Raw genomic sequence first — 450341 nt, forward strand, 5'->3', positions numbered from 1 at the left:
CAAATAACAACCCTGGCGAACCCCGCATGTCAGAGGGGAGCGTCCTGCCGCGTTCCCAGCGCCACGGGAGTGTCCAGGCAGTGTAACAATCAGGGCATCGCTGGTCAGACCAACCACAGCATCCTGCTGCCCTTGAAAGCCATTTCTTCTCGCCAAAAAAAAAAGGATAAAAAAGTTGGTTGGAAACCTCATGGCCAGTGCTGCTGCAAAGTCAGCTGGTTAGGTGAGATGGCTACAGCCAAGGAACAGAAATAATCATACATATTACAATACAAAATTTCCCAGAGACTTTATTTCATTTATGGACTTCTCCTTCAGTCTCAGCAAGGCCTTCTTCAGTAAAGGCACTCTCAGATTCAATGACAGTCTCTTTTGTTTGCTATCATAAAAAAAACCCAACTTTTTAGTTTGAGTAACCACTGGAATTTATTTAGCCTAAGTTGTAACCACATGCCAAATACTTTCTCTACTTCTATATTTATCATATATGTTAAGCTTAAGTCCTCACCGCTACCCCCAGCACCCACAAAAATGTCTGCTTTGCTTGGCTTATAAAGGAAAAAGATCCTTTTAAGGAAAGATGCTTTTGTAAGAGATAACACTTGTTTTTACCATATCAGCAGTGTGGGAGAAAGGGGAAGAAGAGTGGATGGGAATTTTAATGACGAAGAGACATCTCTTTTCTTATATACGTGGATTCACTGTAACTGTTCAGTGAGATGTAGCAATAATAATAAAGGATGCCCAGGTCTATAATGTTTAAAACAATGCTTTAAAATATCTTTATGTTTTTTCTTTCCATTCCGTTGGGCAGTATCATTGCCATAGCACTTATAAAGTGTTCAGGATATATTATATAATTCCCTATCTTTTCAATTGCCTTTTGCTGTAAAATACATGAAGACTTAAGGGCAAGATTGTTCTGAAAGTTGACACACTTTTGCCTAAAAAAGGGCGCATCAAATATCTACAATGTTCAAGTCCTTCTTAGTCTTTAAAATAGGGCAGAGATCCAAAGCTCTTCTAGCATCTCACACATAATGAAGATATCCTGTTCTTCCACTAATGAATACCTTTACAGAAGGTATGAAGGAGAAGAAGCAATTAAGATGGCTCTGTTAACTGCAGTGATTATCCTGCTGCTCAGGCAGAGCAGCCATTCCATTTTAAAAGAAGCATTTTGGGTTACATAGCCCAAAACACTGGTCTCATTTCTGGGTGGGGGTAGCTCCTATTTGATGTCTGAAGCAGGCAGCTGTTTCCTATTTTGTATTTGGAAGTGACACATCTCTTAAAGAAATGTTGCTCCTGTTAAAAAGATACCAATGTAATTTGAGCTGAACACTTCCAAGTTGCAGGATTAGAGGTGCTCTGGTTATTAATGGCATGGCATAATCAGAAAGTTGCATGGAGGTGAGGGGTCACATTTCATACCCAGAGCCACTTCTAATCTCAAATATTTATCTGAAATTAGAAGCATCAGGAGAGAAAGAAGAGGGAGGTAACTACAACCTGGAGTTCATTAAAGTGCCACAAAGAAAGAGGAACTCATTAGGGAATGGCTGAAAACACTCTTAATTCAGATTTCTGCCACTGGCTGAAGGATGCCTGCAAATCTATCAGGGGAGCCCCAGCCAAACAATGTCCTCCAAAAACTTCTCATAAATTGCATTTCTTTAGTAATTACAGTGAACACACCACAGAATGACCTTCCTTAATCCCACCTTTCAGGCAGCTGGTGCTTTGCTTTCAACATGTAGCCCTGGCACCGTCTGTTTCTGCATTCAGTCACAGGCACACAGGGAGTAACACACATTTGCTTCTTCATAAAGCAGCAAAACCTCTCCCCACTTTTTTTCTTTCCTCTTTCAAAACGAATAGGAAATTAGCTGTGAACATCCAGAAACACGTAGTAACCAGCTCCAAAACATGATGCAGAACAAGCTACTTATCACAGTAACAATGATTCTGGAAAGTGTTTCCTGCTGCCTGTACAAACGTCACTGACTGCACAGAGTCCTGGAGACATTCAATGCTCGGTTCTCACCCGAGCATCGCCCAGCAAGTCACACTTGTACCCAGGCTATGAGCGGGCTCTGCTGCTCTCCCAAAGTGCTTTACACCTCCCAGCCCCAGGGTCAGAGGAGGCAGCGGTAGCATGACTGTGCAAAAGTAGGATTGTTCCTGTTGGGGAGTATCGTTCTATGGGGTAACAGACACCACACACACACACACACACACACACACACACACTCTTCTGATCAACACAAGATCCAAGAAACAAACCAGAGAACTTCCACTGAGCCAGGCTGCAGAGTGGCTCAAATGAGGCGTTGAGACCTGGCTACAAAGGGGAACCATACCCATGGCACGAGGCCTTACACAGGACTCCAGGTGTAACCCTCTTGATTCCTGACAGGGAAAGACCCAAAGGGCAAGTGCTGGGCCTGCCTTGGTCCTGGCAGGGTATGAGGGAACTCAGAACTGTCTCATAAGCTTCTGCATAGCACAGTCCAATATACTGAACATATAGAACTATCTTGGGACATAGTGGAATACATTATGCAGGACATTTCACTTTGGAAGGTATTAAACGAAAACAGCATCTCCCTTGACATTATTCCCAATCGTTAAAAGTTTCTTGCTTGCCTCTTACATGCCTCACTCCTACCAATAAAAATGCCCAATCTTGAGTGCCTGGAGCAGGACTCCAGTTCTTTCAGCTCTCTCTGAGCTTCCTTTTGTTCTGAGCCTCATCTATTCAATGTAGGCAGTTTCTTATCAAAGGATTAAAACTCACTGAAACCCTCATGCTGAAGGACAGTGTTATAACCTTCTCTAAAATCTGTATTACTTTGATGTTCTCTCAAGTTCAGTATGTCAAGGAGTTGAACGGTACCAGATTTAAATGTCTAGAAGTCAAAGTCTGTCATGCCAGACCCTCCTACAGCCTTACACTCTTCCTCACAGCCCCTTGCTCTGCCATGGCAGGTAATAAAACATTTTACTGAGCTTTGGAAGGATAACAAGAGTGCTCTGAAAGACCCCTCCTAAGTGACCTGAACCAGAGCTAATAAAGCTAAGGCGGGCTCAGTAAAGACAAGCCAGGCAAAATTTAAATTTTTTTGCATCACCTCTTGGGACAAAGGTCTGCAACTTTAACATATATTCCTCTCTGCCCCTAGGTTCTTCCCTGGTGCATGATACTAAGTCCTCTCTTAATGCACCAGCTGGTACAAGGCCTTATGGAGTGCTGGGATTCAGCCCTCCACAGAGAGAAGGAGCACAGGCACCAGAAGGAACACAAGCTCAGCAGCAGGAGGCACGGCAGCTTTTCTCTGAAGGATGGAGTTCAGCAATCTTATCCCTCCTGGTTTCTTGCTGTAGCTATTGGACTATGAGGTCCTGGAGTTGTTTATGCCAACTGCTCCAGCGATCCTGGAGCACTCTGAGCACTTACTGCTCTATCTGTTCAGATTCTGCACCAACAGAGCAGTTTGCAGCTGCAGCTATGCTCCGGCTGACCAACGAGCTCTGCAACTTGCGGAAGCTAGTCCCAGTGATCCATTGCTCAGACCTGGCACAACCAGTGAAGAAAGGATGTTTAGTCCAGTGTAGGGAAAGAGATGATAATATAGGAATGTACTAGGACCACACACCTATCAGGGAGTGAATATAGTGCATTTGTGGAGGGGTATGGTCAATTTAATGGCTATTCCTGCCTATAAAGTTACCATGGGTAATATCAGCACTTACATGAAACATTTGAAGGTAAAAATCTGAGTGAGGACAGAGCAAAAACTGAGAGTACGTAAGAGTAATTGAAAGATAAAATCCCCAACATGGCAAGCAAACCAAAACAACGTGCTAGGTGTGTAGGAAAAAGAGAGCTGAAGACACACTCAGAAAGTCCAAATAAGATAAGGTAAAAAATATAGTTGCAGCAGCTGGACAGCCCTAAGTCCTGCTTGACAAAAAGCCCTTCCACGTGCTATTTTAAGACTGTACTATTTTCACCTTTTCTGATCCCAGATAGATTATATTTCCCAGTAAAGAGAGCCTCTCTGCTCCTTTCTGGAGGGCTGTCAAAGAGCATGAGCTGTCCCATTTTGTACCTACATCAATAACTTAAAGCATAGCATTATCTCTGGTTTCCCTCGGTTTTCAATTCCAAGGTCTGAGATAAGGGCAGCACTTCCATGGATTCCCCCTCTCTCAGACGACCGACACTCTGGTGACAACAGGGCTTTTTTTCCAGGATTCTTCTTGCAATCAGTGGAATCGTCCAGGGCCCCCGGGAACAACCGGGAAGAGCCGGCGGCGGTAAACCTCGTGAGCTGCCGAGAGCACCAAGGCGAAGCCTCCGCGAAAGCCGCGCCGTCGGCCGGGGGCTGCAGGGGGCCCGGGACCCCCCGCCTTGGGCCCGCCGCGCCCCGACCGGCCCGGGGCCTCCGCGCCCCCTCCCGCTCTCGGCAGCAGCATCCTCCGGCCGGGGGCGATCCGCCGCCCGCCCCGGTCACCCGCGGGAGCTACGCGGACCGGACGCCGATGTCCGGGGCCAAATGACCGGCCTCCCGCTGCGCCCTGCGAACTGGGGCAAGGCCGGAGCCCGGCTCCGCGGCCCACCCCCGGGCCGGCGCGGAAGGCCCCGCACCGGGGCGGCCGGGGGGCGCAGGGCCGAGCCCCGCCGGCAGAGCGGCGGCGGCGGCGGCGCGTCCCGGGGCGGGGCGGGCAGTGCCGCCCACGCGGAGCCGGGGAGGAGCTGCCGTCGAGGCCGCGGGGAGGAGGGGGGAGGGGGGAAACGGGGGGCGCTGCCGTGGGGGCCGCCACGTGCGGGGCCACGCGCCCAGGCGGCCCGACCTCCCCCCCGGCCCCGGCGAGAGGCCGCCCCGGGCCCCCGCCGCCCTGCGGGTGAGGCTGGAGGCCGCCGCCGCCGCCGCCGCGGCCCCGGCGCCGGCAGGGGCGGCGATGGCGTCGCGGCCGGGCGCGGGGCGCGCCCCGACGGAGCGGCCCGCCGTGCCGGTGCGGCGCGGCGCAGACCCCCCGCTCCCTCCCCTCGCTCCGAGGGGGCGGAGGGCAGGGCAGGGCGGGGGCTGGCCGGCTGCTGCCCCACGCGGCGCCCGGGCTGGCGGCGCCCCCGGCGCGCTCCCCGCGCACTCCGTGCCCCTCTGTCATGCTCGCCGCCTGGGAGCGGGCGGCGGGCTCCTGTGCCGGCAGCCGCGCCGCCGAGCCCGCGCCGCCGGCGCTGCCCTCGCCGCCCGCCGCCGACCCCCGTCCCCGCGGGTGGCGCGGCGGGGCGCGGCGGAGCGCGGGCGGCGCTGCCCGCCGCCGGGGGCTGGCTGCTGCTGCTGCCGCCGCGGCGAGCGGCGGGTGGCGGCGGGCGGCGATGGGCACGGCGGCGGTGCACCTCCTGCTGCTGCTGGGGCTGCTGCACGCCGGGCCCGGCGGCGAGGGCAGGAAGGGCTGGCGGCGGCGAGGCCCGGCGGCCCGCGAGCGCGGCGAGGCGGCGGCGGCGGCGGCGGCCGAGAGCTTCCCGCTGGACTTCACCGCCGTGGAGGGCAACATGGACAGCTTCATGGCGCAGGTCAAGAGCCTGGCGCAGTCGCTGTACCCCTGCTCGGCCCAGGCGCTGCCGCACGACCTGCGCCTGCACCTCCTCCACAACGCCTCGGTCACCTGCAACGACGGCAGCCCGGCCGGGTGAGTCCCCGAGCCGCGCCGGCCCCTCCGCGCGCCCCGGGGCTGCCCCGCGCGGCCGCCGCCGCTCCCCCCGGCCCGGCCCCGAGGGCTGCGGCGCCACCGCGCGGCCGCGCGCGGCACCGGCGGCGACAGGTGCAGCGGCGCCTCCCGGGCGGCGGCCCCGGCGCTTCCCCGGGCGGGCGCGAGCGGCGCCGGTGCCGCCGCCCCTCCCGCCGCCCCTCCCGCCGCCTCGGCGCGGCCCCGGCCCGGGCGGCACCGGAGCGCTGCGGCCGGGCCCGGCTCCGGCTCAGGCGCCGCCCCTTGTCTGTGCCCGCAGCTACTACCTGAAGGAGTCCAAGGGCAGCCGGCGGTGGCTGCTGTTCCTGGAAGGTGAGTGCCGGCGTCCCGGTCCCCCGCAGCGGCGACCGCGAGCGGGGCGGCGGCCCGAGGCTGCCCTCGGTGCCCCGGCCCTCGCGGGCCGCCGTCCCTCAGCCACGGGCCCCCGGCCCCTCGGGGCCGCCTGACCCCTGTCCCCTCGCCAGGAGGGTGGTACTGCTTCAACAGGGAGAACTGCGACACCCGCTACGACACCATGCGACGGCTGATGAGCTCCCGGGAGTGGCCCGCGACCCGCGTGGGTGAGTCGCTCCGAGGAGCAGCCCCGAGGGACCGGGGCCGGGCCGAGGCAGGTGCCTGGTCGCTGCCCCGTGATGCTCCCGCGGGCACGGGCAGACGTTTGGGTGCACAGGTATCGCAGATACTGAGTGCTGCTCTCTTTGCTCTCTCCGCTTGTGCTGCAGCCGCCTGGATACCCAAACCTCCATCACTCAAACAGATCGTTTAATTGCCTATACTGGAATTCACCTGCTAGGATTTGTTTTTTGGGGAAGTACTTAAGTGGGCATCACAGGTCTTTTCTATACTGCAAGAAGCTTCTAGACAGGCTTCATCTGTGAATCAAATTCTCAATGTCACATCTGCCTAAGGGCAAATTTAGAAATGTTCCTTCCCCTTCCCTTACCAATGTTTTTCATCACGAATGTTTGTTTTCTGTGTGGTCAGAGGTCTTGCATGAGGCTGCTACGGCTCCTCTGAAGTCACAGACTCATCTGTACATTTCTCGTTTCTTTGTGCCCATCTGCAGGAACTGGGATCCTGTCCTCGCAGCCAGAAGAAAATCCCCACTGGTGGAATGCAAACATGGTGTAAGGAGGGACAACGGAGGGAAGTAGCTTTATACTTAAACACCATCTCCTGCCTTTCAGGCTGCTAAAAATGCTGCAGAGATGGGTTAAAATTAATACTTGGGAGAGGAAATTGTGTGTTTGCTCATTTGATGTAGTTCAGCTCTCTAACAAATAGGGCTACGAGGTCCAGAGAAACTTAAGTTCAGTCTCCTTGGGGTTGTGGGGTGATCTAATGGAGAAAAACTGGGGATATCCTAGAGAGCCTTCTCAGATGGCTGCAGTGGCAAATCTGTCAGAAGCGGTGGGCTGATTGTGTGTTACACATCTGCCAATTTGAGAGGAATGTGGAGCAACTCTCCTAGTTCAAAGAGAAATGAGAGAGACCAGTTTATATATGCATCTGTACAGAAGGGATGTTAATTTGCCTCCTGCAAGATGGAGACAAAAATGGGAAGATAATTCCTTCAAAAACCTCTGGTGGTTGCAGTCAACATTTATACTGCACTGACAAGAGTCTTCTCATTTTCCATGTGAAAAACTGAGGCATAGAGAGTTTCCCTGTGGCAAACCATCCACCGTGGGATAACTGAGAGAAAAATCATGGCCCATCGTTCTGTCTCCTGAGCTCAGTGCTTCAATTAAATTGATAGAAGACATGTTATTTATTTATTTAACTCAGTAAAACTACTAGTGTTCAGGAGAAAATACAAGGCAGTTGTAAATGTCACTTGTTTTACAGGCAGGTAAGTTGTCAAACTGGACAGAAACTCTTCCCTTTTCCCCTTCCCAAAGTTTAATTTTCTTCCAGTTAGGTGACCCCATCCTCACCCCGCTGTGCATGTCAGAGGCACAGCAGGACTCACACAGCTCTCTCTTACAGATTCATCCCGTATTGCTCAAGTGATGTTTGGAGCGGTGCCTCTTCCAAGTCTGAGAAAAGTGAGTGTTGCTGATGGGCTGTTGCTGCCCCAGACATCACACATTAAAGGATGTGGCCAGACTTTTGTGAAACCACATGGATGAAGAACAGGCTTTTTCTTGCTGAAGGGCAGGAAAGAATATCAAGCTACTTCCAGATAAAACATCCTGATCTCTTTAGCTCAGGCTGTTTTGACATAGTTCAGAGCCACTGCTTGCAGAGATGTTACACTGATCTAGTATGCGAGGATTAGAAGAACAAAATTCCTTTTAGTTGAATATCCAGGTTCTAGCACGCAGCAAATTAATTGGTGTAGCTGAGCGACCGTGGCCTGTTGCGTGTGACTTTGGCATGGCTTACCTGAGAGGAAGGACTGTGAATTTAGTGTCAGACTTTAATCAGGAGGGTATTTGGCCTTAGACAGGAGCCATCATGTGTGAGGCTAAAGCCGTCTGCAGGTTTCTTGGGAATCGGAGAATAGTTCATCTCAATCCATGCATTGGCATCGGCTGTCGTTCTGGTGATGGCACAGGTACCCTTTCACTTCATCCCAGCTCCTTGGAGCTGTTGCTCCAAGTATCCACGACTGCTGGTGGTACCAAGGAAGTGGTGTCTGTGTAGGTGTAACACTTTGTGAAGCATTGCTTGTCTGAATTGGCTTGATAAATGGGGAAAAAGGGGAAGCAGTAAGTTGGAACTGAGATTCCAGGTGGTAGAAAGGTGTGTGTGTTCCTCCTGTATGGAGATAGGGTCCCAGTACCTTCCTTCTTGTTTTCCTTCTCTAAGTTTACCCATTTCTAAGCACTATTGTAGGAAGGTACTTGTGTAATTGTGTATTCAGATCACTCTATTCACTTTCTTTCAGGGAAGCAAGTTTTGTATGGGGCAGGGAGAGTTTCTTAGGTGTACTTGGTACAGGTGGATAAAATGAACCTGGGTTAGGTTCGTAATCCCTTTGGAAAGTTCTTAAGCATTTTTGGAGAGGAAGTAAAAGTCTGAGCCTGGAAGGAAACAATTTTGTTGACACTGAGCTGTCTCTTCCAGATGAATATGCCTTCATGGGAGCACTGATCATTCAGGAGGTTATAAAGGAGCTGGTGGGAAAAGGTCTGAGCACTGCAAAAGTGTTGCTGCTAGCGGGGAGCAGGTAGGTATCCACCAGATTCCCTTTGGTGAGAACAGGAGATTTCCACAGTAGAAAGCTGTTAGGAAAGGTAGCTTCTAGGACTACAGTAACACTAATATAGCAAACCCTGTATCTCTTCTCAGTTTTCTCCTCTAAGGGGTACGACAGGGGAGGATACAATATTATTTCCGCAGCTTCCGGTCCAGATAGAACCAGAATAAAAACAGAAAACAGAGAAAATAGTAACAAGACAAAAGCTTGCAAGATAATAAGATAAAAGTTTTGCGTTCTCTGCATCAAGAATGCTGGTTCCTGCTGGCCCACATCATGAGACACACCCTTGCTGCAAATTGATTCAAGACACTAAATTCAAAACCAGACTTGCCTCACACAGGTGCACTAGATTGTCCCGTGTTGCACAAAGCTCTGGTACACTCAGCATATGTTACACAGGGGTATGATAGAGAAGCTGCAAAGGGTGAATTCATCTCACTTCAGATTCTTTCAGTCTATTGAGCAGCCAAACCTCTTGCAAATGATACAGAGCATATATATCTGCCAGAAGAGAGCATAACAACAGGACTTGGTTTCTGAGGTACCAGATGGTTACTCAGCATAGTTACTTTATTTGTGAGTGTTTTGCAAAGCCAGGAAATAACGTGGTGACTACCAATGTCATGGTGAATGGTTGGGTATCTCTGCTGTGGGTAAATGAAGGTGTTTATAGTATGTCACTGCTGGCCAGGTGTGTGACACCTGTGTGTGCCTCATGACTGCAGTGTTGACGTTGCTGTTGCAGTGCTGGAGGGACAGGAGTGCTCCTGAACGTGGACCGAGTGGCAGAGCAGCTGGAGGAGATGGGTTATCAAGGGATTCAGGTTCGAGGCTTGGCAGACTCTGGATGGTTCTTGGATAACAAACAGTATCGCAGAACTGACTGTATCGATACCATAACGTGTGCTCCAACAGAGGCCATCAGAAGAGGAATAAGGTACAGTCAGATACTCTAAAGTACCCTGCTGTAAGAGGCTAGATTGTGGAGAAGATGTCCTCCTTCTCTATCTTCCTTCATTTTGATACTTAAAGAGTATTTATTCTCTACATCAGAGATTTTTCAGTAACTTTATTGAAAAAGACAATAATGTAAAATCTAGACGTGTAAAAGAACACGTGCAGTTGCAGGTGCTCTAAAATGTGTCGATGGGACAATGTAGCCAAGAGAGAGCTGTGCTATCAGTTGGAACTCTAATCAGAACAGAAATAGACTGGGATATGGAGAGGCAGTTGTTAGGATTGCCCTGTGCCTCTCATTCTGTTATTGCTTTGTTTCCTAGATACTGGAATGGCATTGTTCCTGAACGCTGTAAGCTGCAGTTTAAAGAGGGAGAGGAATGGAATTGCTTTTTTGGGTATAAGATTTACCCCACTCTTCGATGTAAGTTTCAGAGGAGAGATATAAAATGAATTCTAAAGTTTCCTCTGTATCTGCAACTGTCTTGGAGCAATCTCTTTTTCAAATTTTTTGTCTTCCTAGGTCCAGTCTTTGTTGTCCAGTGGCTCTTTGATGAGGCCCAGCTTACTGTAGACAATGTACACCTCACTGGCCAGCCTGTTCAAGAAGGGCAGTGGCTCTACATCCAGAATCTGGGTAGAGAGCTGAGAAACACCTTGAAGGATGTGACGTAAGTGTTTTCTTGAGGAAAACCTGGCGCATTTGTTTCTAAGGGACATTCTTGTCCAGTGTCCTGGCATTGTTTCTCAGATCTCTGCTGAAAAAGGAATATTGTAAGTTTGATAACTATTAGCTCATCCACATCAAGAATCTTGCCTTTTTCATTTCTGGGTAAAATTCCATCTTCTCCCTAGTCCAGAATGTTCTGTTCAGCAGGAGTTGCTTTGTCCTTCAAGACGTAATCCACGTTTCCTTTCTTTCTTTAGTGCAAGCTTTGCTCCTGCCTGTTTGTCCCACGAGATCATCACACGCAAGTGAGTTCTTGTGCAGATCCTCTGAGAGGTGAACGGGGACGTGGCTGGGGAACGAGCCCATCCTGGCATCCTGACCCCTCTGATGAGACCTGTACGGTTTGTCTTTTCAGTCACTGGACTGACATCCAGGTGAAGGGGACGTCGTTACCCCGTGCCCTGCACTGCTGGGATCGGAGCCTGCATGAGAGCAACAAAAACGGGAAGGCCCCTCTGAAAGGCTGCCCAATTCACCTGATTGACAGCTGTCCATGGCCTCACTGCAACCCCTCGTGCCCCACAATCAGGGACCAGTTCACAGGGCAGGAGATGAATGTGATCCAGTTCCTCATGCATATGGGGTTCGATGTTCAGAAGATGGCACAGCAGCAGGGCCTGGAGCCCAGTAAACTCCTGGGGATGCTCAGCAGTGATAACTAGGGAGGGCTTGTCAGAGGGGCAGAGATTAGATCAGGAGGAGAGAGACTCTCGGCCCTTCTCCCACACTTTCTAATCTTCTTCCTTGCGCTCCTGCAGGCAGATGCACGCTCACATCCAGGCACGCTCACACCTGTGCACACCCACGTGCTCCCACGCTCTTGCACACTTTAGGGTGTGTCAAGAACAAAACAAAAAAAAAGCAACTTCTTGCTTACGCTGTTTGGCTGGAACTCGTTCCCTCCAAACTCCAGGGCTGAGTTTCAGCCAGTCACATCCTCTTCCTGTGTTACACAAGGCAATCGGATACAGGGAGTAGCAAAGCCATAAATAGCAGCGATGAGAACCTTTCCCAGATCTGGGACGTCTTCCCTTGCCATGAATTTTACATCATAGACTTGATACAAGTGGTGTAAAAAGCAAGCACTGGATTTCTTCTGTCCAACTAGAAGTGAAGGAATGATTACATGACTTCCTGGAGGTCAGCATCTCATGCTGAGTCACAGTGTACAGACCCAGGACACGTGCTAGGGATGGACACTCTTGTACTCAATTTATTCGTATTATTTTATAAAATGACTTTTTTATTACTTTTTTTTTAACTAAGCAAGAAATATAAATGATATTGTTTTGTAACATATTTTTTTTTAAATAACGAAGAAACCTCTTGCTACTTTGGCAACGTGGACATATTTATTTTAATATGTAAAATGCTATTTATAAGGGCTGACCAGAGAACCATACCTATGTCTTTGTAAAGTTGTATATGCTGCTCATTTGGATGGGTTATCCTGATGGTCACTTCTGCCTGGGAGAGGGCTAAGGGTGGTGTTGACAAATTTTTATTAATTAGACTTCTGTGTTCCCCTTGCAGTGTTCCTTGTTATTGTTTCTCTGATGAAGAGGTTTAACATGAGGTTTAAGTACAGAGACTTTCAGCCGGCACCTGATGTTTGCAGACTTCCACAGCATTTTTGGCTTGACTGTGATTTCCCAGGTACTCCAGGACACTCAGTTGAATGGTGCAGGGAGATCTGGCTTTGCAGTAAAGGCCTGTCTTCCAGCGAGGGAAATGTTTGATCAGACTGTCAGAAGCATTTGGAACAGAAAAGGCAGCACAAGACAAGCATCAACGTATTTCTCTTCTTGTAGTCATTTGGGAACACACCCACTTCAGCACAGAGAATCCCCTTTGATGGTAGGGGGAGGAGAGCAAGTGAGGGATTGGGAATTCGTAGAAGAGACCGTTCCTGGGGTGGGAGCTTCCCTCTGCAGCACAGGGTGTGGGGAGACTTGCATGAGGAGTATGGCTTACTCCCTGTGCAGGAGGTCCTGGACCAACTGTGTGTGGTTATGCAGTGTGTAGGCCACAAAGAATTCAGGCCTTTTTTTAGAAAAATTCCCTGCACTTTCAAGATGGGCCTTACGAGGTTAAAATGGTGGTGCTGTTTGTGAGATCCCTTGTCTTGGGTAAGTAAACCCCAAGAATGAACCAAACCACAGCCCTTTGGTTCCTTTTCAAGGGCTTCGGGAGAAGTTGGGCAGGAACACGGAGGGAATCAGCTGTCCTGCTGAGCGTGATGGGATTAGCACACACTGAAGATAAAAAAGTAGCTAAAGAGAAAATGAATGATACTGCCAGCAGAACTGAAAAGCAGGAAAACATCAGTGGAGTTTCCCTATGATCAGTTTGGTGATTGCTGATATCCTTTATGTTTTAATGACTTGGGTATGAAATTGTCCTGATTACGTTTTTCATCTGTTTTCTGCTGTGCAGAAGCCACTGACAAAAGGGCAAGGCTGGAAGAATTCAGTACCAAGTGTTTGTGCTCTAAGATCTTGCAACTAGATGAGGTTTTTTGTCTCAGAGGAAAAGTGGCTGTGGTCCATCTGATGCACTGCTCTGCTGGTGTGATTTTGGGGACCTTTGCCTTCTGCCAGCACTGCCTTCAGCACTGAGGGCTCTCCAGAGGGCACCACTTCTCATGGGAAAGCAGAAGCCAAGCAGCAGGACCAGCTCTGCCCCCCCAGCATCACCAGTTGGTCACAGAGTGTAGGGCAAAGGGGGATGTGTCCTCAGGTGGACTGTGACATGGAGTGACCCTGTGCTCTCTGCTGGTCCCTGGGCAGGTAGTAAGTGATGACCAGGATATGCCACAATACAGTCAGTAACACACTGCCAATGAGGCCTGGAAAACAACTTCTAGAGGTGAAGAGAGAGGAAGGGCAAGACTTTCGGGGGAGAACCTCATCACCTGGAGCTCCTCAGCTCTCCTGCTGCATTTCCTGGTTGTTGTGATGTTAACTGTGCAACTTCCACCCCAAATGAATACAGGTTTTGTACTTTTAGCACCAGAGGTCTTAAGGAAAATGGGAGGGACTTGAATGAAAGAGACACTGAGGTTACAAGACGGTGTCAAAACTGAAGGTAGGCACATTTTATCCTAAGAGCCACAAAAACTGTACTGTTCTTATGTGAACTGTTCCATAAAGTTATCCTGCTTCCACACTGGGATTAGCACTGCAGATGAGGAGTCAGCAGTGCTGCTGTGGGGTAAGGGAGGAATTTTTCTACTCCGCTGTGGTTTTCATTTTTCCCATTCTGAAACTACATCAGAAATTTTCTTCCGGGCTTTTAGAGTTAGAATTAAGAGACTTCTGGGTAGAGACAAAGTTTCGGGCGTTGTGTGCCAGGCAGGCTCCCTGTGGAAGCTTTGATCCCACAGGACGGAGGGTTTGACACAATATATTGAAATCTGTATTCCAAAACAGAGCTAAGAATATCAAAGCAATTTTTTTTTTTTAACAAGTGTATTTGATTGTGGCATTCGGAGATACGAGAATAACTGGTCTCCACATAAGTAAAACAGAGACAGGGATGAGTTTAAGGAAATGGTGAGGACTGGCGTGCTAAACCTTCACAGCCACAAGCTCTCACTAAAGCTCAAAGCACAGCAGGTAAATATATTGCTGCTCCAGATCTACTGCAGCAAAGTGAGTCAGCTTTTATCCAGCCTCTGGCCTAAATCCTTTCTTTCATAGGGTTTGTGCTGCCTTTGGGCTTGTGCCCCTACCCTTGGGTCTGCAGGACTGAGCTGCTGTTCCTGCAGTGTGGCCGGATCACAGCCTTGTGCCACAGTCAGCCCCCTCCCTTCAGTGCGGGGGTTGCGGGGGGGGAACGGCAGCATTCCAGTGACCCCAGAGTTTCTAGAACAGCAGAAGGATAATCAAGAGCCTCTGGTGGAGCTCGCAGCTTCAGTGTTAAATAACACCGGCTCCCAACAGCTGAGGGGGGGCAGGACTCATTCCAGAACTATTAATAAAGCCCCTATTTATACTCCAGGTTCCTGCAAACGGTGCAGCAGAAAACTACAGCTGCGGAGCTAAAATGGAATAAATGTCAGCCTCCAGGGAAAGCACCATCCTGCGGGAAAGGAGACCACAAAAGGACAGCACAGGGGCAGGTTTCAGACCTGAGGAAGCAGATCCAGCGGACGGCAGCACCCTGAGCTCACAGCCGGTGGGCAGAGCCAGCCAGTCACCTCCCTGCAGCCGCAGGTCTGTGCAGAAAGCTGCCAGAGCCGCGGCATCAGAGGCAGCTCCCACTGATGCCGGCAGAGACCAGCAAGATCCGAGCTGCCACTCCACTGAGTTGGGACCAGGTGTGACTCAGAGCAAAAGAGCAAAAGCCTGAAAGGGCATTTGAGGGGGTTTTTGCCTGCATTGTCTGCTGGACTGGAAAGATGATGGAGAGCACAGGAGGGCCGTATCTAAACACGGCTGCAGTGACCTCCCCTGTTGGAATAGCTCGATTGCTGCAGATGACCTTTGGATGCACCACGTTCAGCCTGGTCGCCCACCAAGGCGGGTTCAGCGCTGCCTACGGCACCTTCTGCATGTTCGTCTGGACCTTCTGCTTTGCAATCACTGTGTTCATCATCACCTGTGAGTTCACACACCTGCACAGCTGCCTGAGTCTTTCCTGGGGAAACTTCACTGCTGCTTTTGCCATGCTTGCCACGCTCATGTCCGTCACGGCCGCGGTGATCTACCCGCTCTACTTCGTCCAGGTGGGCTGTTACCCCATCGGCTGCGAGGTGAGAGACTTCCGCATCGCAGCCAGCGTCTTCGCGGGCCTCCTGTTTGTCGCGTACGCTGCCGAGGTGTTCTTGACCAGGGCAAAACCGGGACAAGTCACCAGCTACATGGCCACCATCTCCGGGCTCCTGAAAATCGTTCAGGCCTTCGTGGCCTGCATCATCTTTGGGGCGCTGGTGAACGACAGCCAGTATGGCAAACACGTGGCGACGCAATGGTGTGTGGCTGTCTACAGCTTTTGCTTTGTGGTGACAGTGGTGGTAGTGGCCTTCAGTGTCACAGGCAAGACTGCCTTGCTGTGGTTCCCCTTTGAGCGCTCTGTGGTCATCTACACCTTTGGGGCCGTGCTGCTCTACGTGAGCGCTGCAGTCATCTGGCCAGTGTTTTGCTTTGACAGCAAGTACGGCTCCCCACAACGCCCCAGCCTCTGTGCCAAGGGCAAGTGCCCCTGGGACAGCCAGCTGGTGATCGCCATCTTCACCTACGTTAACCTGCTGCTCTACGTCCTAGACCTGGCATACTCCCAGCGCATCCGCTTTGTCTCACACCTCTGAAATGGGTCAGAGCCGTCCCGGCACTGTGGAGCCGCTGTGGTTGCAGAGGGATGGGCCATGAAGTAGAGAGGCACCGGGCAAAACCATCAGCCAAACTTCGAGGTGAAGACCGACTGCATTAACAAATTAATGACCTGGAGTGGGTGGGCTGCAGCTGATACCAGGCACAGTCCACCTCCCCCATGGTTCTGCCCAACCTACCTGGTGCCAGCACGAAGGAATGACACAGCTCCATGTGCATCTGCAGACAGCAGGAATGCTTGCAGCCAGGGCTGCAGGCTACCAGATTACTGATCCAAATATTAGGAAAGACGCCAAGGATTTTGAAACTGCTACCAACACTTAACAGGAACGAACTGACTACCCAGGAACTCAGAAAGTTAAAAGCTGCATCAAGGAACACCAGTCCTGGAGATGAAAACCAATCCCTCGGAGTTTGGGTTAGTTTGGGCAGTGTGGTGAGACATGGAATGCCTGCAAGTGTGGGCAGTTCCAGCTGGGCCATTTCTGAGAAGAACATCATAGCTGTAATAGTATTTTGAAGGTTACCAGTCCTTTCCCTTCCTCTCCTTCGCTGTCTAGCACAGAAAAGGAGTAAACTCAAGCATGTACCTTGGAGGAGGCTGGGTATTATTTAGCAAACACTAAGTCACTACAGAAATGAAAATTTGCAAAGCTGGGTCTCTGCTGCTGAGAATCAAGGTGCAGAGCAGAGCCAACCTGTGAAGTGACTGTGTGTGACCTACTGTCCTTGCTCGAGCAGCACAGAAGGTACCTCAGCACAAGCTCTGTATTGGTTTATGGGCCGCTGTTTCTTTATACTGATGTCAAGATTTTTTTTTCTGGAAGCTTAAGGATAAATTCTGGGGAGATAGGAAAAGGAAGGCAGAGATTAATTGAACTCACAGTGCTGCACAAGAGACCAAAATGGGTGGGGAGGGGGCATGGACAGGACGGGACATGACAATATGCACACGCTGGTAACAGACTGGGAGCACTGCCCCAGAGCAGCTCAGGTGCAGGATTCCTGAGCCCTCTGCATTACTGAGGAGCCACATGTCTTGGACCCATCCCTGATAAAATACCCACTTTTAAGTCCCACACTGCTCAGCTCAGATTTCAGGCTCAATAGGAATCTTCATTTGTTCCAGGGAGAAGCCAGAATGTCCGAGTGCTTGTGCAGCACATACAGGCTCAGTGCTTTGATTAAAATCTCCAGTAGCTGCCTGTGAGAAGCAAGATTTATTTTTTAACCAAATTAAAATAAAGCTGAATGGCAGATGTACACATACATCTCCTGAGATATGTATGCTGTCACCCTGCTCTCCACACTTCCATTGCAGCAGATACAGCCCCTCTGCTTTGTGCCCAAAAGCAGAGCTCAGTTTATTTTGATGTATGAAGGCTGAACACAGAATTAAAAAAGTACAGACACGGGACAGCTGAGACCTCTGAGTGGATTCTTTGCAGCACAGTCACTCAGGAAAAAGGAAGGAAACTTACCTTTCATCAGTGCTTTGTGCAGGGTTTGAAAAGCAAAGAGAAAACTTGCTGGGACAGATTGTGTTGGATAATTCTGTACTGAGCAAGGACCAGCCCTTAGCAGTGGGGAGCATTAGCCAGGAAACAGGGCAAGAATTGGGATCCAGCGAAAAGGGAATGCATGGAAGAGCCTTCCAAGGGGGTTTTCTCTTCTGCAAGTCCCCATGAAGGGCAGGCAATCTGGAAGATGTGGTCCAACAAGAGGCTGCTAAGGCAAGACCCAAGACTATTTGCTATAGATATAAATCAGGAGCTTTATTTCTTGCCACCCAAAAGACTTATAGGTTGTACAAGTACAAAATGCTGATTTGGGAAAGGAAATCCACTTGTGTTGGAGGTGGCAGTTTACAAACAGCCACTGCACACTAAGGGACCTCAAGCATTTATGATGTATTCCTGTTAAAACCATCAGTGTGAACAAATTAAGCTGTGTCACACTTGAAAATTACTTGTTTTTTTGTTATTACAGAGCACTAAAAACCAAACAGGTGCCTGTGAAGCACCATGGCTTCTGTTATAGAATTCAACCCTGCAAGTCCAGGCAGGTTGCTTGAGGAAAGCCCTGTCCTGCAGGCCCTGGTGTGGCTCTGGGAAGCTGGGAGGGCAGGGAGAGGGTCACCAGCCACAAGTGCCTGCAGGCTGGGGGTGCTTGGCCCCAGATGTGACATTGGGCAATGGCATTGGCAAAGTCGCTCGGGCAATGGCAGCTGTCAGAAACCTCCTCGGCTGGTAGCTGTGGTTCAGCCAGGCACTGCTGGCTTCTTGCTGGGAAGATTTTGCACCAAATAGGAGCAGGAGCAGCAACGTGATAAAATCTGACAATGACATGGAGTTGATGTAACTTACACTGAGCCAGGGACAAAGAAAGGCCAGAGAGAAACAGGTACGTGCGAAACAATGGGGGTAAAATTGGGTGCCTTCACAATGAGGAGAAAATTTAACATGGAAATCATGATCCCACTGACTGGAGGAGTGAAAGACAAGTCATTGCCAAGAACAGTGTGTTCAGATTTAGCTTTCTCATCTGCCAGCCAAAGACTAAGCAAAAAATGTGAGCATGGTCAAAATGGCAAAAAAAGATTGTGTGGACAACAATCCTTTATTTTAGGAGAAAAAAAATAATAAAAAAAATCAAAACCTCATGCTTTAGTGGTTAAAACACTCCCCAACCATTGGAAACTATGAGATTGCCCAATCCAGGGCAGAGAACATCCAGTATTTGCTCAGCAGGATTTACCAACCAGCTGTGTCATGATTCAGTTCATCAAAACCCCTTCATTTCCAGAGTGTATCTACCTCCTTAATTAATAGGTGAGGATCAAGTAGATCACTGTGAACTGGGCTTCATGAGACATCAGCCATTCCCAACGTTTTTGGTAAGCTGATGCCAGGATGTGTGTGTGTTCATTCAGCATTACAACTTGTGTTCACAGCCAATCTCGACAAAGCCCAGAGGATTCCAGCCTGGACAGATTGATATAAAAATCTGAATCGTTAACACGTTGGGTTTGGTTTGGTTTTTCCCTTCTCCTTCTGAAGCCTTTTGGTTCCATATCGCCAAAAGACAGTGTTTAGGAATATTCGCTCGCAGGAGAAACACTGAGATTTATTTCTGTCAATCAAGGAGCAAGAAAAAAGACACACACACTGAAAAGAAACCAATACAGTAAGATGACATTCAGGAAAAAAAAGCACTGCTCGGTGCCTGGGATTTATAGGGACACTTCACACCGTTCCGGTTCCTCGACAGCCCGGGGCCGCGGGGCTCGGAGCGAGGCCATCCCCGGTGCTGGGGCAGGCCCCGAGGCCACACTGCCCCAGGCCCGGCTGGGAACCGGGCGACAGACACTGCCCCGCACTTCACGTGCGGGAAAATCCCTCGGGAAACCTGCGGGCAATTCGCAGAGCACAAGGTGCCGCCGCTCCGGGACCAGCGGCCGCCGGGCTGCTCCCGCAGGACCCGCAGGGCGTCCCGGCCGAGGCGGGTGGCGGGGAGGGGGGGACCCTTGGGTGCGGAGCAGAAGGAGCGCACGGGGGACCCAGAGCTGCTTCTGGCGCCAGCTGCGCCCCGGCCCCACGGGACTTTCGCGCTCCGCGGGCCGGTCCGGGCCAGGCCGGAGGGCGGTGCCGGCGCGGCAGCCCCGGGAGCGGCGGGGCCGGCACTGCCCGAGGGGCCCGGTCCGGGCCAGGCCGGAGGGCGGTGCCGGCGCGGCAGCCCCGGGAGCGGCGGGCCCGACTCGGCCCCGCGGACGGTCCCGCAGGATTACGGCGGGCGCACAGCGCCGCCTGGCGGTTGGCCACGGCCCTGCGCGGCCCCGCGGGCGGCGAATGATGCAACACCCGGGTCCGGTTGCCCCAATAGCTGGCGAGGGCCGCGCCGTTGGCCCCGTTCCTCACCGCTGAGTGGCCGGAGGGCCGGCGTGGCCCCGCCCCGCCGCCCGCCGATTGGCTGCGCGCCGCCGACGCGCCTGGTGATCCCGCCTCCCTGCGCGCGCGGCCACGTGGACGGCGGCGGGCCCGTGTTCGGCGGGGTCGCATCGCACCGGCCATGAGCGTGGGCTTCATCGGCGCGGGGCAGCTCGCCTTCGCCCTGGCCCGGGGCTTCACGGCGGCAGGTGGGCGCGGGGCAGCTCGCCTTTGCCATGGTCCGGGGCTTCGGGGCGGGCGGCGCCGATCCTCCGGGCTGATGATCGATGCCGTTCGCAGGGGTCCTGGCTGCGCACAAGATCACAGCGAGCTCCCCGGACACCGACCTGCCCACCGTGAGCGGGCTGCGGGTGAGTGCGGACGGGCGACGAAGTCCGGGTTGCGGTGCCGCCCCCCGGGTCCCCGCGGACCTCAGCGGTCCCGTTTCTTTCCAACCGGTGCAGAAAATGGGCGTGAACTTCACGGTGAGCAACAAGGACACGGTGAAGAGCAGCGATGTCCTCTTCCTGGCCGTGAAGCCGCCCATTATCCCCTTCATCCTGGAGGAGGTGGGCCCCGACATCGAGGCCCGGCACATCGTGGTCTCCTGCGCAGCCGGCGTCACCATCAGCTCCATCGAGAAGGTGAGGGGGGGCCGGGCCGTGCGATGCCGGCCGTGAGCTGGCCCCACTTCTCTGGCCCCTAGGAACCGATGCAAGGGACAGGCATTACTTGTGCTCCTCAGGACTAAAGTCACGCAGCAGCAGCCAACTGGTTGCTTTCGGTCACCTTGCCTGTCCTCATCAGAAAACGCTATTAGAGGTTTTATCCAACTCTTCCCTCACATAAGGTGCTGTCCGATCATGTTTCTCTCAACTGCAGTGGGTCATCACCCCTGAATTTCTGCTGACTTTATGCTAAGTGTCTGCAGGAGCTGTTTTGGAGACCTATGGGTTGATGTGGGAATGAGGCCTTTGGGATACTGTTCCCAGCCCGGCTCTGCCCAGGTCCCTCTTCGCTGGTACTTCCGAAGGCTTCGCATTCATATATGGGCTACTGTGGCTCAAAGCACGGTCTTTAGGGTACCAAGTCTCTCTTTTCCCTTTGCTTGTGTTGTTCTTGCCCATTGGGAGTTCTTTCCTGGACAGCCCATTGATGCTAAATGTGCACTAAAGCTAATTTTTCCCCTTATTTGTTTTCTTCCTACTTTCTGTCTCCAATTATTTTCTGCCCTAAGAAACTCTGTACCTTCTGCCCCACACCAAAAGTGATCAGGTGCATGACCAACACCCCTGTGATTGTCCGGGAAGGTGCTACAGTCTATGCCACTGGAACTCATGCAGATGTGGAGGATGGGAAGCTCTTGGAACAACTGATGGCCAGCGTGGGCTTCTGCACCGAGGTGGAAGAGGACCTGATCGATGCTGTAACGGGGCTCAGTGGCAGTGGCCCTGCGTATGTATGTGCTGTTTCCTCAACTTGTGACAGTCTCGGGCAGAGCAGTTGGCTTTGCCCACTGTAAAGCCTGTGAAAATTCAGCTTGTTATTTCTTGTTTTTCCCATCACTCACATTTGCAATGGGACATGTAATGTGGGTATCCAGTTTACAACCATTTTGGGTCAACTGAAAAGGTCTGTTACCAGTCAGATGAGTCTGAAGTGTGAGCCAGTGTGCAGAGTCCATGTGTGCATGTTGTAAAACATAGGCCTGTAGTTAGCATGATGCAGAAGCTGAACTTCTCCCATTCCCCCCAGTCCTGAGCTGGAACTAGTGGGAGGGAAGGCTGACATGGCACCCATGCAGTAAAGGGGGAGGCTTTTGTCAAGTCTGTAAGTGGAAGGAGTCACAGCATGATCCTGGATTCTCTCCTACCCGAGACTGTCAGTCCTGGAGCAGAGACTTGCAGTCATGTTCTTCCTCTGTCTGGTCTCAGGCGTTCACTGCCCTGGATGCTCTTGCAGATGGGGGAGTGAAGATGGGCCTTCCCCGCAGGCTGGCTGTTCGACTCGGAGCACAGGCTTTGCTGGTCAGTATTTCCTCCTCCAGAACAAATCTGAGTCTGTGCTTGCTCTGTGCAGAGGATTCTGCACGTCATGGTTTAGATTATCTTGGTCCTTTCACTGGATCTACATTAAAGAACGTGTTTGGTTTGACTGCGCACAGATTCCCAGTGAGGGACCATAGGAAGTGTCCGCAGCAATCTGCTGGCACTGGTGGTGATGTGGGAGCTGGGGCCTGGGAAACTGTGGCTCTCTGCAGGCTTCTTCAGCTCTGAAAAGTGTTTTGGCAGCCTGCAGGAGCCCAATTTTGTCTGCTGTGAGTGTTGGTGCTGCTCCGTGCAGTGGAGAACAGGAGTGTGTGACAGCGGCTTCCTCAGTCAGAGCTCTGGCAGCTGTTTTCCTTGCTACAGGGTGCTGCCAAAATGCTGTTAGAGTCTGAGCAGCATCCTGGTCAGCTGAAGGACAATGTCTGCTCGCCCGGGGGAGCCACTATCCATGCCCTGCACTTCCTGGAGAGTGGTGGCTTTCGCTCACTCCTCATCAATGCTGTGGAGGCTTCCTGCATCCGGACAAGGTGGGCACCTAGGAAGTCCTAAAGAGCCTTAAAAACTTGCCCCCCACCCTCCCCATGTTCCTTTTGCTGTCTTCCTCTCCCACCACCTCATTGCAGGGAGCTTCAGCATTTGGCAGACCAAGAGAAGATCTCCCCGGCAGCCATAAAGAAAACTTTGCTGGACAAGGTGAAGCTGGAATCTCCTTCTCTGTCTGTGGCATCCGCTAGCAAAGTCAGTCTGTTCACCAACAAGAGCAAGAAGAACTGACCAGGCTGCTGTAGTCTGGCAGTGCTGAACATCAGGGTCTTGGCTCTGGCCAGGACAGGGTTAATTTTTGCAGTAGCCAGGAGGGGCATGGCCAGGACCCGCAGGTTATTCTATACCACCTCAATGCCATGTGCAGGGGTGAGGGGAAGGGCAGAAGGGTCCCTTCTGGTTGGTAGCCTGAAGCGAGCAGTCATTTCACATGGTTAAAAATCGTGTGCGAATCGTTCGCTTCTCCTGTACACTCTTATTAATATTATTGCTGTTGCTGTTTGTTTCTTATCTCACTGCTGTTTCTAGTAAATTTTTCTTATCTCAACCTATGATCTTTATATTTTGTGCCTCCAGTTCTCTCCAGCCTGCTGCAGCAGGTGGAAGGGGGAGTAAGCAGTGTGTGGTTTGGAGTGTTTCAGTGGAACGCTAAATTGGGGAATAGTATTACTAAACAATAACAGTCAGTCTCCTCCATGCTATTTCTCTTCTGTCTTAGAAAAAATGCTCACTCTGAATGTTGCTGTCCCCAGTATCTGGCTCATGGCTTGCAGCAGTTGTGGGGCAGCGCTGTAGCAGAGGGTCTTTAGCCTGTAGTGGAGTTGGTGCAAACTGTCTCTGGCATTGGTGTTCTCTTGGGCAGGGGTGATACCCTCGTCAGAGCTTTATCAAGGACATTGTTTGTCCAGAAGCCTCCCAGGACTCAAACAGTGTTCATGGTGTCCAATGCAGAAATGGTTTCTAACAGGATTTTTTAAGATGTTTCAGAACTTTTAGTTTTGAAGGTTTGAAGGGATCCACCTTCTTTCCCCATCCTGCTCCTGCTGTCAGAGCTTCTGTGTTGTGTCTGTCGTTATTGGCTGCAGCAGACGCTGCTACACAAACGGCGCCCTATGGGTGCCTCGGGGGCTCGGCCCAAAATCACCCCTCGGCCGGGGCGTGGCCTGGCGGGGCGGGGCCGAGCGGGGCGTGGCCGGGCGCACCCCCTCCCTCCCCCCGCCCCTGGCGGGCGCGCGCGGCCCCCTTAAGGCCCGGGGCGGTTGCGCCGGGCGCTTCATGAATGGAGCCACGTGACCCAAATATCACGTGACGCGTCCGTGAGCGGCGGCGGCGGCGGCGGCTCGCGCGTCCCGGTCCCTCCCAGCGCGGCCTCCCCGCCCCGCCCGGCCTGGCCCGTCCCGGCGGCCCCGGCAGGAGGTGAGCGCCACCGGCTGCGGCGGCGGGCGCGGCCCTGGCACCGTGCGGGGCGGGGCGGCGGGCCGGTCCCCGGGGGGCGGGCCGGGGCGGGGCGGGCGCGGCGGGCCCAGGATGGCGGGCGTGGCGGGCGCGGCGGGCCCGGGAAGGCGGCCGGGACCGCCGCGTGTCGGCAGCTGCTTCGCGGGGCCGCTACCGCTGACTCACGGCGGGGGCTTCGGGGCCGCGCCCGCCTGGCGCCGCCCGCCCCCGACCCCTCCGACCGGGCCCCGCTCCGCGGCCGAGCAACAGGTGCGCGGGGTCGCTGGCCCGGGGCCTGTCCCCGGCCCCGCCCGCCCGCTCCCGGGGCCGCCCGCGGACATCACTGGCGCGCCCCGCCCCTCCTGCCCGCGGCTGCCGCCGGTCCCGGTCATCTCGCGTACCGGCTCTCCTCAGGCCGAGCCTGTCCGTCCCGGTGCGCGTGCGACCTGGTCCCCGGGCCCCCTCTCCCCGAGCCGCCCCCGTTCTCCGTGGTGGGTGAATCTCCTCCCGAGGAGGGCACGTCCAGGAATGTGAGGAGCCACCGGGTCGTCTCGTCCCGTTCCCGTAGCAGAGGCTGGGCCACAGGCAGAACAGCCCCCCTCCCCACGGCCGGCTCCTCGTCCTCGGGCTGCTCGGTAACCAAGGACGTGTGGCTGGGAGGTTCTGGCTCCTGTTCCGTGGGGGCTGCCTGGTGCTGCAGCGTCCCCGGAGGGGAGCGGGTTTCCTCTCCCGTTGGAAGTAAGCTGCTCCTGTGAGGCTGCAATTCCTGATCGACACGGAGGGTCCAGTGGTGTGTGTGCACGGGTGGGTCTTACTGTCCAGAGCTGAGGACGTCTCTGGCAGCCCGGGATACATGAGGTTCGAGCTACATGGTCGGAGGAGGGCACTGCCGTGGGCTGGAAGGGGTCTCTCAGAACCGGCCCTTTCCTTTAGCTATGTGAGCAGAGTTAAAGTCAGCTGGATGGGCAGGTCCCTTGAGGGAAGAATTGTTGTCAAAGTGCCCAGGGTTGGATGAGCTCACCAGGGACCCCCAGTGAGCGGGGGACACAGGAGAAGCACTGTCCTGACTTCATAGGTGACTGGGGGAATCATGAAAGGAGACTCTGTGATCTAAGTTGCCAGAAAGCCAATAAGCGGAGTATGAGATCTCCCCTGGGAGAGAGTGTTCCCGTGTGCTGTGCCCGCCCGGTGCTGTGGAGCCCATGGGGGCACAGCCCTCGCTCAGCCCACGGGCCTCCTGCCTGCGCTGGAGCGGTGACGTCACCGTGTTTACACGGGCTCGTGGCAGGTTCTGCCATCAGGAATGTGGAGAAGGCCCCGCGTTGAACCGTGCGTGGTGCTGTCAGCTCTCGTGTGCAGCCGCTGAGCTGAGGGGAGAATTGGCTGCGCTTGTGCTGAGTTCAGGCCTTTTGAGCTTGGGAGAAATGTGTCGAGGCTGCAGTTTCTTCATTGCAGTCATAGTGTTTGGCACTTTTCAGCGTGATTTTTCTTCAGGAAGCTATCCTGAGCCATCAGCAGTCTGAAGAGTTATGCCAGGTTTGGTCCCTGCTGTGGTGCCAGTTCTCTCTGTGATCTGCCAAACAGCCCAGTTCAAATGGGACCTGGAAAATAGCCAGCAGCTCTCTGAGTTGTTCTTCCTATTCTACTGACTGTCTCAGGTGTTGCTGCATCTCATTTTGCTCCCCTTGGGAAGTGGGACGAGGAGAGGTGGTCTTACCGGGTGCTTTTGGGGACAGTCCTGTTACAGCTATGATGGCTGTTGTGGGAGGCTCCTGCTTGAGAGGGTGTTGCATTTAAGAGTGCAGAGGCAGGAATGAGTCGCTGCCTCTGCTGTGTCCGGCTCTGCCAGCATCTGCTGTTTCCCAGCCTGCTGAGGAGCTCTCTTCCCAGTGCCCTGCTTGATGCATCATATGTGTGCCTTGTTTATTTCGGGTCTGCTGTAATGAAGGCAGGGTGACTACTTGCCAGGCAGCTGGAAATTCCTTAGTGCCACAAGGCAAACAAATTCCCATGGTCCTGCTGACCGCACCTGCCCTCAGCTCCTTCTGCTGATCAGAGGATGGGGCATGTTATTGGTCTCCCCAGCTACTCCCTTCCTTCTCCCCTTTTCCCAGCAGCTGTGTTGTTTACCGGGTAGGAACAGAGGAAAGAAACATCGCAATTTGGGAAAGAGGGAAGAATTGATTTTCATGTTGCTCACATGCTGCCCATCCTGCCTCTTTGCAGCTGCCTTCCCTGGGTGGCAAAGTGACCCTGCCTGTGCTGGTGTGGTCGGGTGCAGCAGACGTCTCATGGAAGGAGCATTGTCCTCTGGCTATAAATAGCCTGGCTCCTGGCAGGCCTCAGGCTTTGGGAACAACTCTGCTGGTGTCCTGGGGACTTCTGGCCCCGCTCACCTCCCATGGGTAGTAGATGCACTGTGGGGAGCCTGTGCCACCGCTGCTGGAAGAGCACAAAGTCTTATTTGCTGACTTGTACATCTGATTATGGGCTGTAACTGGACATCAGCGCTGCTGACAGCAAGGCAGGGGCAAATAAAAAATTGGTTTTTGACACTGAGAGATGAAAGGGACAGAGGCACCTGTAGGCTGCACAAGAACACTGACCAGGGCTGAGGGGGTGACGGGTGCAGTCTGGGCTGAGGAGGGTGCAGTCTGGGCTGCTGAAGGCACAGCCATGTCTGTCAAATAGTATCTGTGTGGATCAATTCCTTAGTAGAGTGTAGTAGCACTCCGAACTAAAAAGCCTGAGAGGAGGAGGTATGTGGGGAAGAAGCAGGAGCCTGGGTATAAGTCTGTGTAAAATCAGCCCTGGGAACTGCTCTTACCAGTATTGCTCTGAAGTCCTGTAGTCTGTAGCAGGGAAGGAGTTTGCTCTCATCTGGTTTTGTCACCTTTAATCTGTTTTCTTGTGAGCACACCTTGGCTCTAAAGATAAGGAGGGAGAAGGTGGTTCTGGGCCCTGGCACTGCTAGAGACCAACGGGGACTTTCTTACAGAAAAGCCTGACAGCTAGGGACAGCTTTGAGTGACTGGGAGAGGTGAAGGCTGCTGAGGCATCAGCCCAAATTTATGATGGGACTCCAGTGTGTCCAAGGCTTTCCCTTGCCCAGGGTCAAGTCTTCTTGAACCATACCGGTTGCGTTCTGGGGGACACCTGGAGTCCGGTAGGACTGGGGAGCTTCTGAGCTGTGGTTGGGAACCTGTTGGAAGGGTGTGTTTGGGTGACAAGGATGAGGCTGGGAGCAAGTGGTGCAGAGTGCCAGCCTGCTGAGTCAGCATGACTGGCCTGGAACAGCCGTGCTCTGGACCCTGCCTGCTGCCTGCCAGGCTATTTTTAAAAATGTGGCTTCCGTGTATTCTGACTCCTCCTAGTTTTTTAATTTCCCCCACCGCAAGCAAAAAACCAGCATTGCCACAAAGTCTCTGGGAGCAGGGGTGTGGAAGGGCAGCAGTTTCTGCTCAGGAACAGAGTCTGCTTCTCGTGAGTCCAGCTCAGCCGGCTTCTTGTCAAGTGTCCTGCGGGGAGGGGGAAGCAGGATGTGCAGCAGCATGGGCCATTGCTGGTGGACCCTGCCAGAGGAATGCCGTGGGCTCTGTTGTGTCCCGGGGGCTAACCTGGCCTTCCTTGCCTTCCAGAACCTGACTGTCAAGGCTGTCGTGTTATGACGACCCCCAATAAAGGAAACAAGGCCTTGAAGGTAACGCAGCGTGTGGAGGAAAGGGGCGTGGGGGCAGGTGTAGGCATCTGCCCCAAATGTCACACGTGTGTGCTGCTTTCTCTCCCAGGTGAAGCGGGAGCCAGGCGAGAATGGGACCAGCTTGACAGATGAGGAGCTGGTGACCATGTCCGTGCGGGAGCTGAACCAGCATCTACGGGGCCTGTCGAAGGAGGAGATCATCCAGCTGAAGCAGCGTCGGCGCACACTGAAGAACCGGGGCTACGCAGCCAGCTGCAGAGTCAAGCGTGTTACCCAGAAGGAGGAACTGGAGAAGCAGAAGGCAGAGCTGCAGCAAGAAGTGGAGAAGCTGGCCTCTGAGAACGCCAGCATGAAAATGGAACTCGATGCTCTCCGCTCCAAATACGAGGCTCTCCAGAACTTCGCCAGAACCGTGGCCCGGAGCCCCGTGACCCCTGCGCGAGGGCCTCTCACCTCCAGTATGGGGCCCCTCGTCCCTGGCAAGGTTGCTACTACCAGTGTCATCACAATAGTGAAATCCAAAACGGACGCCCGGTCTTAGTGAAGCGAGTGCTGCCTGAGCTTGTCTGTGCAGGGCAATTAGGCACAAAACCAGCCTGGAATCCCCAAAGCACAAACCCTCTCCACATGGGTCCAGGTTCCTTCGACTTGGCCCAGGACTGGCCCGCTGATAGCTCCAGTTTATTTTGTTGTGTCCAGATTGGTATGAGCAGTGGTGACGCGTCCTTTGTCCTGTGCAGACAGAGCCTTCCACCCAGCCGTCTGTAGCCCTCGGGTGCCCTGGGGATGGACTGTGAGAATTTGGTTTTCTGCCCAAAGAAAGTCTGTGCAGCATGGCTGATGGAAGGGCGGGGGGGTGGCCCAAGGGAGGCTTTCTTCCTGGGGGCTGGGAACCCTAATTTTGGTCACTTCCAAAGGCTTTATTTAATGACTATTCTGGGTGGTGCATCTCGGCACATGAACCTGCTGCTTTTGTCTCCTTTGGTACCCGTAGTTGCAGTCGGGATGTTCTGTGTCGTAGGTTTTTATTCCTTTCTAGGTGTGCCTCTGTGCCCTAACCGTGGGTTTCCCTCAGATGTCCGTGGCATTAGCTGTGTAAACTGGCAGTGGTGGGAAGGATGACACTGCCGTGCTCTGCGGCTGCAGCCCCAGCGCCAGGGCCCTGCAGGGCCCCGCACCCTGGGGAGGGAGGGAGGGACGGTACCGTGTGGACTGCAGGCCGGTTTTGTGCCTAATGTGTTGCACTGAACAAGACCAAAATCACTAGTTGTTCCCATGTTTTGAGGGTATCAAGTGTCTCTAGTGTGATGGTTTACACAACCAGTTTATGTGGTTAAATAGCCCTTTATTTAAAGAGAGAAACATCATTTTAAGATTATTAAATTATCTAAGTTTAAAATTGGACAGAAGAGAGAGCGTATTTATAGTCAGCTTTTTTTACCTGAGAAGGAGAGAATATTTGACCATATGAATGGGGAAATATTCTCGGAGACTTTGCTAGTTAAAAGTTAATAAATAAATAATTTTAAAGTTTCTCATGAACCTCCCGCAAACTGTTTGTGGCTCTGAGGTTAGTTTTTATAAAGAGTTCTCAGACTTTATTTATAAAACTTAGAAAAAGACAAAAAAAGAGGCAAGTCCTGTTTGATATCTTTTTGCAATTGTACCAAAAGTGACTTATTCTTGACCTTGCTGGCTTCTGTCATGTCCCCTCATGTTGGGTGCTCTGCTCCCTGAGCTCTCTGCAGCACTGTGCTGGAGCCGGTGCCTTTGCCGTGTGCTGTCATTTCACACTGTCGTTGTTTTCCCTAAACTCGACTGAGAGATTGAGTTGGAATCTCTCTGAATTCTCCAGAAGAATTCTGGTGCGCAGGCAAAGGTGCTGCTGGTTTTGAAAGCAAGACTGGCTGGCTGGTGCAGTGATGCCTTCCCAGATGTGTGCAGTGGGAGCATGGGCAGCTCCTGCTGAGCAGCCGACGGCAGGTAACTTGGTTACCTGGATAGGAAAACACTGCGCTGTCCTTCCTGCAGCAAAGCTGGCAGAGAAGTAACATGAGGGAGGCTTGTCTAGGTTTAGAAGACTGATGAGATTTATCTCTGGAATTAGATCCTGTGGTCAGAACTTGTGTTGCTCTCATGGCTCCCTTGAACAAGGGGGGCAGGTCTGCCCACTGGGCAGCACGGGACCGGCTGGTCCCTGGTGTCTGTGCGTTGCTGGCCAGTGAGCTGTGGCAGGGTCACTGTCCTTCCTGGGGCAGCTTCCACCTGGGGGCTGGGAGAGTGCTCAGACTCACAGCTGTGACATGGTTGAGAAGCTGTTTGTGGTGAGGCTCCATTTCCACAAACACTTTGACCCCCTTCTCCCCTTCCCAAAGATTTGAGCTGATTTACTGAGTTTTAGAGAAACAGGACATGAGGGTGAAGCCCGTGTGATCTCCTGGCTGCTGAGGGTCATCTGAGGGGAGGGGACAGACTGGGATGGCACAACTGAAGCTGCAGTCTCGTGGGGAGGCACAGCCATACTGGGTGGGTTTTGGGGATGTTTCTCATGTTGCTGAACTGATACTGCTGTCCCCTGGGCTGAGGAGCAGATCAGCCTGAGAAAAGCTGCAGTGTGGCAAGAGGAGCAGGTAGTTGCTGGGGATTTCCTGCTGGAGGAGGAGATCAGCTTTGCTCTGAATGAGTGGGAGTTTAGGGAGGTGTTTGGGATTCTTTTCCCAGTGAACTTCCCGAATGGGGAGCAGGTTAGAACATTGCCTCCAGACTTCCCCCTTCCAGCCCTGGACTTTCTTTTCTCTGAGCTGAAGTATCTGACATGCCACTTCCAGCCGCACCACATGGGCCATGCATTGTGCAGCGCTCAGCATGGAGCTTTGGGCTCTGGCCTTTGTCTTCCAGCTGGTGGTGTGGTGCCTGGAAGAAGTGAGATTTTCCAAAACACAGTTTTGGAAAAAAATAGTCCTGGGTTGTCAGTCCCAACCCTGTCCCGCCTGGACCTGGCCTGAGACTGAATTGGCCAGAGCGCTTCAGAACCCAGCTGAGGCCTGAGCTGGCTGGGCCGGGTGAGCAGCAAAGGTGTGCGTGGGGCTGGTTCAGAGCTGAGCTCCACAGCTGGAGCCTCTGGTTTGAGGAGGGCCCCATTGACACAGCAGGTGACGATGGGTAGCCCTAGACCATGGAGGGCTTGCTCCCTTTGTGCTCTGTGGCAGGGAGCGTGTCCGGTCCTTCCCTGCGGTGCTGCTCTGCAGTGAGGCAGGATAGGGCCGGCAGCAGCACTGACTGCACCAGATGTTAATGCTCTTGTTCCTCCTGCCTGCACTGTCCTTGCTTGCTTGGAGCCCCAGCCTGCTCCAAGTGGGCCTGTGTGTTCGATGAGGACTTGCCATGTGGGGAGGAGCGGGTGAAGGCCATGGCTGAAGGGTGTGGATGTGGTAAACAAGCTCTGTGGTGCTGGGCTGGATGTCAGCGAGTCCGCGGTCCCATCCGAGTGCTGCTTCCCTATGGTTTTGCTTTTGATCTCAGTGAAGTGTAGGACCCCGAGTGTTGTATTTCTGCAGTGTCCAAGAAGTCTCCAGTCCCCTGCCAGCTGGCTTCCCGTGCCCGTGCGAGGTGGCCCTTGCCCAAGCTGTCATGCTGACTTCTCTCGTATATAGTGTTCTGGAGTGTGACAATTCTTGTTCCTGAGGTGCTCGTCCGTTTGGTTTCCTGCTGTGAAGGCTGTCGTGTTTTCTTTCTTTTCCTGGTGCTGTTCCGGGGGGTTGGGGAAGGGTCCTGGTCCTGCCCCAGCCTGCCCGGGGAGCGTCCCCGGCACCCCCGGGATTTGTGTATCTTGTGAATTGTGTACAGTCGCTCCCGGACGGAGCCGGGGCTGGCGGACGGCGGGGTCAGCCCGGAGGGCCCCGGGCTCGGTGCAGGCGGTATTTATTGCTAAGTTATTGGCGTTATTTATTCTGTACAGTGTCCGCCGCCTTTGTACGCGACAATAAACCGCTTCAACAGCCGCCGCCTGCGCGTCCTTTGGGGGCCGCCCGGCGCCAGGGGGCGCTGCCGCGCGCGGGGGCGGTGAAGGAGGCGGCGCGCGGGCGCTCCGGCCGGAAGGCGGAAGCGGCGGAGCCGAGCCCGGTAGCGGCGGAGGCGCGGCGGTTCCGGGCCGATGGCGGCGGGCGGCAGCCTGAGCCGCTCCGAGCGGAAAGCGGCGGCGCGCGCCGAGATCCTGCAGCAGGAGGAGCAGCGGGACCGGCGCAGACAGGTATGGCACGGCCCGGCCCGGCGCGACCCGCCGTCGCGGGCCGCCGTGAACCACCTGCTGTGCACCGGGCAGGTGTTCCGCATCTGGAGGAAGCCGCCGGCGGAGCGGAGCCCCGAGGAGTGCCAGGTGCTGAGCGAGAGCGAGGACATCGTCCGGGAGCTGGAGCGGCGCCGCAAGCGGCGCGAGCGGCTGCGGCGGCGGCAGGAGGAGGTGGGCGGCGGGCCCGGGGGAGCGGGGCGGCGATGGCGGGGAGCGACCCCGGCCGCGGAGAGGAGCCCTGCGCTCCGGGCGGGACGGCAGCCGCCAGGCTGGCCATTGCGGGGGAACTCTGCAGCCGCAGCGGGCCTTGGTGAACAACGGCCGTGCCCCGGTACCGGGAACGCGGCTGCCCTCCCGGGGCTGCCCTGCGTTTGTCTCCGGTGAGCCGTAGTCTAGCGACTGCCAGGAGTCTGGCTGTGTGGGCACGTCTCCCGGGAGGGTGGGTCAGCAGGTCCTGCTCTCCAGGAAGCTTTTTCCCGTGATCCTCCATGAAAAGCACCCATATCCTTTTCATTTGGACACCACTGCTGATCATGTTTTGTTGCTTTTCCTGGGCCAAGCCCATCTTCAAACGTCCAGGGATATCCCTGTTCCCTCTGCCTCAGTGGTGCAGTGTATCTCCGAACCATGTGAACCTGCTCAGGTGTGTTTTTTCAGGTGTGTGATGAACCAGAGGAGCTGAGGAGAAAGGCAGCTGAGCTGGCGGCAGCTGTGCGGAGCGCCAGGCACCTCGTCATCTACACGGGTGCCGGGATCAGCACGGTGGGTTTTCGGGGGAGCAGCCGGAGCCCCTTTGGGGGGAGGGTGTTGTCTGGACTGTTCTGTGGTTCCTGAATGGTCATGGAGCGGATGTTTGTGATGAGTCCAGGATGCTGCGTGAGTCTGTGGCCAGCACAGTGCCTAGGCTGCATCTTGGTCATTCCTGCTGTCCAGGAGATCCTGTGGCCTGAGCAAGTGGACACTGGTCATACCTCACTTGAGTCCCTTCAGTGACTTTTGGTGTAAAACCTCCAGCCGGTTAGCTCAGGAACATCGTGTGTTATTAGACATGCAGGGACAGCTGGGGGGTTGTTGGAACTTACAAACAGCAGTTTGAGAATTGTTTGGTTTCAGTGGCCCAGGGGAAAGTAGAAGTTTGGTTCTGCCTCTTCTAGTGTGACAGCTGTCACCTTTGTGTGAGCTGTGAAACTCCAGTCTCTGCTGACTCAGAGAGTGGCTCAGGGCAGGGGCTGAGTGCTCGTGTCACCCACACGTTTGCTAGAGATGCTGAGTGTGCAGTACCAGAAACCAGAGTCTGGAGAAAATAAGAAAAGGCTTAAGAATGGAGTTCTTTGCAGGGAAATGGGAAGTAACAAGGGTGAAAAAGAGCTCTGGAGGGATTCCATAATGGTAACATTGGAGAAAATAAATGCTGGAGGTGCAAATGAGAGTTGTAAGGTAGGAGAAGAGAGAGAGAAAACACATGAAAACACATGAAAAAGTTTTCCTGTGATTAGGGAACCACTGTGATGGAAAACTTGGAATGAATGAAAAAGCAGCCATAGATAAGGTGTCTGTGGTTGTCCTGGGTGGGCCCAGGTTGGTTGTGTTTGTGTACAAGAGCTGTGACCCCCCCCCATCAGGCCTTGTTTTCTCTCCTGGTGACAGGCAGCTTCGATCCCGGACTACAGAGGCCCCAATGGCATTTGGACACTGCTGCAGAAGGGCAGGAGCATCAGGTGAGGAGCGAAATTCTGAGCTGTGTGGCAGAAAACTGATACTGGAAGAGGTTAATAGCAATTCTAACTCTTTTTTTTTTTTTCCCCCCCATTGCTCCTTGTCAGGGCTGCAGACCTGAGCGAGGCAGAGCCCACGCTCACCCATATGAGCATTGCCTGCCTGCACAAGCACAACCTGGTAAGATATTTTTTCCTTACTTCACTCATGCCTAAGAATGATAAAGCAGGGAAGAAAAATCTTTTCAGGAGATTGCCCGACTATGGTTTTGACTCAAGTGGCTGCACATCCATGTAGGAAAATGTGTCTGTCTTCCTTAGTGAGCTCCAGGCTGCAGCTCTGGCAGTTTTTCCCCTGGTGCCTTTTCTTTAATATGTTGTATTTGTACCTGGTCAAGCTGGTCTGGCCGCAAACCAGCCAGCCCTAGAAAAGCTCTGTTTAGCAGGAGGAGGCTTTCCACTTAGCTTTCACAAAGGTCTGTTCTCCACTCTCTTATCCTGTGGGTCCCGCTCTGATGTACAGGCTGTTGGTGTGATTTGGGACAGCACATCACCTGCTTAGAGCGACACCTGCGGGGTCTGTGTGAGCTCAGCATTTTGTTCCCTTCAAGGTGCAGCATGTGGTGTCTCAGAACTGTGACGGGCTGCACCTGCGGAGCGGGTTACCCCGAGCTGCAATATCTGAGCTTCATGGGAACATGTACATAGAGGTGAGTGGCCAGAGCAGGACAAAGTCACTGTTCAGTGGCCTCGCAAGAAGAGGATGTAAACTCTTGATTTGTCATTAGCTCAGGAGGAATTAGTACAAGGGCTTGGCTTCTGCACAGTTCCCATCTTCAGGCCATCACTTTGGGGTGAACTAGTTAGCAAGCACCAAACCCATTTCTGTAGCTCTTTCACTGTACTCACTGGAGCCTTCTGACTCCTCTTCCTCAGCCCTTCTCAGCACGTAGCCAAAGGCTGCCTGCAGCTCCACGTGCTAGTTGAGGTTTTCCAAGTTAGCATCTGATCTCTGATGATCCCATCTATAGCTTCCAGCACACTGTCCCCAAAAGTGCTTTTCGTCCGAGAGAAGTGGCTGGCTGCTGGCCTCTCATTGGAGGGATGCTGATGATGTGATGGGTTTTCTGCTTTCGTCCTGCACCAGGTCTGCACTTCCTGTACACCCAACAGAGAGTACGTGCGAGTGTTCGATGTGACGGAGCGCACAGCCCTGCACAGACATCACACGGGCAGGATGTGCCACAAGTGTGGGGCACAGTTGAGAGATACAATCGTCCACTTTGGGGAGAAGGGGACATTGAGACAGCCCCTGAACTGGGAAGCAGCAACAGAAGCTGCAAGCAAAGCAGATGTGATTCTTTGTCTGGGTTCCAGCTTAAAGGTAACTTTAGACACTCGGTGAAGATTGTTAGCAGCATTCCCTCTTGGTGATACACCTTGGTGCTCAGCGGTTTCCTCCCAAACAGACAACTGTAAACTCTGGTGTCAGGATTCGCCCACCATCTGTGATAGTCTCTCTTCCTCCCTCTTTCCCCTCCTGGTAATACATTCCTTTTCCTCTCGCTGATACGGTTCACAGTGGCGTGTGCCCGTGGCTGTGCTGATCGTCTCTGCTTTATGGCAGGTTTTGAAAAAATACCCACGGCTCTGGTGCATGAGCAAGCCCCCCACCCGTCGGCCCAAGCTGTATATCGTGAACCTGCAGGTGAGAGAGAGCCCTCGGCACTGGGCTTAACAGCTGTGGGCCAAGGGGCTATGTCTGTGTGAGGCCGAGCCCCTGCCTGGCGCCGGGCAGGAGCCCCTGCTGCTGCCCCGGGGAGGTGCCTGCAGCCGGCTCTGCTGTCGCCCGCAGTGGACCCCGAAGGACGACCTGGCTGCCCTGAAGCTGCACGGGCGCTGCGACGACGTGATGCGGCTGCTGATGGCAGAGCTCGGGCTGGAGATCCCGCGCTACGACCGGTGAGAGGCCCGGTCCCTGCGCGGCGGGAGCGCCCGGCCCGGGGCCGCCGGCAGCGCCCACCGCCGCCCTCTCTCCCCCTCCGCAGGGCGCGGGACCCCATCTTCGCGCTGGCAGAGCCGCTGCGCCCCGGGGAGGAAGGCACGCACTCGAGGAAGCCGGTGGCGCCGCCGCGGGAGGAGGCGCGGGAGGAGCCCCGCGAGCAGCCCCGGGAGCGGGAGGAGGCGGCGGGCGGGCGCGCCGGGGGGTGGCTCGGCCGCGGCTGCGCCAAGGGCGGCCGGCGCAGGAAGAGCCGCTGAGCGCGGGGCGGGGCGGGGCGGGGCCGCCGGTGACAGCGCGGCCATGCTGCGCAACGGGGCGGCGGGCGGCGGCGGGGCCGCGGCGGGCGGCGGCGGCCACCGGCCCGTGCGCGTCTGGTGCGACGGATGGTGAGTGGGGCGGGCGCGGGCTCGGCGCTGTCGCGGAGCCGCAGAAATAAACCGTGTTGGCTACGCTGGTGCCTCCGGCTCCTCTGTCACCGCGGCGGGACGGGGTCGGGGACGGGGCCGGCCCCGCGAGAGAGCGGCACCTTCCCCTTCGAGCTGCCCCGGAGCGCCGGGCGAGCGGCAGCGGACGGGAGCGCCCTCGGGCTCCGGCGCCGCACGGGCCTCGTTGGGGCCGGGCCGGTTGCCCCGGGCTGCGGCCGGTACCTGCCGGGCAGGGCCGGGGGAGCCTGGCCCCCGCAGCAGCGGGGCCGGCTCACTGCGGCGGGAGGGAGCGCTGCCGCGGCCCCGGTGACCGGGCGGTACCGGCGCAGCCCAGCCCGGCAGCAGAGAGACCTTCAGTCCCGGGACAGGTTACCCGCGGGTCCCATCGAGGTGCGTCCCGGTGTGCCCGGGCTGACCCGGCCCTTCTCGTTCCAGCTATGACATGGTGCACTATGGCCACTCGAACCAGCTGCGCCAGGCACGGGCCATGGGCGATTACCTGATCGTTGGGGTCCATACGGATGGTAAGAGATTTTCCCAGGTTTCACCCCTCAAATCACCCAGCAGCGTTAGCCCTGAGAGAACCGAGAGCTCCTGGTATGGTCACCTTTCTTCCTGCATCTGTTCCGGGAGCAACAGTGTCCAGGAGAAAAATGTCCCTTCCCTGGGTGAGGGAGTAGTGTAACCCCTGTCATGCTTTCAGAGTGAGGGTTAGGTAGGTCAGAGCTTGCAGGTTCTGAGGGGTCATCTGCATTGCATGCTGTAAAAACAATTAAACCAGTTGAAAATCAGTCTGGTTTGGCTCGTATTAGCTGCAAAACTGATGTTCCAAAAGAAGCTGCTGTGTGGAGAAAACTCATTTAAAGCCCATCTGGAATTTAAGTGATGGGAACAAGTTCTTGCATGTGAAGATGTATTTTAAATGGGTTTACGGATGCAGAATTTCTAGCATGGACTAAGTGTTGTATGAAGCTACTGTTTAAGAGGGTAATTTCCCCTGGAGGGATGCCAGGATGCCCAGCTTATCCCCCCAAGAGGAAGCACCAAGACTTTTGCCTTTCAAGTAAATTCCAGGGCCCTTGTTACATGTTTAGGAAATGCAACTAAATCAAAGTCTTTTCTGATCTATCTGGAGCTTCCTTTGTTACCAGAGACCGATCCCAAGCTGAGGATAAGCCTGCAGTGAAGTTCACTTGCCCATGGAATGAATGAGGCTGCTGTGGCTGAGGGTCTCTGTAGCTGCAGGACGTGCTTCTAACTGGATTTTAACTAGATTTTTGTTTCTCCCCCAGAGGAGATTGCCAAGCACAAGGGCCCCCCCGTCTTTACGCAGGAGGAGAGGTACAAAATGGTGCAAGCCATCAAGTGGGTGGATGAGATTGCTCCCGGAGCTCCCTATGTCACCACGCTGGAAACCCTGGACAAGTACAGCTGTGACTTCTGTGTGCATGGGGGTGAGTGGTGTTCGAGGCAGGGGCTGTGCTGCCGTGGGCCCTCGGGGGCCGTGTGCCCAGGGTGCCCTGCTGCGAACCCGGCGACATCCCGGCCGGTGCTGGGGGTCGGGGGTACCTGGAGTGTGCAGAGCTCTGCTTTCCCAACACCTGCATTGTGGGTGGGGGGTACCTGGAGTGTGCAGAGCTCTGTCTTCCCAACACCTGCACTGGGCAGCACAGCTGCTTCTGGTCTGGTGGTCCGGAGAAACGTGTCGGTGTGCTCAGCATCTTGAAAGTGGCCAGAGCCCTTGCTTTTAACCAGCCCTTTCACTTACCAAGGTGAAATGTGTTGTTTGACAATTATCCTGAGGTTGCCCTTAGCAGCAGCAGAAATTTGTGCAAAGGGGAAAGCCATTTACAGAACTTAAATGTGAAAAACACTTGAAAAGGTAAGCGTGCAGAAATACAATGATGTTTATATTTACTTATCCTGGGATGAGATCAGATTTGAAAAGCTTCTCTCTTTATCTGGCTAATAAGCTGTTCAGGGGCTTAGCTGACTGTGTGGCCAGAGACCTAGTTCTTACTGTGAACACTTTTTGGTGTACAGTTGCTGGAGACAACCAATGTTCTGAGGAAACATTCTTGCTGTGGGACTCTGTCCCTTCCTGTGCTGCTGCTGACGCTCATTCAGCCTCAGCCCCTCCTCCTTGTCCTTCTGAAGGAATTTTGTTACTTTGGCCAGGAGTACTTTGACTCATTTTGTATATCTCTCATCTGATCCTAGCCACCTGCTATCAATAAGCTAAATGTTTCATTAAATGTAAATAAATCCTTAATCTTTACAATATAGATATGCTTTTTCACATGGGCAGGGTGGTTATAAAATTCCTCATTAACTTAATTGCCTGCCCTGAACGTGTCTGGTGTACGTGACCCCTTACAGGGCTTGGTGAGGGGTTGTGGCAGTAGTGGAGTGCTCATGGTCTCTACTCCAGCTGCCCTTATTTGTCCCCTCTGCCAAATCATTCCATATTTCTCCCTGACCTATACCCTTGCTCCTGCAGTTTTGCCAGTTGTGTTTGTGTAAAAGCTGAGTTTGGAAATAGCTGAGCTTACCTGGGAGAGTGACAGCAACCCCACTGTTTGTGCTTCTCTCCTGGCACTCTGACCTGTTCTGGCAGTGTGTTCCCTCCCATCTCTGTGCCCTGAGGAGAGGGTGTGGAGTTTTAGGAGAACTGAGCAGGACTGAGCCACCTGACTGTGTGGGAGCACTTGTGGGCTGCTAGTGCCTGCTCTGCCTTCCAGCTGTTTTGGCAAAGGGAAGCCAGCTTAGCTTTCATTTGGGAAGGTTTTGTACCATCATCAAAGTAGGTGAGAGGTGTTTCTGCAGAGGAAGTTGGGAGCCATGTGCCAGAGATGAAACAGAATTACCCCTGTGGAAGAGTCACTGGATGTCACTGGAAATGTCATCATTGAGGAGTAGAATTTTCTGTTGGATGACTGTTCCATTGACTGAAAACTTGTAACATGAACTAACGGCTAAAACTAGTCCTAGAGGAGCTGAAAGGTGCTTTTTAGCACCAAGGTGGATGGTGCCTGTTTAATGTCATTCAAATAAAAATCAACTGTGCCTGCTGCTGGATCAGTGCGAGGGCACCCGGCTCAGCTTTTCTGGACTCTCTAAAAAGCAGTGGGCCAGATGGGTAATGGCATTTAACATCCAGGAATATCCTTGTCTCCACAGACACAGTAGTCTTACAAAGCCCTGCATTTCTGTGGGGCACGGGACGTGTCCCTCGTGTATACGCAGGGATTTGGATTGCAGAGTTCTAGTCTGGCTCACATGTGGGACCTGCTCAGCTGCTGCTTTTGTGCAGGAGGGCTTGGGGCACAGTTCTGTGGCTTTTCTCTCTCTGTAGATGACATCACCTTAACTATTGATGGCAAGGACACCTATGAGGAAGTGAAGACGTCAGGGCGATACAGGTAACCTATTGCTGCTTACCTTCTTATCCTGGTTTGGGCAGTTTCTGGGATTTCATGCCCTGGAGGGAAGTCAGATGAAACACAGCTGTCTTCAGGTCACACCTGAACTTGTCTATACATGTGTCAGAGCTTCAGTTGCTCTGAGCATTTTGGCTTCAGGGAAGTGGGGCAGACAGCCCTGCCCGAGGGGGCCGTCCAGTTCCTGGCAGATGCTGGTTCTGGTTTTGGAGCTTCACCAGGAGTTGGCTCTGTTGGGAAGTCTGGCCAAGGGAAGTGTTCCTCCTGTGAGCAGTTGCCATGGCGTGAGAGGGATGCAGAGGCTCAGCAAATGAATGCTATACTTGATACTAGGAGCAGGGAGAAAAAAGGCTTTCTCAAGACAGCCCCTGGTTTGGATTTATCAAGTGTCACAGGTGTTCCTGTGGTAATGCTGGGAAGACAGAGGCATACACTATCCCACGGCTTCTGCTTCATCCTTTGCTTGTCTCTTGCAGGGAATGCAAACGTACCCAAGGTGTGTCCACCACCGACCTTGTTGGCCGCATGCTGCTCATGACTAAAGCTCACCACAGCAACATAGTGAGTCAGAGGGCTTTGGGTGGGAGGTGGAGTCCAGGGCATGTGCCAGCTCTTCCCTTTTGCTGTCCCAAACAGCAGTAGAGCTCCTGGGCCTGGCTCCCAGGTGCATGGAGAATGGGCAAGCTGATTATGGGCAGCGGCAGCAAAACAACCTGCTTATGTTTGCTTAAGCCTGTCTGAGATCACAGTGCGATCCCAGCACGTGCTGCTTTGGGAAGGTGTGGCAGGATAAAGGCTGGGATGCCTCGTGATCTGCGTGGGCTTTGGGAACGTGAGGGGAACTGCCAACGGCCTCTCCCAGCGTGGAACAACACAGTGCAGCCACATCGATCTGTCAGCCTGGTGCTGCCAGAGTTGGAAACTCCTCTCCCTTCCCACTGAGCTTCATCCTTCTGCCTTCTGCTGTCTCTAGTCTGATCAGACCTTTCTTGAGTCTTGTCAGCTCACTCTCTGGTTGGGAGCTAACCTAACCAGGGGAAAGTAAAGGAAGTGGTTTTATGTTGGTTAATGAGTCGATTTACTGAGTAATGAAGCAATCCATGAATGGAATCACTTGGATAACTGCAGGGACAAGATGAGAGACTCACAGGACAATTCAGGGGCAGAGGGAGACGTTTTGGCGTGCTGAGCTGTTAGGTTGGCTTAGCTGTAACATGTGAGTTCACACCGAGATCTGCCTAGTGCTGCTGGCTGCTGCAGAGACCCGAGCCTGGCTCTTGTGAGGGTCTTTGGCAGGAGGAGGGATGCTGTCCTGTCAGGGGCTCTCCTGGCTGAGGGAGGATGCAGGTGTGCAGCACTGTTGGGGCTGCAGGCTGGGCAAGAATCACCTTTGCTGATGGTACCAGGCTGGGATCAGATAAGGAGATATTTCCTCTGACTCATGCTGGGACACAACTCTGGTTTTGGTATTAACCAGTTTGTCAGCATTCAGTGCCATGAGTCCATGGTGTACAGTTTGAGCCTTGCCTTCCCAGCACTTCCCACACACAAGCATATCTTGGTTGGATGAGCTGTGCGAGTGCTTAAACATTTTGACTCTTTATCTCCCTTCAGGATGAGGACCTAGACTATCGGAAGCACACTGACAACTTTGGGAAGGTAATGTGAGTTTTGGTTGTGGACGTCTGGTTGTTGTCCTGCCTAAGAAGGATTTCCAATGTGCTTTCTGGCCTATTGCAGGCTTGTTTGTTCCTCCACATGAAGCAGTAATGTCTTGGTGAATGTCTGCTGCCCCCATAAGGTAGCGCCTGCCGTGGGTGCGACGGGCAGGTGTGGCACAGGGCAGCACCTGAGCTGTCCTTCAGCAGGACCCGCTGAGCCTGTGCTGGGTTCTTTCCTTGCTTGTAAATTCCTTTCCGCTGCTTCCCCTGGGATCCATGTGCCCATGGTTCCAGCACAGGGACAGCCTCTGTAGATGCTTCTTCCAGTGGTCGTGTTGTTTTGGAGGTGTTGCCTTGGGTTGGCCATGCTGTGCTGCAGAGCTCCAGGGTCCAACTCTCAGCTCACACTGCCTCTAAAGAGCCATCAGCCCTGTTTGTCTCCCTGGGAGCTGGATTGTCCCTGGTTAACGAGCTGCACGTGCAGCTCGCGCCAGTCTTTTTTACTCACAGGGTGTTTGCTGGCCTGGCTGAATCGTCCTTAGTTCCCCCCCACACTGGGTTCTTTGAGCAGGCGGTATGGGGCATGTTGCTCCAGCATGGCCATTTCCTGGGGCTTGGATCTGGGGAGAATGGAGCAGGGCACTGGGTACCCTGAATGACCCCAAGAGCTGAGCTGTCTGCATGCTGCCCTTTGCACGGCCTGCCCTGGCCTTGGCTGCAATGTCTGTGTCCTGCCAAATCCCGTGGAGTAGCTTTGGGGAGCAGAGAGAGTGACTTTAGTGGCTGTTTGCACAACTGCCACGTGATGGGGACCGAACTTCATCCTTGGAGCTGAGGTGATCCCCTCCCAGCCTGGCCAGACAGGTGCCCTGAGACTTGGCAGAGCGTAGGTAGGTCGTGTGTTTGTTTCCTGAGCATGCCTCACCTCTCCTGAAAATTCGAGCCTGCCCTGTTGCCTTCCTCCTTCCTGAGCTTTCTTCTCGGCACCTCCGTTAGCTGGCTGCTGAGGGGATGATTTAGTCAGAGCATAAAGGGCTTTTGTGAGATTACCTAAATATTTGATGCCAGGAATGTAGAAAGTCCAAGCCGCTGGGAGTTTTTGTGACAGTTGCCAGAAAATCCAGGCGAGCAGATTGCCCGGCGCTGTGCTCTCAGTTGTCCAAGCCCCCTCATGGAGCCCAAAAAGAAGCCATGTCTGGCGTGTGTTTCCACAGGGGCCCAAAGGTCACAGTCCTTGGACTGGTGTCTCACAGTTCCTGCAGACGTCCCAGAAGATCATCCAGTTTGCCTCAGGGAAGGAGCCAGAGCCAGGAGACACCATCATCTACGTGGCTGGAGCCTTTGACCTGTTCCGTATCCTTGACTCTGTTTTGTCACAACACTGGCCTGTCTTTGATGTTTTCGTGTTAGGAGGCACCTGACTGGATATTTGCCTTTTTTTTCTTTTTTATTTTTTCTGTAACTGTATGTGAGGGGGAGGAGGCAGGAGTGAATTCTTTCTGGCAGTTCCTTAGTCACAGGACTCTGAGAAAGGAGCTATAGCTCTTCTCTGGAGAGATCTGTGGCTATTGGAGGATTTCAGGATGGTAGTTGGATACTCTCTGTGCTCTAGTGATTGTGGTGAGGACTGGCTGCCATAGACTAAGGCACTGCAACAGGACACATGGAGCTGACACTCCATCCCTGGGACAAGCTTTGAGGCTTTGTGCCAGAACATCTGGAACAGGTAGAAATTCTGGACAGAGGCAAAGCTGAATCCATGTAGGGTGGAGCTGAAAAGATCTCTGGCTTTTGCCCAGAATCCATGGAGCCTGCGGAGAGAGGTGGCAGCTGTTCTTAGGACACAGGCAATGAGTAGTGCAAGAGTTAAATCCTTGGGATTCCTGTCTCCCACTGTCATTTTGCAGTGACTCTGTTTCTGTCTTCCTCTCCTTATTTTCCATGTGAGCTTCAACTCCTTAAACAGATCTGCAGATGTTGGGCATGTAGATTTCCTGGAGAAGGTTCACCGGCTGGCAGAGAAACCCTACATCATTGTTGGGCTGCACTTCGATCAGGTCCGTGTAGAGCCTGTCCAAAGGCAGAGCAGCTTGACCCTGTTCTCTGAACCAGGCAGGCTGTGCCCCGGGAGGCAGGACAGGGATGTATTGGCCAATACAGGAATTTCATTTTGGGAGAGAGCAAGAGGGAAGCGTGTTGCTCTCTCTCTCTTCTGACTGTGCCTGGTGCTTTGCCATAGGAGGTGAATCGCTACAAAGGGAAGAACTATCCCATCATGAACATCCACGAGCGAACCCTCAGTGTCCTGGCCTGCAGGGTGAGTGGGTGCCTCTGTGCTGTTCCAGAAATTCCCTGGAGCTCAGTGGTATTCACCTGTGCCCAGTGATCTCGCATGAGTTCCTTGGTGTGCACAGAGAAGGCACGTCTGTCATGGATCACTTGAGGCTGCCAGAGGTGCTGATGAGCTCTTGGGAGGCTCCACTGAGCTCCTGTGCCATCCTGGCTGACCTGAGTTTGTGACCTGTCTGGCTGCTCTGCCAGGGCAGCAGAGGCTGCATGGCTCCTCACAGACAGACATGCTGGTAGAAAACTCTCTGCTCCCTGCAGCAGGGGAGAAAAGTCCTGAGACAGAAACAGGGGGAGCCCCAGAAACGTGTGCCCTGAGCAATTAGCTTTTTGGATTTGTTCTACAGGCATGGAAAGGACATTTTTTAGGGGAACAAAAAGCTGCTGTGTGACAAGCAGTGCCTGCTGAACCTACTTCCCCGTTCCCTTATTTGAGTTCCTGACCATATAGCAGGTGACCTGCTCAGCTCTCTTTAGGAAGCAGGTGGCCTCTGGCTTGTGGTTTTTTGGGGTTTGTTTGATTGGGGTTTTTTCAAATCTGGACTCTTGACTGGTTCCTTTTCTAGTACGTCTCGGAGGTGGTGATTGGAGCTCCCTATGCTGTCACTGCTGATCTGTTGGATCACTTCAGGGTGAGTCCTTGCATACAGATGGACATGAAGATGCTGGTGTGTGACATGCTTGGGGAGGTAAAGTGATGCAGGACAACACAGGGGTGTAAGAGGGAGGTGTCCTGCTCAGTGGGTTACAGGGAGCTCCAGAGGCACTGCCAGGCTGGTGCAGGAGGGTGGCTTTGCTGATCTCCACTCTGTGTTTAGTGGGAGCAGTGGCAGGGAATGTCCCTGTCATCTTTTGGATCTTGTCAGCAACTTTGTGTCCTTCTCCAGGTAACACTTGTGTGTCATGGGATGACTGAGGTGGTGCCAGACAAGGACGGTTCTGATCCCTATGAGGTAAGGTACCAGCTGCTTTGTCAGCATTTGGTAGACACAGCCTGGCTCTGGTTGAGTTCCTGGGCTGAGAAGGTGTATTGCAGAGGATGCTGCACGGGCAGGGCTGTGGCAGATGATGCTGGTTTTTATCTACCCCTGAGGGCAGCTCCTTGGAGCAGAGTCTGTAAATCATTCCCAACACCTCCACTCTTACAGGCACTGTTTTGCACTGCCTGTTTCTGATGCCTTCATGGCAGGGTGAGAAAATCTGTGTGCTTTGCTCTGTGCCAGACCTGGGCAGCTTCCACGTACATGTTCTGCCTCTGAGGAGATCGTTGTGCATCCTGCCTGGCTGGGCACTGCAGGACCTGCCACAGCTTGCTCAGCTGTCACTGCTGAGCTGCACACCCAGGTCCCGCGTGTTTTCACAGCCCAGTGCCGTGTCTGTTCACAGGAACCGAAGCGACGCGGCATTTTCCAGCTGGTGGACAGTGGCAGCAATCTCACCACAGATCTAATTGTGCAAAGAATCATAAAGAACAGGTTGGATGTCTTCGTCTCCCACTTCTGTCACATACTGTTCTGTCCAGAGTGTCTGGGGATTGATTAATGGGATCAAATGGGGAGAGAAGGGGTTGTCTAAAGGCACAGAGTCAGCAAACTGGTCCTTCCTTTTCCGTGGCTCGGGCAGGCTTTAAGTGTGGATGTACCAGTCTGTACAGGGAAAGGAGCAGCTGAACTCTGCTGTGTCAGAATGTGCCGAACGACATTTTTTTTGTTTTTTCTTCTTTATTAATGGTAAATTTCCTTGCTGTATCCTGTGCAAAAGAGCATGTTACTTCCTTCAGAGCTTTTCTGTTTTAGGCCTGAGCCCTTCACCTTCAGCGACCTTGGCTCAGATCAGTGGTAAATTTGATTTTTGGTGTTACTATTTGAGATGTCCCAGGACAGACCAAGAACAGAATAGTAGCTTTTTCCACAGAGGGAGAAGTAGTGTGGGAGCCCAGGACTGCAGTCATGTCAACAGACATGGGGACCTCTGGTAGAGGCTGCGGAAGAGTCCGGGGGCCCCAGGAGGGTTTCTGAAGTGCTCTCAGAACAGAACAGCATAGGAAAAGGCAGCACTCTCCTGCTCCAAGTGCTTTTGTCTACAGGAGGTGGGGATGGATGAGAATCTCAAGGTATTGTGTGATTGATGCAGGCTGGAGTTTGAAGCTCGGAACCAGAAGAAGGAAGCGAAAGAGCTGGCTGTACTGGAGGCCATGAGGAGGCTGGAGGAGGAGAAGCACTAGGCTGCAGAGCGTGGATGTGTGGGCCACAGAGCGCTGCAGCCTCGCCCTCTGCGGGAGCAACAGCTCTTCAGGAAGGGACCCCTGACGGGGGCAGCGCTGCCGGCACACAGGATGTGCTGTCCTACCCTCTGCTGTCCTAGCTCCTCCTGCACTAATTACGCAGACATAACGAGTTGGGATCCCGCTGCCTAGTTTTATCTCTGTTAATCAGCCCCCGTTCCCTTTCCCAGAAGGAGATTTGACAAAAAAAATGGTTTTAATTATAACTAATGTTTTAACATGTTGATGTGCTTTTACCTTCTGCCATTTCTGGCTCTTAGTAGGAGGGAAGTGGAGCAGCTGCCCAGGCCCCCTGCCCTGCCAGACTTGGCTGTCCTGACTGGGGTCTGCATTCCAGAGCAGCCCCTTGGGCAGAGGTGGGGGTGGCTTGACAGTGAGAGTGGCCTCAGGCTGGGGGGATGTGGCCCCCACAGTTCCTCCTGCAGCTTTTGCTTAGAGCCATCAGTGCTGCTGCTGGAGGTGCTTCTGGGCTCTGGGGTCCACTGTGCTGCCTCTCCTCAGCTCCTGCCCCTGTGCAGATCCAGAGCTACTCTGGGTTGAGCTGGATAAAGGCAGATCATTTGCTGCTTCAGTGACAGGCAGTGGGTGGTACCTGCTGAGGGGACAGGTGGTGCAGGGACCCTCAATTGAGGCATTTCTCCACATAAGGCATGGGAACCCTGGGATCTTCTCCCAAAGTCTCTTCCATTTGTGAGACAGCAGGACCTGGTGCCTTGTGTGGACTGTGCTCAGAACCCCCCTTGTTGCTGCTGCCAGAATCCACCTTGTGCCCAAGGGGTTACATGAGGATGGGACCTGGCCAGGTGAAGTTTTGGGGTTGTTTTCTGAGGACTGATGTGCAGCACGTGTGCTCCTGTGTGGAGATGCAGGGCCTGAGGAGGATGGGTGCTGGGCTGAGCCCCTTCTGCCTCTTACATTCCAGGGTGCTGTGGTGGGCAGCCTGAGCTGCTCCCTGCACTGGGCCAGACAGTCCTGCCAGGCTGGGTCTGGTGTCCTCACTGTTGTAAACTTTTGTTGCTGATCATTAATAAAATGTTGAAGAGTTGTGCACTGGTCTCTTTAGGGCTCGAGCCCAGGTAGCAGAAAGGGGGTACAGGGGATGTGTGCTGGGACCCCACCGTGCTGGGGCTGAGCATGTTCCCTGCATGGCAGCTCCCAGTCCCAGGGCTGGCACAGCAGCTCTGACTCCGAGCTGTCGGTCCCTTCCTGGGGTCTGCCAGCTGCGGAATGCACAAATTCACCCTCTGCAGTGCACAGCCCCCTCCCACGGGCACTGCAGAGGAGTTTGTCCTTAAGGACAAACAGCTCAGCCCTGGTGACGCATCTGCCCCGTCGCTGAGCCACCCCCAGGGCAAGGCAGGTACCGCTGGTATTAAAAAATGACAGAAGCATTTAATTGCCGCTGTCGCCGGGTGGGTGCTGCGGGTGGAACTCATTTGTGTGGGGATGTCAGCCCCTCTGGCTCAGCTGGAGCTGCTGTTCCTCGGGGCCTCCGGAACTGCTGCTGAGTTTACTGTGAGAACTTTTGACATATGATGTTCCTTCCTCCAAGTGCCTCTGGGCTCTTCTGCTGAGCTGTTTACTGACAGCCCCCGAGTCCCAGGGGCACAATTGAATATGGAGTTAAAAGGGGGGGGGGGGCAGGGAAATAGCCTGAATTCCAAGTTTGTGACTTTGTTTTCTGTGGTTTGTTTGTTGTGGGGTTGTTTTGTTTTGATTTGTGGGGTTCCCCCCACATCCCCCAGGTGCAGATCAAGACCCTGGTTCCAGCACCCATCCCAGGGCAGCCTCCCCAGAAGGAGATTGCAGTGCGTGTTCCCTGGAGCCAGTGCCTGTAAGTACAGCCCTGACCCTGCTGAGGGGAGCAGCAGCTTTGGCCCAGACCCCCCCAAAGCAGGGCTGCAGATGGGGGGCTGCAGGCAGGAGCTCAACACCGAGACTGGAGTTGAGTCTGTGTTATTGCTGAGCTCGGCACCAGGGGCCTGCGGTGCCATGCTGACCCCCCTGGGGGTCTCCAGGCCATAACCGTGCTGGCCCCCCCCACAGTGGGGACACTGGGCCATGTCCCCTGCGGCAGTTGGTGGCCCTGGTGCCCACCAAGGTTCCTGCACAGGTGCAGCACCAGCAGCCTCCACCTGGGCTGGACCATGCCAAGGATGGTGCAGCAGGTCAGGGCCTTGGTGGGTCAGGTCTGCAGCTGAAGGGGGAAGCTCCTTGGCTCCTTTCCTAATGAGCACAGTGGCCACTGGGGTCAGCACAGCCCTGGGAACCCTCCTGGGGTCGGAGACTGCGGCCAGATTGGGTGCTCTGCTCCTGGCCTCACCCTGGGGACGAGGTGCCCACCCTGGGTACCTGTCCAAGGATGCCCTTGCCAGGGAACAGCTGGTATTGGGGGGCTGCTGCCACCCCTGTCTTATCACTGAGCCCATGTCCTGTTGCTGGAGCTGCCCCAGAGTCTCCAGCAGCGCAGGGTCAGCACGGCCTTCCTGTCACTGGGGTGAAGGGACGGGAGCGCCATGCCTGTGGTCGCTCCCTGTCCAGCCCAGCCCCTCTGTCCCCCCACACTGTGTCCTGCAGCCCCCAAGGCCTCGGGCTGTCCTCGGGGCTCAGGGATTTTGTTCTGCCAGGTGTCTGAGCAGCCCCGGCACCGCCAGAGGGAGTGGGGATGCTCAGCAGCCCAGAGCTCCCCAGATCCAGGTGGGCTCCCCCTACCCCACAGCACCTCCCTGCCCTGCAGGACAGACACGACAGAGCCAGCCCAAGCACTTTTATTATTTCCCCAGAGCCACCAGTGCCGGCTCAGGACACCGCACACTCCACAGGGTCCCAGGACATGCTCACATCCGCCCTGCACCGGAGAGCTCTGGGCACTCCCGGCAGCGCCCGGCAGCTCCGCGGCTCGGGGGCCACATCCGTCAGGCACAGCACCTGCGGGAGACACGGTCACGGGGCCGGCGGCAGAGTTGGGGAGCCCCAAGCCTGCTCCGGGCCCCACTCGTGCTGCTCGCTGCAGAGCATCGCGGGGACAGCGCAGCCACAGCACCCGCGGTGGGAGCACGAATCGTGCCCAGCGCCCCGCGGGGAGCAGCTCCAGCTCCCGGTACTCACGGTGGCGCGGAGCGCGCGGTCCAAACGGGGCGGCACCTCGGCGCGGCCGGGCTCGGAAGAGCCGTCGGTGTCGGAGCGACGGGTGTGCGGCGGGCGGCGGAGGCTGGAGAGCAGACCCGAAGCTCTGCCCACCGAGTAGTGGAGGGGCCGGGCCGCCTGTCGGTACCAGGGCTCGGCAGGGCGGCACAGCACGAGCAGCGCCAGTGCCAGGGCAGCGCGCATGGTGCCAGCGGGGCCGCAGCGCTCGGGGCCGCCGCCGCCTTTATGGTCGGGCGGGGGTCCCGCCTCGCCGCCCCCGTCGCGGCGGCGCGACCCGCCCCTGCAGCCCCGGGACGGCGCACACGGACACGCGAGCGGCGGCAACGCGGTTGTTGGGCGGGGCCGGGGCCGGGGCCCCCCGTTCCCCTCGTGCCCGGTGCCGCCGTCACTCGCGGAACTTCCACTCCTGGCGGCACATGGGGCAGTGCTGCTGCACCTGCTGCGAGTTCAGCCACTTCAGGATGCAGTGCATGTGGAAGCAGTGCGAGCACTGTCCCCACACCAGCGGGCAGTCGTCGCCGGGCACTTTACCTGCAGCACGGACACACCGTCAGACCCGCTGGGTGGGCGGTGCGCGGTGCCCGGTGCCGGTGCCGCACTCACAGTCGGGGCAGCAACCGTTGAACGCCATCCGGCAGATGCCGCAGTTCTCGTCGTTCGCCACCCAGAGCCAAGACGCGACCCCGTGCCAGCTCCGCACGCGCACCCGCATGGCCGCCCCCGCTCGGCCCGGCCCCGCCCCTGCCGGAAGTGCCGCCCCCCCAGCACCCCGCGCGCCGGCAGGAGCGCGCGTCCGCCCCGCCCCTTCCGCTTCCGGCGCGGGAGTAGCGCGGCCGGAAGTGCGGGCGGGAGCGGAGCCGCCATCATGGCCGACAAGATGGACATGTCCCTGGACGACATCATTAAGCTGAACCGGAGCCAGCGCGGGGCCGGCCGGGGCGGTCGGGGCGGCCGGGGCCGGGGTGGTGCCGCCCGAGGGGGCGGGCCCGGCCGGGGCGGCGTGGGCGGCGGACGCGCGGGCGGCGGCCCCGTGCGGAACCGGCCGGTGATGGCCCGGGGCGGCGGCAGAAACCGACCCGCGCCCTACAGCCGGGTACGGATCGGGGGGCCGGGGCTCGGGACGGGGCGGCGCGACGGGACGGGACGGCGGGTCCACGCGAGCGGCGGCGCGGGCGGTCCTTTGTCCGCTCCCGGCGCGGCCGGGGGGCTGCGGGGCCCCGGCGCCGGTCAGCGAGGTCCTGGTCTTGTTGCAGCCGAAGCAGCTCCCCGAGAAGTGGCAGCACGACCTGTTTGACAGCGGCTTCGGGGCGGGGGCCGGCGTGGAGACCGGCGGGAAGTTGCTCGTCTCTAACTTGGACTTCGGCGTCTCGGATGCGGACATCCAGGTGGGGCTCGGGGCGGCGCCGCGGGGGGCGCGGGAGTTTCATTCATTCCGCCAGGGTCGGGTGCCCGCGAGAGCCCCACCGGCTCCGCGCCCGCCTGCGCCCGAGGCCGAGGATTCCCGGGTGAATCCCCCGTGACAGGGTTTGTGCCGCGGGTGCCTGCCTTGGCGCGGGCCCGGTGCTCCCGAGGGGGGCTGAAACAGCTGGTTATAGATGCTTCGCGAGGGGCTGAGCCGTGGCACACGCGGGAACGATGCTGCGCCTCGACTGGTTGGAGCCGAGACTGGAGAATTCCGTGTGAGCTCTGAGCTCCTCTCTGTGCAGCTGCAGCCGTTTCTGAGGCGCCGCATGCGCGTCCAGGGCTCTGCTGCCGTGTTGGAGCGTGTCCTACTGGACACCGAGGGGTTCCCTGGATGCACGGGCAGGGTGACCGGAGAGGTGTCCCATGGCCGTGCCCCGGTCAGAGCCCGCAGTGCCCGCAGTTGGTGCCTCTGCCCTGGAGACTGGACCAGAGGAACGTGTGGTTCCTGTGGGCACTGAGCTGGGTGCCAGGTGTGACCCCTGGGGGCTCCTGGCCTGGGTGCACTGCAGGGCACAGCCATCAACATGGGCTCTGACCTTGTGTCTTCATCAGGGAAAACCAAACCCTTGCTGTCAGACCTCCCTCATCATCCTTCAGTCCGGTCCCTCCAGCACTGCTCTGGCTGGGCCTGGGGAATGAAGGGAGCTCTGTCGGGTCACTGAGGAGCGTGCTGGATACCACTCTTTTCTTGCTGTGTTTCCATTTCCATTCCTGCAGACTGGGTGTAAATAAGTCCCTGTCTGTTGCAGTGAGGCCAGGGTGTAAAATGTGGCTCTGCGCAGCCCTTGCGCTTCGTGTATGGTGGGACTCACCTTCCTGCCCCTGCACGAGCTGCCCGGGGCTTTGTTTAGCAGCAGAGCTGACTCAATGGCTTTAGCCTTATTTGTTACTCCCAGCCCCATCATTTAGTGCTGCCTTAAGTGTGGGGTTGGTTTTGTTGCTGCGCTAATTCCTCACAACGTGGTGCAAGTGGCTGAGGCAGCTGTGCCCGCGGAGGAGCCGCGCGGTGTCACTGCCCGTGTCCCTGCGGCGGGAGCAGCTGGGCCTGGGCTCTGGGCATGGCTGGCATGGCCTCGCTTGGGCTGGAAGGTGGCTGCTGGATGCCCTGTGCTGGGAGCACCGTGCCTTGGGCACGAGTTGGCATGGGCAGGGCTGGGCAGTAATGCCCAGCAGCAGCTCCCTGGGCCCTTGTGGGACAGCCCTGGTGGGAAATTCACCATGGTGAGTTGTCCTCGTTGACTTTCCAAATGTAGCACCTGTGAAACAAAATTGGTGGCTTCATTGCTGCCTTTTCCAACCTTTGTGGCATCAAAGGACAGACCTCAGCAGGGAACTTTGCTGGTCTCAGTTTTTGGGGTATGTTCCTAATGGGCACAAGTAAAGCACAGTGCAACTGCCATCATCTTGTGGATTCCTGTGCTTACATGGCTCATTCTCTGTGAGAAGGATGTCTGGCATCCGGAGTATTTTCAATAGTTGCCCCTTTGACTCGGCCTCAACAAACACCCTCAATTTCTCTGGGAAAAGAAACAGATTGGCATCTCTTGAGTCTGTTTGACTGGCTGTAAACGTGCTCCTTCAGGAGGTGAATGCAGAGCCCTGCTTGGTTTTGCCATGTGTGGCAACTCCCAGAAACTCCCCAATGGGCTGTGCTCCCCTCTGCCATTGGTGTGTTCCCAGGCAGCCCGTGGTGCTTGGAAAGGCACCAGTGCTCACCAGGCGTGGCTGTGTGGGGAGCTGCCGTGTTGGCAGCGCTGACAGACAGGCACACTCCTCTCTCTGTCGTTCTCAGGAGCTCTTTGCAGAGTTTGGGACCTTGAAGAAGGCAGCTGTGCACTATGACAGATCTGGTCGCAGCTTAGGGACGGCAGACGTGCATTTTGAGAGGAAGGCTGATGCTCTGAAGGCGATGAAGCAGTACAACGGGGTCCCCTTGGATGGTGAGTCTCTGTGCCGTCTCCATGGCCTGTTTCTGTGGCTGGAGTGGAGCAGCTGGCACATGTGTGCCTCGCTCCCTCCCTCCCTTCCTCCCAGCCCTGTCCTGCACTGGCTCACGTGTGCTCTCCCTCCCTCCAGGGCGCCCCATGAACATCCAGCTGGTGACATCACAGATCGACACGCAGCGGAGACCAGCACAGAGGTGGGGGAGCCCCTGCCCCAGGCACAGGGTGGGGACCTGCTGGGCCCCTCCCCAGTGGGGAGTGCAGGTCCTGTTTGAGTTCACTGAATGCACTAAAACAGTTGCTTTTTAAAACTCACAGTGTAAACAGAGGTGGCATGACCAGAAACCGTGGGGTCTCGGGGGGATTTGGAGGTGGAGGCAACAGGCGAGGGACTCGTGGCGGGAACAGAGGGAGAGGCAGAGGAGCTGGAAGAACTTCCAAACAGCAGCTCTCTGCAGAAGAACTAGATGCACAGCTGGATGCTTACAATGCCAGGGTAAGTGCTAATTGGGCACTCTCACAGGCTCTCTGCAGCGTCTCGTCCTGGGCAGCACTGGCAGCCTGGAGCTGGCAGGAAAGGGAAAGTGTTTTCCAGGACCTTGGACTGAAGCAATCTCTCTCTGAAGCTGAGCTGTGCCTTGGCCCAGGCCTTGGCTTCGCTTTCCAGAGCACATTGTTACCTGCTGTTACTGATGGCTGAGGAACAGCCTCTGCTCTTGCTGGGCTGGGACAGCTCCTCCAGAGCCAGAACCCCTGCAGAATAAAACCCGCAGAGCTGAGAGGTGCAAGACTGGGAAAACAGAAAGGAAAATCCCACGTGAAAGAACTGTGTGGGGTGCTGCCAGGGGAAGGCTGCAATGCTGGTGGTAGAAATGAGCCCCAGCGTGGGGAACTGCTTGCCAGTCACAGCCTTCAGACCTCGCTCAGCCGTCTGTGCCGTGGCCAGGTCAGAATCCCAACAGGGCCAAGGCTGCGAGGGCACCGCAACAGCACAGTCGGTGCAGGGCTGGGACAAACCAGGGCGAAAGCATGGAAGGATTGGCATGAGCAGGATTCCAGAGGCAGCCGTGGGGCAGCGCAGGGGGCTGGGGCCGGGGGGGTGCTGCCAGGGGGGCTCGAACTCGCCCTCCCCATCCCACAGCGCTGGGGGCTCCACCAGGGCCAGGTGGGCTGCGTGCAGGGGGTGCTGGGGCGGTACCAGGGGGTGCTGCAGCACGTGGTGATGGTTCCCTCTCTCTCCAGATGGACACTAGCTAAAGCAGCAGTGGCGGGCGAGGGAAGGACTCCGATCTTGCTCCACACTCCCAGCGGGGGCTGCGGCTGTGGCTACTACTACCGAGGATGGGATTTGTTTTACTTTTATGTTCTGGGATAGGTTTTAACTCCTGTAAAGGTTTTTTTTAATTCTGAGCAGACCTGTTTTGTACCGAGTTATTTTTGGGATAAATTTTTCTGGTTGCCTGTTGGGCCGAGGTGGCTTTTTCACCTTTGCCATAATAAAATAGAACCGTGTCTAGAGCTGTGGCCGCTGCCTTGCCGCATCGTGCTGGGCCCTGCGCCTTCCACCCACCACCGCGCTCTGCCCCGTCCCAGTTTTGCCCTGCCGGTCCCGGTCCCATCCCGCTCTGCCCCATTCCCGTTCTGTTCGCGCCCCGTCCGTGCCCCGTCACGGTCCTGCCCTGCCCCACTCCCGCCCCGTTCCGTTCCCGTTCCTTCCTCGTTCCCGTCCCGCTCCTGCCCTGCCCCGTTCCCGCTCCCGTCCCGCCGTGCCGCGGTCCCGCCCCGCGCGCGCCCCCGGGCCAATCCGCGCGCGGCCGTGGCGGCGGGTCCCGGGAAGCGCCGGGCGTGTCCCGGAAGTGCGGGGGCGCGCGGGCCTGGGCGGATCCGCGGCGGTGTCGGCGCAGCGCGGAGCGAGCGGGGCCGGTACGGCGGGGCCGGCGGGGCGGGGCGGGCCGGGGGGCTCGGGCCGCGAGAAGGGCCGGGCCGCGGGAAGGGCCGGGCCGGGCGCGCCGCGCTGGCTCTGGCCCGCGGGAAGGGTCGGGCGCGGCCGAGGGTCGGGCGCGGGGCCCCGGGTGCCCTTGCGCGACCTTCCGAGGGCCGGGGGAGCTGCCGCCCCCGGCGGGGCCGGGCCGGAGCGGAGCGCGCGGGGCTCGGGCCCGCGGCGAGGGCGGAGCGCGGGCGGCCTGAGGGGCCGCGGCGGCTCCGAGTCCCCCCGGACTTCCCCTGTGCTCTGGGCGAGGGGGGACATTGCCGGCCCTCCGCGTCCCGGGGCCGGCGGGGCCTCTGGCGCACGCGGGTTGTCCATAAATGGCCGCTCGGTACGAAATGAGGAACCGGGAGCGCTGTCTCGGGTCGGGCCGCTCCGGTCGGGGCAGGGCAGGGCCCTCCCGCCCCCGGGGGGGTTCCGCCACGGCCCAGCAGCCCCAGAACCTCGCCCGCTGTTCGTGCTGGTGAGAGGAGCCCCCGGCCGTGCCCGGGAGGGTTTCGGGTCCGCGCCGTTGCTCCAACTCTCCGAGCGATCTCCCAGTGCGGGGGATCTTGTCCCGCGGCTGCGGAGCTGCTGCGGGTTCGGTGCCAGCCCCGCGTGCCCATGGAACCGATTTGCATCCCGGGTGCAGCACTGCTGGAGGCCTTTCTGCTTCTGCAGTTGTTTGTGGGCGCATGGAGCTTCTCGCACCCTCGGTCTGTCTCTGCACAGCTCATCGCGTAGGTGCACTGCAGGTCGGGGTTATGTCAGAGCAAAACGGAAAACAAAAATCCTCCGTGCCCGGACTGCTGAGTCCCCACGGGGCAGCAGCGCATCCCCATGCTCCTAGAGTTCTTCCTGCTAGGGGCAGGGATCAGGCGGGGTGAGAGGTCCTTGGGATGCTTTTACGAAGCGACTGGTGCAGCAGCGGTACCTGGGAGTGCCCAAATTCCGCGCAAATTCCCGAGGGCAGCGCCTGGCCTCGGAAAGTGTCAGCGAGGTTCCCGTCCCTCCTGTGCAGGTGTGTCCTCCTGCTCCGCTGTACTGCCCTGGGAACCATCCAAGCTGTCCCTGTGGAGCAGCCGGGCCGAGTTGGGCCGTTCTGGCTCCCAGTACTGGCAGAGAGAACTGGGACTAGGCTGGGATAGGGCCCTGCAGAAACGATTATTGCTGGATTGCATTCCAGCCAAGTTCTCCGGGTGGCTGTGCAGGCTTTCCCTGCGCCACAGGGGAAGAAGGAAGGGTGGAGACCGCTGGAATTGGCGCTGCTGCGTGTCCACGGCTGCGCCGAGGCCCGATGGACATCGGAAGCCGATTAGCTCATCTGAAGAGACTCTGACTAACGCTGCATTCCTGGGGCCGTGGGATCGGGATCCCGGGGTGTGGAGTCGCTGGTTCCCACTGTCCTCCTGGACTCAAGCAGGGATATTCCTGGCAGTTTTCCTGCCTGGCAGGAGGTGGGGTTCCTGCATTTGCCGCTGCAGCTCCTCTGTCCTGCGCAAAACACTCTGAGAATACGGGAGGAATTGCTGGCTTGAGGGAGCAGTGAAGGCAGAGTGCAAATTCCCAGGTGGGAAGAGATTCGGCCTCCTGCAGGCTCCTGCAGGCTCCTGTGGCCCTGCGGATCCGCAGAGTGGAGGGTGCTTGTGGATGCTCACCCGTGAAAGGGTACCCAGCACTGGTGGGGATACAGGGGTGGGTGCTGGTGGATGCTCTGACAGGTGTGTGGTTAGTGTGCTCTCACAGAGGGCTCAGTCACAGAATTTGGGAGTCAGCAGGAATCTGGGACTTGGGACTTCAGTTCTGTAAAGCTGAAAGTCCATCACTTCCGCTTCCTGGAAGCTGCAGGTGTCCTCTGAGCAAGGTGTGGGAGTTAGCGTGACCTGTGGTGCCTGGGAGGCGGAATCTAGCCCGGAGGAGAGCCCAAGGACAGAAGGAGGGGGAATGGAGCAGTGCAGGGTGTGTGAATGAGTGTTTGCTTAGCGCTTCTGGGAGTCCTCAAGCCCAACAGCTGTTTGGGAGAAGTGCATGAGGGAAGGGACTGGATCTGATATGGAGACATTGGGGTGAAATCAGTTGCTCATGTGTGACATGAGATTAAATGTTCTTTTGAAGACAAATTTCCACAGCATTCAGTGTGAGGATGTTGGAGGATGCCATGTGGAAGGGCCAGCTGTTTGCTGTTCTGTGCAGGGGTGCCAGTGGCTGTGGGAGCTGCAGCTGCACAGGTACAGCAGGACAAGTTCCTGGTACAGATGCATGTGCTGTGCAGGGCCAGAGCCCTGGTATGGCCCCGTGGTGTCCCATTGTCCCCCCGGTGCCTTTCTAAAACTGTGCCAGACTGTTCTGCATCTTTAGAAAGTCCAAGTTGATATTTGCATTAGGATGACCCTTCAGACAGTGTGCCCTGTGGAACACCAGGAATTCCCGAGGGTGTCACTGATTTTTACTGAGAATTTTAATGGGGTGTTGGCATCACCTTTTCCCAGCCCTCAGTGCGGCTGGGCATTTCCTGGGCAGAGTCCTGAGCAGCTGAGCCGGGCTCCGCACCTTGTTTGCTCCATTGCTTGTTTCCCTGGTCACGTGTGCCACAGATCCTTGGAAAGGGCTGAGCCAGGTGTCTCATCCTACTCCGCCGAGGCAGCTGGCACATAGCACTGACTTGACTGAATTACAAACCATGAGTGCCAGATCCCAGCAGAGGCTCCCAGCATTCATGCCAGTGATGGGACAGGGGCCTATTCTTAGCTGGAATCTTGTGTTATGGAGAGCATAACTGGGTTTATTCTGGAGTCGGGTTTATTTTGGGCTCAGGTTTATTCTGGGCTCGGGTTTATTCCAAGTGAAAGCCTCACCTGGTGGATCTTGTGGAGGAGAGTGTTTTCACTATGGCTTTGGGGTATTTACCTGTTCCAGCTCACAAACAAAGCACTGAGATTGAATTTTTCCTCCCTCTTGCCTGGGCCTCCATGGGCTGAAGATGAGACCTGGCCTCTGGAGGGTTCTGCAGGTGCTGGAGACCCCTGGCAGGGTTGTGTACTCCTGGGGACAGCGGGAGCCTGTGGAGGGTGTTCGGGGCAGTCACACCTCTCCTCCTCCCCTCAGTGTGGATTGTGCTTGTGAGGATGGCAGAGCAGGAGCCAACAGCAGAGCAGCTGGCCCAGATTGCAGCTGAGAATGAGGAGGACGAACACTCTGTCAACTATAAGCCACCTGCCCAGAAGAGCATCCAGGAAATCCAGGAGCTGGACAAGGACGATGAGAGCCTGCGCAAGTACAAGGAGGCGCTGCTGGGAGCCGTCACCGTGAGTGCAGGTGAGCCCTGAGACGTGTCGGTCCCCTCCAGCCTCGTTCCTGCTCCCACCTGGGAGCTGTTCTCCCAGCTCTGTGTTTGGGCAGGAGCACAGCTGGGAGCACAAAGCTGTGTCTTGCTCCCCCCCAGAATGGGACTGATGGGTGGGGGTGGCCTTCAGGGGCACTGTGGGCTGGGTGTGGTGCAGCAGGAGCCCTGACCCTCACAGAAAGAGAGGTTGTTCTCCCACTTTCAAGAAATGCCCTGGAAGGAAAAGGAGCCCTGTTGGACAGTGTCAGGACAGGTGTTTAACAGCCTTTTCACTTGTCTCTAGATCCCAATGCTCCAAATGTGGTGGTGACCAAACTGACGCTGGTCTGCACTACTGCTCCTGGCCCCCTGGAGCTGGACCTGACAGGTGAGCTGGGAAGGAATTCCAGCCCTGCTCCCGGGCAGAGCTGGCAGGAGCACTGGTGGCAAGGTGGGCGAGCCCTCCTGTGTCAGAAATGTGGGTGCTGGAGGCAGAGCAGAGCAAGGTGCCTGGGCCCTGGGGCATTCTGCACCTGGAGCCTGACACTGGTGCCACAGCACCTGGGTGCTTTGTGGAGGTGTGAGGGGCTGGATGGGGCAGGCCGGTTCCTCCAGCCTGCATGGTGGCAGCTTTGAGATGGTGACAGCCTTGAGGAAAACATCTGCAAAGGAACACTCTGGAATTAACTGAATGGTTGTGCTACAGTGTCCTGTTGCAGGGCATTGCTCACCCGGCTACAGCAGCATGGAGGGCCCTGCAGCGAGGGCCACTCCCTGCTCCTGCTGCTCCTACCCTGGCTGCTTGTGCCACAGAAATCCATCCCAAAACACAGCACAGAGGGGTTCTGAGCAACCCTCTCCCTTCTTCGCAGGTGACCTGGAGAGTTACAAGAAACAGGCGTTTGTGCTGAAGGAGGGCGTGGAATACCGGATAAAAATCTCCTTTAGGGTGAGGATTCCGATCTGGGAACCAACCAAGCGGGTCACCGGATCCCGGCCCGGGGAGCACCTGCACCCCGAAAGGGGGAATATGCTGGGGGAATGGGCTCCTTCTGCGGGCAAGGTGGGCAGTGTGAGTGGAAATGTCCTGCCCAGCCCCTACTTCTCTCTCTACAGGTGAACAGGGAGATTGTGTCAGGGTTGAAGTACATCCAGCACACGTTCCGGAAAGGCGTAAAAAGTAAGTGCTTCTCCGTGACTCGGTGCTGCCTGGGGTGAGTGAGGGCTTCCTGCACGTCCCACTGGTGTGACAGGGGCTGCCTGGCAGCTCCTCATGGGAGGGGACAGCCCTTGGTGCTGCTGGGCCCACGGAGCTCTGTGGGGGTCTCTGGGCCTGCAGTGGCGGGGCAGCTCGTGGTCTCAGCTGCACAACATGGGATCCCCCCTGAGCACAGGGGATCCCTCTGAGCACGGCAGATCACAGTGACAGTGGTGCTGGGGGGTCGCTACCCGCAGGAGGGGCTGTTCCTGGAGGGAATGGAGCTCTGAACGTGTTCTCAGAGCTGTTCTGTGGATTGCTGTGGCAGTGACAGACCTTTTGTTTGCTTTAGCCTTGCCCCAGATGCAAGGGAGGCTCCTGAACAGCCTCCATACACCACTTTTTCTCTTTCTAGTTGACAAGACCGAATACATGGTCGGGAGCTACGGCCCCCGAGCAGAGGAGTATGAGTTTCTGACCCCCATGGAAGAGGCCCCAAAGGGCATGCTGGCACGGGGCAGCTACAACATCAAATCCAAATTCACAGATGATGATAAGACTGACCACCTGTCCTGGGAGTGGAACCTGACCATCAAGAAGGATTGGAAGGACTAGCCCTTCCTGAGGCCAAACCCCAGAGAGCGTGAATCAGACAGTGGCTACCGTAGAATTCCCCCCCGTACCAAAGTGCTGACATTGGAACCCTCTTACCTGTCGTCCCCGTTATCATTTGACCAGAGAGCTCAGTTTTGTATGTGCCCCCTCCCCAGAGAATCGCCGAGTGCATTGACCAAACCATGCTGTCTGCATCTGGTCTCCAGCTGCCCGTCCTGGGGCTGTGCTGCCCCAGCACCAAGGGGAGCGCCCGCTCCCTCGCCAGGCCCTTTCTTCTTCCCACCTTCCTTTGTCCAGAAGGTGCCGAAGGGGAGAGGCTTCTGTTAGGATCCAGTGCTTGGCTTTCCTGTGCACAGCTCAGGGTAGCTACTGCCTCCAAGTAGCTGAAGAATTTTGGTGCCAGGCAGCTGTTGAATAGGTTTATTGGCTTAAGTCATGTCTGCCTGCCCCTTCTGCTCTGTCAGAGTCCTGGGAGCACTGGCAGCTTCATTTGTGGATGTTCCCTGTAACCATGATGCCTTAAATGTGTAACACGTATCCTCTAGGGAGGGGGCCCCGCCCCAGTTACACTTTTTAAATGCCACCCGCCCTCCCCATCCGTTGGCATGGGCTCAGCTTGGTCACGCCCCTCATGGGTTATTAGGAAAGATTCATAACTTCCCGCTTTGCTGCTGGTCCGTTCCTCACCCGAGATGGGACATCTCCAGAGGGGAGGGGGTGTGACATGCTGGGTGACACCTGGCCACCCCTCACAGCACCCTGAGCAATGGCCTGGCCAGGCCCCGGCCCAGCCTGCGCTGAGTCCTGAGCTCTCTGGGTGCCCCCGTGGCATGGAGGGGGCTGCAGGGCAGGGGGTTGGGGATCACCAGTGTTGCCATCACCTCACACTTCTCATTGCAGCCCAGGTAGCTGCAAAGCACTGAAATTCCAGGACAGCACCTGCCCTCCTGGCTGTTTTGGGCTGAGGGTGGACGAGTCTGTCTCTGCAGCTGCTCCTGATGCGATCAGCAAAGAGCTTGCGATGGACAAGTGTTCCAAAGCGGTTAATGCCTTATGTATCTGTTCTGCCTTTAAAATCTGTGCCTGGCCTGTCAGTAGTTATTGCCTTGACACTCGGCCCCCCGTGCCTGCTGCAGACCTGCCGGCCTCCACCCTCGGCTGCGCGGCCACAGCGCTCGGGGCGAAGGAGCCCCCGGGGCCCCGCGAGTCCCGGGGAGCTGGGCAGGCACACGCCAGCTCCGCAGCCTTCTGATTTGGATCTACCACGTTGAGGTCATACTAGAACTGGGACCAAGTACATGTGGCTTTCTTGTAGCTACGTCTTTGCCTCTAACTCCCCTCACCCTGCCCCTAGAGAGGTTTTTGTTAATTTGATTTGGTGCGTATTGTCTGTAAGTCCTAGACCCGGGTTAACAGGTTTGGAATCATCGTCTGCTTCTCCTTTTATGACAGTTAAATAAAGTCTTTGAACTGACTGTGTGCTGTCCATGCTGGGTCTTTGGCAGGAAGTGGCCAAATGGGATTTCTGCAAACACCTGGAGTTGGAGAAGACCACGACCCCTGGGCTTGCTGGAATGTGAAACAGGATCTGGGACAGCCCTTGCCAGAGGAGGAGGGGCCCTGTGGCATTGTGTGTGCAGGATCTGTCCCTTGCTGTTTGCCCTGTTCTGCATTGCTGACAGTGTGAGGGGTTGAGGGATGGGAGTGTGGCGGGCTGTGAAAACAGGGGCCTCTGAGTGGGTCTCTTGCCAGTGGAGCAGCAGGCAAGCTCTGTGGCCTGCTGGCACTGTGCCTGCTCTAACTGCAGGAACTAAGGGAAATTCCTGTGCAGTCACAGGAATGAGGGAGGTGTTTGGGAGAACACAATCCAGGGGAGGCAGTCCGATAAGAGCCCGCGGATGTTTACAGAGCATGTGGCATGTTTGTGTTAAGGATAAGGACAGTTCAGCTGTGAAAAGCTCTTTACAGAATCCACGGTGTGAGAGAAGCTGCTGGAGGGGGCTTGGCCCTGCTCCTGGTCAAAGACTCAAAAGGGTAACAGAATTTTGTAGGCTCTGTCTTGTATTTGGAGCTCACAGCACAGGCCCTTCCCTGGGCCCAGGAAAGCTGCTAAAGGAGATAATGGGACTGGGAACAGGCAAGGGCTGAAGGCAGCAGCCTGGGCTGGGCAGGAGCTGGTGTGTGGCCAGTGCCCACTCCAGCAGACACGTGCTGCTCGTGCCACTCCCTGTGGCCAGTGGTGCCCAACGGTCCCCCTGGCCCTCCCCGCGGCGTGGGGCCTTGGAGGGCAGCGCAGGAGTTGGAGCAGGGAGAAGGGAACTGACACCCTCAGCATGTCAGTCAGAGCGAGCCCAGATGTGCCAATAGCAGGAACAAAGGCCCCCTGGGCTGGCCCCCAACAGCCGCTCTGTGGGCAGGTCAGGGGAGCACCCGGCTGATGCAACCCAGTGCTTTGGCAAGGATTTCCACACCCGGGGTGTCAGGGCTTCCGTTGGATCGTTTGTGCCATGGTGGGAGGCCTGGAGAGGCTGGACAGCTGTGCCATGCTCTACCTCTGGGGATTCTCTGCCTGTGTGTTCCCTGGCATGTTGTCCCTGCTGTCACCTGGAGTGACAGCTGGGCTCTCCTGCCTGGTGTGAACCCACAAATGTAGCTCCAGTCACAGGCTGGGCGGGATGGATGGTTAGCCTAAATTGCGGCTCCCAAAGTAAAGCCTCATCCCCTTCCAGGTGACACACCCCACGAACCTCGGCCAGAGGTTGCTCAGGAGCAGCCCAGGCTGTTCCCCTTGTCCGGTGCTGCAGCAGCTCCCTCTGACACCGCAGCAGCTTCCAATTATGTCTGCCCAAGGCAACTGGGAGAACTGGGGCCACGGAGGGTCACGAAACGAGGTGCTCCGGGCTATGGCCCCCAGCCCGAGGGGACAGGCCCTGGGGTGGCCGGGATTAACGCAGGATCCTATCTGGCAGCTGCTGACTCTGCCCGGCAGCCCCATGTGCCCGGCCCGGCACCGGGAAGCGCCCACGGTTCTGTGCGGGGAGCGATGGGGCTCCGAGCCTCGGGCGCGGGCCCCGCGTGGGGCAAAGAGCGGCGGCTCCGCAGCAACCCCGGGCGGGCGGAGCTCGGGCCGCGGCCGCAACCGGAGCGGCCCCGCTGCAGCACTCAGGGGGTCCCCGTGCGCGGGAGCCGCCCGTGCCTGGCACGGGCAGCGCCCCGGGGCCCTCCCTGCCGCAATGACCCCGAGCGGCTGCCGAGGCACCCCCGCTAGGGTCGGTCACGGGGGGAGACTCGGGGGGGGCGGAACCGGGGCGGAACCGGGACCGAACCGGGACCGAACGAGGAGGGGGCTCGGGCCGGTCCTCGCGCGCCGCCGGTCACGTACCCCGGCCCCGCCCCCGGTGAGTCACGTGGCGCGCGGCCCAGTCAGGATCCACCACGCGCTTGCGGCCGCGCGCACGCGCAGTGCCGCCCGCCGGCGCTTCCCGAGTGCCACGTTCGAGGGCCGCGGCCGCGCGAGACGGCGGGGACGCCCAATCGCCGGCGGCTCCGCGGGGACAGCGGCCAATGGCGACCCGGGGGCGGGACGCGGGGCCGACCGCCAACCCGCGGCGGCGGGTGGGGGCCCTGCCCGCCCCGCCGGCCAATGGGAGGCGCGCGGCGGCGCGGGCGGTGGCCCCAGCTAATGGCGGGCGGGCGTGGCGGCCAATGGCGCGCGGCCGCGGCCGGGGCGGGTTTATAAGCGGAGGCGGCGCTGCGGGCGCGCGTTCTTCCCGTCCCGTCCCGTCCGAGCGCCGCCATCAGCCATGGCGGGGCTGCGCGCGCTGCTCCCGCTGCTCTGCCTGGCTCTACTGCCGCCCGCCCGCCCCGCCGCCGCCCAGGAGGAGGAGGAGGACGGCGTCCTGGTGTTGCGCGCCAGCTCCTTCGAGCGGGCGCTGGCCGACCACCGATACCTGCTCGTCGAGTTCTGTGAGCGCGGCAGGGCCGGGCTGGAGGGGACGGGAGGGCGGCGGCCCCGGGGGCCGAGGGCGCGGCCGGGGGACGGAGGGGTCGGGGCCTGAGGATAGGCCGAGTGACCGGCTCCCCCGGGCGGGGGTGGGGCCGGGCCGGGGCGTGGGGTCTGCAGGGCTCCGGGAGCGCGGGGGGGGGCCCGGCTGGTGCTGACGGCCCGTCCCGCAGACGCCCCGTGGTGCGGGCACTGCAAAGCGCTGGCCCCCGAGTACGCCAAGGCGGCGGCGAAGCTGAAGGCGGAGGGCTCGGAGATCCGTCTGGCCAAGGTGGACGCCACGGAGGAGTCGGAGCTGGCGCAGCAGTTCGGCGTGCGCGGGTACCCCACCATCAAGTTCTTCAAGAACGGCGACAAGGCCGCGCCCAAGGAGTACACGGGTGAGCCGGGGGGGTCAGGCCGCGGGGGGGCAGGGCCCGGTGAGCCCCGTGCCGCCCGGGTGCAGAGGGCAGCGACGTGGCGCTGGGTTCCCGCACCTGGCCCCGTGCTTGGGCTGTGCTGCTGTGGCTGGACAAGGTCCACTGTGACAGCAACCCGGGAGTGGCGCTGGGCTGGCGAGGAACGGGCCAACCTTTTATGGGCTTCCTCACCTGAACGTGGGGTGATCCCTAATGTGAACTAGAGCAGATGGAATTGCTTTTGCATGGAAAACCAAAGTGACCTGAGCTCGTTTTATTCTGTGGCTTGACTTGATTTGAGCAGTGTGGAGCCCAGAACTGGAAACATGCCTGGGCCATTGGGTGAGGGGGCAAACGTGGAGTGTGAGAGAGCTGCAAGAAAGGCCACAACAGAATTCAGCTAAGCCAGGCCAGTGCTGGACATTGAGGGTAACATCCGGAATAGTAATCAGGGGAGGTAAAGGTGATGTGTTTGCATGAGTAATACCGAGGTCTTGGGGAAGTGCTGTGTTGCTGGTCAAAGTTTAAGGACTTGGGCTAGAGGTGAGAGAAGAACGAATTCCTGGGAGCCCCTTGTACCTTGACTTATCAATTATGGATTAGCTTAATTACACCAGGAGTGAAAGGGAAAGGTTGCGTAAACGATATCTCGATTCTCGCCGACCTCTCGACCAGCTGCTGAAAGGTCTCTGAAAACCTGAGAGTTTTGTGGTCTTGAACTGGGCCAGCAGGGGAAAGTGACTCGCTCTTATCTCCCGGTGTAGCTGGCAGGGAAGCAGAGGACATCGTTAGCTGGCTGAAGAAACGCACGGGCCCGGCCGCCGCTACCCTGAGCGACGCGGCTGCGGCGGCGGAGCTGGTGGACTCCAGTGAAGTCGTGGTGATTGGCTTCTTCAAGGTAGAGTTTGTGCTTCCCTTGGAGACGCTCTCCCATGTGTCGGGGGCCTTCCTGGTGGCTGAGGAAGGCCCTGTGCCTTGTGCAACGCTCGCTGTCCTGCCTTACTTGATCTTCCAGTTCTCTGGGCTGAGCCCTGAGATGTGAATGCTTCAGGTGATGTGGCCTGTGTGAGACACCTTTCTTTACTCTCCAGGATTTGACATCAGAGGCTGCAAAGGAGTTCCTGTTGGCCGCAGAAGCCGTGGATGATATTCCTTTTGGGATTTCCTCCAGTGCTGATGTCTTCTCCAAGTACCAGCTTAGCAAGGACGGTGTTGTCCTCTTCAAGAAGGTACTGGCTCGTGCCAAGCCTGAGCACCACACTGGGGTCTGCTGCCTCTTCCCTTCTCTCTAATCAGTCAGACTCAGACAGGAGCAGCCCTGGACAAAACAGCAAAGGACCTGTGCTGTCAGTGTGGCTGCCTTCCCAAGCCTCAGAGCATGGGGGGAAGAGCAGAGCCTTGGCCCTTTCATTAGGATGGGAGAGTGACAGGGACCTGAAGAGTGCAGCCTTGTCGATCTCCCAGCCCTGTGCTGCCCTCCCAGAGCTGCTGGGCTTCGGGTCCAGGCTGTTCCCTCACTCACTTCCCTGTTCCTCCGCTCCCCACAGTGCAGCAACAGTCACACAGTGTTTAAAGCACTTGTGGCTGTAACTGAGGAGGCCCCCGGGACTCAGACAGGCTCAAGAGAACAGCAGCCGAGCCCTCTGGCTGCTGTGGTGCTGTTTGGTTGTGGCTTTTCCCTGCTCACTGTTGGCCTCCGCCGTCAGTCCCTGCTGTGCTCAGGAGCTGCTCGGTCTCAGCGCCGCGGATTCTGCAGCGCAGGCACTCCAGAGAAACTCCTGAGGTGATCTGCAGTTCCAGCTGACTGGACTGGGGCAGTGGATTATGTGCAGAGGGATGCTGACTACCTGCAGAATCACAGATAAATGTACTCATGAAGGCATGGAGATCCAGTCACTGGGATGAAATTCCAGGTTTGAGCAGACAAGGAGCTTGGTGGCTCTGCACCCTTGGGTGCTGTGAGGCAGGACAAAGCTGCTTTGGGTTCAGACTTATTAAACCTGTAATCTCATCAGTCATCACTCTGCCCAGCATGACCTAGGACAGCCTCAAGACTTTCATTCTTTATTCAGTTGAAATAGTGTTTTATTCCACTACAGCTCTGGCACTGTAGTTATTTTTATGGTGCTAGAAGCTTGTAGACTTAAATTCTGAGTCAGAGGCCCCTCGGGTCACTGTGGCTGAGGATGCAGGTGATTTATCTGACTAATGAGCTCAACATGCATAGCAAAGCCAGGAGGGAAGGGAGCAGTGTTTTGTTCTTGGCTCACTTGGTACCTGTGCCTCACTCCTGTCATGTGGGTAGCTTTGTGTGCCCCACTCTGGGTAGTGCTGAGCTGGGCAGAGTTCTGGGCCTGGCACCCCTTCAGGCGTGTTGAGAGCTGGAGTGACTGTGCTGTGCCAGGCTGGGATGGGGCAGGAGTGCTGGGCTCTGTGGAAGGAGCAGCCAAGGTCTGTCCAGCCTGTGGTGGTTCCTTCCTGTTCCATGCAATGGCAGGGCAGTGCCATGGGAGCTCTTGGACATGTCCACTCCAAACCAAGGAGAAAAAGAGCACCCACAGTAACCAAACACTGGGGTAGAAGAACCTGATGGCTCATTTTGTCAACCGTGTTGTTTCTGGGCTTTGGCTCAGTTCCTTGCAGTCAGTTGGGTCTGAACTGAGAGGGTTTGGCTTGTTGTTACTCCATGTGAGTTGTCCAGACTCACACGGGCCCTGACGCAGCTGTCCTGAAGGCACTGAGGTGACCTGCAATGCTCCTCAAAGCGTTTGCAAAGTTATTTTCCAATGCTGTTGTCCTCAGCTTTTCTGCTGGGGCTGGTGTGCTTTCCCTAACAGAAAGTTATCTGAGTCCACTCCCCTGCTTCTGCCAGCAACCCGAGCGTGGCCCTGCCAGTGCCCTCCTGCACATCCTCTCTCTAACCTTGATGGGCCTCTACAGCTGTTCCTGTTCCAGGCTGCCAGAGGGTTCTGAGAATCCTGGTCAGGGATATGGGTGATGGCCCTGTGTAAAACAGGACCTGGCGCCTCTGGTAGGACGTGCACCGTGTGCTGTTGTCTCTAACAACAGAGACTGGAATGACCTCCCAGAGCTGAGGAAATCACTGTTTGCTGCAGGCTTTTGCTGGCAGATGTTCCCAGCACTGTCTGGCTGCAGTGTCTGCTCTGACACCACTGATTCCTGTGCAGCAGAAGCTGCCTGTGCTGCAGGGCTGGAGATGGCTGCTCAGGGTCTGTCTTGGTGACCTGCTCCATCAGTGGTGCCGCGGTGGTGCAGAGCAAGGCTGAGATCAGAGCTGGCTGTTGTTGTTGCTGCTCACCTCCTGCTGGGGAATGATTTAAGGCTTTGCTTGCCAGGAAGGTAGACACCTTAATCCAGACTTTATGTGGACATGTGGTGACCTTGCTGAGATGGAAGTCTGCTCTGAATGAGTGCAGCTGATATCCCTTGGGGCAGTGACTGGTGTGAAGGCTTTGAGAGATTTGTGTAGGAAGTGTTCTAATAAAGAATGTCTGTTCTTGCAGTTTGATGAAGGCCGAAACAACTTTGAAGGGGATCTCACAAAAGATAATCTGCTGAACTTCATCAAGTCTAATTCATTGCCTCTGGTCATAGAGTTCACTGAGCAGGTGAGTCTTTAGATACCTGATAAGGCCCTTCCCATGGCTGCTGCAAGAATATAGTAAAGCTCCAGTTGTAGGTTCTATGGATGTTTTATTGTGGAGCTGACACTAGTTTGGGGGTATGGAGAAGTGGGAAGGACACAGGATAAAGGAGATGTGAGCTTGCTGTGCAGAGCTTTCTGCAGTTTTGGAGGCTCCTGTGGGTTGCTCAAAATAGCAGAGTCAAACTGGTCTGGACACTGATTTGCCTCTCTTCCAAAAATAAATTTTATTTTCTACTCCTCAGACTGCTCCTAAAATCTTTGGAGGAGAGATCAAGACTCATATTCTGCTGTTCCTACCAAAAAGCGTGTCTGACTATCAAGGGAAGCTGGACAACTTCAAGAGTGCAGCTGGGAACTTCAAAGGGAAGGTGAGATGGATTTCTTAGATCATGAGCTGAGACTGCCTTCTGCAGAGGAGTCTGTACAGGGAGCAGCTGTGGAGGGAATTTGCAGCCAGTTCTCTCTGCTGGGACAGGGGAGGAAGAGAGCCCCGTTCAACTACACTTGTGTGACTGCATGTGTGAATTTTGGTAGCCATGAGGTACTTGTGTTCACTTCCTGCCTTTCACTTTTTCCTCCCAAGATCCTGTTCATCTTCATAGACAGTGACCACAGTGACAACCAGAGGATTTTGGAGTTCTTTGGCCTAAAGAAGGAAGAGTGCCCAGCTGTACGTCTGATCACCCTGGAGGAAGAGATGACCAAATACAAACCTGAATCTGATGAGCTGACAGCAGACAAGATCAAAGAGTTCTGTAACAAGTTCCTGGAGGGCAAGATCAAGGTATGTGGATAAATGGTGCCAGTGGGCTGAGAAGGAACAGAAACACTCCCTGTGAGGGGCTGTGCGAGTCTGAGAAACTCCTCTGTCTCCTGCACGAAATATCCCCCGGGCTTTGTGCTGAGGAATGAAGGGCAAAGCTGCTGGGGCATGGAGGCTGTAGGTACTGGCACTTTGGTACAGCTGAGCTCTTGTGCTCTGCCCGTGGGGACTGTGCTGTTTCTCCAGTTGCTCTTTCTGCCAAGAGCCTGTGGAAGGTGTGAGTTATATGGCACAGTGTAAAGAGCTGTCTGTGCCTGCCCACTGGAGGGGCTGTGGGGGTGCAGCAAAGCCCAGTCCCCTGTGAATGGGGCTGTCAGCAGTGCTGCTTCCTTCCTGCAGAGCTCCATTGGCCTTCTCTCTGCACAACAGTACCTGCTATTCCCACTGGGTCAGGGTGCAAAGAAGACTTTCTGTGGGAGAAGAGGAAGTGACCAATTCATCTGGTTGCTCACAGCCTGTGGCAGAGGCGCTGGGGGGGGGTGGTTAAACCTGGATTTTCCAGGATATGTGATCACATGTTCAGTCCAAGCAGCAAACAATCTCTGAATTTCACTTCTTATTCTAGCCCCACCTGATGAGTCAAGATCTTCCTGAAGACTGGGATAAGCAGCCTGTCAAAGTTCTGGTTGGGAAGAACTTTGAAGAAGTAGCTTTTGATGAGAATAAGAATGTCTTCGTAGAGTTCTGTGAGTATCTTCCTACAGCTGATTCCAAGTAACTGGTGTGTGAAAGGAGTGCCAAAATACTGTGTGACCATGATTAGGGAGAAAGCATTTTGCAGAGTCTAGGCCCCAAAGGCAGTGCCTTGGTTGCAAAGATGTGTGTGAATTGTCTGGCTGGGAAAGGGTGGTACCTCATTAGTTTGTTGGTACAGCTCTGTCTCTGTAATTAACAGATGCCCCGTGGTGTGGTCACTGCAAGCAGCTGGCTCCAATCTGGGACAAGCTGGGAGAGATCTACAGGGACCATGAGAACATTGTCATTGCCAAGATGGACTCGACAGCTAATGAAGTGGAGGCGGTGAAAATCCACAGCTTCCCCACACTCAAGTTCTTCCCTGCAGGCCCTGGCAGAAATGTAAGCAGGAGCCGAGCTCGTGTGGTCGCATAGCCAGGGAGCACGGGAATGCTCAGCTGCCTGCTTGAGTTGTGTCTTGGACAAGGCCTTTGGGAGGGCTCTGCATTCTGTTGGGATTGAACACATCAAGTCTACAGGACACCCGAGACCCTTTATGGGGGGCTGTGCTGTAGGGAGATTTTGTGGGGGGTGGGAAGTGGGAATGGGGAGAAGAGGGAGCATAGAGGACGGTGTGCTCATCTGCAGGCTATTCTTTCCTCGCAGTGATCTCTGAAGTCTAGTGGCTGAGCTGTTTTCCTTCGTCTCATATGGGTGAAGGTGAATTTTTCAATTCCCTTTTGCTTGGCATGTTCACTGTTGCTCAGAAAGAGAATTCTCCTCTCCAGGGGCGTGGGTCAGTAGCGCCCATAACCAGTATCCTCATGTTTTCCCTCTGTAGGTCATTGACTATAACGGGGAGAGGACGTTAGAAGGCTTCAAAAAATTCCTGGAGAGCGGAGGTCAGGACGGGGCAGCAGCTGATGATGTGAGTAATGTGAATGGATCACTCTGGGCCTTGAGAACACTGAGCATGGGTCAGATCTGGTGCTGTGCCCGAATCCTCAGTCCTAAGTAAGGTCCTGGGTTGTTATGTGGCAGGAGAGGATATTGCTGGTGAACAAAAGTGACCTGTTCAGGTGCAGTGTGACCTGTTCAGGTGCTGCCTGGCTGGCTGTGAGCCTGCAATGGGCTCCTTTTCCAGAGAGCACCCAGTGGGTGTGCGAAGCAGCAGTGCTGGGGTTGTGCACTGCTGGGGCACTGAGAGCTTGTTCCCTAGGGAACTCCCGCTCAGCACCTGGAACTGGGCTGTGGGATCAGTGCTACATACCTGTGTATCTAGTTGGAAGCTCCTCACTAGATGTTTTGTTAACGTGGCAGCAGAGGGTAGTGACCAGATTAGAGCTGCAGCTCTGTGCTTGGTTCTGGATCTGCCTCACGTGCCAGAAACCAGGAGCTATCTGTAACCCCCACAGGATCTGGAGGACCTGGAGACAGATGAAGAGACGGACCTTGAGGAAGGTGATGAGGATGAGCAGAAACTCCAAAAGGATGAATTGTAAAGAGAAGACTGATCTACATCACCCAAAAAATCAGACACTAAATTGGCTGTTGTGATGCAGCCAGGGAGTCAGAAACCCATTAAGATTTAAAGCAGAAGGTGAATGACTGGAAATCCAGGGATTGGCTTTTAAAGTAACACTTTACCCTCACTTGTCTGTACACTTGACTTTTTTTTCTTTTGGCTTTTGAGAAGGGAGCTGTCACTAGGGAGCCAGCCCAGCCAGCTGGGCTCTTTTTTTTTTATTGTGATGTACTTTTTTGTACACAGCTTTTGTCTGGAGTATTCTGTTCTTCTGGGCAGCAGGAGGTTGTGAGGTGTTACCAGGAGTTCAGTGGCCTGACAGTCTGGAGCCTTGCCACTAACATCTTCCAAGAAAGCTTTTTTCTTTTTCTCTTTTAAAACTAAAGCCCATAATTGATTTCTGCACCTGGCAGGGTCCGTAATAGCCTCAGCTGTTCTTCCCTGGGGTGGGCCTTCAGTATTTGTAGGGGCAGAGGCAGAGGGCTGATGGCTTCCTGGGGAAAGGTGTATGTGAAGGTGCTTCTCTTCATGGTGGCCAGATGTTCCTTTCCCCTCTGCTTTAAGACACTTGGAGATGACAATTCCAAATACCTGGAAGGGTGAAATACTGTGTGCACTGGCTGTGGCAGGCTCTGAGGGTGGAGATGGCCACTGGCTCACCAGCAGTGTCTCCATCCTTTTGATCAAAGGCAAGACTTGCGATCCCTTTCTATGAATTATTTTGGGTGGGCTGACCTGGCAGGTGGGTGGTGGGGGAGGGCCTGATAAACAGATCAAACAGGACATTTGCAATTATTGGGGTTTGGGAACATGACTGGGGGAGTGCCTCAAAGGCCTGAGCTGCATCAGCCTGGTTCTTAGCATTCTGCTACAATAACATTGGTTGGTACTGAATTTGACGGCCAAATAAAGTTGAGATTTTAATACTATTACATCTCTTGGTCTTTATCAAAGTATAGAATATTTGAACCTGCCCTGCAAAGGGATCAGAGTTGGAGGCTGAGTCTTGAGGGACTCTGCTACAATGGGGTGTGAGTCAGCTTTCTCCACATAATTGATAAAGGATAAAAAAACTTGCCCAAGCCCTGTCCAGATTCCATGGGCTTGTGCAGGTGCTCTGTTAGGGGTGAGTTGGCTCTGGGAGCGTGTGGCCCCTGGGCCAGCTGGCTGGCGTGAGGGGACCTTGCTCTGGACCAGTGAACCAGGGCATGCTGGGGCTGCTGTGGCTCTGCCAGCCAGGCTCACATGACCCTGTGAGCCACACTGCTATTTCCAAACATGCTGCTTGCTGCTGAAGGTATTTTGGTTTGAAAATACGCTATAAATGTTACAGGGAGGGCACAGTAAGGCTAGAGGGCAACTGGGGGAGCTATTGGTACCTGTCACTGAGGAGGGGTGTGCCGAGGCAGTGGCACAGGGGTGTTGGACAACACTTGTCTCTCAGTCTCCAGCTCTAGCCTCCTAGGCAGGGTCCCAGCCAGTGTTGCACCCCAGCAGAGCAGGCAGTGCTGGTGGCCTGGGCTGGTTGGTGACAGCTGCCTTGTGTTTTGGGGTGGGGAGGAAAGGAGCCCCACTAGCAAGAAGTTCCACTGGAAGGTGCTGTCTAGGACTCAGCTCAAAAAGGTCCATTTTGTGGAGCCAGTTGAAGTGTAACCAAGTCTGAGCTCTGCAGTGATTCTCTTCTGTTCCTGGGCTGAGACTTGCTGTGCTCAGCTAAGAGGAGGGGGCTCTTCTAGTGCAAGGCACCTTGTGGCAGAGCAGGACTTCAGCAGCCATCTCATGTATGTGGCTAATTGCTGTTCCAAGAAAGCAGGCTGGAAGTGTTCTGTCCCCAGTGCCATGTTCTGGCTGATGTAACCCCGAGCAGACAGTCGGCCAAGAGATCGATGTTTGCCAGCAGATAAACAAGGGCAGGAGTTCTCAGGTGTGTGGCTCACCACGCTGCTGGGGTTGAGGCAAGGGTCTGCTGCAGGAGAGGCAGAGTGAAATCCCTGACTCCTAAAGCAGCACAGGGATTTTTTCTGACACATCTGCCTGGACAATCCCATCAGTACAACCCGGAGCACAAAATGCTCATGTGTCTGATATGCCCAAACTTTAATGGGTAAAAGCAGTAGTTGCTTGAATGCTTGATGGACCTGAGTGATTCCTCTGTGGCAGGTGGTCTGTTTTGGGCCTGTGACAGTGTAGCTGGAGAGTACTGGAGGCAGGAATTGTCTGGTGGTGGTGCTGTTCTTCCACTGTTCCTCTGAGGCTGCTCGAAGCAGTCTGTCCTCACCAGCAGCTGCTTCCCAGTCTGAAGTAGGACATGGAATATCAGGGACCAGCAGTGCAGGCTTCTGGTTCTGCATCTGCCTCGGAAGCATCAGCAGTACCTCTGTCCTCACTAGAGCACAGGGGACACCTCATTCACCGGTCGCGTTCTCCGTGCTGGGCTGTGCGCCGTCGCAGTCGTGCTGGGCAGCGCTGCTCCTCCTGCTTCTTTCAAGTTGTCCCATGCAGCTACAGAAGGGTGAACAGCTCTGGATGCATTTGGCACCACAGCCCTGGCATGTCCGCACTGTGCTGGCCGGTCAGGACATGAGCGGCCAGTTCCCTCTGTTGGCAATCGTGCCTGTGTCCCTTCTCCCAGGAGGGCTTGTTGCTGGGAAGTTGCTTCCAGGCTCCCCTGAAGGGCTATCCATACAAGAGTAGATTTGACCCCTTGGATGGGCACATCAACAGGTGGGTGTAAGATGAGACACCAACTTCTGCCCAAAAGTGGGAGGCTGTGGGCCTGGGCGGCTCAATTACTAAGCATCATGGCAAATAGCATGAGCTGCATGTCCCCAAAATAGCCCAGGGAAGCCTTTATAACACGGTGCCCCCAGAGAACCATCAGTCCTGGGCCTGCGGGCCTGCGGGTGAGCTGCGAGTACCAGGTGCCACCTCCTGCATGCAGCTTGGGAGTGTAGGAGGGCACGGTGGCTGTCACTTCCCTGCGGTGAGGGGACACGTGCCGGCTGGGGACACGGACACGGCGGGAGCACAGCAGTGTGGGGAAAAGCACAGCTCTGAAGCAAGGAGAGCCCTGACAGGCAGAAGAAGAGAGAGCAGGGCAGTAAGGGGCTGGGCTGAGCGCTAAGCAACCCCTATGCCACTGTGCCTGAAGGCTGCTGCCAGCATGAGGGACTACTGCCCCGTGTCGGTGCCCCGGTATGGCCGGTACACCCCGCGCCTGAGGGCCTCGCGCACTGTGCACTTCCCCAACGACGTCGTCTTTCAGGACCACATCAAGCAGGGGGACCTGGAACAGGTGGGCAGGTTCATACGAGCCAGGAAGGTGACGCTGGACACCATCTACCCCTCTGGTGAGTGCTGCCGGGGTCAGCAGGGCCGGGGCAGAGTGGTGGCACAGCTTGGTAGGGCCCTGAGGGACATGGAAGCCAGGCCATGGGCCACCTTTGGCAGAGCTGGAGTGAGCTGGGTCCCTCCCTAGTACGGAGCAGTGCCCTCAGCATGGCCCAGCAGGGCCCAAGAGCCAGGACCCCAATATCTCCCCTCAACAGCACGGTCAGCGCACACTGTGGGAAGGGGGGAGCTTGGCCCCAAGGTCCCTCCAAGGCCCAACAGAGCACCTGCAGTGCGGTGAGACTTCAAAGAGCAGCAGCAAGCACAGGCTGGTCTGTGAGCTCTGGGCAGGACCCCTCCTGTCTTCACCCCAGCTTGAGGAAGAGTGGGGAAAGGCTCTGCATTTGTTCTTGGCTCTGCCCATTTCTCACAAACACTGCTCCCTCTTGCATGTCTGGCTCCGGGGACTCATGGGGAAGGCTTTGTATTCTGTTTGCACCCAACCTCAACAGCAACTGTTTATGGAATGCCTTGATCCATATGGGCTGATGCAGAGCCCAGATTTGTCCTTTTCTTGTGCTTGGCTTCAGCTTCTGCTGTCACATGGCCACACAGACAGGCTCAAATGACCCCAGGCTTCCTCCTGTCCATACTGATTCTTAATTAGTGAGGACCTTCCGAAACTCAGGCAAAGCAGGACCCCAGAGACTTCTTGTGTCTGTGTTTGAGTCCCAGCCAGGACTCAGGGCAGCTGCTCTGAGTACAGGGCAACTCCTTCTCCCTCCCTCTGTCCTGTCTGGCCAGGGCAGTGGTGCCCCAGACAGGGTATTTTTGTTGCAGAAGGGGAAGAGGAATCCGTGGCAGCTCCTCTGGCTTCCTCAGTCTTTGTTTCTTTCCCTACAGTCTTCTCCCTGAGCAGGAGGCTTCCTGGCACCCCTTTCCTGGGCTGTGCACAACCTGCACTTGTGAGCTCAGTATGGAGAACCCTTCCCCAGGCCAGGGCTAACACCTCCTGTCCCTCCAGGCATGGCAGCTCTTCACGAGGCCGTGCTGACGGGAAACCTGGACTGTGTCAAGCTCCTGGTGAAATACGGTGCCGACATCCACCAGAGAGATGAGAACGGCTGGACACCCCTGCACATGGCCTGCAGCGATGGCTATGCTGACATAGCCAGGTGAGGGGCTGCGAGGGTCCCCGGTGCTGCAGAGCCCCAGAACCGACAGCGCCGGGATGGAGCGGGGTCTGGGCGGCTCCTCCTGGGGGGTGCCCGGTCCCTGCGCTGCCCCCAGGACTGTTCGGGCCGCGCTGCTCCCGGTGCCGGGGCTGTGGGCCCGGGGATGCCCGGCCCGGCGGCTCAGCTCCGTGTCCTGCAGGTACCTCCTGTCCCTCGGGGCCAGCCTGGAGGCCACCACCGACGACGGGGAGAAGCCCTCGGACCTCATCGACCCCGAGTACGAGGACCTGGTGCAGCTCTTCGGAGCCACCGCGCTGCGCTGAGGCGGGCACGGCGAGGAGCGGCCCCGAGGGCCGGGGCGGCGGGGCTGCGCCCACCCGAGGGCCGGGGCTGGGCCCAGGCTGGGCCTGGGCGGCGGCCGGGCAGCGGCGCTCGGTACCGCGAATCGGGAACCACTTTGTACTTTTCCAATAAAGCATCTCGGTCACCGCCTCCGCCGGCTCTTGCGCCGGGCATGGGCCGGGGCTGGGGCGGGGCCGGTAGCGGGGCTGGGCGGGGCCGAGGCTCGGTCGGGGCGGGGCCGGTACCGGGGGTGGTGCGGGGCCGGTACCGGGACTCGGTCAGGGCGGGGCCGGGGCCGGCGCTGGGCGGGGCAGAGAGGCGGGGGCGGGGCCGCGCCTGCGCGCTGCGGCGCTTCCGTGCGGTGTCGCAGGCGGGCCCGGTGCGGGCCGCGCGTTGCCCGGCGACGGGCGGGGCCCCGCGGCCTATCCCGGCCTGGCTCCTCGCCTTCCTCCCGCAGTCCCGCCGCTCCCGCCGAGCGTCGCCGCACCCGCCGAGTGCCGCCCCGCCCGGCCCCGCCGAGCGCCGCCGCCGCCATGGCCAGGTGAGTCCCGCCCGGCCCCGGGCCTAGCGCGGCCCCGGGCCCGGCTCAGCCCCCTCGCGCTCCGCCCGCAGCTCCCCCGTGTCCCGAGTGGTGTACAACGGGAAGCGGAGCGGCGGCCCGCGCTCCCCCGGCGCCGGCAGCGAGATCTTCACGCCGGCCCACGAGGAGAACGTGCGCTTCATCTACGAGGGTGAGCGGGGCGGGGGCCGCTGGGCGGAGGGGGGCGCGGGGGGCGTGGCGCGGCCGAGGCGAGCGGCCCCTGTCCCTATCCCCGCAGCCTGGCAGTGCGTGGAGCGCGACCTGCGCAGCCAGATGGGCTCCGAGCGCGGCCTGGTCGAGGAGTACGTGGAGAAGATGCCGAACCCCAGCCTGAAAGGTGCGGGGGTAGGGTGCACCACCGCGGCTGTGACGGCCCGGGGGCTGCGCGGGCTGGGCGGGGGCTACATTGCCTCTGCCGCCAAAGTCTCTTCCTGTCTCCCCTGCAGCGTTTAAACCCGTCGACCTGGGTGATCTGAAGAGAAGGAACACACAGGATGCAAAGAAGTCCTAAGGCGGGTCCTCCCTGTGGATCGGCTGCTCTTCTAAGGTCCTCAAGCAGATTTAAGTTGAAATTTTGTGTTGATTTCCTCCTCTGGTCTGTGCTCCCAAAAGCTCACGGGAGAGCCAGTCAGCTTTGGGGCTGGCTCTGAAGCTGCCTGAGGTCGAGGATGCTCAGCGGCTTACCAAGGCTGCCCAGAGCCTGTTGCAAAGGATTCCAGTCCCCCACTCATAGCTTTCTTTGGCCTCAAACTGTCCTTCCTCCCTTCACACTGAGCTCCCCGATCTCCCGTACCCCTTCTGCCGCCGCCCCGGGCGCTGGGCGGGGCTGGGCTGAGCGGATGGGCAGTGCCAGGTCTGTGCACCAAGGCCCCGCAGCTGCTGGGGTGGGATGTGGGCAGAAGGGACAGTCGGGTCTTTCCCTGTGCCTCATCCGGCCTGCTTGTGCAGTTCAGGGCTGGGCAGGCTGCAGCCAGGCTGCTCCTAGCTCCACTGTGGCAGCAAGTTGCTGCCTGGGCTGCCGGAGCACATGGGCCACATCCGAGGTTGGATTTTCCGTGTGCTTAGAGCAGGCTAAGATCCCTGTGGTGCTTGAGGGGGGGTTGTTCCCCTCCTTGCAGATGGAAAGAGGTGTGGTGTCCCGCCTCAGGTGCCTGAGAGGTGCTCAGAGGGGCCCGAGCCACCTGCAGCCCCCTGGCCTCGGTGCCTCGGCAACCCCACGGGAGGCAGCAGCCGTGGGGCTGCACGGAGCGAGGCTCGGGGGCTCCTCACCCCAGCAGCGCTGCAGTTTTGTACCAATACCATTTTCCAGATACACACCCTTGGAAGAGACCTGGCCCCACAGCTCGCCCTGGGGGCTGTAGGTGGTGGAACTGTGCTGGGGGGCCTTCCTTGGGCCCCTCGCTCCTGGCAGGGCTCAGGTGGTTCCTGCATCATTGCCTGAGCTGGGGAGAGCAACTGTGCCACCCTTGCCCACCTGAGCCACGGGGCCACTCCCTGGGGAGGTGGCAGCCCCCTGCCTATCTGTGCTCCAGGCCAGATGGGGCTGGTGGGCCTGCCCAGTGCCAGCGGCTGCGGGAGGGCTGCGGGGACTGGGGGCTGCCAGTGGGGGCTGCCAGTACCTTTCCTTTGTTGAGTCTTTAAGCTGTGCCGTTCCCTTTCCTTTCTCTCTGTGGTCTGTCACTTGAGGAGTGTTGTAAATAAACGCTGGTGTCCTTTTGGGGCTGCCTCGATGTGGTGCTGCGGCCTGGCCCTGCTCCTTGTGCTGGGGATGGGGGGCAGAGAGCAGGAGCTGCCTCTGATCTGTGTTTATTTTCCGCAAAGGGGCCCTGGCCTCGCACTTGCTGGGGCTGTTGATTTCCCCATGGGCAGGTGCAGTGGGCACTGCGTGCTGGCAGCACAATGCCCTTGGGCTCGGGCAGCGCTCCAGGCACCCAGCATCCCAGGGGCTGTTACTGCACCCAGGATTTAAATGTTGAGACTATTAATACCCTTGTATCCTCTTCCCTCTCCTGCTTTAATGGCATTTAAGCTATACTTAGCATTGCTAGAATTTCTGCTCGCGTGCATCTCGACGCTTGCCATGACCCTGTTTACCTCCCATCACCAAAACATTCCTGGGACTGCTGCCTGATTCCAGCACGGTGGGATGAGAACTCAGCCCCTGTTGCCACCACAGCTGCCCCAGGCACGTGTACCTGCAGCCACAGACAGTGGGGTCGGGAGGTGACAGTTGTCACTGTCACAGTCCCTCTCCACCTGTTCTGGTGATGTACCCCATGTTTGGGGAGCCTGACAGGCCAGCAGAGCTGGCTTGAAGCCCTGTGTATGTCCAGAGCTGTGTCCATGTGTCCCAAGGGGATGGGAAGGGGGACCCATCCCAGCTGAGTGTGGTGCCCACCCCTGGGCCAGGCAGGCTACTGTCCATCTGCCACAAAGCTCAGCACCACCCCCGTGTCTGGGCACTCACCTGAGGCTGTCCCGGGGGCTGCAGTGGGGCCCCCAGGGGCACATGTGGGTCCTGCAGCCTCACCAGCCTCTGCCTCGTTTTCCTCTCAGCTCGGGCACAGTAAAGCCAGAGGCAAAGCAGCCACTTGAGCTCTAATGAAATGTACAAAACTCATTCTATAAACAGGAGATTTTTATAAAGACTGATACCAAAACACAGGGTGAGGGCAGTGACACAGTTGGGGGAGGTGGCGGGGGGGTGGCGGGGGGTGCCCCTGCAAGGGGTGAGGCCGCCAGCCAGAGAAATCAAGCTGTTTACTTATAAAAATCGACCTCGGCAGGGTTTATTTCCCTGTGCCTCGGACACGGTGCTCTTCATTAGATTAAAGGGTGGGAGGAGGAGAGGAACGTGTTTGTCATTGGATTAGGCAGTGAGAAGAGGCCCGGCAGCAGGCAGAATCGACTTTGCAGACCAATTTGTGGTGCTCAATTCCCTTGATAAAGTGGGAGTTTTCCTGTGAGGCACCGTGCCCTGGGGTGCCTGGCTGTGCCGGGGCGGGGGGCGCTGCCCGGGTGCCCGGCTGTGGATACTGGGAAGCTGCTGGCCAGCTCATGTGGCTCTGTGGGAGGTGGGGGGTGACCAGGGCATGGGGCTGCAGGCTCAGCCCTGCGGCACAGGCAGTGCCCGGCTGTGGGGCACACCTGGCTGGTGCAGGTGCTGTTGGATGTGCCCTGGCGCAGGCAGACATTGGGTGCTTGCACGGGGCTCCCAGCCATCAGCAGACACTGTCCCTGCTCGGGGCTGATGGGCACCAGGCACCGTGGGACATGGGGCTGTCCCTCAGCACCAGGGGACGCAGGATGTTGCCACAGGACACCCCATAGGCTGGGGCTGGCTTGTGGTCACTGGAGGGTCCTGTCATTGTGTAGCACACATGGAACCACCCTTCCTGGGCAGGGTCTGGAGATCCCCCTCTCCCCAGTGCAGTGGGACAAGCCTGGTCCCAGCGGGGCATTGGGGGTCGACAGCAGGGTGTTGCCACAGCAACACTGGAGCAACAGGCGCAGGGCCCGGCACCGCGCCATGACCATATTTACCTTCCCAGAAACTGCTTCGTGCTCCAGCAATTTGCCTCAATTAGGCTCGTTACCACGTCAGGAGGCCGCAGTGACGGCAGTGGCCATTGGGGCCAGTGGCTCCACGCGGCTGCTCTGGCCACTCTGGCACTGTGGCTCTGAGCAGGGTGATCCCTGTCCCCCTCTCTATCCCTGTCCCTGCTCCTGCACCTGGGGGCCTGGGCAGACCCCAGCCCCTATGTTCCACTCACCTTGCCCGCTCCACCACAGCCCCACAGTGCTGCTGCCACAGCCCTCCAGCCCCACAGCCCCAGACCCTCTGCCCCCATCCCTGCTGTGCACATTCCCACTGCCAGTGCTGCAGTGGGCACTGGGTCCCATTCAGCTGGGACAGACAGTGAGTTGTCGAGTAAACAGAGGAAAATTACTGCGTGCTGAGCCGGGTGCTGCTGCCGGAGCCAAGTGCTTCGTGGCCGGGGCCACAGCTGCCCTCCTCGTGCCCCGCTGACGCCTTGCCGTGGTCTGGGACCCCCACCACCCCCCGCAGACAGCGTGGCTCCTGCTGTTCCTCGTGCTGGCCGGTGTGGGCGGCACTGCTGTGGCCATGGGGTGCGGGTGATGCTGGGACAGGGTGGGACTTAGCAAGAGGGTGGCTGCCCACCCAGAGCTGCTGTTTACTGTGTGGGGTTGCTGGGGCTGCTGGGGTGCAGATCCAACTCTCACCTGTCACTCAGCACATCCCCTGCTCCGAGCTGCGTGTGGGGCCTGGAACCATGGCACGCTTGGGGCCAGGTGTAGCAGTGTCATGGGTGATGGGCAGTGCCCATGCCCGGGGCTGTGGGCAGCGGGGGTCACAGCAGGGCAGTTGTCACCCTCAGGCACGGTGACCCCAGCAAGGGAGCAGCACCTGTCTAATCCCCACACACCAGGCGATTGTGGTGCCCAAAGCTGTGGCATCCGGGCTTAGCGCTCATGTGCGCAGCACAAGCCTCTTAGGGCACCGCTGTGCCCCCTCCCTGCCCTGGCCAGCCCGGCCCACTGGCACAGGGGTCCCTCAGCCCCACACTCCGCTGCTACTCACGGCACTCAGCGCTGCCGGTGGCTGCTGCCCGGCCGTGGGCTGGGCCGGCTCCCGGGAGAGCGGGGGTGCCGTGGGCAGAGCCAAATGATTTAATTAAGGGCTCCTGGCAGCGAAAGGACAGAGCCGATTAGCGGCCAGAGGAGAGCGCGTGCTGGGGGAGCTGGAGCCTCGGCCGGCAGCACTGCAGTGGCTGCTGCTGCATGCCTGCCCCTCTCCTCTGTGCAGGGCCATGGGGCAGGCAGCGGGGCTGGAGGCAGCAGGCAGGCAGTGGGTCTGTCTTCTGGTGCAGCTCATCCCTGCCAGGTGGCCCAGCTCCCAGTCCATGGCTGCGGCCATCACCCGTGGGTGCTAGTGGGAGCACAGTCCCAATGTGTCTGATGTCTCTGGAGTCCCCAGTCCCCACACCCCACAGAGAGCCACACACGGAGCTGGCCCTGCAGCCCGGCACGGGCCCACACCTATTTACAGATAGGACAGATAAATTACAGCACTGTGCACAGGGACTCAAAGGCGCACGAGGGCAGCACCACAGGACAAACTCCTACCCCCAGCCCCCCCAGCCCCACAGATCCCACCCCAGAGGTCGAGGTCCAGGTCCCACTCGCCTGCCCCATTGTGTCCATTGTCCATGCGCTCAGCGCAGCACCCTCACCGGGCCGGCGGGTCCCGGTGCCTGCCAGCGCCTGGGGAGGACAGGGCAGGGGACGACAGCACGCCACTGGCTCAGCACAGCCCTCCCGTCTGGCCGTGGGCTCAGAAGTGGCTCTCGGCCGTGGTCTCAGGGAACTCGTAGCAGTGGTGGCGATCTCCCAGGGCGAGGTGCTCAGTGGTGCCGCGCCCGCTTCTCTCGGGGCGGTGGGAGCCGGGGTGGGGGGCCAGGCTGTGCCCCAGCCCGTTGGTGCAGCCGCTCACCAGCTGGTGCTTCTCGCAGGCGCTGCCGGCGCCGTTGCGGGCGCTGGGTGCGTGGCTGTAGGTGTGCCTGTACTCCTCAGCCAGGTCCCTCCCCAGCTTCCAGCGCTGCCATCGCTTCAACAGCTCTGCCTGCACCTGTGGGTAGATGCCATCAGCACAACCCAGCGCCCCTGCTGCCCCTGCCCCCGCTGTCCTACTCACCTCCTTATTGACAAAGCAGTAGAGAATGGCCACCAGCATCCCCTGGGTGGAGGGAGGAGAGGTGTGAGGCACACAGCCAGACCCCAACCTGGTCCCTACCGAGACTGAGTCCCCACAGAAGGCTGGTCCTGCAAAGGCTGGGCTCACCTGGAAGGAGCTCAGGAAGAGGTCGAAGAAGAGCTTGACATAGCGCAGCGTGCCCTGGGCGTGCTCATCTGTGACGAAGGCAAAGACCACCTCGTGGATGCCCAGCAGCGGGATCAGCGTCAGCGTGGACTTGGCCAGCCTGGGGGACAGGGGTCACGAGGTGGACGCACAGGCGTGTGTGCCGCGGGCACGCAGGGTGGGCCATGCCCAGCGCCCACCTAAACTTGTAGTCAGTGTAGCGCATCTGGTGCGCACGGAGCTTGGAGACAAGGATCTGGATGATGCGGATGAAGATGAAGAAGTTGATCTGCAATGGAATGGAGTGTGCCATGAGGGGCAGGGGCAAGGGCAGGCAGGACAGCTTTTCCCCCTGCCCTGGGCAGCCTCTCTCACAGCTGTCTCAGGGCTTGCAAAAGAGATGCTGAGACACCAAGTGAGGGGCTGTGATGGGCTCACCAGGATGGCCAGGAACACAGGGAAGCGAAGGATCCACCAGAAGCCCATGTTGTTGTTAGTTGACCAGCACCTGCAGAGGGGAGGGATGGGGACTGCCAGGAAGCCCCTTGACCAGGTGGCTGCTGGAGTCTGGTGTGGCATCGGCAGCCCTGGCTGAGCAAGCGCCACGGGCAGGCACCCTGCCCTTTGCATGGGCAGTGGTGTGGAGCCTCTCTGGGGCCATCACAACATCCCCACAGTCCCACACACACCCACTGTGCCCTGTGTTCCCTCAGCCACTGGCAGGGGCTGATACTCACTGGATGTTTTCGTAGAGGAACTTCACAACGACCCAGGGGATGAGGAACAGCACGGGTGCCCCTGAGGGGAGGTGGGCAGGTGGCAGGTGAGGCATGGCAGGGGAAAGGGTCAGGGGGGCCAGGCCATGCAAACTCACCCCAGCCAATGCACAGGTAGAGGGTGAAGTAGCTCCTCTCGGAGAAAACAGCCACCACCAGCAGATTGTGCAGGTAGATGCCCTCCACCAGCAGCCAGCAATAGTTGGCCACAATGCCATACTGCATGAAAACTGTGGCTGCCCGGCAGCCTGCGGCTGCCTGTGGACAGAGGTCAGGGCTGCAGCACTGCCTCTGTGTGTGCCTGTGCCCCCAGCCTCACCAGCCCCACCAGCCCCCACCCCTGCCCCACCAGCACTGACCTCATCACTCAGCCAGACTTGCACACTGTAACCGTCGATCTTGTCGCTGTAGTGGGTCTTGAGCAGGGCGTCAATGACCAGCACGGAGACACCCTTCAGGATGAAGGAGGCGAAGAGATTCATGTGGATATAGTTCCTCATGCAGTGCAGCTTGCTGTGGATGCAGGGTCTGCTGTCAGTGCCCGCACACAGATCCTCAGTCTCCACCTGCCCACTCTGCGGGCAGCCGTGCCCACGCCCCCACCTGAAGCCCAGCAGCAGGGCCAGGGCGAGCAGCAGCGCGCACAGGGACATGGAGTAGCCCACGGTGTACATCACCTTGAAGCTGCCATAGGTCTTGGCAAATTTTTCCTGGAAGAGGAGGGAGCAAGTAAGGGCAGGAGCAGGCAGGGGGGCAGGGAGGGACCCCTGCACCCCTGCTGCCCAGCTCTACCCACCTGCGCATTTATCTCCTCATCATCCTGCTGGCACTGTGTGGCATCGCGCAGGGACTGTCCCTGCGGCCCCGTCACCCACTGCCCGTCCGGCCCACAGGTCTTGAAGACGTGTCTGTGCTTCACTGTGAGGGCAGGGGGTGGTGGGGTGTGCTGGCCCCAGAGCCCCCACAGGCACCGCGCACCAGCACAGGCACGAGCACCTGCAGCAGCAGGTGCACACACGTATGTGTGCACACACCACACAGGAGCACGTGCCTGCCAGCTCTTACCTTTGTGGTACCAGGGCAGGAACCAGGGGCAGGGCACACTGGCCGTGCTGTTGGGTGCGGTGTCAGGCCAACACGAGAACTTGTCAAAGGTGCGGTTACAGACCAGCTCTGCAACAGGATAGGAGATGGCAGTGCCTTGGCCTCACCCTCCCTGGACATCAGGATCCCCCACTGGCCCCCTGCTCTGTCCCTGTCCTGTTTGGACCCTGTGCTGGCTTTTCTGCCCCATCCCCATCTCAGTGGGACCCCCCGCCAGCCCCTGTCCCCCTCCCATCCCACGAGAACCCTGCTGGCCCCCCGTGGGCACTGACCTGTGGGCGCAGGCAGGCGGCTCATGTTGTGCTGGCACTCCTCTCTGTACGCAGTCCATTTCTCAAAGAGGTTATCCGTGATCTGGGCAGAGGGGCCCTGGGGGCACCAGGAAGTGTCACCTGTCACCCGCATCCTGCCCACAGGGGCTGCCCTGCTGTAACAGGCAGTGACCCCAGCTTTGGGACAGCCACAAGTGAGTGCAGGCTAACACTCTGTGCCATGCCACACCATGTCATGTGGATGGCGGGGCGGGCAGGAAAGGGCATCATCTGCTGCAGTGCCTGCCATGGCGAGGGGCCGTGGTGGGCAGGGGTGGATCAGTGGCGGCCCGGGGTGTGCAGCAAGCTGGGCATGGGGCAGAGCACTGTTGTGTGGGACAGCCCATCCTTACCTGGCAGCAGAGCAGCAACAGTGGGAGGGTGAGAAGATGTGGCTGGGACATCCCTCCTCTGGGCCACACGCATGGGGTGCAGTGCAGGGTGCCCGGCTTCCTACCAGCCCTCAGCAGCTTCTCCACCCTGGCGGTGACGGCCTTGGCACGTGGGTGATCCTGTGTGAGACACCTGGTCACAGGGGCTCTCAGGGCAGAGCTGGGGGATGTGGGTCTGGGGGCAGGCGAGGTGGGAGGGGGCCACACTGGCACAGGGCTGACCCAGTCACGGCCCCATTCACCTTTCTCAGTCCTCGTCTGACCCTGTCTGGCATTCACATTCAGCTGCTTGTTCCTGCATTTTCCCACCAAGTACCTGCTTTTTCCTCCCCAGGATGGCACTGGGACTGTGGCCATGTGGCCTCTCTGCTCATCAAGCCAACCCCAACCCCTGTGCAGCCAAAGTGCAGCCATATGCAGGACATTACAACCTCTGAGCAGGGCAGACTCTGGTGCCCCATGGCAGCACTGCCTCCAGACCCCCAGGGGTGACCCGGGCTTGTGCCACCCCACACTGGTGCTGGTGCCCAGCTGTACATCAGTGCTAAGCTCTGAGAGTGCTGGGCCCCCATGGCAGAAGGACCCCTCCCCACACCTGAGCACGCTCTCAGGTGGGGCCCAGCACCTGGGCTCCCCCCTTCCCATTGACTCTCATGCCGGAGGGCGGCCCTTGGGGCACTCAGCCATGGCCTTGCAGCAGCACCTATCCAGGATGGAGGTGGACAGGGAGCCACCAACAGCACGGGGCCAGGCAGGGATGGGGACAGAGGTTGGCTGTTAACCCACAGGGATCCCGGCTTGTGGGGCTGCCTTGGCTCTGAGACCAGCTCAGCTGGGCTGTGCCGCTGTGCCTTCATTGCCCCAAGCTCCTGCAATGATGTAGGGCCTTGTCTGACACTGCACCCAAGTGCTCTGCACAGACCCTGGCTCACGAGGTGCTGTAATTCCCTCCATCCCCCTAAGCCGGTTATGGGGCTCCCGGGTGTTATTTTGGCTCTTCCCACAAGGGGCCATTCTGGCAGCAGCCCCATGGCACGGCACGGCTTTGTGGGGTGAGGGCAGCTGAGCTGTGGGGGACGGGAGGGACAGCAGTGCCGGTGCCACCACAGACAATCTGGCATCGCCCCTGGCCCCTGCGCTCCCCCCGGGCACCAGCCGGAGTGCTGCGCTCCCTGACCAGCCCTGCTCCCAGGGCTCGCCGCTCTGCCTGTGCCTATTTTTATCCCTGGGAAAGTCGTGTTTCCTCCACCAGGGCAGACCCACTCACCATGTCGCAAGTGGTTGCTGGAGCAGCTCATTAATCAGCACATGGAGCTCCAGACGCAGTTTGAGGAGCAGGACCTGCAATGGCCTTATTTAGCCAGTCCCAGGACAGAGGGAACTGTCTCCTGGGACAGTCCTCACTGGGTGGCCTCTGGGAACAGTGACCTTTGGTGGGTGCCCACTGGCCACCTGACCATGTCAGCATCCCTATCCTTGTGTCATCCCCCTCAGCCTCACCCAGCAAAACTGTCCCCACACCAGCATCCTTGTCCTAGTCCTTCTCCCATCCCCACCCTAGGATCCCTGTCTCTTTCCCCCATGCCAGCATCCCTGTCCTTGTCCCACCCCCAGCCCCACAACATCAACCCCACCTACTCCATCCCACCAGTGCTCACATCCCGACCCCATGGAAGGTGCTGGTGCCCATCCCTGGACGAGCATCCATCCCTGCCCCGGCTGGGAATGCTTCTCCAGGCGCGTGGGTTACAGCGACTCGCTGCCAGCCCCTCTGAGTGGCCGGGGAGCAGCTTTGGGGCAGAGGTGTCGCTATTTTTAGCTGCTGCAGTGGGATTTAGCAGCGGGGAGGCCTCTGCCCTGGACTCCCCCAGCTGGCAGCCACTCCCCGGCCCCTGGCCCTGCCGTGGCCAAGCCGGGCAGACTGCACTGGGTGAGGGGTCCTGGCACGAGGGCCAGTCACGCTCCTTGCCACGGCACGGGGCTCCCTCCTCACCCTGCCCAGGCCCTTTGCCCCAGCTGCCCATGGCACTGTGCAGCCATGGCACTGTACTGGACCCCCACGCCCCATTAGGTGGGGGGCCCTCACAGCTCCATTGCCTTGCAGGGAGCACAGACAAGGGCTCTTTCCAGCAGAGATGTGGATGTGCTATGCAGTGGGCAGTGCCAGGGAGGGAGCAGTGGCTCTGTGTGGTAGAACAACAGGGTGTAGGGAGGCCAGGACCACCGGCAGCACCACCTGGGAGCTGGTACTGCCCAGCAGCAGTACCCACAGTGCTTGGAGCAGTGGCTTTGCCAACTGGACATGCCCTTGTTGCCAGTGCCAGAGGCTCCTCTCAGCCACGTCCTGGGTGCCAGAGGCAGCACCACAGGAGGGACGTGGCCCCACATCACCCACCACTTTCTCTCACCCTGCCATGCCCAACTGACTCTCAGTGCCACATTCCCTGCCCTGGCACCTCGTTCCCAGCCAGTGCCAGTCTTTGGGGAACCCCCCACTACACCAGGCCGTGGGTGCTGGGTGCAGGGTACCTGACTTGTGAGTGGGTGCCTCTGAGGGGCTGAAGCGCATGACAGTGTGTGTGCAAGGGACTTTCACCCCACACTGGTGTTGGACAATGTGGTGTGTCCCCATGTCACAGCTCTGTGGCTGCTGACCCCCGTGGAGCCTGGGCTGCAAACACCCGGCACGGCTCCACTGCCACAGCCATGAAGGAGAGATCTCGTGCCCATGATGGCAGAGCAGGAACAAGGAGCCAACTCTGACACAGCTGAGCAGGGACCGTGCTGGCAGTCCCAGTGCTGGGGGGCTGAGGGGTCAACACAGGCATCATCATCTGCCCTCAGGGTAGGGGGAGTGGGGCTGTCAATGGTATCTGTGTTTGTGTACTGAGCCCTTCCCCAGCCAGTGGTGCCAACCTCTACAGCTGCACGGGCAAAGCAAGGACCCCCTTCCCCTTTAACTGGTGTCCCTGTGACTCCTGGCTAACCAATGACTCATGGTGGCCACCATTGGCCCTGGGATGCTCAGGAGGCAGAGGTCAGAGTGTGCAGCTTGGGCAGAGTATGGGGCGAGTCGAGGACCTGGGTGCACTATGGCCATGGCATTGCACCAAGACAGGGAACAGATGGGAAAAGGCTTATGTTGGGATTTTGTTCCCCACTGGTGGATGCAAAGACCCCATGCTGCCCTGCAGCAGCTCTGTACCACCGTGGACCCCCACAGTCAGTTAAGTGCCCAGGCCTGCCTGGGGAGAGACTCTCTCCTCATCCCACCCTGGTCAGCTTCCCCTGGGATTTTTGCCCCTCAGCCCCTCCAGCACTGCTGCCATCGCACGTGTGAGGGAACGAGCTCCACATCTGGGATCACTGTGCTCTATTGCCACATGGATCAGTGGTTTGGTGAGCCCCCATGGGACACTCATGGGCATTTGCAACATGACCCGAGAGCGCCTTGGCACAGCCATGGCCCTGCACAAGCACTGTGAAGCTGGCACAGCCCCCCAAAGCCTGGTGCCCTACAGGACTCTCGTCTCCCCAGTGGAATGGGCATCCGGCCTCCTCACGAGCACAGCCCTGCACCCGGCACAGCCCCACTGGCTCGGAGGCAGCGGGGGGGGGCCGTGTGCCCTCTGGACACAGGGATTAGCCCCCCGTGCGCTAATGCAGCGCTTTCCATGGCTGGCTTGGCTTTGAGCCTGGAGCTACACGCCAACACGGCAGGGGCTTTGGCACTTGGCAGGGGAGGGGACAGTGCCGGGCCAGAGCTGATGCAATGCCAGCACCAGTCTGGCCCTGCAGATGCTGCTCCACTTTCCACCCAAGACCATGGCAAGAGGGGCAAGGGTGGGGGGAGACAGCCAGGGCAGGGAGGCCCAGGAGGTCTGGCCTGCACTGTCTCTGCCTATGTCCCTGCCCCAAGCTAGGGGATGCCTCCCATTCCCCTGCTCCAGTCCTTCTCTGAGAACTGAGTACCAGGAACTTTGGCCGCAGAGGAGCAGCTGAGCTGCCTGGAGCAGCCCTCGTGCTGCAAGACCATGGCTTGTTTGCACAGAGCTACGTGATTGTGGAAGCCCTGAGCAGTGGCACATAGAGAGAGCCAACGTCACCAGGCACCAGCGATGTCGGATTCTGTGTCATCTTGGACCAAGAAAACCCAAACCAGCCCTGACAGTATTTTCGTCAACAACAGTACAGGATGCAAACAGGAGAAATGCTTTTTGCATCACCTCCACGACCCCCCAGCTGCCTCCAGGCGTGGTCAGGGGCACCTGCACAGCTGCCCAGTACCAAAGAGGGACTGTGGTCTTCTGGCACACGAAGGCAGAGGCCAGATGACCTTGCTGCCCAGCGGGCTCTGGCAAGGGGATGTTGAGCCACACAGCAGCTTGTCCCTGGCTCAGGGAAAGGGGTGGTTTTGTTCATCACGTTGCACAAAAGCCCATGAAACACAAAAGAAAAGCACGAGAGACACAGTGTTACACGTGTGCTTAGCCTGTCACAGGGGAGGTACAGGGCTGGGAAAAGCCTAGGAAAAGGTCAGTGCAGACAGGGAGATGCACACGCTCCCCTGCACTGGGAGCTCCACATCCGCCTTCCCAGACCAGCTCGTGGCATGAATGAACATTGTAGCCGCTGTGGACCTCGGGACAACCTCCCAGCACCTCTCTGAAGAGCGAGCTCAAACCCTGTGCTGTTGAGGCGCAGATGCACAAGAGACATCGCAGCCCGTCTGTGAAGAGGTCCCAGCAGAGTCCGTTCCTGTCCTGAGACACCTGCAGCCCTGGGCACAGTTGGCCACCAGCCCCAGTGAGCCAGGGGTGTGGCAGGGAGCACATATTCCCAGCCATCCACTGATGCCTGTAGTGCACAGCCATGTGCCCCAGGCCCCAGGGGGCCATGGGGGACGCAGGACAGAGCAGGATGCAGTGGAGGAGCACAGGGGGATGGAGCTGAGCTGCCATCCCATCTCTCCTGTGTCTGGCTTCCCCTGTCCCTGCCCCTGCCTGGCACAGCGAGGTGCATGGAGAGGCTGTGCTCGGTGGTTGGTCTCAGCCCTGTGCTGTGGATCAAGGCTTGCGGTCACATTTTTTCATTAACTATTTTTAATCCACATTTTGCCTATTCTCTGTTCAGCCTTTTCTCTTCTCCCCTCTCCAGGCAACAGAACATAAAAAAAATCTGCACCGCAGTGCGCGGAAAGAAGCGGGATTGGTGGGAAGCGCAGTAGCTGGCAGCCGGGGCGGCACTAACACGCCGAGGAGGGGTCCTGCGGGCCCTAAATTTTCCTGCTGATGCACAGACAAAATCATAGGAGCAATCACTGAATTTGGCGTGGGTCAGGACACACGGGGCAGGCGCTGCATGGGGCGCGGCGCTGCGGGGTGCACAGCGAGGGCTGGGCAGAGCGGATGCTCTGTCCTCTGCCTGTCCGGCGTGAGGGGAGCCAGGCTGAGCACGGCGGTCTCTGCTCCCCTCACCGCCCTGAGGGAAGTGCAGCGCCGGGCAGACGGGACCTGCAGCAGCTTTGGAGATGGACTTGCAACGAGGAGGACGGCAAGGTCACATACCCGACATGTCCTGGTTAAACAAAGCCATTTACCAACACCGTGTTGACACAGCAGAGCTCGGGACAGAGTCACAAAGGGCACTCACACCGGGCTCCTGCAAGCCCCGGAGAGCTGGGAAGGGTCAAAAGTGTCTCCTGCTTCTGCCCCTCGACGAGACACCCACGGGCACTGTTGTGCCCACGGCGATGAGACCCCGCGGGTCCCACCCCAGCGAGGGGCTGCTCTGGGAGATACTCCGAGCGCGTCGGAGCCTGGCTGGTATGATTGACCGGGGGCTCGCCACAGCCGGGGCAGCGCCCAGGGGGGTGCCGTGAGCCCGACAGCAGCGCCTCTGCACAGGGACACCAGCGGCAGCGGCTCAGGCGGGGAGCGGGCCCAGCCCCGCTGCGACCCCCGGCCCAGGACACTCCCCACCGAGGGACTCATCACCCCCGAGGCCGGCGCCTAGCACCGGGGCGGCTCTGGGAGCTGCTGCTCTGCTCTCCCGAGGCTCAATTCGTGGCCCCGGGGATGCGCAGCCGTCACCCGAATCCACATCCACGCGACGGGGCGTGCGGCATCTCCAGCCTTCAGCCCGCAGGGATGGGGTCTCCCCGCCCTCCTCCCCCCTTCCCCGTACCTCTCGGGGCTGGGCTCGCGGCAGCTCCCGGACGCATCTCGGAGCCGGCGGGGACCGAGACCGGCGCGCTCGGCCGCTCCGGCGAAAACTTTTGCCGGAGCCGCGGCGGCGGCGGCTGTGGCGGCTCGGGGGGAGGGACCGGGGCGGGGGGAGGGACCGGGGGCGCGGAGTCGCGTCCCGCCGCCCCGCTCCTCCTGCCGGCACAAGGGGGGCGCAGTCCGGTGCCCCCGCTCCGCCCGAGTGCTCGGCGCTGCCCGCCGCATCACCGACGGCCGCTCCCGGGAGCTGCGGGGCCGCCGCCGTTTGTCTCCCCCGCCCAGCCCTGCTCCCGGGCACCGGCTCGGCTCGGCGGCGGATACGGGCGGAGCGGGGAGGGCAGCTGGACCGTTCCGACCCTGGGGGAGCGGGCCGGGGATCCGTCCCCCCCGGGACGTTTCCCCAGTCCCAGCGCGTCCCCGGTCCTGCCGTGCCCCGAGCCGGTGGCCCCGGCGCGGGAGCGCGGGCTGCTCGGCCCCTTGGGGACCTGGACGGATCTCGGCCGTGCCGCCTGGAGCCGCCTCAACACCCGCGCTCCGGCCGGCGCCGGCGGTGACGGGTCGGTGTTTGCCGCCGCCGTCCCGCTGCAGGTAAACAGAGCCCAGACAGAGCAACGCTCCGGGACCTCCTGGCTAGGTCTGGAGAGGGGCCCGGGGGAGCCCCCGGCCCGGGGGTGCCAGCGGCCTACCCTGCCCCGGCCCCCCGGCACAAACACATTTACCTTGGGCCATGCAGGACGCGGTGGTCATAGCGGCTGTGGCAGCACAGGTACACGGAGTGTATCCCTCCGTAGCCCAACCCAGCCCAACCCCGGCTCCCCGGAGTCCCCAGAGCTGCCTCTGCCGAGGTCCCGCTCTGTGAGGCTTCCACTGGCTGGAAGCCCCCGTTGGTGTGGGCAGAGCAGCCCGAGCCCATGCTGGATCCTGCAGGTGCTTTGACAGTGCCAGGGGGTCAGATCCATGGCTGTCTCCCTGGAGGTGGCCCTGTCACCCATCCGGGCCAGGAGGGGACTGTGGGGGGAGGACTGGCGACCCCCATCTCTGCCCGGGGTCAGGGCACTGAAGTGCTCTGAGGGAACCCCTGCAGGCAGCTGCTGGGGCCCTGGCACAGGGCAGGGTGGGACCAGGGGGTGGCCAGTGCGGAGACGATGGCCACAGGCTGCTGCCAGCCCTCCGCTCTCTGATGCTCAGAGATAAGCAGTGCCAGCGCGCTGCAGCTGTGGGCACCGTGCTTCGGGCTGTGTCTGGCACACACTGTCCTGCCAGTGTGGCTGCAGCACAGCTTGGCTGCCATGAGTAACATGGGGACAGGGTATGTGCGTGCTGGGAGCATGGGGCGGGCGCAGCTGGTGGGACCGCAGCCCAGTGGGAACATCCCTGGCACTGGCTGGCGTGGGCCTGAGAAGGGCTCTGTGCTGCTGGGGGACCATGGGGGCTCTATTGCTCCCCTACTCCACGTTGGCCCGTCGCGTGGCACAGAGCAGTGCCCGCCAGCTGTGGGAGCAGTGCTGGGCTGGCCGGGGTACGAGGCACCACAGCCTGTCCGGGCAGCCCCCAGCCCCTCACTAGGAGAGAGCCCAGCTCCCCCTGCGCTCACCTGCCCATGGCCTCTGCCGGGACTGGGCACAGGCCCAGAGTGGCAATGCCAGCCAGCATCATTAAGCCTCGTTAAGGTGACGAGCCTTCACTGCTCTGCTGTGCCAGGCTGCTTCTGTTCCACCCGCCGGAGCCCAATTAGTGTCACATCCAGGAGGCAGCTCCGGTGGAGGTGACGGGCGCCCTTGGCATGGCCCCATCTCAGAGCACAGCTGAGACCGGGCACAGCTCGGCACAGGACTGGCCAGAGCCTGCCCACAGCTCCCCTTGCACAGGTCCAGGGGTGCTGGGCAGAGCAAAGTGAAGATCCCCTGCTTGGCACGGTGCCAGGGGCCATGCCTTGCTCGTCTCCCTCCACTCTGGGAGGCTCAGCTCGCAGCCCAAGCCCTCGGCAGCAGAAAGGGGGTGCAGCATCCCCCCTTCAAAAGCAGGACAGCAGGCCCTGTCCACGTTCACCTTTATTATACATTAAGGTCATGGATATTCCAGTTCTTTGATCCCTCAGGGCCAGCACACACAGAGGTGCACACGGCGGAGGGGCTGGTGCCCGCAGCCCCTGCACACAGGGTGGTGCAGGGCCAGGGGGCTGTGAGGGGCAGGGGGCTGCTCAGCCCTGGGGCAAGTGAGGCTGCAGAGCAGCATGGGGGGATGCCCCCACAGAGGCTGGGTCTGACGAGGGCACGCTGTGAGTGAGCGAGTACTGGGTCCTCGAGCAGGCGTTGCTGGGCCCTGCCAGAGCTGGGGCTGGCTGGGGTGCATTCCCCGCCCTCATTGGTATGAGGCACAATCCCTGAAAAGCCCAGCGGCTGGAAGCGCTGGGGAGTTTTGGCCAAGCAGAAGCAGGGTGTGGGAGGTCAGGAGCAGGGCAGGGGGTCCAGGCTGAGCTGGCATTGGTGGGGAGCATGGGGGCCAGAGGCACTGAGGGAGGATAGGGCCTCACCCCCACTGCCCTGAGCCCAAGTCCCACAGCCGCAGGGGCACCAGCCCCCTCAGCCCTATGTGTTCTGCAATGAGGTACAGAGCCAGGCAGCCAATCCCACTCCTCCCCGGGATAGCACAGTCCTGTTCCCGGTGCACGTGAGGGACAGGGCTGAAGGGGGCAAGGACAGAACTCAAGGCCAGAAGTAGGGCAATAGGAAGACAGCAAAAAACCCCCACAAGAAACCCAAAACCAGTAGTGCAGAGGTAATGGAGATACTGAGAATGGGGGTGAGAGGAGAGGGGAGTCTGGGGGGTTGGCCACAGGTGCTGGCAAGGCACAGGAATGGGGCCAAAAGGAGGGAGAATGGTGCTGGCCCCAGAGAGCAGAGAGAGGTTCTGGGATCTTGGGGGTGACCCACATGCTCATCCCTCTGGGGTGAGGCAGGGCCCCATCCCTCTAACTCAGGTGGTCACTTTGATCCCAAAATATTTGCGCAGCTGCTCCAGGAAGAGAAAGGTGAGAACAGTCTGAGGAACGAGCCGGACAGCAGCAGGAACAAAGCCCTGGAAGGGGATAGCAAGAAGGGGGAGAGTCAGTGTGTGCCTGGCCCTGGTGCTCCTGGCAGTGGCACGAGTGGGCAGGCATGGGGCAGCGCTGGGTGGGCACACAACGCGGGCTGCAGAGCAGGGACTGCTGCACCGCGGCCACCACAGGGCACACAGGTCTCAGCATCACATGCCAGCCCATCTGCTCTACACATGGGTGCTGGCACCTGCCCTCCATTTGGGAGCCTGATGGGTGCAACAGCGCCATGGCTGCAGTGCCTGAGCCCAGGCTCTGGGGCGAGGCCAGGGCTTGTGTTACCCTGGGGCCAAGCCCAGGCCAGGTGGATGAAGGCCTTATGCGGGAAGCAGCCAAGCCACCACAGCAGAGCCTGGAAGGCCCTTGTCCCAGGACTGTTCTGGATGGCAACCTCTACTCCCAGCCGGGCCCAGCCTGTCCCACCCCACGCACCCCCAGCTACATACCTTGTAGAAGGCGAGGGGTCCGAGCTTGGCAGTTTCCATGGCACAGTGGACAACACCCTGGGGCGGGAGGGTGAGAGATGAGGTGGGAGGGGCTGGGAAGCAGAGGCCCCGTGTGTAGAGAGGGGAGGATGAGCAGCAGTGAGGTGGGCAGGGTGGGTGACTCACCTGGTACTCCCCATGGGAGTTCATGAGGCGGGTCTTGAGCACATCCAGGGGCTGGCACAGGAATGTGGCACACCCGCCCTGCAGAGAGTCATCGGGGAATCAGAAGACCCCGGTGCCACCGACTGCTGCGGTCATTGGAGAGACCCAGAGCCATGTCTGGGCCCAACACCAGGCCAGGAACCTCCCAGAGCCACTGTGCCCAGCCCTGCTCAGTCCAAGCCCAGAGTGGTGGCTCTGGCAGCCCCAGCCTGGCACCCTGAGCCTCACTGCAAGCAAACCAAGCCCCGGCCCTGCCCCCCCAGCCCCAGCTCTGCTCACGGCAATGAAGCTGGACAGGAAATGAGTGACAATGTTGTCTGACAGCAACCCAGTGGCGAGAACCAGCTGTTTGGCCTGGTCATAACAGGAGAGCTGCAAAGACACTGTGAATCAGTGACATGTTCCCCTTTCTCACCACACTAGGGACCACCCCAGTCCCTCCACCAGGCACCTACTGCCCAGAAGAGCTGTCCTACCTGCCCAATGGTGACGAGGGCCCCACGGAAGGATGCCACAGTAGCTCCTGAAAAGAGTTTCTTCAGGCCCTCTGTGGACAGACAGATGGGGATCAGCATAGTCCTGGGCCATCACTCACACCCCATTCTACCTGGAGCCTTCTTCCCTGCCCAGGTTATGTCCCAAACTCCTTGCACAGCCCTCCTTAAAACACACCACAGCAAATAGGATGCAGGATAGGGGAGTCCTTCAAAATGGCCCAACCTCCTCCCTGCCTCTGCTCATCCCCTGTCCCACCTGCTCCACCCTCCTGCGCTTTTCCATCACACTCCTGGCAGGTTTCCCTTTCCCACCGAGTATGGGCAGGCTGCCAGGCCCTGCCAGCCCTGGCCCAGCCCCTGCACCAGCCAGACAGTGTGGTGGTGCCAGGCCCTGCATGCCCCTGGGCTCCCCAGCCCCAAGGGCATCCCCCAGCCCCTCTCCCTGCCCTGGCTGAGTGAACTCCCCAGGTCAGCCTTGCCCCGGCTCCCTAGTGCCTGTGAGGACACCGGAACGGGCCCACCCACCCGGCTGGCACGGCCTCACCTTCCCGGAGGACACGGTACATGCCGTCCAGGGCATGGGAATAGCTGGAAGGAGCGAGAGGGGAAGGGGTCAGGAGCCGAGGCTCCCCAGCACGGCGGCAGCCCCGCCGCTCTCCGCGGGCACCGGTGGCTCCCGGAGCGGCGGCCCCGGCCCCGATCCCGCCGCCCCCGGTGCCGGTGCGGTGCTGCCACCCCGCGGCCACGCGGACCCCCGGCCCCGGGAGCGCCGGTCCCTTCCGACCACCTCCCCGCCGTCCCAGCCCTCACGGCTCCACAACTCCCCAGCCCTCTGCCTCACGCCCCTCCCCGCCTCAGTCCCCCACTCACTTGCGCCGCTGAGCCGGCGGCTGCTTCACGTCGTTCTGCATCCTGGAAGGCAGAGCACCGCAGGTGAGGGGGGGCCGGTGGCCGACTGTCCCCCCCAGCACCAGGGACTCCTGCCCAGGGTAGTGGGATTGTGTTGCCCGTTTGCAAATGGACAAGAACGCTGCCTCCAGCCCCACTCCCCCCAAGGGGCTGTCACCGAACAGCAGAACAGCTCCAGTCATCCTGAGCACAGAGCTCCTGGGCCACTGACCACTGGGCAGGCTCGCCGGGAATGATGACGGGAGCACCCAGCACTTCCCACCATTCCAGCTGCTGTTGTGCACCGGCCACAAACCCTGTCATACAGAGAACTGACCTGACGTTCACCATATCAGCCGGGGTCCCCACGAACCCACCAGTGAAACCTGTGGCAAAAGAAGAGCTGGGTCAGGGGAGTGTCCAGCCTGAGGGAGCTAGGGCTGAAAGCCCCATTGCCTGGCTCACCTCCTGCTGCAGCCATCAGCACTTTCTGGTAGAAGGGGGGAGGCCCCTGGCTGCCCTGGCCCAGGTGTTTCTTTGCGGTCTCATAAATGCCAAAGCGAGTCAAGGAGTATGTCATCTGGAGGAGAGGGAAATGAGCGGCTGTGCCCCTGGTGCAGGGCAGCCCGTCAGCTCCTGGGGCTCTGCAGCGCAGCAGGGGCTCTGTGCTGGCCTCGAGGGCCCAGGGGCCAGCAGGGCACGGTGGCACTCACCTGCCGGCACAGCGAGGCGCTGAGCCCATTGTAGAGAGCAAAGAAGCCATCGGTGCGGATCACATGCATCGCCATCCCCATCATCCGCATCTTCACCTCCTGCTGTGTCTGCAGGTGGACCTGGGGCAGAACGCAGCAGCGTCAGCTCAGCGCTGGGCTAGGCAGGGATGGGAGTGCACCAGGCACCAGAGCAGGCACGAACGTGAGCACGTGTCAGGCTAACGCGTCAGCATCGCCCAGCAGCCAACAGCAACAGCTCCAGGCTCCCCACACCTGAAAAGGACTTGGAGACTGGCCCAGCCCAGCACCAGAGGGCTGGAGGCAGTGAGGGAAGGGGAGTGCCCAGGTACCCGCCCACAGCCCTTCCCAGGCCCTGCCCTCAACATTAAGCTCCAAGGTGAGGGGTGGCGCCTGCTTCTCCCAGAAGGATCCTGGCCCACCTCAGGGTGGGGTGGTCCAGCAGCACCTGAGCGAGTGAGTGCCCAGTATGGGTTTGCTCAGAGGGACGCAGTCGGGTCAGTGAAGTCACAGCCACGCAGGGCAGGGCGTCAGGCCTCCGGAGCCACTTCCCCTCCTCCCCAGTGCAGGAATCGCAGAGGCAGGAAGAGAACCCACAGCCAGCCAGATGCTCTCCTTCCCTCCTGCAGCAGCCCAACACTTCCCACCATCACCAGGGGCAACGCATGGCAGCGGGAGTCGTGGGGGGCCGGCCTGGACGCACGGGAGCTGTGTCAGCTGGTGCCAGAGCATGCTCTGAGTGCTGCAAAGACCACATGTAGGTCAAAGGCCCCAGGAGATAAGGAGAGCAAAGAGCTGCTGTCGGGGGACCAGGCCTGGCTCCTGCTCCAGAAGCCCCGGCACAGCTGGGCCGTGAGACACACCACAGGATGCTGGGAACAGCTGCTGTCTCCCACGCGGGGCATCAGCAGGGGTGCAGGAGCCTGCCTTCAATGCTGGCAGGTGGATTTTGGATGCCAGGGACCAGAGCTTGTGTCAGGGACCAGTGTCAGGCTGCAGGCAGCCTGGGGCGGAGGAAACGAGCAGGCAGGTCAGGCAGAGTCATGCTGGGATGCGCTCCACTGCCTGCAGTCCCAGGGCTGCAGGAAGGGCAGGCAGGCGGGCAGGGGAGGGACTGGCCAGGCCGTGGTCACTGTCGCACAGCCAGCAACCCGTGGGTGGCTGGTGGCTGCAGAGAGCCGGCCTAAGGGCACAAGCACTGTCCAGGCTGGCTGGCTGGGGCCAAGGTCCAGAGGGGTAGTGAAGTGCCCTTCGTACTCTGCCCTGCTGGATCCTGAGGCCTCCTGTGCCTCACCAGGCCTGGTGCCAGCCCCTGCTGGGGAGCTCTCGGCCAAAGGTAGGTCCATGATCAATATTCAGATGTGAACCCTCTGGCAAAACCTAGCAGTGGGCTAGACTGCTCACAGCCCTGTGCACTCAGGGGCTGTACATCTGCAGGGGACAGCAAGGGGACATGGCCCAAATGTCACACCCGTCACGCTGGCTCAGAGACAGATTGAGAGGCATGTGTCAGACAAATTCCCTTTCTTAGCGCCTTGCCAGGGCATCCCACACGAGCTCCCATGGGCTGGCAGCCACCTCCACTGGGCAGACAGGGCACAGCAACAGGCTGAACACTGGGGAGGCAGCACTCCCTTGCCAGGGCTGACTGCTCTCCTGTGCCTGTGCCCAGTACATCTTCCCCTTCCTCCATGCCGTGGGGTGGGAAGGGGCTGTCTGTCCCAGCCTCACCCATGGGCACAGCCCTGGGCAGGGCAGGCCCTGGCCTGGGCTGGATCTCCCGCTCCCCCTCTGCAGCCTGCCCGGCTGCCAGGCTCATCGCCGCTTGGCTGGCACACAAGGCTCGAGGCAGCGCTGGCACTCGCCCCGTCCGTGGGTGCTGGCAGCGCAGGGCTGCGCGCGGCGCCCTTTGTGCAGCAGTGGGGATGCCAGGTCATCCGCGGCGCCTAGGTGACATCTTGGCCAGAGGGCCCAGAGCCCAGTGGGACAGTGTCCAACACCGCCAGCCCTGGAGTTACTGCCGTGCCCGGGCAGGGGAGGCCAAGGCGTCCTCCACAGCCCCCAGGGCAGACACTCCGAGTTCCCCAGACCCCTCAGCCCCACACATCCGCCCCTTCCCCTGGGCTGGGTCTGTGACCCCTCAGCTGTGTCCCCGGGCCCCAGCGCCGGCTCCCTCCTCCCTGATCCCAGGGTCATGTACCCGCACAGCCTCAAATCGGAAGTCAGCCCCTCAGAACCAGCCCCCGGCAGCTGCTTCCCTGGTGCTCTGCAGCTGTTCTCCGGCCCCGCAGTCACTCTGGGACCCTCACTCCCACCCAGGTCCCTCACAGCCAGTCCCGCTGCTGCTCCAGGACCCTCAGACCTGCTCCCCGTCCCCTCACAGCCTCTCCAGGACCTTCATAGCCACTCTCAGCCCACTCAGAGCCACCTCCCCTCCCCTGGTAGCCGTCTCCTGGTCCCTCACCCACTCCGGGACCCTCAGACTCGCTCCGCAGGTCCCCAGAATGGCTCCCTATCCCCTCGCAACCTCTCATGGACCCTCACAGCCACTTCCAGCCGCTCAGAGCCACCCCCTGACCCCTCACAGCCGCCCTGGAGCCCCCAGACCTGCTCTCCGTCCCCTCACAGCTGCCCCCCGTCCCGCAGCCCAGTCCCTCAGACCCGCTCCCCGTCCCACCGCAACCCCTCCGGGACCCCCACAGCCACTCCCAACTCACCCTAACCCCTTCCCCAACCCCTCCCAGCCGCTCCGGGACCCTCAGAACCACTACCAGCCCCGATAACCGTCCCCCCAACCCCTCCCCGCCGCACTAACCGCCTCCCCATCCCCTCACAGCACCCCCCGCACCACCGCAGCCATTCACAGCCGCTCCGCGCTCCTCAAACCCGCTCCCTATCCCCCTAAACAGCCTCCCACACGCCGTCAGAGCCGCCCCCCCGGCGCGTCCCCCCCTCACCTTCAGCAGGTCCAAGGGGTGGGTGCAGCAGGCGGCCCCGGACGACGCAAGGCCGCCGAAGTACCAGCGCGAAACGCGCTGCTCCGCCATGGGAGCCGCTTCTGCCACAAACCACGCCCCCTTCCGTTAAGCCACGCCCCCTTCCGTTAAGCCACGCCTCCTCCCGGTACCGGAGGGGGGGCGGGCCCGGCCGTCGCATCCCCGGCCCGGGAGCGGCGCGTACCCCCCCAGCCTCGCGGGCGGGGGCTGCCGCGGCAACCCCAGGCTCCGGAATCATCCTTCCCCGGCCTCCACAGCCCGCGGAAGTGGTTTCTTCCCGTTAATAATTAACGGGGATTAACTAACGGGGAGGTGAAGGCATCTGCAAAAAAGCGGCGCGAAGAGGCAGGGGATGCGCGGGTACAAACAGCAGCGTTACCAGTGCACACATGCAGAGTGCGGGGATAATCAGCAGCTCCAGAGTACTCATTCCCGCCCTGCCCACATCTCCACAGCCTATGGAAGTGGGTTCTTCCCGTTAACAACTATCGGGGCGGTGAGACCATCAGCAAAAGGCAGCGTTAAGAGGGGGCGATGCCATGAGGAGGGGGGTGATGTGCTGGCACAAACTTCAGAACCTGAAGGGAGCCTACAAGAAAGATGGAGAGAGACTATTTAGGAGAGCCTTGACAGGACAAGAGGGAATGGCTTCACACTGAGAGAGTAGGTTTAGGTTAGAAAATAGGAAGAAATTCTTCCCTCTGAGGGTGGTGAGGCCCTGGCACAGATTGCCCAGAGAAACTGTGGCTGCCCCATCCCTGGAAGTGTCCAAGGCCAGGTTGGATGGGGATTGGAGCAACCTGGTGTAGTGGAAGGTGTCCCAGCTCATGGCAGGGGTTGGGATGAGATGATCTTTAAGGTCGCTTCCAACTCGAACCATTCCATGATTCTATGAAAGAGCGACGTTACCAGTGTGCACATATGGAGCATGGGGATAATCAGAGCTGATTTGGGAGAGATGAACCATTTTACATGTTTTTTTTTTTATATTTATAAGGTAGAGTTCATGGTGATAGTGGAAGGAGGCAGCAGCTCTGCCAAACCACAGTGTTTTTTGGGAGAGCACTCCCACCGCGCCATGCGCTTGGAAAGGTCCGGGCTCAGCGTGCCAGTCCCTCTGGGGTGAGACTACTCCAGAACAACAGTCCCTCCTGCTGCCTCCAGCGCCGCTTTGATCTTCTCTGCTTCCTCCTTGGAGGCGTTTGCCTTGATCTCCTGCGGAAGGGACTCCACCAGCTTCTTTGCCTGTGGGAGGGACAAAGTACGAGGCTCATAAAGTGCCTTTCACTAACCAGATTATCGGATTTAGAGCCATGAGCCTGACCTCTGCTTAAGATGACCAGGGAAACTCACTGACCAGTACAAACCCCAAGACTTTCACTTGAACTATGGCACATCCCACCGGAAGGGATGTGGGCAGCAGTATATCCACTGGGAAACCTTTTCCAGCGATTCGCTGCTCTTAAATTCCTCCCAGCATGGGTGTGGTGCTCCCAGATGTGCACCTCTGGCCCATGCAGGAGTGGGTGCAGGCAGAGGCCCATGCAGTGACCTACTAAGGCAGTGGCTGCCTGGCACTGGGCCGGCCCTGCTCAGTGTCTGTGTTTTGGTTCACATACTTGTGCCAGCAGGAGGGGAGGCCGGTGCAGGGTTTGGACACAGCTACATCGGGTAAAACAGAGCTTCAGCACAGACTATACTTGGAACACATTGTTTTGACATTTTAGGGGCTTTCTAAGCAAAACTACTGGTACTAAGCAGCAGTGCAATACTTAAGGCAAGCTGAAAAGCTGCTGAGCTGATTTAAGGAACTTACAACAGTGCTGCTGTAGGGAGGGAAGGGAGCCTGGGGGGACAAGCCCCTGCTGCGGTCAGACCTTCCTGCTCTTACACCCAGCACCAGTGAAGCTATTTGGCTCCTTGAAACAAACCCCAGCTGGTTCCCAGGTAAGAAGCCACAGCTCTCTGCTGCGGCTTGGTGCGGCTTTAGTGCCCACCGGACTGGCTGCTGCTGGCAAAAAGGTTTTGTCCTTTTGATTCCTGCTGGGTACAGCGACAACATATCTGTGGTGGCAGAAAATGCTTTTTTTTTGCTGGGGTGAGCAGGCACGGCCAGTGCTCGGCAGGGCAGGAATGCCTTCACTCACCAGGACAGGGTTCAGACAGGAGCCTGTTCCAGCTTGCTCCATGAGAACAGGCAACACAACCCAGGTTATTCATTTCAGAACCCTGCTCACCAAGGCATGACTCCATTCTAAAGCAGCCCTGGTCAAGGGAAGCAGCTGTTCCTGGCGCCTGGCGGGAGGAAGAGCAAGGCCCGAGCCAAGCGGGATCCACACAGCAGCAGTCACGGGGCAGAGGCAGCACATTCCCAACCCAGTCACACCCCAGACTGGCAGTGACACAGGGTCAGTGTCTGCTGGGAGGCTCTCAATGAGCTTCCTGAACCGAGGATGCCCTCAGTCCAGTGTGTGCTGATCACACACCTGTCTCATCACGCAGTTGTTGCCGCAGGACTGACCCGTTTGGGTCCCACCAGCACTCAAAGTCCTCACTAGCCATGCTCTTCTCTAAACCATCAGGTCACAAAGAGATCCCCTGCAAACCTCATTAAAACACCTCAACTGGATGGCTATAAAATTTACAACAAATGTGCATCAACTCTACTTTGAACACAACTTCTGCAGGCAGAAGCCCTGTCAGCAGCCAGCTGTTTTGTGTGTGTGTTTTAACCAAAGGGCCAGGCCGGGTACATCACACCGGGGTTTGCCTGCAATAGCCGGCACCTACAAACAGCTCGTCCGACAGGTGCCACGTGCTACCCCGAGCTCATTTAGCATCAGCTCTCCAGTTAATTATCTGCTGATTGCATCCATTACAGGGTTTGCTATTTTCACGTTTGCTTCGGACCAATAATGGATGAACAATTTTCAGAGGAATCAGGCTGACAGTCAGGTAATTATCCCTCTGGGGCAGCCAAACTTGCACCTGTGCCACCGAGCTTCTCTGTTGGCTTTGCAACAGGAACAGGTCAGAAGATTATCTGCAAACCTTTCTGCTATTCCAGAATACAATAAGAGCAGACTCTGCAATACTCAACGCTGCAGTTGGATAAATGGAAAGTGCTACTATTAACCCCAAGATATGGTAGCATCACCCAGTGGAGAACTGCAGTGCGTTAAATACTTTGCCAGTAGCAGCTTCATCACCCAACCTGCTGAGCCCACACCCTGGCTCAAGGGCATGAGCTCAGATGCTGCCCAGGGCTGTAAGAGGCCTGGTTTCCTCCCAGGAAAGAGGAAGAAGCATCACCTACAAAAAGAAGAGCCCTGAAAAGACCTGGAAGCCTGGATTGAAAGATGTGTGATTTAGAAAAGCTCATCTAAATTCAGAAACACATTGGTTTTGGGAAAGGCAAGCCAAACCGAGCCGTAGTGAGGGACTCCTGAGCTCTGCAGGAAAGCTCACAGCAGCTCTCAGGTTTGGAGAAGCTGAGATTGGCACGAAGGACTCTGAGGTCTTTGCTCTAGGTCTCCTCCTTCATCCTCCCACTTCTGCCAGGGGAAAATGCCAAAGACACAACCAAATCTTGCTCCCCACTTTGTCCATGCCTCTGCACTGAGGCTCACACAGGCAGACTGTGCTCCTGCACACACGAATACAGGCTCCCTTCGGACAGAGAGCCGACTGCTGGACCCACGTGGGCCTGGGGGCGACACACCGGAGCCTGGGACAGCCCCTGCTCACCTGCACAAGGTTCACTCCCGGCACGAAGTTCTTCACCTCCTTGATCAGCTTCACCTTGTCAGCGGGTTTCAGCTCCGTCAGCCGGACGGTGAAATGTGTTTTCTCTTTCTTGAGCGGGACCTCCTCCTCCTCCTGGAAGCATCAGGAGCGCGGTGAAGCCCCGCGGCCAAGCCCACCAGCCCCGCCCGCCGCCCGCGCGTGGGGCCCCGGGGCCTCACTCCCGCCCCTCTCGGTACCTGCGGAGCCGCCTGGGCGGGCAGGGCGGACACGGCGGCCGCCGCGGGCATCACCCCCACGTCCGGGATCTTCAGCGTCTCCTGCGGGAAGAGCAGCGGCACCGGCGGCCGGTCAGGCGGCGCACGCGGCCGGGCCGGGAGGAGCCGGGTGGAGCCGGGCCGCCCCCACACCCACCTTGAGCAGCGCGTTGAGATCGGCCACCTCCAGCAGCGTGAGCCCCGCGATGTCCCGCACCAGCTGCCGCACCTTGGGCGAGTACTCCTTGGCGGCCGTGTCCAGCGGCGCCCCGGCCAGCGCCTCCGAGCGCCGCGCGGGGCCGGTGCCGAGCGCCCGCAGCCCGGCGGGGTCGGGCGGGGCGCGGGGCGCGGGGCGCGGCGGGCGCGGCAGGCGCGGCGGCAGCAGCGCCCGGCGGGCGGCGGGGAGCGCGGCGGGGAGCACCGCGGGCAGCATGGCGGCCCCGAGGACACCGAGCGCTCCGCCCCGCGCTCCCGGCGGGCCCCGCGCCGCCGCTCCGGAGACACGGCCGAGAGGGGCGGAGCGAAGCGATTTGCCCTGGGAGGTGTAGGCCGAGTCCGGCAGCGTCGCCCCCCAACCCAGCACACGAGGCCGCAGCTCGTTCCAACGCTTTATTGTCACCGTTCGCGCTCGGTCTCCCCCGCGAGGGGCGGGGACGGGACGGGCCCGGCCCGGCGAGGGGCCTCGGGCCCGGGAGGGCACTGCGGGGAGCGGGACTCAGCGGGGACAGGGCGAAGCTGGCGCCGAGGACCGGGCAGGGCTAAAGCGCTGCTCCTTCGGGGCCCGCGGCCACAAGTCCCGGGGCAACGGCAGGGACCGGGCGAGCTCCTGCCCGGCCCCAGGGGCCGCCGGCTGCCAGGGAGGACTGGGGGGGGGGGGGGGTGAGCCGGGGGCAGCAGCCCCGGGCAGTCGGGGGCAGGGGGCTGTGCCCCTGCCGCTTGGTCCCCAGAGCCTGCGATGGGAGCCTGGGGCACCACTGCCCCCGGACATGGGGCCAGGGGACAGGAGGAGCAGTCGAAGTACAGAGTGATTCTGGATGAAGAGTAGTGTTACACAGGACCCCCAGGGTCCCCCATGCCCTGTGGCCTTGATCAGTCGAATGAGATGAGCTGGGCCTCTCCGCTGCCCGGGGGCTGCTGCCCGGGGGCTGGCGCCGGTGGAGGCTGCTGCTGGGGGGGGCCCCCGGCTGGGGCCACCTGGAACAGACAAAGTGGTTTCATTAGCATGTGGCTTCATCAGCACACATGCCCCACTGGGTTCTGACCCCCATGGGGCCCTCACCCCCTGGGCTGGTGGCACTTACCTGTTGGTAGAGGGGCTGTTGCCCAGGCATGTAGGACTGCTGGGCTGGAAGGCTGCTCAGAGCTGCATCCTGGCCTGGGAGGGCAGACATGAGACCCTGTGGGAAAGAGGGGGTGGGTGTCAGAGGGGCCAAGGGACACGCAGCACCCGTGGGGCAGTGGTGACAGATCCCAGCCTCTGCCAGGCCTCCTCCAGGACGACTCCATAGGCTGGAGCCCACCCACACCTCATCCCCCCCATGCCCAAGTGGGGAACACTCACCTGCATGCCGTAGGGCTGGTAGCCCATGGAGACGGACTGGCTGCCCATGTAGCCCATGGCACCCGACTGGGGGGCCTGGGAGATGGCCGGGATGCTCTGCGACTGCGAGGCTGCGCTCTGTGGGGAGAGCCTGGTGAGAGGCGGCGCAGGCAGCGATGGCTCACAGCTCCAGCCAAGACCCCAGAGCCTGGAACTGGCTCCGACCCCAGCCCGCTCCCGCAGTGAGAGCAGCAGATCTGGAGGTCTGGGACCAACCAGACCATCCTTCCTCCTGCTCAGAGATCCCGTTGATGAGGTGGGGTACACTGCCCCAGGCCCCCAGCCCCCACCTCAGCAGGCCACAGGCTGTGCTGCCTCACTTGCCTGGTAGCCCTGCGTGGGCGTGGGCTGGTAGGACGAGTATGCTGGGGTGGTGGTGGGCACTGCTGTCCCCTGCTGAGCCCCCTGCCCGCTGCCGGCCCCTGGCTGGTACATGTAGGCATTCACCATGCTGGGATCTGGGCAGAGAGGGCAGAGGTTAGAGCAACCACCTTGGCTCACCCCCACCCCTGTGGGATGAGCTGCCCAACGTACCAGTCCCGGTGACGGGCATGGCGGCGTATGGCCCTGTGCCTCCCTGTGCAGCCTGGTTCATGTACACGCTGTGCATGGGAGAGCCTTCCACAGAGCCAGCTGGGCTGAAGGTGCCAGGGAAGCTGGTGGGCCCAGAGGGCTGGTATATCACCCCGCTGGCTGCCGGCATGGCCTGGAGCTGGTGGGAGAAGGAAAGCCAGCCTTAGGCTGCAGGCCCTGGGACCTGGCAGGAGGGTTCCTGGCCCAGCAGCTGTACCTGGGCATAGGGCAATGAGAAGGCTGGCATCTGGGCTCTCATCTGGATGGTCTGCTTCTGCTGCTCCAGGCGCAGCTGCCTCTCCTTTTCCTGCTCCTGCAGTCGCTGGATGGCCAGCTGACGCTGCATCTCCAGGTACTCCTGCGGACACGGGACTGTGACGGCTCGGAGCCAGGACACTACAGACCCCCTCCCACTAGGACAGCTGTCCCTGTCAGCCCTGGGCTGATCCATGGCACAGGCAGGCCTGAAATACCCTGGACACGCTTCTCTGCCTTACCTGCTTCTTCTGCCTCATGATCTCCAGCTTCTGGGCCAGCTGGATCTGGCGCTGCCGCTCTGCCTCCTCTGCTGCGCGGCGCAGCTTCTCCTGGTGCTCCTCCCGCAGTGCATTCAGAGCCCCACGCGCATCCCGGATCTGGGCCAGTTTGTCCTGCAGGCCTTCGTAGTACACTGGGGAGGGAAGGGACAGGCTCAGGGACATGGGGACAGAGCATCAGACCACCCCTGCACTCCTCACTAGTCTCTGGAGAGGCTGCGTCACAGGAATGCCAAACGCTGGCACTGGGGAAGCCCCGGCAGCTGCCCGCCCACACCCAGGGCCAGCAGCTCCCCCAGCTCCCACGCACGCCTGCGCTCGTCCAGCTGGTTGAGCAGCTCCAGCAGCTGCGGGTGCATGTTGTTGATGGACTGGAAAAGGGACAACACGGCGGAGTCATTGGTGATGCTGCGGCCTCGCATGTGGTTGCTCTTCATGCGGTTGACGAACGTGGTGACTGCGTTCTGCAGTGCCTTCAGGAACTGCTCGTGGTTCTCCTCAGACTCGCCATTCTGGTACTGCTGCTGGAAGGAAGGACGAGGCAGCCGATAGCCGTGACCCCCCGGTGCCAAGAGCTGGCAGCCAGCCTGCAGAGCCAAGGAGTCCGGTGCTTCTTGCCCCTTGGCAGGTGCCAGACCCAGGTCCGGGCCCTCTCTTACCTCAACCACCCCGAGTGGGGTGGGGTGGGCTTCCCCAGGCTGCGCAGTCGGCTCTGTCAGGGACAGGGGTGCTGACGGCGTGGGGCTCTTACGAACCTCCTCTTGTTTCTTCTCCCAGTAGTTGCGGTTCAGGTACCGAGCCAGCTGCCAGGAAGAGAAGGAAGGTGAGCATTGCTGCCTCGTGGAAGCAAGCCTGTGCCACAGACTAACAGGGCTGAGATCCTTACCTCTGGGTCAATGTCCTCAGCCAAGGGAGCAGAGGAATTCTGGGAAGAGACAAACAGGGAAAAGCAGTTCAGAGAAACCAGAGACCCCCCAGGTCCCACACAGATGTCTGGATCGGACCTGGCCATGTACAACCACCAGTGCTGAGCACCAGCAAGAGCCTCAAAGGGGACACACGCTACAGCTCCGGGAAGCAGCAGAGGCACCTAAATGCCACCTAGGAACAGACCTTCTTGCTCAAAACACAGTGAAGGAGCATGGCGTTGAATGGGGCAACTATTTTCCCTCAGAACGGGATTAAACTGGACACAAGCAGGGCAGACTCGGGCTCGGGAAGTGGCCTTCATGCCCAGGGCTCCCATGGACGTACCACGGGCGGGGAGTAGAGTGTGCTGACCGGGGGAGCCGATGACGTGACAGGGGTGGGCTCAGCCTTAGGGTACATGGAGTAGGTTGTTTTCTGCCTCTGCAAAAGAGAAAATTGCCAACTCAGGGACTGTCCAGACTCCTCCAAACCAACTGCAACACGGCCCATGCCTGGCTCTGCTTTCACCCTCTCATTCCACAGGCCCTGCACCTCGCTCATGCCAGGACATGCCCAGAGATCTGTTATGGCCCAGTACACCTGGGCTGAAGAGCAATGACCCCTCCCAGATCCCAGCAGTGCACAAACCATTCTCTCCTTCTCCTCAGCCTCTGACTGAGACAAGGCAATAGCCAGCTGGAGCTCCTCTTCCTCTTGCAGAGCTGTCTCGTCGCGCTTTGGAGGCAGCTTGAAGTGAAAAGATGAGGAGGTGGTCGGTAATGGGGTCAATAAACAGGTCAGGATCACCAGATCACCTACGGGGCAGCCACTCACCTGGGACTGCTGAGAGAGAGGGCTGGTCAGGTACTCGGGGGGCAGTTCGGAGGTGGCAGCAGCTTTGCCCTCAGCCTTCCTGCAGTGAGAGGTGACAGTGTGGACTGAACACTCCCTCCTCTGCACCAGAGCCCCAGCTCTGCACAACGTTTCAGCGGCAAACCCTGCTCCTGGGAAGGAAGGGGGCCCAGCCCAGCCTGCACGGCCTGGGAAGCACCCTCGCCCTGCTCTGCAGGGAACTGGCTCCACATCATGCTTCCCCCCTCACAGTCCCAGCTCTCGCAAGCAAAGAAACCCACCACCAAGGGTACTGACTTGTTGAGATGCTCATAGCAGGGCTCACAGACTCTCACTTCCTTCTCAATCCCGAACTTGGGGATGGTGGAATACTTGGAGGAGCATTTCCCACAGAAGATCTGCCCGCAGGCCCGGCAGTGGTGCTGTGAAGGATGGGAGACATCAGTGTAGCGGCAAGGCACTCCTTCTCCATTAGACAACACACTCAGATACTCCCAGCATTTCCCTGCCAGTGGCCAGGGAACACGGTCTGTCCCCAGCACATTTCCACACAGAGAGTCCTGCAGGGAGCTCTGCCAGTCCCAAGGGCTGTGCAGGGCCAAGAAACCCAAAGGGGCAGGAGCAGCACCCACCTTCCGCGTCACGACACCAAACTGCACTCGGCACCTGTGACACTCCTCAGCGTCTACCCAGTCTGGAGCCTGTCAGGGTCAAGGGAAATCATGTAAGGAGGGAGTAGAGCCTCAAGGACAGTGTCTGCACTGGGCCTTTCAGGAGCTCCAATGGCTAACAGGGCTCTCGTGCATGGGGGAGAATGGAGGCACTTGCAGCTCAACAGGAAATATTAATCCCCACAAGTTATCCCCTCTTGTGTTCCTTAGAGACTGTGACACTTTCACACTTAGCACAAAGCTCTCTAGGAACGTGTCTGCACAGTGATCACTTCAGCAATGCCTTGCCACGTTCAGCCTGCCAAGATGATGCAAGGCCACCAAGAAAGGGGAATGATGGGACTGACTCCCTGTCCCCATCAGTTCTCCCAGCAAGGTCTCCAGTCTGCATGAAAGGGAGGAATGCAAGACCTGCAGGTTTCGCAGGGAGAGGATGGGAGGGCAGGTCTGTCCTGCAGTGCCAGCTCCCCCCACCACACAGCTCACCCTCTCGGCAGCGAACATGGCATCGCTCTCCTTGAACTCCGGGAAGACATGACCTGCAGGAGAAGCAGAGTCCCATTGTGAAAGGAATCCTCTGGCACAGGGGGGCCTTGGTGCCTGCAGTCTCACGCTATAGGTGCCAGGACAAACACCAGATCCAGCTCAGCACCACCTCCTGCCCTGACTGGTATCTTGTTCTGACACACCAGCATCAGCCTCCCCTCAGCCCCACTCTCAAGACAATCCCTGATGGTTTCCACTATGCACTTATAAGGGACATAAGGAACCTCTGAATAAGGCTTCTTATTTCTCAAGACCTTGAACTGAGCATGGGGGGATAAAAAGCCCACTGGGTGGGCAGGTAGGGCTGTGTGACTCTGGCCTTGAATGGCCAGAGTGTGTCAACACCAGCTTGGGGGGACTGGCCCTCCAGGCTCTGCCACTGCCCACAGAGGTTCTGGTGCACAGGAGGCAGAGGCAGCAGCATGTCCCTGCCCTTGAAGGGGACACTGCTGTCCTGGGATAGGAGGAAAAGCGTCACACCAATACTCTGTCAGAAAGGGGGAGCATGGACCCATCCTGGGAGCAGGAATGAAAGCCTGGGAGGAAGGAACTGCTTCAAAGCAAATCCCACCCCAGAGGACACACTGACTTGCTGTCAGTCTCCCCAAGAACATTTGCACCTCCTGCTGTTCAGGTCTTCTCGCCAGCCCCGAACTTCTGGTTGGGCTGGAGGCCCAGAGCAAGGCACCCCCAATCCTGGGACCACGGGGCTGTCCCATCTCTGCAGTGGGATTCAGTCACTGCAAGGGGTTTGTTGGGTATCAGGCACCAAGAAAAAGCTCAGTGCTGCAAGTCCAGATTTTGCTCACGTAAGGCAGGTCCTGCCAAGGCTCCTGCAGAGCAGAGCTGCTTGGCTAGGTGTCCCCCAACCTGTGCCCACGGTCCTCACCTTCAACCTTCATTATCTGATAGGTGTCCTGCACCACCTTGTACTTGGGCTCATTGCGGAAGGCGTGAGCCCAGGCCTGGATGAGGTACAGGATCTTACTGCGGACACTTGTCTCCACTTGCCTCTGCACAGGAAGGGAGGAGAAAACATCTGAGAAAAAAGCGCCTGAAACCCAAAGGATGGTGTGAACCCCCCAAAGAGAAGCCAGAAATACCAGTCAGGAAAGAGAGACTGTAGAGTACTCATGAGAAACAAGAGCTGTCAGAAACCCACAGTGAGGACGATGCACAACACAAATGACAGACCCCTTCGGCTGCCCCACTGCCCCCCTCGGCAGGAACAACAGAGCAGCACAGACCAACTGAACAGGTCTGCGGCCTTGATACTTTGAGCAAACGCCCAGGGCCAGGCACAGGGGCTCCGGGACCCACAGCAGCCCAGCCCACCCAGCAGCTCCCCTCAAGAGAGCTGCTCATCCCACACTTGGAACACGGCGGGACCTTCAACTGCCCAGAACAGCACGACCTGCCTCGCCCGGGCACTGACGGTGCTGGGGGTGCCTGGAGGTGTCAGCACCTCCAGCCCAGGAATACTCAAAGTCATCTCAGAATGTGACACAGTGAGGACAGCTGGGGCGCCTGCCCTTTGGAGGCAGGGGCAACTGTATCACACTTTCAGGAGCTGGAGAAAACTTGGCAAGCCTATTCTGAGCTCAGCCAGCCTCGGAGATGCCCTGTCCTCAGCTGCTCAAGTCATCGCATCCACATGACCAGCTGCTCCAGAAATGCCCCAGGAAGCACAGGAGCACTGTCAAGCTCCAATTTCAGCCAAGAGCTCAGTCCACACAGTGTGACTTACTGGCAATTCCTGGTGGTCCAACTACTAGAAGATTTGGCAAGATCCTGCATTCCACACATGTCACAGCCCCGAACTTCATCAGAACTTGAATTGTTTTACCAGCATTGGGCATTCACAAGCACCAAAGTTCCAAGTGTGGGAGGAAAAGGGGCAGTTGTGAAACTCCTGAGGCAGGCAAGGACTGAGAGAACCACAAAATCCCTGGATCTGATCTGATCTCCTCAGCCCTTGGAGAGGCTGTGCTACCACACCTGGCTGTCCCACTGAAGTAGTGTTCCCTCCTGGGAGGATATCCTGCATGGAGACTGAGTCAGCCCTAACAGGAAGGTGACAGGAGAGACACCCTGCTCAGTGTGTGAGGTGACAGGGCTCACGCAGCTCATCCTGCAAGGATCTGGGTCATCTGGCTGTTTATTTCTGGTGGAAGACAGGAGCTGTTAGGAAGGAACAGCACGATGCTAACAAGCTCTTGTCTGGGCATTGCTGTTCTGGGAGCGGGAGACAGGAGTTCTCATTTCCACTCCACTCATGGAATTCTCCAGACCAAGGACACACAGAGCTCCTGCAGGCATCAGACTGGTGGTAGCCTGTGACAAATCTTGTCAGTGCCAGCAACCAGGGTCACATCCTGCAGAACTCCTGAACTATTCCACAGGCTGGTGAAATGGCCACAACACAGAGAAAGCTCCTGTTGGTTTTTCCTTTACTGCTTTACCTGCCTGTGTGTCTCACACTGTTCTATGGGAGGGAATTCACCTCACCACTGCCCAGGTCCTCAATGCAGGTGCCAGGCCATCACTTGGTTTCCTTAGCTGTCCCAAGCCAAGTGCTGCATCCAGGAGCATTTATCATGGAGTGGTCCAGGCCTCTACAGCACATTCCTGCCCGTTCACAGCACAGCCAAACCTCTGCTTCCACCACATCTCCTCTTCCCAGAGATCCTCCTTCACTCCCTACACTCACCCCTTCACACCACATGATAGTTTGCTCTTTTCTGGAGTGCACTCCCAGTTTCCCTTCTGTTCCTTACCCAAAAGGAATGCAGGAGAGGACACACACATTTCCTCCTGCTGCTGGTGCTTTTCCAGAAAAAAAATGATAGAAAAACAAATCGATTTACCTTGAGTATTTCCTTCAGCTCCTCCATGGTCTGTTTATTGGCCACCTCGTCATGAACTGTTTGGCCACAGTTTTTAACCACTGACTCCATGACCTGCAATGGCCAAGAACAACATCAGCCCACGGTTTCCTGCCTCCTCTGCAACCCATGGTGTTGCCAGCGCACTGTACAGGCTGAACACAGGGCACTATTTAAGCAATGAGGCACACTGGGGCCGTGTCAATCCATATCCCATGCTGGGAACCAGCTGCCCTTCAGCTCCACAGGGGCCTGGGGGGCCTTTGTTCTCTGGAGAGAACAACTGACCCCAGGGACAGTGGCCCAAGTCCCAGCTTTGCCTGTTCCAAAGCCAAGACAGACCTAAAGCATGAAGGCCCGGCCTGATTATCCCAAAACCTCTGTGCCAGAGCTAGGAGGAGGCTGGCTCCATACTGTGCCCCAGGCAGGGAAGCTGTGCAGCCTGAAGGCAGGACGGTGAGAGGGGACATTCCCCAGGTCCCCGCGGTGCTCCCGGTCCGGTGCTGTTACCTCCAGCGCATACAGGGCCACGTGGGGATTCTTGTCGTTCACTTTCTTCTTGATGGCGTTGACAGCGTATTTCGCTCTGGGTACAAAAGAGAGGACACATCCTCAGGGGATCAAGGATCCTAGGGGAGATCCCACCTGCTGCTGCCAACCCGCCAACCCCCCCTCTGACACGAGGGCACAGTTAGCTCAGGGGTACACAATTCCTTGGAGGAAACTGGGAAGGAATAAGCACATTCAAGCTTGAGTTTCCCTGAGGATTTCAGGCCAGGGGTAACCTGTGACCCCTGAGGTCTGGGAAGAATGTCAGCACATTGAGGTGTGCTGTACTGCCCTTCCAAAGCTCCTGTGGAAGGGGACAGACACGTGTGCTCCCACGGGCTGGCAGGTCCAAGACCCCCGAAGGGTCAGACAGGAGAGCTGTGCCCACAGCGCGTCCGAAAGCCCAGGAGCACTCACTGGGTGTCTCCCTGCCGGATCATGTCGCAGATCTGCAGGATGGATTCCCAGTCCGTCTCCAGCAGGAGCTGGCTCGTGGCCTTATCTGCAAGGAATAAACCCACCGGGATGCCGCGAGCGGCCGCTCCCCGCGGCTCCGCTCCGCCACCGACGTGTCGCGGGAGCGCCCCGGGCGCGGCGCTGTCCCGAGGCTCAGGAATAAACCTCCGATGTCTCCCGGAAGGCACCAGCCCTCTCTCCCCTTTAAGACATCCCGGGGCCCTCGGTAACCTCGGCCCCACCGCTCCCGCTCCTCCCGGCCAGCATCGGGCTGCGGCACCGAGCCCCGGCCCGGGCAGCGCCGTGCCCCGGGCCCGCCCTCTCCGGGGCCGATTGCTGCGGACCCCGGCCCGGGCCCCGCCCCGCCCGCCGAAGGGGCCGCGCCGGTACCGAGGAGCCGCTCGAAGGTGCCGCTGCCGCGCCCCATGGTGTCCTCCCGCCGCCGGCCCGGCCCGACCGCTCCGGCCCGGTCCGTCCCCGCCCCTCCGCGGCCCTTCCGCTTCCGGCTTCCGCCGGGGCGGGGCCGGTTCCGCCGGGGCGGGGCCGCGATGGCCGCGGGTCGGCCCCCGCCCACGGTGCTGCTGCTGGGGGCGGCGGGCGGCGGCAAGAGCCTCTTGGTGCGGCGGCTACGCCATATCCACCGGGCACGGGGGCACCGGGGGGGACCGGCGGGGGCGGGGGGGTCCGGGCAGCCCCTTCCCCTCCTCAGCGCGAGTCCTTAACGCGCGGCACAGCTGAGCGCCGAGGAGCCGGCGGGGCTGGGCGAGCCCCCGGCCACGCTGCCCACGGTAGGCAGGGCCCGGCGGGGCCGAGGGGCGGCGGGGGGCGGCGGGCACGGCCGCACCCAGCCCAGCGCCTGTCCCGCAGGTGGGCACCAACCTGACCGACCTGCGGCTGCCGCGGAAGGTGACGGTGCGGGAGCTGGGCGGCTGCATGGGCCCCATCTGGCCCAGCTACTACAGCGAGTGCAGCGCTCTTCTGGTGAGCGGCACCGGCACCCCGTGAGATCTCCCTCCTCCGTGCCCTGCTTTGGCCCGGCGCCCGGGGCTGCCCTCGGCACACCCGCACCCCGCTTTCCCTTCTCCCCCTGCAGTTCGTGGTCGATGCCTCCAACCCCACCCAGGTCTCCTCGTCCTGCATCCAGCTGCTCTCCGTCCTTTCGGCAGCGCCGCTCGCCTCCGTGCCCGTCCTGGTGCTCTTCAACAAGATGTGAGGAGGGGGATCAGCTCGGAGGGTGGGGCTGCTCGGGGGTAGCAGCTGCACTTTGCTGCACTTCGTGGGCTGTAGACCCCCAAGCTGGGAGCTGTAGTGGTGGGCTAATGCAGCTCCCCTCTCCCCACTGCAGTGACCTGCCCTGCTACATGTCGCTGCTGGAGATGAAGTCACTGTTCCGCATGCAGGACATCGTGTCCTGTGCCACGCAGCCCATCACGATGCTGGAGACCAGTGCCCGCGACGGGACCGGTCTGGCCGATGTCCTGCAGTGGCTTCGGGCCACCCTTGGAAACCCCCATTGACCCCGACCCTGCCAGGTGCCTGCAGCAGCCCAGGACAATTCTGTCACCAAAGGAGGTGGCCAGAGAGCAGCTGCCTTGTGTGGTGCTGGGAGCTGGGCCTGGAACAGTGTCAGAGGCTGGTGACAGACTGTATCCCCGTGGGACTTCACAGTAAAACTCTGACCAAACTGTCCAGGCTGGTGGCTGCCCTGTGCTTGGGAGGAAACCTCAGGCTTTTGGGGAAGGGATGAGCAGAAGGCTCAGAGGCCAGACCGTGCTGGCACCTCTGAGCACAGGAGGGGTTGCTGCAGTGGGGCTGGGGGCTAGGGCAGCATCTGAGCTGGGCTAAGCAGGGCAGGGGCTGGTAAGGCTGCCCAGGTTGGAGACTTGAGTGCATATGGGGCTCCTGCCAGCAGCTCTGGCCCTACAGGCATCATGCCAGTCCAGCCACAGTGGGGTGACCTGGGGAAAGGTGTGGAAGGACTGGGGAACCTGGGTGGGTGTCAGGAGCTGGGGTAGGTCCACTGACAGGGATGTCTCAGTCAGGGATGTCTCACAAGTTGTAGCAAGTTCCAGCCCGTGGCTGCTCCCCAGCACTCACTTGGGCTCAGAGAATCTCAGAACGGGTCAAGCTGGAAGAGACCACAGAGGGTTGTCTGGTCCAACCTCCATGCTCAAGCAGCGTCATCCCAGAGCACATGGCACAGGATTGCATCCAGATGGTTCTGGAGTATCTCCCGTGAGGGAGACTCCACCAGCTCTCTGGGTAGCCTGTTCTGGTGTGTGGTCACTGCAGAGGAAAGAAGTTCTTTCTCATAGAATATCGTAGAATATGCTGAGTTGGAAGGGGCCCATCAGGATTATATTCAGGTGGAATTTCCTGTTGCCTCTTATCCTATTGCTTGGCACCCTTGAGCAGAATCTGGTCCATCCTCTGACACCTCCCTGCAGATACTGACAGACACTGATGAGGTTCCCTCTCAGACATCTCTTCTTGAGGCTGAACAGGCCCAGCTCCCTCAACCTGTCCTCATAAGAGATGCTCGAGTCCCTTAATCATTTCTGTAGCCTGTGGGATCTGTTCCAGGAGCTCCATGTCCCTCTTGTCCTAAGGAGCCCAGAACTGGACACAGCACGCCAGATGTGGCCTCACCAGGGCTCTGTAGAGGGGCAGGATCACCTCTGTGACCTGCTGGCAATACTCTTCTTAATGCATCCCAAGAAGGGCTGGGGCTGTGTGCAGGCCCCACCCCATGCCCACACCTATGACCAGTGTCTGTCCATGACAATAACCCACCCTGTGCCTGCGCTGACGGCCCGGCCTGGCCCAGCTGCCTCACCCGGCGGCGCCAGTGCCAAGTCACGGGGTACTGGTGGCTGCCTGTGCCTGGCACACACAGTGGCACATCCTGCCCTGGGCCTGTCAGTGCTGTGGCATGGGGCAGCTGCTGTCCCAGGGCCTGGGGCTGCCAGCAGTGCGCCATGGAGGGGAGCAGCTCTCGGTGCCGGGGGCTGCAGACACTGCCCACAGTGGCTCACAGGGCGGCAGTGGCCCTCGCTCCAGCGGTGTGGGCTGAGCTGTGCTCTGCCCTGGGCAGCCAGATGGGCAAGCAGGCGGTGCTGAGGAGTCTGAGCACACCCTGACACAGCTGCTGAGTCACCACCACAACCAGCGCTGACGCACCAACCCCACCTGCCTGCTTCCAGCCCAACAGGTCCAGACACCAGCCAGAGCCCTCCTGTGCAGCAGCACTTTAATGGGCCAGGTCAGCCTGAGCCCATGGGGTCCCTGCTCAGCCCAGCACCACAGTGGTTCTTCTGAGTCCGTCTTGCCAGCTGGTGCAGTGTGTGTAGGGCTGCTGGGGTGGCCCAGAGGCCTTTTTCGTGGGACTGGGATCAGACAGCTGCTCTCCTGGCGAGCCAGGCACAGGGCTGGAGCTGGGTCAGCCCTGTCAGTGCCTGGCAGCTCCCAGTTCCATCCTTGCTGCCCCTGGACAACGTGAAATGGGCTGCAGGTTTCTCCATCCAGAAAGCTCTGCTGTCTCCAAAGGATTCTGAAAACAGCCCAGGGCCATTCTCCATGGGGCCAGTGTGCTGGTAGGGAGGAGAGCTGAAGAGCTGTTCTCTGCAAGCAGTGACCACCCACAGAGCAGGGCTGTGCTGGTGAGGCAGCCCCACTGCTGTGCCCTGGGGTGTGACAGCAGTCCTAGTTCTGCATGTGCTGCATCCCAGCAGCTCCAGGCAGCAGGAGCACCTGCATCCCTGTGCCATGGCATTCCTATTGACATGCCTCAATGGGTCCTTGGCCACAGCAAGCAGGGAGGATCTTCCCCAGCATCCTCTGGTCCTGCAGCTTCCAGCACAGTATTGTGATGGACAGATCCAGCCCTTCATGCCAGCCTTACCTGGGCCTCAGGCACGTCTCTCTCGCTGCTCATAAACGGAGTGAAGCTTCTGCATGAGAAATATCTTATCTTCCCCCTCCTGCAACAACAGAGCCGTGGGACAGCTGAGTGGCAGTGCTGCCAGGGCCAGAGCCTGAACTGGCAGTCCTGGGGCTGGACCAGGCCTGGAGCAGCCAGGACGGGCAGGGACAGGGCGCAGCGCTCACACACCTTGGCGATCTGCTCCCTGAGCAGGCAGATGACCCTCTGCTGGCCTCTCACCACTTGGATGTAGAAGTAGATCACAGCTCTGCAACAACAGGAGGGGATGGTGGCAACTGGGCAGGAAGCTGAGGAACACTGTGCTCCTGGCACCAGGATGGGGCACAGGGCTCTGGATTGTCACCCCAGCTCCCAGCCCTGCTTAGGGCCATGACAGTGGGACCCTCAAAGCAAGGCCCAGGATTCAGCCTTGGGCTTTGGTCCATACTCACAGGAGGGCCCCGGACGTGAAGAACAGGAGGAAGGTGTTCTCCACCAGGTGCTGGTGGACCCAGGCGAACCAAGTGATGTTGGGGTTGGACTTCTGCAGCACTAGCACCCAGCTCTTCCCTGATTTGTAGATGGTTTCTAGCCCCCGGAAGGGTCCGCACGTTTCTGATGGCTGCACCCTGAGCAGACAGACCGACGGGGTGGTCAGAGCAATGGGCGGCCCAGCAGCCGCTGCCCCCAGCCCAGGGCACTGCCTGTCTCAGACATCCAGCCCTCCTGGGACCCAGCCTCACTGTCCCCAGCATCCCCAGGGATCTTCATCCTTGTGTCCTGCACCAGGAACACCCGTGAACAGCTGGAGGAAGTGGGCACAAGCCAGTGGCTGGGTAGCACCTCCCTGCCTGGGACAGCCCCTCCCTGGGGCTGGGGATGTTGGGGTTGGGGGGCATGGTGTCTCCAAGCCCCTCCATCTCCAGGCTGCCAGGGGTCCTGTGCCCCAAGCCATGGCCTGGTGGGTACTCACGACCAGATGGTGTAGGAGAGGAAGATGGTTGCACCCAGGAAGAAGGGGAAGCACAGCAGGGTGATGAAAATGGTGCTCATATGCGACGCTTGCCAGGGCTTGCTGGGGGACTGGCAGTTCCGCATCAGGCTGGTCTGTGAACAGGGAGCAGCATCCTGTGGGCTGCCAGCTCCTGAAGTGTGGCCCCCACCCTGCTGTCCTCTCCCTCCTACCCACTGGAAGCCAAGTGAGCTTGGACACCCTCTCCCCAGCAACCTCTGCTCAGTCCCACCAGGACGGGGCTGCTCTGTGCAGCAGCGCTGCTGCAGCAGAGGCTGGCACTGGCAGGGCACAGTGTCACTGCTGTGTCACCAGTGGGGAACTGCAGGGGGCAGAGGGAATCACACCTTTTTGATATAGAACAGCAGCAGCAGCTTCAGCATCTGCACGGCCGGCAGGAGTGGAGCGAAGAGAATGCCCAGCCTGGGAATGGGGGGAAGACGAGCTCGCCTGGGTCTGAGCCCCAAGGGAGCCAGTGGTGGGCACAGCTGGGGCACCCACGGGGCTCTTGGGGAACACCAGGTATTTGCCAGCAGAGGAAGGAGCCACATCAGGCAGAGACATCTCACCAGGTCAGGGTCTGCCCGTAGATCAGCTCCAGCACATTTCGGGCAATGTCAAACTCGGGCCTCTGCCTCAGCCTCTTCTCCAGGATCAGCCTGGAGAGGAGCAGAGCTCTGCTTCCACACTGCCCAGGGGGACCCTTGCACCCACCTTCCCACTCCGATGTGGCAGAGCCTGGGCACACCAGAGAGCTGGGGCCATGCAGGGATGCAACACCGGGGGGGACACACACATCCTGGGGCACATTACCTCCACACCAGCTCCCCAAAGAGCGTGTCCAGCAAGGTGAATATGAAATCCATCACCACAAAGCGATAAAGGTCCTGCCCCACACATGTCTCCCAGCACTAGAGATACAAGTAAGGGTGGCATGCAATCACAGAATGCTTTGGGTTAGAGGAACCCTAAAGCTCATCTCATTCCACCCTCCTGCCATGGGCAGAGACACTTTCCACTAGACCAAGTTGCTCCGAGACCTGTCCAACCTGGCTTTAAACACTTCCAGGGATGGGGCAGCCATAGCTGCTCTGGGCAAACCTGTGCACAGTGCCTCACCACTGTCACGGGGAAGAATTTCTTCCTAATATCTAATAAGGAAGAAACCCCCAGTTCCTTCCATGGCCCCATGCTGAGCCTGGCCCCTCACGGCCCCAGGACAGCAGTGCTGACCTCCTCTGTTGAGCAGACAACACTCCGGCTGAGCCACTGGAAACACAGCAGGCTGAGGACCACCATCTTCAGAATGAGGTTCCTGGAGAGCAGGAGCAGGGCCAGGAGCCCCTGAGCCCAGGGGAAGGAGGGGCCAAGCCCCACAGACAGGGTGCCTGGCCCCAAAGCGTCCCCCATGCCACAGGTGGGGGTGCAGGACTCTCCCTCCACCATAGCCCCAGCCAGCCCACCTGCAGATGGCCACGTAGACCTGTGTCACAGGGGAGTCCTGCTTCTCCCACATCGCCAGCAAGTTGTACAGGTGGGGCATCAGTGCATTGAGGAGGGATACCACGAGGGGCAGGACCAGCAGGATGGCTTCCTGCTGCCACCTGCCACTGCCCTGTGCTCGCTGCTCCTGCTGAACCTGGTGAGCAGGTACTGTGGTGAGCACACGGACTTGGGCAGCCAAGCATCCTTAGGGAAGGCAGCAAACATCCAGGCCAGGAGAAGAGCTGCCCCTGCCTCCCTCCCCGCTACCCCTGCCACGTCCCTCCAACCCCAGGGCGAGGGCTGGCACTCACCACATGCATGTGCTTAGACAAGTGGTGCACAGCCAGTGTGCAGCCCAGCACCGAGCCCAGTGCCAGGGTCCAGGCCAGGAGTACCACGATGCAGTGCCTCAGGCGCTGGCAGAGGCTCTGGGAGTGGGAGCGGGAACGCTGCTCTGCCAGCAGCTCCTGGAAGAGAGCAGTGCCAGAGCTGCCAAACCTGCTCCGTGTCCAGAGCAAGGGTCTGTCCCACTGCACTGTGGCAGGACCTAGAGGGATGATGGACAAAGCGCTGATGCAAGAGTGGGATTGGGGGTGTTTGTATCACCCAGCTCCTCACCTTCAGCTGGGTGCAGAAGTTCTCACACTGCAGCTTCACTGAGCGCCTCTGGATCACCTTGAAGTCCCAGGCGCAGAAGACTTTGGCAGCCAGGTCCCCCAAGGAGCTTCCCACGCTCTCCCGAAAAGAGCAGGACACGCTGCATTGAGGGAGAGGGCATCAGGGATCAGGGCTGGGTGAAGGGGGAAGGCTGGCAGTGCCATAGGTGCTGCTGACCCACCAGTACACCAGCAGGATGCAGGTGACGAGGAAGGAGACCCCAACGCTGAACAGGTAGGCCAGCGGCATGTTGTACGGGAACGGGGGGGCTGCGGGGGGGCACGCGCTGCCCTTGGAGCCAGGGGTGCAGGGGTCATTGAGGGTGACGTTGCTGTAGTAGCCATAGTACAGCAGTGAGTGTGTGAAGTAGCCCTGTGGGAAAGCACAGGATGTGGCCCATGGTGACCTCGGCGGTGCCTGCAGCTCCCCACCCAGCCTGGCACCTCTGTGCCAGCCCCGGGGACAGAGTCCTAGGCTGGGGCAGCACCAGGCACCCCCTCTGCACCCACAGCACTGGCAGTCCTGGGGCCCAGCTGTGCAAGGGCAGCGACTGGGGCATCACTGTGGTGGGGATGTGGGGCTGCACCCCAGGCCTGGAGCAGCCCCTGTCCCGGGCGTGCCCGGGCCCTGATGCGTGGGCTGTGCTTACCGCTCCTGTGAGGAGCTCCAGGCCGGTGAAGGGGGGGGGGCTGGCCGAGGGAGGGGGGTACACAGCCTGCAGGGCCACCACGAAGGCCAGGAGGATGAGAAATGAGAAGAAGTTGAACATAAGGAGCGTCTTGAGGAAGAGGAAGTAGGAGAGGACGCTGGAGCCAAAGCGGCCACTGATTTGCTTCAAGGTGTAGTGCCAGGGCTGCGCGGTGCGGAGCAGGGAGAGCAGCCTGTACCAGAGACCTCGGCAGCCCTGGGGAGAGAGAACCTGGGGAGAGCACCAGAGCCAGAGCCTGCACTGGAGCCCCTACGTTGCTGTGCAGACCGCGCCCTGACTTACGAGGCCGACGTAGACGATGGACCATCCACAGGGCGAGGAGGGGGCCCAGTGCTGGGCATGCTGCCTCAGGAGGCCCCTCTGCCTGTTCACCTGCCGCCTGCCCAGCAGAGAGGAGTGTCAGAGGGTACCACAGGTCCCAGGATGGCTCTGGCTGTGGGAGCCCTGCCTGGTCGGGGCTGGTGCAAGGGGACCTACCGGAGGGTGCGTTTCTCTGCCAGGCTGATGGGCAAAGTGAGCAGCATCTGGCTGCGCTGGTAGGGCGAGAGGCTCAGCAGCTCCTTCACCAGCAGGCTCCACTTGTCTGGGGCACAGGGGGCTCAGTGGGACACGGCTAGCCACATCATGGCATGCCCTTCCCAAACTCAGAACAGGGACAGTGCCTGGCACTGCCTGCTCCTGCTCCAGGGGACCCTCACCTTCCAGCGTGGCCCTGGCAGGGTCAGTGTCCAGGTCGTACTGCCGCAGGCTGGGCCGCGCCGCACGGCACAGCTGCTGCAGGGGCGGGCGGCTGCTCCGGCGCCGCAGCCGGGCCGTACGGTTGCAGTACTGGGAGATGATGGCCCCGAGGCTGCGTCCTGCAGGCCAGAGCAGGGCAGGGTTTGGGTGGCCGTGGGAGAGCAGGGTAGGCGGGAGAGCTCTCTGAGAGGCTCTGGGGCCTGGAGAAAGGCAGGAGGGCAGGTGGCACCTACCGATGGTGCGGCTGGGCATGCTGGCCAGGATCTGCAGGGAGGCGGAGGAGTAGCCAGGGCACTGCTCACCCTGCCCTGGCTCTGGCCAGGCCGCGGCACAGGCGTCTGGGGGAGCCAGGCAGGCCGGGGACTCTAGGAGGGGGAAGGCAGGATGCAGAGTGCCCAAGGCTCGTCCCTGTATCCCCACTGCTCTGCTCCAGCACAGAGGCCAGGTGTGTGTCCTGGTATGTGCTTCCCCCAGAGTACCCCCTACTCCAGGGACACTCTTTATGTCCCCAAGAGCTGCTCTGCCCTACTCTGCCCTGCACCAGCCAAGGCATCAGCAGGTTCCTTCAAGGCTTTGGCCACAGCCATGACGTGTACCCCAGCCGGCCCAAGCAGGGTCAGGGTGGGTGGATGGCCCTGGGCACACACATTGCCCTCGGCCTGCCCTGGCTGCAGTGCTTTTACCTCTGTCCCTCTCCTTCATCTCCAGCTCCAGACCTGCCTCGATCAAGCTGCTCTGCTCCAGGATAAGCTGGTGGAAGGAGGTGTGCAGGGCTCTCTCGCTGTCCGGGCTCGGCTCCTGGCTGCAGGGACACAGAGACCTCATGCCACTGGGGTGCAAGAGCAGGGGCACAGCGGGGCAGCGGGAGGGTCACACTCACCCATCGCTCTCGGTGCCCTCGGGGACGTGGAGGGTGATGGAGGGCGGCTGGGACATCCTGCGGGGCCGAGCAGGTCCCTCCGACACGGGCCCTGCCGCGGCGAGCGGACGGGCGTCAGTGGCCCCTGCCCCCGGTTCCCCCGCGCGCTGCCGGCCCGCTGGACGAGGATGGAACCGCAGCCACTGCGTGCGGGATCCGGGGCAGGCGGGAGCGCGCGGTCTGCGGGCCTAAACCCGGGACTAACCCCGGGGCCAACCCGGCAGCGGCAGGAAGTAAGAACGGGCGGATAGGGCGGTGCCGGTCCCGCGCGGGAGGAGCTCGCCCGCCGTCCCGGGACCCTCAGGGGCAGGGACGGAGCCTCCAAGCACCAGCCCCAGCGCACGGCTCGGGAGGGGTCCGAACCGGCCCCAAGAGGACACATGGGAGCACAGACTCCCCCGTGCTCCGCCGCCGTGTCCCCCCGCCCGCTCCCGCCGGTGTCCAGCGTCGTCTCCTTCCTCCCCTCCTCCACCAACCCTCGGGCTCCGCAACTCCCTCTGCCCCCGGAGCGGGCTAAGGCTGCTCGGGGCAGACGGCGGCTCCGGAGCTCCGCGGCAGCTCCCGCCCGCCCCGATACCGGGAACCGACGGGACGCCCCTCGGGGCTCCCGCCGCCTCCGCCGGGGCCGTGGGCCGGTGTGGGTGCGGATCCGCGGGGAGGGCGGGGAGCACCGAGCCCTGCCCGCCCCGCCGTTCCTGCCGTCTCCCGGTACCGGGCGGGGGCGGCGGGAGCCCCACAAAGCCCCTGTTTCCCCTCGGCCGCCCTCACCGGGACCCGCCGCCGGCCGGGCCGTGGGGGCGGTGCTGCCCGTCCCCGTTACACCGGGGCGGAGATAGGGACGGAGCGGGGCACCGGGGTGCAGCGCGGGACGAGCGCGGCCCTCTGCGTCCGGGCGGGGGAGCCCCGGTCCCGCCGGCCCGAGCCCGCCCCGCCCCAGCGCCACGGGACCGCCCGGCCCGGCCCTCCCGGGGCGGTGCCGCGCAGGAGCGGCGGCGGAACGCGATGGAGGGCGGCGGCAGCGGCGCCTACGGGGCGGCGAAGGCTGGCGGCGCCTTCGACCTGGTCCGTTTCGTACAGCAGCCGCAGGTGCTGGCGCGGATCGTCAGTGCGGTGAGTCGGGACGGGACGGGGCGGGAGAGCCCCGTCGGGACGGGCCGCGGACGGGCCGGGCCCTCCCCTGGAGCCCGTCCGGGCCCGCCTCCCCTCCGCCCTGGCCGGTGTCCCCGGCCCGTCGGGCACGGGCAGCCCCCGAAGGGCCTCCCCGTCTCGGTGCCGCCCACTGGACACCGGCTCCGCCTCACAGATCTTCGCCCTGATCGTGTTCGCCTGCCTGGTCGGGGATGGCTACATCAGCACGCCCGAGGACTCCCATCTCTTCTGCGTCTTCAACCACAATGAGGACGCCTGTCGCTACGGCATCGGCATCGGCGTCCTCGCCTTCCTCGCCTGCATCTTCTTCTTCATGGTGGACGTCTACTTCCCCCAGATCAGCAACGCCACCGACCGCAAGTACTTGGTCCTGGCCGACCTCGGCTTCTCAGGTACCGTGGGCGCGGGGCAGGGCTGTGCCTCCCGCCGCTGGCACAATGGCCGCCTTGTCCCGTGACGTGGCTGCCGGTGCCTGGCAAAGGGAGTCGCTCCCGCCTGGCACGCTGCCCGTCGGCCACGAGCTGCTGCTGCTGCTGCTGGGCGTCCTGAGGAGTGACTGCCCCCGGCCGGGTGCCTGCACCGGCCTGCACGGTGGAGCAGGGTCTTCATGCTACTTGCCCCCACAGGTCTCTGGACCTTCCTGTGGTTCATCGGGTTCTGCTTCTTGACCAACCAGTGGTCCTGGACATGGACTGAGCAGGTGTACATCGTGGCAGACTCTGCCCGTGCTGCCATCACCTTCAGTTTCTTCTCCATCTTCTCCTGGGTGAGTGAACCACCCTGCCCTGCTTGGGGGGAGCGTGGAGGGGCCCCCTATACTGCACAGTGCAGGACAGCCCTAACGCTGCCGCCCCCTCCTCTCTGCAGGGCCTCCTGCTGACCTTCGCTTACAAGAGGTACAAAATGGGGGTGGAGGACTTTGCTCAAAGCTATGTCGACCCCACCCCAGAGGTTTCGACTCCCTACTCCAGCTACCCCAACATCAGCCATGAGAGCTACCAGCAGCCGCCCTTCACCCACACGGCAGAGGCCCCGGAGGGGTACCAGCCCCCCCCGGTGTACTGAGCCCCGGCTGGTGCCTGCGGGTGGCTGTACCAGTGCAATTCCTTCTGTGGGGTGGGAGGGAGGGGCCTGCGACTTGGAGGGGTGGGAGGGTGACGGCTGCTTTGTGTGAAGGTGACCGGGCCTTGGCATGGGGCACAGGAGGGGCCTGGTCCTGATGCTGGAGCCAAGCTCCCTGATGAGGGGTCGAGAGCCCCGTGTGTGGTGGGTGATTCGGCGCATGGTGGTGATTTGCAGCTGCTGGGTGAGCCCTGCGGCTGCGGGAGGGTGGGTGTGCGGGCAGCCCTGGCACAGCTGAGCCTCTGCCCTCGCTGTGGTGCCTTGGTGGAGTGTGTGGTTCACACCCCCCTGACCCTGCCCCGGCTCTGCCCCTGTGACTGCTGCCCTGGCCTGTCCTGGCCCCAGTGCCTTTCAGCCCTGCTGGCTGCGTCCTCCCAAGTGCTGTCTCTTGCTGCTGTAACACAGCCGGGCCTGGCTCCCGCCTGTGCCAGCTTTCAGTGCCTTCCCCGCTCGGCTGCTGCTGGGTGAGCTGTTGCCAAAGCCCCCCTTGTCTTCCTCTGATGCCGCACTGTGCCTTCTCCCAGCCTGCACTAGAGCTGCCAGTGCTCCCGCGGTTTGGGATCCGGGGGAGCGGTGAGCGCTGGGATCCCTCAGGAGGGCCAGGGCTGCTCCAGCTGAAGAAGGTCCTGGAGCGCTTTCTGTCCCTTGCTTGCCTCCCCCATGAGCGCTGCCTCTGCCAACACGAGGCTGTGCTGCCGTGCCCTGCCCACGGCTCCCACCTGCACTCCGGCTGCCCTGGGTGCCGCAGGGCCGCTGTCTCAGGTTGTGTTCGCTGCTGTGCTATGGTGAAGCTGTTCCTGGTGGCCTGGTGCGGGCTGTTGCTGCTGGGGCTGGTGTTCAAGTAGTTGTCACTGTAAGGTTTGAATAAACTTTTTCACCGAGCCACCATGTGCCTTTTGTCTCTGGAGAAGGGGCTACTGCCCTCTCCTCCTGAGGGCTGGGGGGTGCCAGGCGAGGCAGTGGCGGCACAGCCCCTGCCAACTGCTGCGCTGCAAACAGCACACTCATGCTGGTGGCTATTTTTAGGCAACCCTCCTCCTGCTCCTCGATCCGAGCAGAGCTCCAGTGCCAGCCCTGCGAGCGGCCCTCCTGCCCTGTGACCACTCCAGTGACCAGCCCAGGCTGCCTCACTGGCCACAACCAGGAAGCTTCTGCAGAGCACTCTGGTAGAAAATGCACACAGAGGTTCATTAAGTTATTTATTAACCTGAAACAGCAGCAGCAGTGCCTTCCCTAGCTCCGAGAGAAAAGCCCAGGCCTGGCACTCGAGTACTTGTGAGTACAGTTGTGCCCACTGGTAACATGGGAGGAACAGGGGGAGTTCATGTGGCTCTTGGAGCCTTCCAGGGCACAGGCAAACAGTGACCCTGCACTCACACGTGGAGATCTGGCCTGGCCAGAATCAAGAACTACTGCTTGGAGCCTGTGGATCTCTTCCAGGGAAAAGCACTTTTGCAAGGAGTAAGGAACAAAGCCAACAACCTTCCAGAAGCTGAACCAAGCAAAGGGGGAAGAGGATCCTTCAGTCAGCTTAGAGCAGAGGAACAGTCAGCCTCGAGAATTTTGGAAGGCTCAGGAGGGAGCAAGAGACACAACTAAAGTAAAGAACCAGCCCTTCAGATCAGAGCCCCTTTGCCAAGTAGCTGGACCTTCAAAGGAACAGTCACCGAAATCTGGGAAGATGAAACCCTGAGCCTCTAAACCCCTCACAGGTAATGCAGCACCAAAATGGCAGCACCAATCTTGAACCTGAGAAAAACTGCCCTGAATTTTGAGTAGGCTCTTCCTGGGACCAGTTCTTCCAAAGGACTCTGTCACAGCCTGCTAGACCACCGCCAGCCCTTTGAAGTTCAGTGGCTCAGAAGAGCCTGCTGCCAGGCTGAGTTGGGCCTGCCTTTCCCCTCTTCTGTTTCAACAAGAATTGACAAAACAGTAATAAAAGCGAGAGTGTCAGCAAATGGAGAAGCCAAGGCCCTGCCCAGGGCTGGGCTGTCGCATGTGTCAGTTTAAAAGTTGTGCCACAGCTCTGTGACAAGAGACAAATTACCTCAGACTGTTAAAAAAGGAAGTGGGTTCAAAATACTGTACAGTCTCAATGACTGTACATTGTCTTGAGAAACCTGGAATTTAGCAAGAGTGCACAAGAGAGAAGAGCTGCATTCACAGGCACCAGAACCAGCACCAGTGCCAGCCTGAGCACACACAGAGCACTGGGAGAGCTGGCCAGAGCCACGGCGAGCAACCAGAGCCCTGCAGCCTAGCTCGCCATGGACCGAGCCAGGGCCTGTGTGTGGCAACATCGCTAACTACACCTGTCTCTCTCTGTGTTCTGAGACTGGAAGTCACTCTCATCAGGCTCTCGCTTCAGCTCTCCCCAGCATCAGGCCTGGTGGATCCTCCGTGGCTGTGGTGCTCGGTGTGGGGGGCAGTGGAGGTTGGGCAGGGAGGGCTGAGGCACTGAACAGTTCACTAAAAGCACGGGGAAGCAGATCCTGAGCCCATAGGCCCTGGCACTGAGCTCTCTTCCCCTCCATTTTCCCAGCAGTCAAGTGAAGATCTTCCGAATGGCAGCTGCCTCTTGCTGCCTCAACCCAAGGGGCATGTTTTCCTTGTTCTCCAGCCCAGGCTGCTGGGGCCGCTTGCGGAAGTAGCAGGCTCGGCACACAGAGTGGTACTTGTCAGCTCCTCCAATCACTTCAACCTGGCAGGAAAATTCGGAGGGTGACTCTGCAGAGTTCAGCTTCCCTGAGGGGATCCTCTGGACCAGCAGGACTGGAAAGCTGAAGCAGTTTCTGTTCCAAGGGAACTCACCTCCCGCTCTGCTCCCAGCCTCTTGGTGTAGGAGGCCTCCCGGAAGCACTCCATGCACACGGCATTCAGCTTCACCACGCTCTCCGCCAGCGGCACGAGGTTCAGGATGCTCCCGAAGGCCTGTGCAAAACAGTGTAGGAGGTGCTGCTGGGTGGGTTCTGTGAGGGTCCCAAAGCAGCTGCTGTACCAAAATGAGTGTTATACCTTTCTCTGGAAAGTCCCATCCAGAGCAGCAACGATGACTGTTTTCCCGGCATTGGCCATTGTCTCGCAGAACTCCACAATATCTGGGAACTGGAGGGGGCACAGGCACAGCATCAGGAGGGAGCAGGGGCAGCTCTTGGCTCTGGATCCTGCAGTGCATACCCAGACAGCAGCACCAGGAACAAGGAAAGTCAGAGCCACATGCCCTGTCTTTAGAATGGACTCCAGTCCCATGCCATCGAGGACTACAGGGAGGGAGGGTTTGACTACAAACACAGTCCAGCTGGATCAAACTGCCCCAGGGCATTTCTTTCCATCTCTTCCTACAGAGGACTCAGGCCTTAGTCTGCACAGGGTGTCCTGGGGAGCCTGTGTTCCCCAGAGCGCCCCGAACCCCCTCCAGCTGTGCACTTACGAACTGGCCCTCGTCGATGCCGATGACGGCGGCGCCCAGCGCCTCCTGGTACACATCCCGGAGGAGCCCGGCGGGCACAGCTTCCATGGTGCTCCTGCGGGCAGGGAGGGGGTGAGCCGGGCAGGCCAGGCATCCCCGCGGAGGGGGGGTGGTCCTCCTGCCCCAGGAACTGACTTGTCGTGTGTGGAGACCCCGGAGGAGCTGTAGCGCGTGTCCTTGACGTACTTCACCAGCAGGCACCGGTACTGGGCAAGCTGGAACCGCCGCACCCGCCGCATGAGCTCCGTGCTACGAGACACTGTGTCAGCGGGCACCGGCACCGACCCTCCCCTCGCACCTCGCCTCGGGCCTCGCCCCGCGCCCCCCGTCCCGGGCCTACCTCTTCCCGGAGAACATCGGCCCGAAGATCACCTGGGGGCAGAATGGTGGGTCATCGGACAGCCCCGGCCCCGCCCGGTGCCGGTGCGGCCCCCGGCCTCGCAGCCTCCCCAGCCGGGTGCCCTGGGATGGTACCTGTCCGTGCCCCCCAGCGCGGTGCCCGGGCGGTGCCGTACCTGTATCTGCCCGCGGGGTCGGCTGGGCGAGCCGGGGTGGACGCCGGGCACCGTCAGGCAGTTCATGGCGGACTGACGGCCAGAGCCCGCGCGCGCCGCTCCGCCGCGCCAGCGCTGGCCAATCGGAAGAGGCCCCGCGCCGACGCGCCGCCGTGCCAGCCAATCGCGGGAGGGCCCGCGCCGGCGCTCCGCGATGCTGACCAATGGGGCCACGGGCGCCAAAATTCTTATTTTCCCCTGAGCGTCGGCACCGCCTTTCCGGGCCAGGAGGACCAATGGGAGGGGCCGGACACGCCCCCGGCCCTGGCCCCGCCCCCGAGCTCTGGCCCTGTGCCCGAGCCCCAGCCTCGCCTCCAGGGTGGCCAATGGGAAGGAGTCGGCCCCGCCCCCGCGCTCTGGCCCCGCCCCCGGGCGGGGAGGGGGCGCCGGGTCTGGACGGGACCGGGCGCGGGACCGGACGCACCATGGGCGGGTGGCGGGACATGTCCGCCGAGGTAGGGCCTGGGGGCAGGTAGCGCGCGGTTCTCTGCCAGACCGCGGGGTCTCTCTCGGCCCCCGCTGCAGCCCCGTTGCCTCCTCGCAGGCGCTGGAGGACCAGTACTCCCCCAGCCGCTGGTCCCCCCGCCTCGACCGGGACACCATCATCGACGCCCACCTCGCGGTGACGGCGGCAGGTGAGGAGCGGGGGACGCCGGGAGTGGGGGCTGCGCTCGGTGCCATGGCCCCATGCCCCACCGCTTCCTGCCCTGCAGGAACCGAGCGGGCCCGGGCCAGCGCCCAGACCTCGCTGCACGTCCCCTATGGCAAAGGGGACGGGGAGAAGCTGGACATCTATTTCCCCACGGACCATTCTGGGAGTAAGTGACAGAGACGGTGAGGACAGGGGTGGGCAGGGGTCGGATCCTCTGCTCACCCCCCACTGCACTGTGCAGCCTTCCCGGTCCTGGTCTACATCCATGGCGGATACTGGCAGTGCCTGAGGTGAGGTGGGATCCCTTGGGAAGGGACTCCCCTTGCCCACCCTTACTGACTCCCTTCTCCTGACACTGGGACTCTCTGGGTACGTGGGGTCTGACCAGTCCCCAGCTGGCCCCCACAGCCCCTGGCCCCCACAGCCTGTCAGCGTCTCTCTTCCCCAGTAAGGACGAGTCGGGGTTTGCAGCCCCCCCGCTGGTGTCGCAGGGGGTGGCGGTGGTGGCGGTGGGGTACGACACAGCCCCCAGAGGTGGGTGTCACCCTGCAGAGGCTGTGGCCGCGCGCATGGCCCGGCGCCCTCTGACCCTGCCCTCTGCCCTCTGCCCAGGCCACATGGACACTATGGTTCTGCAGGTGCGCCGCAGCCTTGCCTTCCTGGTGGAGCAGTACCCTGAGATCAGGTGGGCAGCTCCCGGGGGGCTGATGTGTGAGCATGGCTGGGGGGGCAAACGAGCCTTGCGCCAGGACAAAGACTCCAGCACCTCAGCCCAAGTGCTGGGCAGTGCCTGCAGCCCCGATCCTATCACTGCACAAGGCAGCAGCTGATGGATTAGGAAACATCCGAGCTGCTGTGTTCAGGCGTGCTGCCCCCTCTGCCTGGAGCAGGATGTCCCTAGGTGTCCCCAGGTGTCCCTGCCAGTCACTCCCTGAACTGGCTGCTCACGGCTCTCTCCTTCCAGAGGCATTTACCTGTGTGGGCACTCGGCAGGGGCCCACCTGGCAGCCATGGTGCTGTTCACAGACTGGACGGAATTCCACGTGGTGCCAGATATCAAAGGTAGGGTTGGTGTATCCCAGTGCAGAGGCTGGAGGAGAACCGGTCTCTGCACTTGGAACAAGGCTGTGGGGCTGTGGAGCCGAGGGGATGAGCTGCCCAATGATGAGGTCCCCAGGGTTGTGGGAGCCACCCAAGCTGTGGCCTCTCACTTGCCAGTGCCTCTGCCTTCAGGAGCAGTGCTGGTGAGCGGCGTGTACGATCTGGAGCCCATCCTGCACACCTATGTGAACGATGCTCTGAACATGAGCCGGTGAGCCTGCACACTGCAGGGACAGCCACAGGGACAGGGCACAGGCAGGCAGACATCAGTGGCTCTGTGGCCGCTCTGCGCCTGTGCCACCCCCTGGCTGATGAGCCCAGCCAAGGACATGGCTGCTCTCGGAGCGAGGGGCTGTGTCAGCTGCCACTGCGGTGACTCCTGCAGGGAGGTGGCCCAGAGGAATAGTCCCATGCGACACGTTGCCCCGGCGGTGCCAGCGGCCTGTGAGGTGCTTGTGGTTGTGGCCCAGCACGACTCCCCGGAGTTTCGCAGGCAGTCGCAGGAGTACAGCCAGGTGAGCTCCAGCAGCGCCCTGCCCAGCTCCATGGGAGTGCTGCTCCAGCTGGCCCTCGCCAGTGTGTCCAACTGGGATGAAGAGCTCGCATGCTGGACCAGAGTGGTGCTTCTGGCTTGGGGAAGGACACCAGTCCTTGCCAAGCTGTCATTCCTGCTGCCCTGTGCAGGGCAGGTGGGCGCTGAGGTCCCTCCTGCCAGCACCGCTCTCTTTGCAGGCCCTGCGTGCAGCCGGCTGGTCCGTCTCCCTGCTGGATCTGGCCAGTGTGGATCACTTTGATGTCATTGAGAAGCTGTCGGAGAACAGCTACATCCTCACTCAGGTAGGCAGGAGGGCTGTGCTGAGACAGATCAGGTGGGTGCAGGGCTGGCTGTCACCTCCCTGTGGGGAGGAGCAGGGCCAGCTGCTGCTCACAGGGCTTGGTTCCTCATCCCAGGTCATTCTGAACATGATTTCAAGAGCATGATGGCATGTTGAGAGCAAACAGACAGGGACCATGGCCCTGCATGACGGCACCAGGCAGCCAGTGTTCCCCTTGCCCATTGCCTCCTTGCTCCAGCACAGGGTGGCCACTGCCTCAGACCCCCCTGGCCCCTTCTGCTCTGCCCAGCCTAGGCTGGTGCCCCTTTCCTGGGGTCTTCCTGCCTTCCTGCCTGCCAGAGCATGAGGGGCTGAGGGCTGCAAGGCTCTGTCCAGACAACTGGTTGATGAAGATCATTCCCTCAGTGTCCTTTAAAATGCATATTGTCGATACAAAATAAAACAAGAATTACTGTTGCCTGGGGTAGCTGCTTCCCAGGGAGCCAGTGAGTGCACACCCAGTGTGACTACTGCTGAGGGAATCCCTTCTTCCAGCACAGAGTTCTGGGCTGCAGACTCACTGACCCAGAACATAACAGAGAAGCCTGGGGAGCCCACCTGTGGCTGCAGGACTGGGATGACACAAACCTCTGGGAATGGGGGTGACAGAGCCATCTAAGCCAGGCTGGGCTCATGCTCCTGGGACAGTCCTGGCCAGACACAAACCTTGGCGCTGCTGTGCAGTGACTCTGGTCCTCTGGATGAGATGCTTCCATGTCCTCAGGAGCATTTGTCCCTCCATGGGGACCTTGGCCGAAATGTCCCTGCTGCAGAGGCAAGAGAGCCAGGCACACTTGAAACACCCCGCACAGCCACAGTACTGCCAGAAAACATTTATTTTGTGCACTGACCACCCCAAGGACTGGGGTCTCCCCCAGGCTGGGCTCACCCTGGTTTGTCAGTCTGCCTGTGGGGACAGATGATGTGCTGCAGTCAGCTGGGAACACACCTGGAGCACACAGGGGCTGGTCCCAGCCCCTGCACTGTGGGCTGGCCTACCTGCTTCAGCGGGGGGCTGGGAGGATGCTCAGGCTCCCCCTGTGCCCAAAGGAGTCGGATGCAGTCCCAGGGCCAGCTTCTCCTGACACTTCCTGGCAACAAACTCCAGCTTGCTCCTTGCGAGCTCAGTGTCGCGGGCCGAGATGTCGCGGTGCCAGACGGCGCGCACGGTGTGTGCCGACCAGGGGAGCAGCAGGACGCTGACAGCCTGCCCGGTCTCAGCCACCTCCTCTTCGCTGGTGGCACGCAGGTGATCGCAGAGCTCGGCAGGGGATGGCCAGGCCCCCCGGACATTTACCATCACGATGTTGGTCTCCACCGCTGCCAGGTTAACAGAGCAGAGAGGCAAGTCCAGCACGTGGATGCCTGTGGGAGGCCGGGGTGGTGGGTGCGAGCCCACTGCCTGGCTACCTGGGAGAGGCTACCTGCCCCAGCCATGCCCCAGGTCCTGGCTGAAGGGGGGCCCTTTACCCCACCGTGTGGTACCAGGGTCATTGCGGGCACCACGGGGATGGTCACAGAATCACCCCAGCACTCCAGACAGGTGAGGATCCCAGCAGCATCCTCACCTGGCAGGAGACCCAGCATGACCGTTGGGGGATGGTGCCTGAGCCAGCACTACCCCAGCAGTGCCTGGCAGTGCTGGGTGTGCCGTTACCTCCTGGCAGGCCGAGGGGCCCTGAGGTACCTTCTGCAAAGCGCCGGGCATTGTCGTGGTCTCTGTGCAGCGTGGCCTCCGCGTGCCGCAGCCCGAGGAGGGCAGCGGCCGCCAGCACTCCCGCCTGCCGCATCCCCCCGCCCAGCAGCTTCCGCGTGCGCCAGGCCTCGGCGATGAACTCCCTGCGCCCCGCCAGCACCGCGCCGGCCGGGGCGCCCAGGCCCTGCAGAGCACCAGTGGGGTCACCCCTGCTGCCCCTCTTGGGGACACATCCAGCCTGCCAGGTGTGTTCTTAGCACAACGCCTGCAAACAAGGGCCAAGCTCCAGCTTGCGCTGCCTCCCGCCAGCCCTGGGGACCCCTCTCCACAGAAGCACACCTTGGAGAAGCAGAGGGACACGGAGTCACAGTGCTGGGCGATCTGAGCAGGCTCCACACCCTGGGCCACCGCCGCATTCATCAGCCGTGCGCCGTCCATGTGCACCTGCAGCCCGTAGTGGTCAGCGAGCTCACGGACCTGGGGGCACAGGGGCAGCTGGTCTGAGATGGACCCCTGGGGCATCTTGTCCACCGTGAGCTGCGCTCTGAGCTCCAGCGTCCCCAGAGTGTCAATGTGCTGGGTCCAGCTGCTCATGTCAGGCAGGACTGTGCCAGCACTGTCCGTGGGCTCCCACCTGCCTGAGGTAGGTGAGGGGCAGCACCCGGCCTCCTGCCGAGCTGTGCGTGTTCTCCAGGCAGATGAGCTGAGGGCGTGGGTGGTACCGGCTGCCGTGGGCCTCGCGGATGGTCAGCTCCAGCTGGTCCAGGTCGAAGGTGCCGTCTGGCAGATCTGGCAGGGCTTGGGAATGGACACCGGCAACCTGCAGCCAGGGCGGGTAAGAGCACAGAGCCGACAGGGGGGTTCCAGCCCTCTGCCCCTCTGTCCCCTCCATCGGGTGTGCTCAGCCCCTACTCATGCACAGCCTGTGGTTTGGGACAATCTGGGTGATGCTGTGGCAGTGGGTCCTCTGCCCAGCCCAGCCCTGGCAGCCAGAGGAGGGCAGCACATGGCCGCCCTCCTGCCCCTGCCTGCACTGCCACCAGTGCCACCGTGCCCGCCCTCGGTACCCACCTGTGCGGCCCCACCATGCTCATAGAGGTGCAGGTGGGCGTTCTGGCCCAGGAACAGCTGAGTCCCCCTCTGCTGGCAGTGGCACATCACTAGGGGAAGAGGGGCCGTGAAGGATTGCCAAGGGCAGCACCCCACAGCTCTGCCCTACCACCCCACGACTTCCACGGCAGCAGTGGGGCTCTGCCCCGGGGAAAGCAGAGGGGGCCCCGGCCCCAGCAATGCTCTCCAGGGGAACGGGGCTCTGGGGACCCGAGAGGCGCAGGGCTGTCCGGGCCCTCCACACGTCCCACGGGACGGGGGCACCACCTGCCCCCGGAGCGGGCCTGGGGGCGCGGGGAGCAGAGAGCGCAGCCCCGGACTCACCAGCAATAAGGTTGGCCATGGTGGCCGTGGGCACGAACAGAGCCGCCTCCGTCCCCAGGGTCCCCGCGGCCCGGCGCTGCAGCTCTGCGGGGGGACACGGGAGTCCTGGGGGGCTGGCGCTGGGGGTCCCGGGGCGCCGGGAACCCCACAGGTCCGGGGACCTCACGGAAAGTCCGTCCCCTCCGCCCACCGTTCACCGCCGGGTCCTCCCCGTAGTCGTCGTCGCCCACGACGGCGCGGGCCATGGCGCGGCGCATCCCCGCGCACGGCCGGGTTACCGTGTCGCTCCGCAGGTCCACGGTGCGCGGGGAAACCGCGGCGGGGCGGGGGGGCCTCCGCGGCTGCGACCCCCCGAGCACCCCCCTGGGCCAGGGCAGCCGTCCGTGCCGCAGCACCGCCCGCATCGCCGGGACCGCCCCCCGCAAGGGCTCCCGGGCGGGGGCGGGACCGCCCGGCCCCCGCCCCGGGAACGGGGCAGGGATGCCGTGGCGGCGGCACGGGGCAGCAGTCCCTGCGTGGGCACTGTAGAGCCGTCGTCCCTCCATCCCCCACCTGTGCGCTCGCCTCAGCCACAGTGGCGCTGGGTGACACGGGTGGGGGACCGCCCCAGCCCCGCAGTCTCCCGCGGCTTCACCAGGGAGCCCCATCTCTCCTCGCTTCACCGGGAGCCCCATCCTGGGCGCCAGGGGGGATCCGCGAGTCTTTCCATGGCTGAGCGAGGATGCTTGCGGCTCCCGCCACGCTGTGCCGCTGCCAAGAGGGCTGGCACGGGGTCACCTGGCTCCAGCTCTGGCTGTGTCTGCCCTGGCAGCAGCCGACACATCACCTGGTGGCACCGAAGGTGGGCTGGCACTGCACCGGTGCTGTGGGGTCTGTGGGCAGCTCCGCAGTTCTCAGCGCTACCTGCCTCCTCTGGGGGGACCAACCGGCCTCTTGGCAGAACTCTGCACTGCCCCGGAGCAGGAGGGCATGTGCCCAGTGCAGCAGTGAAACCCCCCTGCCTTTCCCTGTCAGGCTGGACTGGCTGGGCTGCATCTGCCTCGTGCTGTAGATGGGGAGGGGGGCACAGCTCTGCAGAACCTGACACTTTCTCCTGACATTTGCAGGGGATCAGCAGGGCAGGTGCGTTCAGGTCCCCCCTTCCCCTCAGGGGCTATGCTGCCCAGCCCTGCCCACCTGTGTATGTGCCACATTCCAGCCACCTGCACCATGGCTCCTGCCATGCTGCTGCCTTCTCCCTCCCTCTGCCCCACCACAGCCTTTGCCCTTCCCAGATCCCCCATCCTGAGCCCTGCAGCTTCCCCACCGGCTGCCCTGCCCCTGCCTGCGCCCCTGCCCATGGGGCCTCCTCCCTCACTGCCCCCCTCGCTGTCAGCCCCGCAGATGAGTGAGCCATAAACAGTCCTTCATGAGACATTTTTCACACGCAGGGCCACATGTTAACAGTTTTTCTTTATTTACTGCCTCCATTTCCTCTTTGTTCCAGGAACTTGTCCTCCAACTTCAAGCTGCTCATGATTAGGCAAAAAGGCCTCTAATCTCCCCGATCTGATTTACCGTCACTGAGAGCAGACGCTTCCCGTTACTGGCCCTGGACCTGGAAGCATGGACAGCTGAGCTGTGCCGGCTGCCGAGCCCAGCCGAGCCTCCCCAAAGCTGCCCCGCCGCACACACCGCCTTCCCAGCAGCTTCCTCTTCCAGTAAGAGCTGGGCAGCACAGCCGGTCACGTCACAGGTGAAGGGCTGGGGGGAAGAGCAGCTGTGGGGCCCTGGGCCAGGGACCCCTCCCCATGCCTGGGGCGGCTGCCCTAGAGCAAGGCGGGCTTTGGAGCTGCTTTCTCCACTTGGAAAGGCTCGGTGGCTGGAGCATCCCTCAACATGGCCTTCGCAGCCACTCACCCATCCACTCCCACAGTACCTAGTGGGGTGACTGGTGGCCCTGGGGTGCCCACAGTGGGGAGAGCTCCCATGCATCCTGGCTGTCCCTGTGCGTGACTCCAGCAAATGCTGAAGAGTGGCTTCAGAGAGCTGAGGGACAGCTCAGGGCTCTGTGCTGTGCAGCCCCCATAGCCCAGGCAGGACCTGCAGCCAAGCAGGGGCTCCTTCACTAGGAGGTGGCCACATCCTCTGCAGGACCGTGCAGCGTGGCTGGGTCTCCTCTGCAGAGCCCCTTGTCCTTCAGCCCCATACCTTTCTCTGGGTCTCTGGGCTGCAACCTCCCTCGAGGGTCTCCCCTCACTATGAGCACACACAGAGAGCTCCCCCATCTGCACAGGGCCCAGTAGGGCCAGGGTGGGGCTTGGTGGCCATATGTGGGGCAGCCAAGCTGAGGACACAGTAGTGTGGGCAGTGGGTGGGCAGTGTCAATGCCTGGCCAGTGGCTTGGCTGGCAGCTGGAGGCTTGCTGGGGGCTTGCCCAGGACCACACTGCGCTGTGGCTCTGCAGCCACCACCTGCCCACATCAGCTCCTGTGGTGGGCTGAGCCTCTGCTCCGCTGGGCTGAGTTCCTGCTCCAGCCGTGCCTCCCCGGGGCTAAAATTAGCAGCTGAGGCCTGGCTGGGGAGCTGGGAGTGGAGCCCAGACCCCACCGCGGAGGATCGGGTTTCCCCCCCTCCCTGCCACAGGCCTGGCAGCCACTGGGGCTGATTCCCGGAGCTGGGCCCCCCCTGCCACCGGCCCCACCGGCAGCCCCGTCCCAGCCCTGCCAGGCCCAGCTGCTTGCCCTGCACTGCAGGAGGCTCAAGAGGGGCTGTGGGATGGGGGGGCACAGTGCTGTCCCTCGCCAGGCTGGGGCCGAGCTCTCTGCCCCTGGCACACAGGACTACCCTGGGACAGGCTGGCAGTGAGCTCTATTATCAGCCTCCCGGTAGAGCTGGTGGCTGCAAGGGGGGCCCTGTGGGGACAGGGCTGTCGGTGGCTCAGGTGGTGCCCTGGGGGTCTTGTGCCAGGTGCCCAGGGCTGGCTCAGGACCGGGCAGTGACCCTGACATTCTCACCATGAGCTTGGGGTGTTTTCCTGCCAAGCTGCCTTGGCCCTACAGCCACACTGTCCTTGCTGCCTGTGCTGCCCACCCTGCCTGCCCTCTGGGCTACCACGGCTCGTCCCCGTAGGCTGGCGTCCTGGAGGGTCCCGGTCCCACCGGGGCCGGGGCAGCCGCCATCCGTCACCCCTGAGGGGCCGGAGCCGCGGAGCCGAGCAGTTTCCCGCTACTGGGAATGGCGGGGCGACGCCCGGGAGCGCCAGTTCCAGGCTCAGCCAGTCCGGGTCGTGCCCCCCCACCCGCCGCACTCCCGGTGTCCCGGTGCCAGTGCCGTGTCCGCAGCTGCGGCACGCGGCGGCCGCCGTTCGCACACGGCACCGGCCGAGCTTCGGCCCGGGACAGAGCCCCGACGGGCAGAGTCCCGGGGCTGCCACGGCCGTACCCGGTGCGGGACCCGTGGGCTGCCTCGAGGAAGCCCCGACGGAGCCCCGCGTGGTCCGGAGCCGGGGCCCGGTGGCCGCGCGGTCCCGGCCGGTGCCCCGTCCCCAGCCCGCGGGGCCGCGGATGCCCCCCCTCCGCCGGCAGCGACTTTTCCAGTAAAACCGCCGCAGAGATCCCGGCTTCCCGACAGGCCCGGCCTCCGCGCCGGGGGGGCGCCGGCCGCCCTTAACCCTTCCCGGCCCGACGGGCGGCTGCGGGTTCGGGACCCGGGGCGACTGCGCCCGCCCTGCCCGGCCCGGCCCGGCGGCTCCGGGGACCTGCGGGGGACTCTGTCCGCCGGGTCCGGGGCGGCGATGGCCCCACTCCCGAGAAACAGGGGGTCCCGGCGGTCCTGGCGGTACCGGAGGCTCCAGTGCCGAGGCAGCCTGACCCGCGGCACACCGGGAGCCGGTGGGAGAGACCCGGCCCCGGGGGGCCTTTCGGCCTCAGCCCCGGCGGGGTCCGGCCGTGCCGGGAAGGGACCCCCCATCCCACCGTACCCCCCAAACAGAGGGTTTTGCTTCTCAGGGTGCAGCTGGATAGAGGCTGGACCCTGCCACAGGGCAGAGAGACCAACTATCCCAAGGGCCAAGGAGCTGGAGAACCGCCGGGGGAAAAGCCCCTCTGCGCTGTACCCCGGCGAGGGCTGGGGGTGGGTTAGGGCCCCGGCGCTGTGGGGATGGGGTGGCCGTGGGGTCCCTGGGAGAGCCCAGGTGCTGGGGCAGCTCTGGGCGCACCCTGGGAGAGTACTGGTGGCGATGATGGCTCAGGGCTAGTGGCTGTGCCAGCTCCACAGCCCTGCTCAGCGCTGCATGGGGACGCTTTGGCTGGGTGGGCAGAGCTGGGGCTGCCCAGGCACCGAGGGTCCGTGCTGAGAGCTGTGCAGGGCCGTCCCCACTGTGCCCTGCCTGCCTCCAGCTGCTGCACTGGCCGAGCCAGGGCTGAGGTAAGTGCTGTAATTGTTTTCTCTGTGGCCCGAAATGAATAATTGAGAGGTCTTTGAGGAGAATTAATTAGCCCGTTTATTGGCAGTAAATGCTTTTCTCCAGATGATGAAATAGATCTCGAGCCACACGTGGGGCAGGCGGATGCAGGTCGCTGAGGCTGCTCCGGAGCTCATAGGTGCCAGTCTGCAGGTCAGGTGTGCTGGTGCCCCATGCCCACTGTGGGTTCCCATGGCCTCCCAGCAGTCCTGCGTGCCTGGAGCTCACTGCACCCACGGCCAGCGGAACCTGGCATGGGTGGGAGCACAGGGCACCAAGGGGTGAGCAGGGTCCTGTGGCAGTGTGGGAGCCCCCTGCCCCTGTCATGCTCATGTGGCTTCCTGTTCCCCCCCAGCTCACATCCCATCCTGGGGGCTCTCTCTCTGTGCAGACTCTGCTGTGTCCCCTTGTGTCTCCTTTCTTGTGGCTGCCAGGGTAGTGCCAGCTTGGGGCTTGTGGCCTGCACCTCCTCCTCCTCCTCCTCCTTCTCCTCATCTCCTCTTTCTCCTTCTCCCCTGGGCATGAGGTGAAGGGCCCAGGATAGCCAGAAATGCTTAAACAAGGATTTCCTTGTTGCTGCACAAGCTGTTTGCCTTCTCCCAGGCCAGCCGTTAATGAGGTTTGGCAGGAGGCACCGTCAGCCCCAGCCATTGGATTTCTATAAATCAGCCTGAAGCTGATGCTTGGGGCTGGGATGGAGCTGCTTGGCTTCGGTGCATGGGACTGCAGCCTATGGGTCATGGGAGACCCTCTGGGAGTGGAACATCCTGGCAGGGTGGAGAGGGGCAGAGGCTGAGGGGGCCAAAAGGGGACAAGGGGGCTGTGGCTGCTTCCCGGCAGACAGGTCAGAGTGTCCACTTCCAGGAATGGTGGAAAATGTAAAGCAAAAAACAAAGCAGCTTCCCACGGCCAAGGTGCTTCTGTGTCCTGATCTTTTCCACATTCCCACCTCCCTTCCCCAGACCTGGGGAGGCTGTTGGATGGTCAGAACCGGGATGGAGATGGCTTTGCTCCCCTGCCTGCCTGCCTTGGAGTGGGGACGGTGGCCATGGCCATGCATCCCCAGGCAGCCTTAGGCATGCAAAGCAGGGCAGGCAAATCACCCAGGCCCCCAAGAAGCATCGCTGCAGCTGGGGCTGGTGGTCACTGCTGCAGCTGGCCCCTGCCGGGAAGCAATGCCATAGTGGCAGGGCTGGCATGTGGGCCCTTCACACTGAAGCCGCTGCAGCAGATGTGCTGGCTGCTGCTGGCACAGGGACACTGCCAGGTCTGCAGGTCCTGTGGAGTGCCAGGCTGCTGCTTCCCACAGGGACACAGGCTGTGCCCAGCCAGGACCCTTGCTGGGATGTCCGGAGCGCAGCAGGGAGCAGGTTCCCATCAAGAAAGGCCTCCTGGGAATGGATGCTCAGGCATTCTGCTCCCAGCAGTCCTGTGTACAGGAAAGGAGGCTCTGGGAAGCAGGACCCTTATCTCTGGTTTTCCACAGCCCTGCGTTCCTGCCGTGGGCAGCCGGGCTCCGCTCTCCTCACGGGTGGGACAGTTTGTGAACTGGCACAGCCTGTCTGTGCTGTGCCGGGCTGGGGGGAGCAGAAAGTCTCAAAGGTGATGTTTCAGTTCCTGCTCTGAGTGTGCATCCCCCTTGTTCAGAAACCCCTCTGCTCTTGCTTGGAAGGAGAGTTTCTGCAGTGTGTGGAAATCGAGAAGATCCCCAGCCCCAGTATGGCTGTGGGGCTCCTCCAAGTCACCGCTGGCTGCTGGAAAAGCTTCAGCCTCCCTGCTAGTAGCCTGGTCCATGGCGAGGCAGTCTCCAGGTCAGTGGTGTCCCTCCGGGTCAGCAGTTTCCCCACGCAGTGACCCCACAGCAGGACAGCACCAGGATAATGGCGGGGGCAGTGAGCAGGGTCTGGCAGGAGCTGTTCCTCCGTCTGCATCCACACACCTCCACCCTGCTGGCATTCCCCACTCTGCTCCCGTTGGCCTGGGGTACTACCAGCCCTAACAGGGGTGGGATGTGCCCAGTCAGAGAAGAGGGAAGATGATGCTGCTCAGGCAGAGCCCCTGCTGTGGCTGGAACCTGCCACTTCCCCTCTGTCTGCACCCACCCGTGGGCGCGAGTGCAGCTGGAGGCTCTGAACAGCAGCAGCAGTGTGGTGCTGAGCATGGGCAGCACTGGGGAGCCCTCAGTCCCCCAGGGACCCGCTCACGGCTGGGGCAGCTGTGGGGAGCACCGGCGTGCCCAGCTCTGTGAGTGGGCACCTGCACCGTGCTGGGAACCCAGGTTGGTCCTGGCCCTGTCGCTGCTCTGTCAGCCCCAGGGCCCTGCTCCATGCCATGGGCAGGGAGTCTCTGTGCCAGGGTGCCTGTGCCCACACCCCTCGGCAGCTGCAAGGCTGGGGCTGGGAACAGGAACCCCGGTGGGAGGTTGTGCAAGGAGGGGGGACCCGGGAGGGCACGGCCAGTGTCGAAATTCCACGTTCTTACAGAAAAGCCCCCGGGCAGAATTCCTGACAGGGGTGATTCATCCCCCACTGGAAGTGATGACTTTGCCTCTCCAGTAAACACTCCTCAGCCCAGCAGGGTGCCACTGCACCCTCCTGTCACCCACCTGTGGGATGACCTTGCCTAGGAGGGCCCCAGGGGGGTGGGTGGGTGGGAACCGCTGGGCAGCAGAGAGATGGGTGCCAAGGGCAGAACTGAATCTCTGGCTCCCTGCCCCGGCTGCCATCTGAACCTGGTGCAGGCCAGTGCTGCTGCCAGGTGCTTTGGGGGGCCCGTCCCCTGCCAGTGAGGGCACACGGGACAGCCCTTTCCAGGAAGCGTGTGAGGGCAGCCAGGCTGTGGAGTTCCCGACAGCAGCTCTGGTTTTAATAACAGCAAATCAATGGATGCCCGATTCCGGCCAGAGCAAACTCCTGTGCTTCCTCCCTGGCCTCCCCCACTGGCAGCTTCCCTGCAGGGCAGAATGACCCTGGTGGGAGCCTCAACCCTGGCCACTGCACGTGGGGCTCCAAATGCTGATGCCCTGTGCCTGCCCACCCTGCCTGCTGCACCCTGTCCCAGTGTGCTGCCTCCACCAAGCCTCACCGTAGGGAAGGGAGGCTGGGGGTCCTCGGTGCCCCTGCCCAGCCCTGCTGTGCCCAGCCCCCATGGAAGTGCTGCCCGTGGGGCTGCTCTGTGGCTGGGCATTCCCAGCTGCTCCAGCCGCTTGCTTCCCCAGCCCCGTGCTGTGATTCCACCTCCTCCCCGCGGGTTTGCACAAACCTCCCGCTCGCTTTGTGCTTGTTTTGAGAACAGATTAGTCATGGCTCTGAGCTGGCTTCCAGCAAACGCACAACAGCACCATGGAAAAACGAGAACAGTGAAGTGATGACTCAGCAGGGCTCCTGCTCCGTCCCTGGGGTGCCAACTGTCCCTGCTCCCGATGGCCCCGGGCACTGGTGGGACCACCCAGGGATGTGGCAGCTAGGCCAGGGCGGGTGGGCGACGGCAGGAAAGAATCAGGGGCAGTGCCTGCCTGGAAGCTGCAATGGTGGTGTCAGGGTGGGACATCAGGTCCCTGGGGGTGATGGACCCTTGAGTACAGCCTCCTCCCCTTCCCCTGCCCCCTCCTGCACCCAGTGGGTGGGGGCTCCCCTCTGGCCTGCCGGCACCTTGCTGCCCTGAACCCCCACTGCACGGGTGGCCGAGCATCTCGCTGCTGGCAGCTCCTGCTCAGTGCCCAGCAAGGCCGGTGGGTGCTGGAGCTGCTGCAATGATGGGTGGCTGCCAGGACCCTGTGACAGGCTGGGGATCCCCAGCTCTGTGGGCTCAGCAGTCAACCCCAGGCACCGGGGCCTCCCAGCCAGCACCTGCGTGCCAGGGCCGTGCCAGTGACGGGAACTCCTGGGGCGGGCCCTTACCGTACCTCACACCTTGCTCCACAGCCCTTCCCTGCCCTGCCTTGGCCGGCTGCCTGGCGGCACAGAGTGCTGCCAAGCCTCCCTGCCAGGTGGCTTATTGTGATCCCATGGTGCTGGACACCAACTGGTGTTGGCTGCCAAGGATGAACAATGTAATTGCTAGAATTACAGTAAAGTGCTCCCATTCCCACTCATTAAATGCTGAGACAGGGCCCCTGGGTCCTTCTAGGGAACATCTGCTCCAGCTGTGCCCTCCACCAGCCACACGCCCCGTCCTCACCCACGCAGCACTACTGGTGCCCATTGCCTCCCACCTGACTGGTGCAGGCTGGAGTTGTTCTCTGCTGTTGGCCTCTGGAGCCACGGGACAGGCAGAGCCCACCAGGCTGGTGGGGACATTCAAGTCCCCCAGCACCATGCACTGGAGAGGAGGTGGCATGTGAGGAAGGCAGGGCTGGACTGCAGACACAGGGTCCCACATCTGGGACCCCCATCCCCAGCCACGTGTGTGGCACTGCCATCACCGGCTCCTGCGCCGGGGCTGAGGCCAGGGCTGATGTGAGGCCAAGGGATGGTCCAGGGCTGGGGTTTGGCACCTGCCCGTGGCTGTTCTGCCAGGGTCATCTGAGGACTCTGCGCTGTGCTGGGCGAGCACACCCCAGGCAGCTGGCAGCCTGCTGCCAGTGCACCCGCGGGGACTCCCGTGACGTGCCACGTGCTCAGCAGTGACCGCAGTTGGTGGTGGGCACCTCACTGTTCCCTGTGAGTGCGGGTGCAACAGCAGTGAGGCCCTGGGCCCATGTCCCTGCCGGGCAGTGGAGACCTGGGGCTGGGGGCCCGGGGCAGCGCAGCTCATGGAGCTGCTGATGGAAGAAGTGAGGACTCCACAGCTGCTGGCTCTCTAGAGCTGGCCACATGTCTGGCTGGGGAAGCAGCAACAGAGTGGAGTTTCCATGGGGATGTACACAGCCTGCTGGGCTCGACTGCATCCTGAAATACTCCCAGGCCTGGACAGGGGGTCCTGCTGCTGCCCCCTGCTCCCCACCTGCTTGCAGCTCTACCTGGCCCTGGGAGAGCCAGGGCTAAGCCAGCCCCCATGACTCCCCCAGCCACCAAGACTCTGGGCCAGGTCACCATCAGCTGAGCTGCTGCTGGGACAAGTACTTAGAGTAGTACCCCATCTGGGCAGAGGCCCAAGAGGAGGGCCAGTAGTGGAACTGCAGGGCTCCAGGAACATCAGGCTGCAGCTCTGCTCCTCCTCCAGCCCAAGCAGCTGTTACCCCTAACGAGCCCACAGCTGGGGCCACCAGTGCCGGCCCCGAGTGATGCCATAGAGCCCATGCTTGTGCTTCCCAGCAGCAAGACAGGAGCAGATGTCCCAGTCCCTGTTCCCAACCATCCCTGTGGCCCTGGCCTGTGGAGGAATTGCCACGTAAGGAGCAGGTGGTGCCATTTACAGTAAGTCCCCAGCTGCTGCACAGCCCTTTCCTGCATCCTACTGGGAAATGTGGCAGTAGACGTGGGAATGTCCTGGTGCTGCGGAGCTGAGCAGGAGGAAGTGAGTGAGGGGAGCGCTGCGAGGTCAGTGTGTTTGTGAGCTCCCTGCTTGGCTCTGCTGCCCTAGTGCTCACCAGTGTTGCTGCCCACTGCCGCCCTCCTCGGGGTCCCAGTGCAGGGCTGGGGAGTCCTGCTTCCCTGTGCCTGGCTGGGTTTTGCCTCATGGCTGGGGGACTGGCAACAGAGTTGCGGTGTCGGCTGAGCCCTCCACTGCCCCGCTGCCTGCCATGCCAGGAACGCTGGCTATGGTGGTTTCCTGTTTTGGATCTGCAGAGGCTGGTACACACCAGAGCAGGTTTCCTGCACCCCTGACCCCGTAGGGTTCAGGTTCTCCATCCCAGCGTACACTTCCTTCTTGCGCCAGTAATGAGCCAGCGGTGTGATGGGAAGCATCAGCAGCTGCCCAGCACTCCATGGGGAGGCCAGACTGAGGCAGGATGAGGGGTTCCAGAGGTTGTGGGGCAGCTGCTTGTCCCTTCCTGACCACTCTCCTGTGCCCCAGCACCTCCTCGGGCTCTCATTGGGCCTGGTGCTCTCACCTTGGCCACCATCAGTGTGGAGGAGGTGATGGCACTGGAGACAGGCTGCACTTACAGATGCACTGAGTTCTGCAGCTGTAAGAGAGACCCAGGGTGTGGGGATCTACAGGACCCCAATATCCCAGCCCTGCTCCTGGAGCCCTGCCCAATTCCATCTGGCTCCGGGCACCGTCACACAGTGACAGGATCTGATTACCCCGAGAACTCTTTCCCCATCCAGGAACCCTCCCAGGGGTGAGCTCAGCTGTCCCGGCCCTGCTGTGGGGCAGAGGGGAACTGGCTGCGGGACACACTTGATCGGCTGCTTACGAAATGCGGGGCCAAGTCCGCTTGGCTGCTCTGGAGCAGGCGAGAGGTTTGTGAAACCTTGGGCAGGGATTTGCCCGACAGCTGCCATGTCACTGCTACCTGTGAGCTTGGCTTTGTTCCAAGAAACCCGTGGGGCTGGTGCAGCTTCCCGGACTCTCGACTCAGTTGTGGTTGCAGCACTGTGAGGAAAGTGGCCCTCAGATGGTGGTGCCAGGGCCCTTCTGGGAAGTGGAGAAGCCAGAGCTGTTCCTGCAGGGATGGAAAGGCTGGGGTCTGGCTGGGGGTCTTGGGCAGGGCCACTGTGGGCAGCCTGGCAACCCTCTCTGGGGTCAGCTTCCCATTCTGCCCCACCATGGGGTGCTGTGAAGCCCTTGCCTGCTGGGGGGGCTGAGGGTGCTCATAACCTCCCAGGGCCCTGGTTCCCCCTCCCCTTCTGCACCATGTCCTGCCCAGGAGCAGTGACGCTCTGCAGGGCAATGCTCCTGCTGGCTGGGGGCTGCTGTGCCCACAGCACTGCTCCCACACCATCCCTGGCACAGGGTTGGGAGTCACCAGCACTGCTGGGAACCCTGACATGGGGGATGTGCCTCAGCAGGGCCTGGCGGGCAGCCACCCGTGCGCGTGGACATTCCTTGCATAGCTGCAGCGGGTGCCCAGGCAGGCCATGGCGCTTCCTGGCAGCCTGTGTGCCATGGCCCTGCAGAGCAGCACCAAAATAGTCACTGGGACTGTGCCATGGCCACAGCCCGAGCTGGCACACTCACTATCCCTCTGCTCTGGGGTGATCCCTAAGGAAAGCCTTTTCCCAGTAGCTGGGGTTCCCCAGAGGTGGAGTATGGTGCATGATGCCAGGCATGACGCCCACAGTGCAGGGCTGTGGGTGCCAGAGGGACTGGGAAGCACGAGGCACCTGGGCACAGCCTGCTCCTCACAGCCAGGGGCTCTGGGAAGGTTGTGGAGGGCTGACCCCTTCCCAGGGGATCACCCACATCCATAGATGAAGCTCTCCAGCTGGGCACCGCGCTGCACGCCAGTGAAATGGAGCTGCAGGTTCATGCCCACTTCATACCCTCAAGGCGCAGGGGCCAGGCACTCCTGAGGGTATCCTCTCCCTCCTCCTCCTTCTCCTGTCATACTCTTCCTTGGGCATCTGTGCCCGGCTCGGGGTCTGCACAGCTGTGCTGTGGGGGGTGAATGTCCTGAGCCTGCCGTGCTCCCAGAGGAAGCACCACATACCCTTCCTAACCGCACCTCTCCATGCCCTGTTCCCGCAGCTCCTGGTCCCGGCACGTGCCAAAACAGGGCTGGGGGCAGGCAGGACTGGAGTGCTGCACAGAGGCTGTGCCGCCAGCTCGGCTCCTCCATACCCGGGGCCACGGGCTGTGTCCCGCCATCAAGAGACTGTTTGCGGTTGCACCATGTGCGCGAGCCGGGAGCGGATCCCGTCCCCGCGGCTCGGCTCAGACATACCTGAGCGCTGGGGCAGCGCTTACGCAGACAGAGGGGCTGAGTCACTGCGGCGGGATCACCCGGCACGGACAGCGGCTCCAGGAAACGGCACTTACGTGGTGTAAACACATCCCGGCATTGTGCCTGGGCCGAGTGGCCCCGGGGGTGCAAGGGAGAAATCAAACCAGATCTGAGGTTTTTTCATTAAAAAATAGTGCTCTTTATTATAAATTATGGAAACATTTCCTTTCTGAATATAAATATAAATATGTGCAAAGTTTCATCTGAGTTTGGTTTTGGTTGAATTTTCAAGCATGGTTTTGCTCAGCCCTCGAGGCTGGAGGTGAAGATGGAATCTTTATAAAAGACAGTGATTCACGTTGGCCTGTAAACATCCCTTTGGTTAAAAAAAATAATAAAAATTAAAAAAAAAGCCAGAAAAACCCAACAACTTCTCTGGGCGGATGCAGAAAAGCACTCATGAGACGACACGCTCCAGGGGATCCTCCCGCCACGTTCCTGCAGGAATCGGTGCCACAGGAGCAGCGTGGCCGGGGTCTGTGGGAGCGGCTGGGCAGAGGTGGGGTGCAACTCCTGGTAGTAAGGGCCCGGGGTGCTCCTTGCAGACACGGTTGTGTGGGATTCAGCAGCATTGGGATGTGCCACTTCCCCTCTGGCTTCACATCAGCAGGACCTTCATCACGCAGCGTCACCAAATGATGTGCAGTAACCCAGATTGCGGGGCAGGGAGAATATTAAGGCTTAGTCCCCTGGAAAATGGCAACGAGGGAACAAAGGCAGCAACCTCCAAGTCTGGGGCCCGGTGTGAAAAGAGCTTCCACCCACAAGGAGGCAGTAAGAGGTAAAGTACAGTATGGGCAAAAAACGCCTTCCTCTTAAAACCGAGGAAAAGCGATCAGGCACTCCTGGGGTCCAGTGCTTTCAGTTCCTGGGGGCGGAAGGGGCTCTCACCAGGACACCCCCAGGATGGGGTTGCCGAAGTGCACGTTCCTCTGTGTCACAGGAGCCATCCTGGCTACTCGAGCCCACAGGAGTTTTGCCAATGGGCTCACTGTAACTTCCACAGTTCGGCTGGAGCCATCCCCCTTCCCTGTGGAGAGGAGGTGTCGTGCTTCCTCGGGGGTCCCCCCAGCACCAAAGGTGCCCAGCTATGCTGGCCACAGCCCTGGGCCCACAGCGGCTTTCCCCAGTCCCCCTCCTCTCCTTCCCAGAGGGAGAGGCTCGGCGTGCCCTGTGAGCTCCCATGCTGGTGGGGCATTGTGCCTGTCCCTTGCTCTTGTGCTTGTAGCGTGTGACCTTGCTCTGCTGGCCCCTTAGAGGGGGGCATCATACTGGTCCAGGAACTCCTTGATGGGGGCTGGCAGCTGAGTCATCTTTTCATAGGAGTCCAGGTGCCCGTTGACGGTCTTGCGGCACAGGTGCTGCAGGGTGGACACGCTGGAGGAGAGCGGGCGGCTCAGCACCAGGGGGATCTTCTCACCACCTGAGTAGATGTAGTAGGTGCGCTTGGGGTGCAGGGCCCCCCCCGGCTGCTCGGGGACGGTGCAGGGCGCGGGTGGCATGTAGTGATGGACCAGCTTGAGCACGCAGTCGAAGCGGGGCACGGGCTGGCTGCTGTGGGGGTCGCTCTGCAGGGAGAAGCTGCCGCCCTCACACTGGATGCGCAGGTTCTTGGTGCCCGACTCCGTCTTGACGCTGAGGGTGAAGAAGTGCCGCTGGTCTGAGCTGTCCCTGATGAGGAAGGTGCCGGCCGGCTCAGTGCTCAGCAGTAGGTTGGCCTCGCCGCCCGTCACTGTGCTCCAGTAGAAGCCACTCTCCTGCAGCTTGCGCACGGTGTTCACCACCAGCTGGTACTCGCTCTTGGAGCTGAACGTCTTGAGGCGCAGGCTGGTGTCGAGGGGGTGGCTCATCCCGGCAGCGGGGAACTTGCTGTGGGTGACCATGGCGCAGGGAGCCAGCTTCGCGTGCTCGGGGTGCTGCTGCCAGCAGCAGCCGCTGCTACACCATCACCTGCGGCAGAGACAGTGGTGAGCCACGGCACCTCGGTCCCCGACTCTCCCTTCCCGGGAACATCTGCACCGGCCAGGTCCCTGGCTGTTGTCCTCCGGCATCTCCGATTCTCCCTTCCCACAGCACCGGCACCCCCGCTCCCCGGCTCTCCGTTCCCGGGAGCACCGGCAGCTCCCGTCCCCGGCTCTCCCCTAGCCAGGGGCACCGCTTCTGCCGGTCTTCTGCTCTCACTCCCTGGGGAACATCGCTACCTCCGGTCACCAGCTATCGCCCCGCTGAGGCACCACCATCCCCGGTGATCCCCTTCTCTGGGCAGCAGCGGCAACTCCAGTTCCCGGCTGTCCGTTCCCAGCAGCACAGGCACTCCCGGCCCCGGCTGTCGCCCCGTCGGAGCGCCAGCATCCCCTGCTATCCCTCTTCCCTGGGCATCCCCGGTCCCTGGCGATCGCCTCCCCGGAGGTACCGGCATCCCCGGTGCCGGGCTCTCCCCCCTCCCTCTCCAGGACCCTGTCCCATCCCTCCCGAGGCCATACCTGGGGCACGGGAGCCGGTCCCGGCGGCGGAGCGAGACCGGCGCGCGGTGGCAGAGCTGCTGGGGCGGCCCGGGGCGGCCTCTTATAGCGGGCGCAGCGCCCGCCCTCGGGTTCCTGGAACTGCGCGGCTTCTTGTAACGCGGCGGCGCCGCCCGCGCCCCGCCCGGCCCGGCCCGGCCCCCCGGCACCCCGCCAGCCCCTGCTCCGCCAGCCCCCGGCCCGGCCTCGCTGGCCCCAGCCCCGGCCCCGCCAGCCCATTCCGGGCAGGGCGGCCGCCCCCGCCCCCCCGCGCCCCGCTCTGCGGAGAAAGGGAGAGCCCCGGCCCGGCCCCCCCGGGGGCCCCCACTGCCCCCCGCCTCTGCTGGGGGCCCAGACCCCCACCCCGGCGAGAGGGGTGGGCTCTGCTGACCGGGGATACCCCGGGGATGGGGATACAGGGGAGGGGCGGGTCACACCGGGGGGCTACACCGAAACGGGAGCTGCCGCCGTGCTGTGGGGCAGCGGGTCCCACATCCCCACGTCGCCAGCCCTCATTTTCAGGCCAACGTGCCGGGCTGCCGCCAGCGGGGGGGGACCCGCGGGGCAACAACGGGGAATCCCGGGCTGTGCGGGGGCTCCCGGCTCCGCGGCGGCTCGGCCATCGCGCTCGAACCCCGCTCCGTGCGGCCGCGGCGGCTTCGGGAGCCCCGCGACGATCCGTGGGGTCGGTGCCCGTCGGCGGGGCCATGTAGGCTGGTGTGGAGCCCGGCGGGACCGAGGCCCCCCCGGCCCTGGCTGCCCCCCCGGGGCTCTGTCCGAGGGGGTCCCTCGCCCCTCCTCCCCGCCCCCGGTAGGGACGGTGCCCGGCGGGTGGAGCGGTGCCGGGGTACCCCTCCCCACACGATTTCTCTGCATTTGGCATTGGTTACGACCTCGCACACAGCCCGGGCTCGGTCCGTGGGTTTATTTTAAACAGTTTAATTTTCCCCGGAGGAGCCGCCGCTGCCCGGCAGGGACCAACCCAGCGCGGCAGTTCTGGGAAGCGGCTGCGGCGAACGGGCTGCTCTGAAATGCAAACGAGCCCCGGAGCGCTGCCGGGGCGGGCAGGGGACACCGGGGGCGGGACGGGGCGGCTCCGGGGCCCCAGGGCGGGAGCGGGCGGGGGGACCTGCGGCCTCCGGGCTCCGCCTCGCCCTGCCCGCTGTGGGGGGACACGAATCCGACGAGGGGTGGGGGAAGGGGGGGTGTGGGCGCTCCCCTCCGCCACCGTCCCGAGGGGCGGCGAGCGCCGGTTCCGCCGCGGGCAGGAGCCGTGTCCGTCCTTTCGGAGCCTCTCGGCCGGGCCGGAGCTCGCCCCGGGGGGAGGAGAAGGGAGACCTGGGGGTGACACGGTTCGGGCCGTGCGTGAGCCCGTCCCACGTATGCGGGGACCAGGGGAGCCTCGTCCCGGCCCAGCCGGACACCGAGCCCTTTCCGAGCGCCCCCGGCCCCTCCTGGACCCGTGCCTGGGCCGGGCCCCCCCGGCAGCCGCGGGCCGGGCTCGGGCGGGGCGGGCGCGGCGAGGCCGCGGCGGCGGAAGCGGAAGGCGGTGTCGCCATGGCAGCGCGGAAGCGGAAGGCGCGGGTGATGGCGGCGGGCGGCGCGGCGCTGTGGCGGCGGCTCTCGGCCTGGCTGCCCCCGGCCTGGCTGCCCCGCGGCCGCCTCGGCCTGGCCGCGCTGCTCGGCCGCCTCTCTGACCGCCTCTCCCGCGGCCGCGACCGCCGCGCCCGCAGGTAAGGACCGGCCGGGCCCCGCCGGCTGCCCCCAGGGCCGGGAGGTGTCGCGTTACCGGGGCTCCCCCGCTCGCCGCTTCCCCTCTCTGGTCCGGCCGAACCCCTTGGAAACGCTACGGATGGGGAAAGGGGCGGCCTGGCTCCACCTGCCCGGAGTCGGGTCCGGCTCTGCTCCGCAGCCCGCTTTAGCCCGCCCCACTGTCCGATCGCCCTTAGGGCAACAGCTGAGCTTCATTTCCCCGTCATTCCCTGTTTTCTTGTCGCTCGGGCGCTGGCCGGGGCCAGACTCCCCTCGGCTGTCACAGGTGCAGCACAACCCGCGCGGGCCGAGGGGGTCGGGGAGGGCGAGACGCGGAAAGGGGCCGAGAAGAGGTGTCGGTCCCGGTTGTGCCGGGGCTGTGCCAGGCGGAGAGGGGCGAGGGGCAGGGGACACTGCCCGGCGGTGTCACCACGGTGGTGGAGGAGATGGATCATCAGTATGCTCTGTGTTCTTGGTTAAGCCAAGGAAATTCTTTCCACACCTCTCTCTTGGTCTCATCAGTATTTTTAGTGCAGATAAATGAGACTGAGCCCTGGAAAGCGACCACTGAGTTCAAAGAGCAGCAGTGTAGATCCTCCCGTGTGCGTGGGTGAAAGGACAACGTCGTGTCCCAGTTTCACTTCACCTCTGGCTCTGCAGATGAGGTTTGACAGTGAATAAGAGTTTCAGCTCCGTTGTGGGTGTCTGTACCAAACCCACGTCTTTAAAAATAGAACACACACCAGAAAATCCCTCATTTCTTTTTAGGGTCAGCTTTTTATGCAGAAGTGATGTGAGGTGGTTCCTTTTGGTTCCGTTTTCTCTTTTCAGTTTCCTCAGTGATGTGGAGTAGGGATGGGAAGGGCTCCCCCTGCCCCATCTTTTGTTCCTCTGAAACCTGGTTTGTCACAGTGTGGAATTTTGATGATTTCTTCATAATGTTACGTGTGTGTGTGGTTGGAGGGATTGGTGGTACTTGGGTACTGAGCTGATGTCAGTCACCAGCGGGTAGAAGCTGCTGCTTTGGGAGCTGGTTGCTGTGCCAGTGGTTCTGTGGCTGGAGCAAAATACAGATTTATCTGATAATTCTAGCAGAGAGTAGGCTCACTGCTGAATAAGGTGTAAATTTCAGTATTGGGTTAAAAGATCGAACAGTGTAGACACACTGTAAATTCTGTAGGCACAAAAAAATCTGGAGGATGGAATTAGTGGGGATCAATTGAACTGCAAAGAATTAATCTGAAGGCTCAAACCTTCAGAAGCACAAAAATAGTGCTGGTGCTGCAGGTTGATGTTCCTCCAAACGCTCCAATTAGAGCCCAAATGCTCCAAGCACAGCCCGGTGCTGCCTGCTGCCCCCAGAGCTGCCCCCAGAGCTGCCCCCAGAGCTGCCCCCAGAGCTGCCCCCAGAGCTGCCCCAGGCCATGGCAGGCAGGTGCAGGGCCACGGGCAGGGGGGCAGGTGCAGTCGGACTCGCAATTCCAATAGTCCTTGCCAGAAGGTGGCTTCTGGGAATCATGTTTCTGGAAAGTGTCTGCTTGGTTGCTGGTCTGGCTTCTGGAAGTGTAATTGGATTGGCCAGTGGCATACTGAGGACAATATCATCTCTGTTGATTTTTATTGTAAAATACATAAAATTTGCCACTGCTTCCTCACTGGGAATAATTCCAGAGGATGTTGTTTGTGACCCACGGGACCAGGTTAGAGCCTGACTGTGCCACTGCTCTGTGGGCCAAGCATTTGATGCATTTTAAAAACCTGTATTTCTGGATCCAGTGTGAATCCCTGTAGTTCTGTGTGCTGTGCTGCCTTGTGATGATGGAGCAGTGGGAATCTGCTCCCTGTTTGTGGCCTGTGAGACGTGACATGATCAGAGGTCCTACTCAGGTTCTGTAGAGACTGAAGAGAATGTGTCTGAAAAATGGTATTTCTTGTGTTTCTGTTCTGCTTTGATATTTTTGGCACCTTTTAGGGGATATTTGCATTGTTTTTTACAGCTTGTGCTGGTGATCTGTGTCACATCTGGGTATGCAGACCAAGCCCAGTCCACATGATCTGTTGAAACCCCCCATCCCAGGAATTCCTGCACAGATTGACTCAGATTTTGGTGGCGATGAATAGTCAGTGACAAACTTGTGGATTTTCCAGGAAACACCACTGCAAACTAGTTTCCTTGTAAGGGTATTTGGAAATCTTGTGAAGATCCAGGGTTGTATCATGAACCAGATGAGTGAAATCATCTTCCTGGAATCTGTGGTCATCTGGGCTCTGGACTGTGGTAAAACCCAAAAGTTCCGTGTAACAAGTTCTGGTAAAGGTTGTAATCAAGTTTCTTCGTGGTGTGTGGTGGCAGTGGAATCATCAGGATGGGCCACAGGATGGTGGCTGCCTGCTGTTCCTTGGGTGAGACCGACCACTCCAGTTCTGTCCCCAGAAGCCCGACTCCCACGAGCAGGGTTTGCAGACTGGAACGGTTCCTGTCGGGTCTGGGGATGCAGTTCAGTCCCTTGCTCATGGATTCCTGGATCTCATGGGAGCTGCTGCTGCTAATTGTGTTGAAATGTGGTTTTATCATGTGGACAGAGTCCTGCTGGGGGTTATTGTATGACTGGATGAATTTGCATGCGCGAAACCTCTGGAGAGAAGTTGCCACTTGCTTCCTGTCACCTCCAGCGTGACGCTGGCAGCAAGCTGTTTTTTTCCTGAAGTGATTTCAAGAGAATTAAATTTGTTCTGAAGTGTCTTTTTGAAGAATGAGCTTCCTGCTGTTTCCCTCACAGTTTTGTGAGGTTTGCAAGGGAAGTCATGATCCTCTTCTGTACCTGTGCAGAATGCTGGCAGCATTGATGAAGAGGGATGGATCCCTGTGGTGGTTCTTGGTGTGTTACTGCTGTGATGCACTTGCTCCTTTAGTGGGTCATTCTTGAGGCGTGACTGCCCTGCCTTTGCTGGGGCTTGCACTGAGGCATCTTGTGTGCTGCAGATCTATTTTTGGATAAAATTGAGGGATTGAGGCATTTTATTCTTTAGAGCAGTGTGATCTTTAAACATCTTTACCTAAAACAGGAACAACTTCAGCCCAGCTGGGAATGAAGCTGGACATGAGGGGAGTGTTGGCCATGGCCAAGCTGATGCATGTGTAATGGAGGTGATTCAGAAGTGGCTGATGACAGGTACAGGTGGTACCACTGCTGCACCGCCAGACACCTGAGCCCCCACACCCTCAGTTTCTGCAGCTCCCGGCCTCCTTCCTCTCCCGTGTTGTCCTGAAGAAGGAGTTGTTTCTCCTCATCTCCCTGCCAGCTTGGGGAAAGAGTTGGTGATGTTCAGATTTGTTCTGTCATCTTTTGCCTGTGTTTCTGTTTCCACATTTGGCTTTGGTGATCCAGCTGGGATTATGGAAAGGGAAAGGCATTCTTGCCACTGTGGATCCCTACCATGTATTGGCCCTGACTGTGGCTCTTTTTTTACCTCCTTGGAGGCTTTGTGGGAAGCAAAGCCTCCACCATAAAGAATTTCTCCATCTTTATTTCCACAGATCATCATGGCTTCTTCTTGCCCCACTGCTCACCCCTCCTGTTCCAGTGATCACAGCCCCACCGTGTTCGCTCTGTCCAGAAGGAGCACACAGGTTCCAGTGGATTGGGAATCTGGTCCCAGAGTTTGGGATCTCCAGCTCACACGTCAAGGTGCTTTCATCCCCTGCAGAATTCTATGAACTCCTGAAGGTAAGGCGTGGGCTCCAAGTTATGGGAATGGTTTTGATACAGTCCCAGTGTTGCAGCTGCTGCCTGGTAACTGCTCTTTTATGGAATAGTTTTAGCTGCAGGGAATGAGTTCCTCAGTTTCCCAGAAAGCACTGATTTCTTCCTTGAATTTTGGATGCAGCAATGGTGCTGCTATGGCTCTGCAGAGCCCCCTGTGTCATCCCTATCCCTGTGTCACCCTTTCCTCCCTTGAGGCCGGAGAGCCAGTGTGAGACGCGGCTGAAGGGATCCTCCTGGAGCACTGCTGGGCCGATGGCTCCTCGGGACCCAGCGGGAAACTGAACGTGTTTTCTGCTACTCCCAGGTGCAGATCAAAGCAGCCAAGCAGCGGGTGGTGATGGCCTCACTGTACCTGGGAACAGGGCTCCTTGAGCAGGAGCTGGTGAGTGTGGAGGGCTTTGGGAAGGGCAGGAAGGGAGTGCAGGGGAGGGATGTGGAAGGGAGGCACTAGGCATTTCTGGTTTAGACCTGGTACAGAGCCAGGGAACTGCTGCACTTCCTCAGGGGATAGTGAGCCTGGGCCTGTCAGAGGGGACCGACCTGGTGTTCGTAGTGCTCAGGGGGCTTTGCAGAACCTGCATCATAGGAATCTGTTTTTCCCTGGCATTTTTTTGAACATGATTCAAGCTATAGCTGTAGAGTGTTGTGTTTGGTGCTTCAGGTGCAGAACACAGATTCAGGATTGTCTTTTTGCATTTGAGACTGAGGTCAGCTTTGCCTTTTCCGTTCTTCCCTCTGGAAACAAATCATTATTGCCAAGGGCTTTAGGGAGAAGCCTGGCCTTGGTCAGGTTCTGGTGTTAGGATGCAAATTCTCTGGCAGGGTAAAGGTGGATGGAACCTGCACAGAATTTGTGCCCAGCTTTGTCTGGGCTTGCACACAGGATTTGAATTTGCATGTGACAAACAGCCTTGTAGTTAAAGAATAAAATGGCCTCTTCAGTGAACTCCTACCAAGGTTTGTCTTTGGTGATGCAAATCTGTGATTTGGGATTTTTTCTGCTAATATTAATTGCTCTTGGGAGGCCTGAAGAATGTGGGCATGTAAAACTGAGGCCCTTTGATCTGTGGCTTTAGGCTGCTGAAGCTGGCAGGCTGGCAGAGGCAAAGGCTGAACCGGCTGTGTTTGGCACAAGAAGGAAGGACTCACACCAGGGCGTGGGAGCTGTCCTGGCCACAGCCTCCTGCTGCTGAGCACTTCTCTTGCAAAGCTTTATTTGCTTTTGTAGTGAGGAGAGAACTCTCTCTGCAGGTGGATTGCTTAGAAGAAACGCTGGAGAAATCGCTGCAAGCAAAAGGCTCGCCTGACCTCAGAGTTTCCATTCTCCTGGACTACACCAGGGGCTCCCGGGGTAGGAATTGTGCTTTGCTTTTGTCAGAGCCTGATTTTGCTGTTAGGCTTGAGGAACTGTTTTTTTCATAGAGGCTGTCTTGGCCAATTGGACATACTTGCTTAAATCATGCACCTTTCAGTATTTGCCTTTTGCATTCCAGAGCTGCACATTCCCAGAAAATCTTCAAGCTGAGCTGCTTTTCTCCAAAAATAGGTGGTAGGAGCAAGAAGGGCCAAACTGCTCTGGGCAACTTATGCGTTCTTGCTTGGTTCACTTCTCAGTGCATTTGCCCTTATACCTCATGCTCACTAACATTTTCATTTTGAAAGAGAGTGGGAATTGTTGGAATTGTTGGAAGCAGCACACTGAATCAGGAACCTCTGCAGTGACTTGCAGATGTGTTACCAGTGCTGGTGAGGCTCGATTAAGAAGCTTGAAAGGTGTCAGAGCTGCTCTGTGACTGATCCCAAGGCCCATTCATCCGTGAACTTACAGTTCTGGATGTTGCTTTCAATATTGATGTAGTGCAAATGAAAGTGATTTGTTAAAAAAAACAAAAAAAGGGAAAACCAGTGATAGGATGCCAGCAGATAGGATGGAATGGAATGGGTGCTCACCCTGTAACTGCAACATGGAACTGTGCCCCGATGTGTCCCATCTGTGTGTGCCCCTTCTCTCCCAGGCAGGAAGAATTCTCGGACAATGCTGATCCCGTTGCTGCAGCGATTTCCCGAGAAAGTCCGTGTGTCCCTCTTCCACACCCCAAACTTGCGTGGACTTCTCCGGCTCCTGATTCCAGAGCGATTCAATGAGACCATTGGGCTGCAGCACATCAAGGTGTATCTCTTTGATGACAATGTGATCCTGAGTGGGTGAGTCCTGCTGCCTCTGGCCCTGGCATGGTTCCTTTTGCTGGGATTTGGGCAGAGTGTCTGTGCTGCCAGAGTTGTCTGAACATCTGGACTTTCCACCGTGATCCTATTACTGCTTTTCTGAGATGGGAGAGCAACTGCAGCTCTTCTGTATGAGATTCTCAGATGAAAGAGAGTCTTTCTTAAAGGGAAAAAAGAAAGATCTCTTGTAGCCTGGGCTGGGGGGTTGAGGATCCTGTGCCCATACTCTGAACTCAGCTCTTCCCTTTCTCTTCAGCGCAAACCTGAGTGATCTGTACTTCACCAATCGGCAGGACCGCTATGTCCTGCTGCAGGACTCTCCAGAGATCGCAGACTTCTTCACAGAGCTCGTGGACGCAATTGGAGACGTGTCCCTGCAGTTGCAGAGGGATGATACAGTCCAGATGATGGAGGGGATGGTACACCCATACCAAGGTAGGAGAGAGCTGTCTCACCTGGTTGAGTGATGGTATCCAGAGGAAGGAAGTGACAGCTGGGGTTTAAGGATGCCTTGAATTCCATCCGCTTGGGAATTTCTGGGTGCCCGACCGTTGTTCAAATTGTGGGGTTTCCTGTTTTGTGCCATCCAGTATTAAAATCAAAATTGCTCAAGTTTCAAGACTGGGTCTGTCAGAGTTTTCCCAGCACAGTGGCTATCACAGGCTAATCTGGCAGGGCATGCAGAGGCTGGAAGTAACTCTGCAACTGTCTCAGTGCTTCCTCATAAATGTACTGCTTTTGGCCTTAAACAAGAACTTCAATTCCCCGAGAGGTTTTTCTGATATTAGTGGCTGCAGTTTCGGGTGTTCTGGGTGTATGTGTTCTGAGCAGTTCATGAATGTGGTGCTATTGTTGGCAGTTAATGTTTTGTAGTAGACTTTGTTCCTGGAATCAAATGGGAATTGGATCAGGAAGACCGGGAACAAGCGTAGAAGCGGGCAGAGAAGGGCAGCGATGTGCCAGGCTGATTGCGTCATCAGGTTTTGTCCTGGCCTTGCACTGCTGGGTGATGTAAGCTTAGTCTGGGGGCGGGGGTTTCTTTGTGTGTTCCAGCTCATTCTTTGTTGCCAGTTTAGCCTTGTCCTGATCCTTTCCTTCCTCAGAGGATTTTTCAGGCTGCTGCCAGTTGCTGAATATTTCTCTTCTGTGACGTAGCTCTGCCAACCTTGAAACAGCTGGTTTGGGCCTCAGACCAGAAAGTCGTGTCCGCTCTGTTTTGGTTCCTGTTTGTTCCCGTATAGGTGTCCTGTCAGTATTTTTCCTGGTATGTAATAGGTGACACATAGCTCTGTGCCTGTCGGTCTCAGACACCATCTCTCGGGGTTTTCCTGCAGGAGACAAGGTGGCTTACTGCGAGATTGCCAACCGGAGGGTCATGGAGGTCATCAACTCTGCCCGGACACGGCAAGAGCTCCTTCATGCAAAGACTTTCCACAGCAGCCATCCAGGCAGCTCTCTGTTATCCCAGCAAGGCTCTCAAGCATCTGGGGGTCTGAAACCAGAACCTGACACCTGGATCTATCCCTTGATCCAAATGAAACCTTTTGGTATTCAAATAGATGAGATGGTCACAGAAACACTGCTGACCGAGGCTGAGCGGGATGCCAGGATATACCTCACCACTGGCTACTTCAACCTGACTCAGGCCTACATGGACCTCATCCTGGGCACGAGGGCTGAGTACCGGATCCTCCTGGCCTCGCCAGAGGTCAATGGGTTTTTTGGTGCCAAGGGGGTGGCAGGTGCCATCCCTGCTGCCTACGTTTATATTGAACACCAGTTTTACAGCGAGGTCTGCTACCTGCAGCAGCAGGAGAGGGTGCAGCTGCAGGAGTACTCCCGTGCCGGGTGGACGTTCCATGCCAAAGGTAAGATGTCCTTGTCCCAAGGGGACTTATTCAGAGGTGTGTGAGAGCTGCGTGTTTGGATTGCGCAAGAAGTGAGGGGCTGGCTGGGTGCCAGTCTGGGCTTAACCTTCAAAACACTCCTCCAAGGTCCGAACAGCTTGCTTGCGTAAACCTGGAGGGTTTGGATTGCTGGGGGGACAACTGTGCAGTCACGCCTTGCCTCTGGATTTCTGGTTTGATACAGTCCCAGGGATGATGCAAGAGCTGTCCCGTTGGTGGCACTGAGGCACTGCCTGGATGAGAAACATGGTGCAAAAGGAAGCATTTGGATGTGTTCATGATGCAGTCAGGGCTGTGGTGCAGTTTCTCATGTCCCTTGGTCTGGTTTCAGCAGTCAGAAGCGCAGGCTCTGCTGGGGACCCTGGAGCAGGATCTGGGACAGGGACAGGAGGGGAGCTGCTCCTGGGACCACCCCAGCAGTCCTGGCCACCGTGTTCCCTTGGCAGCAGGTCTGGGGGATTTGTTGCAGCTCCTGTGCATGGCACACAGGGGATGTGGTGTGTGAGGAACTGCAGAGTGTGCATCTGAGAGTCAGGGCAGCCAGAGGGGAAGGGGCTGAGGAAGGAACATGGACTAACATGCTGTGAGTTAATGCCGTCCTTGGGGTCTTCTGTAGGAAACCCCACATTCCTGCTGGATACAGTGTGCCCAGCTCTCACAGGCTCAACACAGTGCTTGATTGGAGTGTTTGGCTGTGAACTGGAGCATTTGAGTTGGGATAAGAGCGTTTTGGCTGTGATTGACTGTCATTGGAGAGGTTCCTCTTTTGGAGAGCAACTCTTAATGGTTGTGAGAATGCCTCCATCTCCCTGCTTCCCACATGGATACTCAGAGGAAGGCTCAGAGGTGGTGGGGAGGGAAAGTTGCTGAGTCAGCCTTCTCTTGACTTGAAAATCCACAGGTGTTACCGGCTGCCTCTTTGTTGAAACCACAAACAGATCTCAGGGTGTTGTGCTCCTCCTCAGTGCTGTTGGGAACTCAGCACAAGGAAACCCTTGTCTCAGGCAGGGCAGCCCAAGGGAGGTGCCTGCCATCCCGGCTGGGGTGTCCCATGTCCTCCAGGAAGCACTTGTTTGAGTGACCTGTGTTTCGCGGGTTCCGTGTTTGCTGGGCATCGCTGACTCCTGGTGGGATGTGATTTGGCATGGACTGAGCTCGGAAGCATGGGCTGCTTTTCTCAGCTACCAAAGTGCGTGTGGCCATTGGTCCTGTTTGGGCCAGCAGTGCCTCCTGGGGTAGTGCTTTGGGCTCTCTCTGCTGTGTGGTGTTCACTGGGAGGGGGATGCAGGGCTTGGAGTTCAGCGGCTCCAGTGCCTGGCAGGGGGACAGTTGGAGACATTTGCTTCGTGTTTTCATTCCTCTTCAGAGTGCTGGAAGGATCAGTGTGTAGCTCCTTCTCTGGCATGCTCTGCACTTGGCACATGCTTTATTCGCTGGGTTTCCTTCTGCAGGAGTCACATGATGTGTGTGACAGAGAGGACAAGGATGGAAGAAGGAAGGGAGAAACCTTGGAGACTGAAGAGCAGGTGTACATGGAGCACATGGAACCTGGCTTCTGGCCGAGGACATGAGATCCCCAGCAGCCAATAGTGCCCATTGGTGCTTTCTCTGTGGGCTGAGGCACCCTTTAGTCTCCCACAGGATCCAGCTGCCATACCTTAAACACTGTAGCTGTGCTGCAGACCCCTCCCGCTCCCCTTAAAGCATTTATATCTGCACACACAGCATCAAATGGCATGTCCCCAGGGATGTCTGTCCTCAGGGGTGACCGTCCTGGGTGTGTTCGGTGCTGTGCAGGTGTAGCAGTGCCGTGCAGGTGGAGCAGAGCTCAGCACAGGTGGGACAACACCGTGCAGGTGTAGCAGAGCACTGCACAGCCATGGTGCACGTGTGAGCAGGACTGCCAGCAGCTGTCCTGCTGTGACACCCTGAAGCCTACCTGTGCTCTGCTGTGTTCCCAGGTATGGTGGTGTGAGTGACATGGGTATGTCCCTTGGGTTCAGGGTCTCTTCCAGGCAAGTGCTGGTGGCAGAGTGCTGGACAGGTGGCTCTGTGCTGAGAGATAAACCCTGTTACTGCTATTGACTGGTGCTGGGAAGCTGCACTTCCCCTTTCTGGAAAGGTGAGTCACTGAGCAGATCCTGCCAGGTGGCCATAAAAACAGAGCCACAGGACACTTGGGAAGGTGAGGAACCTGTTCCTTGTGGCTACTGCCTGGGCAGAGGTCTGGCCAGCAGCTGGTCAGGCACCAAACAGCTCCTGGTAGGGTCCTGTTTGGTGACAGAACATGCCAAATCTCTGTGCCACACGAGTGCTTCCCTGTGGCTCCTGGAGCCCACAATGGGCTCTCCGGCCCCTCTGTGGTGGGGTGAGCCCGCGGGGGCCGGGGGTGCTGTGGCCTTAGGGCAGTGCCAGCTCTGTGAGTGTGTGCTGTGGGGGCGGGGAGGAGGTTACAGGAACTGGCGGTGAATCGGCAGCGTCTTACTCAAGGCATTCTTGGAACTGCTCTGGGGCTGAGTTAGGAAACTTGCTGCTATTTTAAGGCTGAGGCGGTTTTCATGCTAGGGGTTCTTTGTTGCAGTTTGTGACTGGCCGTGGGGATAAGCCTCTACCAGGGACCCACCCAGGGCTGTGCTAAGGAGAGCAAATGCTTCCCGGCTCCATTTGTGCACAGTGGCCATGCAGCCTCTTCTTGGCAGCAGTCCCGGCTCTCCTGTGGCTGTTCCTTCCTGCCCTGCTGCAGTGGTGTGTTTGAGAATAATGTGTTGTTTCCATCTTTGCCTTGAAAATCCATCCTGGGCTGTGTCCCGACTGCTCTCTGTGCGGGCAGAGCTGTGGGAGCTGTGATGGTGAGTGGCTACAGGGACCAGGTGCCCTGGCAAGAGTCTCATCTCATCCCCGGTGGCTCCTCAGGAAGTGAGGTGGTGAAATAATTTGCACTTGTCTTCTGAGTCTCTATTTCATGTGAATTCACCTGTCAGAGCAGGGTCATGTCACAGTCCCATGAAGGTGGTTGGTCTCTGGGACAGGCTGGACAGACCTGGGGCTCTGAGGCTGGTTCCTTCACTGAAAAGCTGTTTGTCTTCTTTCAGTGTTTCTGAGATTTACCATGGTGCAAAACAGCCTCTAATGCAGTGACAGGGACTTGTCCTGAGTTGTTTTGGGACAGTGTGTCCTTGGGGTTCTCTGAGGGTGCTGCACCCCTGGTCAGGGCACTCCGAGGAGCAGGGTTTGGGCCTTGCCTTGGCACCCCATGAGTAACATGCAGTGTCATGGCCCTGTGGGCTCTGCTGGGCTGCCTGATGCTCTTGGGGTCCTGTACAGAATCTATAATCCACATTTAATGGGTTTAATTCCCTCTGAGTGAAGGGACAGTGTGAGCCCACCTTGGCTGTCCCCTCAGGCTGCCACGCTGCCTCTCCTCTCGTTTTTCCCACAGGCCTCTGGCTGTACCTGGCAGGGAGTGACCTGCCCTGCCTGACCCTGATCGGCTCTCCGAATTTTGGGTATCGATCAGTTCATCGTGACTTGGAAGCCCAGGTTGCGATAGTGACAGAAAATAGAGCCTTGCAGCAGCAGCTCCATCAGGTAAGCAGAGAATTCTGGGGAGGCAACGGGGATGTTGTGCTTCTGGGTCACGCAGGGAACGCTGATGACGCAGTGGCAATAAAAACATCCAGCTATAATAACTCAAAAGCTGCTGGAGCGTGAGGAGTCCTGAGGAGCTGTCAGTGAAGTGACTATTGATGAGCTGCCTGCTGTGAGTGCCCACTGCTGGGAAGCGAGGCCGTAACAGGAAGGAATGTGTGTCCCCAGTGACCTTGGATACCGGGAGTGCTCGGGGCTGGATGTGCAGAGAGCATTCAGAGAGCCTGCTGGCTCCTCTGCTCACCGACCACACTGCACCTTCTGGGCCTTAATCCCAACATTTGGGCATTGCCAAGGCTGTGCTGTGCTCTGAGGTAATGAGGCCAGGCCTTTGGAACGGCTGAGCTTGGACTAGAAGAGGATTTCTGAGCTGGTTGGGTTGCTCATGAAGTTCTATGACATAATTCATATCTTGAATAATAATATGACATTATATAATATTGACACAATAATTTTTCACTGGTTTGATGTTCAGTGTCCCAGGGTTTTTCTGTGCTGTTTTTGGTTTAATTAGGCAGCTTAGAGTGCTCAGCAATTCTGGTCCTGCTCCAAATCCTGCCTGGTTCTCTAACTGTCTTGACTCCGAATCTTCTGCTAGAACTGTCTGTCCCAAGTTGTTTCTCCTGTAGTGCTCTGCAACAAAGCAGATCGATTTGGTGCCTCTGTGCGACTTGGGGACCTCAGAAATGCACTCTGTGAGGCAGGTCCTGGCAGAGTTGTCTGCAAGATCAATGGGAATTGCCCTCTTGCATCAGGGCTCTTCCCCGGGATGAGTCAGAGTGTATCTAATCAAAAACGATTCTATTACTGGAAGAGTTGCTTGAATATTTCAGTTCATATCTTGCCTCTGCTTGTTTCTAATGGAAGGGGAGAATCAATGGAAATGTGACACAAAGGAATTTTCTCACACAGGGCTGCAGTGATCTCATTCAAAGGGCTTTAAACCATTCCCGATTGCTGGAAGCTGATTCTGAGATGGGCTGGGTGTTTACTTTCTGTGGTCTTTTTTAGAAGACTTAATCTGTTCCTGGGATGCTGCCATGAAATCACTTTGTCTGTGTAACATTTAGTTCCATTTTAAAAATGCGTGCTGAGATTTGGGAAGAAATGTGAGTGGTCTGGGTGTCTGCATGCTCCTCTGAATGGACTGAGCTTGATTCAGGGAACTGGCCTTGCCTCCAGCTCAGTCCTCACTGTATTGCATGGCTGTGGAGCAGAATCTGCACAGCAGGGCTGACTATAGCTCTTGGAGCATTTGAGGCTCTAAAATTAGGGTGAATTAGCACATGCATGTCTTCCTTCTGTTGTTGGTTCACCTTTTTGGTGTTACTTTCCAGTGCTTGGTTCCTGCTTACCTGTTCTACCCTGAATTTAAGTAGTGCAGAGTATTTTCTGCTGTTTGTGACAGCTTCACTAATGAAAAAAGACGATGAACAGACTTCCAGGACCTGTTCTGCTCCTTGTTTGCCTGCAGGTCCTGAAACCTGACTGGCTGTGCTAACAAACCCGCTCACCTGTGATCAAAGCGCTGCTCTCACGTGCTGTGAGCGTGTGTTATCAGCAGGGTGGTTCATTTCCTCCCTCAGCAGTCGGGTACACGCTGCGGGGGCCCGAGTGTTTCTGGTAATTTAGCTGAGATCACGACTGCACATTCATCTGAAAACGCGGCGCCTGAGCTGTGTCTAGAAAGAACCGCGTAAGCCGGTCCCGGGAGGTTTGGGTGAGGTTTCCTCTTCTGGCAATTACAGCCAGGGATTGAGGAGTTTTCTGAAACTGAAGCTCAGCTCTTGCAACTGTGGGGCACAAAAAGGCAAAACCCTCTGCCCTTGCTCTCTGTAGAGTTTAAATTGCTAATTCTTGAGGAGAAATGATGCAGCCTTTTGGCAGGATCCCTGGCCAGCTCTGTATGAGAATTCACTTCTCTTAAAGACCGTTATATAATTCAACACTTGAGATTTACTGCGATGATGTTTCTTTCCCTGTCTAGGAGCAGGAACAGCTTTACCTCTGCTCAGGTGTGGTCTCAACGTCAACGTTTGAGCAGCCAAATCGTTATGTGAAGCTGTGGGTGAAGCTGGTGACACCTCTGATCAAGAATTTTTTTTGAAAGAAGAAAAGCAGCTGCTTTGGGTGAGTTTGCTGCCATTATGGGGAATTTATATTGCACTGACTGTAGTGAATAGCTGTAGTGTTTTGTTACATGGAAGAAAGAGACAATGGACACACAGATGATGTGGGGAAAACCAGGCACCTCATTTCCTCTGAGATACTGACTGCCATGGATTGGGGTGTGCTCAGGTCCAGATTGAGTTTCATCTACTAAAACTTCTGGAAGGGTCACTGACAGAGAACCCATACAGGGTTATTTCCCATGACCCATACAGGGGTATTTTCCATGCATGGAAATAAAACTCCTATTTCTGAAATGTCCCTTTCAGAGTTTTGTGGAGAAGGACTGTGTTTGTTTTATCTTGTCCAGCCAATAGAAAACGTTGCTGTAATACCTAAAATGTTTTGTCCCTGTATCCAGTCAGAGCTTTGCTTTGTCCCATAGGTGTTGGTTAACAAGGGAGGTTGGTTTTGCTTTTCTGCTTTGTGGTATCCTGGGTTTCCTGGCTCTTTGGGTGCCCCATGACTCGAGCCCTTCTGAGCTTCAGGACATGGCTCTTGGACTGTTCCTATGCAGTTGGCACTGGTGTGTGTGCCCAGGATGCTGCGTGTTCCCACATCCCTTTTACTCACCTAACTGTGGCCTCCCCCTTGGCGGAGTGTGCCTGACTCCTTTACATTCAGATACGTTACAAGTGTCTTTCATGAGTTGTGGAGGGACAGAAGAAGACTTTTGGTGCTCATGTGGGTTTAGGATGTTACTTACTGAAAATGGGAGGCTCGAACCCTAACATCCTGAAAAGAAAGTGGTTGGAAGCCAGGTAAAAACATGTGAGAGCACAGGCTGGGGCTGCTCTCTGTCACTGGTGGGGTATGAGCAGGGGGTTCTGATCTGATAGTGCCACAAACAGAATTTCTGGCTCCTAAGAAAGGCTGATGGTAAGTGTGAAGCTCGGTGGTAACTGATAATAAATGCTGCTGCTCTATAAAGAAACGAGCAGCTCTCCGTGCCTGCCCTTTGGGCTTCTCTGACCATGAGCTTGGAGGGAAGCTTTAGGCAACTGTATTTTAGTACTAATTGTTCAAATATTTCACAGGGTGGGATTTTGGTGAATTGATTTATGTTAAAGGGACAGGCCTTGGCCCTAACGTGTGTTACTGCTGATACAAATGATTTGTTGTAAAGAAAGGACAGAGTAGGTTCTGTACCCTAGAAATAGAAATAATGTACCTCAGAGAGTGACCTGTTTTCAGCTGGACCTTCTCTGGGCTGTGGAGGTGGAGCACAGGTGAACTGGGCTAAATCTGCACCTTTCTTCTCCAGCCAGACACGTGCTCTGTGCCCGGGGCGTGAGGAGTTTCTGCTCAGTTTGCACTGAGCCATCACACAAAGAGCTGTGGGAAGACAGAGAGCCAGGAGAGGGAAAGGAGTCGGCCACTTGTGTGCAGTTGTTCCGTTTGGCTTCCCACGGTGGTCTGGCTCCCCACCAGCGCCGCGTCAGAAACCACCAGTGGAAAACCAGTATCCGCCCTGAGAACCCCGTGTGCTGCAAGAGCAGGGTCCTCACGGCAGCGCTGCCAGCACTGGTTTTATTGATACTTTGCTAAAACGGTTCTGAATTACACAACTTGGAGGCTTTTACAAGTAAAAGCATTTGCTGTTTTCCATTGACATTAAAATTCAGGCCTCTAGGAGCAGAGCCACACCAGCCAGGACCCACTTGGCGGCTTTTTCTTTTGTCTTCAGGTTGAAGGTCCAGACGTAGGTGGGCCCTCGCATCCGTGTCTTATAGACGGGACATTCATAGACGTTGGTGGTGTCCACGCGGTCCACAGGGATGGCTCTGAGCAAGATGACCGGCATGGTGGGCGTCAGCTCCTTCAGCAGCGCGTCAGCAATCGACCCCGAGGCGACGTCCCAGCGCGCACCTGCAACGTGACAGCGGCGCTGGGTGACCCTCACACCTGCCCCGGGCTTCTCACTGCAGGGGCTTTGTTCAGAACTACTGATGGGTGGGAGCTGGAGGATGAAGGGTGGGTAGAGTGGCTCAGTAGTGGTTAGGGCTGACGTGTCCTCAACTCACTGTGACCCAGGACTGCATTTGCCTTACTGTGTGTGGGATGTCTGAATAAATTCTGTCCCCAGCCCTCCCTTCAGCACGGCTTTGCATGGGAATTGCAGAGCTAAAGGTGAACTGGCTGTGGTGGGATCTACCACACACTGTCCTGTGTGCTCTGTGCTCTTGTCCAAGCGGACCCCTCAGCTCCTCTGCTGAACTGCCTCCTTCCCCTTCATTTCAGCAGTGATTATTATAGGTTTGAGTTTTCCGATTTGTCTTACTCATACATCAAATAAGAATGTGACACATTGAATCATTAGAGCCCTGTGGCTCCAACCACCCCAGCCCTGGGGCTCATGAGCTGCAGCCTGAATGGCCAAAACACGAGTTTCTGGTTTGTAAAGGCTGCGTGATCCGGGCAGTGCTGCCCTCACCTGGCGTCTAAGCCTGGAGCCAGGGCTCTGCACTCTGCCAGAGCCGGGCAGGGCAGATCGGCCAGCAAGTGCCAACACCTGCTCTGCTGCAGGGGGGAGAAGGGCTGAGCTGGGCCTGCTCCATGTCTGAAACATCTCAAAGATGCAGTTTTTACCTTCCATGAATAGCCCATGCACATAGGAGCCTTCTCTAGGTGGAAATGTTATGTCCTCCCGGGTTTTCTTGGTCACATCCGTTGCCAGACACATCTTATCCAGTGGCCACTGCTTTTTCCTGGCTGTGGACTGCATGATGGCCGTGAGGAAGGACTGGGGGTTGAAGAATCCTGCCAGCCACACTGTTGCAGGCAGCACAAAATCTGTTGCCCAGACTTCCAGTTCCTGGAAAATAAACCAGCAGAGTTCTTCAGGGTGGAGGGTGGGCTGTGAACCGCAGGACACTGCACCAGGAACAGTGGGATAGAGCTGACACTTCACTGCCTAACCCAAGCTTCAGGTAATCTTGCAGAGTAGGGGACTGGCTGGAGGTGGTGTGGGATGAATAAACAGCAGATTCCCCTGCAGCAATGAAGGTGAAATTTGCAGTGCAGGAAATACCACTGTTATTTTTTAACAAAGCCAGTTTTATTAAATTTTTTTTTTTTAGGGACACCCAGAGTTGTGATGGGGGGAGCTGATGCTCTTTTGCTACAGTGATGTACTGTAATGGGAACCCTGATCAGATTTGTGCTCTCATCCCTGGGGAAACAGCCCCTTTCAGGTACTTCAGGCTGCTTAAAGTGATACTGAGAAATAAACCAGTTAGCAATAAACCAGTGCACTGGTGGGGAGAGTTCTGGTGTCAGCAGTACCCACTCGCACCCTGAGCTCTGACTGAGTTCATCACAGGAACTCTGCTCACCCTGATCCGCACGAGCAGGTCCGCATACCAGGTTCCCAAGCTGAGGAGGGAGGGATAAGCGTGACGTGTCCAGGATTCTGGAATGCTGTCATAGAAGAGAGCATTTGCCAGCTCTTCCATCTCTGATGTAATTGTCAGCTCTCCCTTTGAAAAAGAGAAAAGCCTGAGCAGTGACCTGCAGCCAGTGGTGGGACAGGCAGAGGGATGTGCTTGGGCTCAGACTGGAGCAGAGCAGGAGCCTGAGGCCACCTGGCCACACCCACCACAGTGCTATGGGTAAGAGCTCCAGCAAGGGCACACAGTACTTTGGAAATCCTGGGAAATGATCCAGGCAGCTGCCTGTTCCATACCTGCAGTCCCAGGTCCAGCTCCTTCAGCGAGCGCCTCATCTCATTGGTCAGGATGTTCATCCTCTCACATTCCTGGAGGGCAACAACCGTGTACGGAGTCTTTTCCTTTGCCTTTGCCATCAGCTCCTCCATATTGAATGGCTCTGGCAGCTGCCCAAGGATCTCATCCAGGACTGACTTCACCTGGAATGAGAATGCCATAAACTGCTCTTACCCAGGGAAAAATGCTGCAGGGTTATGGTTAATTAGGTTGGTAAGATTTTTCTTTTTCTGCCTTGGTGTTTCCCTGTGCTGCCTCCTCTGTTACTAATGCTCCATTCTGTTTCTAACTGCTCTTGGCTCTTTAAAAGCTGTAGCTCTTCTTTGATAGCCAAGGAAGTCAGAGCTGAGGCCATGGAGACTGTGAAACTCATATGTCAGGTCCAGGCAGTCAGGAAGAAGCCTTTTTTTTTTTTTTTTTTTTAAATTTTATTTTATATTTTAAATTTGTATTTTTAGTAGTTGCCATCATGAACAGAGGTTCCTCAGCTCTCTCCACCTGCTGAGAAGCCCCATGTAAGCCACATGTTGCCAGAGGTGCATCTCAACCCCATCAGAGCAGGACCTTCCTGACTGCGCTGCCGCTGCCGTACGTGCCGCTGTCCCCGGGCTGACAGCCTCAGCACAGCTGGGCTGGAATCACCTCCTTCTACCACCCCTTCCTGATTGTTATGAGTCCTGCTCTCTCTGTTGTTTCTGGGCCTGCATCTGTCCCCCACCCCCTGGCCTCTCAGCTGTCACCATTAAGAGGGGTTTTTTTTTCTCCATAATAAAAATAACCACAGATTAAAAAAAAACCCTCAATTAATTTCTTTTGTAAAGAGACAGGACTTGACATGCCTGTTCCTCCCGGGAGCCACCTGTGCCTCCACCAGCCTCAGATTCCTTGGGCTGCAGTTCCAGGACCGTGCGGAAGAGCCTGTCCGAGGTGACGGTCAGGAAGCCCATCTCTGCGTTGGGGTGCAGCCCGTACAGGTGGGGGCTCTCGCCTGGCAGGTTGTCGTCGACGTACTGGTGATAGTCCTGAGTGCAGGGCAGGGCCAGTGTTAGCTCAGGAGGTACAGGCAAAGGAGCCCAAACTTCCCTGCAGCCTTGAAAACGCATCACTGCCCTCAGGGGCCCTTTGCAGCACCTGCCTGTGCTCATGGAGGCTATTTTTTTTTCACTCATGTCCCACCCTCCTGCCCCAGCCACAGGAATTATTTTTACAGCAATCCTAGTTCCAGGGGATTGACACTCTCTTTCCCTACATACCCCTTAGTGAACGTGGGGGAACTTGGACTCGTGTGCATTTATCCAGAGCAGGGGTTTTCCATAGCAAATTGCAATGTTTGTCTTTCTTACCTGGTAATCCAAGCGGGGAGGGACTGGAAACCCTGGAGCCAACAACACCTCCCCTTCCAGCATCTCCGGCTGGACATACTCGCTCAGGTACGTGCGGCACAGCCGGCGGTCCCAGTCGTCAGTGATGTGCCCTCCGTACATGATCTCACCAAAGAGGTACCGGAGATCATCCCATGGTACCTGTGGGGAGAGGCTTGAGCTGGAACTCCTGTGCAGCTCCCCTGGAGTCCCCCATGCAGCAGCAGGGCCGCAGAGTGACAGCTCTGGGATTGACCTGTCCAGTGTGCAGGGAGGTGAGTCCCTGGGCTCACAGAGGCTCAGGGACAGTGAACAGGATCTCATCTGGAGTGTCTCTTGTTCACCCACAGATTTCTCCCTGTCTCATGGACACAGCTGTCTGTGCTTTGAATCCCATCATCCCATCTTTACTCCAACCAGCATCAATTGTATCTGCAAGGGCAGGTCTAAGGGCGAGACTTCAGCCCTGATCACCACACCTTCCTTCTCTGGGCAGCAAACACCAAGGCACAGGTCAGGGCAGGCACTTGTCCCAGTTGGTGCCTGATGCCTTTTTCTACTCAGCTCAGTGGGGCCAGGGACTCAGCCCCTTCCCCTGCCTGAGTGTGTGGGGACCAGGGGAGGAGCTGCTGCCAGCCCTGGGCTTCTTCATGAGACAGTGTTTGTGCTGCAAACTGGTGAAGGTTCTGAGAAAGGCTGATTGTTGCAGTGTGTGCTGTGTGTAGAGTGGTCACCTCGTCATCCCTCACCTTGGCGTTGGCCTCCAGGTAGTTGTGCAGGACGTTAACGGAGACGGTCAGGTCGCCGCTGTTGAAGGGGTAGGGCCTGTTCCAGCCCTGGGTGCCAAACCTGCGCCGCTCGGCCACCGCTGCGTGGAAGTAGCAGAGTGCAAACAGGATGCACCTGAACTCAGTCTCTTTGCTGCACTGCTCCAGTGTTTCCTGTGGGGGAACAGTGATGGGGGGTTGCAGGTGAATATTGCTATCAGATGCCCCTCTAGTTAAGAACGTTCATTGGCAAAAGAGAACTGAAGGTGTTTATTAGAAAAAAAAAAGGCATAAAATTGTATTTTAATACTTTGCTAGTTGGTAATTTTTGCACTCATTTGTTTACGGAAGAATTAGGATGCCACACCCCAATGCCCTGCTGACAGCTGAGGCATCTTGTTCATGCTAAAACTGCAGCAGCTCCAGGTTCAGTCTCAGGAAAGGCATTGGCAACCTGGCACTTCCTTGTGTCTGGAGCCCTCGGGCAGCTCTGGTTACCCTGGCAAATGGGGGCTCTGAGCACTACAGGAGGATGTCCCGGGGCGGGGGGCTGGCTTGGGGTGCAGTGTTTCTGGCTGCAGTGACACCCCCCAAAGATGCTCAGCCTGTGGAACCCTGGGAGGGGATGAGCCAGACACACTGGCCTGAACGGTCCCGAGGAGCAGCTGTGGAAGGGCGGGGGGTGGTGCGGGGGGTACCTGGCAGAAGAGGTCGAGGGCCCTGTGCAGGTTGGCCCGCATGCCAGTCGGCGGCTCGCTGGTGATTTTGATGGAGTTTTCCAGCAGCCCCTGTGGGATGATGTGCGACTCGGGGCTGGGGGCCGGCTCGGCGCTCATGAACAGCCGGTACTCGGGGTGGCTGTCCATGCTGTGCTGCTCCACCAGCTTGTCCAGTGTGTCCAGCCACCGGGCCACCAGATGGATGTTCTGCAACAGGAACAGCCTGTACCTCATGAATCTCACCTCCCCCCCCCCTGCCAAATTCCTACTATTGCTCCCCAGGGAGAAGGTGCAGCATGACAGGACACCACTTGGGCTGGATACACCCTGCTGGCCCCAGCAGTGTCACTGCCATCACCAGTGGGGTGACTGTGTACTGTGTGACTGGATACTGGCAGGGCTGGGTGCCCTGGTGTGCCCGGCTGCCGTCAGGGCTGTGTCCTGTGGTGCACCACAGTGCCCCCCACCCACCTGTAGGATGACCCAGTGGCCCTGCTCAGCGGCCACCTCCATGGCCTGTTCTGCCACAACCTCCTGGCCCTGCCCCAGTGACACGTTGTGGATCTTTCCATTGTCGATGGTGAAGTTCAGCCTCGTGCCTGGGAGGGAGTGTACGCCAGAATTATCGGTATGGGCACTGAGCTGGGGTTGTGCAGTTCCAGCTGCTTGGCCCCGCACCAGCTCGTGGCTGTTGGGGCTGGTGCCAGCCTGAGGTGGGCGGTGGCTCACCCAGTGCCTCCACATCCTTCAGCGGATCCACGCCAGGGGAGAGGATGAAAAACAGGGGTGTGGAGGGGCTGCTCTCCTTGTACACCTCGGAGAAGTCAATGCTCCTTCCTTCCACGTACTTCCTCCCCATCTTCTCTTCCACAAATTTCCTACAAAAAAATAGAACCATCCAGTGAGTCAGAAGAGATGCAGTCGCTGGGCACAGCTGGCATGATGACACCGCAGGGTTCTTGCAGGAGGGCCCTGTGCTGGGCACCAGCTCACTTGATGGCATAGGTCATCCTGTCGGGGCGCAGGCACCGCAGCACACACAGCTTCTGCAGGGCCGACTTGTTCTTCCAGTCCATGGGGAGCGCCTCCTTTTCTGGCGCCTCCATCTCCACAAACCTTTTCCATCGCTTTGCTGAGTTCTCTATGTCACTGTCCAGGTTCCTGAACTCTTCCATGTCTGAGAGAGCCTTCAGGTTCCACAGAGAAGGACTAAATCATTCCTGGGCTCTGGGTTCCTCAGGGAACCCATGCAGGTGACCCTGGACCCCAGGTGACCCTGTGCCAGGGGCCGTGCTGGCATTGCCTTGGCACAGCAGGCGACTGCACGGACCCACCTTGACAGCACCCCAGCCCTGGGTCTGCAGGAAATCCACGGGAGACGTGACGCCGGCCTTGGAAGGGAAGCGCAGGAGAAAGTCCAGCTCTGCTGGGTTCACTTCTTTCTTGATGGTCAGGACCTGGAAGTTGGGAGTGCAGCATCACAGCCACCTGGTGCCACTGCCCCGGCGCGAGGGGGCGAGAGGCTTTGAGCATCCGGCAGCAGCACAGGAGTGAGAACAACCTGTCTAAAGCCACATAAGCACCTGTTGTACAGCAGGAGCCCCAGACATTCACAGGGATTACCTGGAAGGCAACCTGGGCCAGGAAGATGAGTTTGTCTCTCTCAAAGAGGCCCTGTGCTGTGTACATATAGACCGAGTAGGTGATCTGGTCCGTCAGGTTGATCACCCTTTGCTTGGTGTCCTGGCTGGGGGCCGCACGCTGGATGGCTTTCTCAAAAACTCCATTGAAGGCCTGAAGAAGATCCCAGCAGGCATCAGTGTCCAGCTGCTGGGAGCTCGTCAGCAGCATAAATGCTGAAACACTGAATCTCCATCCTCCCCCAGCCCCGTCCCACCCGCACACACCAGCTCCCTCCTCACTCCCTGTCTACCTTGAGAGAGAACTGGTAGATGGGGTTGATCTTGCCGAGGTCACTCAGGATGAAGTACAGCAGGGACGCGCGCTCTGCTGCCGGGCGGTAGTTCTCTCTTGCGACGTTTATTTGTACTTCGGTGACTTTAGCTTCTTTCACCTGGAGGCACACAGGGGTGGGTGTTACCAGAACCAAGGCATGGGCTGAAGCAGTGCCTGCCCTCTGGCTGGGTGCTCAGCCGAGCTGTCCCTCTGCCTGTGGCACCAGGGCCAGGGCAGCATGTTTACTTTTTCTTCGATTTCCTTGGCTGTGCGCTTTGTTGTTTCCAGGTTTTCCACCAGAGCTGTGTCCCGCAGGAAGTCTCCCCCAGCAGCTGACAGCCGGGCGAGCAGTGAGTCCTCCAGCTCCTTCAGCTTGATCTTGAACTCGTTCTGGCTCTTGGTTAGGTTTGCCTGTGACAGCAGCCCCCAAGGGATACATCACTCAAGAGATCATGACCGAGTGCTGGCACCAGTCACTCTGTCATATGGCCACCGATGTGCTCGTGCAAGGGGAGGGTGGCCGTGGCCCCTCCTGGGACCCACCATCACCCACCAGGGCAGTGCTGGCTGCAGGAGCAATGGGGGACCTGCAGTTGCAGGGTCTGGCTGGGGCTCGCTTGGCTCTTGACAAACAGCAGGGAGCACACAGAGGGGAGCTCTTCTGCTCCCTGCCCCAAAACCTCCGCAGTGCCCCATCCTCTCCCACCCCTCCATCCAGCAGCTGGGCCTGTACCTTCAGGGTCTCCAGGTCCGGCCGCTCCCGGGCCACCACGGCGGCCAGAAGCTGGTCCTCCAGGCCCTCCCGTGTCACCAAGAAGTTGATGAGAGTGCACTGAGCCTGCACCTCTGGCTTGTAGTGTGGGTTGAAACATCGGGTATGCAGGATCAAGCGGAACTGCTGGTGATACTCCACTTCTTTATCTCCAATCCTAATGTATCTGTTCAGTTAATTAAACAAATTAGTCCACACACTGGGTAGTAACTCATCACAGACATATGCAATCAGCCCGTGTGCTGTTCCCAGCTGCTCAGAATGGATTTCTTTGGTTGGGAAAAGGCTCAGCAAGGGCAGAAGTGCCAAACCAGCCCCGGCAGGGCAAGGGTGGAGGAGCAGGAGCTGAAGGCTGCCCTGCTGCAGCCCCCCATGGCTTCTGGGGTGCTTCTCCCCTTCCAGCTTATCACCTGCTTATGGCAGGTGCCCCAGGGGACATGTCCTTAAGTCACTAAATGAACTGGGTACTGAAGACAAGAATAGCCCAAAAGGCCACATCAGTACAGTGGGACATACTGGAGAACACTGGGGGATGTGGCCAAAACCAAGGAAGGATCAGGCCCTCAACTGCTGGCAGCAAAGGGGCATCGACCAGCATTTTGGGGCAGCAGTGATTGCTCGGGCAGGTGAAACCACTCAGCACTGGGGTGTGCTCACCTGCCCAAGATGGTCTTGCCCAGCAGTGGGTCCAGCACCGCCTCCACTGTCTCACCAATGTCCTCGATCAGCAGTGTCTGTCCTTCAGAGACTGCCTGTGCGATTGTGTCCAGGTACCTGAGTGGAGAGGGGGGAGGTGCACGTGGCAAGCCTGTACACTGTGGGGGGCTCAGGGGGTGCCTTCCAGCCACCATGCCCTGTTGGGACCCTGCTGTGCTCTGCCAGCCCTGGCCCCCGCAGAACTGTGGAGCTGCTGCCCTCGGGTGCCCTGAGTCTGATGGGGATGTGGTTGCCCTGGCTCACAGCACCCTGCACCCTTCAATGGCAGGGAAATGGGGGCCAGTGCAGCCCAAGCCTGTGCCCAACTTTGCAGCCCCTGGCCCACCTCCGCTGGCCCAGGCGGACGACCTGCAGCTCCTCCCCGTATTTGTTCTTGATCCACTTGCTGCCCTGGAGCTGGGCGTCCACGAGCAGTGGCCACCGCTGGGTGCTGCAGAGGATGGCAGCGTTCTCGGTGGAAGTGCGGTCGCTGGGCAGGCCCTGGTTGTTCCAGGCAGCCACATCGGCAGAGTCCGTGAGGAGGCTGAGGGGGTCCAGGCCTGGGGTGATGGGGATGGGCACCTGCAGGGAAGGGCTGTTGGGTGCCTGGCCACAGAGAGGTGGGAGCCTCCAGTGCTGGTGGGCGGGGGTGAAGGAGCCGTGGGCACTCTGGGATGGAATCTGTGGTCTCTCACCGTCAGCCCATTGAGGAAGGGGATCCAGTGCTGCTCCAGCAGCTCGGCCCTGTACTTCTTGGTGAAATATCCGACGTAGGACACAAAGGCAGAGACCAGCAGCACGTCCCCGCACAGCGTCTTCTCCTGCTCTCTGAGCTGGTCCACTGACTCAGCCCAGCGGACATTTTCGGACGCCAGACCCCCAACAAGCCTGGGAGGTCAGAGGAGATGGTGGCTGCTGTGGTGCTGGTGCTCCCAGTGCTGTGACCCAGTGAGGGGGATGACTCAGCCGTGACGCCCCAGGGCATCATCAGCAAATGGCATCAGGGCTGTATACCCCCATGAATTTTTGGCCCAATTTATCTCAGGATTTTTTAATTTGTGGAGGGTATGGGGGGCTCTGTTGCTCCCACGGCCACCAAGCAATGCCAGGGGGCATCAGCCTGCCCCAGTGCTTTGGAGCCAGCATTTGCACAGTACCTGTTTGCCAAGGTGATGACTTTGTTGGTTTCATCAGCCTCCTGCTGGCATTTGATCTTTTCTGCTGTGGCTTTCTCAAACTGAGCAGTGAGAGTCGCCAGATTGGCATTCAGGGTCTTTGGGAGAGAACAGTCCCACAGTTATTCCCTACTTGGACAGGAGGCTCCATGCTCCCGGAGCTCTGCAGCGGCCCTGTCCCAGCCCAGTGCTTGGCCTGGGCTCCAGGTTCATGGAGTTACAGAAACCTCTCTTGCTCGTTTGGTGGCTGAGGGGGTCGTGGTGGGCGCTGGTGGCTGGCCCTGCCTGGGGGCTGGGGGACACACACTTACCACAATTTTGCTCTTAATGCGACTGAGCCTCTGCTGTGCCTCCGCCAGCTCGGCATCGGCGTCAGCCACCGCCTGCCTCTTGGGCTTCACCTCACAGTGCACCTCGTAGTAGCGGACCATGTTGAGGCACCAGGAGCACAGCCCCGCCGCGGCCGTTGATTTGGACTTGATGAACTCGGGATCAAACCCAGGGTCTGACCGGTACGGCCTGGAATGGGAGCACATGCCATGCTATGGCACCGTGCTGTGGCTGCCAGCGACCCTTCCCACTCCTCCTGGGGCTTGAGCTGATGGTGGGCAGAAAGGTGGGAGAGCAGGGCCAACACCTGGATTCCCACTCCTGCCCCCAAACTCTGCTGTGCTCCCAGGTGAGGGTCCCCCTGGCCACCCTGCCCAAGGGCTGGGCTGGGGCAGGAACCAGCCAGAGACTCACTGAAATGCCTTGAGACACGGCTCAGGGATGTTTTCCCCATCATAGTTTTGTAAGCTTGAAAGGAAAGTGTCTATTTTTCCTATCTTGACTTTTGCTGCTGTCCAGCTCTTGTCCTTCGGAATCTTGCCATTTTCGGCCGTCAGAATCAACACAGCTGCCATCACATTCACCACTTCTGGGGGCGGAGCCCCAAAGGACTTCAGCTCTGTCAGGTTGTACTGGGAAGGGACCACAGGGCCACTGAGCATCACCCTGCTGTGGGGCCACCAGCGCTAGCTGGGCACCTGCTTCCCACCGAGAGCTCGCCCACCTTGTTGAGTGTGTTGAGGGCCTCGCGGGCAGCAGAGAGCACCACCTCTGCTTCTGCCAGGTCACTTGCGCAGGCTTGTTGCTTCTCAGCCACGACCTGGGGAGGGAGGATGCAGGATGGGGTGAGCGGCCGTAGCCACAGAGCTCACGCTGCCCTGTCCCACACTGGGCACTGGCTCAGTGCCACGCACCTTGTTAATGGCCTCGACCTTCAGCTCCTCCTCATCAGCAATGGCTTTCTCCTTGGTGACCTTCTCTGTCTCAACACCCACCACATGGATCAGTTTATCTGTGTCCTCGTTCTTCTGCTTCAGCTCTGCCTCCTGGATTGCCAGCATGGCTTTCAGGTCATCCACCTCAACAATGGAGAAACAGAGCAGATCAGAGGGCCGATACTGCCAAACCCTGCCTGGCCTCAGAGCGGTGGCTTGGTACAGCTTGGGGACCTTGTGGCCACCTTGACCACCCTGCAGGGACATGCCTGCTCTCTCTCCCCATGCTGGACCCGCAGCAGGCACAATGCATGAGCGAGGCTGTAGATAGGCACCTGTGATGCTGTGCTCTGCAGCTTCATCAACCCCTTCTCCAGCCTCTCGATGTTGGCAGAGAGCTTGCTCCTTTTACTTGCCAGCAGGCTTTGGTAGAGCTTTATCTGCTCCAGGAAGGTCTTTGGCGTGGTGTAATTATAGCGTCTCTCCACAGCCAGGTAGGTCTTGGACATCTCCTTCGCGCTCGTGTGGACAAAGGACATGAACTGGCTGATGGAGACCTTGACCTCTGGCTGCATAGGGAGCACAGACAGGGAGCTGCTGCAGTGGGTGCCTGCAGTGACGTGCAGGGGCTGCACTGAGCCCTCCTGCAGCACTGGCTCTGTGTCCAGCCGCAGAGGCCAGAGAAAAGTGAACCTTTTTGTTAACAGCACAGTGCAGGGCTGAGACATGCTGGTAGTCATGGCACCAGCACCAGTTCCCATGCCCAGCTCTGGGTCCCTGACTCAACCCTGCACTGGGAGAAGCTGCTGTCCCTAGGCTGTTACCTGAGGGGGTGCTTTAAGGACAGAAGAAAATGAGGGAAGGTTCATCCCCACAAGCATGGTGCAGGGCTGCAGGCTCTGACCCCAGAACCAGATGTGAGCCTATCCCAGACCTATTCCCAGCTTGCTGCCCCTTGCCCCCTTGGTCACACCAGACCCTATCCCTGGGCACATTAAACAAGGAGAGCAGCAAAGGTGCAGGGATCCCCAGTGCCCCAGGATAGCAGCTGTGCCGGGGGTCCCAGCTCACCTCAATGTCCTCTGTTTCCTCCAGGAACCTGCTGCTGACGGACACGAGAGCATCCTCTGGCCACTCGTGGAACCAGTCGATGGCTGTGCAGTTGACCACAGCAGGGAACCTCCTGGCCCGCACACGCAGGGTTGAGCCCACGGGGGAGAAGCAGAGGACGACCTGGGGCAGAGCAGCACTGCTGAGCAGGGTGTCCCCGCTGTTGGGTTGGCGGGAACGTCACCAGGGGCAAGGCTTCTGCTGCAGACCAGGGCTGTGCTGCCCTCCCAGTAACTCCCAGTACATGGCAGGTGGTCTGTGGTTGTGCACCTTGTGCCACTCACCAGAGCTGGATTGTGTCCCCTTTGGTGGCTGCAGTCAGCAGCTGAGCACAGTCAGAGTCCCTGTGAGTGCCCAGTATGACCCACGGCCATGGAGGTGCTGCTCTGCCTCCAGGGAGGTCAATACAGGGGTGTTCTGTCCTGCACCCCTGGGGCGGGAGGCATCTGGAGAGCCTCTGAAAACAACTTTTGCCCAAACCCACCACCCTGAGATGAAACTTCAGGGTGCCCTGTTGCAAAGAGGTTTTGGATCAGGCAAGTCAGGGGCATGGACAAACCACCCTGGGGAGCAAACACCCACCTTTAACTGGCGCCGGACTTTTTCTATAAAGAATTTCCAGCAGTTTTCCTTTGAATCCTCCAATCCAAGGGCCTTCACCTGGGGTCTCATGGAACCGATGATGGTTTCCAGGTCAGAATCCTGAAAGAGACCTGGCACTTCCCCGGACGCCAAGAAGTCATTGATTAGAACCAGGAATGATTCTTCAGCCACCTGGGAGTCCGTCATCAGGAACACAGTGGGGACGTTCTTCACGGCTGCCTTGATGTACTGGGAGGCGAGGTCCACCTGGGACAGAGAGAAACTGTCACCCCCTGGATCAACCTCCATGAGGTATTGTCCAAAGTGTTTGGAGCAGCCCTGAGGAGCCAGGGGGGAGCCTTTGGGAAGGATCATTTGGGAAGGAGGTGGTGCCAACTGCTCAGCCCGGAGATGGGTGCAGCATCAGGGCTGCCCACACTGCACCTGCCCTCCTCACCAGTGGCTCCTGCCTGTCCCTGGCTGGGGAAGTGCTGTGGCCCCTTGGGGCAGGACTCCTGGGTGTCACCTATGAGCGGATCCTGGTGTGCAAATGCACTGATGTGAGGAGAGCAGAGCCCCATGAGCCCACCCTAGGCACCAGCACTGCAGGTGCAGGACCTTGCCCTCAGCAGGCAGCACTGGCCCAGGGCCCAAAGCTGCTCCCACCTTTAGGTCCGCGGTGCCATAGCCTTTCCTCAGTGTGATCTGGAACACGCTCAGGTTGCTGATGCTTGCTGCCAGCCGTGCCAGGCTCTGCTTCCCACTGCCTCCCACCCCCACCAGCAGCGCATTGCCCCGAGGAGACTCCAAGATCCTGCTAATTCTGCAAATGTGAGACACAGCATCTTCGAAGAGCACCTGAAGAAAACAGGAGGGGAAGGTTCAGTGTTCTGGATCAGGGCAGGGAAGTAGCAAGTGCCCAAAATGCACTGACCCAAGCAGTGCGATGCCACAGTCACATCTTTTCAGGGCGGCGCTGCCCACCATGGGCACTCACCAGGTTCATTGCCGCGTTCACCTCATTGTAGCTGTCCAGGGCTTCCCCCAGCAGGTCACTCAGAGTTGCCCAGCTTGGCACTGGCATGTACTTGGACTCATCAAAGCCCTGGGCGAAGTGCCAGTAGATGTTGGGCTTGGCAAACACCATGTCTTCGCTGAGCTCCTGGGAAAGGCAATTCCAGCTGTGGGGTTTGGCCATGGGACACCAAGGCAGAGCCACCAGACTGGAGCCCTCTCCTTTTCAGCACAACTTACTTGAAAGGCGGTTTTGCAGGTGTCCACCAGCAGCTTCTTGAAGCCACCCTGATCCTCTTCGTCAACGAGCTTGTCTCCGTACACCCTCTCTGCTTCATGAAGCCAGAGACGCACCAAGTCCACAGGGCTTTTCAGGCACTCAGGGGTGGAGAAGAGCAGCCCCTGACAAACACAAACCTCACAGCCCTCAGGGTTATTTTAGTGCCACTCAGAGCTGAGTGTAAAGGTTGGCTCTGGGAAGAGGCCAAGGCCTGTTTCAGGAAAAAGGTATGCTGCAAGACTGTGGGATGAGGAAAGGGAGAAATAAGGATGTTTTAGAAGAAACAGCCCTCAAGCTACCTGAAATATGTTGGAGAGGTCTCGCAGGTTGAAGAGGTAGTGGAACTTGATAGCTGTTGGCAGAAAGGTGGTGGAAACCTTCTGGTGCAGGGCTGTCGGGAGGAGAAGAGGGTGAGTGGGTACCAGGTCCCCAGAGATCCCCGAGCCTGGCTCCCCCAGCAGTGCATTCCCCAGGGGTCAACGCTGGCACGTCCCACCCCAGGGTGGCAGGGGCTCACCCAGTGCCGCTGCTACCAGCTGGGGCTGCATCTTCTGGAGAGCTTGTGGTATCTGCTGCCGGGCCAGGTGCTGCTCCAGGATGGTGCCATACACGGTGTGCAGAGCCTCCCGGCTGGGAAAGCTCACAGCGAGGACGCAGAAGTGGCGCTGCAGAAAGGGGCAGAAATTGCGATGGGCGCTTTGCCCTGCGGGGGCTAACACAGCCAGACGACATCGCAGGGCCCCCTGCCTCGCCCCACCCTCTGGGCCTTGGCCCAAGGGGAACGGATGTGCTGGACACAGCCTGGCCCCTGGATCCCGCGCACCTGCAGCCGGGAGTCGATGGTGAAGGACCCCGCGGTTGGGTTCATGCAGGCCACGTACTGGCAGTTACGAATGTCCTTCAGGGTCAGTTTGGTCCTGTCGTACCTGTGCAGGGATCAGCACTGTGATGCTTTCCCTGGGGATGGGGTCAGGTTCCCCCCATCGTGCTGTGCCCCTCTGGCACCCACCAGTGCCCATGGTCCAGGTGCTGCCGGATGAGCGTGTGTGGTGCCACGGTGCCATATTTGTCCACCTCTGGCATGTTCATGTCGTCAATGAAGTAGACCAGCCTTCTGGAGCCGGGTGGGCCGTAGATTCTTCCTGATTTCTTCTCCAAAGGTTTCTCAAGGACGGCTGCAGCAAGAGGAGCAGGTGGGTGGTGGGTCAGCACTGCAGGACCCTGTGGCACAGCCTGGCATGGGGCCAGCTGCTGACTGACAGCCTCACCCTGCAGCATGGCTGAGGTGGTGTAGAAGTTGAGGGGCACAGACTGCACCAGATACTCGTCTGTGCCAAGTGCTTCCAGCTTGTCCCACATTAGGACCGACTTTCCTGTCCCTGCGTTCCCCACCAGCATCACCGGCTGCCGCTTCTCCATCAGCAGGTCCAGGAAGTAGCGGAGGCGGATGGTCTCTGTGGTGTGCACCATGGCGGCCTGGGGAGAGGGGCCGTCAGTCCTGGTGCTTGCCCCGGCATTGGCAGAGGTGGGATCCTCTGTTGGAGCAGGGGCCAGCTCCAGAGCCCTGCACGGCGTTCACAGCAGCTCCAATGGACGATGCTCTCTGCATACAAACCTGCTCCCTCTCTAAACCTACAGGTCTTGGGTACTCAACTATTCTAAAGCCTTTCTGACTAAAACTGAGTTACTACACAGAACAAAATGGACAGTTCCCGAAACCACCTCTGGTGTCTGCTCAGCCCACGGTCAAACCCAGTCGTGGTTCCTCGCCTTTGCCCTGACAGCTTTGATAACCGCCCTCTGGACAGCATTGCAGGAGACACAAATCAAGTGCTAAAGGAAATTTTGCACTCAGGCAATAGTTATTTCATGAGACTCTATGAAGCTGCAGGTTAATCTGAAGTTAAAGAAGGGGTGGAACTTGTAGCCCTTGCTGGAGTTTCTGCAGGGTAAAAATAACTACAGGAAGTCATTGGGTTTGCTGGATGCCCCCAGCCCAAATCCCAGTGACACTCCAGGCATTGCTGAGGGGAAGACTGTAGAGTAGTAATCAAATAAACTATATAAACATAGAGCTCATGGGAAATACCTGTAAGGGGACTTCGGGGTCGAGCTCGAACTGTGGCACTCTTTCATCCCAGGATTTGAATCTCTTCGTTTCCGGATCAATGTAATAGTCAAAAATTGTCCCCTCGTTAGGAAACTTGACGGCTTTAAAATCCGTCAGCCACCACTTGCTGAACTGCTGGCGGTGATCCACCAGCTGGGGACAAAACAAAGACACTCAGACACCAGCCACACGATGGGACACAGCAAGGGCTGCCAGGTGCCAGGTGGTCCCGTGGCAGTACCTGGTCCTGGAACAAGGCCCCGCCAAAGGCCCAGGTACAGGCAAAAACAAAGTAGAGCTCATATCGCTCCCGGGGTGAGTCTGGTGGGACATTCTTTGGTGTCAGGAGACATTCCAGCAGGGACAGCACTGTCTGTATGGCTGTGACCTCGGGGACAGGGGTGATTGTCTTGAACCCAGACTTGAGCTTCTCCAGGCATGGTGGCAGGTACTTGTCAAAGAGGACCATCAGAATGGCCTTCTCGGACTTTACTGTCCTCGTCTCAATCCAGCTGGTCACAATGCTGTGGGAGGGACAAGCAGGGTTGCAGTGAGCATGTGGGGGCCAGTGCCCATCTCATACCATCTCATCTCATCCCATCTCATCTCCTCATCTCATTTTGTCCCATCCTGTCCCATCCCATCAGATCCCAGCCCATCCTGTCCCATCATGTCCCATCCCCTCAGATCCCATCTTGTCCCACCCTGTCCATCTGATCCCTTCCCACCCCATCCTTCTCCCTTCCTGGCTCACGGGTGCCAGCCGAGGTCCGTGGGGTTGATGTAGAGGATTCCCGCCCGGGACACGGTGGCGGGCGTGGCTGTGCGCAGATGGCTGATCTCGAAGATGAGCCGCATGGTGGGGGTGAGGGGGATACGCTCGTTGCTGGCCAAGGTGAGAACCTGGGGGAAGTGGCTCGTTGTGAGGGATGCCCAGAGCTGATCCTCCTGAGTTAACGAGCAAGCAAAGCCCCTGGAGTGTGATGGCACCAACCTTATTGTCATCCATGACTGTGTTCAGGGACTCGATCCACATGGGATCAATGTCTCCATCGAGGATGATCCACTTGGGCCCGTCATGTGTGATGTTGGCCAGATCACGCATCGCTGTGGAGAACAGACCTGCTCCACAGAGAGACATGGGTTGGTCCTCTCCATGCACGGATGTTTGCTGGGAGACACACAGGACTGGTGCTCCCATGAAAGACATTCCTTCTCCCTCCCACTCCAGGAAAGAGCCCCAAGCAAAGGTCTTCCCTTTCCATCTCACATCCTGTAAACAAAGCTCACAGCATTGGTGTCTCACCATCCTTCCACTCCCGCGTGGCCGGATGGATGACCCCAAACAGCTCATTGCAGGTCACGGCCTTGGGGTCGAGGTCCACGGTGACTGGCCTCCGCTGCAGCTTTTGGTACGTTTTGTTGAGTGACTTCAGCACCTGTGGGGAGGGGATGGTGCAGCTGCGGGTGCTGCTCCCACCGGGGTGTCCACGGCCTTCGGCAGCATCTGCCCGCAGCAGAGGGCACGGAGTCCTGCTCCCACATGGGCTGCTGCTGGGAATGCACCTGACCTCCCTCTGCAGAGCCAGCTCCTGGCTGGGCTGTTGTGGGAGCCCTGACCCCACCAGCCAGCACTGTCCTGTCATCCTGCTGGTACCCCAGCATCCACAGCATTGTGAGCGCGTGCCTCTGCCTGCTCCCTGCATTGTCCCTGCTCCACTCATGGGTGTCCTGAGCAGCCCCTGAGCTGTGCATCCCAAACCCGCTCAGCTCCATGGGCTCAGTCTGGCACAGGCAGTGCTGGAGGGCCAGGCGTGGTCATGGCTGCACTGCAGTCCCCCACCCAAATGCTGTTCTGGCGGCGCCAGGGTCTGCATGGCTGGCTGTGGCCTGTGGTCATGCCCTCACCAAGAGCTGTGGGAGGCCATGGGATATGCTCGGGTCCCATGTCCTCAGGATGGTTTGGCTGCTACCTGGGACTTGCCGCAGCCGGCGTTGCCGACGACGAAGACAGAATGTCGCACTTGCAGCAGCTCCTCCAGCTGCACCACCTTCAGCACGAAGTTCTCCTCTGCCTGCAGCTTCAGCTCCAGCACGGACTCACGGATGACCTGGGAGGGAGAGCAGGTGCTGACCACTGGCAGCTTTGGCAAGACCCTGGAGACGAGCTGGCCACTTCCAGAAGTGCTGAATGGACCATCAGCCTCTGAACCCTGCCAGGGCTGAGACGTCTCCAGTGCTGGTGCTGTGCCTGGGCTTGCACCTTCTCAAAGTTGAGGTCCCTCTTCCTGGGGACGTCCAGTGCTGGGAACAGGTCTCCAATCAGCCCCATGAACACAGGCAAGTCATCTGTCACGATCTTGGGGATGTTGAAGTCTCGTAAAGCTCTCATCAGAACCTGGTCCTCGGCACAGCCAGGGTCCCCCCTCTTCAAGGAGCCCGCCACCACCAGCACGGACTTGATGGCTCGCAGCCCCCAGTCGTAGTGGTCCTGTGACAGGCAGCAAAGAATTACCATTTCATTTTGGTGAATGATAACAGCTTCAAACAGCACCACAGAGGAACACTCTGTCTATTGCCCCACAGACAGGTTACCCACACGGTGTGTGGTCCAGCCCAACTGGGGGACCTAAACTGAGCTTGTTTACAGGAGAAGCCTTCATCAGTCACATGAGGAATGGGAATCTTCCTTCTTGGAGACATGTTTTAGGTGTGAAACATCTCTGCTAAGATGGATAATATCTAGAAGCTCTCACCTTAACTGGCTCAATTCTAATTCAAATTCTAATTCTAGTAATTCTAATTCTAGTAATTCTAATTCTAGTAATTCTAATTCTAATAATTCTAATTCTAATAATTCTAATTCTAATAATTCTAATTCTAATAATTCTAATTCTAATAATTCTAATTCTAATAATTCTAATTCTAATAATTCTAATTCTAATAATTCTAATTCTAATAATTCTAATTCCATGTTATTCTACTTTTGGCCTTCTTGATTCCTTCCCTAAGGCAGAAAGATACCATATGATGCACCAGATGGAAGTGGAACTTGTCCTGCCATAGACCTGAGCTGTGTAGAACATCACCCCACGCATCACCACCAGCAATCCCACTACAGTGTTTCAGGTCTGAAGTTCAAATGGACTCTTTCCTCTATCCTGTGTGATATTGTTAATTACCTGTTTCGACAACAGCTCTTTGCAGAGTGTGTACAGAGTGATGAACTTTCTTGCCAGCAGCCTGGCATCGAGAAACCCCTCTGCCACAAGCATGATTTCACAGATCAGTTCAAAATCAGGGACCACCATGGCACAGGGTCTGCAGAGGAGCACAGAGGTTGGCAGGGCTGCACACCATGTCTTTGCCCTCCCATAGCCCGCAGGGTTTGCCCTTGAGTTTCCAGTACAAATCCTTCCCTGCTGCAGTTACACTGCTGGGGGCTCATGTCCCCGCTGGATCAGGGCACCCGGCCCTTCTGCACTCACCATTTGAGTTCCTCCAAGGACAAGGATCCCACAGCAACCCTGCACCTCCCCTTCCAGCACTCCACTGCCTTTATGTCTTATTGTCAATTGGATTTTTAGCTGGGTGGCAATTAGACCCCCTGAGCATCCTCTTTCCCAGCTGAGCAGCCCAGCTTGCCCAGCCTGGCCACCTCTGGGGAGTGACAGGGCTGTCCCTTGGTGCCAAGGACTCCCTGATGCCAGGGCCACTATTGCACACAAACACCCTCAGCTTAGGACACGCAATGGATGTGACTCATGAGTGCCACCACACAGGTAAGTGCTGTGATGACACCCACCCACCTGAACAGAGCCTTTAGATTCTCAGGCAGCTCTGTGCGCCCGGCGTAGCCAGGGTTCATGGTGATGAACAGCCCAACCGACGGGACCAGGGAGATAATCTCTCCAAGGAAGTTGAATGTTTTCTTCTTGGCACGGATTGCATCTTGAATACATTTCACCTGTCAGGTGAGCAGAGGTGTTAGTGCTGGCAGCTCCCAGCTCCCTGTCCCATGCTCTGGCTCACCTTCACCACCCCTCAAAGCGACCCTGGGATTTGTCTGTGCCAGGAATAACACTGAGTTCTTACTGAAGCCACAACAGCAGGAGAGCTGACCTAAAACCAGCTCCTTCCCAGTCACCCCAACTCCCTGTCCCGGGTAAAGGCAGAGCTGGGGGGTGACAGGTTATTGGGACAGGACACAGTTGGGCTGTGTGGTTCAACTGTGCCCAAATCGCCAGCACTGCTCTGCTTCCACCCACCACCCTGTGTGCAAACAGGATACAGTGGAGAGAACGGCAGCAAGTTGTCCCATGAGTCACGTTTAGCTGGGACAGCACCCAGGATGTGAGCTGGGAAGTCTCTTTGGCACCCAGTGCCACAAGGTTGTGGGAACAGTGCGCACCTGCACCGCGATGACAGACAGGACCTCCACCAAAATGCGATTGAACTCGTCAAAGCAGCCCCAGGCGCCTGTCTGAGCCAGTCCCTTGTAGATGTTCCCACAGGACTGAAGAGAAACAGAGCATCAGGATGGGGCTCAGGTGCCATGATCCTGCATGGCAGCTGCAGTGGGGGGTTTGGTGACAAAGCTCGAGTGCTGAGAGCTGCTCGTGCTTTATGGATTCTGCCCTTCCCTAAGGAAATGCCCCACAGTGATATGGCCCCATGCCCCTGGGCTCCCCCGTGCTCCCAGAGACCAAACCAGGGCCCCCCTTGTCTTGGATATCCCATGGTTCTCACCTCGGTGTCACCATCCTGTTGCCCCGTGCCCTACCTTGTAGTCCATCTGCTCAGAGCAGTTGAACACGTAGACCATCATGCCCACCGCCCGGCCCAGGTCCTTGGTGGTCTCAGTCTTCCCAGTGCCCGCAGGGCCTGCGGGGGCCCCGCCCATATAGAGGTGGAGGGACTGTGTCAGGGTGATGTAGCACCTGTGAAGGGAGGACACTGGGGCTGAGCAGGGCCAGTGGTGTGGCACGGCCACAGAGCCGCAGGCAGCAGCAAGTGTGGGGAGCCGAGTCCCAACCTGTCCGTCAGGGGGGTGATGACCAGCCGGGGGGTGTTCCCCAGGTACTCGTAGGCGTACTGGAGCTGAGCGTCGCAGATGTTGGCGTAGCAGTGCTTCTTCCCCTCGTCCCAGCGGTGCCGGAGCTGGGACTGCCAGGCGAATGCCTGGTCGCTCTCCACCTGCAGAGCAGCCAGCTGTGGAAGGCAGGTGAGCACCGGTGCTGCCCACCCCAGCCCACTGGGACAGCAAGCTTCCCATTCGTGCTTTGGGACCATTCACTGCCTCCCAACACAAGGAGAGTGTGCAAAAGGGTTCCAGTGCCATGCTGGGGCAGTGCCATCACTCCTCGTGGCTCAGCCCAGCCCACACCTGCCAACCGCAGTGCCCAGCCCAAAAGTAACAGTGACAGGAAGTCTGTGCTCAGAAGTGCTGAGAGACAGTGCAGTAAAAATACCCTCTTGTACCAAATACCTTCGTTTGGATCATTTTGGCCACAACGTCCCTGGAGTGGACATCAATGGTACAGATTGTCATGATCTTCATCCTGTCTCCAGCACTCAGGTTCCCAAGGAGCAGAGAAATGAGGGCATTCAGCCGAGCAATCTGGGGAAGCAAAGAAATGATGCACATAGAGACGATGCCCTCGTTTTCCCACCTCCTGGTGACTCCCAGCCTGGCAGAGGGGCTTGGGCCAGCTCCAGGTCAGGTCCAGATGATGCCAACCTGCTTTTTGTTATAGTCCTTCAGGGCATTCTCGTAGCCTTTCTGCAGACTTGAAAAGGCAACACCAACCTCTGAGGTCCATGAGATCTGGGTGCACGTCAGGGCGACCTGCAGCAAACCACAAGGACAACACGGCCATAGAGGGGAACACATTGCCCGCACTATGGCTCAGGGCAGGTGCCTGCAGCTCCCAGGGATCTCTGTCTCCTCCTCTTCCTCTCAGAGCCTGGCTCAGCCTGGCCCCACGCAGCAGCACCCACCTGTGCCGGGTAGTCGAACACCCACTGCTCCCGCGGCTTCGCCTCGTAGGTGACCAGGGCCCGGGGGATGAGCTGCCGCAGCGTCGAGCGCATGCGCTCCAGCACCCGGTTCAGCCAAATCTCAACCTGAGGAGTCACATCCAGCAGAGCTGAGCGAGCGGCTCCCAGCCTGTGTCCCCTCAGGCTGCTCAAACCTCTCCCTGTGCAACAAGCTGCAGGAGAGATCCCGGTGCTGGCCCTGCAGGGCACATCCCATAGGAGGTGATGGAGGGTGGTCTGAGGGTGAACAGCAGAGGGGAAACCATCTTGTAACCCCCAAGGGGCTGTGAGGCTGCGCAGGTTCACAAGACTGCGCTGTTCTGCACCTCTAAGGCAGGTCCCATTTCTGGGGTTTTTGGCCAAAAAGCTTTGTGATTACATTTTTAAACTCCTGCCAAGCTGTTAGTGCACAACCAGCAAAAGGCTCATCCCCATCCTCAACCTGCCCCCCCATCCCAGCAAGTGGAGGCTCCGCAAAGCTCAGCTGACCTGGCCGGACAGGTCACAGTCTGCGTCGAAGGGCACGTACTCCCCGTCCCGGCTGAACATCCCCTGGGCCACCTTCAGGGGCTTCTTGTCCGAGCTCAGCTGGAAGTTCAGCTTGGCCACACTGTCGAACAGCTTCGTCAGGTGCCGGGACACCTGAGAGCAGAGGCACAGCCACCATCAGGAGCCCCGTCACGCATGGAGGTGTGATCTGCACTTGGATCTACCTCCGGGTGCTCCCTAGGCACTGCACCCCCGGGAAGGGGGATCAGGGATGGTGTTCTACCCGTTAGGGTGAAAAATGTTCTAAAACTGCTCAAACTGGTTAGCAGGGAAGAGGCAGAGGACTCACCCCTGTGCTCACACACAACCTATACCTCAAGGGGCTCGGTCCCCTTTGATAAAATATCCAGCAGATCCGCAGAGGAGACAAAGTAGAACCGGGGAAAAGCCAGTCTTTTGGTCTCGAGGTATTCAGCCAAGGCCTTCTCACAGACCTCCAGCCTGGAAGAAAATGGAAAAACCTGCTGTCAACCCTACATATGGGTTTTACCCTTTGCTCAGTCCTTGTCAGTGCTACTTTGGGGGAATCAACCCCTTCCTCTGGCCCCCTCAAATGCTCCACTGGGATGACTGAACCCTTACCTGTCCTGCAGCGCTTCCAGCCGGTCGAGCAGCCTGGGTTTGTTGGTGCATTCGACCACATTGGGAGTTTTTTCTGCATCAGCCATTAGCTCCTGAAGAGGAAAAACACTTCAGTCCACCCGAAGCGGCAGCGAGCCATGGGGTGAATGTGGAGTGGGAATGGGATTCGCACTCGGAAATCTTGGTCGATGGTATCAAACTTCTTTGACTCCTCTGGCAGTTGGTTGCGGGTGTCTTCAGAGGCAATGAATATTGTCTCCAGGTGACCCCACTTCCTCTGCACCTCAAACCAGGTGCTGATAACGGCGTCAGCTGTTGACAGCTTCTGCTGCCAGTCTTGTGCCTCCTGGAGGAAGAAGGCTCGGTACTTGGAGGCTAACACATTCTGCAGCTGCACTTGGTTGTCCTCCAGTGTCTCGATGAGCAACTCATCTGCCTTGAGCAGTGGGAGTCCAGTCCTGCTGTGGGGCTCGTACTCGAACTGCATTGCTGCCCAGGTAGTATCCAGGGTATTCAGCACCTGCAGTCAGGGCAGGAGGATGAGCTGGGCACCACGGTGCTGAGTCCAGCCCCTGCGGGAAGGCAGCGTGGCAGAGGAACACCTGCTCCAGGCAGCGGCTCCACGAGCTCCCTGCTGCCTGTGGACTCCAGTCCCAAGAGCCGGAACACAAGCACTCATCAGCCACAGAGCCGCATTGGCACAGGGCTCTCAGCAAAGCAGGGGAGGAGCCGAGCCCTGTTTACCTTCTCCATCCCTGCCTCCTTCGTGGCTTTGTCCACGATGCCGCGAACCTCCTCCTCGAACTTGTGCAGGTTCAGCTGCAGCAGATCCGCGAGGGTGGTGTCCTCAGACATGGTGAAGTCCACCTGGAGAGGAACCGGCATGGTCGGGCCACAGACTCCCCTCTGGGGAGAGGCAATCCAGCAGCTCACCCACATGAGCTCATTAACACCTGTGTTTGGAGACCCTACACGAATATTTGCACGTGGCCAGATTTAAACCCGATGGCACCCTTCCCTTGCTGGGTGCGGATCTCAGGAGCCTCTTGGGCCAGGGGCTGGAGCCAGGGATGGGTGGGAAGACTTGGGAGCACCTTAGTTGCCTGCACAAGCTCCTGCCAGTGGCGGTCCCTGATGGCTGGGTTCTGCAGCTCGCTCACAGCGCGCAGAGACGTGATCATGTTCTTCATGTTGCTGTCCAGCCCTATGAATGCGTCCCAGCTCTTCACCTCCTTATCCAAGCTCCGGATGTCTTTAGCAAATTTCTTGCACTCAATATCCATATCCTCAACGTTGAGCTCATTCCACCTGGTCGTCTTCCAGGTGTCAATGCTCATGTTCACCTGGACCCCGGATACATTTTCACAGACATGTGATTAGCAGAAGCATTCCTGCCCAGAATGAAGAGCAGCATACCCAGTGCCCCCATGCCCCACAGGTGCACACACCGTGCAGCTGTGCTGGGGTGTGCAGCCCCCCACACCTGTCTCATCCTCCCTCTGACAGCGATGAGCTCTCTAAGAGCTACAACAGCTCTGTATCTTTGGCTGGCAATGCCTGGCTGGCGCAGGGTGCCCATGCTGTGCCTGGTGCATGTGCCAGGTGCCCGTGCCAGCCAAGAGCAGCCTGCTGTCCAGCCCTTGCCTGAAGGTAGTGTTGTCCATTGTGTCCTGGCTCCCCGACCGTGGCACGTACCAGGCTGACCATGTCCCAGAGCTCCTTCAGCAGGCGCAGCTCCTTGCGACACGCTTTGAGCTGTTTGTACTCTGGGACTGGCACCTCAAACAGCCCAGCTGAGGAGGCCAGGTCTGCCATGTCCCTCTCCATGGCCAAGATGTTCTTCTGTTGCTGGATGGAGAAAAGGAGAAGGTTTCAGCCAGAGATTGTGTGCCAGGGACACGTCTCCTACTCCAGTGGTGGCTCCATCCCTGCTGCAGGGCCAGATCCTCCCTGTCGGGTTGGGAGCTGGAGCCAAAACCAGAGCAACTGCCCCACCCCAGCACCCAATGCCAGGGACGGCCATGCAGTGCCAGGGGGGACACTAGTGGCACTGGTGTCCTCTTCCCCTTTCTTACCCTGTTCAGTGACTTGTAGGGGTTCGGGTCCGTGTATGAAAAAGGGGCTTTTCCCTGGAAAGTCTCCCGGAAAGCGTGCTGCTGGACCTGTGTGGGAGGATGGGGCTCAGGGGGACAGTCGGGACCCGGCAGTCGGGAAGAGCAGCAGGGTCTTCCCGAAGCTGCTGAAGAGCTGCCCATGTGCCCCCAGCCCCCAGGCAGGCACCTCGAACTCCTGGCACTTCCCGCGGAGGATGGCAGCCTCGCTGGCTTGCAGGGGCGCCGCGCTGTCCGCGACTCGCAGGCAGAGCCTCTTGTTGTTGTCCCAGCGCCCAGGCAGGTTCTGCAGTGGGCACCGTGTGGGGTCACCAGTCTGGCCCCGGGGAGCCTCTGCCCATCTCCCCGCACCCCGAGCAGCCTACTTTAAGTTGCAGGTGGATCTGCTCCGGCATCTCATCCCCGTAAGTCTGGAGTAGGTCAACTGTTTCCTTCAGGGGCTCAAACATGCAGTCGGTCACTGCCTGCCTCTCCCTGACCCTTGCCAGATGTCCCATCACTTCCACCAGCCCATCATAGTCTCCCTCCTCCAGAGGTTTACTCAAGCCGGCATTAGACTCTTTGATGAAATCCTCCAGCTCCTGGAGACTGGGAGGACAATGGCACTCACCAGGCATCCCTGATGGGGCTCAGGGCTCACCCTGCAGGGCCAGGGCATGGCACCCCATGGACTCGGCCCTGATGGTGCCTGGAACCTTCACCTGCACCTCCACAACTCTGTCCCCTGCAGTCAGCCCTGCCCTGAGGTGCCTGTGCCACAGCCCAGCTGAGCTCAGGTCAATGGGAGTGCCACGTCCCCAGGCCAGGGCTCACCAGGCCCTTACCTGGAGGTGACGTGGTGGGAGAGGTACTGCCGGAGCACCAGGCTTTGGCCCTTGATGGCGTCCAGCAGTGCTTTCTTGAAGAGGCGACAGTCGCTCTGCAGCCACCCCCCAAACACTGTGGTGTCGGCAAAACCCAACACCTCTTCGTGCAGCGCCTCGAGTGCATCAATCTGAGGACAAGAACAGGTCACAGCCCACGGCTGCCACCTCCCTGGACACTTCATGTCCTTCAGGGCAACCCAGGCACCCAGCACATCCCCAGGAACTCATCCCACACCTCCTGCTTAAAGAGCTGGAGGGATGGGATCCCAGATGTCGCAGGCTCTTCTGGCTGTGGCTCTGGCTGCGTCTCTTCAGGCCTGGGGGCACTGCCCAAGGTAAGGAAGCGCTGCAGGAACTCCTCAGGGGTCTCCTGCCACAGGTGGGAGTGCTCCTCAAAGCTGGCGCTGAACTCCTCGCCCTCTGCCATCGTGCTGACCACCAGTGACACCACCTTGTCCCGCATCCTCCCAAGATCTGGCTGCTCCTCCACTGCGGTCTGGAGGGACGGGCAGAGCTTGGGGACCAGCTGGGGGCACCGGGCTCCTCACCCACCTCCCACCGAGCCGGGAGTTGCTGCCGCCGGCCATGGACTCACCTTATAGCTGACTGCCCCCTCCAGGAGCCGTGGCATGGAGGCCACTGCTGCCTCGGTGTCCCCGAGCAGCCCCTCCATCAGCGTCAAGAAGCTGTCGCCAGCCCCCACCTCCAGGGAAGGCTGGTACCGCACCCGGCCCTCGCACAGCTCCATCTGCACCTCGAACAACGGGAACACCTCGGCCTGAAAAGGGGCAGTGCCTGGCATGGGGCTTCATGTCCCACGGCCCCCAGCCCTGCAAGTGACGGGGACAACGGGGGACACCAGCCCTGCTGGGGAGCACTGCGACAGGCACATTTGGCCACTCAGCAAACTGACAGTGAGCGGTGGGACACCCCAAGCCCACCACGCCTGCTGCAGGCACACTGGGACCTACATCAGGGTTCATGTTGCTGAGCAGCATCTGTAGGGATTTCTGGACAAATCTGCAGAGCCCATCCAACACGATTCTGTCTATGTGTCCCACATACTTCAGCCATATCTGCGAGGACCTGTCAGCCTTAAACAGAGTTGCATTCTCCTGCCATGGGAAAACCAGCGAGTGTTTGTCAGTGAACATCCAGCAAAGGCACTGGCTCCTAGCACTGCAGGCAAAGCCTTCCTTGTGGCCCCTGTGGGCCCATCCAACACTCCATCCCATGGGCCTCACCTCCACCATCCCCTGGATCCTCATGCCTGTGTTCTCGATGGCAGTGCGGCGCTCAGTTAAGGCGTTTTCTCTCCCATCCAGGTCCAAGAATGGAGCTGTCTTGTGGTCCTTCCTTCTAAACAAGGGAGTGGCCGAGCAGTCCTGCAAGGAGGAGAGAATGGGGCTGCTCTGCTGAGCCAGGGAAAGGAAAATCCCAGCTGGATGTGTCCCAGAAAGATGCTTGTGGAGCACTATCAAATGTTACCTCCATCAGCTGGGTGATGTTATTCAGGTTCAGCTTTGCTCTCTGGACCCGTCTCTGCAGGTCTTGCAGGGTGTCCCTTATCTCCTGGACGTATTCCATGACACCTGGGAGAAAAATGCACACGTGAACAGGTTGTGCAGACACCTCCAGGGGTGCAGGAGGCCAGAGGGTGTTGGGGACCCCCCAAATGCAGAGAGGATCCCCAGCCTTGGATGGCCGAGGTGGGGGTTGGTACCTTCATGGTTCCAGAACAGGGACTGCTCAGCGCTGGCCAGGCGGCCGTCCAGGGCCTCCAGCTCCCCTGTCACCAGTGGCTGCTCCACCGGCAGCAGCCGCTGCTTCACCTGGGGCCAACACAGCCACAGGTGAGTGCCCAGGTGGAGCAGGGACCCTGCTCCAGCCCAACACTGAGGAACAGGGTCCCCACCCCTCCAACACAGAACTGGGGGGCAGGAGGAGGATGGCAGCAGCCACAGCTTGGCCTACCCACAGGATGGGCAGGGACCTGAGGTGCCAGTGATGTGTCTGTGGTACCCCAATCCCCCAGCCCCTCTCAGCCTGGCTGGGGCTCAGGGCATGGAAAAGCAGCAGGGTAGACTCTCTTTCAGAACCTGCCTCATTGTACCAGCCCACGATGAGCGACAGGTTGTCCCCAAGCTTTTGGAAAGTCTCATTTTGGGCAAAGAGGTGCTCGGCATTCTCCGGGATGTCCTGCTGCTGCTGGATTTTCAGGTACTTCACCTCCCGCAGGACAGCAATGAGCTGTGAGACACCACCGCCAGGAAAGGGTTTGTTGGCAAAACCCACCACACCTCAGGCAGCCCCTGAGACTGCAGGATTCACACTGGGGTGAGGGATTGCTGGTGTTCCCCGTGCCAGCACCAACCTCTTTGCTGAAGTTCACACTGAGGAGGGCAGAGTCGGGGTCCCTCCGGAGCAAGGGCTGCTCCAGGCTGAAGTGGCATTCCTTGCCGGCTCCACACGCCCACTCCTTGTAGACCCTCTTGCCGTAACCTTGCAGCAGCCCCATCATTTCCTCATACTTCCCAGACACCAGCTCAGCCTCAGCACCCACCATGGCACTGTCAGGGGCACAATAAAGCAGCAGCTGCTGCAGCAGGACATGGGAGGGGACCCAGGCCAGGCTGGATCCTGCCCGGCTGCTGCCCCACGTCCCCATGAGGTGACAGGGGACCCGCACGTACGGGTGGTCGATGGCCAGCAGGTCCCTGCGTGGCCCCTCCAGCCGCTGCTGCAGCTCCAGAGCCCACTTCATCTGCCCGGCCACCGGTGGCAGGTTCTTGTGGATGGGTGGGGCTCCCCCGGGGGGTGGCCGGAACACGGCCTGGGTGTCGTACAGCACCTTCACACTCTCCAGCTCAGCATCAAACATTGCCAGCAGGGCCATGTAGCAGGGGGAAGCCTCAGCTCTGACCAAGGGTCGCTCCAGCACGGAGGCAAACATGCGCACCAGCTGTGGGAGAGAGAGGTGCTGGTTCCTGTGCCCTGGAGCACCCCTGGGATCCCGGTGACTCCCGGTCCCTGCAGGTGCCAGGTTGCCAAGCTGGGGTACAGGTACCTTCACGGCGGCTGACAGGTTGTTGCAGTCATCAAAGCCCCGGCAGAAGATAGCAGCCAGCTGCCTGTTTGCATCCTGAACCTTCTTCTGGAACTCTGCAAAGTCTCTGTTCCATTGCTGCCAGCAAGAGCGAAATGATTTAAACTGGCACAGCCCCTGTGCCTCCTTCCCAAATCCTTCCTGAAATGTTTGCTAAACTTGGAGGGCCCAGAGGCTCATGACCTGCCCCAGAGCCAGCCCTCTGCTGCTGTGGGACAGTCCCATGGGCTGCTCTGCAGTGTGTTCGGGCAAGAGATTTTTTTCTTCTCACTTAGCAAATGTTTACACCTCCATCCCAGCATCCATTACATTTCCATCCCAGCATCTGCTCACCTCTTCACTGGGATCCAAAGGATCATATTTGCAATCAGCAAAACTCTTGGTGACTTCACAGACCTCTTCAGAGATCCGCAACACCCAGTTTCCAAGGAAGTTTCCTCGCACCCCTCCCAGAACTGTCTTCTCCAGCTTCAGGAAGTCAATGGCTGCCTGGAACAGCTCCTGGCAAGCACAAACCCCCATTTCACTTGGCTCCCCCTGTCCCAGGCTGCAGGTGCAGGAGCTGCAGCACTGGCACAGGGCTGCATCCTGCCCATGCACCATTCCTGAGGAGCATTCTCCCAGGGATGCTCCCTGGCCTGGCTGGGGGGTGGCCATCCTGTCCTGGGGGCTCAGGGCCAGGAGGGCTGTGCTGGGAATGGTGCCACAATGCTCCCAGCAATGTCCCATTGCATCAGCGGTCCCAGCCCACCTGGTGCTGCTCTCAGGGACCACCCCAGGATCCCCATGGCAGGGAAGGCCCAGCTGCAGCTGGCACTGTGCCCCAAAATGCTGTGCTGTCACCTCGATGGTCTTGAGCCTGTGTAAGAAGGCGTCCATCCTCCTGAAGGTACGGGTGGGGGGGAACTCCCACAGCTGTGGCTCCTCCTGGGAGGGGAAAGGGTCTGTCAGTCAGTGGGGCCGGTGTGGAGGGGGCCAGGTGCCTGCACACTGTCCCTACACTCACCGGGAACAACGTGGGCATCAGGTTGGAGCAGTAAGTGCTGTAGGACTGGAAGAACTTCTCTATTGTGGAGATGCTCAGTTTGATTCCCTCCAGGGTCTCCTGGGGTTCTCCTTGCAGCCCCTTCAGCACGTCCTCAGGGCTCAGGAACTTCTGGGTCTGGGACAGACAGATGCAGGCAGGGACTATTGTCAGGAAGGTGGGAAGGCTCCTCCTGTCCCCTTCATCCCCATGGCCTTGCTGGTTGCCACCTGCAGCCCGTGCCTGCCCCAGACCCACCCAGCCCTACAAGGGCCTCTGCTGTTCCCTTGTCTGGGGTGTCTCTGTGTCACCGCAGCTGGACTCCCCACACCTGTCCCAGTGGGGCAGCTGGAGGGGATGTGGGTTGGTGCTGGGGCTGTACCATGGTGATGAGGAGGTTGCAGATCTCCTGCAGGACACGGGCTACGTGGGCGGGTGAGTGGTAGAGCTGGCAGTGAACCCGGAGCAGGCAGACAGTGCATAGCACCTTGGGCACAAAGGGCTGCAGCTGTGGGAGCAGAGCCCCATCAGTGTGGGGACGTGGCAGAGCTGGGGGCATGTGCCCCCCCTGCAGCCTCTGGGGCTCTGCGTCGCCACCCAGATGAGGCAGCCAGGCTGTGCCTGGTTATTTTGCCACATTACTTACCTGGGAATAATCCGCTTGTTCCACCTCCTCCAGCAGCACCTGCAGCGGTTGCAGATGGAGGCTGACATCTTTGGCTTCCTCCAGGCCTGGGACAGGGAGGAAACTCTGGGTCAGGATGGGGACACCCTGTCAGAGGCAGCCACCACCACGTCACCACCACATCCAGCCGAACACTGAGGAACAGGGTCCCCACCCCTCCAACACGGAACTGGGGGGCCTCACCAGCATTGACGGCCCTGAACATGTTCTGCAATGATGGCCAATAGCAGCTGTTGGCCTTCTCCAGCGTCTTGGCCAGCACTGTCACTTGGGGCGAGAGCAGCTGGTACAGGAGAGGTGGCAGGCTCAGCATAGGGGGCTCAGCACGGGGGGCTCAGCACGGGGAGTCCACTGCGGGTGAGGCAGTACCTGGTCATTGATACACTGCAGGTTGGTCATCCTCGTCTGCCAGAACTCAAACTCGACCCTGGGCAGGGGGTGCACTCCCTCCAGCAGCAGCCGTGCTGAGTCCTGGCTCAAGATCTCTTCAATCTGCTGGGACCACTCGACGATGACGGTCTCGATGGAGTGCAGCACTGGACCGTCTGCAGGCCCCACCAGGCTGAAAGGCAGACAGGTTATGCCCCAGAGGAGCCATAAACTGCCCCAGGGGAACCCCAAACAGCCGGGGGAGCCCCTCGTGCCTGCTTGTGCAGAGGCCTGGCATGGGCCCCTCAAACCTTCTCTGCTGCAGGGGTGGCTGTGCCCAGGGGTGTGCAGGGACTAAGCCAGTGTCCCAGTTCCTCCTCCCTGAGGAACTTGTGCTGCCTGGGCCCCTCTTTGCCTTTTCTGGCACCAAGTGGTGCCAGCAGCACCCACCAGTCCAAGGCGGCGCCGGAGTCGTCCCAGCTGATCAGGTGCTCAGGCAGTGGGAGCAGCGGCTTCCCCTGGATCTTCCCGCCCATCATAAACATCTTGTTCTGCAGCTGGTGGGTCTGTTGCACAACATCCTCCACCACCATCCTGGGCCAGCCGAGCCCCTGCTCCTCACTCAGGAGCACGGGGGACACGACCTGGAGGATAAGGCTGGGTTGGGTGCTCTTTCAGGCACTCCTGTGCTCAGGGCAGTGGGCGGTCATGCTGCCCGTCTCAGTGTCCCTTCTCGCTGCCCATCACAGCACAGTCTCCGCCCAGCCACAGCTCCAGCGGCCACCAATGGGTTTTCCTGATATTTCTGTCATCAGTGTGACCAGGAGTCCCCTTGGTCTGGGTTTCCAGCTCTCATGGGCTGGGAAGTGTTGGGAGTGGCACAGTGAGAGCACCCAGCGGGGTCAGGGGCTGGAACACAGGCAAAAGCCCCCAGCACTGCAGGGGAATCATGGGGGCTCCTGGGGCCAATGCAACTTTTGGGTACTCTGGGCTGGCAGTGGGAATATTCGTGGGAAGTTTGAGAGAAATCCACTCGGAAATTTCCCAGATGTGGGGCAGGGGGGAGGGGACATTACAATGAGTTTCTAAAACCACAGGGAGGAAGTGATCTAGTTGGGCCCAGGAGAAAACTGGGCTGGTGACCTTCCTCCAGCTCTTGTCCTGGTGGGGCTCATTCAGCCTAGCACAGGAGTCGCCGAAAGGTCAGGGCCACTGCCTGGGGCAAGTTTTTTCTATAAATTTCAGTTTCTTTTGGAGATCACCTGGAATTTTGGCTTTAGCAGCCTGCACCAGGCATCCCGGCACAGCACTGTGCCCAGGCAGCTCAGCTCATCCCACTCGCCCCACCTGTGCCTGTGCGGGCAACCCACCTCTAGCAGCACGGCGATGAGCTGCTCCACAGGCGAGGGGCCAATGTCTCCCACCAGCAGACCGCTCTGGCAGTTCTCCTGGGTGATGTTCTCCCCCTTCTTCTTCACAAAGTAGATGCCCTTGCTCTTTAGGGCAGATGGGAAGCCCGTAGTGGGCAGGAGCTGCCCGGAGGGGTTCAGCCCCAACACCACCTCCAGCGCATCCTGCTGTTTGAAGAACTTGTCCAGCATGGTCGTGACCTCCTCGCTGCTCACAAACTTGCCCCACTTGTCCGTCGAGATGCGCAGCAACACCGTGACCAAGCTCTCCATGAAAGCGAGCCGTGGGTCCTGCCCGGCCGACATTGCGGCAGCACCGCGGCCCCGGAGCACCTGAGCGGACCCACGTGCGGATCCCCGCTTAGATAGAGGCTGCGCCGACCCCACCCCCCGACCCTCCCCGCTGCCCGTCCCACCCCTCCACTGCCCGTCGCGACCCCCCGACCCTCCCCACTGCCCGTCCCACCCCTCCACTGCCCTCAGCCTTCCCTGTGCACATGCAGTCTCATGGGGAACTGCCGGTCCCATCCCTGCCGGTCCTCATCACCCCCAGTCCCATCAGCCACCGACCTGCTCTATCCCTGCCGGTCCTCATTACCCCCAGTCCTATCCCCCCCCAACCTGCCCCACCCCTGCCTGGCCCCTCTGCCCCCCTGGCTCACCCCAATCCTACCTGGCTCTACTGCTCCCCTGCCCTGCCGCACCTCTCAACCCTCCAACAGCCTCCAGCCACCGTCTGCACCCCAACTGACCCCATCTGCGGTTCAACCGACTCAGTCTGCGCCCCAACTGACCCCAGCACCAGCCCAACCGGCACTGGCACCAGCCCAACTGCAGGGCTGCCCTCTGCCCCACCACGTCCTCATCCCTCAGCAGGGGCTGGTGGCCACCCTGGCCCGAGTCAGGCCACGGTGCCAAGGGCTGCCCCATCTGAGGCACAGGGAGGGCAGAGACCACAGCAGGGAATGCCCCTGGCTCTGTCAGGGAATGCCCTTGCCTCTGGCAGACTCCCACCATGGCACAAGTGTGCAAGGCTGGACCAGCACCCCCCCGCCCTGGTGGCAGCAGCAGGGCTGGCACAGGCTCTGCGCTCCCGGCTTGCCCTTGTCCCCAACTTGGCTTTGATCCCATTCACAGCTGGTACCACCTGGGTATGAATCCCCCAGCCCCATCGCAGAACGAGGTACCTGAGTGCATGCCCCACCACTTCTGTTGTCCCAGCCCCCCTGAATGGTGCAGTGAGTGCCACTGTGGTGGGCAACCACCCCCCTGCCCAGCCAAGCTCGGTGCCAGACCCACTGCACAGCAGGATGCAGGACCAGGAGTTGTCCCAGCCCAGCCCAGCCACCCATGCCCTGTGGCAAGGTCCCCAAGGCACTGTCCTGGACAGGGGCAGCTGGTGAGGGCACAAGGCTCACAAACACCCCCAGTACACCAAGAAAACATGGGGCTTTTTAGTGGAGCAGACAGAGGCTCAAAACAAGACCTGCACTGGCCCCAGTGCTGCCACTTCATCCAATATGGCATCGCTGCGGTGCCAGTAAGGAGACCTCGGGCTGAGAGGAGCATGAGCCTGGTTCAAGGCCAGGCACAGGGCAGGAGCTGGCAGTGATGGGGGGCATGGGACTCCTGCCCACGCCGAGCTGCACACAGAGCACAGGAGGCCAAGTGGAGCGCAGTGCAGTGTTTATTTGCTGCCAATCCTCAGCACTAGTTTACAAGGCCATGGCAAAAAAAAAAATAAATGTTAGAATAAAAAATCCTGCCCCCCCCGCCCCACGAGGCCTCTGCACTGAACCACCCACATACAAAATAATCTACAAGGAGAAAACTATACAGGAGTATTTACACCTCTGATAAATAGACTAATACTGATCCAGGCGTCTCCAGACCATGCGCGGGGACAGGGACAGGACATGACATGGGCAGACTGTGAGGCAGAGAGTGGGGGATGCAGCCCCCACCCATCCAGACCCCCACCACAGCCATTCTCAGGGCAGGCTCCAGCTCTGGGCATGTCCCACCACGGCACCATGCCACCCTGGCATGAGAGGACTGTGCTGCAAGGATGTGCCAGGGGCAATGCCACCCAGTGCCACCTCATCCAAGCCACAGCCTCCATGGCTGGACGAGGGCATGTCTGTGCCCTGTGTGGCACCACTGCAGACCGTGATGGTGACAGTCCCTGCCCTTCGGCACTCCTGTGCACACGGGGACCGCTCCTGGTGCAGGGGGCAGCTGTGAGGGTCTGAGGCAGCAGCGTGGGGACACCCAGGACAGACTCAGGCCCGCTATAACGAGGGCCAGGAGCTGTGTCTCTGTAGGGCCTCCCTGGGCCTGACGCCTTGCACCCCAGCACCTGTGGCACCCCAAAACTGCCAGCTACTCACTAACAGCTGCTCATCCTCCTGACAGGACACTCCAAGTGTCTGGACACGGGTGCTGGGGAGCTGCAGTGCCATGTGCAGCCGCAGGGCTGCTGGGGGTCAGGAGCAGGGAGGGTGCCTGTGGTGCTGAGGCTGAGCTCCCAGGGGTGCTGTGTCCCAGCTTGAGCCCATGAAGACACCGTTCTGGCGATGAGGCAGTGATGGAGGGCCAGAGGCACCAAGATGCCTGTGCCCCCTCCCTCCCCCCACGGAAAAGAAACAGTGAAGCTGAAGCTGGGCCCTGGACCCTAGGGCCAGGCTGCAGTGCAGCCCCCGCCCCACAGACCCCCGGGACAGGGGGACGCTTGGGCTGCCGAGGGCATGCTGGCCTCACAAGGCCAGTCTGGCTGCTAGTGCCTCTTGGTGGAGGAGACCTTCTTCTTCCTGGCAGCCAGCATCTCGTAGAAGGGGTCCCGGCTGATGGCTGCCCTGGCAGGGGAACAAAGGCTGGGTCAGGCCAAACTACTGCAGGGCTGGGTGTGACCTGCCTGGTCGGGCCTTGGGCATGTCCCTTTATGTCCCTGGGAAAGTTCACTCCCCCCGTTCTTGCAGGGTGCCCCAGGAAGCACTGTCCCCTTCAAGGGCAGCAGATAAGTCCCCGCCGTGCCCCTGCCCAGCACCGTGCCCCCACACACTCCTCTGGGCACTCACTTGATGCACTTGATCCACTCCTCCTTCTCCTCAGGTGTGGGGGCAGAGATGCGGTACACAGTGTGGTTCCCCTCCACCACACGCCCATCCGCCTCTGTCTTGCAGGCCTTGATCACCTGGTCCTTGTTGTCAGGGATGTAGAGCTCAAAGCAGTTCTGGGAGGGAAAGACCGCTCAGAGGTAGCCCCCTCCCCTTCCAAAGGGGACCCCAGGCTGGGAGGGATGAGGCAGAGCCATGCTCCCCCAGCACAACCACCCCAGCGTGGCAGAGGGATGAACACGCCGTGCTCATCACCCCATGGCCCTGCACAAGCTCTGCCACCAGTCCTGGTCACTGCAGTGACTGCACCTGGCCGCTGTGATGGTGGAGGCAGTGACTGCTGCGGGGGCCCCCTGCCTCTCCTAGGGGCATCCTGGGGGGCTGTAACATCTCCCAGCTTTCCCCGCCCAAGCTAAAGCACCAAGGCTACCCCCAAGCCCCATAGGACACTGCTGCAGCACTCACGGGCTTCTTTGAGTCCTCCACCTCACGGATGCTCAGGTTCTCCAGGGGTATGATGCCACGGGGCTCCTTATCCTGGCACGGCCAAGCAGAGGTTTAGCTGTGGGATGGACACTCCCAATCCAGCCCCTTCCCTGCCCCGGCTTGGCTCGGCCCACGCAGAGCCCACTCACCGTTGTATACTCGAAGTAGTAAAGGCAGTTGTCGGTCAAGATGAACCAGCGCCGCTTCCATGTCTTCACCCTGCCTCCTGGGAGCAGAGAGGGACAGTCGGGCACAGCCCTGCAGGCACAGCCGGGCACATGGCACATGGCAGAGCAGGAGCCAGGCGGACACACACAGGCTCCAGCAGCACAGGGCCCGGGCGGACACACAGAGCCAAGCAGAGCCAGGCAGCGGCGGGCAGCAGCAGCAGGCAGCACACACTGCACCGAGCCGGAGCGGGAAGCAGACGGATGAGGATGGAGGCGAGGCTGGGGTGCCGGGCCGGGAGTGCTGAGCCCGTTCCCACCCAAACACGAATTCAGCACAGCTAGAGGATACTGCAGCCAGGCAGCTCCCCAGGGGACACGGGGACTTTCTGTCCACACTGACCACGGTCCCCCCTCGTCCCAGTGCTGAGCCACGGCTGAGCTCTGCAGCCCAGCACAGTGGGAGAAGCCACTCCATGGGCACAGGGGCCACTCACCCCTGGGCTCAGCTCCCCTCCACTGCGGCCACTGCAACAGTGCTAGATGTGGGATGAGCACCCACCCCTGAGGACTGGCTCTGCCATGGACACAGGGAGCCACGGTGTGCCCTGTGTCCCCTGTTCCCCCATGCCAGCTGGGTGCCCGCCCCAGTCCCTGCCCCACAGTAGTTCCGAGAGCCAGCACCAATGCTGGGGTGCAAGTGCTGGAGCCGGGGCAGCACCGGTGCGGTGCTCGCATAGGAACTGCTGTGAGCCCTTGGCACAGCACAGGGCACCATGCAGGTGGCTCTTGCCTGCTTCCATCCAGCCCCAGGCACTTGGCACCCCTGAGCATCCCGCGCACAGTCCTTGCTGAGGACACACCAAACCCATTCCCATCCCTCGTGGCACCTGAGGCGAAGACACACTGACCGGGCTGAGCTGCCTGCGGACACGGCGAAGCACGGCCGGGCGGGACACCCCGGCCAGCAGCTGGGCAAGGAGCCACTGCGGCCCTGTCCTCCCCCAGGGCGGTGGAGGAGGCCACAGGCCTTGAGGAGAGTGTGGTATCGGTGAGGCCACACCCCAAGTCCCTGCCTGGTGGCGGAGCAGTGCTGTCCCGCGGCAGGCGAGGTCCCCGGGCGGTGCGGGGTTAGCAGCAGCAGCAGCAGCAATGAGACTCATCACCAGCAATTAAAAACGCAAAGGAAACGAAGCCCCAGCAGTGTGAGCAGAGCACGGGAGAGGGGTACGTACCTCCTGGAGTTGGGGGGCAGGGAAAGGAAGAGCCAAAATCATGGAAACATACAAATGAGGGAGAAAAGAAAATTAAAAAAAAAAAGGGAAAAAATAAAAAGAGGAATCCCAAAGCCCCCCCTTGCCCTGCGGGTCAGTGGGGCCAGGCTGCAGCAGGGAAGCTGTGAGGGGTCAGGCTGGCGGCATGGCCGTGGGGGCCGACTGCCCTGGCTCACTGTGGCTCTGTGGGATGGGGCTCCTCAGCTGCTGGGCACAGGGTCTGGCTCCCTCCACCCCATGGTTGACCCACGGGGTCTCTCCCTTCCCTACAAGCGAGTTGGGGTCCACGGCCACTCTGTTGCCTCTCTGCCCGCCTGTCCACCAATAGTGGCAGTGCCAACGTGAACCTTTGTGCACCAGGCCCCTGCACCTGCTGGGCGCTGGCCTTGTCAGAGACAGGAGAGCCTGGAGCTGTTCCCTGAGTCCCCCCCACCTCAGGGTGGGGAGCAGGTGACTCTTGCTCATCCCCTGAGCCAGGGATAAGGCCTCTCCCCCTCCCGAGGGGATGGCCATACATCAGGAATCCTGACCCCAGCCAGAACCCCAGGGAAAGGCCCCACTGGACCCCGATCCTGCCAGCATCCCTCCCCCCCCCACTGGACCCACGCAGAGGATTCCCCAGAGGTGCTGAGAAGAGAAGCCACAGGAGCCAGGGCGCGGAGGGCTCCGGCTGCGGGAGCCGGGCGGTGCAGCAGGGATGCCATGCACGCTGCCTGCATGTGGAGCTGGGATGCAGAGGTGATAATGCTGTGGGAAGGTGAGGCAGGGGCTTGTCTGTGGCATGGAGGGGGGACACACGCAGCCTGGGGCAGCTCGCTGCTCACTCCCAGGGGCCTGTTCCGACACAACCTGCTGTGACTCGGTGACCTGAAGGGCCTCAAGGTCTCTGTGCTCCGACATTGGACCTTGGTACCAGTTCTGCACCTCGGGGGCTTGCCCAACCTAGAGGCAGAATCCCCTGGGATGCCCACCCAGCCACTCTGCAGGGCCTCCTCAGCTCTGAGTTCACTCCTGCTGCCCAGCCAAGGGAAGATAGAGGGCTGCTGGATGTATGGACGCCTTACCCGAGGGGGCTGTGACTCTCTGCAGCCCACTCAAGCTCCAAAGAGCCAGGGCAGCAGAAGAAGTGTGGGAAGCCCAGAGGCATTACACCCACCTCCCAGGTCTGTCCCTGGGGACAGCCTGCCCTCCCTGGCCACCAGCACTCACCAAGCTTCAGGAGCCAGCCCTCCCGGTCGGGGTTGAAGAAGGTGTGGGTGAGGTCGTTGCCATCATCCTCAGGTATTTTGAAGGGCTCATTCTTGATGCTCTCATAGAGATTCTGGTACAACGACACACAGTGTCAGCTTTGCTCTGCCCTGGAGTCCTGCGGCAGGCCCTGCTCCAGGCCAGCTCTGCAGCCTGGCCCTGGCCTCTCCAGGCCCTGGCCCTCACCCGGAGCAGCTCCTCGGGCAGGTCTCCCCCGTCGTTGATGCCGCGGTTCATGGCAATGAATCGCTCTGCTGTGGGCTTGTCCTTCACATTGGGGTTGTGCAGGCTCGTGTTCAGCATGATGATGGCAAAGGACAGCACATAGCACGTGTCTGCAGGGACAGAAGGGAAAGTCAGCTGCGGGGCAGGATGCCAGGGAGAGGGTCTGGGGCAGGTGCTCACCTGTGGACTGGAAGACGCCGGGGTTGCACTGGCAGTACCGCTGCGCAAAGGCCTCCATCATCCGGTCGATCTTCTGCGCCTCCCCGGGCAGCCGGAAACTCCACAGGAACTGCCTGTGGAGAGCAAGTTGTGGTGCCGATCTGGGGGCTCCAGGGTCCCTTGGCCCATCATGGTCCCCCGCCATCCCCCAGATGGCCACACTCAGCTCCTGGCCCCTCGCTCACCGCAGGGCCTGCACGAGGTTGAGGTCGGTGAACTCGTGCAGCTCCACAAAGGCATGCAGGACTTGGATGTTGAACTCATCCCTGCGGGAACAAAGCCAGAGCACGAGGGGTGCATGATCAGCAATCCTGTGACTGCCGAGCAGCCCCACTGTCCCTGCCCTGCTGCAAACTCTGCTTGTTCATGGGGGAAAGCTGCAGCTACCCCCAGCTCGTGTACTGGGCTCATCTGCACACACCAGCCGCTCGCAAGCGCCAGCCATGGACTGAACACCCCCAACTGCCCCCAGCACACCGGGTACCCCCACTTGGCTGCCCTGTGAGCTCAGAGCTGCAGTGTCCCATCTCTCAGGCAGCAGGAGCCCAGAACATTCCCAGGAGACCCGAGGCCAGCACACCTCTCGCCCAGGTAGTCGCCGATGGCTGTCTTGTTGAGGCCTTCTCCCTTATACAGGAACTGAGCGATGTCCTCGCACGTGTTCTTCAGCAGGTCATTCTCAATCAGGAACTGGATGCCCTGGAGCAGTGCAAGAGGGGCTACTCAGAGGTCTGCTGCTGCCTCTGCCAGCCTGTCTGCTGACCCCACCCCCTGCCCACGGGCTCTGCCCTGGCTCAGGCATCCAGACTGGGAGGTGGCAGAGCCCAGCACGGTCTCAGAGGCTGGTGACCAGCCCTGCTTCCCACTCCACGGTACCTTCTTGGGATCCATGTTGAATTTCTTCCTGCCCATTGCCACCTGTTTGTTCCTCTGCATGTTTTTCCTGCAAGACATGAAGCAGCTCTGAGCATCCAGCAGGGACGTGCTGCCTCTGCGCGGCCCCCGGCGCAGTGCACTGCCGCGAGGGTCAGCCCGGAACGGCGGCAGCCAGGTCCCCGTGCTGGCCCCCCGTGGGGCGAAGCCGACACACTGCTCCGTGTCTGCCCCGTGGCCCAGGGCTGCTCTTGGCCTGCCGGGCCCCAGAGCAGAGCGGAGCTGCCATACCCACTCTGGGGGTCACCCTGAACGGAGGGGGTGCAGGTACGACACCTGTCAGGTCAGCCGTGCATGGGGAGGCTCGGGTAAGCCGGCTGCGGCGGGGCTCTGGGAGAGCAGAGGGGCTGGCGGGAGGGGACAGCCTTCATGCCCCAGTGGGTGATCGGGGACGGCGCTGGGAGCCGGCTCCCGCCAGCTGCTGGGACCCCTAATCCCGGCTGGCACCGCCTGCACCAGCTCAGAATAACAAAGCCCGACAGTGGCTGTGTCCAGACAGAGGGGCTGGGGCTTAGGAAAACAGACCTGGGAGCAGCAGTTGAGCCTGGGATCCCGCTCCCAGGAGCCCAGAGCGCCTGGGAAAGCCGCCCACACCAGTACTCATGGGCCAGGGCTCAGCTGCCCTCAGATCCCACAGGGGGCTCAGCAGGGCCCTGGGCTGGGACTCACCTCTCCTCGGTGGAGCCCAGGTTCTCGATCTCATTTGTCACTTCTGCTATCTCATCCTTCAGGCGCTGTGGGGAGAGGGCACTTTGGAGGGGCCTCCACCCCAAACCCTCCAACCCTCAGCCCTGGAGGCAGCCCCATTCCTCCAGGAAGCCCTGCAGACCCTCCTTTCTTTCTTCTCTCCATCCCCCTCCCACCCTCAAGCACTGCCCTGGGGCTGAACCAGCTCAGGGGGCACGGGCTGGCTGCCCCCCCCCCCCCGCTAATCCCTGCAGCATCACAACGCTCTCAGCACAGGAAGGAAGAGATTCAGAGGTTAACAAAATTACCCCTAATCCCTTCAGATCATGCCCAGCATATGGCAGTAATTAGCCTCTGCTGTCTTAATCGGGGACAGGACTGACAGTGTCCCAGATGAGCCCTGACCTCGAAGGCGCTTGCCAGGGCAGTGGCCTGGCCCAGAGACACGGTCCCTGCCCATGCCAGGCAGGGGCTGGCACAGACACCAGTGCTCCGGGGCACGGCACAACTGCAGGGCCTGGAGCTCTGCAGGGCACAGGAAAAGCCACGGCTGCCTCGGCAGAGCAGAGCAGAGCAGAGCAACCCTAATGGTTGCCACCCGGGATCACGTCCCCGATGGGACCCTCTTCCTGTCCCCAGGGCCCCTTGGAGGCAGTGCTGTGGGGCAGTGGGTTGAGGGACCCTGGATGGGGCTGCAGGGACCCTGCCAGTGACATGAGCAGGGAGATGGTCCTCTGCCTCTCAGGCTGTTCTGTGAGACAGGGGAATTGTGTGGGTGTCACCCCTCAGCATCAGACCTGTATGTCGGCCAGCAGCTCCTGCTTGCGGCGGCGGATGTTCTCCAGCTCCTGGCACTCCTCTGGGGTCAGGTCACTGGGCACTGAGCAGAGATACGGTCAGGTCAGCACGTGTGGCCCTGGGAATCAGCCCTGACGTGCTCCTGGCACAGCCTCTGCTCTCGGCTGGCAGTCCTGGGCCTGGATGGAACCAGAACGTGGAGCTGCCAGCTGCCCAGAGGAACTGGGCTGATGAACAGTCCCCAGCCCTGTGCAGGGGCCAAGTGGCACTGACGGCATGCAAGGAATGCGAGGGCCAGGGCATCGCCCCGCTGGGCAGCGGCTGCGGCGGGGAGCTGGGCACCACCCATGGGAGCTGTGCAGTGAGGACCAGCACAGCCCCCAGACCAGTTCCAGCGCTGCTCCCACCGGCCCTGGCCCTGATGCCCCCCCATGTCCCATTTCACTCTGCTCTACCTCAGCCAGGCTGGTGTGGGTACCCATTCTGGGCCCTTCCCTGGCTGGGCAGCTCTGCTGTGCCCCAAGGCATGGGCTCCAAGCAGACCTGGAGCCCCGCAGGTTGTTCTGCCATACCGGGCCAGCCCCAAACATAAACCAACTCCTAGCAATCCCTGCAGCCCACTCTGCGCTGGATCCATCATTCCAGGGCAGGGCCTGGAGTTGGCACACCCTCCTGCACACCGTGATGTCTACACCTCCCTGTCACCCGGGGGAGCCAGGCACTCCCTCTTCAACAACATCTGAGGCTCAACCACAGGGCGGCCGCACGCCCCCCCTTGCTCCCAGAACATTCCTAGTGCTCCCTGGTGCGTGACCTCCTGGCTCACAATGACAAGGTATGCCATTCCTGTTCCCTCCAGTTGCCAAGGTCACCTGCTTCTCCAGCAGTGCTCCCAGCTCTCCTCCTATGCCTGTGTCTCCCACCTCTGCCAAAGAGTTCCACACGTTGCACCAAGGTCGCCCGCAAGGACACCAAAACATCATCCCTACAGAGCGCAGTCCCCAAGGGAGGTGGCAGCAGCACCCGCAGGCTCAGCTCTCATGTCATCCCCACCTCCCACCCTGGGGTGCTGGGGACAGGAACCTGTGGGGTTGTCACATCCCCCCCCTGCCCCAAGCGTTACCCTCCATCCCACTGATGTCCCGTGTGCCACATGCGTGGGCTCCAGGCCACCACTGCCAGCCCAGACTCACCGGAGCATCCACAGCACGGTCACTGCCCTGTGCCAGCGCCCAGGGACACCATGTGCCTTTGGACCGGTATCATCCTCAACTGCACATTCTTTCTCCCCGCGCCGCCTCCGAGGGAGCCTCCCTGGGGTGACCGTGACCCCGCACCCTGAATCTCTGAGCTCAGCACTTCCCTAGCCCTGCTCCGGTTTCTGACGAGCTTCTTCCTTCGCAAACCCCTCACTGCCAAGGCTGAGGCGCCTCAGCTTGCGACGCTGTGTCTCAGACCCGACGGCAGCACTTCCCAATATTTTCAGTCTCCCTGTCAGGAAGCCCGAATCAGACAAGTCTGCTCATGGCACCAGGTTAAAAGTTACTTAAACTTCTAATACCAGAGCTGTGTCGATGCATCCGAGCGCCTTCCACATGGCCCAGTGCTGCTGCCACCAGCACCAGCCCCCCCATGCCCAGCCCCCAGGGTGCCCAGCAAGCCCAGGCTCACTGCAGGAGGGATGAGCTGCGTTGTCAGACACAGAACCCCCCAAATCCCTGGGCTGCTGCATGTGCCGCAGGACCCTTTCACCTGGCTGCAGGACCCTTCTGTCTGGCTGCAGGGAAGGTCAAATTCAGTGCCAGGGCTGGAGCTGGGCCAAGGGGAGCCCTCAGCACTGCCTCCCCCTGCCCACCTGGGAGCGGGTGGGGGTCCCGGCAGGGGTCCCGGCGGCCCCAGGGCAGGCACGGCGCAGGATGAGACGCTGCCTTGCAGCAGGGATGTCAGGGCTGTTCCGGAGCCCCGGAAGGTCCCTCCCAAGCGGAGGCTGAGCACTCGTGACAGCGGCCCAGCCATGTCAGCAGCAGCCAGAGGAAGAGAAACCCCAGACGCAGGAGCTTTTCTAGGGAAGGAAGAAGGCATTAACCCTTCCCTGGCTCTGCACAGCACTCACCTTGGGGAGCCCCAGCAGGCCTGGCTGCGAGCAGAGCAGTGTTGACGGATGGAGAGGCTGGAATATGCGCTTCCCCCAGCCTCAGCCTGGCAGGAGTCACACAGTGACCCACCAGACGTGGGGTTCTAAGCAGGGTTAGGGCTCCCCACCAGCACAGGGGACCAGGGGCTCCCACATCTCCTGCTGCCGGCAGCTGAGCCTGAGGACTCTGCCCAGGAGCAGTAAGGGCCACCGGCAGGATTTATCCACCTGTCTCAGGCTCCGGGTTTGCTGTGGTCTGCAGCGCCCTGGAGCAGCAGCCACAGCACATGCCCCCTCCCCACTGCAGCCAAAGCAAAGCCCTGTGGCACAGGGGCCGTGCTCGCCCCACGCTCTGTCCTGTCTGCTGCGTCCACTGCCCCGAGGCCCGTGGGCAGGGCTGGCAGCAGGGGAGTGGGGCAGACACAGAGCCACCCACGCCCCTCACCCCCACACCCCAGCTCACCGCTGCCCTCCGCCCTGAGCACCATCGCTGAAGGGCCTCACACTGGCCCTGCTGGCCGTGCCTGTGCTGCCGGTGGCTCCGCAGAGGTGCTGCCGTGCCGGGTGCGGGCACCTGCCGCCCCAGTGCTTCCGCGGTGACTCAGGGCCACGGCACCAATAAGCTCCAGGGCCGCCTGGGCGTCATCCCAGCCTCGCCGGGAGCCAGCACCACCAACACCCTCTTCCTGCCGCCATGAGCCAGAGTCGCCAGCACCTTAACTCCTCTGCTCCCGGCTGGACAGGGAAGCAGGGCCCGGTTGCCCCTCCTTGGCCCGGGGCTGGAGGACTCGATGTGCTGGGGTCCCAGCCACAGGCCTCGGGGCTGGCCCAGCCCTTCCTTCCTCGGGGGCTGCCAGGACACTCAACCCAACACATCTTGAGATCGCCGCACAATGAAGGGTCCCCTCCCTTCCCCTCTGCCAGCTGGGCCCCCCACCCCAAAAGACCCCCAGCGCTGCCCTGCAGCTCCCCCGTCTCTGCTAGACCCCCCCCCACTTCAGGTCCAGGTCCTGTGCCAGCTGTGGGGACCACTGGTCCACAGGGTCCACAGCAGCCCCCTTGCTCCAGGGTGCTTGTAGGGACCCCACTGCTCCATGCAGGACCCCTTTGCAGCGAATCCAGGCCTTGTGGTGCTGTGGTTGCAGCAGAAGAGAACCCAGCCTGTCCCTGTCCCCTGTCAGCCGCCTGGAGAGGCCGCATCAGCCTCAGCCGCCTTGACTCAGCTAAATCCTGCTCAGCAGCACGAGATGGAGACACAGCACAGCACCAGGAACACCAGCTATGGAGTGAGGGGAGGGCAGGCTTCAGAAGCCTCAGGATGTCCTTTGGCCCCCTGAGGCACAGCACCAGCCAGCCGTGCTGCTGGCCCACGCTGTGCCACACCAGAGGGGCAACGGCCTTGGGGTCAGACAGACCATGGAGACAAGCCCAGGGTCTCTGGGTGCTGCTGCCCACCGTGCCCCTTGGTGAGGTCCCACGGGGCCCCCAGGAACTTCCTGCCCGTCTCCCCGCACCACATCCTGTTTTCACCATGCTGTGTGCACACCCCGGTTTGCGTCAGCCCCGTCCTTCCCCACCGACAGCCGAGGTGCGTCAGGAGAAGGGTTTCAGAACAGGCAGCTCCAAGAAAGACCCTCCAAAGCTGCTGGCCCAGGGCCCTTGTCCCACTTTTGTGCAAGCCTGCCCAGCACTCCCACAAAACGACCCAGAGGCCAGCAGGGAACCCCTGTCCACAGCCGTTGCCTCACTCCTAGTGGCTCCAGGCTCCAGCACTCCCACACACAGACCCCTGGCACGGCCAGGTGAGCACCGGCTCGGCCACGTCCACAGGTATCGCACACTGTGCAGGTGCCAAGAGTGCAGCCAGGCAGGCGCCTTATCTGCTCTCAGCACCACTCACGATGCCAGGCCTCGGGAGGAGCAGAGCCCGCTGCTGCTCAGCCACAGGGCTGGCCGGTCCCACAGCCAGGCAGGAACCCACAGACAGCAGCAGCTCACACAGGCAGCCAGCCCTCAGCACATCCCTCGCACGGCAGGCACTGGTTTCCCACACAGAATTCCCTTTGGAGAGTGCCACCCCAAGGTGCCCTCACAGCCACAGGCACTTGCCATGGTGAGGGCAGCCAAGCGCTCACACCTCGCAGGGCAGGGGTGAGGGGCTGGGGCAGGACCTGCTGTGGCCACACTGCCTGTGACCATCCAGCCGCCAACATTGGCTACCAAACAACCCCCATCCTAGCGTGGCACTGGCTCTAGCGCAGGGCAATGCCAGGCAAGGGGCCCATGCCTGTCTGTCCTGCTGGGGTTTGGTGCTTGCAGAGCACCGAGCCTGGGGAGGCTGGCAATGGAAGGAGGCAGCGAGACAGCGAGGACACTACGTGCTGCTGTCAGCAGGAGCCATATGGAGCTAGAGCCATATGGAGCTGGAGCCATGGGCACCACTGTGTCTGCTGGGGGATGGGGACCCCGCAGCACAGAGGGGAGGGGGGGCACGCAGCTCCTACCTGCCTTGGCAGCCACCGAGGGGCAGAGGAAGGCCTGGAAACTGGAGGCGCAGAGCTCGCTGACTGTCCCCATGCTGCAGGGGTCCCACACAGGATGCCACCAGTTCCGGGGGGCAAGGCAGGCGCAGGCAGAGGTCCGGCAGCAGCAGGCAGAGGCCAGGTAGCAGCAGGCAGAGGCCAGGCGGGTGCACGTGGCCGAGCAGCGGGCTCTCTGGTGCCAGGGCCCACGGGCAGGGTGCAGGCAGGGGAGCCGGAGCACTCCCGGCTCTGGCTGGAGCTGGCTCTGGCAGGGGAGCTCCAGCCGCAGGAGCCCACGCGCCAGTCCCAGCCAATCCCGGCCGCACCGGCACACCAGCCCGTGCCGCTGCCGGAGCCCCGGCCCACGGCTCAAAGCCACTTAGAGGACGAGGAGTTTGGGAAGTCCCCAGCAGCCCCTGCGCCCAGGCCGCCTGCCCCCCAGCAGCCCCCTTGCCCCCGCAGGGGGCCGGCAGCGGGGTATTTTTAGAGTGGTTTTATCCCTCCGTATTAGAGCATTAAGCATCGGGAGCCGGCGGTCGCGTAGCAACGAGCGCTGCATGAAGGAAGGTGCACCCAGAGACAGCGCGGCGTGTGAGCGTGGGGGAGCACCACAACCCCCGCTCCCGGGGCGCAGGGCCCGGGCCCCGACCCCGGCACAGCCTGACAGGCTCAGCCAGCCCTGTGTGCAGGCATGGGCAGGTGCCGAGCCCTGGTCATGCCCCAGAGGTGCTGCCCACTCTGCTCTGATCCTGGAATGTGGGGGGCCTTCTGCAGCAGGAACTGGGGGGTCTTGCCCTGGGATCCCAGCCTGAGGCAGAGCTGTGGAGCTAGGGAAAGGTGCAGCCCTCCTGCTCTCCTACCCCACAAGCACTGAGCAAACCCAAACCGGACTGACGGCTCCTTCCCTCAAAGCAGAAGTGATCTTGAGCACAGGGCACGGCCATGAGTAACAAACCCCAGGGCCTGTTGGGGCAGGAGCAGCCCAGCAGCTCTGCTCGCCTGCCCCAACAGTCACTGGGATCGCTGAGCCAGGAGTAACCCAAGTGGGGCAGGCAGGAGCCCAGATGGGGTGGGCGGTGGGGAAGGGCACCCTGGCAGGCAGGAGCAGTCCCTGCTCCCGGGAGCACTGTGACTACAGACAGGAGAGACAGTGGAGAAGGGCAGCTTCTGGAGCTGCGAGGGCAGCCAGGCATTCGCCACTGACGTGACTGACCTCCTGCTTTCAGCACCACTTCCCCTTTCCCAGAGGCCAGAGCAGTGGTTGCCCCATCACAGGGAGGCAAAAGGGCAGGCAAAGAGAGCTGGGGACACAGTGGGGCTGAGCTGGGAACATGCTGTGGCAAGCACCTGCCCGGGGCCTGGACTGGCATCTGGAAAAACTCCCATAGGGCACACGGGTGCTGTGGCCAGGATGAGGCAGGGCCAGGTGGCCTCTCCCATGCAGAGTGATCCAGATGCTCAGTTTGGTCCTTGGACCCTGCCTGGGTGAGGTGGGGTGCTTACAAACACCTCTAGGTCACAATAACCACGGCTGCAGCCCCGATGACGTGTGATTGTGAGCATCAGCAGTGGGGCTCATCGTTCTCTGCTCCAAACATCTCAGGAGAAGAACCAGCCAACTGCCTCTGCCCGAGCACCCAGCTCTGCTCTCCGAGCCCACTGCTACCCCTGCACTGTCCCTGCACCTTCGGTCTGGGAGCCCCCGAGCTGGGCCCAGCGACTCGCCCTGGCTCACCCCCCATCATGCCAAGGAAGGAGCTGGGGCATCATTGGCAGCTTCCCCAGCAGCATCCCCTGGTGCAGAGGGGCATGCCATGGTCCCAGGATGCCTCTGAAACAGCTGAGCCTGTGCCAAGAAGTTGCCAGTGCCCACTGGCAAAACAGGGCTGTGCAGGCTGACAATGAGGAGGACAGGGATTCTCTGGGTGGGGAACCCCCTGGCCTGCTGGGGGATGTGGCAGCCCACCCTCCTTTGTGGATCCCCCACACCTTGCATAGTCCATCCTGCCTCCACGCATCCATCCTGCCCCAGACAGCGAGGTCCCCCAGGCACAAGCTGCTTTGCTGGAGGCTGCATCAACCCCACTTAGAGAAATCCCTTAATTCCCAGGCCAGAGCGAGCAGTAATCCCTTGAGTGCAGCAGGATTACCAGCACTGCCCAATCTCCCTCACCCTGGGCTGGGCCTGAGCCCAGCTCAGGACACGGTGCTGGGACTGGACCGTGCTGCCCACATCCTTCCGCTGGTGCTGCAGGAGCAGCTGGGATGCTCCCTGGTAGGACATCGCTGCCCCACGGTCCAGAGACGTTTGACCCTCACTGCCACGCTCGCTCAGCTACGGTGAGGTCTGGGATGGGTTTGGTCTCACCGCCGTCCCGTGGGGAGATGCTGGGAACGGGATGGGAGTGCAGCTCTGGCAGGAGTGGGGGGAGCCCACATCTGTGCCACCAGCTGCTCGCCCCAGGATTTGCTCTCCGCTGAGGCAGATGGCTGGAGAGGGGCTGTGAGCTGTGGGGCACACTGGCATCAGCAAAATCCCACCAGCAAGAGAATGCCCTCTGCTGAACCGACTCAGCTCAGGGGCTTCAGGGCAGCTGTGGGTTGTGTTGCCCCTGGCACAGGGACAGCGGCAAGGGTTGGAGGTGGCTGTGCTGCTCCCTGTGGCCCCCGCGGCAGGGTGAGCAGGACACTTCTGATGCTGACAGATGACCCGGGACATCTTCCAGGTAATTCCGGGAAGCTGTGAGAGGCTGCTCACTGAATCGCTCCCCGCGGCGCTCTCCCGCTAATGGGTTGTATCTGACACCGCCCGAGCCAGGCCTCAGCGGGGCCGGGTGCTGGCACCTTATCTCACACTGTGAAGTCCTCGCAGCCAAGCACAGTCATTTCTGGGGTGGAACAGCAGTTTCTAATCGGCTGTGCCGCACAGCTGTGCAGGGCAGGAAGGCGGCCCGCGAACCAGCACCGCCGGCAGCAGCACTTCCCTGGCACCGGCTGCTCCCGCGGGAAGAACGGCCACCAGCACCGCTCCCCCACCGGGGCCGTGGGCTTTCATCTCACCCAGACTTCTGCCTTCCCCTCAGCAAAGTCCCTGCTCTCTGCTCAAGGCAAAATCACCTGCCGACTACAGGAACCTGCCTCGAAGGGCCTGGCACAGGCAGTGACTCCCTGCCCGGTCCTCAGCACCGGGAGGGAATGCTCGGCGGCACGGAGCAGGGAGGGAAGCGGGAGGCAATTGCGCGGGCATGAGAGGGGGAACCCGCAGCCCCTGAGCCGCCGCTGCCCGCCCTGGAGCGCATCCCGAGCCGGGGCGTTTGTGACACTCGGCAGGCGCCATCGAGGCGAACCTGCCCTGAACTCTGCGGGGTCGGGACGCGGCAGCTCCGCGGGGGCACCTGAGAACAAAGTGTGAGCGGCGCAGGGCAGGTGTGCGAGCAGCGGGTCCCGGAGCTCCCGGCGCAGTGCCGGGGGCGCAGCGGGAGCAGCCCCGCGGCTCGCCCGACCCCCGCGCCGGCGGCGGGAACCGGGTGTCGGCTCTTTCCGGCGCCTCCTCCGCCACCCACGGCCCTGCCCGCCCGAAGCCCCGAAGGTCGCTCTGACACCGGGTCCCGCCGTCCTGCACCTGGGAACGGCCCGGCCCAAACGCTCCCGCCCGCCCGGCAGAGGCGCTTCCGCCCCAGCGCGGACCGCGGAGAACGCCGGCGCTTCGCCCCTGCCCAGGTGCCCCCTAACCCCGAGCCCTCCGCCCCGTCCCGCGGGTGCCGGGACCCCCGGCCCGCACTGACCGCAACCGCCGCCCTCCTCCTCCTCCATCCCGCCGCCGCTCCGGCCCCGCCCGCGTGACGAGCGCGCCGCGGCCGCCACGGCCGGTGTCACGTGGGGCCGGGGGAGGAGCCACACCGGCCCCGCCCCCCCCGCGGCCCCGCCCCTTTCCCGCCGCTCCCGAGCGGGGCCGATGGACGAACACCGGGATTTATTCCGTTCAGTCCAATCCTTCAGTCCCGCGGCCCCGGCGGCAGCGCCCCATCCCCGCGGGGAGCCCACCGATGCCCCCCGCGCCCGCGCGGGGCCTGGCCAAGCGGAGGGCAGGCTTTCAATGCGGCTTGCGCAGGGAATGGGGGTCAGGGAGCGGCGGGGAAGGGCAGTCCGGGAAGGCGAGGGGCGGCGGGAGGCACGCTGACACGGAGCAGCAGGGACGGTCTTGAGGCACTTCCCAGGAGCCCCCGCAGGTGCAGGCTGGGGAAAGGAGGGGAAGAGGCACGGAGAAGTGAGGAGGAGCCCGGCCAAGGCACGTTGGAGGCACGGCAGCGTGGGCAGGTTCTTCCGCAGGTGGAGAAGAAGCTCCCGGAAGGGGAAGGCACGACCCCAGGACAGGGGCCGCATTCCCTCCTCTCTGAGCATGGTCCACCAACAGCTCCCAGGACAGTGCTGTCCCTGGTCCTTCGCCTGGGACTGCTCCATGAGCTGTCTGGGGGATGCAGATCTCAACCTGTGAGGCAAGGAGCAGTGTCAGCCCCTGCCAGGCTGCCACCCCCTTCCTCCCCCTGGGCTCACTGTGCCCCCCAGCTCACTCACCTGAGAGCCGGTGGCCCAGGCTGGCCATCTTGGCAGGATGTGACATCAACCAGAAGTTGCGCTTGTTCTGCAGCTTCTGGAAGGGATTCGAGTCTCTCTTCCGCTCCTGCTTCATCTTTTTCATTTTCTTTATCTGTGCAGAGGCAGGCAGGCTCTCAGGTCAGAGTGCAGAGGCTCCAGCCTCCTCCCACCCACCCCAGCCCAGCACACAGCCAGCATCCACCTTTCCTTTGTCGAACTCCTGGTCCCACTCATCGATGATGGTCTCACTCCGGGCCAATGCCGTGTCCTGAATGGCATCCTGGCTGACAGCCGAAATCTCGCCCTGCCAGGTCAAGACTGTAGAGCAGCGTGGTCAGCAGGAGCACAGGGCTGTGCCCCACTGCACCCACCTGCACTGGGCCCCCACTAGGCCCAAGGCTGGAGCCCCTCGCTTCAGCCCCCCACCCTGTGCCATCCCTGACAGCCCCCAGCTGGGTTCACCTGCCTGGCTCCAGGAGCCCTGTCACTGCCTGTGCTGGAGCAGGGGGAGCTCAGGCCCTGGCAGAACTCAGAGGGCTCTGCCTGTATCCGGGGCTTGGGGCAGGGGGGCTGTGTGGCTGCTCGCCCACCCAGGTGAGCCAGGATTACCTTGTTTGCCATAAGCCTTGTCCAATGAGTCCTGGAGCAGCTCGCCCACCACGCTGGTCTCCTGGCCCCCAGGGGCTGTGCTAGCCCAATTGCTGGCTGCAGGGCTCGGGGCAGCCAGGGTGTGTCTCTCGTCTCCAGTCTGGCTGTCCTTGGCACGCGCTGCCACTACAGAAACAGGCGGGGTGAGGACATGCTGGGGGAGCTTGGGGAGCTCGTGCATCCCTCCTTCTCCAAGGCAGATCTTACCCCAGGAGACACTGATGGCACAAGGTGTTTGGGAACACCAGGACCTATGCTCGGGCAAATTGTCACCCCTCAAGGAGCCTGTCCCCACCCCTCCTCCGGAGCACAGCTGGGGGCTCTTGGGCTGTCCCACAGGAGTAGCAGATGGGTTTGGAGCAGGGCAGCCCAGGATGGGGGGCAGGATGATGGGCATTGCCAGGCAGCTGTGGGACCAGCAAGCGCTGTGGAATGCACAGCAGTGCTCTGAGGGGCCCGTGGGCAGGTGAGTGGCTGGCTCAGCCCTGCCAGGCACCAGACAGGGTACACGGTCACACCTTGGGGGCTGGTGGTGGCAGGGACGGCTTTGGCAGCCGGGCTGCTGAGGCTTTCCATCCGCTTGCGCTTGCGGTGCTTCCGCTCTCCAGCCTCCGCGCTCCAGTGTGTCTCACAAGGCTCCAGCTCAGCCCTCCTGGAGCTGGGAAAGGCAGCACGGTCAGTTTGCTCCAGCCAGACCAGAGCAGGGAAGAGTCTGAGCATTGCAGGGCAGTGGGGTTCAGGGACACCTGCACTGCACTCGGGGAGGGGTGAACCCACCCCAAGGAAGTGGGTGTTTCAGCTGGATCCATGCCAAGGCACATCCCATCCTCAGGAAGATGAGAGGCCCCTAACCATGGCCCAGAGAGCCTGACCTCAGGTTCTCATGTGCCCCTCACCTGTCCAGTGACAGCAACCCAGAGCAGCGCTCTTCTGTCCTCTCCAATGGTCTATCTTTGCTCCTGTTTTTCTTTTTCTTCTTCTTCCTCTTGAGTGGGAAGGTTGGCCCTATGCCCAAGTCAATACTGGGCTCTGGCATGTGTTGCTTGGGCCCACTCTCCATGTCCTGACAGCCCGGACTCCCCAGGCCATCAGCAGGACCCTCGCCTTCTGTCTCCTTCCCCACAACAGATATGAAACCCTCCAGAGAGACAATTCTCCTCTTCTTCAGGGGCCTGGAGTCTTTATCCATGAAGTCCTTCTGAGACCCAATGCTCTCCTTCTTGGGGGGCCTGCAGTCTTTGTTTTTGAAGCACTCTGAAGAGACAAATCTCTCCTTTTGGGAGGGCCTGGAGACTTCATCCATGTCACTCACAGCCACAGCACAAAAGTTCCTGTCTGTGCTATGATGCTTCCTCTTTCGACGCTTCTTTTTCCAGGAACCCTCTGTTTCCAACTGGCTGGATCCCTTCTCCCTGCTGCTGGAAGGAAGGTGGTGTGAAGGGTGGGCAGTGGAACCGTGGGTCAGTGGGGAGGCTGGGAGCCGAGAGTCCAAGCTGAGCATGAAGCTGAAGGAAGACTTTTCAGGACTTGGTAGTTCGAGAGCAGATGAGGACAGGCTGAAGGACAGGGAAAGAGGCTGATCTGAAAGCCCAGAAGCCCCTCTCTCCCATGCCACTCCAACTGCTGCCATCTTGGCCATGAAATCAGAAATCGGACACTGGTCCACAAGTGCTCACAGAGACTGTGCCCCACTGTCCCACAGCAGACAGGGCAACAGTGAGCAATGCTGCAGCACATGCTGCTGTTGAAGGCTACAAGGGGGACCTGGAGCAAGATCTAGACCAGGCTGGTGCCTCCTGATCCCGTGGGACACTAGTCCAAGGTCAGGGCCTGCAAAGCTCCCTCCCACCCTGTGCTGACAGTCAGAGACTGCCCTGCTTCTTGGATTCGGAGCAAGCCCTGCCAGCCCTGGAGAACTGGAGAGCCAGCTGCGAGGCCACACAGATGCCCCATGGAGCACCTCGAGGTTGCCATTGGCCTTGCTGCCACGCAGGAGCCTGGGAGCAATGGCACTGCTTACCTGGACTTGCCCAGAGGCCCGGGAGTGGAGTCAGGGTGGGACTGTGTGTGGCGGTCACTCCCATTCGCCTTCTGTGAGGGTTTGCCCTGCAGTTATTGACATAAATAAAAACTTGGTGGTCTAAAGCAGAGGGGTTTCCATGAGCCAAGAGAAAAACAGGAGCCCAGAGAAAGGGGAGGGGAACAGACACAGACGGGGGGAGGGAAGTGGGGGTGGAAGAATCAGAAGTGCTTTCAGTTAGAAGAACAAAGGAAAAAAGGAAGGAAAGAAATTTAAAGACCCAGAGCCCCAGCACACCATCCCGAGTCCTGACTGCACTGCAGCACCGAGGGCCGGTCCCACACCCTGCCTGGGGAGGAGGCACCCCCACACCCTCCTGCTGCAGCACCACCACTGCCACTCACCCCAGGGAACGCCTGACCCCAAGAAGGTGCCAAGGCCACCCCACTGCAGGGACTGGCATAGCCACCCCTCCATCCTGGGAAGGGGGCAGGAGCCATCCCCCTACATCCCTCAGGGATGTGAACAACAGCAGGCACTGGCCCAACATCCCGACCCAGAGGGAGGGCAGAGCAGCCACCACTGCCCTGGGGGGCTCTTCCCCTCCACCTCCAGCTCAGCAGTAGCTCTACACTTCCTCCAACGCAATCCCAGGTCAGAAGGTGTTGAGTGGAGTCTCCGGGCAGAAGCTCAGACTCACCTTTTTGGCAGAAAGTGATGGTTTCTTGGCCAGTGGTGGTGATGTGGTGCTGCCCTGCTCCTGCATGGCACTGCACAGTGGGGAGGGTTCCACAGTGGCTGTCCTGGAGTCTTTGGGGACAGCCAGCTTGGCGCCAGGGCCAGTGGGGAGGTGGGTGCCAAAGTTCCTTCCCTGAGAGCTGCAGAAGCTGCTGGAATTGCTCTTGGCCTTGTGGGTCTCCTTGGCCAGCTGCCCCACTGCACTGCCACAGGAATCCTTCTTCAGGGTCCCGGCCATCGCCCCACGGCCACTGGGCTCCTGGTTGGACTTCAGCAGCTTGGATGAGGTAGGTGGCTTTTCTCTGTCTGTGCCCTGTGGGGGCAGCCCCACTTTGGCCCCACTCACAGTGCTGGTGACATGGAAGCCTGCTCTGGGCATGGCAGGTGTCTGTGGCTTCTTGGGCCTCTGGAATACATCATGGGGCAGTGGTATGGCCTTGTGGGTGGCTTTGTGGGGCAGTTTGAGTGATGGGGTCTGAGAGGGCAGCTTTGATTGAGCAACTCCATTCGTCAGCTTCAGCCCCACGCCAGAACTGCTGCGGGACACGGGGACTCCGACATCGTCTGGGCCTGGCAGCCCCTTCCCCAGCAGCTTTTCTTGTTTCTAGGCAAGGGGAAAGAGAGAAGTTCAGTGAGGAGAGAGTCAAGGAGCCACAGACACAGGAACAGTGCCCTCCAGGATCCCTGGGCTCAGCAGGATCAGGATCTCTCCTGCACACTCTCCTCCCACATGCCTGTCTCCCAAGTGTGGCTGCAGAGCCCAGTATCCCCAGAGCAGCAGCTCCTGGGAGCACTGGCCAGGAACAGCCTTCAGGACTCACCGGGCCCGCTGGTGGTGTGGGCAAGGTCCCATTAGTCTCAGTTTTCTTCACCTGATTGAAGTCACCACCAGTGTGGCTGGACAGGCTGGAGGCAGCCTTGGCCACAGGCCCTGCTGAGCTCTTCCTGGGGCTGGAGAGCCTGGGGAAGGCAAAGTGCAGGCATCAGCTGTGGGGTGAGAGCAATCAGGAGTCTTGGCAGACACGCACAGGGAACAGGAGCCAGGCACTCCGAGGAGATGAGGTGCTACAGCAAAGCCATGAAAGGGGCTGGATGCCTCCCTGCCACCTCCCACCCTGAGCCAGCACACACACACAGGTATTGGGGTCTCTTGGGCCAAGCTCCTTCCCCCAGCCAGGCAGGTGCTGCCATCTCTGTCCCAGATGCTGGGAGCAGGGCCAGAGGGGCCGGGAGGCACAGGGCGCTCTCTCACCTCAGGTAGAACAGAACGTAGGCCTGCTGGTTGAGGACTACCTTGATGTTGCTGGGGTAGACCTCATGGTCATTCATTCGATACCACTGCCCATTGCTGGCCTGTGGAACAAAAGGGCACAGGATCAGGCTGTATCCAGGAGGAGAACAGGGTCAGGCTGTGGCCAGGGACAGAGCAGCAGGAACAGTGCCCGTCAGCAGAGCTCCTCTCCCCAAAACACACAGATGACCCAGGGCAGGCCAGGGGACTCTACCAGAGCAGAACTTCACATTTCCAGCAGCAGACTACAGCGTGTGTCCCCTATAGTGCTCAACACCACCCTCTCTACCCAGCACCCTCTTCTCTGCACCCTACAGGGACCCACGAGCACCCACCAGCCCCCAGCCCAGGCAGGGTGCCAAGAGAGCACCCCAGGCTCACCTTCACATAGCAGAAGTAGTGCCCTGCATTGCAGCTGTACCCGGAGTGCACCAGCACTGCATAGAGTCCGTATGTGACAGGATCACCCTTGGGCTCAGACATGTAAGGACGGATATCCAAGAACTCGGGGTATCCCACATCCTGCAGAGAGAGAATGTCTCAGGAGGTCACACAGTAGATGGCTTTCTTGCCAGATCAAGACTGGCTCTGCTGTCCTACGAGTCTTGTCTCTCGAGGGAGGGGACACGCTCTCCCCAGGCAGAGATCGTGGTGAGGAAGATGCCAGGATGAGCCCAACTTCCCCCATGCAGTGGGGAATGGCTGCAGGCCTATACCAGGACCACCTCCTGCCCTGCCCTTAGACCAGGACACAGCCCCTGCTCTGGATTGCTGAGCACTCACCTTGGTGATTTTTCTTCCACCTGAAGAGCCACAGCTGCCAAAGCGCTTCAGTGAGATAGTAAGAACATTGGAGGCTCGGTGGATGGTGAAACGTTTGCTGGCCAACACTTTCTTCCTGCACCTGCCCAGGAAAAGCTCAAGCTATTCAAGCTGTTCCACCACCCAGACAATTGCCTGCCCTGGCCATGGGAATGGCAAACCCCACGGGAATGACCACGCTGACACCAGGCACTGCTCCAGGCACCTGCCTGTGGCCATGTCTGCTGGCCCAGGTCCTCCTCATGTGAGGAGGGAGCTGAGGAGTGGCAGGATTCATCACAGGCTTTTGTGGCCCTGTACCTCACAGTTTAGCAGGTACAGAAGCCCTCCCATATCGTGGCAGCCTTCCCACCATCACACCCGTGGGCCCCATCCTGCCTGCAGCCCCCCACACTCACATGCTACACCTGTAGGCGTTGTCCCCCCCCAGCTGCTCCGGCTTCACGAACAGCTCCAGCGCCCGCACGACGTTTGCGGCTCGCTGCGAGGACAAAGTGGAAGTCAGGGCATGAGGGGCCTGTTCAGGCCACAGCTGTGCTCTGTGCTGTGGCGCTGGGTCCAGGAGAGAGCCCACGGCACAGGGCCACGGGCTGCCCCAAAACCATGAGCCTGCCCCCAGCACACCACGGGGGTGGCTGCTCTGCACCCCAACACCACCAAGCCTCCGCGAAGGAGTCGTGGCTCACGCTCAGGCAATGGGCACTGCTCTGCCAGACTGAGAAGGCAGCGGAACAGTGGGAGCTGCTTCCCTCCTGCCAGCACCATTCCTGCATGCTAGCAGGTTAAGGAGCCTCAGAGCAGGAACATCCTCCCAAGGACAGAGCCCCCCATCCCTAACCCTGCCTCACTACCTCGATCTCCAGTGTCACATCCAGGTAAGGGTCATAGGTGTCCGAGACAGTCTTGCACTCCAAGCATTTCACTGCAAAAGGAAGAGCCATGAGCACACCCCAACACAACATCTGCACCTGCCACCCCCATGGCACAGCACGGGCAGCTGCAGTGTCCCCCTAGTCTGGATTTAGGCTCTGGGATGTGAACATCAGGATTCACAGCCTGGGAGGGAGAAAGGCTGGTGATTCCACTTTGTGCTAGGACAGCAAGTGTCGCTGGATAGCTGGGAAGATGGGTCCCTTTGCTGGTGGCACACAGCCAGCAGCTTTTCCTATCACCCACTGCTGGGGTCACGACCCTCAGGTACCGCAGGACTGACTGACTGTGGCTCCGGATAAGTTACACATGCTTAGTTCATTTTCCCAAAGAGTTCTACTGCCCAAACCCTGGCCCTGGCAGCTGGCACTCACCACGGGACCGCAGGTAACCGCCAAAGATCTGGTGAACCAGGGTCGTGGCCTGGGTCTGGCGATCCAACCTACACAGAGACAGTGGCACTAGATCTCACACCACCCCTCTGCAACAGCCACCCCTGCGGGACCCCTGTGTCATCAGGACAGCCCCACTCCATACTCTGGGCAGTGGCTGGGCTGTGGGGCTCTAGGAGCAGCAGGAAATCACAGCCTGCTCTCCCTGTGTCACAGCCAAGGGATGGCACCAGGCTCCAATATGCACCCTCCTCTCAAAGGAGCAGAGGCTCCTGGCTGGAGCTCAGACCTGGGTGCTGAAAGCAAAGGCAGTGCTTCCTGGGATAGAAGGCCTCGGGGAAGCTGCACTCCCACAGCCACAGAACTAGGGCTGAACTAGCAAGCATACCTGGATCCCTTGGCAATTGGGATGGGATCCCACCCCATAGCAGTCTCAGGATTTTGGGACGGGACTGCAGCTGTGCCGGGGTGAAGAAGTCAGGAGAAGACACAACAACCCAGAGCCACATCCCTGAGGGGCAGGGAGCTAGACCCCTCACACAGAGCCCCTGAAGTCATGACCTCCCCACAATAAGGCCAACATGGGGGACACGTTCACCCCACAGTCCCCTCCCATGAGCACGGGGGAGCCGTGAGGGGACAGCAAAGAGCCATCAGGCCCCACATACTTGGTGTAGCCATTCAGGCAGGCCTTCTGCATGGCATCAATGGTATAACGCAGGAACTCATGTGCATCCTCCTGTCTGCCAAAGCGCAAATTATGGGAAATCTCTGCAAGAGAGGGAGGAATTAGCACGTGCTGCAACAGATGCTGGCCATCCCTGCCTCTCCTGGGGCAGGAACTCTGCAGTTCAAGCCCCCTCAACCAAAACCAGACATCAGACTTATGCCAGCCACAGGACAAGTCCCAGGCAGCCCCTTGGCAGGCTCTGAGTTGTCTCAGTGGAGCCATCTGGCAAAATGTGCCCCAATCCCAACAGTTCTGCTTCCACATTAGTCATGGGGGGAAGGGTAGCCATCCTTACTCTTGAGGTCTCGGATGATGGACAGTGGCTTTATCGCATTGCCACTGTTGGCAAAAGCCTGGATCGTGTGGTTCTGCATAGTGCACATCATGCAGAAGCTTCCGTGGGCACCTGTAGCAGGAGAGATGATGGGATGTTGGGGGCAAACCCGGGAGAGACGGAGGCAGCACAGGAGATCGCTGATCCAACACAGCACAGCCATGCTCAGTTTTCCCTACGAGCTCTGTGCTCCAGGACAGCTCTGGGGCATCCCAGGGACATGAGAACCAGCACACGCCACACTGACTGGCAGAGCCCATCACAGGACCAGCCATGGCAGCCCCCCTGGCGAGACAGCATCCACATGGATGGAAAACAGGTCCCAGGTACTCACTGGACGAGCCCACAGGTCGGCTCTGAGGGGTAGATCCCACCGGAGTCCTACAGACGGGGCTGCAAGCCTTTCGTGTTCCCCATGGTGACAGCTTGGAGCAGGGCCTGCCACACTGCCCTCATGCAGTCCCCACAGGCAGGAGCTATTTGGGACCCCTCAGCTCAGCCCCCGAGAAGCCAGCAGGTCCATTGGGCCTATCTTAGTCCTGGCTACACCCAGCAGAGAGAAAGTCTCCTCAGAGACAGAGATGCTGAGCTTGGGAACACTGCTATGACCAGGGCGTGAGTTGGACCCGGGAACAGCCTCTTGATGGAGAAACAGGCAGAAGGGAGCAGGGAAGGTGCAACCCGACACCCACACCCCCTCACCAGAGCCAGGCGCAGAGGTGCTGAGCACAGCACTGCGAGCGGGACCGGCAGACGCTGCTCCTCCCTCCCGGCCCCCTGAACTGGAGTCCCCACTCACAGGTGCGTCCGTGCTCCCGGGAGAGCAGGTAGTTGGTGAGTGGTGGCGTGTAGGTCAGGCACTGCAGCGCCGAGTTTAGGAAGCAGGTGTTCCCCAGATTACTCAGCCCGGCGCCCACACGGTGGACACGCTCCCACTTCATGGAGAGGCGCTGGGCTGGGAAGAGCACCTTCTGGGGCGTGGGGATGCCGTCACTCACGGCCCTCGGGGAGGCTTGTCTGCGGCCTGTGGGGAGCGGGCGGTCAGCCCGGGGGGACGGAGGGGGAGCGGGGCACGGGAGCACGCGGGTGTCCCCTCGCCCCCTCCACTCACCCTGGGGGTTCTGCGGCCGCTCCGGAGGGCTGCCGGCCGTGCCGAGGGGGCGGCCAAGGGCCTCGACCCCGATGTGCTCGTACTTGTCCCGCAGGTGCTCCAGCTGCCCGGCCAGGCCGCGCCGGGCGGGCGCGAACTCGATGCGCTGCTGCAGCACGGAGCGGGCGGCGGCGGCCAGCGGCCGGCCCAGCTCCGCCGCCGCCTCCCGCCGCACCGGCTCCAGCGCCTCCCGCAGCTTCTCCGCGATCATCGCCGTGGGCGGCCGGCTCGGCGGGCCCAGCGGCCGCGGCTGCGGAGAAGGAGAGAGGGGGGTGGCTGAAGGGGGGGCCCCTCCCGCCCCGTTCCGGATCTCAGGGCCACTGACCGCGGCCCGGACCCGCCGCCGCCCGTCCCGGTCCGCTCGGAGGGTCCCCGCCCGCCGCGGGCACCGCGCCCCCCGTCCGCCGCCATCCGCGCCCCCGAGCGCCGCCGCCGCCCCGGCCCGGCCCGCCCGCCGCCATGTGCGACCCGCCCGGTCCCGCCGGCAGGGCAGGGGGAGCGCGGCGGGAGCGAAGCGCAGACCCCGGCGCCCCCGGGCCCGTCCCGCCCGACCCCGGCAGCGCTCACCATCCGGGTCCCGCCGCACGCACGTGTCACCGCAACGCCTCTCGCCCGCCGCCGGCACAAACTCCTTCCGCGCCGGCCCCGCGGGGCGGCTCCGCTCCGCCTCTGCGCGGCCGCGGCGCCTGCTCGGCACAGCCCGGGGCCGGGCACGCTCCGCCCGCTCGCTCGGAACAGCCAACGGAGAGATGAGCTCCGCCCGCTGCGAGTCCCGGCGCGGACAGAGCCGGGCGGTGCCACGCGGAACCGCCCCACGCGGGACCGGACGCGGGGCTCCGAGCGCGGCCCCGCCCCGCCCCGTCACACCCCGGGCCCGCCGCCTCCGGCACAGACCGCGCCCCCTTTCGGCCCCAGCCCCGACCCTCCCCGGCACCGGTCCCGGTCCAGGCCCCCATCCCGGTCCCGTCGGACCCCGCGCTCAGCGCTGCCGCCGGTATCTGAAGGTGGCCCTGCGGCAGCTCTTCCCCTCGCCTTCTCGTTCCTTGCCTTCCGGCAGCCCCGCGTGGATCCCTCCTCTCCGCGGCTGAGGAGGACCGGGTGGCCCGGGGGTGTTCGGTTGGATCCGGAGGGGTGGCGGGAGCCGGGGGGGTCCTGGCCGAGCCGCCGCAGGGCCCCCGCCCATCGTCTCCCCTCCCCGGGAGCTCCCGGCACGGACCCCCCGCCGATACCGGGGCGGCTCCAGCGCCGGATGAGGAGACGGAAATCACGGCACAGGGACCACAGAGCCGGCGGCAAAACAACTGGCGATATTGAAGTCAAAGACAGAGGAGCAGCAGCGACAGGAGCACAGCGGGTACAGCCATACAGAGCGCCTGGGATGCGCGGTCGGGACTGAGTAAAGGTTGGGTGGGGTTTTTTTTTCTTTTTCTTTCTTTTTAATTTTTCTCTTTAATATGTTGCAATTGCCCAGACTGGTCCAGTACGACATCTCAAACCTTACAGGGACGCACAGCATGAAAACGCCCCCGATGCAGGGCCCCGGGGAGCATTCCTGGCACTCTCCCAAAGCCGTGGGCGCACGTGCCAGTGCCACGGGCGTCGCAGCGGGACAGCTCTGCGGCACACGCCAGCACCGCTGCAGCGTGGGGATGGCTCAGAGAATGTGGGGCCGAGGAGTGCAGGGGGTTCACTGGAGGGGACAGGTTTTCCTGCAGCTGCCCTGCCGCCGGTTCCAGGCTCCATTCCCGACACCATGGAGGAGGGAGCTCTCCTGGCTGCAGTGGTGCTGAGGGCCACAGCGCAGCCCAAAGCTGCACGAGGCAAGGATGGACACCCCGTGCCTGCGCAGCCAGAGCTCTGGCTCCTGGTGCTCTGCCAAGGGTTCCCTGCCAAGCCCAGTGGGTCTCAACCTCTCCAGCGGTGGCAGCTGCAGAAGGATCTGCAGGAGGTTGCAGGGGAATGGAGCCCACTGGAGAGAGGAACATGTGGAGAGAGGAGCAGCAGTGCCCGGGTGCATGTGAGGGTCACCCCTGACATGCTAGCGTGCCCTTCCAGCTTTTTCAGACGAGGCACCTGCACGGGAGTCCTCTGGCCCTGTGAAAGGCCCGGAGCCCCTTGCACTCAGCTTGGGGCTCTGCCACATGGTAAAGCCCTCTGGAGCCCCTGCCCAGAGAGGTACCCTTCCTACACCCCGAGGGGAGGGGATGGGCAGTGGGTGGGGAGGGAGGCGGGGGTCTCTGGGCACTGCGGTGGGCAGGGCTGCCTGGCCAGAGCTGCGGGGGCAGCTCCCACGGCGGGGGCACTGGTAGACCTGCTACGCAGCTGGGGCAGCTCCCGCCACTCAAAAGGGCTCGATTCCTTCACAGCTGCCAGGGCAGGGCCAAACATGGCTGGGGAGTCATGACCCTGAGAGGGGGGTCCCCACACCCTGCTCGGCCCTGCACAAGCCCAAGTTGCCCAGTGTGGCCGTGGGCTGCCAGGTGCCTGCGACGAAGTGGGTCCCGGTCCCTGCCCCCCGCATGCATGTGGCAGCCTCCGGTGACCCCCGCGGCCGAGCAGATTTTCATGCTGTCTCCAGGATTTGATATCAGCATGGACCAGTCTAACATCTCGCAGGTTTTTTCTACTGGCTACTGGAATGCGCTCGTTTGGCTTAGGGGTCCTCGATGTCGAGAAACTCTTGCTTGGGGGGGGCCATGCCGCGGTACCAGGCACACGAGCCGTCGCTCCTCTTGATGCAGGCGTAGTGCTTCGCCTGCCGCCCATCCACGTTGTTCTTCTCCATCGCCCAGTCTGTCCAAAGACACTCGTCCGAGGAGGAGACGAAGCAGGGGATGGAGAGGCAGCGCGAGATCTGTGCACGACAGAGACTGTCACCCATCACCCCGACGGGGGACACTGGGCTGGGAGGAAACAGTGTGGGGCAGTTGGGTTGGGGGTCCTGCACAGCTCTGCTTCATTCACTCCCCCATCTCTTAACACAGATTCCAGGCTGACTCTGCACTGTGAGGCATGCTGGGGACATGACCCTGATGCAGGGGGACTGAGGGAACCCCTGGGTGCTGGTCCCAGGGCTGGCTTCGGTTCCCAGCCAGAGGGAGCCAGAGGCTCAGCCACCCTTCCAGTCTGCCTGGCCATGCTGTTTCTGCACAACTTCATCCTTGAAGGACAGGGAAGAGCGTCTCCCCACAGAACCCACCCCTCCCTGGGGGCTGCAGATCCCCCTGGTGTGGGGCGTGTGGGGGACAGCCTGGTCACTCACCTTGCACTCGCAGCCCATCTGGTACCGCTGGTTTAGGCTCTTCTTCTGGGTTGGGGTCAGCGAGTCCCAAGTGGAGACCAAGTCGCAGAGTGTGATGTGCATCTTGCCATTGCCCTCCGACTTGCCTGGGGAGAGGCCAGACAGACCACTCAGGGGGTCCCCCCCAGTGCCCCAGGACTCCAAATTGACTCGAGGTGCCTGGGTCCCCTCACTGTGCACTGTCTCTGGTGACCCCCCAGGGAGCAGAGGCTCATCCCCCAGCTTCCTCCAGCACAGCCAGGGCTGCCAAGTGTAGCCAGGACACAGCTGGGGGGTCCCCTAAGGGCTCGTGGTAGGAGCTTGAGGGACGGGGGGGAACATGCCCAGGGAGCAGGCACACACATCAGGTGTCTCCAGGGGTGGGTGAGGCAGCAGAGTCAGCACTGTCCTGGCACCCCTCGAGCACCCTCCCCTCCAGTGCCCACCTGCGATCAGATACTCCTTCTTCCCGCCGGTGTCCAGCAGCCGGCCGCACACAGCAGTCGACGGAGCCGTGTAGATGAACTCTATGTCCTGGTCGGGGCCCTTGAACATCTGGGGAGCAGAGGCAGGAGTGAGTGGCTGGTGCAGGGGTGCCCCATCCCCCTCAGCCTCCTGCCCTGATGTGCCCTGTTACCTTGATCTGCTTGATTTCATACTGGATGCGTTTGATCGGATTCCCGTATATATCATTCCCCGAATCCACCTCTTTTGCAGAGACGGCCTTGGCTCGGATCACTGCAAGGGAAAGGTGAGGTAAGTGAAGGTGACCAGTCCCACTCAGCCCCTGCATCCCACAGTGATTCCCACACCCATAAGGGGCTACTGCCCACAGCAGACCCCACTGCCCTCCCCGCAGATGCTCAGCTGCCCACAGAGCCAACTGTCCCCTGCTGTCCCCAAAGGAACGGGGCTCTGGCACGTGCATGACAGTGACTGGCAGCATTGCAACAGCACCCTCCAGGTGGGTGAAAAGGAAAGGTCATCCCAGGATTGCCCGGCCCTGCTGCCACCGCCTGTGCCAGACCGTTCACCCTTCGCCGGCACTGGCTCAGTCTCTGATGGATTCCTGGGTGCAGGCTGGCCCTGCCTGGACTTGTGCCCATCACTCAGATGGCACAGAGAGTTAAAACCTGCCTGCAGTGTCCTGGGAGCACCGCGGTGTTTGTCCCACTGTCATTAATTAAACCAGTCCTTGACAAGGGCCCCATCCAGGTGCCCGAGTGGCCTGGCTGGGCCAGAGGAGGGAAGGGCAGAGGGAGTGATTTGGACAATCATCTTCGGGAAAGAATCACCTTACAGAGGGTGGCAGAGCCACGTCCCCGTGGCACAATCCCAGCTGCTCGCCAAGGCCAGTGTGGGCACCTGCACTGCCCACCAAACACCAGCAGCTTTGGCTGGGGTCCCCAGCCTCACCAGACCCTTGCTAGCCTCTCTGCACCCGATGCTGGGAGAGCAAGGGTCCCAGGACAAGGCTGCCCTTGCACCCTGGAGCACGGGATCCCTGTCCCACCACAGTGGGGTCCCAGCTGCCCCAGGGCGATGCTCCAGCTGATGGTTCCTGCCTCACATGGAGCATTGTGCTGTGCAGGCGCAGAACCCACATCCTCCCAGGACTGGGGCCGCGGGTGTTGCTTCCTGCCCTTGCTCCTGAAAAACAATCTGGGACACTGAGAGCCATGGCAGCGGGAGGAGGCAGTGAGGGCCCAGCCAGCAGCCCCAAGCAGCCTGGCCAAAGGCAACAGCCCTCCCATCACTGGTGGCCCTGAGGCGGTCCCAGCGCTGGGTGCTGCGGGACAAGGTTGGGAGCCCCAGGGCCAGAGAGGTGCGGCACCCTGAGCCTGGGGATAGCTCTGCCATGGCAGGGTCCCTGCGGTCACGCTGCCAGCGCAGCCCAGGATACACGATCCGGCATGTGAGTGCTCAGCACGTGGCAGTGACCCACAGGGTGCCGGGCAGGGCGGGCAGCCAGCTCACTCTTACTCACCAGCTGGGACATGGGGCTGGCTTGGTGCTGTGCTGTGTGGGTTGCCTGGGTCCCCATGCTGAGACCTGCAGCTCCCAGCCTTGCTTGGCTCCCTCCACTAGTGTGAGGACTGGAACTCCCAGGCAGCACTGGGGATGCTGACAGTGCAGAGGACAGTGGCAGCCCCAAAGCTGCAGCTCCTGCTCAGCACTCCAAGTAGGGAGGAGGCCTGGTTGCAGGAGATGGGCTGGTAGGACTCCCCACTCTGCCAGGGTACCTCCATCCCATGGGAAGGCCAACCCCCTCTCCTGCAGGGCTCCCTGGTGCCCTGCCAGCCTCGTGTATGCACTGTGGGGTGGGGGACAGGGAGCTGGGCACTCTCACAAAGTTCATCCCTGCTCAAGTCCCCACCAAAAATGTGCTGGGCTGGGAGCGGCCAGGGACGTGTGGGGGTCACCCACAGCTTGGCACAGAGGAGCTTCTCCCACCTGGCATGGCCAGGAGGGAATCTGACCTCAGTCTATAAATATTGGGCATGGGGGCACGTGGATGGGCTATTTCAGCTGAAGGTCAGGGGGGCACAGCCACACGTGGGCACCAGCAAGCACCAACAGAGCTTACTCTGGAAAGGTGAGGGTGGTGCCAGCGTGAGCAGGGAGTAGGGAAGAGGCTTCCTGAAACAGCTGTCCCTGGTCAAAGGGGGCACTCGCTCTGTGCAGGGCTGGGGCATGCAATGGCTGCTGGTACCAGGGCTGCACTGGAAGCTTTCCCAGCCATGCTCCCATCCCTTGGGAAGGGCTGGGCTGTCCAGGCCCACTGGCAGCATCTCAGCTGTGCCTGAGGACAGCGCCCACTCCTCTGTCAGCAGCATGCTGGGGCCACTGCAGGCACGGGCCACCCCTTGCCCCTCGGCCCTGCGGCCACTGTGTCCCCACGTGTGCCAGGCCCTGTGTGTCGGCGGCTTAACTTGGGTGCAACCAGTGCTGGCCCCATGGCTCCTGTGTGGGGAATGGTTACTGGTTCAGTGGGCTCCAGCCTTTTCCATTCACGTGCTGATGAATCACTTGACAAAAATGCAGCCCAATTCTGGGCGGATTTGTTCTGAACAGTGCGGCTTTGTGGAGGGGACGGCCGCGCTGTGCTTTCCCCGCCAAGACCCCACGGCGCAGCCAAGCTGCTCCACGCCCGCCAGGAACCAGGGTGGCGGGGAGGGCAGCCACAGGGATGGTGGAGAGAGCCCTGAGGAGAGCCCGGGACAAGGAGACTGGGTGAGGGATGGAGAAAACCCCTGGGTGCATAGGGACCAGCAGTTAGACCTCCCCAAATGCCAGTGCCCCCACTGGCCATGTCACCCACCCCTCCTGCTGCCAGCCTGGGCAGCCACCAGCTCCAGGAGCAAAGCTGGGGACACACAGTCACTCAGTGCCACAAACGCACCAGGATGTCTCTCTGGACTTGCCAGTTGTGAGGTTTATCCACCCTGGCCCCACACAGGGTGCCTCAGCTCAGGACACTGCTGTGCCCACCTGTTCCCCATGGGCAGAGAGGCAGCACAAAGGACCTTTAGCCCCAGGCCCCCTCCTCCCAGCCTAGGGTGTCCTGACTGGCTGCCGCTTCCTCCACCATCCCACCCCAAACCTCTCCAAGCCACCCTGCCCACACCTGCCCACAGCTGCCCAGGAAGCACTGGTGGCCGTGGACTGTGGAGGCTGCATCCAGGAGGCTGGTGCCAGGCTAGATGCCCAGGGAACAAAGCTCCCTTCTCCTGGGCTGCTGGCAGCATCGGAGCAGAAGGGCCGGCTGCCAGTGCCAGCACTGTCCGTTGCCCACCCGGCACTGCCAGCCCAGGCACCCGTCTCTGTAGTGAAGGCAGCCCCGGGGTCATTCCAGCCCCGCTTGAGCCCAGCAGAGCTGCAGAGCCGGCAAATCACCCCGGCAGGGACTCCCGCATCCCAGCTCTGCCTGGCACACGAGCAACAACCATCCCACAAGTGCCTGCCCGCACTCCAGCAGCCGTGGGTGCCCCCGCCCCGGCACAGCGGTTTAGAGATGCTGAGGCTGGAGGTGCGGGGCTGAGCAGGGCGGTCCCACAGTGGGGAGGCAGCGGAGGCCGTGGGGGCTCCCCGGTGCCCGTGGGGCGGCGGGTCTGCCATGGCCGTGCGTCATCCCGGCCGTGACCGAGCGCAGGGAGCCCACTCAGCGCGGCCTCCGCGCCCGCCCACGGCCCCTCCGCACGGGAGGGCTCCGGCCGCCGCACCCGCCGGGGCGGCACCGGGCACCGGGCATCGGCAGTGCCGGGCCCCGCCAGGCTCGGCGGGGTCGGCAGGCAGCCGCACCTCCCCGGCACGGACGGCTCTCACCATTCCCACCAAACCTCCTCCTCTGCGCGGTCCTTACTGGTTGCTGGCAGCCCCCTCACTTCCTGTGCCCCCGTCCCGAGGAACCAAGCACTGGGATGACTGGAATCGGCACAATACTGCCAAGGGCCGCAGCCCAGGTGCCCCTGCCCCAGGCGGCACCGAGCCCCCGCTCTCCCCTACCCCATCGGCCCCTCCAGGAGTGGTGCTGCCACACAGGGCCAAAGCCACAGCCGTGCCCAAAAGGGCTGAGCATCACCCCCCTCACGCTCCACATCCCCACGCTACTCCAGAAGGGACTGAGCAGAAGCCAGGTTTCCTGCTGTGGCCCCTGGCCTGGTTGTGGCCCCACCAGGCAGCCGAGCATCTCCTGCAGTGGAGTGGCCCTGCCAGAGCACCTCCAGTCCCCACTGCCCAGGCATGGCTCCAGTGAGGGACGGTGGACAGGGCAGCCCCAAGCCCTTGGGCCCTGCAGAAACCCCCCGCACATCTCTCTGGCCAGGATGCGCAAGTATAGGCTGGCAGGTCACTTGTTCCAAGTCACCAGCTCCAGTGACACAACACCCAAGCCCCTCCATGACCCCCAGTCCCTCAGGCACCCCATGTCCAACGCAGAGTTGCATGGGCCTTCCCCTGCACTGCCTGGAAGTGCAGCCCTGGGCTGCAGCTGCTCCAGCCCTGCTCCAGGGCAGAGCGATTGCAGGGCAGGTGCAAGAGCAAAGGGGCCATGGGGAGGCACAGAGGGATATGGCAGGCACTCCCCATGCTATGGAACAGAGATGCCAGCCCCCAGGGCCAAGACCCTACAATGCACTCACCCTGATCACCTCTACTGAGGGCTGAGTGTGAGCCTTGAGGCCCACTGGCCACCTCAGGTGCACCCAACCCAGCACCACAGGACATCAGCCATCCCCACACCACCACATCTCTGTCAAGGACCCAGCCTGGACATGGGCCCCTCCAGCCACAGCAGCTGGGAAGGGTCCTGGCAGCACCAAGGGCCCCACACTCTCCCTGGGCTCTGCACACCTGCAGGGATGGAGCTGTCTGAGGAGCATCCCAGCTCCAGAGAGCATCCAGGGGGAAGATGAGAAGCAGCAAAAGGCCGGGGATCACAGGATCATCCCAGGACACGCCCTGCTCCATCCCCAAAACCAGCACTGGCCCCACTCGGACCCACACAAGGCACGACTGACATACGAGCAGCACAGGGCACCTGGGCTGGGAGCCAGAAGGTGCCAGTGCTGGCGCCAGCACAGATGGGAGGAGGCTGCCCTGGCAGGATGGGCTCCGGGCACTCACAGGACAGGCACCTGCTGAGGGTAGTGGGGCAGCAGGAGACCAAAGCCCAGCCAGGCTGTGCCCTCCCAGGGGACGGTGGAGACAGCTGGGGCCGCCAAGACAGACAGTGACTCAGCAGCTGAGTCAGGGCTGAGCCGGCACCCCACGACAGGCAGTGAGTCACAAGTGCCCCGAAAGCTGATCCTGACAGGAGTGTGATGGGAAGCCACAGCCGTGCTGCCAGAGGGGGCACAGGGCATCCTGCGGGCCAGGGACACCTCCAGAAGCACCTCCAAATATCTAGTGCTCCATTTTGTCTCAAATCCTCCCTGTCCCCAACGTGCCTCACTGTGAGGCTGAGCAGAGCCGGGCATGTGGAGCAGCAGCCAAGTGCTGCAGGAGTTGCCCTCATGGAGGAGAAAGGCTAGGAGTGGATTCTGGAAGGCGCAAGGGAAGCCTGGGAATCTGTCAGGAGCATCCTGGCTCTGGAGCAAGGGAGAGGGCAGGGCCATCCAGAGGTTGGGGCTGCCTCAGTGTTTGGGAATGTTACCTCTCCAGCTGAGCCTGGGAACGGCCCCGGGAAGGGAAGCGCCGGGAACTGGGGCCGGCCTGTTCGGTTCATATGTTAAAATTTAATAAGGGCATTATTCATAGAAAGAGGAATCCAGATCCCGGCGCTGCCAAGCCCTCCCTTTCAGCAGCATCCAAGCCGAACAAAGTGGGACGGGGGAAAGGAAATGCCTGGAAATAAGGAGTAGACGGGGGTGACCAAGCCCGTGGTGGTGGCTCCCGGGGCCGGGGGCTCCTCCGGGCTCTGGGCCCGTGCCGTGGCCATGCTTGGAGGGCCCCAGCCGCCCCCAGGCCCCAGCCCCGCGCTGCCACGTACCTCCGCGGTGTCATCAGAGTCGGGGGAGGCCGGGCCCACCCGTGTCACTCACCGGGGAGGCGGCCAGTGGGGACCGGCCTCGGCGGAGCCGCGCTCCGGCCGCCCCCTGGAGGGATGGCGGGCGCGGGGGTCCCCCCGAGACGGCGGGAGGCGCGGGGAGGGTCGGGCACAGCCCGGACGGAGGGACCGCGTCCGGCCGCGCATCCGCGCCCGCCGACACACCCCCGGGCCGGGCCGGGGCTGCGGGCAGGTGCCGGGAATCGGGGGGCTCTGCCCTCTCCCCGCCCGCCCCGCGCCAACTTTCCGCCCCTTCCCCCGCTGGGAAGTTGGCGCGGGCCGGGCCGGGCGGGGCTCGGGACGGGGGTCCCCGCGGCGCTCACCTACGTCGGCGTTGCAGAAGGCCTGCTGCGGGTGGATGGGCGAGCAGCTGCAGGCGTCGGCCGGGCGGGCCCTGCCTAGCAGCAGCACCGCCAGCCAGGCCAGCAGGCTGGGCAGCGCGGCGGGCATGGTGCGGGGCTGCGGGCTCGGCCACCGGCCCCGATCCCGCACCCACCGCCGGGCCCGGCCGAGCCGCCGCCGGGAACTTGGGTCCGGCCGGGGCGGGCGCTCTGCGGCCGCCGCTCCGTTGCCTCCACGGAGCCGTTCGCTTCCTTCCCCGCCGCGCTCGGCCTCGCTCTTTAACGTGCTCCGGGGATCTGCTGCTCCTCCTCCGCGTGGCGCGGGGCCAGCCCGGCTGCGCCCGCCCTCCGCGGGATGCGGCTCCGCCGCGACCGCCGCCCCCGCCCCGGCACGGCCCCCGCCGCGGGCACCGGCCGCCCCCGCCCCAGCGCAACCCGGCCGCCCCCGGCCCCGTCACTCCCGGCCCCACCACCCACGGACCCGCCGCCCCCGCTCCGGAGCTGCCCGCGCCCGCGTCGAGAGGAGCACTGGATGTCCGCGCAGGCTACGGTTCTGGTCGTGCCCGAGCATTTCTCCCCACTTCAGCCCCTCCAGCCCAGCTTGTCCTACCCCCGAGTCCTCTTGCCCACTTCCCACTCCTACCGGAGGTCCTGCACCACAGCGACCTTCCCGAGGCCTCAGGCCTCTCCCCCTGGGCAGCAGCTCCTGCCCTCTAGCACAGCTCCAAAAATCCACCTTGTCCCTGTCCTGGCTGCGTGTTGGGGTTTAACCAACACAGCCCCCACAGCCCCCACAGCCTCACTGCCCCCGGTGGGGTGGGGAGAGAATGGAGAGGGTGAAAGTGAGAAAACTCCTGGGTTGAGGTAAAGGCAGTTTTACAGGTGATGCAAAAGCCACGCACAAGCAAAGCAAACCAAGGAATTCCTTTACCCCTACCCCATGGCAGGCAAGTGCTCAGCCATGCCCAGGACAGCTGAGCTCCAGCACGTGTGATGGTGACTTGGGAGAGACAAATGGTCATAACTCCTAATGTCCCCCCCCTCCTCCAGCTCTATATGCTGAGCATGACACCATACAGTACAGAATATCCCTTGGGTCAGCTGGGGTCACAGTCCTGGCTGTGTCCCCTCCCAAAGCCTTGTGTCCCCACTGCCCCTCACTGGTGGGTTGAGGAGCAGAAAAGGCCTCGAGCTGCGCAAGCGCTGCTCAGCCGTAATAAAAATATGTCTGTTACCAACACTTTTCCCAGCACCAATCCCAAACACCAATCCCCACACCACCTAATATGTAAAGACACGACTCTATCCCCATCAAAACCTCCATGCTGTGTCACCATGGAGGTGTCGGGGTGCTGCTGCTGTCACTGGACCTGTACCCCGTGCCCGGGTGGCTGCGCTTCATCTCCCCTGCAGTGCCTCTGTCCCAGCGGAGCGGGCAGGGAGTCCGGCTCTGCCTCTGGGCAGGGACACAGCTTCCAAGCACAGCCAGGCCAGGTGTCACGGGCACATGTTAGCAGGGATAGTTGCCACCGTGGCTACAACAGCTGCTCCCAAGACAGCCTCTTGCCATGGCACTCCCACAGCTGCTCATGGTGGAAGGAGGTGTTGGAGCTGCTTGGCCTCTGGGACAAGAAGAAACAGTGGAACTGTGGGCAGCCAGACCTTGTCCAACCCCTGCCTGAGGCTTCAGGAAACAGGTGGGAGGTGACAGTACTGACAGTGCCAGGATGCTGGATGGCACCTGGAGATGGGGCTTCAGGTCCCCAGCTCTACTGCAGCACTCATGGTCTACAGAGACTCCAGCAGCAGCAGGATTCCTGCCAGCCTGGCTGCCCAAGGCACTGGTGCTGTTGCTCCAAGGGTACCACAGGGCTGAGGTCTGGGGCCCAGGGATGCTTCAGCCCGGGGGACAAGAAGGGGTCATGTGGCAGGGACAGCCACCAGCACAGTCACTGGCACAGCCCTGGGGCCGTGACAGGTGCTATGGAGCTGTTGGCCCTGAGTCAGGAGGGTGAGTAAGGCCAGGAGAGGCTGTGCCAAGTGAAGTGCAGGCAATGGCTGAGTGGCCGTAGTGGCCCAGGGCCAGCTGGCACCAGCATGGGCCGGGAACGCACCCTGGATGCCCTGGGCTGGGTGCTGCATGGCCCCGAGGCCACATGCAGGGGCCGAAGCCAGGTCTGCCCGCGGCACTGGGGACAGGTCCATGTCCAGAGGAGACAAGCGCATCCGCTCGCAGCCCAGCGCCGGCTGAGTCATTGTCTGGGCTAAACGAAAACACGTGTCTGGCCTCGTCCGCGCCCCGCACGGCTCGCGAAGGTGCCGACAGCGTAAACAGGGATGAGGCGGAGAGAGCCTGTCTGGGCTCTTGGGAGGGCTCTGTCCTCTGCAGGTCCTTCCACCAAACGTCAGCCCAGTCACTGTACCAACAGGCCCCCTCCCTCCCTGAGCACTGCTGGACCCCCAGCAGGACAGTGCCAGGGCACAACCAGGGGGCATGGTGGGCCCAAGGCCCCCCCAAACCACAGTAGGCAGGCCCAGCTTGCTGAAGGCTTGCCTGCTGGCAGAGCTGCTCCAGGGGCAGGGTGTTAAGGGGGAATCGAACCAGGAACAGCATGCAACCAAACACTGGCCCCGGCGTGAGGATGTGCTGCCCTGTGACCTGGAGCAGGGCAGGGCTGAGCCAAGGAGCGTGGGCAGGCCACGAGCCACATCCCCCAAGGTCAGAGGGGTCAGAAGGGCCCTGGGGCCAGCAGATGCCCCTTTGACACTTCTGGCTCCTGAAACTGCGCAAGTTCCTGCCAGAGGCCACAGGCTGCGGATGTGATTTCACAATATGCTGGGGAAGGCTCCCTGGCCAAAGCCTTGGGCTGCTACGAATGCTTCCCAGCTGCTGTCAGCCCTGGGAAGCTGAGCTGGCGCTTCTGGCTCTGCTCCTGCACCGAGCACAGCAGCCCTTGGACAGCAGGGCCATGCATGCCACTGCCAGCTTCCAGCAGCTCCTGTCCAGGGCTCAGCTCTTCCTGGAGCTGACAGCTCTGGGGCTGGAGCCACCTCTGGGGCTGGAGCCATGTGCAGCCAGGGCTGGGAGAAGAGACACAGCCAGCACACACATGGCTCACAGGAGGTGGGCTGGGAATGGCACTAGAATGGGCCCACGTTACACCTGGCCATGGCTGGTGGCCTCATCAGTTGCTTGGGACCACCTCTTGCCCCTGCCCCACAGGCAGGGCCACTGTACCAGTACCACAGCACCAGGAGCGGCGGTGGAACCGGTGCTACCAGTGGTGCTGGAACTGCTGCACCTCCCGTGGTGACAGAGGCAGAGGGACACAGCCACTGTCCCTTCCTACGTATGACTTTTCCCAGACACAGGCCACCTGTCACCCCAGCCATCACCTCACCCAGCTTATGGGAAAAGGGAAGGAAAACCAGCTTCTGGGGAAAAAGCCTGATGAAATCTGGGTCTGACTCGCTTCAGCTGCACAAGCCTTCCTCTGCCTGGGGAGCCCCGCGGCGCATGAGGCAGAGCTGGAGAGCTGGGGCTCAGCTGCTCCTCAGCTGCAAACCCGGAGACCGGATGTCACCAGAATCGCTGACCCACCACAGAGGGGTCTGTCGCAATTCGGGGCTGGGCACTAAGGACTGCAGCGGGGCCTGCCCGGAAACCGATGCTCCGGGATGTGGCCACTGCCACTGGGGCCGGGAGCACCCTGTGGTGGCGGTCCCTTGCCACCAGGTGCCACTGTCGAAACACTCGCACCATGCCTGCTGCAGCACAGCCAATGCTTTACGGGAGAGGCCATGGCCAAGAACAGAGCTGGGAGTGCTGTCTGGCATCCCTCGCAGAGCCCAGGCTGGAAGCAGGTTGGCAGGGACTGCCCATGCCCCTCGGCCGCCCGCGCCCCTCCACTCGGTCCAAAAGTCTGTTAAATAAACTCGATGCCCTCGTACTTCACACTCCCGATCCTGGTCTCGGGCAGGAGTAAGCGCCCATCCAGCGTGAAGGCCATGATGTAGCTGGCGATCTTGCCGTTGTCCTCTTCTGATTTCAGCGCCACGATGATCTGGTCATCTGTGTCTGGGATGAACTTGAAGGAGGAGAAGCCATGGGTGGGAACCACCTCGCCCACATGCCCCACTGTCACGTCCCCGAAGTCCTGGGTGGAGCTCAGCAGCAGGTTGGTGCCTCGCCGCTCGTCCGCCCTCTCGCTGTAGCGCTCGTGGCTGGCGCGGCGCGGCAGGAAGAACCAGCGCTGCAGCGTGTCGCTCCAGGAGGCCGACTCGTGGATCAGGTACCCTGCGGCAGGAAGTGGGGTGTGACCGCATGGGGCACACGGGCACCGGCCGGGCTGGGGCGGGACCCTCTGCCACCCCCTCCATTCCCCCTCCAAAACACTTCACAGGTTGCAGCCCTGCACAGGCAGCCCCTGTGAACATTTCTGCCTCCTTCTGCCCCACTGCTCAGCAGCAACATCTCAGTCCCTTCCAGAGCCTGACAGGGGCACCTGGCACAGCTCACTCTGCCCAGGGGCCTGGCTGCCAGCCCAGTGTCAGCTGAGCCACCCCAGCTGCTTGTGGCACACTCAGGAGAGGGAAATAGCCAGGGCAGGGGAAGGCTCTGGCCTCTGTGCCAGGACACAGGGAGGTCTCTGACTGCCAATGGCCTTTTAATCTCACCCAGTATAATACAGTCCCAGTATCCCTAGGGAGGGTGACCGGCCCTGGAGCTGTCAAGGGTGTGGGATATGGGGTGGCAGGAGGTTGTGCCCGCTCCATACCTGGGGGTCGGATCCCTGCTGCAGCCCTCAGGGCATTGTAGTTTGCCACCCAGTTCTCGTGGCTCACGTCGCCCTTGTAGCCGATGACCTTCACCCACAGGGGGTTCTCGTTCACCACCTCCCCCGTCGTGGTGGTCCACTCCTTGCCCAGTCCCCCCACGTACAGGTGCTCGTCCTTCACCGCCAGCCACTCTGCCTTGAAGCCTGCGGTGGAGAGAATGGCTTGAGGGGGGCTTGGCCAGCACAAGGGCATCAGAGTGGCCCCACACCCTGAACACCACACCCTAGAGCCCAGTGCTGGGCACAGTGTCCCCCACGCAGCTGGCCCCTGGGCAGGAATTGCCCCCATCCTGGCCAGGCACAGGGGTCACAGGAAAGGTGCACCCCACCTCAACAAGCCGAAAAGAGCTTCACTGCTCTGCATCCACAGGGCAGGACAGGAGCTCACCTTTCCCCACGGTGCCGTCCCCATCTGGGAGGATCACCCAGGGCACCACCTTGTTGCCCTCAATCTGGTAGACCACGCCGGTCCGGTCGTCCACGGCGTACAGCTTCCCGTTGAAAACCACCAACTCAGAGAGCTCCATGCCCCGGCCCTTCTCAGCCAGGTGGGACTGCAGCATGGTCTCGTCCTTGTCCCACTCCACTGTCACGCTGTCCCCACTGTCTGACAGCACCAGGTAACCCTTCTTCAGGTAACTGAACCAGGTGTGGTCCTGGGAGCCCCGGGACTGCGTGTCCAGGTCCGCGATGACAGCGATGCGGTAGCGCATGCCCTCGGGGTTTCTCTGGGGGGGGGACAGCGGGTAGGTGTCATTGTAGCGGTCCCCTGCCCGCAGGCTGAGCTGCCAGGTCCGAGGGCTGGGGGGGCCATGTCGTGCTGGGGAGGAGCGGTGCAGGCAGAGGAGCAGCAGCACGAACCCCACACAGGCTGAGGACAGCACGATGGCCTTCCAGCGCAGTCGGAAGCGGGGGTCAGCACCCTTGGTCATGGACGCGAGGACAGGCAGACCACCCACGCTGATCCGGAGGGGGCTCATAGACTCATGGCAGGGCGGGACTGGCATTAGAGTGGGGGCAAGGAGAACCTAGTGGAAAGAGGGGAGGGAGAAAGTCAGACTGCTGGAGCTGGCACAAACTGAGCTTGGGGGGTGGCAGGACACAACCATGAGGGGCCCTATCCCCCCTCCTGTAGCAGGAGAAGGTACTCCCACCTCATGCGTGTAGGAGCCACCACACCCAGGGGCTGTTTGCTGCTGGAACCACTCTCAGCTCCTCTCACCTAGCCCCCACACCACCTTAAACCAAATGAGCCCCAGTGCATTGGCAGGAACACACGACCTGCCCAGCACCTTTACCTGGCCCAGGGTTACTGCAGCCCAGGCAGCAAGCCAAGGCACCCAGCTCAGGGTGAGCCCTGTATCGGGGTGTCCTGAGGCACGTCCCCACACAGCCCCAGGAGTGAGTGGGTTCCCCTCTGGTGGCGAGGATGACCTTTGCTGCCTCCGGGGAGGCTGGTTGGCCTGGCCCAGCTCCCGCAGCCCTGGGAACAGGCCCCACTGGTGAGGGCTGAGTGCGTCCCCAGGCTCCACAGGGACACCTTGAGACACGTGGCAGCTCCGCCCGAGCAGGATGTCAACACCTGAGCAGGAAGCACAGCACAGGGCACACACCCTGACCTGCTCAGTCTTAAGAGACACAGCAGACCCCCACCCCTGCCCACACTCACAGTGTATATCCCTCCGGGCATGTGGGCACTACAAGCCCACCCCAGACTGTGCCCACCCGCGGGGACGGGGTGCTGGCAGTTCTCCTCACTGCCACCTCCCTCCCTGCAGCACAGTGGACGTTGCAGTGGCCTGGACTCCTGCAGAGGGGCACCCCGGGCTGAGCAGGGGGCAAGAAGCCCCCAAGACCGGATCCACGCTTGTTCCGCGCCATGCAGCCTGGGGCAGAGACCCCCCAGCTCACGGCAGGGAAAGGGGTCCCCAGCTGCCATCCCAGGGCTGTCCCCAGCGGGTCCGTCCGTGTCCCCACGCCCGGAGCTGGGCTCGGGTCGTGCTCCCCGCAGGGTCTCAATGTGCCTTTCAGCAGACCGAGCGGAGAACAGAGCCGGCATTGAGCGTGGGGGGCCGACCCCGGGCAGGGAGGCTCCGGCGCGGCGGGCACGGAGAGCCCGCGGGGTGGCTGCTCGGCCCGGGACCCCGCTGGGGCGAGGGGGGGAGCGCCCCTCGCCCTGCCGGACCCCGGAGCATCGCCCTCGGCACGGCCTCGGGACCCCCCAAAACCCCGGGCGACGGTCACAGGCACCCCTCTGGGCACGGACACGGGGACCAACCCAACACCCCCGGCAGGGACACGGGATCCCCTCACAAGGACACGGGGACCCCCCATCTCCGCCGAGCGCGCCCTTGGGGACCCTCGCGCTTCTTCCCGGGCAAGCTACCGGACTGAGCGGGGCCCTGAAGTCCCCGGCGCCCTCCGCGCGGGGCACAGCCCCGGAGACCCCGCCGCTCCCGCCCGGGCAGGGCGCTCGGGGCCCGCGGTGGGGACCCCCGGCTGCCGGCCCGGCGCCCCCCGCCCGTGTCCCCGCTCACCGCGGCGCCGCCGCTCCCCCGCCGCGCGCAGCCGCCGCCGCCACCGCCTACAGCTCCCGGCGGCCCCGCGCGCCGCCGCCGCGACCGGGAGAGACCAGACCTCCGCGTCCGCGAGAGGACTACAACTCCCAGAAGCCCCCACGCAGCACAGACCGCCCGCCGCGCCGCGGGGGCTGCCGGGAGCTGTAGTCCGCGCCGGGCCGGGCCCCGCCAGGCCGGGTGTCGCACGCGGGAGGATGGAGCCCAGCGGCGGGGGCCGAGCCGGCCCTGCGGGGTGGGCACAGCCCGGCTGCCAGGAGGGCATGACCTCGCTGCAGTCCCCGGTGCAGCCCGGCCCCAGCCTGCAGCAGGTTCTGTCGCTGTGCCGGCTGTCCCCGGTGTCCCTCTGCCACTGGGGTGTGGGGAGCGGGACAGACCCAGCCCTGCGGTGTGGGACCCGTTTGCGTGTCCGACCGCCAAAAGCTGGTTCCCGGTGGGGCTGTGCTGGCCCCGGTGCCCTCGGGGCTGAGAATGGCCGGCGACGCTCCCGGCATGGGGCAGGGTCCTGCCTCGGGGCCACCGGCACCCGCCGGGGCCCGCCCCGTCCGTGGCGCGGGCGCGGTGCGGCGGCCCCGGGAGCACACACGGTTAACTCGGCCGGTCCCGGGAGCACACACGGTTAATTCGGCCGGTTCCGGGAGCACACATGGTTTATTCGGCCTGTCCCGGGAGCACACACGGTTAATTCGGCCGGTCCCGGGAGCACACATGGTTAAGGCGGCCGCGGGCGCACATCTGGCGGGGGAGGGCTGTGAGCCTCGTCCCGCGCCTGGCTGCCTCCTGCGCTTCCAAAAAGTGCATTTCCGCCCGGGCCGAGCGAGGAGAAGGCTCCGGAGCGGGAGGCACCGATCGGCCGCGGGCAGGCTCTGCTCCGGCCCGGGGGATGCTCTAGGGCAGCAAAGGCAGCGCCGGGAGGGAGCAGCCCTGCCCCAGAGGTACGTGGGGGGCAGGTTTTGGGGAGCTCTGCAGGCCTGGGCACCAGGCCCAGAGCTGCACTGTGTTATGCTCACTGTGGCTGCTGCGGCATCCCTGCGGAGACACCCGAAGGCGGCTCCGCCTCGCCAGGGTCGCCAGGATCTCGGATGCCCTGGGGCAGGTCCAGCGAGGGGCACCGGTCCGTGTGCCCCACCTCCGCCCAGTGAGGCTGGCCCCTCCCCAGCATTTCTGTAGGGGACACATTGGCTGTTGGGGTCCCCTGCACAACATCTTACTGGTGCTGCAGGAGCTGGAAGGCTGCAACCACCCCGCGCAGCCCCCGCACTGCTGCCTGCCGGGTCTGCACTGCTTCAGGGGGGAAAAAAGGGCTCTGCAACTATTCCAGCTGCTGCAGCAGAATGTGGGGGTCCTGTCCCACCAGCACGACCCCAGAGGCATCCCAGCTCCAGCTGCTGTGGAGCAGGGAAGTCTGTGTTCACCACTCTGAGTGGAGGGACAAGCAGGGGGTGCAGGTCCTGCTGCCTACATGCCACCCTGAGCCCCTTGTTCCTCCCTCAGGGTTTGTTCTGTTTCATCCTGCTCTTTATCTCTACCTGTAATGTATTTTGGGATGTTTTGACTTGCAGTCCCAAGGCTTCCGCAGCCACTGAGTTTAAATCTCCAACCGTTCCTGGAGAGCATCCAACCCTGACGGGAAAAACCGCGTCCCTTGGCAGGGCTGTGTGTGCCCACACGCACGTGAGCACCTCCCACCCGGCACACCTGTGGGGTACAGGGGGGACGTGCTGGGGGCCCAGAGAGCCCCAAGTGCCCTGTGTGTGCCACATGTTTGCCTCCATTCCCAACAGCCTGGGAAGCACTGTCTGGTGCTTCCTGGTGAAGTTTCTCCTCACAGAGCAGCTCCCTGGGACACTGTGTTTTCCCCAGGGCTGAGCCTGCTCTGGGTCCTGGGGGAACGTCTGGTTTCATGGTCTCAGAGCTGAGGGAAATCCACAGGCTTTCCAAACTCCTGGCATGCTCCATGCCATGCTCAGCGGCTCAAGGCTAGGCAGGGTGAGCAGAGCCAGGGCCAAGCTGGGTGATACCTGCTTATGAGCCCCTACTTGGCCTTCTCCATGCTTCTATCCATGAATCTGCCTCTCCCCTGCCTCAGAGCTGAGTGCCCACAGCCCTGCCTCTCCCCACACCCGGCAGCACCAAGACATGGGCCAAGATAATGGGGTAAGAGATGGTGGGACAGAGGGGCCCAGGAACCGCGCGAAGGGGTGAGGCACTTAGCAGAGGGTGCAAGCAGTGGGAAAAGCCCTTTGGAGCTTTTCCCTATCCCTTCGCCCCTTCCCGGTTCCAGTGACTCATGATCCAGTCATCCGCCCTGGCCTCGAACGCCCTCCGCACCCACTGCGGGAGCACACACAGTCCCCCGACCCCCGGCTTGGGAACAAGAGTAACAGCCACCCAATACCAACTGAGGGCCCCGGTGCTCCGAGAACGGGCATTCACCAAAACAACAGGATTCTGCCCCAAAATCCTTCCTAGCCTCGCCCACCCCCAGGACATAGGGCAGGGCAGGGCTGCGCAGGCCCTTCACCCCTTGGGCCGGTGCTCTGGGATCCTGTCAGAGCTGTGGAGCATGGCTGGGTGGTGCCGGGGGAGGCCGCTTGGGAGGGGAGAACGGCAAAGGCCGCACCCAGTCCCAACCCAGGGAGGTGCCTGGCTAAGACAGGAGACTGGGGAGCAGCCAACCCCATCCCAGCCCAGCACCGCCTCAGACCCTGCTGCCGCGGGATGCCAAGCGCTGGGCAGTGCCACACACCTGTTTGGCCAAGGCTCGGGGCCTGGCGCCTCGGGGCCAAAGGACAAGGTGCTGCGTGCCTGGCCCCACGTCTCCATCAGATATGGCTGCGATAAGGCAGGGAAGGGCCATGGAGGGCCCGGGCTGGGCCACGGTACCACCACCACTGCAAATATTTGTTTTGGCCCCACATAGGATGTGGTCTCCCAGGAAGGTTTCTCCCTGTGGTAGCCAGCTCTGAGCTGGGGCTGCCAGCCCACATCCATGTCTCTGGAGAAGTGGTTCTTGTGCCCTTGCAAACCCTTTGGCTAGCAGCCCCTGGGGCACAGGAGCCCCCTGCAGAGCCTGTGCAGCCTGTGCTGCATCCTTGCAGGAGTGGGGATGCAGATATGCTCCCCAGACAGGGCTGGAGTCCCCCACACAGGCAGGGCTGCACGCTGACATTTGCCTCGTGGCATCTGGAGCTGCCTGTAATTTTTCAGGTGCTGACACCCTAAATTGCTGCTCTTGGGCATTCATGGGAGGCAGCTGAAGCCAGGCTGAGCAGGAGCAGTAGCACTCGGCCCAGGATTTGGCTGGTCATCCAGAGCCTGCTGCTCTGCTCCACCCTCAGCTCTCCAGGTAATCCCCTCTGCTGCGTGTGCCAGGACTTGGGAGACTGCATGGTCCTGGCCCACATGTTGGTGAGCCCAGAGCCTCCACACTGCCCCAATGTGGGTCTCCCCAGGTGCTCACTGGGGTGACAGTGTGTCCCACAGTCCAGCCAGAAGCCTAGGACTGTGCAGTGCACAGGTCCTGTCCCAGGACAATGCAGGGCATGGTTGGGCTGGGCATCTCCACACTCCTGTCCCCCTCAGCTGTCCCTGGCACCTCACAGGGCACTGCCAAGGCATGGAGGGGCTGTGGGTGCACGGTGTCCTGCTGCTCTGCCTGCTGCTGTCCTGCCCTGTGGGGAGCCAGACTGGACCCAGTCCCGACCAGCAGTGGTGGACAGATGCTGAAGAGGCCCCAGCCCGGCACCAAGCTGCCAGGTGAGGGGACCCCAGGGCCAGGGCACTGCAAAATGGGGGCCAAGGCAGCCTTGGTGCCGCAGAGGGCCCCCGCCCCCTCCGTAGCTCCCTGTTGGGCTTTGCTTTCTGCCTTGCCAGGGCCACACGGGAGCAGAAGGCTGATGGTGCCCAGGAGGGGCTGCCCCCACGGCCCCGCTGTGTCCGCTGCTGCCCCCCACCCGACCAGTACCAGCCTCTGCCTCAGATCAACATGACCATCCTGAAAGGTGAGGGCTAGTAGGACCCCACTCTGTGTGCCCCACAACTGGGTTCCCAGTGCCAGCTCTTGCACAGACTGGGAGCAAGAACCTGGGGTGGTACCTGTGGTCCAGTACCCTGCATGAGCAGAGGGCAAGAGCCACGCCAGGGTGTGAGCAGCCACTGCTCTGGTGGCCTCTGGGCAGCAGCATCAGGGGAGGGGGGTAGGGGCAGGGCAGGACTGGGACATGCCTGCTCCCTCCATCCTTCTCTGTAAGGCAGACAGGCTTTCAGGGTGTGGGTTCAGTGCTGGCCCTCGCCTGACAGTCCAGCTCTCCCTCCTGCTCTGCCCAGGGGAGAAGGGGGACCGTGGCGAGCGTGGCATCCAGGGCAAGTTTGGCAAGACGGGGGTGGCCGGCAGCAGGGGCCACGCAGGGCCCAAGGGACAGAAGGGCAGCATGGGCGCCCCGGGGGAGCGCTGCAAGAGCCACTATGCCGCCTTCTCGGTGGGCCGCAAGAAACCCCTGCACAGCAATGACTACTACCAGACCCTCATCTTCGACACGGAGTTTGTCAACCTCTACAGCCACTTCAACATGTTCACGGGCAAGTTTTACTGCTATGTCCCTGGGATCTACTACTTCAGCCTCAATGTGCACACCTGGAACCAGAAGGAGACCTACCTGCACATCATGCACAACGGGGCAGAGGTAGTGATCCTCTACGCCCAGGTGAGTGACCGCAGCATCATGCAGAGCCAGAGCGTCATGCTGGAGCTGCGGGAGCAGGACGAGGTCTGGGTGCGGCTCTACAAGGGCGAGCGTGAGAACGCTGTCTTCAGCGATGAGTATGACACTTACATCACCTTCAGTGGCCACCTCATCAAGTACAGTGGAGACCCCTGAACACCAGCCCCCCCCAACTCCTTCTGCACCAGGCCGGGTGGCCAAGGAGCCCCTGTGCCCTCTCATCCTGGGCATGCCACCCCCATTATGCTGTTAGCCACCCACCCTTCTGCTACTACCCTCAGCACCTGCCTCAGTGTGTGAATTCCCCCACTCCAGCTTCTTGAGACTGATCAGATGCACCTGGCGGAGCTGGAGCCATTTCCAGCCTCTGCCACATTTGTGGCTGGGAAGCAGCTGCTCACCTGGGGTGGGCAGGGAGCTCCTTCCACCTGCTCCATAGCCGGGTTTGCTGGGCAGAGCCCCCTGTGGCACTGGCTGAGCTGGCACCAGGGGAACAGCATGACTGCTGGTGCCCTGGTGCAAGCCAGCGCAGACACGTGCACTGTGTTCCTCCCTCCATGCACCATGCTGTGTTCCCTGCCTCGAATGGGCAGAAGGTGCTCAGCACCATCAGGAAAAGCAATGAACCACTAAGGGCCCCCTTTCCTTCTGCAGAGCTGGGGGCCAGTGGGGCAGGCGTCGCAGCATGGGGCTGGGTGGGAATGGATTGCATCAGTTCCCTCTGCAGGTCCCGTCACTGCTCGCCACAGCCTCTGCTGGGGAGGGGCTGGCTCCCCACCGGCAGCCCTGACAGAACCTTTGGCCTCAGCCACTTCCTCTTCCGTTAGATTATCTGATGGCCAGGCTTCTTGTTTGTGTAGATGCCGCAGTGGTGTGGGGCAGCATTCTGACCTCCCTGTACAGCTCATGCTACATTAAACACCCCACGTTTCCAGCCTTGCTCACATCCTCAGTGTCCTCTTGCTTTGTGTGTATGGAGGCTCCAAAGGGCTCACGACAGGTTTCTGCTTCTGGAGTGCTGGGGCTTCCCGAGAGCTGTGGGCTGGTACAGTGCTGTCGGGCTGGGAGTGGAGAGGGAAGGGCAGACTGTCCCTAGAGAGACAGGGATCCTGTGCTGGGTCTGCACGGGATCGGCTGTGTCCTGAGGGCTGGGAGCTGAGCACAGTGACAGAACTGTCAGCCTGGGAACAGGGCAGGCTGGGGAGGGTTGCCAAGAGTCCAGATCATCCGGCCACAGAGAGGAGTCAGGTCTGAGGTGAAGCTGGGAGTCAGGGTCTGGAAGGGCAGGTCCATGGCTGGGCTGATCAGGGCTGCAGCTGGAGACCAGCACCTCAAGCACATCAGACAGAGGAGTGGGGGCTCAGGCTGAACTCAAATAGAGCCCTGGCACCACGGGTGGGGAGGTGGGGGATGGAGGATGTCCAGGTGAGGCTGGTCAGGGCATCCACTGCTGTGCCTGTGTGGTGTGGGCAGCAGGGCCCCAGCCCAGTCCCATGGCAGGGCCAAAGCCTCCTGGCAGCACCAGCCCCTCAGGACCAGCTACCATCTCCATCCCAGTCTGCACAGCAGGGTCTGCTATGGGACACAGTTTGCATCCCAGCACACAGATCCTATCCTGGGACACATGTTCTATCTCAGGACACACAGCCCGGTCCCAGCACAGATGTCTCATCCTGGGAGACACATCCCCATCCTGGGACACATGGCCCCTCATCCCAGCACACTTGTGCCATCCCAGGTCGCATGTCCTATCCCAGAACATAAAGTCCACCCAGAGACATGTGGTTCCATCCCAGGACATGTATCCCATCCCAGGACATGTATCCCATCCCAGGACACACGTCCTATCCCAGCATACATGTCCCATCGCGGGAGACACGTCCCCATCCCAGGACTCACACCCCTGTTCCAGGACCCGCGGTGCATCCCAGGACACGTCCCGCCCCGTGGCTCGCGGGCGGTGCCGGGGGCGATGCGGGGCCGGCGAGGGCGGAGCTCCGGGGCCGCGCCCCCGGGAAAGCCGGGCCCGGTGGCGGCGGCGCCGCGGTCAGTGCGGCAGCGGCGGCGGCAGCAGCGCCATGGCGGAGGCGCCGGAGGGGCCCGGGCGGCGTGGGAAGAGGACGGGAACCGACTCCGGGGCAGAGGAGCCGGCGGAGGCGGAGCGGGCCGGGCGGCGGCGGCGGAGGTGGATGGCGGGGGCCGGGGCCGCGATCGGGACCGGGGTCGGTGCTGTGATCAAGACCGGGACCCAGACCGGGGCCAGGACGGGGACCAGGATGGGAATCGGGACCAGGACTAGGATGGGCACCGGGGTGGGGATCGGGCCGGGATGGGAATCGGAGCCGGGGCGGGGACCGAGACTAGGAGCGGAATGAGGTTCAAGATCAGGACCAGAATGGGGATGGGGACCGGGATAGGGATCGGGACCGGGATGGGGACCGGTGCCCGGGCTCGCGGGGCCCCGGAGGGCGCTGACCGCGGTGCTGGTCCGGCCCGGCACTTACCCCCATCCCGGGGCAGCATCCAGCCGGCGGCGGAGACCCTGGGAACCACCGTCCTGCACGACACCATCAATGACCGCCCGCAGCCCCTGCCAGGTGAGGCACCGTGAGAGGGGCCCGCTGCACCGCTGGGGCCCTGCCGGGATGAGGACAGTCTGATGCCAGTGCCGGTGGCGAGCTGCTCAGGCAGTGCTCTCTGCTGACCCTGTCCCGTCTCCCCACCGCCCCCAGCGAGGTACTTCGACACGAAGACGACAGAGCCCATCAGCTTCTTCTTGTCTGGCCTGGAAGAGCTGCTGGCCTGGCAGCCCAACAGCAACGACGACTTCAACATCTCGGCCGTGCCGCTGGCCAAACGCCAGCCCCCACTCCACAGCAGGAGGCCCCGGACGCTGGTGTGCCATGACATGCGTGGCGGGTACCTGGAGGACAGGTACGTGCTGGGTGGAGGGGAGATGCAGTAGCGGGGCTTGATGTCTCAACCCCCAAACCGCTTCTGTTTCTGGATGATGTTTCCTTCTGGCTCAGCCACAGGTGGGCAGGGATAGGGCATTTGGCTTTTGATGCCAGTGCTCAGCAGCCTTGCTCAGGCTGGGATGTTCAGGGCTGGGTCAGAGCCACAGCTGTGCACAGCTCTCAGGTGTGAGTCAGGTTCCTACCCAGCCCTGCAGCATCTGCCAGCGTCCTTCCTACACTGCCCAACCCTCTTTTCTCTCTGCAGGTTCATCCAGGGCTCAGCCACACGCAACCCCTACGTCTTCTACCATTGGCGCTACATCGACATCTTTGTCTACTTCAGTCACCACACTGTCACCATCCCGCCCGTGGTCTGGACCAACGCGGCACACCGGAACGGCGTCCCCGTGCTGGGTGAGGGCAGGGCTGAGCCTGGGGCAGCCCCGGGCGTGCAGTGGGTTCACTGGGGCATGTGGCTGATGCTGCCCTTGCCGTCACCCCAGGCACATTCATCACGGAGTGGACGGACGGGGAGAAGATGTGTGAGGCGTTCCTGGCTGGCGGGGAGGAGGCGTTCGGTGCCGTGGCCGAGCAGCTGGCCCGCATCGCCCAGCACTACCGCTTCGATGGCTGGCTGGTCAACATCGAGAACACGCTGAGCGTAAGTCATGGTGGCCCTACTCACCTCCCTGCCTTCCTCCTGCTCACCTCCCTGCCTTCCCCCTGCTCACCTCCCTGCCTTCCCCCTGCTCACCTTCCTGCCTTCCCCCTGCTCACCTCCCTGCCTTCCCTGCCCACCTCCCTGCCTTCGTATTTCACCCATAGGGAGACCCCATCCCACACCCTTCACCCACCTCTCCCTGCTCTCTCCTGCCAGGCAGCAGCAGTGGGGAACCTGCCCCCCTTCCTGCGGGACCTGACGGCACGGGTGCACAGCGCTGTGCCAGGGGGGCTGGTGATCTGGTACGACAGCGTCCTGCAGGATGGCACGCTGAGGTGGCAGAATGAGCTGAATGAGGACAACAGGTGAGGTCGGCAAAATTGAACCTGGGTGGGGGGCGTGAGCCCACCCCAAACCCTGTGCAGGAGTAGTCAGGGCATGACCTGTGCAGCCCTCAGTGTGGGGGGGTGTTTGTGAGGACAGCCACAGCAACTACCCTGCCACCCTGACCCTCATCCCCAGGGTGTTCTTCGATGCCTGTGATGGGCTGTTCACCAACTACAACTGGAAGGAGAAGCAGCTGGAGCACACACTCAGGCTGGCCGGGCCACGCCACGCTGACGTTTATGTTGGTGTCGATGTCTTTGCCCGTGGGGACGTAATCGGTGGTGGCTTCGACACTGACAAGGTGAGTGTGACAGGGCTGGGCCAGAATGGGACCTTGGACCTCCCCTGGTGCAGGGCTCTGAGCTCCCACCAATGGCTGTGCCATGCCCTGTTGGGCTGCTTATCTGGGGATGAACTGGTGAGGAGTAGGGGATCCCAGAGCTCCTGGACATGCATGGAGAGGGAGCTGAGGGTTCCCCAAGCTGCCATCCCTGGAGAGGGAGATGCCACAGCACATTCCCACAGTGTTCTGCCTCACCACGGGGCCAGTGGGATCTGGGGGAGCAGGGACAAGACAGGTGACAAAGTGACTACGTGGTCTGGCCTGTGCTGCTCACCACTCATCTCTGCAGTCCCTGCGCCTGATCCGCCAGCACAGCCTCTCCGCAGCCATCTTCGCTCCCGGCTGGGTCTATGAGCACCTGGGGGAGGAAAACTTCCTGCAGAACGAGAATAGGTGAGAGCAGCTCGGCAGAAGGTTGTGGAGGAACGGGGCTGGGCCAGGAGGACTGTGGGGCGGCAGGAACAGGGCTACCAGGACACCGTGCCTGCCAGGGCACTGTGGCTGGCACATGGGCTGCTCTAGGCCATACAGGGCAGCAACTATAGCAGGGGGCTCTGCCCTGACACCCACCTTTGCCTCCAGGTTCTGGGGCTTGCTGGCTGAGTACTTGCCCACACACAGCATCTGCACACTGCCCCTCGCCACCTCCTTCAGCCTGGGCATGGGCACCAGCAGGTTCCTGGATGGAAAGGTAGGTGCAGGGTGACAGCTCTGGTCTGGCTGGACTGGGTTGGGATGGGCAGGGGGTCCCTGCTCTTGGCTCCCCCAGCCCAGCTCTCCCTGTGCTGCAGGACGAAGAGTCTGGGCCCTGGTATGACCTGAGCATGCAGGAGATCCAGCCCCTGTACCCAGAACACCAGGGCAGGCTGAGCACCAGCTGCTGCCTGCAGGACGCCTGGTGTGGGGGCAGCTCCCTGAGGCTCCAGGGGACCATTCCCCCCGGCGAGGAGCGCGTGGCCATCCGGTGAGTTGGGGCAAAGCCCTTTGCCCCCTCCTCAGCACCAGGCTGGCACCATGTTGGCACAGCACAGCCAGCATGGCCCAAGCTGTGCGGCCCCAGGGCCTCATGGCAAGTGAGCTGGGGCTCTGCCCACACTGCCCAGCACACCTAACCCAATGTATCTTTGTTTCTCTCTCTGTCTCTGTCTCTCTGTCTCTCTCTCTGGGTGGATTTGGGGTCATCAGCCTCTTCTCTTTGCAGATGCCGGCACCCCCCAAGCTCTTCTTGACCCTGCTCTACAAGCTGGAGGGGCCGCAGTCTGATGACTTTGTGGTGGCACTGGAGGTCACCACCTGGGACTCAGGGACCTGCCTTGAGGGCAACCCCACCTCCCTGCCTGGTGAGGACCCCATCTCGCCATGCTCTCTGCAGTGAGCACCACCTCAGTCCCCTGCCCCCTGACCTGGCTCCCTCTTGCAGAGCCCAATGGTCGGTATCACCCCCGGTTCCTCCCGGCTCCACCGCCTGGACTTGCCAAGCTGCTTGCTGCCTGCCACCGTGGCTCCCATGGCTGGACCAGCCGGTGAGTGCCCTGCCTGCATCCTGTCCCCACAGGCAGGCATGAGACCCCGTGGCTCCCTGGTACAATTCCTGCTCTGCCCCTTCCCTCTCAGGTGCTATGAGCTGGAGCTGCAGGACTGCAGCCTGCGAGACCTCTCTGTGATTGTGTCCCGCCAGCAGCCCAGCCCACAGGAGACATCCTTCACCTGCCTCCTCGGGGAGGTCCGGGTGAGTGCCTGCCGCTGTCAGCTCGAGCCACCTGCCTGATGCCACCCTTGTTCTGGGAAGGTGGGAGGGTGCCTGCTGCTCCCTGACAGCCCTGTGGTTCCCTCACAGGTGCTGGACACGGCCAGTATGGCGGCTTCCCCGCCACAGGTGCTCAGTGTGACAGCCTCGCAGCTTTGGTGGCAGGAGGGCCCTGAGCCTGAGGAGCTCTCACTCAGCCTCACCCTGCGCTGGTCCTTCCCGCCTGGCCGTGCCAGATGCTTCCGTGTCCTTAGCCAGGGTGCCCGGTGCCTCCGAGGCCAGACGGCACCGCAGCTGCTGGGGCTGGCACAGGGCTGCCTGTTCCGTGCCGTGGGGCTGCCGGTGCCGCGGCCGACGCCCGGGCAGTCCTGCCGGCTGGAGCTGCTGGTGGAACCGGTGCTGCGGGATGAGCTGCCCGTGGACCCCGACCGCTGGGGCCGCCTCGTGCTGGTCTATTCCTCACCAGGCAGTGGCACCAGCTCAGATGGGCATTAAAGCAACCGTGGTGCAGCCCGTGTTGTGTTTCCTCCATGTGGTGGGTGGGCTGCGGGTGGGGGACACCAATGGTAGAGGCTGCATTTCATCACCCTGGATAGGTGGGTCCCTCTTCTCCCGATCTGTGGTTGTGCTCAGCCCTCACCGTGGGGGCCTGCTGAGTGCTGACCAGGGTCCTGTGATGGGCTGGCAGGGACCCCCCTACATGTGTGACCTGCCCCCCAGCTCCTGCAGCCCTCACTGCCTGCAAGCTGTGTGTCCACAGGATGGGGCTACTTGTCCCAAGAACCCCAAGCCCCATACCCCCTCCCCTTAGGGCCCAGTCCAGTGGGGAGCTGCCAGCATGGGTGGCCACTGTGCCCATCACCATGGACCCAGCCCAGTGCCATCAGCCTGTGCTGCCTCCCCTGAGCATCTTCTGAGGAGGAGAGAAAATTTATAGCAGCAATTATTTTCTCACAGTCTGGTGAGCAAGCAATTAGCAGGCAGAAGCAGGCGAGCGCGCCCGCAGTGGGGTACTCAACCACACACCCTCTGTGTGCTGGCCCTGTCCCCAAACAATGTGGGCTCCGATCAGGGACATCAGTGCCAGTGGTGAGGCGGGAACATGCTGGGGAACGAATTACTTGATGGTTTGAAGAATGAAGGGCTAAGCCCCACCAAGGAAGGGCTCCCTGTGCCGCACCCTGCTCCCTCGTCATGGTGAGGCCAAGGGCTCCGTAGGTCCCCCCCTCACCCACAGGCTGCAGCCCCTTGCTCAGCACGACTGGACCTGCTGTGGCAGCCGCAGCCCCACGCCCCCGCACCAGCACCCCAGTCAAAACCTGAGTTGCCCTGGTTGAAGAAAGAAATCTTTATTAATAATTTCAATAATAATAATAATAATAATAATAATAATAATAATCCTTGTAATAATAATAATAATAATAATAATAATAATACTGTTTATTAGAATGGTCACACCTTTAAGCATACAGGATGGGCCGGCGCCAGCCCGCGCGCCGGGGCGGCGCAGGGGTGCTGTAAGGGAGAAGCCAGTACAGCGATGGACGGAGCTTTGTACACGGGGGCGGGCGGGGGCCGGGGCTATGTACACCGGGAATAGAAAAGGGGGAGCTCATCGCTGGGGCATCAGGGGCGTCTGCAGACTATAAAGTGAGGTTTGAGGAGTGGCAGAGCCACGTGGGTGGGGGGCAAGGGGCTGAGTGCGAGGCCGCCCATGGGACGGGGCTGCACCCCAGGGTGGGCTCCACAGCACCCCGTGCCATCAGCCACCGGAGCCAGTGTGCCAGCGGCTGCAGCCCAACCCCGGGGCTCAGGCAGGTCCCCACGGGTGATGCAGCAGCCGAGACCCCGCGCCCAGGGCTGGGGGGTCCTGCTGCCTTGGGCAGGGTGGCTGTGAGCATGACCCACGCTGCGGAGCAGGTAGGAGCAGGAGCAGGATTGGGGCAGTCCCTGGCCCGGCGTCGGTCAGGGCTGCTCTGGGCAGGGTGGGAGCGCAGGGTGTCAGGGATAGAGGGAGGGGAAGGGGTCGCAAGCGAGTTGCAAGCTCCTCTTAACAAAAATTCCCTTTAAAAGGCAGAGGCTTGTCCCCTGCAACGCCTCAGCACCGCGGCCACGCCGCCGCCCCAGTTCCACACTGGAGCCGAGGCCTCGCACACTTGACACGCTGATGGCCGGCAGCGCCGGGTCTCGGGCAGCACGAAGCTGGGTCCCCACCCTGTCACCCGGTCCCCCGAGCCAGGCAGGGGTGCAACGCTCTGCCGGCACCCCCAGCGCTGCCACACCGGGGAAAGGAAGACGTGGTGCCCAGGCCCTGCGCCTGGGCAGGTGAGGGCCCCGTGGACCCCCACGGACCCCCATGCTGGCTCCCTCCCTGCCGGGCTGTGGGCCGGGGCGCAGCGGGTCCCTCCGGCGCGTCCGGCCGCCGGTGCTCGCCACGGCTCCTCCGGGACTTGCTCGCTCGGTGCTTGTGGACAGTTTGGGACTCACTTGGCTGCTTCCGCTTGGCTTTGTTTTTCTTTTTTTGTTGCTTTGCTTTTAATTTTTTTGTTTGTTTTTTTTTTTGGTGTGTGTGTGTGTGTGTAATTTTTTGCCCTTCCTGGTCCCAGAAGGAAACAGCCGTGGGTTCACTACAACAGAAACAAGAGAGGCAGGTCTTTCGCTGGAGCAGCCTGGCTGAGCCACTGGCCAGGGGGAACACAGGCACCAACCTGGCCCCCCGAGCCCATACAGCCAGCCCAGCCTCATGCACTCAGCTCTGCAGAGCAGCACGGTCAGCCCAGAGAAGTGCTATTGCCCAGGGGTGCCTTGGGGTCCTGCACCTCCTCCAACCCCATCTGTCTCCAGAGCTGGCGGCAGCCCCCGCCGGCTTCTCTCTCTCCTATGGGGGCAGAGGGGCTGCTTGGGAGCTGCCATCGCCCCATGCCCCAGCACCTCGGGTCAAGCATCCCTGTGGGCCGAGCACCCCGGCGGGCTGAGCATCCCCTCCTGCCTCACAGGGGAACGAGCCCTCTGCACTCCAGCCAGGGCAGTGCCTGTGGGGGGACCCTGCACCCCAGCTCTGGAAATGGGGTGCCACTGGGGCCGAGGGTTGGGCCCGTTCCCCGCGGTCCCCGGGGCGGGCGGACGGAGCAGGAGAGGTGCGTGGCGGCGGGACGGAGCGGCTCAGGTAACCCTACAGGTGTGGGTGCCATGGCCCCGCAGAGCCCGGCGCCAGCCCCGGCCACCCAGGCAGCGCCCGCGGGTCCTCCGCAGGCTCGGCCTCGGCTCTGTCTGCCTGGTTTGGTTTGGTGCTAGTGAGCATCGGGGGCAGTGGTGGGGGGGCTGGGTCTGTCTTGCTAGTAGGGAGTGAAGCGGCTGTACCCTCCTCGGTATAGACTAGCCTGCAACATCAAAGATGAAAAAAAAGCCAATCAGTATTTGGAGAGAGGCAAAGCCCAGATCTTCCCTTTTTTCTTCTTTTTTTTTCCTCTTTCAACTGATAACAAATTCCTGCTGTTCTTGGGACATGAGGATTGGGCAAGGCCAGGGTGCCCAGTGCTGCCCAGGCTCTGTGGCGGCCATGGGTACTGCCCTGGGGCCAGAGGGTGCCACGTGCCCCAGCCATGGCACCGCCATGATGTGCCCACCGAGGAGCCTGTCCCTGCTGTGCCATGGGGTTGGAAACCCCCAGGATGGAGTGCCCACGGCCCCTCACTAGTGGCTGCCTGGGGCTGGGGGTGCCAAAGGAGTAAAAAAAGGCAGAGAAAGGTGGGTTGGCTTTGAGGTCCTACCCATGAGTGGAGATTTTTCATCTTTGATGCTGTCAGAGCTAGCCAAGAGCTGCAGTGCATAGGGAGCTGCAGTGCATAGGGGGGTGCAGTGCTCCCTGAGTGTGGCTCTACATGGGGGCCTGGGGACAATGCCCTGCACTGGGATGAGAGAAGGGGTCCCAGACCCCAGGCAGGGCCCTGGGACATTGAGTAGGCAGCTGGCGTGGGGTGTAGCCAAGCCCCCAGGAAGCAGAGTGCATGGGCAGGACTACGCAGGGTGTGAGGGGTACATGGAACAGAGGCGCAGGGTGGGGGGTCTTCTCTCCTGCAGACAGAGCCAGGAGGGGCTGCGCTGTCCCCGCTCCCCTCCCACAGTCCCCGTGTGCAGGGGTGCCCCATGCCCTGCAGGCTGGCCGGCTGCCGTGCTGGCCCCCTCCCCGGGCTGGCTGCAGCCCCCCGGAAGCAGAGGAAGGCCGAGGGGCTGCTCTTACCATGGTGCCGATGCTGTACGTGGCAGCGGGGCCGATGGTGTGGTGGTAGGGGTCTGCTGCTGCGTACACTCTGCCGTAACTAGGAGCAAACACAGTGGTGGGTGTCAGTGACAAGAGTGGGGGTTCTGTCTCCCCTTGGAGCCCTCCTGCCCAGCTGTGCCTGGGAGCCCCCCGGAATCTCCCTCCAGTGGAGCCAGCCCTTTCCAGTCCCAGCTCCGAGGGAAGCGCAGGGGTCCCAGTTTGCAGGACACCCTCCCCATGCCTGACCCTGCCCATCCTGCAGTGCACGAGAGCTGGGGGTGTCAGAGCCGGCAGTGCAGGGGGTGACACGGGGCTCCCCCCCGGCGCGGTGCCCGCGGTGCTTACCTGTCACTGTACGCTGCCGCTGCTGCCGCAGGCTGGGCGTACCTGTAGGCAGCATAGCCCCCCTGCAGGGAGGAAAGACTGGTCAGGGGGCAGCACCCACGGCGGGGGGCACCGGGGTGAGGGCAGCTGAGTGCCCCATGGCACTGCACATTACACTGGTGAGGCCTGTGGGGAGCCAGTCCTGGTGCCACTGGGCACGCAGCAGCCTCATTACCATTCCCCAAGGGTTTTCACAAACATTAACCTTAAAAAATTAAATTTCCAGAGGAGAGAATGTCACCTCCCCACTTGCTTTAATGAGGTGCCACGTTAGATAAATCCTTCAGCGCCCGCCTGAAATATCGCCGCTGGCTCCTCAGACACAGAGGTTAAACGTGGGTGTAAGGCACCGAGACCGTAAATCCCACGTGGTGCTGGCCCCGCAAGGGGGCTGGTGGGCACAAGACAGGGCACAGGACCCCATGCAGTGCCACCCAGATCGCTCCAGAGGAGCCACACTCTGTTCATGCTCTGCCTCCCAGGAAAAGGGGGTGGTAGGGGCAGAGCCCACCATGGAGATGCCCAGTGCTGCCTGCTCCCTGCCCTGGCATGGGGTCCCCATCATGGCCCAGCCCTGGGCACAGTGTCACTTACATAGATCTCAGCTCCGTAGAACCCATCCTGGTAGACGACCCTGGAAATGAGGTGGAGGCGTCAGAGCCCGGCCAGTGTCCCCAGACGAGGGGAGCAGCAGAATGAGGGTGGTGAACGAGGGGAGCTGCCTCAACAGCGCAGCTGAGGGGTGAGGAGTGGTTGTGCAGGCCCTCGAGGGCATGTCCAGGCTGGCACTCTGGGCAGGGACCTAGGGACAGGTGGACGGCATGGCCCAGGGCCAGGGGTGCTACAGGGATGGAGGAGTCTGGAGCATGATAGCTGCTGGGAGCAGCTGAGCAGCTGCAGATGGCCATGGTCATGTCCGTGCCCAATGCCAGCACAGCCGCATGTGTCAGGAGAGAGTCTCCATTAAACCAACCATCCTGGTTGGAATAACATCCTGTGCCTTGGGGCACAGGAGGCTGGTGAGTGCATGGGTCACCCTGAGGGCAGCAGCCTGGGGGTTGCAGAGAGTCCATGGCCAAGCAAGTGCTGTGGGAGCTGCAGCCCGTTCCTGATGTGTCAGAGCCTGGTGACGCTGCTGCAGACCCGGAGCAGTGCCAGCACACGCCCCCCGCCCCAGCAGGGCCCCGCCGTGGCCGTGGATACTCACGCGCCGTAGGTGGGGATGGGCGGCGGTGGCGGCGCAGCTCGGAAGGTGTTGTAAACGGCGCGTCCCCGTCCCCGTAGGTGTGCCCCTCGGTAGGCCACGGCTGTCCCCGTGGTGGGGTATGGGAATCCCGTTACTGTGGGAGGAGGGGACACACATGGGCTTTCCACAGCAGGTCTGCACAGCCGCAGCGGGGCATCCGTGACAGAGCCCACCTCTGTACCCCCAGCCTGTCAGGGACATGGCCCCGTGGGGATGTTGGGCAAGGGGTTGGGATGGAGGGAGCGGTCCAGGCAGGGGTGCAGGACAGGGAGAGGGATCAGGGGCTGCTTGCTGTGTTGAGCAGTGGCAAGGTCAGACAGAATGCAGAGCTGACGTTTGGGGGGCACCTGTGGCAGGGACGGCTGCAACTCAGTTATTACCTGCGTAGAATTCGGGGCCATAGACTGCTCCCACCACTGGGTTCAGCTTCCAGCCTGTGGGCAGAGAGAGCCAGTGAGGACAGGGCACTGCTCCCGGGGCACTCTGAGGGGCCACAGCCCCATCCCCAGGCAGGAGGAGGGCATGGAGGGGTTGTACGCCTGCACTGGGCAGGGGTGGCTGCTCTCCAGTCAGAGCTCCACGGCAGCCAGGCAGTGAGTGTGCCCAGGGGATGCCCCTGCCCACTGCAGTCCCTGCTCTCTGGACACTGGCCCTTACCGTTGGTGTAAGGGTTGGCCACCTTCTTGTTGGTCATGACGCGGGCTGTGGCATTGTTCACCTGCAGAGAGAGGGACGGGGGCTCAGTGCCTGCGGGCCGTGGGGCTGGCGAGGCCGTGGTCCAGAGGGCCCGCTCGGCTGTGCTCGGCCCATCTCGCTGCTGCTGCAGGTGCGGAGCGAAGGACGCCGGCTGCGGCGGAGCTGTCACGAGGCAAGTCTCTGCCCGCAGCCGCCCCACCACACGCAGACCTGCTCGTACCCCCAGCCAGACCAGGCCTCCTGGCTGCAGCAACGAGCGTGGGTCAGGCTGGTGGCTGATGCCCCGAGTGCTGCGGTGCCATGCTCAGGCCTGGCTTTGTTGGACCATGTTTTCCCCATCCATGGGGCGCTGCTGTGCCCTGCCAGGCTCCTTCCCTGCCCTCAGCACCGCTGGGACGTTTTGTCCCATTCCCTCTGCCATGTGCCATTCTGCTTCCCACTGCTTGCCGGCCACCAGTGAAGAGCTGCCGATGAATGGGCAGAGCCTGATGCCTGTGCCAGGCTTGGAGAAATCAAAGCCTCCAGGGACAGGTAACCTCCGGCACTGAGGGTGCAGAGCCCTGAGTGGATCCTCCCTTCCGGCACAGGACAGGTGGGAACGGCACATGGGGTAGAGCCCTAAAGCTCCCTGCAGAGTGTGGGGCAGCTACACAGCAGGCACAGGGCTGTGGGTGGGGGTCTCTGCCAGACCCATCTGTACCAGGCAGAACAAAGCCCCAGCTGAAATCCCGGCTCTCCCCGCACATGGGAGGTTTCTTTGGGCCGGACGCTCCTTGTGCCAAGCGATGAACTTCCTGGCAGCCGGCACACATGCTCCTGTGCCACATTCAGGGACACATGCAAAGGCCGGGCACAGCTCCCCGGGGGCACCCAGGACCCAGAGCTGCCCTCAAGCATCCCGCAGCCCGGGCAGGGGACACGCACACGCAGGCATGGCACGGCACTAGCACACTTATCTGAGCACCTCAATCTTCCGGCCCTCTACGATGGTGCCATTCAGCTTCTCTCGTGCCCGGTCGGCATCTGTGCTAGTTTCAAAAGTTACAAACCCAAAACCCTGTGAGCAGAGGAGAAAAGGAGAAAGAAAGAGACAGAGAGAGAGAGACAGAGAGAGGGTGCGGGGACAGAGAGAGAGAGGGGGTGAATCAGGAGAGCTGGCGCAGAGGTGAGGCTGCCACAGTGCAGAGATGGAGAGCCCGGGCTGGGGTCCCCGCAGGGGCTGGGGGTCCCGGCTGAGGCCTCAGCATCGCCCACAAGCTGGGAGAAGAGTCTGGGAGAGGGGCACAGAAAACGGGGAAGATACAACAGAGACATCCAGACACAGAGGGACATGAGCTGCCTGTGGGGGGGCAGAGCAAGCCCTTCCTTCCCTCCAGTGCCAGGGCCACCCCAGTTGGTGCAGGAGCTACCCCGAGATGGGGCATCCCATGCCAAGATCCCATGGGGCAGGAGAGGAGAGCAGGTTACAGTGCTGCCAGGCAACCCGGCTCCGCTGACCCCCTCCCCAGGACTTGCCATACGGTGCCAGCTGTGGGCAGCACCCACCTTGGAGCCCCGCTCATTGAAAATGATCTCCACATCCAGTATCTTCCCAAATTGCTGCAAGTGGAGAGAGCAGAAGGGTGAGTGCCCGTAGAGCCCCCAGCCCCACACCCGGGGTTGCTGGCATGGGGCTCTGTGCCAGGGATGGGCCAGGGGCTGCCTTGGGGGCCAGGCCCAGGGACTCTCAGGGCCATGCAGGGGAGAGCCCTCATCCCTCCCATGGCTCCCACTCTGCCAGGACTTTGGGAGTGTCACCCAAAATCTCATTAGCCAGCACTGCTCTGAGTCCTAATGAGGGCTAGGAAGGGGATAGTGAGGGGAGACAAGGGCTCTGTGTCACTCCACGCACAGGATGGGCCCTTGGAAGGGGACAGTGTCAGTGTCCCGATGGTGACACAGGGCAGCATTGAGCAGGGAGCAGGTGACATGGTGGCTGGATGGGGCTGGACTCACCCCAAACATTTGCCGCAGGTCAGGGTCCCGGAATCGGAAGGGGATGTTGGAGACGTGTAACCTCTTAGGCTGCTGCTTGTCTGTGTTGTCTGAGGAATGTAGCTGCTGGCTGTCTGTCTGTGCCGCCTCGTCTGTCTGCTGTGGGAGGCACCACCACCATCAGCCCCTGGCCGTGCCAGACTCATGTCCCTGCTGGGGCTCCAGTCTTGGGGAATGTCCCCCTGCTCTGTGCTTGGCCCTGCCTGCTCCCAGGGACACCCTGAAACCAGCGGTCCCCAAGCCTCAGGCAGCACCCCATGGGTGTCCCTGCATCCTGGTGAGCCGGGGGGATGATGGCAGGGCTGTGGGGGTGCTTGAGGTGGGGGTGCAGACACTGCCTGTGGGGCCACGTGGAAGCACTGGGAAATGCTGAGCTCAGCGCTTTCCCAGTGCTGAGTTCCAGCCCTGTAATTGCCATGATCTGGTGGACCAGAGCCAAGCAGGTGGATTACAAGTGATTAGAATTGAGGGGGGGTGCTGCGAGGAGAGGCGATGGTGGGAGCCCCCAGCCCGGTGCCCCGTGGGACTGCAGCCAGGCAGCACCACTGCCCCAGCACCCTCCCAGATGCTCCGGCAATGCCCTCGGCCCCCCCGTGCCCCCTGACCCGCTGCCTTACCGGTACCGTCTGTGTCCCTGCTATGGACTGTGTGCTGGCGTCGGTGCCCGGCTGCTCGGCGTGGCTCTGTGCTGGTGTGTAGAGGGTCATGGCGTGCTCCGGTACTGTGCTCTGCCCCGAGTAGTCCTGCGTGGGGTGGGGGTGCGGTGGTGCGTACTCTGCGGGGATTCCGTTCTGGGGGGGCGGGGGGTACTGGGCCGGGGGGTAGGGCTGAGCCATCGCGTCCGGCGGAGCCGTGGTGTCCTGGTTACCCTGCCAAGAGAGTGGCACCATCCCCCTTAGCTGCTGGTGTACCTGGGGTGCCTGGGCTGCCACCTGCCCACAGATGGAGTCCTGGTCCCTGCAGCCAGACCCAGGCCCCCCACCCCACTACTCCACAGCCCCCCCAAACCCTGGTCTGTCTCCGTGCTGCAGTGGCTCTGGGCTCATGCTTCTATCAGCTGAGCCCCGATCCTCTCCCCCTCTGAGGCCCTGTCTACCTAGTGCACTGGGGCTTGGGTAGGAGGATGGACACTTCTCCGTGGGGTTTAACTCCTGAAGCTGGCACATCTCTGCCCTTGGGGAGGGAGACCCAGGCAGACCCCATTTTGAAGCCCAACGTGGGGCAAAGCAGAGCCCGACTGGGGGCTTCACAGCACTGGCACCTGCCAGTGTCCCAGTGCCAGTGGTGGCAGTGAAGGGGAGCGGGGCTGGGCAGGCAGGGAGGTGAGGCAGGGAGGAATGCTGATGGCCCCTTGGCACACACCATACAGGGATCAATTAACTGCTAAATATTTGATTAGGCCTTTTGCTCTAATGCAGCGGGCCTGGCTGCCCCGGTCAAACTGGGTGAGCTGCACCCACGCCAAAGGCCGAAGACTGTTGGGGGTTTGTGGGGGGCTGGAGGTGCCACCCACACGGCTGTGCAGCCCACAGCCTGCACCTTTCCTGCACATCCACCCATTCACCCACTGCCCATCTTCACAGCCCAGCGTGCCCCCGTGGGCTCTCCCCCCTCACACACGTGTGTGTCGCACACAGCCGCCCACCACGGCGCGGCCGCAGCCCCCACGGCAGCCCCGAGGCCACGCAGGGCAGCGCCCGCAGCCCCCTAGATGCTTTACAACGTGCCGTGGCAGCCTCTCGCCCGTGAAATCCATCTGTGGCTCAGCCTGAGGAGACAAGCTCCTTAACTGTGTGTGTCGCGAATTTATGTTGCTGGGGGATGGCAGAGGGCTGCAGAGGGGACGCACTGGCAGCTGCCATCCCCAGCCCACAGGGCCGTCGCGCCTGCGAGGGCGGCGGCAGAGCCGCGCCGGGGACACATGGAAACCCAGCGGGAATAGCCCCGCTGCAGATCTGCAAGTCATCGGCAGCACCGGCAGCGCCGGCCGTGCTGACTCAGCTGCTCGGGGACGCGCCAGCCTGAGGCACCTGCCAGCACGGGCGGGGCTGCCACGCTGCAGGAGCCGAGCCCATCGCCGGTGCTGCCCCAAGACGGGCAGCCAGGAACTGCTCTTGCCCACATCACTCCTGCCCACACCGCAGGTGCTAATGCCACCTGGCAGGATGGAGGGTTCCATCCAACCCTGCTCCAGGGAGCAGGCAGACACCGACAGTCACAGCGGTCACACCTCCAGTGTGACCCTCCCTGCTGCATCCCTAATTCCCGGTGCCCATCTTTGCCTTGCCTGCATGCACAGAGAAAGGAGCAGCCCAAATCCCTCCTGCCTTGGACACTCATCCTAGCTGTCACCACAGCCAGGATCAGCCACCACCATGGGGACTGGGGGCAGGGGGATGCAGATGGGTGCCGGGACAGGGACTGTCCCGACCTGCCCAGATCTTGGGCCCTGCTGGCCCCTCGTCAGCCTGTCCCGACAGCCATGTTCGTACCAGTTATTAATTAGGGATGTCGCAGAGCCTGTCAACCCGGGTATTATTTCATTCAGGGACCATTAGGTTCCCCCGGTTGCTGCTCACAGCGCCGGGGCTGCGGGTGCTGCAGAGATGCAAATCCAGGGCTCCCAGTGCCTCCCACTGCCCCCAGCACCCAGCCACCCCCACCGGGGACAGGGCTGCTCAGTGGCTGGTGGGGGCTGGGGGCGAGGGTTCCACGGGGAGGGGGATGCCGGTGGGTTTGGTTGTGTGATGCTTGCTGACATCACAGGGAAAAAGCCGCTGCTCAGCTCTGCACCCCACACTGCCCGCAATACTGGCTGGAACAGCCCCATCCCCGGGCAGCCCTGGGCAGTGAGGGGCCCCCTGCTCCTCCCAGGCGGTTACTGTGGCCCCTTCTTGGGGTCCCTCCCTGCACTGAGCACCCAGGGGTCCTGGGGGACCCAGCTCTGCAGCCCAGAAGAGGCAGCCCAGGTGCTCCCAGCCTGGTGTGCCTGGCCATGTGGGGAGCCTGTGGCACAGTGCTGGCCCGTGGGTGCTAGGGACAGGTGCTCTGACACACATCCCTTGCTCCCACAGTACCTGTTCCTCCTGGGGTGTGGGAATGCTCCCACACAGTGCTTTCGGCACTTGCAATAAAAGAAATGCTGATCATTAATAGTCCTTGGCCTCATTTAAAACGAGACAGATCAGTGCAGTGCCCAAGCCTGGAGCAAAGCCGGTGGCATTTAACATGGCACAGGAGACACAAGTAGCACTCCACCACCTCCACTGCCCACCTGCTTGTGCAGGTACTGCCAGGACTGTGGCACAGCCCTGTGCTGAAACACCACAGCCCCAGGGGCAGCAGGGGAGAGGCTGGGATGGGGAGCCCAAGTTCCCCTGTGCAGAGTCCCCTGTATGGTGTCCCCTGCCCAGTGGCTGCTGCCTGGCATCCTCTCCATGGTGTCCCCTGCCCTGCCCATGGCTCAGTCTTGCACCACCAGCCCTGCGCAACGGCTGCTGCAGCAGGCAGTGGGTAGATATCATCTTTAGCTGATTAAATGTCCCTCATTAACGAGTTTCTTTAATTAATGAAGTTTTTTTGTTTGCTCCACTTGCTTTCTCCCCCTGTACTCTGCCTCCTCAGCACAATCCAGGCCATTTCCTTTCAAGTCATTTAGCGTGTGGGGCCGGTTCCTGCCGACGCCGCACTTTGGTGATTGTGCCTGTCAGCTTGGGGCTGACAACGCCGTTTCCCACATTTGCTCCTTTTTAAGAAAATAATGCACCGAGAGCCCCCAGACCCAGAGGATGGGTCAGAGCAATCAGCCGAGTGCAGAGCCCTGTGCTAACAATGGGGCACCCGCTGGCCACGAGCACCCTGCCACGGGCCACCAAACCCTGCCCACAACAGGCGTCCTGCCAGCACAGTGATGGTGCCACGAGTGAGTGCCTGGGGTTATCGGCCGCACACCAGCACCTGCACCCGGCTGCCACCACAGCCGCAGCCACCACAGACAGGCCTAATTTCCTCTAAAGCCTCATGGCCACCCTGCTGCTTTGGCCTGGCCCCACTCCCATCTCCAGCCCATGCCAACTCCCACCAGCCAGCTCTGCCTGCAGCTGGGCCCTTCCCGCACTATGCAGTGTTGATGGTGCAGAGGCAGCACAGCACAGCATTGCCCAGTCACAGCATGACACCACCCAGTCATGGCATGGCACTGCCTGGTCATGGCATGGCACTGCCTGGTCATGGCTTGGCACTGCCCGGTCATGGCTTGGCACTGCCCGGTCATGGTTGAACCTGCTTGGTCACAGCACCACCCACTCATGTGCAGCTGGGCTTGAAGCCGGCATGTGGAGCCCCGGAGCAGCTGGAGAGGGGACACAGTCCTGTCACCACACACTTCCCCACTCCGACAGTGGTCTCTACTGCTGCAGTTGTCCCACTCCTCCTGCTGGGAACCAGACACCTCCTGTGGGGGGGAAATGGGGTCGAGGTCCTTCCCTCATCCCAGCATCTGCAGAGCCCCCCTAGGTGTTCCTGCAAACTGCAGAGCCTCAGTGGGCACATCCTGCAGGCAGCACAGGCAGGGCAGGGAGGGCAAAGAGGGCAAACAGCATGGGCAGAGAGTGCAGGCAGAAAGCACGTTGCTGTGACCTGGAGTGGCTTCTGCCCGCTCACGGAGGACAGGGCATCCCCTTGCCACATTATGAGGCAGCCTGAGGTCACTGCTGTGCTCAGGGAAGGGTGTTGAGCAATTCCCAAGGTCCCCTGTGGACCTGTGCCCACCAGCAGGAGACAGAGCAGGCAGCAGCCAGGGAGGCCAATGGGACCATCTGCCCTTGTGCCCACTGCTCCAGAGCAGGGTAGTGTAGCACGCTGGGCTGCAGAGATGGGCTCAGCAAATGCCCCAATGGAGGCAGGAAGGTCCTGGTATGGCCCCACGTGCCCCCCATGCACCCTGGGCCCCCCCAGCCATCACCGTGCCCAGCACGGCTGATCTGCGTGACAGCCACAACGTCCCCTCTTCGACCCGGCAGCTCGTTCATGCTAATGACTGTCAACATGAAACAGAGGCCGTGAAGGGGAAGAAAATTACTCCCTGAAAAGGAATTGACTGATCCCCATCATTTCTCACGGAACCACTGACCTGTGAATATTTCATTACCCCACATGCTGCACCATCCATACAAAGCAGCACCTGGCCCTGCACATGCACCGGCCGTGGAGCTCCAAGCTGCTCACGGAGTGGGGTCAGGGTGCTCACCATGGGGACAGCCCTGGCCCCAGGAGGGATGAGCCCTGCTCACCGTGGGACAGTGGGAGGTGGCGGCAGGTTGCTTCTCCCTAGAGTGGGGCCAGACCTCACAGAAAGCTGGGTGGAACGATGAGGAAGGACCCAGGGGAAGCAGCAGTGAAGGCGTGAGGAGCTGTGGGGACCAGAGGCAGCAGCAGCTGCACTGGATGTCTTCATCACAGAGGCACAGGGAGGGGTGAGAGGCTGGTAATGGCATCTGCCAGGGATGCTCCGGTGGGAAAGGAGTGCTGCAGAGAGCAGCAGGGCTGATGAGGCCAGGCGGGACCCGAGGGGCAGCAGTGATGGTGTGAGAGGACGAGTGGGGAGGAGCAGGCCAGCCCACTGGCATGGGAAACACCATTTTTCTGAGCTGCCACACACTGTCCAGGCACCTTCCATTCCCCCTTCCCTGCTCCTACCCTTGGCCCCCCGAGCCCCCACAAACAGAGTCAGGGCTGGACGCTGCTGCCCCTCTGTCCACAGGAGCCTGGGGAGGAAGGATGCAGCGGTGGCAGCCATGTGACATGCAGGAGTGGGGATGATGAGATGCTGGCCTGGGCACACACCTGTGCACGTGTCCCCATCACCTCCAGTGCAGGGCAGGGGGACCACGGTCCGGCCCCAGCCCCTGGTTCTGCCAGCTGGAAACTTCGGAGCTGAAGCTGCATGAAATATTCATGAAGTAAATGGTGCAATTTCATCTGCATTCAGCCAACTTCATGTATATTTCAGAGTATTATGAAATGATAATGTTGTGTAACCGAGGCGAGACGGGGGTGCTTGGGGGGGCTCCTGGCCACCCCCCGCCTGCGTGGCCGACAGCTCCCAGCTCGCCTGTACCTGTGCCGCTGCACCGGGAGGGACCGACGGCTGCGCTACCGTCGGAGATGTGGCAGGAGCAGGCGCAGCAGTGGGAGGAACAGAGCTCTGGGACACGCGGCATTCTGCTCCCTCCTGATCAGGGCCCGGAATCTCCGGTGGGGTCAGGGCTCACCCGTGGCAGCTCGTGGCATTGTCAGCGACGCCAGGGTTCACCTGCAGCAGTCCCCGGCATCACTGGCAGTGCAGGTGGCATTCCCGGCACAACTCTTCCTTCAGGCACGCTGGAGCAAGTCACACCTGGTCTATGCAGTGTTGGCCAGGATTCCCAGAAGCATTTGGTCCCCAGTGGCCACCAAAATGTTGGGGCAGGTGGCACATAAGGTACAAACTTGGCTGCAGAGTGCAGGGATGGGCTGGAGAGGATCTGAGTCCTCGGCAGCGTCCACTGGAGCTACCTGCTCCTCCTGAGCCGTACAGCACCAGTGTTGGATGCCGGTGCTCGGGCACTGCACACCTTGGCACACCAGGGTGACCCGTCTGCTGCTCCAGCAGTCCTGGGAACAGCTGCTGTGTCCTCCTGCTGGCAAGGGCTGGGGGCTCTAAAACCCTTGTGTGGAGCTGCCAGAGCCCAGCTGGATCCAGGCAGCTCCAGACAACGTAAGCAGTGGGATGAACGGCCATGTCCACTGGCCTCATGCCTTCCTGCAAGCTCCACGCCAGCTCCACTGCCATTCCACACCTGGCCCCAGAGCTCACAGGGCTCAAGGAGCCCAGCTGGACCCTGGCACTGATCCTGCAGAGCCTCTCACCCCCCAGAGTCCTCTCACAGCCCCTGTCCCTGCCACACCTTTGCTGCTGCGCTGGGGCTGTGGCGCAGATGCTTGCATGGCCAGCGTGGGCACCTGGGGCACCACGGACCCATGTGTTTGCCCGGACAGTGCTCACATGCAGCCCTCTCTAATAGGCAGCCAGGAGCATAATTTTTCCTCTAATTACATATTCAGCACTTCTGAGAAAATGAGATTTTGGTAATTCAATTGGACTGAGCAGCAGCGCTATAATAAAATGAAATTTGTAACAATCGCGCAGTTAAATTAGTTAAATGGAGAGGAAGGAGCTGTGGAAAATTGACCCCTCGATCTCCTAAAGACTAATCAGACATTTGAACCAGGTTGTGCTAACAAAGCCCCCGGGGTGTTCGGCACAGAGAGAGGGGAAACCAGAGACACCGTGAGGGAAGAGCTGGAAAACAGCCGGGGCCTTGCGGTGCCGCAGAGGGGACGCCCCTGCTCCAGTCCTGGGGTGGGCCATGATGGGTTTGGTGGGGAAGGTTTTGGGTACAATACTGGTGCCATGCCCTCTGTGGCACTGGCCATCTCCAGGGCTTGGCCATCTAGGTCCCAGCAATGGCTGATGCTGTGGAGGCCACTGTCCCCACGGGCTCCTGGACACACACTGCATCCCTGCTGAGTGCACAGAGGGTGGCAGATGGTCCCTCTCTGCCAGCAGGGACTGCAGGGACACGAGCACCTGTACCATGCAGCGGGACCAGCCCTGAGTGGGAACAGGCACCGCAGAACCACCTGGACAGGGACAACACACCACACTGGGCACGTGGGGGAGGAGCATCCCACAGGCTGGAGGGGCTCTACAGCAGGTACAACGTAATTAGCCTCAATATTTATCTTGTTCCTCTTCTCTATTTTTTCTTGTGAAAGAAAAGGAGAAAAAGACGAGTTTCTCATTTGCAAGTTAATTAGTCTAATTACCTCTAATTAAGAGCTCCCCACACAATGCAGATCACAAATAAGCTGCCACTGTCGCCTGCTCCCACTCTTCTTTCCCCAGTTTTGATTTTTCACAGGAGCTGTTTGAAGGCTGTGGCCGGAGCTGTGGCTGAGAGATGCCGAGTGGGTGCACCAGGGATGGGGGAGAGATGTGGGATCCCACAGTCTGGGGCTGCTCCCCTCCAAGGCTGGTGCCTCCAGGCATGCAAAGGGACGGTCCTGCTGCTGCTCCCCTGTGAGACCCAGCACAGTATCAGGGCTCAGCTCACCCTGGGGAACTCCAGCCTGGAGCCAGGGCTCAGTCTGGCTCTCCGACCCTGCACCAGAGCAGGACCCATGCGTCCTTCCCTCGATTCCCTCCCTGGGAAGCTCCTGTGCACATAAGGGGCTTTGTCCACACACCCTAACTGGTGCTGCTGAGGGGGGACGAGTGGGTACAGCCGGTACCTGTGTGTCCTGCCAGGCAGCTGGAGTGGGGATGCACCAGGCGATGCCACCACAAACCCTGTCACGTGCTGGAGTGAGGGGGGACACCTGCTCCCTGCTGGCTGCAGGAACACTGAGGGAGGTGGTGCAGGTTAAAGCCCTGCCATGGTTGCCCAGGGGCAGCAGAGGGGTGAACCCTGTGGTAGCCCACAGCTCCCAGCCTGCTCAATGGCACTGGTGTATCATCAGGCCAGTAGCCACGGCATGGCCAGGACTGCAGAGCCCCTGGCCACATGCTGCCAGGCTCACACTGGCACTAGGAAGATCCAGTTCCTTCCTTGGACATTTGGTTCCCTTCTGAGCTCAGGTGCCCTTCCTAGCCTTCCCAACACTGGCACTTCCCCAGGGCTCCCTACACTTTCCTGGCACCCAGCCCCACACCTGCCTGCCAAAACCAACTGCACCAAAGGTACTAAGACCCCTCCTGGAGGAGCTGCAGTGCCCCTTGGTGCCCCCAGCTCCTCCATGGAAGCCCATTATTCCACAGGCACAGTGCCCCCACGCATGGGAGTCGCTGTCCCCATGGGGAGAGCAGCTGGAGAGCCAAGTGACTCTGAATTTCATGGAGGTGCCTGGGGTGCCCTGGCTGCAGCACCCACTGTCCCACCCAGCCCTGGCTGCAGGCCCCGGAGCCATGCTGGCCCAGGGGCAGTGCAAGAAAATCAGCTTTCAAAAGCATTTTCCTATTTGGATGCCGGTCCCCAAGTGGAGGAAGCCGTAGGGTCAGGGCGGTGGAGCCAGCGGGGGCGGCCCATGCTCACTGTCCTAATTAGCCTTTCTTTGTTAACCCCCCCCAACTGCCTGTGATGCTTAAAGAATGACAGATACTAAATCTAATTTAATCTACTCATTCACCCATCACTATAGCACTAAAATAGGAATATACCTATAAAAAGAGCATTGCCAGGCAGTGTGGGCCAAAATCACAGCTATTGTGGGAAAAGCAGCTTTGCAAAGCTAAAATTAATGTCAATGTTTTCAATATATGTATATATATAAAAAGCAGAAAATGTTTCTGGTGGCTTTAAGGCTGGTCCTCACCGAGCAGAGCAGCTGCCACAGCATGGCCAGAGCCGTGAGCCACCGTGCCAGGTCTTGTATCCGTGCGACGCGCGAGCAGGGGGAGAAACCCGGTTTGAATTGAACCCGCTGCTGCAACACACGACAACACTGCTCGGAATAGACCTGCTCCCTAAAAATATAACATGCTAAACTTGGCAGCAACCCTCTTGGAAAGGAATTTTCCAAGCAGGATTTGCAGAGGCTGTTTCCCAGCGGGCTGGGCACTGCTCAGCCAAGTCTCCTGCGCCACAGTGTGACCGTGGGCACCAGGGATGTTCCCAGCAAGCAGTAGCTCAGGGGCAGCATTGCAGTGGGGTTCAGCACACCTGTACATCAACCTGTGCTGGGGCCAGAGCTGCACATGCATCACTGCCTGTGCCGGGGTTGCGTTGGGGTCGAGCACTGATTCCGAGGCTCAGAGCCTGGGTCTGTTCTGGGTCAGTGCTGAGCCCCGTCCTGCAGCCATCACCTGCACACTCACAACAGCAGTTTTAGGTAGAGACCGACTCCTCTGTTCACGAAATGAAGCCACCAAAGTGTCCCTCCGCACCAGGTCCTTGCTGAGCAAGAGCCAAATGTCCCTGCCAAGCCCCATCGAAGGATGCAGCATTCCTGAGGGCACGGGCTGCTCCGCCAGGGGCACGGACCCACCCTCCTGCAGCCTCTGGCCCCCCAGGGGCACCACTCTTGGAGCATGTCAGTGCTGGGAGGAATTCCTGGACACAGCACTCAGAATGCTGTGGACCGTGGTTCCTGTGGCCAGGCCAGGGTGGCCACATGGGGGGAGCGGAGCAGAGCGAGCTGCTGGTACCCACAAGTACCTGCAAGCACCTGGATGAGCCACTGGCACTGATGAGCTCTCCCTGGCGCTGGGAGAACTGAAGTTTTCCTGAGAACTTAATTTCTTGATCCTTCCTTCAAATCCTGGCACTGTGGAGAACACTGGGGCTGGGAGCTATGAAACACAGGTAGCACACTGAGGAACAACTCTAGCCCATGCCACAAACTCCTGGCAGGGAGAGCATGTGTCCAAAGGAATGATGGCAGCTAGTGCATGCAGACCCTGGAGCCTCCCAGCTCCTGACCCCCTGGCCAGTCCAGCAGACTCATTTCCCAGCCAGTGAATCAGTCACGATCACGGTATGTGCCCACCCCAGGTGCCCCACTACAAATCCCCACACCTGGACAGGGAGCTGTAAGTCAGGGGGTCAAAACCAAGCCCCCCACAGACTTCAGGACACAACTAACTTGTGGAGAGTCAGTTGAAGCCCCTGAGGTGTCCCTGCTACACAGGGGTGAGCTGAGCCAGCTGACCAGGGCCAGCTCTGCAGCGGGCACACGCCCACGGGCACAGGCAGCATTGCTCACCCTGTGCTCCTCCGGTGCAGGTGGCACAGGTGGGCACATCCAAAATCCAGAGCAAATTCAGGACTAAAGCAGGTGCCAGGCAGGCCCATTGCTCACCTGAGCAGGATCAGGGGCCTGGCAGAGCCCATGCCCTGTGCCCCTGCCCCACGTGATGGCTGCCAGTGACGTCCCTCTGCCTGAAGCCTTGTTGTGACATGCACTGGGAGACACACCTGTCCCCAAGCACCGGGTGCAGAACCTCTGTAGGTGACAAACCCCAGGAAGAGGATGGAGATTTTTGCCTCCATTGTGTTCAGCTGGGTGAAAATCCAACTCCAAATCTTGTAATAAAACCCTCCTCCTGGCTCGCAAGTCCGGAGATGCTGCCAAGGAGCAGAAGGCTTCTGGGAGAGCAGGGAGGAAGAGATGCAGAACACGATGGTCAAATCAAACCAGGCAGGGCGATGGGGGAACCAGGAGACACCGGGTGCAGAGCCACGCATCTGGGAAAGCTGCTGCTTCCCAGGGATCCCCAGTTCCGCTTTGCCCAGCCCTGTGGGCACCAGGAGCCCTCGTCTGCCCACCATGCTGCTGTCCCTGTCACCGTGAGCCGCAGGCAGCACAGCCAATCCACGCCAGAGCGCTCCGCAGGGCAAGAGAGCGGCACAGCTGAGCCCCTCGTGTGGCCAGGGACAAGGGGATCCCGGCCCGAGAGGGACATCTCCCGTGCTGCAACAGAGGCTCCAGGCCCCGTTCTGGCTTCTATTCCAAAGCATCCATGTGCTCCCTTCAGAGGGACAGAAACTACCCTCTGGGACGGGTGGGAGCTCAGGGATGGTTTCTGCTTGGTGTCAGAGGTGCAGCAGCCTCAGGGAACTTGACACAGCCCGGGGAGGCTGAGAGTGAAATCCAGAGCAGCTCTGGCTTTCCCCAGGCTCTGCCTGCAGGAGGGTGCAATAAATCACACACCCGCCTCAGCAGCCCCTGCCGCAGCCCCCGCGCGCCCCGTGCTCGTGTAACCAGCACCAGCTTCGCCAGCCCCATCGCCCACGCACCAGAGAGAGCAACCACGGCCTTGCCATGCCCACCACCAGCGGCCACGCTCCGGCTGCGACCCCACTTGGACACCGGCCATGGACATCCCAAGGGACAAAACACTCCATAGCCCTTCGGGCTGGAGTGGAGGGTTGGCACCAGTGCCTGTCCTTGCCGCCGGGTGAGCCGTGCCGGCCACGCCATGAATTTTTAAACTCCTGAAAGCACAAATGGAGTGGTTTGCCTGGCTGGGAGATGGGATTTCCGATGCAGCAAAGAGGCATTTGAAGAAGATGCTGCCTCTCCCAAACTGCGCTTCCCCCGGGATGACGAGCCTGGAAACCTGGGGCACTGGGTCCAGTGCAGGAATCAGGGCAGCCCCGTGGGACAGCAAAATCCTGGCCAGGGTAAAGGACCAAACTGATGGCCCCGGCACCCTCCATCTGGGCCACCCAAACTTGGGACTCGCCCGGCGCTGTGTCCCCCAGTCCCTCTGCAGCACCTTCCTGTGACAGCGAGACAAACCCGGCCTGGCTGCGGGCACGCGCGATGTGACAGCACACACACACACACACACACGTATGTGCACACGTGTGTGCACGCACAAGCTCGTCACCTTCCCTTCTCCCCAGAGGCTGCTCAGGCCGCGCAGGAGCCTCTTTCCTTTATCTGAGCATCCATCATCGCCAAGCGGCAGCAGTGCCGAGGCGGGGAAGCGCTGGACCCGCGCCGGCGGCTCTGCCTGCTGCACTGCCCGCGCCTCAGCCACGCTCCAGCCCCGGCCGCGCTCCCGCCACCTCAGCGGGGAAACCAGAGAAACCCCCCAAAGCCGCAGCTGAGGACCCGGTGCCGCGGGGCTGGAGGGGATAGGCTGGGAGGAACCTGTCAAGCTCTGACCCTCCGCAGAGAGGGAACCAGCCAGAAACACGTGTGAACCGGAAAGCAAGAAAATCCCCTGGAGAGGGTTGCTTACCTGTTGGAGGTAGAGGAAGGCTGGAGGACAGGGGAGAGAGTGAGGAAGCATGCCTGAGTTGGAGACAAGGAGGCAGCCCGAGTTAGCCATGGAGCACAGCATGTGTCGACAGGTAGCCGTGGAGCTGCTCGCGGGTCCGTCCTCTTCCGCACACTGCTATCCACCGCTATCCTCGTCTTCCCGGCTGGCCCCTCGGGCTCTCCCCTCCTCGCCGTCCCTCCCGACCCCTCGGCGCTAGTTAGGAGGGTTCATCTGTGGCAGGCCGGCCGCGCTGCCGCCGGAGCAGCGCTCGGCTCTTCACTTCGGGGCCATTAGACACTGGCACTGAGCGCACGGTCTGCAAAGGGTGTGCGTGAGCCAGAGCGGAGCGGGAGAGAAAGGAAGGGGAGGAGGAAGGAGAGAGGGCTTGGGAGTGAAATAAAAGGGGTGGGAGTTGGAGGAGGAGGGGGAGTCCCCTGTGCATTCAGACATCAAACAGAGCTCTGTATAAAATGAAGAGAATCCGTAATGACATGAGAACAGCTGATCCCGCACTTAACCCCTCCACCGCCGCCGCTCGCAGATGGCTTCCCTGCTGTCCTCGCCGCCCCGGCCACACGCTGGGGAAGCAGCCGGGCAGGATGGGGCCGAGTGGGCAGAGCTGTCTCCCTTCCCAGCGCTGGCTCCCAGGGGAAGAAGGGTCTTACGGGGAGTTTCGGTGGTGCAACGCGGGCGCCGCGGGAAGCCGTGCCGAGCAGCCGGCGCTTCCAGCCGCGCAGCCCCCGCGATGGCAGGGCCGCCGGGGCTCCCCATGCACACACCGCCGGACACGTGCACACGCGCCACGCTCTCGGTGGGAGCCGCCACGGCAGGGCGGCCGTGCCGGGGGGACGCGGGAGCCATGCAGCAGCCCCAGCTCCGCCTCCCCGGGAGCCACCGATCCGCTCCCGCCTGCAGCCCCGCACGGCCCCGCAGCCACTGCCGCACCGCCACGGGCCTGCGCCACCGCGGGCAGGGCTGGCAGCCCACGGCATTCCCTACGGAGCGGCCACGGCCACGGCCTCACCGCCGCCTGCGTGCCCTGGGCACAGCTGCCGGGCCCTGCCGAGGCGTGGGAGCCCCAGGCAGGTTGACCCCCCGCCAGCCTGCCGGTCCCCCAGGCGTGGAGGGCTGCGGGAACCCCTGCACCCTGGGGTGACATGAGTGGCCCTGCCCGCTGGTGCTGGCTCCCCTGCATTCCCCAGAGCGATGGGGACCCTCTGCCCCAAGAACCACCGGCTGGCCAGCGGTCAGCCCCGGCAGAGCTCGAGAGGCATTCTGGCGTTTCTGAGGGGCCTGCGGTGCTGCCAGCAGCCCTGACGCATCCACACCACACACACCGCTGTCACAGCTGCCATGGCAATAGCCTACATGCCGGTGCCCGTGAGGGACCGCCGGCGTGGGCGCACACCTGTGCTCGCTCGGGTCCCCGTCCCACCTCACGCCTCCACCTGTCCACGGCCCCACAGCAACCCTGGCCCCCTCTGGTGCCACAGAGCTCAGCACTGGCACAGGGGTCCCTCCCCAGCACCCCACACCCTGGCACTGCATCATGCCTGGCTCTGGAGCCATGGGCCAAGGCCACCAGGATGGTGTTCTGCTGGGGTATGTGGGAAACAAAACCTGGGCTCAACTCAGTTTCCATCTTGGCCAAATATGATGCACAAAGGCAGGGCTGTGCCAGCAGCTGCTGATGCTCTGTCTCCGCCGGAGCCTCCAGCACACGACCAGCCCTTTTTGGAGCTGGGATTTTCCACAGTATCCCCAGGCAGAGTGACATGCTGCAGTGTCCTGGTACACTCACAGCGGTTCCCGTTTCTACTGCAGACACTCAGAGCGGCAGCATGTGGCACGGCCGGCCCGGAGCCACAGGAAAAACCTGCTCTGGAAGAGCTGTCCTGAGGAAGCAGCGTCTGGGGCCTAGGGAGCGCCAGCCCCTCCTGTGGGGTTCTGTGACTGGGGGTACCACGCTCCATAGGGACCACGAGGTGCCAAATTGGGGAGGGTTTGTCAACACCAGAATCAAGCACCAAAAGGGTCCAGCAGTGACATCCACTCCATTGCCAAGAGCATCCCCGGGCACTGCTCCCTGCGAGGAGCACGAGTGTCCCACCATGACCGTTTGCCATCCGGCTCCAAGGACCACGACAGACGCAGTGGCCCCTCTGGCACACCGCAGTGCTTGGACCTCGCGCTCCCGCTCGCCTCCAGCTCCCCTTCCTCGGAAGCCCCACGGCCCCAGTGCCACAGTCTCCAGCACCCGGGGCAGGACGTAGGACAGCTCTCTAAGGCACAAGTGGGTCCTCCCTCAGTCCCTCAAGCAGCTGAGGGGAGAGCGGCCTCCCGAGGCACCTGCACGCACCCAGGCACCGCACAGACCCTTAGCGGTGAGGGGCACCCTGAGCAAGCTGATGGGCAGCTCTGAAGGCCCTGGGCTGGTCTGGCTCCACTGCAGTTCCCGGAGGTGACAAAGGCAGGGCACTGCCCGGCACGCCGGCCTGGCGGTGCCCAACCAAACAAACCACGTGAGGCAGAGGCCGACTCCAGGATGAGGTAATCTGCCCGTCCTCCCCCGCGCCAGAGCCTGGCTCCGGCCAGGGTGACTCAAAGGCATTCCTGGCCTGTGGCAGCACCACGAGTGCTGGCACTGCCCTGAGCCAGCAGCAAAATGGGCCCAGCTCTGGGAACTGAGGAGTGTGGGATGTTGGGAGTCTCCTCTCTCCCTCCTCCAGCCATCGCCAACACCTGCCTGGCTGCAGATGCCCCACAGCAGCCCCACAGGAACTCCAGTATGGCAGGGCAACACCAATCCCACGGCTCCAGTGGGGAACGTGTTCCCAGCCACCAGCGGCGGGTTTCCCTCATCCTGCTGCTCCCAGTGACACTGTGCCACAGCCCCAGCTGACAGCCCCAGCGGTGGCAACAGCCCCGAGGAGCCCTGGTCAGGGTTGCCCAGCCCAGCAGAGCCACAGCCCTGGAGGAGACCCTCTGAAACTGAAGCCTCCTGGAATGAAAGTTTATTTATCTGTTTAATTAAGATGTGTTCACCAGGCGCACAGACCCCGTTCCATCTGTCTCACTTACAGCCGCGTCCCAGTAAAATTAAACCTAATAAATATCAGCAGAGGGAAAGCAAAGGGCATGTGTGAGATATACGATCAAAGGCAGAAGCTGCACAGGGCTGCAGTTCTCAGCACAACTCTCTCTGCCCTTCGGGGCTGGGCTGGCACTGTGCTCCCCCACGCAGGATGGGGCTGCCTTTCCTTCAAATCAGCACAATTCCCAGCTTTTTATTTATTTTAAATGAACCCTTGAGGGCTCCTTCGTTTTGTTTGCTGGGAGAGGGAGAACAACATGGCACTGGGACAGGAGTGGTCTTGGCTACTGTTCTGGTGCTGGAGCCAAGGGGCAGAGCCTGCAGTGGGACAGCTGACACGCACCCCCCCCCAAACCACCACCAAGGGAACCTGCTGGGGACAGTGCGGCACATCCAGCCGCTCCAGGTATCCAGGATGTACCAGCAGCCAGTGCAGTGCTGGCAGCTCCCAGGGAAATGCTAGAACAGCTCGGCTCCCCTCTGAGGCACACTCCACCATTTGGACCCTTCATCTGCCAGGAACGAGGCCCCAAGGTCTGCCGGGAGCCCCGGCCCCCTCAGGCCCCCCGAGCGGGTGGTGCCACAGGCTGCTGGCATGGCATGGCTGCGGCACATCCAGGTGCCCAGGGTCCTGCACACACTGCACTAAGCCCTGAGCGCACGTCAGAGCTGCTGCCCTCCCAGGTCTGCCCCAACGCTATGTCCAGATCCTGACCCACGGGATGCAATGGGAAATCCAGCCCCTGATACTGCACTCCTCACCAGGACCCATCCCTCATCCTCTCCCAGAGAAGGATGACACAGTGCCCATGGACCTGCCGTGGGGGCACAGACATGGGTGGGCTGGTGCCGCGCAGGCTCCCAGTGTCTAGTGCTTAACAGGACCCCCATGGCCCCCTGCAGCACGCACCCACGGGGCAAAGCTGGATGCTGATGCTTGGGAGAGCTGCTAAAAGAGGGCTGCAGGTCAGGTGAGGTGCAGCCACTGCCACAAGGGCTGGTGAAGTCAGACTAGTGAGGTCAGACCGCGAGGTCAGATGCTCCGGTCTCCCCGGGGTCATCCTGTGAGTGCAGTGCCGGTGGCCCGGCAGCACCCAGGGAACACAGCACCCGCCTAATCCTCTTCTCCCACCCGCTCCAGAATGCCTCCAAGCCATGGCATTCATTAATTAAAAGCTCATTAGTAGTTAGTCATAGACATAAAGCGATTAGATGAAGGTGCTGACGGATCTGAGCCGCCGTGCTGCGAGGGGAGGGTCCCACGTCCCCAGTGCCTTGGCTGCAGGGACTGCCCCAGTGCAGGGCACAGACCAGGACAGCGATAAGGGACCAACAAGCCTCCTCTGCACCCTGTTAAACCTCCTCTCCATCTTTCCCCGCTCCTTCCTCCTACTCCAGCAGCTCTCAGGGGTCACTGGAGACCCCGCCTGCTCTGAATTCCCAAAGGTGAAGCACCCAGGCATGATCTCACCAGGTGAGGAGGGGACTGTTACCACGACATGGCCAGTATCTGAGACAGCAGCTGTGGCAGTGGGAGGGGAGCAGGAATGCAGGGAAAGCATGTGGAAGTTTAATGGGATCCAGGGAAAAAATCCACCTCACTGAGAAGTTCCTGGCCCATGGTGGGGGACAGGACAGGGCCTTGGGTACCTTCAACCTCTGTCGAGAGCTGCCAGCACCATGCAGAGCAGGAGAGTGGCTGGGCTACCATCTGGGGATGTCCTATGGCCCCCCGTGTCACCCCTCCCTCCTTTGCCCTTCAGCCACCCAGGCAGGGAGAGGACCCTCAGTGCTCTCTACAAAACAGTGCCCTGGTTGCAGCCATCCTATGTCCCCCATCATCTGGCACGAGCAATCAGTGCACAGGGACCTCCAGCAGCCGGCCATATCCCACCCCCTGCAGGACACAGCAGCTCCTGCGGGGACACACTCGGCACCCCTGGCTGGGAGGACGAGCCTGTCACTCTGCCTGGCTCCTCGCCTCCACCCGCACGACCCTTCCAGAAGCCCTTTCACTTGACAAAATATTTACATGAAATGGCAATTAGGCTCCCTGAATTTAATGAGAATTAACATGCAGCAGCAGCACCGTGGCAGAGCAGCTGCTGCTGAGCACCTCGAGCTCGTGGGCCAGGTGGGCAGTGGGGGGGGGCCATGGCAGGGGAAACGGCGGCACCACGTGTGTCACAGGGTCACCAGGGCCACCATCACTGGGGCCAGAGTTACTGCCACTGCCAAGGCCAGAGCCACTGCCAGGGCCAAGGCCACCACCAGGGCCAGGGCCACCACCACTGCCAAGCCCAGCGTGGATGAAGGAGGATGCAGGAACGACGGAGGGCAATGCAAGGAACGAGCAACTACGGACCCAGGGACCCAAAATGCCTCATCCCAGAGTCCCCCTCTTTTCTGAGACCAGCTCTGTTGCCTGACAAAGAGTTCCCAAGAAAATGCACCCCCTAAGATGTGCACCAGCCTCTCAGGCTGCTGGAGGGCTTTGGCAGCAGGCCGTGGGGTGTCAGCACATGGGACAGGACAGGGGAGTCCGAGTAACCCCAAGCAGGGGTACACGTGGCATGCCAGTGTGGGCACTGGGCTGGGACCCACTGGAGCAGCAGACAGGTGAGGTGGTCAGGGAGGAGCACCAGGCTGGAGTTGCTCCAGGAGCAAACACTACATCCTCATTATGAGGCTTTTTAAATGCACAGATAGGATATTAGTGTTAAACAAGCACTGGGACTCCAGGGCAAACTTTAAAAATCATAATATTTACAGACCCCTCCTTCCCCTCACCCCACGTGCTCTTTATTTCCCTGCAATTACTGCTCATTTGAAGACATTTTGCTTTGGCATCTCAGCCTGTTGTGATGTCAATGACTGAGCCACCCACTGCCTCCTGCCACCACAGCACTCCCACCATGAGGGGACACCGGACCCTCTGCTTCCTCCCACACCACGATGGAGAGACGCCTGTGATGCCATGAATGACACTCACTGCTCTGCCAGGACCACAGCCCTTGCCCAGCCCCTCCCAGCAGAGCTGGGGATGGCACCGCGCAGAGCCCAGACCGGCTGTCCCAGGCAGGCTGGCTCCGTGCACTGCATGGGACAGGGAACAGGGACCCTTAAGCACCACTGCCCCGGAGCCAGTGTGGTGTGGGGAGTTGTGCCTGGAGCTCCCACGGGAACTGGCACCCCACGCTGCCCGTGTCTGCCCGGCTGAGCTCCGCGAAGCCACGTGGTGCCAACGGAGCCTCAAGCGGAAGCTCCGGTTCACTCCTGCAGCTGTGGTGGGTCGTTAAGTCCCTGGGCAGAATTAGCACCAAAGCAGGAGGCTCTGCCAGCCCCGATGAGCTCCAGAGCGGCGGCAGCACTGACATCCCTCATGACAAAGCACCTTACGCCTGAAAGCTGCTTCCTTGAGCAACAATGAATTTGCATTATCCTCTTCCTCCTCCCCATAAGCTCCTTTCCCCACACCCCCCATAGCCTGGCTCTGCTCACTCTGTTCCCTTCTCACAAATCCAGGGGAGCACAACTCCCTGGAATGTGTAATCTCCAACAGACTGCTGCAGCCCCCAGCCCCTTGCCATCTCTGGGAGCGGGTGGAAGGGGCTGGCACCACTGGCTTCAGCCCCAGTTATGGGCCAGGATGCCACAGGAAGGCCCCTGGATGGTACAGAGCCTGACACAGCCCAGCTCCTGCAGTGCTGTGGAGGGGCCTTGAGGTCCCCATGGGGACCCTGAGATCCCCATGGGGACCTCAACAGCTTCGGTCATCAACTTCAAGCCTGAGATAAAGTGTGGGGACCACGCCACGAGCATCCGATCAGACCCTGGGTGAGCACCCACAGGGCACAGACCCAGTGAGAGGTGGCTGCTGCTCCACACAGACGTGTGACCTGAACATCCCGCTGCCACCACAGACTTGTGCCCCTGCCTAACACAGCCCCCAGGCAGGCTCCAGAGCCCACTGCCCACCACCATGGCACAGCTGGGGCAGGGGACTGGTTCTGGGCATGGGAGGCAGCTTCTGCCTGCGGCCAGCACTGTGTGGGGCTTGAAGGCAACAGCGGGGAGGCAGAAGGGTTGTTTGGAGGTGCCCTCGGCAGGGCACAATGTGTGGGCAGGGACATTAGCCCACTACTCCGTTCCTCCTCAACACCAGGCCTGCCTCCAGCACTGCAGCCCGTCCCCTGCCCGCTGCCTGCGGCTGTGGGCTGCGGGTGCCTGGCCAGAAGGGGAAGCTCCCCCTGACCGGCAGCACAGCCAGGGAGCAGCAACAGCGAGAAATGACCCCAGTCCTGAGCAAAACCCCAGCAGAGAGGGAGGGAAGTGCCCACCCTTGGCGGAAGTACCTACCCAAAAATACATCATCATGTTGGTGGCCGGGTGTTGAGCTGCTCTGTGGGGTCGGCAGGAGGGCAGGGGGCTGCTCCAGATGCTGGCTGCGCTGGCCGCCGCCCCTCCTGGGTGGGCTCTGTCCCCTCCGGCTGTCCGGCTCCAGCGCCCACGGCCGGCGCTCCCGGAGCCCTGCGTGCTCGCCTCCCTCCCTGCGGCGTGAGCGCCGCGGCTCAGAGCCACTGTTCGACCTCCAGCATGCTGCTGCGGGAGGGCAGGGGCTGGAGGGCAGCCCTGGCAGGCAACAGCTTATCCGCCCCAGGGAAAAATGGGAGAGGAGGAATAAAAATGAAATCCTCTCTGGCGTCCTCAAGAGCAAAGGGAAGGACGACCGTGAGAGGGGAACTGACCCCAGCGGTGAGAGGGGTGCTGGGGTGGGGGTCTGGGGCCAGGCTGGGCGTTGGGGCCGCAGCAGCGGCGTGGGCACTCGCCAGCGCAGCGTGGGCTCCGCTGACACTCCGAGGAGCCCGATGTCCTGCCTCAGCATTTTTCAAGCTACCCTGTCAATAAGGGAATCCGCTGCTCGTGGTTAACCTGCGAGGTGCCAGCCGGCTCCTGGCCCCCCTGGCCACAGCGGACTCCACAGCCCCCTGCTCCCATTCTGCTCCCAGCAGGCAGGGACGCTCGGCCGTGGTCGGGCAGGTCCTGCCGGGACGGGCTTCCTGGGGGGGCCCAGCATCCCCCCCTTTGTGGGAGCAGCCGAGCAGTGGCCCAAGGGGGACAGAGCCAGCAGGCACCAGCCCCCTTGTGCAGTGGGGAGCAATGGGGACGGTCCTGCAGCCCATGATGTGGCCACCTCTGACTGCAGGAGAGGGCACCCAGGAATCCCCAGCAACAACAGGGCAGCCACCATCCCTCAAAGCCCAGCCTTGCCCCCCACAGACGTCCAGGACCCCATCCCACAGGGCAGAGCAGCACGACCAGTGGAGATCTCAAAGGGGACACAGAGAAGAGTTGGCTGCAGGGTCAGCCACGGGGATAAGTCAGGGGAGTCCTGGGGTAGCTGGATCCTGTGGGGCACGAGCCCCCAGTCGCCCCCGGCACATGCTGCAGGCTCAGCAGCTGGGCAGTGCTGCTCCTCAGGCACTAAATCTCCATCCTCCTGGGGCACTGCACAGTGGAGGGAGCGAGGGAACCATGAGCGCTGAACCAGGCACGGGAGTGAGAGAATAAATAAGGATAAGGGAAGCACAGGAGCGAGGGGGGCAGCAGATCGGTCTCCGGGGCCCAGCGGGCTCTGACATCTCCAGCCCCATAATCATATTCAGAGCAGTGCCGGGCAGAGGCAGCTCTCCTCCAGCACGGCAATAAACGAGAGCAACACTCTCAATAATTCAGCACTGGGAGAGGTGATAAAGCAGCAAAGGCACCACTGCAGGCAGCTGAGGTGGGGGGTTCCTTGCTCCCTCTTATATTTCACTGATCCAAACCGTCTCCTCTCTGTGCCCTGCAAATGCAGCCTCAGCCATGTCTTGGGGTCCCCCCAGCCTGCCAGACCTCCCCTGCTGTTGTGTGAGACAGACAGAGGGGGCAAATGCAGCAGAATGGAACTCCTCAATCACCAGCAGCCAAAATCCAGGTTGTCAGTGGGCAGGGGGGCAGAATCATCCTGGAACCAGGGCAGGGGCAGATGCACCTCCCCAGTGCTGTTCCACCCTCTGCTGCTGCAGCCCCCCAGCCCTGCACACACCCCTCACCCTGAGGTGCCTGTGCAAACAGCACCCAGCTCCCCGTGCCACATCCCAATTCTCCCACCCAGACCAGGCGTGGGGCAGCTCAGCCGCAGGAACCCACCCTGCTGCCCTCCCCTCCGCCGCAGACACGTCTCCTCTCCAGACGCACCCGTGTGGCCACAGCCCAGCGCTCCAGCACCGCAGCCACCGGACTGACCCGCGATTCCCGATCCCGCACGCAGTCGGACACTGGGAGGGAGCAAAGCCCTCTCCTCAGCACAGGGAGTGCAGCCAAGGCATCAGCACAGACACGAGAGCCAGAGGTGGGGGCAGCCCCGGCCCTGCAGCCCACACCACTGCTGCCAACCAGCACGTGGCCCCCAGGCTCACACCCACAGCCCAGCCTTCATCCCGTTCATGCTGGCTCCTGGTTTATGCTGCCTGCGAGCCCTGCTCCTGCCCCAGCCTTCCTGCTCCTTTGAGCAGCTCTTTATCCACATTTTCCACAGCACCTCAGGACCCTTCCAGACCACAGTCCCCTTCCAGCATGTCACTTCCAACCTTGTCCTGTAGGTGACAGGGACGGGAGTGCTACCTGCCCCAACACCTCTTTCCTGCATTGGTTTGCATGGTGGCAGCTCCCAGTGCCCAGAACCACTGCCTTGGCCCTCACCACTCCTTGGTCCCACTGGCATCCCCAGCCCATGCCAGGACCCAGAACAATGGATGCACCAGCCTCCTCCTCCCCAGCCCCTTGGCTTTTTTTGCTCCTCTGCTTCACCAGCTTTGACAGGGGAGCACAGGTTGTGCTACACTCAGCGGGATGGACCTTGGGGGGATGTGGTGTCCCCTCTGTGACAGGATCCTCCTACTGCCGTGAAGTCCAGTAACACGAGGGTATGATGGGAAGGAGTCATTCTCATCTGCCCAGCAGACACCAGGCTGGCAGAGGGCAGCCCATCTGGCCCACCTTTCACACGCAACCTGCCTCAGCCCAGGGGACACCATGAGCTGCTGTGACACCTCCCAGCACAGGCTGCAGGACCCTGGGGGCAAACATCCCCTGTGGTGGGCAACCGCCAGGTCCGGGCCACTATAGGGCTGGGGGCTGCTGCCCCCCCCCAGTAAGGGCAGGGTCCCCTCAAGAGGCTTCCCCAGGGATGGCTCCCAGGAGCTGCACAGAGCATGGACGGACAGACAGACAGCAAGTCAGCACACACGGACACTCACAGACATGGCAGCCTCAGCTCTCCTCACGCAGGACTTATGTCATCGTGTCACGCCTGCGTGGGGGCTCAGCACCCAGGGGGTGGGTACTGGGGCCGCTGGCAGAGGGGAGCAGGCAGCCTTCCTCCCATCCCTCCCCCACGCAGGGCTCTGAGCCCACCTGCCCCTGACCACTGCTCTGCAGGCTGAGGTGCTGCCCCGTCCCGGCCAGCCTCGTGCCGAGCACCCATCACCTGCCCCTCACATGCAGGGTTTAGCGTGCAGGAGGGACCCCTGGAGCAGCCAAGGCAGAGCCCAGTACAGCCACTTGGATCCAAACACTCCGTACCTTTTATTCAGCTCAGTTCCTCCCACGGTGCTCGCGCTGGGGTCTCTAGAAAAGATGGGAAAGAGGAGGAAGAATTAAAATCAATGATCATCATCACTAACCTGTTACAGTCAATGCTGTCTGCTCATCGACTGCACAATGTTGGGGTATGAGTATGGATGTGAGTGTTACCTCCCAGGCGCTGGGAAGCCTGTGCTGGTCAGGAGCCAATGGCCAGGCTGGGGACTGAACCCAGGGCAGATGAGCAGCACCAGCACCCACCAGCTCCCTGGACAGGCTCAGAACACCCGCCTCCAGCTCCATCAGTGCATCTCAAACCCAACCCAGCTCCCACAGACCACGGGCCCCTTCCTTGGCCCCCTGGACCCTGCAAGCACAGCCATAGACCTGCACACATACACGGGGTGAGACAAGGCACAGCTGGCCCCACACACATCCACGACGTGGGACAGGACAGCCATCGTTGAAGCCATGGCTGCACAGCTGGTTTGGTGTATCCTAAACCTTCTGTCCACCCCAGCACACTGACATGGTCCTGTGAAGAGCGATCCCTGCAGCACACAGCTCCGCTGCCGTCCTGGCTCCGGGCACTTCTTGGAAAATTAAGCCAAATTTCAAAGAAAACTTCCTGAAAGCTGCACTTCAACTAATTAGCTTTTGCAGCATGGCCAATGCAAACGTTCATCAATCATGTCAGACCCTCAGAAATAATGAGAACGGCTGATACATCCCAGGAGTGGTTAAGGAGTGAGCGAGGACTGCGCGTGTCCATAACCACTGATTTGGTGACCTGGAAGTGCTGAGTCTCACCTGCCCAACAACTCCGTTCCCAACTGATGGAGCTGTGACACCTGGACCCCCACGCCAGGAGCAGCACCCTGAGATGAGGCAGCCCTGGGTGCTGAGTGTGGGTGCAGGGACACCAGGCCCAGATGCTGCCCCAAACCCGCGGCCGATCCCGGTGAGCGCGGCCCACGGAGGGTCCGGAGGCCCAGCCACACGTGGCGGCGGCTCAGGGAGCACAGAGCTGGTTCCCAGGCACTTGTGTTAGCAAACACGGCTCTCAGCCACGCAGCAGGATAATCAATTATGGTAATTCCTGCCTCAATGAATCAGATTCATGGAGGAGCACAGCTCATTAGGCTGGTGCTGACTTCCATTAGCACTCTTATGATAAAATCCCTCCCAAATGCTCTTGCCCGGCACGTTTCGTTTGCCAGGCTGGGAGTCTCCCCTCCCCAGCCCCAGAGGCCAGGGCAGATCCAGCTCTGCAAAACGGGTGTCCTAAAAAAGCTGTTTGGGAACTCCGTGGTTCCCAGCAGTGTGGGGACACCCCCGCAGTCGTGGGCTCAGCAGAGCTGCCTGCCTTGCAGCCACCACTCCTGAGCTCTTCCGTGGCTTTGCCAAAGCAGCGCCCACCAGGATCCCAGCTGGGACCGTGAGACGGCACAGCAGGCACAGAGCTCCAGCAGCAGGGCTGGGAGGGCTGGGAGCACAGCCTGCCTCTTCCGCAATGAATAATTGACACCGCGCGCTCCTGGGGGAGGCTCAGCGATGGGTAACGCCGCATTTCCCAAACACATTTCCCAAGGAAGGCGCCTTCTGAGAAGCTCCCCAGGGCAGCGTGGGGCCCGGCAGCCGGGATGCGCCGCAGTTGGGATGTGCCGCGCTCGCTGGCACAGACAGGGAATCGCCGAGCCCAGCACCAGCCCAGGCAGAAATCTCTGGTGGCCCCGGCACTGCAGGGAGCGGGATGCTCAGCCAGAGCCTCCCTGTCCACAGGCACCGAAGTGGGAGAGGGAAACCCCTGGCAGAGCATTGATGGGAGGTGGGCAGGAGCAGCTCTGGGCGTTACTGGGGAGATCTTGCCTCAGTCCCTGCTTTCCTGGCAGAGCTCTGGGCTGACTGGCTCCAGCTGGAGCCTTGTGAAGCCTCACAGGGACCTGCTGCCAGAACAGGTGATCCCAACCCAGCTAAAACCACCCAGATCCAAATCAGGGGGGCTTCACAGGAAACACAACCCATGTCACCCAGCTGCACGGACCCCATGGATGCTGCACCCCAACACCCCCCATCCCACGCTGCACCCATGGGGCACACCCTGAGGCAGGCCTGGTTTTGATCTGCTGGGAAACTTCTTGGTAGTTTCTCAAAGTACATTTTGACCCCCCTTTCCTCCACCAAAAATCCTAAATTAATTTTGATTTTAATTAAATTCATTAGCAAAGATTATCTGGCTGAGGAAAAATAATGTCTCGCCCCTCCCCCCGCAGCCCTCTCTATTTATATCCCCATATACAGAACAGCAGCGAATATTTCTTTATGGGCCATTAAAGGTTTAATGTTTAATTTATAACCACGTTCTCTGGCGGGTGGGATGGCCAGGCACAATGTCAACACTTTTAATTAAATGAGAATTTTTTTTTTTTTTTTAACTAAGAAAGATAAAATGCCCCGTTCCCAGCAGCGTTGGAGGTGGAGGCAGGAGGGTCAGGGGCTGGGGTGGGGGCTGGCTCCTGCACCACAGATCTCGGGATGTGCCTCCCCTCTATCCTGCTCTGCCCACGGCTGAGCCTGGGCTGTGCCACGCTGCTGGTTGAGAGTGGAGGAGATGATCATGCAGTGCCTAGAGGAGCCCGGCTCTCAACCAGGACGGCTCTAGGACTGGTCAGGAGAATCCTTGAACCAGTGGCTCCAGTCTGGAAAGAGCAGTCCTGTCTTGGGGACAGGGATGAAACATGGCACTGCTCCCACTTTGGGAACCCCCTCCCAAATCCGGCTGTGGGGACAGGCAGGGTCCCAGCACAGGGCTGAGCACCAGCTCCAGCCGTGGGTCCCCTGGGGGCGGAGGGGAGGGCACAGCACCACAACACTCAGCACAGCCCATGCCAACATCACCTGTCACCAAACCCCGCCTGAGCAACAGCTGTGAACCCAAAATCCTTCCTGCAACTCTCTGCCGGTCCCCAGCATTTCATCCCACCTGGTGACAGCAGCTCCTGTGGCATCACCACCTTCTCCTTCCCAGCAAGGAGATCAAACTGCTTCCAACACCCATGCCGACCATGGAACCCCCAATGGTAGAGCTGCATGGCACCAGCTGGCATGGCAAGCACTGCCAGAGGAGTCTGGCATTCCCGGCTCATCCCACTGGCATCCCTCCCACAGCCTCCCATCCCACCCCACCTCAGACACAGGGGCACAGCAGTGACAGGGGAGTGTGTCCAGCTGCCCCGTGTGGGGCTGGGCACCCCCCCGGCCGCTCTCAGTGCTCCCAGCAGCAACAGCCTCAGCAGGACAGTGTAGCCCTTCCTGCCTGGACCACGGTGAGGGGCGGCTCCAAGCAGGCAGGTTCCATTAATGGACTATTTTATCTTACAGGAGAGATTAAATCTCTGCACAGAGAAGCGCAAAAGCGCTGAATCAGCAGTTGGCCGGGGGTGGCAGGTTCAGCCATGAGCATTTGGCTCCAGAACAGCCCATCAGTGCTTCACCCTCCTGCAGCCGTGCTATGCTGGGCGGTGCCAGCCCCATGCACACCCCACACACCCCATTCCCTGCCTGGTGAGTTCCAGGATGGCCAGAGAAGCCACAGGCAGCCCCAGCCCCCTCATACTGCCTGGCAGCCCCACACCAGCCCTGTGCCATGCTGATGGACATGAGCAAGCTGAGTGCCTGTGGCATGGGTGAGCTGCCTTCCCCCCTGCCTCCCTTATCATCCTCTGCACAGCATGCACAGGTTGGCAGGAGGTGTCCTGGCGCAGCTGCAGTGCCCACAGCAGCATTGCAGAGCGCTGGGGTCCAGACTGTGAACTGGGCACAGCCTTCAGTATGTGGGTCCCCAGCCCATCCCATTGGGGGCTTCGCTCCCAATACCCACCCACACCGCCACGGGGCCCCTCACAAAGCCATGTCCCTGCTCCCACAGACACGACTCTCACACCCCACACTGGCTCTCAGGCCAAGGCAGAGGCAGAGTGGCCACTCGCCCCCACGTGCCTGCACACGTGTGCACACAGGAGCAGGAGTGTGAGGCCCCGCCGTGAGGAGCCGGGGAACCGAGCAGGGATGGCACCGTGCCGCTCACTAAAAGCATGAGTGTCACTAAATCAATAATTCATTTACTTTAATGAGATAAGTACTTGGAAAACTAATTGCAAACCTGCTCCATTTACTCCAACCCGTTATAGCCTTTAATGTAAATGGCAGGAATGCTGCTGGAGGAAGGGGAAGGGCTTTGGGTGGTAGATGGTGTTGATCTTCCCCTTCTAAGAAAGAGAAATACCAGTCATCAACTGGGACACTGGAAGCTGAAGGAACTGATGGAATCACTGTGTGGAAGTGCTGGTGGCAGAATCACTGCATGGAAGAACTGATGGTGGAGTGAGGAGAACAGCCAGCCCTCTCCCCAGGGTCACCACCCTCCCTCTGTATATGCTGCCAGCACGGAGGGGGTGTACCAAGCTGGGATGGGGCTTCACTCTTCCCCTGTGCCACAGAGCCCCAGCCAGGTCCCCCCTCTGGCTGTGCACCCGCTGCAGGTGGTCACTGTAACCACTGGCGGCTTGTTATAAACTCACGGCTGCATCGCTGGCACAACATCCTGCGCCGCCGGCAGCTGCCAACTCCTCTGCCTCAGCCGGCACTGCCCCTTCCCACCCCTCTGGCCCCTGCTAGCCTCCGTGTGCCCAGGAAGCCAGAGTGAGCAGGGGCATCCTGCCAGGCCCTGGCACTTTCCTGAAAAGGAGCTGTGGCTCCCGGCAGCGATGCTGCCGCGTTCCTGAACGGCAGCCGGAGCAGGAGCTGGGCGCCAAGGGCTCACTTCTCACTTGCTGGAGCAAATGGCAGGTCATAAAAAGGAACTGTGACAGAAGAGAAAATGTTCCAGAGTCCACAAGGACCAGTCCAGGGTAAATCCATCTGCTCAGCAATTTAGCTAGAAAATCCTTTCCAATCATCTGTGCTGTAGGTACTTCACTCCCACCGCGTGGCTCCGGGCAGGGCCTTTCCCACTCTGGCTGCTCACACAGGGGTCCTGGTGATGGGTGATCCCACAGCATCTCCACTGGGGATGCTCAGGGAGGGGTCCACACCTCGGGGAGGGGTCACACTGCCCCTTGCAGAGGGGCTGACAGTGGCACTGGCTGCAGGGGCTCTTCCCCAAGCTGCCACCTCACTCAGAAGAGCACATCATCCTTCCCAGGTTCTGTATCCACAGCACCATTTGGGAGGGTGCCCAAATTCCATGTGGAGCTACATGACCAGCCCTTGCACCTCCCTCGGGCAGCAGGAAGGAGTCTGCCCTGGGAGCCGTGGCCGAGGATAATCCTGCCTGGCTGAAGACTCCACAGCTCAGCCCTGCACTGCCACCGCAGAGATCTCCCTGCAGGCACCCTGGTGAATCCCACCTCAGCCACTCCTGTCTCACAGAAAATCAATGGCAAGCATCTCAATTAATCACACCGGGGGCAAATTGATTAGGAGCCTAAATAAGGTCAACATGCTTGTCTGCTTATAGGGTAGGACCCTTTAATCATCATTTTATCTGCAACGGGCTGCGGAACCGACAATCACAGCAGCTCAGGAGCACGGAGGCATCTGCACTGATCTGCAGCTGTGAGGGCCAGTGGCACCAGAGCCACAGCTCTGCATAAGGAGCTGCATTCCAGCATGTGGCAGCCTAAGGGCACAGGCAGCTGGCAGCCCCAAGTGGGGACAGTGGGAGCCCCAAGTTGGGGACAGCAGGAGCCCCGAGCGGTGACCCCATGGCCACTGAGCCCAGCTGTCACCTCCACCTCCAAGGAAGACAAAAGCAGCAAAGCACTGCTCTGGGTGCAGCCCTCTGACCCCAAACCAACAGCTCATGCTGGGGGTTTGATTAGCCCCATCCTTAGACTGCACACCTGAAAATAGCATTAGTGGTCACAAAGGCACCAAACCTCTGCCACAGCTCAGCTATAGTTCTCCTCCCAGCTGCCTTCAGCATCTGGAAGCCCCCTAGGATGTGTCTCTCTCCTCCCAAAACACTGTGCCCTTGTCCCTTCGTGACCTGCCGTTCTCAGCACAGGGAGCAGATGCTGCTCTGGAGCCAAAGGGTTTCACAGCCAACTCTGTCCACTCCAGAGCAGAGTATTCCATATGGTTCCACACCCCCAACAGGCGCTCTGCATGGCAGGTGGTGTCATGGGCTGGTGTTGGGACCCCTCAGGTGCCCCAGGAAGCTCTCTGGTAGGCACAGCCATCTGCCAGGCCTCCCCAGTCCAGGGGGACCCGCTGCCTCACACTGCCTGCCACTCTGCTCATCCCAGGGGCTGGAGGGGACAGACCAACCCTGGCAAGGGGCTGCGGGGCTCTCCAGTCCCTACTACCAGGACTGCTGGCATGGTTTGATGGCAGAGTGTGGGACAGAACACGACCTGGGGCCGGCACAGCTCATCCTCCCTGCAGGTCATGGGGCAGCCACACACTGCACCCCCAAAAGCACCAGGTGATTCCTTCCCACTCTGGTTTGGAGCGCAAACAGTCCCCCGAGGCAGTGTGGGCACAGCACGACGCTCTGGCAAAGCAGTCCTGCAGTGTGCCCTGCAAAGGTGCATGTGCTCAGCTCCTGACAGGCTGGGAACACCGTTCCCTTCACCAACAGATTTTCCAGTTGGAAGTGAAATCAGTTCAATGGGTATTGTACTCCATTGGTACTTGGCGAAGAGCAGCCCACGTCCCTGCCTATTTGCAAGCCATGGCTGGGCTGGGTGGGAGACAGAGCTTCGACTGTTCCTCTGGTCCCCATAACCCCTGTGTGCTGCCCACAGTCCCTCCGGCGCCGTCTGCCCCTCACCTCGCCCGCCCAGCACTGCCCCAGCCACCCACCGCCCCTTTTGGTGTAAATACAGGTATAAATATTATAATTTGGTTTAATATTTAATATAGTCAGGTTAAATAAGCATTCCCAGCCCCATAAATAATCATTAACGGAGGGTTCTAATTGTGCTGTTGGGATCTGGCTTCATGACTTATTTAGCGGGCAGACGCTCTTCCCCTCCGCGCTCCCCACACACCGTAAATTAACCTGCGGCTCAACCTCTCAGCAAGAACCTGGCGGGACGTGGCACAAGGAGACAGATCTGCCCTGGGATGGCACTGGGATGTGGAGTCAGAGAAATGGCTGAGATGAAGTCAGTGGGGACAGGGGGACTAGAGCGGTTGGAGAAACCTGCAGGAACGCCAAGCAGCCGAGTGAGACCAGACTGTGGGAGAAGATCCATGGACATTGGGGTGTCTGGCTCTGGACATGCGTGCGCAGGGTGAGCCCCGGAGCAGAGGTAGGTGACCCATGGGTGAGGGGCTGCCAGGCATGGGGTCCCCACTCACCCTTGCTGCTCCCAGGCTGCATCAGCAGGGACACAGGGACACAAAACACATCGAAGCAAGCAGAGGGCAGGAAAGGCTTTTATCCTAACCACAAACCTACTACAAAATTGATTGGAAACAATAGCACAAAAAGAAACAAACCCCAAAGCACCGAACCCAGCGCGTGGGGAACTGGCCGGGGGCGAGCGTTCTGAAAGCATCGCGCGGAGACACGAGGACAAGCAAAGTGCAGGAAAACCTCTGTGTGTCTCCCCCTCGAGGGATGTGCTTATGTGGTGCTGTAAAAAAAGGTCTGGGTTTTCTTTCTGTAGCTTAATTTCATCTTGAAATGAAAAACTACAAGAGTAAATGGAAAGATCCCCCTCTCTCCACTGAGTTTGCCTGCAGCCACCAGGCTGGATCCGCGGGTGCCCTCAGCTCTGTGCCTGGGCCGGGAGCAGCTCTGCGTGCCCAGCTCCAGTGGACACACTGTGCACTCCAGGAGGAGCGGGGATGCCAGCCCAAGGGAAACCTCTCCCCAGACACCTCGGGGTGCTCCTGCTCCTGTTGGCCCACCCAGGGCTCCCTGCTGATGCCATCAGGATGGTCATACTCAGGGTCTGTCCCCAAAGGGTGTCCCACACCCTCTGGCTGTGAAACACAGAGGGACCCTCAGGAGGTTTCCCATCCCACTGAGAGATGGAGCAGAGGGGACATGCAGGACCCAGAGGTGACAGCCTGTGGCACGTGTGCTCCAGGCCCTGCTCATCCTGAGACACGGGTGCCTCAAACAGTGCCACCCCTGACTCTGGGCTGCAGCTCTATGGAAAACGGCCTATTTTATCTTTATTTGTCAGGATTTATACAAAAAGGAGATAGTTCAGCTCTAAATGTAATGAGTTGGAAGAACAGCCCTCCAGTGGCTTCCTCAGCTAACACAGCATCAATAGCATCGATCGCTAAAATTAACTGATAACCCTGGCTTGGCGTGGCAGGAGAGCTCTTCCCTGCTCCGGGTCCCCAAACCACCCCAGCACACAGCCCCAAACCACCCCCTCTACCCCGCCCAAGGTCAGCACGGGGTTGGCCTCCAAAGAGGCACAGGGACACGTCTCTGTGTCCTCAAGAGGAGAGAAGGTGAGAGCTGCCAGTCTGCAGGGATACCCCGGGATCACCTGGACAGGTAACATCAGCACAGCACTCTGTCCTGCTGTCCTTACTGACCTTCCCAGGATGGGAACAAAAACCCAAGAGAGAAGAAAATGATTAAACATGAGTCTGCAGTTAGGGAGGGAGAGTTATTCAGCCTGTTGGAAATGAGTCTGACTTAACAGAGAAGAAATAAAGTATTTTAAAATTAACGATACAAATGTTAGCCCCATCACGGGGATATTAAACCCTGAGGTTATTTTCTGACCTTCTGCAGAGCTCCCTCCCTCCCCATCCCTGGAGCACGGCGAGCACAGACACCACAGACACAGTGCTCCCTAGGGAAGCTGCAGCTCCAGAGAACAGGACCCCCCTCCTCACAGCCTGCTTGGCACAGGTAGGGACTGTGGGGCACCTTGGGCACACATCCCCTTGGCCAGGCAAGCAGAGGGCACTGGGCACAACCTGGCTGGTTCTGTGGTGGAACAGCATCACGTGGCCCCTCCAGCACTGAAAACGCCCTCACAGAACCTATCCGGGAGCAGAGAAACACACACTGTTCCTGTAAAAGTGATTTCAAAGCCCCAAAGACTCATCCTGATGCTGGCAGGGACTCTGCTGGAATCTGACACTGGAAACAGGATCAGTGCACGGAATATGGTGCTTCGCAACAGAGGGCACTGCAGCAAGCAAGCAGTGGCTCTGCTGCCACAGTGAGGGGCACAGTGATCTTGCTCCTGCATCCCCTTGCTCCAGCAAAAACCATTCCTGAACCATTCCACAGGAGCCAGAGCGACGTGTGGCTGCCCCAGAGCTGAGGGGCTCACAAAGCACGTGTGTACACGCGTGTGAGGGGCAGGAGCGCACGTGCCCGGACAGGGCAGTGTGCATGGCACAGCAGAGCAGAGTTATTTGTAAATAATCCTTAATTAATGAGATTCCCAAGCCTGGATGGCTCAGTGGATTCCAGGCAGGGACAACGGCAATCTCCATTCTTCCACTTCTCCATTACGGCTTTGGGGAGGGAAGCAGGAACTGGCCAGGGTGAATTAGAGAGACTTTTGTCACGTTTAATATCACTTCATTTTGCAGACTGCTGACGCAGCGGGATTTCACAGCTCGGAATTTATGGTTCTTTTGAGAGACATGCGCAAAAAAAGGGGAAAAAATACCCTGCCATCAGCACAAAACCATCAACCCTGCTGGGAAAGGAGCTGGGGTGTGGGGGACCCCTCAGGGACCCCAAGGGGAGCAGAGCTCAGCAGGGCTGGAGCCACAGCACCTGGCTCCTCAGCTTCAGGTGAGCACACGAAGGGGTCCTGGGCATCCAGAAGTGCCCTTGGCTGGGGTGCCCATGTCCCCCAAGTCCCTGCCCACCGCGCTCCCACCCACAGCTCCTGAGGAGCAGCCATGCTGGCAGTGCCGGGGCCGGTGCTACACAGTGTTATTCAGCCCCGAGGGGGTTTTATGCAAAATGACACACAATATAAATGACTGTTGTAAACAGAGAGTTTAATAAAGGGCTGTGTGCGAATTTTACAGCCTCCCCAAGGATAATTAAAATTATTTATCTACTTACCTAGCTCGCCGCTGGAGCAGTCTATTAATTATTATCTATTACACAGGGCCTGCTTTGCATGCTGCCGGAGCACCGCCTGCCACCGGCACGCACACGGACGCACTGCAGCACCGGCGGGCCGTGGGCCACGCCACCGCCATCCTGGGCTGCTCCCGGGGCACCCCAGGCCCCTCACAAACCCTCTGGGAGCACGAGGTGCTCACGATCAGGTGTCTCTCCACCAACTTGTGGCAAGGGAGACCCTGCTGGGTTTTATGAAGCTCCCCAGAGCCAGGAACAGAGCAGAGTGCCAGGCGCAGGGTGAGACGATGCCCTCCCAGCCTGGCTCCAGCACCGGACAGCCACAGGCACCAGGGATGGTGGAGGGAGACGCCACCAGTATCCTGATTGTACAGCCCCTTGAGGGCGAGCAGTCCCCAAGAGAGTGCAGAGGAGCACTGAGGGGGTTTGCAGGGTGCCCAAACACGGTGGGCACTCAGGGGAGGTGGCGGTGCACCGGGCCTGCCCAGCGCTGCAGCGGCCGCCCCACAGGCTGGCACGGCACTACCTGCTCCTCTCCATCTATTGGTGTGACAGAGCAACCTTCGGCACGGAGGCTCCAGGATCCCCCGGCTCATCTCTGCACATAAAGAGACCTCGGGGGGCTCCGCTGTGCTGATACTTAATGTTGCTTTATTAGGTTAATAAACCCAGCAATGCCACCAGAATCTCTGAACCGGCCACAAGCCCTCCCTGCTGCAGGAGAAGCCAGAGTGGGGAGAACCACCAGGGCACAGGCTGTCAGCACAGCTCCCACAGCCTGGCTGGCACCGAGAGCCCTTGGCGAGGCACGGCCCTGCAGCCTAAGGGGCCTGGAACAACTTGTTGGGAGCAGAGGATCCAGCTGCTCCCTGTTACCACGGGCACTGCGAGCTGTCAGCTCCGCCAGCACACCATTAATCACCGCTGCAATTGCTCTCCCTGCCCGCCTTGCCCAGTCCCAGCAATGCCCTCGGCAACCCCAGTACCAGCGTGAGTGGGGCTGCTGAGGCACCCAGTGCTGTTGCCAGCACCAGCCCTGCTGAGACCCCTGGACAGGCCCCAGGACATGCTGTGACGGGCTGTCCAGGACCACCTGCAGTCACCAGGGATGTGTTGGGACAGGCTGTGTCCTTGGGCATGGCGCAGCCAGTGGGACCTTCCCTCCTGGCTGACCAAGCTCCAGCGGGTCCAAGTCCTGGTACTGAGGTCCTGGCTGGTGGCACAGGGCAGGATGGCCCTGGAGGCTGGTGGCAGCTCAGGAGAGGAGCCTGTTGTCCTCTAGCAGCTGCCAAGGCACGAAGGCTGTACTAGCTGCATGAGAGTGGCTCTGCCATTAGGAGCTGGAGCCCCTCAGCAGCCTGCTGGGGTATTTTCATCTCCTGGGGTGACTCCTCTCCCTCAGCCCTGCAGGTCCCAGCTTGCGGCCACATCAGCTTCTCTTTGATCCCACACAGTTACACTTCACCAGTCTCACAATCTAATAAAAGCCGCGTGATCAAATTCCAGGTCACGACTCAAGGAAAGAGACCCCTCCACGCCGAGAGCTCCAACCCAATTACAGTGTGCCCGGAGCTCCTGGCAGCCGCCTGCCATGCACGGGCCTCGGGGCCCCGGCGCAATAAGCAAGATGCAGAAATGTTAATGGAGGTGTTTAAAGGCCGTGCTGGGGGATTCTGGTCAATATGGGCACTCGGCAAGGGGGGCTGCTGCTCGTGCTCAGCTGCCGGCAGCACCAAAAAGGCAGCTCTCAGCTCTGCATCCATCTAGGATGGGCTTCTGGGGAAAAAGCTCAGTGTCTCCTCCTAAAACCCTTGGAAAAGGAGGGAGACGAGGAGGGGAGCAAAGAGCCAGACTGCTGGGGTCCTTGGCCCCGGGTCTGCTCTCCTGCCCACTCTCAGGACTGCTGGTGCCTGGACAAACTTCCCCATAGGAGAGGGCTTGGTGACAGCCACCACACAAGGGGTGAGGTCCTGGGCACAGGTAACCCCAGTGAACTGCAAGCAAGCCATAGCCACCCACATGCCCCAGTGCAGACACACACATTCCAGATGTTAAATACCAAATAAAATCACCATAACCAAGCCAGGATCAAATCTAGATGTTTAGCACCAGGGCTGGGTGTCACCAGCTCCCTGCAATGTGGCCACCAGCACTGATCCATCGATGCAAATTCCCTGAGGGGAAGGGGCAGAGCTTGAGTGACACACTGGAAGGGATGGGCACAGGGACAGCATCACAGGGACAGGCAGGGGCTGGGGCAGCAAGGAGCCCAGGACTGGGGACAGAGACCTTGGGGCTAGCAAGGCAGCCTGGGCTCGCAGGGGGGACAAGACCCCAGGAAGGCAGTTGGGGTCCTGCTCTGAGGTGGGCAGTTGCAGCAGGTCCCAAATGCTGCCAACGACCCTGCCAACAGAGTAGGCACCAGCCAGGCTGCTGGAGCAACAAAATGCCACCAGGCTAACCAGGCTCCCACTTCATGGCTCAGGAGGGGTCCATTCCTGCCACCCCCAGGCAGAAGCCACTGCCTCAAGAAAGAGCCTGAGCCACTGGGTTGAGGACAGTAGGGCAGGAGCCAGGGCTACCATTGTCCCCAGGCAGAGTCAGAAGGCACCACAGCTGGAATCTGTACTGATGCTCCTGCCCCAGCACCATTGCAGGGAGCAGAGAAGGGCAGCAGCCTTTGGAAAGCCCCCCCTGTGTCCCCATCTCACTGGGGGTCATCCTGCACTTGCCAGAACCAGAACAAGCAGGGCTCATCCCCCCGCTCTGCCACCGTCCCCTCTGTGCCTGCTCCAGCCCCAGCCTCCGGGATATTCATTGTTTGTTCCCCCAAGCCACGGTGGCAGCGGGGCCCCTCACGCTCCATTTCGGGAGAGCTCGCGCCGCAGTTCCGTCGAGCTTGCAGAAACAGCAGCCTCTGAGGAGGAACCCACCCCGGCCACGCTCGCTCGGGATGATGGACGATTATGGACCATCTGCACTTCCAGGAGGGGATGGATTTATGGGCGGCACAGACAGCTCGCAGAGTGTCCATTACTATAACTCACTGGTCTCTCCAGAGCCGCGGTGATCGGCCCCTCCGCCGCGGGGAAGTCCAGGTTAAGCGCTGGCAGGGAGGAAAATCAATTCTGTTTTCTTGATACAGCACTGGCAGCAGGAAGGGGGCAGCCAGGGGCCCCCAGGCAGTGCAGGGCAGGGGGCTCTGCTGGCACAGCACAGCATCAAGGACCCGGGCCCGAGCACACTGATCCTGCCTGGCCCCCCCAGCGCTGTCAGGGAACGGCTGGGACGCAGGGTCCCACGGAGGGAGGGATGCTCCGCTCCTGTTCCCAGTGACCACGAGGCTCAGAGCACGTGGTCAGGTCCTGCAGCCCTTTGGTGACCCAGCCCCACCAAGGAGGATGCAGCCGGGATACCTGAGCATGAAGCACGTGCCCCCTCCACACCCAGTGCCCACCTGGGCACGAGCCTGGCACACTGAGCTGCAGCTCAGAAGAAAAAAACCCTGCAAAACCTGTATCCAACAAGAAAAGCGATTTCCCAAACTGGTTTTTACATCTGCAGAGCAGCTCTCCACCAGGAGCTGGGGAGAGAGGTGGGTATTTCCATCCTGGCTACGCTGCCCGTGATCAACACCGTTCCCCAACACCTGCCCAGGTTCACTCCAACAGCCCCAGCCCTCTCCTCGCTGCCCAGGGGCCCATGCCAGGAGCTGGGAATGGCACAGCAGCCCCACTCTGTTCCCCCTTCCTGGCACCCACCACTTCCACTGGTAAGAGGTCACTAGCAGCAGGACCAAGCACTGGCCAGCACGTCCCAGGAGCGAGTGGGTAGAAGGAGGCAGCAGATGGGACCTCTGAGCACAGAGAGCAGAGAGATACACGTTGAATAACAATGGTGAATTCCCCTGAGCTCTGGTGTTTTTAATGCTGGATTAGGCTGTCAGGCAGCAATTAAATGGGGTAATAAAAAGCTAAGTGCTCGTATTTCAAGGTTCCTGCCTCCCACGCAGCAGGGACAACTGGGGCAGGGGGCTGCTCTGCTCCCCCCGGGGTCCAGCCTAGGGTTTTCAAGGAAGAGTGGAGGAACTTTTCAAAGGAGGTTTGCACACAGTTTACACAGGGTCTGCCAAACAGGGGATTACGGGGCATAAACCTGTGCAAACCTTGTCCTGCAGCCTCCGACCACAGGGGTGAACTCAATGCTCCTCACGCTGTCTGGGGCAGCTCTTTGGAGACATGGGGGGATCCCTGCTAAGCTGCAGCCTCCCTGCAGTGTGATGGGGAGGAGGGGTTTCCCCCTGAAGCGTTGCTGCTCTGATCCCCAGACGTGCTCCGGGGCAGCCCAACAGGCACCACCAGGCACCTCCTGATCCAACACTGCCACAGGCCTGAGCACCCACACAAGGCTGGGGAAGGGAAGAGACCCTTAAACACCATCCCAAACATGGAAACACCTCCAAAGACACTTTCCTATCACAGCTTCGTAATTTACCTCTTGTTCTCAAAACCAATATATTTAAGGTGTTTTGTGCTGAGAAACAACACAACAGCAGGAGATGTCCCTGCGACACCAGTAGCACCCCAAGTTCCTCTCTTCACCCCTGCACTCCCCCAGTGCTCCCAGCATGGCCAGGGCTGCAGGGTTCAGCCCACCTCTGCCTTCCAGGCCCCCAGGCCATGGTCACCAGGACAGTTTGGCCACTCTGCCACTGGTACCAGTGGTGAACTCCTGGCAACCCACAGCCAGAGAAATGATGGTGAGGAAACACAGGGCACATGAGGGACTTGCCCACAGTAACACCCAGCTCAGCCCCGAGCCTCAGCATCTGAGGAACCGCAAAATAACCTGAGCCTTTCAGGGCCAGAGACTCTAGGAACCCTACAGGGGACATGCCAAATAACCGTGGCCATCTCACAGCTGGGAACTGTACTCCAAGCACAGACCATGGCAGCCAGGCTCCTGATTTGAAGGTGTCCCAGGCAGGGCTCGGGGCTTCCGGCAGCCCCTGACCCCTTCCCTCTGCCCCAGGCAGGGTCTGCCAAGACAGCCCCAGCACTGAGATGCTCCAAACCTGCCTGCGCTGCCTCTCCCATGGGATGTGTGTCTGGGAGCAGGGCCAGCTCGGCCCATCCCACCTCCCCTCTCTCCCAAGACCCAGAAGCATCCCCATAGGTGCTTCCCCTTCCCACCCCATCCCGCCGGATCTGATGCAATGAACTCCTGCGCTTTTCTAACCTCGTTGTGCAGCTCCTGGTTGGGGCCCGGCTTTATCAGTTTTTATCCCGTGTAATATTCATCACGCTGGTTTATTTATGGGCCCCCTCTTCGGGAAGGTATTTTTCAGGCCTGGTGAATAAAACATAAGGCTGTGCGGGTTGTCAGAGGGAATGCAGCTCCTCTGATGTCAGCCTGACTAACGGCCTTTAGTTTTCTCCAACGACTGCACTTTGAGAGAAATTTATTTGTATTTGGGTTCTCGTTGGTCGGTGAGATGTGAATTCTTTTCCCTTCAGAATAAATGAGGCTTCAGCTCCACAGCAAGGGGTGGGAGTGGGACGAGCGGGTACAGACCCTTGGCCCTGGGGACAGTACAGGAGCAGGACCCCAGAGCACGTGGCCTCTCCAGGACACCTCCAGCAGCCACCCCCCAGGCAGGAGAGCGGGACAGGCTGGGCAAGGCTGAAGCAGCCAGTTCAGCTCTTAGCACTGCCCCTGCCATGGGGACAGTCCCTCGTCTGGACCTCAGATCCCTTCCCTATGGCACCTCTGCACACAGGACTCCCCTCCTCTGGGGACCCTCCTCCCCCGAGCTCTGCACCCAGCACTCAGTGCTGCCCAGGCTCAATGCAAACATCAAACAGCACCATTAGCTCCTTTACTGCAGCAGCATCTCTGCCCTGGAGTTTGGAAGCACACATTCCCTCTCCTCGCAGGGATCCCCCTCGGCCTCCCTCCCTCCAGGGGCTCTCTGTCCACCCAGGGCTCTCCAGACACCAGCACCCATTAGGCAGGAGCTCCACATCCCTGGTGCTGCCAGAGCCCAGGCAGGACACACAGGGAAAGGCTCCTGCCTTGGTCATGTGTTCAGAAAAACGGGTTTGCCATTTGAAAAGATGATTCCCTGGATGGGAATGATTCCCTGCTGTGGGCAGGGACCACAGGCACACACCTGTGGAGCAGGTAAATCCCTCCACGCCAGCCACCACAAGCTCCCCACGCTCAGGCGATGCCTTGAGCTCATGATGCTGCGTGTCCTGGCAGGAGGGAGCAGGGCTGGTCCCACCAGGATGTGCACTCCATGCTGGCAGCATTTCACACCGCTCTGCAGGTAAGGAGCAGGATAAGGACACTCGAGAAGCTGCCCTCTCACACCAGCAATACGAGCAGGAAGTGAAGGGAGGCAAGAACCCCTTCTGCAGCAGAGACCACCGCAAACAAATCCCTTCACAGTAAACAGCAGCCACAGGCTGCAGCCTCTGCCACCACCAGGCACCCCCACCCCTGCGGGACCTCCCACCCACGCCATGGCAGAGCCTTGTCCCACTGCCCAATCCCCAGTGCCGTGCCACCCCCCCAGTACAGGGACCCACGGACACGGTGGTGGGCACCCACAGCCCTGCACGCTGACACCACTGACAGCAGCTGCTCCTGGGGGCCAGTACCACCTCCCACCAGCACAGCCCCGCACGGCACAGCCCGGCATCGTCGCACCATGGGGCAAACCCTTCCCCGAGCCAGGTAAGGAATTCCTGGCCGTGACCCAAAACTCCTATTAACAAATCAAACCATAAAAACCTACAGCCGCAGCCAGGAGATTTCCCTCCATCAGCTGCTAATTTATAGGGTTACTGGTGTCAGCGGTTTCAAAGCAGCAAAATCCCATCAAAGAGTTGCCCCAACTCAGTGCTGGGCGCTTGAAAACAATCACACGCATCTGAGGAGGCTGCTTGGGATGCAATTCCTTGATGTTTAATTATTAATATTCCAGGCAAACAAGTTAAATTCTACTGAAGAGAAGGAGAAGCTAGAGTTTCAAGTGAGCCGAAGGAGCATCATACATCATCCCGGGAAGTGTTTGGCAGGAGCCCCACTGGAGCCGCTTGTGCTGACAAGGAAGAGAGGAATCTCGGCAGGGAGCAGAGGGGACCGGCAGCACACCATGCCCCTGAGACACAGAAAGACTGTGGAGCAGTTTCCAAAGCTCCGCAGCTTTCTGCTCCCTGGACAGACCGGGAGCAGGGACGGGACGAGCACAGGGGCTCCATCCATCACAGCACCGGCTGTGCTCTGACCTCCTGGCTGCAGCTCTCCTGCACCGCTGTGCTCCACCACCAGCACCCAGCTCCCCGCACCGCTGTGCTCCACCACCAGCACCCAGCTCCCCGCACCGCTGTGCTCCAGCACCGGCACGCACCACGTCCCCACGCTAACTGCCCTGTCAGTGCAGCTCTCCAACACTCACTGATGCGCCTCAGCACCCTCAGCGCCATACAAGATGCTCTTAACACAGACGTTTCTTAGCCCATAATATTTGGGGACATCCCACTGGCCTTCCAGACCCCACCTGTCCCCTCAGCAACCCCAAGCTCTACACGTGGGACCCTGGGGCTCGATATGACACAAAGCCAGCGCTCGGTGCCCAAATGCAGACCGTCGGTTGACGCCCGAAGGCCCCGGTGCAGCACCTCCTGTCTGTACCAGTTCTGGGGCCAAAGCAATGCTTTTCTACTTTTCTTCAGCTTCCGATTTCTTTCCCAATGTGCAGCACAGTGCAGAGGGAGGACGACAGACGGCTCTGTCGAGCTGCCTCCTACCTGTAAGTGGGGCCACAGGTTCCACTTACGGGGGGCTCCCCATTCCAGGATCATGCACTCCAGCATTTTTCCCACTCTCCTCTCCCTCTCCTTTGCCTTCTTTGCAGTTTTGTTTTCCCACCCAGCAGAAAGGAGAGCAACCAACACTTCTTGCTGCTTCATCTCGATTCAGTCAGTTTTATATCTCACAAATGCATGTGCAGATTTTTCTGCTTCTTTATTTGTTCATTAAGACTCCAATAAAACTGTTATAAAAATGCCCTTTTTTGTTGGTAAATGCAGTTTCTGGTTTAATATGCGAGCAGTGCTGGCTCTCCTCAGAGGCTCCTGGAGCTCTCTGTAAATACCGTGGCTGCCCAGCCCGCCGTGCGCTGCGGGTCCAGCGCCAGACCCACCAGCCCCTGGAGCCCAGCAACCACGGTGGCCACGGCACCTCCTCCAGACCGGCTTCTCCTCTGCTGCCCCCACACAGAACTCCAAGCCCTGCACAGCAGGGCAGAACCAGCTGCTCAGGGAGACTCCCAAGCCCACGCACCCCTGTCCAACCTGCAGCAGCCCTGCTGGCACCAGCAGCCATGCAGCCTCAGCCAGGAGAACCAGGAGACGGCTGCTGGCTCGTGCTGTGAGTGTTGGATCAGGTCAGGAGTGAGCTCTGCTGAGACCACCACCACCACTTCACAGACGTGGGGTCACCCAGCAAGGGGTGAGGGGAGTTTCCAGCCGGTGATGATGTGACATGGGAAGTCAGTGTCCAAGGGCCAAACCCACCCATGGGGACTCCGTCAATGCCAGAGAAGATGCTGTGATGCATCCTCCTCATCCCCAGGCTGCTACAAGGGTTTATGGACGGTGGTGCCACTGCTCAGCAATTCCCTCCCACTTTCAGAGCCCCATTATCCCTCGCCTCTGTCTTTGTGCAGCCCAAGGCTTTTCGCTCTGATGTTTCCCATATTGAGCTTCTGCCTCGGGCTGAAATTTTGAGGGAAGTTTTAGCAAAAGCAGTTCAAACATTTCCGAGAACAAGACAGTGGGAAAATGCTGTTTTGACACATTAACAAAAAATAAAAATGTTCTACAGCCCTGATGCTCAGGAGCCTCCACAGCTCCTGTGGCCAGCAAGCAGCCAGAGAGCAGGGCTGGGGGTGCCCCCAGTCCCCACTCCCCCATTGAGCCCCTGCCCACCCTGGCAGTCACACACAGTGTCCAGCACTTCTCCTGCACTTCTCCCTCTCCCCGTGGAGTTCAGGAAAAAGCCAAGAAAAGGCTGAAGCTGCAAAGCACCAACCAAGTCCCTGGACAAGGCAGCGAGACACAGCCCAGCTCCCCCAGCCCCTCTGTGAGAGAGGGCCCGACCCTGCAGCAGGGCAGCCCATCACCAGGCATCCCTCCTGACACATTTTTACCCAAAGCTGGGCCGTGTGGAGAGGCCAGGACACAGTTCTTGTGTTCAGTAACACAAGTCAACAGGAACCTACAAGAACCACATGAAACGAGAAAGGGCCTGGCCATCCTACATGGCAAAGTAAAGCTGTTTGAGACTCCAATTCATTAAATGGTTGCAATAACACTTCATTTTAATGGCACATTTAATTCATACCTAATTCCAGGGGAGCTCCGACAGCAGCCCCCATGGCACCAACAGGAAGAGCAGACAAATGGGTTGTACTTAGTGCTGAGCCAGTGAGCACCCAGCAACCCCTCACGGTCACACACGAGAGATGTGTAACGGAAAATACACCTTGTGACATGTATCACTGACATGTTGGGTAACGCATCCTAAGGAACCGGATTCAGAGGGACCCCTGGCTCTCTGGCACCCTGACAGCAGGGATCAGCGAGGGGTCTACACCTGCACTTCTACCTGAAAAATTCCCAAGTGCGAGGAGGACTGGGAGAGTAGGGGGGCATGAAGAGGCACAACACAGCACTGGAGCGGGTGCCCACTTGGAAAAGAAGAATTTGGGAACTGGCAGCCAGAAACTCCAACTTGTGGAGCACAAACAGCTCCTGCCAGTGCTGCCGCAGCACCAAAATGCACCCAGGAATCAGCTCAGCATAAACTGCCCCCAACAGCCCCCATCATCAGGAAAAACAACTTTCTGGTTTCTAATTCTGGACAACTGAGCTGCACAAAGCTCAAGATTTCTTTATGTCGTCATTTTTCACTCAAAAAAAAAAAAAATCAAGGAAATGCTGGGCTCTAGTGGCAAATGCCTGTTTCAGAAGGAAGCTGCTTCAGTGGATCAGGTTGTTCTGGTACCGCATCATAATCTATCAAAATCTGAGTCCCCAGAGTAAATAGAAATCAAAACATCATGAATAAAGTGCAACTTTAAGACTCGGGTATTCTGACAGTGTCAGCCTGAGCCTCCTGCCACGCAGCGCGGTATCGATGCCTTCCCCTAATCCAGTCGATGCCGGCCGAGCTGTGCTGCCGACAGCGCATTTGCTCAATTAGAGGAGAACAAATAAGGCAACAAGCCAAGATGGAAGCAGTAAACACTGCACCGAGGGCGCGGGGCTCCTGCACCCTGTGGGCGGCCACGGGCAGCTCCAAACCTGCTCCCAGCCCGTGCCAGGATGAGGGAGGCACACCCTGCTCCCCTTCATCCTGTGGGGATGGGCAGGCACTGCACCCACTGTGGGACCCCACAGCTCAGGGCAAAGATGAAGCCACAGTACATCATCCAGATGTGGCATCAGCTCCATGACCTGCCCCTTGCTGAACGGGGACCACTGCTCACGGGGACAGGGATACAAGTCCATGCAAACACAGCACAGGTTTTTGCTGCCGTCCCTCCCAGAAACACCCAAGTCCTGTTTGAGCACGAGCTGCCAGCGCTGTTTTTAAGTGTGGTGCACACAGCACTGTGCTCCCCTGTGCCAGAGCCCTCCAGCATTCCCAGCGCCCTCAGGGCCACCCCGCTCACAGGCTCAGCACATCCCCCCAGAGCAGGCAGATTGCTCTGATCCTCCCCGCATCTCCAGTGGGCAGAGGCTCCCTGGCTGCTGCAGGCAGTGGGGAGTTCTGGCCCTCGTGTGCTGCCTCTGGCTCTCGGTTCACACTTTGAAGGCAATTAGAGCAGCCCGGGATTTGTCAGCTGCGGCAGCCAGGCAGCGCAGGAGGGTCGGGCAGCGCAGGAGGGTCACACTGTCCCATCTGCTGCTGCCCAATCACCCACCTCGGCACAGGCGCTCTGGAGAGCCCTGGGGAGCTGAGGGAGAGGGACGAGGCAGATCAATACCCGATTCCCTGGTGCAGCCCTGGGGAGACAGGCTGGGTGCACGGTCTGAAGCCAGAAACATCCTGCAGCCTCACCAGCAGCCAAGGATTGCTCAGGCTGCAGCACTGCAAGCTGGCCAAGCGCCCAGCCCCGCCAGGAAGGCACCGAGGAGTGCCCAGGGACCCCCCCACCTTCTGCTCTGCCCTGAGCACCCTGGAGCTGCTGGGGCAGGGCTCAGCCCTGCCACCTCCCACAGCTGACACCAAGCAGCCCCCAGCAGGTCCCCATCCTCCCAGTGCCATTTGGAGTGCAGAATAGAGGAATCCAAAGGAAAACTCCCTCTCCAAAGAAGGGCAAGCAGAACAGACAGATGACCGTGGCCAGAAGAGCTCAGTGCAAGCTTAACTGCATGGAGCTGGGCCAGTCAACATGGAAAACATCTGGAAATATGAGCACATGTAGCAGAAGCTCCAGCAGGTCAGGGGAGCCAGGCAGATGGCAATGTAGGAGTTGGGATGGAGACAAACCAAGGCAAAAGGGATGGCAACAAGCAGTGAGGAGAGGGGCCATGCACAAGACTGGCCACCTCGCATTCGAGAGTAGGAAACCCAATTTACACCAGCGCTGTGGCTCATCCTCAGCCCATCTCCTTGAGGCAAGGCCACCTCTAACAGCCCGCCCAGGGCCTGAGACCTTCATTGCCCAGGAGCAACCAGCAAAGAGCTGCTGCCAGCTCAGAGTTTGTGCCAGGCACCTCCAACAGGCCATCAGCACAGGGATTAAAAACCCTCCTACATGGCCAAGTCTGATGCCTCTGAGCTGTGCTCTCTAGGCTGGCAAGTGGAAGAGCGAGGCTGTAATAGAAAGTCTCCACGCGGCTCCATCCAGTCTGAGCAGCATTAGATCAGTGCAGCCCAAATCCCCCGGCGCCAAGAGCTCCCAGCCTTGCCACCAGTGCTGAGCCCGGGAGAGGCGCAGGCAGGGTGTGCAGGCAGCTCATGGCACCACGGGATTTGTGAACACCACGACCTTGGTGACCTTCCCTGCCAAGGGCAGGGCCAAGCCTGGCATGATCCCAGCAAGGCTGATGGGAATCCAGGGAGGGGAAGGACAGGGCTCAGCTCAGTGGGTGCCCCACGTTGAACCAGCCCATGGCTCCGAGCAGAGCTGGGACCCAGCCCTGCCAGCAGCACTACAAAGGCAGAATGGCCTTGGACAGAGCCCAGTCCTGGTGAGATGCAGCACTGATGAGTCCTGGACTCCTCGCCCACACCACCAGCGCTGCTGGGCTCCCGCTGCCAGGGCGGAACGTCACGCGATGCCGTGGCTGCAGCACACAGACCTCCTGCCAGTCCTCCTAAAACGCTCTCTCACTACAAGGCCCCTCTGCTCCCACCCGAGGAGCCACACAGACATTTTTTCACAGGTTTTAAAGCTCTGTCACATCCCACTGAGTTCCAGCTCTCACCACCAGCTCTAAATCCACAACCTTGACTGTGGGATTTCCAGCCGGCTGCCGCCCCCGCCAGCAAAGCAGGGATGGATTATGGCACCTCGGCTCGGCAGCACCAATAATCCTCTGCCTTATCAGAGCAGGGGGCAGCTTACAAGAAGGACACTGGAGCTCACAGGGACCCCAATGCCAGTGGTGCCTGCTTGGGAGGGAGCTCCTACTTGGCCAGAGGTGCTGATCCTGTGGCAGAGCTGCTCTCCTGCTGCACCAAACCCAGTGGTCAGCAAAGACCCTTCTCCCACCACTGCAGCCCTGTATGTCGGGATTTTACCCCCAGGAGATCAGGGTTGGCAGGGCAAGGGGACAGCCCCAGGGAGGCAGTGGACACAGAGCTACCTCTGCACTGATGCAGTGAAATGACAACTCCAAGTCAAACAAGCAGCACTAAATGAGCAGCGCTGGCCACATCAGACCCTCCTTACCCCAGCACTCCCATCACGCCTGTCAGGCACCCACACTCCTTCGTTCCCTTCCGTGCTGCCCCCCGGCTCAGCCCCATGCTGTCCTGCAGACCCCCTGCCCAGCCACCCTACTGCTGGGAATGCACGGGGCACCGGCACAGCAGAAGGATTTAATTGCATGTCAAAATTAAATCTCTTTTGATGAAGAACAATTCAACTATGGCTCTGTCTAATCAAATTAACAAAGTCTTTTTTGATTTTCAATTATCTTCTTTGCTGGAACACTTTACCCGCCACTCCTGCGATGCAGCTGACAAGCCCCGACTAACAATTGAGGTGTTCTGCTGCACTTCAGCAAGGCAGGGTGACCGTGGGGCCCCGAGCCGGCCCCCCCGAGCCGAGCCAGGAGACAACTGCAGCAAACACGCAAAGCAAAGTGACGATGGCAGCCCCTTGCTGCAGCACAGCTGGGGACAGAGCAACTCCCCTCCTCACTGGGATGCTGCTGGGACCAGCACATCCACAGCACCCACAGCAGCACTCACCGCTGTAACACCCCCCTGCTCCAAACCAGGAGCCCAGAGACCTGGGGACAGCCAGCAGTGAGGCCAGTCTCACCATACCATGCCCCCACAGCAGCAGCAGGGAGAGGGGACCCCAGGGAGCCCACCCAGCACCCTCCTCAGGAGGAAACTCCAGACATAAGCACCCAGCACTGCCTGACTGCTACCTGTTAAGGATTGAGCTCCCTGTGCTCCTGCTCCTGACAAGCCCTAGGGAACTGCAGGAGATTCTAGATAGGACCCAGAACCCCAGAAAGGTCAGTACTGGCCAATGCTAGGTCATCCCAGCACTGCCACCAGCGGGGCTGCACACCCCACCACGGGCCCTGGAGCTGCTCTGAGCTCCCTGCAGCTGCAGAGACATTAAGCTCTGATGGTAGGACAAAATGTATTAAAAGATGCTAATTTAATTAAAAGAATACTACAATGAGCAAGGAAGGAGAACATCTCTGTAACCAGGGCACACATACAGGGGGATGCAGCAGGACCCCACGGCAGAGGCACAGGTTGAGCTCCAGGCTCCCCCCTGCACCAGGATGGGGTTCCAGGGATCCTGTCACCTCTCCATCCTACTGTGGGTGCTCAGCACACCCAGCCAAGCACCCAAGGCTCTTCCCTGGATTATCTGACAACTTGCAGCCATTCCCAGACAGCAGCATCTCCTCCTCACCTTGGTTCCTGTTCCCAAACACAGGCTACAGCATTTCATCCCACTGCAGGATCTCTGGGGGCAGGGAACTGGCCTTTACCTTCTAATGCATTTGAACTGGAACTGAGCTTGGTCTTCCCCCCACGAGCCAGGGATATCACCCACCCCACGGGCAGGGGACAGCAGGATCCCCTCTGTAGCACATCCCTGGCCCATCCCAGCACATCCTACAGTGGCTCCAGCACAGCTGCGGCATCTTTTCCTCCTTATTAAGCTGTTTGCAAGGGAAACCTTCTTCATCCCTATCGATCTCAGGTGGAGCAGTGCCCCTGCCCGCCTGGAGCTGGCAGCCCAGGCAGGGTACGGCAGCCCCCTCCTCCCTCCTGCCGGGGGGTCCCCCGCAAAGTCCGCACCACACCCCAGACCACGGGGGGGGTCTCCCCGAGGGTCCCGCACACGGGGGGGTCTCCCCGCAGGCGGGCGGGCACTGCCCCCTACCGGCCGCCCGGCCCCCCCGCAGGCTCCCGCCGCTCCCCGCAGCCCCCAGACCCCCCCGGTCCCTCCGGCTCCCCCAAGATGAGATCCCCCGACACAGCCTCCCCTGCCCTGTACCCCCATCCCGAGGTCCCAGGGCAGGGACCGCCGCAGGCTGGATAAGCACACACAGGCACCTGCAACACGGATGGGAGCGAGGGCACGGGGCAGCTCCCGGGACACACAGCAGGGCTGAGCAGGGGTCCCGGAGCCTGGCCTGGAATAGTGCAAACACCCCAGGATCCCCAAGGTCGGAACGCTCCCCGGAGAGCTGCTCTGACTGCCCAGCTGAGGAGAAGGAGCAGCACGCTGGAAGCCAACCCCACACTGCAGCACAGAGGCACATTGCAGCCCCAGCCAGGCCAACACCACGGGGTTTCAGGGCTCCACATACCTCCAGGGTGACCTGGCCTGGCAGGATAGGAACAGTAGCCCTGTTCCTCACTCCTCCTGTCCCGGGGTATGGCAGGCAGAGGGGCTGGAGGAATGTGTGGATGCTACTCGTCCCAAACACCAACTGCTTCCAAATGAGTATCTGTCTCCCTCTTCACAGATAAAGGGATCTGCTCCCATTCCCAGGTCTCTCCACTTCCAATCGCTTTTGTGCATTTTCCAAAGAGGGGTTGATCACATCCTGGCAGATGCTGGGAGCAGACGCCTAATGGAGGCCATCTGCCACATTTCACAGGGAAAATTATTCAAACTCACTAGGACTTTAATTTAATCAGCTGGCACTGAAGTGGGCACCGGGCATTCACGGGAGCAGGTGTGAGCACGGACCGACAGAGGAAAGAGTTTCACCCCCAGTCACTGCGCCGAGAACAGGAGCTGATGGCACTGCGTGGCCACCAGCACCTCACACTGTCACAAAGGCACAACGCACACCATCCTTCAGCTACTGAGGAGCTCCTCCCTTGGAAAAGCCCCTCGAGTAGCCCCTGCATTTGGGAACTGCAGCATGGAGGGGGATTCATGGCAGGTGACACCAGAGCAGATGGGCCATTGGTTACCAGTAAGGAATTTGCTGGCCCCGCTGGCAGGCACGTTCACCCCCATCCCTGCAGACCCAGAGAGCTGCTGAGCCACGGCCGAGCTGCGCAGAGGGAAGGGGCAGGAGGAGCCGCCCCTGGGAACACCGGGAACGTCATCCAGAGCGTGGAGCTCGCCCAGACCCCTCCCACCTGGATGAGACCATCCCACCCTCGCTCCCCCAAAGGCTTCCCATATGCGAAGTGACAGATCGATTTACTGCAAAGAGGGGAAGTGCCAGCCTGGCACTGGGAAAAAGGGACAGGAGGAACGGTGCCGTCTGTGCTGCATCCTCTGACATCTCTGTCTTACCCCAAGGGGAGGCAGCTTCCCATGCCCAGTGGCTCCCGCTGAGCACGGGAACCCCCAGGGAAAGACAAACACGTGCCTGTCAAAGAGAGGAGGCAAAGGCAGCCTCCTGGCCGCTGCTCCAGACACCTGCAGAGATCTGGGATCTCTCCAAGCATGTGGTGTGTCTTCATCGCCTCTGTCACAAACCATAGAGGACACGTGGAAGCATCCGACCATGGCAACCCCACACACCCAGCACGGGAGCCCCTGCCAGGGACTGAAGGGGAAATGGCCCAAGTGCAACATGACCCGGGAAGGGAGACAGGACCAGAGGTCCTGGAAAAAGGTCACTGAAGTCCTCATCTGATCACCGTGAACAGAACCCACCTGCACTGGATGAAAGGACAAAGCCTCCAGCAACCCCCACCCAAACTGATTAAGAGGAAAATTCTTCCTGAGCCCAAGTCCAGGGGCATATTTACATCCAAGCCACTAATTCTGTCACATCATGCAAATACAAGGCAGTTCTACTTTCTCACCTGTCAGATCACTTCCTCCCTGGTATTACAGTGTGTCCAGACTCAACCACTAAAACACTTTCATCAAAGCTGAGCTCCACAGTGCTGACCTCACACAGCTACCACAAGACCCGTGGGCTGGGGGTGCCCCCAGCCCAGCTCCTGCCACATCACTTCCTTTCCCTTCCACCACCTTCCATGGCCGCTCCAACTGGCCACGGACCCCCCAGGCAGTGGGAAGGAGCAAATGCAAGTTCTCTCATCCTTGGGAAACCACTGACCTGCCTGCTCAGGACCTCTCCAAGGGCCACGGCCCAGCTTAGCTGGAACATCCATGGAGCCCAAATGAAACTGGGTAGCAAGGGAAGGGGATAACTTGGCAGCTGCTCACATTTAGTTTGCACCTTCTTTGCCAGTATGGAAGGAAACAAACGACCTGTGAAGGGAAGTGAGCACAGTGATTCATTACCCCCGATGTGTGATGATGGCTTAATTATTTTTCTAACTGGGGAGAGATGCTTTCTGACAGCAGGTGCAAATTAATTCTCCACTGTTTTTAGGAGTGATCGGCCCAGGACAAGTAGAAAACTGGAAAACCTAATTAAATCGGGAGCTAGGTGGAATAAGGGGAGCAGGGAGTTTGTTTGCATGGTGCTGATGGGTACTAACGATTGCTGGGAAAGGCACAGGGCTCTCAGCAGGAAACTGGGTCTGTCTCTGGAGCTCCTTGCACCGGGACAGGTTTTAATAGTTTTGGGCAGGAGATGCCACTGCACATGCTACTGACTGCTCAGGGATGGGGAAAACCAGGGCTGTTCCCAGGGAGAGGCACTAAAGGACAGGGAGGACCAGGGTTGTCCCACTCTGCAGGTGCTGAGCAGAGGAGATGTTTCACAGGCTGCCAGCCAAATGTGCAGCACTGGAGCTCCCCAAGTCCTTCCAGGCTTCACATCCCTCGAGGGCCACAGGACACCCAGTTACTGAGCCACCAGCACCCACTGGGCAGGGGAGCGAGCAAGAAGCCTGTCCCATTCCTGTGCAGCCAGGGCAGGGGCAGTTAACATCCCTGGAGGAGCAGTGCCCAGCCTCCCAGACACGAGAGGAGCCAACACGGCTCTTCCAGCCCTGGCACACGGTGCCACCACTGCCGGCTCCTGCACCGAGGTGTGGAAAATAACCAACACCTGAAGGGTTTTGCCACGGGGGGGAGCAGCCAGGGCTGATCCCAAGCTCCACAATGAGGGAAGAAAGAGTTTATGTTGAACGGTTGCCATGGAAACACCATTTATACTTTCCTGCAGCTCCAGAGCCGACTCTCCCAGTACAGCCACTGCTCAGCCCCACTGCCCAGGCCAGGCTCTCCATCACCCCCTCCCTCCAACTTCAGCCTCCAGGGGCTTGAGCCCCTCTCCAATGGCCTCAGGGTGCTGAGCCAGCAGTGGCACCACGGGGCTATTCCGCAGCTGCATCCCAGAACACCTCCAGGGATTTTAAAGGGAAGGAGCATCTGGATCCCAGCTCAGATGATACAAAGCTAAAAACAGGGGAGTGCAGCAGCATCAGGAGGTTAAATGGGTGTCCTGGTCTCCCTGTTAATCCTCTTGCTGCCTAAGGAGTTTGCTCCTGTGCACAGCTCTTGGCCCCACTCATCCCATCCCACACCTGGGGGTCCCTCCCACCGCCCCCCCGAGTCTGTCTGAGCCTGCTGGGCTGCTCTGCCAGTCACCCCCACCAACACACCCACAATGCTGGGAAAAAGAACCCTAATTGCTTCTTGTTTTTCTGCTTCTCCCATCATTAAATCCCTTCTTCATCCCTAATAGTTTGGGATTCTGTGAAGGTTAATATGTTTCAGGTTCCACACAAGTACAGCTAATTAACAAACAGTCCCCTCAATTCCCTTTAATGCTACACATGGAATGCAATCGCTGCAATTACCTGCTTCCCAAAGCCATTACAAACCACAGAAAATTAGCTGGAACAGGTGATAAAAACCTTCTTTTATTGGTTCATGAAAGTAGCCGATCTCCTGGCAGCAGCTTCCCACCACGCAGCTGGAAGGGGCCAGCACCCCCTGAGCAACCCGGCTGGATCCCAGTGAGCCCTAAAACACCATCAAGTTCAGGTTCACCTTCCCTTGGGCACTCAAGCCCAGACTCACCACCTCAGACCTTGGCACTAAGAGCCAACCATGTTCTTCTACTCATGAAAACGAGTCTGTAATTAAAGCAAAGCCTCCCCACCTGCTGGGGGAACCCAGGGGAGGGGGCAGAGCTCTAATCCTGAGGGACACCAGGACACCCTGATTCACAGGGTGAGAGTGGGGCCAAACCCAGTACTGGCCCAGGGTCCTCAGGGCTGGTGTGTTGTCACCATCCTGAAGGAGAGCTGGGCCACAATCCCTAGGGACACACACACAGAAATGGGCACAAGGAAAGGGGGAAAGTGTTCACATCCACTCCTGGAGGAAAAAGAGGAAGGGAACCCCCTAATCTGCCTCCTCATCCTCCCAGAGGAAGAGCATCCTCTGCAGACTCCAGGAGGGGTCACAGACAAACCCCTTCACTCTCCACCTGGGAGCTGGGCTATTCCCACAGGAATCGGAGCACTCGCTTCAAAACTCCTTCATGTCTGCTTTTGGGAGCCCCAGAGGGAGATACCCAGTGCCAGGGAATGCACTGAGCTCCCAGCAAATTGCTCCATTAGCCCTCGTTAAAAATCAGCACCTCTCAGACAAGGTTCAATTTCCAGCTCCTGGAAGAGCTCTCCAGTATCAGCCTCCCCTCTGCTCCATCACTCACATGCAGCAGTGATACCTGGGCTTGCTCCAGAGCCCACAGCCCTGAGGAAGACCCAGCTGCACCCCCAGCACCGAACAGGGCTGCTCCACAGCCTGCCAGGCAGGTAAAGGCAGCACAGGTGGAGCAGAGAGCACCGTCCTCCTCTCCCTAGCAGACACCCCTGTGCAGCAGGAGAACCAAGACCCGGGCTGTTCAGAGTGAACAGATCAGCTCAGCAGACACGAGGGACCCCCACACCCGGCACAGCCTTCCCAGGCACAGCCCAGGCATCCCCCCACTCCACGGGGGCTCGATTCCCAGCTCGCCCAGCACCAGCATGGCCACAGCTCTGCCAGGGGAGCCGTGCTGCTGGGCAAGCCCAGAGCCAGGCAGGTGCCCAGGACCAGCCGGCAGCATCACCATCCCGGCCCTGGAGGCAGCTGAACTGAGTGTCTCCGGCTGGGCTGTACCAGCTCCTGTGTCCCGCAGCCCCCGGAGCCGTGCACAGCAGGATACCAGCGGCCAGGGCACGATGCCCAGGCAGGTGCCCGGCTCCGGGGGTCCTGCTCATCACACCCCATCCCAGAAGCGCCAGCCAGCCTCTCCACAACCGCATCCTCTCTTCTCAGCACTCCTCCCCGAGTGCCAGAGCACCCTCCAGTGATGGGCTTCCCATGCAAGAGCTCCTTATAAATGTAAATTGGGAACAGCCTCTCAGCACAGGAGGAAAATCACTGTAAACAAAATCGCAGTTGCTGTGGAAACCATTAAAAATAGATTCCCCATGCTCCCCCTTTTGTGCCGGGTATTATACAGCTGGGTTCCTTCATTCCACATTATTATTACTTTTTAATTATGAATAATTTCCTCCCTTCTATAGGAAGATGGAGTAAAAAACAGAACTTTCCAAACAAGGGGCCTTTAGGATATGTTTCGATATGCAAATGAAGGCAAACATGCATTCGGTGGTGTTTATGCCACAGGGCAGAAATCTTTCTGCAATAACCCTTCTCGTGCCACGTTCCCCATTTCCTCCCCTTTCCCCCAGACAGGAAGGCCAGTGCCCACAACCCCATGGGCAGTTGGATCCAGAATGAAGGGGAAGGGCAGATGTGGGGTAACACCTCAGCCAGCTGGGCACGGTGCTGCCCTGCCAGCCCTGCTGTGCTGCTCAGAGCCACTGCCGTGTTCCCACAGCCCTCAGGCACCATGTGACAGAGCTGCTCTATGGCAGGAGCAGCTCTCCATGCCCAGAAACACTGAGGTCAGCACAACTTGTGCTGCCTCAGCCCTGGTGTGGAGCCCACAAGTGCTGGGGGAGCACTGGGAGCAGAGAGATGGGGACACGCTGCCCCATGGGACAGAGCACAACGAGTCCCCGTCTCACCAAGGAGTGACAGAAATCCCACTCAACACCCCTGCACTGTGGCACTGCCCTCTGACACAGGATTCATTCTCTGAGCAGAGGAAATATTCAGAATTATTTGGAAAACGATGGTACCTGGGAAGATGGTCCCATTCCAGAGTCTGACTCAGTGGCTATTTGCAGCCCTTGTCCACGGGAGAGGATGCTCCTGCCCCGGGCACACAGTTGGCCACCAGCGCCCTGCCGGGTGCCAGCTGTGGCCCTGGCAGCAGCAGCAGGGCACAGGCAGCTCCTGCCCACGTCCCCCAGCACGCCCGGGCCAGGTTGGCCCCAGCCCAGGGCCAGAGCCTCCTGTCCACACAAACCTCCTGCTGCCACCGAGGAGCAGATGGACGAGCCTGGGAACCCTCCAGCACACGCTGAGCCCGTGTCCTGACAACGTGCTGCCCACGGCTGGGGTCAGACCCCCGCCAGCCCCAGGGACGCTGCCCCACCCAAAGCACCCAGGGCTGTGGGACAGACAAAACCATCCATCCACGGTGACCCAGCCCAAGATCCAGAGCTGCACGAGCCAACACTGGTGTGTCACGGACACCCCCATCTCATTTCATTCCCCCGAAGGTGTGCGGGTCTCTGATCTGAGAGCAGCATGACTTGCTTTGACTTTTGGAAAGTTTCTGCTGCCCCATCACACAGTGTGGGTAAATAACACTGAGCAGCACGGTCTGGCCAAAGGTACTACAGCATGGGCACAAAAAATAGGCTGGAAAACCCCAAACAGGCCTGGATTTGGAGTTCAGATTTTCACAGTTAAGAAGAGAAAGTTTTCACTGGTTTCCTGCAGATACCAAATGGGGACAGGGCCAGAATGGAGCTGAGGGGAAAGGGTAGAGGTCTGACTTGAAGGCAACTTTAGCACCTTGCCACCTCCTTCTAAAAATCCTCAGGGAAAACAAGAGCCTTTCTCCACAGAGACAAGCTCTCCTAATTCCCATTTTAAGTGCTTTAGTGCTCCATGTCTCCTGTGTAACCCAAATTTCAACCTATCCCCAAGTACTGACACTGAATATTACAGCCCAGGGCTGGAAGGGCACTTAGACCCAGCAACAGCCGCCCTGGGACACGGGCTAAAGGCTCCAATCCCGTGTTCATCCCATTCAGTGCCTCCCTCCCAGACAGATATCCGGGTTTGATCCAGAGATGTCAAGCAACAGAGAATCCCCCACAGGCTTAAGCTGTTCCAGTGGTTAATTACCTTCCCTGATAAAAATATGCCCTTCGTTTCCAGTCAGAATTTGTCTTGCTGAAGCTTTCAGAGCCTGGATCTTGTTATGTCTTTTCCCTGCTAAATTAGAGCGCTCTGTACCCATAGATATCTCTTGATCACAGCCTAAAACAACCCACGTCGCAAAGCCACCTCTTAAACTTCTCTTGGATGAAAAGTTCAACCTACTTAGGCTCTGTCTCCCACAGCAGAGCAGATTTTCCAGCCCATGAACCATTTCTGTAGCACTTTCCTGCACATTTCCCCTGCCACCAGTGTTTTTCCAGCACAGACCCCAAGCACGGTCCCAGCATCCCAGTGCCACTCCCACGACACATGCTCCCTTTGTCACCCCCCAGCCTTTCACCCCAACTATTAGTGGGGTACAGCCATAGTCACCCTAAAGCAGAAGGGGGACATTCAGCATCCTGCCCTGGTGCAGGGGGTGACAGCCATGCAGAGTGGCTGGCTGCCCCCACTCCCCTCCAAGCAGCATGGTCCCCAAACCTCTGTGACTGCCAGCAAGCTGCACCCGGGCCAAGGGACAGCTGACACCATTGTCACCCCAGCACTGCTTCCTCCTGGCTCAGCAGGTCCAAGTCACGGGTTTGTCACCACCACTCCAGGCAAGGACATGGCTCCTCAGAGAGCAAAGATCCAAGTGCCTTAAAACTCCCCTGGGAGTTTGTCTTAGGGAGGGGTAGGCAGCAACCAGAACTGGGGAGACCCAGGGCAGGTAGTCTATTGAGCACCCTAAACCCAGAGGCATCTGGTGTCCCCCACAGTGATGCCACCCCAGAAGGTCACTGAGCAGTGCCCAGGCTCCTCTCCCCACCCCTCCAGGGAGCTCCATGGCACCCAAGCCCCCCCAGGCACACTGGGATGGGCCCCTTGCCATGGGGCTGCAGCTGGGAACAGGCAGGATAGCAGGATACCAGGGCAGAACCCTCACCACGGAGCCCTGCACCCCAGGAATGGCCCAGCACCAGCTGCACACGGGATCAGTGTCTGCAAATGCACACGAGTTCAACAAACCCAGGCAGCCCCCGGGACCGACACAGAGAGAAGATAAACCGGCAGATCCCCGGGAATACTCACAGGCTGCCTGGCTCTCTCCCGTCAGTACACCCATCCAGTCAGCACAAACATCCAGTCAGACCAGTCAGCAGAGCGAGGGAGGGAAGATCTGCACCGGGGTAATGTCCAGAAACCCCCAAAATCCTCCCCAGCTCCAGACCAGCAGCAGCCTCCCTCCCTGCTGGCACAGGGGGCCAGGGAGCAGCCCGGGGAGCCCCAGCTCTGTGTGCTCCCCGCCAGGCAAGGTCCTGCTCCAGCCACGACTGCATCCGTATTTAATTCACAGCAATTACACTCACATTCTGCAAGACAAATACATTTTACAAGCCCTCAGTTAAATGTGGATAATTACGTCTGCCTGCACCAGGGGACCGCCCTGCCCAGGCTCAGGAGGAAGAATCACATCCCGATTCCACTAATGCTGTAAATTAGCAAGGAGCATCCCAATGGCAGCAGAGTAATTACCAGCTCCCACATCCCCCCTTCCTGTGGGCTGCTGCTCCCGCACTCCCCCCACTCTGCCTCGTCCTCCCGCGCAGCACGGGTGTTCCCAGGCATATGCTGCTGTTAATGGGGCTTCTGTCACTTCAGCTGCTGGCAGAGATTATTTTATCTTGGGAACCCTCTCCCAGTGCCAGAGCCCAGGCTTTCAGCTCTAAATCATCCACAGGGGAACTCACAGGTGCAGGGGAACACAAGATGGAAGCATCAACTTTTTGGTTGCGCTTTGTGCCACAAAGGCTGCATTGGCAGCAGGACAGAGTTGGGAGTGGGTTACATACAGGACCAGTCCTGGCAGAGCCCAGGGAATGCACCCAAGTCCAGCAGGCACAGAGCAGCACTGAGAAACAGAGAGGAAGAGGGGACAAAACCATCCAGAAGGGCAGAGAAGAACATCTGGTCCACAACAAGCACTAGGGCTGATGGAGGAGCCTCAAGGCCAGGGACAAGCTCCAACCTTGCCAGGACACCCAACAGCAAACACCAGCTACACCACATGGTCTGCAAAAGGATGTTACACCTGAGCTCTGTTTAAGTCAGGTAAACTGAGGCAGGCAGCAGCAAAGGAAAAACAAAGAAGCCATTCAGAGACCAAAACAAGCACAAAATTCCCTCCACGACCCTACTAACCTGTTCCATCTCCTCTCCGTGCTGCTGCACTCACAGGATGAAAGCAGAGCTGCAGAGTCCCCACTGGCAAACACCCTGCACCCTCCTCGAGGGGCTTTTATAGGGCACAAGTGCTGCCCCCGCCCTCCCCAAGCCCTCGTTACTTCAACTGCCTGCAGATGTGCCTGACGAGGGAGAAAGCCTTGGGCAGAGAATGAGGTAGCACCAGCACCTGTCAGCACTGCCAGGGACCCTTCTGGGATCCCAAGCCCCTCTGAAGGTGGCAAATAATGGAGCCAAGGGATGTGCAGGGACCCAGCTGGGCTTGGCATTACCTCAAGCTGTGTTGCAGGGAGTCCCTGCTCCTCTCCCCACCTGCAGTTGCCACAGTAGAATAAAGATAAATAACAACACCAGAGTGAAATTACCTCATTTTTCACATCAATGTGTCAAAGCCAACCTGTACAATCCAGCCCTGTGCGGTCCTGCAGTGCCACCACCTTCCCACACTGGGCACAACCATCTCCCACCATTTCTCAGCCCCTCCAAACCTCAGAAGGTCCCAGATCAAGCTCTTCTCCTGGTGCACAGCTCTGTGACCCCTCAGGAGCTCCAAAACCAGGACCCAGGGGGACAGATGCAGTGTCCCTCGCCTGGCTCCCCAGCATGTCAGACCCACTCAGTGGGGCATCTGCTGAGACACTTCAGACCCGTGTGTGAGCAGGGCTCAGGCTGGGGGGACTGGGGGACACAGCACTCCATTAAAATAATTGGTTTAACATGGATAGAAGAGGAGAGCAGCAAGAACAAGGTGAGGGCTGCACACATCTCCAGCCCAGAATCTGCAGGGGAGATGAGACCTGAGGCCACAGCAAGGGCAGACTGCAACCTGGATTTACCCCGCATGGCATGTGCATCCTCCACCTGTGCCACGTTACTGCTGGCAGCCCGTGCCCAGCCTCTGCTGTGGGAACGGAGCTGGGAGTGTTCCTGCTCTGGGCAGGATGGCCATGCACAGGGCAGGCAGCACCAGCAGCTCCCGGTCACGCTCCACCCCAGCCCCAGAGCACCGTGGGCTCTGCACGGCACTGCCATCGTGTGCCAGAGCATCACTGACCCTCCCACCCTGCTCACACCCCGAGGAGAGGGGACACTGCTCCGTGGCTGGCATGGCAGGCACGAGCAGACGGAGGCTCAGCACGGCTCCTGCCAGGGAAAGCTCATGCACTTTACCACTGCTGAGCAGCTTCTGTGTTCCTGAAATATCCTCTTCCCCTGGGCAACTTCATATGCGAGGCTTGGGACTTGCCGGAGCATTAAACTGACATCTAGGTCACGGTAAGGAATTGCTCAACGCCTCCAGGAAAAAGGGTTTTCCTTCCACATCCCAGCGCCTCCTTCACCAGCTCAGGAGCAAGCACTTAACAGGGGTGACCACTTCTAGCCAAGAATGAAGGAGGCTGTGGGGGTGGAAAAGGGATTAAAACAATTTCTGAGACCTGGTCTAGAGATAAGCTGCCTTTTCTGGAGTCCTTTCAGCTCTTCACGGTTCCTGGAGCAGCACCTCTGCAGGAAAAGACACTGGCACGATTTAAAACCCAGGGAGCCTGGCTGGACACAGGCCAAGGCCGGCAAACAGAGTCTCACCATGTTTGGCCGGGCAGATGCCGTGCCCGAGAACCACGGGTGATCCATCGTGGCTGGTGACACCCATGACCTTGGTGGCAAAGAGCACCCCCGGCCAAGTGAGCCCAAGCCCTGCCTGCAACTCCTGGAGGCTCCACAGCAGCCCCTGAGTGCCTGGGGAGGGGCACGGAGGAGGGATGCATCCCGCTCCAGTGGCATGGACCACGCAGTCCATGGCACAGCCAAGGGAGCCCGCAGTGGCCACGGTCCCTGTGTTTGTCAGGAGGGAGCACCCAGCCACCAGCAGCCTCATGGCACGGTCTGACCCCCCGGACCCCCCTCGTGGACCTGCAGCCTCCGTGGTGGCCACACCACAGCCTGAAAGCCAATTAAACAAATGGTGCTTGCTGGGAAGGACAGCTGGGGGACTGGAGAGCCCTGGGGTGGCCGCTGCTGCCCTCAACCCCTGTGGCACTGAGTGGTGCTGGATCCTGCACCCCAGCTGACACAGTGGCCTCCCCGTCAGGGAGACAAAGTGTAACCGCTCAAGCACATCATTGATTTTTAATAAAAGCAGGTAATGCTCTGGGAATCCAGCACTCAGCCCCACCAGCTCTCCCCTGGTGGCCCCAGCTGCCCCAGCTGCAGCTCGCTCCCCCGATGGCTCTGCCCCAGAGCTGGGACCCCAGGGTCACTCTGGGACCCTCACACTGAACACTGGCAGCAGCACCAGCACTGGGAAATGGGCAGACATGGGACACCCAGGCTGTGGGATGGACAGGGGACAGACCAGGAGGGGTGTGTCCCAGAGGGATCTGTGGGACAGAGGGCTGGCCCTGCTCTCCGGGGAAAGCTCGGGAGGTGCCTGTCCCTCTCCCTGGCATGTCACAATGATGGAGTGCCAGATGCAGGCACTGTAATGGTTTCATCAACTTAGCTACTTTTTACGAGAAATTTGTTGCAATCCTTTCCCTCTCCCCAGCTGCTGTCACCTTAACAGATGCCAGACCTGAAAGAATAATAATCTTGGCAGGAACCCTTGAACCAGAGTGAGCAGCATCCCAGGGGGAGAGCAAGAGTGGGCAGAAAATTCATTTTTGCAGGAGCTCAGGTCCACTCAGAGCTGCCCCAGCCGGATGCTGCTAGGCTGGGAGAGTCGCTCGTGCCCTCCTCTTCCTTCCTTGGGGAAACCTGCTCTGTGCAGATCTGCTGCCATGCTGGTCAAACTCTGGAGAGGAGCCACTCAGCCCCAGCCCATCCATACTGCTTCCATCCAGCCTCCATCCAGCTGCACAGTGGCACAGGCGGGTGGGCAGCGGGGACAGCACAGTGCCCTCTGCCACTCCCGGTATGCAGGCTCCAGGGACACCCGGATCGAGCCAGGGATCTGATCCCCGTGCCAAGCCCCTGGGCATTGGCAGCAGCTGGAGCAGGTGGAGCCAGTGGGATGGGCAGCAGAGGCATCTGGGGTGGCTTCCCCTGCACTCGGCAAAGCCCCGGGAGCTGATCTGGGGATTCCCAAGGCTGCGAGTGCCAGACCTGCCCTCGTGCTGCCTTCTCCTGCGAGGAGCTGCTGCTCTGCGATGAGTCATCGCTGGAAGACGAATTCTATTTAAAGGACTTTATTCGCAGAAAATTGAGTTTTAATAACAGAGCATCAAACGAGCAGAAAATACCAAACTTCCAAGTGGAGCGAAGTTTCCGTATGTTAATTTATACAGCACAGTCACCGCTTGGAGGAATAAAAACCATGCAGAGAGCTCCTCTCCCTGACAGTGCAGCAAAGGGAGCCCTGTCCTGCTCCCCAGAGCATTTCCCGGCCACAGAGAACAGGGATGGGGTCAGGGATGGGGACAGCCAGCCCGGCTGTGACCGCTGCCGTTGGCACGGCTGTGAGCAGGGCTCTGGCTCTGCCCTGCGCCGCTGCCACGCTCCCAGGAGCCTTCGGGCTCTGTTTCGCTGCCGGTGGGAGGGCGGGAGGAGACAGCGTGGAGCTTGCTTTAAAAATAGATCAAACCCTCTGCTACGAAGCCATTTTATTAGAGCAGCACAAGCTGTCGGGCTGGTGACACCTCTGTGAGCACCCGGGGAAGTTTTCCCAGATGAATTTGAAAAGCAAGTGAGGGAAAGAACAACAAAGACGAAGCGGGCTTGTTTTCCAACCAGAAAAAAAAGCATGGGGGAGAAGCCTGTCTGCATTCAAGCCCCCTGCCCCATCCCCAGCCCACATCCCTGTCCCCAGCCAACACACACCTCCCAGGCACTACCAGCTGCCCTGGGGCCAGTGCTGCGGCTCTCACACGAGGGTGAGGCTTTGGCTCAGCCTGAATCTACCCAATGGCTCCTCTGCACAATGTGGTGACTCCTGTGCCATGCACTGTGCCCAGCTCTGGGCAGGGCCAGCATCTCTTGTGAGGGGCAGAGGGAAGTGCCTCGGGTCTCCTGGAGCTGCAGCAGAGCTGTGGCCGAGCTCACCATCCCTCTGAGGCTGCCCAGGATGGGGATCCTGGGGCTCAGCAAGGCTGGGGTTTCAGCTCAAACCCAGCTCAGTCTCCCTGAGCTGGAGCTGCCAAGTGCCAAGGACAGGATTTGTCCCTGCAGCGCTCAGCAGCCATCCCAGGATCCCAGTATTGCCTCTGTGTGCACCATGACTGACTCACATTTTTAAAAGGAAAATTGGGAAGAGGAACACGTGGGAGGTCTCCCGCAAGCAGGAAAGCACTTTCCATCTAATTCACCTCTTGTCATTCAATCACCACCTCTCTGGCTTCCACAGCTGGGCAGAAGCTGAGTGCTGGGAAATCCACAGTGGGAGAGGGGCACACTTGGTCCTGCCGTGAGCCGGGTCCTGTCCTGGGCGTTGCATCAGAAAACTCCCACCCACAAGGAGCTGGTTCCCTCTGCAGCAGCTCACGGAGCAGCTGGCACAGTGCCAGGGTCCTTCCAGAGCAATGTTAGCAATCCTGTGAGTTCAAACCAGAGGAACAAGGAAACCTCCATCCCAGAAACCCCCCAGAACTGGCCCAACACATTGTATCAAGCTGTGATGGGCCACAGCACTGGGAAGCACAGGACAGAGACAGGAGGAGTTGGGGTAGGGAGAGACCCCCCCCCAGAAACCCCATCATGCAGAACAGGAGCTCAGTGAAAACCAAGGTGGAAATATATGACAAACAGGTAAGATCTGCCCATACCTAATGCAGCTCATGCAACATGTGATTTGGGAATGCAAGGGGCTGTGCTGGCAGCAGCATCCCAGTGGGATGGGGGCTGGGGGCAGGAGGAGGGGTCAGCCCAGAGGGGGTTGGCAGACATTGAGACCAGAGCTAGCAAGCAGCACCAAGTCCAAACCACTGAACACCAGGACCACGTGGGAGCATCTGCTCCAACCTGGGAACCACATGGAGACACTTCTTGGTGCATTACTCAGCCATGGGCTGACTCTGAGTCACCACTCCGGCATCTGGGAAGAGAGTGAGTGTGAGCGTGCGAGTGTGAGTGTGCTCCAGGCTGCCTGGCACTGGGAGCTCCAGGGAAAGGTCTGTGCTTGGCTTGGATCTGTGCCGTGGGATGACCCTGTCTGGGAAGGTCAAGCTGGAGGAGCAGGGAGAGCTGCCAGGGGATGGGGAGCTGCTGTAGGAGCCAACAGAAGGACAGGACAGAGGAGCTGGTCCGTGCCCAGCCAAGACTTCTCTATAAATACACAAGGAATGGGCACTGGGAGGAGCTGGTCAGGGTAAAGGATGATGTTGGCACAAGAATAAATGGGTATAAAAGGCTCAGATAAAGGGAGGCAGGAGAAAACAGGGAAGGACAGGCACCACATGAGGAAAGGGGATGCTGTGAGATTGCCTGGACAGTGGGATAAGGCTCGGGGCTCTAGGCCTCTTCCCAAAACACACCTTTAAACACCACACAGATGTTTCACTGCTTCCAACCCGGAACTGAAAAGTGATGCCCAAAGCAGAGCAGCCCTTGTCCCCATGAGCAGCGACCACCCGCTGCAGGGAGCAGGCAGAGGACAGGGGGTTGGCCCATGGACACCTGCTGGCCACTACACTGGAGCCTCTTCCCACTGCATCCCTAGAAAATCAAGTGCTGCTGCTCCCTGCTCTGTCCAGACTGCTTCCCTAACTCTGTGCAGCAATCCAGGCTGCTGATCAGATGGAAAGTCTCCATCCCATAATAAACAGAGTGTACTATTTATAAACCTGAAAACGTCTTTATTATTATTATTTTCCCCCAGAAAAAAAAACCATAATAAACCCCCCCTGTACACTGCTGTTAAACACACCCCAGCACGGCCCCGCAGGTCCGCGGTGCTGGTGCCGCTTCCCCAGGCAGTGCCCAGCGGAACAGATGGCAGCGTGGGCGTTAGGTACCAGCCTCCTGGCAATCCGAACATCTGTTACCGTTAGAAAATGCTAATTGCCATCAATCAGGACAGCACCTACCCACATTTACATGCAAGCACAAAAAAATTACGTCTAAATTTCTCCGAGTGCAACACTTGCTGCATGTTAAGTAACCGGAGCTGCTCGGATGCTGCGCGGCAGCCTGGCACCGGCACGGCGGGTGATGCGCCACAGCTGAGCGCCCAGCAGTGCCCGGCCCCCCGGCAGTACCCGTGGCACAAGGGGCAGAGCCCCCTGGGGCTCATCCCACCCTGCCCCATCCCCGAGGAAGAACTCCTGCCCAGGAGCGCTGCCACCAGCGCGGGGCAGCCTGGGAGGACAGTGCCCTGTCACCATCCCTCCGCAGCGGCTGCAGGGCACCCGCATCCTGCCCTCTGCACAACACTCCCGCCTCACCAGGACATGCCAGACACAGCGGGAGCCCTTTGCCCCCAACTTGCTCCCTCTGATGACTCCAGAGCAATCTGGGGTCCTACACCCTGTCCTGCTGCGCTCAGAGACCCCCATACCCTCCGCTGCTCCCCTTGTCCTGCCACACATCACATCCCAGCTTGGAGCAGCCCCCAGGAAGGGGACAACATCCCACCCCACAGAAATTCATCACAGACCACCGGCTGGGAACTGCCTGGCCCCAGCTGGTCTTGTGGTCCATGCAACGGAAACGAGACCCTCTCCATCCCCAGAGAGCACAGAACAGACAGGAACACAACCAACCCCACCGTGGTTCATCGGATCACGTCACAGGGCACCGGCCCCGAAGTGAGATGGCAACGATGACAACTCCTGTTCAGAAAAAGCAAAGGCACAAATCCTGGACAGCAAACTCGGACACAAAGTTGAGGCAGAGAAGAATGAAAACAAGAAACCTGGAGCACGGTGATCCCCGAGCCACAGCCCCCTCCGCAGCTGTCCCACGGGATGCTCCGACAGCCGGAGCCAGAGTGCGGCCGCTCCTCACCCCTCGGCTGCCGGGCCCCCGCCTCCCTCACAGCGAGGAGCTGCGCCTGAATGCAAATGATGCTCCCAGAGAGTGCCAAGAGCTCCTTGTTCCTTCCCCAATTTAGGACACCTCTTGGTGCTGCAGCCCTCAGGAGCTGGCAGGAGGCTGCAAGGGTGCCAGAGGAGATGAGCCTGCCCAGGGTGACTGTTCGACGGCAAAGCTGCACGTTGCAGTGCCCTCTTCCCCTTGCTTGGATCTGTTCCCTCAGGACCACAGTCCTGGATCGCAGCTCCAAGAGAAACTTCACATGGCAAAAGACTTTCTACCTGCTGCCCTCATGGACACGACCTGGACCTCTAGTGTGTCCCCACACACCATGGCAATGGCAGGAGAGCTCTCCTCACACTTGGCCCCGCTGTGCTGACTGCAGGCACTGCTGCCTTGGCTCCCAGAGAAAACTCAGGCCTTTCCCAAAGAAGAGCACAAGGAGAGAGGAGGAGTGATCGTGATCCCACTGCTGAAGCGAAGAGCCAGGGGCACAGGCTGGAGGAGCTGTTGGAGGCTCAGAATAACCTCACTGGACACACCACACTCTTCCCACAGCAAAGGGGAGCCAGGGATTGTGGTGCACATTGAACTTCCCTGCAGCCATCACCTCAGGGCTGTCGGGCTCTGGCTCCATCCCCTGGCTTACCCCACATTCCTCCCAGCCCTGGCTCCCTGACAGGCTCCCGCCAGCGCGAGCAGGTTGCGGCACCGCTGCCGCTTCCCGCGGCTCCCACCGTTACTCAGCAGCCGAGGGAACCGCTCAGAGCTGCAAGGTCACTCAAAAACACCATCTGTCCAAGCACCACTCCTCGCCTTGGGGAGAGCAGCAGAGAAAATATTCCAGTGTGCTGAAGGCCATTGTCCCCCTCTCTGCTGCCCCGCTGCGTGTCAGCACCTCGCGGTGCTCACTCGGCCTTGGCTCAGCGAGGGGGAAACCACAGCATCAGTGTCTGGGGGAATGCCCCAAAGGCTGGGGCAGCCCCCCACTCCCTCCACACCATGAGGGCACCCGAGGCTCCAGGAGTCGATGGGGAACCCTCTGAGTGCTTGTCACAGGGTGATGCGTTTGGTGTTGAGGAGAGACCGCCTGTGCTGGCCAGAGCCACTGCCAGCTCCCTGACCCCTGGCTGGCAGCCTCTCCAGTGCCATGGAGGGGGGGCAGTGGGGGTGCAGTCCTTGGAGCAATAGTGGGGGTGCAGCTTACCTTGCATGGGGGCAACAAGCCACAGGAGCACCCCAACACTCCCAGAAATTGCCAGCTCCAGGTCCCCTCTCCCAGCACTGCCTGGGGACTATTTCTGGCGAGCTGAAGTCACTTGCACTTGGGCTCTGAAGTCACATTCGTCTCTGCTTGTGCTACTTCTCCTGCACCTCAAAGTGTCACAACACGGCGCTATCTCTGTCAAGGTGGTTGGCCCCTCGTGCCGTGCCCCAGATGCTCCAGGACAGCACAGCACAGCACAGGCTGCCAGCGCCGGCTGGGTGCACCGAGGGACTCGCACCCGGCCCCAACAGTAAATACATGTTTCATTTGAGCTCATTTACAAACCCAACCCTGTGGAGCACGCCCAGGGCTTGGTGGAACATCCCTCTACTCAGGGCAGGGGCAGTGCCTGGCTGTGCCCCTCATCCGTGGGCATCCCAGCAGCTCCTTCCCACACTCGCCAACCCCCCATGGCTCCATCCCACCTCTGCGTGGCCCCCAGCTGTGGTGCTGATGGCAGAGGTGGGCACTGCCCCCAGGGCTGCCCCGCAGTGGGTTCCCTGCACCCCAGTGGCCCTGGGACCCTTAGCCAGGCTGGCCCCGTGGCCCCGCAGTGAGTCCTGCTGTGCACAAGATCCCTTCCATATGGGAGCAGCCAGCAGAACTGCCAGCTCCCAGCTCCAGTACTTGCCTCTACATCTGGAAACTCTTCTCACCCTTAATTGTTCCTAATGCCTTAACACGCAGAGTGACTAATAAGACACTAATTGGGCAGCGTTAGCAGTGAGCAGAGCAGGAGCACGCTGGCAGTGCCCTCCATGCTGAGCCACCCGCTCCCAGCACGGCACTGCCAGTGCCATAAATCCCCACAAACCCCAGTGCCTTTCCCTGCTCGGCCTTCTGGGTGCAGTGGGAAACCCGCCCCAGCAGCAGGGAGCACGAAATGCCACCAAATGCCACCTCTTTTAGCTCCATCTCATGGTCCCTGTGCCCCAGGAGCCAGTGGAGGGAGGGCACGAGGCCCCCCCACCCAGCAGGGATGGTCCACACACTGTCACCCCTTGAGCAGAAAGGCACCAGGTGCCCAACACCCCATCGCTCCCCATCGCTGGCAGTGCTTGGGGCTGCTGAGTCCTCATGCCACTGTGCTGCCTCTGGTCACATATGGGCACTGCCATGATGGGCTTGTGCTTGGCACTGCCCACAATGAGCCCAGGCGAGAAGACAAGTGATGAGCAGCAGCGGGAACGCACCTGCTCCCGGTGATTTACGGCGGCTGGGGAGCCGGGGCAGGAAACGGCTGCACTGGGGACCCTCCCGTGCCTCAGAGAGACAGGGGTGACAGCCCCCACTGCTGGGGCTGCCTGCTCTCCCTGGGAGCTCCCACGGGGCTGCCAGCCCTGCCTGCACATCCGCTGGCAGCGCCACGCTCGCCAGAGCCACTCGACAGTGGGAAAGAGGCACAAATCTTGTTACACACTGGCTAAGCCTCCCTGGGCATGTTTTCTATAAATCTCCTGGAATTTATTATATGATAACTAGCCTGGAAAAGCTAAATTAAATCCACAGCCAAGAAACTGACTTTCAAGTGTGACCTAATTTAGTTGCTGGAAGGGGAGGGATGGAGTGGGGATCCCGGTGCCAGTCGTTCCCGGGATGACCTCCCGGTGCAGCCGCACACCCCCGTCCTCCTCCTCACCGTGACTTTGGGGACGGAGCTGTGCAGCCTTTCATGTCTGAGCGGATCTCACACTCCCACTCTCTAGAACAAAAGCGCCTCAAGGGCTCCCCTGTCAGATGTTTTCCATTGCTCATCTCCAAGTCTTCCTTGAAGGAGCGCTCTCCTCCCGGGGGGTGCTCTGGCAGGTTTGGGAATGATGGGGAGAGTCGCTGCAGGGGCTCTGCATTGGCATGTTCCTCCCTGCTCTGGGCTGCTCCTCACCAGCCCAGTGAGCACGAGCTTGCCACCAGCACCCACACAGTCCATGGCCAGCAGCCACACACAGAGGCCAGCGAGGGGGACGGCTCATGGGAGAGAGGGGAAAAGCAGCAGGGAGAAAACCTGGATGGGGAAGAGACTTGGTGGCCTGAGCTCGAGTGAGCCCAGAGCAGGTCCTGGCAGCAATGGCTGCACCAGCCCCACAGATGAGGCACATCCCCCAGGACGGGCACATTCCTCCCAACGCAGGAGCAAAACGTGCATCGTGGTTGGGGTGACAGCCCCCCAGTAAACAGCACAGCCCCAGCCCCAAGAGCCAGACATGCCCCAGTACAGTGCAAAGTCCCGGGAGGAACTCCCAGCACTCCCGCTTCAGCCAGGACGCTCACGATGGGCAGCTCCTGCACACCACGGAGCTGTGGGGCTGGGTAGGACCGTGCACACCCTCACCCCAAACCTACCCGACCATGGGGCTGCTGGCTCTGGGCAGGAGCAGGTGGCAGGATGCAGGAGCATGGTGCGGGTGGCGCGGGCAGGGCCCACAGCGAGGGCAACGTGGGCAGAGTGGCACCGTGGTGCTCTGGCAGACCCGGGGGTGGGCTCAGGGCTGGCACGCGGGCGCGTGCTGTTGTTCTGGAACGGAGTGCACTGGCAGAGCTGCATGTGGGAAGCTTGCATAATAGTGCCAGCCCACACTACGCCTGCTCCTTCCCAGCATGATCAGCCCCTTGCTTTCATGAGCAATAACATCCACCCAAAGTTTTCTAAAAGACAAAAAAAAGAGCTTCAAGGTGATGCACAGAGCTCAGCTGCCTTTGCTGCCTCTGAACTGATGAATGCAGCTGGGGAATCCATCTGCACAGCCTCTCTAATCCTGGCTCGGGACGACCTGTGCCCCAGAGTGGAGCCTCAAACTCTCACTCCCATTTCATGATTCCCGAGCAGGCACTTGGGGCTGGGGCACAGTAGAGGAGCCGGTGTGCGGCGAGCGGCACTGCAAGGGGGGCACACACAACCCCCCCTCACTGGAGCCAGACAGTGATGCACAGCTCCACAGGCACTCCCACCTGCCCGGGCACTCCCCTCGCCTATGCAAGGGGGAGAAGAGCCCTCAGCTCTAGAGGGTCCCCCCAGCACTCCCCTTGGCTCATGCCAGGGGGAGAAGAGCAGTCCCAGCTCTGGGGGTCCCCTCAGTGCAGCAGTCGGTGGGGAGGGCACTGGAAGACACATGCAGTGGCAGAACAACCCCAAGCAGAGCCCAGTCCCTGGTCATCGCAGCTCCACAGCGCTGCTGCAGCCCCCCTGAGCGCCTGCCGTGCCCCTGGGGACTCGCAGCGCTGGGAAGAAATGGGGAAGATGCCTCATCTGGAGGAGAGAATCCTACTGCCTTTGAGAAGTTTAAATTTTAACTCCTCCTCAAGCTGGTGTGAGCTCCCAGTGCGGGCTGGTGTCAGCGCGAGGGGGGTTCCAGTCCCTGTAACGTGAACTGACGGGGACGGGTTCAGCCCAGAGCACGCGGAGCCGCGCACGCAGCCCCGAGGGGGGTTTGCAGCACGGTCGGTGCCAGAAGCCGGTTCTCGGCGGGTCCAGCCAGGCTGCGACGTGCAGGGCTGTGCGTGCATTGTGGTCACACGCTCCCCTGCCCGTGCTGGGGGACCACCCAGGTCCCACACGCTCTGGGACCTCCATGCTCCTGCAGTGAGCAGGAGGGAGATGGCTGGGACTGATCCCTAGGCAGGACCAGACCCCTTCACCTCACGTCCCATGAGGACCAAAGCAGGCATGCCTTCTCCTTGTGATGCTCCCCTTTTCCAGGTCATCGCACGAGAGTCTGGACCCACAGGATCTGTACCCAGTGCCGGTGCAAAGCACCTGGTGGGCTGATTGTGGGCTGTTGCCCCAGGCACAGCCGTGGGAAGCAGCAGCTTCATCCTCAACAGAAAAATACCTCCATGCCCTCCCCTACATGGACTGCTGGGTGGGAACAACGTACCTGAAGACCAAGAGCAGGTGCCTCAGGCGCAGTGGCAGGCAGGAGCTCACACTTGTGTTCGCCCCTTGGAGCCGTCAGGAAGAGCCGTTGGGGTCTCACAGCAGCAGCTTCTCAGCCTGAAAGAGAGAGGGAGAGGCTCCAGTCCCGTCCCTGTGTAGGCACCACCACTAATAACGGAGGAGGACGTGGCAGAGCTCGGCGCCTCAGAACACCACGGCTCCAGGGACTAACACGCTTGGCCCACTCCTTCAAACAGCACAATTATCTCATGGCTGGGGGGCAGCTCTGGAGCAGCCCCTTACATGTGCAGAGGCAGGACCCTGCCCACTGGTAAAGCCCCCCAGGAGGGGGAAGCATGGCCCTGGAGAATGGGGTTTGGTCGCACAGGGCGCACGGGAAGTCCCCAGCTCAGGATCCCCAGCCGGACACATCCCGGTCTCTGCACTGATGCAGGATGCTGAGGCTGGTCCTGCCTCTCCAGAAGCACCAGCCCTAGCCTCAGATGAGCACCTGGGATGGAGACAAGGAAAGGCAAATACTTCCTAAGGGAAAAAAACACCTGTTCCCCCAAAGGCTCCCCGGAGGCTGCCCACAGCCCCACATGTACTTTTCTCCAACCCAGGTTGAAGAGGAAACAATTTAACAGCTTGTCCCCTATTTTAATGGGACTTTTTCCCTGTTCCCCTGGGCAGCCCATCCTTCCCAGCACAGAGTGGAGACGTCCCCCCTGCACTTCAGCCAGGCAGCCCCCCTGCCCGCCGTGAGTTATGACGCCTGCACCGTGCAGCGGGATGGGCTCGGAGCACCGGGAGCTGAGATTTATCCCCTCAGCAGAACAGGGGCAGAGGCCGGGAGATAAGTCACAGCAGAGCTGCGGGAGCGGCGCTCAAGGTCCTCCAAGGTTGGCTCATTAAAAACCGAGGAGAAGACGAAGGAAAAATCTGCCCGCAGTGGTGTGGCTGCAAATCCCCCCCCTGCTGCCAAACCAGCATGGCCAAGAGGGAGGTGGGAAGGGAGTCAGGACCCCCAGGCCATCTCTGCAGCAATCTCCAGCGCAGCCTACTGGCTTGGACCCCGTGAAGCCACCAGTGTCCCCCAAACACCATCCCAGCACATCCCAATAACCACAGCAGCACAGGGCCCGGACAAGGATATGCTTCCCAGCAGCGCAGGAGCAGAGAGCCAGTAAGGAGACAAGGGCAACCCACAGAGCTGTTCAGATGCTGGCCCCAGGACCAGCTGGAGCTGCACACACTGGGACTGGCACCAGCAGTCACCCAGCATGCCAAGCCCACTGCTCGGAGTGGGCACCATCCCCACGACAGGCACCATAACCAGTTTGGGGACAGACCAAAGAAAATCCATAGAGATGCAGTGAACATCACAGGCACTCCCCAGCCTCCCCAAACTTACTGGAATTCCCCTCCTGTCTCATTAGTCCTGCTCATTAGGGTCTGCTCCTGATCAGCAGGCAGAGCTAGAGCTCAGTGCAGTATCATGCTCACCAGCCCCTCCATCCCAACCCCTTTAATGCTGGTCTGTCACAGCCAGCCCCCTAAGGCCCTCCTGGTGTCCCCAGCTCCCCTGTTGGTTGTCCCCTAATATCCCCTTGGCTGTCCCCTCCAGCAGACACTGCCACCAGCCTCTCTTCCCTCTGCCCTGGGCAGTTTGTGTGTGACCAGGAAGCACAGCTGAGCCAGGGGTTCAGTGGGGACTCACACTGTGGGGTTTGCCCAAGACTGAACCACCCATGCACGTGCAGTGAGCGCAGGACATGATAAACACTGGGAAAATCCAACAGCACCTCATGATAAACACTGGGAAAATCCAACAGCACCTCTGAAACAAGCTGAGCACAGCAGGATTTTTTCAGCACCTTCTATTTTCAAAAGCAAACCCACGTGTGTGCTGGGGATGGGGATGGCGTGTTCCCCACTGGTGTCGGGGGCCCAGCAGCATCCCTCACCTGCCAACAGCATCCCTCACCATTGGCAGCATCCCTGCAGCACCCCCCTGCAGGGAAAGCGATCCAGCCCCAGGAGGGATGGGAAAGTAGATTGCAGATCCCTATGGTGCATCTCCCCCAGGAGCCACCGGGCTTTTACTACACACTAAACAACAGCGATTAGATCGACAAGCCAACCCCTGGAAGGCTGAGCGGTTTTATCAAAGCCAGCAGCACCCCAGGGAGGAGATGGAGAGATGATGCAGCTGCCCGCAGCATCTGCAATCCTAAGGCCAGCCCGGCGGCTGCTGCAGGGGGGGCAGGACCAGGGCTGTACCTGCCCATTTTCGGGAGGCTGAGCCCCTGCCACTGCCCCTGCACTCCCATGAGGACGCTGGTCCCTGGTCCCAGCCCAGCACACTCTGCCAGACCCCACCATGGCAACAGGGTGGCACAGAAATGCCCCTCAGCAGGGCAGGGCTGGGGCTGCAGTGGGGGCCTGGGGGGCCCACAGTGGTTTTCCCTGGATTGCAGAGGAGGGGGGAGAGGAATTTTCTTTCAGCAGCAAACTCACTGAAGCAGCACTTGGCGCCTGTGCAGCCTGAGATACAGCTCCTGCTCCAGCTCAACCAGGAGCTATTTCCCACTTATCTCTGCCGTGGCTGATATCTGTGCAGCAGAACACGGCACTTGGTAATAGGATTTTGATGCTAAACAGAAGATGTTTTTTCCCTGGGTCTCACTTACGTCACACCTGGAGGTATCCATGGCCATGGAGGTGACACAGAGGAAGGCTAAAGAGTTTCAACTCTTGCGCTGAGGGAGCAGCTTCTCCTTTAGCTGCAAAACAGCAGAATTTCAGTGATCTAATATTAGCTGCCCACGTCGTGCCCCCATCCCAGCACAGCCGGGGGAAGAGGAGGGAGGAGAGCATGGCCCCGCTACTGCAGCCCAGCTGATCCCCCTGGGGATGTGCCTGCACCCCACGGGCATCATCCACTCCCCGTGGGCATCACCCGCTCCCAGTGCTTCCCCAGCCCTGGGCACTGCTGTCAACTGCATCCCGTGCCACAGGGACCACCCACACATCACAGCAGCAGCGGCATGAAGCCAGGCTTGGGTGGTGCAGCCGCGCTCACAGCTGCCTCGGGGAAAGGGGAGGAAGGCTTGTCACCTCCCTGCCACCCTCCTCCCTATCTGAGTGAAAGGAAGGTCCCACGCACCCCTGGCTGCTGAAGACTGGGAAAGTCTCTGCCTGCCACAGACAAAACTGAAGCGATGGGAACCACCCCCGCTGGGCGCAGGTGACACCTCACCCGTGGGAACGCTGCCGGCGCGGCATCAGGGCTGTCACTGCTCCACGGCACAAACTGGGTGACAAAGGGCACCGGCAGAAAAGCCACAGGCTGGTGGTGGTGGGAGAGTCTGGCCAAGGCCAAGGTCAGCGTGTCGGGCCGGACTCCAGCACGCTTGGCCAGGCTGACCACAGCCCTGCCAAGAGGTGCTCACGGGGCACACAGTGACTGTGGGGGGCACGCTGACCACGGGGTGCACGGTGCTCGTGGGGTCCCACACTGACCATGGAGTGCACACTGACCACAGGGTCCCACACTGACCATGGAGTGCACACTGACCACAGGGTCCCACACTGACCATGGAGTGCACACTGACCACAGGGTCCCACACCACCACAGCGAGCAGCTCCAGCCCCGGCAGCGACGGTGCCCAGGGAAGCAGGTGCCCAGGGAAGCAGGTGCCCAGGCCAGCCCCGCTCCAGCTGACCCGAGGAGCACCCCAGCACCGTGGGGAGGGAAGCACAGCATGTGCAGGCAAGCACAGCACTGGCACGGCCATGCCACCACCGACCCCATCCCACAGGGACTGTGCGTTGGGCAGCATATGCCCCAGAGCCAGGGCAAGACGGGCAGCCCCTGCAGTAGGGACAGGGGTGCCAGTAGCCAGGCCAGCCCCTACTGTGGGGACAGGGATGCCAGGGGCCAGGCCAGCCCCCACTGTGGGGACAGGGATGCCAGGAGACGGTCGCAGTCTGTTTTCCTGCACAAGTGCATTAAGCATTCCACACAGCACTTTTGCTGTAAATCACTTCCTATTCAGGCTCACTGCTGAGGGTCTCTGAAGGTCGATTTTCCATGGTTATGACAACAAAAACTAAAATTGGGTCAAACCTGAAAGGTATTATCTTCCTCCAAGCTGCTAAATGCACAATAGTAATGAGGTTGGTTAAGCAGTTCACCCCCAGCCCGCATTATTTGCTCTGAAGATGTATTAACCAGTTAAATGAGCGTGATAAGGCGGCTCTGCTCGTTCCTCCCACCAGCCGCACGGAAGATCTGAGGTTCTGGGTCTCTGCATCCTGGCTAATAACCGGGACCGCAGCCCCGACGACAAAGGCGGCCGCGCCACAGCGCTCCGGGCCAGGCTGTGCCCGGCCTGACCCGCGGGAACACAAAGGCAACTTTAAAGGCATCCAGCGGCTCAGAGCCATTGGTAAAAATAATTATCCTTCCTCCTCCCCTTTCTCTTTCTTCTTCTTAATGCTCTCCCCCATCCAACCTCCTGATGAAAGAAGGAACCCGCCAGCCGCCCCAGCAGAGGCGGTTCAGCAGCATCCCTGCGCCAGGATGGGGGATTATCCCTGGCAAACACATGCAGATGACCCGGCTGTCACTGCTGGGCATGGGACCAGGGGGGAAAAACCCACCTAACCACCTTGTAAGCATTGGAGGTCACCTCACAATGGTACCCAGAAGATGCTGCGTGCCCAGGGCAGAGCTCTCCGTACAGACCTGCTGTAGGGGGTGTGGGGCTAAGGCTGCCTAGGGCACCCACCTCGGGAATCCCCACCCCAGCTGGGCTGTGGGGCTGGTTGTGGGACACAAAAAAACCATTTGTTTTTACAGGATTTCTGCTGTTCTTCCTAAAACAAACACCCATTAATTTAAATATAACTGATGTAAACAAGCACGACCCTAAAATCCATGTGCAGCTGTATGGAACGGGGGAGAGGGAAGGAGGGAGGGGAAACACTTTAATTAATCCCTAAAATGAATGAGATGGGAAAACTTAAACTGCAGGGAAAGCATCTGGTGCTGCTGCAGGAAGGGGCTGCCCAGGATGTGGGTCGTGCTCTGCTGTGTGACACTGCTGGAGCTGCCACACCAGCCATCTCAGGGCACCAGCCCACGGGTGGAAGAGTCACACCACATCCACAGCACCCAGGGAGGGGAGACCACAGTGGTGCCAGTCCCACGTGCCACAGCCCCAAAGCCCTGAGCTAGACACATCTGACTGGCTCTCCCCTCGTGAGCTGCTGCAGGTCCCTGGCTCCATCCCCAGCACAGGGAGGAGGGGCAGGATCCCACAGGCAGCCTGTCCCCATGGGGGACAGCTTCCAAGGGAAGTGGCAGGAGGCTTCACCTCCCAAAGGAGGGACCCTGCCACTAGCCAGTGAGCACATGGAGGAAGAATGGAGAGAGCCTTGATGTGTCTCTCCCAGTGATCCAGCTGGGGCTTTGCCAGGAGGAAGTAGCTGCATGGAGAAATGCCAGCACTTTCTAGCACAGAAGGATGGATGAAGGTATCCTGAGGTGGGACCTGTGTTGGCAGAAGCTCTGGGATCAGCACTATGGCCTTCAGGAGCCACCTCCTGTGTGACCAAAATATGGCTGTGAACAGTACCTGAGGACCAAGCCAGAGAGAGACTACAGATCAGATCCAAGGAGCAATAAGACGGGAAGAAAAGAGCTGGTGGGGGTCAACCAGAGGCAACAGCGGATCCACACAGTGTAAGGGGACAGCAGTGGACCCACAATGGGCTCTTCCTGACTATTCCAGGCCGCCCTGCCAGCAACTGCTGCTCTGGGCAGTTCCCTGGGAGCAGCTATTTGAAATGCAAAGAAAGTTGGATGAACTGGAAAGACAAATTTGGTGCTTCTGCTTCTCCCAAGCATAGATGGGATCCCTTGGGAGAACGGAGCAGAAAGATGAAGCCTAACATGAAACATCATGTCTGGAGCTCGCAGCAGGGGCTGCTCAGGGCACCGCAGCACACAGCGAGTGGGGACGTGCAGTGACACATCTCGTGCCAGGGGTCATGGCAGAGGATGGACAGTACCAAAGGGCCAAAATGCTACCACACAGAGGATCCAAGAGGCAAGAGAGAGGAGACCTGTCCTGCCTGGCAGCAAGCCCTCGTCTCTGCCCAGTTCTGCAGACCCCCAGCTCCCACACTGATGGCTGGCACCACATTGTGCCCTGGCATGGCAGGGAAAGGCCAAAACTAGCACAGCCACACAAGGTTCCTGCTGTCATTCCTGATTTTGGCAGCCTGCCCGCACCCCTGCCCTGTCCCTCCCTGCACACACACAGTGGGCTCTCAAGGCTCCAGCCACACCCACACTCTATCCTCCTCCAGGCCAGCAAGTTCCTGAGGGACTGTCCTTCATCCCAAATCTGGAGAACAAATAAACACAATGTGGCTCCTCTTGGAGAAACACCAACCACCAGCACAGCTCCTCCCCAGCGCAGCACCGGTCATCGGCTACACCAGCAAACCAGGCCCATCCCCAGCTCTGGTCCCACCTCTGCCATGGCAGTGGGAGGCCAGCCCGGCACGGCACTCCGCTCTGGGAAGTGCCAGCCCCTTGTTCCCTTACCTCGGTGCACCATCCATGATGCCAAGGCTCCTCAGCAGTGAAGGTTCCAGGATGGGCGGGCAGGACGACGGCACCTCCAGGGCCCACCCAAGCACTGGAACTGGCACGTGCCAGGCCCTGCACCCCACCGGCCCTCCCGGCCACGCCACGGCCGCGGATCCCGGCGCTGCCTTTGGAGCCGCTGCCACAGCACACCCGTCCTCCCCTCTGCCCTTTCCAACGCCGCCGGTGATGGGAGGGAGTTAGAAATGCCAGGAGAAGCATTCCTTATTTCAAGAAGCCAGATCATCTGAAGACTGGCAGGAGCCCAGCGCCCGGTGAAACATCCCCAGATTTACGGCCAGCACGGCTAAAGAGACAGAAGAGCTTTAGTGAACCTGGTTTTAAGATCCCATGGGAAAGCGACAGTGGAATCTGAGTGACCCAGGAACTCCACCTCTCTGAGGGGAAAACAAAAGCGATACAAGAAAGGAGCCCAAGAAAGGAGCCCGGCAGCCCCAGGGACTGCAGGGAGGGGGCTACCAAGGGATGGGCTGCATCCCAGGACCAACGGGACACGCATTGAGACACCACATACAGGGACCAGGAGGCTGCTGGGACAGCAGAGCATCACTGCTGGAGCACCCTGCACTGCCTGCAGCACTGATCCAGCCTCCCCCTCCTCCTTCTCCTCCAGGGCTTCTTCCTCTCCTTCCCCTCTTTGTCATTCCTCTCAGCTCACACCTCTTCTCTGCTCTCCTTCAGCTGCTCGCAGCAATAATCCAGGGCACTGACGCCCTGGCAGATTACTCAGCGAGGCTCCACGCTGCTGACCGGGGTTTTAATGACTCCCCCAGCTGCACTGGGGCCAGTCCCCAGCTCCGCCGGCTGCCAGGCAGGCTCTCCCCACCACCCCTCCTCCAAAAAACACCTGCACCCTCCGCAGGGATGGGTGAGGAACACCCACCACCTCCAGCTTAGCGGGGGCTCAGCCGGCACCTGCTCTCGCCTTGCACCCAGGCTCTCAGCCACCGCAGGGACCCACGGGATCCTCTCAGCAGCCCCGGCCCCCCAGGGCTCCCCTGCCCCCCGGGCAAGGCAAGTGCAGCCAAGGACACCAATGCAGCAGCCCGAGGGGCCGCAGCCTGACTGCACGGTGCATATTCCTTGGGGACAGGGAAGGGACAACTGCGGCTCGGTGTCGGTCAGACAGTGCTGCTCAAAGCGTCACGGCACAGGGCTCTGCACAGGCACGGACCAGGCAGGGACAGGACAGGGACCAGGCAGGCACTCAACAGGTATTGGGGCTCTGCCTGCAGGATCCAGGCAGCACTCCGGGCTCCAGCTGCTCCATGCCAGCTCCTAGCACCAGCACCTTGTGAGGGATGGAGTGAGGGTCTGCTCCTCAGCGAGGAGATGGGTACGGTGGGGACAGAGCCCCCTCCCCAGAGCTGAGCTGCCCATGGGCAGCCAGGCAGGAACATGCTGCCTGGACCGGGGGACAGGCCAGCACCATGACTGGCCAGCCCTGCCATTGCCCCCCACAAGGCCACATCTAGATCCAGTGTCCAGCTTTGGGCCCCCCAGTGCAGGTGGGACTAATATACTGGAGTCTGGCAGAAGGCCACAGAGATGGCTGGAGGTTGGAGCATGGGACAGAGATACAGTGGGAGGGAAGTGGGTGCTCAGCCCAGAGAAAGAGAGGCTCAGGGACACCAGGGGTGGGGGGAGTTATGGGGAGATCAGGGCCAGGGTAGGAAGCAGAGGGCAGTGGAGCTCCAGCTACAACATCCTACTCCCCAACAAATCCATCCATCTGTGCATATCAGCAAAGCAATTTGAGGCAAGCAGCAGTCACCATCCAGGAACCATAAAGTAAAGACAGTGCCAACAGCCTGCTGGTCCCCTGCCTGGCATCACTCTGGACAGTGCCTGGCATTGCCTCAGACCCTGCCCAGCATCACCTCAGCCCCTGCCCCCAGCTCCACGCTCAGCCCCAGCTCCAGCTGCAGGGAGCAGCAGATGAGCCGGGGCACAGGGGGTGCCCCATGGCCCCCAGCCCCCCCGACCTGTCACCACCAGGCACACCGCTTGCTGCCAGGCTGCAGGTCCCTGCGTCCCGTCCTTTAATTAACATTCCACATGTAAAGTTGGATTGTAATTACTGCAACTGATTAACAGGCCGAAGGTAGCCCGTCTCCGAGGGAGCAGATTAGCCGTGGCTCTCTCGAGCTGCTACTCTCACCTCGGCACTGCCAGTGCATTTTAAGCAGGGCTCGATGCCCCTGCAGTCAGTGATTAATGGGTGAACTGGACGAGGACACGGTGGCTCTGTCCCTGCTGCTCTGCCCACGATCTGCTGGGGCAGGATGGACCCGGCTGCAGTGGCTGGGGGCTGGCAGCGGGGAGGATGCTGAATGTCATGAGGTGATACCCAGAGCCTCCTCTCCCCACTGTCCAGGCACCAGGCAGGGGACATAGGACACTATTCCCAGAAGCCAAGGCCCCTGTGGAGGGAGAAGACCACACCACTCAAACCTTGCACTGTTCGGATGTGAAGACACATGAGAACATCCCACATCCCCAGCTCGACCCTTCCCGGCTCACCCGTGGCTCCAGACCCTGCACTGCCCACCTGCCAGGGCCCCAGGGTGTGACAGGACCCTCCAGCCAGAGCCCACCGTGGCTCCATCATTCCAGGCAGGGAAGGCAATCAGCTGTAATTAACGGCTGCCACGGGCAGAGCACAGCACAGGAACCTTCTTCACTTCTTTTCCCCAAGACTGCAAAATAAATTATCCTGCAAAGTTAGCAGAGGCTGAGCTATGGAAACAATTAAACAAAAATTAAATCTAATTCATTTATACTCGGAGCACAAAGTGGATAATGTGGGGGTTTTCTTTGCTCTCCTCTCTTTGCCTTGGTGTTACAGAGGACTATTATGGGAAATTAATCACGGGGAAAAGCAATGAACGTGATCTATCGGTCTTTAAAAGTGCACTGTAGTGATTATATAAAAATCTATTAGAGAGGCCAGGAAATAGCAGAGTGACACCATTTAAAAGGAAAAGGAGACAGGGCCGGTGGCAAAGGGATCGATTTCTTAAATGACGGATCCATGGCAGAGGGAGCAGGAGGAGGTCAGAGCTGGGGTGGGCAGCGGTGCAGACCGGGACAGCTCTGGGGGACAAAGCCAGGCCCTGGGGCTGTGCATGGCTGAAGGGCACTGCATCCCCACAAAGGCCATCCAACGGCCCACATGCCGCTGCAGGGAGGGCTGACCCCATGGGGCTCCCGCAGAGCACAGTCCCACGATGCTGCTGGCACGGGCACAGGGATGGCTGTCCCGCACAGCTGCAGCATCCCATCACATCCCCTGGGGCACTGTCCCATCCGAGGGTCCCCAGGAAGGTGACCCCCATCACTAGCAATGATCAGGAGAGCAGACCCTCCCTGCCTGGCCCCCCCAAGCTGCCGCCCCCGGCACACGCTGGGCCCCTTAACGGCGGCGATAAAACCTTCACCGAGGCAGATTCCACCATAAATCCCAGCCGGCAGCAGGACCAGCTCCGGGCCACTTTGAAGCTTTAACAACACCATCAATCCCTGAGGAACCCAAGGCTGAAGCCCCAGCATGTGGCCAGGCAGGGGCTGAGCCCCCCAGGTGCCCGATTGGCCACACAGCTCCAGGCAGGCAACCTGCACCGATGGGCAACTGGACCCTGAGATTAGCTCAGCTGGTCAGAACACGGTGTGCATAACACCAAGGGTTTGGGTTTGATTCCTGCATGGGCCATTCATTCATTTAAGAGCTGGACTTGGTGATGCTTCCAACTCCCTTGTGTCCCTTCCAACTCCAAATATTCTGTGATCCTGTGGATTCCACACTAATGGGCAATCCAACACCAAACCTCAGGCAATCCTGTGCCAGTGGGCAATCCTACAGCAACAGGCACTCCCACTCCGACGGGCAATTCCACTCCTCTGGGCTAGCCCACGGCCACCACAGCCACCCAGTGCCATCACCCTATGGCCACCATTTAGAAACTCCTCCAGTCCCACATTAGCGCAGGGAAATGCCTTTATGGGAATTTAACGGCAGTTTCTCCTCTCCACCAGGCATGTGAAAGCCAAACACACCGTGCTGCTTCCACTGCATCCTTTCAACAACTTGAAAAAAAAAAAAAAAGAGTGGAAAAAAACCCCCTTTGATCTCAGCAGCCCGTTTGTTTAGCCCATGCCGGGATTTAATTGAGAAGGGATGTCCTTGAATAAATGCAGAGATGTCCTCACTCCCCAGGAAGGCTGCTGTGAGTTGAACAATCCCCTGTATGAGGTTTTCTGCTCATCCAGGGATATTCTGGGACAACACAGCCCCGGGGCTGCTGCCGCATGTCACCCATCCATCACTGGGAATGCCGGTGGCGGCGGGCAGGCTGCCGCGGCACAGAGAGCAGTGAGGGGGGCACTGGGCCCTGAGGGACAGTCAGGGACACGGCTCTGCCCCCAAATCCAGCACGGGGAGAAGAGACAGGCCAGGAGGTGGAGCAGCCATGCACGCAGTGGGACAGGGACCGGGGCCCAGCTGGCACTGGCGGAGGGGCTGCGGGTGGGTCGTGGTGCCTCAGAGAAGTTGAGTTACGGCACAACAGAAGGCAAGGGGCAGCCGGCCCACGAGAACTGGCGTTCACACTCAGGGTGCCAGCACTGGCCCCTGGCAAACGCCTTCCCTGCTGCCAGGCTTGGCAGCAGTGGAGGAGCCACAGCAGAGAGCCCGCCAGGGAGGTGGGCACCGCCGGCCGCAGCGGGCAGGTTCCTGCTCATTTCCTCCCGGGTGCGGACCCTGCCAGCGCTCAGCACCCCGGCATCCCTGGCACTCCTCTGCCAGGTCGCTCCGGCCCAGCCAGGAGGCTGAGGAAGGGAACCGGCCCTGGGGATTCCCCGGTGCTGGACACCTCCGAGGGGAACCAGAGAGGGGCAACGATGTAGGGAGGGGACCCTCAGCGGCAGCACTGCACTCACAAATTTGGGTCTTTGTATCTTCTGCCCTGCCCAGCGCAGCCGGTGTCAGGCGCCGATCAGCATCATCCTCCTCCTCGTCCTCCTCCGCGCCGCCGCAGCCGCTTGGGTGTCTTTGCCGCAAGCCTCCCTCGCCAGGGAAGCGCCGCGCTATTTTAATCCGGCATCTCCCACCATCCCAGCGAGGCTGGCTGCGAGCGCAGCCCCGGGAGAGCTCTGCCCCGCGCCCCCGCACCCGCGCAGGATGGAGGAACACCCCGAGGCCATGCTCGGAGGAGTCAGGCTGGAGGCAGGAGGGGGCTGGCGGGCACCGAACCCGGGAGGGGGCTGCTTTTGCCCTGGAAGGGAATTCATGGCGATAAAGGCGAGCGCGGGGAGAGGACGCGGGAATTCCCAGCTCATTAAAGTGCTGGCATTTTCAGCAGTTACAGCAGCTCCTCTTCTCATCCGTTAAAGTCCTTGTCCTCTCCCTGCCCAGGGGACCTGCGCTCAGCTCTGCAGTCGCCCCGGCGCTGTCCCACCAGCCCTGCCACCAGCATGTGCCGGCGCAGGGCCGCGGGGATGCGGGGTGTGCCCGCGGGATCAAACGCTGGGTACCCGGGTGGTGCCCGGCCCGGCTGCGCTGGGGAGCTGCGGGGGAAGGGGAGCGGGAGCGCTCTCAGCCCCTGGACTCGCTGGCTGCGGTGGCTAAAGGCGAGCTGATTAAAGCAATTAGGATTTTAAATAGTAACACAAGAGTGGCTCATCAGCGCTGAAGAGGCAGTCAACTGACAGGCTGAGGAGCCTATTTACGGATCTCGCTTGGCTGAGGATCCATCCTCAGCGAGGCCCCAAGGCTCCGTTGGAGAGAGGGCGCCGGCACAGGGGTGTCCCAGGGACCCCACAGCCTCCCCGGCGCCCGCCCGGGCACACGGAGCATCCTGGCCAGGGGGTGACAAAGGGGACAGCCCCGTGCACGCTGCCAGCACTCTGCCCTGCGGCCACAAGGACGTCAAGGAGCACCTGGCGCAGCCCAGGAGCACCGGCACGGCCAAGGAGCGCCCGCTGCCTGCTCCTCCCTCTTCTTAAACTTGTTTGTTCTCTCTAATAAAGGCTCCGGGAAGGGAACACGGAACGAATTTCGCAGTGTTTCCCAGGAGGCAGTGTCGTGCAGCAGCAGCTCAAAAGTAACAGATAAAGTGCCTTTTGCAACAGCTAAAGCCCCCCACACACATTTTGTCTGCTTTGACTCAAGGCTGAGATGCTGAAGATTTAAGGCAGCCTGGTGGGAAATCCATCTGGTTTGGTGTATGCAGATCTCCAATCACAAAGGAATCCGGACTCACATACAGATGCAGGAGCAGCATAAACAGCCTTGAAACGCTCCGTACCCTTCCCGCTGCTCTTCCCTACACCTGTGTTTGCTCCTGGCTGTGCTGGCAGACACCGGGGTGCCAACAGCTGCAGGGCCCGGCCTGAGCACCTGCCGTGGGATGTGGCCCACAGGGACAATGGGGGGACAACTGCAAGGAGCTTCTCAGTCCTGTCTCCATGGGCCTTGCAGCCCAGGACTGGGCTGCTGCTCCATCCTCACTCCTGCAGTTGCATCCCAGCAGGATGGCATCACTGCCGAGCAGCTCAACGTCCCTGGACTCCAGGGCTGGATCCACTCGCTCTCAGATGGGGGAAAAAAGAAAAGGGTAGGAACAGGGAAGGGAGGGCAGGAGCTGCAGCCCAAGCACAAGCCTCTTGCTGACTTTCTTGTGAGCTCCGAGATGCCGTGGGAGGGAACTGGCACAGGCGCATTCCATTTATTTATAGGCATTTCTGTGGCACTCGATTAAACGCTGTGGTGGAGATATTGCAGCGTGAAGAGTATTTAGAGCTGTTTAACACCTCTTAGTCGGCAAAAGCCCATCTGATTCCCGCAGCGAATTGGGAAAGTGCACACAGCAAGGGCAAGAGCAAGGAAGATGCCCTCTCCCAGCCCCAGCTCCGCTCGGAAGAGAGATGGGATCTTGTGATCCTTGATGCACTTGGGGCAATGCATCCATGGCCTCACATAATGCTCCACTGCCTCCAGGTCAGTAGCCAAGGGACCAGTGTTCTGCAGCAGGACACGCATCTGCACCCTGCCTGGCTCCCACAGAGATGCCTCCCTCCAGCTGCTGCAGGGGTGCTGATGGCACAGTGCTGGTATGAGGTGCTGGCCAGCCCCAGCACCCACGGGCCCTGCCTGCACCATCCCCAGATCTCCAAGTCCTGCTAAAGGATGGGGCCTGCCCAGGGGAGGGCACAGGAGTTCCTGATGCTCAGGAGAGGCTTGCTCCCAGCCTTCCCTGGGTATCTATAACCACTCTGCGAAACCTCCCTGTGCCTTATCAGTATGGTGGAGGGCTGAGCCAGTAAATCTCCAGATCTCAGGAAAGCCGTTGGGGGAGAGAGTTCAAAGGAAAGGCTGCCAAGTGCACACCAAGGTGAGCTCTAATTGCACTGCTGCAAATCTACCACTGGCACTTTCGCCCTTGGATCGCTTCACCCCTGCTCCCCTCTGCTGCAGAGCTGGGCCTGCCCATCCCCGAGACACAGGGACAAGCCACGGGAGCATCCAGGGCACCAGCAGCTGGGTGGCCACACCACTGCTCACCCACAGCACGAGACGCACACGAGCAAGGCTGAAACATGGGGCAATCACCAGCCCCTGGCCGTGCCAGTGAAGCACCACCAGCTCCTCGAGAAGCAGATTCCCATGGGCTCTCCCACATTATCCCCCAAGCAGCAGGCACCCTGAACCCACCAGCATCCTGGCACTGCTGGTTTTGCTTGAGCTGAGTGTGTCCTGGCGCCTGGACAGGAGATGCCCTTTGCTCTGTGTGGTGATGGACCCGTGGATCCCACCCACCAGGGTGCTGGGGGCAGGCTGGGGCCAGCGGACACGGGGTGCCAGGGCTCGCCCTGCCAGCTGCTCCCACTCACCCGGGCCGTGTCGCTTGCAAATGGATGCAATTAAGTTGATACTGCAGCGGCCTGTAATTGCTGTTTCCTCAGCTTGGCAACACGACCCCGGAAACCCCCATTATACTAATCACTGTCACACGAACACAATCGCAGAACACATAAAAACCTGGTGTGCCTCGTGCTGAAATACAACCCCGCCGAAGGCTCTGCTGTGCCATAAATCTGCTCAGCACTTAACACTGCCGGCTAAATGGCCCCCGCTTAATTATAGCTCCATAAACAGGACTTTATAGCAGTATCAATACCGTCAAAAATCAATCCTGCTGATGGACAAAGGGACGGACTCATGTCCTGCTGCCCCAGGGCTGGGCCACCGCTGCTCCCCACTGATCCCAGCTCGGGGGGATCCCGGCTGGCTCAGCCTCACTCCTGCGCCCATCTCGGACACGCCGCAGCCCGGCCACGCTCCGCTGGACACGGACTCCAACCAGCCTTGGTCTGGTGCTGCCACGGAGCCGCAGCCAGGACATTAGCATGGCAACCCACACCGATCTCTGTCAATTATGCTCCAGTATTTGAGGTCTAACCAGCTTCAAATTGAATCAGGGCGAAATCATCAGTATAAAAAGCACCCGCAACAGCCCTTCAATTCCAGCACTAGGAAAAAAAAGTTCTACATCTCATAATGGCCTTCTACCCCATAATGAACAGGAAAAATAAATTAGATTCCCAGCTAAGGGTATATTTATACAATTTCATTATGTGCCCATGAGCAAGTCTGGTTTTCACCAAGATAAAAATGAGCTCTCAGCAATGCTCATGCTAAATAAATGGAGTGATTTAACAGCTTAACAAGGAGTGCAACGAAGGGGCTGCGGAACCATGGCAAAAACGGAAAATAAAAATAAAAAATATCAAAATGCTCGTGTTTCCTGCACCGTGCTGGCGCTGCTGGGCCAGACCCACCGGGGAGGCAGGAGACAGCAGTGCTGGGACTGCGGGCACATCCTGAGCAAGCACATCCCACCCTGCCGGGAGCAACTCCTGACTGCTTCATCTGCTGGCGCTCCACGTCCAAGTGATCCTTGGAAGCCAAAACCAAAATCCCAGCTCCCCTCCTCGCCAGCTGCCAGCGGGTCCAGCTCGCTCCCGCGCTGCCACAGCATCTCCACGGATGCCAGGGCCACGTGTGCTGGCTGCCCGCAGGAGCAGCAAGGATTCCTGTGGCAACTTTGGGGCTGAAAAGGGATATTTGCAGCCTGGAAGTTGTTCCCAGACTCTGAAAGGTTCAAGCCAAGCATGGCTCCTCTCCCAGAGCTGCCGGGAAATTCCCAATTCCTCCCTCCCAGCAGAAGGCACCTCCTGGTACCCAATTCCCACCTCCCTTACCGTGCTGCACTTGCAGCCCTTCTGCTGCTGGGGACTGCAGCACGTGTCCCCCACAATGAATCGCCCTCACACAGCTAGAAGGGACCCAGCTGGAGTTCGGAGGAGCTTCTTGCCCTTCCAAGGTTATCTGCTCCTGGTGAAGGCTCCTCCATCCCACCTTCTGCCACTCCCAGAAAGAGCATGTCGGCTCCCTCCGGGCCCCATCCTGGGCCACACGTCCATCTGGGCTCAGCACTGTGTGTCTGCTCCAGCACAGTGAGGCTGATCCCAAATCCATAACCCACACTTGAATAGCTCATCCAGTTAATGGCAGCGCTGCCAGCAGGCAAATCTGTCCTCTCAGCAGCAGCAAAGCCAGAGTGAAGCAGTTGCCTTTTTTTTTCTCCTTTTTAAATCAATTGTGAGGCCACATGGTCCATCAGAGGGATCTGGAGACCATAAGCCATCTCCAAGACGGAGCTGCTGGCTTGGCTGCCTATCACAGCTCTCCTGCCACAAGGTGACATTTCCCCCTCCATCCTCCATACCCCAGGGAGCTGGGAGGATTAATAGTTCAGCGGAGCTTTGGAAATATGTGTGCTGGGAGTTATGAGTCTGATTCATAACAGGAGTTCCCTCCCCTGCTACAGAGATTAATCACCGGTGCAAATGCAAACACCAGTTGGGCTCAACTGTCCCCAAACTGCGGCGCAGCTGGAGCAGAGCGGGGCTGAGCACACTGCCAGCTCCCCTGTGCTGCTGCTGGGCCTTCACAACATCAGACATCAGAGTCCTTACCCCTGGTATTATGGAAAAATAAATGTGCTGTGGAAGAGATCAGTTCCAAGTGCTGCCCGTGCTGCCTCCTCCTGGGAGGAATTATGGGGCAGCCCAAGCAGTCCTCCGGCCCAGAGGAGCTCAGCCCACATGGGCACAGACTGGTTACAGCTGATTCATCCTTAAACACCTTGATAAATGCAACAGGAGCCCAAAACCAGCTCCAAGGAGCCATCCCGCTCCCTGTGGGGCAGCTCTCAGGCATCCTACCTGGATATTCCTGCCCGCTGGGGAGCTGCAGCTGGAGAACACCCAAACCCAACACTGCCCACCATGCTCAGCCCCATGGGCACCCATCAGTGACCCCAACACATTTCCAGAGGCTCTTGCCCTGAATGGACCCAAGTTCTTCCTGGTCAAACCAGCCCCCCCAGCACCGTGCCCACCCGGTCGGGATGGAGGATCTCTGTTCCCAAGGCGACAAGAATTGTCCCTATGATGCTCTGTCCTGGCTGCTCCGGAATTCCTTCCTTCTGTCCCTCTAACATAAATAACAGCCAGATCATTTTTATCACACCATTTTCCCAGCCCCAAGCAGAGCTGTTTCCCAGGCTGCCAGAATCCTTTACAACCCCCAAAGGATCAGCAAATGATTTTTCAGTCTTCCCTTTCGATTGGAGAGAAGAGGAATCTCGGCTCAATTGCAATTAGAGTGAACTGCAGCTTGTAAGCAGGCTCCCATTCCACTGCGTGGCAGGAATGATCTAATCAGGCACCGGGTCAGATCACCAAAAAATAAAGCCCTGCAGAGTTGATAACGGTTTGTACCTGCCCTGAGCTGAGCCGGGCACTGGGCCTGCAGGCTCCCATGCCCTGGAGCTCCCCAGGCAGGACCAGGGGCCATGGTGCTGGTGGAGGGGTCCCACTGCAGCACTGGTACCAGAAGGGAAAACCAATTTGCTGTCCCTGCTCTGCACCTCCAGCCTCCCTCTACCCCCTAATCTACTCCTCACCCCGAGTCAAGGAGGCTGCAGGTTCAGTGGGGCAGGACGCTACAGATTAGATTGCATCTGTCTGAGTATAAATAATTTACTGCTTGATGGTCAGAGTGAATTTAATTAGTTCTTGTTCTCCTGATAGAATCAGCCCACCGCTGCTACAGCATTTCACTCCGAATTAGCCTGAGAAGCACTAACAAGGCAGCGCTAAATTTACACACACGACATCCCCCACAGTCTCTGAAAATACAGCTCCACGGAGCAGGGAGCAGGGAGCAGTGGGGCCCCGCGGGGCTGGGACAGGGGCAGTGCAAAGGGCGAAGCCGGGCACAGCCTGGGCAAGGAGGAGTGCAGGGAAGGGGCATGGACGGGCACCAGAGCACCCTTTGCCTTTTGCTCTGCCCTTACTTCCAGTTCCCCAGGGATGTGGAGAGAGGGCAAGGGGACAGGGAGCTTGTAGCTGGCAGAGCTGTCACTGCTGCCCGCCGAGTCCCCTCCTGCCTGGTTAGGGGCTCCCTGCCAGCTCAGTGCCTACCTCACCCCCCTTCTCCCAGCTCCCGGGGTCATGCCAGGCCGCTGGCTGCTGGAATTGCTGCTACAGCCTTGGAGAAGCACCAGCACACGTCAGCGCTCCAGGGGACGCATGCCCGCTCACCTGGAAGGGAGAGGAGAGGAGAGGGGGGAACGGGGGGGGGGGGGCTGCAGGAGATGGGCACCGGTCCCTGGGGCAGTGCTGGGCCCCGGCAGCCCCCCAGCACTCGGCTGCACCCCCAGCCCCAACAGCTCTGGCCCCTCCATGCTCAGCATCCTGTCCAAACACAGGCTGCATATTGGCCTCCTCTGAGATGGAACTGGGTAGTCCCGAGGGGTTTAGGCATCACCCAAGGCACGGAAGGCAGCAGAAAGGTCCCTGCCCCACTGGCTGCATCACCACAGACTCTGAGGGCTCCAGGTTGCACACACATCACTGTGGGCTTGGCCCCCAAAACCTGCTGTGTCCCCCCACAGGCCCTCATCCCTGTAACCTGTAAATGCCCATCTTCCCTTTGCTCTGTAATTCCCATGAAACATGCTGCCACCCATCTTCCCTGTGCTCCGGAGCGAGCCCCTGAGCTCTCCTCTAAGGATGGAGCCGCTCTGCCCGCAATGCTTTACTGCTCCTGCCTCCCTGCTCTGACCTCCCCTGTCTCCAGCAGGATTTATGCTCTGCATTAGCAGTCTGCCCGAGCTGCTTCCAGTGTCACTGGGGCGAGGTGGCACCGCAGCTGCCTGTGCCACACCAAGCCCCTCTGGAGACCCCAGACACCACCAAGCAGCACGGAGTGCCACTTCCCTGGGCACTAATCCCTCCACAGACACAAACCAATGGCATTTCCACCCAAAAGTGAAATTTTGGGGATTTGAGCCAGCAGGGAAAGGCTGAGCAGGCAGCTCCAGCAGTGAAGATGCTCCAAATTGTGCCAGAGGGAACCTGCCTGGGGTAACCGTGTGGGGGACTGGGTGCTCATGCTGATTTCTGCCTGGAGCAGAGGCAGCCCACCACGGAATCCCCCCCAGCAGCTCGGCAGGGGGGGTTGGCACACAGAACAAACCAGCTTGTTTTCCCCAGTCACCGGGCACTGGCTCTGAGCCTCTAACACACCATCTGCATCTCACTCAATAAATCACCTGTAAAGGTGCAGTGGCCACAGCCACTGGCAGCTGTCAGGTGCCCATGGACAGAGGCCATGTCTCCCTTTGCCCTGGCTCACAACTGCTGGGCCACCAGTGCCACAGACAGCGCTCCTGGCAGTGCTGGGGTACAGAGACATCCTCAGGACATGGGGGCATCCCCAGGGCACAGTGGCACAGGGGAGCAGCATCCCTCCCTCCCTCTCTCCATAAGCTCGCCCTCTGCCCAAGTCGCTCTCCCCCCACGAGGCAGAGCCTGTACAATCTCGTCCTCTCTCCTATTTACACATAAGCTGGGCTGACAACTCCTCTTCATCACGGTGTCAGAGCCTTCCTCAGCAGCCATGCATCTCAAGCAGGACAGCACCATAAATATTGCATAGGAGGTGTTTCTAATCTAGTTACAGGCTCAGCCTCTCATGCTCTTCCATCAGGAAGCCTTGGATTGAAATTGAAGTGTATTAGTATAATTTTATCAGGTTTTATTAAGCCTGGGGTCTCACGTTTTTCATATATAGTTTTAATTAAGTTTTAAGTCAAAGAATGCAGTCGCTCATATTTTATCTCGCCGTGGCACTTCGGGAGGAGGCAGTTAATCAGCACAGACCCAAACTTCCCTTTGCCCGCGATGAACGGGAGGGAACTTTGCCGGTGGAGCACAACCTCCCTCAACCTCCCTCCTTGCTCACAGCCCAGCCAACCCCCTCCCAGATTCAGCCCCCTCCCCACGCCTGCGCTCTCTTGCCCTCCCATGCCAGTTCCCACCCAGGAACACACAAAGTGGGGAAGAGGAGAAGGTACCCGGAGACAGCTGGCACCAGGGGCTGCCCCTGGCTGTGCTCAGCAGCAGCTGCTGCCGCTGGTAGTGGGAGAGAAGGCAGCAACCCAGAAGCAGGTCGTGGCAGTGCCTGAGAGGCCCTGCCCACGCTGCCAAGGGCTGGCTCCAGCACCGGGATGGACGTCACCTCTCCCTCAGGGCAACCATGGGGCTCTGGGCTGAGCCATGTGCCGGAACCAGGGGCCCAGCCAGGATGGTTCCCTCCATCATGGGAAAAGGGAAGCCCAGGCCTCAGCTGTGGGGACTGCCCAAGCCCACAGCGGGCACCCCATGGGTGCAGCAGCCCCTCGGGGATGGTACAGCCCCCGGCAGCTGCCAGCTGCACAATGGTGCTGCCAGGAGCATCACCAGGCCGGTGCACTTCTTTCTGCTATGAAGAGCAGTTTGGGGACATAAACCTTGGGGTCTGTGCCCTCTGCCAGCGAAAGCAGCAGATGCCATCACAGCTGGCACCGCTGCTGCCCTCACTCGTGGCTCCCTGCCTGTGGAAGGCTGTGTCTCCCCAGGGACCCGAGGCCACGGTGGTGGCAGATTGCTCATGGGTCCTTGGGAAAGGCTGATTCATCCCATCTGGAAGGAGCTGCAGCACAAGGCAGGGCAGAGGCTGCCCACCCACTGCTCCACCTGGGCACCGTGACATGTCTGGCTGCAACTGTGCCCTTCCCACACACAGCTGGGGTGACAGGACCACAGCACATCACGTCAGCCCCTGTGCACCCTCCCCAGTTGGGAGTCACAGCAAACCCTCCACCAGCAGCCCCGGCTGGGCTGGGGTCTCCAGAGGTCTGACCCAGAGCACCACTGCATCCCCCAGCAGCAGCAGAGCTGGGGGGAATGGGAGCTTTGAGGACACACACAAAACACTTCCCCATATGTGCGTCACCATCCCCTTAGCTAGGGACAGAGATCTCAGAGGATTCCTGAGGATGGAAACAGCCACAGCCCATAAACATCTCAGGTCCTGGAACTTCCCTGGTGCAGGAAGTGAAGGAGCCGAGCACAGACCCATCTCTCCCAGCTGAAGTGCTGAAAAATTTATCATCAAACCTGCCAAAATGAACTCAATTAAAAACCATTTTGATGGTATTACATTAAAAAAAATAATTCTCATCTTTCCCACGTTGTGGTCCCCATCTGGAAGAGCGACAGAAACGGCCAAGTGCAGCACTACAAGTGACAGGTACGGCCCTGCCAGTGACAGCCACGTCACCGGCCAGCACACCCCGGCAGGGCCGGCTGTACAAGGGCAGTGGTGGCCCCATGGGAGTGAGAGACCGCTTGAGCTCTCAGTGCTCAAGAAGAGCCCCCTCCCCTGCAACTTGCTCCAGCACCCCACTGCCTCCCTGGATAACCACATCCCATGCTGGGGAACAGCCGACGCTCACAGCCAGCGCGACAGCACGAGGCTACAACGCCATCACCGACGTCTGTGCAACGAGGAGGGAGGGAATCCCAGGACGTGCAGGAGTGGTTCTGCTCATCAGATGCAAGACTGATAGACTTGGGGGGTGGGGAGCGGGTTTTGCATTTCCTTCTTTCTCCTTTACAAAGAAACAGGGATTTGGGGTTGGATTTGAATTTCATCCAGAAGAAAATAATTTCCTTTGAAAAGGAAGCAGTTGGATCGCTTAATGTGTTCTGTCCCTATTCCCATTGAAATGGGATTTAAGGCAAGGAGAGAGTTTCAGGCCAAGCAGCTCCACTCCTGCTGCATCACAGTGTGTGAGTTACGCTGGGGCCCCCTGGTCCCCCTGTGCTCCACTGGCACCTCAGCCCCTCACCCGACAGGCAGGAGCATCCTGCCTGCACCTGGGCAGCGGCAAACCCACCGCAGCCAGCACTCAGCTCCCGGGCTCCAGCAAAGGCTTCCCACGCACAGGAGCTGCAGGAATCGCTGCCAGGGGTCTCCTGCCCCCCCAAACCCACAGCTCGACACACACAACACCCGAGCCCTGCGCCTGCTGCAGCAGCAGCGCTGTTGGCATGGCAGCTGCCCACCTGCATCCCACCGCCCACCCCAGAGCCGGGGCTGCTGGCAGGGCTGGGGGTGCTGTGGTGCCACCGGGAGGGCTGCAGGTGCCTGTGCCGAGGCTGCAGATAAATTTTAACTGGGCAGCAAGAGAGCAGGGCAGGGCGAGCTGGCGAGCGAGCGCGCTGCGTGTCATTCCAAAGCGTGTATTTATATCCTTCCCCGACGCAGCATCCCTTTGTAAAGGCACGGAGCGTGTACAGGCAGGGCTGTCAGTTCAGCGGCGTGTTACAAGTGTTTGATATGGAGATTTTGGCAGTGGGAATGGATATACCTCGCTGAGAGGTTTATGTAAAATGACAGCTTCTGGAAAATGAAGCACTCAGATACAAAAAAAAAAAAGAAAAGTACAAACAAAAGGGAGGGAGGGGAGGCCTCCACTCGGTGAGGCCAAAGTGGATCTCTCCTCCCTGCTGGCCTCGAGCAGCTCCCACCGCAGCTGGTGGCAGCAGCACCAGCCCCACCAGCTCGGCTGGTTCAGCTCCACACCCGCACTCCCCCACCTCGGCCGCTGCCCCATTTCCATCCCATCCCTCCTCCTCTCCCCTGTTTATGGCCCGAGCCTTTCATCGCTGCCGCGTGGGCGTGCGAGGCGGCGGGAGGAGGATGCCTGGGAAGGCAGGAGGAGGATGCCTGGGAAGGCAGGAGGAGGATGCCTGGGAAGGCAGGAGGAGGATGCCTGGGAAGGCAGGAGGAGGATGCCTGGGAAGGCAGGAGGAGGATGCCTGGGAGCTGTCGGGGGCGGGAATGCTGCAACTCCTGCCACGGCGGGCTGGGATGGGGACACGGTGCCAACAGGGCCAGGCAGTGGCTGAGCCTCTCACCGAAGCTGGGATGGCACGATGCTGTGCCAACAGTGCCCTTGCCAGGGCTGGGACAGGGGGATGTCGTGCCAACAGAGCCAGGTCTTGCACCAGGGCTGGGACAGGGGAATGTGGTGCCAATGGAGCTGGGCAGCAGCCGGTCCCCCTGTCACCGTGATGTGCCAGGGGATGACACTGAGGTCTGGTCAACAAGCAACTCCAACACCCACCAAGGAGTCTGCACCAACAGGCACAACTGGAGGAAGCCCATCCGAGGTCAGAGGCACCACAGGGGGAATGGATGTGATCTCACCTCCAGATAGATCCAAACCCCATTTCCTGGGGAACAGGGAGCATTTGCTCCCTTGACTCCCACTCAGGCACTCACCACCCAAGATGGGAGGAGGCAGGGATACAGCACCCCTGGCAGAGCCATCTCATCCAGGAAGGAACATGGAGGCAACACCCAGCTCCATAGCAAGGCCAGAGTCTGGCTCATACTTCCAAAGCCACAGCCAGCTCCTTCTTTCAGCTTTACACCCTCCTCCACCCCCTGCGCCCAGCAGGGATCTGTGCCACGGCCAAGGTGGAAGCAATTCTTGCTGCAGCTATAATGATCCATAAAGAAGCTGACTTGTTTCTTACCTCTCCGAAATGAAGGATGGTGATTACCCTCCATCCCAGCCCACAAAGCCTAATCCAAATTGATGGCCTCCCAGAGATTGCTTCTCTTGTCTCTCACCAATCCAATACCCAGCTCCTCTACACACATCTACTCAGGAGCAAAACGTCAGAGTAACTCACACAGGCTCTGGATGGAAAGGCCATTTATCCTGCAGGAAAGGCTCCTGGACGAGACATTAAATTAACAGTGCGTTAGGGAGAGGTGGCAGCATCAGCTCTTGCCTGGCCGCTGGGCCACAGGCAGCAGGGTAGGAATCTGCTCTGATCCCCTCAGGAAAGAACCCCCTAGGGAAACCCCTCTGCAAGATGCAGAGGCACCGAGGAGCAGCAGCGCAGGGCAGCGGAGCTGGGCACGGCTCCGGCTCACTATAAATATCCTGGAGCAGGAGTGACAGCAAAGGCGACAGCTGAACTGCCACCATCCACGCTGGGAGCACAGCGCAGCCACCTAGTGCCCTGTCTGTCCCCCCACACCTGAGACCTGGGAGAAAACACCCTTTGATGTCCCACTGACAGGATCTTGGCACGTGTGTTTGTCCCTGCGGCACAGCCGGGTCTGAGGTGCCCCAGCAGAAGGGCTCACCAGTGACCCGGCAGGCCGGGCAGTGGGGGAGCCTCAGCCACGGGCACCAGGACACAAACCCGTGGAGGTGGCAGCTCTTTCCCTGGAGCACCAGGCTCAGGCCAGTTGGCTCCACTGGTTCTAAGCATCCGCATCCCCGAGAGCCCCCACTGACCTCGGGCATCGCTGAGCAGGAGCCCGTGTGCCCCCAGCTGCCAGCAGCCCCCTCCCCTCGGCTGGGCAGCACAGGCTCCCGCAGCCCGACCTCAGGCCACGAGCTGTCGAACACTCACGTGTCAGCCCTCCCTCTGCCGCTCGAGATGTGCTCATTCCACCGCACCGCAGGTGTGCGCAGCACTCAGAGCCGGAGCGGCCGCGGAGCCCCCGCCAGGAGAGCCGGCTCTCTAATTACACAGATAACAGCAAATCACGACAACAGACCACCACGGGGACCGGTGGGGATCGCTCCTCCGCCGACAGCTCCGCCGCTCTGTGCTCGGTCCCCACAGCCACGGGGATGCAGCCCCGGAGAAAACAGGAGGGAGAGGAGGGAGTGGGGTCCCTTCACCCGCTGCCCACTGCAGCCCCTCTCCTCAGCACCGCAGCACACTTGGCTGCTCCCTGGGCACCAGTGAGAGGTCATGTGGGAGGGAAAAGCATTCTGTGCAGGATGAGGCCAAAGCCACAGCCACGCCACGGCACCGCCTGCCCTGCGGGGCACCGGGAGCCACTTCCAGCCCTGCCCGCATGTGCGGGGGCACCCCCGGCACACAGCACACACCACCAGAGCCGGAACAGGGGGTCCACGGAGCCGGCACAGCTCGCCCCAGGGAGGGACACCCCGTCCCGTCTCTCCCCACCAGCTCCGGCACCGACCCAGCACCCCTCGCACCCCGCGGGAAAGCTCCGCGGGAGCAGCCGGGGAGCCCCGCGCTGAACCGGGGAGCCCGGGGAGCCCGGGCAGCCCTGACTCACCGGCTGCCATCGCTCCCACCTCGCGGCGGGTGGGCGGCCGCGCCGGGAGGGGCTGAGTGGGGATGCAGGAGAGGGGGGGCTGTGCGGAGGGTGTCCCCAGAGGAACAAGGAAAACAAACCCAAACTCGAGGGATCTTCACTGAGCCAGCGTAGCCACCAACGTGCCTCTCCAACGGGAGGATCCCAGGCAAAGCCACGAGGACCTGAGCACTGCTCCAATCCCTCGTCCTTCCCCAAATTCTCTTCAAACCAGACGTGCCCTCGCAGTGCCAAGCCTCAGTGTGTGCGTGCGCATGTGTTTTCATCCCAGTCTTTAAATGAGGTCTTTGCTGAGAATTTACAATTCCCTCATGGCCTCAATCTTGCAAAGATTGCTTTTTTAACACTGTTGGGCTTTAATTCTAATAAGCCTCCTCTTTATTACAGAACCAGGTCACATTGCCTTGACACTGCAAGAATATCTTTCATCGGGAAAGAAAACGGAGAAGGAAAAAGAGAAATAAAGGAATGGAGGAGGAGGAAGACAGGGGAGACAAACAAATAAAAGCAGCTTCCTTCATCCCGGGGCCTTTGTGGCCGCGGTGAGCAGCCGGGCAGGGCGGGCCGGGGGAGCGGAGCCGCCCCACAGCGCCGCTCGCACCCCGGACGCGCAGGATTATTTCTGATGCGGCTCCACTTCCCACGCACCCTCCCACCCTCCGCTGCTGAAAACGCCAAAAGGAGCGGGGGGGGGGGGGAACTTGACAAAACTTTGACAGAATGAGGACAGAGTCCAGCCCTGCCCGGACAGATGGCCACCACTGCCAGCCCAGCACAGGGTCCTCAGTACCTGTCCGGCACCGCGGGGATGGGAAGCGGGGCCGGGAAGCAGCACAGCAGCAGTGCCAAGCACCGGTAGCCCTGGAGCTCCTGCCAGCAGAGATCACAGCCCTGCACTGGCAGGAGGCAGCACAGCTTCACCTTCCCATCCAATAGCTTCTTGAATGTCAACTGTCCCTTCTGGAGGCTCCAGAATCTCTCCAGTACCTAGCACTGGGCTGGGGGGTCGCTGCTGCCTCCCTGGCTCCCCAGGCTCTGGGGTTTGCCTGGCTCGAGGCACGTTATCACAAAACATCTCTGTCACTGTCTTATGCCATGGCCATTATCATGGAAATGGGCTGATCTCATACCCCACCTCAGCTCCCTGTGCCTGCATCCGTGACCTCCAGGTGCTGCATCAGCAGGGGACTGGTTTGGTACTCATCAAACCCTCTGCCTTCACTGGCTCCTGGACAGCGAGGCCCTGTCAGCCAAACCACAGTGTGAGATGGGACTTGGGGTGCTGGTCCCTGCTCCCAGTGCCTCCCATCCCCTTCCCATCCCACTGGGGCTGGGCAGGCAGACCAGGAGCCTCCTGTGCCCCACAGGAGCTTTGTGTCATGCAGTGGCAGCATCACAGGCTATGCCCATGCACAGAAGTGCACAACCATGGCACATCACAGGAATCCCACGTGCTGCTGAGCCAGTTCACCTGTCACCAATGGCACCAACGGAGCAGCCCCTTCCCTGCCTGCATCGGAGGAAAGCTCTTGGAAAACCCAGACTGGGCTTTAGCACGTCAAACAGCTCAAGCACAGGAGCTGAAAATGCCTTTTCCAGGGTGGGCAAAGGGATAAGGCTCCTGGAACCCAGGATGGTGGCAGGGGGAGGCCGTGGCTGCTCCAAATGTAGATGTTTAATTCTCAGCACTGGCAGCTGCACTCAAGGCAGGAGAGGCAGGGAAGCCATGCACAGGGGTAACCATGGCAACTTCACGGAAGTTAAATAAAAACTTCTTTAAAAAAAGCTAACGAGGTCCCTGAATCATGCTTTATCAGCTGTGTTGCTATAAAGATTGAGATCCAACCAGCTCAGGATTCCTAATTACTCCTGCAATATACTGGAGAGAGCTTTATTTAAAAAAACCCTGGCTACGTGTGGAACAATTTCAGCCCCTCTCCATGCTGGGATTTGCATAGTCCATGAAGCACCTTCCCAGAGGGATCTGCTGGTGAGAGCCTCCTGGGCAGCACCTGCCTGCTCATGGCTCATCAGGTGGCTGCCCCCCAAACACTGCAGGCAGGGAGAGCCCCACCAGTGCTGCTGCCACACCATGCCATGCAGCACACTGCCTCTCACCATGGCACTGCCCATGGGAGCATCCCATTTCCTGGGTCTGGATCCGGGGGGCTGCAGCAGATGCCAAGGGCTGCCCGCAGACCCCTCGGTGCAGGGTGATGTTCTCCAGCACCATCCATGTGCTGAACTCCTGCACGTGGAGCCCTCAGTCCTGACCCCTCCAGAGAGGGACTTGGGCACCAGGGCACCCCGTCCTTGGGGGTCACCATCCCTGGGCCAGAAAGCAGCCAAACCAGTGTCTGCCCCCAGCAGCACTTGCCCCTCAGTGCCTGCTACAGCACAGCAGCAGAGATGCCTTCACTGCCCAGAACCTGAAGCACAGGTTCGGAGAGATCCTTAATCCCTTTCTACTGCAAAACACACTCTTGGACAACCCTAATAACTCCCAGAGAGCAAAAAGACCCTCCCAGCCCACAAACAGATTGTGCTTGTGTGTACCCACAGCCTGAGAGCACAGACCCATCAGCGAGCCAAACCCCAGCTCAGGCTGGGGAACTGCCATTAAAACCCCATCTCCAGAAGTCACAGCAGCAAAGGCTTCTGGAGGATCTGCCAGAGCTGAAGGTTTGTCAGCAGTGACCAGGGGCCTCCCAAACCTGGAGACAAGGGACAGCAGTGCTGTGACCCCCCCAACTCCCCTCTCCTGCCCCCGTATAGCCTGAGCCCCAAAGAACACAGCACTGAGAGCTCCTGAGCCCAGCTGGGCACCAATCCCAAAACATCACATTTAGCCAAAGGATGCCAGGTTTTTCACTACAGAGAGGGCTGCACCACGAGCAGCTTTAAAGGGTTATTTGGAGTCTTTATTTTCACAGCTTATGGTAAGAGTTAGTGAATTATAAGCATTATTTACTATGTTTTTAAACTCATTTAATTTAAGCTTATTCTGAATGGAAATTAGAATTCAATTAAAATGTGGGGGGAAATTCAGCATTTTGAAGCAGATTATTAAGTAAAGCTACATTAAATGCTTTGGCAGCATAAATATCTGGGAACAAGTTCTATATTTACAAGAGGATTTATTCAGCCAAGGAAGTATCATCCATGGTCCAGGAACTGAGGAACCCGTTATCAAGGTCAAGATTTTATCAGCAGGTCTCAGATTCTCACATCTATGTTTCACCCTGAGCTTGATTAAGAGTTTAGAAGCCTGGAAAACTCTCCCTTTTGCTCCAGCTTCTGCTTTAGAATTAATTGTTTATCGATCCAACAGGAGGAAAATATTCTCTCTTGCTGCAGAGGAGCTGCCAGGAGCTGAGCCTGTTGTCAAAAGTTGTTTTATCACTTCCATAAATTCCAGTTGCAGTGGCTTCCTCAGCTTCAATTGCTCTGTTTCTCTGGATGCACACCCTGCTCACAGATCCCTCCAGATGATTTTGGCAGATTATAGCTCTCAGGCCACTGCCCAGATTCCCAGTTTCAGAAAACCTGGATCCATCAGATTGCCCAGAGGGAGCAGCAGTGGTTCCACTCAAACTCCACTGAGTCCAGGATCTCTTATATATGTAAATCCTATTTCCCCCCCATCTCCTGCCCAGGCAGAGCCGAGCACAGGGGGGCACACTGGGCACTGCGGCACAGCCAGGAGGGGACAGAACTAGCAGGGGCTCAGCAGTCACCATCCCCATCCCTGGGGCAGCATTTCACATCCCCACAGCAGCACCAGCCCAGATTCCAAGAGCCTTTGTTTTTTTCTTACCAAGGGGAATGCGGGCAGCCTGGCAGGGCCCACGTGAGCACCCACCTCCTTCCACGCTTGGGAAAACCAACAGCAAAACACTGGAAGAAACCAGCTTTTCCCTCGAGGAATCCCCTTCCTCCCGCTCAGGATCCAACCTCTCAGCCCTTGACCCAGGTGACAAGGGCAGCAGGGACCGAGCTCCAGAGCCACTGCCCAGGACGCTCACGGGAGAAGAACCAGGTTCAGCTTCTGAGCAGGACACGCCGTGCCTGGCAGCGAGAGGGGGGGCACATCCACAGTGGATAATGGAACATGAAAAGGGATCCCACACTCCTGTGCTCGTTTCTACCTGTTAGAAATTCAATCTTGTCTAGTCGGGGAGAGACAGGGATGCCTGGAGCATCCACGTGTGATCAGAGTGAAGGGGAGAGCTGCCTTCAGACTGGTTTATTAGAGGTTCAAAACAACTGTAATCTCAATAACTAACGAAATAACAGAGAAGACGATTTTGCTTCCTCATCTGGTATCTCAGCCTGTCAATTAATTTGCAGGAATGTACATCCCAAAATACCTCAAACGATTCCAGCAGAAAGCCCTGGAATGGCACCAACAGCAGCCGCTGCCTGTATGGCAGGAGGAGAGAGGAAGGAGAAGCTGCTGTCGGTAGCGCTGAGCACCCCAGCCCAGCCAGGGATGGAACATCCCGATGGAAGAGCTCCTGGCTGGCGGCAGCTCTGCGGTGATGCCCAAGGAGCTCCAGGCTCCCAGCACCACATGGCTTCGGCCACAGCTCTACAGCTGCAGCGTGTCCAGCACAACCCCCTCACCTCCCCCTGGCTCAAACCTCCCCTCCAGCTCCTCTTCCTCTGCCACGGCCCTTGGAAAAGAGCAGATCAGCCATAAGGACTCATTATCCACTGAGCTCTCACCCCGTAAGGCTGTAAATTAAAAGAGAACTCAAATAAATTACGGAACTTCCCTCATGCCTTTTATTATCTCAATAACCTTCAGAGGGATTTATTCACCGTCAGCTGAGCAGCTGAGAACTGTGCCGACAAACTAATTCAGGAATTGCACAACTGAAAACCTTTATTTATGCACCGAAGGAGTGAATCGGCCCGTGCTGCTGAGCTGCTCCAGACTGGGACTGAGAGGGACCCGGCAAAGGAGCTAAACCATCCCATCCCATCCCTGCTGGGAAAGAGGAATCCTGCTGTGCAGGGCAGGGTGGCAAAGCGGCAGCAGCTGAGTGGAGGGACAGGCTCTGCCACCAGCACAGGCTGCTCAGCCATCCCAGTGCTCAGGATGTCATCCTGGTAATTCAGGACGACATATTCTAGTGATAGGAGATGGAGAAACACTGCAACTGGCAAAGAGAAAAATCCCAGCCCTTGCCACAGAGGGACCGTGTGAGTGGGGAGTGTACGGGTCTGAGAGAGGAAAGCTGGAGGAGACAGTTTTCCAAAGGCAGCATCACGCAGAGCAAGGGTCAGTATCCTGAAACATCCCAAAACATCCCAAAACATCCTGGTCGGCCCAGGGAGCAGCGGGGAAGGGCAGGAAGGGACAGGACAGGCGTGGCCACAGCCCTGCAGCCAAGCCCATGAGGGACGCCAGCCTCGTGCAGAGCAGGCTCCTGGGGTCTGTTGGTGACAGCTCCTTCAGTGCCTCAGTTCTGTGACGTCTGTCCCCACAGACGTGGGGTGCCCAAACTGCCAGGAAGGAGTGAGAGCTGCCACTGCTGGGCCAGGGGCTTCCCAGTCTGTCCATCCCCAAAAGGAACCACCAGAAGCCCGGCAGAGATTCACCTGCTGCTGCAGCCGTGGTTGTGCCCTGTGCCAGGGCTCTCTGCGGTGCTGAACAATCCCACAGATCACTTCAGTGGAGAGGGATAAAAACCCCTTCCGTTTCTGCCGTGAAATTTCAAGCAGAGCCTGGGCACCACTCCCCGGAGCCAGGAACAAGCTCCCACCAACAGCCAGGTCCTGCCAGCCCCAGCCACCGCAACCAGCCCTCCCTGAAAATGATCAACTCCAGGCTCTTTCTCCATCTGTTATCCAGAAAAACAGCCTTAATTTCTTGCCTTGTGAGGTTTTATCATGCCTCAACCATTTTAGCCTGAAAGAAGGAAGCTCTCTGGGAAGCAGAGTGCCTTCATCTCTGTGCAGCACCCAGCACAGTAACCCAGCATGGCCAGGCCTCCGGCTCGGGGAATGCAAACACCACCAGGCAGCAGGATATACCCCCAAAACGCTGAGAGATGAACCACGAGCCCCTGACATCCCAGAGAACGATGGGCACAATTAGGAGGGAAAGGTATTCCCTGACCTTGCAGCCTCCTCCAGCACATGGTAACCTGCACCCACCCGGGGTTGTGCCCCCCAGGACAGAACCCACTGGCTGGAGCTGCCCTGCCCCAATGCCAGGCATTTCTGGAGGCAGTGAGCCAGTGCCAAACCTTCACCAAAGGCGGACGAAAATAGCTGGGGTTGTTAATGTCACGCTCACTGGAGTGAGAAGCTGAGAAATCCCTGCTCCCCCCATCCCTCCACCTGCGCACACCCGGGCACTGCCAACGCCTCGCCAGGCTGCTCTGGCCGGAGGGACAGGTCCCTGCCCCGGCTCCAGGCACCTGCTGCCCGTGCCAGACCTGCCCTGCACCTTGGCCTGGACCCCCACACCACGGCTGTTTACTTCAGATCTGCCTTGGCGCGTTTGGAGGCGACGCTGTGAGTGATGTGAGCGGTGCAGCCTCCTGGCACGCACACCACCAGGGACCGGGAGAACGGCACTGGGCATTTCTGCCTGGATAATGGCGCTGGGCATTCACACACACCACATGCACAACCCAGGTGACCCCGAAGGGCCTTCGCCATCCACCCGGCCCTCCCCAGGCACAAGCCCTGCACATGCCAGCACAGCAAGCTTGTCTTGCAACGAAATTCCTGGAGACAGGCAGGAATTCAGGAGAGGAAAAACCCACGGAGAGCTGCCTCGCTCGCCTAGCTCTGCCTCACGGCTCACCCAGCCCAAGCAGGACCCTTTCTTCCTCCCCCTTCATCTATCCCATTAATCCAGACTCCATCTCACCTCATCCAACTTTTTCCTACGACGTACCTTCATCCAGAGGCTGTGATGGTAATTAGCGCCATGTTCCTGCTAACAGCTGCCCCTAATTAAGACATCCCTTACGAATCTTTAACACAAACTTAACGGGCCCCCTCGCACATTCCACGCTGCCGCTGGACGGGGCCGGCTCAGCCAGCGGATCCCCTCGGGCTGCCGAGCAGCAGCCGGTCCCGGCGCACACCGGGTGCCGCCCGGCGCTGGGGTGGGCGCTGCCGCCCCGGCCTCCCCCGCGCCCCGCCAGCCTTCCCCCGGGATGCGCTCCGGCAGCGCCGCCCCGGGGCGGCCGATGCGACTCCCGGGGAGGCTCCCGGTGGACATTCCCCCCCACCCCGGGGCCGCCCCGGCGGAACTTCGCCGCCTCCGTCCGCCGCCCCCCCCCCCGCTCCCCTCCCCGGTGCCGCTGCCCCCGGTAACTCACGCGCTCAGAGGTCCCCGCCGCGACGGCGGAGGCGCAGCGCGGGCCCCCGCCCGCCGAGCGGCATCTCCCGAGCAGCGGCGACCGGGGCAGCCCGGCGGCGGGTCGGGCTCTCCGCGCTGGGCCGGGCTCTCCGCGCTGGGCTGAGCTCACCGGTCTGGGCTGGGCCGGGCTCTCCGGGCTGAGCTCACCGGGCCGCCTCGCACGCGGCTGCGCCCGCGCCACCGGAGCCGCCGAGGGCGCGCGCGCCCGCCCCCGGCCCCGCCCCGCGGCTGCCGCCCCCCGCCCGGGGTCCCCTCCCTCTGCGGGGACACCCGAGCGCCATGGGGGGGTCGGGCCCCGCTGCCCCCCCGCAGCGTGCCCGGCGGCCGCTCCGCACACGCTCCCACCGCCGCGCCAGAAAAGAGCCGGGGCTTGTCTGTTTCTCCCCCAAAAACGAGCCTCCGGCAGCGGCCCCGGCTGGGAGCGGAGCTGTGGCTGTGGTGCTGCTGCCGGGGCCCCCTCCCCATCTCTCCCTGAGCTCAGCATCACCGGGCACTGCGGCCCCGCGGCTGGCCAGGAGAAGAGACCCCTGGACAGCCCGGATCGGGACACTGATTCCATCACTGTGCATCCACCTGGGCGCTGGGTGGGATGCCCAGGCCCACTTCAGCCCCTGGCAGGACAGCAGCAGAGAAGGGAATTTCCATTCCTCATTGCAAACACTGGGAAACCCAAGGCAATGCCGGGAGCCCGCAGGATGTAGGTTTGTAGCATCTTCCAGACTCACTAAAGCTCCATGTGTTGTCTCAGCCCCTTACCCTTCCTTCTCTTTCAATGCCATTTAAGGATCTGTGGGCAGTGATCCGGGCATTCCCACCGCAGCTGGAAGCTTCCTGGGATGTTATGCAAGAGCAGACCTCTGGCTTTCCCGGCTCTCTCCCGTTTTCCTGCTGCTCACCTCCTCCCCTGGGAAGCCGGCAGAGTGGCGCAGATCTGCACTATCGGACTGTCGGACCCTGAGCTGCCAGAGGTCTTTCTCAGCCCTTTCCTGGGCTCACTACCAGGTGATCCCATCTCAGAAAAAGCCATGAGCAGTGGCTGTTCTGGCAGCGGGTCCCTCGTACTGGGTGGCCGAGTCCCCTTGAGCCCCCCCGGCCCAGAGGATGTCACAGTGCAGTGACAGTGACCTGCTCCTCTCAGACCTGACAGCATTCCTGGATGGGGCTCAGCAGCTTTTTCCAGCTCAAATTATTTATTTGTGGTTTCCGTTAGTTAATACGGTGGTGAAGCTCCTCAAGTTCTATTTCCTGAGAAATATCTGGAATACCTACAAGTGTGCTTGAGCCAGCATTTATTTTCTACAAGCTTAGCACAGGGTCATCTCTGAGACGTTCTCAGTCTCCTGCAGAGGCCACCTACAGCCCCAAAAACAGGCACTGCTTCCCCTCCCCTCACACAGCTTCCCTTCCTTCCAGAGGGCTCTGAGGAACACTCCAGAGAAAACCATCAGGGTTACGAGGAGCCACAACGTGAGCGAGGACTATGAATGCATGGCCTGCACCTCTCCCATCCCCACATCTATTTTGTATGATCCACGGGTGTATTTTTAGCCCTCGGGGCCGCGGCAGCCCCGGTGCTGAGCACAGCAGCCCTTGTTCTCCCGACAAAGGCAGTGCTCAGCCAGGCCCACTCCCAGCTCTGCCCCGCTGTGCCGCTTCCTCACGCCTCACTGGGGCTGAAGATGCTTTAGGCAGCAGATTTGGAGAACAAGGAGCCAGGAATGCAGGAGAGCTCAGCTCTGCAAAAATCTTCCCTGCATCTCGAGCCTCCAAGCCGGGTCCTGGCTGACATCCATTCCTAGAAACGCAAACCAGTCCCCAGTCCGGAGGTGCAGCCGTGTGAGAGGGAGGTGTGCGTGTGAGCAGCGCAGAGGCGGCGATGTGGCACCGGGATTGTGCGATGCTGGCATTGCTAGGCAACCTGCTGGAGAGGGCCTGAGCCCAGGCATCCCTTCCGGGGCTCCTGAGCAGGAAACCACCCAGAGAGGAACCCACCAGGGGAACCTGCCTGGGGGCCTCCAGGAGGGCAAGCCTGCGAACCCGGCGTGGCAGAGGAGGAGGAGGGAGCAGGTGGGGGATCATGGCCGAGGACGTGTGAGAGCAGCAGCAGAGGGAAGAGCAGCCGTTGGAAACAGCACAAGGCTGTTTGTGAACCAGGAGGACAAGTATTACTCTGGGAAAAATACGTTTTTCCTTTTTGCTTAGCTGATTTCACAGCCTATTTGCCATCAGGGCCTTTGTTTGGAGGCAGTCAGAGTTGTTTAAATTACTGCTGCTGGTCTGTTTTTATCTTTAAGGAAGAAGAGGTTTTCCTTCTCAGAACCATGGCTGGACTACAGAGATGACAAGACCTGCTGTGGCTCCATCTGGGGTTTTTCCTAAACGCAGCTGCTGGAACGTGGAAGAGCACAGCCCCAGCACTGGGGATCCCCTCATTCCCTGGGGCTGAGCATCGTGTCCCTGTCAGGGCAGTGCCAAGCAGCCAGTCTTGGAATCTCCACGAGGCAACAGAGGCCACTCAGTACCAGAGAGACAAGGAGGTGACAGCCCTCCCTCATCATCCCCCACAGTTCTCAGAGACCCTCAACTGTGAAGTGCCCAAAGCATGTCCAGCCCCTCTTCATGACTCTGCCTGAAAATGGGACATTTGCAGCCTGTTTATCCCTGACACAGCCCCAACAGCTCAAGCCTGGCCCTGCCAGGAGCTTCACCTGCCAGTGCAGGTGCCCGTGCCTGTTCCACCAGTGCAGGCGGAGGGCCTGGGGGCACAGTGCCAGCTGGAGCTTTCCCCAGAGAGCTGCCAGAACACGAGGTACCTGCACCACCCTTGGCTGCAATGGAGACAGTGGGATGACATGGCAGGACCCAGGGTTGTTTTTTTGGGAAGTATCAGATACCCTGACCCCAAAAACCCAAAGCGGAATGTGCAATCCCAGCGAGGAGCTGAATGGACACACTCAGCCTGCAAAGCACCACAGGGGGAGCAGGAAGAGCCATGCTGATGGGCTCTGCAATAATGCTTTTTTAAATATAATTTCCGATAGATTTCATAGCTAAGTTATGCAACATAATGAGCAAATCTACAATGCAATTGTCATTGCAGATTAACAGCAAAATCCTGAGCCCCTATTACACTAACAAACTTATTAAATCAGTGAACATTGTGCTGCATCAGTCAATTACTGAAACAATGCCAAGATGGGGAGAACAATCTGATATCCATTACAGGGAGCAGGAGCAGGGATGTCACCGGGGCTGCCTGCAGCGCTGCGTGCTTTAGAGCATTCCACGGATTTACGGCTTCAGAGCATTCCATGGATTTATGGCGTCGATGGACACTTCACCTGCAGGCACTTCCCCTGCTCCAGTGGCAGGAACGAGCCTGAAGCCACCCCTGTGCTTGAACCTTGGGTCCCTGCCCAGAGCAGGAGGTAGATGGGGAGGCACAGCCATCACCTTGCTGCCCCTTTCCAAGGAGTTGGCACTGGCCTGAGCTGGCAGGTCTGTGCCCACAGCAGAGCTCGGGCTGAGCTCATCCCTGGCTCTGGGACTACAGCCACCCACTGCCACACATATTTCCAGGGAAGGGCATTGCTCCAGCACCAGAATGGGGCATGGAAAGGCTGGCAGGGGTTTGGCCCTGCAGCCCCCCCCAGCTCTCACATTCCCTTTAACTCCATAAAATCCCAGCAACACCAATGTGACATCCTTAGGAATCTGTTAAATGTGAAATAAGGTGAGCTTGGGGAAACCTGGGAAGATGTCCATGCAAACACCTTAGCAGAGCGTGCCTTGCACCTCGGTGAAGTGATTTGACACAGCACTAATTATGCAAATTAATCATTGGTAAATGAGGTGCTTGGTTATTTATTTATTTCGTGTTCTGTGCCGCAGCCCAGCAGGAGCAGGACTGGGAGAGAGGAGCAGCTCCATTCCGGCTGAGAAGGAATGTTTGGTAACATGTTGCATGATCCAACCTACCCATATTCTTTCTCAGATGAAATTCAGAATTGATTTGCTGGTATCACACTGCTCCCAGCCCTCAATATGTCATGGCAGTTAATGAACCGTGCCAGGGACTCATTTATAACCCACTATTAGTCGCTTCCATCGCAAAGAGAATTTTTTTCCCCTCTTTGCTCTGATATTCTAAAACTTTAAAAAACAAACCACAAATCACAAAAAAAAAAAATCACCAGCAACACCAAAATCGCCACCAGCTGAAAGTCAAACACTTGTGTAACTCCCATCCTTCCTCTTGGACCTGGCTCTCAAGCAGCCACAGAAAAGGCCCTGGACAATCACCCAAAATGCTGCTGATCTTCCCCAGGTTCCTCTCCAGCCCCTTCTCCCTTTGGGCAGAGCAGCTCATGGCATCCCCTGAGCACAGCTGATCTGAGCCCACCTCCTAAACCTGCCTTCAAAATCATCCCAGAGGCAAACACTGGGAGCTGGACCTGAGAGGAAAGGGCTTTCACACCCAGCTCCCTCCTGCCCACCACGGCAGCTGGAGCTGGGATCTGACTCTGGAGGAGCCTTAGCTTGGAGCAGGGAGGTGATGCTGAGAACTGGAGAGGCATTCCCCTTCACTCCCTCCTGCATCTGCACGTCAGGATGGCAGCGACAACTCTATCGGGGGAACAAGAGCTAATTAAATTTACCGGGATCGTTGAAGAGGAAATTATTTAATATTCTGCATGGAATTTAATATCTGAAAGCATGAATGGCCTTGTTTCATCAGAGATCTGTTCCTTCCCAACATTCAACTTTACTTTTCGGAGGCAGCCCAGCCACCGAGGGACAGGCAGGGACGGGGGAGGACGCTGCCGGTGGGAACCGCGCTGCCGGAGCCGGGGAGAAACAAACAGCGGGAGAGGAGCGTCAGCGGAGCCGCGGCCACACCCTCGGGGGCTCCCGGCGGAGCAGCAGCTCCGCGATCCACGGAGAGCAGCCTCCCAAGGGGCTCTGTTGTCTCCTCTGCGGGAGGATCCTCCCATTACCATCCACCACTGCTTCCACGCAGAGCTGCCGCTGCTCTGGTGAGCACCCGCATCCCATGGGGCCTTCAGCTTGTGACCTTACACTGTCATCTAGTCCCAAAAGGTGCCACTTCTGAAACACCCCCAGTTTGCTCTTCCATCCAAAGAGGAGCCTGAATTGGCCACACCAGGATCCAGGGAAAGGAGAACTTTGCCACAGGGAACCTTCCCCTTGGCTGTGCATCCCTGTGGTGCTGCTCACACACATCAGCCCTGAGCACCTTCTGTGTTGCAGGAGGATCCCACCACGGAGTTTTCCCACGCTCCATGCTCATGGCTACTCAGCTTCTCCTGGCTGCAGACACCCTCCTGGTCCCAAGGGCTCGTGGCCACCTCTGTGCCCTCTCTGGCCCTAAAACAGCAGGGTGCCAGAGGGGAGACAGGATGTGGAATGCCAAGTGGGATGCAGGGTGCCAGGTTGGAGGTAGGATGCCATCAGCCACCTTCCTGCCCATGTGGGTGGGGTCCCCCATCCCAAAGGGAGGCTCGGGGGGGCTCCTGTCTCTGCTGGGCAGTGGGTGGGACACACAGGAGTGATGTCCTCAGCACAGCCAGTTTGCCTGACGCAGCTCAGCCACGCTTGTCCAGAACCACTCTGTTCCCTACAGCACGGCTCCTTCCCTTGGCTCTTCACGAGCTTCCTGGACCCCAGTGTCAGACTCTGCTTGCTGCTAAATGAAGTCCAGAGATCACTTCTCAATGGGCCCCAAGTTCTGGCCTCCTGCTCCTCCAGCCCCACAACAGCCAATGGGGGCCAGGTCTCTCCAGGACCCCCAAGCTTTCCTTCAAGGCAGGGGACCCCACGTGCCCCAGATCCCATCCATCCAAGCCACTGCCCACAATCCCCCTTCCCTTGGGCCAAACCAGCTGCAGGAAGTGCCATTCCACAGCCTCAGTGTTGTGGGTCCCCTGTGACTGTGCACAGAGCCCTGGCAGAACCAACATCTCTTCTGTGGAGCAGGAGCCACCAGTCTGGGCTCCCTCAAGGACGTGCCAGCCTTGTGCTGGAGACCCCCAGCTCCAGTCCCTCTGGCTCCCTGTTTCCCTCTCTCTGCCCTGATAACGTCTTCTTCCCCTCACACACATGAAAGTGATGATAAGTAGCAATAATTTTGCTTCTGTATTTGTGTCACCAAAACTTCCAGCTAATTCCTGTAGCTGCCAGCACGGAGGCACTAATACCTCTGTGAGAGACAAAGCAATTATTTCTAAACATAGCTCGTCCCTTGCATTGTCACCATCCGAACCACCCAACCCCTGGGCCGCTGTCAGCATCTTCCTCTAACTAGCAGGGGGAAAAAAGATAATTTTTTCCCCCAAAAAAACACATCCAGTGGCATCGAGCAAAGCAAGATGCACCCACACCCTTGCCTCCCCCAGCCCATGCTCAGGCACAGGAACTCAAGGTGGGGAGTGACACGAGTCCGACCGCGGCTGGAGGGGGGCACAGGGACAGCTGGGACAGGAACATCACCCTGACCGGGGCTGAGACTCTTCAGTGCCTCAGTCCAGAGCTCTGGGGCTGCTCTGAGCCCTGCAGCAAAGGCTGTCTGGGTGACAGGGACCCCACTGGGCACAGCAAAGCCCCCAAAGAGGGGCCTGTTTTTCGGGGAGGGAGAAGGGATATACCGAGCATAGACATCGGGAGCTGGCTCTCCCATGAGTCTGAGCACCAGCCCCATTCAGCCACCCAACTTCTCTGCCTCAGCAATTCCTCTCTGCTCCTCCCCAGGTGACAGACACGGCACTGCCTGACCCAGACACAGGCACATTAGCTGTGCTCCAGTGTCTCCAGCTGGATGGAGACACCGTGTCTGCTGCAGGACCCTCTGCAGTACCAGACCTTGTTATCCTGCAGGTCTGCGCTCGAGAAATTAAAATGAGCCATAAAATGACAAGTGAAGTGAAATAAGGAATATAAGAGGGAGAATGTAAATGGTGGCATTGGCAAGTGTACAGCACCCAGGTCAGCACAGGCCTGAGGAGGGGACATGAGATAGGGACACGGCTCTTGTGCACAGGAGCCCTGGGGGTTCCTGCCCCCTCTCCCAGGAGGGTGAGGTCCCTGCTCACTCTATGGAGCCATAAGGGGTTCAGAGCCCTTGAACAAGATGTGGTACTCCCAGCCCTGCAGAACCCCCCAGGTTTGCACAAAGCCCCCAGAACCACGGGCAGCCCCCGCTCCAAAGGACACAGGGAGGAATAAGCAGCCACAGAGTTAATGAGCAGACACAGACTCCCCACCAAGGGCTGAAATGAGCCAGTACCTGGAGGCAGCACACACCTGGGTGACCTACATACCACTGCTGATGGAATATTTAACGGCTCTTTCCAATGGGTTGGGCACGAAGAACCTCCCAGCTCTTGCAGGTAATAAAGTCTCTGTCTCCATCTCTGCTGGCCTCAGATCTCAGAGGGGTTTACAGGAACAGACAGAGGCTGAGCAGGGAGAACAGGAGTGGGAGCTACACTCCTGCCCTGGGATTTTGGCCAGATGCTCACCAGCATCCCAAATATTCATAGAGCCCCACAGTGAGGGGCTCACAGCCCTGAGCAGGGCACTGGGATGCTGCTTTGGCTGCGTCCCATCTAAGGCCAGTGACATCCCCCTGCCCAGAGCTGCCCAGGCACTCCACCCCTGGCTGCTGCATGGGAAGCATCAGGGATGCTCCAGAGCCACCTGCACCACAGGCTGGTCCCAGGTGGAGGAGCTGGCTCTGGGTGTGCTACCCCTACAGCTCCTGTCCCAGCCCAGAGCAGCCTCCCAGGGGAAGGGACCCTGGAACAGCCCCCAGCCGAGGGAGGGGGGCCAGCTCCCTGTGAACTGCCCTTAAAAATGTTTCCATAACACTTCATAGTCAACCTGCAGTACCACCTCCAGTAATTAACAGCTACATTTTAATTAAACATTGATTAGCAACTAATTAGTCTAATGATTAGTCACCTGAAGGAGACAAAGCAAAATACTGGGGCTGCCAAGATAGGAGCTGGAGAAGGCAAATGATGAAAGATGAGAGGGAGCTGAAATTCCTCCTCTGCTTCCCTCTGGGCCAAACGTTTCTTCATGGTTTGGTCCTTTGCAGATGAAGCTTCGAGGTGAATTTTCCTAATTGTGGCAATTCTGTCAGAGTCTCAGGTGAGTGATGGGGAGGAGACTGAGCTATTTCATCTTTCCCATCAGATCTCAGCCTGTTAATGCAGATAAAGGGCCTCTTCCTGCCCGAGGAGACTCAGTCTGTCACCTTAACAAAGTCAGGGAGGACTTTTGTGCCTTCAGAACTGCAGCATCCCGAGGAGATCCCTGTGGAGTGCAGGCAGCCACTGGGCAGCAGCAGTGTGTCCCCTGCCAGTGGCCACTGCAACCCCTTGGACCCTGCCATCGCTCTGTTTCTCCCAGTCAGACCCACTTTGTTGTCTCCTGCCTGTTGGAGGGGTCTCCCAGCACTCTGCTCCCCCTCCCCACACAGCTGCCCTGAGACGTGCAGGGCTCTGTCAGACCCAGCTGACGGGGGCCGTGCAGGGCTCTGGGATGGAGGAGGACGCAGCAGGAAAAGCCAGAGCCCTTGGTGGCAGCTGGCAGGGCACAGCACAGGAGGTCCCAACCTCCTCTCGAGGGATGCAGGCTGGCGACCTGCTCCCTCTCCCCGCACGTGGTCCCATCCTGATGCAAACACCTCACCTGGGCACGTGCTGCTGCACTGCACTGAGCGCCACGGGTTTGGTCCCTGTGCCCACCCTGCCCCAGTACCTCGGCAGTGGCACCTCCAGGTACCTGCTGAGCACCCACCCCCGAGCCCTCCCGCAGGAACCAACTCACAGCAGATACACCCTCACACCACTTCGCCCGGCGCGGCCACAGCTCTGCACTCACAAGGAGCTGGATAGTTGGGCCAGGGCCCGAAAAGCAGCTTCCCCATGTGCCAAGGACTCGTGTTCAGCCCCGTCCTCCAGAAGGGGCTCTGCGGGTGACGCTCCCACGGCCCCGGCTGTGCTCGGAGCTGCCCCCGCACCCCCACGCATCTACCAGGCCGTGCTGGATGAGGATGTTTATTATTTCGCTGGTCCCTTTTGTGAGATAATCCTATTTACCTCCATCACTTATGCCTCAGAAAATCACTCTGGCTGAGGGTTATGAAAGCACTTACAGCAGCGCTCCCCTGGCGCTCTGCAGCTCCTGCCCCCCCGGCTGCTCTCCCCGAGCATCCCCGCACTGCCCGGCGGCTCTGCAGCCCCTTCCCTCCTCTTCCCTCCCCCCCCAAGGGTCTTCACCTTTCCAGCCTCTTTGGGTCTTCCCCCTCCCCACCTTTTCTTTCCATCTTTCCCCCTGCTCACTCCTGGCTCCTCTCTGGGGTTTTACAGGAAGGGGAAGCAATAATGCTGGGGTGTGTAGGGAGGTTGTGCCAAGCCTGCACTGAACTGGACCCATCTGGGAAGGGTTGGGAGGCCATGGCACAGCAGTGCTGCCCAAGGAGCACATTGGCATCGCTCACACTGCCCAGGCACAGGAAAATCCCCCTGGGAGGTCACCCAAAGGCAGAGGCCAGGCAGGATGGGGGGGGTCAGGCTCAGCAGGGAACAGTGGAATTCAGGAGCCATCTGTCTGTGGGTAGCTGCAGGACACATAGCCCAGCCCAGCCCAGCCCAGCCAGGGGGACCTGAGCAGGAGCCCCCAAGCCCTGGGGGAGTGCCAGGACCTACAGTGGGGGGTGGGAAGGGTTAAACAGAACCCTCATCCCCTGCCTGGGCTGAAGAACATTGATTGTACGTTGATCCCTTCACACATCTCACAGTGAGATCAGTACAATCAATGGGGTCAGGTCAGGGAGAGGCAGCTGAGTGGATACTGATACCTTCTTCCTCCTCCTCATGCTGGGAATGGCACCTGCTGGGAAGCCCCTGCAGCTCCCACACCAGCTTCCTTGGGATTCCCTGCAATGGGGCTTCTCAGTCCCCTCTGAGCACAGGAGGAGAGAGAGACCAGCAGCAGCGGGCAGGGGCTGCTCCAGGCAGGGAGGATGGGGCTGGGCTGCCTGCAGGCACTGCTGCTGCTGGTCATAGCCTTCCCACGAACTGGGAGACCCAGGAACAGCTGGGAGATGACCAGCCATGCTGGGAAGAGTCCCTGGTTCCCCTGTCTTGCTCACGCTGACCCAGAGAACCAGCTCCATCCAGCTCCCACGCCAGAGCCTCGTCCAGCTGAAGGCGTGAGCTCTGGCAGCAGCAGAGGCAGCAGCTCTGGCTGTGGCTGTTTCATGCTTCTACAAAGCAATCTGCTCCTTGGGCTCCTCTGTTCCTCCCTCTTATGCAACTGCACAAAATGTAGAGGAAAACAATCCCCTGGATGCTAATTTATCCGAGGAGCTCGAGCAGCTTTGCACAAGGCGGCAGTTTTAGCAGGAAAAAAACAAAGGGAACAGCCATGTCTGAAAGGCTGCTCCTGATATCTGCCCTGCCTTCCAGGGATCCTGCCCTGCCTTCCAGGGATCCTGCGCCACTTCCTGGGATCCTGCCCTGCCCAGCTCCCCACAGGGGTCCCTGCCCACATCCCTACCTCCTGCGTCTGTCACTGCCTGCATCCCTGCCTCCTGCTTCCATCTCTCCTGCCTCTTGTCCCCATCCCTGCCTCCATCCCTCTCTGCCAGATGGGCAGGGCTCTGGTTCTGCTCACCCACTCAGAGAAGCAAACTGGGGGTGGTGGGAGCAGTGGGATCCAACATAAAACCATCCCCCTGCTCCAGAGCTTTGAGTGCTCCGAGGTGACAATCCCCAGGGATGTGTGGGGAGATCCCAGCAGCCAGCCTGACCTCAGCACTGCTGCCAGGCTGGCACGGGGCTGCCCACACGAGCTGGGGTGCCCGTGGGAGCTGACCTGTGAGGTACCTCAGGGGTACCTCTGCTGCTGTGCCCCCCAGGCACAGCCCAAGCCCCCACAGCCCCTCACCTCCAGCCACTCTCCGTGCACGGGGACCTCTGGCAATTACAGGTTCTGTGGTACAAACCAGGCTTTGACAGCAGCCCAGGCAGGGGGATTGATTTCTTGCTTTATTTTAAGTGCAGCTAATCTAATAGGTAATTTATTTAAATTGATAGGGCAGAGAGAAATTACGTTTTCTCTCATCTCCAAAAGGATTCCACCGTGTCAGGTGACCCGGGTGAGCTGCAGAGCTGGGCTGGGGGTCCCGATGCCTCCCAATAGCTGCCTTGATCAGCTTGTCATATTTTTCAATTCATTACAGCCATTTTAGCAAACAACCACTATGGATTTTTTGTTAAAACAGCTCTTGCTGTGTTAGCTGTGTGTGAGCTGGTACCTGCCTTAACCACTCACAGTAAAGCTTTCCCTCCGGGAAGGGGTCAGGGCTCCCTACAGACCCCCAGCTGAGCAGGGAGAGGGGGTGAGGGGTCCCCCAGTGCAGGCAGCCCAGCCCAGGGGTTCATCCTGCCACCAGAGCCTGTTCCTGGCCTGTCATTAAAGCCTTTCTGGGATGTGCTGTGGGATGCTCAGAACCACCAGCCACTTGTACATCAGAGCAGCAAGGGCAGAGAGCACACCCAGGCTGAGTGTGTGGCTCTAACACCTTTGGGAATCACCTTTAGTGCTCTCCATGGTTGAGCTGGGGCACAAGGGCTCCTGTAAACAGGCTCCAGCAAACACCCCTGAGCATTTTCCCAGGAAGGCAGGCTCATCTCCAGGCTGCAGCCCTAGCTAAGGAGGGGAATTTGGAGGTGTCAGGGGCACCAGTGACAGCTGGCACGGGCAAAAGCTCCTGCTGTGCCAGGGCTGCACCTTTGACAGGGCATTCCCAGTACTGGGCTGTTTCTCTGCCAGTTCCACCGTGGGGATGTGGGTGAGCTCCCTCTTCATGGAGGGGACGCTTATCTGGGTGATCACACCACCTCTCCTGGCAGAAAGGCAATGCCTGCCCTGCCCACCCATCCACAGAAGCTCCCAGCTGCACAGGCAGCCCCCCCAGGGCCGGGCCAGCCCCACACTCCCACCCCGCAGCGCTGCCGCCGCCTCGCACGTCCCAGCGCTCCCTGCCCACAACAACTCCAATAACGAGTAAATCGCTGTTATTCCGTGCCCAGCTCTTCTGATCCATCCTGATGAGGACCTTCCCCTCACTGCCTCAAAGTCACAGGGTGGAGGGACACATCCTGCAGACACAGAGCACCGGGGGAGGACAGGCCCTGGGAAGGCTGCGGGGTGGGGGGTGATTTCTCCCTCTGGGTCCCCCAGGAAGCCCTGCAAGCTGTGTCTGTGACCCCAGTAAGAGGCATGGATGGAGGGATGGAGCAGTGGGCTCGAGGCGGGGCATTAAGCCCTTGGTGGAGGCTCCTCAGCATCTCCATCACTGCCCAGGCTCTGCACCACCAGTGATCCTGCAGAGCCTCCCCGGCCCCGGGAAGAGCCAGCCCAGGGCTCCCGGTGAGACCCAGTGCTGGGGCAGGTTTATATCAGGTGCTGCTCAGTGTCTCATGTTGGCTGCAGATGGTCCCACCACTGCCACTGCGGCTGCACCGAGCTCTGTAGATCTGATGATGTGATAAAGGGCATCAGAAATGCAACTTGTTGCCTATTTCCCAGAGTAATTAATTTCATCTGTATTGAACAAATGACATAATTTGAGGATTTCTGGGTTATGGATTAACTAAAGACCAGATGAGAGCATCCTCATTGGCTCTGAGATTAATTAACAGCATGAGGTGAAGCAAGCCCTCTCCTTTCCCTTGGCTGCTGCAATTTTAATCCACCTGCCTGGCCCTGCACTGTCCTGCCCTGGGCAGCAGCACTACCATTGATTGGGGCACAGGAGCTCTAGCCAGCACTCCTTCCACACCAGGACACTGGGGGATGCCAGGGAATAAAGCCACATCTTATGTTTGCTCAAGGCTTCTTGCTCCCCTGCCCAGGTGAGCAGTCCATGATCTATCTCCTACCTGCCCTGCTCCATCTCCTCCTCCCGGGGCACAGACTCAGGCCAAGGATCTCCCCACACACACCTTCAGCCTCACTGAAAATTTTCTGTGTGGGGCCAGGCAACCGGGCTTAGTGCAGCGTTTATTCATGAGCCAGGCATTTATTTAATGTGCCTTGCGACGCAGGATCAAAGATCCAGAGCAGCACCTAATTAATTATTTTCCCCTTCTTCTGTACCATCCGCTCACTGAGCGCTGAGGCCCCGAATGGAAAAGCTCCCTTCCAATGACTCTGCATAATGAGATGGATTTGGACTCCAGCAAATTTGTTCAGTTTTATGGAGTATTATATGAAAATGCTGTGAAATTAAGTTCTGTCTTTGCTATCACGCCATGGCCATCAGAGCGCTTTTATGTACGGCGCTGAGACTAAAAGATGGGAAAGGGAGTCCTTGCTGCAGTAATGTGGCGACCAGGGAGAGGGAGGAGCCGTGCAATGAGGATGACATGGTGCAGGGTTAGACTGGGGAGATAATGAAGGAAACAAGAAAGAGATGCAGATGAAGAAGGCTGCAAGCAAAGAGCCTGGAACTGGAGCGGCGGCAGCCAGGAGGCTCCGGCAGTGGGGGGGGCCGGGCACGATGGGGAGGACGAGGAGCGATTCCTTCTCCCACTTTTCCCTCTGTAAAGGGCTCCAGCAGCCCCACTTGTGGCATGAGGAGGCAAACGCCACCATCCTGGGGACACAGCAGAAACCCCAAGGGAGGCTGACCCTTGTCCGGCACATCCCTGACTGGCCTCAGTCCTGCTGCCCCAGCAGCTGCCTTCCCATGACAGCTCCTTCTCTCTCTGCGATCCCATTTTGTTCTTTCTCCCCCCTCATCTCTTCCCACCCCCAGCCTTCCACCCCCTCCTCTCCTCATCAGCCCTGCTCCCCCGCATCTACCCCAGAGTGAGCTATTTTTTCCCTTGGCAACTTTATAACCCATCTTCTTGCCTGACAGCAATTAAGTAATGCTTCGCTTCCAATCCCATGGCCCATAAGCATTGGGAAAGGAAAATGTTAGAAAGAAGCAAACAATCAGATCTGCATACAGATGCACACACACGTGTACAGACAGACGGGGACAAATGCAGGGACAGGGGGAAGCTGGTGGGGACGGCTGAGCCCCTTCTGGGTTAAGAGGCTGGAGACCTCCTCGCACAGGCCACAGCCCCCTGAAATGCGTGGCGGAGGAGAGAGGTTTCCATAACGCACGGGAAGGTGAGCAGCATCACCCATCCCCACAGCTCACAAGCCCCAGCCCCCTGTGCCCAAGGCTGGCTCTCAGGCTGCTGCCCTTCCCGTGCCCCAGCACTGCCCCTCACAGCTCCAGCACTCAGGGAAAAATGAAATGGCAAAAAAGCCCACCAAAAGAAAAAGAGGCAGCTCATCCCCCCACTGTGATGGATGGGATTTTTTGGTGCCTGACAGGCCCTGAGCCTCTGGGGACCAGCACTGATAAATCACACCTTTCAGTTTGCTGTGAACATCTTCACTTTCCCGGGCTGGCCGGCGGCTGACACGGCACCGGCACAGCACCGGCACCCCCAGAGCCCTGGCCACCTCCTGAGAGCTGCTCCTGCCCCGACTCTGCTGTGTGGACCACTGGGAACCTGCACCGAGGGGGCTCAGCAGACACACTTCCTAATTTCATGACAGCTGGCATGGGGTGTTGGCTGGTTTGGGGGTGCCAGAACGTGCCCATTGGGCACTGAGCCGGATCAGCCCCTCCGGTGGAGCCACCGGCGATGCCCATGCCCAGGTCTCTGCTGGCCCTGCACCCAGGGGCAATGGGCTGGGGCCCCGTGAACCACTGCTGGTGGGGCTGCCCAGCTGGGGAAGCAGCAGGACTGGGGCTGCTTCCCACACTGCGGGAGCTCAGGAAGCTGCTGTCCTTCCTCACCCACCACAGGACATGCTCTGTGTGCTGAGGGAAGGGTGTGGAGAGCCCAGGGTGCTGGAAGCACTGCCTGCAGCTGGGACAGGATGGGAAGGGGACATGGCCCAGACCTTGGTGATGGTTCCAGGGAAGCCCACGGAGGAGCCACGCCAGGTGCTCCATCCCACACTGCTGCCCCAGGAAAGGGGATGGGCAATATTGGTGCAGAGGCAAACGCAGCTTGACTAAAACAAGCTCCTTCCCATCCCTGGAGGAGCTGAAGTACAAACTAAGAAGAAACAAGTGACCAGTCAGCAAGAGAGCACAAAATTCGGGTGATTACTGAAAAGCTCTGGACATGGCTGTGAATCCCATGGCTGCCAACAGCATCCCCAAGCTATTAAGAGAAAAATCAAGATGTGGACAGAATTAGATTGGCCATAGGTGAAAAATGGCTCAATTATTTCTAGTGCCAGAACCACAGAAGGACATTTCCCTCTGTTCCTGAACCACAACCTCCCACTAATTAGCAGAGCTCGCGGAGAGAAAAATGCTCCGAGCTGCAGAACGAGCCACAGTGATGGACCCAACGCTCCGTGGGCATTTGTATGTGCTGTGTGAGCGGGGAGGGAGCACCATGTGGCAGAATTCCACAGCCTGGTTGGGATCAGGCCAGCTGTAGGAGGTGTGAGAGGTGATTTTTGCCCTCTGGGAGGGCAGGAGCAGAGCCAGGCTCTGTTGTGACAAGGACTGTCCTGGCTCTGGAGAGGGATATCCTGATCCCACCGCTGGCTGCACCAATGCCAACTCCTGTCCCTGCTCAGACCATGGCCCAGTGTCCTTGCCTGTGTGGATGCCACGGCACGGGGTAACACCCTGCAGGAGCAGAGGAGTTGCAGGAAGAAAGAGGGATCCCTGACGTTGGAATCAAGAATTCCTGAACCTGCAGAGGCACTGAATGGGATGGAGGAGCAGGGCTGGCCTGCGAGGGCACAGCTCCGAGCAGAATCCAGCCCAGCACAGGGCTCTGTGGGGCCAGGCTGGAGGGCAGAGATAACCGCAGACACCGGCTCCCCAGCCTCTCCGCTCCTTTTTGCAGGGATCTTTTAAAACTACCGATGCATAAAACAAAAAAAAAAGTTACCAGGAGGCCCTGCCCCCTCCCTGCCAAAGTTCGGAACATGCTGTCATCAAGAAAAATGATGCTGGCAAGAGAGAAACCCGCTGGGGTTGCTGGCAATTTCCCAGGCTCCAGCCCCAATGAGTGTTTATCAATAATTTCAGGATCTGGCTGTCGCGGGCGCTGACGGCAGCGCGGGCAGGGAGGGCGCGGGCAGGCGGGTGTCGGCACAGCCCCGGGCGGGAGCGCTGGGAAGGGAAATCAATTAACGGCTCCGCAGGAGCGGGGATTTGCCGGCTTTGCAGGGAAAGGGCCGTTCGCTCGCCTGTAACAGGGAAACGCTTAGACCCTGCTTGGTGACACAGAGGCACGTCCCAAGGCGGGGTGAGCCGACAACACGGCCAGCCCAGCCCCGGGCAGGGCCAGGGATGCTCACAGCTGATTCCTACGGGAGAGCAGCAGTACTGCGTGTGCTGAGCTGTGTCAGCCTGGCCCCAGCTGCAGGTCAGAGCTCCCCAGCTCCTGCCCACCATCTGTGGAGCCACACTCAACCCCCGGGTACACTTTTCCACCCAGGATGGGATGGGAGGCCAGGCTGGCAGCAGGTGAAGGCGTCCCAGCTCAGGCTCCCAGGACCTGCCTGAGTTCCTCTCACCACTCTGCCCAAGCCCTCTCTGTGCCAGGCCTGGCATTCCCTGACCACTGCTAATACATCCATCCTCCGTGAGCTCCTCTAACTGCAGCAGGGCCCCAAATTGCCCTGGGGTGCCCAACTCCACGTGTGACAAAGACAATCCCTCTTTTATTTAGGTTTTAAACCTGTTCCCTGATTGTTTCACTTGATGCCACCTATTTATGGGAACTAGTAAATATCCATTTCCCATTGCTTTAAACCACTCCTGAATTTAAAGAACACTATCCTCAATCATCTCTATTATCTCTCTTCTAACCAAGAGAGTCTCAGTTTATTATGTCCTACTCACACAAAGCTACTCATGCCTTTGTTCAGCCCTGTCATCCTTCTCTTTACTTTCTTAGTTCAACTCCCTCCTGTCTGTGACTGGGCCACCAAACCCACTCAGTGCTGGCACTGTGGCACAGCCCAGAGCACTCCAGCACATGCTGCCACCTGCTTCCTTTTGGTCTCTTCCTTAATAACGACTAACAAGCTATTTGCCTGATCTGACTGACACAGGCTCAGAGATGGCATTTTCACTGAACTACCCACAGCACTGTGAGGTCTCTTTTCCTGAGTAGGAATATGAAATTAAAGGTCAGTGTCATGGCTTTGTGTGTTCTCATTGGTGTTACTTGATTTGGAAACCTTCGCCAGCCACTCACACTGGAGCTGTGGCTCCCATGAGTGTGGAGAATTTCACAGAGGGCACAGACCCAGCCTGGCACCCTCTGTGAGAAGAGTCCCCCAGAACCCAAGCACCAGTCCATGGCAGGAACAGCTGGGAATGTGCCTTCATATGTGGCGAGAACATGCTCATCAACCAACCCTCACACACATCTACATCTAAGAACACCTTCCCTCCCTGGCTTTCTCAAGCTCCCAAAATTCCATATCCTGTTCTTTAGGAGATGGCAAGGACTGCCCATCCTGATGCCTGCAGCAAGACACGTCCCTGGCACCCCATGTCCCACTCAGATGGGACACATCCCTTGGCACTCTGTGCCCCAAGCTGGCCTCCCCAGAACCAGCCACTTCCCTGCTGGAAGGAATTTTGTTTTGAGCATTTGTCCCAGCATCCTAGTAGGGATCAGACTGGGAGTGCTCATTCCTGCACTGCCTCTGAAAAGCTTCAGCTGTCCCTTCTGAAAGGAACATTTATTAATATTAATACTCTGCATCATGTCAGATCTTCTCCTGTATTTCTGCTCCCTCCCCAAGCCCCTTCCTTGCCTGTCCTACTCCCAGCAATTCCACAGGCAGGGCCTGTGCTGCTGGGTGTTCCCGAGCACAGCCCTGCTGTGGCTGTAATGGATTGGTGACACCGTTATATTTATCGGTATTTCAGGAGAAAGGAAAAGGCTACTGGGTGTTCATATGTTCTTGTTGTATTATTTAAGAGAAGCCATTTGAGAGCACAGGAGAAGCAGTGTCTGCTCCCAAAAGGAAGGAAAATAATGGAGGGGAATATTTGCAAAAAGCTCAGTTAAGTAAATATTTTATGCCCAATAATGTTATGGCTTCTGAATGATGCATGTGAGAGAGTTGAAAGGAGGTGAGGCACAGAGTGAGGAGCGTGTGGTGAGCATGGAGGTGTCGGTATGGGGAGAACACAGTGCCCTGGCCAGTACCTCTCACCCTGGCAGGGCTGTGCCACTTCAGGAACTGCAGCTGCCTCGTTGCTTTGCATGGGAGCAAATCAGCCCTGCATGGGAGCAGGGACCAGGGATCAAAGAACAGGAAGACAGCAGGCAAAGGGATTGCCTTGGGCCAGAAGGAAGAGGCGGGCAGGGGAAGAGGAGGAAGGGCAGTCAGTGTGGTGGCCTGGGGGGAGGAGAGCAGGGCCAGCACAGAGTGGGGATGTTTCCCTGGGCAGAGGAATTCTCCTCCCAGCAGGCACAGGGTGAGCATCTGGCACAAGGGAAGCACAGAGAGGGGTAAAATACCATTAAGTGTAATAAGAAATGTACTTAATCAATGAGCTCTACAGCTGAGGATCAATGGGAGGCAGACACAGCCATTAGCTAAGAAAGCTGAGGAAGAGCCACAGGCTCAGATAGAGTGGTCAATGCCAGGATTAACTGAGCAGCAGAGGAAGGGTCCCAAGTGGAGCACAGAGCCAGGCTGTGCCCACAAGGCAGGACTGACCTGCTCTGCAGGTCTCAGACCCCGATAGGGAACAGAAAGAGGAGCCCAGGCCATGGGCTGCTGAGGAGTCTCATGCTGAGCCCTGGGAAGCACCATGGACCCCGGGCAGGACATGAGTATTCAGCACCAGGGAATGGGATGATGGGATGATGCCAGAGCAAAGAAGGGGCTTGGGCCCCTCATCATCCTCCAGGGACGTTACTTGGCTGCAGAGAGCAAGAGACAGGGGTTTACGCCCTTCTGTTGTCCTTTTGCCTTGAGTGCTGGCTGGACTGCTCCCCAAGGACCCTCACATGAAAGAAGCTCAAACTAGACAGCAAAGAGGTCACCCTCCCAAGAAGGGGTTGCACCAGCCCAGGTAAACAGAGCTGCTGCTGAGTCAGGGCTTGCCCAGGCCCCAACCTTGAGCGATGTCCCAGTGCTTCCCTGACCCAGCCTGGAGCCCGTCCGGGTGGTGCCAGCGTGTGGCTGAATCACCACACACAGGGCTTCCTCAGGAGAGAGGCTTGATTTTCAACCCATGAGCAAATTTAGCACTGGGGAAGGCAGACAGTGAGTGGGCACAACCTCCGGGGCTCTGACAGTGCTGCTGCTGAGACACTCCCCGGGCTCCATCAGACCCCCAGCTCCTCCAGCCAGCCTGACCCTGGTGCTGAACTCCAGCTCTGTGCTCCAAGGCTGTCACTCTCAATCCTGACCCCTGTTAGTCCCTTCCCACACTCGCCAAAACTTGACGGCCAGAGCCCGATTGGCCCAGAGCCAGCAGGGAGGAGCGGCGTGAGGAGACTTCGGGGACCAGGTGCCGACGTAGAGACTGCTCAGAGCGTTCCAGCCCGGGGCTGTGCTCGAGGCAGAGCTACCGTGCATGCCCGGGAGGGGATGGAAAGCGGCTCTCCCCCGGAGTCCCTCCCCGGGGTGGGTTCCCTTGTCCCGCCGGGGCTGAAATCCCATCCCCGATCCCGGGAGATGCTCCCGGCGCGCGGGGCTCCATCCCCGATCCCCGATCCCGGGAGATGTTCCCGGCGCGCGGGGCTCCATCCCCGATCCCCGATCCCGGGAGTTGCTCCCGGCGCGCGGGGCTCCATCCCCGATCCCGATCCCGATCCCGATCCCGGGTCCCCCCCGGTCCCCCCGCCGCGGCCGCACAGCGCCACCTGGCGGCCGGGCCGGCGCACGGACGCGCTGAGGATGGGGGGGTCCCGGGGGTCCCTCCCGGGGGTCCCTCCCGGGGGTCCCTCCGAGCCCCCCCGCGCTCGGCGGCACCGCGGCTCCGGCCCGTGGCAGGTACCACGCAGAGCGTCACGGCCCCCCAGGTCCCGCCCGGCTCTTTGCTGCAGGGGCTCAAGGAAACGGGAGATTTGGGGGGGTCTCTGCAGCCACCCCCGCGCTGGTGAGTGGGTCCAGCTCCACGGCCAGACCTGCACGGACACCGCACTCCCTCTTCGGCTCCCGCAGATCCAGGACTCTCGGGAGCAACAAGGGAGCAGTTTCCCGGGGGTAAGACCCAAACTCTTGCCGGCCGGTACCGGCATCCACGTCCTGCCCAAGGAGCACACCCCCTGCGGCACTCAAAGCCTCTTCTCCCACCTCCTTCCTCTCTTCTAACCTTTCCAAGCTGCTTGGCTGGAGCACCTTCCTCCCTCCATCTGCTTCAGGGCTCGGGCCAAGTCCGGGGCTGCTTCTGGTTCCATCCAATGCCCTGTCAGTGCTGCCCTGCTCCTGACCTCGGGGCTGTTACGATACCCGTCACTCCACGCAGCTGTCCCAGGTGCATCCCATCCCCAGCAGCTCCACGTACCTCCCCCACCGTCACCCCAGACCCCCCAGGTGCAGCGCTCCTGTTCTGCTCAAGGGGCAGCTTTAACCACAAGGTCCTGGCACAGGAGGTTTATCCCTTTGAAAATGAAAAAATAAAGAAGGAAACCTGCCCAGCCCCTGCCTGCCCAAACTGCTCCCCGGCACTTCCCTGCACTGCCCACGTGTCCACCCGCCCCAGGGAGCTGTGTGTTTGCCCGTGGGGTGCTGAGCACATCACTTTTTCCAAAGGCTGGAATCAGGCTGGGCCCCCGAGTGGGGCACTTCCACTGGTGGGTAACTTCTCTGGGCTCGTGGTCTCTATTTTTTAGCCCCTTCATCAGTCTTCATGGAGTTAATTGGGGCACAAGTGCAGGATGGACAGTGCCAGCCCCAATGCGCTTAGCAGGGACCATGGTCCCCACTGAGCTGCTCAGGCTGATACCTGGTGATGCCCTCAGAGTTCATGCCTGTTCTCAGGAGTGTTTCCAAGGATGCAGGATCACTGCTGTCAGTATGGAGCCCGTGCTCTGGAGGATGCTGAGCAGGGACATGGTGGTCCCAGAGCAGCCCCAGCCCCTCGGGCACATCCGCACACGGAAGGAGCTCCTGGGGCATCCTTAGTGCCAAATCAGCCGTTTTGGGTGGGACTGGCAGTGTCCCCAGGCAGCACGGCCAAAGGTGATGTTCTTTATCTGTGCCTTGTGCTCCTCTGATACCCAATATCAAAATGTGCTTTGAAACACTCCTGATATCAAATATTCCTTGGAGATTAGTGCAGTGCTTCCTTCTAGCTCATCCCTTCCCTCCCAGCAGAGCCGATGAACACGATACGTTATCAGGACCTTCCCGCGCTGTTAGCAGTGGCACAGGAACTTGGTGACCCACCTTGGAACAACATACTGAATATATAGGAATTTCCATGAGCTTAGTAAATGATAATATCTTTATCATGTGAGCCCTTTAAACCCTCAGTTCTGCCAGGAGCCTCTGTCCTCGATGAAGGACAATATCGGACCCAGGGCACTGATAAAAAATAGTTCCTTGAGTAAACAGCAGCGTCAGGCTGGAAAGAGGAGTGCTGGGCTGGCAGAGAAAGGTGCTGGACTGGCACAGAGGGGTGCTGGGCTGGCAGAGAAAGGTGCTGGGCTGCCATCAGTCCAACACTGATGCCCTCTGTTAGCAGAAGGGTTTGGCTCAGGGCTCGAGGCACAGGGTAGGATCCATCCCAGCATTTCCACTGCCTGCAAACAGAATGTCCAAGGCTGCACTCCCAGCTGGTGTTTGCCATGAGGTCCCTGGTGGGAATGCTTGGACCACTCACAGTGCCCTTGAAATATTATCCTGTGTCACACCGGGGAAACACACACACAGGCGAAGAGATGCTGATGCACCCTGAGGAATTGGTCCAGATGGGAACACTCGGGATGCTCAGGGCTACAAAGAGACTGTCATTCATCCAGGAAGGACGAACCCATGTGCCTGAGACTCCTCTGCCCAGCTCAGCCTTGGAGAAAAACACCCAGAAATGACCCCACCCAGTGCTGGGGAAACTGGTGGAGATGGCTCTGCTTGGCGAGGAGGGGATGCAAAGCACCCAGGAATAAATCTGGACCTGAGTAAAGGGACATCAGCAAAGACATAAAGGTTGGGAGTTCAGAGCCCAGGGAACTAAGGCAACCTCTGTTACGTAACTCTACAAATGCCTTAAACTCAGTTTTGCTGAGAAATGAGTCGGCAGCAACGATTAAACCCCAGAGAAGCCATAAACCAGCAGATATTGATAACATGGGGTGCTGATAGGGTGAAGCTCAGCAGTTTGTAAGTGGATGAGGGTCATCCACGGCGAGCAACAGAGCCCGGGCAGTGGGAGCTGGGCTGATGGGATGCAGGGGCTTCAGAGCTGGGCTCACCCTCTGGAGCATCCCTGGGGGTTGATGCATGGCCGGGATCCAGGGAAGATCCTCATTCCCCAGTGTTCAGCTCCACAAAGCCACACTGGAGAACCCTGGGTAAATCCAAGCTCCTCCCTGATCCTCTGAGCCCCCATCCTGAGGTGGATGAGCAGCCCTGGGGGGGTGAGTCGCCTTGTGAGGCCAAACTGCTGAGCACAGGGCAGGGCACCGAGAGCCAGGAGTGGGGAAAGGACACCACAGTGGGCTGAGAGAGATGGTGGTGGGGACCTGGGGGGCTGTGCAGGCCAGTTCCCAGCCTCCCATCACACCAACAATCCTTCCCATTCATGCACACCAACACAGCACCCACTGCCTCTGATGGAAGAGGCAGATTTGGCATTTGACCCATCAGGAAATTTAAGCCGATCTACTGCAGTGAGACACAACCAGAGGCTCTGATACGAAGTGCTGGCTGAAGCCATGCACCCCATCAGCAACTGCAAGATTAGATAAGGACTGAACTTAGTCCCATCCCACACATATTAATGTGAGCTCTCCAGACATCTGGGCTATTCCCGTTCAAGGGAAGATGCTGCCATCACTGGGGCTGCTGTTTGCTGCCCTGTCCTTAGCAAGATGCGTCCCCCTGCAGCGGGCACCCAACCGCAGCAAACTCCTCCTCGTGTCCTTTGATGGTTTTCGGTGGAACTACGACCAGGACGTGGACACCCCCAACCTGGACACTATGGCTGCAGAAGGGGTGAAGGCCAAGTACATGACTCCTGCCTTCATCACCCTCACCAGCCCATGCCACTTCACGCTGCTGACCGGTGAGTAGCCCAGCCAGAGGAGCTGCAAGGAGGGCTGGGGAAGGGCAAAGTCAAGGCTTATGCATCAGTGAAGGACACGCTGTCAGGAGCTCCAAACCCAGCAGCACACAGAGCTTTAGAGCAGAGAAAAGGCAAGGGCTGCGAAAATGGTACATTTAAATTAGATAGGAGGAAGAAATTCTTCCCTGTGAGGGTGGTGAGGCCCTATGGCAGCTGTGGCTGTCCCATCCCTGGGAGTGTTCAAGGCCAGGTTGAATGAGACTTGGAGCAGCCTGGTCTAGTGGAAGGGAGGTGGAATCGGATGGTTTTTAAGGTCCCTCCCAACTCAAACCACTCTGGGATTCCATGAACTGAACCTGTATTTATCAAAGGTAAATAGTGCCAGAGCAACCTGATAGCCTCCTTTGGTAAGATAAATTATTTTTTAAACAAGGGAGATGCTCTAAATTTAATCTCTCTGGACTTCAGTAATGCATTTGATACAGTGCCACATGGGAAATCATTAGTTAAGACAGAGAAGATGAAGATTAGTACAAAATCTGTAACGTGGGGAACTGAGGGGCTACGGGAAGAGGATGCAGGGGATGCTGAGAGGAGACTGTCAAGCTGGAGGGAGGGCACCAGGGGAATTCCTGAAGAATCGATTTTGGAGCCAATCTTATTTAAGATTTTAATTAATAACCTTGGCATAAAAGAGTGGAGCATGCTAATGAAAACTGCTGATAGGCAAAGGCAGGGAGGCAGCGTCAACACGAGGGAGGACGGGGACATCACGCAGAGGGGACTGCGCAGTCCTTGGCACCAGTATAAAAAAATTGCACAAAATATAAGAGTCAAAGTGCAAATCTCTCCTCTCTGATGGGAACTTCTCCTGCTCACTGACCGCGTGGGTTTAGGTAAACACGGGATAACAGAACCTGCCCGTGCTGAGAGGGCAGGAGAAAATGCAGGTGGCACCGGTGCCTGGCTTGGTCCAGGTGAGACCCACCAGATACCAACCCATGCACATGGGAGGTGGCATTCCCTCAGCATCTCCTTCCCTGCCCCAGGACCCCACTTTGTATGAGGCGGTGGGAGGAAGGGGCAAAGGGAGAGGTGGGAGGGGGAGGCCGAAGGTCCCCACTGACCCAAGGCAACCCATCACCCAGCACAGGGGCGAGGCCTGCCCAGCACAGCCTGGCTCACCCCCTGCCCCTCGTCTGTCCCACAGGGCGATACCTGGAGAACCACGGGGTGGTCCACAACATGTGGTTCAACACCACCACGGGTGTGAAGCTGCCCTACTACACCACACAAGGCATAAGCAGCTGGTGGGACAACGGCAGCCTGCCCATCTGGATCACTGCCCAGAGACAGGCAAGTGAGGCACCTCCTCACACACACCGACCCTGCACAGACCCACTCCACCTGCCATCCTGCAGGAAAAGCTACAGGCAAGCCATTATCCCTGGTGGTTGTGAGTTCCCAGCCTCCCTGAGAATGTCAGGCTAATTAGACCAGCAAAAAACGGAAATCTCCAGACACTGGCAGGAATAATTATGATCGTTCTATTAAAAATAGCAAAAAATAATAGATGCATTTCATCTTTATTAAGACATTAATGAAACAGGTTATACTGTTCCTGTTTAAAGAAGCCTCAGCCCCAGTTCCTCAGGGAACATCCTGAGTCCAGGGGTTCCATACACCTCAGGGCACACCCAGGGCAGGTGGGTGGCAGCCCTGGGGGCCAGTCCCCTCTTCCCTGGGGCCTGCAGCAAACCCAGCAGGCTTTGAATCTGGCTTTAAGACAGGATCTGAGACCTGGCCCAAGACATATACCTTTTGCCCGTATTTACCTGCCAAAATGCCTCCTCTGATTTCAACAAAACACAACTTAATGTCTTGATGATCAAGAACCAGAGAGCCCATGCAAGCTGTAAATGGGTCACTGATTCCAAAGTTCTAACTGGTGTTACTAACACAGTGAGAAAACCAGTGTGACAGGGCAGTGTTTTCAGTTAATCACTTTTAATTGGCAATGAGCAAAAAAATCTCATTAGGAGGTAGCTGCACTGACAGATGGAGGGACACTGCCAAGCAAGTTCAGGGGAGTTTATGGAGTGTCTCCACTCACAGGGTTTGAAGACAGGCTCTATCTACTTCCCTGGAGGAAAAGCAAAATACCAAGGGGAAGAAGTGAACAAGAAGTTGGTGGAGCCTGCCATATTCAGCTACAGCAACGAAACCAACTGGAGGCAGAACATTGACACGGTCATGGAATGGTTCACAGTGGACAACCTCGACTTCATCGCACTCTACTTCGGAGAGCCAGACTCCTCAGGACACAAGTTTGGCCCTGAATCCACAGAGAGGAAAAACATGATCGAGCAGGTGGACAGAACTGTCGGTTACTTGAGGCAGCGTATCCGGGAAAGTGACCTGGAGTCAAACCTCAACCTCATCATCACGTCTGACCACGGCATGGACACCGTCATAAAGACCAACGAGATTCTTATCCGGACCATAAACAACTTCACATTCCAAGACATCGACTTTGAACTCTTAGATTACGGACCAAATGGACTCCTGGTGCCAAAGGAGGGGAGATTAGAGTATGTGTACTCAGTCCTGAAAAACGCCCACCCGAACCTGCACGTGTACAAGAAAGAAGAGTTTCCAAAGAAATTCCACTATGCCAACCACCCTCGGATCACCCCACTCGTGTTGTACAGCGATCCAGGATATGTGATCCATGGGGTAAGGTGTATGCGCAGCCATATTCTACTGTCCTTTGGGATGAGCCTCTCTCCTCCTCTTCCTCTCACAGCACCCCAGCACTCACCCAGCTTTAGGCCTTTGTGCTGATTGGTCTCCCTAAAAACAGATTGAAATTCAAGCTCTTTGTGTAAAGATCTTCTCTGCTGTTGAGAAGATAAAATGTCCAGAAGCCTTGGGGTAGGACTTGCATGAATGCAAATCTCTGTGTCAGGATCCTCTCCTAGCCTGGCATGAAGGGAAGGTCCAGTGTTAAGGCCAGCAGGCAGCTTCCCATTGGAAGCTCCTTAGTACAACAAAATTTGGGTGTGCTGATGTTTAGGGAGGCAACTTGCAGGATGTAATTGCTTGAGAGGGGTGTCTGAGGGCACCTCCAGCTGCTGCAGAGTATAACACTAATAGATCAGCTTCCAAAACCAAAAGGAACCAATCAGACCATCAAACCCTGCAGGAGCAGAACGGTGTGTGCGAGGCAGGAGACACGGGGGCACCCAGCAGTGCTGCTGCCCCTGGGGCCGTGCTGGGGGTGGAGGGGTTGGGGTGCTCACATCCTCACTCTCCCCTCCAGAGGATCAAGGTCCAGTTCAATAAAGGGGAACATGGTTTCGACAACGAGGACATGAACATGAAAACCATCTTCCGTGCCGTGGGACCGGCCTTTAAGAAGGGGCTGGTGGTGGAGCCCTTCGAGAGCGTCAACGTCTACGCCCTCCTCTGCGAGCTGCTGGGCATCACCCCTGAGCCCCACGACGGCTCCCTGGAGGTCACCAAGCCCATGCTGCGAGGGTCGGAGGACACTGGGAGCGAAGGTGGGCACCGGGAATAGCAGCAGGCACCAGGAGTGTCAGTGGGCACCAGGAACAGCAACAGACACCGGGAGTGGCAATGGGCAGCGGGGGTGGTGGCAGGCACTGGGAGCATCAGTGAGCACCGGGAGCGGGCACTGGGAGCAGCGGCAGGCACCGGGAGCTCACACCGGGAGCGGGACTGGGCACCGAGCACCGGGAGCGGGACTGGGAGCTCACACCGGGAGCGGGACTGGGCACCGGGCACCGGGAGCGGGACTGGGAGCTCACCCCGGAGCGACACCGGGCACCGGGCACCGGGAGCGGGACTGGGAGCTCACACCGGGAGCGGCACCGGGCACCGGGAGCGGCTCCGGGAGCGGCTCCGCCGGGATTCCCGCGGGAACAGCGACACCTGGCGGTCGCCGCCGCTCCCGCCGCCGCCCGGCGGCTCCGGGCACCGGCCCGTGCCCCTCCCTCCCTCCGCCGCCCCCTCCGCCGCTGGGGCCCCCCGGGCTCGGTAACCGGGCAGGGGTCACCGTGTCCCCGGTACCGGGACGGGGATGCTGCCCCCGGGGCAGGGCTGGCACTGACCCCCCTCTCGGCCCTGCAGGTTCGGGTGCTCCTCTCCCTCCTGCCAAGAACCTGCCGCTGATGCTGGGACTTGCTCTCGTTCTGGGATGCTGGGGAGGAGTTTTCTAACCCCCATCAGGTAACTGACCCCAAGGCCCCCTGGAAGGACTCCTACTCGGGCAGACGCGGGGTCTCCCCGGGCACTGTGTGTCTGTGGAACTGCTGGCCACAGTGCTGGGCTGGCCATGGCACCAGCCCGGCTCTAGTCAAGGCAGCCACCTGGCCTGGGAGCCTCAGAGGCATCCCAAAGTCAATCAGCGCTTCCAGCCTCTGCTCCAAGAGCCCTGGTCACCCTCAGCATTGTCCTACCTGTCTTTCTGTCCCTTATGGCTGTGGACAAAAATGGGAAATGCCACCTATGCACTCCTGAGCTCCAAACCCACAGCCAGGATGGGCCTGCTCGCACTGCACCATGGCAGCACTCCTGAGACCTGCCCCATCTGCAGCTGAGTTACCTCTTGGGAGCTCTGGGAGGGATGGTGATGTACCCTGGAGAGACAGGGAATGTGGCCGTGCCAGGGCCAGGACCCCCCCCAGCTCACAGCAAACTCCCAGCCCTGCAACTGCCAAACCCCAGAGCCGTGCAGAGCCTGTTCAGTTGTGCCAGATTCACGGGACCCAGCAGGGCTGAGGCAAAAGGCCTTCATACAAATCCAAACTTCCCTCTGCAGGAAGCAGCCCAGGATCCCTCAGCCAGGCTGCGGCTTAGGGGACAGCATGACACCCCCATCCCACAGGCCCAGTTCTGGCCCTTCCAGCAGGGCATTCCAGCAGCCCCAGACCCACCCCAGATGCTGCGGTGCCTTTCCCCAACCCTGTGCCTCATCTCAGGGGCTCGATAAACATCTGTTGCCATAGAGACTCACTCACTGTATCAGCTTTACCCAACGAGATGAAACAAGAGCCGCACCCTCAGAAAAACAGGAAGAAAATGTTTGGCTTGAAGCCGTGCTGGGGTGGGGGTCAGGGCGGCAGCAACAGCGGGAGGCTCTGAAAGGGGAGCGTGGCCAGTGCTGTGCACACCGTTGACGTTGATATTAATGACAACAGTGCACAGAAACCTTCCCAGCTTTCCTGCTGGTGACCTTGGGACTTTCTGTGCAGGTCAGCACATCCATGCCCATTTTACAGGAGGAGGCAGCCAGCTCCATTGGGAAGTTAGTATCCTGGAGATCCCAGCAGAGTCTGCAGAGCTCAGAATCCAGTGGTGCCAGGCTCCATATGCCCCCATGCCAGTAGTCCTCAGGGTGCTCCAGTGGGTGTGGAGTAGGATCACAGACTCGTGGAATGGTTTGGGTTGGAATGGACCTTAAAGCTCATCTCATTTTAAGTCCCCTTTCCACTACACCAGGCTGCTTCAAGCCCCATCCAACCCGGCCTTGGACACTTTTAGGGATGGGGCAGCCACAGCTTCTCTGGGCAACCTGTGCCGGGGCCTCACCACCCTCCCAGGAGAGAATTTCCTCCTAACTGCGGTGAGGAAGGGACTGTCCTGGAGGTACGCTGAACCCTGCCATACCCCTGCAGGAAGGTTTCCATTGCTCCTGAAATCACAGGGTTTGCCATGGGACACACCTCGGTGTGGCTGTTTTCACGTGGAGTGGCAGGACATAAAACACTGGACACAGTACTTGGTCTTGATGCATTTCCAGCACGGAGCATCGTTCGATCTCTGTGCCTCTGAGACCCGGCCCTGCTCCTCCGTCCCCCCTGCCTCTCTCCCGGTGCCTTGCCGATGTCCGGGTGTCCCGGTGTCCCGGTGCAGTACCGGCAGCCGGCGGCCGGGGGCTTCCGAGCTGCGCTCACAGCCCGGCATTCCCGGGATCCCGGCACTGGCGGTGGGAGCTTCTCACGGTAAACCCCCCGCTCAGAGCATCTCCCAAAACCCGTGGTGCCCGCAGTCACCAGCCGCTCGCCCAGCGCCGCCCGCTGCCCCGGGGCCATCAATCCCCCGGAGAGGGACCCGCTCCTTGGTCCTGCGGGACAAAGCCTGGGAACCATCTCCGGCAGCCGCCGAGCCCGGGGCGCTCCCCAACACCCACCACAACGCACAGGGATGCTCCAAGTGATGCCCTGGAGATCCATGTCACACACTGCAATCTCCTGGTCCCCTCCTCCCCCCGACAAAATGCTCCAGGATGAGGAATGCTCCAATGTCCCAGGCCAGATGGGTGCAAGGAGGTTTAACCCCACGGACGCACTGAGCTGTGACAGCCCAAACTGGCTGCTGCCCCTCTGCTCTGCAGCCCAGAAGCCACCTCTAGCCCAGCCTCTCCCCAGGAAAATCCAAACCCGTCAAATTTTGCATGTCCTTTGAGTCTTTGCCAACCTTTCCCACTGCTCCTCACACCTTGTGCACTGGTACCGTGGGACATTTCCACCAAACATTTCCCAATGACAAAGCTCAAAGTCCAGCCTGGCCTTGTCCGGACACAGCCACTGCCTGATCCCCACATCTCTCCCCGCCCTTCCATTCCCACATAATTCATTCCCCATTGCCCCCCTCTCCGGGCTGGGGGTCACACGGCAGGGAGAGCCCTGCTGTGTATTGCATCCCAATTTGCCATGCATTTCCACACCATTTGCTTCCCTTTCTTTTTCCTGCACTGGGAAGCTGCTCACTGCCCAGGGGTCCCAAGTGCTTCAGGATGGGAAGATAACAACAAACATATTTATTTATGGAACACAGTGTGCGGGGACACTGCTGCCTCCCAAAATGCCCGGTCTGGGGGTGGCACGTGCCCCTATGATTCCCACATGTGACCAGGGACCACCTCATCCTGGAAGCCGCTCAGCTCCTTACCCAGCTGTGGTACTCAAATGATATGCAGATCTCTGTGCTTTAATTGGCCAATGCCTTGGGAAAACAGCCACCATTTGCCCACAACAAACATGGCCACCGTGGCCCAGTCCAGGGAGCAGCACAGCCCTTCTCCCTTCAACAGGCAAAGGGGACTTGGCTCCCCGTCCCTTCCTCTGACAGCAAACCCCAGCCCTCACTACCTAAATAACGCAGGAAGCACAGCATTCCTGGGATGTCTGGCATACTTGGGAAAAGCTACAAAATCATGTTCCACCAGATTAGTTCAGGGGTCTGACTCTCATTTTTAAGATGCCAAAGGTTTTCTTGGTGGTTAGTGAGTTTTTTGGCCCCTCTGTCACTTTGCTTGGTGGGAACACGAGGCCAAGCTATTCAGTGTGTGTTCCTGGGTTTCTCTGGGAAGGTGACGCCTCTCTCAGGGATCAGAAACACTGAACTCAGCCTAAAGGCACTTGCAGGTGGAGCCGCAACTTCGGCAGCAGCTGGGGGAGCATCTCCTCACGCCCCAGTCAGCCCCCCAAGCAGTGCAGCTCCTGTGGTAGCTCCAGCCAGTGATGCCCAGGGAAGCTCCGTCACTGGGATGGTCCCCTCTGGCTGACCGAGTGACCCACTCTGCCAGGGGTATAAAGCAAGGAGCCCACAGTAGCCCAGGGTTGCCCAGGACCAGTTCCCAGTAAACCCCTGGGGACAGAAAGGAGATTTCCAGCCCAGGAAACAGCACAGCCCTTTTCACCCTCAGCTCCCCATCAGTGCAGAGACAGGAACTAGACATGTGTGGTGTGGGGGCTACACAGAATTAGACACTGTGCAGGGCTGGCCATGAGGGACCAGGGACAAAGCTGTGAGCACAGCCCCCCAAACACTGATCACGTGGTCCACAAAGACTCCTAAATACCAAGGACTGCTCCCACTTCCGACTTCCAGCCCCTCACCAGCTCAGCGAGCAGCAGACGGAGCACCTCTGCTCACGCCAGCCTTCCCTTCCTCACCCTGGGAGGGGAGAGAACAGCAACCCTACCCCTGTGTCCTCATGGGGAGCACAGGGACTCCAGCACAGAGGGACAGCTGGGAGGGGAGCCCACCCAGCATCACCTGAACTGGGGTTCATTCCCAACAGTGTTCATTTCTCAGAGCCAAATCCCCGCAGCCAGGAGGGCCCCACATGCTCCTCATCCCTTGAGCAGCGCCCACGCCGCCGTGATGCCAGAATGTCCGTGCACAGCTCAGGCACACAAGGATGGGAGGTCACACAGGGCTTTTTCCTAAAATCTAAGAGGTGCCGCACACAAAGAGCCGAGCTGGTGGAAGGTAAATGCACTCAAAAGAAAGAAAAAGTGCGTTGCTGTGTTACAATTCTGTGTCACCCTCGGCTAAAACAATGCTCCTACAGCTCTCCTGGTCAGTGAACGGCCACGGTAATTGTCAAAGAAAACAACGAAAGGTGATAGTGCTCGACCCAGGACAACCCCCGGCATCGACCCAGCACCCCAGGCACACCGCATCCTGCAGCCCCCGGGTCACCTCCACTCCCTAATGAAGCGGCTGGTTTCCCCTTCCCTCATGCGGGGGGTCCACTGTGGTGACATTCCCCCCGCAGCGGGGACAGCCCAGCACGCCCGCTGCAGCTCTAAACGCTTTTCTAAACCCAGCATCGCTAAATCCAGCACCACTAAACCCGGCATCGCTAAGCCCGGCATCGCTAAGCCCGGCATCGCTAAGCCCGGCATCGATGCTAAACCCGGCATCGCTAAACCCGGCATCGCTAAACCCGGCATCGCTAAACCCGGCATCGCTAAACCCGGCATCGCTTACCGGAGACGGCAGTGCCCGGGGTGCGGACGAGGCCCCGCGCAGGACACCCCATGGCCCGTCCGGCTCCTGCTCAGTCCCTGCACGCCGCGGGCACCCAGGCGCCGGGGCGAGGGCAATTCATATCCCTGCGGCTCCCGCACGGTTAACGGCAGGCTCCGGGCCCGCGGAGGAGAACTCCCTGAGGTGCTGACTCATCTTCTTCCATGCCTGTAAAGCACCATATTTCATCCTTCCACGCCCACAGCGCACAACCGCCGTGCAGCAGCTCCTCACGCCGCCCCGCACGCCCCGGTGCGCGCGGTGCCGGCGCGGTCGGTGCTGCCGCACCCCCGGTAGCGCGGCTCGGGAGGGACCGTGGGCCGGGCGGGACCGGGCTGCGAGCCGGCGCCGCGCGAGGGTCATTAACACAACCGCCCCCACCCAGGGAAAGCCTTTATTCTATTATAATCAACTCCGGCAGAACGAAAACGTGTCGGCGCTGCTGCCGCCTGCTCCGGCCCGGCGGGGACCGGTGGGGGCTGCCCCGGCCCCGGGATGCTTTGTCCCCAGGAGGGACCCCGGCTGCCCGGGCGGGGGACTCGGAGCCCGTGTCCGCGCAGGATGGACCCCTCGTGGGGTCGGACCGGAGGGACACCCCCGTGGGCCGGGCCGGGGGACCCCCCCCCGCGCTGCCCGGGGGAACAAAGCCCCGGGCCGGGCTGCCCCATTGTCCCCGCTCCGGCCGGGCAGCGGCCGCCCCGCGCGGGAGGAAGAGGAGGGGTCGCCCGCAGACAATGCCTCCCCCCACCCCCCACGCCGGATCGCCCCGCCCCCCGCTCCCCATTGGCCGGTCGGGAATTTGGGGACCCCCCCGCCCCTCCGCCGTATTGTGCCGGGGGGCGCGCGTGGATGTGGGGGGGTGAGAGTGCGCGCGGCCGCCGTCGGGGGCGCGCCCGGGGGCTCCCCTTGTGTGTGCGTGTGTGTGTGCGTGTGTGTGCGCGGGGCCGGGGCCATGGAGGAGCTGAGCAGCGTGGGAGAGCAGGTCTTCGCCGCCGAGTGCATCCTCAGCAAGCGGCTCCGCAAGGTGGGACCCGCCGTCCCCGCCGCCCCCCTCCGCACCCCCGCACCCCCCGCCGCCGGTAACGCGCCTCTCCCCGTCTCTCTTCGCAGGGCAAGCTGGAGTACCTGGTCAAGTGGCGAGGCTGGTCCTCCAAGTGAGCGGGGCGGTGCGGGGCGCGGGGCTGCGCGGTGCGGGGCGGATCGCGGAACCATGCGGTGCAGAGCGGGGTGCGGGGCGGGGCGCGGGTGCCGCCCGCCCGGCCGCTTTTGTTCGGGTCGCGCCGCTCCTTTTGTTTACAAATAAGCGCGGCCGGGCCCGGCCCTCCCCGCTGCCGCGTGGGGCTCCGCTCCCACCCCCGGGCCGGGCCAGCCTTCCCCAGAGCCGCCGCACCCCCCGGCCTCGCGCCCCTCGCCCGCCCTGCCGAAACCGGAGCTCCCCCGGGATGCTCGGGGCTCGGCTCGCCCCGCGGCGGCGTGGCTGCCCCCTTCCCGATCTCCCTCCCCCGGCCCCTCTCCCCCTCCCGCCCCCGGCTGTGCCCGTCCCCGGTGCGGGGATGCCCCGGTTCAGGCCGGGCCCGGTTGTCCTTGGATGAACCCCCCGGTGCTGGGCCGGTACCGGGGATGGCGTGGGGGGGTCGCCCCCCTGCTCTGGCACAGTCCGTGTCCTCTGTTTCAGACACAACAGCTGGGAGCCCGAAGAGAACATCCTGGACCCCCGGCTGCTCCTGGCTTTCCAAAAGAAGTGAGCAAACTCTAAATATTTCTAAGTAAACTATAAAGTTAATTAACTTCTAATTGGCTGCGCGTGCGGTGGAAGTTGTGGAAACAACAGCCTGAGCTGGCTGGGCCCTTTGTGGCTGGGCCCTTTTGTTGGTCCCTGGAGTCACAGGCCAGGTCCACCTGGGATGGCTCTGCCCAGGCCGGACAAACGCCGAGGGTTCGTGGCCCAGCTGTGCTCTGGGTGCAGCAGCAGCACTTGGCACAGACCTGGGGCTCCCCGTCCAGCAGCCACAGACCCCCGAAGGGAGACAGTGCCTGGGCTTGGAAGGCTGAAACAAACTTCTGGAGGGTGAAGCTCTGGGAGGGTGAGGGAGTAACAGAGAAAATCACAGAATCAAAGGATGATTTGGACTGGGAGAAACTTTAAAGCTCATCTCGTTCCACTCCCTGCCATGGGCAGAGACACCTTCCACTAGCCCAGGTTGCTCCAAGCCCTGTCCAACTTGGTCTTGGACACTTCCAGGGATGGGGCAGCCACAGCTTCTCTGGGCAACCCATGCCAGGGCCTCCCCACCCTCCCAGGGAAGGATTTCTTTCCAGTATCCCATCTAACCTGCCCTCTGGCCGTGGGAGGCCATTCCCCCTTGTCCTGTCATTCCAGGCCCTTGTCCAAAGTCCCTCTCCAGCTCTCTTGGAGCCTCTTTAGGTACTCAGAGGTGCTCTGAGGTCTTCCTAGAGCCTTCTCCAGGGTGAACAACCTGGATGGCTGAACAAAATGGTGTCTGTCCTCTGTCAGGGCCGTGGCTCCTGCCCAGAACCAAGCTGGGAACAGCGATTGTTCCACAGCCTTCGTGTCCCAGGAATCACACACGGAGGAGAAAGAATAGCTGGCTATGGCAGACACAGAGCTGCCAAGTATTTTGGCTCCATAATTATAAAAATCATAAAAGTTTATTATAGGATTCAATTGTAACTGGTTTCTGGATTCCATTTTTTCAAGATTAGGATCTGGTGGTGAGTGCAGACAGGACTCAGGACTTAATCAACCAGATTTGTTACAGTTTAACACAGTCCTGTTTAAAAGGAAAGAGTGACCTGAAACATCGCTGTATGAGCACCTTGGCTTTGCCACCTTTGGCCTTCAGCCTGGGCCACCACGGCCAGACCAGGATGTGCAGGAGAGATGGAAGGAGCCCAGCAAAGGAGGGAACTCACTGAGTTTGTAGGGAATGCATTTGCTTTTCCTCTGCTCAGCTCTGCTCTGCAGGGCTATAACCAAGGCGAGGTTTAGTAGGGCCAGGGATGATCCTTCCCTTTGCCTGATCCCCTTGTACCAGAAAAACAATAAATCCCACAAAAAAATTGGAAAAGCCACGGATTTGGGGTATGTAATGCTGTGTGGTCCATCACTGATGCTGGAAGCTGTGGGAATGTTACTGATGCAGACAGGGATGCTCTCCAGTCCCTGACTGCCTCAGTTTCCCCAGATGTTTTTTTCTTCCCTGCAAACATTGTCCTTTCTTCAGGGAACATGAAAAAGAAGTGCAGAATCGGAAGAGGGGCAAGCGGCCCCGGGGCAGGCCCAGGAAGCACGTGGTGAGTCCTGGCAGTGGTGGGAATCCATGGCTGTGACAGTGCTGTAGGGGCTCTGGCCTTGGAGGGCACGGGAGGGGGGTCTGCCCAAAGCCCAGGAGGGGCTTGGCCTTGAGTGCAGTGAGGGCTCAGCAGTGCCCCCAGCCCCTGGGTCAGGGCGTTGTTGCTGGCAGTGATAGACAGGTTGGTGAGAATGCCTGTGAAAAGAACTCCTCCATCACTGCTCTGGTGATGGTACAGAAGGAGACGGAAGAATTCCCTGGCACTGGTCCAACTTGGTATCTACTGCTGACCAATTCTGTGCTCTGTGCTCCCTAACTCATCAGATCAGCTAACGGATCCCTAAAGATCAGCTGTGTGGAGAAAGAACCTGTGGTGTCTGAGGCCCCTGGCCAGGCTGCCCTGAAGGGTTTGCAATGCCCATGACGGCTCTTTGGCCACTGCCCTTAACTCCCTGTCTCTGTTGCTTTGCAGGAACCAGAAATGCCTGCAAAAACTAAGTCAAGTAGCTCCTCCTCCTCCACATCCTCCTCTTCTTCCTCCTCTGATGAAGAGGATGAAAGTGACCTGGAAGCAAAGAGAGGTCCCCGCAGCAGAGAGACACACCCGGTGCCACAGAAGAAAGCTCAGATCCTGGTGGCGAAGCCTGACATGAAAGACGCTTCCAGGAAGAAGCGTGGGCGGAAACCTCTTCCCCCGGAGCAGAAAGCAGCTCGAAGGACTGTGAACCTGACAAAGGTGCTGAAAACATCCCGGAAGGAGGTGGGGGGCAGTGCCAAGCTGGTGGGGAAGCTGCAGCCTCAGCACAGCACACAGGGCTCGGGCATGGCCGTGCTGAAGGACCCACCAGGTGCCTTGGCTGGGCTCAGCTCAGGAGGGTCATCAGCAGAAAACCTGCCCAACATGATGAAGAGCGGCTCGACGAGCCCCAGCCAGGCCATCAGCTGGCAGAGCTCCATCGTGCACTACATGAACAGGATGTCCCAAAGCCAGACTGCATCTGAGAGCTCAGCTCTGGGCAGGCTGGCACTGAAGGCACAGGCGGCCAGTAAGAGCAGCTTAGGGCTGGACTTGAAAATGAGGAGCCAGAAAGGCTCTGGGGAGCTGGGGCTCAGCATGCAGGGGCCCAAGACTGCAAAGGCTCCCGGCAGTGGTGCTGGAGGAGACCAGAAATCAGGGTTTGCTGCGGGAGGCCAAATGCTGCCCAACGGCAGCAAGACGCCAGCGAGCTCATCTGGGGCCAGCGTCCAGGCAGCCTCCAGCCAGGAGCTGAACCTCCAGGCTCTGAACCTGCAGAGCGTCAAGAATGGGCCGAGCGTGGCCGGCGGGAGCAGCCTCCCCCGGCACCTCTGCGGAGCCCTGGCCAAGGGCTCCGGCGGCGGCACGGCCAGCGGGGGTGCCGGCGGTGCCAAGGGCGGGGCGGCGGGCACCGGGCTCACCAGTGCCGGTGCGCTGGCGGGGGGGGATGGCAGCAAGAGCAAGAAGCAGCCGCACCGGGCAGGGGACAGGGACTTGGCCAAAGGTGGCTCAGCCGGCACACAGGAGGGACACGCGGAGAGCCGCAAGCCCTCTGCCCTGTCCGAAGTGAGCACGGGCGAGGACACCAGCTCGGATTCAGACCGGGACTCGGCTTCCTTCCCGGGTGTGGGTCAGAACATGTCTGTCTCCATCCAGACCAGCCAGGACTGGAAACCCACGCGCAGCCTGATCGAGCACGTCTTTGTCACCGATGTCACCGCTAACCTGATCACAGTGACGGTCAAGGAGTCCCCCACCAGCGTCGGGTTTTTCAACCTGCGGCAGTACTGAGCCCAGGAGTGTGAGAGAAGGGAGAGGGTCCTTCAGCCTCACCCTCGGCTTTGCCCAGCTCTTCCATCAGGTTTTCTTTCTTCAAGTGAATGTGGAGACCTCGTGAGACCTGCTGGGACTCGTAGCTGGAGAGGCTTGAGAAAGACGTGGTGAAACCTGCTCCAAACTGCCAGCGAGTCGTGGATCCCCCCGGCTCCTCTCCATCCTTTTCTGAAGCCGTGCCCTGTGTGGGGGTAGCCAATGCCATTCTCCAGGAGCCAGGACACTGGTGCTGCTGGGGGTGTCAGGCTGGCAAGTTTCGAGCCAGGCTTCACTGCACACAGGTCTCTTTGCTTTACAGCTTGAAACAGCAGATGCCAAGGTCCGCAGCTCACTGACCACGGGGAGGTGTGGAGCTGCCATGGGCCAGGCTTCCACCTGGGAGAGGACTAGGAGATCCTCTTCTGTTCTCTGGGCTCCCCATGGATCTATCTGTGAGCTGTGGGGAGACACAAGTCAATCCAAATGAGGCAGCTGCTGCTCCCAGCCCTTGGGGCTGTGGGGGGGTGGCTGCATTTGGGGGTTTTTCAGGGTACACTCAGCCCAGCCACCCCCCTGGGCGAGGTCATTTCCAATGATGGGAAACCCACGACGTTTTCGTTGGGGTTTCCAGCTGGTAGGGAACTATTGTTTACATTTTTTATTAAGGAATTTTTTTTTTTATTTTTTTTTTTTATGAGAGAGGGAAATAAACCCAGTCTAGGATAGGTTGAGTCCTGGATGCCACTAATGGGATGGGCAGCAGAGGTGCTTTTTTGGAGGGTGCCTCCTTTCTGCCCAGGGAGGATCCTGCCTTGGGAGCCAGAGAGATCCACTGGTTTCCCTGCAGTGACTTGACTTCCAGAGGAAAGTGAATTTCTGAGTAGCCCAGGGAGCCTCTGTGCCACTGCTCTGCCTCATCCCAGCATCACCATTGTCTCTGTCTCCTGCTCAGCAGTTTCCAGGCACTCATAGGCCCCGAGCTGGGGAATATTTTTAAAGTCTTGCAGAACATGCAAACCCTTCCAGCAGCAGGTAGGTCAGTGCTGGGGCTGCTGGGCATCTGCGAGGTTGATGCTGTAATTTGGGACAGGTGAGCCTTCCCCACCATAGCCCAGCTGGACCTGCCTTGGCTGCTCCCTGGGTTAGATTCACACTGATCATCCATGTTTTTGTTCAGATGGAAGGCTCGGAAGCTGGACAAGGACACCTGCACAGGTGGGGTGGAGCAGTGGGAAGGGGAAGGAGAGGACAGGGAGAAGGATCAGGGCCAGGGGGTACCTTGACCGTTGTTCTCTGAGGATCTGGAGCCCTCAGCAGCTGCTCGCCTTCCCTCTACTGTCCCAGCAGCTGGGATGTTCCTTTTGGCTTGGAATTGCACCCAATAATGGCTTTTTCACTGCAGTATTTTCCCTACTGCAGATTTCTACAAGCAAAAATTAGCAGCGGTTCAGGCAGAGTTTAGTAGCATTCGAGGTCATTTTAGTTCTGTTGGTGCTGAGTTCTTTTCTTGGAGGTGATGAACAGCTGGTGGCTGCTCGCTGTCCTGCGTGGTTTGGAGGTCCCCCCAAAGGGATGCCCCACCAGGGGGTCACCAGGAGACTGACCTGGCACCAGGACAGGCATCTCTCTTTGCCACAGGCAGGGCCACTCACAGTGTCCTCACACAGGAGTGATACATGGACCAAACTGGGGGTACAGGCACTTCTGACCCCCACCCCCGACACAGCACCCCCCCCACCATCACAACTGCTGCCACTGCCTGGCAGCGGGGCCGTTCTCAGGTGAAGGAAACCCTGCCCGTGCTGCCTGCTGGTCAGGGATGGCTGGATTGCTGTTCCCTGAGCGGCGGCTGCAGGCTCTGCCTGGGCAGAAATGCTCCAGAAATGCTCTCCCTCCGCTTTCAGATTTAATCCCCAGCTGTCCTGTGGGTTGTGGTTTGAGTTTTGTGTTGTGTAGCTGAGCATGGTGTGATGTGGGGTGGGTGGAGGCGGATGGTGCCTCACTGCAGAACCTGTACAGGTTTCTCAGGCAGCCCCAGCTCTGCCTCAGCACAGCCTGGAATGTCCCCTGGACAGCCTGGGGCAGGGGACACACGGCCCCCAGCACCACACTGTGTGTTGTTCTGTGAGGGAAGGGGCTGAGGGGAGAGAAGGGAACATTGGCCATGGAAGAGGTTCCCAAGGACAGTTTCTGTCAAGCTCCACGATGCCAAAATGTCACAGTCTGTCCTGGTTTACCTTCTAGTCTTTTACTTTGCCAAACGACCTCCAAAGAACTTTGTCCTGTGTCAACAGAAACCAGTGTCCTAGGCATGGTCTGTACTGGGCTCTTGTGCTGGGGATAGGAGTGTTCTGGGAGTAGAATCAAGGAATCTGGGAGTGCAGGGGTGACACTCTGCCCCACACACCAAATGTTTGCTACTTGGCCTTTGCAAATCCAAACTGATCAATGATGTGCCTTTTGGACCGTCCTTATCTCAGCCTTGTCTGCGACACCGGTCCCACGACAGGTTTGTGCCTATGCAAAGCGGGGTGGCTGCAGGGTCCCAGGGCCACTGTGACACCCGTGGGGAGAGGTGTCCTGGTCCCCAGTGAGACACGGGGCTGTCACACAGAGCCCTGCTGAGGGGTGCCCGCAGAGGGGAAGCCGGCCCAGCAGGGATGCTCTTGCCTGCAGCAATAGGATGTGGAGATTGGTTTCCCCAAGGGGGAGAAGACATCTGAGGAGGCCCCAAGCAGCTATGAGAGGGCAGGAGATGAGCTGTGAGAGCGGGTGCTGTGCTGGCTGCACGCCAGCTCTGAGCTTGCTGCTCCCTCCAGAGCCCTCATCAAAGCTCCCACGTGTTTCTCCATGTGGGGGGGCTTGCTCCTGCCTCCTGACTGGACAAAAAGTCACTGGGCCTGAGCTTCTGCCCAGGGGTATCCTGACAGCAACCCTCCATCACCCACCCTTCCCAGGTAGGTCCCCTTCCAGCAGCGTGGGACTCTGCTGTGATCACTTGCTATTGTGCCTTTTGCTGACCAGCTGGTTTGATTCCAAAGGTCTAAGGATGGTGAAAATGATAATCCAGGATTTTTTCTGACCTTCAACTCCCCGCATGTTTCTTCCCTAACCCCTTCCTGAGCTGGTGTTCCAGGTTCTCCCAGCAGTGCTGGGGTGTCTGAGCACACGGTTCCCATTGGAGTTTGCCTCCCAAAGGCACATCATGTGAGTGATTTATTGGAATCTTTTGTGGACAGGGGTTGGAAGCTGGTGCAGACCCTGGTTTGCACCAGGGTCCATTAGGATTCAAGGTGTACTTTTTTTTTCCCCCCCCTTTTTTTTGAGTTTGCTGCTATGGGTTGGTGTGTTCAGCCAGGTATCAGACAGGCAATTGCAGGTTTGTCACTTGTCATTTTCTAAGGGGTTTCCGATGTGGAAAGTCCTGCAGTATTTGTATACTGAATGGATATTTTCTCCAGGCGTAATCTGGTTAAGCATCCTTGTTGTTTTCCATTGGACTGGAAGAGGTGGCTGATTCAGCCATCTTCCTGAGAAACTGATTCTATTTTTATATATATATTTTGTACCAAAAAAATACCTGGAGTTCATGGAGAGATGGAGATAGTTTAGGGGTTTGGTTTGTGTTGAGTTTCTGCGCTGGTGTGTGCCTGAGTGTGAAGGGCTCCAGAGCCAGGAGAAGGGGTTTACTGGCAGAAATTGAGGAATGGGTGAAAACAAACAATTGTTCTTGTAACTTGTGCCAGTCACTGCTCTGATTTGTACGTTTTAGTTAAAGAGAGAGCCAAATCGGTCCTGTATGACACTTATAATTGCTTTAAACTGCAGCTGTTTGTTTGCTTTTATTTTCCAAGAACAAAAGTCGGAGATGTTATTGCCCTGGGAAAGCATGAGGGCTGTGGGAGCAGGGCCGGGTGCTGGTCCTGCTCCCCCCCAGCCTCCCGGCCCCTCCTGGCCCCTCGCTTGCGTTCCCTGTGCTGTTTTCCAGTGTTCCTGGACGCTAACGCTAGTGTAGCCCCCAGCTCTAGGCTGCTTTTAATTTATTTGCAGGAAAACACTAGGAGATGGTTACGTCGGGTGGGGACTTTCGTGTAACTTTTCCACTGTTCTTTTTTAGCATATCAATAAATATTTTTTTAAACTTTTCAGCCTCGTGTGGTCACTGCTCTGGGAGCGCCCCCGCCCCCCTCCCCGGGCATCGCCTGAGGCCACCCCGTCCCCGGGGCACCGTGTGCCCGGCCGGGGCTGCCGCCGGGCCGGGATGGGGATGTGCGAGGCGGGGGGGTACAGGAGCCGGGGAACCGGAGCGGGGGAACGCCCCTTACTTCCCTCCGGGGGTCCGGGCAGGACGCGGCCCCTCCTGGCCGCAGGCTCCCCGGCTGGAGCTGCGTCTGCACCGGCGGGCAGCTCACGGTCAGGTGCTTCTGACCGTTCCACCGGGACCGGGACCCGCCGGGGTTGGCGGGACGCGCCGGGCCGGCCTGGCCCACGGAGGGCGCTGCGCGGCCGCGGAAGGGCGCGGGCGGCGGCCCCGGGGCTCCGCCGTCGGGATTGCCGTCGGGCGGGAGCCGAGCCCCGGCAGCCGAACGCCCCCCGCCCCGTCCCAGCCCCCGCCCCCACGCCCACCCCGCGGGGCCCCGCGGTCCGTGTGAACGGGCCCCCCCGCCGGGCCGGGGGAGAAAGGCGCCATTGTGCGGCCCTTCCTCCCGCTCCTCCGCGGCGCTGGCAGCTCCCGCGGCGCGGGGTCCGCGCCCCACCCGCCCGAGCAGAAAAAGGAGGTTAATGAGGACACGGCTTAAAAAACCCACCAAACCCCCCGCCCCGCGCTCCCCCTCGCCTCCGCGGCCGGGGCGGGTTTGCACACAAAGGCCGAGCTCGCCGGGCAGGGGCCGCCGCACCCCGACCCGTACCCCCGCCCGCCCCGTCGGAAGGGCAGAGCGCCGCGGCACCGGGCAGCGCCGGGGCCCGGCCCGGTACCGAAGCGGCGGCCCCGGCGCCGTTCCTCGGACGGGAATCACTCACGGCTCCCGCCACCACCCCGTCCGGGCAGCGCAGGACCTCCGGGGGGACGCCCGGCCCGGTGTCACTTGCGTCCGGGGGCGCCCCCGACTCCCCCCGTCCCTTCGGGTCCCGGCCCCAGGCCCTTACAACCACGATTCCTTGTATGGAGGGAGGATACAGGGCCACCCGTCCCGTCGGCGCCCCAGCACACACCACACGGTGTTCCCGGGCACCCCCCGGCCACACAGACCCCCCTCGCCCCGGGACCACAAAGGGAAGCCAGACACGTTTCTATTTACAAAGTATATATTTAAACTGACATAAAAAGCAGGTCTCAAATGGACATTCACGGCTGGCAGAAGACACGTAGTTAAGCTTCACTTCTGAGACTGAGATTTAGCCAAATCGTTTTTGTACAAGTCTTAGATTTAAATAATTCCCACGCGCACACCCGCACACACACACACGCAGGATACACGTCGCTATGTACAGACACACATATACACCCACAGGTACGGTTTGCTCCAGGTGTGTCGGGACACACACGGACACGGGGCTGGAGCGAAGCCCCGACAGGGCAGGAGCGGCTCCAGGCTCTTTGCAAAGGGAAGGATCCTCCGGCTTTGGGGGCAGCGGGAGGACAGACAGCTCAACCCCCTCATCCTCCTCCAACACCACCCGTGTCCCATGTCGGCGCTGGCACCGGGACCAGCACCTCGCTTCCTCGTACAAACCAAGTTAAAAATCTCAATTTTACAAAAATATGCCTCCAAAAAAAAAAAAAAATAAAAAGGAAAAGCAAACTGAATTCTCAGACACCATGGCTCCCTTTGCACAGCCAATCCAGCATCCTCCTACCAGGCAGCTCATGGGTTCCGAAAGGATGGGGAAGGGGACTGGACAAGGTGGAGCTGCCGATGGGCCCCACAGTGAAGGGGTGCCCCTTGCCCAGCCCCTTCCCCACTCTCAGGCTCCCTGGTGGTCACTCCCTGTGAGCCCCCTGAGTCAGGAGCCTTCAGGAGCCCAGGGACAAGGGGAACCTGGCCCAGTTCAGCCCTCAGGCACTGCCAGGTTTGCGCTTCCCATCTGACTGATGCCCAGAGCAAGGTGTTGGGACAGGGCCACCTGCTCCATCTCAGCCAAACCACAACCCGGGCAGGGTCCCACTCTCCCCTCTGTGCCACGCTGTGGCTGAGCTGGGGGAGCAACCCCCACCAGCAGGGAAACTGCTGCACCTCCTCCAGGGCCATGAGACCCTCCCTGCCCCAGCCGGGGAAGAATCCCAGTTCTGGGAGGAATCCCACAGGCAAATCCGGCAAAAAATCCATCCAAGCCGGCGGGGCTGCTCCACACGGGAATATTTTGCCTCTTGGCTACTGTTTAACCAGCATAAGGAAAGGGAAATATTTATTGTCTCTGACTGCATAAAGGTGGCTCTGGGATTTGTCAGGGATGTGGGTATTACAAAACACTTTATCAGGAGTCTTCCAACAGTCTGAAGTAAACTGTGATTGAGAATAAAAATAATAATAATCCACTTTCTATAGCAGAATAAAGTAACTAAATATGGGCAGTGAGATGCTCCCTCCCCAACCTCTCTGGCATTTCAGGAATGTAAACAGAGGGGGGTTTTGTTGGGGTTTTTTTGTTTTTAGTGGGTGGGGGAACAGAATCAAGCGACCAGACAAAATGAAAACAGATTCTCAGCTCAGTCCCATCTCCCACAGCTGCTACGACAACTCTATTAAAGTGCATTTCAGTATCACCCCTCAGGAACCTTACACACACAGACCTCCTCTCCTCTGCAAGAAAAGGGAATTCAAGTTAATACTCCAATACTTTTAGCCTTTTTATGGATTTCTGCTTTTCCCCGCCCCGACTTTGTAGCGACATTACTTTTTTTGTTAGACTGGAAACGCCCCATCCCCAACAACACTGTGAATTCAAGTGCTCACGTCAACTGTCAAGGGCAACAGTTCTGGACACAGCACACTTGATTGTACAAGCAACACCTTAAATCACAATCAAGAAATCCGGGCACTTCGCCCTCCGAGGGAGCAACACGTCCCCCTCCACCATCCATAGCATCATATGAAAAATAATAGTTAAAAAAACCCAGCACATACTTAGCTATGAACACCGTTATGTACACCGGCTCCTGCGGCAGATGCGTGAACTCGTTAGTTCTCAGTTTTATTGTCCTTTCTAGGAGCAACTGAGCAGTCACTGTTGTCTCCATTTAAATAAAACAACTCAGAGTTGAAATATATATATAGATATATATATAAGCATTTTTTCTTAAATAACATATTTACATCTAATAGAAAATATAACTCTAGAGATAATCTTTCCAACGAAATGTAAGACGTGAAAAAAAAAAAAACCCAAACAAAAACAAAAGAATGAGTTAATGAATTTAGGACAGTTTCTAAATTCTCTCCAGGACCAAAAACAAAAGAAAAAAAAAAAAGGAAAAAAAATTTTAAAGGAAAAAAAAGAATAAAAAAAAAAAAGAAGAGAGGCCCACCAAGCTCTAACCAAGCTTTTGTCTGGATCTGACTGAAGAAAACCCCAGCACCACCTCCACCAAACTCATCGCTTCTCCTTAAAGAATCCTTGGTCCGTGCTGCTCTCCTTGATGGTGACGGTCAAAAAGTTAGAGGTCACATCAGTTACCACCACCTTCTCCAGGTTGTTGAGAGAGGGGCTCCAGGACTCCTCCTCGGGGTCCCCCAGGATCCTGGAGACGGGGATCCTGGCGATGAGGGAGGGCCGCCCCGCCGGGCCCCCCACGCCGTCGCGGTACAGGCTGCCCACGCTGCCCGGGCTCACCGCGCCGTGCAGGAGCTTGGGCCCGCCGGGGTCCAGCCCCCCCTGCCCCTTGGGGTCCAGAAAGTCCGCGCGGTGCTTGGCCAGGCGCGGGGGGAAGGTCTCGGCGCCCGCCTCGGCGCGGTTGGGGCCGGGCAGGGCGCCGGGCAGGTCGGGCTCCTGCCGCCGGGCCAGCTGGATCACGCTGTGTCCCGAGCCAAACTTGGCCGCCCCCGTCGCCGCCTCCTCCATCTTCCTGGCCTTCAGGTAGTCCCCCACCTTGTCCCCCGGGTCCCCCAGTTTCCTCTTGGAGGCATCCAGAGTTTCCGCCAGGTCCTTGTAAAGCTCCTTCCTGGGCTTCGGGCCTCTCTTTTTGGGGGTCTCCCCGGGTTTCTCCTCCACACGGATCACCCGGTCCCGGATGCTGTCTCCCTTGGGGGTGCTGGTGCTGGAACTGCCCTGGGGGGCCAGGGCTATGTTTCTCAGTCCTTCCCTAGCCCGGGACGTGGAGCCCAGCTCCTGGGGGGACCTGCCGGGATACGGCACCCGGATCCCCCTGGAAGAGTCACTGCGGAATTCATAGGTTTTGGCTTTGGCTTTTGCCTGGGCCTGCAAAGAAGATAAATCACCCGGTGACTTTATTATCCTGCCATCCGGCTGCATAATTACAACTTACAAGAGGCCACCTCTGAGGGGAGCATCCTCCAAAGGGGCCAGAAAGAGCCCCTCGCTGTGGCACGCAGCCCTCACGTGTGTGCTCCGTTCCCCTTACCTTTAGCAGGAAGGTTTTGGGCTTGGGGCCTCGCTTTTTGGGCCCATAAAGTTCCATTTCTCGCTCCCTAGAGGTGTTAAAAGAACCAAAGCTTCAATTCAGCATAGCTACAAGACAGCAACATATTTACAAGCACAACTGCTACAGCTCGTAAAGGCCTTGTACCTCTCCTCGAAGGCTGCGAGCAGCCGGGCATCCAGGATGTTTTCCTCGGGTTCCCAAGTGCTGTACCTGGGGGGGCATGGAGAGAGAGGAGAGCGTGAGCAGAGCCAGCAAAGGACAAAATAAATAAAATAAAAAAATAGGGGCATAAAAGGAGGGACCCAGTTTGCATTCTGGCACAAAGGGGGAGTGGGGGTGCAGCCAGCATCCCCCCGGCCCCTGCTGCAGACCCCCCGGCCCCAAGGGCGACTTACTTCTGCGACCAGCCCTTCCATTTGACCAGATATTCCATGCGGCCCTGCGGATGGGAAGCGAGGAAAATAAATATGCGCGGAGCGAAAACCGCGATAAAACCGCCCCGCAACAAAGGTCCCCCCGCAACGCCCCACGCATGGAGAGGAACACGGGAGGGGGGGGCGCGGGGAGGGGGATGCAACAATGAAAAATAACGCGGATTTAACACAACACGCACACCCCCCCGGGCGCGGATTTAACACAAACCCCCCCCATGCGCGGGGCGCGGAGGGCGGGAGCGGCGGAGCGGAGCCCGCCCCGCGGCGGAGGGAGACAGAGCCGCCCGCAGCGGGCCGGGGCCGGGGCGCGGGGGGCCGGGGGCGCGGCGCGGGGGGGGCGCGGGGGGCACCTACTTTGCGGATGCGGCGCTTGAGCAGGGCCTCGGCCGCGAAGACGCGCTCCCCGACGGCCGAGAGCTCCATGTTTACGCGGCCGCTCGCAGCGCAGGGGCGGCCCCGGCGCAGCCCAGACCATAATACTCCGCCCGCTGACGTCACCGAGGCCCCCCCGCGCCCGCCGCCGCCGGAGCCGGGTGGAATATTCCGCCCGCGCCGCATTGGCCCCGCCGCGCCCCGCCCGCCGACGTGCGGCGCGTCCCGATGGCCGCGGGGAGGGGCCGCCGCGGGGGACACGCCCCCGGGACACGCCCCCGGGACACGCCCCGCTCGGGGGGGCGGCCCCGGGGGGGCGGGAAGGGACGCGGAGCACAAAGGGGGACCGCGGCAGCGGGACGGGGCGGGGGGGGATTCTCGCAGCCCCGGGGACGGGGCGGAATGTGGGCCCCGCAGCCCCGGAGACGGGCCGGGGGCTTCCGCGGCACCTGGACGGGGCGGACTGGGGGCTTCCGCGGCCCGGCGCGGCGGCCGGTGGTCAGACAAACGGAGCGGTGTTGGGGCGGAGGGCGCTCCGGCGTACCGGGCCCCCGTGGGTCCCCCTCACCGGCTCTGCCTCTCGTCCTGCCGCACTGCATCCCGCCCGAGACCCATCGCCTTCTCCCCGAGGCGGCCACGGGAGAACGAGACACGCGTGTCAGGACGACGAGTCGCGGGAAATGGGTGCAGCCTCTGCGGGACCGGCGGTCTCACGGGGCCAGTTTTCGCCCGCAAGCGGGAAGGGTCAAAATCCGGCCCCTGCGCCGTTCGGGGGGAGGGCCCGGGGGGGGCGGGCAGCCCTTCAACCCATTCCCGCTGAGTGAAGCGGTTTTCGTGTCCCTGGACAGCGCCGCGGGTGGGTGCTGCCCCGAGGGTGGGACCCGCAGCACCACGGCGCGGTGCTGAGTGGGCTCCTACGGCCCCGTCCACTCGTGACAAGACCTCTCATGGATCTGCCCCTCCTTCCTGCCTCCATTTCCCCTTCCCTAAGGAGTTCGTAGCCAAGGAACAGCGAGTCTCGGCGGCTGCCGCGCTCACGCGTGGGAGACTCCGGTCTGCGCCTGCCTTCCGGTAAATGAGACCACGGCTACGGCGGGGAGCCCCGGGACACGGGGTCCGCCGGGACCGGCAGCGGGAACCTGGAGAAGAGTTGTTTCTCGAGGGCATCCTCCCTGCCGTCGCGTCACCCAGGCGGGCAGGGACCTCCAACGGCGGACACGAGTGGGGCTCTGGGACCCCGCGGGGAGCACTGACAACTAGACCCCCACAGTCCTACGCGAGACTCGGGAGGTAGTGGGTCGGTCTCGGCGGGCAGATCCCTCCTGCCACCGCCCCCGGCCGACGTGAAACTGCGCTCGCTGGAGGAGGCGGGAGATTCCCATTCCACGGCTCTCGTGGACTCCCACACCACGCTTGCAACCCCGCGCCACGGGAGCCTCCCCGCTACGCGGGTTTTGCGTGGCTTGGCCGGGCCGGGGTGGAGAGTAACCCCCGCGCCCTCCCGGACCACGGCGATCTGCGTCCCGAGAAGTTTTTCGTTAATGTCGAATTAATCTGTGTTAATTAAGGCTGGTCGCGGGGCGACTCATGAATCGGCATGGATGCGGCGGACCGGATCCCGCTCCCGAGAAGCTGCCGCTCAGAGGAGAGACCCGGCGGTACCGGGCGCAAGGCCCAGCGAGGGGACGGAAGCGGATCGTGACCCCCCGGCCCGACCGGTGCCGGCGCCGCCGTCTCGTCCACTGCTCGGGGCTCCCGGGGCAGCGTCCGCGGCGGCGCAGCGGCGCCCACCCCCGTGGCCGTGGAGCTGCTGCAACCCGCGGAAGCTGGTGTTCGTCCAGCACCGTGGCTGTCGGTGTCCCGGCGCAGGTGGGAACCGCAGACCCGGGCCGAGTCTCCCCGCACCGACGCCGCACGGGAGCCCCGATGGTCTGCGGATCTCCCGACTGAGCAGCCACCTCTGCCCCTTCGCCGAGCTACGCGGAGCCCCACGGCCACGCGTGGGTGTGCAGAGCCGAGAGGCCGCGGTTCCGGCTGCCTCACGTGCGGGCGTCAGCGCAGGAATAGCTTCATCCTCCCGCTGTAACCCACGCGGGACCCGCGCGGAGCCGGGGCTGCACCCCCGGCTGCGGTGCGGGGGGGGCAGGGACAAGGCGAGACGTAAACGAGAACGGCACAGGGAAAGCAGCGCGGAGCGGCCGCCGCCGCGTGGGAATCGACCGGAGCCCCCGCGCGTGGGTGAGCCGGGTCCGGGGCTGCGGCCGCTCGTGGGGGTCTTGGTTCGGAAGAAGAAGCGGGACGGAGCTGTCCCGGAGCCGTGGCATGAGGCAGCGGCGGGCGGGACTGTTCCCGGCTCCGCCGGGCAATTCCTCTCGCTGCCGGAGGGAGTCCGGGGACCCCCTCGCCCGGGGCCGGCGGCGCTGCGGGGGCCCCCCTGCCAGGCCGGGCCAACGGAAGCAGCAGCGGAGCCGGGGCACGGGCCGCCCTCCAGGCTCCCGAGGTCAGCGGCAGGGGCTGCCTGGGCGCCCCACGGGCTCTTGGCCGAGGGGGGCCGCTCGTCCCCGCGTCTCCACCGCCCACGCAGACAGCGGCCCGGTCTCTGAGTCCCGGGCTCGGTGCCGACTCGGGGACAGCTTCGGCCAGGTGAGGACGTGTGCCGGCGCGGCAAACCCCGTTTCTGCCCGTTTGACCCCAAATCCACCTCTCGGCTGCCGGGTCTCCGCTCCCCCAACACGCACTCGTGAGATGAATTTCTCGGGGCTCAGCGGGCCGCCGCGGCGCAGAGTTCCCGGCTCCCCCCTCGTTTCTCGCTGTGCGGGGTTTTCCACGGCCACGAGTCTTGCAACGAAACCGGGGGGTTGCAGCCCCTCCCGGTGTCGCGCGTGGGGCGGTGGAGCGAGCACGCGTGTCCGAGCACAGCTGAGCCTGGAGCGGCGAGGCGGACCTGGCTCCAACCCAACACCGGCACCATCGATTCCCGCACTGCAGCCGGGCATTCCCCCGCGCCTCCCGTGCACTGCAGTGACCATGCTTCAGAAGCTACTCCGTCCCACGGCCACTCGTGGAGGGACGGCAGGATCCAGCCCAGATCCCGACCCGGTTCCCCGGGTGGTCGAGGATGCCGGTGCTCCTTGTATATCCGTTTATGCCACGGTCTCGCTCCACTGTGTCGAGAACTCTTCTCCTGGGCGACTCCAGCACGGCCCCCACAGTGGGACCACCGGGGGGGACGGGGGCAGAGCAAATCGCCCGCTGGTAGAGCCCCAGGGCCCGCCCGTCCCCGAACCGACCCCGCAACCGGGGTGGCCCTCGGGACCCGGGAAAGGCATCCTGCAGCCCGGGTACCGACGGGCAGCGTATAGCGCGCCCCGGAGCCCCATTCCACGCGAGCTCCCTGAATGCGTGGATACCCCCCCGCACACTCGGGGCGGCCGGCCTCGGGTTCCCGGTCAGCTCCGCCGACCGGTTCGGCTCTGGGTGTTTCCCGGTTCAGTTCCGTCCCCGAGCCATGCGGGAAAACGATCCCCTCCACTGGTGGATGAATGGAGCCGAGAGGAGTTTCGGGCAAATTCACGGCCCCCGGGCCGGTACCAGGCTGTCTCGATGGGTGGGCGCGGACCGAGGACACCGCGGCATCGCCGGCCCCCCCCCGGCCCACGGCCTTTTCCGGGACTGGGGACGCAGCCCGACCCCTGGGATGTTGCCTTTTCGTTTCCGAGCATCTCGAGGATAATCGGGGAGGCAGAGACTGGCTCCGAGCTGCGGCACCAGCACCCCAAGGTGCCGCTGGGGATGCTGCCGGGAAGCGCGGAGGTACCCGGTGCGGAGAGGGGAGATCTCGGGGGTTCCCGTGCAGCGGCGTCCGCGCGGGGCTGCACCAGCCCCGGAATTTCCGTGTGAGTAAGTTTTCATGTCAAGGTGTTTGGCATCGAATTCGTGACCGGGCAGGACTTCCCCGGCGGCTCCGGAGGCGAAGTAGAGACGGGAGGCAGCGTGCCCCGATGGACCGACCCCTGGCACGGCTGCCGCCCCTTCCCCGGAGACCGGAGGGGGCTGGCGGGGCCGTAGAGGGACCTCCGTGTGGTCGGACTCAGGAGAGCGAGAGGATGCCGGTCCCGGGGACTCTGCCGAGCACCTGAGCAGAACAGCCTGTCTCCGTTCCGCCGGTCGTTATTCCCCGGTTACCGGGGCCTCGGCTAGCCGGCGAAGCGACCGCTCCGAGGAGGTGCAGCCCAGCGCCGCGGCTGGTCCCCAATCGGGCCCCGCCGCCGCCCCGGGACCGAGCCGAGCATCTTCCCCGGCGCAGGCGGTACTGAGGGACAGCGGCGGCCCCTCCGACACTCCCCGGGCCAGCCCGGAGAGCGGCTCGTCCCGACGGTGCCGCACGGAAACGCTGACCTTCCCGACGCGTTCCCGCCGGCCCGGTGAATTCCAGGTGCTTTCCATAGGTGGCACCGTCCTCCTGGAAATGGCGGCTGCGGCCGCCGCGCAACCGGCGGCGCTCCCGCTACCCCCGGGGGGCACTGCCGCCCCCTCCGCCCCGGGCAGCCCGCCCGCATCGAAGGTTCATCGGGGCAGGAACCCCCCCGCACCGAGGGTTTCAGGAGCGCCCGCAGGAGCCCCGGGAGCTGTGACCCGCGGCAAAGCGGGGAGGGGTCCCCTCTGCGGTCCCGACGGGGGAGAGAAGCCGCCGTTCTCTCCCGAAGCACAGACCCACGAACGCTCGGGTAGTCTCCCGCATCGGTCTTCCTCGTGGCAGCGGTTCACGCGTGTCCTGCAGATCTCTGCGCCCGTGGGGCCGCCGTGCCCCGAGCCCCCTGCTCCGGCGAGGCTGACCGGCGGAGTCCCCACATAGGGAGCGTCCACGGGGCGCCCCGACGGCAAAGCGCCGGCTCCCCGTTTTCCAGGCGTGCCGACACGCACCGGGAGCCCCTCGTCACCCCCGGCGCCGGGGTCGCCCCGCTGCAGCTTCGCGGGTCACCCCGAACGCCCCGGGCGAGAAAAGCGCCGCTCCCGGGACCGGGGGCGCCGTTTATCACCCGCTCCAGGCTCCGAGCGCTCTGCACAAAAGATCTTTTGTTCCTGGGGATTCTGAATTTGCTCATTATTTGTAGGAACATAAACACGAGCTGTTTGCGGAGGGGGAGAGGGAGGAACCGGCCCGAGTGCGGCGTAGGGCGAGGAAACGGGAACGTTCCGGGGGTATTCCTGCACCCCGTCTAGCCGGAGCGGCTCCGTCCCACCGGCTGCTGCCCGCGCCGGGGCCGCGCTGCTCGGCCCGCAAGGACGGCAGAAGGACGGACCTGCTCCCTGCAGAGGCCACGGGAGCGTCACGAGTGGGCAGGGGCCGGAGTGGGACGGAGCGCGGCGCGCGGCCCGGCGACACCGATGGCGGCGGCCGCGCCGGGGAAATCTGACGTGGATGTGACAGATGAGACGGGGTGCGACCGCAGCCGCCCGGGGCTGCCGCTACCCCTATCCTACATCCTGCCCGGCTCAGTCTCGTCTCCGTCCCTACCCATCCCCTCCCGTCACCGCCCTTCCCGCGGCTCCGCTTTTAACAAAAGCAATTAGAGGTGAAGCGCTGCTCATTTGCATTCCACCTAACGACCGGCGGTGGTTAGGGTGGGTTCCCCCGGCCGCTGGGGGGGGTCGGCGGTGGCAGGCCCGGGCCCTGTGGGGCGGGGGGCGCGGCCCGGCCCCGCCCTCCCCGCGGCCCCGCCCCCGGCCCCGCCCCGCCCAAGGTAGGCGCTGTATTTAGGTTCATGCCCTTATATGGCGATGCGCGCGGCGCCCCGCGGACGGCGCGCACCATATAAGGCAGCGGCGCGCGGGCCCGGGTGAGCTGGTGGGCGCTGATTGGCCCGTCGGTATCGCAGCAACGGCCCTCGCGGGCGGAACGGCCCCGCGCCCCCCCCCCCGCCGGGACCCCGCGGGGACAGAGTGGGACCCCCGTCACACCGAGGGACCCCGGCGGCACCGCCCCGGCGCGCGCCCTCCGGCCCGCCCGGCCCCCGCTGTCGCCTCGCTGCCCCTTCCCGCCCCGGGGCTCCCGGCCCCCCATCCCGCCGCTGGTGTTCCGTGGGCACCGACGGCACGCGGGAGCCCGCGGCGCTCCAGAAGTGCGGCGGGACGGCCGGTCCTCTGTCTCCGCAACGCGGGTCACGGAGGAGGCCGACCGTGTCCGTCCCACTCGCGGCAGAGGGTCCGGCGGGACCGCGGGCCGGGAAAGCCGGCAGGACGGGGCGGCCCCGGTGCTCCGCCGAGCGGGACTTCGAGTGGGCAGGGGGAGCGGGGGGACGAGTGACCCCCGTCGGGGGCACAGAGACTGGGGGGCTTTGCGGAGGGAGGCAGCCGGGGGCGCTGCGCCGGGCGAGGTATTCCCGGGAGGCACCGGCGCCCTTCGCACCGTGCGCGGCGGAGACAGCGGCTTCCGCGCACGCGGGCGCCACCCGTGATGCACTCACGGCGCGGGAAAGCGCCTTCCCATGTCCAGTCGCCACGGTGCGGACCAGCCGAAGGGGAAAGATTTCCCGCTCTCCTGTGGGGAAAGGATCACCCCGGTCCGGCTCCCACACTCCCGTTTTCGGGACATCCCCTCACTCCGCGGACACCCGCGAAAATCACCGGCGGAGAGCGAGCCTCCGGCAGCGCAGGCACCAGCCGCGCACCCACGCGTGTCCGCTCCTGCCTCGCGCCCAGGCACCCGGGGGTCCGCCGCCGTGACGGGCGGGGGGCGGCGACACGGTGCGGGGCCGTGGGGTCGAGTTTTCGTTGCGGCTTCGGCGCGGAGCCGGTGCGTGGTCGAGTCGCGGCCGCACGGCGCCGCGTCCCCCCGGCCCGATTATTTTTATATATTTTATTTTAATTTTATTTTAAACCGAAAGCAAAACCGGGCGCTGCGGGAGCGGCTGCGGGGCTGGGGCTCCTCCTGCGCGGCGGGTTGCGGGGGATGATCGGCCGCCCCTCCACCGCGCCCCCCCGGGTTCGGAGCCGCCGCCGCCCTCGGCGGGCACCGGGCGGGGGCTGCGGGCACGTGCCGGGCTGGCGCTGAGGGGCCGGGCGCGATCGGGGCGGGCTGCTCCGCGCCCCCCCCGCGCCGCAGGTGAGGCCACGCACCGAGCTCCGCCGAGGTCCCGCCGCCCCGCGGAGCCTCCGGCCGCCCCCCGCGCCGCCTGCCCCGGGGCTCCCCGGGGGGGCCGGCGGGGAGGGCTGCGCCGCTTCCTCGCCGTCCCCCCCCATGGCAGGATTCAGCGGGCTCCGCCGAGCAGCCATTTTCTGCAGCTGCTTCTCCACCGGAGCTCAGCCGGGCGGCGGGGCCGGGCGGCGGCACAGCCCGGGGGACCCCTGCCCCGCTGCCCTCCGCCGGGACGGGCGCCCCGAGCCCGGGCGGGCGGGGCCGGGGGTGGCCGGGCTGCTCCGCAGGGCTCTCCGTGACAATCCCACCCTTTCCCCGCCATTTTGTTACCGTGCTGGCGTTTTCCCAAAGCAGAGACAGAGCGGGAGCCTTGGGAACGGGCCCCTGTTGTGCCGGGGCGTTCGCGACCCGTGGCCCCGCTCCCTCCCACCCCCGCCGCGCCGCACCTGGCAGCAGGACCGGTCCCGGGACGCGTGGCCACCGCCGGCACCTTCCCACCGGGGTTGCCCCGCTCCCCTTCGCGCCCCGCGCACGCAGCACCGAGGGTCATGACTGTCTGAGTCCACGCAGGACCCTGTCACGCGGGGCTGGCACCGATCTCCGGGACGCTCTCCCCAAGCAGAGGATCCCGAAGCGTGGTCACCAGACTCCCTTCCCGATGGACCGGGGACGCGGGGCTGGTCGCCTCCCTCCGTCCTCCCCATGGGCATCGCAAGTGCCCCGCGGGGCGAGGGGAACGTCCCGTCGGGGAGGGTCCGCCACGGGGCCGTGCCGTTCACCACAGCATCCTTCAGCCTTGCTCGGTCCCGGTGGCGGTCCCGGCTCCTCGCTGGACCAGCCCAAAGGCCCTCGCGGGAAACCCGTGGGGACGACGCCGGCCAGTGCTTGGCCCACGCGAGGCGGGGCGCGCCGTCGTGGCGGAGAGCACGACCAGACTGGCGGGAAGGGCGGCGAGGGGACGGAGGGAGGTGGCCGGGACGAGCCGCGGGACAGCACCGGCGACGCGGGGATGGGCGGGCAGGATGGCGGATGCCCCGACGGGGCGGGCCGGTCCCTCCACCCGCGCGGGGTTTGATGAACGCCTGGTTGACACCAACCAGGGAACCCTGCCGGTGGGTGCGCGTCCCTCCCCCACGGCTGCATTCCCGTGTCGGGGGAGGGGGTCGGATGTGGCACGATGCGGGAGATGCCCCGTGCGAGCGGATGCGGAGCGCGGCGGGGCCGGTGCGTGCCCCGGGCTGAACCTCCGGAGCTGAGCGGCGGCGGAGGGCGCAGAAGGGAGTGGGGAAGGAGGGGGCTCATGCAGTGCTGCAATGCAGCGCCGCGCCGAGCCCGCCGGCCCGGCCGCGCTCTGCCGCCCGTCACTGCGGCAATGCGGGTGGAAGCCCCACCCGGGCTGGACCGAACCAAGCCGGGCATCCCCTGCCTGGCCGGGCCGCCCTCCACCCCAGCCGCGCCGGGCTGTCGCTCTCCGCCGCTTCCTCGCCCCTGTTTCGTTTTCCTCCCGCCCCTGCCAGGACCGCGGGACGTTTCCTCCCGCGGCGGGAGGAACCGGGACCCGGGTACGAAGGACCGCCCGCTTGCCCTGTGTTTGCGGAGGGTGGGCCTTATCCTGCCTCCGGCGCTGGACACCCGCAGACCCTGCCAGCAGCCGCCCTGGCCCCTTCCAGCGCCCCGGCTTCTCACTGCGACTCCCCCGGGCGCCGAGACATGCGAAGCCGCCGGTACTGCACCGTCCCGGGGCGGATCCCCGGTCTCTGCCCTGCTCCGTTCCAGTTTCTCCCGGGGGAATCTTCCCTATCTCACCTCCGGGCCCCCACCCTCTCTATTTCTCCATCTCCTTCCCCCCGTCCCCGATGTCCCTTCCTCGCGGTCCCACTACAAACAGCGCTGCGGGTCCCACGTGGGACCCCGGGCGGGGGGGGGGTCCCACCTCTGCTCCGCTTCCCCGCGGCTGCCATCTGACTCTTGGACACGCAGCACTGCGGCCGCGCGTGGGAGCACCCGGTAAGAGGGAGCCCCACGCCGCAGCCGCTTTCCCGCGCCCCGAGGTGCCGGTGTGCAGTGGGGCGCGGGCAGCGCCCTGGAGGGAAGGGATTCGTCTTATAAAAGCCACCCATAAAGACACAAACCCAGCAGGGTACGGTGGACCACGGGGTACATAAAATATCCGGGTGCGAGGTTTAAGACTGGGGGGGCCACTATAAGCCCCCACCGCCCGCCCTTGTCCAACAGGCTGTGGGTCACTCCCCTCGCTATTTGCCTCCTGCCGCAGCAGCCGGGGGCTGGATCCAGGGATTCTCTCCCAGCCATGCCAGGCAAACTGGGTTCTGCCCTCCCACCTGGATGTTTTTTTTTTCTGACGCGGTGAAAATGGCACCGCATTCCAGCTCCAGCTCCTGCCGGTGCGGACTCAGCCGCTGGATCCTGCCGTGTCTGCGTTTGCTGAAGGAAATCTCAGCGGAGCCCCTGAATTTCTTCCCTGGGAGAGGTCTACAGGCTGATCAAAATATCCTCAACCTTCCCTTCGGGAGGCCGGGCACCCCCGTGGCTCACTCTGGGGCTCCCCGCGCCCCCATGCCATCCTTCCGCCTCTCCCCGACTCCTCTCCAATATTTCAGTGTCTCTTTTGAGCTACCGGAGGCTGTTCCACGCGAAAGCGGGCTCACCAGTGCCACACACCGAGCAGTACCACCGCCCGGCTCTGCCCTCGGTCCCCTGCACACACGGGGAACCTTCCTCGGTGGCGGTGCCGTCCCTGTCCCTTCTCCCCCCCCCGCCATGCGACACAGCTCCCGGTGGCACCGAGAGAGCGGCTGCACACGACGCTCCTTGCCGCGGAGATTTGTTGTTTAACTCCTCAGGCAGGGTTGAATAGATGCGGGGACGGAGCGATCCCTGACCGCAAACCCCCCCCGTGCTCGCGGGGGGCTCCCAATCCCCCGGGCAGGTTCAGCCCTTGGCTCCTCCTGCCATGGTCCTTCTCCAGGAGCAAGAAAAGGGTCACACTTCGGGGGCACTTTGGGAACCCACCCTGCCCCGGCGGGGGAAGGTCCCGGGACCCCCCAGGGATGGCTGAGCCCCGAAGCCCCGCACCGAGCGGCTGCCGGGCTGGTTCTCTGCAACAACCCCCGCTCATCGCAGCCCCTCCTGTGACTGAGCATCTCGCAGGACACCGTCCCAGGTGCCCCCCAGCAGGTTCCCCGCCTCGTGGAACTCCAGCTCACAGCGGGCTGTGCTGAGCCCCCGGCTGGCCGCTCTCAGCCCACGGCCACGGGGGTGCTACTTTCACGGCCCCTGTGCCACCCCCAAGCTGGGCTTTCTCATCTCCCAGCACTTGGGACGTGGCACCAGGCAGCAGTTCTCAGTCACACGAGGGTTGCGGGGGGGGGGGGGGGGGGGGGGGGGGGGGGGCGCTGGGCAAAGGCAGAACTGCCTTGCCAGAGAAAGAAAGCAGAGTTAAATCTGTCAGCCCGAAAGCAGAGAGACAATGCCACGGTCGAGACTTATTTGTCACATACTCAGACGAGAGATGGAAGGAATTCCTGTGATAATGCTCGTCCCTGCTCAGCCGCTGCTGCTGAACCACAAATTGCTGCTTGCAGCACAAAATATGGAAATGGGATACATTAGATTAGACGCCTTTCTTGTTGGGGCTCTGCTCTAGGAGTTATTTCTGAGTCCAGAGAGTTAAAGAATCTTCAAGCAGCAAAGCATCAGACCCTGGGAAAGTGGGTCTGCTTCAGGTGGTGGAGCTACAAAAAGGAAACACATCAGGAAAGCGGCTACCGTGGAGCCAGTGAAGGATTTTTCAAAGCAGAGAGAGACATCCAGGGAGGGCTCTTCCCACCTCGGGTTAAAAATGGCTCAGGGTCAGGTTGAGCCCTTAAACTCGAGATAAGGCATCATTCCACCAGTCGCCGGGGAGAGGGGAGGCACCGCTGGTGTCCGACCACCGCAGCTTCTTCTCTGCACAACCCACCATGAATTCCCCTGGTTTATCTGTTGTGGTGACTTCATTTGACAGAAGGACACAGGCAGAGGAAGGACAGTGTCACGGCTGGACCCAGCGCACATTCCTGATGTTAAAATGACAGCCTGGCTCGCACCGCACGGCAAATGGATGGGTACAGCGAGGACAACGCTTCAGCCTTCATTTTTCAGCCATGTGGAATTACTAACATATGTGAAAATTAACGTTTCCAAGCATATGTGAATATTACCATTTATTTTGTGCTTCGGTGGCTCCTTGATACCGAACAAACCTCCCCGAAGCTTGTATTTGGTATTAAAAAGAACCTGACGCTCCATTTTAATTTTTTTTTCTTTCAGACAAAATATAAAATATTTCTTTTCCCACGTCCCCGGGACTGTGAGCTCCGAGCAGCTTCCCGAGCTTGAGGAGCCCGTTCCTTCCGAGGCAACGGCGATGGGAAGGGGCATCCATCCCCGGGGCGCGGGAGATGGGGCGGCACCAGGACAGGAACCCAGAAATTCAGAGGGGGGAACGCCCCCAACCCCTATCGTCTGAAACGCGATGCCCGGGCTCTCACAAAGGGCATTTTTAGGGGGTCCTGGCCGCTCTCCCCAGTGCCGGGGCCAAGCGCTGCCCACCCCCCTGCCATCCCCGCGCTCCCCGCTTTGACGCCCCTTTCCCAGCGTGCCGCCCGTGGGATGAGCCCTTCCCGCACGGCACAGCCCACGCCCGCAGCCCGGCGTGGCCATTTTAGCCCGCACTCGCTCCCGCCGCTGCCGCAGCCCCGCTCGCCGCCCCCGCCGCCTCCTCGCTCTCTCCAGCGGCTGCGGAGCGGTCCCGCCTCGGGGCTGGCGATGCCCACGCGGCGTGACGCGGTTCCGCGGAGCATCCCCTGCAGCGGTCCGGTCCCACCGGCCGCCCCCGGGCTGAGCTCGCCGACCCCCCCCGCCACCGGCGGCACCGGGGGGGCGGGAAACGCTGAGTCCGAGTTCGCCGTTCCCAGCTCTGGGAGCGGCTCCTGGGCTGCAATTTTCCACCCTTAGCTTCAGCCGAAGGATAGCGTGTGACATTTGAGTCATCCTGGATTTCCTATTCTTGTGCTTCATAAACGAAGTGACAACGTCCCCGCGCTGGGCGTGAGGGGAAGGGGCAAACCCGGGGTCCCCGGGTGGACCCTTCCCTGAGGCAGGTTGTTCTATCTGTGCCTCATTTCAGAGCCGTTACCAAACCCCACCATTCCTTGTCCTTCACATCCCAGGCTCATCCCTACTGTGGACAAAGACAGAGCATCCAGAGGCATCCCAGGTGATGTGGCTTCACAGTGGCCCAACCAGAATTTTTTGCTCAGCACAGTTTTTATATCCAACATTAAATACACATTTGTTGAAGCTTCCATCAGTTCAGACCCTCCGTTCAGGCTGCTGTTAATGCATTTTCTAATAATATCCAAGGCTTTTACATTTATTTTCTCTATCTGCAGGGCTTTGCCCTGGCTGCTATGGCACAACAGCAACACCTCTGAATGGTTTAGGTTATCCCCTTTCTCGCCTCCAACGAAGCACTTTTATGCCAAAATAGCAATGTATAAAAACCCTGGACAATGGCAGTGTGGCCATGCTTCACTTCCCAGGAGCTTCCTGGGACAGAGCCTGTAGCACTGGTGGAGCTCAACCGTCCCCTGCAAAAAGGTGCTGGTGTTTGACAGGGCTCCTGGAGGGTTTGGGGGATCCTGGAGGGTTTGGCAGTTGGTGTTTAAGTTTCCTTCTCTCCCCACCCCGGAACCCCAGGGCCTGCTGCCAAGCAGAGTCACCCAGGGACAGCACACAGCCTGGCTCCTGGAATCCAGGGTGCTTCCTGCCAGGCTGCACTGTGTTGCAGTGTGTTTTATATGCCTGCTCCTTCGATAAAAATAAATCTTCATGTTTGCAGTTTGCTTTAAACTACATTAAGGTGTCAGCTGAACTGACGGCTCCTGTGAGAAACGACCTCAGGAGGTGCCGGCAAATGGCTCCTGGGTGATGGGAGGCACTGGCGGGTCCCAGCCTGGGGGAAGAGACCCCAGCCACCCTCAGGCCTGCCGGGGCCTGCCCCAAACTTTCATCATTGCAGAGACCCTCGTTTCTCTCCCATTTTCACCCAAAGGTCTGTCATGCAGTAACACCCCTTCGGTGTCCACGAGACTCCACATGCCGGCACAGAGCCAGGGATGGCTCCTATGAGCAGCTGCACCACCAGGTCCCTCTTCCTTTTCCAGTCTCCTTTCCAACTCACCACCAACCCTCTTTTCCTTCCCCAGCAGGCTGCACACATCCAGTTGCAGCCACCTCAGCTCCTCTCCCATGTCACCCACCCCGTCCCCCTCCCTGTCACTCCCTGAAGCGATCATGGGGTCCCTTCTCAGGAGTGCAGTGAGGGGGGCCAGGACCTCAGCCCCCATCTCCATCCAACTTCTCACTCACACAACCACTCTCCATCACCGTGCTGACGCTGCCCGAGGCCTGGCCACGCCACAGAGCCGTGGTTGGGTCAGGCACTGCCGGCTCAACTGCCTTGTGAATGTGTGAGCTGCTTTGGTTTGCCTATAACGGGATTTTTCCCAGCTTGGGGTGCAGCAGGAGCTTTCCCAGGCACAGGGGATCCTCAAGAGCCACTCAACAAGGCTCTGGAAGCACCTGGAGCTGGTCTGGGCCGTGCTGACCCTGTGCAGTCACCTTCCTCTTCTGGCAAGAACGTGAACAGAGCCGTGTCCTTGTGGCCGTCCCCTCCGTCTGCTCTGACACAGATCTCACATGAATCTGGGCTGAATCCAAATGATCTTATCTGTGGAGAGACTGAGGATTTCCTACTGCCAGGCTTTTTTGACTGCTCAAACCAGAGGCAGCCCCATGGGATGAGAGAGGCGAGGGGGCTCAGGGGTGGGGAAGCAGGGAAGCCCTCTCACCATCCTCTCGCCATCCCCTCACTGTCCCGGTTTGGCGAGGGGGCTGCACCTCAGTCTTGCCCTCCCACAGCTGCTCTCCCACACAGAAGGACACCAACCCCTTCAAAAACCCAGTAAACCCCCTTGGTGGCTGCTGGATCAGCCCCACTGGATCCAGTTTTAGATAAAACTGTTCATAGCAGCCAACACGTGCACGGCTGTGCTCAAGGGGACAGGCCGAGAAAAACAGCCCAAGCAGTGGGTTCCCCCCCAGAATGAGACCATGAATGCTTTACCTTCTTGTTGACTTCTCTGACAGGGGACAGATGCTGAGGCCACCTCATTCAGCAAAGTCACACAGTCACCCCCTGACATTGCACATCAAAAGGAGAGAAGAATGGGAAAAATAAAGGAAAAATCCCACAAAATGCAAAATGACTGCCTGGAGGAGCTGCCCCCACCCACGTGTGAGCAAAAGCAGTGAATGCCCCAACTGCCTGGGAAATCCTCCACTTCACACAGCACACGGCCACCCACACTTTCTGCCCTTCTCCAGGAGAGGCTCCTCTCCCATTCCCAGTCTGAACCTGGAAGTCTGGACCCATTCCCAGACTGGACCTTCCCATTCCCATGAGGCTGTTTCTTATTCTGGTTAAAAGACATCGGCTCTGTGTTACATGTTTATTGAACATCCTTCTCCATTACAGCATCCTCACCCCAGGGATGCAGCCCTTCCACCCAGCCCCGGGGCCCACGCTGCTGCTGCCCTGTGGCCATTGCCTGGGGATGATGTTTCCATCCCCTTGAGTGGAGCAGGGATCACACTGACACCTCCTGAAACCACACAGGGCCACGGCAACCGCTGGTGACAGAGCTGGATCCAGCCCAGCACTGCTGCGACACTGGTACCCCCATGGGCACGGGAGAAGGTGAAAGCATCAGCACAGAGCTGCAGCCCTCCTCTGTGCAGGGCCATGGATCCATCCAGCCCTTTCAGAAGGGCTCAAAGACGAACACAAATTCTCCTTTTACATCAGCAAATATTTGTCTGGAATAAATCCAAACCAAGCAGAGGTTAACGCATTCCTGGGAAATACATTCAGCGTAGAGCACACCGGTCTTCCTAATGGAGCGTGGTGACGCTCCATCTCACCCTGGATCACTCTGATAACCATTGGAAGTCACTGTGGACTCCACATTAATTTGCTCAGTAACAGGCATTTAGGTTTGATGCATTTAAAAGGGAAAGAGAGCACCAGGAATAAGTAATTCATATCCAAACACTCCATCTCTTCCAGCCAACCAGCCCAGCAAGGGAAGGGCGCAGCTTTTAAACCAGTAACTACTTATCACACCTTTCACAGCACAGGAAGCTGCTGGAGTTGTGATAAACATGATCAAACTATTAAAGTAAGAAATATCTGGTTGTGTGGTTTCCGGGAAATGGTGCCTCAAACCAACCACGGCTGCTGCCGGCACAGAGGGGGCTTTAGGGGCTTCTGCAGCCCCCGGGGTGGTGGGCACAGGGGAGGGAACTCAGAAACATGTGCTCAGAGGGACAGTGTTCCCTTAAAAACTGGCAACACAACACCCTCCATTTTCAGAAATGCTAATGAGCTGAGCTAACTGCAAACCTGCGAGCAGTTATTAATTGCCCAGAGCCTCACACCCCTACAGCCCAGGGAACGAAGCTGCCGAGCCAGCTCTCGGCAGCAGCGACGCTCAGGCTCTGGCCCAGAGCCTGCAAGCCCACATTCAAGGACACAACCTGCTATTTGTGAGAAGCCCTGTGGGTTTCATCCACCTTTGTGTGGCTAAAGAGCAAGTTGTGCCCTGGCAGCTGCCCTGCCCTGGAGCCGCAGCCCGGCCCCGCTCCTGCACTGGCTCCCGCTGCTGTCTGTCGAGCTGCACTTCCCCTTTCATAAATCACATTTTGCATTCTGAGCATGCGTCTCCTCTTCCATGCCATTTTTGTTTTCAGATAACCATTAGCTTAATTAATCAAGGGAAATGCATCATTTCTGATCGTGTGCTCTGATAGCGAAGCCTGGGACGGCAGGGAAACGCTTCCCACCAACCCATCCCCTGGCACCCCCCTCGTGGGCTGAGGTTCACCTGCCCCGACACCCCCTCAGCCCGTCACCCACACAGCCCCAGTGGCACGAAGCGTTGATTAAAACCCCCTTAACATTCAGCACGGCCATCAGGCAAATGTTGATTCTAATCAGAGTTCACCATTTCCACTTGCTCTCCACCAGCTTTGGGGTCTCCATGCAGGCAGGTGAACATCCCAGCCCTGAACATCACCCAAGTGTCCACTGGCTTTGGGGTATCGACTGAAACAGGAGTGAAAGTGAGCTGTCAGCACTCACCCTGCCCACATCAACCAGTTTAACCAAAGAGCTGGGATGGAGCCGCCTTCCTGGAGTCAGCTCCCAGAAGCCATTCCCACAACACGAGCGCTCTGAGCAGCACACCTGAGCTCCACCAGACCAAAACCAACGTCTGGGACAACAGTGTCCACAGTCAGTTGTCCTACTTGGATACAAGCCTCTTCAGCTGCCCCAGCGGGAAAAACAGCATCACACCCATTGGCTCCTCGGCTCCTTTTCCTTCATTTAATTCAAACTACCTTGGAAAAGTGCTCCAGCTCTGACATGAGAAACTCTGTAGGCAAGACCTGGGCTGACATGGCACATGCAGGGGTTCCCACTGTGACCCACTCCAGATGACATCTGGCTGGATTCTGTCCCAACTTCCCACAACCCTCAGGATTTACGAAGCAACAATTACCATAGTGAGTTTGGAATTTAAATAGAATGACACCTGGGAAGCCCAGGTGGCCCAGAAGTGGGCAACATGAGACAGGGGGTTATTTGTGCTTTGGGAACAGCGCTGCCACACGCCCGGACAGACAGGCACCATGTGACAGCAGGACCCAGGGCTGAGCCTGCTGGGTGCCCCCCAGCCCTCGGGCTCTCACGGGGCAACTCACCCACACCTCAAGTAGCTCAGGTATCACTGTAGGGCCCACCTTACCCAAACAAACTAATTCTGCTTCTCACAAGCTTGAAGCTCCGGACCACACACATCAACGTGCCAATATTTCAACCAAGATCTTTGCTGGAAGAGAAATCAACTTTGATCAAAAGCCCAAGAGGCTGGCAGTGTTTTGCTGGCAGGAGGTTTGGAGGGCAGCACTGCCCAGGCACTTGACTGTTTCTGGGGAGGTGACAGGGGGTCACTGGGGGGGTGGGGATCATGTGCTGTATCTTGGCCGCCCGCAGATGAGCTGAAGGGGCTCCACTGCTGGGCTGCCACCACCCTGTGAGCCATTTTGTAAAGAATTAGCCCCGTGCTGTATTTTCCAGTGGACTCCAGGAATTATTAATCTCCTTCAGAGACCTCTGCAACTTTCTTGGTGGAATTTGGACCATCTTCCTTTCTGTTCAACTTCTCATCTAACCACGACCCTCCCCAACACTGGGATGACGCCACTGGGATGGATGGCAGCGATCCCCCATCATCCCCTGTGCTGCCTTTCCGGCCTGTGCTTCCACAGCCTTCCCAGCTTCCCATCACAGACCTCATGCAGCCCATTTTGGAGAAGCCCAGCCCTGCCTTGGCACTGTGGGGAGAGGGAAGCACCACACCACAGGCTCCCACAGCCTCGCTGCCCACCCAGAACACAGGGCGCCCTCAGCACTGTGGGCAAGACACTCTTTGGGTGAAAAATCAGAACTATATTCAATATGCTTCATCTCAGAGGCGATGTTTTAACCTGCAGGTACCTGCTGTGGGGCAGCCTGGCCGCAGCCTGCCCGCACAGAGACCTGCCATCCCTGTGCCGCAACAAACGCACTCCAAATCCCGGTAGTTTTTGTAAAGGTTTATAGTCCTTTGCCATGATTGCATGATACATTTCTTTCCCCATGACACAGCCCTCGGACCAGGACGCGCCGCTGGCAGCTCGCAGCAGCTGGGCTTTGCACTCCGACCTACACTAGCTGCAGAACATCAAATGCACTTTCAACATCTCCATTTAATATTTACATTCAAGCAATTAATAATTGGAAGCTTATAGTTTAGACATTTCTAATAGCAGCAATTTCTATAATAGCTCGTTTAGCTTTAGATAACCATTTTTTTTTTTTTGCACATAGAAACACCACATGTGTACAGTATCAAAAAATATATACGGGTATGGTCCTGCGGGTCGTGGGGAGGGCAAGGGGCTGAGACTAACAAATGCTCAATGGTTAAAAAGGAGAACAGAAAATAGTCGTTTGATATAGTTTATAAGGTGATCTAGGGACTCCATAAATCTAGGCTTTATATTTCATTATATAAATACCTACAAATAAATATATTAGCGTGGCCAGGGAGCGACCAGCTTTCAGCTCAAACAATACATTTCAATAACACCACGTACAAACGGGAGCAAGAATCACTCGACAAGTTAGCACTGTTAAAATATAATACTATAACTCTGAGTAACTGGCGGGTCCCATCCTGGCGTGTCCCATCGCCTGCAGGTCCTGGGGCAGCCCCCGACCACAGGGCGAGAGCAGCGGCGAGGTCACCCCACGTGGCAGGGACGGCCACTGTGCCCGGCCCTGTCCCGGCGTCCCCTCGGTGGAGATGGCAGGCTTGGCCGCCGCGGCGCGGGCAGGGGCACACGGGCTCCGGGGAAGGGGCACCAGTACCTTGGAGGAGGTTGTGGGGCCGGCGGCCCCGGGGTGGGCAGGCAGCTCCCACGGGGAGCAGCCGCCGTCCCACCTCACACCGTCACGTACTCCTTGAAGGTCACGGTCAGGCAGTTTGCGGTCACGTCTGTGATAATTATATTCCCAAAGAAGGGCTTGAACTCCTGCAGGGACTCAGCCTCATCCTCCTCCTCCTCCGCGGCCTCCCGGGGCTGCGGAGGCTCCGTGGCCGGTTTCTCAGCCGGCGGTGGCGGCGGCACCTCCGGCTTCACCTGCGCCAGGGCCACCTCACCCTCTGCCCGCGGCTTCACGCAGCGCAAGTCTATGGGCTCGTCCAGGTCCGAATCCAGCAGGATGACCTCCGGCTGGGCGGGTGGCTCTGGCCGCTCTGGGGCTGGGGGGCTGAGGCAGGTGGGGGCACTGATGCTCCGGGAGGTCAGGCGCTTCTTGCCCAGCTCCCGCTCCACGTGCGGCTCTGACAGGCAGCGCTTCCGCGAGCCAGCGCTGGAGAGGTTCAGTCCCATGGAGGAAGGGCTGTGCTCACAGACAGGACTCAAGGACCAGGGCACGAGGTCTGGCTTGGTGGTGAGCTGCAAGGGCTGCTCCGCTGGAGGAAGGGGCAGCTCCTTGGCCAAGGGAGTCTTTTGGGGACTTTCGTCCAGCTCCGCAGGGGGCTGCCGGGCCTCGCCCTCTGCTTTGCTCAGGGCGTTGCTGCCCACCACCCTCTCCTCCCCTGGCTTCCTCCAAGCCTCTACCTTCTCCTCCCCACCCTTCTTTGGAGTCCTTTCCTCTGTAGCCCGTTTCCGGGGAGGCTCCCCGGACTTGATCTTCACGGCCTGCATGCCGTTCTCCATGTACTTGCTCATGACGATCACGATGCGCCCGTTCTTGTTTTTGTTCTTGACGATCTTCATCTTTCCCCCAAGGCCATTGCTGGTCACCCTGTCCCGGGGGGGCGGTCCGGTGCCACTGGACAGGTTCTTCTCGGCCCCGTTTTTGCTCTCTGCTGTGAGGTTCTTGACTGGGCCCAGCAGGTTTTTGGCTGGGCCATGAGCCCACTTGTCTGGGTGGGCGACCAGGGGAGTCTTGTTACTGTCCAAGCAGGCCTGGCCCTGCGGCTCCTTGCTGCTGGGCTGGTAATGGGGCTCGTACATCTTGGGGTCCGGCTGGTAGTGGTGGTGCTTCTTGCTGTTCAGCTGGTAGTAATACTTCCCTTTGCTGTGGGACTGATGCTTCATGCTGCTCTCCTTGCCGTTGGGCTGGTACTGGTGGTGTTTCTTGCTGTTGAGTTCATACTGGTGCTGCTGGCTCTTGCCGGAGGAGCTGAGGTCCAGCTTGGGCCTGGTGTCCACGGCCGGGTCCTGCAGCCCCGTGAGGATGTTTGAGCGGCGGGCGAAGGAGGGAAGCTGCAACACAAAACCAAGGGCCGCGCTCAGACGGGGGCGGAGAACCAGGTGCCGGTGCTCCAGCGGGTGCTGAAGGCGCCGGTGGAACCCCCGCTCCTCCAGCAGCTCTCGTTACAGGACGCTGCATCCCAGGGCGCCACGTCCTCGAGCAGGCGGCCCCAGCCCACTCCAACTTAGAGGCTGTGCATTGCTCCAGATTAATGAAGCAATGAAAAGAAGAAAAGCCCCCTTCAATCAGCTGTCTGGGAACGGGGGCTGAGCGGGACGGCCGCTGCCGAGCCCGCGAGCAGCCTGCTAATGCCACCCGGGCGCGGGCACAGCGGGGCTGCCCTGCAGCCCGGGGAGGGGGGAGTGCTGAGCTCAGCGCTGGGGCCCGGGGTCCCCGGGGTGTTGTGAGGAGCCCCGGGCTCCGCGCAGCCTCCTCAGCATGATGAAACCCGCTGCAAGCGGCTCCCCGGGGACGGTCGCGGCAAACAGTGCCCGAGGGTGAGGGGCTGCACTCCCGCGCATTTACCTGCACGACCAGCGGCTTTGGCTTGGGCCCCCGCTTGCGGTATCCCATCAGCTGCTCCTGCCGCTCCCTGCGGGAACACAGCGTCACGGCGAGGCCCGAGGGCGGCACGCGGACCCCCGGGGCGCACCCACCCCCCCCGGCGGCTCCCTGGTGCCAGCGACCCTACGTGGGTGCAGCGGGGGGGTGGCAGGAGGGGGACCGAGGCCCGCAGGAGCGGAGTCGCAGGCCGGGGGGCCCGCAGGTGGCAGCGGGCCGGGGGCACAGGCACTCCGTGGAGGCAGCGCTTTCCCCGCTCCCGCCTCCCCCGCTGCGCCGAGGGGCTGAAGTTTACAGTTTGCGCCAAAACACTCCAGGAAATAAATGCGCGGAAAGAGAAAAAAAAATAAAAAGGCTTTAAAAAAAAAAAAAAAAAAAAAAAAAAAAAAGCCGAAGCCCGTCCAAGCGCAGCAGCAGCAGCAGCGCCGCCTCCTCCACTCGCGGCATCGAATCCCGGGAAGCAGGAGCGCGAGGCGCGGCGTGGGGGGGGGGCCGCGGCGCGGGGGGGGAACCGCGGCGTGGGGGACCTTGACCCGGAGCGTTTCCCGGTGGCCCCGCACCGCCCGCCCCGCCGGGGCCGCGCCCCCCAGCCCGGCCCGGGCCCGGCCCGCGGCCGCCCCCGGCGCGGCCCCCGGCTCCGTGACGCATCTGCAATTGCGGGAGCGGCGCCGGGCGAGGGTCCCGCCGCCCTTCCCGCACCCACCCCCTCCGCCGCTCACCTGTTCTGGAAGGCGATGAGCAGCCGGGGGTCCAGGATGTTCTCCTCCGGCTCCCACGTGTTATATCTGGGAGAGGGGAGGAGAGCGGCCGTCACCGCGGGGCCCCGCCGGCGGGGCCGGGGTCCCGGGCAGGGCCACCCCGCAGCACCGGGCCCGATGGCAGCGGGGTGCGGAGATGGGGTCCCGGGAGAGGGGGATGGGCGGGGAGGGGACCGGGGGGGCGTCGCGGGGACAGAACTGTTTATTTAGCGCAGTTATTATTCCGGAGGAATTCCAGGCATGTCATGATGAAATTTTCCAAATCCCCTTTCCTGGACCCAGGAAAGCGGCCGCGGGGCGGAGGAGGGACCCGGCCGCCGCGTCCCGGTCCCCCCCCACCCGCACTGTCATGCGAACCCCGAACGCTCCGCAGCGACCGCGCTCGCCCCGGTGCCGGTGCTGCCCCCGCCTCGGCGGCGGCTCTCGGGGCTGCGGGGCGACGCGGGCGATTTTTGCGGTTATTCCCCCTTTCCCCTCCTGCCCGCCCCCCCCCTCCCCGTTCGGTTCTGCAATATGGAGCCCGACTCCGAGGAGGGAAAGGGGGAAGGAGCCATTTTCTGGTGCACATCAGCCGCCGCCTGTTCGGCTCCCGCCGCCGTCACCGCCGGGCCCCGCCGCCGCCTCTCGCCGCCCGCCCGCCGCCCCGGCCGGGGCCCTTCCCGGAGCCCCATCCCCGGCCCCATCCCCGCCCGGTGTCGGTACTCACTTGGGCGACCATCCCCTCCATTTCACCAGGTACTCGACTCTGCCCTGCGCGGCGCGGGAGGCAAAGACACGGCGTCAGCGGGAACCGCCACCCCCGGCGCCCCCAGCCCCCGCCGCCCCCCGCCGCCGCCCCCCGCACCTTTCGGATCCGCTTCTTCTCGATGCTCTCCACCGCGAAGACGTGCTCGCCCACCGCCGGCAGCTCCATCCCGCAGCCGGGAGGGGCCGGGCCGGGCCGCGCTGCAGCCGAGCTGGGCTCGGGCTCCGGCAGCTCCCGCCGCCGGCCCGACAGACACTGAGCGGCGGCACCGCAACCGTGCAAATCCCGGAGCGAGACGTCAGGGAGGCGGCGCCTCCCGGGCCCGGCTGCCCGTCAGCGGCGGGGCCGGGGGATTGGCGCAGCCCTGCCGGGGAGCGAGGCGGGGAGGGGGCGGGCGGGGGCCGGGCACGGCGGCGCGGGGAGGGGGGGCGCGGGCAGCCCGGCCCCCGCCCCACGCGTGACTCAGCACGGCCCCCACGGGGCCGGCGCGGGGCGGCACAGCCCGCGGGGCAGGTGCGCGACCCGCGCCCGTGGGGGCAGAGGGGTCGGGCGGGGGGTCCGGCCAGAGGATGCGCGGAGGGGTCCCCGCGGGGGACGAGCCCTCGGGAGGGCTCCACGGCGCGCCACGTCGCGGGCAGCCCCGGGCCCGGGAGGCGGTGGCGCCCACCCCGGCACGGCCCGGGCCGCTGCCGCCAACCGCGGGGCCCGACCCTGCCCGGGGGAGCCCTCGCCCCGCTGCCCAGCGGGTCCCCGCGATCGCTCTGCTCCCGGCCCGGGGACACCGGGCGGCGGCGGGCCCGGGCCCGGGGCAGGTGGCGGCGCTTCCCCCGCCCGGTGCCGGAAGCCGCGCACGGCGGGGCCGCTCGGGGAGCCCGGGCCGGGCGGCTCCGCGCACTCGCTCCTCGCTGGCCGGATCGCGGGGAGCCGGCTGAGCCTCGCGCGTGTCCCCGGCTGCCAGCGGGGCCACCCGGCCGCTCCCCGCACTGCTCCGGGAAACGCAGCCGTGCCGGCGCGGGGGGCACCTTCCCCCGGGCAGGTGGAGCGGGGCCGGGCACCGTCCCGGTGAGAGTCCCGGGCCGGTAGCTCCGGGCCTCCCCGCCGCCGCTGCGGGAGCGGCCCGGGAACCGCACCCCGGGCGCAGGACGGCGGAACCACGGACACCCGTGGGGCAACTCCCGGCGCGGCGTGGAGTCCTCGGCCCCTCCCGGGGGAACTCGGCTCCCGGGGCGCGGTTCCCGCAGGTGCCGGGCTGTGCTTCGCGTCGGGTGACACCGGGGCCACCCCGGGGGTCGGGGAGAGCGGGGGGTCCCAGTGCCACCACGATCCCGCCGGCCCTCGGGCGGGGCGGCCGATCCCCGCGGGGCCGGGACCGCCCGTGGGGCTCCCGGCGACTTTCTCCGGGGTGCGGGAGGGACGGGGCTGAGCCCGAGCGGCACTGGGGCCTGGAGCGGCTCCTTTGCCGGGGGTCCCCCGTCCCCCGAAGACGTTCCCTGTCCCCCCGGGGCCGGTCCGACCCCGGCCCGCGCGGCCCCGGCCGGCAGCAGCCCGCGCCCTCGGGGGCGCTGCCCGGGCCCGGAGGGGACACACCGGGAGGCACCGCTGAATGTCACCGCGCCGCAGCCCCTAACAAAGACGCAGCCGCCACGATCGCAGAGCCGAGCCAATAAAAAGCAAACTGATATTACAATTTTGATTTCCCTGGAGGGCCGAAGGGGCTTAATGTAAGAATTATTATCCATTGTGAACAGCAGCCCAAGGAAAGCACACACAGGAAGATTTAATTTTTTTTTTTTAACTTAGTGGTTTTCCTAAGAAACATACATTCATTGAAATTTATGCCAGCGGAGTTTGTTAACCCTCCCCTTTGACATTTCCAGCTTCTCCTGTTGCCAGAGGAGACAAGCCGAGCACAAACCGCTAATGCTCGCAATAAACTAAATGCCCAGGGACGAGCATGATTTGGTGCAGTTCCTCCCCTGCCTGGGTAAGCTGGAGAGCACGTCCAGGTCTTGGTCCAGCCTGGCGAGGAAAGCTCTGCTCTTCCCAGGACACAGTCGGGAATAGGCGATGAGGAGGGCAAAGTCTGGCTGGCTGCATATATAGAAAAAACACATATATTTTTAAATGTGTGACCAAACATCCTTGGCATCTTGTAGAACCTGCCTCAGAAGCAGTTTTAGAGGCTGTTGATGAAATATAATATATATTAAAAAAAAGAAAAAGTGAAAGCAACACTGAAAACCAATATTAAAAGCATTTTAATCACTGCCTGGCCCCTGGCTCCCACAGCTCAGCAGCAGCTCCCGTCCTGCAGGTTCCTGCAGGATCTTCATCTGCTTTCTGTTACGGGGCTGATTGCACATGATTCGCAGTAATGATGGTAATGGTGGTGATTTTCTGTCTCTTACCTTGCTCAGGCAGCAGCAGTTCATGAACTGATACATCTTTCCCTTTGTCAGGCCCAGAGAGGACACCTTATTTGAACCACATAAAATAGCCTAAATAAGGAAAGTGGGAAGCGTTTCCAACTGTTGCCTTTTCCTGACTGGCTGGGGCATATCACTGAGAAGAGACAAGGAAAGGGGTTTCCAACCAAAAGGAACATGAGCCAACTGCTGCCTTTCAAGCCAAGAAAGCAGCAGGTTGGTCCCGAGCAGTTTGTTGCTGTTTTGTCTGTGGATCAGGCAGGTACAGACATACATTTGGTGGGTACCTTCCCCTCCACCGCACACCTGGCCAAAAATTGGGATTCCTCTTTCTCTGCAGAGCATCAGCAATAGTTGCTGCTGCTTTCAGCAAGAAGATCCTGTCCGAGGTGGAGGACTGGGGGCTTCAACCTCCTGTATGCCCAGGCAGGGGCCTGATCCCGAGGGGGGGCTGCTGGGGTGCAGCTGTAAGACAAAACCTCTAACAGTCGGAGACAGATGGGCTTCCTGCAGGTGCTAGGAAGCATACCAAGGCAATTTCCCCTCAAATACTTGCTGGCCCTATTCCCTCCATGTACCCAGAGCTGATGTCTGTCTAGGTTTATCCTTTTCATCATTATTTATAAAGTTCTTACCCCGGAGCCAGAGCCAGCTCTGTGTCAGTACCTCGCTTGGGGTGGGTTCCGCCTCTCCAGAACAAGATGCTCCACTTCCCCTCGCCCTGTACGCCAGTAGCTCCTGCAGCCCTGCTCTATGTTTGCCATCAAGCAGCACTGATTACACGTGCCATCATTTCTGATGTTGCTCATTAGTCTGTATCATTATTAGCAATTTAAAACAGCAATTCTCTTCCAGCTGTAATCCTCCAGCTCCACCAAGGCGACTCCAAGGCTGCAGTTTGGGTGCTTGCCTTTTCCTCCCCTCCGCCCCAACAAGGCCAGCGGTTCCTCCCGAGCCTACAGAGCCAGGAGCACGCCAGGCTGAGCACCAAATCATAACAGAAAGTTAATTCATGAATAGTTACAGCGTTTCCTTCAAGGCCGCTCCCGCAGGCCAGAAACGGACTTTGCCGTGTCCTTGGAGCGGGGGGAGGGCACTGGCCCCATTCATCCCTACCTGGCCGCCTGCAGCCTTGGCCAGCTGGGCTACAGGATTTGCCCTTCTGCTTTTGTCAGCACTGGCTTGCATTGGAAGTTGTGGCCAGTCTGAACAACAGAGTATAACACAGCCCTTGTCGAGGTCAATACTGTGCTGGAGAAAGACAAGAAAAGGATGAGTAGGTAGGCTTGGAAAAAGAAACGACAAAAAAAAGCAAACCCACAAAAACCTAAACCCACCCACCCAATCAATAGGATGCCATGAAGTACGATGTGAACAATGAAACCCTGTTCCAGGTTGCCAAGGCAAATCTGTCAATAGAGTATTGAACAAGCAAATCTGACTTGCAATTATTGTCTCCTTCTAAATACAGGCTGCCCCTCTGCCTCCCAGCTCAGCCCCAGTGCTGGTGTGGGGAAGCTCAGTGATTGCTGGCTTTAAAATGGTGAGGAAGAGTCAAGTCTGGCAGCTGGGTTGGAATTTACTCCAACACATGCACTGAACCTACCCCTCCACCCCCTCCCGGAGCATCCCCACCACCTTTGCTGCAGTAGCTGAAGTGATGTGCCCTGCCCCCAGTGTAACAGGCAGCAGCAAAAATCCCTTTGCAAAACTGCTCATTCTTCAAAGCTATCAGTAAAACATCCGGGGCCAGTGAGCACACACAGGTATCCTCAGACACCAAGTGCCCAGAATTTTGTAACACTCAGGAGGAGCCTGAGCACCTGAGGCTGGAGCTGTCAGCATGGTGGCCTTAAAATCCAGCACGGCAGTGAGGTCTGGAGCTGCCACCACCCACCCAGAGGCAGCAGCAGTGGGAAAATCCAGAGGCGAAACCACCCTGAACTGGGTCATCACGTGGAAATTTAAATGGCTTCACAAGCGCATCGCTGCCGCTGGGGCACACGGGGCTGTGTTGGGTGAATGCTTTTTTCTAGTGCCACTTCCAGAATCCCCAGGAACGAGATACTTGCAGGAGCACACATTGTGCTTCCACAGCAGTTTAACACAGCACAGCAGAGCTGGTTTAGTGCAGCCGATGGAGGGGCTGAGGCACGAGAGGACACGTGGCAGCGCTACCCAGAGAAGCCACTCTGGGGACACGGCTGGGTTCCCCTCACCCCTGGAGCTCCCAGGCTGGCTCATCTGCAGGGAAGAAGGAGTGACAGCCCTGCTCTGCAGAGCTGCAGCCAGCACAAGCAGGGAGGGCAGCACGTAACAGCAGGTTCCCACTGGGCTCCATCACTTGGGGTCTTAGCTGGGAATAACCCCCCAGGGGGGGCCCCCAGGGCTCTTTTCCACTGTGCCTTCCCCCCCAACCTCAAGCATGGGTGCCATCGAGGGAGCCTCAGAGACCATCTGTCTTTAATCTTCTTAGAGCCAGGCAAGTCGGGAGAAATTCAGAGGAAAGAGGCACTGAAGTCCTTCTGTCCCTGGCTGTGACCCTCCTTCCACAGCACAGGGCTCAGCACCCAGCTGGTGGGAGCAGGTCCTGCCTGCCTCACATTCCCAGAGCAATGCAGGATGCCTGGGATGCACTCCCACCCTGGAAGCATTCCCACCTCCCAGGGCAGAGGGAGATGGGAACTCCTTCCCCCCATACCACAGGGAGCCTGATGCCTGTCACTGGCCCCACCCTGCCCCGGACCTTCCCCATCATCCCCCTCGGCTCCAAGCAGCCATGGAGAGATCTGTCCTTGGTGCTCTTCCCCCTCTTATCACTTAAGCCGATGCTGTTCCTTGGCAGCTGAGTGTAATTATGAGATTTTCTCCATCAGAACTGGGTCTCTGTGTGTGTCCCGGCATGGCTGCATCTGCCCGTGGCGGTGGTGAGGATGCTCTTCAGGTCCATGCACTCCTCCACCTGCAGCAGGGATGGCCCCATGCCCACTCCTCCCTCTGAGCCTCCAGACACTCAATGCCACTTCTCACTCTTGGGCAGGAGCTGGGCTGAGCCCAGGAAAAGGGACTTAATCCAGGCACAGCACCCCTAGGGGTGCAGCTGCCTCATCCCACAAACGAGCTCTCCTGGCTCCCACCCACACAGGCAATGCTTCCTGGGAGGGAGAAGTGTTTGTAAAGCCTTCCCTGGCTGCAGAGGAAAGTGGGCTGGTCATGCCAAGCTATTTAAGCACAAAGATTGATTGATTGATCTGCTAAGATTAGAGCTGAGGGCAGTTGCAGCCTGCTCTGTGGGTACCAGGAACTTTTCTGTCTGTGCTCTGCTCCCACAGCTGCTTGTGCAGCACCCGGCGCTGCCGGGGCCGGGACCAGCTCCTCTGGCAGAGCAATTCGATGCCACTTGGCGCTGATCCAAACTGCCATCCCGGCCTCCCCTCCCCGGGCTGTGCAGTGATGAGATCGGTGATCGCCCACAGAGAGCTGATAATTGCTGGTTTGGGCTGGGACTGCTCGGGGAGCTGTGGGAAGAGGACCAGCGAGGGCCTTGTCAGCACACGCCCCACCTCCTGGTCCGGGCATGGCACACGGCGGAGCTGGCACACGGGCAAACCACCCAGCACAGCAGAGATGAGCCCTGGACAGGGCACTGTGGAGGTGCTGCCTGGCACTGCAGGGATGGGGACCTCGGGCTCTGAGGGCTGTGAGACACAGGCCCTTCAGCGTCCCCAGGGCCGCAGAGTCCTGGCTGGTGGTACCGTGAGCTGTGGCTGTCATGGAACAGCCAGGGCTGGCATTGTGCCATGCACTGGGTGGGTCTGGGGCCGTGATCTGGGCTCTCCTCGTAGGAAAGGCTACAGGATCCTTGCTCCAGGCACGTGGTTCCCTTGGGAGCAAGCTGGGAGCTGGAGGGGTGGATCCAGCAGCTGTGCCATGGATGGGGAGGCTGCACAGCCCCAACCTGGCCAAGTGCTGCTGTGTGGGAGTGAAGGACTCAGCCCCTGCCCTTCCCCCCTCCAGCAGAGCCATCGCCGGCGTCCGGCAGCCACAGAAAGCCTCGTTTGGCAGAGGCGCCCGGGGCTCGCAGGGTTCGTGCCCGGGGCTCGCAGGGTTCCTGCCCGGCTCACGGGGCGCTGGTGTGCGGGGAGGGAGGAAGCAGCTCTGTGGTCAGGCAGTTTCCATTCCCTGCACCTGAGCCGAGGCAGCGGCACAGCTCCTCTCAGCCCTTCCCTCTGCCTTCCTTCCGCTCGCGTTCAGCGCCTCGGCAGGTCCAGCCCAGCCCATTCTCGCTGCAAGATGGCTTCGCCAGCCCGGAGACTGCCCTGGCACCTCACCTCCTCAGCAGAGCACACCAAGTGTTCATGTTCTCAAAGAAAGATTTCCTGGCCCTGCTGTTTGCCTGCTCGTTGTGCTGTCACCAGAGCTCCCTGCTCCAAAGCTGCTTAGTCTGACCCAAGTCGAACTGCACTAAACCCATCAGGAGGTGGATGCTTTGCCCGGGGCTGGGAGCCCATCGGTGTCTGCAGGGCAGAACCTCAGTCCAAGGCACTTGGGGGCCGCTCTCTGTCCCTGCCCCTGTCCCAGCTGATGGGGCTCAGGCACCAATTCAGCACCCGCACCCAGCACAGGTCACTCTGCTGCTGCAGAAGGCTCAGCCCTGGGCAGGGAAGACATTTTCATGGCCTATAAATTCCCTAAACCCAAGGGCTGATGATCTATGAGCCCTTTGCACGGGTGCTGGATAGGGCAGAGCAGGCGCTGGGCTCCTGGCTGAGCACTGCACTGCTCGTGCTGGGTTTGGGTGACAGGGAACAGCCACACAGGAGCTGAGTGAGCACAACTGGGAGACACAACTGGTCGCTGACAGGCTAGACTGGCTCCTGCAACCTCTGCCCTGCCTTGGACTACCTGGACTTGGTTATACAGAGCCAAGTGGGGACTCAAAGTGGTTCCTGGGATTCTGCACTGCTCCTACCTGGCACAGTGATCCCATCCCACAGTGACATTGTCCTGGGCTCTGTGGGTGTTAGTGCCTGACCCTCAGATGCTTTCTCATGCCAAACATTCAGGCGAAGGTGTTGCAGCAAAGACTTTGCCATTCACCCATGGGGGGTGGCAAAGTGAGCAGGGCTGGGGTCTGTTCCTTGGAAAGCTGCAGCTCATCTCCCTTTTCACTTCCCCTTCTCTCAGGCGACTGCATGTGCCCTGGGCAGCTATTTTTAGGCTGCTGCTTGCTGTCTGGTTTCCCCCGGGGATGCTGAGCAGGTTCTGGGAACTCCAGCTGTCTCACGGGCAGCACGAGAGATGCTTTACTTCCTGAGCTCAGTTCTTCACTCCCCAGAACACACCCTGGCTCTGCCACTCCCCCCCAGCTGCCCTGGCACTGGGCACAGCAGCATCCTGGCATGGGCTGGAGCACGAGGCAGGGATGCCCATCCCAGGAGCACTGGCACTGCTGAGGGATGTGGGGGGTCCCCCGTGGCAATGCTGACACTCTGCCCAGGCAGCCGGGATCACAGGGCAGCGCTGATTCATGGAGCTCTGTCATCACAAACACAACAACTGCTGTCCTGGGCCCCGAGGATTTACTGCCCGCAGCCAGGAAATACAGCACAGGCAGTTTCCTCGTGTTCCTCATGCTGGAGGGGACATCAGGAGCCCTGGTGCAACACGGGGCTCAGTCCTGGACTCCCCACTGCTGCTGCCTTGCCCATCACCCCCTTCCTGCCCCCGCTCCCTTTTCTGCCCCAACAGGGCTGTCACGGCCAGCACTGACCACGGGGGCTCACCTGTGTCCCAGCCTGTGGTGACCAGCTCGAGCCTGGATGGGGCTGGGATGGAGGTGAGGAGCTACTGGAGCCCCGCGGTGGCAGGAGCTGCCCTTGGGGGTGTCACTGTGGGCTCCATTGAGTCATTTGGTATCTGACACACCCTGAGCCACTCGGCAGGCGCATCCTCCCTGCCAGCCCTGCCCGGGCAGGGGGCACAGGAGGGTTGCTGGGGCTGGCAGTGCCCGTTGGCCCCTCTCCTCTCTGCTCAGAGCAGCTCTGGGAGCAAAACCAGGGCTGCGTGTGCCGTGGCTGGGTGCGAGCTGTGCTGTGCTGGTCTGCAGGGACCCTGCGGTTTGGGGTGCAAAGTGACAGGCTGGAGCACAAGGCAGGGCTGTCTGAGGCAGGGATGGGAGCTGCGAGGGCAGAGGGACGGGGATGAGCTGCAAGGTGCCTGGAGAGCCCCCGGTGAGCGGCGTGCTGGCCACACCGACACTTTGCTGCTCAGCCCCAGCTCCCCCAGCGTGGCTGCCTGAGCTGGGCTGTCTGGGGCACCTTCAGCGGCCTCAGGGCCAGCCCCAGGGAGGCTCCAGCTCCGCCATCCCGCAGCCCATGTTTGGGCAGTGGCTGCAGCAGGGCCATAAAAGGCAGTGTGGGGAGGGCGCTGGCGCTGGGCCTGCGGCATCTCTGTGTGCTGGGGCATCCCGGGGAGCCGCCAGCGGGAATCGGGGCTGGGGGTCGGGCCGACCACTTGGAAAGGGTGCTTTGGGTCTCCCCCAGCCCATTGCTGCCAGCTCTGTGCCTCACTGACCCTGGGGAAGGGCCAGGCATCCCCTGTCGCTGTGGGCAGACCCCCACTCACACATATGGGTGCCCAGGGGATCTGGCTGGTCCTGCATGGGCACGGCCAGAGCTGGAGCCGAGCTCCTGCTGGTCACACAGCCCGGGAAGGGACTTGCTGACTTGGTCCCAGGTGCCCCATCCAGGGCTGAGGAGCCAGAGCTGCTTTTATCCAACGTCACCCTTAGTGGAGTGGCAGTGGCAGCACACAGGGAGTGTGTTCACACTCAGGAGGTGCTCAGGATGCCAGGACATGGGAATCAGTGGGGCCAGGAGGGACTGGCATGAGCTGAGAGCACGAAAATGAAATCCAGGCTGAAGCCACTCTACAAATCTGCCCTGGGGGATGCCTGGCTTGGAGGTGTCTCAAGGGGTGGGATGGTGGGGCAGGAGCTCAGGCAGAGGGGAGGGAGCAGCAAACACATCAGGCAGGGTGGACTCTGTGCAGAGAGGGGCAGGGAAGAGCCCCATCACCCAGCTGTGACTAATCCACGAGGAAAGCCCGAACTGCAGGGCCGGGTGGGTGTGAGCCAGCCCGGAGGAATGCGAGGAAGGCAAACAGTGAGGAGGAAGGGCGATTCCCCAGGTATCAGGGTGGGCACTGCTGAGCTGCAGGGCAAAGTCTGGAGAGCTGTGCTTCCAGCTGGTGAGGGGGATTGGGTGGGGGGACTGTCCCCAAATGGCATCCCCTGGGGCCTTCCGAGCCAGGTTGTGCACAGGCTGGCAGGCTGTCCTGGGAGGGGGAGCTGGGACAGGAGGGCTTGGGGGCTCCTGGGCTGTGGTTGAGAAGAGTCCTGGCAGCAGCAGTGTCCTTCCTGAGCCCAAGCACCAGCCGTGTCCTCTCCAAGCCACGCCCCAGTGCTCAGCTCCCCATCCCAGCTCACCCAGCAGCTTCCTTGCTCCTGCTGCAGCTTCCCAGGGGGTTTTGGCGATGCAGGTGTGTAACACTGAGCCCAGTGCAGCCATTTCAGACCTGGTGTTAGACAAAGCAAAGTAAACCCCCATTAATGACACTTCCCCACACCCTGTGCTCCTGCCACAGGGGTCTGGGGGCTCAGCCCCTGGCCCAGCAGGTGGCTGTGCCCATTCTTGTCCCCTGTGCCACAGAGGGCACGGGGCTGATTCATCTCCTGCCTTGGCTCCTGACGTACATCCACACCGTTCATTCCCTGCCTGAGCAGCTAAATTAAGCTGAGCAACAATGGCCCATCGATTATCCCATTATATTTCCATCGGGCCTGACTTCCTAGCAGCTCCTGGAGGGCAGCACACGTGGCCTTGGCAGGGACTCGGTGCAAACAGTCCTTTACTGGGTTCTGCTCTCGAGCCTGGAGTGCCACACACCGTGGTGACACCAGACCCACGGTGACACCAGACCCACAGCCCCACCACTGCTGCTGCCCTGGCCTGGCAGGGAGGGCATGGCAGAACCCAGACAGAGCAGTGATGAACCTGCATAGGAAAAGGTCCCTGTTTCAGGGGAATCTCTTCAACCTGAGGGCTCTCAGGGGCCATCCCAGCCCTGGCAAGGTCAGGGCTTGCACAGACCTGAGGGCTGCGTTCTCTCTGGCCCCCACTACCCGCAGGGCTGTATCCCCTCCCTGGTTCTCCATCTCCCCTCACTGCTTCCCCCTGGCCAGACACAGCAGAAACACTGCCTGGCTCTTCCTGTCATGTATGTGAAGCCCAGGAGAAGCCAAGTGATGGGGTTCTGTGGGCTCCCTATCCCATCCCATCCCATCCCATCCCATCCCATCCCATCCCATCCCATCCCGTCCCACAGAGGGGAACAGCCCAAGGAGCACCAGGTCTCAGTTGTCCATTTCTTCCTGTGCCACCTCTTCCAGCCCTGCTTGTTCTGAGTCTTTTTGTGACCCAAACCACTGACAAGTGGTTTTTCAGGAACAGAGAGCTCAGCACATGCAGACCCTCCTCGACTGCCCTGCAGTGCCACCCTCCCGGCAGGGCTCAGCTCTGCCCCACACCTCTGTGATGCCTGGGAGCATCTCAGGGCTTTGAGAATCCTTCCAGCTGCCATTTGCTGGACAAGGGCTGGGTCAGGCCATGTTTGTGGCAGCAAGGAGTGGGGTGGGCACCCTGAGATGACCCCAGCAGTGCCATGGGGGGTGACCCCGGTCTGCTCCCTGTGTGTGGGTGGGTTTGTCACCCACTCCCCACTCGTGGGGGGCTCCAAAGCAGCTCAGGAGCTGAGGGTGATGCTGCTGTGTCTGCACTGGGATGCTCGTGGCAGATCCTACCTGCGTCAGCAGCTGAATTCCCTGCTCTCATTCCCGCTCTGGCAGCGCCTTAACCCTTTCCTGCCAGCCTGAGCACGGCCTCCGTGGAGCTTGAGTCAGGGCAGCTGTGACCCTCTGGCTGTGGCAGCCAGGCCTGACCCTGGCCCCACAGACCTGCAGGAGGCCAGGGTCTTGCAGCCTGGGGAAGCTGCTCCACACCCGGCTCTCCTGCACCCTTTCCGTGGCACCCCTTCCCCAGCCTGTCTGGGCTGCACCTCCACTGGGCTGGGGACTCCCATGGTGTGGGGCTGCTACAGGGGTTGGGACCCTCTGTCCCACTGTGCCAGCAGCACCTTCCCAGTGCTCCTGCTGCGCTGGCACTGGGGCAGATTATCACCTTGGCAGAGGGCCTAAAGGCCAGCTGCTGTTTGGGCTGTTCCCAGGGTTTCCAGTCACTGCTGGAAATTTTTCAATGCCCACCCTCACCTGCAAGATGCAGGAATTGGGTTCCTGGAGCCAGGACCCAGCTGCCAGTGCTGATTTGGGCCAGGCAGCCCTCTTGATGGGTGCCCTTGCTTCCTTGCACAGGCAGAACCAAAGGGCTCTCTGCCTTCACTCACAGCACAGGCTCTGCCCGGTGCCGAGGGCTCAGGGTCATGCAGGGGGTTGGGATCACTCTACCAAGGTGTTTACTATATCCCAGGGCCCCCCCCTTCCCTGTGTCTCCTCTGCAGAAACCTCTGGAGAGCAGAGAGGATGTTGGCAGATGCCCATCATCCAGCACCTCCCCAGCTGCCTCTGCCACTGCCAAGGTGAGTCGAGCCCCGGCCGCAGACAGAAGCAGCTGAACTTGTTTGTGGTTTCTGAAAGACAAACTCAAGCCAAACAAAATCAAAAATCCCAGGAAGAGTCCTTAGGCTGCTCCTTCTGCTGCTTCTTTGCCACACAGAGCAGGACCTTTGGCAGGGTCTGAACTTGCTGAATTTTGAAGGATCTGGTGTATTAGGGCTCTGCCGGGGCTGCCTCAGCCTCTGTTTTCCTTCCAGGTGCTGTGAAACCCCATCACACATTGTGTTTGTGTTTAAATGAGTGAAATAAAGGGCATGCAGAGCCCAAAGTGCCGCACTCGGGCAGGGCCGGGCAGCGCCCACGGCGGGATGTGACCGTGAGCTCTGGCTGGCCCGACTAGTCTATTTTTGTGACCCAAGCAGAGCGACCCAGGGATTAATCAGCCAGCCCAGGGGGACAGGCTACGTGTGGTTTGAAATTCTTTGGTGCTTGTAATAACTCAGGTGAGTCTCTTTGTTCTTGTGAACTGTAATTTTTCATTTGACAGGCAGCGTCATGCGACAGAACAGCCCAACAGCCACATCCAAACACACCCAGCCCGGGGAAGCGGGGCCGAGCCCCCCCACCTGCCCATGCTCTGCTCACAGGTGCTGATTTCCCCAGTGGACCGAACTCCAGGGGTGGCTTGGCTGGACATCGCTGCCACCTGCGTGGTCAGTGCTCAATGCCAAGGTCGAAGGGAGCCGATCCATTGATCCCCTCCCGCTCGCCCACATGTGGGATGGCTCCGTGCCCCCTCCCAGCCCCGGGATGGACCGGGGCAGTTCTGCCCTCTCCCCCCGTGCCCAGCAGCAGCCCAGGCACCCCGGGACCTGTCATGGCAGCACAGCCCCGTCTCCACCCGGAGGTGTCGGGCTGTGCAGGGCTCTGCTCCACTCTGGGTTCCCGGGGCAGGGATTGGGTTCCCGCTGGGATTATGGAGCGCAGCGTTACCACGGGAGTGTTACCACAGGAGCGAGGACTCGCTTTTCTTTCCTCCCTGCTCCCCTTCCCCCCGGCAGCGGGAGGCAGGAGGATGTGTCAGCTCAAGGCTGAGGCTAAAGAGGCTTACGCTGACTATTTACCTTCGCAAGGGTCTATTTTTGGCTGCTCAGCTGCCGCTAATGCAACGCTCAGGGCGGTGACCGAGGAGACGCCACGTGAGGGTCACTGTTTCTAGGATCCACTTTCCTCCTCTGTAGGGACCAAGCCCAGCTGCTTTTTTGTTCCTTGTTTTTTTTTCAGATGGCAAAGAGTGTGTTACAAGGGAAAATCTTGTAGGGATAGGTCAGAAGGACCTCGGAGACCCACTGTCCTTTCATCGCACTGGAATCCCATGGTTGCTCCTGACCCTACCCCAGGTGCTGCCAGAGAGTTCCAAGTTGGCTCCACAGACCCCTGTCTCCCAAAACAAGCTCAGAAGGTTGTGACTCTCCAATGAGAGTTAAATGGCATCACAAGCTAATGAACAGGCTGGAATTGGGTCACTGGGATGTGAGCACTGCTGGTCATTGGGAGCAGCTGGGGACCTTTGTTTCCCTGACTGTGGCAAAGTGGGGTCAGTGTGTGCCAGGGGTTCAGGAGGCTTCGATGGGGAGCACAGACACCTGAAGTCTCCTGCTGGCAGCAGGACCCTCAGGGAACAGCAGGCACAGGAGAGCTGGCTCAGGCTGGCACACCAATCCCAGCCATGCACTGCCAGAGCTGAGCCCCACTTCAAACAGAACCCAGCTTATTCCACGTGCTGGAAAACTGCAGTGCAGAGTCTTTAACTAAACGAATCCTGAGTGATTTCCACACTGCTGAATGACATTTTAATAGTGGAAAAATAATGCTCCAAATTATCTACTTCATCTCTTCCTATTGTCTTTTACTGGCTGGGAACGAGTGCTGCAGCAAAACCAGCTCCGGCTCTTCTGGGAGGGGTTTGCTGGTGCCTCCCAGCCCTCTGTGGGCAGGGAGGAGCTCAGGAGGGGGCCGTGTCCCCCCATGCCCAGCACCCCTCGAGCTGAGGAGGGGGCTGTTCTCCCCCTGTGCCCAGCATGCCACGCTTGGCAGAGCTGCCCACGTGCTGCTGCTCCTCACAGCGCTCCCGGTGAGCTCCGGCTGCCCTGGCACTGCGGGTGAGCTGTGAAGGCCTCGTGGCCATGCCCGTCCCACACCAGGAGGCAGGTGGTAGCAGGCAGTGCCCGGCCCCTGCTGTCCCCACAGGGAGCTGGCGCCTGTCCCGGTGCCACCAAGCTGCTCTGCAGGAAGATGCTTCTGGCACTTTCTGCCGTGCAGTTCTTCTGACCCGAATTCAGCCACCGCCACATTGAGCTTCCATCTGGATGGATCCATCCAGTGCTGCCACACGTCCCCAGGCTGACATGAGTGGGGCCTGGGGGCAGCAACGCAGCCCCAGCACCCACCACGTCCCTGAGTGGTTCCAAAACGAGCAGCTCAAGCTGGGGACGGTGCCTGGCCAAGCGCTGTCCCTGCCTGTGAGGTGCAGCTCCCAGCCTGCACAGCAACAGACACACAGAGGCCTCACACAAACTTTATTATTCACTGAAACATCATAAATCTCGATGAACTCCCTGCCCCAGAGCAAAGCAGCCTCAGCCCTTACAGGAGGTGTCACCTGCCAAAGCCCAGCTCACTTCGGAGCCGTGCCATCCTGCAGTGGGTTTCCCCATTGCTCTCATCCAGGGGAAGGTTTTCATCCTCTGAATTAAAGGCACACAAAGTGGGAGCCAAACTGTCCTTCTGCCACGCAACAGCCAGCCCTCAGTGTGGTGCCTGCAGTGGGGCAAGGCTCCTTCCCCTTAGGAACACAGCGTGCCCTTGGCTTGTGCTGGCTTCACACGGAGCATCCCAGCTCCAGCCTCACTTCCCAGCAGGAACGGGGCACGTGGGTAAGGCCTTGCAGAAGGATTTTGGGAGAAATGTGCTTGTCAGGTGCAGGAACCCCCCCAGCACTGCACGAGGACAAAGGGGTTCCACAAGTGCTACTGAGGGTACAAACGTGCCTGAGAGGCAGAGCTGGAAGTGAGCACAGCCTCACCCAGCCTGCCCAGGACAGCTGTGTGGAGGAAGTGAGAGGGAGCAGGACGGCCAGGAAAG

At 59.9% G+C, this 450341-nt stretch overlaps 37 protein-coding genes and 1 long non-coding RNA gene across 74 annotated transcripts; 19 read left to right on the forward strand and 19 right to left on the reverse strand.

Annotated features, from left to right (window-relative positions):
- The first annotated feature begins 5371 nt into the window (after positions 1–5371).
- On the forward strand, positions 5372–12184 carry NOTUM (notum, palmitoleoyl-protein carboxylesterase). Its single transcript, XM_027716620.2, has 11 exons — positions 5372–5700; positions 6017–6069; positions 6222–6317; positions 6824–6884; positions 7747–7805; positions 8830–8932; positions 9711–9902; positions 10246–10346; positions 10446–10593; positions 10850–10897; positions 11008–12184. Exons 1-11 carry the CDS (start codon positions 5387–5389, stop codon positions 11312–11314), a joined length of 1482 nt encoding a protein of 493 aa, XP_027572421.1. The 5' UTR covers positions 5372–5386; the 3' UTR covers positions 11315–12184.
- Positions 12185–12533: 349 nt separating this feature from the next.
- Positions 12534–17950, forward strand: MYADML2 (myeloid associated differentiation marker like 2). The gene has a single exon (XM_027716712.2). It carries the CDS (start codon positions 15055–15057, stop codon positions 15961–15963), a length of 909 nt encoding a protein of 302 aa, XP_027572513.1. The 5' UTR covers positions 12534–15054; the 3' UTR covers positions 15964–17950.
- A 2049-nt stretch (positions 17951–19999) lies between these two features.
- PYCR1 (pyrroline-5-carboxylate reductase 1) lies at positions 20000–23049 on the forward strand. 2 transcript variants are annotated; one of them, XM_027717441.2, is made up of 7 exons: positions 20000–20120; positions 20212–20282; positions 20376–20555; positions 21149–21370; positions 21846–21938; positions 22323–22486; positions 22583–23049. In XM_027717441.2, exons 1-7 carry the CDS (start codon positions 20054–20056, stop codon positions 22731–22733), a joined length of 948 nt encoding a protein of 315 aa, XP_027573242.1. In that variant the 5' UTR covers positions 20000–20053; the 3' UTR covers positions 22734–23049. The 2 variants fall into 2 exon arrangements, with proteins under 2 accessions (XP_027573242.1, XP_039246268.1); XM_039390334.1 differs by lacking the exon at positions 21149–21370 and having other exon boundaries at positions 20015–20120.
- Positions 23050–23802: 753 nt separating this feature from the next.
- MAFG (MAF bZIP transcription factor G) lies at positions 23803–31634 on the forward strand. Of its 5 annotated transcripts, none has more exons than XM_027717325.2 (3): positions 23803–23918; positions 27575–27636; positions 27725–31634. In XM_027717325.2, exons 2-3 carry the CDS (start codon positions 27601–27603, stop codon positions 28175–28177), a joined length of 489 nt encoding a protein of 162 aa, XP_027573126.1. In that variant the 5' UTR covers positions 23803–23918; positions 27575–27600; the 3' UTR covers positions 28178–31634. The 5 variants fall into 5 exon arrangements, with proteins under 5 accessions (XP_027573126.1, XP_039246133.1, XP_039246132.1 ...); XM_039390199.1 differs by lacking the exon at positions 23803–23918 and adding an exon at positions 24133–24206; XM_039390198.1 differs by lacking the exon at positions 23803–23918 and adding an exon at positions 24350–24369.
- Positions 31635–31729: 95 nt separating this feature from the next.
- Positions 31730–35913, forward strand: SIRT7 (sirtuin 7). The gene is made up of 10 exons (XM_027717394.2): positions 31730–31885; positions 31958–32095; positions 32582–32686; positions 33572–33642; positions 33748–33820; positions 34251–34349; positions 34787–35023; positions 35267–35347; positions 35495–35601; positions 35688–35913. The coding sequence occupies exons 1-10, from the start codon at positions 31790–31792 to the stop codon at positions 35896–35898; spliced, it is 1218 nt and encodes a 405-aa protein (XP_027573195.1). The 5' UTR covers positions 31730–31789; the 3' UTR covers positions 35899–35913.
- A 6-nt stretch (positions 35914–35919) lies between these two features.
- PCYT2 (phosphate cytidylyltransferase 2, ethanolamine) lies at positions 35920–46843 on the forward strand. 3 transcript variants are annotated; one of them, XM_027716835.2, is made up of 13 exons: positions 35922–36027; positions 36502–36590; positions 37359–37520; positions 39422–39488; positions 39983–40067; positions 41121–41165; positions 42382–42520; positions 43142–43224; positions 43407–43484; positions 44080–44145; positions 44401–44466; positions 44900–44988; positions 45647–46843. In XM_027716835.2, the coding sequence occupies exons 1-13, from the start codon at positions 35942–35944 to the stop codon at positions 45735–45737; spliced, it is 1146 nt and encodes a 381-aa protein (XP_027572636.1). In that variant the 5' UTR covers positions 35922–35941; the 3' UTR covers positions 45738–46843. The 3 variants fall into 3 exon arrangements, with proteins under 3 accessions (XP_039246129.1, XP_039246130.1, XP_027572636.1); XM_039390195.1 differs by lacking the exon at positions 41121–41165 and having other exon boundaries at positions 35920–36027; XM_039390196.1 differs by lacking the exon at positions 43407–43484 and having other exon boundaries at positions 35921–36027.
- A 1706-nt stretch (positions 46844–48549) lies between these two features.
- Positions 48550–49138, reverse strand: NPB (neuropeptide B). The gene is made up of 2 exons (XM_027716912.2): positions 48906–49138; positions 48550–48725 (listed from the first exon to the last, which is right to left on the reverse strand). Exons 1-2 carry the CDS (start codon positions 49125–49127, stop codon positions 48597–48599), a joined length of 351 nt encoding a protein of 116 aa, XP_027572713.1. The 5' UTR covers positions 49128–49138; the 3' UTR covers positions 48550–48596.
- Positions 49139–49319: 181 nt separating this feature from the next.
- Positions 49320–49676, reverse strand: ANAPC11 (anaphase promoting complex subunit 11). The gene is made up of 2 exons (XM_027716944.2): positions 49548–49676; positions 49320–49475 (listed from the first exon to the last, which is right to left on the reverse strand). Exons 1-2 carry the CDS (start codon positions 49654–49656, stop codon positions 49330–49332), a joined length of 255 nt encoding a protein of 84 aa, XP_027572745.1. The 5' UTR covers positions 49657–49676; the 3' UTR covers positions 49320–49329.
- An 88-nt stretch (positions 49677–49764) lies between these two features.
- ALYREF (Aly/REF export factor) lies at positions 49765–53869 on the forward strand. The gene is made up of 6 exons (XM_027716869.2): positions 49765–50037; positions 50198–50329; positions 52201–52348; positions 52485–52548; positions 52670–52847; positions 53594–53869. Exons 1-6 carry the CDS (start codon positions 49810–49812, stop codon positions 53606–53608), a joined length of 765 nt encoding a protein of 254 aa, XP_027572670.1. The 5' UTR covers positions 49765–49809; the 3' UTR covers positions 53609–53869.
- Positions 53870–54185: 316 nt separating this feature from the next.
- On the forward strand, positions 54186–60927 carry ARHGDIA (Rho GDP dissociation inhibitor alpha). Its single transcript, XM_027716885.2, has 6 exons — positions 54186–54274; positions 57423–57632; positions 57944–58027; positions 58512–58588; positions 58756–58819; positions 59253–60927. Exons 2-6 carry the CDS (start codon positions 57443–57445, stop codon positions 59450–59452), a joined length of 615 nt encoding a protein of 204 aa, XP_027572686.1. The 5' UTR covers positions 54186–54274; positions 57423–57442; the 3' UTR covers positions 59453–60927.
- Positions 60928–63195: 2268 nt separating this feature from the next.
- Positions 63196–71472, forward strand: P4HB (prolyl 4-hydroxylase subunit beta). Its single transcript, XM_027716778.2, has 11 exons — positions 63196–63418; positions 63629–63835; positions 64618–64751; positions 64945–65082; positions 67378–67482; positions 67763–67888; positions 68104–68304; positions 68909–69029; positions 69239–69420; positions 69860–69946; positions 70434–71472. Exons 1-11 carry the CDS (start codon positions 63256–63258, stop codon positions 70518–70520), a joined length of 1551 nt encoding a protein of 516 aa, XP_027572579.1. The 5' UTR covers positions 63196–63255; the 3' UTR covers positions 70521–71472.
- A 2202-nt stretch (positions 71473–73674) lies between these two features.
- Positions 73675–75427, forward strand: PPP1R27 (protein phosphatase 1 regulatory subunit 27). Its single transcript, XM_027716899.2, has 3 exons — positions 73675–73893; positions 74898–75048; positions 75248–75427. Exons 1-3 carry the CDS (start codon positions 73677–73679, stop codon positions 75369–75371), a joined length of 492 nt encoding a protein of 163 aa, XP_027572700.1. The 5' UTR covers positions 73675–73676; the 3' UTR covers positions 75372–75427.
- Positions 75428–75753: 326 nt separating this feature from the next.
- MCRIP1 (MAPK regulated corepressor interacting protein 1) lies at positions 75754–77700 on the forward strand. Its single transcript, XM_027716925.2, has 4 exons — positions 75754–75931; positions 76003–76121; positions 76209–76307; positions 76417–77700. Exons 1-4 carry the CDS (start codon positions 75924–75926, stop codon positions 76479–76481), a joined length of 291 nt encoding a protein of 96 aa, XP_027572726.1. The 5' UTR covers positions 75754–75923; the 3' UTR covers positions 76482–77700.
- Positions 77701–81050: 3350 nt separating this feature from the next.
- Positions 81051–90696, reverse strand: GCGR (glucagon receptor). Of its 2 annotated transcripts, XM_027716815.2 has the most exons (14): positions 90621–90696; positions 84396–84554; positions 84004–84100; positions 83693–83800; positions 83424–83545; positions 83231–83337; positions 82987–83140; positions 82726–82885; positions 82589–82649; positions 82290–82359; positions 82052–82140; positions 81834–81972; positions 81687–81728; positions 81051–81620 (listed from the first exon to the last, which is right to left on the reverse strand). In XM_027716815.2, the coding sequence occupies exons 2-14, from the start codon at positions 84444–84446 to the stop codon at positions 81327–81329; spliced, it is 1494 nt and encodes a 497-aa protein (XP_027572616.1). In that variant the 5' UTR covers positions 84447–84554; positions 90621–90696; the 3' UTR covers positions 81051–81326. The 2 variants fall into 2 exon arrangements, with proteins under 2 accessions (XP_027572616.1, XP_027572595.1); XM_027716794.2 differs by lacking the exon at positions 90621–90696 and having other exon boundaries at positions 84004–84158; positions 84396–84453.
- A 1995-nt stretch (positions 90697–92691) lies between these two features.
- On the reverse strand, positions 92692–99568 carry SLC25A10 (solute carrier family 25 member 10). The gene is made up of 11 exons (XM_027716855.2): positions 99479–99568; positions 96504–96623; positions 96256–96370; positions 96128–96176; positions 95773–95814; positions 95447–95490; positions 94882–94952; positions 94685–94777; positions 94367–94444; positions 94202–94258; positions 92692–93736 (listed from the first exon to the last, which is right to left on the reverse strand). Exons 1-11 carry the CDS (start codon positions 99566–99568, stop codon positions 93635–93637), a joined length of 861 nt encoding a protein of 286 aa, XP_027572656.1. The 3' UTR covers positions 92692–93634.
- A 910-nt stretch (positions 99569–100478) lies between these two features.
- Positions 100479–103966, reverse strand: MRPL12 (mitochondrial ribosomal protein L12). The gene is made up of 4 exons (XM_027717407.2): positions 103676–103966; positions 103501–103581; positions 103265–103396; positions 100479–100762 (listed from the first exon to the last, which is right to left on the reverse strand). The coding sequence occupies exons 1-4, from the start codon at positions 103949–103951 to the stop codon at positions 100646–100648; spliced, it is 606 nt and encodes a 201-aa protein (XP_027573208.1). The 5' UTR covers positions 103952–103966; the 3' UTR covers positions 100479–100645.
- Positions 103967–104113: 147 nt separating this feature from the next.
- On the reverse strand, positions 104114–113574 carry HGS (hepatocyte growth factor-regulated tyrosine kinase substrate). 3 transcript variants are annotated; one of them, XM_027717379.2, is made up of 21 exons: positions 113486–113574; positions 113057–113141; positions 112601–112676; positions 112073–112165; positions 110095–110218; positions 109146–109198; positions 108621–108689; positions 108286–108410; positions 107971–108049; positions 107785–107883; positions 107482–107577; positions 107114–107152; positions 106887–107030; positions 106538–106748; positions 106189–106361; positions 105909–106049; positions 105653–105830; positions 105443–105576; positions 105080–105196; positions 104820–104915; positions 104114–104712 (listed from the first exon to the last, which is right to left on the reverse strand). In XM_027717379.2, the coding sequence occupies exons 1-21, from the start codon at positions 113520–113522 to the stop codon at positions 104608–104610; spliced, it is 2274 nt and encodes a 757-aa protein (XP_027573180.1). In that variant the 5' UTR covers positions 113523–113574; the 3' UTR covers positions 104114–104607. The 3 variants fall into 3 exon arrangements, with proteins under 3 accessions (XP_027573180.1, XP_027573170.1, XP_039246204.1); XM_027717369.2 differs by having other exon boundaries at positions 106538–106751; XM_039390270.1 differs by having other exon boundaries at positions 107785–108049.
- Positions 113575–113633: 59 nt separating this feature from the next.
- Positions 113634–114784, forward strand: ARL16 (ADP ribosylation factor like GTPase 16). Its single transcript, XM_027717104.2, has 5 exons — positions 113634–113728; positions 113828–113883; positions 113963–114076; positions 114189–114304; positions 114441–114784. Exons 1-5 carry the CDS (start codon positions 113644–113646, stop codon positions 114610–114612), a joined length of 543 nt encoding a protein of 180 aa, XP_027572905.2. The 5' UTR covers positions 113634–113643; the 3' UTR covers positions 114613–114784.
- A 1544-nt stretch (positions 114785–116328) lies between these two features.
- On the reverse strand, positions 116329–123743 carry TMC6 (transmembrane channel like 6). Of its 3 annotated transcripts, none has more exons than XM_039390329.1 (20): positions 123306–123743; positions 122499–122589; positions 122302–122420; positions 121852–121983; positions 121579–121737; positions 121358–121463; positions 121163–121259; positions 120821–121075; positions 120353–120543; positions 120133–120271; positions 119826–119981; positions 119493–119668; positions 119263–119344; positions 118843–118940; positions 118599–118688; positions 118377–118452; positions 117991–118124; positions 117470–117646; positions 117207–117285; positions 116329–117075 (listed from the first exon to the last, which is right to left on the reverse strand). In XM_039390329.1, the coding sequence occupies exons 2-20, from the start codon at positions 122552–122554 to the stop codon at positions 117004–117006; spliced, it is 2394 nt and encodes a 797-aa protein (XP_039246263.1). In that variant the 5' UTR covers positions 122555–122589; positions 123306–123743; the 3' UTR covers positions 116329–117003. The 3 variants fall into 3 exon arrangements, with proteins under 3 accessions (XP_039246263.1, XP_027572876.2, XP_039246262.1); XM_027717075.2 differs by having other exon boundaries at positions 116329–116645; positions 116997–117075; positions 122499–123743; XM_039390328.1 differs by having other exon boundaries at positions 122499–123743.
- SYNGR2 (synaptogyrin 2) lies at positions 123509–124801 on the forward strand. Its single transcript, XM_027717078.2, has 4 exons — positions 123509–123647; positions 123841–124078; positions 124313–124452; positions 124554–124801. Exons 1-4 carry the CDS (start codon positions 123540–123542, stop codon positions 124749–124751), a joined length of 684 nt encoding a protein of 227 aa, XP_027572879.1. The 5' UTR covers positions 123509–123539; the 3' UTR covers positions 124752–124801.
- Positions 124802–125990: 1189 nt separating this feature from the next.
- TK1 (thymidine kinase 1) lies at positions 125991–128885 on the reverse strand. The gene is made up of 7 exons (XM_027717089.2): positions 128793–128885; positions 128618–128649; positions 128413–128526; positions 128239–128332; positions 127824–127913; positions 127620–127739; positions 125991–127509 (listed from the first exon to the last, which is right to left on the reverse strand). Exons 1-7 carry the CDS (start codon positions 128856–128858, stop codon positions 127354–127356), a joined length of 672 nt encoding a protein of 223 aa, XP_027572890.1. The 5' UTR covers positions 128859–128885; the 3' UTR covers positions 125991–127353.
- Positions 128886–129206: 321 nt separating this feature from the next.
- Positions 129207–131876, forward strand: AFMID (arylformamidase). Of its 5 annotated transcripts, none has more exons than XM_039390258.1 (11): positions 129207–129286; positions 129376–129466; positions 129545–129649; positions 129725–129773; positions 129872–130017; positions 130096–130168; positions 130448–130545; positions 130702–130795; positions 130970–131099; positions 131317–131421; positions 131536–131876. In XM_039390258.1, exons 1-11 carry the CDS (start codon positions 129257–129259, stop codon positions 131563–131565), a joined length of 951 nt encoding a protein of 316 aa, XP_039246192.1. In that variant the 5' UTR covers positions 129207–129256; the 3' UTR covers positions 131566–131876. The 5 variants fall into 5 exon arrangements, with proteins under 5 accessions (XP_039246192.1, XP_027573278.1, XP_039246193.1 ...); XM_039390259.1 differs by having other exon boundaries at positions 129219–129286; positions 130717–130795; XM_027717462.2 differs by having other exon boundaries at positions 129219–129286; positions 129932–130017.
- Positions 131877–132272: 396 nt separating this feature from the next.
- Positions 132273–134976, reverse strand: LOC113986079 (probable low-specificity L-threonine aldolase 2). Of its 2 annotated transcripts, none has more exons than XM_027717478.2 (8): positions 134780–134976; positions 134590–134673; positions 134227–134315; positions 133790–133975; positions 133495–133632; positions 133147–133339; positions 132459–132824; positions 132273–132366 (listed from the first exon to the last, which is right to left on the reverse strand). In XM_027717478.2, the coding sequence occupies exons 1-7, from the start codon at positions 134844–134846 to the stop codon at positions 132487–132489; spliced, it is 1095 nt and encodes a 364-aa protein (XP_027573279.1). In that variant the 5' UTR covers positions 134847–134976; the 3' UTR covers positions 132273–132366; positions 132459–132486. The 2 variants fall into 2 exon arrangements, with proteins under 2 accessions (XP_027573279.1, XP_039246169.1); XM_039390235.1 differs by having other exon boundaries at positions 132459–132779; positions 134780–134942.
- A 12061-nt stretch (positions 134977–147037) lies between these two features.
- Positions 147038–149393, reverse strand: SOCS3 (suppressor of cytokine signaling 3). Its single transcript, XM_027716546.2, has 2 exons — positions 149351–149393; positions 147038–148817 (listed from the first exon to the last, which is right to left on the reverse strand). Exon 2 carries the CDS (start codon positions 148748–148750, stop codon positions 148121–148123), a length of 630 nt encoding a protein of 209 aa, XP_027572347.1. The 5' UTR covers positions 148751–148817; positions 149351–149393; the 3' UTR covers positions 147038–148120.
- Positions 149394–150925: 1532 nt separating this feature from the next.
- PGS1 (phosphatidylglycerophosphate synthase 1) lies at positions 150926–166996 on the forward strand. 2 transcript variants are annotated; one of them, XM_039390246.1, is made up of 10 exons: positions 150926–151101; positions 154659–154848; positions 155192–155269; positions 156139–156238; positions 156903–157092; positions 157370–157548; positions 158448–158981; positions 162460–162608; positions 164656–164798; positions 166102–166996. In XM_039390246.1, the coding sequence occupies exons 1-9, from the start codon at positions 150926–150928 to the stop codon at positions 164773–164775; spliced, it is 1716 nt and encodes a 571-aa protein (XP_039246180.1). In that variant the 3' UTR covers positions 164776–164798; positions 166102–166996. The 2 variants fall into 2 exon arrangements, with proteins under 2 accessions (XP_039246180.1, XP_027572569.2); XM_027716768.2 differs by having other exon boundaries at positions 166525–166996.
- On the reverse strand, positions 166354–199867 carry DNAH17 (dynein axonemal heavy chain 17). Its single transcript, XM_027716757.2, has 81 exons — positions 199783–199867; positions 199071–199442; positions 198151–198344; positions 197701–197893; positions 197515–197614; positions 197293–197378; positions 197029–197154; positions 196629–196784; positions 196466–196549; positions 195956–196123; positions 195584–195700; positions 195210–195478; positions 194891–195086; positions 194620–194766; positions 194240–194348; positions 194005–194108; positions 193761–193901; positions 193488–193631; positions 193112–193294; positions 192752–193012; positions 192475–192644; positions 192016–192238; positions 191820–191936; positions 191615–191701; positions 191235–191387; positions 190634–190882; positions 190284–190406; positions 189712–190059; positions 189540–189631; positions 189272–189398; positions 188898–189050; positions 188370–188495; positions 188110–188217; positions 187858–187989; positions 187405–187565; positions 187153–187309; positions 186781–186885; positions 186179–186336; positions 185552–185690; positions 184633–184860; positions 184343–184480; positions 183676–183808; positions 183364–183491; positions 183124–183272; positions 182611–182893; positions 182349–182522; positions 181528–181735; positions 181269–181434; positions 181083–181185; positions 180777–180924; positions 180559–180650; positions 180220–180381; positions 179963–180127; positions 179632–179823; positions 178966–179232; positions 178345–178506; positions 177609–177842; positions 177253–177417; positions 177063–177158; positions 176753–176970; positions 176320–176527; positions 175991–176106; positions 175529–175721; positions 175180–175415; positions 174795–174911; positions 174099–174303; positions 173612–173776; positions 173343–173483; positions 173033–173203; positions 172744–172866; positions 172403–172596; positions 172139–172287; positions 171881–172008; positions 171389–171616; positions 170673–170864; positions 169906–170085; positions 169402–169584; positions 168523–168705; positions 168173–168316; positions 167427–167652; positions 166354–166706 (listed from the first exon to the last, which is right to left on the reverse strand). Exons 2-81 carry the CDS (start codon positions 199413–199415, stop codon positions 166459–166461), a joined length of 13392 nt encoding a protein of 4463 aa, XP_027572558.1. The 5' UTR covers positions 199416–199442; positions 199783–199867; the 3' UTR covers positions 166354–166458.
- Positions 199868–200778: 911 nt separating this feature from the next.
- On the reverse strand, positions 200779–216723 carry CYTH1 (cytohesin 1). 3 transcript variants are annotated; one of them, XM_027717146.2, is made up of 13 exons: positions 216704–216723; positions 208262–208344; positions 207447–207511; positions 206721–206787; positions 206425–206543; positions 206030–206110; positions 205806–205918; positions 205587–205735; positions 205362–205473; positions 202861–202937; positions 202691–202762; positions 202187–202341; positions 200779–201964 (listed from the first exon to the last, which is right to left on the reverse strand). In XM_027717146.2, exons 4-13 carry the CDS (start codon positions 206778–206780, stop codon positions 201886–201888), a joined length of 1017 nt encoding a protein of 338 aa, XP_027572947.2. In that variant the 5' UTR covers positions 206781–206787; positions 207447–207511; positions 208262–208344; positions 216704–216723; the 3' UTR covers positions 200779–201885. The 3 variants fall into 3 exon arrangements, with proteins under 3 accessions (XP_027572947.2, XP_039246179.1, XP_027572967.1); XM_039390245.1 differs by lacking the exon at positions 216704–216723 and adding an exon at positions 212901–216432; XM_027717166.2 differs by lacking the exon at positions 216704–216723 and adding an exon at positions 210860–211257 and having other exon boundaries at positions 202861–202939; positions 205361–205473.
- A 597-nt stretch (positions 216724–217320) lies between these two features.
- USP36 (ubiquitin specific peptidase 36) lies at positions 217321–227268 on the reverse strand. Of its 3 annotated transcripts, none has more exons than XM_027717122.2 (20): positions 227137–227268; positions 226531–226819; positions 226219–226443; positions 225381–225491; positions 225024–225126; positions 224338–224405; positions 223885–223955; positions 223432–223514; positions 222995–223115; positions 222593–222733; positions 222173–222273; positions 221742–221880; positions 220883–221524; positions 220183–220268; positions 219059–219577; positions 218681–218820; positions 218124–218288; positions 217717–217832; positions 217494–217626; positions 217321–217407 (listed from the first exon to the last, which is right to left on the reverse strand). In XM_027717122.2, exons 1-20 carry the CDS (start codon positions 227137–227139, stop codon positions 217403–217405), a joined length of 3261 nt encoding a protein of 1086 aa, XP_027572923.2. In that variant the 5' UTR covers positions 227140–227268; the 3' UTR covers positions 217321–217402. The 3 variants fall into 3 exon arrangements, with proteins under 3 accessions (XP_027572923.2, XP_039246176.1, XP_027572914.2); XM_039390242.1 differs by having other exon boundaries at positions 219059–219580; XM_027717113.2 differs by having other exon boundaries at positions 219059–219718.
- Positions 227269–227855: 587 nt separating this feature from the next.
- Positions 227856–237065, reverse strand: TIMP2 (TIMP metallopeptidase inhibitor 2). Its single transcript, XM_027717179.2, has 5 exons — positions 236720–237065; positions 230487–230587; positions 230296–230404; positions 229832–229956; positions 227856–229423 (listed from the first exon to the last, which is right to left on the reverse strand). Exons 1-5 carry the CDS (start codon positions 236844–236846, stop codon positions 229223–229225), a joined length of 663 nt encoding a protein of 220 aa, XP_027572980.1. The 5' UTR covers positions 236847–237065; the 3' UTR covers positions 227856–229222.
- A 581-nt stretch (positions 237066–237646) lies between these two features.
- On the reverse strand, positions 237647–244145 carry CANT1 (calcium activated nucleotidase 1). Of its 2 annotated transcripts, none has more exons than XM_027717197.2 (4): positions 244113–244145; positions 241964–242603; positions 241516–241719; positions 237647–241034 (listed from the first exon to the last, which is right to left on the reverse strand). In XM_027717197.2, exons 2-4 carry the CDS (start codon positions 242580–242582, stop codon positions 240664–240666), a joined length of 1194 nt encoding a protein of 397 aa, XP_027572998.1. In that variant the 5' UTR covers positions 242583–242603; positions 244113–244145; the 3' UTR covers positions 237647–240663. The 2 variants fall into 2 exon arrangements, with proteins under 2 accessions (XP_027572998.1, XP_027573006.1); XM_027717205.2 differs by lacking the exon at positions 244113–244145 and adding an exon at positions 243962–244021.
- A 258-nt stretch (positions 244146–244403) lies between these two features.
- Positions 244404–249821, forward strand: C1QTNF1 (C1q and TNF related 1). 4 transcript variants are annotated; one of them, XM_039390253.1, is made up of 5 exons: positions 244404–244462; positions 247362–247500; positions 247757–247910; positions 248028–248155; positions 248481–249821. In XM_039390253.1, the coding sequence occupies exons 3-5, from the start codon at positions 247771–247773 to the stop codon at positions 249029–249031; spliced, it is 819 nt and encodes a 272-aa protein (XP_039246187.1). In that variant the 5' UTR covers positions 244404–244462; positions 247362–247500; positions 247757–247770; the 3' UTR covers positions 249032–249821. The 4 variants fall into 4 exon arrangements, with proteins under 4 accessions (XP_039246187.1, XP_027573026.1, XP_039246188.1 ...); XM_027717225.2 differs by lacking the exon at positions 244404–244462 and adding an exon at positions 244676–245086; XM_039390254.1 differs by lacking the exon at positions 244404–244462 and adding an exon at positions 245665–246140.
- Positions 249822–250918: 1097 nt separating this feature from the next.
- ENGASE (endo-beta-N-acetylglucosaminidase) lies at positions 250919–255481 on the forward strand. Its single transcript, XM_027717420.2, has 14 exons — positions 250919–251060; positions 251396–251472; positions 251608–251809; positions 252098–252246; positions 252336–252493; positions 252710–252858; positions 253016–253181; positions 253513–253616; positions 253806–253914; positions 254015–254187; positions 254409–254563; positions 254644–254746; positions 254838–254952; positions 255061–255481. The coding sequence occupies exons 1-14, from the start codon at positions 250954–250956 to the stop codon at positions 255463–255465; spliced, it is 2172 nt and encodes a 723-aa protein (XP_027573221.1). The 5' UTR covers positions 250919–250953; the 3' UTR covers positions 255466–255481.
- A 908-nt stretch (positions 255482–256389) lies between these two features.
- On the reverse strand, positions 256390–398581 carry RBFOX3 (RNA binding fox-1 homolog 3). Of its 9 annotated transcripts, none has more exons than XM_027717000.2 (15): positions 366166–366349; positions 333520–333635; positions 287123–287167; positions 276382–276718; positions 264209–264460; positions 263553–263690; positions 263103–263156; positions 262522–262614; positions 261519–261579; positions 261242–261295; positions 260823–260955; positions 260210–260249; positions 259577–259638; positions 259211–259289; positions 256390–257597 (listed from the first exon to the last, which is right to left on the reverse strand). In XM_027717000.2, the coding sequence occupies exons 4-15, from the start codon at positions 276481–276483 to the stop codon at positions 257595–257597; spliced, it is 1071 nt and encodes a 356-aa protein (XP_027572801.1). In that variant the 5' UTR covers positions 276484–276718; positions 287123–287167; positions 333520–333635; positions 366166–366349; the 3' UTR covers positions 256390–257594. The 9 variants fall into 9 exon arrangements, with proteins under 9 accessions (XP_027572801.1, XP_039246185.1, XP_027572792.1 ...); XM_039390251.1 differs by lacking the exons at positions 256390–257597; positions 366166–366349 and adding exons at positions 257604–258350; positions 398353–398581; XM_027716991.2 differs by lacking the exon at positions 256390–257597 and adding an exon at positions 257604–258350 and having other exon boundaries at positions 263553–263687; positions 366166–366351.
- ENPP7 (ectonucleotide pyrophosphatase/phosphodiesterase 7) lies at positions 283248–398688 on the forward strand. Its single transcript, XM_039390276.1, has 10 exons — positions 283248–283333; positions 284001–284251; positions 389302–389547; positions 390758–390903; positions 391663–392283; positions 392870–393110; positions 393210–393606; positions 395485–395573; positions 398138–398372; positions 398568–398688. The coding sequence occupies exons 1-10, from the start codon at positions 283248–283250 to the stop codon at positions 398686–398688; spliced, it is 2433 nt and encodes an 810-aa protein (XP_039246210.1).
- Positions 398689–399343: 655 nt separating this feature from the next.
- On the forward strand, positions 399344–407678 carry CBX2 (chromobox 2). The gene is made up of 5 exons (XM_027725380.2): positions 399344–399415; positions 399502–399545; positions 400067–400132; positions 401637–401706; positions 402178–407678. The coding sequence occupies exons 1-5, from the start codon at positions 399344–399346 to the stop codon at positions 403510–403512; spliced, it is 1587 nt and encodes a 528-aa protein (XP_027581181.1). The 3' UTR covers positions 403513–407678.
- Positions 407679–410907: 3229 nt separating this feature from the next.
- Positions 410908–417590, reverse strand: CBX8 (chromobox 8). Of its 3 annotated transcripts, none has more exons than XM_039390250.1 (5): positions 417340–417590; positions 412531–412574; positions 412280–412345; positions 412115–412205; positions 410908–411951 (listed from the first exon to the last, which is right to left on the reverse strand). In XM_039390250.1, exons 1-5 carry the CDS (start codon positions 417385–417387, stop codon positions 411127–411129), a joined length of 1074 nt encoding a protein of 357 aa, XP_039246184.1. In that variant the 5' UTR covers positions 417388–417590; the 3' UTR covers positions 410908–411126. The 3 variants fall into 3 exon arrangements, with proteins under 3 accessions (XP_039246184.1, XP_027581172.2, XP_027581173.2); XM_027725371.2 differs by lacking the exon at positions 417340–417590 and adding an exon at positions 412924–413143; XM_027725372.2 differs by lacking the exon at positions 417340–417590 and adding an exon at positions 412924–413142 and having other exon boundaries at positions 412115–412181.
- A 13259-nt stretch (positions 417591–430849) lies between these two features.
- Positions 430850–435401, reverse strand: CBX4 (chromobox 4). Its single transcript, XM_027725369.2, has 5 exons — positions 435240–435401; positions 435102–435145; positions 434357–434422; positions 433602–433668; positions 430850–433087 (listed from the first exon to the last, which is right to left on the reverse strand). Exons 1-5 carry the CDS (start codon positions 435306–435308, stop codon positions 431756–431758), a joined length of 1578 nt encoding a protein of 525 aa, XP_027581170.1. The 5' UTR covers positions 435309–435401; the 3' UTR covers positions 430850–431755.
- Positions 435402–436898: 1497 nt separating this feature from the next.
- LOC120325045 lies at positions 436899–438394 on the reverse strand. The gene is made up of 2 exons (XR_005566843.1): positions 438202–438394; positions 436899–437231 (listed from the first exon to the last, which is right to left on the reverse strand). It is a non-coding gene; the product is annotated as an uncharacterized LOC120325045 (long non-coding RNA).
- Between the last annotated feature and the right edge of the window lie 11947 nt (positions 438395–450341).

The sequence above is a fragment of the Pipra filicauda genome, unplaced genomic scaffold, assembly GCF_003945595.2.
Source record: "Pipra filicauda isolate LSUMZ 115617 unplaced genomic scaffold, ASM394559v2 scaffold80_size11013439_pilon, whole genome shotgun sequence".
NCBI lineage: Eukaryota > Metazoa > Chordata > Aves > Passeriformes > Pipridae > Pipra > Pipra filicauda.

What these genes read in the sequence shown, in the direction of transcription:
- NOTUM (XM_027716620.2), top strand. Translation starts at nt 5,387, where the DNA reads ATGGGCACGGCGGCGGTGCACCTCCTGCTGCTGCTGGGGCTGCTGCAC. An exon ending in GTGGCTGCTGTTCCTGGAAG is followed by an intron (nt 6,070 to 6,221) that starts GTGAGTGCCGGC and finishes TCCCCTCGCCAG; the next exon opens with GAGGGTGGTACTGCTTCAAC. An exon ending in TGGTGGAATGCAAACATGGT is followed by an intron (nt 6,885 to 7,746) that starts GTAAGGAGGGAC and finishes TCTCTCTTACAG; the next exon opens with ATTCATCCCGTATTGCTCAA.
- MYADML2 (XM_027716712.2), top strand. Translation starts at nt 15,055, where the DNA reads ATGATGGAGAGCACAGGAGGGCCGTATCTAAACACGGCTGCAGTGACC.
- PYCR1 (XM_027717441.2), top strand. Translation starts at nt 20,054, where the DNA reads ATGAGCGTGGGCTTCATCGGCGCGGGGCAGCTCGCCTTCGCCCTGGCC. An exon ending in CCGGGGCTTCACGGCGGCAG is followed by an intron (nt 20,121 to 20,211) that starts GTGGGCGCGGGG and finishes TGCCGTTCGCAG; the next exon opens with GGGTCCTGGCTGCGCACAAG. An exon ending in GTGGCAGTGGCCCTGCGTAT is followed by an intron (nt 21,371 to 21,845) that starts GTATGTGCTGTT and finishes GTCTGGTCTCAG; the next exon opens with GCGTTCACTGCCCTGGATGC.
- MAFG (XM_039390197.1), top strand. Translation starts at nt 25,139, where the DNA reads ATGGGGGCACAGCCCTCGCTCAGCCCACGGGCCTCCTGCCTGCGCTGG. An exon ending in AGAAGGCCCCGCGTTGAACC is followed by an intron (nt 25,266 to 27,574) that starts GTGCGTGGTGCT and finishes CTTGCCTTCCAG; the next exon opens with AACCTGACTGTCAAGGCTGT. An exon ending in AAGGAAACAAGGCCTTGAAG is followed by an intron (nt 27,637 to 27,724) that starts GTAACGCAGCGT and finishes TTTCTCTCCCAG; the next exon opens with GTGAAGCGGGAGCCAGGCGA.
- SIRT7 (XM_027717394.2), top strand. Translation starts at nt 31,790, where the DNA reads ATGGCGGCGGGCGGCAGCCTGAGCCGCTCCGAGCGGAAAGCGGCGGCG. An exon ending in ATGGGAACATGTACATAGAG is followed by an intron (nt 34,350 to 34,786) that starts GTGAGTGGCCAG and finishes GTCCTGCACCAG; the next exon opens with GTCTGCACTTCCTGTACACC. An exon ending in GAGATCCCGCGCTACGACCG is followed by an intron (nt 35,602 to 35,687) that starts GTGAGAGGCCCG and finishes CCCCCTCCGCAG; the next exon opens with GGCGCGGGACCCCATCTTCG.
- PCYT2 (XM_027716835.2), top strand. Translation starts at nt 35,942, where the DNA reads ATGCTGCGCAACGGGGCGGCGGGCGGCGGCGGGGCCGCGGCGGGCGGC. An exon ending in ACACTGACAACTTTGGGAAG is followed by an intron (nt 41,166 to 42,381) that starts GTAATGTGAGTT and finishes GTGTTTCCACAG; the next exon opens with GGGCCCAAAGGTCACAGTCC. An exon ending in CAAAGAATCATAAAGAACAG is followed by an intron (nt 44,989 to 45,646) that starts GTTGGATGTCTT and finishes TGATTGATGCAG; the next exon opens with GCTGGAGTTTGAAGCTCGGA.
- NPB (XM_027716912.2), bottom strand. Translation starts at nt 49,127, where the DNA reads ATGCGCGCTGCCCTGGCACTGGCGCTGCTCGTGCTGTGCCGCCCTGCC. An exon ending in ACCGCGCGCTCCGCGCCACC is followed by an intron (nt 48,726 to 48,905) that starts GTGAGTACCGGG and finishes TGTCTCCCGCAG; the next exon opens with GTGCTGTGCCTGACGGATGT.
- ANAPC11 (XM_027716944.2), bottom strand. Translation starts at nt 49,656, where the DNA reads ATGCGGGTGCGCGTGCGGAGCTGGCACGGGGTCGCGTCTTGGCTCTGG. An exon ending in CAACGGTTGCTGCCCCGACT is followed by an intron (nt 49,476 to 49,547) that starts GTGAGTGCGGCA and finishes TCCGTGCTGCAG; the next exon opens with GTAAAGTGCCCGGCGACGAC.
- ALYREF (XM_027716869.2), top strand. Translation starts at nt 49,810, where the DNA reads ATGGCCGACAAGATGGACATGTCCCTGGACGACATCATTAAGCTGAAC. An exon ending in GACCCGCGCCCTACAGCCGG is followed by an intron (nt 50,038 to 50,197) that starts GTACGGATCGGG and finishes GTCTTGTTGCAG; the next exon opens with CCGAAGCAGCTCCCCGAGAA. An exon ending in CAGCGGAGACCAGCACAGAG is followed by an intron (nt 52,549 to 52,669) that starts GTGGGGGAGCCC and finishes TAAAACTCACAG; the next exon opens with TGTAAACAGAGGTGGCATGA.
- ARHGDIA (XM_027716885.2), top strand. Translation starts at nt 57,443, where the DNA reads ATGGCAGAGCAGGAGCCAACAGCAGAGCAGCTGGCCCAGATTGCAGCT. An exon ending in CCTGGAGCTGGACCTGACAG is followed by an intron (nt 58,028 to 58,511) that starts GTGAGCTGGGAA and finishes CCTTCTTCGCAG; the next exon opens with GTGACCTGGAGAGTTACAAG. An exon ending in GGATAAAAATCTCCTTTAGG is followed by an intron (nt 58,589 to 58,755) that starts GTGAGGATTCCG and finishes CTCTCTCTACAG; the next exon opens with GTGAACAGGGAGATTGTGTC.
- P4HB (XM_027716778.2), top strand. Translation starts at nt 63,256, where the DNA reads ATGGCGGGGCTGCGCGCGCTGCTCCCGCTGCTCTGCCTGGCTCTACTG. An exon ending in GAATGTCTTCGTAGAGTTCT is followed by an intron (nt 69,030 to 69,238) that starts GTGAGTATCTTC and finishes TGTAATTAACAG; the next exon opens with ATGCCCCGTGGTGTGGTCAC. An exon ending in CTGCAGGCCCTGGCAGAAAT is followed by an intron (nt 69,421 to 69,859) that starts GTAAGCAGGAGC and finishes TTCCCTCTGTAG; the next exon opens with GTCATTGACTATAACGGGGA.
- PPP1R27 (XM_027716899.2), top strand. Translation starts at nt 73,677, where the DNA reads ATGCCACTGTGCCTGAAGGCTGCTGCCAGCATGAGGGACTACTGCCCC. An exon ending in GGACACCATCTACCCCTCTG is followed by an intron (nt 73,894 to 74,897) that starts GTGAGTGCTGCC and finishes CTGTCCCTCCAG; the next exon opens with GCATGGCAGCTCTTCACGAG. An exon ending in GGCTATGCTGACATAGCCAG is followed by an intron (nt 75,049 to 75,247) that starts GTGAGGGGCTGC and finishes CGTGTCCTGCAG; the next exon opens with GTACCTCCTGTCCCTCGGGG.
- MCRIP1 (XM_027716925.2), top strand. An exon ending in CGTGCGCTTCATCTACGAGG is followed by an intron (nt 76,122 to 76,208) that starts GTGAGCGGGGCG and finishes CTATCCCCGCAG; the next exon opens with CCTGGCAGTGCGTGGAGCGC. An exon ending in GCCGAACCCCAGCCTGAAAG is followed by an intron (nt 76,308 to 76,416) that starts GTGCGGGGGTAG and finishes TCTCCCCTGCAG; the next exon opens with CGTTTAAACCCGTCGACCTG.
- GCGR (XM_027716815.2), bottom strand. Translation starts at nt 84,446, where the DNA reads ATGTCCCAGCCACATCTTCTCACCCTCCCACTGTTGCTGCTCTGCTGC. An exon ending in CTACCTGTGCATTGGCTGGG is followed by an intron (nt 82,650 to 82,725) that starts GTGAGTTTGCAT and finishes ACCTCCCCTCAG; the next exon opens with GGGCACCCGTGCTGTTCCTC. An exon ending in ACTGCTTTGTCAATAAGGAG is followed by an intron (nt 81,621 to 81,686) that starts GTGAGTAGGACA and finishes ATCTACCCACAG; the next exon opens with GTGCAGGCAGAGCTGTTGAA.
- SLC25A10 (XM_027716855.2), bottom strand. Translation starts at nt 99,568, where the DNA reads ATGGCGGAGCAGCGCGTTTCGCGCTGGTACTTCGGCGGCCTTGCGTCG. An exon ending in GCGCCTCGCTGTGCCGGCAG is followed by an intron (nt 96,371 to 96,503) that starts GTGAGTGCCACC and finishes CCTCTCCTCCAG; the next exon opens with ATGACATACTCCTTGACTCG. An exon ending in GACCCCTCGCCTTCTACAAG is followed by an intron (nt 93,737 to 94,201) that starts GTATGTAGCTGG and finishes ATCCCCTTCCAG; the next exon opens with GGCTTTGTTCCTGCTGCTGT.
- MRPL12 (XM_027717407.2), bottom strand. Translation starts at nt 103,951, where the DNA reads ATGCTGCCCGCGGTGCTCCCCGCCGCGCTCCCCGCCGCCCGCCGGGCG. An exon ending in ATCTCAACGCGCTGCTCAAG is followed by an intron (nt 103,582 to 103,675) that starts GTGGGTGTGGGG and finishes CTCTTCCCGCAG; the next exon opens with GAGACGCTGAAGATCCCGGA. An exon ending in CCGCCCAGGCGGCTCCGCAG is followed by an intron (nt 103,397 to 103,500) that starts GTACCGAGAGGG and finishes TGATGCTTCCAG; the next exon opens with GAGGAGGAGGAGGTCCCGCT.
- HGS (XM_039390270.1), bottom strand. Translation starts at nt 113,522, where the DNA reads ATGGGGCGCGGCAGCGGCACCTTCGAGCGGCTCCTCG. An exon ending in TCAGATAATGAAGGTTGAAG is followed by an intron (nt 109,199 to 110,094) that starts GTGAGGACCGTG and finishes CTTCTCCTGCAG; the next exon opens with GTCATGTCTTCCCGGAGTTC. An exon ending in CCATGTTCGCTGCCGAGAGG is followed by an intron (nt 108,690 to 109,145) that starts GTGAGCTGTGTG and finishes TGACCCTGACAG; the next exon opens with GCTCCAGACTGGGTAGACGC.
- ARL16 (XM_027717104.2), top strand. Translation starts at nt 113,644, where the DNA reads ATGGCCGCGGGTCGGCCCCCGCCCACGGTGCTGCTGCTGGGGGCGGCG. An exon ending in GCGAGTGCAGCGCTCTTCTG is followed by an intron (nt 114,077 to 114,188) that starts GTGAGCGGCACC and finishes CTCCCCCTGCAG; the next exon opens with TTCGTGGTCGATGCCTCCAA. An exon ending in CTGGTGCTCTTCAACAAGAT is followed by an intron (nt 114,305 to 114,440) that starts GTGAGGAGGGGG and finishes TCCCCACTGCAG; the next exon opens with TGACCTGCCCTGCTACATGT.
- TMC6 (XM_039390329.1), bottom strand. Translation starts at nt 122,554, where the DNA reads ATGTCCCAGCCGCCCTCCATCACCCTCCACGTCCCCGAGGGCACCGAG. An exon ending in ACTTCTGCACCCAGCTGAAG is followed by an intron (nt 119,982 to 120,132) that starts GTGAGGAGCTGG and finishes GCTCTCTTCCAG; the next exon opens with GAGCTGCTGGCAGAGCAGCG. An exon ending in GTCTACGTGGCCATCTGCAG is followed by an intron (nt 119,345 to 119,492) that starts GTGGGCTGGCTG and finishes CCTGCTCTCCAG; the next exon opens with GAACCTCATTCTGAAGATGG.
- SYNGR2 (XM_027717078.2), top strand. Translation starts at nt 123,540, where the DNA reads ATGGAGGGCGGCGGCAGCGGCGCCTACGGGGCGGCGAAGGCTGGCGGC. An exon ending in GGCCGACCTCGGCTTCTCAG is followed by an intron (nt 124,079 to 124,312) that starts GTACCGTGGGCG and finishes TTGCCCCCACAG; the next exon opens with GTCTCTGGACCTTCCTGTGG. An exon ending in TCTTCTCCATCTTCTCCTGG is followed by an intron (nt 124,453 to 124,553) that starts GTGAGTGAACCA and finishes TCCTCTCTGCAG; the next exon opens with GGCCTCCTGCTGACCTTCGC.
- TK1 (XM_027717089.2), bottom strand. Translation starts at nt 128,858, where the DNA reads ATGAACTGCCTGACGGTGCCCGGCGTCCACCCCGGCTCGCCCAGCCGA. An exon ending in CCGATGTTCTCCGGGAAGAG is followed by an intron (nt 128,527 to 128,617) that starts GTAGGCCCGGGA and finishes AGTGTCTCGTAG; the next exon opens with CACGGAGCTCATGCGGCGGG. An exon ending in GGGGTCTCCACACACGACAA is followed by an intron (nt 128,333 to 128,412) that starts GTCAGTTCCTGG and finishes CCCTGCCCGCAG; the next exon opens with GAGCACCATGGAAGCTGTGC.
- AFMID (XM_039390258.1), top strand. Translation starts at nt 129,257, where the DNA reads ATGGGCGGGTGGCGGGACATGTCCGCCGAG. An exon ending in CGTGGTGCCAGATATCAAAG is followed by an intron (nt 130,546 to 130,701) that starts GTAGGGTTGGTG and finishes CTCACTTGCCAG; the next exon opens with TGCCTCTGCCTTCAGGAGCA. An exon ending in GATGCTCTGAACATGAGCCG is followed by an intron (nt 130,796 to 130,969) that starts GTGAGCCTGCAC and finishes TGACTCCTGCAG; the next exon opens with GGAGGTGGCCCAGAGGAATA.
- LOC113986079 (XM_027717478.2), bottom strand. Translation starts at nt 134,846, where the DNA reads ATGCGCCGCGCCATGGCCCGCGCCGTCGTGGGCGACGACGACTACGGG. An exon ending in AGCATGGTGGGGCCGCACAG is followed by an intron (nt 133,976 to 134,226) that starts GTGGGTACCGAG and finishes CCCTGGCTGCAG; the next exon opens with GTTGCCGGTGTCCATTCCCA. An exon ending in TGCCCGGCGCTTTGCAGAAG is followed by an intron (nt 132,825 to 133,146) that starts GTACCTCAGGGC and finishes GGCCTCCCACAG; the next exon opens with GCATCCACGTGCTGGACTTG.
- SOCS3 (XM_027716546.2), bottom strand. Translation starts at nt 148,750, where the DNA reads ATGGTCACCCACAGCAAGTTCCCCGCTGCCGGGATGAGCCACCCCCTC.
- PGS1 (XM_039390246.1), top strand. Translation starts at nt 150,926, where the DNA reads ATGGCAGCGCGGAAGCGGAAGGCGCGGGTGATGGCGGCGGGCGGCGCG. An exon ending in AATTCTATGAACTCCTGAAG is followed by an intron (nt 154,849 to 155,191) that starts GTAAGGCGTGGG and finishes TGCTACTCCCAG; the next exon opens with GTGCAGATCAAAGCAGCCAA. An exon ending in GGCTCCTTGAGCAGGAGCTG is followed by an intron (nt 155,270 to 156,138) that starts GTGAGTGTGGAG and finishes CTCTCTCTGCAG; the next exon opens with GTGGATTGCTTAGAAGAAAC.
- DNAH17 (XM_027716757.2), bottom strand. Translation starts at nt 199,415, where the DNA reads ATGTCGGCCGGGCAGGACCCACGGCTCGCTTTCATGGAGAGCTTGGTC. An exon ending in TGGCCCAGGTTGCCTTCCAG is followed by an intron (nt 172,867 to 173,032) that starts GTAATCCCTGTG and finishes CCCAACTTCCAG; the next exon opens with GTCCTGACCATCAAGAAAGA. An exon ending in AGCTGGACCTGGGACTGCAG is followed by an intron (nt 168,317 to 168,522) that starts GTATGGAACAGG and finishes TCTTTTTCAAAG; the next exon opens with GGAGAGCTGACAATTACATC.
- CYTH1 (XM_039390245.1), bottom strand. Translation starts at nt 212,973, where the DNA reads ATGGGGACAGTCAGCGAGCTCTGCGCCTCCAGTTTCCAGGCCTTCCTC. An exon ending in CTGGGCTCCACCGAGGAGAG is followed by an intron (nt 206,788 to 207,446) that starts GTGAGTCCCAGC and finishes CATGTCTTGCAG; the next exon opens with GAAAAACATGCAGAGGAACA. An exon ending in TGGAGGACTCAAAGAAGCCC is followed by an intron (nt 202,342 to 202,690) that starts GTGAGTGCTGCA and finishes TTTCCCTCCCAG; the next exon opens with AACTGCTTTGAGCTCTACAT.
- USP36 (XM_027717113.2), bottom strand. An exon ending in GGGCCTCTGGGCAAGTCCAG is followed by an intron (nt 219,719 to 220,182) that starts GTAAGCAGTGCC and finishes CCTGTCCTTCAG; the next exon opens with CCTGTCCTCATCTGCTCTCG. An exon ending in AGGAGTTCGACAAAGGAAAG is followed by an intron (nt 217,627 to 217,716) that starts GTGGATGCTGGC and finishes GCCTCTGCACAG; the next exon opens with ATAAAGAAAATGAAAAAGAT.
- TIMP2 (XM_027717179.2), bottom strand. Translation starts at nt 236,846, where the DNA reads ATGCCCGCCGCGCTGCCCAGCCTGCTGGCCTGGCTGGCGGTGCTGCTG. An exon ending in ATGAAATCAAGCAGATCAAG is followed by an intron (nt 230,405 to 230,486) that starts GTAACAGGGCAC and finishes TCTGCTCCCCAG; the next exon opens with ATGTTCAAGGGCCCCGACCA. An exon ending in GAAGGAGTATCTGATCGCAG is followed by an intron (nt 229,957 to 230,295) that starts GTGGGCACTGGA and finishes GCCTCTCCCCAG; the next exon opens with GCAAGTCGGAGGGCAATGGC.
- CANT1 (XM_027717197.2), bottom strand. Translation starts at nt 242,582, where the DNA reads ATGCCAGTCCCGCCCTGCCATGAGTCTATGAGCCCCCTCCGGATCAGC. An exon ending in GGACGGCACCGTGGGGAAAG is followed by an intron (nt 241,720 to 241,963) that starts GTGAGCTCCTGT and finishes TCTCCACCGCAG; the next exon opens with GCTTCAAGGCAGAGTGGCTG. An exon ending in AGCAGGGATCCGACCCCCAG is followed by an intron (nt 241,035 to 241,515) that starts GTATGGAGCGGG and finishes TTCCTGCCGCAG; the next exon opens with GGTACCTGATCCACGAGTCG.
- C1QTNF1 (XM_027717216.2), top strand. Translation starts at nt 247,591, where the DNA reads ATGTGGGTCTCCCCAGGTGCTCACTGGGGTGACAGTGTGTCCCACAGT. An exon ending in GCCCGGCACCAAGCTGCCAG is followed by an intron (nt 247,911 to 248,027) that starts GTGAGGGGACCC and finishes CTGCCTTGCCAG; the next exon opens with GGCCACACGGGAGCAGAAGG. An exon ending in CAACATGACCATCCTGAAAG is followed by an intron (nt 248,156 to 248,480) that starts GTGAGGGCTAGT and finishes TGCTCTGCCCAG; the next exon opens with GGGAGAAGGGGGACCGTGGC.
- ENGASE (XM_027717420.2), top strand. Translation starts at nt 250,954, where the DNA reads ATGGCGGAGGCGCCGGAGGGGCCCGGGCGGCGTGGGAAGAGGACGGGA. An exon ending in GCCGGGCGGCGGCGGCGGAG is followed by an intron (nt 251,061 to 251,395) that starts GTGGATGGCGGG and finishes ATCCCGGGGCAG; the next exon opens with CATCCAGCCGGCGGCGGAGA. An exon ending in TTCCTGCAGAACGAGAATAG is followed by an intron (nt 253,617 to 253,805) that starts GTGAGAGCAGCT and finishes CTTTGCCTCCAG; the next exon opens with GTTCTGGGGCTTGCTGGCTG.
- RBFOX3 (XM_039390251.1), bottom strand. Translation starts at nt 276,483, where the DNA reads ATGCTGTGCTCCATGGCTAACTCGGGCTGCCTCCTTGTCTCCAACTCA. An exon ending in TGGCCCCGAATTCTACGCAG is followed by an intron (nt 260,956 to 261,241) that starts GTAATAACTGAG and finishes CTCCTCCCACAG; the next exon opens with TAACGGGATTCCCATACCCC. An exon ending in GCGGCAGCGTACAGTGACAG is followed by an intron (nt 259,290 to 259,576) that starts GTAAGCACCGCG and finishes GTTTGCTCCTAG; the next exon opens with TTACGGCAGAGTGTACGCAG.
- ENPP7 (XM_039390276.1), top strand. Translation starts at nt 283,248, where the DNA reads ATGGGGACCTCAACAGCTTCGGTCATCAACTTCAAGCCTGAGATAAAG. An exon ending in GAGGGGAACTGACCCCAGCG is followed by an intron (nt 284,252 to 389,301) that starts GTGAGAGGGGTG and finishes TTCCCGTTCAAG; the next exon opens with GGAAGATGCTGCCATCACTG. An exon ending in CAGGATATGTGATCCATGGG is followed by an intron (nt 392,284 to 392,869) that starts GTAAGGTGTATG and finishes TCTCCCCTCCAG; the next exon opens with AGGATCAAGGTCCAGTTCAA.
- CBX2 (XM_027725380.2), top strand. Translation starts at nt 399,344, where the DNA reads ATGGAGGAGCTGAGCAGCGTGGGAGAGCAGGTCTTCGCCGCCGAGTGC. An exon ending in TCAGCAAGCGGCTCCGCAAG is followed by an intron (nt 399,416 to 399,501) that starts GTGGGACCCGCC and finishes CTCTCTTCGCAG; the next exon opens with GGCAAGCTGGAGTACCTGGT. An exon ending in CTCCTGGCTTTCCAAAAGAA is followed by an intron (nt 400,133 to 401,636) that starts GTGAGCAAACTC and finishes TCCTTTCTTCAG; the next exon opens with GGAACATGAAAAAGAAGTGC.
- CBX8 (XM_027725371.2), bottom strand. Translation starts at nt 413,127, where the DNA reads ATGCGGCGCGGGCGGAATATTCCACCCGGCTCCGGCGGCGGCGGGCGC. An exon ending in TCAAGCGCCGCATCCGCAAA is followed by an intron (nt 412,575 to 412,923) that starts GTAGGTGCCCCC and finishes TCCCATCCGCAG; the next exon opens with GGCCGCATGGAATATCTGGT. An exon ending in CTCGCAGCCTTCGAGGAGAG is followed by an intron (nt 412,206 to 412,279) that starts GTACAAGGCCTT and finishes GCTGAATTGAAG; the next exon opens with CTTTGGTTCTTTTAACACCT.
- CBX4 (XM_027725369.2), bottom strand. Translation starts at nt 435,308, where the DNA reads ATGGAGCTGCCGGCGGTGGGCGAGCACGTCTTCGCGGTGGAGAGCATC. An exon ending in CTCATCGCCTTCCAGAACAG is followed by an intron (nt 433,669 to 434,356) that starts GTGAGCGGCGGA and finishes GTGTTCCCGCAG; the next exon opens with GGAGCGGCAGGAGCAGCTGA. An exon ending in CAAAGCCGCTGGTCGTGCAG is followed by an intron (nt 433,088 to 433,601) that starts GTAAATGCGCGG and finishes TTTGTGTTGCAG; the next exon opens with CTTCCCTCCTTCGCCCGCCG.